The sequence below is a fragment of the Halichoerus grypus genome, chromosome 3 (genome assembly GCF_964656455.1).
Source record: "Halichoerus grypus chromosome 3, mHalGry1.hap1.1, whole genome shotgun sequence".
NCBI classification, from domain to species: Eukaryota; Metazoa; Chordata; class Mammalia; order Carnivora; family Phocidae; genus Halichoerus; species Halichoerus grypus.
This window is the reverse complement of record NC_135714.1, coordinates 130963848-131446549: the sequence shown is the minus strand read 5'-3', so window position 1 is coordinate 131446549 and position 482702 is coordinate 130963848. Positions and strand designations below refer to the sequence as shown.

At 41.4% G+C, this 482702-nt stretch overlaps 3 protein-coding genes and 1 non-coding gene across 13 annotated transcripts; 1 reads left to right on the top strand and 3 right to left on the bottom strand.

Annotated features, from left to right (window-relative positions):
* Positions 1 to 3221: 3221 nt before the first annotated feature.
* Positions 3222 to 163541, bottom strand: TMEM131L (transmembrane 131 like). 2 transcript variants are annotated; one of them, XM_078069327.1, is made up of 35 exons: positions 163373 to 163541; positions 162598 to 162668; positions 154194 to 154237; positions 83827 to 83895; positions 79216 to 79339; positions 78061 to 78177; positions 76782 to 76892; positions 55961 to 56038; positions 55612 to 55765; positions 54252 to 54310; positions 53827 to 53935; positions 52024 to 52117; positions 51370 to 51523; positions 50354 to 50524; positions 48959 to 49028; positions 47756 to 47873; positions 46525 to 46666; positions 44833 to 44942; positions 43544 to 43616; positions 40723 to 40850; positions 38485 to 38627; positions 36704 to 36890; positions 36312 to 36497; positions 35570 to 35719; positions 34583 to 35208; positions 28358 to 28506; positions 19268 to 19389; positions 16196 to 16362; positions 14052 to 14234; positions 11233 to 11311; positions 10052 to 10134; positions 9279 to 9399; positions 8169 to 8260; positions 5119 to 5258; positions 3222 to 4393 (listed from the first exon to the last, which is right to left on the bottom strand). In XM_078069327.1, the coding sequence occupies exons 1-35, from the start codon at positions 163494 to 163496 to the stop codon at positions 4118 to 4120; spliced, it is 4824 nt and encodes a 1607-aa protein (XP_077925453.1). In that variant the 5' UTR covers positions 163497 to 163541; the 3' UTR covers positions 3222 to 4117. The 2 variants fall into 2 exon arrangements, with proteins under 2 accessions (XP_077925453.1, XP_077925454.1); XM_078069328.1 differs by lacking the exons at positions 154194 to 154237; positions 162598 to 162668; positions 163373 to 163541 and adding an exon at positions 154114 to 154178.
* A 51632-nt stretch (positions 163542 to 215173) lies between these two features.
* On the bottom strand, positions 215174 to 281799 carry MND1 (meiotic nuclear divisions 1). Its single transcript, XM_078068215.1, has 8 exons — positions 281775 to 281799; positions 275331 to 275396; positions 271067 to 271124; positions 267750 to 267898; positions 233360 to 233434; positions 230613 to 230727; positions 220837 to 220881; positions 215174 to 215280 (listed from the first exon to the last, which is right to left on the bottom strand). Exons 1-8 carry the CDS (start codon positions 281775 to 281777, stop codon positions 215174 to 215176), a joined length of 618 nt encoding a protein of 205 aa, XP_077924341.1. The 5' UTR covers positions 281778 to 281799.
* A 3529-nt stretch (positions 281800 to 285328) lies between these two features.
* TRIM2 (tripartite motif containing 2) lies at positions 285329 to 458125 on the bottom strand. Of its 9 annotated transcripts, none has more exons than XM_036103600.2 (12): positions 457224 to 458125; positions 339798 to 339982; positions 336093 to 336330; positions 323888 to 324039; positions 322529 to 322709; positions 320731 to 321454; positions 306394 to 306497; positions 306014 to 306181; positions 300289 to 300469; positions 299146 to 299216; positions 294747 to 294887; positions 285329 to 289811 (listed from the first exon to the last, which is right to left on the bottom strand). In XM_036103600.2, the coding sequence occupies exons 2-12, from the start codon at positions 339929 to 339931 to the stop codon at positions 289659 to 289661; spliced, it is 2247 nt and encodes a 748-aa protein (XP_035959493.1). In that variant the 5' UTR covers positions 339932 to 339982; positions 457224 to 458125; the 3' UTR covers positions 285329 to 289658. The 9 variants fall into 9 exon arrangements, with proteins under 9 accessions (XP_035959493.1, XP_035959487.1, XP_035959490.1 ...); XM_036103594.2 differs by lacking the exon at positions 457224 to 458125 and adding an exon at positions 410613 to 410727; XM_036103597.2 differs by lacking the exon at positions 457224 to 458125 and adding an exon at positions 390636 to 390925.
* On the top strand, positions 342799 to 342897 carry LOC118542959 (U6 spliceosomal RNA). Its single transcript, XR_004920855.1, has one exon. It is a non-coding gene; the product is annotated as a U6 spliceosomal RNA (small nuclear RNA).
* Positions 458126 to 482702: the final 24577 nt, after the last annotated feature.

Sequence of the window (482702 nt, the reverse complement as noted above, 5' to 3'; positions counted from 1 at the left end):
TATCTTTTTATAGCACGATGTAACTTTTATTAGGACTTCAGTATTCGTTTTTAACATGCTTACTTTTCCCCACTGTTAAATAAAATATTTCCCTTCAGATTTAATTAAAATTTTGGGAGATAGAGTAATAAATAGTAATACATTCCTACAATAGACAGTACAAAAAAAAAGATACAGGGCGCCTGGGTGGCTCAGTTGGTTAAGCAACTGCCTTCGGCTCAGGTCATGATCCCGGGGTCCCTGGATCGAGTCCCGCATCGGGCTCCCTGCTCGGCGGGGAGTCTGCTTCTCCCTCTGACCCTCCCCCCTCTCATGCTCTCTGTCTCTCATTCTCTCTCTCACAAATAAATAAATAAAATCTTTAAAAAAAAAAAAAAACAAAAAAAAAGATACAAAAAAGAAAAACCACTTGCAACCCCACCCACCAGATGGTGCATCATTCCCTCCAACTCCATATTCTGCTATATAAACTATCATATTCTTACTGTATAAAACACCCATATTCATATGTAAAACAACTATCCATATTCATGCTGTATATAACTTTGTATCCTAATTCTTTCCCTGCCTATATTATTGTCTTACAGTTTTTAGAGGCTTCCTAGAATTCTAACATCCGTATGAACTATGATTTAAACATTCCTGTTGTAGAACATTTATTTCCAATTCACTGCTGTTCTAAACACTGTAATGAATATGCTCACACATCACTTGTGGTAGGCAGAAAAATGACCCCCACACCAAAGAAGTCCACATCCTAAACCCTGGAACCTGTAAAAACAGCCAGAAGGACTTTGAAGATGGGATAAATTCAGGACCTTGAGATGGGGAGATGATCTGGGTGGGCCCAGTCTAATCACATGGATTCTGAAAATAGGAGAATCTTTCCCAGTTGAGATCATATAAAAAGATGTGACAGTGGAAGGAAGCAGTTACCAGAGAGATGTTACATTACTGGCTTTGAAGATGGAGAAAGGGGGCCACGAGCAGAGGAACGTGGGTGGCCTGGAGAAGCTGGAGAGGTCAAGGAAGAAGGTCGATTCTCCTCTAGAGCCTCCACATGGGAATAAATATGGTGTTGCCAACATGATTTTAGTCCGGTGAGACTTGTGTTGGGTTTCTGACCGACTACTGTAAGATGATAAATTTGTGTTGTTTTAAGCGACTAAGTTTGTGGGAATTTTTAATGGCAGCAAGAGAAAACTAGTATCTGATTTTTGTGCACATCTTGTACTATTTTTTGTAGGAGTCAATTCCTAGAAGAGTCTTCAAGATCCCTGATATACATTGCCAATGAATTTATAATCACATCAGCAATGTAAAAAGTGCCTGCCTCACTTGCCCCCACCCACCCTGAAACTTCATTTCCTGTGTCCTGTTGTTTCATGCTTTCATTGAAATTGACGATAGTAATTATACAAAATACTAGTAGCAGCCAATCGAGGGTTTACTATTTAAACACTCATTTACTCCTCACAACTACTCTATGAGGTATGTTACCACTGTCATCCCCATTTTACAGAAGAGGAAACTGAGGCATGGAGAAACTAAGAAATGTGGTGAAGCTGGAGTTAGACCTCAGGAAGTCTGGCCCCAAAGGGCAGGCTCTTCGGTGAGTTCTCCATTCAAATTGAAACCCCTAGAAGGCAGGGTGATCTTCTCCTCTACCTCCTTGATTACTCAAGTGATTCTTGAGTTTTCCCCACTGTCACTAATCCAGGATGACAACAGTGGTCATGAAGAACTCTATGCATGGAGATTGACGTCTGGAAGTTCACTCATATGTGAAGAGCTGTGGTAACATTTTCTCCTACCTTGGCTGCTTTGCTGGTGGCCCTTGCTTGTCTCTCAACCACAGAAGAATTGGAGTATTCTCTATATAATTAAGACTCACTTCGACTGCCAGGTAATTGTAACCCTCCTTCCCCCCGATTCCTTTACACTCCCTGCTGAATACCAGACCCCACGCCAGGTGCGAGAGACAACGGGGAACCAGACAAGTGGGGAAGGCTGTGTTAGGTCTGATGCTGTAACACAGACCCTTAGCAGGGTCAGGAGTCCAGGCCACGAGGCCAGTGGGAAAACAGAGGAAGAGAAAGCCACGCCCCTTGCATCAGGGGCCCAACCCGGACTTGGCTTCTCCCGCTTACGCACATGTCACACAGCCATTGGCTTTAGTCTTAGGGCTAAAGACAGTCTTCCAGTCGAAGTGAAGATTTACTTTTTCTCGTAGAGAGTGGAGTAAACACTTACTTTGGTTTCTCACGTTTTCCTGATAGAGAATTGGGATCGATGAAAGTAGAAAAATAAAGTAGATCAACAATCACACTGAACAGAATGTACATCTAACGTCTCACCCTCTCTCTTCCCTGGGAGTTTTGAATTTGATTCTGAAAATGCTTTGGGGCTTTTTCATCAACCTATTTTTGTGTGTGGGAAAATATACTTAACACAAAACTTCCCATATTAATCATTTTGAAGTGTGCAGGTCAGTGGCACTAAGTACCCTTCACACTGTTGTGCAACCATCACCACCATCCATTTCAGAACGTTTTCATCTTCCCCAACGAAAACTGTACACATTAAACAACAACTCCCCACCCCGCTCCCCTCAGCCCCGGTGACCACTCTACTGTCTCTATGAATCTCACCACCCTACGTATCTCATACAAACAAGTAGAATCATACGGTAACTGTCCTGTGACCGGCTTAGTTCACTGAGCATCAAGTCTTCATGGTCCCTCCACGTTGTGGCATGGATCAGAATCATCTTCCTTTTTGAGGCTGAATATCCCATTCTATGTACATACCATGTTTTGATTATCCATTCATCTGTCAATGGACAATTAGGTTGTTCTCACCTTTTAGCTATTGTGAATGATGCTGCTACGAACATGGGTATGCAAACATTTAAGACCCTGCTTTCGATTCTTTTGGGTATATACCTAGAACCTAAATTACTGTAACATTATTCCACATTGGGGGTGGGAGGTCTGCTTTACCCAAATCAGGATTCTGACTTGGCCACCTGAGTAGTCTCTAGCCGCCGTGCATGCCTGGAGGCACCGCTTACAGAAGGGCAGCCCCAGGTTGGCAGCACGCCGCCCTCCTTGTCCCAGGCCCCCTGGCAGCCATGGCAAAGACAGGTCCAAAGCCAGCATACCCAGCGCTCCACTCGAAACTCCCTCCTACTGAATTTCCAATAAAGACAAGACAAAAGGTTAAAAAATAAGACATTTTTATTAAAAGTTAAAGGTTTTCAAAGTTTACACATGCACATAGATACTTCCACTATCTCATGGCTTTCTCAAGTCACTGACAAGCACATACAAACTGGTCTGGCAAACATGCTTTGGCTACCTAACTCCCCCGAGTTTTTGTATTTGGAGTAAGCCCGCTCACTCAGGGGGAAACCAAACACTTGCCAGAATGTCCCTGTTGCTGCTGTTGCCCCCACACAGGCAGGACAGAGGGCAGGGAACACTCTTGCGCTCCTGAACAGGCAGAGCCGAGCTAGGCTCTCGGCTTCGCAAAGCAGCCGCGACCGCCGGGACCGGAACGAGCCACCCTCCACCCTGAGCACCGTCTGTCCAGGCAAGGGAGCGGGCTGCTCAGCTGGGCCTCCCAACCCGCAGCTCTCAACACCGGCTGCGCCTTACAGGCCGTGGAGAACCTGGAGCAAAATCCCGACGGCCTGAGCCACGGGTCAGTCCAGTCAGAATCTCTGGGAATGTCACCAGATAAAGGTCAGTTTTGAAGTTCCCCGGGGGGGGCGGGGAGGATTCTGATGCCCAAGGAGGGGACAACCATAGCAGCCCCTCCTTTCTCAACTTTTAACCTTCTTAGAAGTCCCCCGTGTTCCAATTTAAAACATTTGGCATGTCTGACACACTTCTTCAATTATGAAGAAGTTATGACATATGGATGCTTAAGTTTCTACCAGTGATTTGTAATGGGTTAAAAAAAAATAGAGCACCCAGACTTCATTAAAAAAATTTATTTTCATATAAAAGTGCCAAAATATCCACCAATGTCATAATCTATCTCAACAACCAGTTTACGCTAGTAATCAAAACACAAGCCTCTTTATTCACATTGTTTAAAAATCAAATTCTTTTCACACATTCCCACAGTAGCTTGAGTCTCTAGACAGTGGGAAGCTTGCATTCCTATTTGCTGTGGTAGTCCATATGTCCAGGTTCATATAGGCACGAAACGGGTTAAACCCTGGGTAGTATTCCTTGCACATGACAGCCTGGTTTTCCATGTGAGTCGAATGTTCCGTGGTGGGATTGATGGGGCAGCAACTTTCGTATACATCACTTTGCGGGGCCCAGATGGAACCAAAAAGTCCAGACATTGGAGACAAGCTTCGGGTACTTGTGAGGTAGGGCTGAGGTGTACATGAGGAGGGGGAAAAAAAGAAATTTTTTAGAAAGGCAACATCAAGGTTGAATGCATACCAGTGGACACCACAGTGGTACCCATCCAAGTCACTGGGAAGTCACTAAACTATTCTCAACCCTCTGGGTTGCCTCAACGCCATTTTTCTCAAGCAGAGGGTTGTGAAATGCTCATCTCACTGGATGAACTTATTTTCAACCCAAGGAAGGACCCCTAGGTCAAATGCCCTCGATCCATAAAAAGTGTCTTGAGTGGATGTGAGAGGGAGGAGGCACGGGGCTTTCAGGCTCAGAAGGGTGCTGACAGGCAGGAAGCCCTCAGGACCCACTCACGGACCACTGACCAACCTTTTGGTCATTTGGATTCGCTCCTCTCTGAGCACAGATGAAAAGGTCAGCAGGACCGTGTTTATAAACACAGCTGTGTCACAGGGGGCTTCCTGGCCCAAACTCGATTTTATGGACACAGCATCGCTCCTCCGTGTCCTCTGGGACGCCTTTCTCATTCAGGGCGGCTAAACCGCCCGTGTCCGCAAGCCCCCACCTGTCTGACTATGCACTAGGCTCCTTCAGAGGGAGGCTAGCCTGGCTTCTGTGATCTTAAGGAAACAAGCCAGGCTTTGGCCAATCTGAACCTGACTCTGAAGTGAAGTGAGACCAGGATTAAAGAAGCACCAGAAAGAACTCGGAGCTGCCCTGGGGTCACGAAACTGACCGGAGAATTGAGAAGACCTGCATGTCCCCAGGCAGTCGGCATGTTGGGCGGGGGGCTCCAGGTAGATGGAGAGTTGTGATCCATAAAGTCTGTCTGAATTTCGGCAGGACAAGGGAAGCCATTGGGGTAATTCATGTTTTCTACAAAGAGTGGAAGACAACAACATAGGTAAACATTTTTACGGCGAGATCTGAATTCCCACTCTCAGGCCAAAAGCTTTCAAGGCCTTACCATACTGCCGAGGTAAAGACAGGTGTAGATACTCACCCCATGGGGACCAGGCGGGCCGTTACGCTGTCATTCTCAAGGTTAAACCTATCAGATATGCTACCTGGGAAGCCCTCAGGAAGCCCTCAGGAAGGTCTTCCTCTGGGCTTGATGTTCTGTATTTGACAATTTGATGGCAGGCTTTTTAATAAACACTCCTGCAGCCTGGAATCGTGTCGATTCTTACCAGTCCTTAACATTTGCTTTTATTACCTGTCGTGCCGACCTCAGCCTCCTGCACACACACCATGAAACCAGCACTTCTTAGCTAAGCAGGAAGGTACTGTTGTCCCTGCCTTATCCACGAGAGATATGTTCCAGGACCCCCAGTGGATGCCTGAAGCCACGGATACTCCCAAACCCTGTGTACGTTGTTTTCTTCCTATACATACATACCCGGGGTAAAGTGTAATTTATAAATCAGGCACAGCAAGAGATTAACTAATAAAATAGAAAAATTTTAACAACATACTGTGATAAAAGTTATGTGATTGGGCCCTCTTTTCTCTTTCCCTCTCAAAATACCTTGTTGTACCGCACTCACCCTTCTTGTGAGGCTGTGAGGTAATAGAGTGCCTACGTGAGGAGAGGAGGTGAGGTGAATGACAGACACTGTGACACAGCATTAGGCTACTATCGACCTTCTGACAACACGTCAGGAGGAGGCTCATCTGCTTCTGGAAGGCAGCTGACCGCGGGTAACTGAAACCACAGAAAGCACAACCCAGATAACGGGGTGCTGCGGTACCACACACAAGCCTCCCAAGCCCGGGAAGAAAGTCACCCCAGCACCCCCCTGTGGCTAGCATGGCGCAAGGCAGGTATCAAAATCCGGTGAAGTCCAGCTACTTACACGGCTTAGAGCTTCCCCGAAAAGGTAGCCCCACTATGAGAAATCGTGATCAGGCTGTGATGTATAATAGGGACATTTTGCAGCTTATCAGGGAAATCTCATAGCTCTTAGTGTTTATTATTACGGATGCTTGAGCCCAAGCATCTGCAACTTCCCACAGCTTCCCCTCCTGGCTCTCCGTCCGTTCCGTCCTTCTGCTCCACCACCCAGGGGAGGAAGAGTTAGGCCCTGCTGAGGGACAAGCCCGTACTTGTTTCCATTTCACTCGGGACTTGTCTGCCTAAAAAGTACAGCAAATACCTAAAGCCTCAGCCTCCCAATGGATAATCTACAATCTTAAGTCCACAGAAATCCACATGACCCAGGTCTACCAAATCTGAGGGACTAAATAGATCAGGGTTATTTGTAGAAGCCTCCAGACAGCCAGGTTGAGAGGGCTGTTTGAGACCATCTAAAATTATACATGGCAGGCCTCCACAACTGAACCCACATGAAGCCACTCGGCAGCTTCCTGTAAGGTCATTCTCAAAGGTTCTCACTGTTAAAGGTGCATTCTTTTTTTAAAAAAATTCAATTTAATTAACATATAGTGTATTATTAGTTTCAGGGATAGAATTTAGTGATTCACCAGTTGCATAGAACACCCAGTGTTCAACATATCACACGCTCTCCTTAATGCCCATCACCCAGTTACCCCAACCCCCTCCCCTCCAGCAACTCTCAGTTTGCTTCCTAGAGTTAAGAGTCTCTCATGGTTTGTCTCCCTCTCTGATTTCGTCTTATTTTTCCTTCCCTTCCCCTATGTTCATCTGTTTTGTTTATAAGGCACATTCCTAATAAACAGACAAATAACAACAAAAGTCCAAGCTCATGAATACACAGAACAGACTGGTGATTGTCAGAGGCGGGGGGTGGAGGGGGTGGAGGGGAGTGGGGTGTATGTAAAATGGATGAAGGTGCTCAAGCAGTACAAACCCCCCATGATAAGATGAATCCATCCTAGAGATACAGTGCACGGTGATGATGAGCAGAGTTAACAATATCCTATCGTGTATTTATAAGGTGCTAAGAGAGATCTTAGTTTTCCTCACAGGGGCACCTGGGTGGCTCAGTCGTTAAGCGTCTGCCTTCAGCTCAGGTCATGATCTCAGGGTCCTGGGATCGAGCCCCGCATTGGGCTTCCTGCTCTGCGGGAAGCCTGCTTCTCCCTCTGCCTCTGCCGCTCCCCCCTGCTTGTGCTCTCTCTCTCTCTCTCTCTGACAAATAAATAAATAAAATCTTTAAAAAAAAGTTTTCCTCACAGAGAGAACATTTGTAATCATGTACAGGGATGGGTGGTGACTAGACTTACTGTAGCCATCACTTCCCAGTACATACCAATAGCCAATCATTACGTCATACACCTGAAACTAATACAATGTTCTGGGTCAATTGTATCGAAGTTGCTTTTAAAAAGGTACATTCTGGAGGAGATTATGCTAAGTGAAATAAGTCAAGCAGAGAAAGTCAATTATATGGTTTCAATTATTTGTGGAACGTAAGGAATAGCATGGAGGACATTAGGAGAAGGAAGGGAAAAATGAAGGGGGGGAAACTGGAGGGAGAGATGAACCATGAGAGACTATGGACTCTGAGAAACAAACTGAGGGTTCTAGAGGGGAGGGGTGTGGGGGGATGGGGTAGCCTGGTGATGGGTATTAAGGAGGGTACATACTGCATGGAGCACTGGGTGTTATATGCCAACAATGAATCATGGAACACTACATCAAAAACTAATGATGTATTGTATGGTGACATAACATAATAAAATAAAAATTAAAAAAAAAAAAAGGTACATTCTTCTGCAGTTAGTGCCTCAGGTCCATCCACTTTCTGCTTCGATTTTTCTGAAAGTAAAAGAATGGCATCGGATTGTTTGAGCAGCTTTTACCTTCCGGAAAGGCATTATAATCGTTCAGTTCCAACGGACAGTACACGCTGGGGAACTGGCCTTCACAGGCTGCGCTCCAGTCAATGAAACTGCTACAAAACACAAGAGGTCTCATTTCAGAAGCAGGACGTCAAAAGACCGAGTGAAGAAAGAGGAGAACGATTTCATGGCCCAGCATCCTAGTCACTGCTCATCCCTCAGTTTTGGAAGAGAAAAGATGTACTTTCTCAAGTCCCGGGATCAAAGACTTCCTGACTGAACGCTCCCCGCCAATGACACGGCCTTGCAGGACGGATGGCTCCGGTGGGGAGCGCACTCGCCTGATCACCAGGTGGGCTAAGTCCAACCGGAGGCAGAATCCAAGGCCCTGGCTTCCGGAGCGCTCTGGGAGGGCGACTGCGCTACCCCGAGCCTCTCAGCCTCAGCAGGTGCGGCTCTAAAGCGTCCCCCTCACCCGGGGCAGGGTCGGCATTCGTCTCAGGGGAGCCAAAACCAGCACGACTGATTCGCGACAGATACTTATGATCACGATTACAAACTGGAGTCTCATGATAGAGAGAAGAAAGTCAATACCACTGTAATAAACTGAACCAAAAAAGAAAACCTCAAATAGATTCCGTGATTAAACATAGATGCCACCATTTTCTCACGTTCTCACCACTGAACGTCCTTGACATCCAATAGCAAATTAAAGAAACTGCTCCCGTGTAATGGTCTTTCAATACTCAAACTATCTGATCTTTCTTAACATTTTCAATGTGTTCATGATGAATGCCACGGAAAAATGGAAATCTCTACTCCGTCAGGGGGTAGGAGTTGTGAGTGATTGTTTTTCCAAACGGGCCTCTATTAACAGACCATCTTTTCAACTTAAGGAGGAAAGTAATGATGTGGTCAGCAGCTGTGTTGCTCTTATTTCATGTTTCTCTCACCCAGGCTTTGTTGTTTTCTAAGACATCACAACGCAACTTCAAGAGGCAGATGGAAACACCCAGCTAAGGTGCACGGGGGAAGGAAGCCTGGCCCCCAATTTTGCAAGGCCTGCCTAACAGACTGAACTCCAGTCCCCTTAGGCTAAGTGAGGCAACGACCAGAGAAGAGACTCCGTACCTATTATGCACGGGGGCTGGGCCCTGCACCACGCCAGGCATGCTGTTCTCCACAGCGCAGTTGAAGCTGCTTGTCACACACACGGGCTGTGTGGGCCACAGGTCTCCAGGTGGGTAAAGACCTAAGGAAGAGAACAAGTCCTCTCAGTCTACCCTCTTCCCTCCTCGGCCCTCATCCCACCCTTCCTGCATCTTCTCTTCTTTCCTTCTAGAAAACACTCCCCGCAAGTCACCCACACGTGCTGATCATCTCTGTCTTCCCTGACCCTTTTCGGGATCTACTTTCAGGATATAAAGCAGAAAGATGGGGTCTAAGGAGAACGCCACTGTTCCACTGACAATTCAACAATAGCAAGTCCAAAATGTATCCAAAGCACAGTGCAGAAGCCCATGCTTTCAAAGTCGGCTCCAAGGCATAGGGCAGTTTTCAAATCTAGCAGAACTGATATAAGCAAAAGCAAGTCCGTGTATCAGAGCTCCATGATGCCACGGGGAGTGGACACTGGGCTCATCCTGCCACAAGCCCCGACCCCGCCACGCGGGAAGCAGGCGCTGCAGGACAACGGGAGACACGAGCACCTCGGCTACAAGGCAGGGGCAGCCCGAGTCCGAGGCCCCTGATGACGCCGATCCAGAGAGCAGGGGCCTTCCAGAGTGCACGGAAGCGCGGTGACGTGGCTCGGACAAGAGGGCCCGCCCCCCCGCCACCTGCTCCCTGGCCTGCCATGTGGAGGGACCCCTGGCTGGTGCCGGTAGCAAGAGTCTGCGCCTCACCTTTATCTTCTTCAACACCTGCGGGCCCGGCAGGAAGGCTGGGACAGGGAGGTTCTGCGTATTGTGGGAGATTATTCATGTTTCTGTGGAGAAAGCGAGAAAATGAGGATCTACGGATTTCTTCTGTACAAGGACATACCAACTTTGTTCAACCAAGTCTGAGTTTTACAGGAATTCTTCCCCCAAGAAACAGAAATACTAGAGACACAAAGGTACACAGCCAGAAAAGGGTTAAGGGATATCCAATTTCCAAGACCCAGCAAAGCCTGTTTTTAATACACAACAAAATCAGTTTAACTGAGGCCAACTGCAGGCTCCCGTCTGCCCAGCACCAGCCGGCAGCAGGTATCGATCCCTAGTCACTGTACGCTCCCAAAACAGTCGACAGCTTGCCTCGTCCCCCCGCTGAACTTCCTTCTTCACAGGCGCATCCATCTAATGTTAACGAGAGCCTCCTGTCCTCTCACAACGCGACCAGCGCCTAAGGAAATGTGATCACGTTCTCACTCAAAAACCCTCTTGTCCCGCTCAACAAAAGCCACCTGTCTATTTTGTTCGATGGGGCAGCAATCATCACAGAGTGGAGTCATAACCATGGGAGGATCGGCTAGCTTCTTGCAAAACTCCCTACGTCATCAGTGCTCAGTTTTATTTCAAGTCCTAGCAAAGAGTAGATAACGCCCATCCCTACAATAACTGCAGTTTCTCTTTCTGCTTTCAGGAATGAGATGTGTTCTTTTTTTTTTTCCCCTTAAGATTTATTTATTTAAGAGCGAGAGAGCGCGTGCAAGCTGGGGGAGGGGCAGAGGGAGAGAGACAAGCAGACTCCCCACTGAGCCTGAGCCCCACCGGGGCTCGATCCCAGGACCCTGGGATCAAGACCTGAGCCAAAGGCAGACGCTTTACCAACTGAGCCACCCAGGCGCCCCAGAAATGGGATGTGTTCTAAAGTGGCTTTATCACTGGCAGCAACAGGGCTCCCAGAGACATGCCCACAGGAAACATGTTTACTCGGAAGGATCCTGCTTTCTGAATTATGAGCGAAATTGGATGTTTCTTTCATTCTTAAAAAGCTTTCCTATTTCCACCTGCAGAACCAAGTACAAAGCAGCAGGCAGCACAGTGACAGAAAAAGATAATACATAAAACACACTATAAAAGCTAGAAAGTTAAACACTTACGTGGGATTGCAGATGTTATGAGAAAGATTCAAGGAGATGGGAGTTTCTGAAGAAAAGTCATTTTGTGAAACATTGTCTCCTGCATAGAAGCAAAAAAATTATCACAAGCTTTTACAAATGTAATTTAACTGCACTATGTATTAAAGTGCAGACTCCTAATATCACTAACCCTGAATGAGCAATTCATTTCTCACTTTTAACTGATTTTCACATTAGTAATTTTATTTTTTAAAAATCTCTATTATATTTATCTTTTCATTGAAAACTTACTAACTTAAATTTATGGATTTTGGACTCACAGTGTTTTAATTATGGAAAAAAGCTGAAACTGTTAATATTACATAACTTTCTCATAAGGATTTTTCTGATAAAAGAAATCTTGCTGTATAAATAGACCCCTGCAGTTTATAAAAGTGCCACTGTAGGAAACCTCTGAAAACAAACGTAAGTTTAGAGAAGAAAAACAGAAGTCACCTGCGATGATGCGGCCGTTCAACATCAGGTGTACTTCCTTACCATCTCTTTTTATGTGCATGCATATGTATAAAATTGGGCTCACACTTCATATATACTTTGTCTTTATGGTCTTTTACACCATTAATTATACTGGGGACATTTTCCTGATAGTACATAACCCTCAAACAACCTATAAACTACATATTAAGTACGGCAACACCATCAATAATTTTTACCATCTTGCTCCTTGGCCTTCCCTAAGCAAAAGCTGCACTTCTATTCTTTGTTACGAAGGACTGATTTTTAAAAATCTTGAGCTGGCATCAGCAGGGAAACTTTGTCTTCAGTGGTGGATGGAGCTGTGCTTGGTGTACGCTGCAAAAGCCAAGTTTCCTCAGGCCAGACGCATCCCCGCTATCAAAGCACATGGACCTGCCTGCCTTCATCTGAGCCTGCGTGCGGCTCCACGTTGAGGGAAGACAGTGTCCCCCAGAGGGGGCAGGACTGCTATGTTTCTGAGAAGATCTTATCTCTTTATGCCTAAAGCACAGTACACAGTAATAAACAGTGCATATCAGTGATATTAAAATTTTATGGGGGGTCATTAAGAAAACAATGTCGCAAAGGCTCCTGGCGATGGGAGGTGGGGGAGCTGATAACGAAACACAGCCTGAAGATACACGTGGGTGCCCTGTGTAGGTTTTTATGGCTATCGTGCCCTGGTCTCTCAGATAAGACCTTCTTTTATAGGTCTCACCGCGGGGAGGAGACAGAGAAGAGAGACAGCCCAGAGGCTGCTGAAGGGAGCTGTCTGTGGCTTGAAGCAGCCTGTCTGGGGGAGGAGACAGGGTTCGAGCCCGAGCCCCTGGCGGTGAGCAAACTGGGCTGTGCAACAAGCCGCCAACCTCTCTGAGCCCGGGGCCTCACACCTCAGCCTGGCCCAGGGATGCTGGCCCTCCCTCTCAAGGCCATGTGGGAGCAGTGTGAGTGTGACTGGGGAACGAAGGCCTCACACGTGCGAGCTTCTCAATCTCACCACCGTTTCCTTACACAAAGACTAAATTTACTATGTTGAAAACAATAGTGGAAAGGAACGAACTCCATCTTTATATGGTCACAGAGCTTAAAAAAACACCAAGTGAAAGAAGCAAGATGCAGAATGATATACTAAAGTGCGATTTCCTTTACGTAAGTCACAAATATTCTATACTTTGTTGGTGGACATATGAAGGTAAAATAAAATATGGACTAGAAGAATACACACCAAGTTCACGACAGTGGACAGTGATGCTCTTGAGGAGGTAAAAGTGGAACAGACTATAAGGCATTATTAAAAAAAAAAACAAAAACGAGGGTAAATATAATAAAAGTAAGTTAATTCTTTGACCTTTCCCAAATCTCCAAATTTCTCAAAAATAAGAGCGGGCCGCAATGTCCACAGAAGCATTATTCACAAGAGCCAAAATGTGGAAACACCCCAAATGGCCATCAACAGATGAATGGATAATCAAAATGTGGTATGTACATGGAATGGAATATTATTCGGCCTTAAAAAGGAAGGATGGGGGGCGCCTGGGTGGCTCAGTCGTTAAGCGTCTGCCTTGGGCTCAGGTCATGATCCCAGGGTCCTGGGATCGAGCCCCGCATCGGGCTCCCTGCTCAGCGGGAAGCCTGCTCCTCCCTCTCCCACTCCCCCTGCTTGTGTTCCCTCTCTAGCTGTCTCTCTCTCTGTCAAATAAATAAAATCTTAAAAAAAAAAAAAAAAAAGGAAGGATGGAAGAACCTTGGAGAAATTACGCTAAGTGAAATAAGCCAGACACAAAAGGACAACCACTGTGTGATTCTACTTAGACACTAGAGTAGTCAAAGTGATCGAGACAGGAAGTAGCAGAGAGGCTTCCAGGGGCTGGGGGAGCGGGGACTGGGGAACGGAGAGCCGTTGTTTAAAGGTGCAGAGTCTGTTGGGGCTGATGAGAAGATTCGGGGAATGGATGGTTATGCAATAGGAGTGTTCTTAATGCCACTGAACGCTACACTTAAAAACTGTAAATTCTGTTACAAATATTTTACCATAATAAAAACGCGCAAGTAATAAAATGAACGTGGAAGTTCTTTGAACTGTTTCAAAGATACGCATTGAAATGATGATGATGATAACGATGATGATGATGAGGTGGGGAGGGGAGGGGAGGGGAAAAAAAGAAAGGAGGGAAAAACAAGAGAGTGAATGAAATCCAAAGCGAAGCCGGTACTCCAACCTGCGGCCCTGCGTGGGCTCCAGGCGCTGGAAGGCAGATCCTGGCCTGGTACCCGGCTCGCCGAGGGCGGTTGGCAGGCCGCCCCCCCCGCCCCCCCGGACTCACCGGCCGGCAGGAAGTGCTGAGGGCCCGCCGCAGGCTTCTTGTCCCCGTCGGAGCTACTACTGCTCCAGCTGCCCCAGCTGCCCCGGCTGGCCCGCACGCTGCCCGATGAGCTGCCGCAGTCCGAGCTGGAATCAGAGCAGGACTTCTCCACGCACTTCTTCCCGGGCTTCGGGTAGTAGCCCTCTGCAGGAAGGCAGAGAGACGTCGCGTTTCAGTTAAACAATTTTCAGCTGGATGCCACGTCCCATCAAAGGAGAGAGGTAAAATTAGGAAGGAGGCCACGTTCAGCTTCAGGGTCTGCTCTACCTCTGCTCATCCAGGGAGAAGAATGAAGTTACCTGACACCAATGATGGGACGTGGAGGAACCGTGGGGGATGAGCTCTGCCTATGGGATGGACGCTCACACGTGTCCGGGGCTCAGACCGTCCATACCAATGATAACTGTGATCTAACAATGGTTCTGGAAATAAACACTCCGGGAAAGAAAACAGCCTACTCAACCAGACTGGAAATTTATAGGTAATGTCCCACTCTCTTCTATTAAGATTTCCACTAAGAGCTTCAAATTATTATTTATGTGTGGGTGGAAAGAACCTCCAATAAGACCAAAAAGCAACGCATGTGTCAAGGGAATAAGTGAAAGGACGGAGAGAGAAACTCCCTAACTCTGTCAGCTGGCGTGTCTGCCAGCCTGCACGCACTGACTCGGACGTGTGTCTGGGGACACGGGTGCTGGCCGGGAGGATGACCACTCCCCCGCCCCCTCCCCCACGGCTACAGCCAGCTTCAGCGGCCCCTGAGCCTCCTGCTATGCTCTGCCCTACCCTGGACCTAGCTCTGGGTGCCCTCTACCTCCCACTCCCAGAGACTCTGCCCAGCAGTTCTCGGGTGGGCCAGCAGCCTGGTCTGCAGGAACCACCTGGCTCAGGTGTGTGAGAAGAACACGGTTCCCACCTGGCCTTCCCCCAGAGTAAGCAACCACTGTGTCTTCAGCACTCTGCATGGGGAGAGTGGAGAATGGCCAAGTTTTAGAGGAAGGGGGGGAACACCAGAGGCCTGCCCAGGTTCAAAAGAATCTCAGGTTTCCAGTCTCATCCTGATAGCTTTCCATTTGGGCTGCTGTAAGCTAAGCTGCCTATAAAGTGATAATCTCAAGACCCATTTATTATTATTATTGTTATTATTATTATTATGTTCAATTAGTCACCATACAATACATCATTAGTTTCTGATGTAGTGATCCATGATTCACTGTTTTCGTATAACACCCAGTGCTCCATGCAGTACGTGCCCTCCTTAATACCCATCACCGGGCTAACCAATCCCCCCTCCCCTCTCCCCTCTAAAGCCCTGTTTGTTCTGAGTCCATAGTCTCTCATGGTTCATCTCTCCCTCCAATTCCCCACCCCTCATTTTTCCCTTCCTTCTCCTAATGTCCTCCATGCTATTCCTTATGTTCCACAAATAAGTGAAACCATATGATAATTGACTTTCTCTGCTTGACTTATGTCACTTAGCATAATCTCCTCCAGTCCCATCCATGTTGATGTAAAAGTTGGGTATTCATCCTTTCTGATGGCTGAGTAATATTCCATTGTATATATGGACCACATCTTCTTTATCCATTCATCTGTTGAAGGGCATCTTGGCTCTTTCCACAGTTTGGCTATTGTGGACATTGCTGCTATGAACATTGGGGTGCATGTGGCCCTTCTTTTCACTACATCTGCGTCTTTGGGGTAAATACCCAGGAGTGCAATTGCTGGGTCATAGGGTAGCTCTATTTTTAATTTGTTGAGGCACCTCCACACTGTTTTCCAAAGTGGCTGTACCAACTTGCATTCCCATCAACAGCGTAAGAGGGTTCCCCTTTCTCCACAACCTCTCCAACATTTGTTGTTTCTTGCCTTGTCAATTTTTGCCATTCTAACTGGTGTAAGGTGGTATCTCAACGTGGTTTTGATTTGAATTTCCTGATGGCCAGTGATGTTGAACATTTTTTCATGTGTCTGCTGGCCACTTGTATGTCTTCTTTGGAGAAGTGTCTTTTCGTGTCAAGACCCATTTCTTTACACTAGATACTTCCTAGAGGAATCAAAACTTCCGACAGAAGCACCATTCACAGCTCAATATAGTTACATACCTGCCTCTCCCTGTGCAGCAGATAAGCTGCTTCCAATGCCAGCATCGGTCTTACAAATTTCCCCAGGATTTTCCTGTATACACCAGTTTCTGACATCGATGTCACTGCTCAGCTCAGACCTTTCAAATTCACTGCACACAAGTTTTAATTCACTCTGTTCAGAAGGCCTAGAAGAACCACAAAAAGATCACATTTGAATGTTATCATCCATCCATCCATCCTTGCTTTCCAGGAGACTTATCAGAGGTGAAAATATGAACCTGGGACAACTCAAGACCTCTGTTCTTAGGGTTTTGACTGAGTAAGAGGATATCAAAAAGACAAAGATTTTGCTGTTTTAGAACTACAATCAATTTGGAGCTCATTTAATCGACTTCCTAGTTCACAGTGAGAGGAATAAAACTCCACAAGGTTAAATGAGTCCTTCTATCATCTCATAAGTGGCAAGTCCATGACCAGAACCCAGGACTCTTGGCCCGTCTTCCTTGGCTTTAGCATAAAGTATGATTCTCAGTAGATGTACCTACTCCCTGGTGTCTGGGGGTTAACTTAAATCTTTTCTCATCCATTCATTTAGCAAACATTTGTTGAATGACTACCACGTGCCATGTATTGTTAGGAAAGGTATAGCATTTACAAAGCATAAAGTTCTTTCCCTAAGGAATTCATGGCCCAATAAAAACATCTCTCTACTAGACCGTGAACTCCTTGGGGGAAAGAACTGTAATGGTTTTGCAAATGGCTAAACATTTAGAAATGGTAGAGGATGCCATAGGAGTGTGCAGATGGCTACTCACAAGGTCCAATTTCAGTACCTCATGGCAGGTTTGTAGGATGGCAGTTATGAAGACAAAACATGTGAGCCATAGCACATGATTTCACCAGTTTCTGACCACTCAAGGTAAAGAGTATAATAGATACAAGCAAGAGCCAAGGAAACAATCTGACAACCACCTACTTCTTAAGCATCCTGTTCCCAGAACATTCTGATTAGCTACAAGATACTTAACAGTTCTATGTTAACAACTTGTTTCTTTAGCATGTCAGAAATCTGCTTATAGAAATATACCATGACACTTAATTGGTGAAATTCCACTTGATTTTTGTATTTTCCTGTATGTTCTTATCAGAAAAATATAATACTTTATTTTTTAAAAAGATTTTATCCATTTATTTGATGGAGGGAGAGAGAGAGCATACACACAAGCAGGGGGAGGGGCAGAGGGAGAGTAAGAAGCAGGCTCCCTGCTGAGCAGGGAATCCAACGTGGGACTCGATCCCAGGACTCCGGGATCATGACCTGAGCCAAAGGCAGACGCTTAACCAACTGAGCTACCCCGGCACCCCCAAAATGTAATATTTTACAGTGATCTAAATCAATCAATTTGTTTTATGAAAATACATGTAAAAAGAATATAAGGTGTAACTTTCTATAAGATACCACATTGCAGTTTTTAAATATTTTAGCCTAAATTAAAAGAATAATTACCAATCAACAGTTAGTATTTGGTATTAACAACAAACTAACGATGAGACTATTCTTTTTTCATCTTTGCATTTTGCTGTTGCCCAGTGTGAGCCAGGGACCTTGGAGCTGCCTGACCGTTCTCCAGCAGAGTACACAACACGACACCGCTGAATCACCCGCTCTGAGCTCCAGACCGCAGCCACCTCAGGGACCTAGGGACAGACGCCGTGAGCAGCACCAGATATGTCTCCCACCCCACGGTCCTCGCCTCCATGTGAGCTGTGCTGCCCGAGTCCCCTTCACACAACAAGCGCGACCGCAGCAAGGTGGGGCTTCTTCCACAGGAAGATTTGGAGCCACAAAAGAACAATTTGACAGAAACACATACAGATACCTAGCTGAGCCTACAAGAAAGAAATCCCCAGATGCCAGAACTCAAAAGAAGAAAAAGCCAGAGAGGTGAGGATGGAGGGATTACTCAGGAGGGGCTGGGTTTTAATTCCCTGCTCAAGGACAGTCACACACAGGAGTCAGGGACCTCGAACTGTTTCCTAAATAAAAGTAGGGTCCTTGAAGGAAGCACTGTCAGTGCAAGAGACACCTGAAAAGCTCCATCCATGGACTTAGGGAGGAAAAGGCAGGAGAAAGCATCTCTACTGGAGGCTCTCGACTTGGGCACATGTTGGGTGTTTAGAAGTCTAACCCAAGAAATCAAAATTCAGAGACTATACCACCAGATAGATTTGGAGTCAGAATGTATGCACTACAGGGGCCACTGGGTGGCTCAGTTGGTTAAGCATCTGCCTTCGGCTCAGGTCATGATTCCAGGGTCCTGGGATCAAGCCTGGCACAGGGCTCCCTGCTCAATGGGGAGTCTGCTTCTCCCTCTGCCAAACCCCCACCCCCATTCGTGCTCTCTCTCTCTCTCTTAAATAAATAAAATCTTAAAAAAAAAATGTACGTACTGACCTGCTGAAAAAAAAATATGGGATTCCCACATAAACACTATCCAGTGCCTTCATTTTACTAATAAGAAAATGAAAGCTTAGGGAGATTGAATGACCTCAGGAAGCAAGGTTTCCAAAGGAGAATACCAATTCTGGCTCTGCCCCTTACCAACTCTGGGGCTTTCAGCAAAACACATGCCTCGGCCCCTCACTTCCCAGAAACGTAAGAACCTAGTTTCTGGTGACTCTTCTCTTTCACTACGGGACCCCGTGGGCGAGGGTAACACTGGGGAGGGGAGGCCTGCCGGCACCCGTCTGTTTCCTCCGTCACCTGCCCCACAAACGCTCCTGCACTTCACAGGCAGAATGAAAGGCCTGGCACAGAGGAGACCTTATGCATTTTCTTTAAAACCTCCCATAGCTTTGAGCATTTTTTAAGGTAAAAACACGAAAAATCTATTCACTTTAAGGTATTTTAACAATATAAATGAAAACATAACAAGAATACATATTAATTTTAATAACGTACTTTTACGTCAATACTCTATTCTCAGTATCCGACATCGCAAAAATAAGACTAAACGATAACAGCTAAGTGTAAAATTACAGAGTAAAAAATAGATGAAAATTTTAAAAGGATTGTAAAAATTAACACACCTCAAGACCGGAGCAGCACCCCGTTTCTTTTTACGACACGCTCGACTTTTATTCCAACTTAAATTTTGTAAATTTCCTTCTTTTTTCTCCTGAAGCTTCTTCTTCCTATAAGGATCTTCTTGCTACAGAGAAAAAAGAAACCTTAAATGAAGGTTTAAACTGACTAAATATACATTTAAAACCTTTTTTTTTTTTTTTTTAACTTTTGAAGACCAACTCCATACAAATTCAGAATGTTCCAACACTGGTGAAAATGGAGACATACATTTCTCAATCTCCAGTTTGTTTTCATTCCCCTTCTTTCTCTACCTCCCTCAATCTCTGCAAAAAGAAGAAACATTGTTGCCTTCAGAATTCCAAAGGGGCTATAAAGGGAAAACATCTGTTGGCAATTTAGGGTCAGCTTGCTGTTAACTTCAGCAGCAATAAATTCTCCAGCGTTCACCTGTTAATTTGGTATGTGCAATTCACATGAATTACTACTGAAGAAAAATCATGTAAAAACTCAACGTAGGAATAATTTGTGTATTTGTTTTTATTTGTTTACAGAAAAACTTTAGGAGACAGCCAATCTCCACTCAGTGTGCCAAATAGTTTAAGCTTTTGTAAATAAGAATATGCTTGATGCTTTTTAAATGTGGTTTTGAAAAACTTAATTTAGCATGAAATACATATATATCTATAAATTATATATAGTATATGTGTGTATATATACATATACATAAGTGTGTATGTGTGTATATATATGTAATTGTTCTTTTAATTTGGGCCTTTTCCTTTTATGTTCGGCAGTCTGTTAACTGGCCCGAGGGCAGGAGGATCCCCTGCCCATTAGCATTCTGAAGTAGCTCCTGCCCGGAGTCCTCTTGCACTCTCTCCCTCTTTTCCTTCCACCACTCTGCCCCTTTTAAGCAGAGGCACCTTCAGCAGGTGGGAGGTGGTACAGAGCTCACAAATTGAGACCCCAGGGCTTGAAAAATGCATCCTTCAGGGACCTCCCAGAGGCAAATCCCCTAGCTCCCAGAGTCTTCTTCCTACTGACCCTTAGGATTCACATTTCATAAAGAATAAAGACTGGCTCATTTTACCTTCTTTTTCGAGAAGGTTGGTCCTGAAATCAGAGTAGGAATGCATGATGTTCTAACATACGCTTGCCTGACACACATGACTTGGAAGAAGAAAAAGAAAAGGTTCATTCAAATGCCTATATGTTACATATCTGGGGTACCGAAAGCCTCATGTATCTATTAAAGCAGTAGGCTTATTACAATAAATACTAGAAATAAAATGAAATTGTAACTGTACATGTGGTGGGAGAATGGGATTTTTGTTTTTTTCTTAATACTCCTTTAGTTTCTCCCCCAGTAAGTAGGTATTAACTTTTTTCTGATTCTGAAGGTATTTTAAAAACGTGACAAGTTAAACACACAAAGCCCTATCTTAGAGAATCTTAATGCTAACTGCTCAGGTTTGATGCTAAACACACATTAATAGCATATGATCAGACATTCTCCAAAGTTAAAGGTTAGCTATATACCATATTTATTCGTGTACTGGTCCCTGTATATTTCTAGCTTTGGGGGAGAAAGGGATTCCCCTTTCCTTGGGCCAAGAAAGGCTGTTCAACACAGCAAGTCCTTGAGCCTTTCTGTCCCTCCAGAGTCACATACAAAGAAAGCATCTGTCTCTAAGTGGGGTCAGAGAAAAAGTGAACTGGTCAGTAGTCACTCTGACACTTGGCTGCTTCTCTCCACTCAGTCTGGTGAGAGCTGTCATCCTGTGCAAACAAGAGGGACTACAGAGACGTGGGACCGGGCGGTCAGAGGCATGGCTACTGCCTCTGAATTAGCCAGAGTGATTACCAGAAGAGTGCTCGGCACGCTGGACTCGGGTGCATGGAATGACCGAGAAGCAGCGTCCATGAGCAAACAAAATGGGGGACAGAAAGAGGGTATGGACAAAAGAGGGAAGAGATAGAGGACATATGGAGTAGTGCAAAACTAATGAATGGCCTTTGTGTGTGTGTGCACGTGTGTGTGGCAGGGAGAGGGGGTTGGGAAGAACAGCACTGAGGAGGAAGGGCCCCAGTCTTGGGGAGAACAGGCCAGCCCTGGACGTAGCAGATGGTGGGGTGGAGGGAGGCAGGGTGAGGACACCAGAGACCCAAATCAACAGACCTGTCAAGAAATGAGAGGGAGAGGGGCGCCTGGGCGGCTCAGTCGTTAAGCGTCTGCCTTCGGCTCGGGTCATGATCCCAGGGTCCTGGGATCGAGCCCCGCTTTGGGCTCCCTGCTCGGCAGGAAGCCTGCTTCTCCCTCTCCCATTCCCCCTGCTTGTGTTCCCTCTCTCACTGTCTCTCTCTCTGTTAAAAAATAAATAAAAAATCTTTAAAAAAAAAAAAAAGAAAGAAAGAAGAGGGAGAATAAAGGGAGAAGTTGGCTCTTTCCTTTTTGGTGGGGAGGGTGTCACACAGAGAGGGAGGCGGGCCCAACCAGGAGAAGAGTCCAGGTAGAGGTGCAAGTAAGAACATAGCTCTGAGGCCAAACAGCCTGAACTGAAGCTCAGTCCAGGCTTTTTACTGGCTGTGCGATCTTGAGCAAGTTACTCAGCTTCTCTTTGCCTCAATCTCCTGCGTCTTCCAGCAGGCTGTTGTGAGGAGCAAATAACCTGACACATAGCAAGTACTTTACAGAAGACGTCTTATTCTCACAGGACTGACTTATTTGAACTAGTGAAGTTCACGGAAGTCCCTGATAGAAGGGACAATTTTGCTGATTACAGGGTGGGCAAATAAAAAGATTTCCTAAAACTTTAATAAAAGCAAACAAAGAAATCAAAGGAGAGAAATCAGACTGACTCCACAAACAATCTTTAAGCTGCTGTATAGAAGTAACAGCAAATAAAAAATAAGAGAGAAGGGCAGACTAAGAAAAAAAACCAGACGCACTGTTTGAAGGCAGACTCAATACCATGCCATATGTTCTGACGGAAAATAAGAAAAACACGGGCAATAGAAAAGTGGGCAAAGCACATGAAATGCAAATTCACAAAAGAAATACAAAAGGCTAAACCATGAAGACTATCCAAAATATTGAATAATAAAGTATGTTTCTAGGAAAGGGAAATTATAGACCAGCTTGTATCTCCTCTTTCCATGCTGGTTTTAAAAAACACGAGTGTGTTTATACTGCATGTTTGCGCCTGCAGACACGACGAGAGGGCTGGGGAGGGGGATGCCTGGGGAGGGGGAGGCCTGGGGAGGCAGTGCCCTTAACAGAGTCTGCCTCTGAGCAGTGCAAGCAGAACTGGGTGAGACATTCACTTCCAAATTTATAAAAAAAGAAAGAAAGAAAAGGAAGAAAGAAGGAAGAGAGGGAGGGAGGGATTTCAGGGGTAGGATTTCGGATGGATGATTTTTTACTTGTTTTTCAGAATTTTACAAAAAAGGAAATGAAGGAAAGTGCTCACTTCTCCCTGGTAAGAGATGCAAACTGAAAAGAAAACCAAAACACAGTCATTTCCCCATCACGCTGACCAAGACTTTGCAAGAAACACAGCACGGTGCTGGTGGGAGCAGAGGAAGTCAGTGTTGTCCCACAGCATCATCTCATCAGTGCGAATGAGAATCAGGACCACCTTTCCAGAAAGCAATCTGGGGCACACAGGAAGACACTCTTTAATTCTGCTTCTAGAAATCTCTAACAAGGATATATCAGGTATACAGGGAAGACTTAAGAACAATGTAGTTCATCATAGTGCTATTTACGAAAATAAAGCTGTAAATAACTTTAATGTCTGACTGCAAGCGAATGGTTTAGGATTAGGGCATAGTTAAATGATGGAATGTTATATAACCACTGGAAACAAAGTTCCCCTTGTTCTGAACATGAGAAAATGTAGAATTATAACATTATTAACAAAGCTACATATACATAATGATGGTCCTGAGTTTTTTTAAAAGTTGCGTAAAGAAACAGAATGCAGAAAAATGCACAAAGTGGTTCATTTTGTATAGACTTTTCTCCCCCCCTTCATGCTTTTATAATAATCATGAATTCCTTTCCTAAGGGAAAGAAAAATCTGCTTTAAAAAAATAAACAGCAGGGCTAGGGTTAAAATTTAGTTTGTAGCTCTCAAATCTGGGCTTCAACCTTCTCTGCCAATAAATCTAGAGGAATGTTCCCCATGTACTATAGACAGATTTATACAATTTTCTAAGCTGCAAAGTTAGGTCCTAAGAATGTACAAGAAAAACAAACATTGAGTACTGCCCTTGGGAATGTGTTTATTGAGAATGATTTCTCCAAACGAACAATGAAATGGAAAGCACACTCAGGGTTTTAAAGAAGAGCTTTTTGCAAAACGGGGAGTGAGTCACGGAGACAGCAAAAAAAAAAAAAAAAAAAAAAAGATGGGGACTCTGGTTCCCCAGATCCTCCGGCTCGCTGCAGCCTTCCTGCAGAGCTGGCAGCCATCTTTAGCTGCACAGGTCTCTCTTACATGGGCTCCCGGACCAGAAAAGAAAGGAGGGCCTTACGCGACCCCTGGGACTGTGCACAAGTCAAGTCTGTGTTCCCAGGATAGAGAGAGAAAAGACAAGGCCCGTGCCCCCAAAGGTGGAATGGTGGAGATATGCAGAGAAGAAAACAACAGGAAGAAATTAAGAAACCTGCCATAAGGAAGGGCACAGGGGTAGAGGGTTGAGTCTGGCATGGGGGCCTCGGATGGAGTCTGAAGCCCAGGAATGGTGCCCAGGAATGGCAGCACCACACAGCAGGGCTCCTGGGGCCACCTCCTCCTGATGGCCCTCAGATGGATGGACGGACTTGGCATGAGTTCCACCTGCTCTGCCCAGCACACAGGCTTTGCAGCCACTGAGTCATCACTTCTCACTGTTGGTTTGCATCTCATGGCAGGGCAACATCGAAGTCTCCAAAGCCCCTAGCAAGAGGGTGCTAAGTTCCAATTCTTAACTTCACCCATTCCCTCCTACCTCAAATTCAATGACTTCTTTCTGCTCCTGAAAGCACAGCCCATCGTAGTCTCATGGCCTCGCTTTCTGTACATCTGGTATACCTGCACCCTCGGGCCATCTGCAGATTCACCACCACCCGGGTTCACACTGGGGCCCCGCTCTTCTTCCTGTGCCCACACACCTCAGAGAACTCAGGGTCACCTTTCAGTTCTAACCTCCACAGGCACAGCTCCCAAATCTCAAGCTCCAGGCCCGAGTTTGCCATGTTAGCTCTGGTTCCGTATCTCCCACTGTCAGTCACGATCACACACAGTCATTCCCTTTGTACTGACCCCTTGTCAGCTCTTGGTACGTGAGCTACTCCAAGCACTTACCATGTTAACTCAGCCGCTCCTCACAACCCTAGGATGTAGGCACGCTCTCAGTACCCTCATTTGTCAGATAAGGAAACTGCGATGTTAAGTAACTCGCCCAATGTTATAGAGCAAATAAATGACGACCAGGATTCAAACCCAAGAGGTCTGGCTGCAAAGTCCATGCTCTTAATATGCAACACTGCTTTGAGAAACATAAAAATGAACTCATTGCATAAGTCAGAATTCCCCCATCTTCTCGTTAGCCAGAACTTAAAACTTAGGAGTTATTTTTGCAAATGGTTATATAAGAAAAGATAGTTCCTCTCCTTTATGCAATTAGGGAAGGGGAAATCCTGTTAGTTTTTCTTCTAAACTCTTACCTACTCCTCCTGTCCTTCCCCAAACACAGCCTTACGTCACACCTCCCAGTAGAGTAACAGCCTCCTTGTTAGAAGAGAGCTGGTGTCCTTTTCGGCCCGCTCCAACCCAGCCTCCAAATCACTCACACTGATCCTCCAAAAATGCATTATTCAAACATTCATTCAAGCATTTACTAAACGGCACTTTAGGATCTCTATAATAGGCATTCTGCCCATCTTTGTAAACCTGAATTGAAAAAGATTCAGTTATGACCTTCAAGAAAATCACAGCCTCCAGGCTGTTTTCCACTGGTTACCCACCACCCTCCCTCTATCCACCCCCCAGCCCAGAAACCTTCCCTAGCTCCCTATCCTTTGCATCAGGGTCTCCCCAGTTGGCCACCCTCAAGCTAAATCCTCCGAGAAGACATTCTGTTTGGACACACGTGCTTTTAGGAATCTGACTCTGAAGTTCCTTAGCGGGCAAGCGACCATGCTCTGCTTCTCTGCAAGCATCATCACTTCCAACTGCTGGGCTCACCTAGTTCACCATCTCTGCTTCCAGTTGAGATCGAGTGGAGAAGTACAAACTTGGAATTGGGTGAGCCAAGGCCTTCGCCATCTGGAACGACTCCCACTCTTGCTTCACATTCCTGACTGAGCCTCTTCCCAAAGAGGATTTCCTACTGCTCCCGATTATGCCGTGGGGTTCAGTGGGGCCGCTGCCCACCTTCCCTTCTCTGCCTGTCCGCGTTTCTATCTCCTCTAGGAGCTTTCCGTGCCCGCTGCAGGCTAAACTGACTTTCCACTCTCTGAAATCCCTTCCACTCTGTACGGATTGGGGCACTTGACTACTTGGACATAACGTGTCCTTCTTAAAAGCCTGCAAATTTCCAGTGGGGGATGTCTAGGATATATTTATTTTGCATCATTTTCATGTTATTTAAATGAAAAATTCTTGTTTGTTATAAAGTTTAAGCAAAAATGCAGAAATACGAAGAAGGAAAAAGATCACCCCAAATCCCACCACTCAGAATAACCACAGTCTGCCATCGATTATTTGGCAAATCTTGTTTTTACCAACTCTCTGTGAACTTACAGACACGTTAGGATGGCAAGACAGACAATGGGAATAATTTATAACACTGGGACAATGTATTATTTTTTTTAGTATATGTGCTGCTGAAGTGAACACGATGATGTATTATTTTTAAATAAAAATTTAAGGTTCGGTTTTATTTGAATTTAACATAAACTGAAGTAGAACCCGAGGAACTGCCAACTTTCAAGTAATTGTTTCTTCTCCACATGATACATTAGTTCCTTAAGGATCTCTCTAAAGTTAAGCAAAAGACCATGAAAGACATTTTCCTAAGTTTTCACCCTGTTAAATGATATGTTCAGTTTTACATAGTATTGACTCTCCACCAAGAAAAATAAAATTAAAACTCATTGTCACCTACCATTCAATACCACCTCCTGTTTTTGCAGCTTATGTTACTTTTTTGCTTTATTAAAGTTGTAATATATGCAATCTGTTCTGGAATTATAATTGCCAACTGTTTAGTCTTAGTTCTGGATATAAAATGGATAGAAATCTCAACAACAGACCATTAACACAGCTTCTTTATTTTTACTTCCGCCCTGGGTCTTTATTTTTACTTCTATCTTGGTTGGCTAAATTTCGTTAACTTCATTTTTTAAGAAAGACTCATGGTGAGTTCACTTGCGTTTAAGGATGCCTGCCTTGCTGCCTTTGTACTTGAGTGTCAATTTGTCTGGAATGTTCTTGCTCACATTTTTATTCTCTCAAAGATATGGCTCCACTGTTCCATGGCATTAGATGTTTCTACAAAGTCTGAGGCAACCCTGAGTTGGTGTTTTTCCATCTTCCTGCCTTTGCATCATTCTTTATGCATTAATATCAATAATTTAGCCAGGCTGCGCCTATGTCCATTATTACGTATCAATTTTTCCTGGTATACACAGTGTGCCCTTTCATCTATAAATTCAGTTCTTCCCTCGTGTCAGGAAAATATTCTTCTATTACATCTCTGAATACCTTTCAGATCCATTTGTTGGGCCATTTACTTAAACATTCATTATTCTTATGTTGGACTGCTTTGTCTTTCTTTGTCCCATATCTAAATGTTTCCAGCTCTTCAATTTTTCCCTCACACTCACCCTGATTATCTCAAAGCCTTTCTCAGGGTCAGCAATTCTATTTTTGGCAACTGTCTGTGAAATGTCATTTGGGTCTTCATTTATTTACTTAGCTATATAATATCTCTTTTAACCTCATCCTAGTATCTTAATTTGCCTTTTAAAAAAAACTCTTATTTTATTGAGTTCATTATCTATAGTGTGAAGTATTCTGAGTTTCCTTCCAGTCTCTGGATAGGTTTTCTTCTAGATTAGGATCTTTTTTTTTTTTTTTAATGTAATGTATTTTACTGGATAAAAAAAATTCAGTTGCGAAACACAATGTTGCTGTTATACATTCATTACATATTCAGTTGACAATACACAAATATATATATGTATGTGCCAAGTTGTGTGTTTCTTATACAGATGAACTCAGGTGTAGATGGCGAAACTTTGTTCTTGATTTGCTATGTACATGGGATAGGAAAAAACAGATTAGGATCTTTACCTGTCTTCTGTGTTCTACTCCTCTCATTCACTTTTACTCTGTGTGTGTGTGTGTGTGTGTAACAGATGGTATGTATCAGCATAGTTAGAATGCTGTTTTTTTCATACTGGGCTTATACTAATACACAAATACCTCTGTTCTGATGTAAAGTAGGTAAATTCTCCTGAATGCCTTTCCCACCTTTACGTTGGACCTGTCTGCTTTCACCTACGAGATACAGGGCTCAGTTCTGTTCTCCAGATGCTTTTCATTAGCCTACACTGGCAGGAAGGTGCAGGGCTTGCCAGGATGGTGTGCAACAGTGCTCTCTCTTCTGGGGTTCTGTTGTACTAGGGCCCCCTCACCTGAGCTAGACAGGCATCCCTCTCCTGTGGATTTTGGCTTAATGCTTCCAATGCAGCAAGAGCAGGCCCCAAAATGGGTGTTGGGTAACAACCAAAGAGAAGAGACAGGTGATCTGCTTCTACTCCATCATCTTTGCCAGGAGTTAACCCATTTGCTTAAGAACAGCTTCCCTTGAGAATAAAAGCTATCTCATGTTACTATAAATTATTTTAGTATCTCCTATATAATTAGAAGATAAAGAAAACTTTCCAAACACAATTTATAATGCAGATTCAAATGCATGATAACTGGCCCCCTTCAAAAGGTATGAAATATACATGTACAGTTACTAGACAGATAATTGCACTCTCAGCCCTAAATATGGGTTTTGTTCTAAAAGGCAAGAGAAAAAGGAATACAGACCTCGACTGAAGGTACATCCTGCTTCTCAAAACAAATGTCTTCTTTAGATGCTTTGTGAATCTTCTTTTCTGAGGAAGACTTTGTGTCAACCTTCTTCAAAGTTTCACAGTTGTCTACTTCATTCTTGACAGGCACTTGCTGGTTATTCCCTTGAATAAATAAAAATGATTGAATCTCTAGCTAATTATTTCCATTCATGTTCCCATAATTAAATCTCTTTCCTACACCAAGCCATCTAATTTAATGAGATTTAGACTTGAGGATTGTTCCTGACATTCATGATGCTCTAGGAGGAAGTGTTTTACCAGTAAAAATGCGCTTACATGAAGAGTTCTACAAACGGTATTTAAAAGAGGTCAAGGAAAAAAGGTGAGGGGGTACCCCGTTATTCATAGCAGCATCATTCATAACAGCCAAAAGGTAGAAACAACCCAAGTGTCCATGGACGAATGGACAGAAAAAACAAAACATGGTACATACACAATGGAATACCACTCCGCCTTAAAGAGGAACGAATCAGTGCACGATACCATGAATACACTTAACACTATTCAACGGGACACTCAAAAATGACATTATTAGTTCCATTCAGAAATTATATTTCTTATATTTCCTGGGACTTTATGGCATAATAAAGCATATTCAAAGTTTAAAAAAAAAAATGACTGAGACGGGAAACAAAGCAATGAGATTCTGAGACATGCCACAACATGGATGAACCCAGAAGACGTTATGCTAAGTGAAATAAGCCGGTCCCCAAAAGACAAACATCGAATGATTCTACTTATTTGAGGGAGCTAGAGTCATCTAATTCATAGAGATGAAGACAGAATGGTGGGGGGTCGGCTGGGGGGAGGGAACATAGATACTTACTGTTTAACGGCTACAGAATTTCTTTTTGGGATGGTGAAAAGGTTCTGCAAGCGGATGATGGTGACAGCTGTACCACAGTGTGAATGTACTTAATGCCACTGAGCTTTATGACTAAAATGGTAAATTTTAGGTTATGTCTATTTTACCACAGTTTTTTTAAAAGTTGGGGGAGGGAGGGAGGGGGGTTAAGGACTTGCCTTCTAGTCATGACTCAGCTATAAATTAGTTTTCAAAGTAAAATCTCAAGCTGCCTGAGCTTTTTTAGTTTTCTTATTTATAAAATGCAAATACCACCTTCTCTGCCTCCTCTGCCCGTTATAAAGATGAAACCAGAAGACATATACATGGAAAGGGTCACCACCAAAAACACATGACCTGTTTCGGGGCAGGTCCGCTTCCCACAGTCCGTGCCCACCTGCCCCCAGTGACCAGCGCCTACACGCTGACAATGAGCAGCAGGTGAATCATATGGCAAAAGTGGGTGCTGGAAGAAACTTCATCTGAAAACACGATTCTCCCACTTTTCTTTCAAGTGATTTCATTCATCAGTGTATTTCTTCTTCTATCCCTTACTTCAAAATAAAGTCAGATCAACTTCAACCCCACAATAACTGGCCTCAGTGTTCTAACAGGAAACAAAGTATTTCAACACCTTCTCCTCTTTACTTTAACGAGAATACCCTTACCACACCTTTGCAACCTGAGAAAGTTTAGATGACCACAGTGCAAAGATTTCACAGCAAAGCAGGCTGTAGGCTCTGGTGAGATGCACGTCTCACGGGACTTCAGCAGAGGCTCCAATCTGGCCCTGCTTGGGGACCTGGGGCAGGGAAGGTCTCTGCCCACAAAATGAAAGGAGCAGTCAAATCCCCTCTGATTCTGAAACTCTGAAGCTGACCTCACTCAAAGCAAGATACATACATTTTGCAAATAACACTGACAAGTAAGCATACTTTTATTTTGTTAATGGAAAATTGTGTAAGTATTACATAACTATAAAAACGCTGGGAAGCATTAATTCCTCTATGACACAAATTGGGTGTTAAGACACCGACAGAGGAAAATATCCACCATGATGAAGTGGTAAAAGAGCCAAAAGCCAAGGCGACAGGGTCCGAAACAGAAAAATAAATCATAACTAAGGACATCACTCTGGATTTTGGAAACCATACATGTGAAAAAGAACACATATATTCTCCTCAAAAATGTGCCACTAACTTTCCTAGAGTCTTAATTCATGAGAAAATGGATTTCCTTGAGTTTTTTTCAGGCCAAGAACAGCACTAAAAGTATTAGTCATCAAACGTTCTCAGGAAGAATCCAAACTTAATATCCAATACTGAACTACCCCAGAAAAGTGGTAAAGCACCGACTCTTAGTAACACCTTCCACGGGGCCGGGAATCAGGAGAGGTAGTAAAAGGAATTCTAATAACCAGTTCTTCATTAAGTCTTTGACAAATTCTAGCATGACAATATCCAAGAATTTAGAAATTTCGTGAGTACATTCTTCATTTAATAAATGGAGCCAATCCATGTCATCTTATTAAGCGTGATTACTTACGGTGTTACACAACTTTCTCACACCCATCTCACAGAGTCAGTGTTTGAGCCACGAAGATAAAAACATGAATAAAACAAGGAACAAGTGAACTCACCAGAATCCTGCTTAAGCTTTAATGGTATCAAATCCAACCATGTTCTATTTTGAGCCAACTGCTAATCTTCAAGTTATTAGTATCTATAAGTCAATGAGGCTATTTTTTTGAATTTCTCCAATACTGGGATTTCAGAAATTTGGAGTTATCTATCGAATTCAGTGAAATCTTTAATGTATTATTAATTCCAAGGCTTAGGGTATTATTAAATTTAAAAGTTTTTTTCCTTCACATTATTATAAGCAGAAAACAATAAAATAATCTGCTAACTTTTCCTCTTCTGTAGTGCTGAGGCCAGCTGTTTATCTTTAGCCTTAATTCCAGAGCTCATTACTCTTTAATTATGTGATCGAAATAATAAAGACCTAGAATTTTGATCGTACAATTAGAAAATAATAAATATTTGAAAAGAGACATATTTAAATGATCATTTACATGACAGATAAAGCTCTACTCTTGTCAGATGCTCAAGAGAGTCTGGAACACGTTTTAACAAATGTTTGAAGAACTGAGCTGTTGTTTGACAGGTGGATGCCAAAAAACAAGTGTGTGAAAATAGAGCTCTGAAGCATCTGTCAACAGACTTCATTTCTACGGGGAATTTTAATTTATGATTTACTACAGGCCTCTCAGAAAAAGGACGGAGAAAGAACAGGAAAGGGATGAGACACATTTCTGTTATTCAGAAAATATTCTGTGTTTCTTAACAACAAAAATGAGCATGTAGTGCCAGGGCCATTAATAAACACCTTGGAACGTTTTTTTCCTCACACAGTATGTTACCCTCAGGAGAAATAAAAAAAGCTTCAGAACAGGAGAAGGCACAATTCCTCAGGTGCCTCAAGGACATCTGTCAGGTTAATAAAATCACTTCAGGCACTCTTAGGAGACAGACCGCCTGTCCCCTTCCCCTTTTTCCAAAGGCAATCTTATCACTAGACTTGTTTCTATGGAACATTTGTGTCATTTAGGAGAAACAGCTAGGATGTGGTGTCCCCCTGAGCAAAGGGAAGAGTCCCCATTCTGGTGGGGGACACAGGAAACAAAGCGCAGGAACTTAGGATTCCCCGCCATCGGCTGGGTGAAGTTCAGCTACTAAGACTGAAGCTATTTTCTTCAGATTCTAGAATGATTTTAAGATGGAAACATGTTTTTCACAAAGTAAAACACTTTTCAAAATAAAAAAAGAACCAAAGCTCAAAGTTGGAAGCAAAAACTTGGAAAGTTCTCATGTATAAACGGTTTTCTCATCCTTGAGCATTCTTCACACATTATGGATTCCCTGATGATTATATATGCCTGTTCACCATCTGCCAGTTTATTACAATGCTTTCCTTTAAAATGTGAAAAAAGAACCCCAGACCCTTGATATTACTTAAAAAAAAAAAAACGAAACTCCACATCCTGCCTTCAAACTACAGTTCTCTTCCTCTAGATTACTCAGTCCTTTCTTATTTTTAACATTGCCAATTCTTTAAAATGTTCAAATTATAAAATGATGGCAGGCAATATGTTTAGTTTTTTAACCTCTTTGATATTTTCAGAATAGTGCTGTGAAGGAAACACAGAACAAAATACATGTCAATGAACGGCTTTCCCTGTGAGGACTCTCCTGCTGACATATTCATTCTGGAGAGAAATACAGCACTGTGTGAATTAGCACCTTTGAATGTGCTGGTCTGAACATGGTAGGAAGCCAAAGTTCTTTCATTGATTCTTATTTGATCTGATCAACAATCACTCTGATACCACCTAACATGCTACTGATCCCGCCAAAGAGCAGTTTTGAAAGACTTCTTATTGCAAGATGCGTGTTTCCCTTTAAAACACAAATAGGCTAGTAATCTGCACCGGAGGGGAAGATTCCAGGCAGAACCGCCATCTACGATGATATAAGCAAATCCTGTGTTTCTGGACTCCCATATTAAGTTTACTCACACTTGCAGAAGTTATTCCACGGTCATCTAGGCTCAACTATGGGCATTAAACATCAAGTGTTGGGCAGGAAGGTCTTGAAGCACAAATTCAAGCCCTCTGACCGACTGTGGCACCGCAATTCGGTCTGCGCCTCTACATTTCGACCACTTCAGTGTACTACGATGCAGCAGGAGGTCCTTCCCATCCACCTCTCCACAATGCCCCAGCCACTGCATTCGGAGCCATGTTTAGGCAGACAGCTGAGGGACGCAATGGACCACAGAAGCACTCCAAACAACTACGATTTTAAGTCTGTGTTGAGGCAGCCTCGGTCAAATACTGTGCTCGGGCCCAAATGACAGAAAACAAGGAAAAGCTCAGTAGGACTCACCCCTAATTTCACCCTTTCATGAAGGTTTTGTTGCCTGGGCCCTACAGAAATGGAACGAGAGGCACCCCGCCCGCTCCACCATGAAACAGGCTCCGACAACGTATGCTAGGATTTCATCTGAAGATCTGGTTGAACACATCACCCAGAGTGCGTCCTCACACGCCACGTGGAGAGAACACGGGGGACAGTGTTGACCTGCAGACAGGAGTCTGCCCCAAACACACGCGCTGAGGCTAGGGAAACGGTGCAACCTGGCTGGAACAAGATGCACCAGGAATACATGTGCAGCTGCCTAAACCACGTTCCACTCAGGGCACTCCAGCTTTCTTTTCGATGAGACAGGTCCTTTGATGCAACACTTAAAATTCAGTTTGGGTTTTTAACTAAATGCCTAAAGCTCATCAGAATTGGCCCATCCATAACACTTCTGTACTTTCTCTTCAATAACAGGGAGTATAAAATATGAAGTTATTTATACTTCGGTGTTTCAAATAAGATCAGAGGTAATGGACTTTTCCAGATTAAAAAGTGTCAAAAATCTGACTTTTTAAAAAACATTTATTTATCGGGGGGGGGGGGCAAAGGGACAGGGAGAGAGAGAATCCCAAGCAGACTCCCACTGAGAGCGGAGCCCAACATAGGGCTTGATCCCACAACCCTGAGATCATGACTTGAGCCGAAATCAAGAGTCGGACGCTTAAATGACTGAGCTACCCAGGTGCCCCCAAAATCTGACTTTTAACAGGTGCAGAAATGTGCATATTAAAATGCTCAGAATGGTCAAAAAAAAAATAAGCACTGTTTCTTATGCCAAAGGCCAAAGGGGTCAGTTACAGCTTAATGGCGATTTTACATGGAGGTGGTTTTCTGAGTCTCGTCCTGCTTATGCCTTCACTAACTGTATTTGTTGTGAGAGAACATCTGTCTTCTTTTAACCAAGGGACACAATTAGAGAAGCACCAGGGCCAGGGAACGTGAGATGGTAGCAGCTGTTAAATATAGAAAGCTGGTAAGTTTTGTTTGGTCAGAAATATTTTATGGGCTGATTAATTTTCACAAAGAGTGAAAATCCACGACAGAAAATAATTAAAAACGGTGTCCATATCCTCCCAACAGTAAAATAGGACATTCACATCCCTCTAAACATATGTACTAAAAAGTAAACTTCTTTACTCACGACATTCTAAAAACGTGGTTCCTCGTCCTACTAAACTTCTCATTTTACAAACCGTATTTCAACATTCATACATTGGCTAAACCTTTGTGCATGAACTAAAAATGCAGCATCCGTGATTAAAACTAAAGTCACAGGTGAGAACAAATTCTGTTAAAAACAGACCGAAGACAAACCAGAGAAAAGAATCATCCACGAGGATGAAAAGATTACCATTATTTTTCCTGGAAATCTCTGGCAAGTCTGACTGGTACTGAGGTGAATTTCTTGGCAAGTGATTTTCAGGTAGTTTCTTAGAGGTCTTCAGGGGACAGAGCTCTCGTTCCTTGAGCTCAGCTATGTTTTCTGAAATTTTAATGTCCGTTTCCTTAGGAAACATACATGTCTGTATTTCCTCCTTCATATGACATTCTGAAGAAGTATTATTGACAACAATTGTGTTTTTCAGTGTGTTTTCTTCTTTATTCAGTAAGTTTTTGGAAAGGGTTAAATTCTTTTGCAGGTCGACATTGATGCCGTTTGCGTATTTGAGGCCGATCCAGTTCTCGCCCATAACATCAGTGCACACGTCCTCTTTAGGAGCAGACAGGGAGCTGCCCAGGGCCGGAGTCTGTTTCTCCTCAGTAGTAGTGTTGGCACTGCTGGTGACAGACGGGCTGGTTTTGTGTTTGCTGTAATACACTGAGCACTTATGCTTCTTCTGAGAATGACCGTAGGTAGCTGGGCTCCTCTTTGGGGTGTTCTGTATCCTGCTCGGTGGAGTGTTTACTGGAAGGCAGCTTTTCCCTCTGCCTTTATCAGAGGGGCCATAGGTATCGAGGAAGTTCTTACAATTGCTTCTGAATTGAAGAAGAAAAACATTTAACAGAAAGCCAAATGGAATCAAACCCCACCCCTCTGTTTCTAAACCCATGAGAGAGAAGTAGCAATCTCGATACTGTGTGTATTAAGGAGTACTCTCTCTCTCTCCTTCTTCCAAAGGCCCGTGAGTTTAACAAAATAAGTCCTTATAGGAAGTCTATCTTATTGTAAAAACTGTTACAGCTGCCACACAATGACTTCATGAAAATTTTATGAAGACAAATCTGGAAGCAGAGTAATATTTATATTACCTTAAGATCAGAACTGAGTGATATCAAAGGTGAGAGCTCCTCCCCCCTCTCCAACACACATACACACACACTCTACAAGAATTCTTACTTGTGAGAATGGGAGCTAATTACATCCATCGGATTATTGTTTTGCTGTGAAGATGAGCTAGCATTTTGCCTCTGTCTTGTTTTCATGAATTCCATAAGAATGTACTGTGCTTGTTGGAAGGCTATTAAAATCACACCCAACAGGGACAAACTGAGGAAGAAAGCAACGAGGTTCATTACTGCATGGTTCTGACCGGCATTAAAAAGACCAGCTCTCTTACAGAAGAGCAGTGGTTGGTTGATGCAAAATGTCTAAAGATATAGCATTGAAATTCCATAAAATGTATCACATCATCATTTCTGATGTGACTTAAAGATTTAAAAAGCTCCAAGTTTCTAAAAATGTGCACATTTATACGTTTGACATTCCAATTCCATTTTTAAAGGCACTTTCATGACAAAATCACTCCAAAAGGGTCACTCTAGTCTTCCAATCTCAAACTGCCACTGCGCCGAGCCAAAAGGAGTAACATCCGTATTTTCCACTGTGACTGCCAATGGAAGTATAGGGAGCACAATGATCTCTTATATTTCTAGGTCCCATGAATCTCCTACAATAAGTTTACTATTATCGTAAAGTTTACCAGTTACTACTTTGTCTATTTCACCTATGTTGAGGTTCACAAAGCAATGTAAATTCCACTCAATTCATACACTTTGAATATGCTTTTTGACGATTCGTATGCTTTTTACACCCAGGCAAAATACATTTTCATGCAACTCTCCTGACGGTGGTAGCATACCTGACAAAGAAGACTGTAAGCCTCCAAAACGACTCCTCCCAGCTGGGTCCTGGAACCACGTCTGCACACAAAGGCAACAGGTGATGGGGGAGGGTCACATTGAGAGTGAAGCGAAACTCCAGGTCTGCTGCAGTTACAAGAGTCAGCTCTCGAATGACCCAGGAAGAGGTAAAGTCTGGAGTAAACCTGATAACAAAAGATTCGTCTTTATGAACTTGAATTGTTTTCATTTTAGGCACAAAACAAAATAATCATGATAGCAGCCATATTTCTTACTTACAATATATGTTTATATAAAAACAACTTAACATGTCTTACCAATGCAAAAAGGTTTTCTTCCCCACATTATTAAATGCACCACAAAACCTAAGGGAGTAAAACCCAATGCTTACACGATGCTGATATCCCGGGATGTGTTTGGGGCCAGGGAAAATTGATGACAATCTAGCACTTCGAATCCATAACCTTGGCAATTATACCCATTAATTTTCAAAGATGTCACAGTTATAGGAAGTGGTCCAATATTCTCAACTTTAAAGTTCTTTGTAATAGATAAAATTTGCTTGCTGTCTTTCAGTTCTGAGGATAAAAAGTGATATTTAGTATGTATGAACTGCAAAATTTATTCAGAGTCATTTATTGAATCAACATTTACTGAATCAATAAACCATGACCTATATTATTAAAATGTGAAAAAAAAATGCAGTATAAGCCCAAAGTACAACTTCTATCTAATTTCTAGAACAGTCATAGATTTTCTTATACTACCAGAATACAATAAAAACATTTAATTAGTCAAGATTTTTCTTAAGTTATATGACCTTCCTAGGTACCAAAAGTAATCAGAATCTCTTCTTTGTTCTTTTACTTATTAAAAGTTAAGGTTAGAAGTTTATTCTTCTCAGAAGCCAAGTACTTTGGGTACCCCTAGACACCATGCACACTTTGCTCCTGGGATCCTCACACTGAACAGGGACCAGTTAAAAGCAAGAGTCTGTGGTTCTAGAAACACAGTTTAAACACCCACTACATTCAGAGGAAGTAAGTCACTAAGTCTCTGCAAAAAAACGAGAGCACATTTTATATGGGGAGTTTAAAAAAGAATTACCACAATTTTAAATTATTCCTATAAATTTATAACCCACAATCTTTTCCATATAAAGACTAAAATTTTATGTAGTTCTGTAGTTTTTATAATTTTCCCTAATTTCATCTGTCAAGGTCAACTCTAAGTTACTGAATGAATGAATGAATGAATGGAAAAGTGAATACTCTGATGAATTTTGAACACAAATGGTCAGTAAATCTTTTCAAACTCAATGCTCAGCATAGTTTTCTTAAAAAAGAAATTCCAATCAGGCATTAGACAGTGCTACAAACTATCCAATACTTTCACCAACCAGCTTTCTCCATAGGAGCACAGTGTTACACTAAAATGCTTTCAGTGTATTCCAGAAATACAAAATATTAATAGGAAAACAAGGAATTTACCAAAAACATTTTACATCTACTGTTTGATTTTTGTTTTAGTTCCTGAGGAAGTTCTTGAAACTAATATAAATAATTTAGAAGCATTTGAGTTACATATATGCACAATTTGGAAATTTCTAATGCAACATTTAGGTAAGTTTCTAAAATCTGCAATGTCTAATACAGTAGCCACTAGACATACATGGCTAAAATTAAAATTAAGTAAATTTAAAAACTCACATCGGCTATATTTTTAAGTGCTCATTAACCACATGTGGTTAGTGTCTGCTTTCCTGGGTGACACAGATATAGAGCATTTCCATTACTGCATAAAGTTCTACCGGTTAGCAGACCTTTACTCTTCTCACCATTCATCATTTTGGTGTGATTTTTTTTATGAAGATGTAGCTGATAACCAAACTGACATCTTCATACTATTTATCTTAAATATCCATCACTATACTGATAATTTAGCAATTATACTTTTTAAATAGGTATCATTTAAGTTGGGTTAAATATCTAAGGCTATTTTTCTAAGCAGTACTAGCCTATCATATATGCTCAGATGTTCGCCTGATTTAATTATTTGCATCAATGCCATGAATTTACTGTCAATTTTAAAAAGAATCCTCTTATGGAATCCTTTTGCCCTTGGCTTTCGCACCAAGCCTTCGCTGTCCGAGGGCCAGGTATGTGAACTCACGTCGTCGGCAGTCCATCAGCGTGGACTCAGGCACCTTGAATCGGAGTGAACCTCCTGCGCCAGGAAGCCTTCCGCCCACTTTCAGTAACTCTCTGGCTCCAAACCCTTCCACGGCAATCATGTCAATGACTGTCAAGTTATTCCTAGTGGGGCAACCCATACAAACGCAAAGACATTACAACAGAGTCATGAGACACAGTGCACTTGGACTTAAACATTCCTAATTGGCAAGAACAGGGTAACGTTGTGAAAGAGAAAATCAATTTAAATAGCGTGGCACCTCCGGCCATCTCATGGAATTAGAGGGTGTCCACGGGCAACGGAAGCTGCCATGGGCTCAGAAGAGCCCAGGCAGGCTGAGGCTGACTACAGCAAGAACGAGGGAATGCTCCTCATCACTCTCCTGCCTTGGCCCGAGAATGCAAAGCCATGTTTTTCTAATAACCAGCCACCAGGGTGGTGATCAGACCTCCAAGAGGAAAAAAACAAACAAACAAACAAAAAAACAAACTGAAAAGATAAACTGGGGACCCAGAGAAATATTAACAAATTTAGGCTAAATGACAAAAATTGCTTACAGGGTGAATTAAGGAGTTTTCATAGTAATTGTGACTGTAGGAAATTCTGCCTTAGGGATAATTCCAGAAATAGAATCTTATTATCTCTATTGAACCAAAGATTTATAATGTCATCCCACAAATAACCTATATCTACTCAAGTTCTTAGTCATCAAACACAAATTCAGACTAGCTTTTGCCTTTTCAGTAACTGAAACCATGATTGCTAGGACATAAAAAGTTAAATGGACAGAAGTTTAAATGATGCAGACTAGAGTGAAAGCCAGTCCTCATTAATGCAAATACTGTAGAAGCGGAGAAGGAATTCATGCCTAATTATGCAAAATACACCAGTATCTTTATATCTTTATCTAAAGGATTAAGAATCTTTAACCGTTGGGCGCCTGGGTGGCTCAGTTGGTTAAGCGACTGCCCTCGGCTCAGGTCATGATCCTGGAGTCCCGGGATCGAGTCCCGCATCGGGCTCCCTGCTCAGCAGGGAGTCTGCTTCTCCCTCTCCCGCTCCCCCCTCTTGTGCTCTCTCTCTGTCAAATAAATAAATAAAATCTTTAAAAAAAAAAAAAAAGAACTTTATTAAAAAAAAAAAAAGAATCTTTAACCATTTAAAAACCTTTAAGTTATGTTATGTTATTGTCTACAGAAAAATACTATCAATACAGAAACATCAAAAATAAATTAAGTACTATAAATAATTTAGACTTTTCGAAGCCAGGAGAGTTTAACCTGGGATGAGGTAAAGTTCATCTCTGCACTTCCCAGGACTTTAGTTCTTCAATGAAGAATGGGTTTAACATGAAAGACATTGCAGGGCATGAGAAGTCTTAGTTAAAATGCTTAATAGAACACACTCTTAAAAACTTTAGTACATTTTCCTTTTTCAGGGCATTCACTTGTAGAAGAAAAAACTCATGTGATATATTAAAGGAAGTCCAGAATAAGAAAGTCTTTGCCAGCTGATCTGATATTAGAAAAGCTTTAAAAAGAAACTAAAATGTCATTTATTAAAAATTAGACTTCTCACCAATGCAGAGAGCTTCAACAAACACCTGTATTTACTGTAAATTTTTGAAAGAAGACTCTCAATAAGAGATTGAGATCTACCTAAAGATGAAAAAGATTTAATAATGAAAAACATTAGGTGTTTAAATTAAATTAGCAACCACTGTCATTTAAAAGAATGAAAAAGAAATTTTAAAAAGCCAATGGGCTCAATAATCCTTAGTCCATTGTCCTCTGGGGCTACAGAGAATTCCAGAAGCAAGGCAGCTATGAGAGTGGAGTAAATCCAAACACTGTGGAATGAAAACGTACACAGCAGTGTTTCAATTACTTCTCTAAGCTAAGGTCAGAGAAGTGTGTGTGTGTGTGTGTGTGTTCTGCCCTTGGAGACAGCAACAGATGGGATGCTGAGCAAAATACATTGTGGCTGTTGGAGAGAAGGACACACACACGGCCCCTACCTTACAAGGCCAGAGGCCCCAGGGGTGTAAGCAGGGAGCCTTTCCTCTGCCTGCCTTGCAACATGGCCTCATCCCTACCGGCCTGACTGAGAGATCAATGTCAGCTCTTGGCTAAAGAGAGTACGTATCCTTGAGAGAAAGAGACTTGGATGGATGAGTCAGAGGGAAAGAAACGGGCTCCGTGATGGGGACACACCTACCGGAGTAGTATGAGTGACGTAACCTTCCCGTAGTCAGCTGGCGTGAAAACCACACCGACCCTTTTCATCTCCAGAGGCTGCAAATGTAAGTGGAGGATGCCAAACCTGGACTCCTCAGAATGCATGCCCTGCAAATTTAATAAATGCAATTAAATGGAATCCTGTAAAGCAAGCTTCCGTCTTCATTACATGCATTTTAGAGTATAACCATGATTGCTCTTCTTTTAACATCCAGATGTGACTATCCTCATCGACCTGCTGAACCTGTTTACCCTGAGAGCTCACACCAACCAACAGCTCCCGACCCACAGCTGAGAAGTGTAGGCAGAGGCTGCAGAACAACCTGCCATGGAGGCTGGCAAGGGGATTTGCTTCCTGGCTCAAAGGGGAACTGCGGCCAGAAGCAGCCTTCTCTGCCAAGATGCTCTGACTAGAGAACATCACTCAGAAAACAGACCAAACATGGGGCGCCTGGGTGGCTCAGTCGTTAAGCGTCTGCCTTCAGCTCAGGTCATGATCCCAGGGTCCCAGGATGGAGCCCCGCATCGGGCTCCCTACTCCGCGGGAAGCCTGCTTCTCCCTCTCCCACTCCCCCTGCTTGTGTTCCCTCTCTCGCTGTGTCTCTCTCTGTCAAATAAATAAAATCTTTAAAAAAAAAAAAAAAAAGAAAACAGACCAAACAGCCTCTGCTTGAATGCTATGGGGAGCTGACCAAACACCCCTCCACTGCTGGACAACCCTAAATTTCTCTTTCATATTGAGCTTCGGTTTATACAGAAACCATCTTTATTACATTTAGTCTCTGCACTCACGAGAAAGAGCTCTATTCATGTCCTCCTTGACTTTCCCCAAGATTTCTAACTCTGACTAAATCTTGTGTTCTACATTTAGTATTCAAGATTGAGGTCTTCATCATTTTTCCTCTTTCCACTGCTTTTTTCAGATCCTTCTCACTAAAAACAATTTATTAATTTCTTAGCGCTATAATCATATAATTTGCATGGTAATAATTCTCTTTTCTGCATTCTTCATTTTTAAATTTGTTTTATTCTGCAACTGTTGCTGGCATGTCCCCATGCTATCTGAAAGAAGAAACAGGGATGGTACTTGTTTCATGTTCATTAGAATTATAAACTTCATGAGGGGAGTAACCCTGCTTTACATATATCTAATATAAATATTGAAGAAAAAGCTGCTGATTTTTAGTATTAAAACTCTAATAATAAAAACACCCTTTATTAAATAGTTCTTATATGCCAGGCACAGGAATATAGTAAGGTCTATAAGATGCTGAGCATTGCATAAACCTTACTGAATCTTCCAACATTACTGTAAGTGAGAGAGAGGAGGCTATAGAGAGGTTAAGGAATCTGCTCGGGGTCACGCAGCAAGCCCATGTTATGAGCCTGGGTTTGGAAACCTGACTGTCCAATTCCCCCTACTCTTCACTAGAGGAATTAAGTTTCTAAAAGCAAACCAACATCAAAAAAATGTGTGCTATCTTTACATGACAGAGTTCTAATAAGAATTTTGAGTTAAACTTTTAAGTGTCTCAAAGGCACTGATACCATTCTTGATGGCAAAAGGTGTACTCTCCTTGGGGGAAACCTTCGATCACAGATGAAAAACTTTTTCCAAGTGAGTTGCACCATTTGTTCAAATTTGAACAGAACATTTATATGTAAAAGGAATTTGGCATTATTTCTGGAATTCCAAATTATATACGGTTCAACCACGGGGGCAAAAGATCTCTTAGTATTTTGGACTAATTTACCTCCCAACAGCCCTGGGAGGCTGCTCGGTGGAAAGGAGAATGAGAGGGAATGAGTACAGCAGGCTCACTAACAAAAACAAGACCACGCAGCTGCCTAGACTGCTTACAAAGAGAAAGGAACACTTGCTGTAATGTGTTTCCTATTGTTAAGTCTCTGTTAAATCCACTTAAAAACTTGCTTTGATGAGTTTTAACTCTTAGTTGGAGGTTATCTGGTTTCCCTCTTTCTGCTATTCAAGTTCACCTAGAGCCAACAGCATATCTTCAGAGGGATAAGTGCCAAGAAAGAAGAAAATACCCAAGGCATTTAAATATGTGTGTATTAGAAATATAGTTGTGTGCCTATGTGTGCTTGCATGTGTGTTTGTACTCATTTAACAGATGCTCCGTGTCTGACTTGATCTCACACATAGGATACTTGTAAGGAAAACACTCGGCTCCGTACAAAGAACCACAGAACTACTGAGTGGAAACTAAGAAACAAGGCTGCCAAGTGCCCAGACAACATCCTCACCACATGACATGTTTATTCCTCCTCCCTAAGTATTTGTGCAAGACCTCATGAGTGCCCAGAGGCTTAAGAATTTCAGAGAAATCCTTTTTTACAGATGAGGTGAACATCACAGAAACTGGGTAACTTGCTCAAAACATGAAGCCAATTTGGTAGGAGAAGATTTTTTTTTTTTAAGTGTATTTTTTACCTTATGCAGCCCTAAAAAAAACTGGATGGGGAATCTAAAAGAGAATTGTAAATTCTGGGGTCTCAAGTTTTATGGTTTTCTACATAGCCCTGATTCAGTTGTTATTTCTTCACTCACATGAATCCAAACTATCAAATTAAAATGATTTACAGGCTAACATGAACCGTACAGCTCCTGCTGCATTCGTTAATTGGAAAAATCTGCTATGTGTGCTTAATGTCTAGAATATAAAAATAAGAAAGCCACATATATTATGAAAAGACGCTCGAAACATAAATCAGTAGAGCCCATATGCTATGTGTATAGTTTGTTAGCATTCTCTTTCTATTTCAAAAGGACATCCTACCCGGTAAGGGCAAGCTTGGGTGAGCTGGAATTCACCAGTTGTGAAATTAATCATCTGCATATCGGTGCCAAACCTATAAAGAGAAAAAATGTTTGAAATAACATTCAGATTGCCAATAAAGAGAGACTAATATGTGTGCACATATACCTATTACGTGAGTACATGTATTTGCATACACAATTCACCCCATCCTGTCACTACCGTGTCCCAGGCCCCTGCACTCTCCCTGGCATATTATAAGTGCTCAATAAATATTGTTGAATGAATGACTTTGGTAGCACAGAATGTAAAGAAGCATATGGTAACAAAAGTTCTAAATATGGGGGCGCCTGGGTGGCTCAGTCGTTAAGCGTCTGCCTTCGGCTCAGGTCATGATCCCAGGGTCCTGGGATCGAGCCCCGCATCGGGCTCCCTGCTCAGCGGGAAGCCTGCTTCTCCCTCTCTCACGCCCCCTGCTTGTGTTCCCTCTCTCACTGTGTCTCTCTTTGTCAAATAAATAAATAAAATCTTTAAAAAAAAAAGTTCTAAATATGAAGCATTTTTTTTCCTCCAAATGGTCCATATAGAACCTGACAGGAAGTGACTCTCAACCAAGGACAATTTTATCTCCCAGTGGACATCTGGCAATACCTGGAGACATTTTGGGGAAGATCCTACTGGTACCTCTTGAGTAGAAGCCTAGGATGCTGCTAAACATCCTCCAAAACGCAGAACAGCCCCTCCACCCCAAACATAAAATCATCTTGTCCAAAATATCAGTAGCACTGAAGCTGAGAAACCCTGGGATCAGAGTAGGTTCTACGAAGCCAAGGAAGGGAACGTTCTAAGTGAAACTGCGATTGCTTTGTAAAAATAAGATGTAACATGAACATCTAACATCTTTTAGACATGAACTAAAAGAATGATCATCTTTTCTAACACTCAGTTAAAACGTACTAAAACACTAAACTCACTTTCTTGTGTCGCCCAGAGATCATTGCGATTTAGATCCTAAATTTTAGAGTATATGCGGGAAAATCACAGTCCTAGAGATTCCCCGACCAAAGAAAACAATATTCTGCCGGGAAGTAGCCCTGACACGGTAACACTAAAGATGCCACACAGCAAAGGGAAGTGGCAATTTCCATCGAGGTATATGCCCCAGGGAGCTGGGTGTCCAGGTACCAGGGTTAATACCGTGTACACCCGCATACAGGTTCCGGGTGAAAAACGTGAAGGACTGAGAATAATTCTGAGTCGTAACAGTAGTTCCCAAACCCTGTCAGAAAATCCTCAGCCGGGCACTTTACCATTTATGCAGCAGGCGCACTGCAGCCTCAGGCTTGGGGTACAAGGAGAGAGGCAGCAGCTGCATGGAGACTGGCCAGGAGGAAGGGTTCTTCACCACAAAGTACTTCACCTAGATACAGGGAAAGGCAAATCAAAACCCGGAGAAGGACACGGCGTTGCCCCCTGAAATAATCCTGCAAAAAATTCATAACCTGAATCTAATCATGAGGAACCATCGTGCAAATCAAATCGAGGGACATTCTAGAAAATAAAGAGCCTGCCTTCTTCAACCATGTCTCTGCTAGGAAAGGCAAGGAAAGGCTCAGGTGACAAAAAAGATGCAATCATGCAATTCAAGATCCTGAACTGGATCCTGAACCAGGGGGGCGGCGGGGGGGGGGGGGGGGGAAGCCTACCATAAAGTATGTGAGTGGGGTAACTGGAAAAATCTGAATATAGACTGCATTATGCTGATTAATGTCACATTTTCCGATTGTGATAATTATACTGACATGTGGGAAGACGCTCCTGTCCTTAGGAAAATCATACTGAAGTAGAGACAAGAGGGGCATAGCGTCTGACACTCTCAAATGGCCCGTAAAAATGTGTGTGGTGTGTGCGTGTGTGCGCAGAGAAAGAGAGAGAAGCAATGATAAAGCAAATGTGGCAAACGTGGAAAACTGTGACTCTCTGTGAAGCGTGATTGGGAGTTCTTGGTACTATTCTTGAAACTTTTAAGTTGAAATCATTTCAAAATGAACATCTGTTGGAGAGTCTTCATATGCCACCCCTAAGAAACCCAGTGAGCGCCTCACGAAGGGTAAATTATCACCCAGACCACACGTGACGCAGGCAGCTCTTTGGCAGTCAGACTGGAGACACACATGGAAGCCTGCTGGGGTCCCTTCGCTGTCTGTGCCTTTCTCCGGGCCTCCCGAGCTCCTCAAGGGAAGCACACACAAGGGAGGAAGTGGGCACACTAAGGACAGAGAGTAGCAGGCAGACAGAGCCTGGGCTCCTGATGGCATCACACTGCTGCTACAACCACTTTGGACTTCTCCCCTTTGAGCTTCTCGCATGAAACAAGCTACCTCCTACGTAAGCCTGTGTCACTCAAGGTTTTCTCAGTGTAGAGCCTTGTGACTCTTGATCTCGGGGTTGTAAGTTCGAGCCCCATGTTGAGTATAGAAATTACTTTAAAAAAAAAAAAAAATAGGGACGCCTGGGTGGCTCAGTCATTAAGCGTCTGCCTTCGGCTCAGGTCATGATCCCCGGGTCCTGGGATCGAGTCCCGCATTGGGCTCCTTGCTCGGCGGGAAGTCTGCTTCTCCCCCTCCCTCCCTCTGCCTGCCACTCCCCCTACTTGTGCTCTCTCTCTCTGACAAATAAATAAAATCTTATGTAAAAATAAAAATAAAGTCTTAAAAAAAAAGATTTGCTCTGTTGTTCACAGCTGAACACTTTCCTGGCAGATAGATTTTGAAGCGAAAATAAGCTTCAGAAAATGTATTTGTTTCATGCATTTTGAGTTTTACTCATTGTGTTCTTCTGACACCTCCCTACTAAGTGCACTAAAGAGCTTATGTGTGTCCCTTAAAAATGAACTTAAATTATGTTTGGTTCTGAAACAGTATTCTCAAGGTGGAAAGACCCTGGTAACTCAAGAACCCGAGAGCTGGGGCGTCGCTGACAAGGAGACATGCGACCCTCACCACGCTGCTCCTCAGGGCGGTTGCGCTGAAGTTCAACACCAGGCTGGGCTCTGCAATCAAACGAGGCAGAAAGAAAACAAAGGATTCCGACTCCTTGGATTTCTTCAAGCGACCAAACCGCGTCATTCCTAAAACAGTCCTCCTGTGTAATTCATAAAGAAAAATTACTTTGAAAAATCATTTTGACATTTAAAAAAATGAAATCACTAAATATCAATCCCACTAAAAGGAACAAGGGGTCTTGGGGAAAAATATGGCTTATTCTGAGTCTGGGGAAGAGAAAGTACAAGATGATCCTGAAACATCCTGTCTTACTAGAAAGCAAGGAAGTGCTCAAGGAATGAATGGTAAGAACATTTGAGGCTACCAACAAGCTAGCCTGAAGGGGCTCTCATCAGTCAAATCTGGGACAATTTAGCATCAAAAATAATAATGGTGGTAAGTGGTGGTAATGAACAAAGAATCCACAGGGATGCTCAAAAAGAATGTAGAATAAACAAAATAATTATAAACATCACCATTTTTGCAGCCATCAATCTAACAACTAACCGATCCAGGCAAGAACTATCAATGGATGCTAAGATCATGGGGTGACATGCTCTTAGAGAACAGGAAATTTATATGATCTCAAATTATCATAGCACATATTATTTATTAATTACTTATTAAAGGAAAAATCCATCTATAACAGAGAGAGATCTGTCACACATACAATGGGGAGAGTCAAATGATTCAACTTAGCAACACCAACAATGGGACAAATTGACATATATGTCCCTTCCGAGGTGACGCAATGGTAAGGACATAATACCAACCAAGTAGTCAGCACTCTTCCCAAAAATGTTTAAAGCAAACGTAAACTTGAAACCCACAGCGCTGAAGGTTCTATAAGACAAACGGCTAAGACTCTCTAAAGTGTCAGCATTATGAAAGATGAAGAAAGGGGGAGCAGAGATACACATCTAAAGAAAATTAAGAAAACATGACAACCAAATGCAATGCATGATCCTTGAATGGATCCTGGATTTATGAGGAATATTTGAGTATTCACTGTACTATACTTTCAATGTTTCTGAGGTTGGAAATTTGTCAAAATAAAAGGCCCAAGAGAAATACTAATTCTTAAAAACTCAGTCGTGCAAATTCAATAAAGTACTACGTAGTAGTGTTCCCCCTCCCTGAGCCGGTGCTGAAGAAAAGAGACAAGCAAAGGTGAACACAGAAGACATACTTGCAGCCGTCACCAGTTTTAAATTTCTTCCATCTTTCATACAATTTATTGGCAAGTTCTGAATCCACGTCCCAGGTAGACCGATCCAGAGAAAGACTCCCTTCCCAATTAGGATTTTCTACAAGTTAGACCAGATGTAATATTTAGACGTACAGAAAATGCAATTCAGTTAGGAAAGAAAGCCACAGGCTGTCAAACTTCTCAAACTGAGAGGACTGCCAAGCGAATCAACATCCCCCCCCTTTCCTCTGACTGTACTTTACTAGGAGTCCCTCTAACCCAATGGCAAATGACATATCAAATAAAACAAACATGTATAAAACAAAACTAAACCGAATTATGTAAAGGTAGTAACATAAAAGACACATGGCTCATGAATACAGCCTGAAACAAGTTAAAATTATTCTTGGAACATTTTTAACAGCTTTCAAGCTAACAGGCTAAACTGCTTCCCTGTAAACAGAGCTCATCATCATCCAAGTCTTTCAGTGATTATGATCAGTGCTGATAGACAAACAGCAGTCCTCCTAAAGAAGGGCACAGACCAGGGGCTGGGCCTGGAGAAGGCGCATGTTTATATTTACAAACTGGCCTCCTGTTCACCTCGCCCTCTCTACTTATCCATTCTGTCTGATCTGTGCTGAAGAGCATACCAGGATGAGAAAGTGAGAACCTCCCCAAAGACATCTTGTACTGTACTGACAGTCTCCTCACATTAAATATTTTAATAAATCAGAAGGCAGGAGAAGGACTAGAAAGAGCTTCTATATCAACACCATGTATTTCAATCTCACACCACAACTAGCACCCCCTGTAAGATGTTTATGTTCCTGTAACTAAAGTCTTCAAATGCAATTCTAGGTTATTTTTACTAACTTGTAGTCAGCCCTTTTATAAAAGAACCAGAACCTTCCAATTTTTCCTGGACACAAGGCTGCTGTGACCATCAAATAATGTGTTTGGAAAAAAATCCCTTACAAAAAGTTCAAGGGGACATTATTAACACAAGTACCTTGGGTGTTTTTGGAGGATTCTTAACAATTTCAAGTCATTCTGTGAATGATCATGCTCTTTAAGAATAAAATATGACACAATTATGTTTACAGTATTAATTATTCCACCTACAAATGCTATTTTTCCTCACTACTTCCCACCCAACACCAAACTAGAGTTCTATAGAAAGCCTAAGGGCAAAATACTTACCTGTTTTTGATTTTCCCATGAAATAATGCATGCCACAATGTGCTATCACTTCAAAACCCAGACTCCCTTCCTAGATTGAAAAGTAACATATGAATAACTTAAAACACAACACTAAACATAAAAACCCTAATGCACTCAAACGCGAAGCAGACAATGGTCTCCGCCTCAGTGAATTTCTCTTTAACCAGAAGCCAAACAACGAGAAAGTGAATTCTTAGCTTTCCTTCTCCTTGAATGAGCGCTCTGAACTGTCTCACAGACAGGATCACGGCAGGGGATTTTGCACAATCTTCAATGCCCATAGGGACAATCCTTGGGCCCCAAGACACAAAGCTGCCTTCTGAATTAGAGGTTAATCTCAGGACACTCCTGATAGGCTTTTTGTTTTTTAAACTGTACTCTAATCTTCTGAAAAACAGTATACCAATCTATAGTAACTCCTAAGCCACTTGGGACATGTAAACTGATGTTCCACTTCCTACATGTTGGGAAAGCACAGACTTGCTACTTCCTACTTCCACATATATGTGAAACCTGCCTCCTCCCTCCCACAAGCAGCTCTTCTTAAAATGCAACTCTTGATCAGAAAAAGGAGATTTCTAAGAAATCTCCCCTGCTCAAAATACAGATGAATGGAATTAACCTTGCATCTTGTGTAGTTTAATTTTAGAGGTCCTACCTTTAAGCCTATAGCTAAGCATGAGGCATTTCTATCTATGAAACACCAACGCTAGTAAGTGAGAAAAATCATAAAGATGGTTGCATGAATGTCTCATAGTGAAAAATTAGAACCCAGCGTTATACAGAAGAGCTTGGATTAAAAAGAAGCAATAACAGTAACCAAATGAAAATAAATAAACATTAAGAAAAAAATGAGACATGTTTAAGATAAGATCTAAATTAAATACGGCTTACCCAGATTTTAGAAAGCATTCTAATTGATAACCCTTTCAGGTTTTAGATTTGGCCCACTAGAGAAATGCAAGGATTACAAGCAACTGAGAGTCACTTACCAGAGGCCTAACTAAAGCATTTGACCGTCTAGTTTACTTGAATTCATTGCTAGTATGCACCAAAAGCTCAACTGTGTTTTCTATAGCAAGCATATATTCCTTGCTCTTCAAATTTTGGAAACAAATGAAAATGAGATTAATCTATTTGTATTATTTTATTCAAGAACCTCAAATTACTTTATGAAAAATAGAAACTCTTTCCAAATAAAGAGTTCCATATCTAAACAACTGACCATGTAGGATCGGCCTGGTAATATCTTTCAAATTTCTTAGCTAGTCTTCAAGAACTCTAAGCTTAACTCTGCCAATAAAACCCAAGCACTGTAAGTTAACAAACAGTAATTATTATGAAAATTATAACACAGAGTGTTGTAAATAATACCTTGGTTGGGGCTGAGTAAATCTGTAGAGGTATTGCAAAAACGGCACCTATGTTTGTAGTCAAAAATACATTGGTGAATAGGTTTATGGCAATGTCTTTAACAGCAAGTTTCAAAGAAAATATATTCCAACAGCCTGGAGGTAGAAATAAAGGGCCAGTGAAATTCAGAATCTAAAAAGAAAAAAAGCAAGAGAAATTACTTTTCCTAACACTAATTAGGATTAAGACCATTATAAAGTTAATCACCATACATTACATCATTAGTTTTTGATGTAGTGTTCCATGTATGGTGATTCACATAACATAAAAAAAAACAAAAAAAAACCCCCGAGGGTTCTAGAGGGGAGGGGGGTGGGGGGGGATGGGTTAGCCTGGTGATGGGTATTAAAGAGGGCATGTACTGAATGGAGCACTGGGTGTTATATGCAAACAATGAATCATGGAACACTACATCAAAAACTAATGATGTAATGTATGGTGATTAACATAATAAAAAGAAAAAAGAAAAAAAAAGACCATTATAAAGTATGATACTAAAGGTCTTCTGTACTTTTAAAAATATAATTTTACTCACTTATTTCCAGGTCAAAGATCGAAATATTTTTATATAAATGACAGGTTTTAAATGTTGTGTATGCTACTGCTTTTAAATTTCACAAAAGTAATCTTGAAATTTTCATGGGGTAGTATTTTGAAAAAGTCTATTTTGTCATTAATTAGGCTTACTTTTAATAAATACAATCTTTTTAGTATAAATTATACACTGTAATCTTTTTGAACAATGGTAAGAGCAAATATCATTTAAGAATATATCTTGGTCCCTTTTAACTCCTTGAACAACAGTTAAAAAGAATAAATAAAGAGATCCCAGAAGTAACTCTGAAAACATTGAAAGAAAAATACTTGCTTTAAAAATCAGAAGTAAAAATGAAATTTTATAAATATTAATTTCATAGCATCTGACCTTAAATAAAGCTTAAAATAGGCTAAAACCTGGATAAAAATACCATACGTACCTTTAAAATGTGCTTGGTTTCCTTGGAAACAAACACATCCTTTAATACAACGCCACGGTTGAAATGGTTGAGGTACCACACTGACCAAACTCCTGACGTGTTCTCGTGAGTCTCTATGTGAAACTGGGCTGCAGAGGAGTCCATTCTAAAATACCTGTGAACACAGGACATGCACGCTGTCAGCCTGGAGCCTGAGACAACTGTCAGCACTCACCGTGCCTCTGAGCGCAAAAAGAAGAGCATCATAAAACGTCAAAGAATGAAGGTTAGTAGTGCTAGGAAACAAGCTTCGAGACTGCCTTCTTCAACCTTCATGCCCACAAGGGGAGCATCTGAAGGCCAGAGGGGAAGGGATCAGGCCAACTCACGGAGGCCGCCAGGGCAAAGCCAGGACCCAAAGGCACGTCCTCTTCCTTTTCCCACACCCAGCTTGGCTCCCTGGCCCAGGACCTGCGCCGCTAACTGAACCATCCCGTTTCCTCTCCCCTGGTCTGCAGTCAGTCCTCCCACTGCTTGTTAGCTGTGTTAATGTATGGAAGGCAAGTCCCGAGAGAGAAAATCATACACATCTTATCAGTAATATTTTTAAATCATTGCGAGATGAAAACAAACAAACGAACATACGATTAAGGGAAAGTGGAATCATTACCCTACCCTTGAACCACAGGAGAGGAGAGACATGCTTTTAGTGTTGAAGTGTTTTTTATTTTCTTCGTGTCTTCTTTAATCCCATTGTCACATGATGTAGCTGTTTTGAGACACAAAGAAATAAATGTGAACAAAAACAAGATCTGTTTTATTTATAACTTTCTAATTACTTTGCTTTTCAGCCTCCATTAAAACAGTGCATTGGGTATCAACGGTAAAATCCTTTCTCAAACACTCCTATCTTTCTCTCTGCTGGCTTGTTGCCAATCATCTAGAACACGCTGTCTGCCACCCACCCCCACATCCACCCCTTTTTTAAACCAACCTCTCACTTCTTCTTTTGGGGGAAAAAAGAGAGAGAGAGAGAGAGAGAGAGAGAGTGAATGCTTTGTGGCTTCTCTTTACAAAGATCTGCATTTACCATAAATAAAGTCTTTAGTTCTGCCAGGGATGACAAAAGTGAAAAATGATGCTCAGCTGGGTGGGGTGAAGCATGTGGAGACATGAGCAAGAAAGGAAGACAACCAAAATAGCAAGAAGGAGCTTCACAGTGAAAGTAGGAATGAAGTCCAAAACATTGTGAATTATCAAAACAACACTTCCAAGCTTTCCTTGAGCTAGGTTGTAATATTAAGACACTGGTATTGAATTCTTAACTCTGATACTAACACTCAAGTCTTTTTTGGGGGGGGGGATTTTATTTATTTACTTGAGAGAGAGAGAAAGAGGGAGAGCGCAGGCGGGCGCGTGCATGAACGAGGGAGGGGCAGAGGGAGAGGGGGAAGCAGACTCTGCGCTGAGCAGGGAGCCCGACTCAGGGCTTGACCTGAGCTGAAGGCAGATGCTTACCCAACTGAGCCACCCAGGCTCCCCTAGTCTTTTTTTTTTTTTCTTAAGCTACATATATGGCTCCAAAAAAATATTCAAACACTAACAAAAATGTGAAAATAAAGTCTACTGTTCACCCCTGAGTTCCCACTCATCTTAGAGGAAACAACTGTTAGCAGATTCTTATGCATCCATCCAGTGTTCTGTACATAGACAAGTACATAGACACCCCTTAAAAAACAGGACATGCACGACAATTCACCAGCCTCCTATCGATGGATGTTGACACTGCTTTGTTGTCACCAACAGTGCACATTTCTGTAGGTACAGTTGTGCATACATACATGAGTATATCTGCAGATGGTTCCTTGATGTAGAAGGATCAAAGAGCATCTATGTGCCTTTTAAATTTTCTTAGATTGTCAATTTCCCCTCCAAAGAAGCCTGCATTGGTTTATACTCTTGTCAAAAATATCTGTTTTTCCCCCTAATCATTACCAACACAGAATATTAACAATGTTTTTATTTTATTGATCTAAGTAATAAATTATATCTCACTTGCTGCTTTAATTAATATTTTTTGAAATATAAGTGAGGCAGGGCATGTTTTCATATGTTTAAGACCATCTGCGTTTCTTTACAGAACTCTACCATAAATAAATAAGAACCCACCCAAAGTGAGGACTGGGTTTATACTCACTAGATCTGCATCGCATTCTGCACCAAGAAACACAACTGGGGCAGTTAAGCTTTAAATGCAAACTCCTACACATGTGGCAGAATAAAAGTGACATCAACAATCTCATTCTTTCCATGATTCTCTCTCTTAGAACTATCAAGGCTGCAGTATTATAATCAAACTCATTTACTTCTGAAAACCTTACTTATTACTCTGTAGTTCTAAGTCATTTCATAGAAAGAATGATCATAACTAGATAATGAAAATAAAAAGACAATCTCCGATATTTTTAAAATCTATACCTTTGCAAGTGAAAGAGGCGATTTTTGTAAAGTTTGTCGTGGAAGTAGGTAGGAGGACTGGTTCAAACTGCAGGGACAGAGCATCTCTCTGTGAGAAATGATGTACGTCCTACAAAAAAAACTCCATATTACTATCCTCAGCTGGGTGAATGTTTATCCAATTTGAATCAACTCTGTTAAAAGAACTAAATGGCTCAGACTGGCATACAAGTAACTGCTCAGCATATGTGTCTATAACAATATGAAGGGGGTGCTGACAACCTTCATCCTAATATGGGTTCAAGCAAGGGAAAATGGGTATAAATTAAAGCAGAAGAGAATTGAGACAAGTGTTTCTGTATCTGTTCCTGAAAAATCCTCATGCTCTGCAATTAAACACACACTTGTCAGTTTAAAATTTACTTTATGTAAGCATTAACAATTACCTGTATCCAAATAAGGCTGTTTCCTGAATGTAATATATACATATTTACTGCCGAATCATCTGTCCAAAAAAATCAGAGCAATGAGATTAAAACAAAGAGCCATCTCATTCTCACACCTTAATATAGTAGTTAAAATACCATATTACACATTTCTATAGAAAATGTGACTCGTTTTTCAACACTACAATTGAAACAGGGAACTATTTTCTGTTGGGTATTCTTTTAAGTCACAAGAAAAAAGATCCAAACAAAAAGACTGACCTACCAATATAGGATCTCTAAATGATGATGAACTACCAGTGGAGAAATTCTGAGTTTAGGGCCATACTATAACTCCTCTGGATGAAACTAACCAATTGGACAGCTTTAAATAAATCTATGTCCTCCTGTTGATTAGACAGTCCCTCATTTCCTTATTTAGATGATCATATTTGAGGAAAAACAAAACCCTGGGATCTCAAAGCACAGCCTTCCTTTTAACCTTCACCAAAAGTGCTCCCCATGGGACAGGGGTCTTCTCTACATTGTTGTCTACCTGGCCATTCTGAGATGGAAAGTAAATGAGGCTTGACCAACAATTAAGACTCCCAAACAAAATTATGCTTTGCTAACAATTCTTTCTCTAGATACGTATATATGTGTTTGTATGTGTGTGTGTGTACATGTGTGTATGTGTATACATATACATAGAAGTACACACACACATATATATATACATATACATAATATACAAATATACCAGCACAGTCTTGCTAACCAATGGATAATAGCAAATGTCTACGTTATAAATGTCATGGACTATATAATATGTGTTGCCTACCAAAGTTCTTAGAAACTTAAACTGATGAACTAGGTAATTTCTGGTACACGGGACACACATTTTCAAAGACAAAATTCATAGAAATGAACACTAAAATTCACACTATCCTCACTTGCCAGGCATCCAGGAACAACCAGCACCCAATCAACTATTAAAAGTACAAATCAGCATGATTTAACTGAGCTTCTGCAAATCAGTAACATTGGAACAAGAAACAGAAGACTTAAAATACTCTGTGAATATTTATATTAGATTCTTGTGCCTGTTTAACTTGTTTACTATCTCCAGAATGCCAAGAAAAATTATTCCCAAGGTAACTCAGAATGGTTCGCAGTTGCCACTTAATTTACTCCAAAATAATACAGTCTTACTAGCAGTTGCAGATTGAGAACCAGTTACTGTTTCAATCTTTTAATAATGAAAGCAAAGGCTCTTTGTCTTGCATTGCATATATGATAGAATCTACAAGTAAATGCTGTAAGAATGATGATGCAGGTTAATCAAAATATATAATAAAAATTTTAAAAGATTCCACCTTACCTGAGGTCTCAGATTTATCTGTAGCTACATAAATAATAGAAAGATGATCTAACAAATCTTGTGTGTTTTCTTCAAATTCTTTTGAGGAGTTTTCCATGGTCACAATTATGCTCATTTGTAGCCGTAAAACATCATCAGATTCCATATAACAACTCTGAGATTGGAGGGATGGAAAAAAAGGAAAAACTCAAAAAAAAAAAAAAAATCATCCAAACTTGGTGATTTCAAATTTAGGAAAAGAAAAGCAAGGACATGTGTATTTCTGAAAGCAGAATATGTCATTTTATTTTTGATTTCCAAGCCAAGAGGCAGGAAAGGAAGGATAAAAACAGTGAATTTTTTAGTTTACCTTTAACTGCTGACACACTTTATTATGTAAACTGCATTCCAGTTGCACTTGCAAGAGGCTAGTATTAGTGGTTTCTTCCTAAAAGAAGAAAAAAGGGGGGGAAACACTTAAAAGAGGCAAAAAGTTCAATCTCATATTCGTAGTAAACTATCATTTATTCAGGACATTCATTCATTCATTCATTTAATAAATATTTGAGCATCTGCTAAATGATGGGTATTATTTTAGTAGCTGGAAATAAACATGAGTAAGACAGAAAACTGTCACTGAGCTTACATTCTAATGGAAATCATAAGCTCTCCCTTGGGCAACATGAAAATTCCTATTATGGCAGTAAGGAGATAAATATGTTCTAAATATACACAGGAACACTGTAGTTTGGCATTTCTTATACTTTTTGAACATTCTGTTTCAACATAGGAGTCTTTCATTTCAAAGTAGGTTCACCCAGTAATAACCAATTAATTGTTCTTATGTCTGCCTTCCATTAGTAGAATGACGTTAGAAGTGGTGACAAAACACTCAGAGGGGTCTAAAATTCCACTGGCCATCATGATCATTTTTGATATGTGAAAGAGCTATGGACGGAAGAGACCAAAGTAAATGAAAAGAACGCAGAATTTCGTCAAATTCAAAGATCTTAACAGCCATATGGGATGATAAGTGGCATATCTTTAAGAGGAGGAAATGCAAACCCCAACCCAGGAATAGAGCCGTGTGGGTGGGAGGGTGGGGGCTGCGTACAGTGAAGGCACAGAGCAGTCAGGTAGTGAGGCATGTAAATCCAAACAACCTAAGCTGTGACGGCTCCTTTTTTGTTCAGTCTGATGTGTCTGGCATAGTGATTATAAAATAAAAAAAGGCACTCGGCTTGGCAGCCACAGTCAGGACACCAGGAAATCTCAGTACAGTAAGGGGCGTTCCCCAAATCCTTGGCTGACTTAATTGTGGGTAAGCATTTATTCACTCCAGGAAGATTTAGTATTAAGTAGAACCACCACGATGGTGTTTAATTTGTTAGATTTATTAAGAATTACCTAAGTATATTATGTTAGAAAACCACATTTTTAACTACTGCAATTTTCATTCAGCAAATAAAGTACCAAAATTGGGGCACCTGGGTGGCTCCGTCAGTTAAGCGACTGCCTTCGGCTCAGGTCATGATCCTGGAGTCCCAGGATCGAGTCCCGCATTGGGCTCCCTACTCACTGGGGAGTCTGCTTCTCCCTCTGACCCTCCCCTGTCTCGTGCTCTCCCTCTATCTCTCTCTCTCAAATAAATAAATAAAATCTTAAAAAAAAAAAAAGAAATTATAAGAAAAATAAAAATAAAAAAATAAAGTACCAAAACTGGAATCAAATATAATGCATTTTAAAATGCAGTAAAGAGGGCGCCTGGGTGGCTCAGGTGGTTAAGCAACTGCCTTTGGCTCAGGTCATGATCCTGGAGTCCTGGGATCGAGTCCCGCATCGGGCTCCCTGCTCAGCGGGGAGTCTGCTTCTCCCTCTGACCCTCCCCCCTCTCATGCTTTATCTCATTCTCTCTCTCTCAAATAAATAAATAAAATCTTTAAAAAAAATAAAAATAAAAACAAAATGCAGTAGAGATAGTTAAGGAGTTTAGCCAAGCTTGTAAATGGGACCAAATATTAACCAAAAGCTCTTTTAAAAAGTAATTGCTAGTATCTGCTAGACTTAAACAGAACAATACCGTTTGTAAACTGAACCTAAAATCTTAAGGAAGAACTATATTTCTGAATTTGTCTTTTTGTAAATGAGTCCCACCATCAAAGACATAAAAAGAAAAAAGCCCACTATTCTCTGAAATTGCTTTACCCAAAGTTATAAATGACCGCCTCATATCCCAATCCAATAGACACTTTTCATTTTGCCCAAGTCTTCGGCCAGTTTAACCCCATTATCCACTTGTGCTTCTCTTGGTTCTTCTCCTTCCTCTTTGGCGCCTCCTTTGTGGCTCTTCCCCCTCCCCTCTCAAGATGTTAGAGTTACTCCGGATTCTGTCTTTTGCCCTCTTCAGTCTCTCTCTCCAGGCAAGCTCTGTGACACACTGAAGCTGCCTGCACTTCTCTCTCCAGCTCAGACTTCTCCACACACCTATGTCCAACCGATGGCCGGGCATCCTCCTGAATGCTCACACTCGCCAAGACAGCTACCCTTGCTGTGCGTGTCGTCGTGGCACCATTATTCATACAGTTATTTATGACAGAAACCTGCAAACCAACTTCACTCCACCTCCTCACTTACCCTTCTCACACAAACCCATAACCAAGTTATACTGACCCTACCTCCTCAGTACCCTTGAATCCATTCACTTCTCTTCATTCCCAATACCCTGGAGATCAGAGGTCAGCAGACTATGCCCATGGGCCAAATCCAGCCCACTGCCTGTGTTTGTAAATAAAGTTTTATTGGAACCCAGCTATGTTCATTCTTTTGTGTATTGTCTATGGCTGCTTTCATGCTACAGCTGCAGAGATGAGTACTTGCAACAGAGACAGCATGGCCTGCAAAGCCAAAATTTACTCTCTAGGCCTTTACAGAAGAAGTTTAGGGACACTTGTCCTCGTGGAAGGGAGGAGGAGAGGGAGGGAGGAGATAGGTAGGCTAGTCTCCCTGTGTCCACCTCTGCCCTCTCCATTCCGGTCTCCACAATGCATCAAAAGTGAGTTTACAAATGTGCAAATCAGGTGACACCATTATCTGCTCAAAACCCTTCAAAGACCAAATCCTTTACTGTAGCTTCAAAACTCAGGCACCTGCCCAGTCTCTACCTCCTTATTGACGCTCCAGCCTCACTGGTCTGCTTTCTGCTCTGTTTTGCCTTCAACCTCTGAATGTATTCTTCTGCTGTGAACTCACATCCCCATACCCAGCCTTCCTCTACCTAACTAAACCTTCATGTCCAGCTCAAACAACCCCTTCACCAAGGTTTTCCCTGACATCACAGCTGGCGTAACTGCCCATTACTTACACCCACCGCACCTTTTCCCTGACCTTCCTGAACACTCCTCATTATAATGTAACAACCTGCTCAAGGTCTGTCTTCCCCAGAAGATTGTAAGCACCTTGTTTGATGCTTTTACCACAATGTCTACCACTTAATTCAATATGCAGTTAGTGAATGAAGAGAAGTGGGCACACAGCCACAGATGCTTGCTTGAAAAAGGCAAGCTTGAAACGGGCAAGAAACTAAAAATAATAAACAATAGCTATAAAATAAAAGAATATACCAGAACCTGTCATTTGACATGTACTTCTGACCTAAAACTTCAAAAAAAAAAAAAAAGTTTAAAGAAAAACCCATATCAACACATTTTCAACATATGCATTTATAATAGTTATGTTTTTTGAAAATTTACAGTAATTTAATTATAGGCCTTAACCTCACACGGTAATTATCTTACCTAAAATATTTCTTCAAATGTTGAAATGTTATAAGTTCAAAATTATGATTTTTGGACACGATTAAACAATCCAATTTGCACAGTGATCTGATATAATATAAAGCCCAGTATTTGGTCATTCTTGATAAGTTTCCAGATGAATTTATAATTTACCATTTTAAGTAAGATTCCTCTCTTAGCTGGAAGCGTAACAAAAATAAACTACCAAATTCTCATTTGTTGTAGAACATTTCAGAGTCCCACAAGGGGGAGTCCCAGCACCTCCAAACTGTCCTTGAAGCAGGCCAATTTTTCTAGAAGAGCAATTTAAACGTCCATGTCTTTATCAAAAGAACAAAACTATTGTAATCTTAAGAAAGTAAACTATAACCAAACCATGAGCCACCTGGGGCAACCACACACACACACACACACACACACACATACACACGGATTAAATTCTCTCTGAAAGGGACCCAGCTGAACACATTTGTTATGACGGTGGGACATCCCCTTATCCAAGAGTGTGCCTGGGCAGATTATAAAAGGAAAACGGAAACGTACTTCTCTACTTTTCAAACCCCCCAAATCACTTTAACAAATTAGTTCATGAATTTTACAGCTAAAAAATAAAATAATTTCTTGGTAATTACCACGTAAAGTATATGGTATATGGTTCTTGTAGAAGCTGGGGGGAAATGTGGTTTGGTGGGGTTAAATGACTTATCAAAGGTCCTAAGGTTGGCTAGTGGAAACCAGAAAAAAAAAACTGCAGGTCTTTTAACACAGGTCAGTACTTTTTCTAAGTAAATCAGAACAGACCAAGTTTACTTCTCCTAAATTTAAAAGCTGGAAAGTTCTTCACCATGGAAACACGTATTAGAAAACCCTACCAGGAGATAATGCAGTAATAGTCCAGAAAATGGCAGTGTTAAAAACCCCCTTTTGTAACGGCTTATATTCTCATGGTTTTGTGTTATGACTCTAGTTAACTGGATCTAAGAGAGAAGAAATCACCTAGTTCTCTTCTTGCTAAGAAACTGGTGTTTGTGCAGCAGGCCCCGGGCAGAGTGTGATTTGGGGGGGGATCGTGTACAAGTAAAGAGGGAAGAAAATGATAGACTTCAAGTCCTGCCCTCTTAGAGGACTTCTACTAACAAGAATAAACCAACATCTTAACAAAAGTATATGAGAATCTATAATATAGTGACTATCAAAGGCCTTGAAATCATGGCGTTCATAGTAATGACCACACACAGAAACCTTGCATTTAAGGAATGGTTAAGGAACATATAAAAGAATTATAGATAAATTCCAATATTAGGTCTTACTTTTCTCCCCTTCCACAATTTTGAACGCTAAATGTTAAAGGTTCTCATCCAGGTCAGTGTCTGACACCAGCATGCGTGTCAGCAGGAACCCAGAGCCTGTAGAAGCCCCGTGACCGGTCCAGACGGTGGCCCACATACACAGTGCTCGGTATACGGTCTATAGAGCAAATGAGCTTGCATAAAACAGGCCCTCTCTTGGGTCCCTTCCCCACAGCGGCCGTGCTCTATAACCAAACTCCTAATTTAGTGTTTTCTGCACAAGAGATGGGCTCAGCGGAGTTATTAGTCAGCACCGTAGAGCTGCCTTCACCCTTCACCAGCAACAGGGCTTCAGCCCTCCCCACAACCACTGCCTTGCTAATCCTCAGATACTTAACCACTGGAACAAAGTTCACCTAACATTGCCCGACCCCTCGCTAAAATATCTGTAAAAACCGAGGAAATGGCTGGAATTCGTTTTTCTGTTTTAAGGGAAGAGGGGATTAAATGTACACGTCTTGCTTTTCCTCTTATCCGCCTCTATTTTAGAGAAGGCTTTGCCGTTAATTCAAGATGAAACTCCAGCCACAAAGCCTTAGGGACATCCCCTACCCTGCCTATGACTCAGTTTCCTCTTAGATAACACAGAGTTAGTGACTTCGCAGCTATGTTCTGAGCCCTAAATGAGATACACAGGACACAGCACAGGGCACAGAGCAGACCTTCCAAAGGGAGTGTTACTGTCCTTTCTTGTTCATTCACAGTTAATGCATTAAATGAGTAAAATTCTACAACAAATAACTTAAATGCTTCTGGGAAGCATTTTTCCCACATCAAAGTTGTAAGAGGGGAAACTCCTCTTCCACACTCCTTTGGTTTCTAAGAGAAGTGGGTGGTGGTTGTTGTTTTTTCCTAAACACTTCAAGTTCTTTTTGTCTTACTTCACATTTGGTTCAGAACCCAAAAAATAGAGAAGAGCTATTTGTTGCCCACCACCTTCCACCCTCCTGAAATGTGCCAGAGACCCTGAAAGACAGACAAAAAAAGCAATGTGGAGAACAAGTGAACACTTAGATCCTGAGACTTTTCATTGGACCAAGTGACAGTGGCCTGTATTGCACAACACTCTGGCTTTTGCACTTGGGGAGCTGGCTTTTAACTGTTCCGAGCTGGGCTGGCAGTCTCAGGACAGCCTTGTGGGATTTTCACCTTGGTAGGTCATACAGCATATGGTGGCTTGATCCAAAGGTAAGCAGCTATTTTTAGACAATTGGATGCTGCTGGGCCTTAAGCAAATGGCTAGTGGGTCCTGAAGGCCTGGCTCAGGACTTGACCCTGGGCCCAGGCTTGGCAAAAGTTTGGGCTTTGTGATGCAGGTGGTGGTAGCCTGACCTTGAGCAACGTGGGCATAGCTTTTACCTAAATAGGTGTAGCCATGGAGAAAATCAGCCATGGCTGTGGAGAAAAGGATGACGCAGTGGGAAGGAGTATGGTGGTTCCTCAAAAAAATCAAACATGGAATTCCTGAATGATCCGTAATTCCACTTCTAGGTATATACCCAAAAGTGATAGGAGGGATTTGAACAGATAAATTTGTACACCCAAATCCATAACAGCATTACATGCAGTAGTCAAAAGCAGAAACAACCCAAAATCCATCCATGGATGAATGAATAAACAAAACATGGTGTATCCATGCAATGGAATGTTATTTAGTCTTAAAAGAGAAGTTGTGACACATATACTAGAACATGGATGAACCCTGAAAACATTACAAGATAGTGAAATATGCCAGACACAAAAGGACAAATATTCTGTGATTCCACTTATATGAGGGGGCCTAGAATAGTCAAATTCATAGAGACAGAAGGCAGAATAATGGTCATGGGGGACTGAGAGGAGAGGTTAATGGGGCGTTGCTATGTAGTGGGTATAAGAGTTTCAGTTGGGGAAGATAAGAAAGTTCTAGAATGGATGGTCGTGATGACTGCACAACAGTGTGAATGTACTTCATGCCACTCAACTGCACACATAAAATGGTAGTTTATGGTGTATATACTTTACCACTAGAAAAGGAAAGGGAAGGGGAGAAGGAAAAAGGCAAAGGAAAAGATGTCCTAGTCAGGGCTCCCCTCACAACAGAGAGAGCTTCCAGAGCTGGACCATCTGCTTTCATAGCCAGATCTTGAAGAAACTGTTGGGTCCAATTCCATACACGCAGTACAGACAGGTTGCTCCGAAATCTGTACCTTTTTTACGCATTATCTTCATGGATAAGAGTTGGAACTATGAAAGAATCTAGTTTAAATTCATGTGGGCTGGTCCACAGACTCAAAAGTTCCTCCCCAACTCACTGGCTCTAGATTTCTTAATCATCTAAATGCTAACCACTGCTTTAGATGCTCAAGATCCCAAATGACAGATACACAGATGGCAGATTTTATAAATAAAGAAGCAATAAGTGTATAAGATAGAAGATATGCTCCCATCTTGAGTTGAGGCAGAGAAGCCATTTGCCAGAATTACTGCATGCACAAAGGCAGCCACTAAGGCCGAAACAATCCGGTTCACTCTGGACATCAAAGAGGTGCTAGAAGGTTAGGGAAACATGCTTTAGTTTTCCTATCAGAGCAAGATGAACAGAAAACAAAACAAAAAAGGCAGGTTGATGGAGCAGGAGGAAGAGAGGGCTCACCTTAAGAGAAAGACTAACCTCTTAGAGAGCAACTAGACAAAACTTGAATGAGAAAACGAGACCTCAGAGGTCCAGCTCGACAGACATACAGAGAGACAGAGATAGCCTGGTAGCTAACTGAAATGAGGGAGACAGATCTTTGTGCTTATTGGAGCTTTAAAATAATGGAATGAAAGAAGAAAAGCAAGACCTCAGCAGACAGGATTGTTCACCCCGAAAAAACCAGGCTTTTGTTAGAGGAGTTAGGGAGAAACACACTTCTAAAGCCAGGTGAGGAATCCACAGTAAGAGCAACTGAGGACTGAGACAGCTATCCCCAGGACTACTACGTAAGACCTGGGCAGGTTCAGGGGTACAGGGGACAGGAAGATCAGAGCAGAATGCTCAGAGCATATAAGGGAGAGACACAGTTACTGCCCGTGCCCTGGGGCAACATGTTTGAGAAGCTTACAGAAGTAGGACTCAGTCTAAGAGAAGGCACAGCAAGAAGAGGAAACCCATTCAAGGGAACCAGGCAAGACTATCGAGACAGACTGACCCCAGGCCTGATTTAGATGTTGGTGTGATAGAAGAGCATCTCCTGTGGAAGACTCTCCAACACAGGGAAGAGAAGATCTGTTTGAACAATAGATGCTTTCAGCAGACCCAGAACTTAATTGATTTTAATCTCTCTTCCTTTAGGACAACTCACAAGAAAATATCTAAAGGAACATCTAGAGGAAAAAAATACATATATATATAATCTAGACTAAAAAGAACAAGAAAAAGAAAAAAAAAAAAGGACTGAACCAATTCCAGAAAACAGTAGCAGCCTTACAGGTGTTAGAGAAAGAAAAAGACTAACAAAAAAGCTGGTTAAATGGCTAGAAACTCAACTGAGCCTTCCTGAGAGGAAGAGGGGCCAGGAGAAGCCAAGCACATCCTGGAAGGCATGGCCCACAACTGCAGAGAAAGAGGGGCACACTCACAACCTGGGGGAGGCAGTGAGTGGCTCACCGCCAACGTGCTATCCCCACCAGGCCCTCAGCTTCCCAAATGTCAGCAGCAGCTCCCCTCCAAGAATCTGCTGAGAACAACTCCATTGAAACAGGTAGGGCTAAACGGGAAAAGCCTTCTCTAAGTAGGTTCCAGAAGCCTAAGTGAATCTACCGTAAGAGGCCATGGAAACCAGTGTGTGCACAGATCCCAGTGCCCTTGCCCAGGCACTGAGGCTGCTCCATCCTCAACAGGGTGTCCACACCATTCAGCACAGGAGTGCCAGAAACAAGGGTTCCGTGCAAGGAAGGAGAACAAAGACACACCTGTGACCGGGCTGCCACCATTGCCAAGTGCTCACTCGGAGGGAAGTCCAGAGCACCTCAGGGGCTACCTCCCGAGAGAAGCTGGTCTGTACAAGTGGCGCTTCCCCAAGCCCCCGAGGTCCCAGGGCAGCCTCCTGACAGGCAATCTCTCCCCACTGAGTTTAAACGCAAAGGTCTTGGAATCAGAACAACTGGCATAAACTAAAGCCAAAGCCAAGGTGATGCTCTCCACCCTCCATCCCTCTTTTTGGCAAAAATGAAGTGCTGGGAATAATTCTGCTTAGAATTAGTCCCTTGAGGGCTGGGATGGAAGGCATGTTTTCCAAGTCCGGTGGTTGGAAGGTTGATAACTGATATTCTTGTGTGTCTTAAGATTCTAGACTCAAGAGAGGCTCAAGAGAGACTTGATACTTTTTTTTAAGATTATTTTTTTATTTTTAAGTAATCTCTATACCCAACATGGGCCTCGAACTCACAATCCCAAGATCAAGAGTTGCATGTTCTACCAACTGAGCCAGCCAGGCGCCTCAAGCGACTTAATATTAAGCAAGTGTAACTTGGGGAAGCCTCATGCACTCTACTGAGAGCGAGCCCTGGCCGTAGCTGCTGAAGGCTCCCCAGCTCACACAGGCATGGACAACCTCTCGGGCTAAGACCAAAAAAATAAGAAACTGGGGAGGGCTTCAAATTCTTTTAATGTTAACTCACAAGCCAAGATAATTTTTTTTTTAATTTTTTTATTGTTATGTTAATCCCCATACATTACATCATTAGTTTTAGATATAGTGTTCCATGATTCATTGTTTGTGCATAACACCCAGTACTCCATGCAGAACGTGCCCTCCTCAATACCCATCACCAGACTAAAGCCAAGATAATTTGATATGGGACTATAGCCTTGAACTTCCACATCTTGCCAGAGGACTGAATCTCTGAATTTAAAAATTGTCTAAGAGTTTCACAGTAGGAGAAGGTTTATATTCATAACTTTTTTTTTTTTTTAAAGATTTTATTTATTTATTTGAGAGAGAGAGAATGAGAGAGAGAGAAAGCACATGAGGGGGGGAGGGTCAGAGGGAGAAGCAGACTCCCTGACAAGCAGGGAGCCTGATGCGGGACTCGATCCAGGGACTCCAACATCATGACCTGAGCCGAAGGCAGTCGCCCAACCAACTGAGCCACCCAGGCGCCCCCATAACTTTTTTTTTTTAAGTGATGAATACATTTTAGTTAGGTGCCAGGTACTAGTTCTAAGCACTTTACAAGCATGAATTTAGTCAACAGCTACAGCAATCCTACAAAGTAGTGCTATTATTATTTATTTTATAGATAAATTGAGACACAAAGACATTAGGTAATTTGGCTAAGGTCACTCAGAGGTGATCAAGATTTTTACCCAGGTGGTCTGGTTTTAGAATTCACCTTCTTATTCACTACACTATATATCTCTATGATGGGGCATACTTATATGGCTGGTATTTTTTTATTGGAGTATCTTAACTCTGTTATTTGATCCCACTGCAAAAACTCTGATAAGCTGTATTGAATATCATACTTGAAAAGAATTTGGAATGGAAAACAGATGAGGACATGAACTTTCAACCTTGACTGCAGTGTGCCTTTGGAACAGATTATTAATGAATTATTCTAATCTATCTCAGAGCTTTCTAGGGGCAAACTCAACAATGCTCCCCAACAGTCTGTGGAGGATCAAAGAAATGGGGTTTGGTTCCAGTGGGAGGAGGAGCAGACTAAGGAAAGTGGGAGCACAGTTGTCAGGAGTCTACTGGTCTCCTTGCCAGAGGAAGGGGGAACCCAATCTTGATAATAGGCAAGCCCAATGGGTCACAGGTATAAAAACTGAGGAATGTTATAAGGAAAGAATTCTCTGTCCTTTTGCCCCAAGTCTTCCTCTCCCCTTGGAGGTAGAGGGGGTTGCCTGTCAGTGGGCAACAGAACGTGATGCTGTGCTGTAGACAGCGCGGAGAAGGGTAGGGGCTCACAGAGGAGCTGGTTTCTTTCCTCTCTACTCTCAAGAGGGGTGTCTGTCCTTCAGACTCAAACCCCCCTTCTGATGGGCCACTCCATGATCTACCCAAGGGAACAGGGAGTTAGGAACCGGCTCTATGACCTCAGCTGATACACAAGAATGTGGCTTATCAGCAATATGACAGTGGCATTTTGGTTCCCTTACTCCTCATTTTTTTTATTTTTAAAGTATTATCCACGCCCAGCACGGAACCCAATGCGGGGCTTGAACTCACAACCCTGAGATCAAGACCTGAGCTGAAATCAAAAGTTGGACATTTAACTGACTGAATCACCCAGGCACCACCCCAACTCCTGATTCTTATACGACCACTAGTTTAGAACCAGGAATACAAGCGTTATTTATTGGGCATCTTCAAATACCCCAACAAAAGTTTCTAGAATATTCTAACATAATGAATGTTTGAAAGAAGTCAAAAAAGATTCATGTCTCATTAGTTCAAAAATAGTTGAGATTATAGTTTCTTCCTTTGAAGATCATTTATTCAATTATCAAGCATTTATTTACTGCATCTTATATGGCCAGACTGTACTAGGTAATAAGAAAACAAATACTGGCTAAGACAGGATTCCCACTCTTGAGGAGTTTATAATCTTGGCAAAGGAAAATACACATTTAAAAACAAAAACTTTTGAATACTGTTATTTACTATGCTAGGGATCTCTTGGGGTTTTCTGTAAGGGGCTAGTCAATTCTCCTGGGAGGCAGAAAAGAAATAAGGTAAGCACTGAGTTAAAGAATGGACCAGGTAGCTGCTCTCTAAGAACACTGTTCTCTCCTGCCAAGAGAGCAGAGATTTTAGAGAAGCAACAGGGGGAAGACAGAGGGGAGGGGACTACGTGCTCTGTAGAACAGAAGGGAGACATCCACCCCCACACATCTAGGCATTTCTCTCTCCAGTCTTTCCCATGCTTCCTTCCTGTCTTTCTTCCACTCACCAGCCCCCTATTCTCCACTTCCCACGGTCCCATCCCCTTGAATCATCCTCATTGGAATGAGATGAAAAAGAGAAAAATGTATAAATTAAGCAATCTCCTTGCTTTTTTTTTTTTTTTTCGATTTCCTTGCTTTTAAAAGCCATATTCATTCATGCAAATGTTCCTCACTCTGCTTCCTATATGTACTATTTTCTATAGCACTGTATTCATTATTGATATACTAGTAGTCTTTGGTCCTTCTCTTAATGTCCAGTATTAATTTAAAAAATGCACACATCACTTATGAAGATTCTTTTTTCAAAAAATAAAAATTAAAAAATAAAAGCCATATTCAGAGGCAGGTATGGCGACAAAAATTAAGTAATGGCATATATTTACCTAACATATAGTAATACTTTTCCAGAGTCTGACACTCTATCATTTTTTACGTTAAAAAAAATCAAACAACTTTTACCATGCAAAGAAATGGTATTAAATACATTACTGATTACACATGGATTTGTAGGAATTCTCAACTATCACATTCAGAAAATCTGTTTCTTCCATTTAACTAATTACAGAAGCCCATCAAGAAAATAGGAGAGCTACAGAGGTTAAAGAATATTTCCCTGTTCTCTTCCATCTCCAATTCCTAGATCAGACTCTTGTAACTTATTTGTTAGTGAGAAATGTGCCGCTTTCTCTTCTGTCGAATTGTGATTGAAAAAACTTTCCTTGGTCCCCTCCCTATACTGATTTTACAGCTTCCCTTTCAGATTGCCACACTTAATTGACAAGGATCAGCACCTCAGGAGGCAAGAAGCAGGAAAGCACCCCGGGGCACCTTCCCCCAGCCTGGCAGGCACGAGGCTCCAGGCAGCCCTTGCCCAACACCTGTCCCTGACATCACCACTCCGAAAGCGAGGGCTGTGCCAATGTGAAAAGGTTAGGAACTAACTCCCGGCCTGAAATGCATTAGATATCACACAGCACATGAGAGAATCTCTCCTTCACACCCTCCAGCCACACTAGACCGTGGTGGCGAAGGGGAACCCTCATCATATGCATGCACACTCAGAAAATACACTGAGAGCAGATGACAAAATATTAGTCCTGGTCCTCGTTGCCAAGAGTGACTGTGGTCCTGGGGCTTATGTCTAATTTTTCACTCCTCTGGTTTCCCACGTTATCTAATGATTACATTGCAATTGTTTATAGCCACAATCTCACTTTTAGATAATTTGGTAATATGATACCACATTAGGACACACACACACCTTGGTGTGTCATGAGCTCTCTTCTCACTTCAAAACTTCTCTGGGTTTCCCACTTTGACTTATCATTTTATTTTTAACAATAAACATTATTTTACAATGCTTCTAACGGCAATAACTTAAGTTCCTGTGAATCTCTGAGACCAGCCTATGCGACAGTGAGACTCTATGCCAGACTGAAACAATGCCAGTGTCAGATACTGTTTGAATTATGCCCAAATAACCCACTGAGACACTCCGCAAATCTCAGTGGTTTAGAAATAAAACAGCACTGTAAAAAACATGAAAAAATAAAAACTTTCACTTTTAACAAGCCTAACACAACGATATTTGTGTATTCTATCCCACCATATATTTTACAGTTACAATCATCAAGTATAGTCTAGCTTATATTCTACTATTCACTTGTCAGATGAGGCACCATAATTACCACTTGGAAGAACTACTTAATAGTCTACCATACTGATATAATCAAATTCATCAAATCCTTTTTCTACTGTTGAGCCTTTAAGCTGTTTCTATTGTTTTATTGCCATTATAAAAATGCAGCAAAAAAACACATTTTATTTGCTATTTGTCTTTTGTGGACCATGAATTACTAAGTCAACAGATATGAGAGTCATCACGACACTTCCTATATATGGGGAAAATCCTACAGCAGACTGAGCTGCCCTACCGATCCCAGCTCTGCTCTCAGCCTCCACCAAGTAACGTAAACTCTGAGTCCCTTCTGCAATTTCTAAAATAAGAATATTACCACCTGCCCTGGTAGTAAATCTGGTGAAGGTCAACGTGGCTGATGTGGTGGAAAGGTGAAGTCATACAAATCTTACATGGAACAACAGGTAGATATGCTATTTGGGGATCACAGCTCAGATGTCCACTGACTCACCTATCTATTAAAAACTCTGGGGGCCCTCAGTGTACTAAACACTAAAGTGATGTTGAGATTATAAAAATGAAAAGGAAACAGGCCCTGTCCAAGACAGCCTCGTGAAAGAGCATGGGAGGGAGACAACACAGGACCCCAAATGTTCAAGCAGGGGCCTGAACCAAGTGCCACAGGGCCCAGAGCACGGACTCACCTGGAACCCTGGGGAGGCTTCAGAGGAGGTGATACCTGAACTGGATCTCAAAGGATGGAATGAGAAGGATCATGAGAGTCAGAGGGGGTTGAAAGCTTGTGAAGGTAAGGCAGTATGTAAGAAGGGATGGCATGTTCCGACAGTGAGCGGTTTGGGAGGCCAGAGTGGAGAAGAGAGTGGTGGGACATCTGAGGCTGTCGAGGAAGCTGGAGCAGGTGCTGAGGCCCTCCTATGCCAAGCTACGGGAGCCGGCTAGTACAGAGACCAGGGAAGCAGTGAGCGGCGTTGTTTTGGAGGATGTCAGAACAGCCATGTGACACATGGACTGGAGCGGAGAATGACCAGAATAAGCCAAGGGCCAAATAATGACAAGACTACAACAAAAGCAGAGGAACCTCAGACTCTCACTCGGACCCACTCTAACAGTGACTTCTCGCCTGCTAGGAACCCTTCCTTCTTTTGCCCTTCCAAAGGGCGAAACAAATGAAAAAGAAGGGCCAGATGAAAAGGTTTAAAAAGTAAAAAGCAATGTCAAGTCTGCATGTTCGCTACTTTCTTCCTAAGAGCAGACACACACATGCAGCACACAGACAGAAACCTATGCCCTCCTCCCCACTGAACTCAGCGGCCGCTACAACACACCGGGCCAGCAAGAATCTAGAGAGAAGATGAATCACACACACACACTTCTGTTTCCAGCAGAAGAGAGTGAGCCATTTCATCCGATTCAACTGAGCAGTGCAAAAGTCAGATACCAACAGGTAAAAGACACAAACAAAAAGGACCAAAATGAGCCCATACTGCCAAAAAAAAAAAAAATGAGATAACAATTGTTCACTGGCACCCTAGTTTATTCCATAAGATAGACACATTTTTTGTTACTACAAGAAACAAACTGGTATCTTAAACTTAGGATATTCATATTAGAAGGGCAGAAGCAGGGGTGCCCAGGTGGCGCAGTCGGTTAAGTGTCCGACTCTTGGTTTCAGCTCAGGTCATGATCTCAGGGTCGTGGGATCGAGCCCAGCACTGGGCTCCACGCTCAGAGTGGAGTCTGCTTGTGGATTCTCTCTCTCCCTCTGCCCCTCCCCACTGTACTGTCTCACTCTCTCTAAAATAAATAAATCTTAAAAAAAAAAAAAAGAGGGCAGAAGCAGTTATGATCTATATGACATTACACATATGAACACTGTTTTTCCCCTACTAGTAGAGAGAAGATCAAATAAAATGGACTTAATCTGTTTGACTACTTTTCCTAAATATATGCTCTTTTAGAAAAGGAGGCTAAAATACCAAATAATGCCCTTTTCAGAGTACTTTAATAAAGTTATAGTCTGGACGTTAAGTTCTGTATGTTTTACAGATGCTCATTTAATGCTTCCAACAAAAGACAGTGTGGCCCAGGCCTGGAAACACACAGACAGAGGTATAAAATTGGCTTTTTGATCTCATACAAGTAATTAATTTTTCCTCCAGCCTGTATCCTTAAAATAAATCCATAATTTTTGAGCATTATTTAAACTTGACTTTTGTCATAGCTGTCTGAATCTTATTTATTTATTAATAAATAAATAAATAAATGCTGGGCATGGAGCCTAATGTGGGGCTTGAACTCACAACCATAAGACCTGAGCTGAAACCAAGAGTTGGACACTTAACTGACTGAGCCATGCAGGTGCCCCAGCTACCTGAAATCTTTTAATAGTTTAGGGGAGAGTAACACCAACTACGGCCACAGTATATTCACATGAGGTAATCTGCAGTAAGTTGCAAGGATATGTGAGCTAAGGTGTTCTGATTCCATAGAATTTCTAGTTGCTACCTCAGGAAGCAATTTTAAGGAAGTGTGAGGAAAGAGCAGTGACAACCCCCTGTATCTGAAAAACTCAATACAGCTAGCTGATCCCCAGTGGAAAGAGCTCCCCGTCTTTCATCAACATTCACTTCTTCATATACATATAAAAAGTTTATAAGAATGTGGAGAAAAGGGAACCCTAGTGCACTGTTGGTGGGAATGTAAACTGGTGCGGCCACTATGGAAACAATACAACCGTTCCCCAAAATATTAAAAATAGAACTACCCTATGATCCAGCAATTCCACTTCTGGGTATTTATCCAAAGGAAATGAAAACACTAACTTGGAAAAATATCTGCACTTTCATGTTCACTGTAGCATTTTATTTTAAGTAGGCTCCATGCCCAGTGTGGAGCGCAACACAGGGCTTGAACTCATGACCTTGAGCTTAAGACCTGAGCTGAGATCAAGAGTTGGATGCTTAACCGAATGAGCCACCCAGGCGCCCCTAGCATTTTTTTTTTTTTTTTGTAATAGCCAAGACAGGGGAACAATCTAAGTGTCCATCAATGGATGAATGAATAAGAAAATGTGATATGTATATACAATGGAATATTATTCAGTCATAAAAAGGAAGGAAATCCTGCCATTTGCAACAACATGGATGGACCCTGAGAGCATTATACTAAGTGCAGTAAGACAGAGAAAAACAAATATAATATGATCTCATCACTTATATGTGGACTCTAGGGAAAAAATATACACACACATACACACACACAACTGAACTCAGAACAGATCCGTGATTGCCAGAGGTGAGAAATGTAGGGGGAGCAGAATGGGTGAAAGTGGTCAAAAGGTACAAACTCCCAATTATAAAAGAAATAAGTCCTGGAGTTGTAATGCACAGCATGGAGGGAAAAATAGTTTATACTCATGCAACTTAACCTAACTCCCAATTGTAAAAGAAATCAGTCCTGGAGTTGTAATGCACAGCATGGAGGGAAAAATAGTTTATACTCATGCAACTTAACCTAAAGGTTCCAGAATGCTCCCTAGGTAGCCCTAGCTCTCCCTTAATGACCTATTTATATACGTTTTTCTAGCAATCTCTCTAAAGCCTCCTTGAAACTATGTACATTTTTGTACTTTATAATCTTATTTGGTTAGAATTTTCCTGTTTATCCCTGGATGTACAAAATGTACAAAAATGACTTTCATGCAGTCATGCCAATGCCTACTAATTGAGCACCTACAATGTGTCAGTCAACAAAGATCTCTGCCCTGCGGAGCTGAGGTTCTAAATGAGGGACAGGCATAAACAGCTTTCATTATTCGTACTTAGCTCCCCAAGCTCTCCAGCCACCCTGGTACCTGACCAAAACCTAGTTCTGCTTCCTGACATCTGAGTTACAGTGGAGACAAGTGCATCAAGCGTTTCAGTCCATATACACGTCACAATGCTGCACAAAGGTACACATCTGTCTTCTGTTGTTTCCGACTTAATTTCTCATGATAGAATTGTGTTGGGATTGTAACAGCAAAATATCTGATGTCTTCCGTGATCCTCCTGACAACTCAGGATGTTGATAACTCAAATTTCTTTCATGTTTTGAAACAGTAGCTTATGGCCACATTAAAAATGCCATTTCAGGGGCGCCTGGGTGGCTCAGTCGTTAAGCGTCTGCCTTCGGCTCAGGTCATGATCCCAGGGTCCTGGGATCAAGCCCCGCATCGGGCTCCCTGCTCAGCGGGAAGCCTGCTTCTCCCTCTCCCACTCCCCCTGCTTGTGTTCCCTCTCTCGCTGTGTCTCTGTCTGTCAAGTACATAAATAAAAAAAAACTTAAAAAAAAAATGCCATTTCATTTATGTCTCCTCAAGGCAGCACCAGAAGCACATTTTCTGATCCACACTCCGAGCTTTACAAAATACTTCTGCTGTTTTTCCTCCTCTGATCAGCATTTCTATAGCTTGGAAGAATCAAGCAGCATCTGCACATTTTGGAGCCTTCACCTTTTAGACACTTTATATTCAGGAATCCTTGGGTGAATCCTTGGGGGCATGTCTTTGTCTCCTGTTAACTATGTTTGAGCCAGGTAATTTTTTTAATACTCAGTTAAACTGAAATCCAACTCTATTTAGGCCCAGATGCAACATAAACCTGAACGTATAAGCAGGCTGTACATTTTACTCACACAAAAAAAATCTAAAAATTATTTGGCCCTATTATTGTTTGAGTGAGAATTCTTTTAAATGGTTATTATCACCTTAGTCTCAGTTTTCTTACGATTCAATGGACTCACATAAAGCGATTGTGTTTCTCTCAACTTCAAATTATATTCCTAAACACAATAAAGTTATTTCTCTTCACGTGGAGCTAAGGAGGTAAGTGAAAGCAAAGTTGATGACATCCTAATTTCTGCCTAAACCTTCTGAATCTCCAGCATTCTAGCAGATCTACCTTCCAGCTCTAAACTGAACCAGAGGTGATTTTATGAGTACCTTCCAGACCCTTTATTCCCTTTTGAAGGAAGCTGAACTCAACCACTCACCGAAATGATGGGTTCTCAACCAAAAAACAGAAAGAAGAAAACTTAAGACAGATAGAACATCAAAATGAAGACATTTCTTTCTGAGGAAGGTTACCTGGCAATTTTATACCCACTTAAAACACCACACAAACACATATATGTATGCAGTTTCAGTGCAGAAATATTATAGTCAGAATTTTTTCTGAGGAATGCCATAATGATTTCTTTAGTCTAATGTTGCAGGGGTTTTTTGTTTTTAGATATAGTAAGCCTTGAAAAATACAGTTTCCTTTTTTTCTGAATCACAGTAAAAATGGAAGATTAAAATAGTTGCCTTTTAAGAGATATTTTTGATATTCAGATCTTCAAAATACTGGTTTCTAACAAAAGATCAGCCCCCAAATTTGAGTCTTATCTACAAACTCTGAAATGTAGCGCATATTATCACATCATAAGTGTGGTCCAATCTGCATTTGGGGGACAGAGACTTTTGAAAGGGCCAGAGTAGATACTGGCAGGTCTGTTATGGGGCCACCAGAGTGGCCTGGGAGAGAGATGATGACAGCCTGGATGCAGGAAAGGGCAGCGGGAGTCATGGCCAGCAGACAAGATCTGCCAGGTACAGCGTGTTAACGTGCAAGCTCTCTTCACATCAAGGTCTCCAGCAGACCTCAGAGAGGCCCGCATGGTCACTGCCTCTCTCCCTTAATGCCCCGTACCCTTCCTTCAATTAACCCCTGTTAACTAAGGTACCTGAACACCTGTCTCTGTTTCAATACTTTTATCACCACTAATATGGAATCTGGCATTCAAAGCTTCCAGTCTCAGTAACCAGAGAAACCTGGCCATTCTCAGCCACCCCCTTTGCTGAAGGACGGCCCTGAGATAAGGCTAAAAATGTTCAGCAGGAAAAACCTATGCTATCAGCAGATGCAAGTTACATTTACTCCAGCCCTTTCAGTCCCTTACAAAAACGCAAGTCAGATCATGCCATTCTTATGCTTAAACCCTTTAATACATCCCCACTGGTTTTAGGATTTAAACCAAATCCAAACTTGCAAACCGTAAAAAATCATCCTTAAAATCCTGGGAAGGGGGGTTATATAATTTTATAAAAATAAAAATAATACTAAAAATCCCCAAGAATTATCTAAAATGATGACAAGTCTCCCAGACATTACATTACAGGTAAATTAGTTTTGCTTGTCTTCCCACTGGTATGTAAGCTCCAGGAAGATGGAAATGCTAAACCAGTGCATGCCCATAGCAGAGGCTCAGTAAGACTATTCAATGAAGGAAAGCCCCAGGTACTACTGTGACCCACACAAAGTTCTAAGCAATGTTCTTTATTCACTAATCAGAAAGAAAAGGGTAGATAAGGTGGCAAAGTTCATCATACATTGGTTCAAGAGTTTTCTCAATTTCCAAAGTTATCCATAGTCGCCAGGAAATAAGTCAAAGGAGAAAAATGATCAAACCCTACATGCTATTAATGAAATGCATATTGAAAGAACATTAAGGTATCATTACACGTGACGCTTGAACAACACAGGTTGAACTTTATAGGTCCACTGTTACGCAAATTTTGTTTCGATTGAGTACAGTGCTATAAATGGATTTTCTGTTCCTTATGATTTTAATAACGTTTTCTCTAGCTTACTTTATTCTAAGAATACAGTATGTAATACCTACAACACAGAATACGTGTTAATCAGCTTTATGTTATCTGTAGGGCTTCTGGTCAACAGTAGGCTATTAGTAGTTAAGTTTCTAGGGAGTCAAAAGTTATACACAGATTTTAAACTGCGTAGGGGGTGGGCCCCCTTAGCCCCTGCACTGTTCCAGGGTCGACTGAATACACATTCTAAAACACCAAAAACGTTTCTTTCCACTAAGCCACACTCAGGAGAGACTGGAAGCAGGGAGAGGGGAAGATAGTAAGACATTCCTGAAAAAATATCATTACTGGTGACCATGGAGGTTCTGTCTTAAAGCAACCTGGAAAGATTTAACAAGCTCTACAAAATGGTTCATACTCTTTAACTACAGAATCTCTCTTTACAAAACATACCTCAAGGAAATAGGTAAGCCTAAAAGGAAATAAAGAAACTTATAAAACATGTACATGGCCTAATGGCAATAATAATGAAAAACTGGAAACATTTCAAATCATCAAAAACAAGATTAAGCCAACTATGAGAAAGCAACACCGTAGACCATACAGCCTTTCACAAGACGCACATGGATTCCACTGATCTTTCACATGTATGTATTATTTCTATACAGATCAGGATTTTTTTCAAAAAAGCAGAAAATAATAAAATCCCAATTCTGAAACCTGGTGAGTTTAACATCTCTAACAATCCTATATGAAAAGGGCTGCAAAAGATACATCAATTTAGAGGACTACAAAGTGTGGTGTTTACCAGAATTCAAAATAAATCTACTATTAAAATTACCTGTGTTTGTGAAAGTTGAATGCTCTGGACCTGTGGAAGCAGAAAGTAAGCATTTGGTAGCTGCTTTGCAGACCCTTCTGTAGAGATTCTTCGAGTGCCAATTCCAGATACCTTCAGGAAAAAAAAGAGTTAATTACTCCCCTATTTGTTTTGAAACATATTTGTCATAATGTTAAAATACCTTTCCAAAGGAAATCTGTATTCACTACCTTGGTCTTTAAGACCCTATTAATCCAATTATTACATATATATTTTTGTCTACAAAAGAAAGCAACAAAAGTTGTTATATTTAAGCTGAATGTTCCTCACTGTAGCAAATCTTTTCAGAAATAAACAATTTTTCTGATATGGGACCAAGTGTTTAATGGAAACCAGTAGGAAATAACCACAAAAATTATAGACCTTGGCTTGATGCCACATCCTATTAAAGATGTCACAGATACCACTTAAGATGTACCTCTGAAACAAATAATACATTATATGTTTAAAAAAAAAAAAAAAGGATAGTAAGAAGGGAAAAATGAAGGGGGGGAATAGGAGGGGGAGACGAACTGTGAGAGACTGTGGACTCTGAGGAACAAACTGAGGGTTCTAGAGGGGAGGGGTGTGGGAGGATGGGTTAGCCTGGTGATGGGTATTAAAGAGGGCACGTACTGAATGGAGCACTGCGTGTTATACGCAAACAATGAATCATGGAACACTACATCAAAAACTAATGATGTAATGTATGGTGACTAACATAACATAATAAAATAAAATTAAAAAAAAAAAGATTCCTAACTACTTTGTGAACAACAACAAAAAGATTCTTCACACTCCATCCCTGGTGCCTTGATATGAATAGCAAGCTCCCTGAGAACTGGCCATGTCCCCTGATCAGACATATTCCCGAGCCCAGGAGGGAAGGGGGCAGAAGCACTAGGGACTGCCTTTATAAGCTCCTCCCTCTGGACTGCTCATGAGATCAGGGCAGAGTTCTGAAAGCCCACTCTATTTTATAATAGAAATAGGATATGGTAGACTTCTTTGTTTTGTTCCAATGCCCTTCAAAGATCCATAGTGAGAGTTTCAGCTCTGTGCTCTGAGCCCGAGACAGCCAACTGTATATGGCATGGGAGGCAGAAGAAGGGGGAAAGCTAGTGAGTTTATATCACTAACAATCTTATATTCTAATGACATAAAGCAGGTGGCAACATTTCCAAAAGTCTTTTATAAAATATCCAAACCCCTCTGTTAAATCAACAACCAAATCAAGGGACTAGAGGGAAAAGTTACTTACATGATAAGGAAGGACTCCATACGAGGAGGTATTAATAAATAAAGAACTTTCAATGCTTCCTTCTTCAGTAGGTAAGAAAATAATTCTGAAGGATGTTTTCCCCATTGCTGGAATTACCTGAAAGGAAGGTACCAAATTAGCCATTTGGAATGGACCTCTGTAAAAAACTGTCTTTCAGAGACCTCCTTTTTGACAATTCCCACCAACAGATGTCTAAATATTCTGTGCCCTTGATTCAGAAGTATCATGAATCCCTGAGAATCACCAAATGGATCAAAATCCAACAACCGAAGATAATGTGTCAAAGGACACATCACAGACTCACAGCAAGGCCGCTGCCGAGTCCTTTCACTTCGGATTGGGAATCCTGCGCCCTCACATTCTTCCTCTTCCTTCCTCTTCTGCACCCATGTGTTCAACGGCCTTTATCAAACACAGTTCTAACTCTACTTAAGTAAAAGGAGCCACCGATGTACAAACCTGCCAATTCCTAATGAAAGTCAGGAGCTGCATTTATCTGGACATACTATCATAAACACAATACTGGGCTCCCTGTTGCACCATCTCCTTGGTCCCATATTTAAAAGGAAAACAGTGTATCAGGTAGACATAAGTAAGCTAAATAAACAAATAAAACCCATTAGTATTTGGGATCTTCCCTGAAGTTAAAGACCACTGAAATCTAAACTACCAGAAGACCGGGGTTTGGTAGTTCTCTGTTATGGTGCAAATTAGCTTTATAAGGGCCATTCACTACTTCCTATTCCTACATTTAGAAAGGAGTCCTATTCTAGTAGATTTGCCAGGCCAAGAGATCACGACTCTAAAACTTGTATTAATTACTAAATGGTTCAGCATTTGTAGTCATTTTAAGACACATAATACTGTTTCTTTAACCATGAAAAAGTCCTATTAGATATACAACATTATACCTTGTTTAGACTCTAAACTTTTTTTTTCCACGGAGATATCAAGAGCCACCAAAATTATGGACAACTGAAAAAAATAAATGCTAAAGCAAACATGCAGAAGGAAAGAGTGTGGGTAGCAGAAAAAGGGAGACAGGGAGCAGAAAGTAAAAACTTCAGGCCAAAGAAAGCAAGAAAACCTGGCTGCCTGCCATAGCATAGTTTCAAAGAGTACATCAACACTTACCCTGCAATGAACAGGAGGCACATGAAAATGTCTAGCAGCTGTAAACACTGAATTCACCACGACCTCACTATCCCTACTAGGGTTATAAGCATAGAGAATCTTTGCTGCAGGGTGACCCAGGAACCTAGGAGGGGAACAAGGAGAAAAAAACAATGGGTTGTGTGATCGTAAATATAGCCATCCATCCACCCATCCCTCCACCCACTCACACATGTATATACTTTAAACCCAAAAAGCTGTTGATGTTCATTAAAGCTAAAGGCAACAATGATTAAATCCTGCTATTAATAAAACATTTAATTCACAAGTCAAAAACTTTTAAAAGAATCCTTTCTTTTATGAGACACTTATGCCAACCAATGGTAACAGCTCATTGACTTTGGCATTAGAAGAACGCAACGCCATTAAAATGCTTGCAAATACAGAGTAGGAACTAGATTCTCGCCTAATGGGGCTCTAATTCAAATGAAAATAGGTTTAGATAAGAAACCGTACTCATAGAAAAACCCAGTTTGTTTTAGAGTTTCTTCTCTGAGTAATAAGTTTAAAGAGGCTTTGGCGGGGGCGGGGAATGGATTTCTACTCACAAAGAGACTTTATCAAGTCTCACGAAAGGAAAACGTAATTGTTGCTAAAGACCATTCTTCTGAGAAGAACGCAAACTCAGCAACACTTTCTATCGCTTGTTCTTATCCATTTAAATCATGAGTCTTTTAGAAAATTCTGAGGAAAGCTTTGGCTCCTCCCTCCACAAACAGACACACACAGAAGTTTTAGACATAATTTCGAAACATTCATGCCACTAAAGGTAAGAATATCTGCTTTCCAGCGAACACCCTCACTGATGAGGACACTCATGTTGAATTTTTCCTTCCTCCTCGTTTCCACCCACAAGGCTAGCAAAGGAATTGCAAAGGAGCGGAGCTATCTCAGGCCCACCTACCTGCCATGTTCCCTGGAATCATTTACCTCTGGTTCCTACCAGTTAAGTCACATTGTCATACACAGAGAGCCACAAGAATTTCACTGAAGCCATTTCTCCAGTTTTAATGCCCTCAGAGGCAGGGACCCAAGTATACAGCTCTCTTTAATATGGCCTAGAAATAAAACTACATTCTACATTAAAAACTCATCTACATTATACTCGTATTTCTCTGATACTAAGAATTGTGTGTTTTAGAGAAAATGAAGCATACGCTGTCTTATGTACAATGGGATTTCCAAACTACTGTATCCTGCCATCAAATCCCTCACATTCCTCTTCCAGCTTTTCCTCCGACTTTTTTTTTTTTTTCTAAGTAAACTCCAAGCCGAGCGCTGAGGCCAATGTGGGACTTGAACTCATGACTCTCAGATCAAGACCTGAGCTAATATCAAGAGTCAGATGCTTAACTGACTGAGCCACTCAGGTGCCCCACACCTCCTACTTTTAATCACAAGTCTTAACTGAAGATTTAATATAGCCAATGTGTATTTTAAAAAATAAGTCCTTTACATCCAAATATAAATAAAAGACACACTAATGTGATCAAAACCTTGATTTTTTAAAATTTTTATTATTATTTTAATGTTCTTACCTAATACAACTAAATTTTTTTTATACGACCATAAAGGGTCAACTCAGAGAGCCCTGCCTTGGGAGTGCTGGGCTCACATTTGCCTTTTCCCTCCATTAAGTTAAATAAACAAAGACTTCCATCGTTTTAGGTTTTAGGTAAATAATACGACTCAATTAGCAAAGTTCTTACTACTTATCCTCAAAGTTTTATATCCCATTCATATCACTGGAATACAAGATGTTTAGTTTAAAAAAAATACAGACGTTGCCCAAACAAAAACACATTAGAAATCAGAATCCAAACAGCGATTCTACAGAGCCCAGTGACCGCATCCACCAGAAACCTCACCAGACCTAACATAGACCTAGTTACCACTGTGCTATTTTTACTCTATTTTTTAATTCTATTTTTAAAACTGTTATGAGGATAAGAATTTCCTTCACTAGTGACAACTGGAAGATACTCTATTAATTTAATACTATAAAAGAATGATTAAAATCTCTTATGAATGATTAGCACTTTTAATCTCCGGACCAGCGGAATATTAACCCTTATAATCAACCCTAAGAAGTGGGCAGAAGGCAGGTGAATCTCACAATCCTGATTCTGTATCCCAGAGGGAAACCAAAGCTATGAAAAATGATGGGGTTGGGTTTGCCCAAGGTCAGCTTCGAAACAAACAATAGCAAAAGCTGAGCAAGGGCATTGAAGAAATCAGGAGAAGAACTCTCTGGCTGAAGTTCGAATCTAATGCCTATAAATTAGACCATTTGTTAAAAAGTAAGGAAAAACTTGACTAATTTTAGAAGTGTTCTGGGATGCCTGGGTGGCTCAGTCGGTTAAGTGTCTGCCTTCAGCCCAGATCATGATCCCGAGTTGCAGAATCAAGCCCCCACATCGGGCTCCCTGCTCAGCGGGGAGCCTGTTTCTCCCTCTGCCCCTTACCCCACTCATGTTCTCTCTCTCTCAAATAAATAAATAAAATCTTAAAAAAAAAAAAAAAGAAGTGTTCTAACTTAGATTACCGTTTGTTCTTATCGAAATTTTTAAAAAACTTAAGCAAAATTAATTTATTCCCATAATCATATCCTAGAGCTCACTTATAAAAAAAAAAATAGCATGGAATGTGCTGGATTAGAAATCAGAAGACTTGTTCTGTCACTTCTAGTGAAATGCCCTTGGGCAAAAAACATTACTGCTCAGCAACAAATTCATGAGCATCTGTAGTCCATGCTCAAGTATAGAGATATTTGAAAATGACACACAAGCAACTCTCTCTCTCTCTCTCAGATAATACCTGCCCCCACTACTCCACTATCCTTCTAGGATTGATAGAAGACTCAACTGACAAGAGACACAATTGTACTTTGAGAACTATAAAGTACTACATAAACAAAACTGAACCATCCAAAGGTGAGTGGAGGCTAAAGTGTAAATAACCTTTGCAAATAAAACATTGTAAACATTTGCTTTTCAACCTGCTTCAAGTCATCAGGACCAGAAACGGATGCATACAGCTAATTAACATTTGTAGCCAAGACATCCATCCCTCCATGTGCACTGATCACAGGACTTTTATCTTACTGAAGAGTAAATATATCATAGCCAGCATCCTATGAACTAGAGTTATTATCCTCATCTAACTGTACATACTACTATTCATTATATCTACCAATCTGTAATATATTTTTTCTTTTTTCTCTTCCATATTTTTAATTTAATTTTTGTTAGTTAACATACAGCACAATGTTGTATAATATATATTTTTAAAAGTAGGTCCTGCATTAAAGTTCCCTTTTACGATAAAGACTTTTCACCTAAGTAAAGCGATCTTTCAGAATCTCAAACCAGTGAGGTTTTATCATAAATTCAGCTTTGAACGTTTCTTTACCTAACAGTAAAAATATACAAATTCAAACACAAAAAAACAGACACCTAGAATCTGGTAAAGTCAGCAAGCGCCCTTCCCACTTTCCTCTCTCCTTCCTTTTACAGAATCTCCTTTAAAAGCTCAACAAGGTACTTTTACATTTAAAATTCCTTCTTTACTGCAGCTCTAATCTTTTGCTGATCAGAAGGAAAGGGAAAGAAGGCAATCCAGATGAGTCAAGGAGGGCACCCCAGGAGCCCACCACTAACTCCCCCCAGATGCTCTCCCAGCACCACGCCTATTTCATTCACCTAACTCATCCCGAAACTCAAAACAGCTCTTTGTGAAATTGATGTTCCAGGCTGCTTAAGTAAGCAGAGCTTTGACACCTGAAACACTTTCACTTCCATACTTGAAACTCTACGAACATGAAACCGTATCTTCTCAGTGCCAAGATATGCTGCACCCAGGGCGTTTAACACCTGAAGTTTCGAACTTCAACCACTTTAAAAGTGTTAATGCCAACAAGAGTCCTTAAGTTCTCCCTTCGGCCTAGCATCGCCCTTCTCCTAATTTCTCCAAGTTCCCAGATTAGTCCCTCAACCAACACTCAAGTCATGTTCCCTTCATCTTCCTGGTTCTGAATGTGATGCACTGTTAAGTAATTACAGTTTATATGCTGTCTTCCCCACTTGACTTATTTCCAAAGTCTTAATGGTAACAACTAACGTTTGCACAGAGCATAACAAAGTATAACGGGAAGTAAAAACAAGCAAATGAATCTAATGAAAAGAATTCAGAAACCATCAGTATTTAGTGTTTTTCACTATAAAATGACCTGATTTGTTATAGAAAAACAGGACTTAATATTGACTTCTTATTAAATTCCAATCACAATAAAACATTATAAGGAGTATTTATTAAAAACCGAAGAAATGGCTAAAACAATTTTACACTCTCCTTTTCACAAAAATATTCCTCTTAACAAGTCCCAAGGTCAATATCCCTTATATTACTAATATACTTAAAATGTACTTAACATTTTATATATAGATATATAAATGTTATATATAAATACATTTTAAATATATTAATATATTTTAAGCATATATATAAATGATATCCTGACAGCAAATAATGCAAATTAAACAAGTTATTAAAAATTATAAAGAAGATACTTACTGAATTCCAAAATCTAGAACTGACGGCTGAAAATGTAAGCCCTTTCCATTAAATAGTTTGTCTGAGAAGCTAAAAAAGAAAAGACAAGACAGATTAATTTTGTTGTAGTTTTGAAATTTGAATGCTGAGTTAAGAGTATATACTTAGGCCAATGGCTCTCACGAGATATAATTTTACTCCCTTATAGATAAGTCTAAATTGGTTTTAAATGTAAAAATTGAATTATCAGAAGTCTAATATAATTCTACAGCTGCAAAAATTTAAGATACTTTTAGATGATTAGATGATGGTTAATATAACTTCGTATCAAATGTACAGATTCTGTAAACATTCAACAAAAATGGGGAAGCATTTAAGTTTTAATAGGCTTCATTTCTGGATGCATTTGAATAACATGACTATTTTCATAAACTCCAAATCAAGAAAAGACATACATGTAAGGTGGGTGGAGGTGAGGGGCTGGAGAGGGAAAGAGATTTGGCCTCTAAATTAGTAGACTATCTGTAACAGGGAAAGGATGGGGAGTGTAGCCAGGGTTGCCCCTCAAGGCCAAAACCATCACCAAATCTGTATTTTTAAGAATAATCATTACATAAAACCTCACATGGCAGTCATATTTTTCTGCAGTTTTTAATCATTATGATGATTTTTCTTCAGAACCAAGACACAAATTAACATACCCAAAAACATATATAGAAAACAAAAGAAAAAACATATATTATATATAACATAATAACATAATGTACATGCACATATACATACATATACATAAATATACTTAAAGACCTAAAATGCAAAGCATGTGTATATATGTATGTGCGTGTGTATGTGTGATATATACACCAAGAAACTATCAGTGGTCATATGACATTTTATTTTTTAAAAAATATTTATTTATTTGAGAGAGAGCATGCACAAATGGTGGGGTGGGGGGAGACAGAGAGAGAAGCTCAAGCAGACTCCATGCTGAGCACAGAGTCCAACTCGGGGCTCAATCTCATGACCCGGAGATCATGACCTGAGCCAAAATCAAGAGTCAGACGCTTAACCAACTGAGCCACCCAGGCACCTGGGTCATATGACATTTTAAAAGCCATGTAATCCAAAAATATTTAACTGAAGAAGCCCTGAAATGGAACATGTGTAGCTATTTTCAAAGATTCCAGCAAACTTTCCAAAATACAGTGTTTCCCTCGTCTCCTCCCACCACCTAAGTGCTCCACCAAACATGGTCCCAAGACTGGTCCAGGAGTGGACATCTGAGTTTCAGAGCTGCTGGCCGATAGAAGCTTTGTGACCTTCAGCAAGCCCGTCTCCCATTTCCTTGAAGGTGCAAACAACACAGAGACCAAAGAACCCCTCCAAAATCCTCATCTGATAGGGAGAATCCTGGCTGCAATCTTTCCTTCCTCCCTTCACTTTACTGCCCCTATCTAAATCAAGGTGACAGCTCAGTCTCCATCTGCCCAACTTCTGCCGCTTCTCCACTGGTGTTGAACTTGAGCCGAGAAGAGGTATGCTGTTTACTGGTCTCCCTCCAACCCCAAAAGGCCAGGACCCACTCCATGACTTGTGTACCAAAAGGCCACTAACACACCTAGTTGCCTCCAGAAATGTTTTGGAGAACCCCAGGAGGTGAGAGATGTAAAGAAGTGCCAACATCAGATGGAGGTGGCCAGGGCTCAGCATTCTAGAAGAAAAAGAAAACAGGCAACTTCGCATGCCAAAAACTATCTTAGAAAAGTCAGGCCACTGTATAAGTAATAAGTAAAATAATTATAGTCTCTTCCTGTCTCGTGCACCGAAAGTGGATTTATCATCAGATTTCACACCCAACTTCTGAACGAAGACAAGGTTTTAGGGATTTAAGCAATTCACTCAAGATCCCACAGCTACTAAGAGAGCCAGAATGCCAATGCAGATCTGTCGAGATCAGTAACATGAAGCTAGTATGGAGTTCAGGCCTATCCAAGTTCACAGGACCTACCCAAGGAACCAAGGCAGTCTAGTGGCTGGGTGAGGGTTTGGGCTTCAGAGTGTAGACAAACTTAGATTCCAGGCCTAAGGTCACCACTCTCTAGTCCTGAGCAGGTCAATCACTTAACTTCTCAAAAGTTCCAGCCTTATTATTTTAAAATGAAGATGACAACAGTATCTACCATATAGTTATCCTGAGGTTAAAATCAGATAATAATGCCTTTGCTTCATGCCTGGCACACAGTTAAAAGTGCAATAAATATTAGATCATGTTACTAAGAGGAAGACTGTCACCTAACAAGAAAAGTAATGAGAACAGATGGAGAAGCCAATTGGGCTTGAGTCAGAGCTGACCTGGGGATTTAAAAGTCCCAAACGGGTAGCAGTAATTATCTCTGAATAGAACAAATGAAATATAAACCTGGGCCATCTCATATCACAACAGAGATTTTTAAATCCCACAATCAGGAAGTTTTACAAACCCAACAAAAATCAGATATGTAAGGTCCAACTTAAAGCAATAGACTAGACACAGCCAAAATTTCTCTAACTTCAGAGAAAACCCTATTTTAGTCTCATAATGGAGAAGTAAAATCATGTCAATATTTCTTCCTAAAAGTCATAGAACACATTCATTTTTCTCTTTGGTCAGTTTCAACTCACCTGACTACAATTTGGAAAGGAGATCAAGTTACAAGGAGATTTAACATCACTGCCTAAGTTAAAAAGTTAGTTTTCAAAGATAAAACCATTTTAGACGTAGGTACTGCCCTGGACAATACTCACACATGCGCACATGCCCTCAAGTATTTGTTAAAGACGGAAGGGGGAAAAACGCAGCAAACTGCCAAAATTTAGCCAACTGTGGACATCAACAACCATCCTCAAATATCAGTGGTAGCTAAGAAATTATACTGTGTTTAAAGATGCCAAAGTTTTCATTTCCAAATCGATGACATCAAAGTAACTTAAGCTTTACGAGCTACAGCAGTAAAAGACAAAATTCCCTCCCTTTTCTCCTTTACTCAAGTCAGCATTAACCTTTTCACATGTGTGCCCTTAGTCATGTGAATGCTTCTTTTATGTCACAGTTCACCTGGCCTCTTTCACTCTTAGGAGTCCCCTCATCCGGCGTAAAATAAACTCAGGCATCTTGTAAAAACAAATGATAAATTCGTGCCACGTATTTCTAATGTTCACCCCTCCCCCACCAGCAAGAGAATTCTAAGGAAAAGCCATTTATGAGAAGAGAAAAATAAAAGAGCCATTTTGCTTCTCTAACAGGAACACAGGGAGGGGAAATACAGGTGACAGTAATCTGAGGTGAGGGGGCTCTTGTTTATATGGACCCTGCCCCATACACTCTCTTAGCCCTTCTGAAGACACCTGCCTTCCGCAGAGCTGACTCTTCCCTCAGTGGCAGGACACGTGGAGGAGGAATTCTACACGTGCTGTCTGGAAAGAATATCATTGCCTAAGATTATCTGACTTTTCCTCTTTTATCTCCTCTTTTTTCAGAAACTTCAGCTAACTTTTTTTCTCTATATATAAAACAAAGAAACAGTTCAAAAAAGTGGGTAGACTAAGAGAAAAGAAATTTCTGTGGAAATGAGAAGACCTTGGTTCAGGTCCCAGCTCCGATATGAGTTTTCTCTTTGGCAAACTTAAGGAGCATGACTCTGACATCCTTAGAGGAGTGTTCAGATGCCCAGACTCTGTATTCCTAGGAAAATTAAATCTATCTGCTGATATAAGACATACCCATTAAAACATTTCAGTCCAGGGGCGCCTGGGTGGCTCAGTTGGTTAAGCGACTGCCTTCGGCTCAGGTCATGATCCTGGAGTCCCGGGATCGGGTCCCGCATCGGGCTCCCTGCTCAGCGGGGAGTCTGCTTCTCCCTCTGACCCTACCCCCTCTCATACTCTCTCTATCTCATTCTCTCTCTCAAATAAATAAATAAAATCTTTAAAAAAAAAATAAAAATAAAAATAAAAACATTTCAGTCCAGTGACTTCGATATGGAAATGAGTTAACTATAACCAACTGCTCAGGCCACTCAGAAATGTTATCGGACCAAACGAACACATCACTGCAAACGCAGTGCTCCACCCCTCTGGAATGAGCAACATGGCCCAGGAATTGCAGACCCAGCCTTGTGGCAAATACTCAGTAAGGACTGGCTGCCCCAGGGCAGGGGGCTAGCTCTAGAAAGATTCTCCCCTCAAGGTTAAGATCCAGGGAGCCAGACAAGGCTTGTAGGCCAACAAGCAAAACTCAAAGATCAAGAAGTTCAAAGAGAGGAACAGAACTCTCTGAAAAAGTCAGGAAAGGCTTGGGGTTGGGGGTGTGAGGAGGCAGGGGCCTCAAGGAACAGTGACCTTGAATGGAAACTGAAGGAAGGCCACTTGAACAAAACTAACAGCCGGAGGGAAGACACAAAGGCTAAGGAAAGCACAGGCCACATCTGGAGAACACCATCCGAGCAAGGAAAACACACTAGACAGTTGGCCTGGCGGCTCTGAGTGGTGGAGTACAGATCATGAACCGTGAGGGCAGGAGGGAGCAGACAGGGAGGGGGCCAACGATGAGGCCTTGCTGGACAACGAGAACACTGGGATGGGACACGAGCCCGACACACGCCACAACGTGCCCTGAAACAGGTCTCATGCACTGTGGGTCTGTGCTGGGCCTTTACTCCTAAAGGAACCTGAAGGTTTAACCAGTTTCTGGAGAAGACTGTAGTGTTTCAGAACACAGCCTTCAGAGGCTGTTGTTGTCCTTTCTGAACAGGTGAAAAATAACTTTACCCTCTGGCAGGGATTTGAGAAACAACAGTGACCACCTCCAGGGAGGATGGAACTGTCTGGTTTTTCATATTCCTAAATGGACTGGTTTCCATCGGCCTCTCAAAGCCCCAACATCTACAGCTCCCTGCCTTTCCATGCAAACTCTTTCAATCCCTCGAGAGAGGGCCATGACCAGGCTTTAGCCACTGGATGAGTACAAGGACAAGAGAACTGGCTTCACACATATTTTGCAAACCCTCTCTGCCTCAGAAAGGTAACAAAGGAGACCGTAGCAAAATAACACTATTGTCTAGACTCTGAAGCATTCAAGGAAAGACATGTTATGCTACTGAGCTACTTACTGGGCTGTTCTCCTTAGTCAGGAGAATGGGAGCGCCCATCAGAGCCCAGGGCTGCGAACGCTGGAGAAGACCTACAGATTCCACAAAGGTAGGGACTCATGCGCTGTTAATTCCCTTGGACCTTGAGCCAACAACAGGTATTCCCAGGACTCAGCCGCTAGTCCCAGGCGCCCAGGGGGATTTCAGTACTCTTCCGCTACACAGAACTGGGATGGATCCCTGCACAGATAGAAGCAGCTCCTGCCTAGGGCAGCCCTTACTGAAGCCTGCACACATGAGACCGGCCACTCTAGGGTGAGGCCTCCACAGGCTCCCACCGACCGTTAGCACAGACACCGCCCTCCCTAATCACTCCTATGATCCAAAGGTACCCAGCTTTAGGGACCTCGGCGAAAAGGCCCAAACTGTGTGATTTATGAAATAAGTTCTAGAACTACGTGAGTTATGAAATTCCACATTGTAATCTTAGTTCTACAAGTTGCTTTCAGTTCTTATTCTTAACTTAAAAAAAAATACTTCTCCCAGAAGTTTACGGAGGAAAAATATGATAGACACAAAGCACATCTACCACGGTTAGAATCGCCATTCTTCCTGGCAAAGTAACTACTGGCAAAGAACCACTGAACAATGAAGGCAGAAACCAGTGTTTTTCCCCACTGAATCCCCAAAGAGGGGGGGAAATCATTTGGTTGGACATGATTTTCCCAGCTTCTTCTATTACACGAAGCCTCAGGCTTCAAGGTCAAAGCAAAGAGGAAAAGGCCTGGAGCAATACCACCAGCAGGGGTCTGTCAGAGGTGCTCTCACTGATAATGGGATATCTGCCTGTTGATGGCCACGCCTTCCCAAGGCCAGAACAAAAGTCCCGCACTCCAATCTGTCCCTCAAGTTGTGAAGATGTTCTCCCAGTTCATACCACCCATGTTCCTTCTCTCAAAGACTAATGCCCCAAAGCCCCTTTCTGGGTGGAACCTGGGCTGATTCCAGGCCCTTACCCATCCTGCCCTCTCCAGGATTCTCTGCATCCCCTCCTGCTGTCTTTCTCCACTTAGGCACAGGAGAGACTCATGCTATTCTCACTTGAGAAGACCCTTTGACCTTCAACCCTTCAACTGTGGGCGAAAGTAACAGTGACAGCGAGAACACTTATTAAACACTTACAGTGGACCAGATGCTGCGCCCAGCACTATCCCATGTAATCCTAAGCACCCTCTGTGGACACCATTATTATCCCATCTCCATACCCAAAGAAACCCATGTTTTGAGGGTTTAAACAACCAGCCAAAGCCCACTCCGCTGCCCGGTGGCCGGCGGACCGGGAAGGAGCCCCTATGCTACACCGCCTCCCATCCATGTCTCTGGTGTCCTGCCCCCTCACTCTACCAAAAATGCTTTGCTGAGGTCATCAGTGAGGACACGCCGGGAAGGCAAGTGCTGAGGTTACTCGATCTGCCCACTGGCTCTTCTCCTGAAGTGCCCGTCCTTGGTTTCTAGGAAATCTTGCCCAGTCTCCCTCTTCCCTCTGTGCTGCTCCTTCTCAGCTCCCTGTCAAGCTCCTCTCCCCCACAGGACTGTCCCCTCAGCGCTCCCTAAAGTCTCACTCTGGCCAATCATACCTACCCCCTAGTTGCAGCTATCACCAACTGGGTGCATCTTCCGATATGGACAGCTGTCATTTCTTTGTCCAGCATCCAAGTTTCCTTACTTTCACCACACACTTCCCACTGTCACCCCTCCTGGATTCAGAAAGGGCCAGTTACTCATTTTTCTAGCCCCACGTGTAGTCAGGATGCTGGCATATGACCCAGACATGGCCAGATTCACCTGCCTGAAGCAGGGCATCGGGAGCTGGTGCCACGAGGAAGGCAAGAAAGCGGAGAATCGTTCTGGAGATGGGCACGGCAGCCAGCCAGCAGGGCAGGCGTCAAGGACCGCAGTGTCCTCAGCATCTGCTTCCACGGCACAATCCTGGCTGTGGTTCTATCTGCTAAGTCCCCTCTTCCTTGCTTTGTTTTCTGAGCCCGGTTCTTAAGTCTTCCTAGAGATTCTGAGAGCTGCCCAACATCTTTTCAATAAATTCCTTTTCTGCTTGAATCAGCCAGAGCTGGTTTCTGTGGTTTGACTGATTCATTTCCCAAGACTGTGTATCTGGGGACTCGACCCCTCTGCTGAGCTCCTGACTTGGGTTTCCAAATGCACCAGACGCCATCCCACAGCTGGCCTACGGGCACATCGAAATGGAATCCATGGCGGAGTTCAACACCTCGCTCAGACTCCCCTTCGGATCACAGCACGGCACACCAGTCCCCCCGCACCCCCAATCCACGGTTTTGCTTGCTGTGGTTTCAGTTACCTGCCATCAACCACAGTCCAGAAACAGACAATCCTTCTTCAGATATACAGCCAGAAGGTCAATACTAGCCTAATGCTAGGTCAAAAAGCCTACATCGTTCATCTCACTTCATCTCATTAGGTAGGCATTTTACATCTCACATCATCACAAGAAGGGTGAGGGCAGTACAATCAGGTATTTTGAAAGAGATCACATGCATATAACTTTTATGTATATTGTCATAATTGTTCTATTTTGTTATTGTTGTTGTTAATCTGCTACTGTGCCTAATTTATAAATTAAACTTTATCACAGGTATGTATGATTAGGAAGAAAAACAGTACAGCTGATCATTGAACAACACAGGTTTGAACTGCACAGGTCCAAATTTTTTTCCATAAATACAGTACTGTAAATGAATTTTTTCTTGCTTATGATTTTCTTAACATTTTTTTCCCTCTAGCTTACTTTATGTTAAGAATACAGTATATATGGGGGCACCTGGGTGGCTCAGTCGGTTAAGCGTCTGCCTTCGGCTCAGGTCATGATCCCGGGGTCCTGGGATTGAGACCCGCATCGGGCTCCCTGCTCAGCGGAGAGCCTGCTTCTCTCTTTCCCTCTGCCTGCCCCTCTGCCTGCCCCTCCCCCTACTCGTGCTCTCTGTCTCTCTGTCAAATAAATAAATAAAAAATATCTTAAAAAAAAAAAGAATACAGTATATATGGACTCTGAAAAACAAACTGAGGGTTCTAGGGGGGAGGGGGGTGGGAGGATGGGTTAGCCTGGTGATGGGTATTAAAGAGGGCATGTTCCACATGGAACACTGGGTGTTATATGCAAACAATGAATCATGGAACACTACATCAAAAACTAGTGATGTAATGTATGGTGATTAACATAACATAATAAAACAAGAACAACAACAAAAAGAATACAGTATATAATACACAGAACCTACAAAATGTGTCTGTTTACGTTATCTATAAGGCTTCTGGTCAACAGTAGGCTATTTGTAGTGAAGTTCTGGGGGAGTCAAAAGTTGTATGTGGATTTTCAACTGCGTCGGGAGTAAGTGCTCCCAGCCCATGTTGTTCAAGGGTCAACTGTATAGACGGCTCAGTACTATCTGCAGTTAGTTTCAGGCATCCACTGGGGCTCTTGGAATGTATCCTCAGAGGATACAGGACCACGGTATGCCCATATTGCCCAGGGAGACTTATTGAGATTCTGACTCCTGTACTCTTCTTAACTCCCCATGCAATGGATGCTGAAGGCCCTGCTGGGCCCTGACACATCACACCACTCAAGTCTGTCCCCTCCTTCTAGTGGCACTAACAGGACCTTATATTCAAAAGGCATTTGCAATATTGTGGTTTGTCAGTATTGATTTCTCATATATATTTTGTCTTTGTCCACAGTTCATGGCTCATAGCTCCCAAAACTCTTGGGATTTCCCAAGTGTTAAGGGTGATAAAGGAGTCTTCTGTTATGTTAATGAATGCTGGACCCCAACCAAGAATGGGGGGGCTGGTTGCCAGGGGAACCAACCTTGTGATTAGAGACTTGAAACTTTCAGTCACCGCCCCCAACCTCCTCTGGGAGGGGAGAAGGGTGGGGCTGGAGGTTGATTCAGCCAAAGACCAATGACTTAGTCTATCTTTATTTGTAAGAAAGCCTCCACAAATACTCAGAGACTGATTCCTAGGACTTCCAGGTTGGTGAACTGGTAGGGAGGCAGAAAGAATGGAGGGCCTGGAGAGAGCATGGAAGCTCAGCGCCCTTTCCCCCAGACCCCACCCTATGCATCTCTTCATTTGGCTGTTGATACCTATCCTTTAATAAACTGGCGAGCCTAAGTGTTTCCCTGATTTCTGACAGCGCTCTAGCAAATTAATTGAAGGTCATCGGAACCACCAATCTGTACCTGTCAGTCAGAAACACAGGTAACAACCTGGGGTTTGTGACCAGCATCTGAAGTGAGGGGCCAGTGGAGAGGGCTGTCTTGTAGGTCTGACCCCTTAACCTGTGAGATCTCTGAGTAGGTTGTGTCAGAATTGAGTTGAACTCCTGGACATCCTGCTGGTGTCCTAGAATTGCTCCGTGTTGCATGTGGGGGAACTCCCACACACATTGGAATTGGGTCCAGGAACCCTCAAAGAGCATTATGTTTTCATTTCAAAGAATTTTAAAATATATTATTACATTTACACCACAGTCCACATGCCATACAGAACTCCTTTAGCTAAGTGATTAGATTTGCAAAAACTTAAAAAAGAAAAGGCAAAAGAAATACATAAATAAATGAAAGAAAAGAAAAGACCAGTAATTAAGCCCATGTTTCCTAACTCCTGTTCCAACTTACGCCTTGGTGCAAAGTATGGCTTCTCATCTATGGTTTAAAGATGTCACATCTTTTCCTAGATTCTACTATATGTTAAAATAATTAAATGTGATTTTTAAATCTGCAAAATACAAAACGCATTTTGCATTACCTTTCAGCTCGAGGACAACAAGTTAGGATGAAAAAGTAATTCAGTCTCCAAGCAGCAACAGAGTTGCCCAGAGGCTACACATCAGAAGTGGAAGCCCAGCCAGAAATTCACAGGAACACTAAGGGAACGGGGAGACTCAGGATGAAGGACGTTCCTTCTCAATCACAGACAGACAATCCAAAGTTTCTGCAATACTGTGTCTATTTCCAGAAAACCAACTTTGAGCTCTCAAAGCCATCCATATAGCTTTAGATATTAGTTCTCTGAACATGAACCAGCTACTTTTTAAGCTTATCTATAACCCTTTCAGCAACTGGGTAGCTATACTTATTCACATTATAAAAGTAGCAATGCCATTAATTTCTTCTTTTTCCCTGAATTAAGATATTACAACAGCCAAAGCCTCCAGAGATGAATCAAAAGCTTACGGTCTTGCATATAATACAAGGTGGGGCACAGTCCATGAGAGGGAAAAAATGGTGCGGAGCAGGTTAGGAAAATTGTTCTGGAAGAGGCAGCATAGAGTAGGGCTTGGAAGCCCTGTATGTTCTGTCTTCAGGTGAAATGGAGGAGGAATTCCAGACAAGGGGAGAAACAGAAATGAAGGCACACAGACCAATGAAAGGCCAAGAAGGTAAAAACTGACACATACAAGGTAATTTCTTAGTTTCTTGGTAGGATGAAAGAATAATCCTATATCACTTCATATCCCAGAACAACACTTTAATTCAAACACAATGAATTGATTTTTTTTTTAATTTTTTAAGTTTTACTTATTTAAGTCATCTCTACACCCAACATGGGTCTTGAACTCACGACTCTGAGATCAAGAGTCAGATGCTCTACCAACTGAGCCAGCCAGGTGCCCCGATTTTTTTTTTAATCCCAATGTGAGCAATATATCAAAATCATCTTCAGGCAATTACAAAGACTATTAGCAATCCAGTTGGAAAACTCTAATGAGAAATGTCTACACTTTTTAACTGTTATTGGAGTGGCCAGCCTTGCAGCCTTCTGGGCCAGAGCAAGTGCGGGACTTGCAGTGTCAGCTTACTGGGAAGAGCACGGCCATTGTTAGTCTTGTACAATACTAACTTGTGTGTCCAGGCATTCCTGCTTCTCAGAATACCTGGACAACACGTCACTCTTCAACAAGGTCAAGTCTTCTTTAAAAACAAAAAACAAACCTACCCTCTGAATATTTTTTTAAAATGTAGAAGCAGCTCTTTTAACTGGCCTGTCAAGCTGTCCACTAAACACACTGGCATATACCACACACTTGCCCACAGAGCATCACTTACTACTGCCAAGCTCACTTCTTGTATGATAGAATCCCACTGTCAGAATGGCTTAAAAGCTGATTTTTTCTCATGTGAAACCCAAGTAATACTTACACGGGAGAAACGAGACTAGAATGTTCCCAGAAAGACAAGTATTCCTTAATACAAATCAGAAGGGTTGGGTTACTTTTTTCCCTAGGGGTTGCAGCGGGTGAGGGGGAAGGCTTAAAAATGTGTTATGTCAAAAACAGTCTTCCCTTGAGAAATAATGGTAAAGGTTTCATGGTTTCTTTCCCAGGGCTCGGTGTGACAGGAATTGTTCTTCAGCCGTTAATATTCCTTCTCTCCCTCTTTCATATAATTTTTTGGTGGGCACCTTTCCTGGGCTCCCTTGCAGCTGGGTATGGCTACGGGACCAAGTTCCAACAAATGGGAGGTAAGCTGGAGTATTATGCAGCAGCTTCCAGGAACCCTCTGGCCCTCTCCTTCATTCCTTCCTCCTCCCTGCATCCTGAGCACCAGGCCCAGTACCCTAGGGAAGGCAGTGTGGTGATCCGGAGGGAGCAGGGGGTGGGGGAGGGGGGTGGTCCCTGAAGACCTCCTGGAGCCAGAAGCTGGGAAGTCCAGACTCACACGGGAGAGAGAAAACTATGTTATTTATTTTTTTGCTTTATTTTTAAAAATTTATATAAAATCAATTAATATATTATGTATTATTAGTTTCAGAGGTAGAGTTTGTGATTCATCAGCTGCATACAACACCCAGTGTTCATTACATCAAGTGCCTTCCTTAATGCCCATTGCCCAGTTACCACATCCCAAACCCACCTCCCCTCCAGCAGCTCTGTTTATTTCCTGGAGTTAAGAGTTTCTATGGTTTGCCTCCCTCTCTGTTTTTATCTTATTTTATTTTTCCCTCCCTTCCCCTATGTTCATCTGTTTGGTTTCTTAAAATCCTACATATGAATGAAATCATATGGTATTTGTCTTTCTCTGACTTATTTCGCTCAGCATAATACACTCTAGTTCTATCCATGTCGTTGCAGATGGCAAGATTTCATTCTTTTTGATGGTTGAGTAATATTCCATTGTGTTTGTGTGTGTGTGTGTGTGTGTGTGTATCTCACATCTTTATCCATTCACCCCTGTCGATGAACATCTGGGCTCTTTCCATAGTTTGGCTATTGTGGACACTGCTGCTATGAACATTGGGGTGCAGGTGCCCCTTCACATCACTATTTTTGTATCCTTTGGATAAATACCGAGTAGTGCAATTGCTGGGTCATAGGGTAGCTCTATTTTCAACTTTTTGAGGAACCTCCATACTGTTTTCCAGAGTGGCTGTTCCAGCTTGCATTCCCACCAACAGCGTAGGAGGGTTCCCCTTTCTCCGCATCCTCGCCAACATCTCTTATTTCCTGAGTTGTTCATTTTAGCCATTTTGACTGGTGTGAGGTGGTATCTCACCGTGGTTTTGATTTGTATTTCCCTGATGCTGAGTGATGAGCATTTTTTTGTGTGCCTGTTGGCCATTTGTATGTGTTCTTTGGAGAAGTGTCTGTTTACGTCTTCTGCTGACATTTTCTGACTGGATTACTTGTTTTTTGGGTATTGAGTTTGATAAGTTCTTCATAGATTTTTGGATCTATCTTGTTTTAAACCACTGATATCTTGTAACTCTGTTACCTAAAAACTTAATTCTAACTGAAACAGCTTCTCACCCTTCTCTAACACCAGAAACTGCAGGGGCCACTGCTGAAGAAATAATGCTAAGTAACTTCCTCATCCTTCCAGCCTCTACTGGCCCTGGGGGGATGGGCTCCCAGTGCGTCCCCCTTTCATGTGGTCCAGAACCACAGCTTCCCAATAAATCAGAAAGCTACATGGTTAAGCAATAAAAGTAACCCAAACCTTATGGCAAAACAAAGACAATTCTAAGTAAAGAAAGGAGAGCTCCTGGCTGCCTTTCACTGGGAAAAGCCACTGACTGTGGTAGTAGCCTATGGTGGCTTTGTTCACAAGCTGGTAGAAACTGAGAAATGCTTGTCTGTGAGCTCCTTTTAGGACTGGGCACACAGAAACTACCTTCTAGTTTAGAACCTATCGTTCTGCTCCTAACTACACATGAAGGGACAATCCCATGCAAGGACCCCTATGAGACACTTCGGGGAACCCAGGCTAGGAGGGTATTCCATACTGATGTGACCACATCAGAAATATAAGCGGTGCCAGAAGGAACACACAGGTGATGTCCCCACCTGACCTGCTAGGAATAAGTCCTCAAAGGGGCCTTGCCAAAAAGAGCCCAACACCATTTACATTGTCGTGAAGGCAAGGAATAAAAATTATTCTACTTTTCAAAGACTGCTTGAAACACACTCAATTATTGATATGCACTGCCTCCTTCCCTGGGGATGGATGACAGGAACCCCAGGTCGGAAAGCAACTACCTTCCTGCTGCTCTCAAAGTCCTTCAACACTGTGGCAAACTGCAGAGCTCTTGCAAAACCAGAAGAGGAAGAACAGGGATGATGGTGTCCTGCTTCCTTCCTGGTCTTGGGAGGAAGGAATCCAAGGGACAAGGTTTTAGCAATGAAAGAAGTTTGCTACATTCCCAAGGCTTACAGGTGACTGGATCCCAATCAGAAACCAACCCACAGGAGCAGAATTAACTAGAAAGATGAGTATAAGAGACCATCTACTGTTCTTGGGACCAGAATGTCAGTGTCCACTATTATAAAATTAAGGTAAGTAGGTAGGTCCACTGTGAGGATTAAATGAAATTTATATGTAAAGAGCTTGCAAAGTACCCGGCAGAGTGTTTGCCCCCTGAGTACAGAAGTGTCAGTTCTAAGGTTGGCAGAAAAGCAAAATAGTAAAGATTGATATTCTGATTTCCATAGACTCCACAGAAACAAATCAGGACAAGGCGAAAGAGTGTTTTAGAATTTAATTTATTGGCGGCAGTGGGGGGGTGGTTGGGGGGAGGGTAGGTAGCTGGGGGAGGCAGGCTGGCAGAATGCCTCCAACTTAATTCAAGGGAGCTGACAGCTCCAGGCTGCACTCCACTGAACAGCCGCCAAAGTAGCTGGAGCCTCCCTTTCAATTCTGCGCAGGGAATTGAATTGTTCTTAATTATACAGGCGCCACTCATATGCAAATAGTGCATGAAGGGCTTTCCTTTTAAATTGTAATTCTTCTTTCAAACCCCTGAGGCACTGAAGTGTTATTGCCGAAGATGTCTCGGAAGAAAGAGTAGCCCCGTGGTCACTGAAGCCCAGGGGACAGGCCCCTCTTCACAGGCCCTCCCTCCCTTTGTCTGGCCCTGCAGGCTTGTTACTACCCACCCACTGGTCAGAACGGCCCCAGCCTTGCAGCCCGGCTCAGTCTCTACCATCTCCCCCAATGCTTCCAGCATTCTCCATCCCTAGACAAAGCCCAGGATGAATCCCGCACAGACTCCAGGGTCCGGCAGAGAAGGGAGGGGAAAGCACAGATCAGCTGGTGGCAACGCTGTCTGACCCACTCCATCCTGTTGTCAAGGCACGCCCATCCCCAAAGAAGTGGGGCTCCCTTAATAATAAAAACTGTGTTTCCAAGATAATAATAGCACCGTGAAAAAAAAAAATGCTGCCAACAAGTAAACAAAAAGAAACAAAACTGCCCGTGCACGAATACACAGAGGAACAGGAGAAGGCAATACTAAAATTAACGGGAACACCTCCCTCTCCCTTGATTCTCCAAAACCCTTAAGCAGCTCAGTGTCTCTGAGAATATTAAAATTTTTCAGTTACGTGCTTTTAGAAAACTCAAGAGCAACAGGAAGGCACATTCTTTTTAAACATCACTTGTAATCATTTCTTTTGATCAATTCAAAGCACGCATTTCCACATTTATCAGTTATTTAAAAGCTAACAGAAGTTTCAATTCCAGAACACTTGGTTGTTACTTTGCTTTACTTCCCTAAGTCACTGGTTATACTTTTCAGTGCCCCAGGGGCTCCTCTTCCTCCACCACTTCTTCAAGACAGAGACCCCCAGGCTGAAAGCCTTCTCTCTCCCTCCTACGCCCCTCACTGGCTGATCTGGTACAATCTCAGGCTCCAAACATCACCCCAAACTTACACCTCTGGCCCAGCCCTCTCCTGGGTCCCAGCCCCCGGGCTGCGCACCCCCAGGCCAACTGGATGTCTACAAGACATTAAAAAAAAAAAAAAGTCTAAAACAAAACTCCTTATCCCAACTCGCTCCATCGATAGCCACCTCAGCTCAGCTGTTCAAGCCAATAATCTTAGAATCATCCTGGACTGTTCTCTGCCTTTCACCCCACATCAGTCTGCTGGAAATCTGTGAGCTCTGCTTCCCAAGCATCTCCAGAACCTCACCACCTTCACCACCTCCCGGATGGTCCGAGGACCCTCATCTCCCTCATGTCTTGATTCCTGGCCGCATGGCCTCAACTGCTCTCTCTGCAGTTGAGGCTCGACACCAGCCTTCGTAAGTCTAACTCAGATCATGTCGCTGTGCTCTGCTCAGAACCCCCGCAAAGACTGCCCACTTCAAAGGTCTCCCGTGAACTCTGCCGTCTGCTCTGCGAGCACTCCAGGTGCAGTTCCCACCTTAAAGAGCCTCTGCACTGGTTCATCTGTCAGAACGTTCTTCTCTCACGAGGCCTCATGGCCAACCCTCTTACCTCCTCCAAATCTGTGTAAAATCTCTCCCTCTGAAAAGCCTCCACACCCTAATGACAGTCCCCACCCACAGTCCTCATCTTTTCCCTTGCCCTTGCCCCAACTTCCTCCACACCATGGACAGTCTTCAAGCATCCTTTAGTTTCAGCTGTTTATTGTCTTTAGGTTTGCTGCCTCATTCCCGTACCTGATTTGACAAGTTCCACCAGGACAGGGATTTTGGTCTGTCTTGTGTGCCAACGTGTCCCAAGTATTTAGAGAACAGTTGCTGAATAGGATTTGTTAAGTAAAAGAAAACCTTTTCGGCTGATGCCACAGATTTATAAAATTACAATTCAGGCCTCAGAATACCTTTTTAATTACCCAGTATAAAGTCAGCCTCACCATAACACAGCAAAACCACAGGATCATAAAAAAAAAAAGTTTTCCAAATTTCAATTTAAACCTTTACTAAATCTCACTTTAAGAGAAAGAAAGAAAGAAAGAAAGAAAGGAAGGAAGAAAGAAAGAAAGAAACTCTGTATAAAACAGTCTTAAAAACCAATGTCAGGTAAGTTATATTTTTTATTCATCTTAAAAAAAAAGTCAGGCCTAGTCATGTCAAGGGTATACAAATTAGAGTGACTTACTAAATGTCAAGACAACTAAGAAATTTAATGGGGGCCTGGGTGGCCCAGTCGGGTAAGCGTCTGCCTTCAGCTCAGGTCATGATCTCAGGGTCTTGGGATCAAGTCCCTCATCAGGCTCCCTGCTCAGCGGAGAGTCTGCTTCTCCCTCTCCCTCTGCCCCTCCCCCTGTTTGTGCTCCCTTTCTCTCTCTCTCTCTCTCTCAAATAAATAGATCATTAAAAAAAAAAAGAAGAAAGAAAGAAAACTAAGAAATTTTTAAAAAAAACAGAGAGAATATTGAACCTATCAAGGAAAATAAGGCATTGGATCCGGCACTGAACATCTTGGAAGGGTAAAGCTAGTACCATAAGAGACCCACTTTGTTAACCCTTGGCTGGAGAGAATCTTTCAGAAGGCAGCATCCAGGGCCTGGGCCTGGTTCAAACCTCGGATGAACCATCTGAATCAGCATCACTAATTACTGCAACAGGCCTGAGATGACTGTTTTGTCCCACTGCTTAAATGAGTAGATTTGTAATCCCAGAATGAAGAAATCAAAACCTACGGTATTTGTAAATACCAGCTACACAAAAACCAAGGCAAGCTGAGGTGAGCCCCATCACCAGACCCTCAGCTGCAGCCCTGGCTCAGCACAAGTGGGGAACCCATGTGTACCCCAGGCCCACACTAGTCCTCCAGCTACAACATGGGCAAATGTGGCCAACATGGAGGTAAAACATCTGAGAGGTGGAGGGAGGATCCCAAAATTCACTTACTCCTTGAAGCCAACAACCCTCCTTCTTCCAGGTTATAAGAGCTAACAAATTCCTTTTAATGCTTAACCAAATGATTGGAGTCTGTCACCTGAGGCTGAAAAGGTCCCGACTAGTAGTAGTTAGGTAAACTCAGTAACTAAAACATATTCATGAGGTTGTGTCCAAAAGTCAGAAAAGCAAGTAACCTTTGAAACATTAAAATATATTTTATGACTATATATAAAAACACATGCTTTCTGAGAAACAGGAGGATTCTGCAGAGGACCTAAGATCATCTGCATCCCTACTGAAAAAAAAAACAAAACAAAAACAGAAAAAAGTGTCTCTTAAAAAGTGCAAACTACATTTTCTTTATAAAAGAACCAATAGCTTCTTTTAAGAGGGACAGAAATGTTCTGAAATTAGATTGTGGTGATGGCTGCACAATCCCGCAGATAAACTAAAAAACAGTGAACTGTGTACTTTAAATGGGTGAATTGCGCGGTATATGAATTATGTCTCAATAAAGCTGGTTTTTTTTCCAGAACCTATAGCAACCACACAGTGCCAGCCTCCTAATTCAATCATTCTGTCAGGATTCAGTGTACAAGGGAGAGAGGAGGCCACTTCTGCAGATGCATCTCCTCAAACACACACCCATACAAGCCCTACTAGTTCATTTCCTTTCTTTGCACACGATGCCTCTTATACATAATGAAAATGCCATATGCAGATGCATTTGATTAGCGCCGTCCACATTTCCCATCATTATGCAGCACTTGGTGAGCTGCAGTTAATTCCTGCCTATTATCCAAGTGCAAAATCATTCTGCCTAATTTCAAGCAGCCTGGCAGCTGCAGAGGAAAAGCAGTCTTGCCCGTCAGTGGAGGCCCATTTGACATATAACCCCCGCTGCTATGAGGACTCCAATCATCTAGGGCTAATCAATTTCAATCAAGTAGGCACTATTAGACCACAGAATAATGGTGACTTCCTTCTTCATCTGTTAGCATGTACCTTCAAAAAGCCAGCATGAGAGGATGAACGAGAAGTACAGAAATCAGGACTGGTGTTTTTCTTTTCTTTTTTTGGGGGGGGGGGAAGGGTAGGATATGGGGGTGAAGAAATCAAATAAGAACAGAACAAATATTTACACCAAGACATGCCCTCTCCCCACTATCTCCATCCCCATATTAATCTACATGGACATGTGAGCCCTGATTCTTAAACCACCTGGCCTCCAGAGCTCAATGAACTCCCAAACTACTAAATTATTCCGAATTTGCCAGTTCTCCAAATGATCCCCTGACCTCTCTTCTGAGGAGGCATTTCCGTATTTTAAATAGCTTCCATTGTGATTTTCCTTTAACTATAAACAGAGATAAGAAAATATACTAACAGTATTTTATACAATGAAATGGAGGTATTATACTGTAAAATACCATATTTATATAATAAAATACTGTAAGTACGCAGTTACATTGTTAACTCTCATTCGAAACAACTCAATTTTTATCCTATATTCAGTAACACTTCAGAAATATATTTCTTTTCTCTAGTAATAACAAAAGAAGGAAATCCTGTACACTCCACTCTAGAAATACTACCACATTCTGGCAGCAATCACAGAATTAATCCCATTAAATTCAAGAAAAGGTTAATCCTCGGCAGTGGAATCTTTAAAAATGTATAACTCCTAAACATGTCCTCCTTTTCAAAAAGGATCATCATGGGGCACCTGGGTGGCTCAGTCGAATGAGCCTCTGACTCTTGGTTTCAGCTAAGGTCATGATCTCAGGGTGGTGAGATCAGCCCCGCCTCAAGTCTCTGAACTCAGCGGGGAGTCAGTCGGCTTGAAGATTCTCTCTCTCCCTGTGCTTTCCCCCACTAGTGCAGGGTGGGCACGCAAAAGCCTGCTCTCTCTCAAATAAATAAATCTTTAAAAAAAAAAAAAAAAGGATCATCATGAGCACAGCTCAGAGAGTCAAGAAATTAGTTCACTGGTACCCAATTTATCCATCCCTCAGAGATAACCGGGAACAGCTTTTTTAAAATATAGACTTCAGGACTCCATCACCTCTTCCTGAATCAGAATCTCTGGGGATAGAGCCTGGAAATCTGCATTGTAAGAACAGCTCCCTTAGGCAAGTCCACTCTCCTTGCACCCATTAGGAAAGCAGAAGTAGTATGTGCACTACAGAACCACAGATCCATTTATCCATCTCTCTGTTGCTCACTGTAGGATTCTTCCAGGGAAACTTCTGTTTCCAATGCAGCTCATTCATTCTCATCATAAACTTCTCCAGTCTCAGTGAGAATCAGGCTGCTGGAAACAAGCTACCTATTTTAAGCAGAGAGGGATTTTCATATAGGGAATTAGATGCTTATGAGCTCGTTGAAAGTTTCAAGCGAGCAGTTTCTCTGCTGGGCCTCCAGAAGGGACTCCCAGAACAAGAGGAAAGCGGCCCCAGTAAGAATACTGGTACCTCTGTCACACCAGGGAGGTGTACCACTTCAGGAAGCAGTCCTGGGACAACTGAGTCAGGAACGCCCCGTCAGCTGGGATCGCAGGACCTGAGAGCTGCCCCTGCCGCCACTGTTGGTCCTACGCCCATAGCCACTAAGTCAAAGCAAGGGAAGAATCATTCCCCTTTTGCTACCTTCCAGAGGCCAAATTTCCATGTGCTTCTGATGCTACTGCACTAAACAGTGATCACCAGAGCCAAGTCCAGTGTGCCAGGCTCACCCTGAGCAGAGGACCTCAACTCTGTGACAGACTGATGCAGCACTCCCCTACTCCACAGTCCTCAATGTTCTCAACGCTCCCTCGCCTACAAGACCTCCTCTGGCCTTTCTTCTCTCTGTTTCCCCTTCCTGTGGGGACGACGGCTCACTCAGATCCCAGGCCTGCACCTAGCATCCTTTGAATTTCTTCATCTTTGATTCCACTCATAATGCAGCCTCTCTAGATCTTTTATAGGATCCTGATTTTTATCATCCAACAAACTGGATCTTTGCCCCCAAATCCCGTCATTCACCAAATTGATGCCCACTTGGCACGAAACAGAGAGGATTAACAAAAAATATACTAACACCACCTTCACAAGAAAATGCTAATCACATTATCAAGATCTGCCCAAATTCAACCAGCCTTTTTTACACAGTATTTTCTAAACCATATGTCCAACACAGCATGAGTACTATGAATGGATAAAAGCCCCTGACCACGAGGAGCTGGTATCCTCAGGAGCAGCAAAGACCTAAGGAAAAAGAATAGTAGAGACAGCAAGAATTTTAGATGCTGCAACTAGTATATTTGACCCCAATATTAATTATAAACTCCTTGGATTTGAAAGAATAACGTTTGTTCTTTTCATAAAGCATACGTGAGGTCTCGTGACATGAACATATGGTAACATCTTGTGTAACAGCCTACAGTGTCCATTTTTGCAATCAGATCTTACTTAATTCAATACCACTGTGTGACTTCAAAACATGAGCACGTGTCGAGTAACAGAAAATCTCCCACAGTTACCTGGCCACAGTAAGGAGTGAAGGGAGATCTTTAAAGCAAACAAATCATTCTTAACACAAGGAGTCAGGCCAGAGAGGACACGACAGTAGAAGATGTACATGCACCCTTAATTTCTTAATTCATTTTCTCCTGTGAGTGAACTACTTGTACTCCTAGACTTAACTTGGTATCATATTTGTGCTTACATTAAGATTCCCCCCCATCCACCCCCACCGAGGGTTTCAGTTTTCTCTTCTCATTGGCTTTTCACATCTTTTGGCCTATTGTCTTCCAAGCAGCATCAGTTTCTAAATAAGGAGTACACATAAGTTTCTCACTGTACATATTCACTTTCAATAAGTGGAAACATATACATACAGTAAGTTTCTCTTCAAGTTATGCTGAAGGTGAAGAGGCACACCCACGAAAGCTTGTTGATTTGTTTTAAGTGGAAACATTACTTCCATTTCTTCTGTAAAAGGATTCCATCCCATCCTCCCCATTTTAGAAGCATGCTGTATGCAATTTCCTTAAACAAAAAATTCAGAGTAATCAATCGTTTCTTTTACTACTGCAAATACAATCAACTCTATTATGGAACAGAACATTTCCACCTTCTTTTTTTTTTTTATTATTATGTTCAGCTAGCCAACATATAGTACATTTCCACCTTCTACAGATGAAAGTCAAAGTTCACGGGCACTAGATTAAGTGTCATTTCTCATAAGCACCAAGATAAGATTAATTACAAACTATCCTGCAAATCACCAAAGAGGATGGAACAGATGACTGATGAATGTGTCTCTGAAGCCCTCTGGACAGTGGGGTAAAAGCAATGGAAGGCTTTTCCTCACCTTACAGAATCCTACTTCCAGAGGACATGATCCTCCCAGATCAGACTAAATGCAAAGCTGCCCTACAGAAAGGGAGCAAAAATCCAAAGCCTGGTGTGATCTATAACACATATCATCAGATAAGGAACTACGGCTGACATTTCTCTGGAGTTTCTACACTATCTCTAGGCCATACTCTTTGAGGGAGGGGCCAGCTCCCCCAACCCCAAACAAATTCCTCTTTCCCCTATGCTATTTCCCTTAGTCTTGGAAACTCTAAAACTGAAGCGTGTACTGTCAACTGCTTTGCTTGATACACAGCAACTTTAACACAAACATTTTATGAGACAGATCCAGGAGGGAACCTACAAGAGACAAGACCAGTATTTTAAAGAAAGTAAGAAGAACATAAGAGAAAACGGAAGTGACAGTTATTTCCTCCTTAAGTTCCAAAATAAGTCTTTTCCTCCTCTACCTGCTTTTAAGCTGACACTTGTTCTCACCTTGTTTTTAACTGTCTTGTTGTTTTTAAACCTAGAGGTTTCCCCCTAAATTTCCATAGGTGAATGGGTTTACCTGCATTACTGCAACCACACTGGACACTCCTATTTTAAAACTGGTCCTCTTTTTTTTTCAGTATTTTAAAACATGCCACATAGTTTTCTCCAGTCCCTGGAAAAGGATACACTAAATTTAAAACTTACGTTTTCAACCCACACAAATCTACCAATGCCAATTGCTAGGAGCTCAAATACAGCCTTACTCTCGGTTCTGTTTTCATATACTAGACCCTCCCTATCAATATATTTCCATTTTTACAACTAAACAATACAGTTTTCAAAGAGGCAACTGTAATCCATTTTGCATTATCTAATGCCAAATTCTGGAAGTAAGCTGAGGCTACAATATTTTACTCCCAGTTCTAGAACTCCCTCCATATCCACACTGCTCTCCATTTCACAGAGACATGATAAACTCCGTGAGTGAATGTATGCCACAAGCCTAGTACGCAACGTCTTTCAGCATGCCAAGGAAATTCAGAACAGACCGTAGGAACACAAACATTTTATGAGACAGATCCAGGAGGGAACCTACAAGAGACAAGACACCCACACTAATGGTGTGGCTAACACCCTATAACACACAAGGTCAAAAATCAAAGCCTCTCAGATTATCAAAATATGGTACCAAAAAGATGAAACTAGAGAGAAATAAATGTAAGGTGGTCCACGAAGGCAGGATAAACTAACACAATGGACAGTAAAAAGACACCTGTCAAATACTTGGACAGCGTGCTGTTTTAGAACACTTAGCATCATTAAGTGTGTGTCACTAACCAAATAGTGTCGTCTTCAAAAGAAGAGCCACCCAATGAAGTTTCTTACAACAGAGACCATCCCTGCTTTACTTTCACAGCACATTCCCTAGAAACCATAACATAGAACCAATCATATAGTCCCATGGGAAGTGCAGTAAAATCGAAGGGTCACATCCTGGCCAAAGACACCAAATAAATCACAGTAATGACAATGTTGCACAAAATCTAGCACACAACTCCAAACCCTCTAAATAATATAAAGTGATAAAATCAAGCCATAGCATTGGAATTTGGTGTTAAATCTCTCTAAATCTCTCCTTCTCCAGGCCAGTAAATGAAAACCCAAATGACCCCTTGCCCAAGGTCAGAAACGCAGTTAGAAGCCAACTGAGAAACAAACCCGGGCCTCCTACTAACCAATCCAGGCACTACCACACAGGCTCACTTTACAAAAGTCCCTTAAAACAGACAAAAAGCATATGCAGTTATTAAGCTATCTCTAAAGTAAGACAAAGATAAAGCAAATAAAAATGCAACTCCCATATAGCATATTTTACCTGCAAACAATGCCAGCCATTAAAGATTACATATCTGTGTGCTCCTTATTAACAACCTTTTTTTTTGGTCTTTTTAAAATTTACAAAGTATTGTGGGAGAATGCTTGGACTGCCTATCCAGAGGAGCCATGACTTCTGGCCATGCCCTCCTTCCGATTAGAGACCCAGCCTCCCCGACCACGGAGACTTGCATGTGACCCAACGCAGGTCAGCCAGAGCCTTTCCCCAGACCACGTGAACTGCAAGGAACTCCTTGGGGTGCAAAGCTTTGAGAAGGGCACCCCTGTGCTGCCAGTGGCCAAACTCCCCGTTAGACTTTCTGCAGGAGGGACAGAAAAAGTCAAACAGAAGTGACATCCGGGACAGACAGGAGGACAGCCCGGCATACCTGAAGTGAGAAGCACCGACAAGACAGTCTTCCTGAGCAGAGTGGGGTGATGATTTCTATCCTTCTTGTTCTCTTCTGAATTACCGAAGCTTGCTACCACAAACATGAATTTGGTAATGAGAAATATAATGGGAAAATTCTGTCATGAAGGAAGGGCAGGGTTGATATTCAGCCAGAAAGGATTCCCTTTACTGAATGTCAAAGACCTCTTCTGATTGGAACCTTGGGTACCACCCTGAGCATAGGGTAAAAAAACAAATAAAACGTTCCCTATAATCTATGAGGGTGACAGCTTCATTTCTGGGTGTGGTCCTGATCTGGAGGTAAGTTTTAATTTTCTTTTAACACTGGCTAACTACAGACATTTCCCACAATCTTATCAATAATGATATGTTAAGCAATGATCACCTGAGAACTCCACTACAAAACCTGCGGTGAGTCAGAAGCATACAGCCACCCTCCCTTTGACGGCTCTCCTCAGCACACCTTGCAAAACAGCCAACCAACTCTGCAAACGTCTGCCTCTGCATTTCTAAAGCCTTAACTCCTCTTCCTCAAACACTTCCCCTTCTCTTCACCCCACGTGTTACCTGCATACGTGCATCAGATTTGGTTTCCTCCTAAGCAAGGCAGTGCTGTTTTCCTTCGGATTGTTAATTTTTTCTTTACTGTGCTTCTCTCCGCTCTCCATTTCATGCCTGAGACAACTGTCCCCCCTTCCCTAACCTAAGGCAAACCTCCTAACCTCACATCTTACAGAAGGAATTCCATTCAACAGATAGCAATAGAGACATAGAAAATACGGGGGCGCCTGGGTGGCTCAGTCATTAAGCGTCTGCCTTCGGCTCAGGTCATGGTCCCAGGGTCCTGGGATCGAGCCCCGCATCGGGCTCCCTGCTCGGCGGGAAGCCTGCTTCTCCCTCTCCCACTCCCCCTGCTTGTGTTCCCTCTCTCGCTGTCTCTCTCTCTCTCTGCCAAATAAATAAATAAAAGCTTTAATAAAAAAAAAACAAACATAGAAAATACATAAGGTTCACAAATACTTCTACTTAAAAAGCAACATAATTCCGGTAGTTTTAAAATTAATAGGGTTTGCCAATGCCTGCCATAACATCTGGGAATTACATTCACAGGAAACTGTACTTCAGGTCTTATTTTGACATAAAATGCCGAAGGCACAACAAATGCAAAAGGCAAAAACACAGGTCATCCTACAGTCACATGGTCTTTAAGCACTTTTTCAGACCAAAGAAAACACAGTACCATGGAAATACTACACAATGGGTAAGTTAATTAGGTGACGCCACAAAGACCTACTCAATCCTTAAGTCCCGCACAGTCTAACCACCAAGTATCACAGTGGGCTAAGGGGAAACCCAGGAACTCTGCAGCCCTGAAGCAGAGGCACCGGGGATTTCCTCTGCCTTGTTTAAATCACCTAACTCACCAAAGGCAGGCTCCGAGCAGAGCTCGTGCTGAAGGGGGGCTGTGGGGAGATCAGGGGTCCTGGGGGACAGAAGAATTGTGGTGAGAATCAAGACAGTGCAGCCCCGCGTGTGACTCAGGAGCAGCTACCTTCAGGCTCTCCATTCATTTGAGGCAGCATTTGTGAAAGACCGTCTAGGGCTAGGGCACCCAGCTAAGCAGGCCAGGTACACAAAAATAGGAAAGTAACAGGACTGTGCTCTTAAAGAACTCCATCTCACCAGGTGGAGACAAACAGAAGATGAGAGAATTAGGCGGGCAGAGCACCAGACGTTCTGGCAGAAGGAGCAGGGTGCTGGGGCTTCCTGGAAGCGAACCGGGGACTGAGTCTCGGGGGACCCAGAGAGCACAGCCTCTCAACACCGCATTTATCTTTCCTTCAACCACGTCGGGTCTCTTCCCTCCCCTGGTGCTTATTAGCACAGAGCTCTTCTCCCAACCTGCCCACCTTGGAAGGAAAGAGACTGCTCTCCGAGGTTTCCTTAATATTTACACATAATGAAAGCCAGGACACCTATTTACTACAAACTTATGAACTTAGAAAGTCGAAATTAAAGGGCACAAACAGGAACTCAAAACCCACAAGCTGAAGCTTCAAAGCTGAGAATGTCCCATTTCATTAAAGGTGGTTGCCGGTTCCCACTTCGCTGCTCCACATTCTCCCCCCACTCTGTCACCACAGCTCGACAGACACTTAGGCTTGATTTCTCATTGTCTTCCAAACTTACATTCAACAGCTTCCCTCACATCCAAAGAGGCCAGAGGCCCCAGTATATGCGGGATTTTACTCTAGACCATTCTGCTTTAAGAGGCAGCCTTAGCAGATGCAGCACATACTGAAACACAGCAAGAAGAGTTATGTCGGGTAGGAGAATTACAGAATGTTTTTCTTCTTCCCTATACTGTTGAAAGACTGTAAAATAAACGTGAATTTCTTCTGGAATTAGAATAAGGAATAAAAGACAAAGAACAATCAAAACAACAAGGAACACATGCTACAGCATGGATGAACCCTGAGGTCATTAGGCTAAGTGAAGTAAGTCAGTCCCAAAAGGACAAATAACTCGGATTCCACTTACATGAGGGGACCAGAGTAGTATCTGTAATGACAGAAAGTGGTTGTCAGGCACTGGGGGAGGGGGAGTGATGAAGAGAGTCCTGTGGACGGATGGTGGTGACAGTAGCCCACTGATGTGGCCGGTTAATTGTGATTTTTATATTATATATATTTTATCACGATTAAATAATTTTTTTAATTTTAGTTTATTATGTTAATCACCATACATTACATCATTAGTTTTTGATATAGTGTTCCATGATTCACTGTTTGTGTATAACATCCAGTGCTCCATGCAGAACGTGCCCTCTTTAATACCCATCAACAGGCTAACCCATCCCCCCACCCCCCTCCCCTCTAGAACCCTCAGTTTGTCTTTCAGAGTTCATAGTCTCTCATGGTTTGTCTCCCCCTCCGATTCCCCCCCCTTCATTTTCCCCTCCTTACTATCTTCTTCTTTTTTTTTTTTTAAACATATAATATATTATTTGTTTCAGAGGTACAGGTCTGTGATTCATCAGTCTTACAAAATTCACAGAGCTCACCATAGCACATACCCTCCCCAATGTTTATCACCCAGCCACCCCATCCCTCCTAGAAATCCAAATCAAAACCTCAATGAGATACCACCTCACACCAGTCAGAATGGCTAAAATTAACCAGTCAGAAAACGAGATGTTGTCGAGGATGCAGAGAAAGGGGAACCCTTCTACACTGTTGGTGGGAATGCAAGCTGGTACAGCCACTCTGGAAAACAGTATGGAGGTTCCTCAAAAAGTTGAAAATAGAGCTACCGTACGACCCAGCATTTGCAACAATTAAATAATTTTTTAAAAAGAACAGTCTTCAGGGCACCTGGGTGGCTAGGTCCATTAAGCGTCTGCCTTCGGCTCAGGTCATGATCCCAGGGTCCTGGGATCGAGTCCTGCATTGGGCTCCCAGCTCAACAGGGGAGCCTGCTTCTCCCTCTCCCTCTGCCCCTCCCCGCTGCTCATGCGTGTGCTCGCTCACTCTCTCTCTAATAAATAAATAAAATATTAAAAAAAAAAGTCTTCAGAAATTTATTGTATCTAAACTAGGGTCCATCTGTATTTAACAACACACATACCTTTTTTTGAATGGTACACAATGGATCTAGCAATTATAATGGAGACTATCTAATTCCTAGATAGTCTAGAACATCAAGAGTGAACACGCATATTGAGAGAGTCCTGCCTAGAACACGAGGGCCCAGAATTTTCCCTGGAGAAAGAGCCACTCTGTACCCCCCAATGACATGAGCACTGTTATCCTCAACACAGACACCACCACCATTAGCTGAATCCCTAACACATACTTACTTGATAACAGGCTACCTGGCCTCCCAGCTACCCTAGAAAAGGAGGCGTCATCCTCTTTCTACACATGAGGGAAAAAGGCCCAAGATTACACAGTTCAAAGTGGCTAAAGTCTGTGCATCGCCAACCCGCAGGCAGTGCTGCTCCCCCCCCCCGCCGTGGACTCCCCATTACTGCCTTTCCCCCTAAAGTCATACACACAAAGCAGTGGCTTCCCAGGGTGGGTCGCAAATCACTCCGCCCACCCTGCCCCACCCCTCAGCACACACACACTGAACACCTGCTCTGTAACTGCAGGGCACGATTTCAAATGCTGGATCCAAACTCCTGGCCTGAAAAAGCAGAAGGTATATGGGCCGCTTTTAGGCAACAAGCTTGAGTAATAGAAAGCTGAGTAAGACAGGGGTGCCCACAGTGACCCACCAGGCTGAATGCAAGCAGGCCCATCAAGCGACCCACCTCAAAATAGCCATAGGCCCTAGCTGACCAATGGGCGTCTGACAATCAGGCACAGATCCCAAAAAAGGAAAATTCCATAGGTTCCCACAGCTCCTCACGTCCCCCTTTAACGACAGTTCCCCGACCCTACCACAGGGCCTCCTGGCAGACTGTCTCTCCTCCGCTGTCCTGCCCACTACTCCCTTGCAGTGTATTCAGTGAACTTCTATCTCCTTTGTCCTGTCTTGGGTGACTCCTTTCACGGCCAGTGCCCCTGGCCTCTACCTAATCAGGCTGCACAGCAGAAGGTTCCACAGTGTTTCCCACTAACTCATTCTAAAGACGAAATACTTCAAGTAGTGCTGAATTCTTTGCATTTATTTTTAAGATTTTATTTATTTATTTGACAGAGAGAGCACCAGCAGAGGGAGTGGGAGAGGGAGAAGCAGACTCCCCACTGAGCTGGGAGTCCAAGACGGCAGGGTGGATAGGGCCCTGGGATCATGACCCGAGCCCAAGGCAGACACTCAACTGACTGAGCCATCCAGGCTCCCCTGAATTCTTTGCATTTAATAATGAATCCATCTCACTCAAGAACCCTAGTACACCGAAGACCTCTATCACCCAACTGAAACCACTGCTCCCTAAACCCACTGAGTCACTGGGGAAAGGAGAGGAGGCTGTGGGAGCTGGCCCTTCCCAATCTCTCATCAGCGCTTCTCAAACTTTCCCCACTAACCGCCCCTGACAGAGGGGAATGAACTGTACCAGGGATCTAGGGCCTTCCCAGTTTCCCACCTCAAGTGTGACAAATATTTAAAGGCCAGTCGTCTATTTTTAATTTGGATGCAAACCGAGCATTCTATTCTTAACTGTTGGGTTTATTTTAATATAAAAATCTTCCTTCCAAGTCTTAAGTAAAACTGGCAACCAGGAAAGATGGACCGTGTATGTTCAAGGCCTCCAGAAACCCCAAAGCCCCAGAGTTAGCCCAGGTGAGGAAACGGGCCCTGGTTGTCCCCGCATATGAGTTCTCACTGCGGGCCCCCACGAAGCGAATGCCTGACAGGATCTCCCTGTGAGCAAATGACAGCTGTATCATTCGCTTGGCATTTACGGACTGGGCTTTACCCTGGTGGTTTTGTTTTCACATGCATAAATATGTAAACTCCCTATGATCGAGGAAGGCCAAACTTCCCTATTTGTCCACCACGTCGAATCCTGTTTCTGACACATCACAGACTGCAGGTTCTTCAGGGTCCTTGTGTAAAAAAGTATGTAAGGAGCCAACAGGCCGTCTTCCTCGAGACTCACAGTGAATTTGTCTGAAAGCCTGATAAGCCCCTTACTTCTGACAGGGAGATCAGCCATTTACCCTACTGTCTAATGGAGCCTTTTTTCCTTTGTCCCTGCCAAAGGGACCTGGCCAAATTACATGTGTACTAAATTCATGTATCGGCTTTAAAATTACATGTGCCTGTTGTTCCCCTCCTATGTAGAGCCAAGGATAAAAGTTTAAAATTACTCATTCTCCATAGTCTAAACGTGTTGGCTAATAGAGTTGGACAGGTACATACACTCAAACTCCTTCCGCTGTAATTTTAAAGTGTCTGCATACTCTTATCTCAGCTTTTCTCCTTCTGTGGCATTAATGTGACCTGAAGTTTGAGGAAAACTTTACAATCTCTGTGGCAAGAATAAAAAGTGAGAGATCGGGGTGCCTGGGTGGCTCAGTCAGTTAAGCGTCTTCCTTAGGCTCAGGTCATGATCTCCAGGTCCTGGGATCGAGCCCCACCTCGGGCTCCCTGCTCAGCAGGGAGTTGGCTTCTCTCTCTCCCTCTGCCTCTCCCCCTGCTTGTGCTCTCTCTCTCTCTCTCTCAAATGAATAAATGAAATCTTAAAAAAAAAAAAAAAGTGAGAGACCTATGTATGCAGATTCAAGTACAAAGTCTTCAACCTCAAAAATAAGTATGCAATGCTACTAAATAATTTTCTATCGCAGCCTCTATCACTTCAGTAACTTTCACTGAAAGCTTGGCCCCAAGCAAGCAACTCAAAAAGACAATATTTACACATGACATCAGAAAAACTGCTGTCGAAATCCCAGAGAACTTTCCCTACCAAAGCTCTCAACAAAGAACAAAAAGTATCCCACACAACTACCACACCTCTCTGGCTCACCAGCACATGTCTCGCATGCTCCTAAAGCTGTCTGACCACATCACCAATTTAACAAGTCCTTTACATATAGAGTTCTCCCCCCAGGAGGGCAGGGACAAGAGTACTACACATAGATACTAAAAACCAATCACAGGAAATGTAAGAAAGGTGTTCAAAAGTTTCAACTACAACAAGTAAACCACAGGTTAAAGTCTCTCGAGATCTGTAACGGCCTTAACAACCAGGATTTCCAGGTGCCTGCCCTGCAAGGGAGCAAACACGAGAGAGGAGGCCTGATCAGCCTGTAGCTAAGTAATGTCCCCTGGAGTCACAGCTTCCTTCTGAAAGCTAAAAACTGGCTCTGATACAGCTTAGGAATACTGAAAAGACAGTCTTGAGCACCAAGTGAGGCTACTGATTTTTATAGTAAACATATGCCAACATATACCAAAGCCTAGTACAATTTTTTGAAACTGTCACACACGACTTTAATCATTAGGAAATTTCTCAATAATTTACCCGAGTTTCCCTTTCCACACGTCGTGCTAGTGTCTCGCTCGTCTCTACCCTGACCCTGCAACGTCGCACTTGTTACGTACATTTTTCTCTCCAGAATGATCTGATGCTGAGACAAAAACTAATTTATTCATTACGTTTTCAAACTCCTCTATTCCATTAACAGTTTCTCAGCTAATTGTGTCTGCTATTTTCACAGACTTCGAGATGGGCTCAGCTTCTTCTGATTCAGTTTTCTCTTTGGATCAGCTCTTGGACATCCTGCCTCGCCCCTGGCTGCCATGGTTTTCTCTTATCCCCCAAATACTGTCTTTTGAAATACTCAGCAGGATCCACCAGAGCTCTCTCTCCAAAGGTGCTCAGAAAATTGAGAGGAAACATTCTAATGTTTATGTGTTCAATCCTCCAATCACAGGGTATACCGTGTTCTAGGGAACCTGTGAGAATTCAAACACCTGCTGACCGACCTCACTTCTAAACGTGAACCAGACTGGAGTCCAGTGAAAGCCCTGCGTGTTCAACCCCCAAGCTCCAGGTCTCAGGTCTCGCTGAAAGCAAGTCAGAAATTTTCTATTCAACTGTTTATTGAGTTTTTTCACCCCATTAGTCAATACGCACACATAGTTAGTTTAGGAAATGTGGAAAAACTAGTAAAGTTAATCACATTGAAGTCCCATCACTCAAGCTGGGCAAATTTTCAAGACCTAAAAAATAGGGTTCTAAAAGACTCCTCCTCTGTTTAAAGGCTTTAAAAGAGGTGAATCAGAGTGAGTTAAGTAAGAAAGAGGCTGTACGGACAATGAGTAATTTGACTGGGTTATCACAGGAAATCAGGAATGTACCAAAATAGATTTCTGACTTCTGGTTAACAGGTTTGGGAACACATGATTGCATAAACACACATACCGCCCACAAAATTAATCTTAACTGTTAAAAACCTTCAGAGAGTATTTCTCTCACTGCTACCATATTTTTCATGACCCTACTAGGAACCAAGCCTCTGATGAACAAAAGTTCCTTTGCAAATACTAAAAAAGCTAATGAGCACTAAACTTCATGTGTGCCATTCAACCTAACTTTGTACTGAACATGTAACATGTCCCAGGCAGGGAGATCCAGCTTTTATGGGGTTTTGAAAGTTACTGGAGGGGTTGCGGCAGGGGTTCAAAGAAGAAGAACTACACAATATATCTTACTTTTGAAAATTTAATAAATAAACCGTAACTATATGAACACCTTCCTCGGATCCCTCCCAGGGCCTTGGGGAGGACCTGTGCAAGTGAGAATAAGAGAGAGAGAAGGTGTTTGGGTCTGTGCAGGTGGGGGAAGGGGTAGGAAAAGCTTCCTAGATCAGGGGTGCTCAGGCAGAGAGCTCTCTGGAAGAGGCACAGAAGGAAATCTCCAGGCTCAGGGAACAATGATGGGAAACAAAGACTTCAACCAACTTCATTAATAAATGAATGCAAATTTAAAGAAGTATAGAATACCAGCTGGGGCCCTCAGATTCAAAATTAACAAAAATACTGATAGCGTTAGGAAGGCGGTAGGGAAACCTGGAGTCCTAAGCCACTGGCAAGAGGGTATTAACTGGAACCCAATGTTTCTGGAGGGCAATTAGGGAATATTTTTCAAAAAGGCTTTAAAACTTGCCCACCTTTTGACCCAGCAATTCCAGTTCTAGTAAGGAAGGTATCCTAAAGATATGAGTGCACAAGTGTTCAAAGGTGCAGATGCAGTGTCTTGGGTGTTTTTTTTTTTCCTTTCAAATACATCCCATATGTAAAGTATGAGACTTTAAGTTATAGAAAATTCGGGGCGCCTGGGTGGCTCAGTTGGTTGAGCGACTGCCTTCGGCTCAGGTCATGATCCTGGAGTCCCTGGATCGAGTCCCACATCGGGCTCCCTGCTCGGCAGGGGGTCTGCTTCTCCCTCTGACCCTCCCCCCTCTCATGCTCTCTCTCTCTCTCATTCTCTCTCTCTCAAATAAATAAATAAATCTTTAAAAAATAAATAAATAAATTATAGAACATTCATATAATGAACTACAACACAGTCATTACAAGTGATGTAAGTAGATACAGATATGAAAAGATGGTCACAATACATTAAAGTTAAAATCAATTTATACTAACTCAAAAAGAGATCTGCACCCCCAGGTTCATAATAGCACTACTTACAGTAGCCAAGACATGAAAACAACCTAAGTGCCCAGTGATGGATAAATAAAGAAATTGTGACACACATAACACACACAAAGGAACAGGATTCATCCTTAAAAAAACAAACAAAAACACCCAAAGAAATCCTGCCATTCGGGATAACAGAAGTGGACCTTGAGGGCATCATGCTGAAGTGAACGAAGTCAGAGAAAGACAAATACTGTATGATCTCACTTATATGTGGAATCTAAAACAAACAGAAAAACAAACCAAACTCATGGAAAAAAAGAGATCAGATGTGTGGTTACCAGAGGTGGGGGGTACTGAAGGAAGGTGTTTAAAAGATACAAACTTCCAGTTACAAAGATAAATAACTCTGAGGCATGTAACATACAGCGTGATGACCAGACTCAACACTGCTGTATAATAAGATATAGGAAAGCTGTTAAGCGTGTAAATCCTAAAAGTTATTCTCATCACAACGAAAAGAATTTTTTTCTTCTTTTTTTGCTTTTTCATCTATATGAAACGACGGACGCTAACGAGATGTACTGTGGTAATCACAACATACATAAGTCAAACCACCATGCTGTACACCTTAAACTTATATATACAGTGGTATATGTCAGTTACTTCTCATTAAAACTGGAAAAAGAAAAAATAAAATTACAAAATTGTACGTGTCAAATAATCCCATTGAAAAATATATAGGAGGGGCGCCTGGGTGGCTCAGTCGTTAAGTGTCTGCCTTTGGCTCAGGTCATGATCCCAGGGTCCTGGGATCGAGCCCCATGTCGGGTGGGCTCCCTGCTCGGCGGGAAGCCTGCTTCTCCCTCTCCCACTCCCCCTGCTTGTGTTCCCTCTCTCGCTGTGTCTCTCTCTGTCAAATAAAATCTTGAAAGAAAGGAAAAAGAAGAAAAAGAAAGAAGAAAGAAAGAAAGAAAGAAAGAAAGAAAGAAAGAAAGAAAGAAAAGAAAAGAAAAGAAAGAAAGAAAGGAAGAAAGGAAGGAAGGAAGGAAAGGGAAAAATATATAGGAAAAATAAGACACACTATTAATGCAAAAAAAGTGCTGGCAGGATACATTAAAACCTTACAGTATATGGCTGACTCCTGAACAATGTGGGGGTTGTTCCTATACAGCTGAAAATCCACATGTAATTTCTGACTACCCAAAAACTTAACTACTAATAGTCTACTGCTGACCTTACCCATAACATAAACAGTTGATTAGCACATATTTTCTATGTTGTATGTATTATACTATATTCTCACAAAAAAAGTAAGCTAGGGAAAAGAAAATGTTACTAAAAAATCATAAGGAAAATACATTTACAGTACTGTACTGGGTTTACTGAACAAACACCCATGTATCAGTGGGCCTGTGCATTTCTAACCCGTTAGTTATTCAAGGGTCAACTGTACAACCAAACAATAAAGATACAATTAATCCAATTAAAAATGGGTAAAGGGTTTGAATAGGTATTTCTCCGAAGAAAATAACACAAATGGCCCCTAAGCACATGAAAAGATGCTAAACATGACTTGTCATTAAAGAAATGCAAATCCAGAACACAATGACATTATCACTTCACATCACATCTAGCAGGGCTGGAATCAAAATGTCTGGTAATTAAGTGCTGGTGAGGATGTGGGGAGCCTGGAACCTCCCCCACCTTGCTGGTGGGGACGTACAGTGGTGCAGACACCACGGCAAACATTTAACAGTTCCTCAAAATGTTACACAGAGAGCAGCATAGGAGTCAGCAGAGCTACTCTTCACTATATACCCAACAGAACTGAAAACATACGTCCACACCAAACCTATACACACATCAGTGTTCATAGCAGCGTTATCCGTAACAGCTAAAACACTGGAAACATCCCAAATGCACAAAATCAGTACATCCGTACAATGACATATTAGTTTGTAATACAAAGGAACAAAGTACTGATATATGCCACAAAGTGGGTGAACGTCAAAAACATGATGCTAAATGAAACAGGCCCATCACAAAAGACTGCCTATTGTATGATCCCATTCATATGAAATATTCAGAATAAGCAAATCCAGAGAGACAGAAAATAGAGTAGTGCTTGCCAGGGACTAGAGTGGGGGTAATGGGAAGTGGCGGGAGGGGGGTGTGAGGTTTCTTTCTGGGGTGATGAAAATGATCTAAATTTAGATTATGGTGATGGTTGCACAACTGCCAATATACTAAAAACCACTGAACAGTACACTTTAACAGGTACATTTACATGGGACTGTGTGAACTGTGAATTATATCTAAATAAAGCTATTTTTAAAAACAGTTATCTCAGTACTCTATGGCGGCTTTAGTTTTCTTCTTTATATAGTATTTCCCGAGAAAATTTTTTTTAACAACAGTCATTATACTTGCCAGCTGGGCCTGAGTAAGTACTCCCTTTGATTTCCTACTCTAAAATGGGGATAGTGATGGGTACCCATTTTAACAGTATCTAGCTCCTAGTTGTATTCGAAGAGTTAAATGAGCTTCCATTTGTAGAGGGCTTTAAAGAGTATTCAGCACAAAGCAAGCACTCAAAAATTAGCTATTATGATTATAACCTTTAAAATAAAAAAACTCCTGTATTTCCATTTTGAAAACAGAAACGTGCCCTCCTACTTCCATCACTACGCATTCTTGATTTGTTTCACATTATTAAGAAGCCATCCTTGGGGTGCGTGGGTGGCTCAGTCGGTTAAGCGTCTGCCTTCAGCTCAGGTCATGATCCCAGGGTCCTGGGATCAAGCCCCGCATCGGGCTCCCTGCTCAGCGGGAAGCCTGCTTCTCCCTCTCCCTCTCCCACTGCTTGTGTTCCCTCTCTCGCTGTGTCTCTCTGTCAAATAAATACATAAAATCTTAAAAAAAAAAAAGCAGCAGCCATTCTCATGGCAGCTGAGACAAATGGCAAAGCCAATGAGAAGCCAGGGTTACATGGCCACTAAAGAAGGACAGCCTTTGGTCCTATCATGGAGCGCTGGCTATCCTGCAGGCCCCACACTAAGCGCTTTATGTGCCTACGGCCAGTAAACCCGCTCAACAACACTCTGAGAAAGGTACCATTAGTCTCGTTTTACAGAGGAGGAAATCAAAGCTTGCACACATTTATTTGGCCAAGGCTGCCCATGGCCAGGGGTTGAGCCAGGATTCAAACCCACGTTTATGCTGCCAAAGCCCATGTTGTGCAGTATTTGAGGGAAAATCAGTACCTGTGGGGGGGAAAAAAAAGCTACTCAAAGGAAGCCACTTAAAATCCACAACAGTGAGAGACAGATAGAGAGACAGAGAGAGAGAGAGAGAGAGAAGAGACTTATTTGGGGCTTGACATCTTAAAAAACAAAACTAAGTTATGAAAATAAGCACTTTATATTTAACAAATATTGTTATAATCCCAACCGTATACCCTAAGTAAGTCTCAACAGGAACAAAGAATGAGTCAAGAGTTGAGAATATTTAGCATAATTCTTGACAAAAACTGGTATGATAGGACATAGAAGGAGTCACACACAGGTAATTTTTGCTAAAATATTTAAGGGCCACAATAATTTTCACAAGGGTATCTCCTAAGGTTTTGATATTTAAACCGCTCTCTTTTGAAGCACCAAATAATCACTCTTTGTCAATTTTCTCGTCTTCAACTGCCAACACAAAGACACTAGCTACCGACCAGATGGGAAATGGGTGAACAGAAGCTAGCACTAAGCAGGAAGACATGTCTGAATGGAGACCAATTTTACAAGTGTTATATTATTCAATATTTTTATGTTATGACAGCTTCTGAAACATCAGTACAGGAATTCAGAATAAATGTAAGAAAACAAGAGTTTCTATACTGTTTCCCCAATACCCTAATCTGCCCACAAAATACAAAAGGCAAACCAAATGCCTTCCGCCTTATTTCAATCTTCAGTTTACTCATTTGATAAGTATTTTCCAGTTCTATCTTTTCAAAACTGTCAACCCAAAAATGATAAGAGTAGAGCTCCTCTTCTACCCAGTGTGGAGACCTAGAACCAACAGAAAGAAGCTTTTGTAGTTAAGTCTTGCAATTTTCTCTAAGAAGTACACAAATGTGCTCTGGCCAAAGCAACAAGAAAGGCAAACACCGATTTCCGCGCCCTTAGGCTAACGTGACAGTCTGCAAAGTAACTGCAAATTCAAGCAGCTTGCTAGCAAAAGGGCCAAAATGAGACCACAGTATATCCGGACTCTCTCTCCGGGGCTCCAACTACTTCCTTAGGCACTCCCAATCTCTCCAGGCTCTTTGATAACTAAAACCAGCAGATAAAAAATGAAAATTAGCAGAACATGAAGACGTATCTGCATGCGACAAACTGGTCAGTTAAAACCCCGTTAACTGATGGTAGCGACACTCAGGGTGAACACAGCATAGCGGATACACTTGTGGAATCACCATATTGTACACCTGAAACTCCTATAACATTGTGTGTCAATGTTACAACCTCAAAAAAAAAAAAAGTAAAAAAAATAGTTTTTGTTTAGAAAAACAAAACAAAACCCATTAACATCTCCTGATAACACAAATGGTCTGCTTATCTAAAAGAGATTCATCTTAAGCAGGAGGAAGGCAAAAGACATGGAGACGTCACAAATGCCATAAAGGCTCAGGGAAGAAGAAATTAAGTGATTTGAGAAAAGAGAGTGTATTTTTGGATGTCCTATTAGAGTTTGGCAACTATCTCCTTTTGTTAAATTATTGCTGAGAGGCTTAAAAACATGCAGTCATATCCTCTTTCCAGGTATTTCAACCAAGGGAAAAAAAGAAAATAACCCTGTCTTCTTCATCACCCCTGCCCCCATAGGCCTGGCCCAGGGTTCTTCACATTTTTGTTTGCATAATCCCAAAAAAGATTCAGAAAAACTATGTACTCTACACCATTTTAAAGTTAACATTCAAAATTTCACACTGTAACTTGAAATGGTTGCAAAGAATATAATTTCTGGCATATTGGCATATTGTAAATACTGAGTTTTAAATAAAACAATGCCATCACTTTTAAATGTATCTATTGTAGTCTAAATTCCATCAGCATTTTTCACATACCAACATCCATTTAAAAAAATAAATGAATAAACTCTTCAAAAGTTGGAAATTGTGCATCATATCCCTTTCTCCTCGATCTCATCTTTCCATTTTACTTTCCCTACAGTATTCTTACTATACTTTTATGCCTAAGTCTATCCTACCTCTCTATAACAAAAATCTGTAAACAAATTGAGATTTGGGTATTTAACCATAAAATTCAGTGTTAAAAGTTTCTTCTAAATTGAGTTCGATACAATAACTATTATAAGGACAAAAGTGACCAAAAAAATAATACAATTATTCAATATAAGTAAAATTTTATCGGAAATGTGTATCTTAATGACATGGATGGGACTTGTCCTTGCATTAGTTCATTCTTTGTAGATTATTAATTACTGGAATGAGACAAGATTCCACATGAAATCTATTATGTTTAGTTCTTACAGATGTAGGCATTGAGAAAATGGGTTCACATAAATAGGTAGATGGAAATGGAAGAAGATTTTTCTAGCAAAGTAATAATATGCATCCATGGGTGTGATATTTAATAATTTATCAGCTGACCACTCAATAAGTCTTCTCTCAATTTTATGGACAGTAGAGAATAGGAAACTTATTTGCAAAGGGACCATTCTCCTTTAGAGTCATTCCCTTTCTCAGCAGCCACACCAATATTTTCATCATCCCTCTGCTTGGCACCATGATGACTGGGGCAAGTGTGAGGTGTGCCTTTCCTTGAAAGACAGGTAATCCAGAAAGGGGAGGTATGAAAGGAGAACCAGCAGACCACCTGGGCCAAGAGCATTTTCTGAGGCAGGTCAATTTTAGGACTGATTACTTCCAAGGTCTAAGAATCTGAAATTGATTCTCTTTAAAGGTGCCTGCGTATCCCTTGAAAAGGCTTCCAAGTACCCCTAGCCGTGCATCCTCTTAGATCTGAAGGCCACTGCTCTAAGACTCCTACATGGACAGACCTCAAGATCAAAGGCAGATGGGAATGACAGGGAAGCACAGGATAAAGATTAAGAAAAAATTATGCAAAGTCTGATTCTAATTTGGGCTGTTTCATACACATATTTTTTGAAAAATGAGAGTTGGGTATCAAAATCTTAATATCGAGAGGTATTTTCATACCTTTTCACATCATCAGATGTGCTTTCATTTTAAAATGAAAATTTAGCCTTCTTCAAAATGCACATTGTCATCCCTTTCCTGACAGATCATATTCCAGTCAGCAAGATCAAAACAACGGCACCGTAAAAGCAGCTGTTGGTCTATTACAAAAGCAATCCGATGCAGCAGTTTCAAGACTGGCTGCCCATATTCTGATTCAATTACTTTAGGGTGGGGCCAGTAACATCAGTATTAAAACAAACAAACACAAAAAACAAAAAAACTCCCCAGGTGATTCTATAGTATGATGAGGGTTCTCAACCTAACCCTCAACTAATTCATATCTAAATACTAAAATTAGTTTTTAATTGTGGAGGAGTGATGTTTATTTCTAATCTGTAGATTAACCCAAGGTTAACCTATTTTAATTCTTAAGATACATTACTAATGGTTTAAAAAGCATAGGTGGTAGAGTTCTATGCAGATAAAAGGCACCATCTTTTTTGACTTATGAAAAGAGGCCTCTTCTACTCTTTTTTTTTTTTTTTTAGAATAGTTGACACACAATATTACATTAGTTTCAGGCATACAACTTAGTGATTTGACAAAGTTTATACATTACGCTATTTCATCACAAGTGTAGCCACCACCTATCCCATTACATCACTATTACAGTATCACCAACTCTATTCCTCAGGCTGTGCCCTTTTATTCCTGTGACTTATTCATTCCATAACTGGAAGCCTGTACCTGCCACTCCCCTTCAACCCATGCTCCTACTGGTTTGGCAACCATCAGTTTGTTCTCTGTATTTATAGGCCTGATTCTGCTAAAAGAGGCCATCTAAGCATTAAATAACATTCCTCAGTTCAAGGAAACCAATGAGATACATGATTAATCAATCTCCCCTGGGAATTTGTTTAGTGGATGATATTATCTACAATACAGATGTAGAAGAAAACATTTAAGGAACTTAGCGCATTGTGCTTTACAAGTTCTGAACTGAGGATTCAGAGGGAACATGTACCTAATTTTCTAACTTTACATTTCCAGTCTTCATAGCCTTCCTTCATTTGACTTATTGTGACTTCTCCGATTAGAAAAAAATAGGCTCAAACTCATGCACAATATACATACCAAAATCTGATATCTGAACACTACAATGTTTCTAATCTTCCTGGCTCAAAGCTTAGAGCTTTTTTTAAACCATAAAAATATTCTAAGCATATCATAAACACAACATACAGTAGGGTATAAATTGAAAAGTACGCCTGCCTACTACTCACATACACCCAACCATCCCTATGTCACACCCAAATCCATTCCCCAGAGGTAATGATGAATGAGATCTGATTTTCCCCACCATTTCCTTACTCTAACCATCCTAAATGTGATTCATTCCTTCTTTCATACTCTCCTTAAATCCATTCTTCTGTTCTACTAAGCCTCTTCTAGTTCAGGCCTTCACTAGTCCCCACCTGGACTATGCAGTGGTCTTTTAACTGCTCCCCCAGCCTCTAGGCTGTTTTCCCCACAATCCATCCTACTCATGTGTCAGGTTCTTAGTTGCCAATCACAGAATCCATTCTACATGTTTTTTTGTTTTTTTGTTTTTTTTTAAGATTTTACTTATTTATCTGAGAGGGAGAAAGAGAGAGAATACAAGCAGGGGGAGGGGCAGAGGCAGAGGAAGAAGCAGACTCCGCGCTTGAGCAGGGAGCCCAACACGGGGCTCGATCCCAGAACCCTAGGATCATGACCTGAGCTGAAGGCAGACACTTAAGTGACTGAGCCACCCAGATGCCCCCCAATTCTACATGTTTTAAGGGCATTTACTGCAGCAGAATACTAGGTTACAGCCAGTCCTAGGATCTAGGCCAAATCATGTTTAGAAGTGGTCTGCTAAGGGAGCAGCTACCATCACCAATGAGAAGAAATTCATCTTCTAAATGATCACTTTGACCCTTGTCTTCCTACTAAAGAAAAAACAAGCATGGCGGACATGGAGACGTGCTACCCACATGGCTGTGGGCCAGACGGCCTCTACCAGGCAGCTCCTTCAGGGTATGCCTCAGCCACAGAAAGCCACCCACCCAAAAACATGCCCTTCAAAGGGCAGTCCACATCAAATGACTGATGAAGACAAGGGTATAAAAGCCCAACCATTTGTGCCCAACACCGGACAGCCCTGATGGGCCATAAACTCTCCAAATCTCCCTGTGGTGCTGGCCTCAGTGTTGCAGACCTATACGGCAATTTGACCTCTCCTTCTGCCTGACCCTTCCTCTGCCCCCTCCCTTCCCCAGGTGTTAATCCTTCATAAATATCCTGTACACCAAACTCTGTCTCAGCAACCGCTTCTAAGGAACACACACTGCGGTGGAGAACAACCTTCAAGAGCTCCCAACTACAGTTACAGCGAAGGTTTTCATTCTCCCATCCCTGCCCCTTCCGAAGATTTTAATCTTAGATCTGCAAACAAAATATGAAATGCTCAGGCTCAGTCACCTTGCTCTAGTCATTCTTGCTTAAACGAAGTTGATCCTCTATAGATTCCTCAACAACAGCTCAAAGGTACATTATTCCCGAGGTGGTGTATGTGTAAAGCTGGTTTTCTAGCCTTGATACTCGAAGGACAGCCTGGCTGGATATAACTGCATGGTTATCAGTTTCCATAAGCTCTTCTGAAAATGTGTCTCCATGGTGACCTCGCTTTGGAAGTCATTTTGAGAAAGGTGATGATGGTCAAATTCATTTTGCTCTCATATACTATTTAATCTTTTTGCAAGCAATCCTTGGGAATGTTTCCTTTTCTCTGAAGTCCAATACTTTATCTAGACTGTATCTCCGAGTTGGTCATTTTGGGTTAATTTGCCTAGGTACTTGATGGGCTCTTCCAATTTATACATTCAGGTCTTCTTTTCTTTTCTGAAAGTTTTCTTGGATTTTAAATATTAGTACCACTGGGACGCCAGGTGGTGCAGTTGGTTAAAGCGCTGACTCTTGGTTTCGACTCAGGTCATGATCTCAGGGTCATGAGATCAAGCCCCATGTCGGGCATCGAGCTTAGGGCGAAGTCTGCTTAAGACTTTCTCTCCCTCGGGGCACCTGGGTGGCTCAGTCGTTAAGTGTCTGCCTTCGGCTCAGGTCATGATCCCAGAGTCCTGGGATCAAACCCTGCATCGGGCTCCCTGTTGGGCGGGAAGCCTGCTTCTCCCTCTCCCACTCCCCCTGCTTGTTCCCTCTCTCACTGTGTCTCTCTCTGTCAAATAAATAAATTAAAAAAAAAAAAAAATATATATATATATATATATATATAAAAAGACTTTCTCTCCCTCTCCCCTCCCCCATGTGTATGTTCTCTCTCTAAAAATGAATAAAATCTTGAATAAATAATAAATAAATAAATAGGAGTACCACTGCACGATTCTGTTTTTCTTATTCACAGCCCAATTATACCTAAGTTGTTGTTTCTTTGTTACCACCTTCTATTTCCAACACTTTCCCTCTGATCCTTTTTGCTTCATGGAATAGTTTAATTCCCCAGGTGAGAATTCAAGCTATAATTCAGGAGACTTATGTTTGACACCACAAAATGTGCCCCATGCTCTGGCCAGGCACCCCTCCCGACATCCTGAGCATGCCCTACTCACCATTCTCACCCCAGATTGGCTCCCTTTTAATGAATTCTTATAATTTTACCACCCAACTCCTTTTAGTGGTATAAGACATTTTAGCTCGGTGATAAAACTGCAGTACTATCCCACACCCATTAGCAGGTCATGAGCTCAAAACTTACTCTCCAAACAGAATACGAACTTGAATACAGAGAAACAGGACATTTGTCTTTTCCCCTTCAGTACATAATATGCTTTCAAATGTTAATTCAAATGATGCACAAACATGTATTTACTCACAACGTAGTTCAAGAATGAAGTTACAGTGTTGGAGTTCGTTGCAGACTAGCATAATTTATTTGCAAATATTTATAAGCACGAAATACACCTAAGTTGTCTTTATCCTCCTACCAGGGTCCCCTGACCCTCGCTCTACATCCTTCCAGCTTGCACCCAGCCAACCCCGTCCTCTCTTCCCACATGGCTCCCTGAACCCTCACCTCTCTTACTACTCAGCAAGGCTGGTCACTCTGGAAAAACAAGCTGAGCTTCAAGTGAATGCATCCATCATCCCTGACAACGACATGTTGCCAGTGGTAAATGTGGTGAAGAGGCAAAAAGTCAAGGATTCTACTTCTCATATATCCTAAATTTCATTCATTTGTTAAAAAAAAAAAAAGGCTTTTTTTAGAAACAAATCTTATAACCCAGTTAAAAGAATCACAACATTTTGCCAGTTCTAGGGGACAAAGGAAAAAAGTTATCATTTATAAGAAAATTTATATTACACTAGCCAAGCAACACAATAATTATCATCCTAATAAGCCAATTTTTCTCTTGGGTAGGATAAAACACAAATAATCAAAACAGTGAGCCTTCATTATACATTTAAAAGCAAAGGCTTCAATATGTGTATTAAAAACAATATATTTTGAAAAAAAAAAACAAAAACAATATATTTTGAAAAGCAGTGAGTTTTCTGTTTTCTTATTAAAGATTTGCTTCTAGTCTCAGGTATGACTCTTTCATAACATAACCTTACATTTCATGACCCTTAATCATTTTCAAAGCGCTTTACAACCAGTGTATTATTACATTCTTGCAATGAGGCTGGCAGGACAGACATTAGCCTTATTTCATTTCTTGTGGTGAAATACTCAGAAGTCAAATGACCTGCCCCAAACTACATCACTACCAGGTTTTCTGACTCCTGGTCCTGGCTCTGGCTACAAAACCAAATTAAGGCATTAATTTAGTATATACCCAAAGCTTTTTTCTATTAATATTTCAGTGTATCCAATAGGACATCCTAATAGGTTTTTCAAAGCTATCTCCTAGCAGTTGTATAATGTCTGAATTTGAAAAATGATAGTAACTCACAGAATTCTCATTTTGTTATATTTCAAATAGCTGCCCATTTGTGCCACTGAACCTTAATTCTTTCCTATTTAATATGGTTAATCCTGTCCTAATTTATGTTTAAAAGCTAGGTTATGTTCCAAGAGCAGGAAGGAATAATAACCAGATCCCTGAAATATGAAAATTCCCTTGCATTTTAAAAATGATTAAGGGAGGGGCGCCTGGGTGGCTCAGTCGTTAAGCTTCCGCCTTCGGCTCAGGTCATGATCCCAGGGTCCTGGGATCGAGCCCGTGTGGGCCTCCTTGCCCTGTGGGAAGCCTGCTTCTCCCTCTCCCACTCCCCCTGCTTGTGTTCCCTCTCTCCCTGTGTCTCTCTCTGTCAAATAAATAAATATTTTTTAAAAAAATTAAAAAAATAAAAATGATTAAGGGAAAAAGTGAATGAAACAAGAAAAGTTATAGCAGTGGAAAACATCACATGAACATTTGCTAAGTGTTAAGGCTCTTGAAAAGTTTCCTAAGTGAGAAAGCACTCTCCAAGTTAAATGTGAGAAACTGAAATTATGTCTTTGTTTTAATGCACAGTTTACAGAGTTTAAGATTAATCTTTAGGCATCTCTGAGTTGTTCCAACTAAAAATAAATCTCAAGTATTTGGGTCAATAGAAATAAACATGGTCAGAAAGACTAGGGAAAAAAAAAAATCATCCAGCAAGAGGAGACTTCGCAATAACCGGCTTTCTAGAAATTTCGTATCTAGGAATAAGGTCATGGACCCCAAAGCTATCCTCCAAACAGAAGGGAATAATGTGAAAAATCTAAAATGTAGACTTCCCAGGAGTGACAGCAGAGTTAGCACTCCCAGGGCAGAGAGATCAAGTAACAAGCCATGAACACCAAATGCTGCTAACAGTTAAAGCAATCTGCATGGATGGTCTCCATACCAGAGGGTAATGTCTGACTATTACCAGTGATTTAGTGATTTCCAATTTTTCCCTTATCTGCAGATCTTTTCAAAAGTAATGTTAAGCTGAGCATTTTCAGCAGGGCACATTTAAAAGCACATCGGCCATATTAAAAGCTTCTGTGGTTCAATGCCCAGTTTAACACGTAATAATTCACAGGTCAACCAAAGTATGTAAGTCTGTATGTTAATGGACCTTTGTGTTAAATCCCAATGAGTTAGAGCAAATCTTGTATTCCAGAAGTTGAGGACCGAACATACTGGTAAGTAAAGGCTTATTGTGACAAAGGCAATGCTCGCTGCCAACATCCATAGTTGTTTTCCCTTCCTCCTTAAAAGTCATTTTTTTTTTTTTAAGATTTTATTTATTTGACAGAGAGAGACACACAGCGAGAGAGGGAACACAAGCAGGGGGAGTGGGAGAGGGAGAAGCAGGCTTCCCGCTGAGCCGGGAGCCTGATGCGGGGCTCGATCCCAGGACCCTGGGATCATGACCTGAGCCGAAGGCAGACGCTTAACGACTGAGCCACCCAGGCGCCCCTTAAAAGTCATTCTTAAACCAGGCACATGGCTGCAGAGTAGACTCCTTTTCCCAGCCGACCCTGTAACAGAGAGGCAATCATGTTGACTAAGTCCTGGAAATGAAATGTATATTAGAATTTCGGGGCTACTTCCAGGAAGTGACCTTAAAGGGAAGTCGAAGGCCAAATGCCACTGCAGCTCCTTCCTCTTTCCTGGAAGTGATAGGAACAGGATCCTGCAGGTTGAGCAGTCATTTTGAAGTGGGAGACAGGAGCCAAACCTTGATAACCATGGAGCTATCTATCCCCTGAGTGCTGGCCTGCCCCCTGCTCTCTCAGATGAGCGGCCAAAAAGCAAACTCCTAATCCCATTCACTTCACTTCCAACTTGTTTAGGCCACAGGGTTTTCTGATCCTAATCCTAACTGGTACACTTCTTCACCATCGTAGTAGTAGCAGGGACGGTCAGGAGAGGAATAACACGTGCACACACATCCTGAGAGCTCCTACCATGTGCCAGAAAATACACTACGGACATTATTTACTTTAATATTTGCAACAACCTTGGGAGGTGCGGGTGCTAAGCCCCTATCCCCAGTCAAGCACCCAGTTCCCACTGTGGTGTCTTCACTAGTGACATGGTCCCTGCCAAACCCCGCCCACCCTCCCCTAAAACCTTTGAGAATCTTCTCTTTATCGTGTCATGCTGACATTTCACAATATGCTCTGTGGGCCCCCTAAACTTTCATTTTGTAGGCTTTTCTCTGGTTCCTCCGTCAGTTACCATCTTCACCCATTTTCAATCTTCCAGAATTTTTTTTGACATTTCTTAACAACTGATAGCTCCTCTCCCAAACATTTATTCATTATGGGCTTTTTCTACCTTTTAAATTCCTGTCATATCTAACGAGGTCTTGGGAGAGAGAGGAGACGAAGTCATGCAGTTACTCTGGAATCAATTTCACAATTAGGAATAAAAGAGCATGCATGTGTGTGTATGTTTTCTTTTGGTCTCAACAGGCTAAGGAGGTCTGAATCAACAAAATGGAACCTTAACAAGACCAAATGTAAATACCTGAAGGCTTTTTTTTTTTTAAAGGCAATTGACTACTTAAGTCTATGTTGAGAAAGAGAACCTAACAGTTCCTGGTAAAAAGAAGAGAAAATGAAAAGAGGAAAAGAAAGGCTTAAGGGGTTGTTTTGTTTTGTTTTCTGGTTTTGTTCTTGGTTTTGTCGGCCATAAAATCAACATGGTCCCTGTGGGAAGAGACCGATACAAGTACTAATGAAATCTTAGTCCTCATTAAAATAAGCAGAGTCCAGACCAAAAAAAAAAAAAAAAAAGAATTCATTGCATATGGCACCATTCCGATCTCAATCGAATCACTTTATCCAGTATTGGCCAAACTTACACTAAAAAAAAAGTTCAGATCAAATTAACATTAGAACTGAAAAAAAAGTGAGGAATAATTTAGCCTGAAGAAGTAACAAAATAATAATTAGGTATAATCAGCCCAAAATCAGATTTGATAATGGTCTCCAGATCTGTGCGGAACTGCCGTCTGTCTGATTGCAGACAGCAGACTTTTTCTGTGTTGCTGCAGAGGGCAGGCTGGAATCAACTGGTGGAAGGCCTACGACGGTAAACATGAAATCACAAACATCATCTTAATAATGAGAGAGGCTCAAAAACAGAAAGTCAGTTTCAGAGGTGGTGAACACCCCGTCACATGAAGTATTCAAGCTGAAGCTGAACCATCAATCAAGTGTGAAGGGCGTCATCAAAGGACTTATTTCTTCACTGGCAGAGCTAGATGATTCCTGTCCAGACTGATGCACCAGAGGAGGAAGGATGGACCACGGCCTTGCCTACCATGCTGCATGATGCTGCTGGTCAGTAGCCATGGGCAGAAGCGTGTTGGCCAACTTCCAAAGCTCCCAAGGACGTGCTGAGCTACAGCACCTGAGATGAGTCTCTGTGGGAAAGTGACTACCCGGGAGCAGTGCTCGTAAGATATAAGGTATAGTCTTGGTACCACGAAACAGTGAGTTTAGGTCTAACCCAACTCTCTAAACACTAAAAAAGGAGAAAAAAAAATGGGTTGTGGCTAGGATAAGCCAGATAAAGGTTTCAGAAAATGAGAGGAAGCACAAGTTCTCCACCTAAGACAGCATTCAAAGCAAAAAACAACCCAGTCCCAGCTTACACACTACATACATACTACAAATGCAGATCAGCTACGCTGTGCAGTATCGTGAGCTTTCACTTAATTCCAGGGGGCTTTATTCCATGAGAGGTTGGGAAAAGCTCAAAGTGGATATAACTGCAAAGTCTGGAACAGACTCTCTCTTGCATATGTTGTATAAACTTCTAAATGGCAACTTCTCAATTTCCAGCTTCTAACTAGTTTCCAAAGTGACTGAAACAGAAAAAGAAGAGGCCCAGCCTTGCCCAGAAGGGCCGAGTGAGAAGACCCTGGGGATCCAGAGGGTCACAGGATCTCAACTCTTCATTGTTTACCCTCTGCATAAATACTAAGGGAAAAAACATTTTGCATCTTGTGAAGAGAGTTTAAAAGAACTGTCTTCACCCTCTACCTCCCTACCCACTTCCAAAAATACAATCTACATGCACACCACTGTCTCTCTCTCATACACACACACACACACACACACACACACACTCACATAGTGCAATTATCCATCTATGGCATACTAAAGAATGTGCAGCCTCTATTCCAGAATCCTGCAGAAAACATTTTTATGAACCGATTCACTAAAACACATGTTCCAGGATTTCAAATTAAACAGCGAGCCGGAAATGAGCGGGAGAGCAGGGAAGGTTGGCCTCGGCCCTTCTTGGCTCTGCGGCTGCAATCTGTTTCTCTACCCAAAGTGGACTTTTAGGAAGAGTTCCCAGCAGGGGAGGGCCCCTCACAGTCTCTTCATCCTTGTGGGGAGCAGCGAAAAGCATATAAAGGGCTGAAGGGGAAGGGCCCCCATGCACAGGATACCTCAAAACTCCTGGCTCCATCCAGGACCCACTGAGCAATGTCTGTGAAGAAAGCAAGATGCTCATTTTCCATCCTCCTACATCTTCTCCCACCCGCCTCCTCAAACTTACAGAGACTCAGAGAGTGGCAGGCAGGCTGAAAGGGAGCTGTGCCTTAAATCTAACAAAATGAAAAGAGAAGACAACATAACCTTTTTCTTTATTTAGTCAAAAACTTCAAAATGCTCAAACATGGGCCCCTGCTATTGAAAGCTCTAAGGATGTCAGCAGAAGCTGAATCTAGGAGATGTGTATCTGGGTGTTCATTGCACAGTCCTTTCAAGTTCTCTTTATTTTTGACATGTTTCATACGAAAAAGGAAACAATTTTAAGTATTTCTGTATTTGTAAAAACAGAGAAGAGAGTAAAGAGTAGAAAGAATACAGGGGCGCCTGGGTGGCTCAGTCAGTTAAGCATCTGCCTTTGGCTCAGGTCATGATCTTGGGGTCCTGGGATCGAGGCCCGCGTCAGGCTCCCTGCTCAGCGAGGAGTCTGCTTCTCCCTCTCTCTCTGCTCCTCCCCTGTTCGTGTGTTCACGTTCTCTCTCTCTCTAATAAATAAATAAAATCTTAAAAAAAAAAAAAAAAAAAGACTAGCAAGAATACAGTCCATGACAAGAAGAGCCAGTTTATCTGGGGAGTACATTTACTGTCTACGCACGCTGTGTGTGTCTTCCATGTGATGTGTGTGTGTTGTGCGTAGTGTGAGTGTGGGCTGTGTGCACTGTGCTTGGTATGTCTATGTTGTGTGTGGGGTTTGTGTGGTTTGTTTGGTTGTTGTTATGTGTGTGGTATTCATGTCATCACGTTCTAATTTCAAATCTGTGTGTTCAGCACACAAATAACTTTCTTTTCCAGAATAGGACAAAGCAGCTCCAACAGACAGGCGATTCAACTGTAATGTGGAAAATGCTTTACCTGAGATGCAGACTTTAAAAACATGTCTCTGAAAATATGAATAACAAAATGGGAGACCTAACTTAGTGAAATTAACTCTCTAGGTAGATAATTCCATGGAGCAAAAAGCTTTAAACTGGGTTAGAGTCACAGGTTTCTCTCAAGGGCCAGATGGGGGTACCTAAAACATAGTACGTGTTAACAGGATGTTTTCAGCTTCAAGCAGCATGAACAGAACAAGGTAAATAACAGGATTTCTCTCACATGACTCCCATGATGTGAAGTCCTAGACAGTTGAGGGCAGGTGGGTCCAGCTGTGGGAACTTTCCCACCTTGCCATCCCCTCAGCATCACACCCTCACTGGTGTTGAGGTGAGGAAAACTTTCCCCAAAGTCTTCAAACAACATTGCCTTCAAAACCGTCATTCATAAACATCTAACCCTAAATTATGTGCTGGCAAAATGGAGGGAACAACCATGGCATTGTCATGGTCACACCAGGTACCCATCTATGCAAAGGGGGATGACTTAGACGGAAATATGTCTCTGGGGTTGGGGTTAGGGTTAGTCTTCCCTGGGGGCGCCTGGGTGGCTCAGATGGTTAGGGTTAGTCTTCCCTGCCCTGCATGGCCACCCCAGCTCAATAACAAGATGGGGGGGTGGGGTTCTTGGAAGGTACCCATCCCTTTGGCTCAGTGGGTCTCCCCAACCCCACTGTAATAGAGCAGCCTAAATAAAGTGTTCAGTGATTTAAAAATCTTGTGTTTCGTTTTTAGAAAGTGTAGTTTAGGGCAGTCTTCTGAAGTAATGCCTGGGCAAGTACTGTTGATCCTTTTTTAAGAACTTCTATCCATTAAATCTATAGCCTAATCTATTTTGATACCCTGACTCTGCATGGGATTCTCTTCAACCAACCACCTCTGCGATTCTCAGGGACACCCCCTGCAGTGAGGCTGGCTTGGCACTCTAGGAATTCATCTTCAGACTTCTCTTCCTGCTCAGGCTGACATCCACTCCCTAAGCGCCCGTCCAGGCACCCCGTTAACGTGCTGAGAGGCTGTCCTACGTGTTTGCTAGGGAGCTACTTCTCCTCTCCTAGGACCGCTTCACACCTCCCCAGAACTGAGCAACCAACGGGTAAATATCTGGCAGAGCACCGCCCCCCACGCTGAGCTCCCAGCACCCCCGTCTCAGAGCTGGGTCTACAACATGGCCCGAATCGGCCCACAGCTGTTTTTACAGCCGTCAGCTCTGTTACAGCTCCTCTGACAGCAACTCCTCAACCCTCCCAAACGCCTGCTAATGAAACAGCCCTTCCTATGGTTCCCTTTCCCAGCCCCTGCCCCACAATCACTCCTCAGGTTCCAGAAGACAACTTCCCACTCTTCAGGCGAGACTACCTGAAGCGAGGGCCTCACCTCCGCAGAAGGGGCTCCCCCTGGCTCCCGGCACTCGGAGCGTATCAAGGATTACAATTCGTTACTTCTTTATTGGTTTCCTCCCTTTACTGTGAATTTCCCTAATTCAAGATGTCTTATTTTCTAATGATGTACCTTATGGCATAATAAGCAAAAATAAAAATAACATTTCACTCCCAAATGAAAACCCTGGATACTGCCCAGGGCATTCTTGCAGACCGCATACAGGTGGTTCCATGTTTTGAACTGCATCCCTGGGAGCTGTTATAAGGACAAAACAAAGCAATATCTGGGGAACTCTATCAGAGAACCCCGCACACACTCGGTCAACATTAGTACCTCTAGTTACAAGGGGTTTTTTTTTGGTTTTTTTGTTTTTTTATTGAGGTAAAACTGACATATAACATTATATTAGTTTCAGGTGTACAACAGAATGATTCGATATTTGTACATACTGCAAAATGATCACCACAGTCAGTTTAGTTAACGTCTGACCATCACTTTTTTTTCCTGTCAAAAATTCAATATCATGAACAACTTTCTCAAATACTTTACTACAACGTTATCTACATGGATGTCCTCTTGGACATATAAGTTGTTTCTACTTCTTTCCCAATACAAATCAGGTTGATTACAATTTTTTTTCAATATAAATAGATGGACACTGTTTTAAGTACATCTTTGTAAAAGGCGAAAGATTTATACGATCTGAAGACAAACCAAAGTACGTCTTCGGGAACGTATCCTACTGTTTCCTCAAGAAACTCTTAAGAGTGTAGTATCTTTAAAGCACACACACTTTGAGAGGTGCTGCCAACTGCCCACGTAACCCCTTTAATGGATCCTCACAATCTTGAGGTGGGTGCTCACGTTGTCCCAATTTTACAGATAAGAGAAGAGAGGCTCACGATCACACTGCTGGTAAGCTACAGAGACAGGGTTCACACCCTGAGCCCAGGGCCTTCCCCACACTAGTTCCAGCTTCTCAAATGCCGCAAGTCCTAAAAAGAGCATCCTCCCCTGGAAGCCAGGGAAGGGTGTAGGCCAGAGCAGTGCACCGATGTTCCAGCGTTAGGTCACCGCTAACCTGGTGAGCGCCTTCTCAATCCCACGGCAGGCCATATGGGGGCAGCGACGGGCACGGCACTGTCCTGAACGCCTTACGGGTCTTCATTTAATTCTTACAACAAACTCCGCAGTAGGTACTATTAAGAATACCCCTACTTTAAAGAAGGGAACAGGCAAAGAGCATGTTGGCAGCTTGCCGAAAGTGGCCCGCTAAGAAGTAGGATGTCCGATTCAAACCAAGGTGGTCTGGCTCCAAGCACATCATTTAGCCACTAAGGGACTTCCTACCTTGAGGCTGGAAAAAACACCCGACCTCAGGTAAACATTACCATATCCGCCTGTGTCTCACCACCTTATTTCACAGCCCTGCCCACGTGAACCACCTCAGGTTCCTGACCTGGGCTCATTCCTTTCGCTTCCTGTCCCTACTTCTCCTGTCCAGCCGTCTCCTCCTCACCTCTACCTGCTGCTCTCCCTCCCATCCACTACCCTTCCACTCACCCATCCTTGTCCCACTTTCTCTTCTGGTCTTTTCCACGCTGCCCCCGGCCCTCACCCAACATTATAGGAAGCCAGAAAAGACGCAAGTAAAAAGAACTAAACTAAAAACTTGGCTCATAAACACACATTACTTCACATGTCGCCAAAGTCATGTGTTCTTTCTCTTAAAACTATACATTCCTTGAGACTAGAGCCTGAGTTTATAAGCTACTAGTTAACTAATATGCTTCGGGGGGCTTTCTAGTAACCATGCAATGCCAGTTTCCTATTACCAGCATATTGCCTTTTAATCAGTAATTACAGCAGAATATTCGTTTTCTCCAGGTCCAATTTGGCAAGCTTGAGGTATTTTATGTATAACCTTGGACTTAGACAGTGATTTAAGCAAAGTTTTGCGCATATGTATTATGTAACATAGATTCAAAATAGTCATTGAAGATCTCTCCAATTGAGGCATCATTAATTTGGGAAATGTAATGATTTGGACAAGGGTGAGTGAAAATTCAAATTTTCAACAAGCTCCCTCTATTTTTAATCCAGGGTGAACTCGAAAGAGAAATATTTTAGTACTAGGCATTTAACTATTAAGAATTATCTACCATCAGGGGCGCCTGGGTGGCTCAGTCGTTAAGCGTCTGCCTTCGGCTCAGATCATGATCCCAGGGTCCTGGGATCGAGCCCCGCATCCTGCTCGGTGGGAAGCCTGCTTCTCCCTCTCCCATTCCCCCTGCTTGTGTTCCCTTTCTTGCTGTGTCTCTCTCTGTCAAATAAATAAATAAAATCTTTAAAAAAAAAAAAAAGAATTATCTACAATCAAGCCAGCATGTTAATTATAAGTTACCATCATCATGGATGTTTTGATCAGCCCCCTTGAGCTAAATTATGTATTTTTTTTAAATGTTCTTTTTTTAGGGGCGCCTGGATGGCTCGGTAGGTTAAGTGTCCAACTCTTGATTTCGGCTCAGGTTGTGATCTCAGGGTTGTGGGATCCAGCCCCAAGTCTGCCTCCACACTCAGCTGGGAGTCAGCTTGAGGATTCTCTCTCTCTCTCTCTCCCCTCCCTCCCCCACCTCGCCTGGTGGGCATGCGCTCATGTAGGCACATGCGCGCTCTCTCTCACATAAAAAAATCTTTTTAAAAAAATGTTCTTTTTAATAATCTTTACGGCAAAGTTTTCATAACTCCATTCTGCCTCTCCCCCAGCTTATATGAACTAACTTTTCAATATATGTAACTACAAAATACTCTTCTATCTTGTTTTTCTTTCTACTCAGAATAGAGAGAAACTAAAGAAAGAAATGAGAGCAAGTGAGAATTTTCTAGTCATTTCAACTGACATCACATGGTGAATGTGAGAAAGTCAAAGTCTGGTGGCTTGATCCCTGGACTCTGGTCTCAGCCCCAACACCTCTCAGTTGTGGCAAGAACTGAAACCTTGAGAGGCATGGGTCTCAACAGTCACGGTAAAATTGAAATAAGGCTATGTTCTCTTGGGAGGTTCCTACGAATTAAATAAGGTAGTACTTATTAAAAAAAACCAAAAACGGAAATGTTAAATGTTAATAAATGTTTCTACACCCAGAATCTTGGTTTCATTATCCCCGTTTTCCAGATGAGATCTGTTCTACAAGCTTATTCAGAGCAAATGAGAACACAGAGCCATGTGCTTTAAAATAAAAAGTGTGGTATGTTAGTAACTGCATAGAAAACCCAGTATGTGAAAGCATACTTAGTTTTAATAATTAACATTTTAAGTTAATTTCTAAATGAATTGTTTAGGCTACAAAAGGAATATGTTTAGTATAATAAAACTGTAGCAAGCGGAGTGAAGTTCAGGACTTGCCCATATGATGCTTTTGTACAAATGTGAATAAGACGCACCCTCTGGGAGGATGTCCCTCCAAGGGCAGCAGGCCGGCCTTCCAACCCCCTGTGCTGTGGCATAAAGTAAAATGCTCAAGTCAGCCTGTCCCTCTTACCCCCCTCCCTGAGGCCAGAACAGACTTAACTTTTCAGGGCTTCAATTTCTATGAAAATTTTAGGGTTTTGATTTTCATAAAAATTAAAAGCTAAGTATTTAATTTATTTGCTCTTAATCAGGTTTCTATCTTATGGTAGAAATAACATGTACTGAGTGCTGCCAAATATATCCAAAACTAGCCATTACAAGAAAAATACTCCAAAAGTTATATCGGTATAGAAAATTAATATTGTAGTAGCTTAAATAACTTTTGGGTACTAAAAGTCTTTATTCAGAAAACCAAAAGAAACCTTAAAAAAAAATAGTACTAAACTGATCAGGTTAGGAAAAAAAAAAGTACGATTTTGGGGTGCCTGACTGGCCCAGTTGGTAGAGCACGTGACTCTTGATTCAGGGTTGTGAGTTTGAGCCCCACACTGAGTGTAGAGATCACTTAAATAAATAAACTTTAAAAAAAAGCATTATATTAAAAAAATAAATCTACAAACCATACACATTGAAATAAAATGACTAATGGGAAAAAATATTTAAAGTTGTCCCTAAACAGACTTAGAGGAGCAAAAGTGATTTTTACTAATCACCTGAATGATTACAGAGGGACAGAAAACTGACATGGACCACTGAGAAAATAATACAAAACACTGGTGACTTAATTTCATAGGATTAACACTGTAACACCATCTACCTGATCAAAATCCCTAACAAAGGGTATAAAAAAAAAAAAAAAAGCCCACAATCCAGAATCTCCCTTCTTTAACTAGTCTCCTGTTCCACTTACTTCCTACCTACTCCCCCTTCTCTTTTATTAGTCAATATTACACGTGCGCAGGTCTCCTGGAGAATCTCTCTGCAGGAATAAAAAGAAATTGTAAATAATGTGTGTTCAAGTGACAGACCTTGAACTCAGCAAGAAACCAGGTTACTTGGTATCTGTGTGTCCATAAGCCCTATTCCGTGTGCCACAGATACATTTCAGAACTCATGAGGACTATGCCCACGAAACATCTCTGAACTGGGGTTTGGTTTTGTGATCGTTGTTTTGTTTGGTTTTAGCCTCATTTTTTTTTTTTAGACTAGAATTTTGGTTTCCAACGAGGAGAAGCGTAACTTTAATGGACCCTTACTGTACCCACGATAACGTCAAGAAATTTAGGCAATTAAGGATAACCTTCCTCCCTTAATTATGGTCTAACTGTGGTGAATTAATGAAACCCCTTCCCAACTACCTAAGTATACTTTCAAATTAAAACGAAGCCCGAATTGACAACCCAGGTTAAATGGATTAAAAGATTAAGGCATGGGGAGCCCAGTGCTTTCTCCCTCTCTCCCATTTCAACCGCAAACCACCCCAGCCCTCTAATGACTGGAGGAGTCACTGTGAAGGTGCCCAATTACCCATGGATTACACCAACCGTAACCAATTTCAAGATCACAGATCAGACTTTCCCAAAACACAAATCTGCTAATTAAGTTACATGAAAGCCCAACTAACAGGCAATTTGGATGTGACATTCATCCACCTGAAAGTGGACTGAGAGGCGAAGTGTGAAAGTTCACAATAACAGAGCTACTCCTCATGGTTAGCACCGTGATACACCTGGCTGATCGCAGTTAAAATAAGTGGAAGCAGAAAGGGACTAATCTTGATGCGAGCATTTCCAGGAAATAGCAAGAGGATTCCCCCACCAAACCCATAAACGGCTCACGGGGATCTGCTTCGGCTTGCGAGGCAACCCACAGGCACTTGTCTGCGTTAAGTTGAAACCAGTAAGGAAACAAGTTGAAGGCACCTACACACACAGACCAACACAGCGCACACAGCCCGCCAGCAGTCTCAGTAACTGCATTTTTCTGGATTCTCATCAAAGGAGTGCGGCTTGATTTCAAGGCTTTGCCTGTGAAGCTTCAGTATATGCTGAAATGCTCGTCAATCTTCCCACTTATTTCCCACAAGAAAAAAAAAATCCAGAAGGGAAGCTACTTGTGTTCCCAACACTTGTGACTATGTGTAAATAGCATAAAGAATTCCCTTGGATAGGTTCTTGCAGATGTGCAAAAAAAATGATTCAGAAATAAAATCCATGGGACCAAAAGGCCAGGTTCAAAGTGTTGGGTCAGAAAATGCAAGAGGCTTGCAGCCGCCCCTGGAGCTCTGGCAATCCAAAGCTGCCCTGGGCCCAGAAGGGCAGCTCTAGGAAACCAAAAATCACCACCAGTCAATTAGAGCACAGTTATTTCCTAGGAACCCCAAACTTGGGGGAGAGCAGGAAAAGGAGATGGGGATACCCTTACGCGGGCCCACAAAGGAGTGAGTGTTACAGCTGGAAAACCCCCTGTACTTCAGAATGTGACCTTATTTGGAAATAGGGACTTGCAGACATAATTAGTTAAGATCAGGCCATCATGGAGTAGAGTGGACGTCTCCCATAAGACGACTGCTGTCCCTCTAAGAGGGCCACGAGAGGACATGGAGAAACACGGGGAGGACGCTGTGATGACAAAGGCAGAGACCAGAATGATGTAGGTAAGCTGCAAGCCAAGGAACACCAAAGGCTACCAGCAAACCAGCAGAAGCAGAGGCAAGGAAAATTCCCCTACGGGTTTCAGAGGGAATATGGCCCTGCTGACACCTTGCGTCCAGACTCCTGGCCTCCAGAGCTGGGAGAGAATAAATTTCTGTTGTTTTAAGCCACCCAGTTTGTGGTACTTTGTTATGGCAGCCCCGGGAAGAGGGAATACACTGCCCTTGAACCTGGGTTTCCTTCTCTTGCCTTCCTCCATCCCGCCCCCTCGGCTGGCAAATACTCCCACGGCACCATGAAAGAGCTGCAGGGAATCCCCAGTGTGTGGTTTGGTTGGGGAAACTCTCTTAAAGTGTCACACGACAGGCTACGCTCTCCTAGGCCCCGGTCTGGACTTCATTCCTTCCCTCCAGCTCCCACCCCGGCCCTGAGCACCACCCTGCTCCCGTGCAAGTGTCCCTGACCATGACCGAGGTGGGGGCGGGGGGCGTCGGGCAGGATGGGGAAGTTCCCTTCCCTGTGGGCGGTGCCTGTTCTGCTTCCGCCCACCCCAGTTTCTCACAGAATTTTTAGCACACTTCTTTCAGTTTTTACTTCAGTAATATCCTTCCTCATGCCCCCACATCCCCCGTACAGACTCACTCTACACTCTCACTCTCTCACACACAGCCACGTGCCCAGAGGGAGCGGGGCCAGGAGGCAGCGCTGAGTACACACACCGGCCTGTACTGGGAGTGGCCACGCCCATCCAATAACTGAGACTTTTTGTTACTGGGCCAAGGTTTTCTGCCAGACTCACTTCCCTTATAATGAATGAATTATCCCTGAGAAAGTTCCTCAGTTCTCTCCTGGAAGCTGACCTGCAACGGCCTAACCCACCTGTTTACCAGGCGTGCCAGTGCATGGCGGACCCCGATGGGTGGGCGCTAAAGCTCAACCTGGAACCCCACCTCCAAGCCCCATAACCATGACAGAGCTCTTTTAGAAAAATTGGATCAACTGGCTGAAACTTGATACCATCTGAAAAGAATATGCAAGTATTCTAGGTTTACTAAAATCCTGGGCCAGTGACAGTGAGCTGTGCTGAAAAAAAAAAGCAACCTCTGTCTCCCAACTTCCACCCCACTGTTTTACCAACAAGACCGTTTCTGCTGCTCATTATTTAATCTTCAACCAAGGTGACTTTTGAAATGTTCTTCCTCAGATGCCCTACCCTGGACCAATGATTCTCAAACTTGAGCATGCATCATAATCACCTGGAGGGCTTGTTAAAACAGATCACAGGCCCCTCCCCTGGAGCTTCTGATTCAGTAGGCCTGGGGTGGGCTCTGGGAACTGGTCTAACAGGTTCCCGGGCAGTGCTGATTCTGCTGCTCCCAGGACTCCTTTTTGAGAAACAACTGCCCTAGACCTGTCACTCCTCCCTGAGAACAAGCCCCAGGCTGGAGCCGGCAGGCAGCGCTGCAGGCCTTCCCACCGTCCATCCCCTTCTCCCACACAGGGACAGCCTCCGTGGGGTCAGTAAGCGCCACTCCCCGGCGACTATGTAAACCCTGCTGCCAAGGGTGGGTAGTTCAAGGCGTAGTTCAAGGTGAGCGTGGACCATTTTTGACCTGTGAGATGGAAGGGGAGGCCTGCTGAGGGGTGCTCCTGAGAAAGAGGCACAGGATGAAGGTTCTTTGAACCTGCCTTTGGTTGTTCCGGGGGAGGACATGAGGCTGTGAGGCCTCAGGCCTCCTGCAACCTTGAAGGGAGCTGGGCAGCAGTGAGCTAGCAGCAGGACACAGTTGGCAGAACCTAGCTGCCTGGTACTGATGCTCACCAGCTGAGTAAACCAGTCCAGAACCACCCAGCCTTGGGGCTTCTTGTTAGGTGACAAAATACATTCTTCATTGTTTGAGCTGGTTGAGTCAGGGTTTTCTGTTACTTGAAGCTGAAAATATCTAATCACAAAGCAAAGCAAACAGGGTAACACATCCATCTGAGGGCTAAAGACAACCTCTCAGCACACATTACAGTGGTATGTGTTGCACAGAGTAATCCTAAAATTCCATATTTATATTTTCCAATCATTTCAAAAGCCATGCAATTGAATGTCAGGGGATAAGCAGCGCTTAGAAAATGATGGGGCACCTAGATGGCTCAGTTGGTTAAGCCTCCAGCTCTTGATTTCTGCTGAGGTCATGATCTCAGGGTCATGGGATCGAGCCCAGCGTAGGGCTCCGAGCTCAGCAAGGAGTCTTCTTGAGATTCTCCCTCTCCCCCTCCCCCTGCTTCTGTGTGTGTGTGCATGTGTGCATGCACGTGCACTCTCTCTCTCTCTCTCAGATAAGTAATTCTTAAAAAAAAAAAAAAGAATAGAAAATGAAAGAAGCTCTCTAACACACAGTAAAGTGTTACTGTACTCAGTCCCAACTCTGGGTCTCTCTTACAAGAAGCATACTCATTTTTTTTTTCAGCGGTTTGCTAGGAACCATATAATATCAGGGCTTACTAAAGAATTCAGTTGCTTCCACCTATCAATCTTAGATTTGGTCTCCTTCTACAGAGAGCAGACTAATTGGGAAAATCATGTTCCAACCTGTATCACTTTATTTTATTTTTTTAAATATTTTATTTATTATTTATTTTAGAGAGCACACAAGGGGGGGCGGGCATGGGGGAGGGGCAGAGGGAGAGGGACAAGCAGGATCCCCACCCCCAAGTGGCGGGGAGAGGGAGCTGAAAGCAGACGCTTAACTGACTGAGCCACCCAGGCACCCCCCGTATCACTTTAGATGAAAGTAAACCAGTGTATCTAGAGAGAGGACACCTCAGATTATGTACCTGTTCTGCCACTTCATAGCTCTGTAATCTTAAACTGTTTTGCTTTTTTGAACCTGTTTCCTCGTCTATAAAATGGGAATTCCTAGTTAACTAAGGACAATGCATGTAAAAGTACTTTGTGAACTATAAAGTATAATACAAGGGCAATTACTTAAATCCAATTTTTAATGGATTAACTGAATTAGCAAAGCCTGCTTTTAAGAGCTATAGATCAATCATGATCCCAGAGGAATTACTTCACCAAAGCTTCATACTACATACAACTGCCGTAACTATTAATTGGGACAATGGATTGTTATTCAAACTAGACTTCACTTATTATCAATAATTTAGTGGCAGCTAAAGGAACCAACAGCCACAAGTACAACCTGAAAACTTAACGATGTACAAGGCATAACATCAACATGAATTATCTACTATGTACATCTGCACAAAGGTCAACATGAGAGGCCACACACAATGTCTGTGTTTCTACTGAAGCTGTTCTCTGGGAACTACCTTCAAATGCAGCAGTGGGTTTCTCTGGACATTTCACAGGTGGCAAATCATCTTTCCTACAGAAGAAGTTTAGGGTTTTTTGGGGTGGGGCGGTGAAGTTTTTCTGATGTTTAAAAAAATTACCGAAGTATAGTTGACATATGTTATATTAGTTTCAGGTGTACAACACAGTTGTACAATTCTCTATGTTACTCATTGTCCACCGAAATAAGTATAGTCCCCATCTGTCAACATATAATAGTATTACAATATTATTGACTATATTCCCTGTGCTATACTTTTCATCTCCATGACTTATTTTGTAACTGGAAGTTTGTACCTCTTAATCCCATTCACCTATTTTACCTATCCCCCATCCCACACCCCTCTGGCAACCACCAGTTTGTTCTCTGTAATTAAGAGTCTAGTTTTCTCATTATTCACTTTTGTGTTTTAGATTCCACATATAAGAGAGATCATAATGTATTCGTCTTTCTCTATCTCAATTATTTCACTTAGCATAATACCTTCTAGGTCCTTCCATGTTGTCACATATGGGAAGATTTCATTCTTATTTATGGCTGAAAAATATTCCATTTTATATATGTGTATATATATATATGACCTCTTTATTCATTCATCTATTAATGGAACACTTGGGTTACTTCCATATCCTGGCTATTGTAAATAACACTGCAACAAACATAGGGGTGGATATATCTTTTCAAATTAGTGTTTTCATTTTCTTGGGTAAAAATCCAGTACTGGAATTACTGAATCATACGGTATTTCTAATTTTAATTTTTTGAGGAACCTTCATATTCTTTTCCACAGTAACTGTACCAGTTTGCATTCCCATCAACAGTGCACGAGGGTTCCTTTTTCTCCACATCTTCACCAACACTTGTTGTTTCTTGTGTTTTTGATTTTAGCCATTCTGACAAGTGTGAGGTGGATCTTATTGTGGTTTTGATTTGCATTTTCCTGATAAGTGATGTAGAGCATCTTTCATGTACCTCTTGGCCATCTGTATGGAAAAATGTCTATTCATGTCTGCTGCCGATTTTTTGATTGGATTATTCATTTTGGGGGTACTGAGTTGTGTAAGTTCTTTATATATTTTGGATACTAACCCTTTATCAGATATGTCATTTGCAAATATCCCCTCCCATCCCATAGATTGCCTTTTTGTTTTGGTCATGGTTTCCTTTACTGTGCAGAAGCTTTTTAGTTTGGTGTAGTCCCAATAGTTTATTAATAGATAATGTTTAGTTTTAGCCCAAGAGCCACATGCCTTCCAGAGCCATGTCTTCTGACTGAAATATCTGAAAAACTGGGTAAACACAACAGGAATTGGCCATGAGGGAAAAAGCATGTATGGCACGAAAACCATGTTTCTCCAACTGGGATGTGTATGTGTGTAGAAGAGAAAATAATGCCATGAGGTAAAAAGACAATCTTCCCAAAACGTACGTTTTACTAAAAGATTTTTGGAGGAAAAAAAGGGAACAACCATGAGTAATTTTAAAGTGACTTAAAATTCTCAATAAATTAAAAATGTGGGTTTTTTTTAATTTCAAAGAATTTTCATGTTCATAGCAGACTTTTTAAAACTACATCCCCACTACTTGGGGAGGGGGGGACTGGGAAAGGGCCACAATAAACAAACAAGACTTTCCCTGTATCCTTCATAAATGAGTCTGCAAAGGCAATTCAAAAGCAATGGTTCCAAAACCATCTTTCACTACATCTGTGAACTACTGTCTAGACGACCCTAGTTAATTATTCGTGAAGTGGCACCATTCTTTTGTTACATTTCCTGGGGTGGGGGTGGGAGTCACTATTATTCTAGAGGCATGTTTCATATGTGGAAGACTGCAACAACAAAAGAATAATTTGATGACAATTCATTTAAAACTAGAGTAACAAGCTCCCGGGAGACCCTATTATTTTCATACTTATGTTCCTAGACAGAGAATACTGCCTTGGGAAATTATATTTCTCCTCTGAACCTTGAAATCCCAAGCTCTGTTGTCACCCTCTTAAACAATATGAAGTTTGGGGTCACAACACATCCAGAATGCCTCCACAGAATCGACTGATACTGCTGCCAATATATTGGGATCCATCTGAAAAGTACTTTTATTTCTCATCAGCCCACCATGACGAGTAAAGAGCAACCCAAAGCATAATTCTCCCTGCATAAAAGAAGCCCAAGACAACCACAATGTCAGCTCATCTCTAACCATATAGTGATAAGCTTTCTTGAAGATAGAAGTTAGGTTCCCAATGGCAAAACACCCAAGTCTCTCTCTTGCTCACAGTGTAACTTCACTCTGGTCTGAAATAAGCTCCTTACAAATCTTTTATATACTTTTTAATAACCACGTTGTCATTTCCATGGGCAAGTCTTCCTGGGCTGTTGAATCTGCCTAGCTCTTACTTCAGGATGCACACCTGACTGAAGACTCCAGATACCTGACTGTGAAATATTTGTGATGAGTAGCTCAGACACTTGTGAAGCCAGCTGAGAGTCAGACTTCAAGTGCTGAATTAAGACACTTCTCCTAAAGGCAACCCTAGTCTAAGGTAATGAACACCAAGTTTCTGGCACTGGATATGCCACGTTTAGGGACCATACCCAGGCTCTCCAGACTTCAATTCTACTTCTATTGTTACGGGACTATGAACATTAATGAAATGTTTTGCTTATTTTTAATCTAGATTAACCCTTCAAAATATACCTGGAATTATTAAAATTGGTTCAAATATCTTTTTCAATATAAAGATATAAATTAGCACAAGCCTAATCACTCCAAAGTCTAAAAAAAATAAACCTAGGGGAAGTAATAATTTCAACAAAAATCAGAATTAGGATACTGATCCTATTATACTATTTTTCTAATTAATTCCAATTGAGGGCTAAATAGTTATATAAATAAGTCTCAAAAGCTTTGCTAAAAATTTCACAATCTTAAAAAAAACAAAAAGGTCTTTGTGACTTGAAAACAATTTTAATATATACCAAGAACCCTGCTGAAAAGCTTGTATTCTAAGAATATCTAAATTAGCACATCTATTACAGTCAAAGAAAATTTACTTTAGACTGTTATGGCCATGAAGACCATGACTGAATGCATTCATTCTGCAACCCTCCCAGGGCCCACATGACTCTGTAGAAGGTACCACGGGGCACACACTGATAGAACTAATAACCCATTCTCTTTAAAAACACACCAACTGCAATGACCTAATTTAAAAACCACAACCTCTGATACCAATACCACTGCTTTGATTTCAATGGCAAATATGGTTTGTGGGCTTGGATATGAAGAACATGTGAAACATTACAAGTTATCAACTTAAAAGACTTAAATTTATATTGGGAGCTTGCATCCCTTCATTGAGCAGTTCTTCACCTAGGTGTTAGGTACTGGGTTGGGTGCTAAGGAACCAGTCGAATGAGACTCAGGACAATCCTGAGACAGGCGATTTTACACAGAGATATGCCCTGTATTAGAGGTGCCATGGTGCTCTACGGAGTTGGTCAGGTAAGGGGTTTAGCCAGAGAAGAGAAGAGAGAGAGTATGAGCCTAGGTGAAAGAGGGGAAGGGAGAAGCAGGGGCAGGAAGGCTGAAGAAGTGAGCAGGGCATAGATCACAAAAGGCCTTCTAGGCCATGCTCGGAGGTCTGCACTTCCTCACGAAGGCAAAGTTGTGTGTAGGAGGAATGACAGGAAAGGAGGTATTACTGAGATACATTACTCAGGGAGAAAGGTGGAGAACAGGCTCGGGTGGCTACAAAATGGAGGTGGCAGACCATCGGAAGAAGATCCAGCCACAGCTGGTCATCTGCTAGGGTGGGGAGTAGGAAGGAATCCAGGGGGGGCATCCTGGTTTCTGGCTTGTACAAATGAATGCATGGGGCAGCAGCTGGGGAGGGCTGAGAAGGAACTGAGCCCGAGAGCTCAGTAAGTTAGCAGCACCCGAAAGCTAAAAGGAGCTCTCTGTGGGCAACTGGACAGGTGAGACCCCTGGCTAGAAGGTACAATCTAAGTTCAAGTTCTTTCTATACAGATAAAGACCCAAGAGAACAGGTGAGATCACCTCGGGGAAATGGCAGATGGGAAGAGAACAATGTCCACAAGGGAACCCTGGGGAGGCACGCTCAGGTTAAAAAGCTAAGATCCTGTCAACAGGTGAGGAACTTGGGGGTTGTCCTGAAAAAAACAGCTTTCAACTTCTAAAGGAGAACAAAGAAAAGTGAAAAGCAGTTCCATTCCCTGTGCGGGCTCTGAAATCCCCTTCACTGCCAAAGGAAGTTTCCCCTAGCGATTAAGTCATTTTTGTCTGCAATTATCTCTTTCAGTATGTTGCTGAAAGGTTAACAAGACTTTCTTCATGTTCTGACTCTTAGGACTGGCCTTTAACTGATGTAAACGGATTCAGGAGAACACAGTTTGCTGCTGTTAACTGATCATATAAAAGCACATTAAAAAAAAAACACACAACACAATGACAACTCCCACCGACACTGTACCTGGCCAGTGGGTATTTACGACTTTTATATAACCATTTTTAAACGCTGATGTACTACACTGTTCACTTGGCCATTGCTCACACTTCTCCCATTCTAACAAATGTACGCCAGCAAGGCTTATGGGAGCAATGTACAGAGAGCCAGACGAGCTTCCCAGAGAGCATTCAATTCCAGCAAGAGCTGAAGTCCGCTCTCACTGGTTCTCATCGCTGAGTCCCAAATGCAATCTCTCACTCTCAGTGAAGGAACAGATTACTGCTGATATTTGAGAACCCCCGGGAGAAAAACGGGGACGCAGACGCAAGAGGGGAGAAAGTCTTTCAAATATTGCTTTCCTGGCTTTCAACCAAATACAATTACATAGCATTCATAGAAGATTAAGTCAAGTTAATACAAACAAAATCTTCAGCAAGGCCAATTTCCCTGAAAGCTTTCCCAAACTGTGTTTGAGATCATAGGCTGGCGACTCCAGAACCCTCCACCCCAGGATCAATGGTGGTCTGCTTCCGGGCCCCGCCCTGGGCAGTGTGCAGACTGAGACACAGAGCCCTCTTCAGGTCTAGATTCTCACCAGGGATAGATGTCAGTGCCACACACTCTTCCTGGGACATCCTGAAACTCTATTTTATGGTCATATCAATCTGGAGTCCCAAAGTGCTCCTCCAGATGGGTGCTCTCAGAGACGAGGCACTCGTGGTGTAGAATTCCTAAGCACTGGCTCTACTGACTTCAAGTCCTATTTTTCAAGGAAAGTTGGCATTGTGGGGTAGTAATTAAAATGAAAATCACAAAAATGTTTAAAAACGTGTAAAGAGGTAGTAATAACTTCACAGGTAAGATTTAGGGTAAAGGACATTAAACTAGCAGGGCAAATCTAATATCAGATTATAGTCCAAAGCATAAAATAAATATCTGTACGTCCAGACTGATATAAATAAATGACTGAATAAATAAATGAGGGAAAATAAACAAATCTCCCATACAGAAGAATTCCAAACAATCTGTGTAGGTGGAGCTTAGTTCCATTTAATGACTTGCCTCCAAAGAGTGTAGCACTGACAGAGGTGAAAAAGCCAGGTGATCAAGGTCAATATCAAAGTGATAAGCCATGTTGACAGCAGATATCCTTGATATGTGATGAGAATACCAATTTAGAGCTGTGGTCTTCCTCCCCAAGAACCCGTAACCCCAATCTGACCAGGAGGAAAAACATCAGGCAGCCCCAAAGGGACATTTTACAAAATACCTGAGCGTTACTCCTCCAAACAGTTAAGATTTCACAAACAACTCGACAAACTGTCACAACCAAATGGGTCCTAAGGAGACATGAGAACTAAAAGTAATGTGGTATCCTGGATGGGATCCTGGACAGAAAAATGACATCAGGGAAAAACAAGTGAAGTTCAGATAGTGTGGAGTTTAGTTCATGGTAACGAACCAATGTTGGTTTCTTAGTTGTAACAGATGTGCCAGCATAATGGAAGATGTTAACAGTTGGGGAAAGTGCGTGCGGGCTCTATGAGAACTCTCTGTACCATCTTTACAGCTTTTCTGTAAATCTAAACATATTCTGAAACAAAAGGTCTACTTTAACTGTAGCAAGACGTTATATGAGCTCTGGAGTTATTAAAATTTTCATTTAAAAAAATTCCCAACGGTGCAGTAAAGGTGAATGAATACTAAGTACTTAGGTGCTTCATTTACCTATCACAGGACATTACACTTACAGAGAGAATTCTTGGAAAGAGCTCCAGAACCTACATTTTCAGGAAATGGACACAAAGAAAATTCTCTAATAGCACCATCCAACCCGTGTCATGATCTAGTCTTTACACATAAGGAACAAATCCCAAGGGGGAAAAAAAAATGCCAGAAGAAACAAAGAGGAAGAGGCCTGGACACCAAGTTAAAAGGAAAACAACTAGGGATAATGTAACAGCAAAATACTGGAATATTTAATATTGAGAAGATTAAAATATATAAATCAGCGCTGATCAAAATGGGAATCATGATTAAGAAATTTAAGTATCAATCCAGTAGTGGCAAGCAGCATTTTTTTTTTTTAATAAAATAAGATGAACTAGGAAAGTTCTGTGGATGGATAGTAGGGACTGGCTGCACAGCAATGTGGATGTATTCAATGCCACAGAACTGTACGTTTAAAAATGGTTTAAATGACAAATGTTACGTATATTTTACAATAAAAAAATGAAATAGAAAAGAGTGTGTCACAGGTAGTACAGGTCAGCACCGTTTTATAAATAAATAAAGCATGCATACATATTCATACATCCACATATATGTCTATGGGCAGGTAGGCAAGCATGATATAAAATGTCTCCCTTACCATGAGTCACTGTTAAGAAGTTTGAAAGCCACTGTGCTAAATCACGGCTGCCATTCTGCCTCCCCACACACCTTCACTAACAATCTGACACTAGGTCAAAAGACCCATGGGGATAAAATCTACTAATACCTTTAAGTCTGACAGAAAACAGAGGAAAAGAAACTAGTTCTGACTGATGAGAAAGGAGAGAACGCAGCAATCTACAGAAGAGAACAAAGGCTAAGGTGAGCATCAAGGCTGTCGACAGGCTGGACACACCCAGCCCTGGAGGCCTCTTGGCGGGGCTCACAGCGCCATGGCCACAGGGACGAGTCATATCAAGTCTGACATTCCTATGAGACAACCAACCAGAGTTCCTGATTTCCCTCCCTTGCTTCCTTTCCCATCTCAGTTGTCATCCTTCAGATGCTCAAGCCAAATTTCTAGAAGCCCTCCATGACTGACTTCTCTTCCCCTGATTCAGCAACTAATGAATCTGCTCCACCCCCAAAATTCATCGCAGAACTTCCCATCCCCTGTCCCTTCATCCCCACTCCCACCAGCCTCGTCTGAACCACCACCAGCAATCCTCACCTCATCTTGCTCCCTCCCATACACTCCAACAGAGGACTGTGACAAACTCTGAACTCTGCCTCATATATTTATCCCACATTTAAAATTTTATACTATGAATTTAAATGGCTGCAAAGAATATAATTTCTGGCATATTATAAATGATGGCATTTTTAAATAAAACTCACAATCACTTTTTAAAATATATTCAATGGAATCTAAATACTACTGCAACGAAATCTGCCATCGTTCATTTTTTTAAGTAATCTCTACACCCAACATAGGGTTCCGACTCATGACCCCAAGCTCAAGAATCGCATGCTGTACCACCTGAGCCTGCCAGGTGCCTGATCGTCATCCGTTTTTTTAAACATACCAATAGGCGTTCTTGTATCGCTGGATATTCCCTCCAAGGATTTTAACCTAATACATACATCATTATGTTCAAAGCCTTTTGCAACAAAACTATGGGTTTCAACCGAAATGTTAGGCTTTTAAAAAAATTTCCTGTGACCACAGGGTTTAAGTGTTAAATATTTTTTTCTTCTGAATTGAGTTATCATTATAATTTTCATTAGTATACAACTGATCAACAAATTTCATAAATTTTGATAGGTGATTAAACTTAAGGAGACAAATTTACTGAAAATGCATTCTTTAACGAAATGGATGAAAGTGTCTTGCCCCACATCATTGATTCATGTAACTATTATTTTTCTTGTCCACTTTTTTTTTTAAATGTAAGCACTGAAAAAGCTTGTTCACAACAACGGATGTGAATGGAAGGAGCATTGTTACAGTACCGTCCCTATATTCTCTAAACTCCCTCACTGTTTATCCAAAAAGCATAGTGATCTATCACTGAAAATGACTTTTGATGATCTATCAACTGCCAATTTGATTGTGCCCTTCAATTTTGTGGAAAGATTTGAAAACCACCAGCGTTACAAAAGAATTTGTTAACCAATCAGAGTTAATCGCTTCTCCTGACCAATGCCAGTATTTCAAATCAAACCTCTGTTTGCCCAAGATGGAGCACATAGTAAGATGGGGGCAGGGTAAGAAGTATGCCTTTCTTCTATAAAGTGGAAAAGAGAGATTACAAAAGAAGAAGTGGAAAAGGATAACTTGCAACCTCAGACAGATCTGTTGCAGGAGACTATATGGACAGTGGGATCTAAAAGCTGATTCTCGGGACGCCTGGGTGGCTCAGTCGGTTAAGCGTCTGCCTTCGGCTCAGGTCATGATCCCAGGGTCCTGGGATCAAGCCCCGCATCGGGCTCCCTGCTCAGTGGGAAGCCTGCTTCTCCCTCTCCCTCGCCTGCCGCTCCCCCTGCTGTGCTCTCTTGCAAATAAATAAATAAAATCTTTAAAACAAACAAACAAATAAATAAAAGCTGATTCTCTGAAAGTTATCCCTGTGCCCAGGTACCACTTAGAGTCTCCGTGTACCTCCAAGGGACCAGACATCCCAGGTTGACGAGTGATGGAGACTGCCCCATGACCAAAGTATCCTTTTTTTTTTTTTTTTTAAGGATTTTATTTATCCATTTGAGAGAGAGAGAGAGAGACAGAGAGAGAGCACAAGCAGGGGGAGGGACAGAGGGAGAGGGAGAAGCAGGCTCCCTGCTAAGCAAGGAGCCCGATGTGGGACTCAATCTCAGGACCCTGGAAACATGACCCAAGCTGAAGGCAGACACTTAACCGACTGTGCCCCCCAGGCACCCCAAAAGTATTCTCTTAAAAATGTAGTTTACACCTTTCGATTTGTTAGCCCCTGCTTTAAATCCTGTAACAAATCATATCACCCTTAAAAAAATAAAACCCAACCTCCTTGCTGTGGTTTCTAAGGTCCTACCTTACCTCACGATCCCACAAACCACACTGGCCTTCTCCACGTTCCTGGGATGTTGCCAGTGCTTCCCGCCTCAGGGCCTTTGCACCAGCCACTCCCTCTGCCCAGAGCACTCTCCCTCTGTTTGCTGTGTGGCTATTCCTCCACATCCTCCAGACTCAAATGTCACTTGCTAAGAGGGGCCCTGCCTGACCACCCCATCTTCCTCACTATTCTATACCACAGCAATCTCATTGTTGATAGTTATAATCACAGCCATTTTGTTTTATTTACAGTAATGTCTGACTCCACCACTACATGCAACACAGGTTTGGTTCAATATTTTATGCCCAGCACCCAGCACTGTGCCTGATGCTCAACAGCTATTTGTGAACAAGAGGAACAGCATAAGTGTGCCGTGGAAAAGGCATAGTTGAGGATGGGGGAGGGGGAGATATTTCTAACAGCTTTCTGTACAACCTTATTTTAAAACAAAGACATTTTAATTATTAGAGAGTACAGATACCCCAACGCCAAAGAGCAAGGTATATCACTGATCTATTAAACACGTAAACATAAACGTACATATACCAAGACTTCAGATAGCATCCAAAGTGGGCAGCAATGTTCAGCATGCAGGTATTTGCTCCTGTTGTTTTTCTTACCTCTGTTCTTGAGAATGCTCCTCCATATTCTCTTCGGAATCACCCTATTGATAAAAAAAAAAACAAAAAACAAAAAACATGATTTAACAGTTATTTCAAAAGAACACAAAATCTACAAAAGAAATAGTTCTTAAATTTCACACGGATGATGAACTTGTAACGGATGTCTAAAATTAGTGCCTGCGAGCACCTGGGTGGCTCAGCCGGTCAAGCGTCCGGCTCTTGATTTCGGCTCAGGTAGTGATCTCAGGGTCGTGAGATCCAGTCCCACATCAGGCTCCCTGCTCAGCATGGAGTCTGCTTGAGATTTTCTCTCTCTTTCCCCCTCCGCTTCTCCCCCCTTTCACATTCTCTCTCAATAAATAAATAAAATCTTTAAAAAAATAAAAAATAAAAATAATAAAATAGTGCCTGATACACAGCAGGCATTCAGTGAATATTTATTGAAAGAATGACTCTCCTAAAAACCATAAATTGCCAAGTGATCCCTTAGATAGTGTAAGTCAAGATTCTCCCTGCTTGGGCGCCTGGGTGGCTCAGTCGTTAAGCGTCTGCCTTCAGCTCAGGTCATGATCCCAGGGTCCTGGGATCAAGTCCCACATCGGGCTCCCTGCTCCGCGGGAAGCCTGCTTCTCCCTCTCCCACGCCCCCCTGCTTGTGTTCCTGTTCTCGCTATGTCTTTCTCTGTCAAATAAATAAATAAAATCTTTAAAAAAAAAAAAAAAAAAGATTCTCCCTGCTTAAAGCCATGACCTAAACATAATCTCAAAACTAGTCTGACATCTCTTCTCTCCAAGTGCCTTTTTTTAACATTTAACTTTAATCACACAAAATAAAGTTTAATGATAATATAGAAAATGGATTGATTAGCTCAGAATCCCCTACATGGATACCTGATATACTGTGACATTAACATAAAAAGGCTGACCAATTTTATAAATGGCATAAACATCACACTCAAAAGCATTTCCAAAATCCTCTCCCAGACTTACCAGGCCAAAATCTGACCACGTGTCATGTACCAGGAGGGTAAAAAGAAAAGTCACTTGAAATAGAAACAAAAGGGCAGATCCGATTAAATACTACATGTATTTGCCTGACAGACACAATCTTGACCATTCTTTCCCGAAGCTCGCCACTGTTGGGTTCAGGAATACCGAGCCTCCCTGGTCCTCCGGCTTCTCTCTAACCCTTGCTCTCGGCACTTAACTGCCTCTCTGCACCCCGTCTTCCTCCTTGTCACTGCCAGTCCTCCTGGGCCCAGACTCCCTACACCAATTCCCTCAGAATGTTGACCCATGCTTATCACCGTGGGGCTCAAATCCCTACGGCCAGCCCCAACTCCTCACTCAATCACACGTGTAGATACTCAGGGAATGCCTACCTCTCCTGAGAGCAAGACTCCTGCAGCTTTGGTGAGTCCGGCGCCACGCCGTGGCCAGCACAGGGCAGGTACTCCACGATACCCGTAGGATGACTTCACTTACAGCTCCAGCCCTACCGGCAAATGCCTCCAGCACATATGCATTGTGTCTCCCCCAACGCTGACTTATCAACATCAGGGGCCCCTGCCAAGTGGTTTCTGTTCTAACCAGCCTCCCTCTGTCAAGGATACCATCACGCTCCTTGACCCATGGCCAAACCTTACGATCATTTTGTACTGCTCTCCTTCCTTCACCTCCAGCCATAATGACCCACTCACTCAACTGACCTATGGTACAGACCTGTGCTTTCTTTTCCATCCCTTCTGCCAGCAAAGCAGCCCATACCATCAGTACCCCAGGCCTCCATTACCGGCACAGAGAAGGCTTTTCGCTCTGTTTAAGACTGCTGCCTCCAATCCACCCCTTGTGTCTCTGCAAGACCAATTTTCTGCAACATCAGTCACGACTTACCACCCACTTGGTATGGACCCGGCATCCAATGTCCTATTAATCTCTGCTCAAGAGCCTACCACCATCCCTAACTGCTACTCAGATGTACTCTAAGCTCCTTAACCTGGAACTGGGCAACTGTCAAATGCCCTTGACATACCCATTCCAATCTCTACAGCCACACTTCATCAGGAGCTCTGGACCCCCATTTAAAACATCAGCTTAAAAACACTGTCACTCAAATAAGGATCTAGAGGAGGTCCCATTCACACCCTTGCTAATGCGGGTCTCTAAGCGGCCCTCCCAGTCCTAAGCCTTAACAGACTCTGCCAATACACAGTGTTCCTCCTCTCTCCTCTCAATTCCTACATTTCAGCACTTGAATGTTATCTCAGGGTATTACCAGCCTTATCTCCCCGACACCACCCGGCTCTCAAAGGGCGGGAGCCAAATCCTGTAATTTCCCTACCCCACCCCCTTGGCAGTGCCTCAGGGCCCTTGCACTAGCTATTCTAAATCTCCCATGGCTTTCGAGGGTTGGCTCAAATGTCAAATAGAGGCCTTCTCAAAGGGCCTTCAACTTGTTAACTTAAAACTCCAGCTTGTTAACTTCAACTTGTTAACTTAAAACTCCAGCTCCCACCACCTGAATCTTCCTCTGGTCTGCCACCATATAGCACCGATGCCTTTCTAACAGACTAAAGAACTTACAATGTGTTCTACTTCTTATTTACCATCTATATGCCTCCATTAGACTGCAAGCTCCATCAGGGCAGTGGTTTTGGCTTTTGTTGGACCTGACATCCACAGCACCTAGACCAGTGCTTGGCCCACAGTACACGCTCAATAAATGTCTGCAGAGCCAAGGACAGTCTAGCTGTTTCTCACACCTGTTAAAATGGCTAATATCAAAAAGAAAAGAAATAAAACAAGTGTTGGCGAGGATGTGGAGAAAAAGGAACCCTCGTCCACTGTTGGTGGGAATGCAAACTGGTGCGGCCACTCTGGAAAACAGTATGGAGGTTCCTCAAAAAGTTAAAAATTGATCTAACAATTCCACTTCTGGGTATTTATCTGAAGAAACCAAAAACACGAATTCAAAAAAATATCTGCACCCCCATAGCAGCATTATTTACAACAGCCAAGATATGTAAACAACCTAAGTGTCCATTGAAAGATGAATGGATAAGGACGTGGTTATGTATGTATGTGCATATATATGTGTGCGTATATATATATATATAATGAAATACTATTCAGCCATAAAAAAATGAAATCTCACTGTTTGCAACAACATGGATGAACCCTTAGGGCATTATGCTAAGTGAAATAAGTCAAACAGAGAAAGACAAATACCTATGGCCGCTCTCAAATACAGAATTTAAAAAACAAAAACAAAAGCAGGGGCGCCTGGGTGGCTCAATCAGTTGAGCTTCTGACTCTTGGTTTCAGCTCAGGTCATGATCCCAGGTCGTGGGATCGAGCCCTGGTGCTAGCATGGACTGCTTCAGATTCTCTCTCTCTCCCTCCGCCCCTCCCCCTGCTCGCGCTCTAAAATAAATAAATAAATAAAATACTTTAAAAACAAATACCAAGTTCAAAGATACAGAGAATAGACTGGTGACTACTGGGGAGCCAAGGGGGGTGGGGAGGCAAAATGGGTGAAGCTGATCAAAAGGTACGAACTTCCAGTTATAAAATAAGTACATAAGTCCTGGGGACATAATGTACAGCATGCGACCAGTGAGTAATACTGTACTGCAAATTTGAAAGTTGCTGAGAGTAAATCTTAAAAGTTCTTATCATAAGCCAAAAAAAATTTTTTGTAACTATGTATGATGATAGATGGAAACTAGACTTACTGTTAGGTTGTACACCTGAAAGTAATATAATGTTATACGTCAATTATGCCTCAATAAAAAAAAATTTAAGCAAAAATTTCAAAAATACTAGTGGATATGACCATTTTTAAAAACGTCATGAAGCAAATTTTTCTAACTCAAAACAGAACATGAAGGTATCTCCCTCAGACCCGGGAACTTTACCACCACAATACTTCCCTGGTGAGACTGCTAAAACACATACAGTGACGTAGTGGCCAAGAGCATGGGCTTTGAAGCTCAACGCCTCCTGGGTTCAAGTCATACCAGTGCCACATTCCTTCAGCCTTGGGCGGATTATTTAATGACTCTGTGCCTCAGTTTCCTCATCTGTAAAGTCAGGTCATAACACTTCACAGTTTGAAGTGTATTAACATGAGTAATAATAACTCATAAAGTGCTTAAACAATGCCAGTAATACTCAACTCATGTTAGGTATTATTTTTTATGTTGATAGTGGAAGTAGATTAAACCAAAAATAAATCTCTATGACAAAAAGATTTCCAAATACCAGTCAATGATTCACTGACAGGAGCAAGATGCTATTAAATAACACAGGAGCTGAGACAATAAAGAATTCAGATACTCAATGTACTATTTCCTGTTTCACTTTCTACCAGTTTCCGTTACCTATACCCTCAGACTTAAGGGGGTAAGACACGAGATTTTTAAAAGCAGAGACTTTCTTATTTATAATCACTGTATCCCAGGGGCCTAACTGGGTCAGGCCCATGCTAAGTGTCTGCTAGATGAACAAACATGGCCAGAAAAGCACTAAGCCTAGCACCTCAAACCAGACCAACATGATTCTCCATCAAGTAACAGCTGCTCCTACTCAGCACCAATGTCAGTGTCCCAAATCTAACCCGGGGTGTTAGGAGGGAGGCTTCTCATCTCAGCAAAGTCTGAATGGATTAGAAGAACAAATTCTAAATTGCCCTTCTTGCTGCTAGATCTCACACCAAAAAAAAAAACCCAAAACCCGAAAACAATAATAGGAAATCAACACTTTGGGCACTCTGCCAGCCATCTTTGAAACTAACCTCGTAAACAGGACAAGACACTGAGGGCTGCCTCTCCTCCCCCAGGAAGAACTGGTGGGCCAGCTACTCAAGGCCTCCTGTATGCAGAACGGTGTGGCCACAATGAGACCACCGAGCTTAGAAGTCCAAACTCTCTCACGGGGAACCCAGTTAGGGCAAGAAAGCACAGGCAAGGCAAAGAAAAAAGTCCAGACACTCAAGAAACTCAGAGAGAGAGAAATGACAACAGTGCCACTGCCGAGTTAGAGGTCTGGACGCACTGGGTCTCTGGGAACAGCAGGGCGATAGCATTTGTACTTCCATTCAGCAGATACATGTGCGGCCTGCTGGAGCGAGCATCCCAGAGCATCCCAGAGGACTGACTGGAGTGACACACGAGGTCAGGAAGGCCCCGAGAGCCAGAGCAGGTCAAGGGGATCACAGAAGGGTTTTCACCCTCAAGGCGAATTGAGAAGGTACACAGAGCAGTATCTTGCACACACTCCATCACTTCTTGATAATAAGCTAATGAAAACATTTGTTTGGTTCCCAACCATCACCACTTTGTACTGAAGGATGGGTGAAGTCAAGTCAGAAGAGAGGAAAAATTCTGTAAATCTAAGAATAAAATCACATGGTTTTTTTTCTTCCTTCTCATTATCATCATGGAAGAGTGTTTTCTGCTCCCACACCAAGTATCTTACCACGTAAAACAGCACATAACAAAAAAATGTAAGTAACAAAACATATCTATACAACTGTAGAGCATATAATAGTACTGAGTTCTCTGCACTGGTTCAACCCCTTCAAAGCAGGAAAGCTGTCCCATGCCCTCCAGTGACCAAATCTAGTAGTCAGCTGAGAAGTACACCAAAATAATAGGTAACATACATGAAGTGCTTACTAAGTTCAAGATACTTCAAGCACTGCTGATCTCAGAGGATTACCCCCATTTTGCGGATGAAGAAACTGAGAAAAGGGATGGAACCGGGAGTCAAATCCTGGAAGCCTATCCAGAGGGTCTGGAAGATTATAAAAATTCAATTATTGTATTTGGTTTTACTAATGATGCATTTTTCTAGTCCTTGATCACTTAAAGACCCATTAGAAAAAGAAAAAAAAAAGAAGACCCAATCACCAGAAAACATTTCCAAAATAAATAACTGTATAAATACTTCACGGTGACAAATGTTAATATTCGATTTTTTAATGCGACACCTTCTGGTGCTCCCAGTTCACCTATCACTGACAAATCTTAGCTTCTGCAGCTGCCTCAGAGTCTTCCTGAGTGAAAGGAATCCAACCTACAAATTAATTAAGCAGAAACCCTCAAATTTAAAAAACACCTATAAATACTCTCTTTTCAGCCGACTCCATGACACACAGGGGGAGCTTTTTGTGGAAAAAAAGTCAAAATACTTTGAAGAGAATTCTCTAAAAATAACTTTCTTCAGAACTCTCTGCAGTTTATACACATACATGTGCATGTGCATATACTCAGTTTAGATACGTATGCATATATACCCGCAGTTTACACAGATAGATATGGATAGATTCATATATATCCCCAGCCCCACCCAGGTCTTGCAGAGTAAAACAGTGTCTAAAAGATACACATATAGATAGAGACGAAGTATTTAGAAAATTATTTTGAATATCAGTTTCACTTTCATTATAGCTTTGATTAAAATAGCTTAGTTATAAATGCTTCTATAGTGAGTGTTCCAGAAAGACAGCTTCTAAATTGTGTGCATTTTTTTTACCAAAACAAACTGTATTCTACATATAAACAAAACCACAAATTAAGAATTTTATAAAGTAACTTTTAAGCCTATAAATAAAATCATTAATCATATCACAGGCCTTGACATTTCCATCTCTGAGCACAGTGACTAAATCTTCAGCTAATGCTGCAACAAATAAGAGTCTATAATTTCCTTTCCCTTCTGTCTGGGTTGGCTTCCAACACTAACCAGTAAGGAGTACAGGCCACAATTGAGTAAAAAATGCAAATACATATAGATATACACCAGTGCTTCTCAACCGGGGCAATTTTCCTCCCCAGGGACATCTGGCAATGTCTGGGGACATTTTTAGCTGTCACAACTGGGGGGAAGGGGAGGAGAAAGTGCCACTGGCATCTAGTGGGTAGAGACAGAGATGCTCTAACTGTTGGGCATCTCGTAGCCCTCAGGACACAGAAGTCCACGCAGGACAGCCTTCACAACCCAGAAGTCAGTCTCCAGCCCAGAATGTTATTAATGCTGCTTTTGAACAATTCTGACACACAAATATAACCATATTTTTAAAAAGTAAAAACGTCAAATTTTAAACGTGGATCTCTCAGTAGAGTCATGAACGATTTCTATGTGGTTCTTTTTATCTTTCTGTATTTTCCAAACCTTTCACAATACACATCTGTTATTTATAATCAGGAAAAAAAATCCATTTGGGGTACACTTTTAAGAGAAGGACAGACTATTTGCTCTCCATCCCGATGAGGCTTTTTCTCAAAGAACTGGTCTCATTCAGCATGCTGGCCTTCAGGGAAGGTCCAGGAAAACTTTCCTCTGAAAATCACCTCTCTGCCTTGAAGCCGTTATTCATTAGTCCTGGTTAAAGTGAGTATTCTGAATATCTCAAAACCAGCACTCTACTGCTTCACACAGGAGGGAGAAACTCAAATGTAAAACTGCACAGCCGGGAACTTATAGCTAGACATCCTGTTTTTCCAAAGAGCCACAAGAGACAACATAGAATTAAGTGCTGCCACCAATGTGGGAAGTAATGAACATCTTAAAAATTACCACACACAAGCTGAATATTCCCTTATAATTCAACTCTCCCCTCTCCAAAAAAAGTATTTGGGGGTCACTACTGCTGCTGCTGAAAAGCAGTCAACAATATTATATTTAAAAGTGCACATGTGCAGTCAAATGTTAAAAGTTAAACCTTAACACAACGCTTTGCAGCACCGTATCTACCGCAGCCCTAAGTAAACCCTGTATGATGCCACAGATTCTCAATGAAATGCTAGTAATTATTTTTCCACATGCAATCCTTGTATCAAATGGGGGGGGAGAACCCCCAAAACCTGAAATTCAAGTTGTTAAGAGGGTGCACCTAACACGAATTAAAGGCACTTGGAAAAAATCCAAGACTACAATCTTTTAAAGTCCCATCTTCACTGCAAAGCTGCTTAACGCTAACGGCAAGTGCCACTCACTAACACTTCTGAAATCAGTCCCCCTGTTGTCCTCGGGCACACGGCTCCAGCTCACTTAGGGAACAGGGCACACGTCCCTCGCGCACCCAGGACCACAGCCCTGCCGAGGGGCCCGCCCTTCCCCTGCACAAGGCTGCCGCTGGCCACGGCCCTGCTGAGGTGGCCTCGGCTCCCACCTCCTGAACTTGGGGCGGGCGTGACTCACGCCCTGTCACATGGCGCGGGAGGAGGCTGGGAAGGCCACCGTTGCCAGGTGTTCAGGCTCGGGCCGACCGTTTATTTGCCTTGCAAAGTGGCCCGAGCGCCGTGCCGCTGGCGGGGGGGGGGGGGGGGGGGCCGACGGCCTCCCGGCCGCTCCACCCTCGCACACCCACACCCGCCCTGTCACCTGGTCGTCCTCACCTGAGTGGGCAGCAGGAGTTCCCCTTCTTCTGCCTGCCACAGCTCCACCACGTTGGGCAAGGGCTCAATCGCTGCACGAACACCAAGAAATACACCGCGTTTTAATGCACGGAAAAGAAACGCTTCCTGTTTCCCTCCCGTGCCCCCATGCACCCGCCTCACCAAAACAAGTCACCCTTTCCTTCTTAAAGCGGCGGCCACCGGAGGAGCCGGCCGGGGACAAGAACACAATGGACGGGGTGCAAGTCGGCGGCCCCTCTGACAGAGAGCGGGGAGCGTGCAAGGTCCGGGGTTCCCGTGCTAGGGGGACGGAGACGGGGAAGCCACCCCGCCGGCCACTCGGCGCTCCTCATCCCGCAGCATCTGGGGCGGGCGTCTGCGGGATGGGTCCCGGGCGGCCAGGCTCGAGGAACAAAGCTGCAGGAAGCCGGGCCGCGGCGGGGCCCCAGCGCGCGCCACACAAAGCGGGGGCTGCGCCCGGGGCGCCCGGGGCCCGCGCACAAAGGCTCCGGGGCGCGTGCGGCTAGCGGTCCGCGCCGCTGTCCCCAAGCTCCGCGACTGCCCAGCTTTCTGTTTGTCTGGGGGCGGGGGGCGCTGGAGGGGACGCTGCGGTCAGAAAATGTTACCAGCCGAGAATTGCAACCGCTTTCCTTCCTCCTCCTGCCCCTTTCCCCTTCCTCCCCTCGCCCTCTTATAGATTTCAGCAGTTCCCTAAAAGAAAGAGAAGGGGGGGCGGGGTGGAGAGGGAGAGCGAGCACAGCGGCGCAAGGCTGACCTTGTCCCTGAGCCCCTCCCGGGCGACAGCAGGGCAGGAGGACCTGGAAGACGCCCAGCAGGAGGTTCACGGCCGCGGCGGTGCGGCAGTAGCAGCCTGGCTGCGGGCGTCGGAGCCCCGCCATGCTGGTGCTCACGCTCCTCTCGGGTGCTCGCCGCGCTCGCAGCTCGCTCGCTGGCGCCGGGGCTGCCTCGCCCCGGGCCCGCCCCCGCGCCGCCCCGCCCCGCCCCGCGCCGCCCCCGCCCCGCCCCTGCCGCCGCCACCGCAGCTGCTGCAGCTCGGGCCCCGGGCGCGCCGCTCGCTCTGCGCGCGTGTGCGCCACAGATAGGGAGGGACGGAACGCGGCGGGGCGCGGGGGAACGTGGACAATGCGACCGCGGCGGCCCAGGACGCCCCGCCCGGGCGCGGACCCCACGGCTGCGGGCCCGCCCCTCAGCGCCCCGCCGCGTCCTTCCCAAATCGGCCGTCCCCGGGCACTGTCTGCGGCAGTGACGGGGTCGCTGAAGAGCTGTCGGGAGGGACGCCCAGGCCACTGTCGCCAAGTGCGATCTGAGGAACTTTCGGATGGTTTCCTCTTTCTTTGGGCACGCGGGCACAGTCGGGTTGTTACCCACGAGCGAGAGGGGCGGCGCCGGAGGCGGGGGGGAGCGTGGAGTCGCCCGGCCAGAGGCCTCAGACAGGATATTAGTGGAAATAATGCAGTGGTTGTCAGGAAACGCTAGTGCAGCCACATGGCTACTGCCAGTTGTGCAGCGAGGATATCCGGTGGCTGCAAAGTCTGTAATTTAGAATAAAAAGAGCTCTCCCAAGCCCCGAGAGGCTGACCTCAGCGAGGCGTGGCGGTGGCGTGCCCGGCAGCTTCCGTGGAGACGGTCCAGGTTGTGACAGGTGGGGAAGCCTCTTCCTAGGGCATTTATAGCTTCAAAGACCCTGCAGATACTCCCCGGAGGATTCATATTGCAAAGTTCAGCCAGCCTCTTCTGAAACATGGTTGAGGTCGAGGACGTGGTCAGTTGCCTGTTTCTAACATTAAGTGGATAATATACATAATACTTGAGAATGGATTTTCTAGCCCCACTATTTGATGCCTATAACCAAAAAGTACGTCTAATGCCTGAGATCTCTTTTAAGTTTAAGATCATGCCTTTGCCAACGATATCACAAAGGGTTATTCAGGAATCGCTTTGCAAAGCCTGGAAGTATTGGCAGGCATAAGATTTTTTTAACTAGTTTGCTGCTTCCAGAGTAGTTTGTATGAAATTCAGAGAATATGGGCAGTGTAGAAGAAAGCCGGGAGGTGACTGGGGCACACCTGTCTGCTTACATTGATCCTCTTATTTGTTTCTGGTGCCTTACAGTCTAGACAATGGGAAAGCAGTGGTCAAATAGCAGGACAGATGCCAAAGAAGGACTAAATCAATCATGGATCCTCGCTCTCCCAAGGAAAAAGTCACTTTGCATTATCCAACTTCAACACCTCCAGTATTCACTCTGTTCCCTGCCTTTTCCCTGTGTTCCCTGCCGGCATCTTCCTTTCCATGGCAAGGATCTTCAGTCCCATTCTAATGTGTCCCTTTTTTTCTTCGTTTTACTTCTCTAGGTTTGTATTTGCCCCTTCAGCTCTGAAGGTTCTCCCACTGTGTTAAGGGATCCTCTTCTGACAAAAAAATATTTGCATAGCCCCAGTAGACAGTAACTGCACCTTCAAAGTTTGTTTTTAAATGAAAGTTCTCTCATTGGCCTATTTATTTACAATATGTATTTTTAAGTCCTCTTACGACTTAGAAAGGAAAACAAGCAAACTTTGATGACCTAACAGGTTTTATGAAACAGGCTTAATAAAAAGTCACGGTATGAAACTTTTTTACTAATTTTTTTTCTTATTTTTAAACTATTTTACTTTTTTTTTACTAAAAGTCTTGCCCACACTAGCTGGTATCACAGAATCCATGAAAGTGCCTTAAAAGATAGAGGAAAATTGCTGGGGACCATATGTAAAAAGAGCTCTATTTTGTTCTCCTCCTGAAATTTTTTAAGGGCCAGCTTGATTTTCAGGTCGTGGTCTTGTGGACTTTCCAAAGTGGGTAATGTTATTTGACTGTTGTTCAAAAAGCCAGCAGCATGTATCTGCAGTACCATGGGGTTGGAGAGGGATACGGGATTACACAGCTGTCTTCTTAGATAAATCTGACCTACTTAGCCTCCTCTGGAGGTAGTTTTCATGCTGACTCATGAACAACAGGAAAGTTATGGCCCATTAAGTAGCATCCATGTTTTGAAGTAAACTTGTTCTCCAAAGAAGACTCCTTTGTCATTTATTCCATTATTTGCCTGTAGGTAATAAATATGCAATTGTCACAGAATATTAGGGCTGGAAAAATTTTGGCTATTAAATAATAGCCCAACTGCCTAATTTTATAGAAGGAGAAACTGAAGCCCAGACAGGCTGAGAAATATCCAAGTTGTAGTGGCAAAGTTGTGGAGAAGTACGTAGAGATAATGTTAATTGAAAAAAAATTATTGTAAACATGAATTAACAATATGCAAATTATATACACAAAACTAAAGCATGGAAGAGGCCTTAAGGAGATACCTTACTAGAGTTAATCAATTTTAAATTAGATGCACATAAGTTAAATTTTTTAAAAAAACACACATCTAGGGGTGTCTGGCTGGTTCAGCTGGAAGAGCAGACGACTCTTGATCTTGGGGTTCTGAGTTGGAGCCCCACGCTGGGTGTAGAGATTACTATAAAATTAAATAAATAAACTTCTCTCTCTCCCAAAATAAATAAATAAAAATATTTTAAAAAAAGAAAAAAGGGACACCCGGGTGGCTCAGTTAAGCATCTGACTCTTGGTTTTGGCTCAGGTGGTGATCTCAGGGTCATGAGATCAAGCCCCACATTGGACTCAGCGCTCAGTGTAGAGTCTACTTGAAGATTCTCTCCCTCTGTTCCTCCTTCCGTGCATGCGCTCTCTCTCTCTCAAATAAAAATCTTTAAAAAAAAATAAACTTAAAACACATACACCTAAAATTGACTAAATCTACACTTATTTTAAAATATATAAGATGTTGACCATGCTTTTGACTTACTTCACCCTGGTTTTTATTCTTAATGAGTATAGATGAAAACCAAGCAAGTCTATAAATGTGAGTTACATCTCAACACATTCTACATAAAATGGACAGTGAAGTGTCAAGTCCATCTGTCTCTAGTCCAGAGAAGATTCAACACACCAGGTCACATGGTGGTTGTGAAGATTGAATGAGATACTATATAGTAAGCATCTAGTACAGGTGCTCAATAAATGCTAGTAATGATATTATAGTGTATTCACATTGTAGGGACATGCCAGACCTTTCCTTAATATGGTAAATTTGATACCGATATTCAATTATTTGAATTACCTGATCTGATCACTCAGACATGCTGGAAATGGGAATGCTTAATGAAAATGTGCATGTAACAGCTATTTGCTATCCATCCATTTTGGGCTTCACCCCAATCATGACAACAAAACCAAGTGTTTCATCAAACAACCACCACCATCCTTGCTGGGATCCTGGGATGAGGCTGGGATCCTAGCCTCATCTTCCCTAGAAGGAAATGCTCAGAAGGGATGGTTCTTGAGGAAGGCAGAAACCTAGTGGTTACGATCAGGTACTCTTAAGAGGCAAATTGTCCCCTTGACCTAAGGGGACCCATCGTTTGCTAACTTTATTCCATTCCATCTCATCTCAGGAAGCCTTGATTAGGTGCATTAATAAGGGTTCTTGCCTTTCTCAAATGACTCTGTTGTGTTAAGCAATGGTCCTTTTCCATTATGAAACATGAAGCATCAGTATTCACAGTTAAAAATAGTCATCTTTCAGGACGCCTGGGTGGCTCAGTCGTTAAGCGTCTGCCTTCGGCTCAGGTCATGATCCCAGGGTCCTGGGATGGAGCCCCGCATCAGGCTCCCTGCTCAGCGTGAAGCCTGCTTCTCCCTCTCCCGCTCCCCTTGCTTGTGTTCCCTCTCTCGCTGTGTCTCTCTCTGTCAGATAAATAAAATCTTCATAAAAAATAGTCATTTTTCTCACTGATTTGTTTTCCAAACTTGTAAGGCTGTACAATGAAAAATATAAATTTTGTGCATAAATTAAAGTTAAAAATATTAAAAGTTTTTAATTAAAAAATAAATTTTGGGGGCACCTGGGTGGCTCAATTGGTTAAGTGTCTGCCTTTGGCTCGGGTCATGATCCCGGGGTCCTGGGATCAAGCCCCACATCAGGTTCCCTGCTCAGTGGGGAGTCTGCTTGTTCCTCTGCCCCTCCCCCAGCTCATACTCTCTCTCCCCTCCCAAATGAATGAATGAATGAATAAATAAATAATACATTTTTAAGAAATTAAAGACAAAATAAAGATTTTATTTATTTGACAGAGAGAGACGCAGCGAGAGCAGGAACACAAGCAGGGGGAGTGAGAGAGGGAGAAGCAGGCTTCCCGTGGGGCAGGGAGCGCGATGTGGGACTCAATCCCAGGACCCTGGGATCATGACCTGAGCCGAAGGCAGACGCTTAATGACTGAGCCACCCAGGCGCCCTAAAGACAAAATTTTTAAAGGTAGGTTAGAATGTGATTTATACAGGATGCCTTGAATGTGGTCACACTAAAGGCTTAAATATGATTAAATGAATGATACATGAGTGAAAAACAAAAAAGTAAGCAAAACAAAACATAACAAAAAACAAAAAGTTGTCATCTTCCCCGTCTCCCTTGTAACTTGGCATGGCTGTTTGGCTTATTTCTGGTCAGTGAGTTATAAGCAGACCTCTACAGGCATGGCTTCAGAGAAAGCTCTTGTCTTCATGATGAAAAGGAATAAGCTCAGCTAGGACAGGTCTTTTACTCTGTGTCCTTCTTCCTGCTTGAATATAGATGTGTTGCCCAGAGGTTTGCCGCCACCAGGCAAGCCTGAGGAAGAAAGCTACACATTGAGGATAATGGATTGGAAAGGCAGAAGTCTGGAGCCTTGTTGCAATTACAGAATTGTTAGATCATCTGCTTTTAGATAACTTGTTTGGGTAAGCAGAAGTAACCCCTTCTCACTGTAGTCAAGTTTTCTGTTACTTATAGCTAAAAACAATCCCAAGTGAAAAAAAGGAAAAGTCAACCAAAACCAAAATGAAAGTAAGCCATCATCATTAACAATAACCAGTTGCAAAGATACTAACAGAATGCTCATATAACAAGGGAAAAATAGCAAAATAGCAGGTGGTTTATTTTACGTGCATTAAAATACGACGCATTATTTTATATCAGTTAAATCAGCAAAATAAATAAAAGCAACAAAAGTTAAAAAAAAAAAAGATTTGATGGCTCCAGAGAAATGATGCTTATCACTTAGCAGACTGGCTCGTTCTCCAAAGGACAGCGTCATCACCAGGTACGTCATGTTAGGTCATTGGGAATGGCCCTTGTGACTTGTGCGACATACAGCTCTGAGTGCCCATCTATCCCTCCTCAGGCGGCTTGGCAGCCCCTTCCTTCTATGCTCAACCTCTAAAAATAAGAGTACTCTACAGCTTGGTCCTGATGCTCTTTATACTTTCTCTTTCTGGATAAACTCATCCAGTCCCAAGTCTTTAAATCATATCTATCAGCTAATGAGTCCCAAGTTATAATTTTAGCCTTAACCCAAAGTCCACACTCATATTTCCAACTGCCTATTTCCATCTCCACCTGAAGGTCTAATAAGCATCTCAAACCTAACATGTCCCAAACTCTTGCTTCTACCTAACCAGACCTGCACATCCCCCGTCTTCCTAACTTCTAGTCCACTACAGTTACCACCTACCCAGTTGCTCAAGCCAAAAGCCAAGGGGTCATCTTTAATACTTCTTTCCTTTATACCCTTTTAATCTAACAACAAGTCCTGTGGGGTTCACCTCCAGAATATTCCCCATACTTAGCCTTTCTCAACCACCCCCCTGATGTAAGAGTGCCTCATCCTTCACATAGACTCCGACAGTTGCCTTCTACCGGTCTTTCTGCTTCTGCTCTTGCCCCTTACATCTGGTTGTACAACAGCCAAAATTATCTTTTTAAAGCAGAATTCATTGGGCAGCATTCCCTTTAGCAAATAGAGGAACGCTCTCTCTCTCTCTCTCTCTCACACACACACACACAAAAAAAAAACAGAATTCAGATTATGTACAAAACCCTCCAGTGGTTTCCTATAAAATTAGAATAAAATCCCAACTCCTATCCCTGTCCTGCAGGGAAGTGAGATCTGGCTCCTCCTCACCTTTCTGACCTCATCATCTACCAGTCTTCCCTTTGGTAACTGTCCTTCAGCCCAGGGACCTCTGTGTTCCCTAAGCCCCCCAGGCTTGAGCCCCTTCTCAGGGCCTTCACACTTGCTGTTTCCTCCACATGGGAAGCACTTTGTCTGACTGTCGCACACCTGGCTCCTTCTCATCATTTACACAGGGCTGCTGGGTACAGCTGTGTATGAAGAGCCTACGGAGTAGGGCCTGACCTCAGCTCTCTGATTCACCAAGCCGGGCTCTGGCTCCAAGATGCCTGGAGTAAGAAGAGCCACCCTCTGATGCCACAAAGGCACTGACCAATGGCCAAACCACATGCTTGTGCTGTGTCCTCCCGGAGGGGGGACCGTTTTCTAATCAAAATATTATTGCTTATGTCTAAGAAGAAGGGAGAACTAGCAATCAGCAGACCCCGATTTTACTCGCATGTCTTATGTGAAAACACAACAGGATTAATCTTGTCACCATTTTACATGTTAGACACTGAGATTGAGAAGAGTAAATTGTCAATCCAGACTTAAAATTGGACTCTAATTCCATTGTACCATTCTGTCTCTAAAGATGAAGAAGCAAGAACTCACTTGGAAACTTCCATTTTTTTTCATGTTTTAATTCTACTTCTTATTTTAGGATGCTTGTAGAAAGGTTAGAACAATCTACAAAGGCGCAACTATAGTCATTAAGAATAAATTACTATTGCTACATATAGCTACAAAACATACTCCACCTATACACCCTCCAGGTGATAAATTAAGATCAATATGAAATCCAGTAAAACCTGTCATTTTTCTTTTGAGTCTCCACACTTTTGGAGATACAGTTCTTATCCATCTGACTTTTATACATACTTGCTTCTACTCTATTTGGGAAAGTTATGTGTATAAACTTCTAAAATAACAGCTGCATTAACTTATTTGTTTATACTTACTAAGATCTACTTGGGAAGTTAAAATGCAGACCAATGAGTAGGATTTATTTTTCTCTTCTTTGCTGGCTTTTTTTCTTCCTTGTTTTAAAAAAGATGTAGAAGTAGATTTCAGAAGGTTGGCAGGAATCACAGTTCTGTAAATTGAGTCAATTTCTTGATGGATGATTTTGGAAAAATATTTTTTATGTTCCCACTTAAGCTATAAAACCAGGCATAGCCTTAGTCTGGGAAGCAGAAATAATAAGTACTTTCTCAGCTCCATTTCATGGTCCAAAGTGATTCCTTGTAACTCAACTTCCTTTTCTAGAAGTAATAGTAGATAGCCCTTATATAGTGCTTATGATGTGCCAAGCCCTATCCTAAGTGCTTTGCATATATTAAGTCATTTAACCCTTCCAACAACCCTAGGAGGCACAGATAGGTTAAGGTATAACGGCCCAAGGTCACAAACCAGTAAGGTGCAGAGCTAAAATTTAAGCCCAGGAAGTCTGTCTCTGGAATCCATGCTCTTGGCCCCCAGGGCAATACCACCTTTATACCTTCAAGTGACTGGAGGGGTAGTTATGATCCCTTTTGTACTATTGGTGATCATTAGAAATGTACGTAGAATACACTGAAATTGGAAACACTGAAAATAAAGGCCTTCATGGCACCAAAAATCTAATAAATTGTTAGGAGGATGTCAATGCTGAATAACCAATTTCTAGTCTTTGAATGTGTCATAGTTCCAGAAACAACAGCATTCCCAGTAGAGGAAATGGGTCTATCTAGGTGAGGTAACCTTGGTAGATGAATTCAGTTATATGAACCCATGTTGGCTATAGAAGCTCCCCAGACTAATCCCATCTACCAATTTCCATAACTAGATAGAACCTCAACAGTAGTATTTCAACAATACTTATCTGACTCACCCACCTAAACAATCTAACTGCAATTTTAGAAAATATGCTCCATGACCTTGAACAAAGCACTTCACCTCCCTGCACCTGTTTTCTTACCCATAAAATGAAGCCATAAAACAATATGATCTTTAAGGTCCTTTCCCTGTCTATCATTATATGATTTTCTGTCCAGACCTGATAGCTTGGAAGCAAGAAGCTGGAACTTTTTTTGTCATCATTTCTTACTACTTCAAAACCCATTCAGTAGTAAAGCAACTTCACAGCTTCCTGACCTTGCATGCTTTCAGATCGCAATCATGTTACGTTTGGCACTTACAGTTCAAATAAAAAGCTGCCAGGTCAGCAGCAGGGAGCCAGATGTTATGGAGAAGTAGTAAGGGGCGATCTACTCTTTCCTTAGGTGCACACCTGGATTGCCAGTCTAGGGCCACGTAGCAAAGCGTAGCGTTGGTAGAATCTAGTGTCCTATCTATGGGGTCTTGGGCAAGTTACTTAACCTCTCTGTGTCTTAGTTTCTCATTTGTAAACTGGAGATGATAATCATCTACCTCACAAGCTGTGGCAGAGAGATGAGTCTGTAGAAGAGTGCCTGGCACCCAGTAAATGCTACATAATGTTGTTTTGTTCCTGCTCCTATTTCCTGGATTAAGAGAACCAAAAGGAGAGCCCGAAGAAGGTAAAGCCCAAGAGTTGGTATGGCCACTCAAGAGATAAGCTCCCGTGATGGCCCCTAGAAGGCTTCTACCACGTTACCTTGAATGTCAGGCCGATGTGAAATTAAAGCCCTCATATTGTGAAAATGCCCCCATTTCAGTTCTTCCTTTTAACCATGTAGTTAAATTTCAGGCTCCCAAGCCAATATAGGGCTTCCTTACTTTCCCCCCAACTGCAGAGTAAAGCTGACCACCAATTGAAAAAGGAACATCTGGGGTAAGTTCTGATCTGTTTACTCTTGTATGATCTCCCTCCCTTTTCAAGAAACAATAATAATAGGTGCAAACACTGACCTAGGCAGAGATTAAGTAACTTCCCAAGGTCACAGAGCTAGGTGGTGGAGCCAGAATTCAAACCCAGGCTGTCTGGTTCCAGAGTGTGCACCTGTGGGCTAGTAACCATGGCGTTTTGCTGCATCACAGACTACATTCAGTGTGCATGCGTGTGTGTGTGTGTGTGTGTGTGTGTGTGTGTTTGAAGAAGAGAACAAAGTATACCCTAAAGGACTTGAGAGGAACGCCTGCAGGATCATTGAAAAATACACTCATACAGAGCACAAAACATGACATCTGACTGCATCGTGCCGAATGGAGGCCCCCTAAACACCTCCCTTGGGAAAGAAGCTGCAGGCCCCTGATCAGGGAGGGCCTCCACCAGCGGAGGGAGTCAGTTCCAAGCGACTCACAAGCCTCCCAGGACCCTGACCGGTCATGGCAGCCACACAGGGCAGCAGGTCCTATGGCTCGGGAAGGGGAACCAGGCGGGGGGCAAACAGAAGGCATGGAACACAACCTGAGGCAAGTCAGCCGCCAACAATAGCTTGGAGGTAACAGCAGGAACATCCCAAACTGAAGTGCAGCTAGCAAGCCCGAGCACTGGGGCCAGCAGGAGGCAAAGGGGCAGAATCACAAACAGCGGGTGTGTGAACCTCAAGCAGTGGCTGCACCACCACCGCCAGAAAGCTGTACAGAGAGCCTGCGACCTCAGCCAGCAGCGCTTGGAGATATCTGGAGTCCCAGAAAGGAGTGAGAGGTGCAAGATGTAGGAGAAAGGGCAGTGTCCGGGACTCGGGAGACGGAAGTTCCAGTCCCAGCTGGCTATGTGCCCTCGCCCCCCTCCCCTATGTCCTCTGTAAGCAGCACATTAAACTGGAAGTTGTGGGTAAATAACTTGGAGAGCTGGAGGTTACTAAATTGGTTAAGAGACTTTGGCAATCATCTGTGTGTGAGGAAAGAAGTATCTAGACTATAACTATTTGGCTAAATAGCAATCAAGAGTTTCGCCCCTGCCAACATGCAGGCAAATACCCAATAGATTTTTTTTTTTTAAGATTTTATTTATGTATTTGACAGAGAGAGACACAGTGAGAGAGGGAACATAAGCAGGGGGAGCGGGAGAGGGAGAAGCAGGCCTCCCGCCAAGCAGGGAGCCCGATGCAGGGCTAAATCCCAAGACCCTGGGACCATGACCTGAGCCGAAGGCAGACACTTAACGACTGAGCCACGCAGGCGCCCCTAGATTTTTTTTTAAGGATTTTATTATTTGAGTGAGAGAGAGAGAGGGAGCATGAGTGTGGGGAGAGGCAAAGGGAGAGGGAGAAGCAGACTCCCTGCTGAACAAGGAGCCCGACATGAGGTTCCATCCCAGGACCCCGGGATCATGACCTGAGCTGAAGGCAGATGCTTAACCAACTAAGCCACCCAAGCACCTCAAATGCCCAATAGATTTGAAGGACTGACCAATCCCACTCCCCTTGGAAATTGTTTTTGCTGTATATTAAAAGTTATCTCAGTCCTGAAATTTTATATTGATAGATCAGCCTCACTTAGAAGTGCAAATTAAGATAACTCTGCAGTATCATTTTATAATGATTAAATTAACAACAATAACAACAAAAAAAACCAAATCCTTATAAAACCCAGTTTGGGAAAGATTCAAAGGCCAACCATTACAGTGCCAGGGATAGGATGAGTTGGTACTTTTTCCTAAGGACAAGCTGAATACAGACTATGGCCATACAAATGACCATAATCTTTGACACACTAATGTTCTTGAAATTTATTTTGAGAAAATAATTTTAAATAAAAGATATTTTGTGAGATATTTACGGCAATGTTATTTAACAGCTCCAAACTGGATACAGTCCAAATCCACAAACATGGAAATGGCAAAGATAATAACTATGATAGTTATATCTATAGATAGGCTTTTTAAATACTGTAAAGAGAAAAAAGCACACAAACATAAGGTTGGAAAAGAAGGGATTTCTAGGCAATGAGATTGGGATGGGGTAGAGGATCGTGTTGCACTTGGGCAGAATGTGGGGCTCATGAAAGTGTCAGGTAGACCCAGCTCCACTTGGAAGGGATAGAAGTGCCAGGATCAAGGATGGGCTGTGTCAATTTAAACACAGACCAAGAGCCCATGGGAAGCCATGGTCATAAACAATTAGTTTATGCCTTTTTCTATTGAATGATTTTAAATTTTCAATTTTGAGTAGAAAACTTGTACATGGTTTAACAGGACACTTACTAGAAGAGCATAGCGCAGATCTTTGGGGCAGTTGGTGCTGGGGAAAGGGGAAGGGGAATCAGTGACTGGATTTTCCTCTGCTCTTTGAGTGAGCAGATAACTAAAGACATCCCTGAAGCAGGAAGCTGGTACACAGTCCAGTGGCTCAAAAGGAACAGGGTTCTGGGCAGGAAATGGCTAAGACAGTCTTTCAGGTTGTCAGAGGAAGTTGATGTAATGAAGACAAGACTCCAGGAAAATGTTGCTCAAGTATTAAGACCAAATACTTCAGATCACCTCTGAAGAAGCCCAGATGTTATCTTAGAACAAAAAGGTAACTGGTCGAGAGGATTCAATGAAATAATGTGTATAGAAGTGCTTTGCCTACTGAGAAATGCTTTATAAATACTATAAAGCCTTGGAGACCAGGGCTTCACTCTAAAAAACAAAACAAAGCAAAACAGAAAAACAAAAAGTATTGCAAAATGAGCCAATGTGTTCTTTAACTATAACTCTAAATCAATAGATGATTTTATAAATTCTTAGAGTTCTAATTTTGAAGAAGGGTTGGTAAAATCATAATCTTTTTTTCTATTTGAAGCTATGATTTTTACCTTGGGCATTTAACTATGTTGGCTTTTTTCAGATTTTTAGTAATGTATAAGCCAGCCCTAATTAAATGGATCCTGTTGTGAATTAGTGAAATAGTCTAAAAACACCAAATCGGCCATGACTGGCTCACAGATTTTTGTAGTCTTAATATTTTAAATCAAATGACCACTCATTCATTTATTCATTCATTCAGGATAATTGCAAGAGAAGCGATGTGCCTATGTAAGTAGGGTAGATGTAGTGGGGCAATAAAAAGGTACAGAACACTATAGACTTTAAGAAAACTATGAAAGTAGGGTTACATTACATAAATTGTTCTTTCTGCTGATCTCTATGAGCAAATTACCTACATCCTTTCAAAGAACACCATTTGATCTTTCTTGCCTAATCTTAGCATTTGGCTTCATGAAGCCTGCTGAATTCTGCTAGCTGAATGCTTGCACTTACACGCACTTACATGTCTCCATAATGTTTGGTTCACCCGGGCCAAGAGTCAGCTTCTACCTCAAGCCTCAGGGAGATCAGGTTTCAACTCCTGCCCGTTGAATACTGTATATCTCCCTTCATGCCTTATTAAAATGAACACTTTCCATTTGATTTTCTTCTTGTGACTACTGGGTCCAGGGTTGTTTTCTTTCTCCACTGTTGTTAAACATCTCCTGGATCATTAAGCCCAGATGTATAAAGGTATACACTTTATACACTTCTGGCTGAGAAAGGTAGTCATCTGGACTAGATACCAGTTTATCCGTGTGATGAAAGTACCGTTTCATTTTTGATGGCCTTAATTTAGCATTTATCCCTGGGGCTGGGTTTTGTGTTGCCTTTATAAACACACACATACACACACACACACGCACACAAAGAGCCTAATTCTTTTTAGGCATTTCTCCAGCTGTGAGTTTAGCAAGGCTTCCTGCTAATAGGGAGACAGAATTACAGCTCCAAACATTCCCCTGCCACTGATCCAGAACATGTGTTATCATCTCACACACTGTAAATTGATTCCAAATCCCTGCCAACAGGGCACAGTCTGCATTCCAAATATCTAAGCCCCTGGGACAGGGAATCGTGAAACAGGAATACGCCATGCTTTCTCCTTTAATTCGGTGTAAACAAAGTTTGCTAAACATTTTTGATTCTTAGAATATGTTTGGGTGTTTTTCTGAAAACGGAGAACAGCCTACAAAATCTCTGTACCTTAGTGACAACAGACTTTATCTTGAGGATCCCCAGTCTCCTCGATGTCACTTCTAATCTCTTGGTAAAGGTTGGTTAACGGGAAATAGGGCAAGATGGAGGGGAGCTCACATTTAAGATAATAAAGTGACCTCGTTCAACTGATGAGAGACATAAACAGTCTGACTATGATGGTCTCATGGGAGTAGAAGGCTAGGATTTCAAATGCTATATAAACAATTGCAAATCTCTGCAATTACTCCAGAAATGGGCTCCCAGTGCACGTGGCCATGTCAGGAATAAATATAGCTTCAGTTCTGTGCTATCCCGTATTGGCGACCTGAGTTCCTATTGATTTATTCCTTATTCGAAATAAGCGCAGAGAACAATTCACAGTAAGTGTCATGAACAAACATGGCTAAAACTTGTCTTTATTTTTGCGACTGTTGAGGACTGGAGAGTAGCAGCCGGGAGAAGAGAGAGTAAGTGTCACCAGCAACCTGGCTTTGGGAACATCTTGGGGAGAAGCAGGAAAGTTGGTTGATCTCCTCAGAAGTCCTCAGCCCCAAAGTGTCTGAAGAGCCCCAACTTGGTTACCATGGTGATAACTGCCATTCCAATAATTTCACCTGACTATTGTCTATTCACTCTTGAACATTAGCCCATCCCACTCTGCTTCGACCCAGCCCTTCCTCATTAGATCCTAAGAAATAACCACAGATGCACACGTAGGAACAGCCAATTAACACTTTGTGACAAGTGCGTTCATGCCAGAGGGTGAAATTGCCAGAGCAAGTACTCAAACTTTATAGAAGAGGATTCTGCCTATGTTCGAATCCGATCCCATCACGTACGGAAGGGTGCTGGCGTGATGGCGGCCTGGCCTGGTGTGCCCCACATGGATGAGCGAGTGCTAACAAACAAAAAAAAATCTGGCGGGCTGCATAATTAGTCCAAATCATTTTCGAGTTAGTATGGGATGATGAAGACTTAACTCCGCTAGGCTTCAAGAGGCCTGGCCTCCAGGATCGGTTTATGGTCAACCAGCCGAGTGAGCTCAGGCAAGCCCCTTCCCCTCCCCGGGTCTGTGGGTCTTCAACAACACAGTAGAGGCACTGGGCTGGTGGTACCAGCTGAAGGTCGCCCCTACGTCTCAAATCCAGAGAGTCATTTTCTTATTGGTCCTTCCTTCTCTGAGATAAAAGATTTTCCTGCACATTTCCAAGTTTATGTGTTCGATCTTGCTACTTTAAAACCTTGAGGGAATGAAAACAATAATGTTTGAAGTAGGAGTGTACATTATCAAAATAAAGGAAATTTAACCTTTTATACTTTTTAAAAGATGAAATTATGTCTCCTTGGGAGAGACAATGCGTAAGATTATAATAAGAAAGAATGATTCAAATCTATTTAAGTATAATAAGTGTTTTCATTTCCTGAAAAGCCAAACTATGAACAATGGGAATAAAACTAGATTTGAATTCTATAACAATAAAAGTGGATCCTTCTCAAAATATCAGGACGGAAGTCTACATATTAAAAGTCCCTCTTGAAAAATGTTCTCCTATGTTTATTTCTACTTATTCCAGTACAACAGATATCATGGTCAGCATTTTGCTGTAAAAGCCACTGACTATAAGCACTTGGATTCATTGACCCGAGTCCAAAGCCAGAATGTTGGAACTCTCTGGAAGGAAAGAGGTCTCCTCTAATTGGCTGTAAGATGAGAGTAGTTAAGAACCAGTGGTAGCAGGGCTCGGGAAATTTCTCCTGCTTAACTCGAGGAGGGGCTGGGATGGTGGGAATGCGAGACATGATTTTAAGTAGGGAGCTCAAGGTGGGCCTCATTAAAAAGACAACGATTTGAGCAGGAGTCAACCTTGCAGCCATCAAGGAGCACAACATTCCAGGCAGAGAACAGCCGAGACCCTGTGGCAGGAGTATGCGTGCAAGAGACCAGCGTGGCTGGAGAGGGAGAGTATGCAAGAGATCCGAGAGCGAAGAGCAGGGTGGGTGTGTCGGGCAGATTAGCCAGGGCCTCACAAGCCACCGTCAATGCTGCGAAGTATACTTGTCCTTCCAGAAAGACGGAGAGTCGTGAAGGGTTTTAAGCACACTGACCTGATCTGACATACATTTCGGGGGGATTCCTTTGTGGCTGTGTTGAGAATAGACTCTCTGAGGGTAAGGATGAAACAAACCACTTTGGAGGCTAATGTGGTAATCTGGTCTATAAATGATGGTAACTTGGACTGGGCATTGGCAAGTGTGGGCTGAGAAGTGGTCAGATTCCAGATAGGTTTTAAAAGTAGAGTTAATAAGATTTCCCAACAGAGATTGGATGTGGGATATAAAGAGGAAAAAAGGAGCCAAGAATGACTCCAAACTTTTTGGCCTGAGCAACCAGAAAAGTAGAGTTGTCATCAACCGAGATGGCAATAAAATGAAATAGCCAGCTTACCCACAAATCTGTATTTTTCCTTTTTAAAAAAAAAAATATTTACTGAGCTCTTATTATTTGCCAGGCACTGTGCTAAGCATTTGATTTTATTTAAACATAGCAATGGTGCTACAAGGTAAATACTACTAGTACTAGCTACCATTTGCAGATAGAGAAACTGAGATTTAGTTAATTAGAGAAACTGAGATTTAGTTAGTTAAATCAGACGGTTAGTGAGTGGAGGGCTGAAATTTGAACCCAGAAAGAGCCCCCACTCCTACCGGTATCCAATACCGCCGCTCTACCTAGTCAGGTAATAGTCTGTTTACCTTCCACTATTAACAGCATCCTCTTCTAAAGTGCAGGAATACACCACAGTTATCTGGGTATGACACTGGGCAAGATTTAGAACCTGTCCTCACTTTGTGAAAGATCAGACCCAGGACCTATTATCTCAGCTAGGAGCAAGAGTACTCACATCAGGGCAATGCAAATCAAAAACCACAATGAGATAACACCTCACACCTGTCAGCATGGCTATTATCAAAAAGACAAGAAATAAAACAAGTGTCGGCAAGAACACAGAGAGAAGGGAACCCTTGTGCACTGTTGGTGGGAATGCCAACTGGTGCAGCCACTATGGAAAACAGTATGGAGGTTCCTCAAAAAATTCAAAGTAGAATTACCAATTGATCCAGTAATTCCACTTCTGGGTATTTATCTCAAGAAAATGAAAACACTGGGGCGCCTGGGTGGCTCAGATGGTTGAGTGTCTGCCTTCGGCTCAGGTCATGATCCCAGGGCCCTGGGATCGAGTCCCACATCAGGCTCCCTGCTGGGTGGGGAGCCTGCTTCTCCCTCTGCCTGCCTCTCTCTCTCTCTCTCTCTCTCTGACTCTCATGAATAAATAAATAAAACATTAAAAAAAAGAGAAAATGAAAACACTAATTCAAAAAGATATCTGCACCCCCATGTTCATAGCAGCACTATTTACAATAGCCAAGATACAGAAACAACCTAAGTGTTCATTTTTTTAAAGAGATTTTATTTTATTTTTTTAAAGATTTTATTTACTTATTTTTGAGAGAGCAGGGGGGAGGGGCAGAGGGAGAGGGAGAAGCAGGCTTCCTGCTGAGCAGGGAGCCAGATGTGGGGCTGGATCCCAGGACCCTGAGATCATGACCCGAGCTGAAGGCAGACGCTTAACTGACGGAGCCACCCAGGTGCCCCCTAAGCGTTCACTGATGGATGAATGGATAAAGATGTGATATGCACACACACACACACACACACACACACACACACGAATTATATTCAGCCATAAAAAAGAATGAAATCTTGCCATTTGTGACAACATGGATGGACCTCAAGGGCATTATGCTAAGTGAAATAAGTCAGACAAGGAAAGATGTATGATCTCCCTTATACCTGGATTCTAAAAAACAAAACAAAACAAAACCCAGCTCATAGATTGAACAGACTATTGGTTGCCAGGGGCTGGGGGAGAGCACAAAATGGGTGAAGGGGGTCAAGAAATATAAACTTCTAGTTATAAAATTAGTAAGCCACGAGGATGTAGTATACAGCAAGAAGACTATGGTTAATAATACTGTATTGCATCTTTGAAAGTTGCTAAGAGAATAAATCTTAAAAATCTTCATCACAAGGAAAAAAAAAATTTGTAACTGTGTATGGTAATGGATGGTAATTAGGCTTACCATGGTGATCATTCCATAATGTATGCAAGTATTGAATCATTACGTTGTACACCTGAAAGTAAGATAATGTTAAATGTCAATTATACCTCAATTAAAAGAAAAGGAAGAGAGGCCATCAACAACACGTAAATATATTGGCACATTTGAGTCAGTCTCATCACCCCTCGACGTCAAGATAAGGTGGATATTGACCTTCAGGCCAGTATAAAGGAGATACATGGTGTGAAATCCTCATCTCCACAAGACTATGGTTTCCCATGAAAGTGAGATTGTTTGGGTAAAGGCAGTGTGTATTGCTGGATTACTGTCTGGAAAGGGTTTTCAGGACTCCCTTGGGGTAAGAAGACAGTAAGGAGGACAGAGCTCATCATATATCATGTGGTACATTTGTAGACACTCAGCAATTCCGAAATGAACTGAAAAATAGGTCATCCAATAGCTTTTTCCCAGAAATACCTCACTCCAAATAGGAAAAACTGAATAAACAAATACGCAAAGTAAACCAGTCATCAGGAAGGCTGCCTGGGACGTACGGGTGACAGATACGGGAAAAAAATGAACAACTCTAACACCACATGTAATGTGTGCCCCAAATGCAAGGTGGTGAGAAAGACACAAGGAGCAGAATTGCTTGGGATTCAAGGGAAAGCACTGGAGTTCTTAATGAATTCTGTAGATTCATATCTCCAGGCAGTAAAAACTATATTATCATAATGTTGAGAGGGGACAAGGGTAACGAAAAGAGGAGGGTCTTTTTCTCTCATTTATTTCCAATGGAGGAAATGTTAGTCCCACTCCCAGAGGTTACATTTCTCAGAAAACGCGGACCCAGAGAAGGGGACGGTGACGACAGGCATAGATGTCCTGCTGACCTTTTCACAGCTGCCATACCAGCTTCACACTAAGGGGATTTATTCAGAGTCTAAAGACATTATTGAACACCCCTCAGGTACTCTCAGAGGCAGTAGGACTCTGAAGTCTGGGTTTCATCCTGGTTCTTCCAGTCTGCATGACTTCGGGTAAGATTTTAACCTCTTTGTGCTTCAGCGTCTTCATCCATAAAACGGGGATAATAATAATGCTTATTATCATTGTATTGTAGGGAAGATTAAATGAGATAATTCATTTATTAGTTCCGAACGGTGACAGGCAAACAGAGGCACTGAAATACTAACAGATATTGTTAATATTATTGCTTAGTAGTAGAATACAATCATGGCAGTCAGTAAACCTTTTTAGGTAATTACTAGGAAACACCCGGAAGGCCCTTGCTAGGATAGTCTCCTGAAAACCTGCTATTTATCCCTCATAGAGAGGCAGACCACCCTGCTGTCTTTTCTTGCAGTACTTTCTACATATATCCCTTCTAGTTCACTTGAAATCACTGAAAATCTCCATCCTTTGGTCTTCTGGCTCCCTGTTCTTGCTGCTACTCCTTACTATATACTTAGCCAAAAAAATGAAAAAGAAAAAGTCAAAAGAGCCACCGTATCTCCCAATTACCATTCCAGTTTACACACAAGCTTGTTCTTTTGTGCTCCCACATTCTTCCTGCCTGTGATAACCCCCCCCCCCCCCCCCCGCTTCTGCCCATTTGAATCTTGCCTGTCACTAACGGGCCAGTTCCAGTTCCACATTCTCCAGAAAACCTAACCTGACCATATTCCCAGCCAAGTACTTCTGCTATATCATCTTTAATGTGCTATCTGTAATGACTTTATTTATTTATTTAGTTAGTTAGCTGAGAGAGAGAGCACAACCAGGGGGGACGGCAGGCAGAGTGGGAGGAAGAAGCAGGCTCCCCGCTGAGCGGGGAGCCCGATGCGGGGCTCGATCCCAGGACCCTGGGATGATGACCTGAGCCGAAGGCAGACGCTTAACCCACTGAGCCACCCAGGTGCCCCGTCATGACTTATTTTAATCAAATGATATTATTCACGGGATCACTGTTGAGTTTAATCCCCCAGTAACTATTTTTCCTTAAGTTCTTACATTCTTCAGCTTCTTTTTTTCCAGTTTTTAAAAAAATTTCCTTAAGTGATCACTACAGCCAACGTGGGGGTCGAACCCATGACCCTGAGATCAAGAGCCACATGCTCTACCCACTGAGCCAGCCAGGTGCCCCTTTACTTCCAGTTTTATTGAGATATCATCGACATATGACATTTTAGTTTCAGGTGGATGACATAATGACTTGGGTAGATATTGTGAAATGATCACCACAGTAAGTGTAGTTAATATCCATCATCACACTTAGTCATAGATTTTTTTTTCTCATGATGAGAACTCTTAAGATCTACTTTCTCAGCAACTTTCAAATATATAATGCAGCATGTTAACTATACTAACCACGCGGTACATTATATCTCCACGACTAAGTCCTCTTATAACTGCAAGTTTGTACCTTTCCAGCCCCTTCACCCATCTCACCCACTCCCCACCCCCTGCCTCTGGCACCCCCCATCTGTTCTCTATATAATCTCCAACTTCTAATTCTCTTACTCATCTCCTTCACCAAGAACTCGCGCAAAAATAGCTACGTGGCCTGAATTACCACAGATTTTATCACTGTCATGTTCCAGGCCTGTGTTGCCTGTGGTCGCCTCCTTTGGTCACTACCAGAAGTTGCTTAGATTGCCCACCATCACAGAACCTGCAGACATCTCAAGCCAGTTAACAATAAGAGGCATTTTGAAAGCTCCATTGTTCAGCCACTCTGACTCAAGCTTTCCCCTCCGTGCTGGGCTGGCTCCTACACCCGGCTTTCGTGTGCAGACATCTCAAGGGCTGTCGGTCAACTCCTGAATGAGCTGACTCCACGAAAGTGCTTCCATTACCTAAAACTACACAGCAGTCAACTCCCAGGGAAGTAGTCCTGCCTCTAAAAAGGTCAGCTCACCTCTTCCAGTGCCAGAAATTAGAGAGCTTCTAAAAAAAAAAAAAAAATCCAGTGTCATTTCCATTGACTTGGGCCTGTTGTTGGTTTTCAGATATGTTTATAACAGGGAGAAAGGCACTGAACTTTAAAAAGGGGGGAAGAATATCTCAATTCCCCCTGGGCTTCATTGTTTCTCTTCTCTCTCCGTGCATCGCTCTGGGTTTCTCATCCCATCAAATGGCTCCAATGACCACACCCCAAACTCCATCTCTGGCCCCCGCTTCTCTTCCAGGTTTCATATTACTGACTGCGTACACAGTGACTCTCCCTGGAAATGTGTTGGCTCCTTAGACTCCAAATATTCCAAGTGGAGTTAATAATCTCTCTTTCCTCCTACCTGCTTCTTGTCTGATATTACCTGTCTTGGTTTCTTGCACAATGCTCACACCAAACTAGAAGTTTGATGTTGGAATTCACCTCTTTCAACTCTCTCCACAGTTAACAGTGCTACTTGGAATGTTCTCTTCAGTGGCTGTCGCTACCCTCCCCACTGACAGGAGGGCTGATGGTTGCTACATCTAACCTCCCTTTCCACCAGTTCATCCTGATGTTGCTTGCCGGTGATTCCTCTAAAACAACAGATTTGATCTAATTATTTCCCTGCTGGAAAATGTTGAATGGGTTCCTATTGCCTACAGAATAAAGTCCAAATCCTACAAGGCCCTCCACACTCTGATTCTTGGCTGCACTTCTGGCATTCCTTCTTCAATTCCTCTCCCCAAATCACCCCAAGCTCCAGAAATGAATGGTTGGTGTTTCCTGAAAATCCCACTGAATTTCCCAATCCCACGTTTTTGCTCTGCTCTTCTCTCTCCACATGGAATACCCAACCCTTTTCTATCTTTTGCATTTCTCCATTTCTTCTACATTGATCAATTTATTCTTTCAAAAGTAATTATAGCAATGATCCTGCTATGCCAAGTAGTGCATGAAACTACCCTTATATTTGTAACAGGCCAGCCCTGCCCTCAAGGAGTAGCAGAGTGGTGAAGCCAGATGGATAAATGGTAGAATTTATAATCACACAGGATGATAAATGCTGTGAGGCCGTTTCTCTTCCTTGATGAAGCCTTCCTCCAGCTCCCTCAGGTAGAGTCACTGACCTTCTCATCTATATTCCCCCAGGTAGAGTTGGTCACCCCCTGGTCGATGTTTCCCTCAAGTAGACTTGAGCACCCTTTTCTCGATCTTACCGGTCTTTATGTCCCTAGTACCTGATGCATCTTATGTACTCGGTACATGTTTCCGAACCAGGTGGCACTCCTCAGGAGTACTGAGCTTAGAGTCTACCTTTGTTTCTCCACTTAACTCGGTGTAAATGGCTATGAGCACCAGGAACAGCCGCAGCAGAGATCACTTCCTGGAGCCCTCATACAAATCTACAATAAACATCACTTCTCTAGTCAACTTTCTAAACATGGTTTTATTATGACTTTTCCCCCTACAGAAGCTGCCTCGGCTTCCCGTGGCTGACAACAGGAACATAACTAGGAGACCAAGTTGCCAATTCCTCTATTGCCAGCCTGATGATGCGGAGAGAAGAAGGAGGTTGCCCAGAATTGGCACAGAAAGGTACGAAATCATTCCATCAGTTAGTTTCACTTAGTTAATGAGACCCTCTTTTGAAACGCAAATGTTGCCTTGGGGGAGGAAGCCTACCGGCCACTTGGACTTGGAGTACAGTATGTTAACCCAGTAATCTGAAGCATGTATTGCCTACTAAGTACTTGGTGACCATGGCTTCAATATGCATATGACAGGATAATCTGAAGGTTTGCCAACTCTGAGAAACTGGAAACTTTACATGAAGTGCATTTTAAAAAGGAGTAATTTTAGGACAAAGTGTACTTTTAAGGACACGGCCTTGTTCTGGGTATGGCTATACCCATGTATAGTGTATTAGGGAGACACTGAACAATTAGGATCGTGCCCCTGAGGGGTGACAAGCATGCAAAAATGCAGGTGAGAACAGGGAAAAGAGCTAGCTTGCTTGCTTTCTCTCACCTTCCTTTTAATTAATTAATTACTTCATTGATTTCTCTCTAGGATTATGATGACATACCTTCTCTCCAAGCCACTTGTAAAACACTTGGGGTTGTCACGGCCCGGATGACATGGTCAGATTCCAACTCACTCAGGCTTTCATTTTCTTCACTTGGCCCACATCCTCACCTTAGACCAAACGTTACTTTCCCTCTGACTTACCCTACCTGCCCCTGCTTCCACTTCTGGGTTACTTGGCTTACTAGGGGCTAGAATGTCACCTTCTCTCAAACCTACCTAGCCTTCATTCATTTATTCAGCCAACAACTCTCCCCTAAGGACCCACATTCATGGGACTATGCTGGGAAGGGGCATAAACACCGGTAAACACCAAGATGATCTTAACACCAACCTTGCTCTTGCTTGGGTGACTTTTCCTCCATTAAGATGTCATTCATAGTCTGGCCAATACTTTCGTGTTTTTTTTTTTTTTAATTTGAATTCAATTAATCAACATATAGTACATCATTAGTTTCAGATGCAGTGTTCAACAAGGCCAACATTTTCTGAACAAAAAAGCAAATCGATCACCTGACATGAGACGTGAAAACAGCTCAGGATAGTTTCAATCCTGTCACTCTGGAAAATGTAGTTTAACACTCCCATTTTTTGTACCCTACTGCCATACTCTTTCAACCATGAGGAATTAAGGAAAGAAGGGTTTTTTTCAGTCAGGATGGAGTTTTAAGGTAAGACTGGATCTGAGGTGGCAGAGGGACAGAGGGGCTGAGAATGAGCAATCACAGGAAGAGAAAGGGTGAAACTCAACAGCCGTTTTAGAACAGTAACTCCTTCTCGCACTAGTGACCCCAATCCAGAAACCTATTCTGGTAAACCCTCAGTGAGTTTTGTTTGGTTTTATTTTAAGTTGAGTTTATAGATATTACTTCTAGATTTCAAAACTTAAGTGATATAAATAACTTTGGATAGGGTTCAGAGAAGAAACACTATGAGAACCACCATGACTAAAGTGTGGGCAATGATACCTATTAATAGACAAATTGAAATTACTTAGCTTGAGGGAGAACAAGTTTAAGATCAACCCGAGTGCTATCTTTAGTTGGATAAAAGGTCAGAAGAGCAATAGACCAGTAAGAAAAAGACATACTCTTTGAGCCACTCCATTTTAGAATCTCTATTTTTAAAAGGCATGATAAACTACTCATAATTTTGTTAAAGTGAAGTTGAGAAATGAAGGGTTTCTAAGTACTATCCGTAAGATGCGGCTTATACAGAAAGTAGGAGCCTCTGCTTGGAGAGCAGTGGAAGACTTTTAAAATAACCATAAAGTGTCCTTAATGCCACCGAACTGTACATCTGAAAATGGTCAAAACCACCCACACAAAATCCGTGGAAGAAAGCTGGAGTTAACACATTTCCAATTGCTAAATAATAGCACTTTTAGGAAAATTCGAATGTCACAGCCCCCAAATATACTCACTTGCCTGCTTTTCTAAGACTCAGGTAATATCTTTAGTTTTCCTGCAAAAGCAAAGAATTCTTAAAAAGGAGAAACGGATGCTGTAAGAAGACAGACCTTGGACTTGAATCCAGATGCAGAGCCATAGGATGTAATGGATGGTCAGTGCCTTCTTGGTTGCTTCTATATGGAATTCCAGTTAAGGCTGGGGAGCAGCACATCAGTAAAGTTGGTTGGGTGGGACAATGTTTCTTTACATCAGGCAAAAATGTCCCAAAGAACAGAGTCCAGGAATAGGAATTCTTGGGGCTTCTTCATTCCCGTTTTTTCTCCTTCCAGGTCCTCTTTGCTCTACTCCCAAAGCGAGATCTTCCTTCCAGCTTTATTCATGGAAGCATCAGTGGACAACTAACTTGTGAAATGAAACTACAGGGAGCCATCCCGTTCCTTTCCTTGGCCATCCTGAAGAGGTAGAAGAAACACTGACTTGATTGTTCTGCCTGAAAATAGACGTCTTCACTAGTTTCAATCTTTTGGAAAATAAATTTAGATTAAAGCAACTCATAATGACTTCTAAGAAACATGAAAGGATTATCTTAAAAGAAAATATATCTAAAAATCTTTTTTTTTTTTTTTTGAGTAGGCTCCATGCCCAGCATGGAGCCCAGCATGGGGCTTGCACTCATGACCCTGAGATTAAGACCTGAGCTGAGATCAAGAGTCGGCTGCTTAACCTACTGAGCCACGCAGGCGTCCCTACATCTAAAAATCTTTAAAACTTTTTAAAGGCCTAAAAACTATAGCATCTAGCATTTCCTTCTGATAGTTCTCTTGCACTATTTTCATGGGAATCATATCTGTGCATTGGCTTTAATAAATGTTCATATTTTCTTAGGCTCCCACTCTGGGCATGGCTAGATGGGCCAATGAGTTGATCATTCCTGGTGCTGCCTAGGTACTGTGTTTAACAACAGAAATTTCAGAGCCTGAGCTGTTTTGGAGACCATTTTCAGGCCAGCTGGTCATTTCAAAATGCACGGTGAGACTGATCATGCCCTCCCATCAGCCATTATGCAGACACCCTGCAGTGAATTAAAGAACAAGATGTTTTGCTTTGGGGGAATAAGGTCAAAAGTCACCCCTATGGCAATTTTAGAGCTGAAAAGGAGAATCTTATTTCAGTAAAAGGCATAGACTTTTGAAATTAAGGTTAGAGCTGAAAGGAGAAAGTTATTAATTTCTTTAATCCATTTTATCTAAAGACCGGAACCCCGCTCAACACTTAGCATAAAAGTGTCCAAAATTTGGATCCAGGTATGGTATTCCTGTATAAGGAATTCTAATCAAAAGGGCAGAAGCATGCCTCTTCCTATTTTTACCCCCATATATTCTACCCAGAAAACCATTATGGGGATGGAAAGCCAAGGAGAGGTAGGCGGGAAGCAACACTCAGAGGGACTGAAGACTAGCTGAGTGCTCAGTTTCATCTACTAATGGGAAAAAAAAAGTCTGGATTTGGTCTCTTGTCTGTGAGATTAAAAAGAACCCATTCCAGAAACTAAGAGGAACTTAATCAATGCTACCTTGAAATCTAGCTCCAGTCTCCTTTTGCAAACCAATAAATACTTTTAAAAAATCAGGATGCCTGGGTGGCTCAGTTGGTTAAGCATCTGCCTTCGGCTCAGGTCATGGTCCCAGGGTCCTGGGATCGAGCCCCGCATCGGGCTCCTTGTTCAGCGGGGAGCCTGCTTCTCCCTCTGCCTCTCCCCCTGCTTGTGTCCTCTCTCCCTCCCTCTCTCTGATAAATAGATAAAATCTTTTAAAAAAAATACTAAAAAAAATCTTAGTCACAGCTGTGGCAGGTTTTGAAAAGTGATATGGATACGAACATTTTTTTTTTCTTTTAGGAAAAGGAGATCCTTTGTATCATGCCTCCCCCTTAAAAAGTGTAGGTCCATTCAGGTTTATAAAGGAAGGAAATTCTGACACATGCTACAACAAGAATGAATATTATACTATATTGAATACGCCAGTCACAAAAGGACACTGTATTGATTCTACTTTCATGTGGCACCTCGAATAGCTGATTCATGGACACAGCCAAAGGGTGTAGTTCCCACAGGCTACCGGAGAAGGCATGGGAGTTATTATTTAATACCTAATGTACGGGGTCTTGGTTTGGGAAGATGAAAAAAAAGTTCTGGAAATGGGTGGTGGTGAGGCTTGCATGACCATGCGAGTGTCCTCACTGCCACAGGCTGTGCCCTTCAAAATGGCTCAAATGATAAATGTGATGTTATGGATATTTCACCACGATTTTAAACATTAAATTGTTTTAATGACAGTTCTGTACGCTGGCTCTTTTCTAGATGTCTCAACATGGTGCAATCTACGTCTAGTTCCCAGAACATGGTGTGAGATTCATGAAGTTGGTTTAGCTCACGGTAAATATCTTTTGAATCACAACGGGGAACTTGACGGTGACATCCGGAAGCGCACCTGCAGTTTGCAAGCCGCCTGCCGCAGGTAGAGGTGCACGATTTATTTTTACAATTAGCCTGGAGCAAGCATTGAGTGAACACCTGATAAAATAACGTCTTGGAAGATATTGTTTTCCTCCTACTTTCCTACCCTTGTCCGTCCCTCATGAACACCACATAAAAAGTGACAGTTTGTAATCTCTTTTTCTTCTTTTTTAAGCGTTAGCATTAAAGTTGGATGGGAACTTCATTCTTCTTTGAATGCAAACAGGCCACATTCCACTCTGGGAACATCCCTCATTCCAGCCTAGGCAGTACCCTACTACTGAGCTGGTATTTGATCCAGCCACAGAAGCAGGGGCTAGGGGGCAAAGGGACATTTCCTGTCTACCTTTCCCCTAATATGGTTGCTTCTTTGCAGGGAGAGGAGTCAGGGAGCGCGCTGGGAAATAGAGCTCTCTGGTCCCCAAGTTCCTCTTTCTATTTCTATAGTTTTCACTTCCCGTCCCATCAGAAATCCCCAAGCAGTGGTGCTTTCTCCTCTCCCTCTCTCCCTTTCCTGTCATTTCCCTTTCATTTCTCCCCTGACAGCTCTTCTGGGCTTGTCCCTACCTCCCTGCTACTGTTACCCTCTCCGTCTTCACATCTTGAGTCCATTTCCCCCAAAGTACTGGCAGGCCATTCCTATACCACAAATGCGACACTCTGCTTTCAATAACACCGTTCATACTTGCAAGCCCGGCTGGCTCTTCCTGGTGCTTTTTCCAGCACAGACATTGGCTAAGGGAGTCAGGTCTACCTTCTGGGTGCTTCCATCTGCTAGCTCCCACCAGACATCTGGACTGGGAGGGAAGATAACCCCCCTGTGCTTGTGGAATTATCTGCTGCTCTCTGGCTAGTCAAAGAGAAATTTCATAGGGAAAGCTTTACCTCCCACTGTTTCTCAGAGCCACACATCCCATTTCACCTCAATGGTGTCTTCTGGAAAAATAGAAATGTCAGAGTTTTTAGTGGGTAAGCCACCTCTGAAACCTCAAGCGTCATCAGGCCCTTTGCTACCTGTCAGAAATTCTAAACCTATATAAATGTCTAAGTCCTGTGTCAGCTGACCCTGTTTAAATGACTCTGACTTGGCACTGAGAATCCTTTCCATATCGTTCCTTTTTAGACTGCTTCACTCATTCATGTCCCTACTATTCTGGAATCAATACAATTGCCTGGACATGCTAAACTGAAGTGCATTTCTGCACTTTATACAAAAAAGAAGTTGGCCCTCTGTAATGGTCCTAAATCTCAGTCCACGAACTCCTTCTTGTAAGAAATACAGCTCAATGTACTTTACTTTCTGTATCAATTTGTTTCCCATTTTAAGGCCCCATCCTGCCGGATGAGAGATTGAACCTCAGCCCCTTTTGAGGCTCTCTCCCTGTTTCCCAACATTATGCCACAGCCCTGGGGTCTTACATAGTATCAAGGGCTTGTGCCTCTGATCTTCTGTTCATAGATGTCACCTGCTGCAAAGAGGTCCACTCAGGTCCAAGGGCTCTTGGCAGCTTCAGGGCCATATTTGGGACGCGGGAATTCTTGCCCACCTACATACTTCAGGGCCATATCCCTCTGGAACTTGCCTTCTTCTTAGCGGTGCAGCTAAGAAGCAGTGCAAGGGTCCTTTGCATTCTTAGGACCCCCAACTTTCCCTCTCTTTCCTCTTCCACCCAGCCTGGAGGAATTTCTTTCTAATAGCAAGGAAATCTTCCCGTCATGTTTTTGGCCAAGACATTTTGACTCTGTCCACTCATCGCCGCTCCCCCTTGCCTTTAGACCAACAGTCTACCTACAAGCAGGAATCCACAACCCTCTCTGGGGCTCAGGCCTTTGAACAAAAGCCAGGATTTCTGCTTTCCAGGGCTGCCACTGAAATGGCGAGCACCAGTCACCAGTCTGCAAAGTTAAAGAAGACCCCAACTCTAACTTCAGGTCCCATTTTCAGCGGCAGTTTTGAACACGATTTGTGACAGTTACAAATGAGTTTTCGGCATCTGCACCTGTGGAGCATAAAGCTGCATGTCTCTAAAATTAGTTCAAGAGTTATGCAGATTCCCTCTTGTGCAGAAAATTAGTAAGACATTTCTAAGTTTACAGATAATATTTCCCCTTAGACTTTAGCATCACTAAGCAGGCTCAAATCTGTGTCTTGCTTACTAATTTTTCTAACTAAGAGAGTGAAGTAAAAGTAATTACAAGCATCTAACAGGGCATTAAAAAAAATATATATTTTTGCTCAGTATGCATCTAGGAGAAACATCCTGCTTCTCTCCTATGTTCCAAACTCCAAATCACTTAATTTCATTCCGAACTCAAAATCATTCAAGCAGACTTTTAATTATGGAACAGGACTGTGGGTCTGACAGCTTCTCACATTTCACTGAGTGACTGATTCAATTTCTATATAAGTTGCTACCCCAGGATCATTTAAAAATGATTTTGTCTTAAAGACAGTAACGTACATTCATATATGAACCTGGAGTTTATGTAACACTCTAAGTCCATTATCTTTCTGGATCCTCAGAATCGCTGTAAGTGGCTGTGCCATTGAAAGGAATTTTTTAACAGTAGCTGCAGCTGACATTTGCCTACAGAGAAGTACTGAGCCCAAGGGCTCTCTTAATGAGGGGATTCCCAGCCAGAGCTCCGGAGATGTGCAAAAGATGCCTGCCGCCTACGTGTGGAATAACCATAACTCTTTCAACTTTTTTATTTTTGTAGAAACCTGTGAATAGCATTACTTTCAGTGTACTGTATGCTGAGAAATAGACTCAAGTGGTTCAGAAAATGTACTAAGAAGAGGGTCATAAAATGGATCAGTGGGAAAAAGTTATAATTTATTTATTATGTATATGTATTTTAGGGGTGCCTGGGTGGCTCAGTCTGTTAAGTGTTTGCTGTCGGCTCAGGTAATGATCCTGGGGTCCTGGGATGGAGCCCTGAGTGGGGCTCCCTGCTCAGTGGGGAGTCTGCTTCTCCCTCTCCCTCTGCCACCCCCCCTCCATGCTCTCTCTCTCAAATAAATAAAATGTTTTTTAAAAATTTATATGTATTTTAGATATGATTTTAATATACATATCACAAACAAAATTGCAAGTAATAAAAGTATTCCTGTAACTTTTATAACCCAGAAGGTATTTAGTACCTGAGAGAGGAAGCAACAGAAAAGTTGGGTCTTAGAAGCCTTGGCTTTCTATGGGAATTTCCTACCCTTAGAGAAAGAGAAGACGAGAACAGAAAATGCGAGGGCTAGAGGTAATCCCTGTCACAAAAATAAACAACACACACACACACACACACACACACACACACACACACACACACACACAGAGCTAAAATGACCATAAGAGTTCTTCCTTTTTTTCCCTCCAAAACTTAAATGGCAGAGTTTTTCACTTGGCTACATTTAAAGGGCAAATTGACGCTCATTTAAGTGTCACTCAAACCAGAAACTGGGAGGCGCCTTTAACATTGTCTTCTTCCTCACCCCGACCCCCTCCTCCGTGCCATCCAACCAAACATCAAGTCTTCTCTATTCAACCTGTAAAATATGTTTAAAATCTGTCCACGTCTTGCCTTCCTTGCCCTCACCCAAGCTCCCACCCATTCTTACCTGGATTATCACAGTAAACATACCCGTGTCCCCTCTCCCAGTCTTGCTGTCCCTCCACACGCCACGCCAGATTCTCCCAAATGGGTCCTGCATCTACAGAGTGCACAGCACGGGCTGATGGGCTCTGGGAAGAAAATCTTAGAACTTCTATTTATCTCATCCTTTAAAATGACTGTCTTTCTGTATTTTGTAATACACATAGTATTATGTAATAATAAACATCACCTCACAGAATCTCTGGCCTTTCTTGTATTCATCTGCCCTGCTCCAGAATACCTTATCTTTAAGACTCGCCCCCGGTTAATCGTCTGTTTTTCTATGAGGACTTTCGAGATGTCCCCGGACACAGCAAAGAGTACATGAAAGTTGCTTCTGTACATATGCATGAAGATCCAAGAAAGTAGAAAAGGCAAGAAAAGACACACCTGATGTTCCTTGGGGTAATTAGACAAAATGGAAATGTAAGAGAGTTAGAAAAATGCTTTCTTGGGACTTAGGACAGGAGGAATTTAAAACAGGGCAGGAAATTGGGTTTTTGTTAGAATAGCAACCTCATATAGATCAGTTATATTCATGCCTCTTCTTCCCTGAACAACTTTATCCCAAAGTCAGTTTAGTTGCTCCATACAGTATCTACCAGGTTCTACACACAGGAGATTGTTAATCTTAGTCCCTGGGCTGTTTAACTTTTAAGCTTGGATCCTAATAAGGGTTCGACTTGCTCACTTGAGTCCCATGAACTGCTGTGGAACAGTTACCATACATGGGCAGAGAAGCCTCCCCGGAGGGAAAGGGGAGGGAGGCCTCGCTTCAGAACAGAGCTTATATAACCACAAGGGGAGCACTGCAAAAGGAAAGGCTCTCTCTGCCTTCCTTAAAAATATTAAATTCTAAGAATGTCTAAGAGATACCTAACAAGCACATTTGAGTTCCTGGAGTTAGTAACTTAAATATAATGAAGACCCAGAATATCAATTCAATCTGATGGGTTTATGTGGCTGCTATTTAAAATAATGTTAGATACTTGGTGTCCTCGAGAAACAGTCATAGAAACACATGTGCTGTGTGTTTCAGTAACAGCAGAATAAATGTCATTTCCTTTTTCATTGACAAGGAGTTATGAATGTTGACCTACAGACAGTCCCCAAACAAGTTGCATTCCAATAGCTCATTTCTAAGTCAGTTGTCAGGCACGTGGAACATAGTTTCCCATAGAAACAATTTTAGATGGGGTGGTTTAGATTTCCAGATATGGCCAAAGAAGCCCATTTGCCCATAAGTAATTTTACTAAAGACCCTAACCACCACGTGTAACAATGCTTTTTTATAAGAAAATGTTCCCTGTTTTCCTACTTGGGATTTCTCATAACTCACCTTCCCTTGTCCTGGAAGGAGTGGAGAATGCCCTGACTGTAGAGGCTGGTTGAGAGTTTGTGGTGGTGTGAAACGGGGGAGGGAAAACAGGCTTTACCAGCACCAACAGCAAGGACTCCAAGGAGAGAGTGAGGGCTGGTGGGGCCCAGGCACTGGAAGACAGCGTACCTGTGACAGTGACCTCTGTCATTATGTTTGCATTGAGGGGTGTTTTATCGTCTCTTAGCAAGAGCTTCCCACATACTCAGAATGACATAACTACCTTCTATTTAGCACAGTGTTAATTTCTGTGTCTACATTATTTCACATAATTCTCCAGACTCAACATCTGGGAGGCCAGTTGTTTTAACTGCATTTAAGAAAGAGGGCACGAAGGCTTAGGAACATTAAATAACTTCCTAAATTCATCCAGTTGAAGCCAGCACTTGAACCCAAGCTTGTCTAACTCCAAATCTACTATTCCATACTCCAAGGACTTAGGGAACACTTCCAACAGCTTATTGTTTAGTTTTCCATTTAACAGTTTAATTAAAGCAGTAACCGCCCACCCCCAAGGAATGGACTGAATTAATGGGTTCAAAAAATATGAAATGTTTTCTATGTGGATGATGTAAGGAGGTGTGTGCTGGAAACCTAGTGGATACAGCTAGACATCCAAACATGAACATTTAGTTAACTTCACAGAGCAATAGAAGACCAGTGCCCCAAGAATTGACATACCTTAACTCGTTACATGGAGCCTTATGAGAGGTGGCCGGGAGCTGGCAGTCTCAGAAGGCTCATGAAGGATGCTGGACTTGGGCTGGACCTTGGAGAAATGGGTTTAGATAGAGGTCATACCTGATGAGGGGCTCAGCTGAGCAAAGTTCGCATACTAATGATTGAGACAGAACTAGCTAGATTTGCTTCCTGTTACTAAGTGAAAAATAAGACTGGAAAAGTCGAGGCCAGACAGGGTGGAGACTTCTAGGATTTCTCTGTTATAATTTAACTTTTTGAACAAGTAATATATGGTTCAAATTTATAAAAAGGAACAGAGAAAAAATCTCTACCTCTCACAGAATTAACCACAAGTTTCCTGTGAATTCTTTCAGATATTTTTGTGCATATACAAGCAAATATATATATATATATATATATATATATATGACTATGTTAAAAGGTAGCATATGACCTGTAAATTTTGAGAAGCAATTACATGTATTTACATAAATATATTCTTATTATTTAAAATGATTATGTTTACTTATTAAAATATAATGCTATTTCCCGGTGTGTTTATCAAACAAATATCAATAATTGGGATCCAGAATAGGGACAGTGATATCTAGAGGTGGACTCAGAGTTAACTTTGTACCTATGGATCTAAATCCAGTAAGTGTGGGTTTAGGTTGGTGAGGTGGATGCTCCTTTTCAGTGTTACCTTAACACCATGTACGCTCCTCTCCTTGGCTTTCTTCATAGCTTTATAATTGCCTGTTTATGTGTTTACCTCACTCAATTAGAATTCTCTGAGGCGGGTGCCTGGGTGGCTCAGTTGGTTAAGCGACTGCCTTTGGCTCAGGTCACGATCCTGGAGTCCCTGGATTGAGTCCCGCATCAGGCTCCCTGCTTGGCGGGGAGTCTGCTTCTCCCTCTGACCCTCCCCCTCTCATGTGCATTCTCTCTCTCTCAAATAAAGAAATAAAATCTTTAAAAAAAAAAAAAGAATTCTCTGAGGCAAATAGACTATAGGACTCATTTATCTTTATACCATCATCTAATATAATGCCCGGCAAATAAGAGTTCTTAAAATAAATATTCAAATGATTTAATGGGTGGAGAAAAGGTATGTTGAACGAATGTGAATAATATGTTCAAGAAATGCCTTGAACAACTTAAGCTAAATCCTAGGGCATCAGAATATAAGGAGAAGGAATGGTATTTGATTCTCTCCAGTAATACAGTTTGATGAAACCCTGGAGATGAGTCCGGAAAGATCAGGCCATGGCGAAAAAGAGGGAAGAGATTCGGGGAGGAGGTGAAGAGAAAAATGAAGCAAGGTCTCTGAACCACCAGGAACAGGCTGGATCATGGACAACAGCAGAGAGGATGGTCTACACAGGAAGTTCGGGTGTGAAAATAACTGGACGTAAGATGGTCAGAGAGCTGAAAGTATGCCTGAAGGGCTCAAATTTAAAAGTTTTTTTTTTTTAAAGATTTTATTTATTTATTTGACAGAGAGAGACACAGCAAGAGAGGGAACACAAGCAGGGGGAGTGGGAGAGGGAGAAGGAGGCCTCCCGTGGAGCAGGGAGCCCGATGCAGGGCTCGATCCCAGGACCCCAGGACCATGACCTGAGCCAAAGGCAGATGCTTAATGACTGAGCCACCCAGGTGCCCTGGCTTTTGCTTTTTTTTTTAACAGAGAAAACGAAGGAAAGTGAGGTCGAGCGGAGAAGTTGGGGTGGCAAATGTCTGAAACAGTTGTAGGGGCTGAAAGGAAGAGCTGACTGAAAGTAAGAGCTACCTTCCGGAATAAAGGCCAATTATAACTTCAAGTCAAAGCATTGATAAGCAATGCTCAGCGTCTGTTTGGGGCAGGAGATGATGAAGTTGCAAGTCTTTTGTGTTGAATTCTGTGTGAGGTGCTCTGGGCCTATAGAAATGAAAAATCAACACGCTCTCCAGGAGCTTTTGTCTAGTACAGAGAGGGTCGTCCAACCCTTCCAAATATATTTGGTTCCAACTTTACTGCCTTCCTTTTAAAATGATCTTATTACAACACTGCAATATAACGTGGCTGTCACTGCTTCTATTCTGTTCATACGTGAGAAAAGTTAAGCAACCTCTTAGACACTTTCAGTTATGGTTATGCAAAATAATTTTGATATCCTGGTACTTTATTCCCTGAAGCTGTGCTATTGCCAAATGCTGACACTGTTCCAAAAAAGAAGTTATCTTTCTGGATCCACTAAGGGAATTGTTAGAAAGTACATTTTTATCTGTTAAACACAAACAAATAAGCAAACCAACAAACAGGCCACTTCAATCCCATAACAAACTGATTTTATTAGGGGACTTAAAGGCAAAATACTTGTTCCAGTTGACCTAAGAATCAAACCAAATCGGTTCGGATGGAAATTGCTAAGCAAGTTAAACTCAGTCAGGTGTGGCTCCCCAGAGCTCACATAACACAGGAAACCCATGTAAGCAAGAAGCACATTTACTTAAACATGGTAACAACCACAACTGGACAGAAAAAAATTACACATCTGTTCAACTTAAATGTGTAAAAAGTTCCCATAGTGACTTTTCAAAATGTTATGAGAAACACGATGCCTTCCAAGTTCAGGCTTGCAAAATAACTCACCCTTTCTGCAGCAAATCCAGTCTCCAAATTGGTAAGTTATATTTTAGAGATGTTGTTTAGAAAACATTTAGGCTTTACCTTCTGAAAGCCAATCTTTAACCTAAAGACATGTGAACAATAATTACAAATTTTCTTTTTAATAGGTTCCAGCTAAAAGGCGGTATTTTTTACAAATCTGTTTTTCATAATAGATTCCAGCTCATTTTATACAGATCCATTTAATAAAAAATTACGTAGAGTTCCTTTCTAAAAACCCATGGAAAAAGCAGTTTAAAAAGTCCTCAAAGCCATTACCCTTCCTCTTCTTTTCTATAAAATTCAGCTCTGTCTTATATTTTTCATTCTTTTTAGAGGATCAGTTCCTCATGAATAGGGACTTCTTTCTTTTTTAATTTTATCTGTTTATTTATTTATTTTTTGGTCAAGGAATTCATCCTCAAAATTCCCACAAATGTGCAAATAGATATTCTTGGAAATGTTTTTTGAAAATATTGTTGGAAATAGCATGAAAATGAAAACAGACCAAATGTCTGTCAATTTCAGTATATCTTAATAAATACTACACGGCAAGTAAAACAAACTTTTTGAAAACAAACTTCACAACATTTTAAATGAAAAACAAAATACTGCTGATCCCTATGTACAGAATGATCTAATTTTTGTTTTTGCTCGTTTAAAATTATAATTGACTAGGGGCACCTGGGTGGTTCAGTTGGTTGAGTGTCTGACTCTTGGTTTTGGCTCAGGTCATGATCTCATGGGTTGTGGGATGGAGCCCTGCGTCAAGCTCCACACTCATGGAGAATCTCCTTGAAAATCTCTCTCTGCCCCTCTCCCCACTCACGTGCACACTCTCTCTAAAATAAATAAATAAATCTTTTTAAAAAATTATAATTAACTATCTTTCAAGACCAGAGTCCCAATATTACAAACATAAATTGTTTCAGAGCAAACAGAATGAAAGAAAACATCCACATCTTTTTAAAGAAGCAAGTAAACATTGATATCCAGATCTGTAAAGATAGCACATAAAGAAAAAATTATAGATCAGTATCACATAAATACTAATACAAAAATTCTAAATAAAATGTTAGCAAATAGATTTTAACATCACATTAAGAAAATAATTCGGGGCGCCTGGGTGGCTTGGTCGTTAAGCGTCTGCCTTCGGCTCAGGTCATGATCCCAAGGTCCTGGGATCGAGCCCCGCATCGGGCTCCCTGTTCCGCAGGAAGCCTGCTTCTCCCTCTCCCACTCCCCCTGCTTGTGTTCCCTCTCTCACTGTGTCTTTCTCTGTCAAATAAATAAATAAAATCTTAAAAAAAAAAGAAAAGAAAAGAATTCACCATAACCAAGTAGGTTTTATGCCAGGATGGTTGAGCATTAAAAAATGTATTAATATCATTTGCCTTATCAATGATCTTAAAGAGAAACATCATATACTTATCTCCATAGATGGGGAAAAAGCCTTTGACAAATTCAACAACCTTTCCTTATACAAGTATTTGAGAAAATAGGACTAGACGAATACTTAACATTATAAATTATATACTATAAAAATTATAAAAAGCCAGCATTTTAATTAATGCAGAAATACAAATGGCATTCTTACTAAGGTCAGAAACAACAAAAAAAAGATGTCCTCTGTCTCCACCACAGTTTTATGAATGGTATTAGCCATTGCAATTAGATAAAAGAAGTAGAAGCATAAGAATTAGAAAAGAAGAATCAAAACTATGTCTATTTGAAGATGATAATGATAGGATACCTGGTAAACTTCAGAGAATTAATTATAAACAAATTCAAAAAAGAAGCAAGATAGCAGGATGTAAAATTACAGCTGACCCTTGACAACACAGGTTTGAACTGCTCAGGTCCCCTTATATGTGGATGTTTTTCAACAAATACAGTACAGTACTGTAAATGTGTTTTTACTTCTTTATGATATTCTTAGTGACATTTCCTTTTCTCCAGCTTACTTTATTGTAAGGATGCCATATATAATACGTATGGCATATAAAATGTGTTAATCAACTGTTGGTGTTATCGGTAAGTTTTCTAGGCAAGAGGAGGCTATTAGGAGTTAAGTTTTTGTGGAGTCCAAAGTTATATGTGGATTTTTGACGGTGTGGGGGTTGGCATCCCTAACTCCTGTGTTGTTTAAGGACCAACTGTGATATGCAAAACCAATAGCCTTTGGATACATAATAACCAGTTAGAACATAAGATGGAAGAGAAGACTCCATTTACAATGACAACAAAGAGGATAAAATACTTAAGAGCATACTTAAGAACTTCAACAAAGAGAAAGGAAATATTTTTAAAAACTACTAAGAGCTGAAGAATACAATAACTGAAATGAAAAATATACTAGAGGGAATCAACAACAGATTAGAGGATGCAGAATAGATCAGTGATCTGGAAGACAGGGTATTAGAAAGCAGTCAAGCTGAAGAGCAAAAAGAAATAAGAATAATAAAAAATGAGAATACGTTAAGGGAATTCTGCAACATGATCAAGCATAGTAACATTCGCATGATAGGGAGAAGGAGAAGAGAGAGAGGAGGGGGCAGAAAATGTAGTTGAAGAAATAATAGCTGAAAACTCCCCTAATCTGGGGAAGGCAACAGACATCTAGGTCTAGGAAGCACAGAGAGCACCTAACAAGTTGAATTCAAGGACACAAGACATGTAATAATTAAAATGGCAAAAAGTAATGATAAAGAGAGTATCCTAAAAGCAGCAAGAAAAAAGAAAACAGTTACATACAAAGGAAATCCCATAAGGCTATCAACTGATTTTTCAGCAAAAATTTCAGGCCAGAAGGGAGTGGCATGATATATTCAAACTGCCAAAAGGAAAAAAATCTACAACCAAGTATATTCTACCTAGCAAGGTTATCATACAGAATTGAAAGAGAGATAGTCTTACAGACAAACAAAAGTTAAAGGAGTTCATCGCCACTAAATGAGCCTTATAAGAAACTAAATTAAAGGGGGGACGCCCTGGTGGCTCAGTCAGTTAAGTGTCCAACTCTTGATTTAAGCTCAGGTCATGTGCTCAGGGTCATGGGATCAAGCTCCAAGCTGAGTTCAGTGCTCAATAGGGAGTCTGCTTGAGATCCTTTCCCTTTGCCCCTCACCCCTGCTTTCATGCGTGCTCTCTCTCAAAATAAATAAATAAATCTTTTAAAAAAATGTTAAAGGGAATTCTTTAAGTGAAAAGACCATAACTAGAAGAAAATTATGAAAAGAAAAAATTTTATAGTTAAAAGCAAACATATAGTAAAAGTATTAGATTAATTACTTCTAAAGCCAGTATGGAGGTTAAAATACAAAAGTAGAAAAATAAATTATATCTACAAAAATTAGTCAAGGGGTACACAAAATAAAAATATGTGAACTATGACATCATATACATAAAACACATAGGCAGGAGTAAAAATTTAGTGCTTTTAGAATGTATCTGAACTTAAGTGACCATCAACTTAATATAGACTACTATACATATAGGATGTTATCTATGAACCTAATGGTAATTACAAATCAAAAACCTGTAATACATACTCACAAAATAAAGAGAGAGGAAACTAAGCATTACACTGAAGAAAGCCATCACACCACAAGGGAAAGAGCAAGAGAAGAAAGGGCAGAGAAAAACTACAACAACCAGAAAACAATGAAGAAAATGGCAGAGTACACACCTATTATTTAAATATGAATGGACTAAATGTTCTAATCAAAAGACACAGGGTGACTAAATGGATAAAAAAACAAGACCCTCATATATGCTTCCTACAAGAGACTCATTTCAGATCTAAATATACATACAGACTGAAAGTGAAAGGATGGAAAAAGATATTCCCTGCAAAGGAAGGCAAAAACAAAACAAAACAAAACAAAAAACCCAAAAACAAAGAGCGAGGGTAGAAGTACTTTTATCAGACAAAATAGACTTTAAATATTAACAGACATAAAGGGAGAAATTGACAGTATTACAATAATAGTAGGTGTCTTTAACATCCAACTTACATCAATGGATAGATTATCAGACAGAAAATCAACAAGGAAACAATGGCTTTGAATGACAGGTAAGACCACATGAACCTAACAAATATATACAGAACATTCCACCCTAAAACAGCAGAAAACACATTTTTTTCCAAATGCACATGAAACATTCTCCAGGAGAGATCACATCTTAGGCCATAAAACAAGTCTCAATAAATTTAAGAAGACTGAAATTATATCAAGCATCTTTTCTGATCACAACTGTATGGAACTAAAAATCAATTACAAGAAAAAAACTAGAAAAAACCCACAAACACGTGCAGGCTAAACAACGCTACAGACAAGATAACCATTGGGTCAACAAAGAAATCAAAGAGACAAAAAATACATGGAGACGAATGCAAACAAAAACACAACAATACAAAATCTTTGAAACACAACTAAAGCAGCTCTAAAAGGGAAGTTGATAGTGCTACAGACCTACCTCAAGAAATAGGAAATATCTGGAGAAATCTAACCTTACACCTAAAGGAACTAGAAAAAGAACAAAGTCCAAAATTAGTAGAATAAAGGAAATAATAAAGATTGGAGCAGAAATACATGAAACTTAAAACTAAAAAAAAAGAAAAGAATCAATGAAACTAAGAGCTGGTTCTTTAAAAACATAAACAAAATGGATAAGCCTTTAGCCAGACTCATCAAGAAAAAAAGAGAGAGGACTCAAACATAACCAGAAATGAAGGAGGAGATATAACAACTGACACCAAGAATTATAAGAGAATATTATGAAAAATTATATGCCAATAAATTGGACAACCTAGAAGAAATGGATAAATTCCTAGAAACGTACAATCGTCCAGAAATGAATCAAGAAGAAATAGAAAATTTGAACAGACCAATTACTGGTAAAGAAAGTGAACCGGTAATCAAAAACTCCCAACAAACAAAAGTCCCGGACCAGATGGCTTCACGGGTGAGTTCTACCAAACATTTAAATAAGAGTTAATACCTACTCTTCTCAAACTATTCCAAAAAATAGAAGAGGAAGCAACCCTTCCAAATTCATTCTACAAGGCCAGAATTACCTTGATAGCAAAACCAAAGGCAATACAAAACCAAAACCAAACCAAACCAAACCAAACCAAAACTGCAGGACAATATTCCTGATGAACACATGCAAAAATCCTGAACAAAATATCAGCAATTAGCTAATTAGCAAACCAAATTAAAACTATCAGTCACCAAGGGGCGCCTGGGTGGCTCAGTTGGTTAAGCGACTGCCTTCGGCTCAGGTCATGATCCTGGAGTCCCGGGATCGAGTCCCGCATCGGGCTCCCTGCTCGGCAGGGAGTCTGCTTCTCCCTCTGACCCTCCTCCCTCTCATGCTCTCTGTCTCTCATTCTCTCTCTCAAATAAATAAAATAAAATCTTTAAAAAAAAAAAAAAAAAAAAAACTATCAGTCACCAAGATCAGGTGGAATTTACTCCTGGGATGCAAGGGTGGTTCAACATTCGCAAATCAATCAATGTGATACCTCACATTAACAAGAGAAAGGATAAAAACCATATGACCATCTCAACAGATGCAGAAAAAGCATCTGACAAAATAAAACATCCATTCATGATAAAAACTCTCAACAAAGTGGTTTTAGAAGGAACATATCTCGCTGGGCGCCTGGGTGGCTCAGTCCTTAAGCATCTGCCTTCAGCTCAGGTCATGATCCCAGGGTCCTGGGACCTTCCCACATCAGGCTCCCATGCTCAGCGGGAAGCCCGCTTCTCCCTCTCCCACTCCCCCTGCTTGTATTCCCTCTCTCGCTGTCTGTCATATAAATAAATAAAATCTTTAAAAAAAGGAACATATCTCAATAGAATAAAGGCCATGTAGGAAAAACCCACAGCTAACATCACACTCAATGGTGAAAAAAACAAAAGCTTTTCCTCTAAAATCAGGAATAAGACGAGGATGTCCACTGTCACCAATTTTATTCAACACAGTTCTAGAAGTCCTAGCTGCAAGAGAAATAAATAAAAGGCATCCAAAGATGAAGTACAACTGTCACTACTTGCAGATGACATGATACTACATATAGAAAACACCAAAAAACTTTTAGAATAAATGAATTCAGTAAAATTGCAAGATACAAAATACACAGAAATCTGTTGCATTTCTATGAACTAATAATGAAGTAGCAGAAAAAGAAATTAAGAAAACAATCCCATTTACAATTATACCAAAAAGAACAGAATATCTAGGAATAAATTTAACCAAGGAGGTGAAAGACCTATACTCTGAAAACTATAAAACACTGATGAAAGAAGTTGAAGGTGATACAAACAAATGGAAAAATATACCGTGCTCATAGATTGGGAGAACTAATATTGTTAAAATATCCATACTACCCAAAGCAATCTTCAGATGCAGTGCAATCCCTATCAAAATACCAACAGCATTTTTCACAGAACTAGAATAAATAATCCTAAAATCTGTATGGAACCACAAGAGACCGTAACTAGCCAAAGCAATCTTGAGAAAGAATAAAGCTGGAAGTATCGTAATCTCAGATTTCAAGATACACCACAAAGCTGTGGTAATCAAAATAGTAAGGTCCTGGCACAAAAATATAAACACATAGATAAATGGAACAAGACAGGAAAATCAGAAATAAACCCATGCTTGTTTAGTCCATCAATTTATGACAAAGGAGGCAAGACTAGACAACAGGGAAAAGATAGTCTCTTTAGTAAGTGGTATAGGGAAAAATGGACAGCTACCATCAAAGGAATGAAACTGAACCACTTTCTTATAGCATACACAAAAATAAACCAAAATGGATTAAAGGCCTAAATGTGAGACCTGAAACCATAAAACTCCTAAAAGAAAACATAGGCAGTAATCTCTTGAATATTAGCCTTAGCAACATATTTATGGATATGTATCCTCAAGCAGGAGAAATAAAAGCAAAAATTATTGGGAATACACCAAAACACAAAGCTGTAGCATAGAAAAGGAAACCATCATCAAAACAAAAAAGCAAGCTACTGAATGGGAGAAGATATTTGCAAATGATATATCTGATAAAGGGTCAATATCCAAATGTGTAAAGAACTTATATGACTCAACACCAAAAAAACCCAAATATTCCAATTAAATAATGGGCAGAGGACCTGAACATTTTTCTAAAAAGGGTACTGATGGCCAGCAGACACATGAAAAGATGCTCAGTATCACTAATCATCAGAGGAAATGCAAACCAAAACCACAATTAAATATCACCTCACACCAATCAAAAGGGCTAGTATCAAAAAGACAAGAAATAAAAAAATGTTGGCAAGGATGTGGAGAAGAGGGACCCCTTTGTGCACTGTTGATAGGAATGTAGATTGGTGCAGCCACTGTGGAAAACAGTATGGAGCTTCCTCAAAATTTAAAAATAAAAATATCAGGGGCACCTGGCTGGCTCAGTCAGAAGAGCATGAGGTTCTTTTTTTTTTTTTTTTTTTTTTTTTAAAGAACATGCAGGGCGCCTGGGTGGCTCAGTCGTTGGGCGTCTGCCTTCAGCTCAGGTCATGATCCCAGGGTCCTGGGATCGAGCCCCACGTCGGGCTCCCTGCTCCGCGGGAAGCCTGCTTCTCCCTCCCCCACTCCCCCTGCTTGTGTTCCCTCTCTCGCTGTGTCTCTCTCTGTCAAATAAATAAATTAAAAAATAAATAAATAAATAAAATCTATAAAGAACATGCAACTCTTGATCTCAGGGTTGTGAGTTCAAGCTCCATGTTGGGTATAGAGATTACTTAAATAAATAAAACTCTAAAAAAAAAATAGAAATATCATATGAGCCAGGAATTCCATTACTGGGTATTTACCCCCCAAAAATGAAACACTAATCTGAAAAGTTATACGCAGTCCTGTTTACTGCAGCATTATTTACAATAGCCAAAATATGGAAGCAACCCAAGTGTCCACTGATGGATGAATGCATAAAGATGTATATATACACCATGAAATATTACTCAACCATAAAAAAGAATGAAATCTTGCCATTTGCAATAACATGGATAGACCTAGAGGGTATTATTCTTTTTTTTGTTTTTGTTTTTAAAACACTGTAACTTATACAATCATTAAATGTAGCAGATTAGTATTTGCCACATGATTTTTTTTTTACATAACTGACCATCTTTGTTCCCTCCTCTGCATCCTATTTCTTCACCCCTTAAAAAAAAAGTTGACACTGGAATATCACTATCAAGACTGTGTTTAATCCCTCAATTGTGTTGGAGTAAAAAAATGGTTGAGAGCAGTGTACTGAAGATGCACATTTACTGACATGGAAAGATGTTCCAGATGTTCCTGATACACTATTCATGCAGGAAGCAAATTATGATTCGCTTTATAATTATCACTTAAATTAAATTATATATTTATAATTAATTTAATTATAGTTTAAATTATAATTTAAAATTATAAAATTGTTTTTGAGAAACACATTCACCAACAGTAAAAAGACATGAAAGATACTGCAATGATTATATCTGGGTATTAGAATTATGCCTTTAAATTTTCTTCTTTTTGATTATTGTTATGCTAATTTCAATATATTAATATATACTTACTTGCTTACCAAATTCAGTATATTTTTTAAGTTTGTTTTTTTTTTTAAAGATTTTATTTACTTATTTGACAGAGAGATACACAGTGAGAGAGGGAACACAAGCAGGAGGAGAGGGAGAGGGAGAAGCAGGCCTCCCACCGAGCAGGGAGCCCGATGTGGGGCTCAATCCCAGGACCCCGGGACCATGACCTGAGCCGAAGGCAGACGCTTAACCATCTGAGCCACCCAGGTGCCCAGTTTATTTGTTTTTTTAATTTAATTTTATTATGTTATGTTAATCACCATATACTACATCATTAGTTTTTGATGTAGTGTTCCATGATTCATTGTTTGCGTGTAACACCCAGTGCTCCATTCAATACGTGCCCTCTTTTATACCCATCACCAGGCTAACCCATCCCCCCACCCCCCTAGAGGGTATTATTCCTAGTGAAATAAGTTTGAAAAAAGGCAAAAACCATAGGATTTCACTTGTATGTGGAATTTCAAAAACAAAACAAATGGACAAACAAAAAATAGGCTCCTAAATACAGACAATAAACTGGTGGTTGCCAGAGTGGAGGTGGGTAGGGGGGATGGACAAAGTCAGTGAAAGGGGGTAAGAGGTACAAAATTCCAGTTATAAAATAAGTAAGTCATGGAGATGAAAAGTACAGCACGGGGAATATAGTCAATAATATTGTAATAATGTTGCATGGTGACAGATGATGACTATGCTTATCATAGTGAGCACTGAGTAATGTATAGAACTGTCAAATCACTATGTTGTACACCTGAAACTAATATAACATTGTATGTCAACTATATTCCAATTAAAAAAAAAACTAAAAAACTGAAACTGGGGGAAAAAAAATACACTTAAGAAATGTGAAAAATCTATGTGAAAAAAACTATGCAATCATTAGAAAAACACAAAGGTATGCTTGAGCAAGTGGAAAGATATCACTTGTTCTTGCTTCTTGAATAGGATGCTTCATCATTATGAAGATATCAAATCTCCCTATGTTAATTTATAAATTTAATACAAAAAAATTTTTTTAAATAGCACCAGGATTTTTTGTTCTGCAATTTGAAAAGTTGAAACTAAAGTTTGATCTCAGGTCAGCTTGTCAACCTGAAATAAAACTGTAACTTAAAGAAGAAAGCTGTGGGGCGCCTGAATGGCTCAGTCAATTAAGCATCTGACTCTTGATTTCAGCTCACTCAGGTCATGATCTCAGGGTCCTGGATCTAGCCCCGACTTGGGTTCCTCACTCAGTGGGGAGTCTGCTTAAGATTCTCTCCCTCGCCCTCTGCCCCCGCCCCCGTTCGTGTGTGCTTTCTCTAATAAATAAAAAAATCTTTAAAAAAAAAAAACAGAAGAAAGCTTGGCATTCCTCCAAGAAAAGAACTCATTACCATTGAGTCCTACTACCTCTAGTTGATTTGCTGCCATGTGGAATGAGGATTTAGGGTTACTAAATCATCCAGTTTCCAAAAGAAGCTGAAAAATCTCAATTTGCATGTGACATTTTCCATGTGAATATGTTGGCAAGTAATTTAAATTAAAAAATAAAATACAGTTTATGCAAAATAAAACATACTCTGCAGGTCATATGTAGCCCATAGGCTGCCAGTTTTCGATCTTTTGGATCAAATTTTTCTGTAAAGGGTCAGAGAGTAAATAATTTTAGGATTTGCAGGCCATAAACACCCTCTGTTGTATATTCCTGTCCATTTTTACATCATTAAAAAAATGTAAAAGGACATCCTTAGCTCAAGGGCTGTAAAAATCAGGTCTTGGATTTGGCTCTAGGGGTTGTACCTTGCCTACCTTGGTTAATAGAAATCATTAGTTTGAGATTCAACAAATACTTCTAAAGGCAGCCATGTTATCTGACTTCTCTCACAAATATGTATTTTTTAATTAAGCTGGGATAAGTATATTTAAACTCACTGCTGTGGGACATTTCATAATGTAGTACATATTTTTCTCCTGGTATATGGAAAATATTCAGAAAGCATATCCTGAAAAGAAGTTTATGCATGATTTTAAGATACATTCCTACCATCTGTCACATTTTAACTGCTCTTACAAATGATGCCATATTGGCTGAAAAATGTTTCCTATTTTATTCCAATCATGTTCTCAAAAAAACCCAGTTTTACCAGGTTTACAATTTAGACTTTGTGTTCAAGAATTATAGGGGTGGTTTCTTGTTTCTTGGCTGGCAGCTGTACTCATTTCCTTTTTTAATCCCTTGAAGAGAAGCATGTTTGATAAAGTTGGATAATAGCATCTATTTCTGAGACAGGCCAAGAACTTTATAATCCCATTAAACTAATGATGTGGCAAACATCAGAGGAAAAGTCATATCCAATTCATCCTTACAGATTGCATCGGTCCTGGACCATCCTCAGAAGGGACATCAGTGATACGATCTGGCCATGAACAACTGAAACTTATTAGGAGACTATAAAATCTCTTTCCTAGGATTCTTTAAAAATAGGATAGTGAGATTTAAAAAAATAACTACATGTGAAGAAGATTGATTAGATGGATATCAGCTCTCAAATACCTTTTAAACTTCACAATTCATTTGGAAAGATATTGGGAGTATCAATTATAGCATTATTTACCAAATCAAATTTGGTCATGGATCACTACTAATTTGACTCTAGTTCTACCCCAGTTGTACTCAGTCTTCACATCAATAACAAAACCAACCTGGGACTAAGGATTTCCTAGAGCTTGGCTGGACCAATGCCCCTATGCTTCTTTATCAATATTTCTAATTTCAGGGAAGAGCAAACTTAAAAGCAGCTCTTAAAGATTAAGAACAATGATGTGCTAGGGTAGGCAAGCCAAGTGTTAAGTAACAGTGAACCACCTGTTAAACACAGCCATCACTAAAGATTAAATTACATAAACTATGACGAACCATTATGTATTAAAAATGATATTGAAGTTAAAAACTCATCACTCCCTAATTATTTTACATACCCTTCTCTGTATTCTTGACACTATTTGCATCTATTATATCTGTATGGTAGAAATACTACAGAATGATGTGCTATTGAGCATATTTTCCTAACTCTGCAGTGTCATCACATTGGTAATCTGAAATTGACTATACTGGGAGTATTTACACCACACAAATAGGCAAATAATATAAATCAGGCCCCATCTCACCTCCCAGTCAGTTTAAACATTTAAAACCATATTACTCTATTAACATAACAATAAAAAATTTAAAAAAAAAACCATATTACTCTATGTCGGCTAACTGAACATACTACTACTAATAATGATAATAAATAATATTTATTTATATTTATATTATAATTTTTATTTATAAATAATAATAGTAATAAAATAAATAAATAACCCAGAAACAAAAAAAACCACATTACTGGGGGGTGCCTGGGTGGCACAATTGTTTAAACATCCAGAGTTTTGGCTCGGGTTGTGATCTCATGGTCGTGGGATCAAGACCTGAGTCTGGCTCTGCACTCAGCATGGTCTGCTTGAGACTCCCTCCCTCTACCCTGCGCCTTGCCCCCGCTTGTGCTCTCTCTTTCAAATAAATAAAATCTTAAAAAAAAAAAAAAAGCACATAACTGGCTTGGGAGGGTAGCACAACCTCTGGTTGGCTCATGTACAGACCCCATCTCAATCATTCTTATGTTAGCCCCATAAAATGGACTTAAAAAAAAGAAGTTGCCAAGCAGCAGAATACACATTTTTCTCAAATGCCATAGAGCATTCATCAGGATAGATCGTATGCTAGGCCACAAAACAAGTCTCAATAAGTTTAAAAAGACTGAAATCATTCAAGCATCTTTTCTGACCATAATGGTTTAAATCTAGAAATCAGTTACAAGAAGAAAACTGGAAAAATCACAAATATATGGAGATTAAACATGCTACTTAACAACCAATAGGACAACAAAGAAATAAAGAAGAAATAAAAAAATACATGGAGACAAATGAAAATGGAAATACAACATACTAAACTCTATGGGATGCAGCAAAAGCCACTCTAACAGGGAAGGTTATAGCCATACAGGCCTACCTCCAGAAACAAGAACATTCGCAAATAAGTATCTAACTTTACAACTAAAGGAACTAGAAAAAGAATAAAGCCCAAAGTTAGTAGAAGGAAATAATATAGATCAGAGCAAATATCAATGAAATAGAGACTAGAAAAGACAAGAGAAAAGATCAGTGAAACTAAGAGCTGGTTCTTTGAAAAGATAAAATTGATAAACCCTTAGCCAGACTCATCAAGAAATAAGAGAGGGCTGGGGCATCTGGCTGGCTCAGTCGATAGAGCATGTGACTCTTGATCTTGAAGTTGTAAGTTCGAGCCCCACACTGGGTGTAGAGATTACTTAAAAATAAAATCTTAAGAAAAAATAAGAGAGGGCTCAAAAAATCAGAAATGAAAGAGAACTTACTACCGATGCCACAGAAATACAAAAGATCATAAGAGACTGTTATGAATAATTATATACCAACAAACTGGACAACTTAGAAGACACAGATAAATTCCTAGAAATATACAATCTTCAAAGATGGAATCAGGAAGAAATAAAAAAGCTGAATAGACTGATTACTAGTAAGAACATAGAATCAGTAATAAAAAACTCCCAATGAACAAAAGCCTAGGACTAAGACATCTTCACCAGTGAATTCTACCAAAGGTTTGATACTTACCCTACCCTTCTCAACTCTTCCAAAAAACTGAAGAGAAGGGAATGCTCCTAAATTCATTTTATGAAACCAGCATTACCCTGAAAACAAAACCAGAGAAGGACATCACACACACACACACACACACACACACACACACACACACACACACACACACAGAAATTATGGGCCAATAGCCCTAATGAACCTAGATACAAAAATCCTCAACAAAATATTAGCAAACTGAATTCAACAACACATTAAAAATGTCATATACCATGATCAAGTGGGATTTATTCCAGGGATGGAAGGATGGTTCAACATTTGCAAATCAATCAGTGTGATACACCATTAACAAAATTAAGGATAAAAATCATACGATCATTTCGACAGATGTAAAAAAGGCATTTGACAAAATTCAACATCGATTTATGATACAAACTCTTGACAAAGTGGATATAAACGTATCATAATAAAGGCCATATGTGACAAGCCCATAGCTAACATCATACTCAACAGCAAAAAAGCTGAAAGCTTGGGGCGCCTGGGTGGCTCAGTCGTTAAGCGTCTGCCTTCGGCTCAGGTCATGATCCCAGGGTCCTGGGATCGAGCCCCGCATCGGGCTCCCTGCTCGGCGGGAGGCCTGCTTCTCCCTCTTCCACTCCCCCTGCTTGTATTCCCTCTCTCGCTGGGTCTCTCTCTGTCAAATAAATAAATAAAATCTTAAAAAAAAAAAAAAAAAAAAGCTGAAAGCTTTTCCCTTAAAATCAAGAGCAAGACAAGGATGCTCACTCTCACCACTTTTATTCAACACAGTATTGGAGTCCTAACCAGACCAATAAAGCAGGAAAAAGAAATAAAAGGCACCCGAATTTAAAAAGGAAGAAGTAAAACTATCACTATTTGTGGACATGATTTTATATATAGAAAGCCCTAAACACTCCACCAAAAAACTACTATAATAAATTCAGTAAAGCTAAAGGGTACAAAGTTAATATACAAAAATATTTTACATCTTTATAAATTAACAACAAACTAACAGAAAAATCCCAAATAGGCAAAGCAATCCTGAGAAAGAACAAAATTGAAGGTATCACATTTCCTAATTTCAAACCAAATTAATCAAAACAGTATGGTATTGGCATAAAAACAGACACATAGATCAATGGAATAGATAGAGAGCCCAGGAATAAACCTAAGTATATATGGTCAATCAGTTTATGACAAAGGAGGCAAGAATATACAATGGGGGTAAGGGCAGGCTCTTTAATAAATGGTGATGGGAAAACAGGATAGCCACATGCAAAGAATGAAACTGGATCACTATCTTACACCATACACACAAATTAACTCAAAATGGACTAAAGACTTGAATGTAAGACCAGAAACCATAAAACCCTACAAAAAAACATAGGCAGTGAGCTCCGTGACACTGCTCTTGGTGATATTTTGTTTGGATCAGACTCCAAAGGCAATGGCAACAAAACTAAAAATAAACAAATGGAACTACATCAAACTAAAAAGCTTCTATACAGGGAAAAAAAAAGTCAACAAAATTAAAAGGCAACCTAATGAATGGGAGAAGGTATTTGCAAATCACATATCCAATAGGGGTTAATATCCAAAATATAAAGAACTCATATAGCTCAGTAACAAATAAAAATAATCCAATTAGAAAATGGACAGAGGATCTGAATATACATTTTTCCAAAGAAGACATTCCGATGGCCAACAGACACATGAACAAATAGATACTCAACATCACTAACCACAATGAGATATCCCCTCACGCCTGTCAGATTGGCTATTATCAAAAGAACAAGAAATAACAAGTGTTGGTGAGAATGTGGAGAAAATGAATCCTCATGTACTGTTAGTAGAAATGTAAATTTCTACGGCCACTATGGAAAAGAGTATGGAGGTTCTCTAAAAAAGTTAAAAATAGAACTAAAATCCAAAATTCTACTTCTGGATAGTTATCCTAAGAAAATGAAAACACTAATTTGAAAAGATATATGCAGCCCTATGTTCAGTGCAGCATTATTTATAATAGTGAAGATATGGAAACAACCTAGGTGTCCATCAATGGATGAATGGATAAAGATGTGGTACAACAGAATACTACTCAGCCATAAAAAAGAATGAAATCTTGCCATTTGCAACAATATAGATGGACCTAGATGGTATTATGCTAAGTGAAATAAGTCAGACAGAAAGACAAATACATGGAATCTTATATGTGAAGTCTAAAAAAATAAGCAAACAGAACAAAACCAAACAAAACTCATAGATACAGAGAGTATGTTGGTGGTTGCCAGAGGGGAGGGTGTGGGGGTAGGTGAAATGTGAGATATGGATCAAGGGGTACAAAGTTATATAAATAAATAAGTCATGGAGATGTATGGAATGTACAGCTTGGTGACTATAGTCAATAATATTATATTGCAAATTTGAAAGTTGCTAAGAGTAAATCTTAAAAGTTTGGATCACAAGAAAAATTTTTTATAACTTTATATGGTAACAGATGGTAACTAGACTTACTATGATCATTTTGCAAAGTATACAAATGTCCCAATTGTTACACTGTACACCTGAAACTAATATAATATTGTATGTTAATTATACTTCAATTTTTATAAAGTTGCCCAAAATCTTTTAGGGATCATTAGAAATGGCTTCCTTTTGGAACATACATACTCTTTCTTTAAACAAAGAAGTACATTTCCTAATAAACAGCAAACTGAGAAATTTTGGAATTCCCACAATTGGTGTTTTTGGGAAAGGCTTATTATGACTGGTTATTTTTATTTTTTGCCCTCTGTCTCTTACATCAAATACTTTCTCCTGTGAAAAGAGCTGTTGCCCTAAGGCAACATAAAGTAGTCTTGAGAACAAAGAACAAAGATGGACCAATTTGCTCCCCCCAGCCTCCAGGAAGTAATTAAGAAGGCCCAGAGCAATTCCATGCAATACAAAGGCCAGATTCACTAACAAATGGTTTGGATGCTGTTTGGGTCTTTTCAGACATATGGAGTATCTCATTCAAGTTACTTAAAAGAACATCAAATTTAGTATGAGAAAAAATTAAGGCATGTGTGTAAAGGGCATTACACACATTAGTTTTGGTTTTTTTCTTTAAGCTTTTCTTGGAGTGCCTACAATACTCTAAATACCCAAGCTGAATTGGAAAAAAAGTCATATACACAAAACATAACTTATTTTTAATTTACTCTTTTTTAGGTAGTTGAAAAAAAAAATCCCTGAACTCTAGCTGGTGATATGTGCCATATTAATGCCACTATATCTTAAAAAGTACATAAATCAGGACAAAGGGCCACGTGCTTGTTTACAGTAAAAGGGCATCAAAAAGTCAAAAGAAAGTTTTCATGACTGAGAAATTACTACCTAACTCTAAACTTGAGTATTTTTTTCTATAGGAAATTCACAAATATGATGCAGTATACTGAGAATCAATCACATACATTTTCCACTAAATAATATAAAATAGTAGAGCAACTATTAAAGTTTTAAAGGTTAGTTCCAAGTGTTAATGTGTGGGTGTATGTCTGTAATAGAAACTTCAAAGGTACCCTTAGTTCTCAATATTTAATATTTGAGTGAAACTAAAAAATGTTATCATGTCATGATGTCTTTGATCTCTAAAAAATTATTTGTAAACCTAAGTGGATGATTTTATTTGCACTATCCTACTTTGATGACCACTTGGGAATATAGTCATAATCCTGCTTTTGATAGATCAAAAAAAGTGAAAACCATCTCCACTTTATACTTTATTTAAAATTAATAAAATGATAAACACAATTACAGGTAAATGGCAATTCAGTACATTTAGTTGGATAATAAATTGAAAAATTACATATTCACAAGTACACAGATCCTTTACCAACATTGAACAATTTTAGTCTATGTAGTCAAAGTCTTCTGGAATTCCAAAGTTTTTATCAATTTTATTTTCTTCGAACCCAAATTTTCTTTTGGCCCAAGATTTTATTGCAAATATATTATCTATAAAGAAAATTGAGAAATATTTTTAAGAATTGAAAATGTAATCAGAAAACATGTCAAATATAATTATATTCTTTTTTGTTACTTCTATTACTTTCAGAAGTATCAACATAAGAAGTGTGCTTTATTTTCAAAAGTAATGGCAATTCATTTCCGAAGAAAGAAAATACTTTAATTAGTATTTTGAGCAACCAGATCACATATTTAAAAATTCAGCAAATTAGTTGCCACTAAAAAATACCTGACTTAAGAATAATCCAAAAACAGGGAAAGGCTAACAATGGTGTTTCTTCCACATTTCCACAGCAGAGGCCAGGACTCTTACCTCAGGAATTACAATTGCTCCTGTTCCCAAAGGGTACACATTCTCTCCAGACCTTTTTCCTTTCCCCACAGATAATAATGGTTTCCAGATAATCAGGCCAGTGCGAGGGAGAAGGGAAGAGAATAGAAGGTAGTTCTCCTATCTTAACACTAAGATAGGAGTAGATGTATCCTTTGTGTCCTCTAGGGGGGTATTTAAAATGCATTTTGCCACTGAAGAAGTGTTATATCTACTTATAGGAATTCATCCCAAGGAAACAAAATAAATTGTGTACAAAGATTTACGGCTAAATCTTTATTCCAATGTAATAAAAGAAAAAAATAAAAGCAATCCAAGTATCTAATTTCATTTATTGTACTTCGCTTTATTGTACTTCAAAGATAGTACAGTTTTTACATATTGAAGGTCTGTGGCAACCATGTGTTGAGGAAGTCTATTGGCACCATTTTCTAATGGCATCTGCTCACTTCATATATTATGTCACACTTTGGCAATTTTCACATATTTGAAACTCTTTTGTTAATATTATTATATTTGTTCTGGTGATCTGTGAGCAGTGATCTTTGATATTATTATTGTCATTGTTTTGGGACACCACAAACTGCACCTATATAAGATAGCATACTTAATAATGTTTTGTGTGTCTGTCCTACCAACGGGCGGTTCCCCCGCCTCTGTACCTCTCCTCAGGCCTCCCTATTTCCTGAGACACAACATTAGTATTAGGCCAATGAACAAACCCTACAAACCAGCCACAACATTCCCTTAAGCCAAAGCCTAATGCAGTGCAAGGCCCTAAGTCTCCTCAGTACTGTGAAGGCTGAGCGGTGAGACTTGGAGAAGCTGCAGAAAAGAGTTGGAAGCCAGCAGAAGCCGGTTCATGAGGTTTAAGAAGCCATCTCCCTAACATCAAAGTGCAGGATGAAGCAGCAAGTGCTGATGGAGAAGCTGCAGCAAGTTCTCCTGAAGATCCAGCTAAGATCATTCATGAAGGTGGCTACATTGAACAACAGATTTTTAATGTAGATGAAACAGCTTTCTACTGGAAGATGATATCATCTAGGACTTTCATAGCCAGGGAGAAGTCAGTGCCTGGCTTCAAAGAACAGGCTGACTTTCTTGTTAGGGGCTAATGCCCCTGGTGACTTTCACTTGAAACCAATGCTCATTTACCATTCTGAAAATCCTAGAGCCCTTAAGGACTCTGTTAAATCTACTCTGCCTGTACTCTAACACAACATCCATTCTCTGGCCCATGGATCAAGGAGTACTTTTGACTTTCAAATCTTATTTAAGAAATACACTTCATAAAGCTATAGTTGCCATAGATAGTAAGTGATTCCTCTGATGAATGTGAGCAAAGTAAATTAAAAACTTTCTGGAAAGGATTCACCATTCTAGATGCTATTAGGAACATTCATGATTTATGGGAAGATGTCTGACTATCAACATTAACAAGTTTGGTAGAAGTTGGTTCTACCTCTCAAGGATGACTGTGAGGAGTTCAAGACTTCAGTGGAGCAAGTAACTGCAGATGTGGTGGGAATAGCGAGAGAACTACAATTCGAGGTGGAGTGAATGGGACTGAAATGCTACAATCTCATGGTAAAATTTGAAGGGATGAGGAGCTGCTTCTCATGGATGAGCAAGGAAAGTGATTTCTTGAGATGGAATCTACTTCTGGTGAAGATGCTGTGAATATAATTGAAATGACCAATAAAGAATTTACAATGTTAGATAAACTTAATTGATAAAGCAGGGGCAGGGTTTGAGAACAGACTCCCAATTTTGAAAGTTCTACTGTGGATAAAATGCTAACGAACAGCAACACACACTACAGAGAAATCATTCATGAATGGTGTAAGACAGGTATAAAGTGTATTACAGGTACTCTATTAGGTAGAGAGTCTAGGCCTTCAAGCTGACACAAGAGAGAGAAAAATCAACTTATTACTAAATAATTCCAAAGTGTTATTTATGTTAAAGAGAAAAGATCAAGTATTATGTGTACAGCTTCCAGAACAGGCTCCAAGAGCACAGAAAGCTTGCCGGGAAATGAGAGAACAGATGCAACGATGAAGGAAGCTTGAAGGAATGGACTTCAAACCTGGACCAGGAGAGAAAAAAAATCCCATACCCATGAGTAGTACTCCACATTCCCTTTTCCCCCAGCCCCTGGAGACCATTAATCTACTTTCCATCTCAATGAATTTCCCTATTCTGGACATTTCATATAAATGAATTGATACATTATGTGTCTAGCTTCTTTCACTTAGCATCATGTTTTCAAGGTTCATCCATGTTGTAGCAGGTATCAATACTTCATTCCTCTTTATGGTCAAATAATATTCCATTGTATGGATATACCACATTTTGCCTTCAAGACAATGTTACCTGAAATCTTGATAATTCATTCCCCGTCAAATAAAATGTTCCTATTATGTGAAAATTTTTATAAATGGATAAGAAATAGTGTTTGTTTGTTTTTTCCTTTAAAGAAACAGCCTTAAGACTAGCAGGATTTCTGTTCATTTCCATGGTGGCATCCTCAGGATATATGCAGAAATAGGATGGGCAATATCATAAACATGAGTCAGTGTTTAGGACCTCACAACATCTATCCCCCTCCTCACTCATTGAGATGCCTCTCACACAAAGTCATAAAAACTCCACTATCTTAACTATTAAGCAAGGTTTTATATAAGTTGTTAAATCACATCTAAGGTGTATTTAATGCCATACATAAATCATTTAGATGTGATATTTCTAGTTATATTTATACCCTAAGGTAATCTCTCATTTTATAAAACTGAAATACTGAATTACTGAACAGTAAGTATCTTCCATTCTACACACATTTTAAGGACCTTTTTAGGTAAAAGGAAAGCAAACCCTTAACTAATAAGTAGGTAACAATCTTTAGTTACAAATATTATGGATGTTTTCTTTTTGTTTTGAAGACAGGTTGGTTTTCTGAGGTGTAATTTGTTTTAACTCCGTGATTTTCATAACACTTTTATGTTGGAAGGAGCAAGTTGTAACTTCAAATGGAAATATGGTTGTTTTTTTTTTACTTTTTTTTATTACAAAGTATTATTATTTTTTATTAACATATAATGTATTATTTGTTTCAGGGGTACAGGTCTGTGATTCATCAGTCTTACACAATTCCTAACAGCTGTTTCTGCTGTGCTAAAAATATCTTCTTTCCTATATGATTTTAAAAGTTTCAGGTTCTTTCTCAACTAATAACATAAGGGGAAAAAGAAGTTCAAAATGTTCCTTTTTTCATCATAACTGGACGTTTATGATCAAGTGCAAAACATGAAAGGATTTTTTTAAGAGAAGAATGGGAAAGGGGAGTATTTGTTTATCTATGTATCTAACATTGTGTGAAAGGGCTTACAAATTGTTTTATTTAATTCTCCCAAAACGTAAGGTAGATATAATCTACACAGAGGAAGCAGGTTCAGAGAAGTTCAATAAGTGATACAGCAGCTAAAGAACACAATCCGGATTCCTTTCAAAGTCAACTTCTTCCCACCATATACACAGGCTGCTTGTTCCTACTGCTTGCTGAGCTGCTTTGCTGAGAACTATTGGGGGAAATCACTTTCTTATTTTTAACCTACGAGCCTACTTGTCTTTTTTGCTCATTCAAAATTTTGTATTTCTCAAATTTAAATTGGTATCACTGTATTTATTATTTATGTATACTTATTGGACACACATCTCATTCTTCTCTTTTCTTTAATGTTAGCTTGCTGTTTTTACCCTCTTCTGTTCTTATCATTAAAGCATTACATCATTTATGAAATGTATTACTTTGTAATAAACAAGATTGCAATTTTATAGGAACCAAAGGCCAATTACAATGATTTTATCAATCTACTTAATTCTAAAATAGACAAGGAAACATGATTCTTAAACGTTTTGTGACATACAGAAGCCTGGACACGGAGTCAGGAAACCTGGCTCAAACCTTTGTACATCCAATGACTAATCACCTTTGACTCAAGGCATCACTTTAAATTTTCTGCATCTCTGTGTCAATACAATCTTAACCATACTCTCCCAGAGAAACAGAATGATGATGAGTAGTACATGTGAAGGTATTATAGACTCTTACCAGGACGGTAAAAGTTCAGTTACCATTACTTTAGAATACTAGAAAAACATCAGTGTAATTTGTAGATAGGTTTTAACAATACTAATCATACCTGTATATAATTGACAACAATCCTTATTTTATTAACTTTCTTCTACACTTTAAGACACAGGGGAAAATGCCTTATTAATTCTCATTTCTTAGAACATCTCTGGTGTAGACCAGAGGGTGTATCCATTGGCAAATGGATTAATGAGGCATTTATATGAAAGCAGGTACATAGAGAAGACAATATCATGTAGTGGTAAGAGCTCGGACTCTGGGATCAGAAAAGCTGGGTTCTAAATCCTGTTCACTGCCTAGCCCCTGTGTCACCATGGGCTCCTGATGGCCTCAGTTCCATCTCTAAAATTAGGGATGATAATCCTATTTGCCTCACAAGATTGTTGTAGAGATAAAATGAGAATGCACCACAGATACTCTTTGCAATGCCTGGCTTATAGTCCAGCCCTCAACAAATGTTAGCTATTATTATTATGAGCAAGAAGACAAATCTTTAGGATTCCATTAAATTCTTAAAGTTTTATCTTGCACTAATATCATGAAGGTTAAGTGATTAGCCCAAGTGACTTACCTAGGAAAAATTACACAAAAATTAAACTGCAAGCAGTCATTGGTTTTATAAAAATATGTTGTATTTTACATACAAAATGACTCATAGTAAGATTTTTAAAAAAATAAACTTAAGTAACTGAAATGATTTAATGTAATGATTTAATAAAAACTTAATACAGGGATGCCTGAATGGCTCAGTCAGTTAAACATATTACTCAGTTTCGGCTAAGGTCATGATCCCAAGCGTCATGGGATTGAGCCCCGCGTCAGGCTCAGCGCTCAGTGCAGAGTCTGCTCGAGATTCTCTCTCTCTCCCTCTCCCTTTGCCCCTCCCCCTGCTCTCACGTGTGCGTGCTCTAAAAATAAACAAAACCTTAAAAAAAAAAACATACATTTCTGGAAAGGTCTTTTCTTGAACAATACCAGGCAAAATAGCTTCTGCATTTCATATCATAGTAAGTGTGGAAAAAGCTTAACTATAGCTTAGCAGTACCATTATAATACATACCAGTCCATCTGTTAGCAGCTTCTTTGGCTACTTTATTTGCTTGACCTGAAAAAAATATATATATAATCATATTCATCTATTTATAGACTCATTTTTTACATGAACAAAAAGTTATACAAATAGGAGTTTATGTAAAAAGCTCAAATAGTGACATATTGTATCCAACAATCCTGCTCAACTTCCCAAAGAAATTTTGGTTTCAATTATATTAGTCATGAATAGTCAATGTAAACAATTTCCCTTTCCTAAATGTCCATTATTACTGTACTTGTTCCTTTAAAGATAAGTGTGAGATGTGTTTCTCAAATAATTTACAACATCAAGAAGATACAATAATTTAAGTTTAATGATAAGAATTTTAAAGTATATAGATTATAGCAAACCTGACCTTAAAAAAATTTATATTATACATCTTGCTATTAAATGTATCTATGTCTTTCAAGTTAATCTACATAGCACATTAACAGTGCCATGATCAACTGAGCATAAATACTATTTATTATGATGGCATTTATTTATTGAAAGATAATTTATATACTACAGAATTCACCATATTAAAGTGTATAATTCAGTAGATTTTAGAACAGGGTTGTAAAACCATCACCACTACCTAATTCCAGAACATTCTCATCACCCAAAAGAAAATCCCATACCCATGAGTAGTACTCCACATTCCCTTTTCCCCCAGCCCCTGGAGACCATTAATCTACTTTCCATCTCAATGAATTTCCCTATTCTGGACATTTCATATAAATGAATTGATACAATACGTGTCTAGCTTCTTTCACTTAGCATCATGTTTTCAAGGTTCATCCATGTTGTAGCAGGTATCAATACTTCATTCCTTTTTATGGTCAAATAGTATTCCATCATATGGATATACCACATTTTGTTTAGTCATTCATCAGTTGATGGACATTTGGGTTGTTTATTGCTAATATGAATAATTTAATAATTTTTGTGTGAACATTTTTTTTTAATTCTCTTGGATATATACCTAGGAGTGGAATTGCTGGCTCATATTGTAACTCTATGCATAACATTTTGGGGAAGACATAAATTGTCTTCCAAAGGGGCTATATCATTTTAACAATACCACCAGCAAACTAAGAGTTCCAATTTTTCCACCTCCTCACCAACAATTATTTTCCATTCTTTTTATTATAGCATTGTGAAGTAGTATCTCATTTTGGTTTTGATTTGCATTTCCCTAATAACTAATGATGTTGAGCATCTTTTCCTATGCTTATTGACCATTTGCATATTTTCCTTGGAAAAACTAATACTTTGCCCATGTTTAAACTGGGTTTTCAAAAATTGTTCAGTTGTAATTTTTAAAAATATATACATTTTGGATATTGGACACTTGTCAGATACAGGATTTACAAATATTTTCTCCTATTCTGTGGGTTTTCTTTTCACTTTCTTGGTAAGGTACCTTGATACACAAAATTTGTTAATTTTAATGAAGTCAAATTGATCTGTTTTTTCTTTGTTTGTTTGAGCTTTGGTGTCCTATCCAAGAAACTGCTGCCTAATCCAAGGATACAGAGATATATACTTATATTTTCTTCTAAGAGTTTTATAGTTTCTTATATTTAGTTCTTTGATCTGAGTTAGTTTTTGTATATAGTCTGAGATGGGAGTCCAGTTGGATTCATTTGCATGTGATAACCAGTTATACCCAGCACCATTAGTTGAGAACACTATTTTCTCCTAATTAATTAGTCTTGGCACCATTGGTCTTAAAAATCAATTGGGTTTACTTCTGGACTTTCACTTCTATTTCTTTAACCTGCATGTCTATTCTTTTTTTTTTTTTTTTTAAGTAATCTCTATACCCAATGTGGGGCTTGAACTCACAACCCCAAGATCAAGAGTCATGTGCTCTTCTGACTGAGCTAGCCAGGTGCTCCTGCATGTCTATTCTTATACTAGCACCACACTGTCTTGATTATTGTAGCTTTGTAGGAAGTTTTGAAATTGGAAAATTTGAGTCTTCCAACTTTACTGTTCTCTTTCAAGATTTCTTTTTAAAGATTTATTTATATATTTGAGAGAGAAAGAGAGAGAGTGTGTGTGCACATGCACGCTGCGGGGGAGGGGTGCAGAAGGAGAGGGAGAGTGAAACTTAAGCAGACTTGGAGCTGAGCACAGAGCCCAACACAGGGATCAATCTCACAACCCTGAGATCACGACCTGAGCCAAAACCAAGAGTTGGTCGCTTAACTGACAGCACCACCCAGGCATCACTCTTTCAAGATTCTTTTGGCTATTCTGTGTCCTTTGCATTTTCATATGAATTTTAGGATCAACTTACCAATTCCTACCAAAAAGCAGTTAGAAGTTTGATAGGTTTTACATCGAATCTGTAGATCAATTTGAGGAGTATTTCCATCTTAACAATATTAAGTCTTTCTATAAATACAGAATGTCTGTTTATAGAGGTCTTTAGTTTCATTCAATGTTTTGTAGTTTTCAGTATAAGTTTTGCACTTCCTTGACTAATTTTATTCTTAAGTATTTCATTCATTTGTAAATACTTTTCTTAATCTCATTTTCAGATTGTTCACTGTTAACATATAAGATACATGTTATTTTTGTATATTGATTTTTGTATCCTACAACCTGCTGACCTCACTTAATACTTAATGTGGATGTCTTTTCTCTTTTTTGCCTAATTGCCCTGGCTTGAACTTCCAGTACAATGTTGAATAGAAGTGGTAAGGGAGGTCATCCTTGAGGAAAGCATATAGCCTTTTACCATTCAATATGATGTAAGCTGTAGATTTATTATAGATGCCCTTTTATAAATTGAGGAAGTTCACTTCTTTTCCTAGTTTGTTGAGTATTTGTATCATGAAAGGGTGTTGGATTTTGTCAAAATTTTTTCTTTGTCTAATGAGACAAACATGCTGTTACTGTCACAAATTACATTTTATATATTGTGTGCCCAACAAAATAGCTTATCATTATTGCTTTATGCAGCTGTATTTTAAATAAAATAGGAGAACCATAAGGAGATACAAACAAAAATACATATACACTGTCTTTTATATTTACCTATGAAGCAGCCTTCACCAGTGTGCTTTATTTTTTCATGTTACTGTCTAGTGTCCTTTCACTTCAATGAGAAAGACTCCCATATTTTTTTAGGGCAGGTCTGCTAGTGACAAACTCTCAGTTGTTTACCTGGGAATATCTTACTTTGTCCTTCATTTTTGAAGGAAAATATTTCTGGATACAGAATTCTTGGTGGACAGTTAGTTATTTTCCCCCCTTCACTTTGAATACATCATCCCAATGCCTTTGGCTTCTATGGCTTCTAATAAAAAACAAATTGTTAATCTGATTGAAAATTCCCTGTGTATGATGAGTCACCTCCTTCTTGTTGCTTTCTAGAGTCTCTGTTTATCTTTCGACAAGTTGATTATGATGAGTCTATATGTGGATCTTTTTGAGGTTGTCCTAAATTGGAGTTTGTTAAGCTTTTTCTATGTATAGATTGTTTTTCATCAAATGTGAAAAGGGTTCAGCTTTTTTCTTTTTTTAATATTCTTTTGGTCCCATTCTCTCCCCTCTCCTTCTGGGGACTTCCTTTATGTGTATGTTGGCACACTTGATGCTGTGCCACAGGTCTCTTGAGACTCTGTCGGTATTTCTTCATCCTTTTTTCTTTCTGTTCCTCAGATTGAATTATCTCTGTTGAACTATCTCCAAGTCACCAATTCTTTCTTCTGCCTGCTCAAATTGGCTGTTAATCTCGAGTGAAATTTTCATTTCAGTTATGGTTTTCAACTCCAGCATTTCATTTGGTTCCTTTTTAATAATTTCCGTATCTTTGCCAATACTTTCTACTTGCTGAGTTTTCATTCTCAGACTTTCCTTCAGTTCTTTAGACATGTTTTTCTTTAGCTCTTTTAACATATTTAAAATACCTGACTGAAATTCTGGGCCTAGCAAGTCCAACATCATGTGCATGAACCATACTTTCTTTGTATATCTTGCAATTTTTTTGTTGAAAGTTGGACATTTTAAGTAATATGATGTGGCGACTCTGGAAATCACATACTTCCCCCCCCCTTCCCAGGGTTGTTGTTTTTGGTACTTGTTGTTATTGTTTGTTTAGTGATTTCTCTGAACTAATTCTGTAAAGTCTGTATTCTTTGTTATGTGTGGCTACTAAAGTCTCTAGTTTGCTTACCAGGCATACTACAAGCCAGATCAAATAAGGACAATCCTTCCTATTCGTGGCTTTCAGAAAACCACCAAAGATGTCAAATAGTGACAATTTGGGGGAAACGAGGGTCTTAAAGAGCTCCAGCTCCATTTTACTCCCTCTGATACCAGGAACGCATGGCTGTTATTTTTCAAGATTACTGCTGAGCTAGAGAGTAGGGGATGAGAATAGGACAAGCTAAAACACCATAAAGCTTATTATTCTTGCTGAGATTCAGCCATTTTTTCTTGAATAGGTAAATCACTGGTTAGTTTCTAGAATTCTGGAAAAGTTGTGACAATTTTTGACAGCTTTCATGGAAGGATACATTTTCAAAGGTCTTACTCCATCATTTTCACTGTCATCCTAGCATTTCTAAGAAAATTTCTTAAGTACTTCTAAGATTTACTTTCAAGTATTTTTGTAGGAATTCAATTTTTACTACAACTTATTTTATCTGTTCTCAAGTAATGGTCAGAGTAGCTAAAATTAAATTTTATTTTTTATACATTATTGCTTTGACTTCTCATTTCTTAGATATCTGCAACCAATCTTGCTAAAACTTATTTGATGTAGATATCAATAAGTCATCTAGCATGATGAAATATAAATATTTCCTGCAAGAATTATTGAGAAATAAGTAAAAGATTATACATAGCTACGTCTATATGAATATAAAGGTTGCAGCTCTTATCAGAGGAACTGTTACAAAATAAACCATGACAGACTTAGAAATTAGTCTGATTGTTGTAACATGGGTGCTACAGCCACACTATTAAGAACCAAATCTTATTAAAATCAATTTGTGAAACTCATAATCCTTTAATCCAGTATAATCTGTTCTGCAATAACATGATAGCCAAAATCCTATGAAACCCCTCATTATCAAAAAGCATGTTTTAAAAACAACAATCTCTTTGGGAAAAGGAAATAATCTCATGTGGGGGAATAGAGGTTAAAATCTAAAAAAAATTCTCCAGTTTTAGTAATAAGGAGATCGCTGCCATTTACTACTTAAATGTTTAAATTGCTTGAATCTGTGGTTTATAATTTACATCAAATTTGAAAAAAAAAATAGCCTTCATTTCTTCTGACAGTTATTTCTTCAAACATTTTTCAGGCCTGGACACATGTACACACACACACACTCACACACACATACCCCACCCCAAGCATACACTCCTTTTGGGACTTTGATTACAAATATATTAGGTCATTTGAAGTTGTCCTACATGTCATGGATGCTATACTCATTTAAAAAATTTATTTTTCCTCTCCAGGTTCATTTTGGATAGTTTCTACTGCTATGTCTTCAAATACACTAATCCTTTTTCCTGCAGTTTAATCTGCTATTAATTCAGTCCAGTGTATTTTTCATTTCAGACACTGTAGTGTTCAACTCCAGAAGTTTAACATGAATCTTTTTTTTGTATCTTCCATGTTTCTACTTAACTTTTTGAACATACACTTTTTAAAAAAGACTTACTCATCTATTTTAGAGAGAGAATGCAAGCAGGGAGTGGGGGAAGGTCAGAGGGAGAGAATCCCCAAGCAGACTCCCCACTGAGCACAGAGCCCTGATGCAGGGCTCCATCTCACAACCCATGAGATCACAATCTGAGCCAAAACCAACAGTCAGATGCCCAACTGACTGAGCCACCTAGGTGCCCCTATATGATACATTTGTAATAGCTTTTAATGTTATTGTCTTCTAATTCTACTATCTGTGTCAGTTATGGGTCAGTTTTGACTGAAGGATTATTGTTTTCACTAAGGAACATCTTTTCCTACTTCTTTGCATGCCTGGTTATCGTTCATTATATGCTAGACATTATGAATTTTATTTTGTTGGGTGCTGAGTATGTTTGTATTTCTAGAAATATTCTTTAGCTTTGTTCTGAGATGCATTTAAGTTACTTTGCAATAGTTTGATGTTTTCAAGACTTGGCTGTTATGGTTTGTTAGATGGATGGAAAACAAAGCTCAGTCTAGGGCTAATTAGTGCTTGCCAAGTGAGGCAAGGTGTTCTTGAGCGGTCCACCTAATGCCTTGTGAATTATACATTCTTCCAATCGGCCTGGTGAGAACAGGCCTTATTCTTGGTCCTGTGTGAGTGCCGGGTACTTCTTCCCTCTAATTCTCTGAAATTGTTCTTTCCCCAGCTTTTGGTAGTTACTTCACCTGCATTCACCGAATACTTGAGGTGAACCCTCTGTAGATACCCAGGGATCTCTTTCTGTGTAACTTCTCCTCTCTAGTATGCTGTCCTGTGAACTCCAGCCACACTGGTCTCCCTGATTCTCAGTTCCATTTGCAGGGCTCTGCCTAGGTTCTCCTTCCTTGTGCCACAGCCTGGAAATGCAATAAAATAAGCCGACACAATTTTAAGACTTACTTTGTCTGTTTTCTTTCTCTAAGAATCATTGTCCTTTATTGTCTGATATCACGTAACTTAAAAACCTATTTCATATATTTTGTGTGTTGTTTTTCAGGTGGCAGAATAAATCCCGTCTGTTACTACTCTATCTTGCCTGGAAGTAGAACTGTCACATTTGAATAAAAGTTTGTTAGCTGTTTTGAATTTTAAAACAGAGGAATTGGACATTTCTCTATAAAAGTATGAACTGAAGTTAGTCTAAAATTCTTTTTACAGGTGTACACGCTTTAATAAGATTTTTTTTCTTCTGATTATAGTTTGGTAGCTTTCCACAGAAAAAAATATCTTACCTTCACATCTAAAATATATTTAGGGAGTAACGGAATTATCCTACATAACTGCTGTCCATTAAATAAGTTGTAATTCTCTATAATTAATGTATTTTATTAAAATAGATAATATTTTTAATGGAGTGAAATAAAAATAATACAAAGCCAGGAAGGAAGAACCCTTATTCTCTCATTCCCCTATAAAGATCAGAAATGCACAATGTAAAAATGTCAAAAATGAATACACATGTAATGAATTCATCATTATAAAATTTTACAGGATCCAAATACAGATCTTATGTGACTACATAATTAAATACAAAAAGATAACCTAGGTCTGATGTTGATAAAGAATGATAAAGTTTCTTAACTCACTGTTATCCAGAAAACATTTTCTTCTCATTGACTTAGACCTCATAGCCTGCATAATACTCATACACATTGACATGTTTTCCTTAGGTTGAAAAATAAATTACCAACCATAAAGGTTAAGATTGAGAACAGAGGTCAGGCAACCAGTATAAGTTACAGTTGGAACTTCCTCCTCAACTATGCTATGCTACTCTCCAGAGAATTCATCATCACTTATATACCCTGAAATTTCTTCCATCAAGTTTCATCACCTTTCTAAGAGGTGAGGAAATTGCCAAAATTGCTGCTTGATTCAGAGATACAAGAATGGCAACATCTGAAATTACATGCCTGAAATAAAAGTTTCCCCTCTTCATGAATCAGTCTGGCACAATTCTCTACCCTTGTGGATTTTCTGCACCTCAAGATGATCCATCGGCTTAGGATCACCATCAGTATAGGTCAGAGTGGTTTTGTAAGACTAAATAAGTTTTAGTGATTCCTGAGTGGACATAAGTAATCAAAATTATGAAAAGGATTGTAAAAATAGGAGGTCACAAGTAGAGGTGATCTCAGTCAGGGTCATGTCTCTAGGGAAAGAGCAATGGCAATATAATGGGGACAACAAAGTAGAAAAGGAGAAGCCTTGATTGGGTATGGCTATGAGTTGTAGGTCCTTGAAAGAAAAGAGAATGAAATTGGGTAAGCAAAGAATTGGTATCATCAAGGAAAAAGTCCCCTAACACACAAAACTGAAATCATGAAGGAAGGCAGAACCAAATAAGAGTAATATACGAAGGACCAGATTTGATAACTGCGAAAACAGAATTTTTATGATGAACAGCTAGAGGGCACAGCCACGCTGATCCTAAAACTAAATTACCTGAAGGCATTAAATCTGGGGAAGAAAACTGTTCTCAAAGTTTCTTTCATGACACATTTGATGTCTTCTTTAACAAGCAGCATGCATTTCCTTTTAAAGACGATTCATGAGCAGGCCTAGCCTTCTCATAGTAACCTCCTACCGTGTCTCTTGTTGCTTTGAGGTGCTTGTGTTCAAGGAGGGTCATTTGATATTAGTTAAAACTTCAAGACTGATTAAAGTGGTTCATTTTGTAGCAGATTCGGCTAGCACTTTATTCTGCAGGATGATGATACATGAATTAATCTGTGGGCAGCATGAAAGAGCGAACATGTCTCTCTAAGTACTTGATTTACAGAAAATGACTGGCTCAGGGGAAGAGAGGCTATTCTGCCCCCACCTCTTTTTGAAAATTGCCCTGGGTAATCGGCAGAACCAGGGCCAATAGACACCATCATCTAGACTGTGGACTACACGTACGTGATTAATGCCTCCTGCAGATGTGCAAAGCGGCGACCTATCTCCAAAATTAAGTTTAACTTTAGATTGCACCAACTGAACTGCTTAAATATTTTTTAATTGCAAAGACTACCATCAGGGACAATTTAATTGTAGTCAAATTATTCTCAAGCTAATTTTAAAGTACCAAATATTTTCGATTTCTCTCAAAGCCTTCAATCACATACTATCAGTTTTTTTTTTGTTTTTTTTTTTAGAAACGCTTCACTAGGTAAAGTTCCCTAAATGAAAAGACAGGCTAAGACAGAAAAATGGGATGAAAGTTATACATATTTTCCTAAGCAATTACATGCAGTGTCCTTATAATATACTCTTTCACTTCCTTAAATATTCAGATTTCTATCTACATAAATATATAAAAATTATTCAAAATAAAGCTTTGGAGATTAGTTTTAAAGTAGGAGAAAACATTACTGGTATACTCAAAAGGCAAGTCAATGCACAGACTGATTTTCTGTAACTTGAAAAATCATATTTTTGGTATTATCTTTCCTAGAAGATAATGGTGGGTTTCGTCCTCGAGTCAATGTACTTGGGGCAACTTAACTCCTCTGACTCCTCAGTTTCCGTAAACTTATATTTTTTGTCTTTATCCTTCTACCTTATCTACCTTCCTTCTTCTTAAAATGCTTATAATTTCAAAGTTATCACTATTCAATGCTTTAAGACTCTTTAAAGGAAATATTAATGTAATATTAATACTATTAATGGCTTGATTTTCTCATATACATGAAGAATGGTTCCCAGGTAACTAGAGGTATAAAGTCTCTTTCATTGACAAAGTTAAAAACTTTCAAGGTGTGAGTCTCCTTGAGATTCTCTCTCTTTGCTCCTCCCCTCACATGCATTCTCTCTCAAGAAAAAAAGGTTTTTTAAATTAAAAAAAAAAAGGTGGGGGGAGCACCTGGGTGGCTCAGTCAGTTTGGCATCTGACTCTTGGTTTTGACTCAGGTCATGATCTCAGAGTTGTGAGATTGAGCCCCGTGACTGGCTCCACACTGGACATGGAGCCTGCTTGAGATTCTCTCTCTCTGCTCCTCCCCTCACTCTCTCTCTCCCCCTCCCTCTAAAAATTAAAAAAAAAAATTAAAAAACCTTCCAAGTGTGATATGAACTTACGTATTTCCTCCACAACTTGTGGGTCACATTCTTTGTATTTTTCTATTTCTGCCTTTAGCTGTTCCCTTTGGTCTCGAAGTGAAGAAAGTTCTTTTGCTAGCATGGTTCGCTCTTCCTGCATTCAAAAGAGTTTTATGTACAATTAAGACAAGCAAAATACCACATGTTGTAAGGTTATACATTTTGTAAACGTTTTCATTTTATTTCTCATAACTAATGTGCACTAGGCTTTTGGACAGTATTATATATACACATACCTATATTCACAGTATAAGAACAAACTCAACTCTCATTTTGCTCTGAAATCTCAAGCATCTTTCATATATTTTGACTAGTTGAATGGGAATTAATATGTAGAATGGACTGCTCATAGATAGACGATTATCAAATCATCTATTAGATGATTATCAAATGTTAGGAAAAGATACTGCCTCTTAGGTAGTTTCATAAGATTGTGTCAATATATATAATATTTTATGGCAACATCATTATACAATTTTCCTTAAAAGTGTGATAGATAATTTTTCCACCTTTAAGGATGATTAGCCTTTAAAAATATTTAAAGATATCAGAAATAACAAATTATTGCTAGTGGCCTCCTATCACTTTCCTTTAAAGGTAAACCAGAATAAAGCTTTTAAAACAAAAGGATCCAACAAACACCATTTGAAATTTCTAGCCATAGTTCTAACAGGTAGAAGTCACAGTGCCATAGTTTTCAATTCGTATGTGTGAATGGTTATGGTACAGATTCATAGGATAAGCCTGAAGCAAAGCCAAGTAGAGTTTAAGTTGCCTTGATGGGACCTACTTAAGGTTCCTTGCTAGCTTATATTTTGGTGCTTGTATTTTTTGACTTTTGCCTTTAACTGTTCTCTTTTGTTCCAAAGTGAAGAAAGGCTCCTTTACTAGCATTTGTACAAGGGAATGCATATGCAGAGCAGCACAGTCTGAAGCAGCATAGTCCAACAGAACTCTACAATGATAGAAACATTCTAGATCTGTGTTCTCCAATGCAGGAAACATTAGCCACATGGACCTACTGAGTATATGATAAAAGGCTATTGTTACTGAAAAACCGAATTTAATTGCATTTACTTTAATTTAAATGTAAATAGCCACCACACATGATTACAGTGTATACTGTATTAGCACAACTCAGAAGAGATTTAAAAATAATGATAATATAAGATCGTTATTATTTGCCATCCACAGCCAAATTATACATGCTCCACAATGAAAAAAGAAAAGCAGCAAAATGGTGAAGAATCTGTGTGAAGGCAATGATAACTCTCCAGACACCCTGAACTGGGAGACATCTCAGACTGTTACTAGATCTTTGCCATGTTAATTTTTTGTGCCTTTAGTTACTCGAATTAAATATGGAGATAGTAATAGTGGCTACCTCCTTGCACTGTTGGCAGGATTCAATGAATATAAAATGCTCTGGGATAGTATTTGCCTGGCTCATAGAGAGCGGATTATGTACGTTAGCTATTTCTTCTTCTTCATCGTCGTCAGCAGCAACACCATCACCATGAATAATGCCAAGTAAATGGGGGCTAGGTGTTTCTGAAAAATCCTGATTTGTGTGCTTAGGATGAACACAAGAGTTCATCTTTCTCAGGAGCCTTTCTAAACTACTGTACTCCTCTGAGATCTGCAGCACCCACAAGGATTTTTCCCAGGTGCAATGGATCCAGGGGACTGGGTAACACTCAGCAGACTTTTGGGCATGAATATTAGTTGAAGGTGCACCTACAATTTATTGCCAACATTAAGGAAGAAAAAAAGGATCAAATAAAGAAATGGTAATTGCTACTGTCAATTAAAGAAATGTAACAGCTTCAGATTATGCCCAGATCTTACATTCCCTTAAATATTCTTCAAAAATTACCATTCTCCAATTCTTCTCTGTGACTGCTAAGTATTCACATAAAAGAAGGTATGTGAAATAATTCTGAAAAGCCACTGTAAGCCTGTGGTGTATTCTTTTCTACAATGTGACTATTTTTGAGTCTCTTTCACAATTAAGTGGTACAAATAGAGGCCTAGATGGAATGCTTGGTGGTGCATGTAGATATTTAATACTCTTTCAAGTCATAAATCCATACTTGAGATAATGATGAAACTAGAAAGTAAAGTGATTTTTAAAAACCCCTAACATAATACTTCATAATACTTTTTAAAATAAAATAAGTCAATATTCATTTAAATAATTTAGAAATATTACAAAGCCCCAAGGATAATATAGTGATAGTTTTCAATTTGTTCTGTGCCAAGACTTAAAAAACATGACTCTTAAAATTTTACATAAACATTTATAAAGGGCTTACCTTGTACCAGGTACTCTTCTGAGTGCTTTGCAAATATTAGCTAGTTTAATCCATACAATAACCTAATGAGGTAGATTTTATCCCCTATTTTTTTTTTTTTTCTCTTCTATTGTTTTTTTATCCCCTATTTTTACAACTGGGGTAACTGAGAACAGAGAATTTAGGAGAGTTTCAAACCCAGGCTGTCTGGCTGCAGGGTTTATGCTTCTATGCCATGCTGCCATATACAATATAATACAATAATAAAAAATAAACCTAGATTTACAATTAGTGAATCCTACCAGGTCCAATGTTCATGTCCTTTGCTGTACTCACCTCTCTTCTGGTAGGAATGGTACACTCCTCACAGGAAGCTCTAAGTTCTTACTCTTCTATTTACAATTGACATTATTAAAGAATCTACAAACTTACCGTTTCATGTCGGCCAATTTTAGCTTTCTCAATGCTTTTCTGTAGATTTGTGTGCTTTTGGTTTCCCTCAGATAACTAGAAAATTAAAACAAATAAAATGGCTTTCTAAGACAAACTTGCTTAACATGAAGTTTATGAGTCAAGAAGTCAAAATGAGATTTGTTTTTAGCCCCAGGTCAGTGTAACAAACAAGTCAAAGACTACAATGGGAACTAACTTCTCTAATTTGAAGAAAACCAAGTACCATGAATCATGAGGGCAGAATGAAAAAAAAAAAAAAGGTTCAAAAATATTTCCTCTTATCTAGTCAGAAAAGTGAATAATATGCTTTCAATCTTTTCTGCAATCTTTATTTATCAGGTCCCCCAATTCCATGCCAAGTAACTTGAGGTATATTATTTAGTTAGAAATTGAATTTGAAAATTCAAAAAAAATGTTTTACATAAATTCTTCCTTCAAATTTCATTTCACTTCTGCCTAAAGTCTTTTGAAAACACCCTGGACTGTTTCTTATAGACTTGTAGTATTATGGCCTGTTTCACTAACACAGAGTCAAAAATGAATGCATCACTTATTATTCTTAAATCAGGTACGTTATGAGGAATTACATACTTGATATACTAAATTCTTAAAGAAGAAAAAAGATCTATGAGCTGTTGCTGATTTTATGCATGTTTTACATACTTTAAAAGTGATCAGTTCAAGTATTATACTAAGCTTAGAAAGTAGTAAGTTGTATGTGGAAATGGATCAAATAATACCAGCATAAAGAGACCATAAATATAGAATATCCGTTAGCATGTAGCTGAGCCCACCCCAAAAAGGACTGGTTAATTTCAAAACATTGCTTCTCCGTCTTCTCATTTTTATTAATCGCACCTGGCCCATGACTAAATAAATAATCACAGGATATTCCCAATATTAAATTCTCTACCACATCTTTTGCTAGTTAGAAATTTCAGACTCATATGATTGGGTAAGAGCCTCCTTAAAATATATTTTACTCCTCCCTCACTCTTGAGTTACAAACATTTAGAAAATAATTAATAATTGGATGAATGATTTCTTTAAGCTGATTATAAGAAGCTGACCTTTTACAATATGACCTACTTATATGTAGAGGGTAAATAATGCTTATTATGTGTCATAGATTAAAAATCACAAAGAGTATCTTCAAAAACTTAGTAGCTTTACCCTGGCTTTAGGAAATCTTCCATTTCTCAATATGCATAAAGGAAACATTGTCAGCTTTCCTGTAATGGTTCATCTAGTCACTGATTCTAATCCATAGCATGAACAAGATCCATCTGTGATGCCAAGAAGACACCACCACCAAACCAGTTATACCTCTTATGAGAGTAATTATCTTCCTAAGTTAAAAAAAAAAAAAATCTGCTATACATTTAGGAGCCAAAATAAAGCTTTAAAGTCCTAAATTTAACAAGGAGATCTGGTTCTTTAAAACAAGGGTTTCCATTTATAAAATAACACCATGTTTAAAAAGTTAATATTCCACCCTGCAGGACTCACCTGAAATAATTAATAAATGCATGTGACATTTAAATTCAGGAATAGATAATCTTCCAGTGAAAAAATACATATACCTATTAGCATAACATATTGCCATTAAAAATGTTCTTAAAATAACCAGATAAGTAGATGTTATCCAAATAGTTAATAATTGTACAAAAATAAGCCAATAAATAACGGATATATATCTTAATTACATTAATGAAGTGTCTTCCAGGTACTGTATGTCTGTTTGTAGTTATTTATAACTTAAAAGCATTTGAAAGAGAGCTAATTCAGGAATTCCTTAACTTTGAAAATAATATCTGCTTTAAAAGTGATTTCATGATTTGTCATTTTAAGTATGTTGGTAATGGAGGAAGGCACAACTTAAATGATGTGATCAAATAAGAAGCTTCTGCTATCTATCCTAAGTACTGAAACAACTTGGTTCAGCTCCATGGTGAAGGATTCTTGGTACTCTGTTCTTAAAATCTCAACTACCGGAAACAATGAAACCAACTCTTGTAAGACAGCCCTTACTAACAGCTTTTCATCTACATATCTCTTAGAAGCAATATTGCTATAGTTCTTAACACATACCCTGGAATTAAACCAAACCCAGGCTTTCAAGTGATAAGAGCTGATATTTTTAGCCACCATATAGATATTACCTAAACCAGTCCTCAAACTTCAGCATATATGAGAATCACCTGAAGGGCTTATTAAGACACAGGTTGCTGGGTTACAACTTCCCAGTTTCTGAATAGGAGGTCTGAAGTAGAACCTAATAATCTGCATTTTAACATGCTCCCAGGTGATGGGTGATGCTGATGCTTCTGGTTTGGGGGCACCACATTTTTGAAAACGACTGATCTTAACAAAAACCTGTTTTGTTAAAATAACAACCCAACTACAATACACAAGATATTAATATATGGGAGAATATTATCTAGTTCATCAGCAAAAATGAATTACTGCTAAGTATTGTAGCCTGAACTAGAAAGAAAACAAAACAAAACAAAATCTTAATAATCCTGTCACTAAAAGAAATACAAAAGTCGGCATTTACAAAAATAGAAAAATGAGTGATACTCTATATTCCAGAAAGGTATTCATCATAAAATTCCTTTGAAGAACACTCTATATACATTTCCATAAGTAAGACAAGAGCCAACTATATACTATACCAAATCCATTTCCAACTTTCACTAAAAAAATTTTGTAAAACCCAGTGATTCAGAACAAACAATACCAACAACAAAAACGACTCATAATTAGTAAGAAGAGGATTTCATCTTTAGATTTGAGGATCTGACACAATGCCTCTCTTTAATGCATTCCAGACCACCTATACAGACACTCAGGGTTGAGAAACATAATGCCAATGTTTTCTAAAGAGCTAATTCACTGCCTGGAGGAACTGCCTATTCATAAGAAGAACAGAAAGACTGATTCAAGCTGGCTACATTGGAATTCTGATTTGCTCCTTTTAAGAAATAAAAAGATTTCAAAGCATTAGGGAAGGAATATAGAAGTTTTCATAAGTGGGAAAGAATGTCAGGCAACAGGGAATGCGGAAAAGAGGTAACAGCAAGAAAAACCAGATGAGTCTACTGCTTTATCAAAATTCAAATACAGTACGTTGGGGAAAAATAGGTTCTATGTCTCGTTGCTCCTTAAAAAAAAAAAAGGGAGCAGTATCATTTACTTTAATATTTTATATATTTAAAAAATCTTGTTAGGGTACCTACAACTTTAAAATTCACTTAAGGTGATATTTCATTTGGGCATCAGTAATAAAGGAAACTGAACAGTGTAAAGACATTTATATATAAAGATGGGAGCCATGTAATTGCCTTAACAATAGAGAAATGTTAAATCAGTATTTCATGGTATGAATGTGCCACAATTATGTAGCCAAAGGAAATGTTTTGGAAGAATTTTTAATGACACTATGAAATACAGAATAGAGTTTTTTAAAAGCTGGAAACAAAACTGTCAATACATTTGAGAGTCTATGACAGAAAAAAAAATGCAAGAAAATGCACAAAATCTTAAAAATGATTACCTCTGTATTGTGGAACATACTTTTAAACTTTCTATATAATAAGCATATGCCACTATTATTTAGAAAATTATTTTCCCATTATAAGCAATATTTGAATGTATTCTCAAGAAATGATTTTTATTTTAAAAGACTCAAACAATGCAGAAGCATTTAAACAAAGTGACTTTTTGCTCCCCACTTCTGCACCATCCCCAGAATCCCCTCTCCACAGGTGACCCCTGTAAAGTCTAGTGGGCATCCTTCTTGTCCCATTCCTTTGCTTTATTTTCAGATATAGGTCAATATAAAGAATATTTCAAACACATATAGGTTTATACTTTGTTATGTTCTGTAACTTGCTGTTTTTAGTGAAATTTCCATGTCAACATATATACATAGGTCTACTTAATTTTTTTTAAAGATTTTATTTATTCATTTGAGAAAAAGAGCACACACATGAGCGGGGAGGGACAGAGGAACAAGCAGAAACCCCACTGAGCGCAGAGCCCAAGGCGGGGCTCCATCCCAGGACCCCCCGAGATCATGACCTCTGCCAAAGTCAGATGCTTAGCCGAATGAGCCACCCAGGCATCCCTACTTCATTTTTTTTTTTTAATTTATTTTAGAGAGCGAGCATGTGCACACAAGCGGGGGGAGGGGCAGAGGGAGGGAGAGAGAGATTCTCAAGCAAACTTCTCACTGAGCACAGACCCCCACGCAGGGCTCAATCCCATGATCCTGAGATCATGACCTGAGCCAAAATCAAGAGTCAGATGCTTAACCAACTGAGCCACCCGGGTGCTCCTAATTTTTTTTAATAGATTTTTTCAGAGCACTTTTAGGTTCATAGCAAAATTGGATGGAAGGCACAGGGGGTTACTTGGAAACTGCCCCACAGACACAAGAACCAGTTTCATTTTCATTTTCAAATGAAACCCCCCATTTTTAACCCCCCCCAGAGTGGTCCATTGAACCTTCATTGACACATCATTATCACCCAAAGTCCATTGTGTACATTAAGACTCACTCTTTGTGTTGTACATTCTATGGTTGTGACAAATGCATAATGATATGTATTCATCGGTATGGTATCATACAGAGTATTTTCACTATCCTTCACATCTTCTGTGCTCTGCCTATTTATCCCTGCCTCCTGCCAACCTCTGGCAACCAGTGATCCTTTTAATGTCTATATAGTTTTGTCCTTCCAGAATGTCATGTAGTTGGATTCACGTATTATGTAATCTTTTTAGACAGGCTTCTTTCATTTAGTAATATGCATTTAGGCTCCTCCATGTCTTTTCATGGCTTGATACCTCATTTCTTTTAATCACTGAGTAATAGTCCATTGTCTGAATGTACCATAGCTTATTTATGCATTTACATACTGAATGACACCTTGGTCGCTTTCAAATTTAGGCAATTATGAATAAAGATACTATAAGCATTGACATGTACGTACGTTTTCCACTCATTTGGGTTAATCTCAAAGAGTGCAATTGCTGGATCATAAGAGTCTGATTAGTTTTATAAGAAGCTGCCAAACTCTCCTCCATAGTGGCTGTACCATTTTGCATTCCCAAGAGCAATGAATGAGAATTCCCATTGCCCCACATCCTCACCAGCATTTGGTGATGTGTTCATTCTTTTTCTACTGTCTACATACTATTAGTTTATTATTCTATTATCAATAGCTATTTTATGAATGTCCTATTTTTCATTACAGCAAGCCTCCAACACTCCCGTCATTTGACATAGATCTCCGTGCACGCATACAAGACTTTCTGTAATGTATAGTATAAGCAAAACTGCTGGCTCAAGACATAAACATACAACTTTTTTGGCACTTTTTATTGTGGAAAATACACATAAAATTTAAACATCTTTTTTTTTTTTTAAAGATTTTATTTATTTATTTGACAGAGAGAGACACAGCAAGAGAGGGAACACAAGCAGGGGGAGTGGGAGAGGGAGAAGCAGGCTTCCCGCAGAGCAGGGAGCCCGATGTGGGGCTTGATCCCAGGACCCTGGGATCATGACCTGAGCCGAAGGCAGATGCTTAACCACTGAGCCACCCAGGCGCCCCCAAATTTAAACATCTTAACCATTTTAAGTATATAATTCAGTGGTAGAAGTAAATTCACAATGTTGAGCAACCATCACCATTACCCATGTCCAGAATTTTTCATCACCCCAAACAGAAACTTTACACCCATTAAAGAATAACTCCCCGTTCTCCTCTCCATGCAGCCCCTTGTAACCTCTACTTTACCTTCTGTCTCTATGAATTTGCCCATTCTAAGTACCTCATTTAAGTGGAATCACACAGTATTTGTCCTTTTGTGTCTGTCTTATTTCACTTAGCAAAATGTATTCAAGGTTCATCCATGTTGTAGCATGTCAGAATTTCATTCCTTTTTAAGGCTGAATAACAAATATTTCATTCTATGTATATATTGCATTTTGTTTACCTATTCATCTGTTGATGGATCTTTGGGTTGTTTCCACATTTTAGCTATTGAGAATAATGCTGCTATGGACACTGGTGTACAAGTATCTGAGTCCCTTCCTTGCTTTCAATTCTTGGGCATATACTTCAAAGTGGTATTGCTGGATCATATGGTCACTCCATGTTTAACTTTTTGAGGAACTACTAGGCTGTTTTCCACAATAGCTTCACCATTTTACATTCCCACCAGCAATGCACAAGGTTTCAGTTTCTTCAACATTGGTTATCTATAGTTTTTTCTTTTATAACATGTGTGAAGTAAATGTTTAACTTTGACTTTAGTCTTTGACCTTCACTGATAGTATATAACAGGCTTACTCCCTGCAGGTTTCCCCATAGTGGTTACTGGTAGTTTAAAAGATTGATAATCTGATGGCTGAAAATGACATTCCATTACTGTTTTAATTTGCATGTCTTTGATTATCAAGATTTAGCATCTTTTCATCTATCTACTGATCATATGTATTTTTTCAATGACTTAATACCCTTTGACCATTATTTTATTGCATTGTTTACCCCTTTTTTTTTGAAAGATTTTATTTATTTATTTGACAGAGGGAGAGAGAGAGAGAGAACATAAGCAGGGGGAGGGTGGGCAGAGGAAGAGGCAGGCTCCCTACTGAGCAGGGAGCCCAATACGGGGCTCAATCCCAATCATGACCTGAGCCAAAGACAGACGCTTAACTGACTGAGCCACTCAGGCACCCCACTTTACCCTTTTCTTAAATATTTTTAGGAACTATGTGATAGATGGTAATCATTTGGTTATATATGTTTGACTTTTAATGTTGTCTTTCAATGTACAAGTTTTCATTTTTTTAGGCAAATCAGCTATCTTTTGGCTTCCAGATAGTGTGTCTTGCATAGAAAAGCCTCTCAAACTAATATTGTACAAATAATTTCCTTCTATTATTTGTAGAGTATTCTTTTGATCTTTCACTTTGTAAAAGGCCTCTGGTTTATTTTGGAAATGATGTGAGGTAGGGCTCTAAACTCAATTCATTTCAATGGATATCCAATTATCCCTATAACTCATTCAACAGTCTGTCCTTTCTCTACTGAACTGATAAAGATGTATAGAATCTTTGTCATAAAGTAAACAAGTATACATAAGCCTGTTTATGGCTTTTTATTGCTCTACTTATGTTTGTCTACCCTTACACAAGTAGCAAATTTCATTACTATAGCAATATATTTGTTTTGATATCTAAAAGGTAGAATCCCACCTCACTGTTCTTTAATACTTTCTTGATCCTTCTTACAATTTCTCTACCACATGAACTTGAGAATCATCCATAATAATCCAATGGGATTTTAGTTACCACATTAGCTATATAGACATAAATTGACATTTTTATAGTTTCCTCATTCGTGAATATATTGCTCCATTTTTTAAAGAGCTCTTTCATGTCCTTCAGTAGAGTTTTGTAGTCTTCTTCATGTATGTCTTGCCCATTTCTTGCTAGGGTTTAATATTATTTTGGGTGCTACTGAGGGACAGCCAATGACCCCTTGCCTAAGTCTATCACTGTATGGAATGTTCTTTGCCACAGTAGTTGATTTCAAGTGTTACTGAATCAGAATGAAGTCAGTCTTTTTTTTTTAATGGTTATGGGAAACAAGTCTCTCCTGCCCTCCGGATTCTAAACTCCAAGGCTACAAGGAAGCAAACAGCCCAAATCACTGCTGGCAGCCATCTCACAACAGTCTAGAAAGCCAACTTCAGGACATGGGTATCACACAAAAGTCAAAGCCAAGATAAATGCAGAGAAACAGAGTCACAATCTTGATTAAATGATGCTTGAAGTATGCTCTACTTTTGAAAAAATTTAATTTAAATGACTCATTAAGTCAATTCCACCCTTATCATTTATGCCAAATAAATATGGGTTTTCTGCCATTACCATGGTAAACATTTTAACTATTACAACAGGTAAAGCTTTAATAATAGTCTGTTTCATTTACTGCTGGCTAGCAATGAATGCTGTGAATTATTCTGGAAGATATCAGATTTAAAACATTCTTATTCCTCTATATTGGGTTATAGAACTAAGTCTCAAGGAACAAGAGTGGGCAGAATAAAGTAACATATGCCAGGAAGGTTCTTCATTCAATAAGCTTTTATGAAGTGCCCACTATATACACAGTTATAATAATATTGGCTTGAACCTTTTCACTAATTATAGTAACAAATAACTCAAGGCATGTAGTGAGCACTGACTGTTGAATATTTTTGAACTGTTTCTCCTTAAGCAATAAGATAGTGCTCATTAAAAAAATAACACTCTGTGAAGCTAGCAAATTAGTACTCCATTTAACAGGGAGATCACATTTCCAGCAACCCAACCTGTGCAGCACACTGAAGAACCTGGAAATGAGAAAAGTACACCAGAAATCTTAAATAATGGACACAGTAACTAACAGTGAGGATCGCATTAAGAAAGCAACACAAAGGGAAAGTGAAGCCACTCAGTAAGCGCATACTTGAGAACCCCAAAACTCAAACTCTCATACATAATATACCTGCTGAAGATGAGATCACAACAATCAAAATTACAATGTGAAGAAATGAACTATCAGAGTCAGAGCAGTACACAACAAACAGGAAATAAGCATTCTTTCAATTACAAATGTCAGGAGTATGTATGTTCAGTAAGATTAAGTAATAAAAGGAGAAATGGAAAACTAAAGAAATTATAAGAAGGAAAAAGCAAGACAATTTGGAAATGAACTATTTGAAATTGAACTATCTGAAAATGAACTATTTTTGATTTCTAGGAAGTGATAAAAAAATTAAAAAGTAGTTAAGAGACATGGAAGATAAAGAAAGTCCAACAGAAGCCTTATAGTGTAGTGAAAATACTTAGAAGTTGTGACTATAGTTAGAATCCAATTAAAAGTCACTCAGATATTTTGAAAGCCAAAGACATGCAAAATCCAACTGACGAAGTGAAGCAAGTCAGATACAAAGTTATGGAGGATTAGACTCTTCCGACATGAGAACTGGGTTCTAATATGACAAACTCAGAGATGAGGGCTATGCAGCAGAGGTTACTAACTGTCTACCAATATCCGCTCTTCCTTTTAAGAGGACCCCAGTGAATAGTGAAAATAAATGGGAATTACTACGTCTATCAGCACTGTGGGCAAGAATATCTCCTAGAAAACGACAGATGTTGGCGAGGATGCGGAGGAAGGAGAACCCGCCTACACTGTTGGTGGGAATGCAAGCTGGTGCAGCCACTTTGGAAAACAGTATGGATGTTCCTCAAAAAGCTGAAAATAGAGCTACCCTATGACCCAGCAATTGCACTACTGGATATTTACCCCAAAGATACAAATGTAGTGATCCGAAGGGGCACGTGCACCCCAGTGTTTATAGCAGCAATGTCCACAATAGCCATACTATGGAAAGAGCCTAGATGTCCATCAACAGATGAATGGATAAAGATGTGGTGTGTGTGTGTGTGTATACACACACATACATACATACAATGGAATATTATGCAGCCATCAAAAAACCCAAAATCTTGCCATTTGCAATGACATGGATAGAACTAGAAGGTGTTATGCTAAGCGAAATAAGTTAATCAGAGAAAGACAATTATCATATGATCTCACTGATATGAGGAATTTGAGAAACAAAACAGGATCATAGGGGAAGGGAGGGAAAAATGAAACAAGATTAAACCGGAGAGGGAGACAAACCATAAGAGACTCTTAATCTCAGGAAACAAACTGAGGGTTGTTGGAGTGGAAGGGGGTGGGAAGGATGGGGTGGCTGGGTGATGGACATTGGGGAGGGTATGTGCTCTGGTGAGCACTGTGAATTGTGTAAGACTGATGAATCACAGACCTGTACCCCTGAAATAAATAATATATGTTAATAAAAAAATTTAAAAAAAAAGAAAAGAAAAGAATATCTCCTAGATAGGGAATCTCTATTAAGAAACTCATCTACTTGAGAAGGAAACCCAAAATCCACTTGGAAGGGCAAGCCTAAAATTATCTGGAATGACATACTTGTTTCTTTAGTGGGTGAATTTTTTTTTTTTAATCAAGGGGAGACTTAGAATTAGGTATAAAGATGAGATTTGTATTATTAATATTTTTGTATTAAAAAATAACCTATACATATTTTGCACTGTACTCATGGGGTAAAATCACAAAAGCAACTTAATTCCTGCCCCCAACTGCCATTTTAAAAACAGCTCAATGAGGGAAGTACTTCTCTGCCACTGGATGAAGAGATGGGAGTCCATGACTTCCCTGATGACTCTTAATATCTACAATTATTTTAAGTTGTCAAGCAGAGCCTTGATTCAGAAATTACAATGTCTAATAAAATAATCAATACTTTCAATCTTGATTTAAAGGTAAGATTTCCCTTTTCAGCCACAGCTGGCTGCCAGTGGGTCTTTTGCTAGAAGAAGCACAATGTCCTCTTTTCTTTCCCAGACTAGAATTTCTGTTCTCTCTCCAGTCCACTGACTGCAGTTTCTGCAGTCCCCCACCCCTACCAAGGCCTGGAGAAGGGGAGAGAAAATAGGTAAAGGGGATAGAAAATAGCATAGACTAGGTACTGTTGCTAAGATGCCTCAGTGCTCTCTGGGCCTGACAGATGTTAAAGCCAAACCCTTGCATGGCTACACTCCTGGGTTCTTTGTAGGCTTCCCTGTCGCGTCCCCCTATCTATAATCCCCACGATGCAGAAGATATATTCTATTCCTCTGAGGGCTACACAACAGTCCACCACTCACCATCTCCCTTCTCCTGCTTGCCCCTCACTCCCTTCCAGTCTGCTTTTTCAGAGGTTCATTCCAGACTTTATGCTAGGTTCCAGTGCTCTCTGGGCAGAATTGAACATAGCTCCAGTGGCCTCTTGGTCTCTCACTTTTGACTTTGGCTCACATGTAGCCCATGGGCACACTCATACCCAACACACTCCAGGACTGCTGGCCAATTCCATACTTTTATATAATAATTGACAGAATCAACCAATAGATCTACATAGATGGTAAAATCAGCAAAATTATTTTTACATAAGGAATTGGTTATTTTCATACTGCTTTTCAAGAGCACTGGGAAATAATATGCCCACATTTTACTCTTACCATTTCTGAATACTTGTAAGAATTAAGATTTCCACTATTAAAACTGTTAATAAAAATGTTGCTGAAATGCTATTTAGAATGTTTTGATCCAATAACTTACTTAGTTTCTTTAAGTAATTTAATTTCATTAGAAGCCACCAATCTAAAATACAACAAATTACTTGCTAAGAAACATCAGTTCAAGAGTTTAAGCTCAAAGTTCTTTTTAATTTAAATAGACTTTAAAGCTTTAAATTTCTATTTAGGTCATGTTATAATAAACTCCACATTAAATTTACAAAGCCAAAGAACAAGTCATAAAGAGACAACAGTGTTGAGAAAGTCAATGATTAGAGGACCTGCTCATAAAGGTTTTTATCTTTTTAAGAAAATAAAGCCCATTCTTCTTTTTCTATTTCTGCCTCTTATAGTGGAAAGATTCACAAGAACTTGGATTTCAAAGGATTAAAAAGGCAACCTAAACCCTTCTCTTCCATAGCCAAATTAGCTTTAGCAGAGTAGAGAGAGCAACCCAACACATTCAGATGGTAAACTAACTCAAGAGTTGTGAATAGGCAACCAAACTAAGATTTGCAGCAAGTTTAAGTGTTAGAAATTATTGAAAGGTGAGATATGGCTTTTAAAAATATAATAATTAGGGGCGCCTGGGTGGCTCAGTCGGTTGAGTGTCCAATTCTTGGTTTCAGCTCAGATCATGATCTCAGGGCCCTTGGATCGAGCCCCATGTCAGATTCTGTGCTTGGTGTGGAGTCTGCTTGAGATTCTCTCCCACTGACCCCCCACCCCCTGCTTTTGCTCTCTCTCTCTCTCTCTCTCAAATAAATAAATAAATAAAATCTTTAAAAAAAATAAAAGGTAATAATTAACAAAATTTAAAATTGAGGTTGTTTTGCATCTAATCCAAACCTATTTTTCAAAGAGTTGCAGTGTAGGAAATTTACAGTTACAAATAAATATAAATACTAGGGAGCCTGAACAAAGCCCTGTGTTTGAATCTGTTGAAATACAGGCCTGGAAGTTTGAACCATACCCTTTGGTCAAGTAAGAACCATACTTTAAACAAACAAAAAACAGCCAACTAATAGGGCTATTTTTGTGAAACTTCTAAATACATAAAGCAGCCACAGACATTATAAATATTGAAACATTAAAATGTATAAAATACTGATGTTTTTTGAGGGTAAGACAGGCCAAACTAATTGAAATTAGGGCTATCCCAAGAAATTAATATATATATTCTTATATCTTGACACTGCCACCACCTGGTGGCATGACATCAAAATTGTAGGCTCAGTTTTTTTGTGGAGTAAATCTTTTCCAGGTTGGCTGATTTAGGGAGAAGATAGTTATGAGTGAACAATGGAGGTCACAAACCTGTAATTCACATGAAGCACAGAAGAGTACAGGGAATTCTATAGCTCTAGAGTCAGGCTTCTGGCCCCAATAGCAAAGGAAAATAATTCCTGAAGGAAAGTTTAAAAAGCCTAGTCTAAAGCTACCTACTACAAAAGAAAATATACGCAAACAAGTATAAAAGAGAAATCTGTGAAATTGTAAGTCCTATCAAAAATCTCTGAATTCTGAGCATAAAGTCACGCAAGTTTCACAGCTGTAATATTACCCATTGTAATTATTAGTTTAAATTCTTCACCAACAAAAATACTTAGTTTATATCCTCACACGCTCCCAATTTTTTAGTCACTCAATCTCATCAAACGTATATTTATTCTTGATTATCTGAGACAACAGGGAGAATAAGAACATTCAATGTAAAAGACATGAATTCTAAGTGCACATAGATATAATTTTGCAGGCTCTGTTAGTTGCCTCTCTACAGCCTTTCTTTGTACACAGAACTCCAGCTTTGTTCAGATTGGAGTAGTAGTGTGCTCAGAGAGAAGTGGGTCCTCTCCCAGTCGCAGAGGATGAATTATGATGCCTTACCTTTCCAGCGTGAGCATGTAACTCAAAGCTGGCCGATGAGACATAAAGAAAAGCCTAGCTGGGAAAGGGGGGCATTCTGGGATTTTCTTCCTGGAAAAAAAAGAAATGTACAAGAAGCAATTGTACAACAAAACAAATTGTACAACAAATTGTACAACAAAAATCTATGTCTTCCATGACATAGAAGCTGTAGTAGCTACCTGCGTCCAGAAAGGGAAAGCAAAAAAATGGCAGAGAAGCCAGTCATCAATCTGTGGTTAGATTAACCAATCCTGACAAAGCCCACCTCCAAACTTCTTATATGAGAACTCCTATTATTTAACCCAATTTGGATCTACTTTTTGGTTATTTGTGGCTGAAAATATCCTGATTCATGTTTATAAAAAAAATCACAATTTTGGGCAGCATTTCCCAAAGTGTGTTCCATGGAACATCAATCCCTCATGAAAATGGGTCAAGTAAGGGGCACCTGGGTGGCTCAGTCGGTTAAGCGTGACTTCGGCTCAGATCGTGATCTGAGGGTCCTAGAATTGAGCAGCTTGGCGGGGAGTCTGCTTGTCCCTCTCCCTCTGCCTCTCTCCCTGCTCGTGCTCTCTCTCTCTCAAATAATAATCTTAAAAAAAAAAAAAGAAAAAGAAAAAGAAAATGGGTCAAGTAAGATTCACAATGTATATACCAGCATATTATAGGATCTGAGAACTCAAACTAGTTTATCTTTATTAATCCAGGATCCCCCAATACTTTTGATTATAGAACTTTCCTTGTAACTAACACCTATTATATATCCATTCCACAGAATTACTTTGGGTAATGCTGAGCTAGTGTCCAGCAAACTATAATTCAGGTGAAGTGGTGGTAAAAAATGGAGTTTAAAATTCATGCTTAATCATTCATATATATGATATTTCCAAGGCTGAATTCCTCCCCCCACCCCCTGAGATTACTATAATCATGACTACTTAGTGGAAATCATCTTTACTGCTATATGTTGTAGACTGGAAGACCAAAACTACAGGCCAAGGAGGAAGGCTCCTAGACCAAGAACACAATAGTTGGGACTGAAACTAAACAGAGCTGTATTGATTTATGCTTTCACTCAACAACATTTATTATGTCTCTACATGTCTCAGTAATTGCATTCCAGGCTGGGGAAAAAACATGATTAAGATATCTCTGCCCTCAAAGAACGTCTGCTGTGGAAATAAGGCACATAAAGACTTCACTCTATAAAAGAAATATATATGAGATGGTCAAAGCACAAAGAAGTTCTAAACCGTTGAGGAGGAGGGGATAAAAACTCAGGAAAGATTCTTGAGGTGGGTCTTAATGGATATATGTCTCTGGCTAATGGGCAAGTTGGAGTTTGTTAGCTGCACTAGTAAAAAGAGCCAGCCAGGCACAGCATGTAAAAACACAAAGATATAACATGAGTAGCACTTAGGAAGCTGTACACAACTCAGTATAACTGGTCTGTAGGGCTAGCGAAGGGGTAACAGCAGGTTATTAGATTGGCCAGTGGCAGGAGCTAGATTAGAGAGAGCCTTAAAGCCAGGCTGAGGAATCTGGACTTTATTATTCAAGAGTGGGAAAACATCCAAAGGACATTAAAGATAACTACTATAACAGATAGGAGAAAGTGAAGACTGGAGACAGGGAGACTGGTGAAGACAATAATTCAAAATTCTGGGCCAGAGATAATGAGAACCTAAGCCAAAACAGTGGCAGTAGGGCTGGAGACAAAGGGGGACATTTGAGAGATATCAGTGTGTAGAATCAACTGAGGTTTAGCATGAGCTGGATGTGAAGGAAAGGAAGAAAAAAACCCCTAAGATAACTACTTGGTTTGGGTGACTAAGTGGCCCGTAGTTCCAGAGTCTAGAAGACCCAGAAGCAGGTTTGGGTAATGAACTGAGCTGTGAACATATGACTGTGATTTGCCTGTCAGCCATTCAAGGAGAGAGGTCTAGCTGGTAGCTGAATACACAAGTGTGGAGCTCAGTGCAGAGGTACAGGCAGGAGACAAAAACTGGGGAATCAAAGGTATGTGGGTGGCAATGGAAGTCACAGGAGTAGATGAGATTTCCCAAGAAGAATGCGCAGAGCAAGAAGGGAGAGGGACTGAGGAGAGTACGCCGGGGACCAGCCTAGGGAATCCCTAGTTTGTCAAGGTAGTTGCCTGAATTTGAGTTATTTTTCCCTATTTCAAAAAATTGCACAGAAAACATATATCTTAAGATAGAGACTACCTAGGCTAAAGTCCCATGAATGGAGTCTTAAATGATAGTTCTTCAAAAATGAGGCTTGGACACCGTGGAGAGCAAAACTGCTGACAAGGGGGGATTACTGTGGAATGGCCAGAATAATTTTAATTATCAGGAGTAAGGAGCTCTACAAGGCAGCCAACCTCGTCAGAAGTGGTAGAAGGAAGAGGTTATGAAGAGAGAGCAAGCCAGAAAGGCCATGAAAGCATTTATTGGCACCAGAAGCAGTGAAATCCAGGAGTAAAAACTGAGGCAGCAGGCATAATAAATTAAGAGTTTGCTCCCTGTCTGCCATTGTGGAAGAGTTCCTGCTCATTTATCTTTTGCTGAACATGTTAACATGCAATTTATTTATGGTCTAGTTTCTGAACTGAAATACGAATCCACAAGGACATGGTTAGCATGGTGTCACAGTAGAGAGTAAGAGCACCAAAACTTGCTGAAGGACTGAATGGCTCCCCATTTCACTTAGGGTAAAAGCTTTGCAACAGGGTGGATGGCCTTCCAAGGTCTGGCCATCGTCCCCCTTTAGCTCTCTGACCTAAGTTCCTACTAGTCCATTTCAGTCATTCTACTCTAGTCACAATGGCCTCTGTTTTGTAAATTTACTGTGTTCTTAAGGCCTTTGCCCTGGCTGTTTTCTCTGTCCAGATAGGTCTCTCTCTGTTCCTCCCCAAGATATTCACAAGTTAACTCCCTCTCCTTCCAATTTTGCTTTCTCAACAAGGTCTGACCACTGATTTTAAATCTGCCTCCTGCCCCCCAACTCTAGTACTACTTTTCATTTTTTCATATACCCACCACCTATTCATACAATACACAGTCTGCATCGTAATTATGTTTATTGTTTGATGTCTGTCTCCCTCTACTAGAAAGTGAGCTCCACAAAGGCAGGAATCTTTGTCTGTTTTGCTCACCGACACATGTCCCAAGCACCCAAAACAGTGCCTGGCCCAGAGTAGAAGCTCAATAAATACTCCTTGGATGAGTGAACAGATGAATCACAGTGACAGAGAGAAAGTGAGTCTGCTGGAAGGGGTGGTGAAGATTTTTCAGCACCGTATCTGAGGATATTTCATATCCAGATATTGGAAAACTCCAGCACAGGAAGAGAAAGCTGGAAAGGAGGAAGCCAATGGAGAACATACAGACTTGCTAGAGGTATGCTCGAGCACAGATGGCCTTGGTGAAGAAAGAAGGGATGTGAGACATGAACAATAAATGAACATCTCCATGTGTGAAAGTTGGGGAAGCTAAGACCTGATGCTCTCAATCTTCTCCATCAAGTAGAATGCAGTATCAAAACTCCTGAAAGACTGAATTTTATTTAAGAATTACAAATGTTAAGTAGCTTTGTAATTTAGCTTATTAAAGAGCAGAAATAAAAAGTTGCCAACTATTTACCTTGTTGACATAATGTGAGCTTAAAGAAACCGAATTCCACAAAAATCAAAGTCTCTTCTTACCTGGAAGAGATACTAAAAATGATAAATCAAGAATGGAATTATTAAAATTTCTCCAGCTGGACTTTATTCCTTATTGAACATCTTATGAAGAGAATATGATTAATACAATAAAGACAGAACTTCCACTGAGTAAAACCAGCTTGATTTTGATATATTACTTCTCAGGATTTTACTTCCTAAAAGAAGTCCATTTTGGAACATTATTGAAGTTTATAAGGTGATTATGCCATTAGGTGACGATCTTCTGGCTTACTACAGGAAAACAATGGAATTACTCTTCTTTCCTCATTAACAAAGAGGGAGGAGAAGGCTTTACAAGAGAGAGATAAATATAAATTTTACTGATAGAAAGTTGCACCGACTTCTACAAAACTAACACTTTAACAAACTGAACATAACTTGATAATATTAATGCAGCAAGTTAATATCACCCCAAAACAATTTTTATTACCTTCTTTTGTCATTTTTCTGCCTTCATGTGTTTAAAAACAATGACAAAAGCAACAAACTACAAATGCAATGAGCCAGTCTCCCTGTACTCTCTGCTGTCAAGAGTCACTTACCTGTTATGCTAGCTATCAATGAGGGCCTCTGGCAAGCCAGGCCCTGTAGGGGATATAGTACATACATGATCTCACTGGAGGTTTTACTAGTGCCATTTTATGGAATAAGAAATGGAAATCCAGAGGGGCGCCTGGGTGGCTCAGTTGGTTAAGCGACTGCCTTCGGCTCAGGTCATGATCCCGGAGTCCCTGGATCGAGTCCCGCATCGGGCTCCCTGCTCGGCAGGGAGTCTGCTTCGTCCTCTGACCCTATCCCCTCTCGTGTGTTCTCTCTCTCTCATTCTCTCTCTCTCAAATAAATAAATAAAATCTTTAAAAAAAAAAAAAAAAAAAAAAGAAATGGAAATCCAGAGAGAGTAGGTAATTTTGACTAGGTAGTAAATGGCAATATTGCTAGCTGAATCCAAGTCACCTGGACATCAAAATCGATGCTTTCCAAAGAGAATCCTGTCCCTTTGGGTATCATATGTTAAATCTGTCAACATTTTAAATACTAATAAAAAATATCCAGAACAATTTCAAATGAGGTATCCTCAAAAACAAACTATATTTTGAGCTATATAGCATACACTTAGCTAAGATTAATCTTTTGAAACAACATATTAAAATAAAATGGTATCTTTGGTCATGAACATTTCAATGCAGCAGAAACCAAAATTACTGAAATAAATAAGAACCTCTGGCATTTAAAAAAGTGGAAAAATGTCGGACACCTGGGTGGCTCAGTCGGTTAAGTGACTGCCTTCGGCTCAGGTCATGATCCCAGGGTCCTGGGATCGAGTCCCACACTGGGCTCCCTGCTCAGCGGGGAGCCTGCTTCTCCCTCTCCCTCTGCCTGCCACTCCCCCTGCTTGTGCTCTCGCTCTCTCTCTCTCTGACAAATAAATAAAATCTTAAAAAAAAAAAAAAATGGAAAAATCTCAAGCAGACAATATTTATAGAAGTGTAAACATACACCAGTGAAAATGTATTTGTAAGCAAAACTAGCAAAAAAAAGATTATACAACAAGAAAATGGTCAAGTATTTCCATATTTTAAGGAAAAATCAAAACATGAATATCATTTGTTGATTATAACACTATAGCCTAGCATCACTACTGCAACCGGGAGGGGGGGGGAATCAAAGGTAAAGCAGAGTGTTTTCGGTATAACTCAGGTATTCATAGAGAATGGACTACATTATCATTAAACACTACTACCTGATCAATTATGCTACAGTTATAGAACTTTATACTCCCATAGAATAATGTCCTATTTATATTACTATGCCTGCTGCCAACGCTTTCCTTGGCTTACTGACTCATCTAGTCCACCTCCAACCTCCTTCCTCCCTTACCCAGTTCCACTCCCAGTTTCCTCTAGAGCGAGAAGCAGCAGTGTGACACTACTTCAACCTATAAAAATTAAGTAAAAGTCTACAGGAGAGCTTCTGGGAAAGCTTTTGTTTTCCCGCTAAGAGAGACAGCCATTCCAGTAACTTCCCTTTCCCCTCTTCCATACCATTCGTCAGCTATGACAAAAGGAACTGGGGCAGTCATCTCCTGACCATGATGGAAAGGCCAAGAGGATCCCAACGATGCCGACTCTGATACCACCACATCACTGATGAAGATTAAGAGACACCCACCTCCGGACCGTATGTGAGAAAAATAAACTTCCATTTAAGCCACTTTTAGTCAGATATTCAATTACTTGCAGACAAAAGTAATCTTTATCAAACATCCTAGAAAACTTTAAAGCTAGTAAGAACATGGTTTAGAAGCTGATCAGTTGTATGATGTGTTCCTTCATTTGTTCAAATGGTTTAATGCCTACTTTCTATCAGGCTTCGTGTTAGGTTTGGAGGAGAGAAGTTGAAGATTTAAAAAAAAAAAGTCTCTTAGTTTGAGCCACATACTTAATATGAGAGAGATGTATAAAAATGACAAGTGTGATAAATGCTCTAATGGAGCATGAAAAAACTTCAATAATAGCAAAGGGGAACCATGAGATTTTTTTTGTTTCTTTTTGTATTTTCAGAATTCAAAGTCAAGGTGTAAGTCAGAAAACTCTAAGACCGGCCAGGACCAGTCCTGCTCTGTCCTCCCAAATGACCAACGAAAAGTAGGAGAGGAGGAAGAGAGTCTGGGAAGCAAGCAAAAGTTAGACGCTGGTGAGGATTTCTCATAACCCTGCCCTACCTACCGCTGTTGTCCACACCATCAGGGCACAGGAGGTGCGAAGAAGCACTCTTGCCTGTGTTATCTGGAGCACGGTGGGCCTGGAGCTGCTCCATCTCATTCTTACAGACCCAGAGTGGTCTGGGAGACCTTGCTGGGAGTGAGGGTGCCCATGTTCAAGAAAAAGCAAGGGTGTACTAACCCAAGTAAGAGATGCAGCTGCAAAGCAGAGACTAAGGAACACTGGTATTTCAGGTGATGCCAGCCTAGATAAATGCTAAGGACCAGATGCTTCTTCCCAAACCATTCCTATGTAAGCCAGAATACAGATGTTCACCCCAAAGAGAAAGTGGGCCACTGGGGAGGGAAGAATCCAAACTGGCTGAATTTATCTCAGTTCATTGAGTTTACTGAAAAATCCCTCAGGTGACTTCGTTTTTTACTACCAGGCGGACTAGGCTCAAATTTGAAATTAGGTTTAATTTTTGCCCATGTGAGTTTGTAACCTGAGCATTTATATTGGCTATGTAAGGATCTTGTATATGTTTTCACTCAAAAACATTATCACTGTCATCACTTATGCTACCTGAACCTGACTTTCAGAGAATATAGACAGACAGCATGCTTTCACCCACACACAAAGACAAGCAACAAAGGGGAAATCTATATTTAGATAAAAATTACTATTTTTAAAAAATCTGAACTTTATGGACTCAAAGTGTACACTGCTCATGACTACAGACTCCACTCTTAAACTTCGCCCCAGTCTGTCTATTTTCCTCAACCCTAGAGCCAGTGTCTTATTTCAGGACTTCATCATCTCTTAGCTGAACAGTTTTACAGTGGACATTCCTACTTATCCTCTGTACTGCCAACAGAACCATCTTTCTAAAATAAGGCTCTGAGGGGCGCCTGGATAGCTCAGCCGGTTAAGCGGCTGCCTTCGGCGCAGGTCATTTCAGGGTCCTGAGATCAAGCCCGGAGTCAGAGTCAAGGGCTCCCTGTTCAGCAGGGGGTCTGCTTGTCTCTCTCCCTCGGCCCCTCCCCCCAGCTCATGCTCTCTTTCTCTAATAAATAACTAAAATCTTTAAAATAAAATAAGGCTCTGATTATCTCATTTCCCTACTCAAAATCCTTCAAGTAAGAAAGAGTCCTTTATTATCAGCATCTGCCTACCAATCCAGCTATAGTTCATTCATCCCTTACTCAAAATGGAGCAGTACAGGACAAGAGTACAGAACAACACCTCATACGTGAGGTGCCTGACTGGCTCAGTCACTAGATCATGCGACTCTTAATCTCAGGGTTGTAAATTCGAGCACCACGTTGGGTGTAGAGATTACTTAAAAAAAAAAAAAAAAAAAAACAAATTTCAAAAAAAAAAAGATCCTATCACACATTAGATAGTTCTATACACACCTGGTCTTTGCATAAAATTACAAAAGCTAAAGCATTACTATATATTGGGGCACCTGGCTGGCTGAATCTGTAGAGCATTCGACTCTTGATCTCAGGTCATGAGTTCAAGCCCCATGCTGGGCGTAGAGTTTACATTAAAAAAAAAAAAAAGCACATTTCTATGTATTAGTCATTGTTGTAAGCAGTTATATATAACACAGTTGATTGTCACAACTACCCTGTGAAGTAGGAAACATTAGGAACATTTTGCATATGAGAAAAGAGAGGCAAAAGAGATTTCTAGTAAATGGAAGAAATTGGATTTGACTCTAAAGAATCTGTTTCTGGAGCCTCTTAAGCCACTGCCTTAACATCTCTGTTACCCACTATGCCCTTCACCCTCAAGACCCTTATGAGCTCCCATGATTCTTTTCAGAACCAACTTAAATGTCTCCTTCCTTAACTGCAAAGGCTATCCTCAGCAGAATTAACTTTCACCCCCTTTTGTACTACCATCTTCTTCAGTATAACACATATCACACCACCCTGCAATGATCTGTGGACGTGTGTGTCTCTTCACTAGACTGTGAGGTCCTGGGGACAGGAACTACCTAATTTATCATTATGTCCCTCTCATCAGGTCCAATGCTTGCCACAGCAAGCATTCACTAAACATTTACTGAACTGAGTGAGTTTCAATAGAAATAATGCTTATTTTTATTTAAAAACATTTCAAAGTTGTCCACTTGGCCCATTAGTGGACCTACTCTTTATTCACTTGGTTTTGGCAATAAATAATTCTATATACTCACTTCTAAAAACTAGTTTAAAAAAATAAATCTTTAAATCATAAGAGAATCTATTAGTGTCTCCCAAATCAATACACTGTGTCTGAAATCCAGCTTAGTGGGGATTTCAAAATGCAATGCTTAACACAAGCCTAGTCCTAGAAAATGTGTCCCCTAGACTACCTTCCACTAGTAATAAATGGGTTGCAAATCAGAACTTAGATAAAGAACTATGGAAGACCTTAGGAGAGCAAAATAATTTTTTTTAAAAAGGTGTGATTTCCATAATTCTGACCCCTTAATTAAATTTTAAAACATCAGTTAAAAACTGCTACATAGACTCGCTGCAGCACTAATGAAATTCTCTGAATCAGTGGATGGTTTCATTAGAACTAACTTCATACCCTTTGTTTCCTTTAATTCTCATTCACTTGTCAAATACCTGTCATTTGCCAAGAACTGTGCCCAGTCCTGAGGATACAGGCTGCCTACGTGATAGGGTTGAGTCACCTAACAGCTGCAGCACAGGGTGGTGGATTGGAGTTACACTCAGGGTGCTCTGGCAGGAAAGAAAAGAAATATCCAACTCAGAACAGGGAGTCCTGGAAGGATAGACAGGGATGTGAATACAAAAATAAAAGCATATTGGAAATGGTATTCCTAGGGCGCCTGGGTGGCTCAGTCGGTTAAGCACCTGCCTTCGGCTCAGGTCATGATCCCGGGGTCCTGGGATTGAGTCCAGCATCGGGCTCCCTGCTCAGTGGGGAGCCTGCTTCTCCCTCTACCTCTACTGCTCCCCCTGCTTGTGCTTTCTCTTTCTCTCTCCTGCTCTCTGTCAAATAAATAAATAAAATCTTAAAAAAAAAAAAAGGAAATGGTATTCCTTTTGGGAAAAGACTAAAAAATGTGCATTTCAAATCAGCAGTGGTCAGTTATTTCCAATACTGCCAGGTGACTCTGTATGACTAGCATGTCAAACACAGTAATTTTATTGCTCTTATCTAGTCACGTATACATTAGAGGACACCATCCTACACCCATCAATATAAGCTAAGGTAAAATGAAGGAAGTCATTCCCTTGAGGTTGAGATTGTTCCTTCATTTTTAAGGCCCAGCTATTTGAAACAAAGAAAAGGAGAATCAGAAGATGATGGAAAGAATAGCTTATCCTAATGCATTTTTGTCTTGCTTTTCTTCACAAAAAATAGTTAGACCACGGACACACACACACGGACATATACATATACACTTTCTCTCTCTCTCTCTTTCACTCTTTCACACATACACCCACACAGACACACTGACTAAAATCATTATCACAGTGGGAAAAATCAGCAAGTTTTAGCCAAAACTCCTGAAACAGTTATCAAGAAGAAAAAATCATCTCTTGACCTTTAAAAAGTTCTATACATTCTTCAGGATACAGAGAAGTGCCATTTCACTGGGGAGTTCCCACAATGGAATTAATTTTTAAGCTACACAAAAATTGACAACAAATTCACAACAAGACTTAGGAGAAAAAGATCTGGTTATTTCTACTTTCTGTGGAACCAAAAGGGCTGCTTCTACTACCATCCAAACAGCATAATATATTTGAATCTATTTCAGAAGCACTAGCAGACTTAAACATGCACCACCATTCTCAGCTCCACGTGAGCTTTTCTTGCCCAAGAAAGTTAGTAATTTATGTGAAAAGGCTCAGGAATGCATCTATGTCACAGCTATTTAGAGAGACTAGTTTAACAACTATTTCTTCTAACCCAATCCAAATATTTATTTCAATCATGCAGAAATAAATTACTACACATTACATTATTCTCAGCAACATTAATAATGTCTTACTCACCTATATGGGGGGAGTGGGGGGAGTTTTTTGCTTAATACCACGATGTAACAACATTATTTTCTAAGCTTATAATCTAATTTTTAAAAGCAATTAGATCAGCAAAATAAATAAAAATATTCTGGCAGGAAAATCTTCAACTTTCCCTGCTTGGTGTACATAATAAAATCCACCCAACCACTAAGATACCCTGTAATATGGGCCTCGATCCAATTTCCAACCTTATTTTCCCATTACTATAAAACAAAAACTTACATCTTCTTTCCAAACTGGTCACCAACTGTCCACTGAACATAATCTGCTTTAAAGTTTTGTTTACCTGTGGTTATGTGCAAGGAATGTGGGGTCAGAATGCCTGGATTCAAATCTTGCTTTACCATTTACTAGTACTATCACTGTGGGCAAGTTATTTACCCTCTTGGTGCCTCAGTCTTCTCACGTAGGTAGAGTTAATGCCTACCTCATGCAGTTGTAAGAGTCAAATGCTATGAAGCATGCAAAAGCTCTGCTATGGTATGAATGTTTTTGTTCCCCCCATAGTTCACATGTTGAAACCCTAACCCCCAAAGGTAATGTTGATAACCTTAGGTAGGTAAGGCTTTGGGAGGTATTGATGTCATGAAGGTGGAGCCCTCAAGAATGGGATTAGTGCCACATAAAGAGGCTCCAGAGAGATGCCTAAGCAATTAAACCAGGTGAGGATATAACAAGAAGCCTGTGACCCAGAAGAGTATCCTACCTAACCAGCTTTCAGAATGGTGAGAAACAAGTTTCTGTTGTTTATAAGCTACCCAGTCTGTGGTATTTTGTTATAGCAGCCTCAATGGATTAAGACAAACTCTTAAAACTCTACCTGGAGAAGTGCTCAGTGAATTTTGGCTGCCATTTCCAACATTAGCATCAGTGGCTCCCTTCTGTCCCCCCTTGAGAATCTCCTCCATCCATCTAAATCTACTCAACTTGTGGGGCACCTGGGTGGCTTGGTCAGTTAAGCGGCTGCCTTAGGCTTGGGTCATGATCCTAGGGTCCTGGGATCGAGCCCCGCGTCCAGCTCCCTGCTCAGCGGGGAGCCTGCTTCTCCCTCTCCCTCTGCCTGCCACTCTGCCTACTTGTGCTCTCTCTCTGTCAAATAAATAAAATAAAATAAAATAAATCTACTCAACTTGCAGCTCAAAATAATCATTTCTAAGAAGTCTCCCTGAAGTATGTGGATTTATAAAAATCTTCCCTCCTCTAAACTCATATAACAATTAGGACCCATAGAACAGATAGTATTTGGCACTAATCTTACATAAACTAAAAAGCTAATTAACTATGTCTTTTCATAAAAAGTTAACTATTTATGGTATTTATCGTGCCTTACCAAGTACAGTATGCTAGTATTTTTATATTGCCTAAAGAAGTTAGCACAGTGCATGCACAGAGCAGACATATAGTGATACCTGTCAAAGCAGTTAATGCGACCCACACATAGTTGATGGCTTATTTGCCATCTTAGAAAATGTTAAAGAGAAACATAAATTATAACCATGAGGCTTTTAGACTGTCTATAATGATGATCAATACCTACAACCTAAAGGCAAGGGAGGAAAACAAAATGTGTTTCTTGATTTAATTTTCAGATCTACTACAAGAATGTCCATTTTCAAGAGACGAATACATTCCTATATAGAATTGGAATCACTGGCAGAACCAAAGCAGAACAGAATGATGAAAAAGAAACAAACAAACAGACAAATGAAGGAAGGAAATTTAGAGTTCCTCCACTCTCTCTCTAATCTGGAAGTAATTAACAAGAAACTCAAAGGAAGCTAACCCTTCACTTTGGCAATATGCCAAATAATCCTTCAGTGCAACCCTGAATTTGGAATCTGATTCACTGCAACACTGAGTACTTTCTATATTTATATAAATCCCAACTTCTCTTGCAGCACTTTTAATCACCACTCTATTACATTTTTCTTATTTTCTCTCTTTTCACTCTTATTTTCACTCTTTCATGTGCATATATATTATCTTTAGCACAGATTAGATGTTCTTATAAAGCATGAATCTTGACTTCTACTTTTACAAATTACCTCCAGTATCTGGTAAAATGTTTTGCACGTAATAGACCCTCAAATATTTGTTCTGACTGAACAAATAAACTTACAGTGTACTCCTGAGTGCGTACTAATTTAGCTGAACTTTTGGCTACCATATACAGAGTACCTAGTACACCGGGCACTTTACACATATCACTTAATCTTTATCACAACCCTTTCAAGTATAATCTCTATTTTATGAACTGGGAAACTGAGGCTTTAAAGAGTTTAAGAAATATTTCAGAAGATCCTACAACTAGTAAGAAGTAAGGCTGTGATTTCAATCCATGTCTCACTTCGAACTACTTTTTCCATTAAGCCACATTGCTTCTTTAAAATAAGTGATCTTCAGAACCATGGGGGCACAGTCTGATACTGACATGCCATCTCAAATTTTAGTGAAAGACTAAAGCAGGTTTAGGTCAGTGAAAAGGCACTGAGTTTTGTTTTGTTTTAAACAACTATATATAGCAAATGTCAAGGGCTATCAACCTTCTACAAGTAACATATCAAAATCATGTTTTTCATTTACTTCTGGAGTGCTTAGAACAGAAGGCATAGGACTACTGCCTAGGTGTTCACCTCTGACTTGACCTGATTTCTGAGCAGGTGTGCGAGATTAATCTTTGGCCTACAGCTTGTAAATGGGGGAGTGGAGAGAGGGGTGTGTCACAAATACATTTGATGCCAGCTCTCAGACCTATAGGGAGAGGAGTATATTGACAGTAACTAATTAGAACATCCTATTCCTCAAACATTCAGAGCAAACAGTGATATTAAGTTCACTTTTTAAAAATAGATTCACTGTACTAGAGATTCTAATTAGATCTCTTCCTTACTTCTATTAAGATTTGCCAAGCTTCTCCACTTAAGTAGATATGCTAAATCCAGAGGCTAAGAAATAAAAAACGTACATTTGGCCTTTTTTTCCCTGAAGGGTAAAGAGTTTCTCTGGCTCAAGAAATGTTTAATCAGCCCCTGTTATGCCCAATTTCAGGCACAAATAATTACCTGGAAGAAGGTAAGATACGCCACCAAAAACACTAACCATGAAGAAACAAATTGATAAATTGGACTTCAACAAAATTAAAAACTTTTGCTCTTCAGAAGATAGTCAAGAAGATGAAAAGACAGCCAAAGACTGGTAGAAAAAAGTTCAGAGAACATTTATTTAATAAAGGATTTGCCTCTAGACTATATAAAGAATTGTCTAAACTCAATAATAAAAACAACCCAAGTTTAAAAAAAAAAAACAACAACAACAAAAAAAGGGGCACTTGGGTGGCTCAGTCGGTTAAGCATTTGACTCTTGATTTCAGCTCAGGTCATGATCTCAAGGTCGTAAGACTGAGCCCTGCATTGGGCTCCACGCTGAGAATGGAGCCTGCTTAAGATTCTCCCTCTCCAAGGGGAACCCTCCTACACTGTTGGTGGGAATGCAAGCTGGTGCAGCCACTCTGGAAAACAGTATGGAGGTTCCTCAAAAAGTTGAAAATAGAGCTACCATATGATCCAGCAATTGCACTACTGGGTATTTACCCCAAAGATACAAAAGTAGGGACCCGAAAGGCTACGTGCACCCCGATGTTTATAGCAGCAATGTCCACAGTGGCCAGACTGTGGAAGGAGCCAAGATGTCCATCAACAGATGAATGGATAAAGAAGATGTGGTATATATATACAGTGGAGTATTGTGCAGCCATCAAAGGGAATGGGATCTTGCCATTTGCAACAATGGAACTGGAGGGTATTATGCTGAGCGAAATAAGTCAAACAGAGAAAGACATGTATCATATGACCTCACTGATATGAGGAATTCTTAATCTCAGGAAACAAACTGAGGGTTGCTGGAGTGGGGGGTGGGGTGGGAGGGACGGGGTGACTGGGTGATGGACACTGGGGAGGGTATGTGTTCTGGTAAGCGCTGTGAATTGTGCAAGACTGTTGAATCTCAGATCTGTACCTCTGAAACAAATAATGCAATATATGTTAAGAAAGAAAAAAAGAAGAAGAAGAATGTAGCAGGAGGGGAAGAATGAAGGGGGGGAAATCGGAGGGGGAGAAGAACCATGAGAGACGATGGACTCTGAAAAACAAACTGAGGGTTCTAGAGGGGAGGGGGTTGGGAGGATGGGTTAGCCTGGTGATGGGTATTGAGGAGGGCACGTTCTGCATGGAGCACTGGGTGTTATGCACAAACAATGAATCATGGAACACTATATCTAAAACTAATGATGTAATGTATGGGGATTAACATAACAATAAAAAAATTAAAAAAAAAAAAAAGATTCTCCCTCTCCCTCAGCCCCTCCCCACCCCAGCTCACACGTGCGCTCTCTCTCTAAAAAAAAAAAAAAAAAAGACAAAAAAATTTTTTTAAAGGTAAGAGATCTGTACCGACACTTTATCAAAGAGGACATATGGATGACAAATAAACATGTGCAAATATGCTCAACATTATTAGTCATTGGGGAAATGGAGAAAAGCCACAATGAGATATCACTATATTCTTATCAGAATGGATATCATACCAGGTATTGACAAGGATGTGGAGCAACTGGGAGCTCTCATACATTACTGGTAGGAATGTAAAATGACAGAGCATTTCAGAAAACAGTTCAATATACACCTACCATATGATCCAGCCTTTTCACTCCTAGGTATTTACCCAACATAAATAAAAACATACATCCCTAAAAAGACTTGTACACAAATATTTATAGCAGCTTTATTTCTAATAACCCAAAATTAGAACAAAAAACCCAAACGTCTATCAACAGATAAACACTGTCGTATCTCCATACAATGGAATATCACTAAGCAATAAAAATGAATGAATAATACAGCAACATGGATACATCTTAAGATAATTACGCTGAGTAAAAAAAGCCAGGACGAAAGAGTACATACTGTATGATTCCATTTATTTAAAATTCTAGGAAATACAAACCAATGTATAGTGACAGAAAGCAAATCAGTGCTTGCCTGAGGATGGGGGCAGGGGAAACAGTGCAGGGAAAGGAAGGGCAGGAGAGAAAGACTAAAAAGGGGAATGAAGAAACTTTTAGGGATGAAGGATATGCTCATTATCTTGACTGTGGTGATGGTTTCATGGATACATACATATGCCAAAACTTATCAATTTTTAAACTTTAAAGGTGAGCAGTTTTTGTATGTCAATTATTCCTCAATAAAGCTATTAAAAACTAATCAAGAGGCTAAGACTTATACGTCTGAGAAGTTAAACAAAATTTAAAATCTGTGGCATGTGTTCTCTAAGATGGCCACAATGATCCCTGCCCCTTGGTATTTATGCACATTTGTAATCTCTGCTTATGTGTGGGCTGTGTTTAATGACTTGTTTCATTAAAACAGAATGTAGCAGATGTAAAGAGATGTCACTTCCAAGATTAAGTTGCCAACAAACCCAATAGCTTCTGTCTTGGACTTCTCTCATGTTTGCTGTGTGGGAAGGCAGCTGCCATACTGTGAGCCATCCTATGGAGAAGCCCTTGATAAAAGGAATGAGGGAGGCCTCTGTCTAAAAACTATCAAGGAGTCAAGGCCCTCAGTCCAACAGCCTTCAGGGGACTAAATCCAATAACCATATGATTGAGTTTGGAAGTAAGTCCTCTCCCAGATGAGCCTTCTGATGAGAATGCCACCCTGGCCGACTATTTGACTACAACCTTATGTGAGACTTTGAGCCAGAGGTACCTAACTAGCCATGCCTGGATCCACAGAAACTGTGAAATATCAATATTTGTTTCTTTAAGCCCCAAAGTTTTGGAGTAAACAGTTTGTTACAAAGAGATAGACTAATAAAAATCTAAGTTACATTTATGCAAAAGAAATCTTCAAAGCAATTGTATCCATTTAGAGTACCTGCAGCTAAAATAACAGAATTTTTGACTAAAACTGGATTAAACAGCCCAGAGGTTAGGCAGTCCAAGGCTAGCGCAGCGTCTCAAAATGCCACCAGAGATCCAAGCCCTTTTTATTCAGGCTCTGACATTCTTAAGGAACAGGTCTTCATCCTAATGCTTGTTATTGTAGGGTTACAATATAATCTCATGTCTACATCATGGAAAAGAAGGCAAAAGGGTTTTGCCTTTTTGAGGAAAGTAAACACTTTCCTACAAACCTCAAAGCTAGTCTTCCATTTACATCTCACTCATCAGAATTGTTTTCCATTGCCACTCTTAGTTGCAAAGGAGTGTGGGAAGATGAGCATTTTTTCTGTAAGACATACTGCTGCCTCAACAAAGTGTTTTGTTAGAAAAAAGAAAGGAGCAATGTTCATTACATAGCAAACCAGCAGTATGTGCCAAAGCAATACATTATATTATGGTAAAACCAAAAATATTATAGGTTTAGAGAAGGCCCAAAACACTGTAAGCTATGGGAGCTTGAGACGGTTCTGAGAAAAGAGATGTTTAGAATTTGGCTAGGTAGAAAAGAAGGGCAAGGGAATTCTTAGAGGATAAAAGAACAAAAACCATGAAGACAGAAAAATGCAATAAGGCTTAAAAGTAAATTACCCTGTATAAAGTTTCTAATTTCATGATTAACTTTTTTTTTTTTTTTTTAAAGATTTTATTTATTTGACAGAGATAGAGATAGCGAGAGCAGGAACACAAGCAGCGGGAGTGGGAGAGGGAGAGCAGGTTTCCCGCCGAGGAGGGAGCCCGATGTGGGACTCGACCCCAGGACCCTGGGATCATGACCTGAGCCGAAGGCAGACGCTTAACGACTGAGCCACCCAGGCGCCCTCATGATTAACTTTTTAAAAAAGTTGCTGAGTGATGAATATGCATGTTGTTTCCTAGGAGGGGAAAAAAAATGCAGCATCATGTTTAAAAGATAAAAAAAGGGGTAAAAGGATCTGAATAGACATTTCTCCAAGGAAGATCACAAATAGCCAGTAAACACATGAAAAGATGCGCAACATCATTAGTCATCAGGGAAATGGAAAGCAAAACCATAATGAGATGCCACTTCACAACCACTAGGATGGCTAGAGTCAAAAAAGTCAGGTAATGATAAGTTCAGTGAGGATGTGGTGAAATGGGAAGCTTCACGCACTGCTGGTAAGAATGTGAATGGTGCAGCCAAATTAGAAAGAAGTCCGGAAGTTCTTCAAACAATTAATCATGTTATCATATGACCCATCAATTCCCAAGAGAAATGAAAACATATGTCCACACAAAAACTCATACATGAAGTTTACAGCAACATTGCATATAATAGTCAAAAGGTGGAAACAACCCAAATGGCCATCAACTGATGAATGGATAAATAAAATGTGGTATATTCATACAATGGAATATTATTTGGCCATAAAAAGGAATGGCATACTGATACATACTACAACATAGACAAACCTTGAAAACATTACACTAAATGAAAGAAGCCAGTCATGAAAGATACACATTATGTGATTCCATTCATATAAAACGTCCAGAACAAGGAAATTCACAAGAAACAGAAAGTAGCTTACTGAGGGGCACCTGGGTGGCTCAGTCAGTTGAACGTCCGGCTCTTGATTTTGGCTCAGGTCGTGATCTCAGGGTCCTGAGATCAAGCCCCGAGTTGGGCTCCACTCGCAGTCTGCTTGAGAGTCTTTCTCTCCCTCTCCCTTTACCCCTCCCCCAGCTCACATGCACGTGCGCTCTCTCTCAAATAAATAAATAAAATCTTAGAAAGAAAGAAAAGAAGCTTACTGGTTGCCTATAGCTAAGGAGGGGTAGGTAGGCTGCTACCACTAGGTCCAAACCACCATTACCTCACAGCTGGATTATTCCAATAACTTAATCTACCTGTTTCCCTGCTTCCATTCTTTGTCCACTAATGGATTACAAGTGCCTAGAATAGTGTCTGGCATACAGAGGACAGTAGGTATTCAGTAATTTTGTTGTTGTTATTCTGACTCCAAGTCCTGTGCTCTTTTCCAGTTTTTTTCTCTCGATTTATTTTGTAAATATCTAACCTGGTAGGAGAGAGAGTGCTACTCACCATTCAAACCCCCTTCCTATTTCACGGAATTGCTGGTGCCAACAGGAGGGAGCTACCTCCCATCATAGAAACTAGAAACCCCAATTATTTATTTCCCCAGTTCCCCTGGCAACTAGAGTGTGGGCATGTAACCCAGGCTTGGCCAATCATATGTACTTCCCAAAACTGTGATTGGTAGCTAGGACAGAAGTTTTTCATTTTTTGAGGGTTTTTTGGGGGGAGGGAGGGGGGCAGCAACAACATCCGCTTCTTTAGCCAGGGTCAGGAGCACCAATGGAATCATCTTCCACTGGTCAGCAGCACTGTCAATAGAGCTAGGTGCAGAAGTCATGGCATGGCCCTGGGGCAGCAGAATCCTCACCACACAAGTTTCACGGCGTGACTTTGGCTGTGGTCTGGCTGTGCACCTTCCCTCAGTTCCTGCCTACTTTTCGAACTGGGTTTCTAGCCTTCCCAGTGATTCTATAAGTCCATCTTATATCTTCTAATAAATTCCTTTTCTGCTAAACTCAGCCAGAGTTAGTTTTTGTTGCTTATAATTAAAAACACAGACAGACTGAGGGCTGCCTACAAACTTTGACCTTCTTAAACCCAGGAGCGACATTTTAAAAAAGTGGTGTTTCAGAATATTCCTATGAAGAAATGTAATCTCATATTATCTCCAAACAGAAAAAAATTCATCTCCTTTACTATTCCTGATTAACGTTTCCTATTCCTGTTATCTTCTAGAGAATCAGGATTCTTCCTTGCCTCACCCCAAAACAAGTCCATAGCCCATTTCCCTAAAGTTCCACTTCTTGCCTACACTGTAAATTGCACATGATAATTCACCCCCTCAGTTGTATAAAAGAATAAAAAAATAAAATTAAAATGTAGTGGAATCTTGTAATACAGACTAAATACACGTTCTTGGAAGCAACCAAGATTTTCTTTAATAGCTGAATGAATAAACAAACTGCAGCACATCTATGCAATGGAATACTGTTCAGCAATAAAAAGAAATGAGCTACCAAGCCACCAAAAGACATGGAGGAAACCTAAATGTGTATTAGAGCCAATCTGAAAAGGCTACAGACTGCATGATTCCAACAATATGACATTCCAGAAAAGGCAAAACTATAGAATAGTAAAAAATACCAATGGTTGCTAGGGATTAAGGGAGAGGGAAGGATGGACGAATAACTGGAGCACAGGAGATTTTTAGGGCAGTGAAACTATTCTGTATGATCCTGTAATTGTGGATACATGACATTTATGCATTTGTCAAAATTCACATAACATACAAAATGTGAACCCTAATGTAAACTACGGACTCTATTTAATGACAAGGTATCAATATTGGCTCATCATTTGTAACAAATGTACCACACTAAACACAAAATGTAAGTCACTTTTCAAAAGTTCATGATATGCCATTTTACTTTTATGAAAGACCTATATTAGTACCTATTTTTGCTAACTAAAAGAAATCTGAAGAGTCTTTTTGCTTTTACAAAAAAAGATAAAAAGCAAAAATAGTGTTTCAGCGTTCATTTTGTAGCAAACCAGTATAGAGGTAAGCATGCACCAACATCAGTGAGAGCGGCACCACCAAGCTCCTTCCCTGGGAACTACACTCAGCATCTCAGCATCAAACTCCACACCTCGGAACTGTATCAATGAGCATCTGTGCTTTATCTTGATTTATTTTGTGCATCTGTTAGCAAGATGTGTCCTACAGGTATCAGAAAAGCCTAAGGGAGGCCACTTATGGGGTTCAGAAACACTCAATTTTTTCCATATAGATTAATGGTAATTGCTTTTTCATTCTATGCCATTTTAGCTTACAAAAGGTTTCACAGGGGGCGCCTGGGTGGCTCAGTCATTAAGCGTCTGCCTTCGGCTCAGGTCATGATCCCAGGGTCCTGGGATCGAGTCCCACATCAGGCTCCCTGCTCTGCGGGAAGCCTGCTTCTCCCTCTCCCACTCCCCCTGCTTGTGTTCCTGCTCTCGCTATGTCTCTCTCTGTCAAATAAATAAATAAAATCTTAAAAAAAAAAAAAAAAAAAAAAGGTTTCGCAGGAATGCTCCACTTTTGGATAGTGGAGAACTCTTCAGTTGACCATGGAAAAATGCAGAGGTTCGGGGTGACCCTCATGCAGTCAAAAATCCACATATAACTTTTGACTCCCCCTAAACTTAACTGCTAATAGCCCACTGTTGGCCAGAAGCCCTACCAATCACATAAACAGTTAACACATATTTTGTAGGCTATATGTATTATATACTGTATTCTTACAACAAAGCAAGCTAGGGAAAAGAAAATGTTAAGAGAACATAAGAGAAGATAAATTTACAGTATTATATGTATTGGAAAAAATCCATGTAGAAGTGGACTCATGCAGTTCAAACCCATGGTGTTAAAGAATCAACTGTATTTGGGAACTCTGTACCTTCCCAACCATTCTGTAACCCTAAAAGGAACTAAAATACTATAAAATAATATCATGGCATGTGGGAGGATGAAAGTTAGAACATTCTAAGCTCCTTGTATTGTTTAGGAGAAAGAGATCTTGATTATCCTTAGATCTTGAGTCAAATAATACATGTTAAAAATTTAATGGAAGCCATTAAATGAAAAGAAGATTAAGTAAAACAAATTTCTTTCTTACAAAGCACATCTGCAATTTTTAACTGTGTTGGCTTACCTGAGATTCCAGAACCTCCAACTTGCGTTTCCTCGCATGAAGAGCTTTACTTGGAAAAGCCCAGTAATAATTAGATGTTCCAATCCTCTCACAGTCAACCATACCATCATCAACTAAGCTTTGAAGGACTTCTTTCACTGACATAGCAGCTAAAAGAGATCATTTTTAAAGACTCTCTATTAAGACACATCATAAATACAATTAAAAGGCGAAAAACTGAAGATAACACTTGGAACAAATATTACAGATCAAGGGTTAATAAATTAACAAAGAGCTTTTAAAAATAACAACTACAAAAAAGACAAACACATCAACAGAAAAACAAAAGTACATCAATGGACAGCTACAAAATATACACAGTTAATAAACAAAAATGTTCAACCCCACTAATAATTAAAGAAATGCCAAATAAAGCAATGAGATATGATTTCTTGACTTCCAAACCAAAAATACCTAAAAAATATGTAAAATGTTCAGGGTAATGGGTTCTCTCAAGATGGGAAGAAAATCTGGCAATATATATCTATGCATGCCTTTTATGTAGAAATTCCATTGTTATAAATTCGGCCAAAGAAAATAATGATGGACATGCACAGGGATGCTTGTCAAAGCACTGTTTTCAACAGCAAAAAATCGGAAACCTGTCCAATAACTGGACTTTTAAAAGTACTTTATTGGGATGGGATATTATGTAATCATTAAACTTATGTTATAAAGTATTTAATGGCATGGATATACATGCATTCAAAATGTATTATGTAGAATTATAAAAAAAATAAAGTTAAAAGACAATAGGCACTAATTAGACAGTGGTTATTTTTGAGCTGTGGGTAAGAGGCAATTTTTATTTCCTTCTTTTTTGTTCATTTTTCTAAGTTTTTTCCAAAAATGAATGTGTATTGCCTTTTTCGCTAAGAAAACTAAAAAAGAAAAAAAAACTTGTGAACTGAATGTTATGGTTAGGAGTAAGACCACAAAAAATCAGAAAGAAGCTTTAAAAAATAGCATATAAAAATGTAAAGTCATATTTCATAAATGTTTAAAATTCATGAACAATTCTTAAGTAAAACTGTACTGAGAAATTATCCATATTTTAACGTCCACTTCAATTTTTCCTACAGCAGATCCCCAAATGTAACAAAATCTATTAGAAAACTAAAGATCTGGGGCGCCTGGGTGGCTCAGTCGTTAAGCATCTGCCTTCGGCTCAGGAAGTGGTCCCAGGGTCCTGGGATCGAGCCCCACATCGGGCTCCCTGCTCAGCGGGAAGCCTGCTTCTCCCTCTCCCACTCCCCCTGCTTGTGTTCCCTCTCTCGCTGTGTCTCTCTGTCAAATAAATAAATAAAAATCTTAAAAAAAAAACAAAAACTAAAGATTTAATAAATTAAAAAAAAATCAACACCAAAGGTGCAAACCATTCAACCTCACTTGTAAAGAAGTACAAAGTGAAATGAAACGTCAAGGATTCTAAAAATGAAAACACAGTTCTGAGAAATGAATGTGAATATAATTTGGTATAACCTTTCCTGAAGGCACTTTGAGAGTACATATTAAATGCCTAAAACTACAAAAGACCCTACTTTCTTTTCTTTTTATTTCAAGTGTGGGATTTGAACTCATGATCCTGAGATCAAGACCTGAGTGGAGATCAAGAGTCAGATGCTTAACCGACGGAGCTACCCAGGTGCCCCAAGTCTCTATTTTCTATTCTATTTCTAGGAACTTTTCCTAATGAAGTAGTAGGAGATGTGGAAAAAAAATTTATGGGTGAGGAGAGAAAGGGAAGAATAGATGGAGCACAGAGGGTTTTTAGGGCAGTAAAAATACTCTGCATGATACCATAATGATGGATCTGTGTCATTATACACTTATCCACACTCACAGAATGTATGACAGCAAGGGTGAATCCCAATGTAAACCACGGACTTTGGGTGATTACAATGTGTCAACTGTAACAAAGGTACCACTGGTGAGTGATGTTGACAACCAGAGAAGCTATGCATGTGGGGAGGAGCAGGAAGCATATGGGACATCTCTGTACCTTCCTCTCAGTTTTGCTGTGAACCTAAAACAGCTCTAAAAAATCAGTTTTTTTAGAAAAAAATTTGTAGATAGCATGTTACACATTGATTTCAGCAGCAAAATTTGGGTGAATCTGGATGTTCAATAATAGTAATAGGCTAAACAAATTATGGTATAGTAGGTGGTCAAGAATGAAACATTAGGAGATGCAGATGTTGTAAATCATTTTCTTAAAAAAACAAATGACATAGGGAGATGTAGATGATCTAATGTTATATGAAAAAATACACGAACACAAAACTGCACATGCAGCATGGTTCCCTCTGGAAAAAAAAAAAAAAAGATAGATATATGCATACACAGACAGATAGAACCTAAGAATAAGACATCAAAATATACCAAAATGTTAACAGAGGTGATCCCAGAAAAGAAGGCTCACGAACAAATTTTATTTTGATTATATACTTTATAATTTTCAAATCTGTTAAAATAAACATGTATAGCTTATACAAGGAAAATAAGGTTTAAAAAAATAAATATATCATATGTAGTGGTGACCCTTCAAAAGATTAACTCCCAAAACCTGTGAATGTGACCTTATTTGGAAAAAGGGTACAATTAAGGATGATAGAATGAAATCATCCTACATTTAGGGTGGGTCCCAAATCCAATGACATATGTCCTTATAAGAGACAGAATGGGAGAAAACAAAGGGGAAGTCTATGTGAAAACAGAGGCAGAGATTAGAATGATGTGTCTATTAAGCCATGCACTGCTAGCAGTCACCAGAAGCTAGGAGAGAAGCATCAAATAGATTCCCCTTCAGAATCTCCAGAAGGAACCAACTCTACCAACACCTTGATTTTAGACTTCTGGCCTCCAGAACTATGAGAGAATAAATTCTATTGTGTTAAGCCACCAAGTTGGGGTAATTTGTTAAACAGCCATAGAAAACTAATATACCATGTAAAAATACAAAGTCACATCTAACAAATATCAGAACATACATGAACAGTTTTTACTTCTTTTGAAGTAATTATACCTATAAATAAATGTGTATATTTGTGTATGGATGTGTGCGTGCTTGTGTGTGTAGGTTTAAGTATGCATGCATACTCCATTTTAAAGCAGATACTCCAGACATAAGAATCATGGTCATGGTCCAAAGACATCATGGAAGTACTCTTACAAACATTCTTCATCTCTAGAAATTTATGTTTTCATAAAGTGAAAGACTATTGCAGAAAAGATGACCAATATTTCCCAAAATATCTCAGCACATCTTTGATACTCACTAATGCCTTTCTCTTTGGGAGCAATCTTCTCCATGTCTTTTAGTTGGAACACATCTTTCTGTTTAAAAGAGTTTAAAAAGAGATGAAAAAATGTATTTATCTTCTACTATATATTTATATTTACCATAACTATATTAATAAAACATTGCACTATAAAAGCTGTGTCTGGTAATGAACAGTGCAACAGAATCAAGCATTTTAGAGTTAGAAGAAACTGCAATTATCTTGTTTGATACCTTCAACAGAATTTAAAAGGGACAGATTTTGCATAACATACAACTCTTTAAAGTAACTGGAGAGCAGAATGTAAAGAACATCTTTCCAGTGAAGTATAAAAATTACTTATGATGAATTCTTTAACATGAGATAATCATCTCCTCTGACACTTTAAGAAAACACAGTGATTTGCTTAGCATATATCATATGCCACGGATTTAGCAGTTCTAACTAAAAGCAAAACAGACAACTGTCAAGATTTGTTTCCATTTAAGGTTTCATGGAAGAGCTATACCTAAACAATAGGAAAATTATACAATTCATGGCTGCCTATCAATGATTCACCTATACAGTTGGCATGTCCACCACATGCAAAGCAAAACATGGGAAGAGGGGCGCCTGGGTGGCTCAGTCAGCTCAGGTCATGATCCCAGGGTCCTGGGATTGAGCCTGCATTGGGCTGCTTGCTTGGCAGGGACCCTGCGTGTGTGTGTGTGTCTCTCTCTCTCTCTCTGCCTGCCACTCCCCCTGCTTGTGTGCTCTGTCAAATAAGCAAAATCTTAAAAAAAAAAAAACAAACATTATGGGAAGATAAACATGTAGAATATTTAATCTTGCTTGTAGTTGGAAAAAAAAATCTATGTAGAACACTCCTTTATTTTTTTTTTTTAAAGATTTTTATTTATTTATTTGACAGAGAGAGACACAGCGAGAGAGGGAACACAAGCAGAGGGAGCGGCAGAGGGAGAAGCAGGCTCCCTGCTGAGCAGGGAGCCCAATGCAGGACTCGATCCCAGGACTCCAGGATCATGACCTGAGCCGAAGGCAGACGCTTAACCGACTGAGCCACCCAGGCATCCTGAACACTCCTTTATTCTTGTACTAAGCCTTGACTGAAGTGGTGAAAAGAGCTTAGATAACAAAAGTGAAATATTTGAAAAGACTCAAGTATTCAGTAATTATAACAGAATTATTGATTGTTTTAATGGAAATCTAGGATCTATTTCTTCTAAAATAAACTTGAAAAGGTAACTTCAATAGGATGGAAATTAGACTTCATAAAAATTTAAAACTTCTGCTCATACAAGGTCATTGTTAAGAAAATGAAGACAAATACTGACCAGAAGACAATATTCACGAAACATACCTGACAAAAGACTGGTACCCAGCATGTATAAAGAACTCCTCTAAAGTGAATTCCCTCCCCCCACAAAAATGAACATATAAATGAATAAAGGAGTAGAAAGATGAATATATATATGATAAAGTAAAATTTTTTTTGTTTTTATTTTAAGATTTTTTTTAAATTTATTTATTGAGAGAGATAATGATAGAGAGAGAGCATGAGACGGGGGAGAGTCAGAGGGAGAAGGAGACTCCCTGCTGAGCAGGGAGCCCGATGTGGGGCTTAATCCCAGGACTCTAGGATCACAACCTGAGCCGAAGGCAGTCGCTTAAACAACTGAGCCACCCAGGTGCCCAGTAGAGTAAAATGTTAATGGTAGAATCTAGGTGTTGGGCATATAGGTATTAACTGTAAAACTCTTTCATCTTTCATAATAAAATATTGGAAGAAGTAACTTCATCTCAATATGCTTAAGATTTAGTAAATTAAGGAAAATACTGTCATCAGTCTTAGAGTGTGAAATCAATTTTTGCACATCTGTAAATAAAGATAATACTTTAGGGTCTCAGAAAACATGCAATAAATTACTGCCTTCAGACCTCTAATGCATTTTTAAAAATCAGTTAATCAAATCTATTTGCAAACATTTTAGATGCCCTGAAAAAAGAATATGAACTCACTGAGACATCTGCCTATACGTGGTCATCAAGGAAGAGCTCCAGACATACTGGCTGCCCCAGTGGGGTTGCTGTGTAGATAAGTGGGCTTGCAAAGTACTAGCCTCAGAACTAAAATGTGGTCCAGAGAAAATGGTCTTAAGGAAATATTAGTTCTCCACAGTATTAAAGAGAGGTAATAAAGGAGAGAGAAACATAATGGGCTCTAGCTCTTTATATATATACATATATATACATATATATAAACATACATATTTTTATAATTTATAAAACTTATATATAAATAAATAAAACCATGTGTAAGATACCATGGAAGGCACATAGTTATAAAGCTAGACAACTTTTAATTAAGTACTTATGACCTGGACATTGTAATAATTTACATGGATTATCTCATTTAACCCGCATACCAACACTGTCAGCTGGGTACAAGTATTACCATCCTCTTTAATAGACAAGGAAACTGAGACATAGGTCAAGTACTTAAGGTCACAAAGCTATTCAGTAAAACAGATTTCAGGTGCAAGTGCTCTCTCATTTAGCTATATTGCTCCCATGCTATTAAGTTTTTCTATTACATTAGCAACTTCAAACACACACACACACACGAATGAATATATAGGAATATATGAACTGAAATCAATCAATATAATCAATTTTTAGCTTTATGCAAAAACTCAATGACTACTGAACTTCTGGAAGCTGCTAATAATACTCATCAGTATCATTAATTGATAGCAGGGTTGAAAAATTTTCAATCTGAAACAGCCAGTTTTGATACGTGAGAAAATTAACAATATCGTAAAGGACAAAATAATTTCCCCCATCACTCTCCCCAGCTTTCCACTGCCTAGTAAGAATTAAATCTATTTTTCTTGGTGAGACCATAGGAAAAATATTCAAACTCAGTAGAATAGTCATAATCTTCACGTGGAAACTTCATCAATTTATCTTTCTAATCATCATTCTTTTTTTAAAAGATTTTATTTGAGAGAGAGAGTGTGTGAGCAGGGGGAGGGGCAAAGGGAGAGAATATAAAGCAGACTCTGAGCTGAGTGCAGAGCCCAATGCTGGGCTCGATCTCACGACCCTGAGATGATGACCTGGGCCGAAATCAAGAGTCAGAGACATATAACTGACTGAGCTACCCAGGCGCCTCTTCCTAATCATCATTATTGATGTGATACTCTGTTCTGAATTGCCAATGACTTTTGGTAAGTCATTGCAGGCAGGTAACGTTAGTAAGATTACACTCAGAGGGCTGTTTTTAAAACAAAGGTCCCCAGAATGTTTTGCTGAAAATCTGCATTATCGAAATGAAAATGTCAAGTATTATTATTATCTTATTAATTTCATATTCCACTTTGCCATTTTCTCCCAACTTCTTCACACCTGTATATAATGAAAGTAGTCAGTAGGTTGGGGCCAGACTAGACTTTGAAGGTCCTATCAAGTATTAAGCTAAGACACAGGAAGTTGAAGTTAGTGTTTTTTGTAGGCCTAAGATTTAGACTTGAACCTGGAAGCAAAAAGAAAAAAAAAAAAAACGCTATGTATAGCAAAATAGTAAAGGAAACAGCCTCTAGAGCCAGGTGCCTGGGTTTGAATCCTGGCTCTGCCACTTAGGACCTGAAACTTCAAACATATTTCCTGTTAGTGGAAGGTACAAATATCTGGAACAAATTACAGTGGCCTATGTACCATGATGTATGTGTTACACTACAGACAGATTTATCAACGTAAAGAGGCAGCATTTAGCACTGCCTCTAAAATCAGATGGTCCTCCCGGGATTTGAATCCTAGTACTACCACTTTTATTTTTTGAGATCCAGGGTGGTATCTTAGGCTATGCCTCAGACGTCCTCATCTGTAGAATGAGGATCATAACAGTACTGATCTCAGAATTAAAAAGGATGGAATCAGATAACCTACACTAAGTGGTCAGAACAATGATTGGCACCTAGGAAGCAATCAGTAGATGTCAATATTATCATTTCCAGGCAGAAAGGGGACACAATCAAATATATGCTTCAGAAAGATCATTCTGGACAGAAGTGAACATTGGGGTAGGGTTCTTTCTTACTCCATAGCTTCACAGAAATAAAAAAATGCAGAATTTTATCCATTCTTCAGGTAATTGATCAGCATTGATATCTAATGAAAAAGGTACAATTAAACACTGAATGACATACACTTAAGGAGAAAATTACATAAAATACTAAAAATCTTATAGAAAACAACTCACCGTCTCAAAAAATATTTCCATCATGCGGGCTCTCTTCTCCTCTGCACTCAGTCCTTTTTTCTTTGACTAAAGCACAAAAGTAAAAAAGTAAACACTGCATTAAAAAAAAAAGACACTGCATTTTATTTATTTTTAAAGATTTTATTTATTAATTTATTTGACAGAGACATAGAGAGAGCACAGATAGGCAGAGCAGCAGGCAGAGGGAGAGGGAAAAGCAGGCTCCCCACTGAACAGAGAGCCTGATGCGGGGCTCGATCCCAGGACCCCGGGATCATAACCTGAGCCAAAGGCAGACGCTTCACCAACTGAGCCACCCGGGTGCCCCAAGACACTGTATTTTAAAACAACTTGGTCTGAAACATTATCTGAAATGTTATGGTCTTGTCTGCCAATGGGTTTGATAACTCTAAAGACTCAGTTTTAACTGCTACATGCCAAGTCTTGTGATTGGTGCTGCCGGTGTAGTAATAAGAACTGTGGTTGAGATAGAGCCTGGCAGTTTATAGAAATTCAGTATTTATCAAATGATCCAATGATAAGTCACTGTATTTATCTTCAAAAGACTTACAACCTCACAGAGAAAATAGACATAACTAATAAACGATGAAAAGGTCATTGCACAAATTGCTACCAAGGACAAAATGAATTCCACCCTGGGGAAGGCTGAGGGCTATGTAGGAAGGCTAGAGACAAAAAGGATTTTGTCAAGTTGAGAAATGGTGAGAAGGTGTCCCAGGCAGACCACACACAGGCACGATGTTACGGAAGTACATGGAATGCTCCAGAAAGACAAGCACTCAAGGGATGACTGCTGTGTGGTACATGGAGAGGGAATGGCAGGTAAAGTGAGAAAGGTTGTCTTGGGCCAGATCATGGGAGGCTGACTGTCCAGCCCAAGGGCATGTCCGTTATTCTAGACAAGGAGAAGCTACTGAGCAATGTGTAAAGCAGGAGAGTGACAAGATTAGAGTTATATTTTAGTAAGATGACATTTAGTAGCATTGTGGAGGGTAGGCTGGAGGATGGAAAAACCTATCCAAGTAGAAAGTGGAAGCCTACTGCAGGTTACCATTATTCTATAATTACAGTTCAGCCAATTTAAAATTAAGATAATTAACATGTAACTAAAATCTGTTGATAATGAATTTTACTATATATTGTATTTAGAATATATACATAAAGGTGAAATACAAAATTTTTTTTAAAAAAGCCAAATTCCCTCAAGTGAAGATTCACAGAAAAGAACAAAAGAGAGAACTATCATCTCTAATAGAGAATTCCACACTAATGTTTAAATGATCCGCATCTTTCTCAAAAATCACACCAGATTATGAGGCAACATAAACTGTTTAGCAAGAATTTGAAACACTTTACACCACCTAAAAAAGTAGACATAAAACACAAAGACTGAGCCTGTCTAACCAAATACTCCGTCAGAAAATGAAAAGTCTACAATAGATGGGGAAAAGGATTTGAAATTGCCATTCTGAATACAAAGCAGGGTACACGAGTCTTTATTCTACTTACACAGCCTACAAACCCACTAACTCATTTTCTCGGCAATAAAATTATTAGGTGTTCCTTGATGAGTTGTATGGGCAAAATAAGAAGGCATAAAGTGGGTATTTCTCTTTTTCGTCTGTCCGCTCTCAAACACTGCAGTTCCCCCAGGGTTCTCTATTGATCCCCTCATCTCCTCACACCTTTTCTGCGATCTCTTCTGCCTTTACCGTTTTAACTAACACTTATGCTGAAATCTTTACATCAGCCTCTGAAGTATGCTCCTGAGCTTCCATCTCAAGTATCTACCTGTCTGCTGGACAGACTTCAAACTCAGAGGGTTTAAACTGAACTCTTCTTCTCCCACATCTACTCCCCAAACCTGCTGTTCTAGATCTTGAGCTCAGTTAGATACCCTTGTTAGCCAAGCCAGAGGCCTGGCGGTCATCCCACGTTCCTTCACCCCTCTTACTCCACATCAGACCAATCACCAAGTTCTGCCAATTTTAGTGCTTAACTATTTCTCAAATCCACCCTGTCTGCTCCATCCCTACAACCCCGACCTCAGTTCAGGCCTTCATTACGTGTTGTCTCCTGCAACACACCGGTAGGCAAGCCCTCTGGCCATACTTTGTCTCACCCTCTAAGTTCACATTCCACCCTGCCCAGAAGCAAATCTAACCATGCTTCTCCCTTGCTTAAAAGCCTTCAGTGGCTCTGAACCATTCCAGAAGTATCCAATCACTCTACAGTGATATACAAGGCCCTTTATCACCTGACCCCAATCTACCTCTCACAGATACCACTCTCCACCTCAAATTTTACCGTAACAGGGAGAGTTAAGCAACTTGAGCTGTAATACAAAAACTAGACAGTCCCTGACTTGCCATCGTTTAACTTTTTCAACTTTATGATGGTGTGAAAGCAATACACATTCAGTAGAAACCATACTTCGAATTTTGAATTTGAATCTTTTCCCGGCTGGTGACAGGTGGTACAATACTCTCATGATGCTGAGCAGCCACGGGACCATGAGGTACACAACACTTACAACCATTCTGTACCCACACAACCATTCTGTTTTTCACCTTCAGTACAGTTTCAACAAGTTACATGAGACATTCAATACTTTATTATAAAATAGGCTTTCTCTCAAGATGCTTTGGCCCAGCCAGAAGCTGACGTCTAAGTGTTCTGAGCATGGTTAAAGTAAGCTATGATGTTCCATAAGTTAGGTGTATTAAATGCATTTTTGATTTAACTGATATTTTCAGCTTACAATGGGCTTATCACTGTGTAACTCCACTGTAAGTTGAGGTAGATCTGTACTTTTTTTTTTTTTGATAGATTTTATGTACTATTTGCTAGAGAGAGAGAGAGAGAGAGAGAGAGGGAGACAGCACAAGCAGGGGAAGCAGCAGGCAGAGGAAGAAGCAGGCTTCCCGCTGAGCAGGAAGCCCGATGCAGGACTCGTTACCAGGACCCCAGGATCATGACCTGAGCTGAAGTCAGACATTTAACCGACTGAGCCACACAGGTGTCCCAAAGAAGATCTGTACTTGTAATTCTCCGCTCCCCGCATGCTCTTTCCCATCTGTGTCTTTAAAAAACTGTTCCATCTAAAACACCTGCTCCTCTTGACTATTCAAAACTCCAAAAAGTCTCCCAAGACTTAGTTTAAGCATTCTGTAAAAGGGCTTCCATGAGCTCACAGACCAGTCTGAGTGTCATTCCATGTGTTCCCAGAACACACCTTAATCAAATCAATTGGTATACTTGTCTTTCTCAGCCGATTGAAAACTTCTTCAGAACGTGCACCGCCCTTGCCTTCCTAAAGCTTAGTACTAGATTAGAGCAGACACAAAGGCCAGCCCTTGACCTCAAGGCCATTTATCTAAAGCCCTAACCCTAAAATTTGAGACTGTTCAAGACTCCCAAATCCCACAACACCCACCGCACTACCATAAATACAACACAGGGTAAATTAATAATAAAGACTTCTGTGATAACCATTTACTGCCTTTCTTGGAGAGATAAATCACAGAAATCTCAGGCAGGCAAGCTCCAAGAAAACATACAGATCTATTTCCCCAAACCCAGAGTCCAGAGCCAGCATTCAATACTGCTTTAATTAGCCTCCTTTCGCACTGGCCTCAGCAGTGTCAGAATAAACCAAGCATGAAATTGACACCCAGTTAAGAAGGCTCTTTTGGCTCATTTCTCTAGTCCGGTGGGTTTCAAACTGCCATTAGAATCATCTCAAGAGCTTTTAAAAAATACTGATGCCAAGGCACATGCCATATGAATTGAATGAGAATCTCTGAGACCGGGCCTGGGCCTGGGCCTGGGCACGCATGTTTTTAAAAGCCTCTCCAGGTGCTTTAACTGGCCCCAGGATTGAGAACACTGCTCTTCACACCCCAGAATCTAGAGGTGGGTCAGGGGCACTGTGGGGTAGTGAGGATCCCTTTAGAACTTTAGTCTGTGGCTGCATCAGTGGAAAACAGATCCAAAGCTTTAGGAAAGGCTCCGAATGTTTTGGTATTATTAAAAAGCTCCCTGGAGAGACTCATGGGTCCCACAAGAATCTGCCACCCAGAAGCAAACAATGAGGAGAGTCTAGTGTCCAGGAGGCACACAGTTTTAGGAAAGCTCCTATCAGTTCAGTAGCTATGAAAGTCACTCAAGAAATATGGATGAGCTGTAATATCCATTTACTTTGTTTTCAGGTTAATTTATTCATTAGCCTCTTTTATGACTAGAAATAGTTTTTATAATTAACCACAGTAGGACAGTATCATGGCCAGAATTAAAATAACTAATGTAAAAGGATGCCATGCTAATTCATATTTAGAAATTTCTCCAAAAAAATCAACAAGGTCTCATTTAATACTTAACATTAAAGAAAATCTGCTGACAACGTAAGTTAAAGATGCATTCAAATTAGTAAGTAAGGGGACTCAAGACTTGACCTGAGAACAACAAAGCTTCCCGGCTATCCCCACTTTTCAGAAGACCTACATTAGTACCTGTTTTCACTACTCAAAAGAAATCTTAAGAGCATTTTCACTTGTATGAAAAAAGGCAAAAAGCGAAAAGAGTGTTCAGCATTTGTTTTAGGAATGGCTCCGCCACGCTCCTTCCCTGGGAACTACATTCGGCATCTCAAGCATAAGCCACCACGGCTTTGAACTGTGCAGTACCTCATTTTATTCTGTGCATCTGTTAGCAAGATGTGTCCTAAGGTATCATGAAAAGCCTGACAGGAAAAAAAAAAATTATTTTTTTTAAGCCTAAGAAGTTATTTTTTTGGGTCTAGGAATGCTCAAAATTTTTTTCCATATAAATTAATAATTGCTTCTTCACCTTATTGCCACCTCAGATTATGAAAGGCTTCATAGGAACACTACTTTCAAAGAGTGGGAGAAACCTGTATTTTAAACCACTTAATAAAACCATACATCTAAGGAACCTTCTCCAATTAGGAGTTACAGGATTCCTAAAATCAACCCTGTTTACCAATTACAATAAAACTTTGAAAAATTAAAAATAGATGATATCTGTTGCCCTCAAAAGTGGCAGAGTACACTGCATTCCTCCAATTCCAAAAATACGCCTGGATTTATAATAACTTTATTCACGAAGCCTAACCAAATCAAAACAAACAGCTACTAATTCATAATCAGGAAAGAGAACAAAGGTTTGTCTTTGGTCAACATAACACTAAACTTACTTCTTGAGCATACATTAAAAAAACTGGATGTATCTCAAAGTTTTATTCTAATTTATTTCATGTTTCTTCATTATCGGAGGTAAGCATCTGAAAATAGTTAACAGCATATTACCACTATTAGAAGGTGATTCACATGTAAAGAGAGATTAGGTAAAAGGATAAAGTTAATGCATTTGTGCTCATAGTTCTCAGTTGTACTAGGCCAGTAACTACGGGAAACACGCAATCACGCAGCACTGGTAACAGATTTAAGTGTGGTCCTGTTGCGTCTGAGACCATTTTATGCCCAGGTGGCTGCGTTGTTAGTTTAACCACAAAGAAGCCGTTATCAGTTGTAATTACATCTGGACAAGTATCTTCAAATAAATACCGTACAACCTAGATCCTTGCCCAGCAAAATAACGGCCACTTAACTAAATTAAGATATTAAAATCTTAGACCAATCTAATTAGACGTTGATTCTCTGCCAACAGCAGCAGAAAAAATGACATGAAACTGAAGGTTTATGAAAATGATTCGACGAGGTGGAAGACATTAAATTCACCAAGATAGAAAGGTCGATGTGGAATCTCACCAGGACTTAACCTATCGTGGCAAGCAAGGAAAGCTAACTCAGTGCTTCCCTAATAAAGGAACCAACTCCCTACCAACTAGCAGTCCGAAGCACAAAACGGCATCCATTCCTGCCCTTTCGTAAAAAAGCAACGGATTTTCAAGTTACTCGCTAGGTTACTTCTGAAATCGTGAGCCATTCAGAAACGTGCTCTACAAACTACAATACATGGCACCCCTCATTTGTCAAAAAACAAGAGCCATTAACATCCAAGGCGTCGGCCCGCCTCGCTCACACCCTTCCCGGTACTTCCTAAGGGGCTGCAGCTTTGGCGGCCGAATCCCGGGAGCCTGGGGCTCTGGTTCTGAGGCGACTCGTGCTCTGACTGGTCGCTGAGTTTGTGAGACACTCGGGTCACGTCCGCGAACGCTTCTCGGGTGTGCTCCGGGGACAGCGCGGGGAGGCCCAGAGGCGTAGGGGTCGCGGGCTCCGGGGCCGCGCGCGCCCCAGCCTCCGGGATCCGGCCGCGTCCACCTGGCGGCCCCTGCAGGGGAGCCAAGCCCCCGAAGCCCGTCGGGGCCCCACAGTGCCGAGGGGCCCTGTGGCCCAGAGACTGGGGAGGCGCGGGACCCGCGAGCGTGGCCTCAGCTCTTACCATGACGCTGGCGGCGGGTCTTCCGGCGGCCGGGCTTGCGCGCGAGGCGAGGGGCGGGGCGGGCCCAGGCGGGTTTGATTTTGGCGCCGACAGCGCCGCGGGGCGGAGCAGCGACGAGGACGAGGTGGGAGGGAGGCGGGGGGAGGGAGGCCGACCTCCGCCCCGACGGCGCGCGGCGACCCCTGGCGGCTGTGCCGAGCGGCCGGCCTGGGAGGGCCGGGGGCTGCCGGGGGAGCCGGGAGGGCTGGGGGTTCGGCGCGTCGGGTCTCTGCGTTGCACGCACCTCTTCTCCCTGGGGTAGAATGTGACTCCTTTTTTCTCTTTTTTTTTAGAAAGTCTTGAGCCCTCACTTTAGTGCGCGTTATCTCCGCGCTGCAGAAACCGGCCTAAGTTGGCCTTAGAAAATAGAGGCGGTTTGACCCTGGGGAAGGAAGCGCTACCGTCCATCCACCTGGATGCGCCCAGTCTGGGGCGGACTTCCTTCTCTCTCCTAATTTTACCCCTCTTCTCTGCAGCCTCTCTCCACTGCTTTCCCAGTTTTTGAAAATCCCTTTGTATGTTTGGTTTTCTCTTAGGCTTGTATATTTGTTTGTTGTTTTTTAAATAAACGAGAACGAATTTCAAATGAAATCTGTCGAAAACCTGCTACCTCAGGACCTGACAGTAGATGGGGATTCGGGTCTAAAGCTCGGGCCCCTTAGCCTAAAGGTGCTACAGAATTAACTCAGACTTGTCAATTATTTTGAAAATTATTGTACGTGATTTTGAACCAATTTAAAGTATACTAGTTTTACTGAAAGCATAAAGAGAGGCATCTAAAGTGGGAATTTGTATCTCCTATTGCTTCTTTAAGAAACGGAAGCGAAGAAGGGATATATTGATTGCGTAGAGTTCCATTAATTTAGTTTTCCCGAGAGTGCATTACAGTACGATATGATTGTACATCAGATGATTTTAAGATAGTAAATGGGTAGCCATTTAATACATGTTTTAATATGTACTAGAAAAAGCATAAGCAACACATTATACTCTAGATTTCTCATGCATTGCTCTAGATATGGATGAAATAGGCCTGTCAGAAAAAATGAAAGTGATATTTAAGAAAAATATTAAGTAATGGCCCTGGTGATATCTAGATTTGACAAAAATCATAAAGGTAACATTTGTGGGAAGGCTTGTCTTAGTCGGCTTTCAGACTGCCATACCTGTCCCTCCATGAGGAGCGGCCCTTCTTCACTTGGCTTACTCTTACCCCCCTTTAGACAGTTCAGATGTAGCCTTCAGGAATCTTTTTCTGTGTTTCCCCACTCCCACCGCAGAGCAGAGAGGGTCCCTTCTGTGGTATGCTATAGCACTCTGCAGGTTTATAGCACCCCACATTCATTTTAGAACTGTTTTCTTGGACAGCTTCCCTGTAATATCAGACTCCTTTCTGTGGCAGAGGTTAAGCCAACCATTTCCATATCACCAAGACCTAGCACAGTGCCCAACATATGGTAAACACTCAGTAAATGTGTATTAAATAAATATACCAGGTATTTAAGAACACTATCTCTTTGTTGACTTAGGGATAACTAGATATGGTTTTCAGATGAAAAATCAAAGGATATTTACTTTAGTAAAATCTTAATTGTACTGAGTAGTGCTTTCTCATTTATTTTTCTCACCAGTGGAATTTTGAAGTTATCTTATATACCATTCAGATGTGTTATTAAACAAGGAAGCCATTAGACTCTATTGTGTGGCCTAATGCTGCGGCAGCCTACACGGGCAAACCACAATCTAAGCCCATAAATACCTCAAGGTTAGGAAATCAAAATGCTAAAGACAACCAATGAGCAACAACAACAGCCGCCATCAAAGAATTTCTTTGGTTCTGTACTTTCTCTATGTAAGTCATTCCCCTGGCTCCTGTTGGCAGAGCACTCCTATCCACTTCTGATTTGGCACCTCCTGATTAGAACTGATTTTGCTCAAACTCTTAAAATTCTTAATATGCCTCAGTTTATCTCTTAACAGATATCTTGAGACACTCCAAGTTTTGCAATATTATGGGGCAGACAGATGTAGTATATGGGTTTTTAAGAATGGTAAATAAATATTTGCAGCATCTGAGAAGTACACATCCCTCCTTGTAGGCAAAGAATCTGCAGGGCCAATGACAACAGCAATGACAACAAAAGACAGTAGGGTTGGGTAGAGGATAGAATGTCATCTACCCTTCCTGCCTCTTTGCTTAGGCAAATAAAACGCAGCTTTAATTGAACTTGTCTGCTCTGGAAAGGGGTGCATCTGGCTTTATGTGAAAGGAGTCCTCAAAGGACAATTTGAGATATGCTTAAATGTGGGGCAACTGGCTTCTATCAGGAATGCCACACTCTCTGCTTCTGAAAACTTCCAAAGAGCCCAAGATGGCAATGGTGCCTGCTTGGTTAAAAGAAAAAATAAATGAAGAATAGAAGCAGGATTCAAGAATACTAATATTCACAGTTACTAGTTGGCAGCGTCCCGTTTGGCCTTGTTCTCATTTCTGTTACATCTCTCCTTCCAAGACTGACTTACTCACCTCTTCTAGACTTAGAATCTATTATAGATTTTTTTTAATCTTTGAAAAAACAAAATAAGAGATTTTTGTTGGATCCTCCATTGTTCACAAAGGATACTCAAAAGATAAATTTTAGTATTCATTCCATCACAGCAAAATATAAATCACAGACTTAATGAAAAATCAAAAAGCCTATAAATACATCAGGAAAAAAAAAGCTGTGTGCATATATGTGAGGCTATGATTTGTTTACAATCAATGAAGAAGGACAAGGGTCCTTTATAGAACAAAAGACCAAGTATCAAATCCACACACCACTCAAGATTGAGAGCTATATCTATCTTCAAGTCTCATAGGGAACATGCTGGCTTGTGTGTAAGTGGCATTAAGATGACAACTTTGACATTATGAATAGAGACCAATTTAAATTTTTTTCGACTTAAGAAAGATGGAAACTAACTTCTTTGAAAGGATAGGACGTAGTGACAGCCCATGGTTTGTGCATCCAGCATCAGGTTCCTTTGCAACAGAAGAACCTCCAGAGGACTGTCCGACATATTCTTTAGATGTTGTGAGTACTGCTTGAAATGCTTGGCCATCAGCTTGATGTAATATAAGAATGTTTCTTATAATTAATTTTAGTTAAATTGTGGACCCTATAGACAGTAGTTATGGTGCAGTCCCTTTCTAGTTCTTTACCCCCTTGAAATGTGACTGCCATGATTTCTAGAAGGTCCCCCTTGTGATTCTTGAAGCATAGTGATTTTGGTCTATTTGACCTTCTAAATATATGTGCTAGGCATACCTGTCATGGTTTTCCAAATTCCTATCTAAGATACGTCCTAAATGCTAACCAGATTATTGGTATCATAAATGACAAAAATTTTACTAATTTAACTAAACAGTTTGGTTGAGGTATTGATATCTGCCACATATTCTAGAAAATTTCTTCATTTCCCTTTACTAAAAAAGAAAACTATGTAAAATAAATAAACATTCACCCTGGAAATGGAGAAAACAAGCTTTATTATAATGATCTGATATTTTGTGCATGGTGAAGATATACACATGAATCTTGTTTCTCCTATGTTTCAAGACAGAATTAATTTAAAGTTTTATTGTAGACTAAAGCATCCAAAATACTGTGGTACATATGTAGCTACGAACATACAAACACTTTGATGCACAGCGTTCATTCTTTTCTTTAAATAGGCAGTCAGCATTTCGATTCATAAAAGAACAAATGAGAATATATCAGTATCAACGTCAGAGAGCGCAAGACTTAGTGTTCTATACACACAACGTATGAAACAGACCTAGAGAGATGGAATGTACAAACTTTAAAAAGAAAAAAAAGGAAGCAAAAACCCTTAATACTCATACATAGGATCGAAAGGCAATAGAATTGAGAATGATATAAAGAATTCTATTACAAGAATACACTCTGTTGATGACAGAACATTCCCATGTCATAAAGCAAAAGCATTGAGTTTAAGGCTGTGTTGCTTTCGAAAGTTAATGGACGTGCTGTACATTCATTGGGACAACATAGCCGATTTATTAATCTATTTTAGAATATGAATAGCTTTCATACATTCTCCACAAACAGACCACACAATCACTGCCACACAGTTCATCTTCAGAAAGTTTTAAGATTAACATCATGATTTGTAGCTTACTGTCATTTAAAACAAAACAAAAAAATCATTTATTTATACCAAACAAATCTTTAATGGGCACTTAGTTTCCTTTATGGCAATACTAGATTCCTAGTTATCAAAAATATTAAAATAATTGTAAAGTTTAAAACCCTGCAACATTGACAGAATGCAACAGTATCACGACTTTCGACTTTAAGCAAAATTAGATGAAGTTTGCAGCAAATAGCTTCAATTTTTTCCTACCTGGAAAGGTCTTTTTTTTAAATTATTAAACTAAAAATACTCCTCCCTCTTCAGAAGCTGATGAACAGGGAGGATACTATAGAGTCCAAATGTACAAAAAGGTTTTTCCCATTTGAAGTAATCCGCACAGTACCTAACGTTCATTTGCTATTTCCTCTAATTCACTCAGAAGGTATTACCAAAGCATTTATGTGAATCCTCCAGTGGGAAGGCTCCGGAGACACTTGCTACCGTGCTGCTATTCCAGTTAACTCCAAGTGAGGACATACCCTGTATATTTAGTAGTGGAAGCAAGTGCCTTCTAGTTGCATGACCTGTAGTATTTCTTTGTCTCAAATCTAGTCAAAGTGTAAATGAAAATAAGGAAACTTGGGGACTTGTTTAGTTACTGGAGACTAAAGTTTGATCGAGATACTAAGTACCTTTAAAACAATGGTGAACAGTCATAACGGCTTTTTATTCATGTGTTTCTGGACGGTCAAGTGACTACGTCCCCCAGAGTCCGGCAGCGGAGGTCTGTATCGGGCAGGAATGCATTGTCACTGACCTTTACATTCGAACTGGCAATCTGTTGCCATTAAGTGCCCAGGGGACATTTGAATGGGTAATTTTTCAGTGCTACTTATCATGAATGTATGACAGGTTCTGTACACTTGACAAAGAAAAATCAAACAATAATGATAGCTCCGGGAAAAAAAGTCACTTATTTTAATATCCTTCTCAGTTTACCAGGAACCATTTCCCATAGAATGTTGCCAAAATTTCATTAAAATCTTGTCTACTCGTATCTTATCAGCAGCACTTTCCCCCCGCTCAAATACACTTCCTAAGAAATACAGTAAATGCTCCTAAGTATCCAAATGTGAAATGTTATCTATGCTTTAACATACATGATTACATATTTTTGGGGAAAAATACAGTGTTTCTTGGAGTGCCCATAGCATGTGTTTTAGTAACAGATAGTGGAACAGGTCTGAATCAAAGTATCTATTCTTCCATTCCAGTTTGTGCCAATATTGACAGATAAAAAAAAAAATTAGCCTTGTATGCAACCTATTATTGAGCTATCCAGCCTGTTATGGTATGATGGCTGGTTAACTTCTAAATTCACAAATACAATTTCAATGTTGTGCAAAAAAACTCTCTTAAGTAAACTAGTCTTAAGACCAACAGCCTGTGAACAGAATCTAAATAGGAAGCCATTTTTACTTGTGAAAATAAACTAAAATTAATTTAACCAATTTAAAAAGTTTTCTTCTAAATAGTCTAGGAGCTATCAAGAGTCTAGCTTATCTTGAATGCAAAATGTTATTAAATGGCAAAATGAAATTCCTCCCTCGAGTGTAAGCTCCAAGCAGGCAGGGATTTCTGTCTGTTTGATCCATCGCTGTTTCCCCAGTCCCGGGAATAGTGCCTGGCACCTAGGAAGCGCTCATTAAATACAAATGTTTACATTCAAAGACTCGGTTTGCTGATGTTAGGAAACAGTATCTTAGTTTAACATTCTAAAAAATGTCATTGAATTTTATAACTCTGTCATAGTCTCAAATATTTTGAAAGCTCTACCTAACTAAAAAAAAAAGAAGAAGAAGAAAGGTAAACTTAAATGTAAATCTTCCTGAAAAATTTTCTTTCAGAGGTTGATTTGGGCATAATAAATTTGACAGACAACTGGAAATAGCTAGATTTTCCTTCTCAATTTAAAAAAGTCCTATATAAGAGAACGACTAAATTATAAATTAATAAGCAATAAACATCACATATCATTAGACGTACGGGAAATGTTTTCTTATAGTACAGTTCTAAGGTGCTTTCAGTGAAAAAGATCCCAAAGTCATTATCAAAAATGCCAAACATGACATCCTATTTGGTAGAACTGAGTAGAAAATTAAACAGTGGAAACAGACCACATCTTATTTTACAGTATCAATGACAGATTAACAACTGACTAAATTATTCTTCACATTTCTCCAAACGCATGTATACTTAAATTAAATGTAACTCAAGTTCAACGTTTCTTTTTCTTTCGACCTGTTTTTGTTTTGTTGTTTTTGAAAGCACAGAAGGCCATTTTCTGACTATGAAAGTCAGCCGATATCATCATTACTGGAAAATGGTGAAAATTAAACCTGTTTTAGGGCTTACTCTACGAGGACGGCTTTAAACTGCGCAGTAAAGGAATGTGCTGGACAATGCTTCTGTCTTTCAGAGTGCTGCCTATTTCAATACACCAAAGATTCAGCTATATATATATATATATATGTGATACATTCTACCTTACCCTAATCATGTATACATAGTCCTTTAATGCCTCTACTATTCATTAGACAATGATAAATAACCATAACATGCCCTTACCTGTAATGCTCTCGAGATAACACGACTTTGGTAACACTTGCTTTCTAAGGGGAAACCATTAATCAATCACATGCCTTTGGTTGACACCATCAGTCCTCCAAAGGGCAACTTATGGCTCTCTGTCCTAGGATACTGGTGTCCTACTACATGTGCTGACATTTTGCAGGAGGTAAAGCTTTCGCTTTCAGGAAGTGGAAGAGGAGAGACACGTGAGAACATTGGCACATAAAACGTGGCTAACTTTTTCTTGATTACATTCTAGTGCATTAGTCTGGAGTTGAGGGGGCTGTTTGTTTACCAAAAGGTAGCATTTGCTATTGTAATATGCTTTTCAAAGTATTGGGAATTTCAGGTTTCCCTGAAAATGGACTTTGTTTTTTGATACAAGGTGAGCAGGAGAGAAAAGGTGAAAAGAACACACAAAAAGGATCTTGGATCTAACCCAGAAAGGATGGGAAATTTTCAGTGGTTTTTAAGTGCTAAACTCAAGAGGCCTGCCTAATCATAGCTGGGAGGGTTTTGCAAGACAGTCTTATTTTTTCCTAATGTGTATGTAGTTATCAATAACCAAAAAATGTCACATGAGTAATACCTACTGTAAAAGTGAGGTTAGAAGATCCCCCGGGTCTTGTAACCGAAGTTAAATAAAGTATACAACTACAACAGATTTTGTTTTTGTTTTGTTTTTGGAAGCTCTGCACAAAAGCTACCATTCACAGGATTAACGAATACCTTTAAATATTCTAGTTTGTTGTGTTTTTTTAGTGTTTGTTTGATTTGCAAAATCAGTTCAACTACATAAACCCCTGTCCGATAAGCCATAGTTCACAGGTGTAAAACTTTGCAGTTTCCATAGATTCAGTAGAAGGGATTTCTTTTCTTTAAACCCTAAAAGGTGAATTACAGAAATCAGATATGCAGGTTTTAAGGAAATAGTTACATTCAGAAATAACCTTGGAAAGTTCACCAATGATTCCTTCTAGCATGAAAAGTCTAGTGTAATCTGGTCCCGCGTCGAGAAATCCATTCCAGTTTATAGTGCAAGACCTTTGTAAGGGGCTGTCCAGCTGCCTGCCATTACTGTAAGTACCGGTAGACCTTGAAACAGTGGTTTCCAGAGTCTGCAACCACAACATGGCCATCTGAAGTTAGGGCCAGGCCTTGGGGGCCGTAGAGTGGGTCAGCAGATGTGTTAATGTAGGACAAAAATGACCCACTTCCGTCAAAAACCTGTAAAAAATATAAAGTCAGAGTGTTATAGGAAAACTTACAGTAATAGGATGAAATAGGAGTTAGAAAACCCTTGATGCTAATATTTTCAATATAAAAGCATGTGTGCAAGGAGCACCCAGTGTGGGGGGGGCAGTCGGCTAGGCATCCAACTGTTGGTTTCGGCTCAGGTGGTGATCTCAAGGTCGTGAGATCAAGCCCCGCGTGGGGCTCCGCGCACAGCACAGGGTCTGCTTAAGACTCTCTCTCCCTCTGCCCCTCCCTCACTCTCTAAAATAAATAAATCTTTAGAAAAAGCATGCATGTAAGCCCACAAGTTTGTTTAGGTCTATCACATATCCAGGCCTTCCCTCTACTTAACCTTGCTTTTTCTCCTCTCATTCTCTATTCCCCAGAGTCACTGACAAGGAGCATGACATTGGCCAACAGATCTCACTTACATTCTTACAGTGGTCAGTTTGAGGGGAATAGCCCTCGATGGTGCCTGAAAATGAATGACCCTTGTTTCTTAGTCTCAGCCTTCACTTCCCCCCCTTCCAGCCTCACATCCTTCTTTTATTCCCAATCATAATGGAAAAATCAGCAACTAGGCCACAGAGGTATGGTTGCCAGTCATAGTATACAATGAGAAGATAAAGACCTTCTTTTTTTTTTTTTTCAGAAAAGAAGGAATTATAAGAAGTCAGTGGTTTACTATGTACATTTGTGGGGTTTGTTTTTGTTTTATTTATTTATTTTTTCCTTTTTTTAAATTAACATATAATGTATTATTTGTTTCAGGGGTACAGGTCTGTGATTCATCAGTCTTACACAATTCACAGCGCTCACCATAGCACATACCCTCCCCAATGTCCATCACCCAGCCACCCCATCCCTCCCACCCCCCACCACTCCAGCAACCCTCAGTTTGTTTCCTGAGATTAAGAGTCTCTGATGGTTTGTCTCCCCCTCCGGTTTTGTCTTGTTTCATTTTTCCCTCCCTTCCCCTATGATCCTCTGTCTTGTTTCTCAAATTCCTCATATCAGTGAGATCATATGATAATTGTCTTTCTCTGATTGACTTTTTTCACTCAGCATAATACCCTCTAGTTCCATCCACGTCATTGCAAATGGCAAGATTTCATTTTTTGATGGCTGCATAATATTGCATTATATATATGTATACCACATCTTCTTTATCCATTCATCTGTTGATGGACATCTAGGCTCTTTCCATAGTTTGGCTATTGTGGACATTGCTGCTATAAACATCGGGGTGCACATGCCCCTTCGGATCCCTACATTTGTATCTTTGGGGTAAATACCCAGTAGTGCAATTGCTGGGTCATAGGGTAGCTCTATTTTCAACTTTTTGAAGAACCTCCATACTCTTTTCCAGAGTGGCTGCACTAGCTTGCATTCCCACCAACAGTGTAGGAGGGTTCCCCTTTCTCCTCATCCTCGCCAACATCTGTCGTTTCCTGGCTTGTTAATTTTAGCCATTCTGATTGGTGTGAGGTGGTATCTCATTGTGGTTTTGATTTGGATTTCCCTGATGCTGAGCGATGTTGAGCACTTTTTCATGTGTCTGTTGGCCATTTGGATGTCTTCTTTGCAAAAATGTCTGTTCATGTTTTCTGCCCATTTCTTGATTGGATCATTTGTTCTTTGGGTGTTGAGTTTCTTAAGTTCTTTATAGACTTTGGATACTAGCCCTTTATCTGGTATGTCATTTGCAAATATCTCCTCCCATTCTGTCGGTTGTCTTTTGGTTTTGTTGACTGTTTCCTTTGCTGTGCAAAAGCTTTTTATCTTGATGAAGCTGTGGGGTTTTTTTTAAAGATTTTATTTTTAAGTAATCTCTACACCCAACATGGAGCTTGAACTCACAACCCCAAGATCAAGAGTTACATGCTCTAACAACGGAGCCAGCAGGACATCCCACATGCACATTTGTTTTGTTTTGTTTTGTTTTGGGGGGGAAAGGGAGAGACAGAATCTTAAGCAGGCTCCATGCCCAGAGCAGAGCTCCATGGGGGGCTCGATCTCACAACCCTGAGATCATGACTTGAGCCAAAATCAAGAGTCAGAGGCTTAACTGACTGAGTCACCCAGGTGCCCCATGTACATTTGGATATGAAGTAGTCTTTTGGTCTGTAAGCTTCTGCTGTGATGAAATCAAAGGAACACTTCTTCGTAAGGCCCAGGCTGGTTTCTTTTGACCACTCTGTTAGGCCCACACGTGTTTTAAAAGGCAGTTGTGATGAGGCAGGTGCTTATGAGGGCCACAATCCAAACAGCTTAGCATCTGTGGTCTTATACAGACTGCTTTGTGAACTTAGCTCCCTGTCTGGCTTCTGGCTTTCCATCACACAGAGAATGCCTCTTTCAAATGTAGATGTCTGCTGGCATAATTAAGCAAGATAAATATAATAGAGAAATAAAAGCATTTAGAGTTATATTTATAGCCTCAATCTTTCTTCTTCTTCTTCTTTTTTTTAAGTAATCTCTACACCTAATGTGGGGCTCGAACTCACAACCCTGAGATCAAGAGTCGCATGCTCTAGTGACAGAGCCAGCCAGATGCCCCTCAATCCTTTTTCTGGGAGGTAAATACCTATATCAGATTCAAACTGTTGACTACTGCTATCTTCACAAAGACATCTGGATGCTGCTAGATTTAACCAGTGCATTCTGAGGTCCTAGGAGCTCTGCACAAGGCCACATCAGCAAGGATAAATAGCCCTGTCTGCAGATGTATGTTTAGATTCATGCAGGTGTTTACACAGAGAAATGGGAGAAAAGAATAGTTTTACTTTAGCCTGAGGATTCAAAATCTTTGTTCTTAATTTAGAAAAAAAAATCATACTTTTTTATGTCTGGCAAAGACTACAAACCCCTTCTCAAAATAGTGTTTTAATATTTCTTTTCTAGAAGGTAACCACTTTTATTATTTTTTATACCCAACTAAAATGCCAAATGCCATTCATGATACCATTATTCCTAAACCACGAAAACATATTTAAATTCATTATTATTTAATTTGTTTTTAACTTCTATTTTTTATTTATTTATTTTTTTAAAAAGATTTTATTTATTTATTTGAGAGAGAGGGAGGAGAGAACGAGAGGGGGTAGGGTCAGAGGGAGAAGCAGACTCCCCACTGAGCAGGGAACCTGATGAAGGGCTCGATCCCGGGACTCCAGGATCATGACCTGAGCCAAAGGCAGATGCTCAACTGACTGAGCCACCCAGGCGCCCCATTTTTGTTAACTTTTAATTTTGAAATAATTATAGATTCACAGGACATAGGAAGTTGCAAAGATAGTATAGAGAAATCCTATATACCTTTCACCTGGTTTAGTAGAATACACCAGTGAAACCACCTGAGTCTGGGGAGTTTTGAAATTATGAACTAAATTTCCTTAATAGTTTTTGGGGTATTCAAATTACTTATTTTATATGGGTGAGTTGTGGAATTTCTACTTTTCAAGGAATTGGTCCATTTCATCTAAATTGTCAAATTTATGCATGTAGAATTGTTCACCGAATTTCCATATGCCTGCAGAGTCTGTAATGATATTGGTGTTCTGTGTCCTTTCCTTTATCAATCTTGCTAGAGGTTTGTCAATTTTATTGATCTTTTCAATGAACTGACTTTCTGTTTCATTGATTTTCTCTATTGTTTGCCTTGCATTTCATTGATTTCTGATCCTATCTTCACTATTTCCTTCCCTCTGCTTGCTTTCAATTTGTTTTGCTCCTCTCTTTCCAGCTTCTTGATGAAGGAGCTCAGAATATTGATTTTTGACTTTCTAATGTAAGCATTTAGTGCTATTAATTTCCCTCTCATGTAGAATGGTGATTACTAGGGCTGAGGAGTGGGGGAAATGGGGAGAAGTTGATCAAAGGGTATAGACTTCCAGTTAGAAATTGATTAAGTTCTGGGGAGCTGATGCATAGTGTGGTGATTATAGTTAATAAAACTGTCTTAGGTACTTGAAAGTTGCTAAGGGGTAGATCTATATGTTGTCACACAAAAAAGAAATGCTAACAATGTGATGGTGATGGAGGTGTTAGCTAAAGCTATGGTGGTAATCATTTTGCAACATATAATTGTATCAAATCATGTTGTATATCTTAAACTTACATAATATTGTATGTCAATTATATCTCAGTAAAGCTGGGGAAAAAAATCTCCCTCTCAGGATTATCTTAGCTGCACTCCACAAACTTTGATATGCTGTATTTGCATTTTCATTCAGTCCAATATATTTTTAAATTTTTTTTTGAGACTTCCCCTTTGATTCAGGTTATTCAGCAGAATAATGTTTTTAAATGCATAAAACAAAATACATGGGGTTATAAAGGTAAAAATTATATTAAAATATAGTTATCAAAATTTAAAAAATTGCAACATAGTAATATGTGTACTTTTTTAACCAAAACATTAAAGTAACAAGAAATAGTGATGGGTCTAATATTGACTATTTTTGAAGAGTGATGAGCATAAATGATAATTCAAGACCTCTGCAACTATAATATAGAAATTTCTGTGATTCCTCTTGGTGACAAAGTTACAGGCATTACTAAAAGTACTGTGATGTTGCCTATATTCATCACTTAAAAAAATGATAGTTTTCAGTTAGAAGCTAGTAGAAATAATAATATAGTATTTTGTTCAATGGACCTCTTGAATTCTATCCACACACACTTTGCGGGGTCCATGGGATTCATGTTAAAAATTCCCAGTTTCAGAGGGTTTCACTCTGGTAACCTGCTGATGTTTTTTCTAACTCCACCTTTCTTAGTTCAGCACTTCTGGTGAGATTACCTGTGGTCTATGAAGAACCTAACCAATGAAGAATGGAAAACATTCCAGTTGGGAGACAGCCAATTCTTCAGTTTCAACAAATAACGATCACTCTAAACAAACACATTAGCATTTTCAGTTACCTGGATCCTGCTGTTTCCCCAGTCTGCTACAATGATGTTTCCATTTGAATCCACTGCTACACCTGTTGGAGCGTTAAACTGCCCATTTCCTTCTCCATTTGAGCCAAACTTCAACATGAATTCTCCCTCCTGATTAAACACCTGTATGAGATATTTTTAAATGGTTTTATTTTAAATTGAAAACAATTGAGCCAACATTATGAGTTTTAAAAAATATGTATTGGAGCAGGATTTTATAACAACAAGACCTATGATTTAAGACATTCTAAAAAAAAAAAAAAAAAAAAAAAAAAAAAAAAAATCTACAAAGTAGACCCCCATATCACTTATGGTTCCCCAATCTGCTTATATAAATTTGATTTATTGTGTTAAATCACTTCTTATTTCTAGCTTATATCTGGTTATTGAATACTTATATGAAAAATACTTTCGTTATAAATTATAAAATATATACAAATATAGGGTAGGATGAGAAAGTGGAGCTGTAATTTTCAACAATATTATTCCTCCTGCCTTTAGATAAATAGCTAAATCTCAAGGACAGGCATCGTATTTCTAACAGGATGGATGATCAAAGTTGGATCAGGACCTAGGAGCTTTTTGTTACGCCACATGCTCAGAATTTATTACCATTTTGCAAAGTCAACATGGGAAAAAGCAGGCTAGACTTCACACTTACATCAGGGGAAAGTGTGCATGTGCACGTGCGTGCACGCGTGTGTGTGTGTGTAATGGCACAGGTGAGGAATAAGAGAAGGGCTTTTATATATTTTTTTCAAAATATATATTTAGTTAAAGTAGAGAGTTTATATGACCATAAGGCTTTGGTGGATGGCGCATACTGAGGGGAGGGGGGCTGACAGATGTGGTAAGCTAAACAGAACTCTTCAGTAAATTCTCTAATATCTGATACGGAAAAACAATGGGTTGTTGTGGTTAATTATTCTTATTAAGGGAGTGTTACTCTATATGTATCAAATACAGATTATTGATTTGGAGAGAATTAAATTTTTAATATGGGTTTAAATATAAGACTATAGTAAGCATGATTTTATCTTGACTCAGACAATACTTAATGGTTGTGAAATATCTCCAGGATATTATTTTAAGTTTCCATTATCATCTAGCCTACATGTGTAAAAATACTCATTAACAAATCAAAAAGTATTACACGCAAAGCACCATGAGAATAAGGGTTCCTACAATGCGGAACTGAGGGAGAGTTCACTCTACCCGAGTGCAGATCTAATTGGAAAATGATCTCAGGACCTTTTACAGATTCTCCTATTGCCAAGTCTGTGATCATGAAAGATGAAAATGACTCTTTCTTTTAGTTACGTACATTGGGGAAGCGAAGCGAGACACTTCCATCTCTAAAGGCTAAACTTCCTTTAAGATGAAGAAAAAGAATCATGATTGCTTCTTGAATTAATTACGTAACTTGCGAAGTAAGCAAGCAACCTCTTTGGTTCTTTGGAAAGGATGAGACAAGAACCAGCTTTGCTAAGATGTTATGGTTTAAAAATCTTTCCTGACTCCTTTTATCTCCTTTCACACAAAACATCCTTGTTTTAAAGACCAATGAGCGTGTGTGCTTGCTGGTGAAGACACAATCTATTATTCTCTGGTCTTTCCCTTATTAAGTCTGACCAATAATCTTTTTGTTTGTTTGCACTGATCTCTCTCAGTAAGTATGTTTTCCTTGGCATGATCCAAATGGCTCAAATGCTTCTGCTCTATTTTAGAATGACTGATAATGCCAAATTTAGTCTTACTTGTTTTGCAATGAAAAGAGAATGCATGCTGAAGGTAGCTAAGGAACTAGACCATTTGTTAGCCCTGACCTATAGGCACATTGACCAAAAGAGAAGCGACTGGAATCCAGAACCACTGCTAACTGCCAAGTGTTACATGGGAAACAAAAGCCCAACTATTCCATCAAAGCTATATGGCAACAGCTATCAAAGAGAAAAAACAAAATAGACTTGTTTTCTTATGTAAGAGGAAAACTGAATTTAGATTGCTAAAATAATCTACCTCTACTGTACTGAAATTTTTTGGAAGAGTTTTCAGAATCTTAGTAATTATAAATTTCCTCATAGTTTCTATTTTTCCCACCTAAAACATCATTTAATGGCTTATAAATTATTCAGATGAAAACATTTTAAGAGGCAGATACATGAGCCAAAATCGTTTTTACAGCTTTGATTTTTATAACAAGTTTTCACAGCAAGTTTTTTGTAACTTTGATAATCCTTTCCTGATTTCAAAATTCCTCTCACCTCAAATACCACCTCCACTTGGAAGTTTTCCCTAATAGTCACAGAAATCTGCTCTTTGTTTTCTTCTGGATACTTATAGAACTTTATATGTACCTATTTTAAAAAAATAGTTTATTGCTATCTGCCTTGCATTTTGATTACTTACATAGGTTTTATTTCCTTCTACATTGTCAGCCAGGGCTGGTAAATAGGAGTCCTCCCACATACCAATGCCAGTTGATTCATAGAGGTTGCCTGGAGCACTGGGACGGGAAGGCTCTGAGGCCACAGTTGGGCTTAGTAGAAAAGAGCAACTTGATTAATAGGACTGTCTCCCGGTGGGGGTGGGCTGCCATCTATGCCAGGGGTTTGCCGGCCTTTGCTGATCTACCCGGGTTATCTTCTGGTTAAATATCCTCGAATTAAATGATTCCTCTATAAAGGGAGTGAAGGCTAGAAGTGTGATAACAGCCTGTTATTCCTCTCTAGTTACTCTCCTCACACAAGACTGTTACAACCCCCAGGGAGGACAGTCTAGAACCCAGTCCCTCCTGCCTCATTGATGTTTCCCTCCTCCCCGCCACTACTCTCCCCACAGTCCTCTTCCTTTTACCAGGACAGGTCCTGTGGAGGGAGAGACACTGAGGGTGGTGGGGGGAGTGGGGACAGAGCTCTATCACTATGGCAGCAACTCGGGAAGCAGCCTGAGAAGTAAGCAATGGTGGGCGTCCTTCTCCTCCTCCTGCCCCATCACCACAGCCCACACCGCTCTAGTCTTTGCACAGGGACTAGGTACCCATGGAAAAAAGCTCAAAATCTTTCCAGTTACCCAGATTAAAGATGCCTTCGGGGGGCAAACTGGGGAAATGAAGCAGTGAAGGACTCTACAGAGAGAGTACCTTTAGTTGTTGAAATCCTATCCCTACGGAGCTATTCCAGTTATCAACCAGAACAAACTATTTTTCACTTTGGTTGCCCAGTGGTTGTCTCTAAGTGCAAACTTCAGTCACTGGTGTATACCACCTATGCTGTTTCCTTCTTATCCTTCCTTTAAAAATGCCTCACTTTAGGGGCGCCTGGGTGGCTCAGTCGTTAAGCATCTGCCTTCAGCTCACGTCATGATCCCAGAGTCCTGGGATCAAGTCCCGCATTGGACTCCCTGCTCAGTGGGAAGCCTGCTTTTCCCTCTGCTCCTCCCCCCTGCTTGTGCTCTCTCTCGTTCTCCCTGACAAATAAAAGCAATAAATAAAATCTAAAAAAAAAAAAAAAAAGTCTCACTTTAAAAAATTTAATTTACTTACAAGGAAAACTTTGTATCACTTCTCTAAGTACAAACCAGTACCACTTGATGTAAACAGAAGGTAACCCTAAAAATAAACATATAACTCCCAAAACAAAAATGTCTGCCAGTGCAGGGCCCATGGCCACCTGGCATGCACCACACCTTGAGAATCGTGGTCTAGAATGTTACAAAACATTTCCTCATTTCAGTAAAATGAGAAATTTGTTTTGATTCATTTTTATATATCCTGGTTGGCTCACAATAAAAGTCAAATCTTTCTCCCCCCCCCCCCCACCCACAACTAGTAAGAAAGATGTACCGCACTGTTCCGGGGAGGGGAATAGGCATTGTATTCCAGGGAACACACAGTGTGTGAGGACATTCTAAGAAGTATGAAACAGCTGTAGGAATGTATACTAGGGCTATCCCCCCCACAAAATCTGTGGTTGTAGCAGAGTTCTAATATCTAATTTTGTTTGAAATTTTGTTTGATGATGCAGATAATTGAAAAAGTGATCTTGTTTTAATTTATTGAATAGCCACAATTATGAAGCTTCAGAAAGTTCTGCCTAAGTTCAAGCGACTGCTTTTTCAAATTTCATTTTTAAGTCATCTCCATTTACGCCCGTTTCAAATTAAGAAACTCATCAACCATCCTATTCTGTTCAATTTTCTGACTCTTCAAAGTCTGTGTGTCCAAATTCAAACCTGCATCTCAGGGGGCAGCAAAGTCTACTCTTTGAGGTTAATTCCTTTAGTTCCTGTGCATATATGTCAGTATTATATTATTTTCTCTCAGACTGATTTCCCAATAAAAGCAGTTAAAAGATAACAATAATTGATGTGTTGATAGTACCTTGACAGAATGATTATGGAAATCCGTAACAATAATCTCATTATTGCTATTTACAGCTGCAAAATGGGGACCTGCAATAAAGGTGAAAAAAACATGTGACGACTGGTCCAATAAAAATGATTACAGCAACACGGCAGTGACAAAATTTGACCTATTTGATATTTAAGAAAGAACAAAGAATGACAGGCTCTGTTCTTGAAAGATCATTCAGCCAGAACTCTGGCTCGAGATCACCTGGGTGCTCTATCCTTCTACTCTTGGGACTGTCTATCTGGCTTCCTTTAGAGCAAGCTGAGAGGGCCAGCAGCCCTGATGAAGTGGAACGAGCCGTAAGCATCCGAATTCATTCTCCACGCCACCGTCTGAAAGTCACACCTGCCAGCTGCCCTGAGGACACCTTAATCCTTTCAGGACCCTCACGTCCCCCTGAGGAAAGATGTGGTGATTCTCAGTCCTAGGAAAAAGACTCCAATATGTAATATTTTTTAAAAAGTAGAGCAGAAACCCATCCTCGGTAATTTGGGGTGACGTTCAGAAGCTGACAGCACCACAGACAAGGCACAAAAGAAGACGATGCAAATTGTTGGCAAATGCCAGGAGCATCCTTTCAAAAAGAAAATGTAATAAACGGCTTTCAGCCTCTTCTTGCAGATGTGAAAAACTAAGAAGCTTGTGCTTGCAAAGGGCGTACACCAAAAAGAGAGGTAACAGAACTGCCCTTCCTGAATATTCTAAAGTCCTGCTCTCTTATCATCACCTAGGAAGGTGAAAGAAAATTCCCATTCAGAAGCTCTTTAGACAAAGCTACAGCTAGGGAGAACTAGGAGGTACGCCACTGTTCCTCAACCATTTTTAATTTTAAAAATATTTTATCTTAAAATTTATGTTTTACTTAACATTAATATTCAAAGATTAGACTTCTGAGTTGTACACTGCTGTCGACGAAAACCACGCATGGATTGCAGTTCGACTTACTGCGGGTGGAGTCACTGAGAAGCATCCCACCATGCTTTCGCTTAGATTTCATCCCCAGTATCTTTCCCAAAGCCAGCAAACACACTGGGGATTGAGGCATCTTCCACATGCTCCAACATCATGCAAACGTGAGCAGAAGAAGCATAAAAAAGGGGGTTTACATATTACCATCAAGTGTACCTGCAAACTGCCTGTCCCCATTTCCTCGGCTACCAAACCTGGTGACTATCTTCCCGTTTGGCTGGAAGATAAACACGCAGCACGCTTTGTTGTCCACCACAATGATGTGCCCGTTGCGGTCCACCGAGACTCCTTTGGGCCCCATCAACTTTCCTGATCCAATTTTTGTCTGTTAGAAACAAGTACAGAGAATGAGGCTTAAAACACTACAGAACATGAAGACAAGACACTTGTTTTGGTACACATGTACCTGAATGTTCAAATAGGGGTGCACAACTACTCACAGGTCACCACAATCTTTGGTTTTTGTCACATCCGTTAACTGCTACTAAGAGTTATGTGAAATCCTTACTTTTATTTAAGAGGATCACCACCAAAAATGTCCTTGAATCCCCTTAAGTGAGGTCACAGTTCCCTTGTAAAGATGCAATGTGATCTAGCAAAAGATCACAGGATCAGGAGGAGGGAGAGTTCTACACCTGTCGCTTGCTTTAGACACACCTAGAATAGCACAAATGCATTTGATTTCCTCAAGCTTCGGATTCCTTGTATATTACAAAATGTAAAAAAGAGAAAAGACGTCAGTAACTTCCAATGGCATTTTTGGAAATACATACTAAGTAAAACAATGTCAATAAAGTGTTTAGTGTAGAATATAGCCCATATTAAGCAGTCGTTAAAGGGAAGCGATCATTGTCATTATTGTGGATCATAATTAATAGCAAAATCGCCAAGCATCTGCCATTGGACTTCACCAGTGTTAAGTTCCATGAAGGCAGGAATCATGTCTGTTTTATCCACTATTGTGTACTCAGAGCCTAGCGTACTTCTTGGTGCCCAACAGGTACTCAACAAATATTTGCTGAATATACTGATTTGAAAAGTCTAGCATTATTTAGGGTAATCATGATGATTGAATAGTTCCAGGTTTCAGTATTTTAAGATGGGAGAAAAGCATTCGATTTCTATCAAATGCATACCATATCTTATTCATTTTTCTGAGTGGACTATATAAATGCCTGCTTGCTAGGAGATGCATGTCATGTATCTTTACTTTTATAGCTCCATTATAAAGAAGTACTTTACTCATTCACCCATTTATTTACTAATGCTACAAACACTAGTGGAGCACCAAATCTGTGGCTGATGATTCTAGGCACTGAGTAGACAAAGACAAGTAAGACCAGCTCCTACCCTGGAGGATGTCTCGGTCACATTACAGAGACAAATACAGTCCCTGGGTCCTTTTTAAAGTGCCTGGTACTGAGTGTTTGATTTGGTAGATTTGGGAGAATTCAAATAGGCGATGTCAGGAGCCAAAGAGAACAAAAACTTAATGCGACGGGTCACTATAGACAAGGAAGGAGAAGGAGCCCCCAGGGTGAGGGAGCTGCCAGGCAGAGTGCCTGGTTAAGTGAGGGAGGAGGCAAGAGCCCCCGCTCTCCCAGGCACCGAGGCCTAGAGGGTGGAGTAGCTCTCTATGTGTTTTTATAAATGCCTTCTCAAATCTATTATTAAACAAAGCAAGGTACTGAACAGTGGGTATAGTCTGAGCCCACCTGAATTAAATGTGTTTATATCTGTATACATATCCCTGGAAGAGAAAGTAAGAAGCCAGTGATATTACTGGTGGCAGGAAAAACTCTTTTCATTTTATGCTCATCTGTGGAGTTATTTAAAAAACCTGTTTGGATGTATTACTTTTTAAATTAAAAATTTTAATCCCCCAAAATTTACGTTTCCATAGGTTCTGTTTTAGTCCTCTTATTTTCTCTCTATATTAGCGCTGCCTGATAGAAATATAACATGAGCCATGTATGTAATTAAGATTTTTCTAGTAACCAACATCGAAAAAACAAAGAAAAAAAAGGAAAATTATGTTAATCATATATTGTATTTGACCTAACATATCTAAAAGTTATCATTTCAGCATGTAATTAATATTAAAATTATTGATGAAATATTTTACATTTTTTACTAAGTCTTTAAAATCCAGTGTGTATTTCACATGCATAGCACATCTCAATTCAGACCAGTCCCATTTCAAGAACTCAGTATCCACTGTGACTAGTGGCTACCAAATTGGACAGTGCAATTCTCTACACTTCTTCTAAGATCTCATCTATGCAATAACATCAACTTTCACCTCTGTGTGTAAGAGTCTCAAATCTATATCTTTAGTCCTGGCCAATTTTGTAAGTTATTACCTTAAACTCAACCAGTGTTAAACCAAATTCATCTCTTCATTTCCACCATTTAAAAAAGAAAAAGAAAAAGAAAACCCAAAATAGCACCTCCCAATTTCCTAGTTCCTTTTATGATACTACAATTCATTCAAACCCAGGATCAAAATTTCAGAGCAAAATTGACTCTTTTGCCAGTTGGAACCTCAGTTTTCTCATCTGTAAAATGGCAGCTATTGTATTTACCTCCCGGGTCATGCAGATTCTGAAGGATAGCATACCAAGCACTGCAAATGGCCACAATCTCCTTCTCTCCATCCATTCAGTTGCTGTCATACCTGCCCCTCAGGAGTATCTTTCCTAACAGAGACATGCAGGTGTGTGCAGAAAGAGTTTGGAGAGAGGGATAGGGACTTTTTCATAGTGGGGGTTCAGACCCTGTGTGATCTTTTATCCTGGTAATTTTATAGATGATATTCAGATTTGATGTCTTTAGTACAAAGAGACACATTTACTTAGGAAGGAAACAAGGGGATTCTTGCAAGGGAATCTGTTGTATAAATTTGATTCTGACTTTGTAATCTAGCCCAGAGGTCAAAGAGGCTATAGCGTAATGGCTTATAAAGAAACTGTATACTTTCTTTCATGTTATAATGGAAGATATGTCAGTAGAGATCAAAAAGAAGAGAGGACACTCTGATTATTACAGCAAAAATACTACTACTACCTAACATTATGAACACTAGTTGTACTGTAGAATGACTCAGCCATATAATATAAAGCAGATGATAATTATGTAGAACAAGAACAGAAAATAAAAGATTGTTGCCATTCCATCTTGTAGTAAGAGCTAGAGCAGGTCTTAAAAAAAAAAAACCAAAACAGAAAACCTTAAATGTTGAGCACAAACCTCTTTTCCTTCCACTTCCCTTCATCACTCCCAGTGTAGCTGCACTAGATTTTACCACGTGAAATCAAGAGTTACTGCATTTGGCCTGACAATGTGTCCCTCGTCTTAAACAGAATAGTGAGCAGAGATATTTTAGACCCTGGCTTTGGGACACTTAAATAAAAGTATTTAACTCAACAAGTAGATCCTTAAATTGAAGAAGGAAGGGATGAGATATTTTAGAATATGGTGGCCTGGGGCCTCTGTACCTGTTCTGGGGTCACAAAAGGTTCCTAGATAGGCTGGAAGATATAAGTCAACAGAAAAGATGTCAAGGAAAAAATCAGAAGCAGAGAGGAATGAAAATAAGGGCTAAGAATTTGGTGAGTAAAAGAAAGAAAAGGGAATAAGCTGTTATATCTCTAGAATTAACTAGGAACAAATACAAAGAATCCACCTTTGTGTTAAAGGTTTGTCTTTCTGAGCACATGTTTAATTTTACTGAATCCCACTGAAAAGAAAATAAGTATCTCTCAGTAAATGGTCATGCATATGGTCAGTTGGATGAGCTCCCATTACAATATTAAAACATTTTTACTTGCTATCCTTTTACCTCCTACTCAATGCCTATTGAGAACAAAAGGGTATGCTGAAACTATACCATATCCATCACCCCAGTCCTCTAGAGGGCACGAGTGTCCTTGTTTATTCCAATTATTACCAATAGTATTCCAACCATGAGGATCTGCATCTTCCAGGAAGAGCGTCTATTACATACAGAATATTGAACCACTGAATGAAAAATGCATAATTCAGGAAGCCCTTCTCTCCTAGATATAAAACTCCAGTTTCAAAATGTTTTAATACATTAGACATAAAATATTTCAGTATATTAGATATAAAAAAGAACTCCTGCTTTTATACTTATTTTAGCATTCGTTTATAAAGTTAGAGACAGGTCATGTTTTAGCTAGAGTATGTAACAAGAGGAAATGGGTTATCTCCAAATTAGATGGATATTTTCAAGAGGTCACTGAAAAGTTTTCCTTCTGTTCATGTTAAAGTTGTATTTGGGTATGTCTTACTACAAATACAATTACGAAAACACAAAAGAAGGGGAGGAAGCTAGAAATCTAGAAAGGCAAGAGACCTTTCTGTGTACATGGCCATCATATGGAGTCATCAAATTTCTAGTGGAACAAAAAAACTCAAGGGCAACTGAAGAGTTGTGTGTAATATGGTAGAATTTAAAACAGCTTTTTATTCTCCTAGATTGAAAAGATGCTGCCCCACACAAAACAGAGGCTCTCATCTGAGGGTTAATAATTATGGAAGTAACTTGTTTTAATAAAAATGAGGGAGCGACTATAGTGATCCAAATACTTTAAAAAGTAAAATATAAATTCCTCCAATAAGAGACTACTGAGTGAACTTTGTGTAATCTTCCAAAAAAATTATGAAGAGCCTCATCTCTGAACATTTGGAAAAGGAAGTTCAGACCGGGTGCTGGCGTGTTATGAAGTCCAAATCACAGGTGATCAAACAGACTTCATTTTTTGGACAGGGTTACTGGAAGCAGTGGAAAAGAACATTTCTGAGATGCCTATTTCATACAAGGCACATATAAAATCCAGAAATAAATCTTCTGTAATCCTTACCCAAATCCTATAAAATAGATTTTTTTAAATCCAAATTTGACAGAGGAGACTACCGAGGCTCAAGGAACTTATAACAGTAGTTAGTAAGTTGCGGACTTGGGATTCCCAAGGATTGATCTGTCTGAGTAGAGGTTCATGTTGTCACCTGAAAGAGAAGCCTCGAGCAGGCTGGACAGAAGGCACAGTGCTTACGGCCTTCAAAAACACCTTTGACAAAGTGTCTCATAATCTTCTTGTGAACAAATGCAGAAAACGGGCTGCACGATAATATTCTTTGATGACACCTTAGAAGAGAGATTTCTGGTAACACCAGAGGGCTCTCTACTCTTCAGCAACTTGCTGAAGAAACAGAGGATGCTGGGGACAACAGCAAATATGTCAAATGATGGGATCCCCCAAAGGGCAACTCAACTCACCTTTTCTCTGTGCTGCCAGTGCCATTTTCTTGTCCTCCCAATTCCTATTTACACATTTTAACACGAGGTTTTTAGATTGCACGGAACAATGTATGACTGATTCGAGGCTGACACAAACTGTTTTGTGTCATTCTGGTGTCATTTTTCCTCAAGGGGCTTGTGTGTTTTTCAAAGATAGAAACCATGTCTTACAATTCTGTTTCTCCCATATCATCATCTATCACAGGGCCTGAGAAAGTAGAAGGCACTTCGTGCATGACAATCGTAGGTTAATTTGGGAGGTATCAGTTGCCTCTTCAATACCCTTTTCTAACGGTTGTTCTTCATTGAATTTAGATAAATCTGATAATATGTAAAAAGAAAGCGATGGAGCAACCTAATTGCTTTATAAAATGAAGCCGTTATTTCCTATATATAAGACCTATGACAATATCACTGTTCCTCTCCAAAAAAGTTAGATGTAACAATGTCAACATGTCTTTGTATATGAAAACTTGTCGAAGTTCATCTTATATTTCCTATTTCTTCTCTCTACTGTTTAGCAGCCAATTGGTAGCTTAATCTTACCTTAAATTTGCCATCAGAAGAGAAAATGCTAACCCATTTATTATCATAGTCTGCAATGATTATGTCCCCACTGGGATGCACAGCTACTCCGGTGGGCCGCTGCAGCTGCCCGGGAGAGCGCCCTCGTATGCCAAACCGACTTTTGAACTGGCCATCATTGGAAAATATCTGCAAAACAAATGACATTCCTTGGAATGTGAACCAGCACAGAAATTAGGAAGAAACAGTCAAGAACATGTGTCATATGTACTACAGGTCAGAACATGCAAACCCCATTTGAAGAAAAGCCTATACACATTGTAAGCTTCCCTTTCTGTCCTTGTACCGTGGATCTTAAGTAGGAAAATATGCATAGAAAGGTATATAATTAGGGGCCATACCTGTACACATTGGTTGTTGCTATCTGCAATTAGTATCTTTCCACTTGTAGACGCAGCGACCCCTTGAAGATTTGTAAATTCTCCTTTATTTCTTCCTTTGGTACCTGGAAACAAATTATAAAACCACAGAAATTAAGCAATAGAGAATTAGATCTCTCAGTTTCTTCAAGAGAATGTCAGGCTTCCACAGGTAACCTGAGAATGTTTTTTTAAATTATACTTAAAAAAACAGAACATTTCCCACCATGACCTAATCCATAGGCTCCTAAACTTCTCTTCCAGACCAATGAAGTTTTTGTAAAAATCACTTTTTTTGGCAAATGCAATCTTGTCTTAAGCTGAACTGCATATTATTTTAATATTATGTTAATAATCATATTAAAATATATTTAGATTTCACAAAGAAACAATAAAAACCCTAATACTACACTCGAGGATATACAACCGGAGAGGGCCTTATTTTAGTTTTGCTGAAATCCCACCCTCTCCCTCAGCAGCTCTTAGAAGAAACCTGACTTGAAGAAGCTTCTAAGAAGAAGCTTTCAGTACATTTAACAAACCACAGGGCCTCAGATGTTATAAAGCTAGCAGGCTGATTTTCATGTACTGATTTACTCATGCATTATTTTCAAAGACTCACTATCTCATACATGGTATATTCTTCTTGAAAACATAGAAGATATCCTGACAGAGCACCTTCTGGATTAGATAAATACAAAAGGCAAACGAAAATTAATTAATCCAATAATATCCTCATCCATACTAGGCTTTTTAATGAGAGATGAGGCAGGAGGAAAAAAAAAAAGCCAAGGTGTCTACGGGTTCGCAGAGGTCTCCTTTGTTTCAGAACAAGTGTTTGTAACTTATTTCAATAGGACCATGTAAATATTAAGGGATGGAAACAGACTGAACTTTGCTCAGAAATGACCAGGAAGGAGGTTTAAATTTTCACAATTAGAGAGAGAAAGCTATGTCTCAGTTTTTTGGGCACTTTTATCATTTCATTTCATCCTCTCCTTTCATTTTTTTATCCTTACTCCAAAGGGCAAGCTGATCTTTTGGTTTTAGACGTGAATGCGGTGCTGTAGGCGCCCCAGACGATGGCACACTGATGGTGGCCGCTGTCAGACACGGGCTTACGCACTGCTCACAAAAGGGCAGACTCTGGGCGCCTGGGTGGCTCAGTTGGTTAAGCGACTGCCTTCGGCTCAGGTCATGATCCCGGAGTCCCGGGATCGAGTCCCACATCGGGCTCCCTACTCAGTGGGGAGTCTGCTTCTCCCTCTGACCCTCTCTCCTCTCATGCTCTCTCTCACTCTCTCTCACTCTCTCTCAAATAAAAAAAAAAAAAGGTCAGACCCTTCTGAAACTGATTTGTGGGTTTAGGAAGTGAAACTGGCAATGGAGTTTAACTTGGAATAAACTTGACAGCAGAACTACTGGGCAGAAACATCTTACTTGGATCACCTGGTTCTCACCATGCAGCCGAACCCAAGTTCATCTGCCTAATGCAGAGCTAAGACAGTCACTTCGAGACATGGAGTATGCTGCAAGGAAAGGGCTTATTCTAGAGGCAGCCCCAGGAGGGGACAGGGAGGACAGGCGTCAAATCTGCCTCCCTGAAGGAGGAGAGGCAAGGAAATTTAAAGGCAAACAAACAAGGTCTGGGTAAAAAGTTGCAGCTTTGCAAGTCTGCAGCTTGGATTAGTCCCGTTAACCCTTTGGTTACTGGCTTCAACCCAACCCACACGGCAGTTAGTTGTTTTACCGACATCCTGGACTCCATCAAGTTTACTCACCACCTCTATATCTCATCTACTCTTACTAACACAAAAGAAAAATTTGAGATCCAGATTCTCAAAAGAACATCTTCCACCTTGTGGAAGAAAGGGTTCTATTTTATTTCAAATATATCAGAAGAGATGATCTTTTTATACTTGATCTGCATAGAATCCCTATAGTAAGCATGTTTATATCAGCTAATGCTCTCTTAAAATGACGTGTTGTATCTGTTGGTGGCAGGGGGAAGGGGTGTTTAACTCTTGAGGGAGGTATGTGCCAACATGGTACTAGCTTTGGGGCATTCCCGCTGATGTCTGAATAGCGGCTGGTTAACAGGTACAGCAAAAACTGAAGGACCAGGAAAAGAAACTATTCTTCTAAAATGCTCAGTTTAGGGGCGCCTGGGTGGCTCGGTTGGTTAAGCGTCTGCCTTCGGCTCAGGTCATGGTCCCAGGGTCCTGGGATCGAGCCCTGAGTCGGGCTCCCTGCTCAGCGGGGAGTCCGCTTCTCCCTCTCCCTCTCTTCCCTGTTTGTGCTCTCTCTCTCAAATAAATAAATAAAATCTTTTAAAAAAATAAAATAAAATGCTCAGTTTATACATAATTTTAAAAAGATTTTATTTATTTATTTGTCTGAGAGAAAGAGAGAGAGCGCATGCACAAGCAGGGTGAGTGGCAGGCAGAGGGAGAAGCAGGCTTCCTGCTAAGCAGGGAGCCTGATGCGGGACTCATCCCAGGACCCTGAGATCATGACCTGAGCCGAAGGCAGATGCTTAACCAACTGAGCCACCCAGATGTCCCGTATACCTACTTTTTAAAAGGTAGTGGGGGCAAGGCCTGCAGTTTCAAGGATCAAGAATCTTAAGAGTAAAACTTTATTTTTCAGGAACATTTGATAAAAACATGGAAGTTATGAGCCAGAGGAGGAAGTAAGACCAAGTAAAGAAACATAATAACAAAGCAAGGTCCTACAACTGAGATTGGAACATAAACAAAAGAAGTGGCTCTATAAAGAAACCCCAGGCTGTTCTAGGTCCTTCTTTATATAAAATTGGAAGCACACCCCTGGCTTGGAGGACACACAGGGAGGGGGAAGAAATACTGAAAACGGGGAGCGGAGTAAGAAAGACCTGAACAGGGTAGATGGACCCTGGTGCTGTCCTGCTGGTCCAGGCAGGGCCGGAAACCAGCCTGCTGCCCTCTTTTATCTAACCGTTTGTCTAGCCTGCTCAAGACAAAGCCTGTTCTACTCAGGGAAGGCTCTGCAGGCAGCAGGTTGATGTTTGAAAGGAAAGGAAAAATTACGGGGAGAATAGAGCTTTAGTAGAAGCTAAGGGGTGCCTTAGTCAAAAAGATTTAATTTTCCTTCTGAAAATGTTGAAGGAGAGAACGTACATGAACAAAAAATACTAACACTTTTTTCTTTGCAGAAATGAACACACATTTCCGAGTGTAGGTGAAACTTGGGAAGACATTTCTTTGGGCTCCGTGTCAACACCATTTGGAACAAGGAGAAGGAAGACTCTATGCCCAGTGTGAAATGAATGGAGATGCTCATTGCCTACCAATACTGGGTCACGAGAGCAATGGAACCTTGTTGCCAAAGACCACACTGTTGGAGAGAGATCATACAGCCTCTGCTAAGCTCCAGAGCCATGTGTTGGCCCAGCTCTTACTCTCAGTCTCAAGTTAACTAGAGCTTGAGTCTGTTGCCCCACATATAAATAAAATCACAGGGCTGGAAGAACATCTATTAGTCCAGTTTGTGTGCATGTATGCATATATATATGTGTACATATAAAGATTTTATTTAATTATTTGAGAGAGAGAGAGAAAGCCCAAGCAGAGACAAGGGGCAGAGGGAGAGGGAGAAGCAGGGAGCCCAACTTGGGGCTCCATCCCAGGACCCTGAGATCATGACCTGAGCCAAAGGCAGATACTTAACCAACTAAGCCACCCAGACACCCCTTGACTATATCTTTTTGAAAGAGCCAGATGGAGCAGGCACTGCTGTTTTTTAATTTTATATTTGTTTTTAAAAATCTTTTTCTTTAAGCCACATGGCTTAGTATTCAAATAGCTGGGTTGGCATGACAGATAATACCTTCTGATTCTTTTTTTTTTTTTTTTTAAAGATTTTATTTATTTATTTGAGAGAGTGAGAGTGAGAGAGAGAGCCCAAGAGGGGGTAGGGTCAGAGGGAGAAGCAGACTCCCTGCTGAGCAGGGAGCCCGACGTGGGACTCGATCCCAGGACTCCGGGATCATGACCTGAGCCGAAGGCAGTCGCTTAACCAACTGAGCCACCCAGGCACCCATACCTTCTGATTCTTAAGAGTATCTTTCAACTTGTCAGAAATTATTGGTCATCATTTTTTTTTTAATCTATTTCAGTTTTTAAGCATAGCAGGATCACAGTGTTATTTCTGAAGATCAAACGAAACTACCAGTATATTCCTGAGAGATAGCTAATGCTATCTTCACTAGCAGTTAAACTACAAAAATCTTGATGGTGAGGAATAACACGGATCTATAGCCTATTATCATTATGCTGAAATGCCCACAATCCAGGTGTTTATAAAGTATCTTGGGACCAAAATAAAATAAATTCCAGAAGTTAGAAATAATTTGGGATCATGCTTTACTCTTCAAGATTTGTAGTATATTCTATTTAGACTACAGAAAAGTCTCCCCTCCAAAGTATTCTACTATATAATGAAAACTAGTTCTTTCGTAATGAATATAAATGTAACACAAAGATACATAGTACTTATAAAATCTTTTCCTGACTACTTTGATGTACAAGATTTCATTTGGTGGTTATGTTTTGGATAGTAAAATGAGTAACACCAGTCTTAAAAGTAATTATAAACAATTTGGCAACAATTCCAGAAGATAATTAAACTGGTTTTTCCCAGATGTTAAACTAGCCAATGAAGCATAAAATGAATATTTAAGCCAACAGCTTCTCATCCATGCTCCTCCTGGAGGTAGCCATGCCCCCAGGAAGATCACAGAAGGTAAGCCCCTGGGCTGAAATAGGGGATCAAGAACTGCACATTCCCCCCCCACAACTTAATAGGAGAATTAATGCTAAACAAATCTAGATACTTTGAATGGGATAATGCAAGAGGATGAAATCAAGCAAAAAATTGGGTCTAACAAAGGATCTTCAAACAAGTAGGTGCTTAACAAATGTTTGTCGAATGAGTGAGCGCCTGGATGAATTATTAATGACTGAGCAAATTACACCCCACATTACATCATGGAAAAATGAAATGTTCAGTAATATTTACAGCATTTTCATAATATATTCTCTCATGCCCTCCCTGTAACAACCCCATGAGTTAGCAGGATAAATATTACTGTTCCATTTCATAGATGAGAAAATGAAGCTAGACACATCACAAAAGTAGTAGAGACAGAGAAAAGAATAAAACCCAATTCTCCTGCTCATTTACATAGTATTTTTTCTAACACACACATTCCTTCTTTTTTTAATTTTAAAGAATCTCTACACCCAACATGGGGCTCGAACTCATGACCCCAAGATCAAGACTTATATGCTTGGGTGCCTGGGTGGCTCAGTCGTTAAGCGTCTGCCTTCGGCTCGGGTCATGATCCCAGGGTCCTGGGATTGAGCCCCGCATCGGGCTCCCTGCTCGGCGGGGAGCCTGCTTCTCCTTCTCCCTCTGTCTACCACTCTGCCTACTTGTGCTCTCTCTGTCAAATAAATAAATAAAATCTTTAAAAAAAAAAAAAAAAGACATATGCTTTACTGAGCCAGTCAGGCGTCTCCCCTGCTTGCTTTCTTTTTTTTCAAGATTTATTTTAGAGAGAGAGTGACAGAGAGACGGAGAGAGCAAGTGGGGTGGGGAGGGTCAGAGGGAAAGGGAGAATCTTAAGCAGACTCCCTGCTGAGCACAGAATCCTACGCAGGGCTTGATCTCAGGACCCTGAGATCATAACCTGAGCCGAAGCCAAGAGTCAGTCGCTTAACCAACTGAGCCCCCCAGGCGCCCAGCTTCTTTCTAATTAGACTTTAAAATACCAGGTTTCTGAGGTGAAGATAATTACCTTTGGGCTCATATGGCTCCCACTTGCTCTCTAAAACCCTTAGGAACTCCATCCCTTAGCACATGGCATTTTAACTGTTTACCTCTCACTAAACGGTGAGTTCTCCAAGGGCAGAAGCAACATCTGTCCTGCTTGCTGTTGCACCCCATAACCCCGCACGGTGCCTAGCACTCAGGAAATATTAGTGACATCTTTCCCCACTGAAGTGCACGAAGAGTTCCTGAGGATGAGACTCTCAAAGGGGTGTGCCAGGGTTCCTCTAAGAACCTGGGAACCACGTTAGCATGATCTCTCTCCTCAGAGATTTTAGGGTGGGAAGGTGGTGGTTTGCAGAGGTGAGGCAGGAGAGAAGAAGCATAAAACATCCTATCTTCCTATAAAGCCTCTGAACTTCTGCTAAGTGATTTTATACATCCCTTTTACATTATAAGAAAGCACACTGCTCTCGAGTACAAAGGAGTGTTTCATTCAGTTCTTGTCACCGACACATTAAGGTATGGTGTATGAATTATATAATTTGAAACAATTCAACTGTGATTCTTTCACTCCCTCCCACATCTTCTGGCTTCCCCTTTGTTTAAGGACTTTCTTTAGTAGCTGACAAAACCAGCTCATGGCTTCTAGTCAGCAAACTCTAACAGTGCAGGGAAAAATAATCCCCGTGTTTCATCAACAGATGCTCTAAGCTACCTCCCTAAACTCATTCAGGATGGTTTTCCAGCACAGCATCAGAGTTATCACAATAACTCATTCACAGTGGGCGTATAATTAAGTTTTCAGGTGTGGGAGGTAGCAAATATCTCAACTTTGGGAAACCACAGTAGTTAAAAGACATTTAAGATGAAGAGGAATCATTGTGCAACTAGAAAGGCAGGGCCATCAGAGCACAGAGGGCTCGGGTCCTGCCCTAGCTCTCGGAGCCCCCATTCCTTCGGGGGTAGGGATAATTATATGCCCTGGTAATTTGGCTCTTGAGGGGCGGGAGCTGTGGGAGGAGCTTGAGGTGAAGATAATTACTACTGATTTGTAGCCCTCGCCCGCTTCTGTAGTGTAAATGCTCCCCTCATGGCTGATTTCCAGCTTACTAACGTGAAGTCACGGAGCACAGTCAGGAGGTGGTGTGCACGCCGGCATGTGCCACGTATTATGTTGTGGTAGGTATACTGCGCTGTGGGGGCATTAGGAACTGGAAGTGTGTTATCCCTACCAAGGATTTTAAGTCAGATGCCATATAGAAATGGACTGCACAAAGCCTGGCTCAGAGAATGCTTAGTCCTTCCTTCTGCTTCTGTTCCCCATCCTTTCCTACCTGAACCACACTGAAGCTCATGATTTAAAGTAACTTTTCTACACTTGTCACTCCCAAATGGATCTCTAGCCCTGACTTCTTTGCTGAGCTCCAAACCTACACTCTAAACTGCCTATGGTCCACCTCAGCCTGGTTGATCAAAACTGAAATATACCCCCCTTCCCCTGACTGTCCTTACCTGGGTTGATAAGGATAGTAACAACAGCCAACATTTACTGAGTCCTTACTATGTGCCTGTACCCTTTGAATACATCTTACATATATTATTTTAAGCCCCACCAGATCAAGTACACGTTAATACCATCCCCATTTTACAGATAAAGGAACTGAGGCACAGAAAGTTAAATAATTCCCCCCTAAATCATATAGCTAATAAACAGTGGGCTGGGATTTAAATGAGGCAGTCAGCCTTTTCAGTTCTCCACTACTTAGGTTAACTCTTACTTCTATAGCACCACTGTGAATAAAATGCAAATTAGTATTACCTCCTTTGCCTCTCTAAAGTGGACTGCGCATCATTCAGTACCAGGCATTATTCTAAGCTCTTTAGGATATTAATTCACTTAATCATCACAACCTCCTAGGAGGCAGGTTCTTCTCCTGCCCATTTTATGGAGGAAACTGAGGCATGGAGAGAAGAAACTTAGCCAGGACCGCACAGATGAGAAAGTAGCAGTGCTGGGGCCAGGACCCAGGGTGGTCCAGCTTCAGAGTGCACAGTCCTAACCACTCACACCACTCGCTCTACCGGCTCACGTCCCTACAGCACGGGAGTCAAACAGCGAGAATTCAGTTTGGTCACGAAGCCCTGCCCTCTCCTTCCTGAGCATTTATAAATCTGCCATTTCCTCTCCACTGCATTGCAACACTCTGAATCCTGGCCCTTGTATTAGCTCATGCGGACTACTGCTTCCTGGGAGAGACTTCAGAGTAGATGCCCTAGAATGCCTCCAGGCTCTCTAGAAATAAACAGCTTACTTAGTAAGCCACCACACTACATCACACGGTTCAGGGCCTCCCCACCACCCCCATCACCCACACACCTATGGGTCTCAAACTTCAGTGAGCATAAGCATGGCTGAGGCTTACAGAATGCAGATCCCTGGCCCTCCCCAGAGACTGGGAAACACAGAGAACAAAGTCCAAGCTTCTTATCAAGGAAACATAACCTTTCCTCGCTTCTATTTCATTTGCCGCTCCAAGATGATGGCATCATTTACGGTTCCTTGAACCACTCAGTTTCTCACCTTCATGCCTTTGTACCTGCTCTCCCTTCATCTAAAACACCCTTTCTTCCCTTCCATCCGACACTCTCTTTCAAAGCCAGCTTAGGTTTAGAGGCTATCTCTGGGAACCTTCCATGACTCCCCACCACCCCAACTTCTGTGTCTTGATTCAAACTGAAGGTACATTTGGTACACGTCTGTCTCCTTTGGATGGTCACCTCCTTTAAGTCAGAGTCAGAATCTCATCCTTCTTTATACTACGACCTAGCCAAGTATCTGGCACATAGTAAGGGCTCAACAGCAGAGTTCCATCTAACTTGGGGGCTGGATAACTGGTAGGAAGGTGAAAATGGGAGTCAAATTTAGTCCTGAAAATCCCTTATGTCACCCAGAAAGTGAGGATTCACTTTCATGAATACACAGAATCAACACGTTATTTATGGTTGTTGAATGAACCCTCGTACATGTATTACGAAAACTACGTATCTTTAAGCACAAATTCAGTGCCTTGAGACGCTCAGTATGTATGAGACCAGTTGAGGAACAGCAGAACCATGGTTACCCTGCCAGGTGTGTAGCTGAATTTCACTGAATTTTGGATTACATGCGGCAGGCTTCAACACATGCACAAAGGGACTGCTCAAATTGTGCATTTTTTTTTAAAGATTTTATTTATTTATTTGACAGAGAGAGAGAGCGCACAAGTAGGCAGAGAGGCAGGCAGAGGGAGAGGGAGAAGCAGGCTCTCCACTGAGCAGGGAGCCCGATGCGGGGCTCGATCCTAGGACTCTGGGATCATGACCTGAGCCGAAGGCAGCTGCTTAACCAACTGAGCCACCCAGGCGCCCCTGTGCATGTTTTTTTTAAATAACATTTTAAAGATGTACTTTATCTTATATTTTAAAGATTTATTTGAGAAAGAGAGAGAGAAAAAGAGAGAGAGCATGAGTGGAGGGAAGGGCAGAGGGAGAGGGAGAGAGGCAGACTCCCAGCTGAGTGTGGAGCCCAAAGCAGGGCTCCATCCCTTGACCCTGAGATCTTGACCTGAGCCAAAGTCAAGAGTGATACGCTCTATGCTTAACCGACTGAGCCACCCAGGTGCCGCAAACTGTGCATGTTCTATTATTATGCACCTAAAAGCCGAATTGTACAGAGAAACTTAAGGTTCTAAAACAAAGGTATAGGGACGCCTGGGTGGCTCAGTCGGTCAAGCATCTGCCTTCAGTTGAGGTCACGATCCCGGGGCCCTGGGATCGAGTCCTGCATTGGGCTCCTTGCTCAGCAGGGAGTCTGTTTCCTCTGTCTGCCTGCCACTCCCTCTGCTTGTGCGCTCTCTCTCTCTCTCTGACAAATAAATGAATAAAATCTTAAAAAGTAAAAAATAAAAAATAAAGTTGTAACTGTAAAATAAAAGTTGAACTCTTCTAATTATTAATATAAACTCTACCTGCTGTAGCCTACAGTACAGACCTCGAGAAGACACGTTCTTAGAAGGCCAGCACTGCTTGCCTGACATTGCCCTAGCACAGTTCCAGGCACGGGGATACCTGTGACTCACTGGCCTTGAGCTTAGTTCCTGTTGTCTGGTCTCTGTGTCCTTGGACCTCAACACTGGGGCCTGACAGTGGTGAGAGGGAAGTTAAATCATGCACTAGGTCACAACTGGATCCTACTCAAATGAACAAAGTACTTATGCAAAGTATTCTTTGGGGTACTGTTGGGGACTATAAATGATTAAGGACATCATCTTTGACCTCAAGCAATTTGTAATCTTATTGGGAAATAAGGCCCATGCATAAATAGTAATAATCACAGTGGACTCCAAAGGAGAAGGTGGAACTTGGGGGAAAGATAAAACTGGGGAAAGAATCCAGAGATCAGGTGCCTGGTGTGGAAGCCCAGAGGGCGTTCAGGGAGCAGTGGGCTCTGACACTGATTTGTCCAGGCTCATCTCCAGCCAGAGCCTTCCCCACCCTCCATTCATCTGACCTTCTCTCCCTGCATCTTCTCATAGGATGTGTTGCTTGCAAACCTCACTCATGTTCACTCCTCCTCACCTGGCCTTTCTGCCTTGCATCGGTCCTTCAACCTGGAATGCTGCTTGCACCTGTCAACCCGGATAAGTCCTCCTCGTTGTTCATGTCCTGCTTTAAATTCTTTCTCATTTCTACAGCTTCCCATCCCCTAACCCATGGTATTAAACATAGAGGCCGCTTTGAGGCAAGCAGATTTGAGCGATGGAAGGCAGAAAGGGCCACGGCGAGCACCTGGCTGACTACAGACAGGCCCCTCAGACGCCCCACCTCAAAATAGCCATAGGCCCTAACTGACCAATGGGCGACTTACAGCTCGGCACTGTTCCCTAAATGGGAAGAGTTCCTACGTCCCTATACCTCCTCAGCTTTCCTCTTTAAAAACAACCCCCCACCCACTGCCTCAGTCTCTCCTCCGCTGTCCCGCCCACCACTCCCTTGTGATGTATTCGATAAACTTTGATCACCTTGGTTCTGCCCCAGGTGAATTCTTTCACCGCCTGCGCATCTGATGGAGAGACACCCCATTTAGGCAGCCCATTAGAGTCAGGCGGTCATCGATCTGTCACCCAAACTGTAACCTCCTTGAGGGAGGATACCTCATTTCTTTCATCTCTACATTCCCATCTCAGGTACTAGGTGCTCCAGAAATGCTTTCTGAGCCAAATTATTGCATAGCGAGTGGTGTCTTTTGGCTAGCTCTGGGTTAAAACATAAAGTTAACGAGAAATAGGCCTGAACGACCTGCCTTCCTTTCTGCCCCTACGTATCTGAGGTGCTTAGCTTCTGTTATGGGCTGAACCCCCAAAATTCATATGTTGAAGTCCCAACCTCCAGCACCTCATAATGTACCTAACTGCATTTGGAGAGAAGGTCTTAAAAGAAGTGATTAAGCTAAAATACGGCCATTAGGGTGAGGCCCTAATCTCTTCTTACAAGAAGAGAAAAAAACACCAGGGGTTATGCACGCACAGAGGGACAACCATATAAGGACAAAGCAGCAAGAAGACCACCATCTAGAAGACCAGGAGAGAGGCCTCATAGGAAACCAAATCTGGCACCACCTTGATCTTGGACTTTCAGCCTCCAGAACTGTGAGAAAATAAATGTCCTTTGTTTAAGCCACCGAGTCTATGGTATTTTGTTACAGCAGCCCTAGCAGATTAAGACAGCATCTTTACTTCATGAATAAACTCAGACACAGTGTCATATGCCAGGCACTCTTCTAAGCTCTTTATAGATGTTTAAACATTTAAACACCTTTCCACCAGTGCCAGCAAATCACCAGTGAATTCTCAATGGGTAGGAGGGAAGAAGAGTACACCCCCTTCTCTGGTGGGAGCTGGGGATTCAAAATCGCTACTGGGGGCAGAAAACACCCTAAGAGGTATGTCAGGTGAGAATCACAGGTGGTGATGATGGAGATTAAAATCAATAACAAGGGGCACCTGGGTGGCTCAGTCGTTAAGCGTCTGCCTTCCGCTCAGGTCATGATCCCAGGGTCCTGGGATCGAGCCCCGCATCGGGCTCCCTGCTCCGCGGGAAGCCTGCTTCTCCCTCTCCCACTCCCCCTGCTTGTGTTCCCTCTCTTGCTGTGTCTTTCTCTGTCAAATAAATAAATAAAATCTTTAAAAATAATAATAATAATAAAATAAAATCAATAACAATAGGAAAATAACAGCTACCAGTAATTGAGCACTGCGTTCAGAAAAGGTAAGCTAGTTGCCCAGCTGTTAAGGAGAATCAGAATTCAGACCCAGATCTTTGCCTTTCTCCACTTGGCACACTGCCTAGAAGCAGACTGGGATTACCTGGCTGGGGCAGGAGGTGGGGGGAGCAGGTGGAGGGAAAGGGTTGAGCAGGAGACCCACTGAGCTTGTTCTCAATGCAGGAGGAGATCAGTGGGGAGCAGGAAGGTAAAAAATTTTTAGAAGAAAAGGTAGTAGGGAAAATCTAAGGACCTTCATTGCATGTGCAAAACCAATAGTTCTCCTTTATTTAGCTCCTCCAACACACCAGCCGTTAAGCTTGAGACTCACAACAGCTCTGAGAGGCAGATATTTTTGTATTCTCATTTTATAGGCATGGAAACTGGAGCTCAGAGAAGCTGAGAGACCTGCCTGAAGTTCAAGTTAAGTGGCAGAACCGGAGCGGCAGACCTGGGAGGCTGCCACTCCTGCCCCCGCCCAGCTCCTCCATTCTGCTTCGGCAGGCGCATCTACAGCTTCTGCACAACCCGGCACATTTGGCCAGTGAACGCAGGAGGGCCTCCGGGCTGTGAACGCACAAGGTACACATCCTATCATGGCCTCTACAAGATGCAGCCTGAAGTAGTAACACAGTGCAGCTGCTGCCCAAGAGGGTTCCAAGGAGCCTCAGTCTCCCAAGATGTGCCACGGAAAAAGTTCTCGGCTCAGGAAAGCTTTGTGGAAGTGCTGCCTGTTATCCCTCTCCTGCCTTGGAGACTTACAGTGCACACTGGCAGATTCTAAAGGTTCTGGGGTTAAAAAAAAAACAAAAGTCGGGGCGCCTGGGTGGCTCAGTCGTTAGGCGTCTGCCTTCGGCTCAGGTCATGATCCCAGGGTCCTGGGATCGAGCCCCGCATCGGGCTCCCTGCTCCACGGGAAGCCTGCTTCTCCCTCTCCCACTCCCCCCTGCCTGTGCTCTCTGTCTCGCTGTGTCTCTCTCTGTCAGATAAATAAATAAAAAATCTTAAAAAAGAAAAAAGTCCGTTTCTTTCACTGAGGCTAAGGTCTCCCCAATCTATTTGAAACCCAGACTCCGTGCAGGGCCCTTTCAGAGACGCTGCAACACAGGACGTAAGAGGCAGAAAGATAAGCAGGCTAAAGCTACTTCGGGAAACATTAACTAAAATGCAGGCTTTTTTCTTAAGAATGACAAAGTCCTTTGATATTTACATTTAGTTTGCTTTCGACTGAGAGAATAAACAGTTAAAAAAAAAATCGAGGTAATAAAGCAGACAAGGGAATTTGAGACTTGCATTCTCCAATCTATTGGCTCCGCGTCTTGTTTCCGCCCCAACCCCATTCCATTCTCCGGATTTCCACCCACCCTCCCCTCTTTGGGGCTGCTCTCCAGCTACACACACCTGGAAGTGACCACGACTTGCACTGCTCGGTGTCCCCCAGCCCCAGCCCTCACAGTGCAGAAGCAATGACAGGGAGGCATCAGCCCCTCCGCCCACAGTGCAAGCTGGAGCTGACAGATTTCAGAGAAACAATGGAGTGATCTGATACAGCGATCGCTCTGCCTTGAGTTACGCTTAAAGACATTCCCGTGGCGGGAGGTGGGGCGGTGGGGGGCGGTGAGATGGCCAACATGTCCTTTAAAATTTCCGGATTGTGAGTGCTGTGATTTTTTCTATTTCTCTTTTTGCTTATTTTCGGTTTCTAATTTTCTACAATGACTATGCAGCACTTGCGTTACAAAGGAGGAGGGGGAGAGGAGGAGAGAGCAGAGCAGGAGGAGAATGGGAGGAGAAAGAAGGGGAAGGAGGGGGAGGGCTGGGGGCGAGGGAGAGGAGGACAGAGAGGGGGAAATTGGAGAACTGGGGAGGGGAAGGGGACGCGGGTGGGGAGGACTTGGGGGGGAAGGAGGAGGACAGAGGGAGAAAGGCTAACGCGAGAAGGGGAAAGGGAGGGAGTGGAAGCGGGAAGAAGAGGAAGAAGGATGAGGAGAGAGGGAGAAGGAGGGCGGAAAAGGGGGAAATAAATCCTAAAATCTCCGGAGGAGACTGCATAAACTCACCTAATTAAACACACCAGTGTCTCCCAACACCTTCAGGGTACAAGTCCCGACCCGCGAGGTTCCCATTTGCAACAACCCTTTCCCCGTTGCCCCTTAACCAAAGCAAGGCTCAGACAATCCGGCGCGGCGGCGCTTTCTCCTTACCCACTCGAAAGATCAAATCGTCTTCGATGGGATTCTCTTTTCGTTTCCCAGTGCTGTACATGCTGGCGGGTCTCTTCACCGCTTTCTGCTTTACATGGCCGCTTCCCGGGGATTTCACGCGCCTCTTCACGCCCTCGGTGGTGGGAGACACGTCGGCCGACCGGATCACTTTCAGCTTGAACGGGCTGCCTCGGATGTGCTGGTCATAGAGTCGCAGAGAGAGGGTAAAGTCCCCTTCCTTCTGGACAGTGTACAAAAACTCATAGGTGCCGTTTTTGTTGTCGAGGATTTCTCCGTCCGCCACGCTGCCGTCGGGCGTGCTCAGCTCGGCGGTGATGTAGGCGTTGCCCGTCTTGCACAGCTCGCCGTCTTTGTCCTTGGTCGTTATGGTAACGGACATGGGCTGCCCGATGATGGTCTGCCGCAGCCCCTCGCCCGTGGCCACCGTCTCGGAGGCGACGGCGTTGGTGGTTAAAATCGTCCCGAGGTTGTGGATGGACTTCTTGAGCCCTTCGGTCTCCACGATAAAATCCAGCTGATCGTTTTCACGCGGGTGCAGCGGGAAATCCTGGTCGGCCAGTTCGTTCAGCTTCTCGCTCATCTGCTTCTTCACCAGCAGCACCTCCGTCTCCGTGCCATGGTTAAGGGCCTGCGCCGTGAAGTTGCTGCAGCTCTTTATACTCTCCTGCCCCTCGAGCAGAGTATCCAGCTGCGACTGAAGGACCTGCGGGGGAGGGGGGGAGGTCGGGTGAGCACTTGCTGCGGCGCACGAGCTCAGCCCATTGGACGTTGCGCGGCGGCGCGCGGGGGCACTGCCCTCCGCGGGCCACAACCGGGTCCTGCACCTGCCCACGCCGGTGGCTCTCCGCAGGTGGTATTTAATTTGGCCCAGCGAACCCGCTTCTAAGGCATGCTTCTGAATTGCACTCCCGGTACCTCCTCCTTCCCTTCCGCCTCTCCCACACTCTCCCACACGCATATTTCTTGGGTCAGGTGTTTTTGATGGGGCGAGCAGAAACGTCACCACCAACAGCCTGGAAAACAAATTGCTATGCCCGGCATCTGAAATACTCATTATTCAGTATTCTCTCCATAACGTCCCAAATTCACCTGTTGCCAACTAAAGGAACAGAAACCAGACAAATGAAAACTCTCCACACCCAAATAGCAGAAGCTTTTGATCCCTGGTTTTGTGATTGGACATGTTAAAGGCTGCCGTCAGGGTTCTCTTTGAAGTTGACTAACAGGTTGGTGTGGATGAGAGAGCAATTAAGAGACTATTAGACATTATAATTAAGGAAGGAAAATAATCCAGTTTAACCCTAAGTCCTGAAAACATTACTTTATATTCAGTTTTGTCTTATGTCAAATTATTAATTGGTCCTTATGGTTACAGAATCATAGAACTTCGCTGAAAAGAGGAAGGAAAAAAAATAGCTGGATGGGCCATTAAATGAAAACTACTCTTGGAGCGCCTGGGTAGCTCAGTCGGTTAAGAGTCGGCCTTCAGCTCAGGTCATGATCTTGGGGTCCTGGGATCGAGTCCTGCATTGGGCTCCCTGCTGAACACAGAGCCTGCTTCTCTCTCTCCCTCTGCCCCTCCCCACCCTGTTCTGCTTGTTCTCTCTCTCTCTCTCAAATAAAGTGTTAGAAAACTACTGCTTACTATGCAACAGTGACACTTAAGGACCCATCTGAGTCCCCTTTGTGGGTATTAGAACACAGTAAGCTAGTGCAGTGAAGTGCCCAGGATACCATGTCTCTTACAGGGTATTTATGAGAATGGCTGGAATCTTACTTTATGTTTGAGGCCATAATTGACTTCCAGTTCCATAAGCAGCACGCTTTTGCGCACGTTTAGAGTCTTCTGGAGTTCATCAAAGGTAGAATGGATGTCATCCACAATACTGGCCTTTTGGTTGGTTAACTGATGAATGATTTCTGAGATGAACTGAAGGGCAGAATCTATTTCTGGGAGCCTGCAGGACAGTCATTAAAGATCATTATTTAACATCAACCCAGAAATAGTGAAACATCTGTCTAAACACTATGTTTTGTCAAAAAAACATTTTCTTTGCCTTTCATCATCTTCAAAAAAGTAATAACCAAAGAACAGAATGAATAAGACATGACATAATTACTGCCTTTGAGAGAAGAGATTTTGAGGGTCCACGTCTACTTCATCTAAGCAATCATCTAATTTTAATAATTGATGGTACAAAGCCTTGAGGCTCTCTGAACACCATGGCTTCTCCTCACTCTGAAGCAAGCCTTCTCGAACTTGACACTATAATATTGTAGGCCACATGCTGCTTTGTTGCAGGGGACTATCCTGTGTGTTGTAGGATGTTTAACAGCATCCTGTCTTCTGCCAGATGCCAACAGCACCCCCCCACACAATCATGACACCAAACTCTCTCCAGGCAATGCCAAATGTCTCCCGGGGGTATTATTGCCCACAACTGAGAACCACTGTTCTAAATATATAGCTGTATCTTTTCGCCTAATCATATGAAAAACTTATCCAGACTCTGAGTTTCCTGGGAACGTTTTGCAAGCTTCCAAGTTCCTTTAATTATTATAGCATAACCACACTTTTCTCACTACAACTATTGGTGACGATTTATTTTCAGCTGGTTATTTATTTCCTCTCTTTGGTCTTTCTCATGTATTACACAGCTCCTCTGTCCCCTCATTTCCATGCCAAAGAGAAAGGCTGGAAGCAGGGAGACATAAGGAAAATTGAGCAATCACTGGTGGGCACCACTTTGCTGGGCTCAAACAGAGACGAGCCAGTGATGGTGAACACAATGGTCCTGTATGTGTCAGGAAGAGCAGCTAAGAATAGCTCCTCAGAGAGCCTGGTTTCAGGCACGAATTTCAGAGATCTCCCAAGAGCATTTTCCTCAAATGTATTTTATTCATTTAATCATTCAAAGGTACTAAAACAAAAATGCCATCACTCATAACATAAGGCGGTTGGAATTTTACCAAGGGGCAAGGGATGACCCTCATCACTCACTAGTTTATGACTACAGAAACACCATCAAAGGAGAATTTATTTAGGTAGCGTGAACCTATTATCCCACTGAGGCAAGAAATCCGGAGGCCAAGCCTCACGCACAGCCAGTTGGGAGTCTGGGGGAGGCGTGTGCACCTTTTGTTGACGGCGTCCAGCTGGACTTGGAGCGAGGCCTTGTGTTGCTCCACCACATCCTTGAGGGGGACTGTGGGGTGTTCCGCATGCTCCCCCTCAGTGCACTCCCGACACATGGCGGTCTCGCAAGACTGGCAGTAAAAGTCCATCACCTGCGGGTAACACAAAACAATGCCAGGTTCAGTGCCACTAATCGAGTGCTTTTATGCACTAGGCCTTTAGTAGGCATTCTCTCATGGAATGCTCATGGCTTTCCCAGGATGTAGGCAATATGTCCAGTGTCACAGAAGAAAAGGAAGGGATAAACTGTTCTGTGCCAGGTCTCAAACAGAGGTGGGTCAGACTCCAAAGCTGCTGCTGTCGTCACAAAACCAGCTTTTCTGTGGCTACTGCCCTAGAGCAGAAGAGTGTGGGGCTGTGGTGCTCAAACTTTTTGGTCTTAGGACACTTTCCACCCTTTATAAATTCCTGAGGATTCCAAAGTGCTTTTATGTATGTGAATTGTATCTATAGATACTTATATGAAAAATTGAAACAAAAATTTTAAATATTAATTTATTAAAAGCAAGAATAAGCCCATTAAATGTTAACATGAATAATACAATTCATGAAAGATAACTATTTTGCAAAACAAAAAAATGCTGTGAGAAGAATGGCATTATTTTCCATTTCTAAAATTTTCTTCAGTGTCTGGCTTACTAGAAGGCAGCTGGATTCTCATATCTGCTTCTGCCTTCAATCTGTTGTGATAGCACAGATCATATTGTCTCTGGAAAATTGCACTGTACACTCTTGAGAGAATGAGAGTGAAAAAGGCATAAAATGTCTTAGTATTATTACAAATATAGTTTTGATCTATGGACTGCCCTCCCCACAAAGGGTCTTGGGACCCATGAGGGTTCCTGGACCACACTTTGAGAACTGATACTCTCTCTATAAGAGATAAGCTGTACTGAGCAATTTGTATTCTGGCGCTACCACTTAGGTAACCTCACTGTGTCTCAAGTTTTCCTCTGTCAAAAAAAGACGATAATAGTAACCTACTTCATAGGGCTGCTTTGAGAATGCAGTAGGTTAATATGCACGAAGAAACAGATGGTGCTTGGTACTGGCATGATGAAGCAGCAGCAATGATGATATGATGATGATGATGAAGATGATGATATCATCTGCTTACATGAAAATAAAGCCACCTTATCCTGATTATGATGAACTCTCAGTAACAATATAACATAAAGGCTGAAAGTCAGTTTCCCGGTGACGGCATTCCCCTATTCTCTCAGCTGAAAATAACTTCTTCCAATTTTGAATTCCCAAAGTACTTCCTGGAGGGAACTTTTTCTTGAAGTACAACACACATACAGAAAAAGGCATAAGTCTTACTAAAGATTGGTGGATTTTCACAAAGTGAATGCTCCCACCAAAGTACTTTTATTTATACCCCATTTTATGAAATATTTATAAGATTTTAAGTTCCTGAGACAGGAACTCTCTTACCCAGAGCCTAAGTAATTACTTGCACAAAGTAAGTATTCAAAAACTGTTCTTTGAATGAACTGTATGCTGTCTATAAGAGTCTCATTTTAGAGTTGAAGACACAAATAGATTGAAATTAAAAGGGTGAAAAAAGATATTCCATGCAAATAGTAATCAAAGGAGAACGGGAATGGGGTGCCTGGGTGACTTGGTCAGTTAAGCATCGGACTCTTGATCTCAGCTCAGGTCATGATCTCAGGGCTATGAGATGGAGTCCCAGGTCAGTGGGTTCTGCGCTAGGTGTGGAGCTGGCTTAGGATTCTCTCTCTCTCCCTCTCCTTCTGCCCCTCCCTGCCCCCCTAAAAACAAAACAAAACAAAACAAAAAAACAGAAAGAGAAAGAACTGGAGTGGGTATTCTAATATCAGACAAAATAGACTTTAAGACAAAAGTTGTTACAATAGATGAAGAAGGACATTATATAGTGAGTAGATGATAAATTCATCAAGAAGATATAACAATTACAAGCAAATATGTACCCAACATCAGAGCCCCAAAATATATGAAGCAAAAACTGACAGAACTGAAGGGAGAAATGAACAGTTCAACAATAGCTGGAGATTTCAATACCACACTTTCATTAATGATAGAACACTTAGATGGAAGATCAATAAAGAAATACAGAATTTGAACACTATAAACCAACTAGGCCTAACAGACAGATATGGAACACTCTATTCAATAACAGAATACACATTTTCGTCAAGTACACTTGGAAAGTTCTCCAGAATAGACCATATATTGGGTCACAAAAGTCTTGATAAATTTAAAAAGATTAAAGTCATACAAGTATCTTCTCTGGCCACAAGGGAATTAAATTAGAAATCTGTAACAGAAGGAAATCTGGAAAATTAAATAACTTACTCTTGAACAATGAGTCAAAGAAGAAATCACAAGGGAAATTAGAATATACTTTGAGATGAGTAAAAATGAAAACCCAATATACCAAAACTTATCAGAGATAGCAGTCAGAGCAGAATTTTAGCTATAAATGCCTACTTTAAAAAGAAGAAAGATCTCAAATCAATAGTCTAAGTTTCAACCTTAAAGAACTAGAAAAAGAAGAACAAATTAAAACCAAAGCAAGAAGAAAAAAGAAAATAATAAAGATGAAAGTGGAGATAAATAAAATAGAAAATAGAAACACAGTAGAGAGAATCAATGAAACCAAAAGTTGGTTCTTTGTAAAGATCAACAACATTGACAAACAGGATACTAGGGACAGTTGTATGCCAATGAATTGAATAACATAGATAAATTGGACAAATTCTTAGAAACACACAAACTACCAAAACTGACCCAAAGAAGAAATAGAAAATCTGAATAGACAGTGTTCAAAAAACTTCCAACAAAGAAAAGTTCAGGACCAGATGGCTTCACTGATGAATTCTACCAAACATTTTTTTTTTAAGATTTTATTTATGTATTTGACAGAGAGAGACACAGCGAGAGAGGGAACACAAGCAGGGGGAGTAGGAGAGGGAGAAGCAGGCTTCCCGCTGAGCAGGGAGCCCGATGCGGGGCTCGATCCCAGGACCCTGGGATCATGACCTGAGCCGAAGGCAGACACTTAATGACTGAGCCACCCAGGCGCCCCTCCAACCAAACATTTAAAGAAGAATTAACACCAATCCTTCCAAACTCTTCAAAAAATAGAAGATGAGGGAACATATCCTAACTTATTCTATTAGGCCAGCAACCCCCAACACCAAAGCCAAAGCCATCAAAAGAAAAGAAAAGTTCATATCCCTTATGAATATAGAGGCAAAAATCCTTAATAAAATACTAGTAAACTGAATCAAGCTGCATTTTAAAAGGATTATACAGTACGGACAAGTGGAGTTTATCCCAGGACTGCAAAGGTGGTTCACATACAAAAATCAGTATATGTAATATATCACACTAATAGAATAAAGTGTGTGTGGGGGGGATCCCACATGGTCATCTCAATTGATGCAGAAAAAAACATTTGACAATACCCAATACCATCTCACGATAAAAACACTTATCAAACTAGAAATAGAAGAATACTTCCTCAACTTGATAAGAGGTTTCTACAAAATCCTACAACTAACATCATACCTTATGGTGGCCCCTAAGATAAGGAACAAGACAAAGATGTCCACCCTTGCCATTTCTATTCAGAAATGTACTAAAAGTTCTAGCCAGGGCATTTAGGCAAGAAAAAAGCAATAAAATGCATACACTTTGGAAAGAAAGAAGTAAGAATTTCTCTATTCAGAGATGATACGATCTTATATATAGAAAGCCCTAAAGAATACACCCCCCCACACACACACACACAACTATTAGGACTAACACGCGAATTCAGCAAAGCTGTAGGATACAAGATCAACAAACAAAAATGAGTTGTATTTCTATACCCTTTGCAATGAACAATCCAAAAATGAAATCAGGAAAATAATTCCATTTATACTAGCATCAAAAAGAGTAGAAAATACTTAAGAATAAATTTAACCAAGAAGGTGTAAGACTTGTACACTGAAAACTACAAAACATTGTTGAAAGAAATTAAAGAATACCTAAATAATGGAAATTAATGGAAAGACAGTCCCTGCTCATAAATTGGAAGACTTAATATTGTTAAGAGGACAACATTCCTAAAATTGATCTATTGATTTAGTGAAATATCTATCAAAATTCAAGCATCCTCTTTCACAGACGTGAACAAGCTGTTCCTAAAATTCAGATGGAATTACATGGGACCCTGAACAGACAAAACAATCTTGGGGGAAAAGAAATTGGAAGATTCAGACTTCCCAGTTTCAAAATTTAGTACCAAGCTAGAGTAATCAAAATACGATTTTACTGACATAAGGATAGACATATAAAACAATGGAATAGAATTGTGAGTCCAGAAATAAAACCGTATGTCTATGGTCAACTAGATTCTTGACAAGGGTGCCAAGACCACATAATGGAGAAAAAAAATGGTCTTCTCAACAAATGATGCCAAGACAACTGGATATCCTCACGCAAAAGAATGAAGTGGAACCCTTACTTTGCTCTATATACAAAAATTATCTCAAAATAGATTAATGGCCTAAATATATAAGCTAAAACTATAAAACTCCTAGAAAAAAAATAGGAGTAAATCTTTACGACTTTTGATTTGGCAGTGGTTTCCTAGATATGACACCAACAGCACAAGTAACAACAAAAAATTGAAAAATTGTACTTCGTCAAAATAAAAGCTTGTGCATCAAGGTCACTATCACTTCACCATCAAGAAAGTGAAAAGAGGAACACCTGGCTGGCTCAGTCAGTACAGCATGTGACTCTCCATCTCGGACTTGTGAGTTTGAGCCCCACGTTGGGTTAGAGATTGCTTAAAAATAAAGGCTTTAAAAAAAGAGAGAGAGAGAGAGTGAAAAGAATAGGAAAAAATATTTGCTTGCTATATATCTGATAAGGATGAAGTATCCAGAACATATAAAGAATCCCTACAACTCAAGAACCCAATTCAAAAATTGGCAAAGGATTTGGATAGACATTTCTCCAAAGAAACTATACAAATGGCCAATTTGCACAAAAAAATATGCTCAACATTATTAGTCACTAAGGAAATCCAAATCAAAACCACAAGGAGATACTCCACACCGAATGGGGATGGCTAGACTCAAAAAGTCAGATAATAACAAGTGTTGGTGAAAATGTGGAAAAATCAGAACTCTCATACTTTGCTGGTGGGAATGTAAAATGGTGACGTCACTGTGAAAACAATTTAGTGGCTCCTCAAAAGTTAAGTACAGAATTATCATGGGACCCAGGAATTCCACACCTAGGTATATACCCAAGAGAACTGAAAACATACATTCACACAAAAACTTGTACATGAATGTTCATAACATTATTCATAATAGCCCCAAAGTGGAAACAACCCAAATATCCAACAACTGGTGAATGGACAAACAAATTGTGGTATATCCAGATGATGAAATATTATTTATCCATAAAAAAGGCATGAAGTTCTATATGCTACAATATAGATGAACTTTGAAACATTGTGCTAAGTGAAAGAAGCCAGATTCAAAGGGCACATAATTTATGATTGATTTATATCAAATGTCTATAATGGACAAATCTATAGAGACGGAATGCAGACTGGTGGTTGCCAGGGGTTAGGGGTAAAGAGAGAATGGGGAGTGGCATGATGAAAAAGTTCTGGAATTAGTGGTGATATTTGCACAACCTCTTGAATATACTAAAAACCACTGAATTATATACTTTTACTTTTTTTTTAATTATTATTTTTTTAGCGAGGGAGAGAAAGCATGAGCAGGAGGTGGGGAAGAGGCAGAGGGAGAGAGAGAACTTAAGCAGGCTCCATGCCCAGATGGACCTGGGGCTCCATCTCAGGACCCTGAGATCATGACCTGAGCCAAAATCAAGAGTTGGCCTGAATTGTATACTTTTAAATGGTTAAAATGTTTAATTTTATGTTATATGAATTTTCCCTTAATTTAAAAAAATGCATCTTTGAAGAGATGACAGCATACCTGGGTAATTGTCCCTGGTTTGGTCTCCTAAGTGTTTCTTGGAAAGAAAGGCCCTAAAATCATTCTGAAATGTGAACAACCAGTCATTCTCAAATGGTTGTGCTCAGGTTCTGGCAGCTTTGACTCAAGCTGAGAGTTAATTGTGTGAAGTGTGAGACTCAGCTGAGCTCATCCATCTTGAGTGAGATGATGTTGGTTCTCCCAGGGACGGATGGGCCAGAGGCCAGGACTAGCTTATTTTTGTTGGCAGGTAGTCACCATTTGTGAAGATGACAAGGCAAGAAGTATGCATTACCAATGTACTAGAAAGGGTGGTCAGGACCTTGTAGCTGAGGCTTGTGGAAGTGGGGACTTGTTAGTGGTAGGGCATTCTTAATGAGGCTCTCTCCTTTGCACCTCTTAACATCCTCATTAGTAAGGTACCTAAGCAAGCCATAACAGGGTTTAATGATCATTTGTGTTCCTGGGACTGCGAGCATGAGCTCAAATGTCTGCTTTACGTGCAAAGAACCTCCTAAATCACTGACCATTATTCCCATTTTTCTTTGTATTTGGACAATGCAGCCATGGCAGTTTAATTAGAAGACAGAGTGTCATGGCACTTAAATGACAGGCTTTCATCCACATGTGCTAATCAGCACCAGGCAGTGTATGAGGACAACATCCTGCTTTATTGTTAATTACCTGATTTTATTAACCTTCCGACGCTTGAATTGTTTTTAAAGATTTACCCGTGGCAATTAACTGCAGCAATTTATCTGCAATATTGCATGTATTTGACTTGAATATGCAATGAGGACCCCTGTTTCAAAGCAGCAGCAGTGAACTACAATCTACGATGAAACAATAGAATGATTCAAGACACACGCTGTTAATTTCCAAGGCCTCTTGCTGGTTTATAAATTTTATGATTCCAAAGAATCATAATGACCCAGCATAGAGAAAGCACTCAAAATATGCTTTAAATAGCCTCATCTACCTCAAGGAGGTTCAAACTCCAGATAGATTTCATTTTTAGTGGATTTGATGTGATGCGTTTGGGAAAGAGACAAGGCAAAGTTTTAACCTAAAGGATTCTTTAACTTTACTGGAATCAGCATCTCTAAGAGAGATTCTGCTTAGCAGCTTGTTGCATCCAACGTTCTCTATTGCTGAGGTCTCTACTGCTCAGGAAATACATCTTTAGGAATTCTGTTTGTCCCCCAGGTGGCACAGAATATCCTTCTTTCTATACTGCATACACAGGGTGGTCTTACTAATTAAAAACAAAAGTCTATATAAACACACAAGCATACTCACATATTGGCATAAATGTCACTTGTTACCAAAACATCAGTTTCAATGGCTACCCAATAATCAGTTATATGTACTTAACCATAATTTAACCATTTCCCTAATACTGCACATTCAAATTATTTCCAATTTTACTATCACGTAAAATTTTCAATTAACATGCTTCTATCTTCATTCTCTTCTCCAGCTATTTCCTTAGAAATATTTCTATTAGTGGAATTACTGAATTAAAGGATAGGAAGTTGTGTAAAACATTCATTACAGTTTGACAAATAGACATAAACTTTCTGCAGAGCAATTTACGCTCCCGCCCACAGCATACAAAAATATCTCCCCATATTCTCATCAGCACTACCTATTATCTTTAAAAACCTGTAGCTAATTTGGAAAGATGTGATTATTTGTGAAGTTTGACATTTTTTCTCATACTATAATTAGCCATTTTATATCCTCTGTGACTTTTCTGAGCTTTTCGCCCATTTTCTTTTGTGATGTTCATAATTTTCTTTAATTCTTAACTCTTACATAGTAAGAATTTGCTGGGGCATTTTAATTAAGAATTTTACAGTTACTTTTGGGGCACCTGGGTGGCTCAGGTCATGATCTCAGGGTCATGGGGTCAAGCCCAAGGTCGGGCTCCCCACTCAGCAGGGACTCTGCTTGTCCCTCTCCCCCTCATCCTGTTCATGTTCTCTCTCTCTCTCAAATAAATAAATAAAATCTTTTTTTTTTAAAGAATTTTACAGTTACTTTCATAAACTGATGAATAGTTTTTTTTTGTCTTCACTAGATTTTGGTATTAGGGATATGAGTATATCTTGAGTGAATTGGGGAGCTTTCTATCTTTTCTTATGATGCAGAATATACATCCTACAGATCATATTTGTTTTACACAGGTTTGAAGGAATTCAGTTTCAAATTAAGTTTTACCAGTTTCCTTCAAAATTATCAGTCTACTCAGGTTTTCTTGATCATTTTCAGTTTCCTAGATATTCATCCATTTCATTCAGACTTTCAGTATATTAGCCTTTAGCACATAGTATTGACTTACTCATTTAAAAATATTCCTTTTAGGTGTGCCTGGATGGCTCAGTTGTTTAAGCGCTGACTATTGGTTTCCATTCAGGTCATGATCTCAGGGTCCTGAGACTGAGTCCCGAATCAGGGTCCATGCTCAGCGGGGAGTCTGCTTGAGGATTCTCTCCCTTTCCCTTTGCCCCTCCCCCTGCTCACGTACTATCTCTCTCTCTCAAATAAATAAATAAATCTTTAAAAAAATTCCTTTTACCTGTATTGATCTCTTTATTAGTCCTAATTTGATATATTTACATTTCCCTTTTGTTGTTTTATCAGATGTCAGATTATTTCATTAATTTAAAAAAATCAGCTCTTAGATTTATTAACTCAATTGTTTTACTATTTTCGAACTAAGTTTATTATTTTCTTGCTCTTGGGTTCCATATATTTACTTTGTTTTCCCTAACTTTTTGAATTGAACTCTTTTTAAATAAAGGAAAATAAACCTATAAAATTTCCTGAGTACAGATTTGACTTTCCTCTATACATTTAATAGATAAGGTTTTCACTTTCAGTATGTTGTAAATAGTCTACTTTGTAAATTTTTTGATCAAATAATTATGAGCTTTTAATAAAGATCTGGGGTTTTTCTATAATGTATGTTATTAATGCAACTTTAGTGCATTGTGGTATAGGAACTTGGTCTACACAAAGGGAAAAAATAATGATGGCTTTTTGTGACCTAGTGTATGACCAATTTTAATGGCTCAAATTCTCACAATCTTAATAGCTTAGTTAAACAGATTTTAGCATATGCCTTTTTATTTGTGGGAGGCACATTCTCAAGTGAAAGAGTACTCTCTTCTCTGAAATTCATCCTCTCTTCTTCAGGTCGATTGATGCCATTCTCCCACCCCTTAGCATCTCTTATTTAGACAACTCAATAAACTCAAATTTGATGTTGCAGCCTTCCATCTCTGCTACTCAATAAGGCCGGGAAAATACCCATCTCCTACTTAAAAGTTTTCATGTTTCCCTATTGCATATGAAATTTAGGTCAAACATTTTCTCCATGATATTCATAGCTTTCACATTCTCTCCCCAATTATCTTTCCAGGCTCCTCCCAGTATCCTTCAGCTCACCTATGCTCCCACCCCCAGTGCCCATCTCCGTGCCCTCACTGCACTGAGCTACAAGCTGTTTCCTGAATTCATGACACTCTTACCTTTACTTATTGATGTTATCTTTACAGTTGTCAATATTTCTCATTCTACGCCATTGCTCTCTGCATCCCAAATTTAGACCAGTGTCTACAGTGGATCTCCTAATGTTCCTAAACCTTTACTCCTCTATCAGATCAGATTTCCAGAGAGCTCCATGCCTGGACTAGCTTCAGGACAACTCTTGTACCTGGTAGAAATGCCCTCACAAACTAGTATTTAGAATGTGAGCTCTAGGAGGAGACAGCCTCAGCAAGAGCCGGTGTGAGAGATGGTCATAAGAAGAATACTCAAACTAATTGAAGGCACCCTTTAAAGTTCCTTTTACAAAACTTACATGCTAATTCTCCCTTGGAGAACAGTACATAGAAAACCATGGTTATTGACAGCCTGGTGTGCTATCAATTAAATAACGAAAGATATGTAATCCACAATGTCTCTCTTATTTTGGCTACCCAAAAGCTCAGGATTTTATTGCTTCCTGGTCTAGGTTTTATGATGTGTCAATCAGCTTTGGGACTTAAACTGCTCAAACTTCAGTTTCTTCGTCTATAAAATGAAGGTAACTAAAAATAAATAAATAAATAGACAAACAAATAAATAAATAAAATGAAGGTAACTAATACCTACTTTGCAGAGTGGTGTGTACAAAGTCAAGCATGGTGTCTGGCACACTCATTCAACAAATATCTACTGACTGACTTGTAAAGACTGAATTCACAAATGGACAAAGGCCAGATCATATATAAAAAATAGAACTCTGACCCATGACCTGTCCAGGAAAACAACTCCTTTATCTACAATAAACTAGCCAGGAAGCCAGCCCACTACCTCCTACTTGTAGGAAGTCTGACTACTATCTCTCCTAATAATCCAAAAAGCTAAACAATAACATCTATGACAATTGGCCCCAAATGGCTAGGACTTGATTACTGATAGCTTCTCTAATTTTTGTCCCCATTTCCACTTAATATCAACCAGAGAAAGCCATATATGTACTCCTAACCAGTCACATAGGATGCCCCACTTCTAGTTAGCCTCCTGTTTCCCCATGCCAACAGCATCCAATCAGAGCATCCCTAAAGCCTTCTCTTTTGTCTACTGTAGAGCTTTCCCATTCCTCTGCCTGCCTTTGAGTCTCTGCCAAAACATAAGTGATGGTGGCTGACTCTTTGTTATAGCAAGCTCAGAATAAATAGCCTCTGTTTATTTCTACATTTCCATGTATAAGATACTGTGCTTAGTGCTAGGAATATAATGGTGAACATGGTCCCTGCCCTTCTGGAGTTCACTTTCTAAAAGTAAAGCCAGAAGATCACTTGGCTGACAAATACACAGATGAAGGCAAGCAGAGCCCAGTGAATGGCATGAAGGAAATCAAGAAAGGGATGTAATGGCCAGCAACTGGGTGTCAGATGTGGTCTGCCTCAGATACCGCTCTGTGTAGAAGAAATCTGAGCTGAAACATGAAGGATGAGAGTGAGCCAGCAACATAGAGAGGGAACATGGAGGATTCGAGGCAGAAGGCTTAGAGAACAGTCAAGCTCCAAGGTGGGAAACCACTTGGCCAGCTCTAGGCCAGTGAGGCTGCAGTGTAGTGGGCAGAAAGAGTGGTATGAAATGAGGTAAAAAAGTAATAGTTATGGCAAATAATTATTGTTCTGCTCTAACAATAATAATTGATAGCTTGCTTGATAGTGGTTTTATTATACCTGGGCCTTATATTATAAGCAGTTTCTAATACCTTTGAAGTGGCCATTATAAAGAAAAGAATGAATAAAGTCATTGATAAGAAATAATTTTAGTAGCTAACATTTATCAAGAGCTTACTATAATGCTTTATATGACTTAAACACTTAATTCTCCAAGTAATCCCATGTAGTAAATACTATTATTCCTTGTTTTTTGCAGATGAGGAAGTGAGACACAGAGAGTTGAATAAACCTGGCAGAGCTGACACAGGGAAGAAGTTGAAGAGCAGGATTTGAATCAGGCACTCTGAATCCAAAGCCAGACCTCTTAGGCAATGCTATCTCTTCAGAGCTATTGTAAATCAGTTATTTGATGGTACGTACACACAGGTCCTCCTAGGTTTCTAATAGTTATTATGCTTGCTAGTAGCAGGAAAATTTTGAAATTCATCATCTATAACCTATTATCAAGGATTCACACATCTTTAAATTCTATTTATTATGAAGGATTAGGGCCTAATGGAGCATACGAAAAATTGCCCTCAGAAGAAAAACAAAGAACTCTAATTAATTAACATTTTAATCATCATTCTCAATTTGCAGAATTTATCTATTATTGAATCTTTATCCGTAATTTACTCTACAGATGTTTATGTGGGTCAAAGAATACCCACTTTGCAAATAGTTATGGGTTTGCTCTCCTGGGGAAACTAATAATAGGTGCTATTAGACCCAATGAAGATTGATTTCCTTATTTACATGAATTTGATTGGAGCAAGTAAGCAGGCAAAATAGTCTTGAGCGCTGCTAAAAATATCTTTTAATTGCTCATTTTCCAGGTGGAGTTCTGTGTTAGTGCATAACCTCTTGACTGCCCGAAGCCCACCCAGATCAAAGCCAGGCCCTGTCTGCGATCCGCTCACTTACATTCCCATCGTGGTTTGGGCAAGAGAGAGGCTTTCCGGCAGCCACAGCGGTGACCGTCTCCAGGATGGAGGACTCCTCAACGTTGCTGCCCGGCGTTCGCTGCAGCACGTCCATCAGGTTCGTGATGAAGAAGTTGTTCTGGAGCGCGGCCACCCCCTTCTCGGGCAGAATGGAGGTCTGGCGGCACACGGGGCAGGAGAGGGTGAGACTGTGGGCGGGAATGTAGTTCTGCAGACACCTGTCGCGGAGGCAGAAGCAGGGGGACTGTCAGCACAGGGGGCTCACGAGCGAGAGCAGGACCACCTCCTTCCGCAGGTAGCACACATGTTCTCTGCACCTGTCTGGGCTCCTTTGCAGAAACTCCCTCTGGAGTCTCCTCTCCTAGGAAAATAAGATTTCTGAAACCAAGAGGTAAGGTGTACTCACAACTGATTAGGTGCTGTCAACTGATTAGGCAAGTGATTATGCTCAAGGAAAAGAATAACGTCATTGACTCTGGTGGCGTTCCATGGAGACTTGCCACGCTTGAGCAGCATCGGCCTCTCCAGGGAGCTTGGAAGAAGTGCAGAATCCTAGGTCCCTACTCCGGGCCTGCTTGAATCAGGCCCCCGGGAGTTTATATGCACATTAAAGGTTTCGAAGCATTGGTCTAGAATATCCAGTGTCGTGTTCACAGATTTGCGGACCTTTACAATGGGGAGAAATGGGTCAAAGTTTTCTGTTGGTGTTGAAATGTTCTTTACATGCAAAAGCATAAGCAGATCTCAGATGTTAAAAACATATCCCGGTGAAAATATTGTGTTTGAAGCAGGGACAGGACACCCAGAGTCACATCAACATGATCTCTTCTTGCCTCTCCTCAACCGGCAATTAATTAAATTAATTAATTAATTAGCAAAATGCATTGCTAATCATGACTTATGCATATGCTGCTTGCTAGATTCAAAGTACTTGCAATAACCGCGGGAAGTAGGTATTTTAGACACATGAAGGAACACAGGCAGAGGGAAGCGAAGTCGCTTGTTTTCAGAACTTGAGTGGACAAGGGCAGAGCAGGAATTCAAACCCAGGCAACTGGGCACCAGAACCTTGGCTCTACATAACTACTCTGCGTAATGTTCCCCTGTTGCTCACCAAGCGGAATTCGAGAACCTCTGATCCAGCCTCATTCCCCCTATTATGTGCAGAAGGAAACTGACATCAAGGAGGTTAATTGACCTTCCTATGTCACAGAAGTAGCTAGCGCTGAGTCAATACCAGAAATGAAACAGCTTTTGCTAAGGTCACGGAGGGCATCTACATCCAGACAACAGACATTTTTCACTCCTATCCTTCTCAGCAGCACTCATCAAACTTGACCACTGCCTCCCAGCCGTCCTCTTTTGAAACTTTATCTTCCCTTGTTTGTGACTGCACACTCACTTGGTTCTCCTGTCTGCTCTACCTTTTCTACTGAGCCATACAGGCTCGGTTGTTGGCACCCTTCTCTCCCAGGGAAATCTTATCCACGTGCATGGCCATAAGCACAACACTCCCACACTTCTATTTCTTCCACAGATGTCTCCTCTGAGCCCCTGATCTCTACACCAACAGCTTTCTTGGCATCTCCTCTTAGATGTCTCATGGGTCCTAAAACTCACCATGTCCAAACCCAAAGCTATGTTCTTCCCCCAAACTGGGTCCTCTTCCCCTCTCAACGAGCAGCACCTCCATCCATTCATCTAGGCAAAGCAGGTACTGGGAGCCATGCTGGAAACAGTAATTTCCTTACAGTCCTTCGTTCTCCACATCCAACCCCTCACCCAAGGCTGGAAATGCCTAAGTACCTTCCAACGTTTCCAGCTCTTGTCATCTGATTTACACCATCCTTTTCTGGGTTTCTGGAGTAGCTCTATACACTGTCACCCACCCTCAAATCCTCTAACCTTTCTCCATATTGTAGCCAGAGTGACCTTCTCAAAACTCCTTCCATGCATTCCATAGGGACTTGCTGTGATAGGAGCTCGAAAATCTCCACCACCGGCCATTAGATGGAGGAACAGAAGTGGATGGGGCTAGACCCAACCGAGAGGGCTGGAGGCAGACCCAGGACAGCCCAGAAGTGTTGCTTCTTATCTGTCAGAGCGAGTAAATGGGAACCAAACAAGTGCCTGGCTGGGCACTGAGCACAGGGGGATGGGCAGCTCCGCCCCCTCCAACCGAGTGCCTCTCAGTGCTGTATAGAAAGAGGCCGACTGCTGTCCATCAAATAATGATCTCACCATGTGCGCCCAGGGACAGAGGGACACTTAACTGGTGTGCATGTTGTGGCTACACCCATTAAGTGGGGAGGAAAAAAAATCACTCTCCATTTAGTCATTTTGGAATATGAATTACACAGTACTCACATCAAAGTATAAAATGAATAAAGCAGAAAGTGCTAGTGCCCTATATACCACCACTAAAACAAACAAAACTCTACACACACACCCCCCAAAATAACCCCCTAAAGAGCAAACAGACAAAAAACCCACAACGACCAGTAACAAATCCACCTTCTCCCTCTATCCATCACCACCATGTAGTTATTCTGTTCCAACTGAGATCTTCCAAAGCAAATCAATTTTAACAAATGTCTATGAAATTGATGGCAAATGTAATTAGCATTGATTTGAAGCCATTGGAAATACCAATGTCCTATTCTATAACAAGAATTAAAGCGTTTTAATTATGTCTATTTAATAATAATAGACCATGTATTCAACAAGATGCTATAAAACATAATTATCATATTTATTTTTAAGAAAAAAAATACAGCCTTACTAGGGAAATATTTAAATTAGACCGCAGATAAACAAATTACTAACAAACTTTATATGCTTAATTGTTTATGTGCTAAGTTAAATAAGAAGGTAAAGATGTATTTTGATAACTGATTAACTCAATGGAAAAAAACTATCCAAGAAGGATAAAGAAATGTGTTTTCATACATAGCGAATTGCATATTCAGGTAACTTATAATTATTTCATACACACAGGTTTTTCTTCATCTGAAACATCCTATGTTCGTTAGTATGTGTCTTCTGAAGTATCTTTCAGAGGAAGCTCTCCCTTTTAACTAACTCCTCAATACACAGGTATTTTACTGATGTGTTCTTTGGGAGGAAATAATAGATTTTTAATTGGCCCTCACCAAAGATCCTCTATGAGGGAACTGTGGTCGGCAAAAATTGTTTGACGAAGAACAAAGGGAAAATTTTAAATGTTTAAATCTTTTTTTTTTAAAGATTTTATTTATTTATTTGACAGAGAGAGAGCACAAGCAAGGAGAGCGGCAGGCAGAGGGAGAGGGAGAAGCAGACTCCCTGCTGAGCAGGGAGCCCGATGCGGGGCTCGATCCCAGGACCGTGGGATCATGACCTGAGCCGAAGGCAGTCGCTTAACCAACTGAGCCACCCAGGCGCCCTAAAAATTTTAATCTTAAAATATTTAGTGCTCCATGTCCCATGGAAATGAATCAATAGCTACTGGATTGCTTTCTCTCACTTATAATTATTTAAAATAGAGTAAATTATTGGTAACTCATGATTATGTTTCTCGATGTCTATCATAAGCACAAAAGATTCATTGTCTCCCTTAGGTAAAGGAGAATTCTGGAAAGAACCCTTTGGTAGGTTGTAAGAGATCACTGTGAACCTCTCTTCTCTGGGCACAAAGGAGGCTTACCTCTCGCAGAAAGTGTGCAGACAGGGGAGAACCTTGGGATTCTTGTACCGTTCCAGGCATATACTGCAGATCAGAAACTGCTTGTCAATCTGGCGAACCACAGGACTTGGGATGTTGGTGGCTTCACTGGCCATCCTAGACCACTGACATGGGAGGCCGGCTGTGTTTGACCCTGCACGCGGCTGCTGTCAGACAGGAAAGACACATAATAACTGGTAAGTGCAAATCAATCACTGGTTCATTCACTATAGGCGTGGTGCTGTGAATACAGGTAGAAGTCCATGCCGATGACCTCGAAATGACCATAACCAACCCTCAATGCTGGCAAGGGAATGCAGTGAGATGCCTGTTGATTTTGTAAATCAATATAACGGTCACATGTTCACCATGCAAACAAAACAAATTAGAAGAAGTGTGTTGTCTAAAGAGGCACGTTTGCCAGGTTTCAAAGCAGTGGCAGCTGAGGGGATAAATACTTATACAGCTCTGCCTGTTCATTCCTTCATTCATGACTATATTTGACTATATGCCTACAGTCTTATTAAAATATTGTCTATATTAGGGGTGCCTGGGTGGCTCAGTCAGTTAAGCGTCTGCCTTCCGCTCAGGTCATGATCCCAGGGTCCTGGGATTGAGCCCCGCATCAGGCTCCCTGCTCAGCGGGAAGCCTGCTTCTCCCTCTCCCACTCCCCCTGCTTGTGTTCCCTCTCTCACTGTGTCTCTCTCTGTCAAATAAATAAATAAAATCTTAAAAAATATATATGGTCTATATTAAATAGAATAGTGTCATTAAGATAAAATATGTTTTCCCAACTATTGTACTTGAAGGGGATCAAAATTTCACTCCAAAATATGCCATCTTGACATAAGGATTATATTGAGCTGAAGGCAATTGAGAATCAGCAGACATGGTGCGGACATGATGGGGGGTGGCGGGAGGGGTTGGCAGGCGGGGAAGAGGGGTGTGGGCACTCTGCCTCTCCCATCTGCCTAAAAGCAGAGCATAGACTTCCCATATGTAAAGGAAATTTTCATTTATAAAGGTGCCTCGTTCTCCCATACCAAAGAGAAGAGAATCTTAATCATCACCAGAGATAGCATGGGAGAGGAGTCTGCACAACACACCTTACTAAGCAGCCCTTATGTACCATACATTTCCTGGTCACTTTCCCACAATTTACTGCTCCTAAACCTCCTTTTCCTTTGTCTAGCCACTTCTCCACAATTTGTCATCCTTTTTTAAAATAGAATGTAAGCTCCCAGGTCGAACTGCCTCTTTGGGTTTTCACTTCTTTTCTGTGAAACCCCCAGGCATGTAAAATTAAAAATATTAAATTAATAAACATCAATAGAATACAGTATATATACTATTTTGGAGAAATAAACTACCAATTAAATGTGTACACCCTTTTCTCCTGATAATCTGTCTTTTGTCAGTTTAATTAACGGGCTTCAGTGCTAGAATTTAAGTGTGTAGAGGAAAAGTTTTCCCACCCCTACATACAATTAACATGCCAGGATGGAATAATTAGAATTTTCTATTAAAATCTTTGCATGTGGCTCAAGTGTTTTCTTTAGAATTAAAGGTGTATAGATTCCTGGCTAAGATGTATTTGCTGTGGAGCAGGGACAAATGGCAGATGATTCCTATTATTTTAAGAAATGTCTGTTGGTATTCATGTGTGGGCATCTGAGGGACCTGGTGAAATTAATTCAGAGAAGGTTTCAATATGTGAAGGATCATGCCAGGAAAAGAGAATTAGAAGAGGGCAACAGAGAAAAAAGTGGAGGGCCTCTAAGGGAGGGAAAAGTTACAACATAAAACACAGCTTCATTTACCACCTTGGAACGTCTGGCTTCTATCCCAAAGAAGTAAACCAAGGTTAAGGTAAAGCTAAAGTTCACTTCCTAATTTTCTAAATACTTTATAAGGTGTCTATGGCCTCCTCAATTCCCAACAGAAACACTCTTTTGCAAAAAACAAAACTAAACAAAACAACCAAAAACCACAAAAAACAAACAAACAGAAAAACCCAGCAGTTAATTTTCAATATGACCCTAGGCAGGAAGTAATATTATTCTCATTCCACAGATTTTTGAAAACCGAGGCTCAGTTAAGAAGTTTGCGAGAACGCAAACCCATAGCCTGTTCACTCCTTAAACCACCACACCTCCCTTAAAACACACCTTAACTCCCTTAAAAAACACTCCCTTAAAACACACCTTGTGTTTTAAGAAGGCTGTATGTATGTACGACGCAAGCTTGGTTTATATATAACATTTTAACTTGGTCTGGGACTTGTGTTTAAAGCTGGGAAATACATATTTACAGAATCAACAATTCTACACTTTTTAATGGAAACTCTTTTCAAACATGAATGATAGTTGTTCTTTCTCCCCACCAAATCACCAAATATTTTTAAAAGCATGTCAACTTTTATTAAGAAAATTCTACTATTTATATGTATTTGAGTATAGTTACATATATGACACACCCATTTTCCAACTCTATGTTTCTAGATAAGATCATTAAAGAGCATGATGAATAAACAGAACCTTGTGAAAGCACCTGTTACACAAAAGTGTCACATTCAAATAGAACTCTCTGCATTAGTTAAAACACTGTGTGACATATCTAATTAGCCTGCATTATCTGCTAACTCTTTCATAGAATGTCTCCCTAAAGAACTAGCATAAAGAATGATATTCATTGATTGGATTAAATGTGGCTCATCTCTCAGGAACTCAGAATGTTGGCACATCATCTGCTTTTCTTTAACCACGTCCCTATGACATCAGAATAGGGAAGGAATGGATTTGTCTCTCTTTAAGATAAGGAAACCAAAGCAGAGGGTTTAAATGACTTGCCCAAGGTCATCGGGTAAAATCAATGAATCAGAAAGCTCAGATTTCAAGTCTTCTGCCTTATCTGATACCTAACCTTAAACAAGTTTAACACTTTCCAGTATGGTGTGTGTGTGTGTGTGATAAAAATTATGGGGTGCTCACTTTGGTAGCACTAAAATTGGAATGATACAGAAGATTGGCTTGGCCCCTGAACAGGGATGATGCACAAATTCAGGAAGTGTTCCATATTAAAAACAAAAACAAAAACATATTGAACTTTTCGGTTAAAACCAGTTAAAAATAATTTTAATTTGAATAGCTTTTGAAAAGTTTCATATTGCTATCAAACTAAAATTGATTTTAGTCTTTTTTTAATCTTAGAATTTTAGGGTTTGGGCAAGGAAAAAAAAAACATTTGTTTTAATCAAATGATATACATTGGCTAAATGAAATTTCCTGAGGTGACATTTTTATTCTCAACAGTGAAATAAAAACATTTCATTCTAATTTTCATCCTAATTTTATGATAATTATCATAGTGAGTGAGAGTAAGTCTTCATTAGTATTGTTAATTTATATGGTAAATTAAGTTTACTCATGAACACTGATTTAAAATCATGACAATGATCTGTCACAAGTGACTTGTTGAAGACATCTGGATTTGCAGGACTCTCAGAATCAACACAAAAGGTTTCCAACCCCCAAAGATCCCCAAACTGAGACTTTGCCAGGGTAATGATCATTCCCTGAATATAACTGGATACCCACAATAGAAAGACAATTTGACTACTCCTAAAGGGATAATGTGCTGAGGAAAATGGAGGCACAGAATGTGCTAATAAGCACCGTGGGAAACTTTCCATCAGTCTGAATATGCCGAAAGGAATACACATAAAATGTATGACAACCTTTCATCAAAGTGTTTGGACACTACCAGTTTCTGGGCGTTTTGATGAGAAAAGCAATAAATACTTATCTAGATTCTTGGCTGTCCTCCTTTCCCCATCTTGGTTTCGGAAGTGTCAGAGATCCTTCTTACTCACCAGGCCAGCAGAAATAAGCACGTGATAATAAGAGAGATCAGAATACAGAACTACTCTTCTCCTGGAGGTCCACAAAATCAATTTCTAGAGAGGAGCACCCGCAAACATGCCAGGGGTGGACTTCATCTCTGAAGGAAACTGAATCCTTTTGGATGTAGGAACTAGCACGGCGCGTATTGACAAAAGGCCAATAGAAAGGAAATGACGGGGAAGGGCAGGCAAGCAGAACCATTTTTAAACTACAGAAATAGCCCACATTAGTGTGCTATTGATATTAACCAGCTCTGAGAGCTCTCACTATGTGGGGAGACTGGCAGAGTTTCCTTGTCAGGGGAAAACCAACAGCAATACTGCTTACAGAGGGGTTCAGGCCTCCTCTCAATGGCAACTTCTCAACTGGACCATTCTGTTCAAAACTGACACTTGCCCCCTCACCCCCTGCCATCCCCTAGCACTTGCCATCTCCCGTCCTTGCTCCATGCCTCTCTAGAGCGCCGGTCACTTTGCGATACAGTACGTAATGCGTTTCTCTGGCACGTTGTCTCCTCCCCACCTCTCCAGGATGTTAAGATTCACGAAGGCAGGGATTTTTGTCTGACTGCTCACTGCAGGAGTCCCAGCACCTAGAACTGCGCCTGGTACATGATAGACACTCATTCTTTCTTTGAAGGAACTGAACAAGTATCACATGGGAATGGACTCAGTCCCGGTAGCAGAAAAGAGTGGCATGGGTTGACTTACACAATAAAGAGCATGGTCGTCACCAGTCATGTGAATGTTTTCATTTGACATCAGACATTACCTGCCTTCCCGCATGATGGTCTAATCTCTAGCAAGATAAGCTATCAGCCAGAGGGTAAATATTCAGGGATATACTTTAACACACTCAAAAGTGCAGAAAAGGAATTGAGAACCACTGAGGACACATCTTGCAGAAATACAAAGTCTAAGAAGGTTGACACACAAATTCCTCATTAGTGGGGGTATGCCAACTCAACAGCTTTTGAGGGTAACAACAATGCAATGAGCATGGAACAGAATCCTGGGGCATAGAAAAACCCCATCCCAGCATTTCTTGCCTCGCGTCATCACTGGTATTTTTCCTGGCTCACATCCTCAAATCTCCTAGAACTTGGTGAAAACTACAACCAACTGGAAAAGCAAAACTTGAGAGGAGGAGAGGAAACAAAAGGAAAATGCCTGTGTCCAAAATTCTAGGGTTGAGACCACAATTCCCACCCAGATTATACCATTTAGATCAGAAAATGATCCCAACGTTTTATTGCTGACACCAGAGTGAGGAAGAGCAGGAATGGAGGGTGGAAGACCAATGACAAACTGAAAGCCCTCTTCTTGAGAAGGGGAGAGAGTTGCTGACAACTTGTTGGCTGGGCTAGGAAACACAGTTGGGAAACAGGTCAAGATTCCTTTAGAAAATAAAATTTTAACATGTGATATGTGGGTAGGAGGCAGCATATTGATTATATACCATCATAAAGGCATTAGATTCCATTTCTATTTAGTTTTATGGCATTCTTGGGTTACTGCTTCTCTTCATTGCCACTCAGCTGGCTTTATTTATTAGCAATGTTGCATTTTTGCTGTTCTTGGACCAATGACAGTGGTGCAGGCATGCTAAAATCAGCTTCCCAAGAAGTTAAAAATCTTCTGGTAGATTTATAGAAAGAAAATCTCAAACCATTAGGATTGTCTGTAACACAATGTACTATCTTTTACCCGCCAGGACAGGTGGTACCTAGAGCTCAAGGCACAGGTGAAAACATGATTAAAGACACAAGGTTTTTTTAGTTTTGAAAATTTATGAGCATATTATTATTCACCTGCAACTGAATTTGCATTGTTACAGAGGACTTGACTAGAAGAAAGAAAAGAGGACAATCTTCAGTGAAATTAAAACAGGGTGACCTATTTCTAGTTAAATCAAGCCTCTATCCCAAATGGGCCATTTTGTAAATTAGAAGGCCAGATGCAATATCTTTTCTGACAGTATGGGCATGAACGCGTGTGTTTGGGGGTGAGTGGGTGTATATTCAGGAGGCCATCCACTTTAATTTCTGTCTTCAGGCAAGGATGTGCCCAAGCTTTCCAAGGGTTCCTCTTATTTCCAGGGTCGGATGTATGACAGCTTCCCTAGGTTGCTGGGTTTTACCATATGGAGGCTGATTTATGCCAAGCCCTCAACTTGTCTTTAGGAGATTTATACCTATTTCCTCTACCTCTTAGTATAGATAACTGTTTGCCACTGCCTTCTTCATAGAAGTCCTCACCTTTTACAACAGAATTAAGTCAGTTCTTAAGATCGGCTTTGGGTTTTCTAAGTTGCAGAAGGCTGGGTCTGTGTGATGGAGTGTTAAGTGGTCAGGCTAATTGACTTTCATCTTACAGTGCCCTGGGACAAGTCAACATGGTGGGGTCTCCTCTCCCCCACATCCATCATCTTGCCAAGTCTCCTCCCTTGCTCTCCTTTGGGACTACAAGGAGGCTACATATTCTGGGACCACAGAAGAGGCAGAGGACAGCCAAAGCCCTAAGCTCTGGGAGTTGGGTGAGGTTAGCAAGAAGGGGGAAGAGAAATTTATTCTACTTCAGAACCTCACAAGGCATATGCCCACACAACAGCAAACCCCTTTTTGCCCCCGGTGGATAGGAAGTGCATTATTTAATTCTGTTGTTGATTAGAATAAATGTTTACCTTAATATGTTTTCAAGAAGAATAAAAAGCACTTAATGGAGGAATGGAGGTGATTGAGAACATCAAGGCAGATGAGGGTAAAGTAAAAGAGGGTAGAAAAAATAGCATGCAGATAGCAGTAATGAAGTTTCCTTCCACGGTGCAGTTTGAATAATTACACTGGGCTCGTTTTTTCCTCAGTATCTGGTTTCATCTAAACCTCCAAATTCGAGGAGGAAACCTGATCTGTTAATTTCAGATAACCTGAGCAATAATAATATCCAGAGAACTCTACTAGCCAACCCCATTTTAGAACAAATTCTATTCTGACACTAAAACCCTTACATAAGTGATAAAGGGCACAGATGGCATCAGACGTTTAAAAAAAAAAGTAATCACAGGTGTGTGCAAATTATAATTATGCCACAATTAGAAGTAATTCAGTCACATTTTTTAAAGAAAAAAGCTATGAGGGTAAATAATTTGGCAGCAAATTTTTTAAAGTTTGAAAGTATTTCTCTTCAATAATACATACAAATGTTTCATTAAAGTCTTAGTTTTAATCGAGAGATAAGGAAAAGAAGCACAAGGGAGTCTTAAAAATTAAACCTAGGTCAAAATTTTTTAAATTGCTACATATTTATAATTTCTTCGACTTAAAGATAGATAAGAGAAAGTCGTAAGTTTGGAGAAATTAATGCCTCCAGATATCCAAATGAAGGACATTTTCAATTCTTAGTAAGACAAAGAATGAATATTTTTACTTATTTCACAAGCAACAAAATCCACTAAGCTTTTATCATATAAGTAAAAAAAAAAAAAAAGTCATCTCAGGATTATAATATTAAGTATGGTGAAAAATACGTATAGATTTTATCCTCCATTTTTAAAATCTATGGAACATATATCATGCGTCCGTACTTCTTGAGACAGGCACATTCTATCAGAGAACGTTTGTACATTCAGTCCTATTGTAACCTTTCCAATGCAAATCACTTGGGTCTTTCTAGGAGAAAACTGGAAAGAAATACTTAGAGGTTTAGGAAAGGCCACTACTCAGGTCTCTGTAACAAAAAGCTGCTTTCTCATACCACAGCACGCATGAAACTTCTCGTTGTGTGCTTGCTCGGGAGGGGCGTGCATTATTTAACATTACAGCGGGGTAGGAACGCTGCTGCCGAAGCATCTGCCCGAAAATACTGAAAGGCACCAGAAAATAGGTTCACACTAAGCAGAACTGAATCCTAATACTTAAGAAATCATTTTAAGAATCTGGACAAACAATGCCTCTCCTTACATATTCTAATCTAAAAAAATAAATAAATAAACAAAACCTCTAACAATTTATTCACCAGGAATAAAACGGCAGTAATTCGATCTAAGCCAAAGAAACAAACTAATAATTTTTAAAATGCTTCATTCTGAATCTAGGTCTGCTCCTTAAAGCAATGACATTGAATCTATCTTAAGACAGAAATATCATTTTACCTTTTGGTTCAGAAATCCACTTATTAACATTCAGTATTTAGCTTAAAATAAATAGCCTTTCTACTTGCTTTCCTAGCCTCCCAAAATAAGGAATAATGACAGGGTGGGGCACACTAGTAGAGAAAGCTGTCAGAAAAATCGTATCCACTGTTTCAGGAAGCAAACCTAAGGTCCAACCCAAGGATTTTTTTTTCTTCTGTGTAAAGCTACCATTGAACTCCACCCAGATTTGAGTCTACTTCAGAAGCAAGGGAAAATGTCAAAAAACAAAAACAAAAACAAATCATCTGCATATTTGCTGATCATCAATGGCATTCAGAATTCAGAGGGTCGAGTCATGCATTATGAATGAATGGGTTTCCAATGGTAACTGGGAACCGTGGTGCTCAACCCCAGGGTTCTCTGACGGAGGACCGGGTGGGGGAAGGGTCGAATTGCACATTCTCCTCCACCCTGGGGTATGGAGGAAGGAATCCTGCAACTTAAATATTTCATCCCCATCTTCCCACCCAACGAAGAAATGCTGGGGGTGGGGGTGGGGATCTTCTATTTAAAATAAACCGAATACACATTAAAATGGAAGACAAGTAAAAACAAAAATCTAGTCAGATCACATTAGGAACTTGAGAAGAAAATCTTGCATGACTTTCTCCCTATTCTTAATTTGGTGCCTTTGTTTAAGCAAAGAGTGGGTCTCCCTCTATCTGATAGTTACAGAGCATGCAGCATCACCGAGAGAGAGGGGCGGAAAAAAAGAAAAAGAAAAGAAGAAGAAGAAGAAGAAAACCCACCAGAATAGAGAGAGCAGGAGAAATCAGTTATCCACCTGGCATAATATTCAGCAATCGGAACATTTAGGACCTACCCATTTCTGCAGACAGACTAATCAACGAGGCAAAGAATTAAATCCTCCCAAGCCTGTCGCTGCAGCTCCGCGGCAATCCAAAAGAACAATGCACATTCTGCTAACCTCCCAAGTTTGGAAGCACCATGCAAAGAGACTGGTTAAAATTCCCTACCATGCAGTGCAGCCATCATCAGAAGCCCAGCATATCTTCTGCTCTATGTAGTGATGTGCCAGTTCATGCACAGAACAGAGGAGAAGAAAAATGGAGGAAAAGAGAGAAGGCTCAGGAAAGTCGGCAGGAATGTTTCTGGGTCATTAACAAGTGGGAGACCCCTTTCGGTATCCAAACCAATCAATCTTTATCTTACAGGACATCTTTTTCTCACTCAGCGTCTGTTGAAAAGACTGCAGCAAACCAAGCAAGGGATTGTGGGATAGGGATGCAGCAGCGAGCTGCAATGAGATTCGCGGGTGGCTTGCTTTCCGCTCTGAGTCAGCAGTCAGCTGTTTCCACGCTCTCCTGCTGGGCCGCCGAGGTCCATCACCGAGAATGTGGCTGCACGATTAACCCCGGGAGAGGCACCGGCGCACGTCTGCCGGCGCCACGCAGCAAGGCCAGGCGCCGAGCTACAAATCAAAGAGGCTGTGCTGATAAGCAAAAGGGGCATGCGGCGAGAAGGGCTTCTAGAAGGAAAACGAAGTATATGATACCTCAGTTCAAATTCAGAGGTGTGATCTGGGTGAGTGTGTGCGAACACACGCTTACTTCCCTAAGTTAGGAAAAAGATACCTGTTTCCTTTAGGCTTTAAGTGGCTTGAAACACAAATGTAAATTTATAGAAATGCCCAACAGCCCAGCTAAGCATCTACTATCTTTCCCCCTCTTGGTATATACCCAGAAATGGGTCTATAAAATAGAGTTCCTCAAAGTCGAATAATGCAAATGACATTCCTCTGCTTTTTGTGGTTCTAATCATTTGACAAAAATCATGCAGTACTTTCATTTACTTCAGGGGGTGAACAGAACCCGTTGTTTTTCTGATGATGGGAAAGTTTTTCAGTTAAGGGTTGAGAAACTTGACAAACCTTGCATACATACATAACTTGATTTCCTAGCAGGTGACTGAACTTATTTTTAAAAGGTTTTAATAACATAAAAATGATAAAGCAGCCATATAAAAACAATTAGATCCTCATATTACAAATAATACTTTAGAATTTACAAAGCTTACATATCAGAATGGAACTTAACAATCGTTCCCCTTTCTACAGCAACGGAGGCAGGGAACCATATGTATTCTATACGTTGGTTAGTTACTAGTTTAAAAGTGGACACTAAACATTTTATTTAATAATAAAATTGTTGGGGCACCTGGGTGGCTCAGTCGGTTAAGCATCTGGTTGGGCTCAGGTCATGATCCCAGGGTCCCGGATAGAGCCTTGTGTAGGGCTCCCTGCTCAGCAGGGAGTCTGCTTCTCCCTCTCCCTCTGCCCCTCCCCCTGTTTGTGCTGTCTCAAATAAATAAAATCTTTAAAAAATAATAATAATAAAATTGTTAATTCTCATATTTGATTACATTAATATTCATCACATTCTTTCCATGCAGTCAGGCATTGCATTGAGCCCTATGATGGGGCACTCAGCTCTGCAGAGTAGTTATGATTACCTTTGGGGGAGTGGGTCATAAAGAATCCAGTGAAATCAACAGACCCAGGACACGCCAATTTTGCTATTTCAGGTGGTACCCAGTTCTCAAAAGCCCAGGTTAACATCCTGTTTTAGAAGTTTTGTTTTGTGGGGCACCTGGGTGGCTCAGTCAGTTAAGAGTCTGACTCTTGATTTTGGTTCAGGTCATGATCTCAGAGTGTGGGTTGGAGCCCGATATCGGGCTCCCCGCTCAGTGGGGAGTCTGCTTGAGATTCTTTCCCTCTGCCCCTCCCCCCACTCGTGTGTGTGCGCACACGCATTCTCTCTTTCTCTCAAATAAATAAATCTTAAAAAAAAGTTTTGTTTTTTTTAACAATTTCACTGAGATGTAATTCACATGCCATACAATTCACCCATTTAAGCTGTACAAATCAATGGCTTTTAGTATATTCACAGATGCAGGCAACCATCACCACAGCCAGTTTTAGAACATTTTCAACATCTCAAAAAGGAACTCTGTGCCCTTTAGCTATCACCCCTACCTTCCCACCCCCACAGTCTTAAGCAACCACTAATCAACTCTGTCTCTGTAGTCCCCTCTATAGATTCTGGACATGAATGGAATCATATAATATGTGGTCTTAGGTGTCTGGCCTTTTTCACTTAGCATAATGTTTTCAATGTTCATCCATATTGTAGCATGTATCAGTATTTCGTTCCTTTTTATGGTTGAAAAATATTCCATTGTATGGATATAGCATGTTTTGTTTATCCATCTATCAGCTTATGGTCACTTGGGTTGTTTCCACTTCTTGGCTATTATGAATAATGCTGCTATAAACATTCCCATACAGGTGTTGGGTGGACATATGTACTGTTGTAAAAGTTTACAGTTCAATTAGCACTGACTCCTCAAACTACAAGCAGGCTACCCCCACTCCATTTTACCATGTCCTCTTCCTAAGACAGTCCATCACAAAGTAGCCTGACCTGTATGATGGGGGTCCCTCTTCATCCCACTTGTGCTGTTGCTGGTCCTTTCTGAAGCCAAATTCACTGAATGCTGACCTCTCCCCCCAGAACATCCTCCTGGCCTCTCTCCTTCTCTTCCTCCACTTACCCCACACTCTGGGGCACACAACTGGAGCGAATCTCTGTTCTCAGAAGATGGTGGGAAAGTGGGAGAAATCCTTGGTCTTGTTGCTGGGCTTGTATTCACAGAAGGTTCACGTACTCCTTCGATCATTCATTCCAATGAATACTTGTTGAATGTCCAGTGAGTGCCAGGCACTGAGCAGGCATTGAGGATCTCAGCCCTCAGGAAGGTTGAAATCTGGTGAGGAAGACTGGTTAGTAAGTAGGCAATTGCTACATGGAGTGGTAAGTGCTTTGACGGGAAGAAGTGGAGGTTCTGGGAGCCCAGAGCAGGGACACGCTCAGCAGGGAGGTGTGGGGCACATTTCAGGCATAGAGCACAGGACCGGCAAATGCTTGGAGGCAAGAGATGGCTCACAGGAATTGAGAGCAGTAGCTCAGTGTGGCTAGAGCCTTCGGTGAAGGTAGAATAAATGCGGGTCATATGTGTTTCTGATCTTTCACCTGGAATTGGGAATATCTTTTGCTTGGAAAAAGCATTATATAGGACAGTGGGTTCCAAATATCTTCATCACTATGGCTTCACTGCTGTATGGGTAAATGGGTTTGGAGGGCTCAGTCTGCAACCTAACAAACATAACATTGTTTATTATAGGAAAACGCAGCCTGGGGCGCCTGGGTGGCTCAGTCGTTAAGCGTCTGCCTTCGGCTCAGGTCATGATCCCAGGGTCCTGGGATCGAGTCCCACATCGGGCTCCCTGCTCGGCGGGGAGTCTGCTTCTCCCTCTCCCACTCCCCCTGCTTGTGTTCTGCTCTAGCTATCTCTCTCTCTGTCAAATAAATAAATAAAATCTTTAAAAAAAAAAAAAAGGAAAACGCAGCCTCGTTTTTGGTGCCCGTCTTGGCAGAGGAATACAACTATTTATAACCTGGGCCTTGGGTTACCACGGGATGTGCTAGCAGGCCACAGCGTTTTCTCCTTGGCACGCCCTGGCAAAGGTGGATGCTGGTGGTAGTGGCTGTTGGGATCCCACGGCTCAGGTTCTTTCTGAGTTGGAGCTTGCTTAATTGAGGCCTCACACAGCTAGACTGTAAGGCTGCGAGAGCAGAGAAGTGCCCCAGATCCTTGGGATGGAGGCTGCCGCACACTTCACTGACTTCTTGGAGCTGTCTTGCCCCTCCCCACTGTTTCCCTCCAGTTGAACAGACATTAGCGAGTTAACTGTCATCAGTCACCTTGACTGTGATGTACACTCAGGAAGTATACAGAGAGTGAATATGGAAAAAACAGAACATGTGTTAACTAAATTGGGATTGACAAGATCCTGGGAGACAGAGATCCAAAATGTACTGACCATGTCTTATGGGCCAGGCTCAACCCAAAGCCCTTTATATACAGGCTATCCACCCCTGATCAAGGGAATTTTTTCTAGAAAGTAAACTCCTTAGGATGGCATACAAGGTAATTTATGATCTGGCCTCTGCCTTCTTCATTTTTCTCCACCTCTGTCCTCCCCAGTCATACTCCAGTTCCAAGACATGCCACCATGCATTTTTTAGCAGTGGCTCTCAACCAGGAAATGATACGTCCCCTGTCCCCTCCATGAAGTGGTGGGGTATGCATTTGGAAATGTGAAGGGGCATTTTTGGCTGTCATATTGATTGTGTGCTTGAGGAGTGGGCCGGTACTCCCAACATTTAGTAACTGGGGGGCAGGGATGCCAAACATCTTCCAGTACATGGGAGAGTCTCATACAAGTACATTTGCGTCCTCAAATTACCAACAGCTATCCCTTTAAGAAACACTAAACTCTAGGCTCACACTCCATTTGTTCTGCTGGGAATGTTCTTATCCTTTCCTGACTCCTTCCCCTGTTTAACGCCATTGAATTCTTCAGAACTCAGCAAGGACACCGTTCACTTCAAGAAAAATTCCCTGACTCCTTCTCCAATTCCAAACACTCCTGCCTCCAGTCTAGATTGGGTGTCAGTCCTATGTGCTCCATAGCATTCTTTGCTGAAAATTATTGATGGCTTCATATTTTACCTCTAACTCCCCAGCCCCCAGTGCAGTGCACATCACATAGTAGGTGCCCAATAAGTAGATATAGAATGACAAAAGTCCTTCTAGAAACAAATGAGTAACATAATATAATATAAAGGTAAATGTTCATCTCAGAATTGGAAAATAGTTGGAGCATTAGTGAGAGGCAATTCTTCATATTTGATTGGTGGTTTATAATTTATTTTTATTTTTTTAAAAGATTTATTTATTTTAGAGAGAGACAGAGAGTGTGAGCAGGGGACGGGGCAGAGGGAGAGGAAGAGGAAGAGGGAATCCACAAGCAGACTCCCTGCTAGGCACGGAGCCTGACGCGGGGCCTGATCCCAGGACCCCGAGATCATGATCTGAGCTGAAATTAAGAGTTGGGTGCTCAACTGACTGAGCCACCCAGGCATCCCTGATTGGTGGTTTATAATTTAGAAAGCACCTTCATAATACATTTTCTCTTTGATCTGCTATTCTAGAAACAGAGGAGGCATTATTATTATTATAGTGGAAACTGAGATTCAGAAAGGTTACATGGGGCACCTGGTTGGCTCCATCGGTTAAGCAACCTACTCTCAATTTTGGCTCAGGTCATGATCTCAGGGTTGTGAGATGGGGCTCCATGGTGGGTGTGGAGCCTGCTTAAGATTCTCTCTCTCCCAGGGCACCTGGGTGGCTCAGTCGGTTAAGCGTCTGCCTTCGGCTCAGGTCATGATCCTGGGGTCCTGGGATCGAGCCCCACATCAGGCTCCCTGCTCGGCCGAGAGCCTGCTTCTCCCTCTCCCTTTGCCCTTCCCCCTGCTTGTGATCTCTCTCTCTCTCTGTGTCAAATAAATAAATAAAATCTTTAAAAAAAAAAAAATTCTCTCTCTCTCTACCCCTTCCACACCACACACAGCACCCCCCCCACTCAAAAAAAAAGAAAGAAAAAATAAATGAAAAGAAAGAAAGGTTACATGACCAGGCCAAGGTGGAGTAGCAGTTGTGTAGTAAATGTGAACTGGAGTTTGGCAGGGTCAAGCTCCCTCCAAAGACTCTAGGGGAAGATCCTTCCTTGTCTCTTCCAGCTTCTGGTAGTCCCAGGCATTCCTTGGCTTGTAGGGGCACCACTCCAGTCTCTACCGCCATTGTTACATGTCTGCCTTCTCCCTGTGTGTCTCTGTGTCTTCGCATGGTGCTTCCCTCCCAGTGTCTCTCTTTTTTCTTCTTAAAGGACCATGTCTTATTGGATTAGGACCCACTCACATGAAGTACGACTTCATTGTAACTTGATTGCCTCTGCAAAGACCCTATTTCCCAGTAAGGTCACATTCACAGGTCCAGTGTTTGGGACTTCAGCCTATCTTTCTGAGGGACATAATTCAACCCACAATACCTACCATGGGTGAAAGGTTAACGTGAGGCCTGGGCTGATGCGGCCTGCCTGAGAATAACCTGGTTTTCCCACAGCAGTGTTCCCTTGAGAAGAGTAAAGATAAATGGGGAATGTTATGTGTGCTTCATTTGTGGGGTGCACCAGTAGGACTGTGAGGTGGCTACATAACTCGGATGACATAAAAGATTGGTGGGGGAAAGGGAGTATGACCCCCACATACCTTGGCTCTCATCCCTGGTACATACCCTAAGTGGATAAGGGGGCAAAGAATGCTGCTGGGTCTCCAATAGGATAAAGGTGCCGTATCTCCTGGTCTGTATTTTATGCCAAGGTTTCCTAACCATAAAATTAGATTAAAACTGTGCCTTGTGAGTCTGATTCACAGCTGGATGCCACAACCACAGCCGTGCTGCTGGTCTACCCAGTCTGAGTTCCTTCCCATTGATCTTCCCAAGCCCCTTCTCAGCCTGAAGATGTCCTTTACAGAGGAGCCTGAAGCAAAACACAAGGCTCTGCCGTCCATCGATATATCAAACTTCCCAGCGCCACCCTCCGCCTTGTTCTTTGTCTTGCTCTGACAAAGCAAAAATAAAAAGCAAAAGCAAGCAAACAAAACACTCTTGTTCTGCCATTGTCTGGCCTGTGTAATTCAAAGTTGACTCCATCTGTCCTGAGTTTGCCTGGAAGATAACCTCCTAGTCTTCACTGGACTCCTAATTACATTAATGTCCACACTGATGAGCACATCAGTATTAAGTGGTGTTTTTCCCTTCAGCGGAGTTTCATGATCACGCTTTTCATTCTGACAATTAAATTCAAGGCGGTGCCAAGTTCCTGCGTGCTTGGGTGGTTTACCATGTTTAATTAATCAGTGTAGGGGCTCGGACTAGCAGGTTGGGATTGAGCTAGAGTCGGGGACTCTAGACCGCAGATGTCCCCCGCTGGCTGAGCCGGGCGGACCGAACCCTGAGGACCCGGCGGGGGAGCCCGCCGGTGGCCGACGTGGGCGCGCCGCTACTCATGCCTTGCTAGGTACTGCTTCCCCTGTCCCCACATTGCTTCCTCTCTGCCCCCATAAAATGGATTATTTGCAAACCAGCAGACAGTGCAGAGAAATGTTCACATCTTTCGACCAGTTAATGTCACGGCCAGGACTCTAGTCTAAGGTAATAGCCACAGGCAAGGGCCAATCTCAGCCGGCCCGGGCTTCCCAGGCCCCGCGGGGCCGCGAGAGCATTCACCGCCGGGCTAGGCGCCGCCGGCGGTGGTTTCCACGGCAACAGGCTCCTCCCCCAGGGCGCCGAGCCCCGCCCCCGCCGAAGAACAGCAGGCGGCCTTCCCCCCCCAGGTGTCCGCAGCTCTGCTTGCATTATGAAGCTCTCTTTTTTCCCTTCTCGGTAGGTTTCCTTTTCTAACCTTATTTCTCACCGGGGAACAGGGCCATTCTGTAAAGTAACTGATTCAAGTGCTGGCGATGGGAAAGCCGGGGGGAGAGAAGGGAGTCAAGCCTGCGGGGACAGCAGTAAAAGCTGTGAGCTGTGGGGACCGCCCCTTGCAGCGTGGGTGCCCCAACGGTGGCCCTTTCCCATTTCCTGGGACTGCGGCTCTCCTGCCTTCCCGCCCTACTGCGCTAACGTGACCTTGGTGCTACGGAGTTCAGGTGGGACTTTCTCCCCTCAACGTGCCCGCATTTACAACGAGTTCTAGAGCTCAGTGCTTTAACCGGGATACTAAAGTAGGAGTCTGGGCACCTTGGGGGACAAAGGTAATATGAGGATAGAGGAACTTGACATCGCAGGCCGAAGGCTGCCTCCCCCATACATGGAATCAGGGAGAGTATTTTCCTAAGCAGCGTATGTGGCTCCATGCCACGCTGGTCACATACCCCAACATTAGAATCAAACCACCATGTTACCGTAATTGAGGCACAGACTCTGGAGACACATCTGTACTTGCTCTATCTGCAGGTTGCTCCTTGCCTCTGTAAGCTCATTTGTGAAGTATTATCTCATGAGGCTGTCCTGATGGTTAAACGGTATAGTATCCAAGGGTCTTTGCACTGTGCTCAACACACAGCAGTCTCAAGTGCTATAATCCGAAGCTGTGTGGTGCAGTGTAGACGATGGGCCCTAGTGACAGGGTGGGTTTGAATCCTGGCTCTGCCACTTATGACTCTGAGTAAGTAAATTAACCTCACTGGGCCTCAACTTCCTCATCCATGTAATGGGAACAATAACCCACTTCACAGTGTAATTGTGATAATTAAATGGTTTAGTCTATGGAGAGAACCTACCATAGTGCCTGGTATATAGTAACAGTCAATACATGCATTACTATAGGAGCAGCACTGGTAGTATTGCCACTACGAGATTTCTGAATTCTTTTAGAAATGCCTAATGATTTACTTTTGTATTCCTAGAACCTGGCTCATGTAGGGGTTCAATAAGCATTTATTTTTTGGGGATGAATGAATGGACTAGTTAATGCACTACTCCCCATTACTTCTTTTCTTCTGCCAAATAAAATCAATCAATCAATGAGAGTGGGCAGAGTCATGTAAAATCAGAAAAGATACATCTAAACTTGGTTATCACCCCCAGCTGGACATAGCCTCCCTTGGCCTTCTCACCCACTTAGTGCTGGCTTGACACAGTTGAGTAAGAGGCTGGAGCGCTACTTTGTTGCTCTTGGTGAGTCCTCACCCTAACTCTGAATCCCAGGCCAGCTCCAAGACCTGCCCCCTGTTCTTATGAGATACAAGGTCTGCTACTTTGTGCTGTTCATCTGCCAGTGGAAGTGAGTCCTCCCTCACTGGCCAGCTTCTTGCCTTTAGAGTCGGCAGCCTCCTTGGAAAGATAAGACAAGAAATGATTCCTTATGGTACCTTTCCAGAGTCAAAGCTTTCCCCTCTGATGACAGTCATCATCTCTGGACATGAGAATGGGAGGCCTTGCTTTCACGCCCTCCACTGATGGACATGTTCTAATGCAAATACTGACTTGCCTAGCTCTCTACCCCGTGGCTTGGCAATGTGTCTGCGCTAGATGCCGGAAAGCTACAGTACCACCAGAGGCGAGGGGAGCAGGAGCAGGTAGGCCGTGGCAGAGGGGGCACGCACAGGGGTCAAGTTGGGCCTACCAGGCCCACGGTGTCCTACTGACACCTTGAGTCCTGGTATGTGGTGAGCCACCTTCGTGCCAAATGTAGCCATCCATGGCCAGGGGGGCCAATGATGGGGGCACCCCGACTCTTCCTTAATAATGTTTTTCCCCTTCCTGTCTCTCTTCTCCATTTCTCCTGCCCTCGCTCTACTCCCTGCCCACTTAGTCTGTTCAGCGAACTTTTAATTTAGCTTCCACTATGAGGTGGGCACTGCAATGGCATTAGGTCACTATCTTCAAGGAACTTATGCACACTCATGAGAGAGACATAAACATAAATCTCAAATAATAAATTAACAAAAAAAAATTTGATCTCAAATAAACAATTTTTATCTGTGGCCTCCACCTCAAACCTGCCAAGGATGCTCATGGGTGTTGCTCCCAACCGGTATGGTGTTCTGTGGTGGGTGATATTTGGACTCTGAAATCAGACAAATGTGGGTAAAAAAAATCCCAGCTCTGACACTGACCAGCAGTGTGATTTGGGGAAAATTACACAACCTCTTGACTCTCCTTTTCCTCATCTGTAAAATGGCAGTAAGAGGGTCATTATGAGGATTAAATAAGACAATGCCTGGAAGCTGCTTAGCACAGTGCCTAGCTCGAAAGGGTCAACTATTTTTGTTCTAATTACTCAAGCCCAGTGGTCAGCAAACTTTCTCTGTAAATGGCCCAATTTCCATTTTAGATTTTGTGGGCCAAACAGCATCCGTGACCACTCAACAATATTGTTGTGTGAAGGCAGCCACAGACAATGTATAAAGGAATGTAGCTGTGTTCCAATAAAACTGCATTTATAAAAACATATAAATTTTATATAAATTTCACGTCATAGAATATTATTTCCCTTTTAATTTCCCCCCCCAAGCATTTAAAAATGTAGAAATTGGGGCGCCTAGGTGGCTCAGTCGGTTCAGCATCTGACTCCTGATCTCAGCTCAGGTCTTGATCTCAGGGTCATGTGCTCTAGCCCCGCACGGGGTCCATGCTGGGCCTGGAACCTACTTAAAAATAAATAAATAGGGGCGCCTGGGTGGCTCAGTCGTTAAGCGTCTGCCTTCCGCTCAGGTCATGACCCCGGGGTCCTGGGATCGAGCCCCACATCGGGCTCCCTGCTCTGCGAGAAGCCTGCTTCTCCCTTTCCCACTCCCTCTGCTTGTGTTCCCTCTCTCACTGTGTCTCTCTCTGTCAAATAAATAAATAAAATCTTAAAAAAAAAAACAACAACAGTCAGTGGGGCAGATTTGAGACGCAGGCCAGTTTGTCCACCCTGATCAAACCTAATGAAGTGGCTGGCACTGCCTTTTATGGATTTTGCTTCAAAGGGAATGGGTCCATAATACCCTAATTCAGAGTTTGAATATTAAGACACAGCCCAACGAACTTTAACAAGTTCGTTATCTCATAAAAGAAATCTCATAAAAGAAAAATAATAACTATAATTTATTTGTGCATAAACAAAGACAATTAAGTAACCAATACCTATAATATCTATGATTTATTTGTGCACAAGAAATGGAAAAGACAATCATTTCCTTTGATGCACGATCCCCCTATGTTCTGTGGATGGAGGTGAGCTGTTCCCCACAGGTGTTAAGAACCGTGTACCTCACTTCTCAGTGCTGTGCCCCGAGAAATCCAGGTGTAAGAAACATCACGGAAGGTCACAACAACCCTAAGTTTTACACACGGAGTAGGAGAGAAGACACAAGGTATAGTAAGCAAAGGCTGGGGAAATTTTAGGAGGGCAGGAAGAAACTGCCAGAAAAGAGGCCAAGTCCCACCGCTGTGGAAATCAGATTGCAAGTGACTGAGTTGCAAGACAGTCAACTCCATGGCAAATAATACCAATACCATGTAATTCCTAATTCCTTCTTTCCTTGTCTCTTCTCCTACCTTCTAACTATCCTTGAATGGAAATAGGACATTTTGCTTTACTTCCCACGGCAAGTCAGGAAGATTTTTACTCTCTAGTTCATATCAAATTCTTCACGGGCCAGAAAGCCTTTCTCTAATGCTATAAAAAGGCCGTATTCCAGACACATTGCAATTAATACTTAAACTTATTTCCCTTGACTCAAGGGAAATGCAAAGGCTGTCTTATAAAGCTATTCCAAGAATCAAATCTACTCTTGTATATCTTTAAAAAAACTATGTGTTATCCATGTCTTGCTATCATTACCAGATAACGAATCTGCTAATCCAACCTGATTGAAGTGTTGAGCAGGCCACAAGGTCAGGTGTCCTAATAATGCCCTCTAACTCGGTGGGGATTCTCCTCTGGAAAGAACATAGCCCAAGCACAGATGTATATATAGCTTGAGTCAGAGATCATCGGCTGGCTCCCTACAGAACTGCCTCTTTGCTTTAACTGCTATCTGATGTAGAAAGAAAGCAGGACTTTTGGAGAAAGGAAAAAGTGAGTAGCTGGGATCTGGCAAGGGACCTTGGCCAGGATATACCCAATGGCACCCAATGTTCCTTCCCTACCCATCAAGAAGCACAAGCCTAAGTTCAAAGAACCTGGTACTGTCTTTCATCTTGACCCAAGCACGTGGTGTAGGCGTACTCTCCAGAGGGATATGAGCCACCTTGCTGTCACATGGATCTTCAGTCTCAGACCAACAACTGGAATCAAGAGCACAAACTCCATCACTTTCTAATCCCATGGGATACTCAGTTCACTACCCCAGCCCCTTTGACGGGCTCCAAATCCACTTCCCTTCTTGCTCAGGCAGAGCCTCTCCAGCAGTGACTGGAAGCAGGAAGCCACAAGACTCTCATCCTTTCCTACAATCTGAGGTATTTAAAGTTGCAAAGAACCATAGAGATGATACAGTCTCATGGTTTTAAAGCCACAAAATACTTTCTCCAAAGAATCAGGCCTGGTCCTAGGGGCCCTGCCAACATGCTCACCTCTCACTTAGCTGTCTTCCCCATCTCCAACCCCCAGCATGTATCTCTCCAGAACACCTGGACCTCTGTGGCCATATCCTGTCTATGAGTGCGTGCCTCTCCTCACAGGCGGGCCTGGGGAGCTGGCGGTCTTTGCAGGCTGTGTGGGGTTCGTTATGACTACATTAGTTCTGGAGGACGGTTCAGCAGAAACAACTGGAAATACAAGCACAGGTCTTGCTAGATGAAAACAGAAAACTACATTGAGGAATAACAAAGAACCCTCACAGCACAGCTGGTCTGTTTAAAGAGTTAATGGTTTCGAGTGTATAAATACGTAAGCACCAGTCAAATGGCAGGAGTTCCCAAGATAGCAGAGAAACAGGAACCCACCACAAAGCCTGAGAGGCCTAAAAGGTTAAGACTCTGGCGCTCCACATGGCAAAGGGCAGGGAAAAAATAAACCACGACATCCTGTTAGAGGGGGATTCACAGAGAAGGCAGACTCCAGGGAATAGAAAGAAAGAAAAAAAGAAAAAAAAAAAAGATACAAGACATAATAGACCAAGACTATTTAGCAACTTTGCCTAGTTGAGAAGCTGCAGATCTTCAGAATGACCTTGACAATAAAAATCTGACCCCAAAATAAACACAGAAGACTGGAAGTCAGTGAGCAGTTGTACGGACTGCGTGTGAAGCCCTTCAGTCTAATCAAATTTGAGAGTAGGGTGAAGTGATAAAAGCACAAGGAGTTACTCAAAAGACCCGCCTTGTTGGCATCAGATGGCCAGCACCTTCGGGCCCTTCTCTTTCCTGTTGCCTGATGGGACTCGGTAGAATTTCCATTCTATTTTTAAAAAGCTATTAACACATGTTTGTTTGTCCCCAGAAATGGAAATGGTAGAACCCAGCCTTAATTTAGACCTGCCCATAAAGCTTATTCATTATAAAACCAGGTTTTATTTCTGGTTTTCTATTTGTTCTAATAGGGCTTTCCTAGCAGCATTCTGGGACCTTTATCCAGACTTCCTGTGGCCTCTGGATCCTGCTTTTCCCCCCTGTCATTCTCCCTCCACTGTTTCTGGCTTTTTAAGAATCAGTCGACCTGTTACCTTAAGGCAAATTCTGAGATCTTACACCCAAAAAGAGAGGCTGCCTCTTGTTGGTAAATGGCAAAATCACTGAGTCTTCATGAGAAAGGCACCTGCTTTCAGGGTACTTTGGCCCCTCACTCCACCCCAGCCTGGAGGTCCTGCTGCAAGCCTGCCCCTGTGCCCTTAGCTCTCTGCCCAAATGCTGCCTCCTCTCTGAGGCCTTCCCTGTCCCTCCTATCCTAAGTGCCCCCCTTCGTTACTTAGATCTCCACCATATTTGGATCCTTCCCGACAATTGTCACAATTTGTAATGACGTATCAATTTGCTTGCTTGGTTAGAGCTGCTTCCCCACCAACCTATAAACTCCACAGGGACAGGGTCACAGCCCAGTGATGACGCAGCTCCACGCAGTCTTGGCACATGGTTTCCGAGGGTGTGTGCTGAAGAATGACTGAGTGTCAAGCCTGCCCGGACATGAGCCCGGGCTGTGCGACCCACACTCCTCTGGAGAACACAGTCTCGCTGGCCAGGTCCTCATGAGACACACCTTCCACACTACTTGTTACGACTGAACCTCAGCGAAAGGTACCTGTGAGCTATATGTGTAGAGGGACTCCGTTAGGAAAATGGTGTGTGAGAGGATTTCAATCTAAAATGGAACCGGAGGATATGAGATGGAGAATCTCACACATGCGCCCTCAGAAGAGCAGAACTTAAGAACCGAGCAACTGAGTTTTGGTTAACGCCTACCTTACAGAAGACCAAGTCCTATCTCCTGACCAATGCACATCTGCCAAGAGTCTCTCCCCATCCTCAAGCCAATGAACTTACTGCTTGGACTCTGGCTGGACTTCCCCCCCTTTGCACTCCTTGCCCAGAAATACAGCCCACCCCAAACCCTCAACAGACTGGCCTGGAGCTTGCTACACCCTGTGTTTCCCAAACTGCAATTCCTCTGCTGTTCCCAAATTAACTCAATTTCTGGTCATTTGAGCTTGCCTTGGTTTACCTCTTTAGGTTGCCAGGTAAGCAAGATTATCAGGACAGCATAACCTGCCTAAGTGTTAGATGGACTCTACAGGAAAAGATTTTCAACACTACTTACTGAAAATGTTTTTATCCAGTCACTAAGATATGCTTCATAACACATTCACATGGTTACTGGGTTAGCGTAAACACTGGGAGTAAGAAAAATAAAGAGCTGTTTAGATATTCTGTAATTCACTTTTACTTTTTCATGATTTCTGAATCAGTGAGCTCTTAACAATATGTAGAGTCCTAGCAGCCTGGGTGGGAGCCTCCCACGGATGATAGAAGCCACACAAGATAGGACACTATTTCTAGACTAAGTCCTTACACGGTGGGTAAAGGTAATCTAATTATTAAAAGTTACTTGATATTCTTTTTTTTTTAAGTAAGAGAAACATACTTACTGCTTATACAAGTATGTAGTTTTGAAGGAGTAGTTCAAATTACAATGTAAAACCTCTTCCTTCAAATGGGGAGTCTAAAAACATACTGGAAAGAAAACACTATCAAATAAGATGTGGGATCTCATTTTTATTGCTTGGCCTGAAGTATTTGCAGTAGTATTAAAGGCAAACATTTTCCAAAATAGTCTAGCGATCCTAATGTATAGTTTGGCAGTAATAATCTTTTGCACATAAGCCAAATAAGGAATTAGGGGCATGATACTCGGCTTTTAATGATTCTACCTACCACTGTGGAAAGTTCAGATGCTATCGTGCATAGACATTTTATGCTGCTCTAAAATTTTGCTTCTAATTAAGCCCAAGATGTACAAGGGAGATATTCCCTGATAAAAAGTCATGTTTTTTGAAAAGAGGAAGGTGAAGAGAAAAGAGGCAGGTAAAGAGAAAAGAAGAGAAAAGATGAGGTGCAGCCTACTTCTTTATGACATTCCTTCCTTCCACTTTCATGCAATAATAATGTGAATGCTCACTTGGCCCAAAGTGGTTTTGCACTCAAGGGAATTCAAAGCAGTTTTATGGCGATTGCATTCTTTGATAATCACAAATAAGGAGATAACTTTTTTCCCCTTCATCAGAAAGGAACAGAAAGAGAATAACAGAAAAGCAAAAGAAAAAGAGAGCTATCTTTATGATAAAATCACCAACACAATTCTATCAAAGCCAGTTATTTTCTAACTAGAGACTGAGCACTAATCCTATCATGAGGGCCCCACCCTTTATGGCTTCATCAAACCCTACTTATCTCCCCAAAACCTCATCTCTGAATATCATCACATTGGGCTTAGGGTTTCAACATATGAATTCGGGAGCGGGATCAAACATTCGGTCCATTACAAGGAGCCTTTAGGGTTTTGTACAAGAGGCCCTCTTCTGCCTCTGTGAGCCCATCTTCTGGGCCTCCATGCCATGACTAGAGCATACAAACCCCTTTTGATCCCCGGATACACTGAGACTCCATCACCAACCGTGGGATACTTAAGCCCAGCAGCTCCAACACACAGAGCTGGAGCTGGGATTGCTAACACTTGTTGGCTCCAGGTTTGTCCTTAAACAAGTCTTCCTTAAAGAATTTAAAATGCACTCATTCTAGGCCTCCAGAGAGTCCTGAGTCACTCTCCTTCCTCTGTTTTTTAAACCTTTGTGCCTTTATACATGTTTTCCCTCTGCCTGGAATCCAAACCTTTCTACTTTTGCTAGAGATTCAATTGATGCATCACTTCTATTTTTAAAACTCTCCTGATAGTCCTTTTACTCAGGCAAGGTATTCATCCCTCCTTTGAGTTATCATCAATGCTTATATATGCTTCTATTGTTGAACTTGTCACTCTCTGCAGTAATTACTGGTTTAAATGTCTGCCTCTCATACGAGAGAATGAGCTCTTGGCCTACACCTTACCTGACTTTTTATCTCTGGATATAGCAGGGTCTACATATAAGTAAGTGCTCCATAAATATTAGCCATTTATTCTATGAATATTACTTTTTCCCTTTACACAGTTTGGTTCAAGGTATATGAAGAGGAAGGGAACTCACATTTATTTAGTATGTACTATATACCAGATTCTGTGTTAAATACCCCATTTTGTTCTCAAGACAATTTTGCAAGATAGGAGTTATTGCTTTGAATAAAACAGAGATTGAAGAACAACCTTATTAGAAACAAGAGAGGAGTATTTATCCAAAATCTGTTTTGGGTTAATAGGTTTCTGGAGCTTAGTTGTCTTAACTCTAAAACAGCGCAGTGGGGACACCTGGGTGGCTCAGTCAGTTAAGCATCTGCCTTCAGCTCAGGTCATGATCTCAGGGTCCTGGGATTGAGCCCTGCATCGGGCTCCCTGCTCTGCAGGAAGCCTGCTTCTCCCTGCTTATGTTCTCTCTCACTATCTCTGTCTCTCTCTCTCTCTCTCAAATAAATAATTAAATCTTTAAAAAAATAGAACAGTACAGTGACTGAAAATGGTGCTTTAGCAAGTAACATGTTCTATGTGTAATTGAAACTCAATGTCTTAGCATAGCTTATACCTACCAAAATGTGTAAATGACCAAGAACGAGCCAACTTGGCATTAATAGTAAGCCTGCCATGATGTTGGCGGAGTGGTCCGCTGAGATCTAGTTTACCCTGTATTCAGTGGATCGTGCAGTTGCAACCAGTCATTTGCAGCTGTGACCACAGCATTACCACTCATACTGTTCCTTAGAGTAAATGTTCTACAATTATTACACTGGCATGATTTTTAAAAATGGGGTGAAAAGTCCTTTAAAAATAATTACACTGGATGCTTCTGGTGTTTATTTTTTTTTAAAGATTTATTTATTTATTTGAGAGAGAGAGAGTAGGGGGAAGGGCAGAGAGAAAGGGAGACAAAGAGACTCCCTGCTGAGTGGGGGGCCCAACGTGGGGTTCGATCCCATGACCTGAGCCAAAACCGAGTTGGATGCTTAACTGACTGAGCCACCCAGGCACCCCTGGATGCTTCTGGCGTTTAGATGCCCAAATAAATGATCTTTTATTATTCTGATTTTGTGGTCTCTCAGGATCAAGAGCCAAAAGACATAGAAATTACTTTTTGGTTATCACCAATATATTCCACATATCGTTCCTGCCTCCAGTAAGGGCAGATGTGATATTTCACAACGGCCAATTCATTACCTTTATCTCCATGAAATCTGCTTGGGTACAAATTGTGAAATGTGTTATGCCACGCCTCATGCCTTATTAATTTTGAAAGTTAGTCCCCATCAAAGCTTGTAAACAACTGGAAATTGGCACACTTTCCTTAAAAAGTATGTGTTAATTTGGTTTGTTGATTTGTTTCCAAGAGTTGCTTGGAGAGTGGACTCAGATGCAGGAAAGCTATGACTGCCACCACCCAAAGGCTCACCTTTACTCAGGGTTACATGGGGAGAGGAGTGAAAGGACAAAGACATGAGAAGGACCCTGCCTGGGTCCTTTTGCTTGCAGGAAGGAGGATCAATTTCATGTGGACAAAAGAAACTGAGCTTTGGTCCACCTGGACACAGGACCAGCTCTCGAGGTCATTCCCACTGCCACTTGCCAGCGTGGCACATCAGCTGCCACACACCACGAGCTTTACATAGCTGGGGAAGTTGTAGGTCACAAGGGGACAGAGTTGGAGAGCAGATTATCAATGGACCTTCTATTCTTTGAAGAAGAGATAAAATTAGGCTTTAATATTTGTGAGACCATACATAGACTGTCCCCATCCTCCAGGTTTTTTGCTTGATAATGTAGGAAATATATATATATAATATATATATATATATATTATATATATACACACCCCCTCCACCCAGTGATGTGTTTGTGTATTTACATCTCCACACTTCATATACTTTGACTCTTAACTATTTTGTTTTAGTAGTATGCACACTAAGTAAGAACCATAAACACCAAACTTGAAGGTATATTAGTTCTAAAAGAAAACAAACTCTACTGGGGCGCCTGGTTGGCTCAGTTGGTTAAGCATCTACCTTTGGCTCAGGTCATGATCGCAGCGTCCTGGGATTGAGCCCTCAGCAGGAAGTCTGCTTCTTCCTCTCCCTCTGCCACTGCACCCCCACCCCCATGCTCTCTCTTGTGCTCTCTCTCAAATAAATGAATAAAATCTTAAAAAAAAAGAAAACAAACTACTAATTAATCTTCAATCTGTTAAACATGCCTATTGAATAACTACTACAATGCAGTTATAACATAATGTCAATGTATAGTTAAGAAATATATTTAAGAGTCAAAAAGCAAGAGTTAAACCTTAATTTCTCCTACCTTAGCCCCTAAAAGTTAAATCAGCAAGCAGAAAGGAGAACCAGATTTAACTGATTTTCCATTCTGCTCATTTCCTCAAACACTTATGAGAAGCAATAAGTAACATAATATTCTAGATGCTGTTAGGTTTACAAAGACATTTAAGACACAATCCTCAGAGTCAAAGAATTTGCCATCAAAAACAAGTATGTAATCAGTATGTAAATAAGTTGGTAGATGAAGGGCCATCTTTAGGAGGGAATTCCATGGCAGGCTGTATAGGGTGCAAAGGATTGAGGAAACCTACTTTTTTTTATTTAGAAAATGGATCAAGGGCCGTCTGGCTCAGTTGGTAGAGCACGTGACTCTTGATCTCAGGGTTGTAAGTTTGAGCCCCATGTTGGGTGTAGAGATTACTTAAAAATAAAATCTTTTAAAAAGAGAGAAAATGGATCAGCAAAGGTTCTGGAATTGTTGTGTGGCAGCATTTGAGAGGGTTTCCAAGGTCGTGGGACTGTGACAGGTGAAGATGAGCGGGTGAACAGTAGGCAGTTAGATGTTAGGTGTTTTGGGGCACCTGGGTGGCTCAGTCATTAAGCGTCTGCCTTCGGCTCAGGTCATGATCCCAGGGTCCTGGGATCAAGTCCCACATCGGGCTCCTTGCTCAGCAGGAAGCCTGCTTCTCCATCTCCCACTCCCCTTGCTTGTGTTCCCCCTCTCACTGTCTCACTCTGTCAAATAAGTAAATAAAATCTTAAAAAAAAAAAAAGATGTTAGGTGTTTCCACGCATTAAGAGCCAGCGTGGGTAGGCGCAAAGGGAGTGGAAACAGCCTAGTTTTGCGTAAGATACAAGATACGGGGGAAATAGAAGAAGAGGCCAGAACACTAAATAGAAGCCACCTTGTAGGTGGCCCTAACTGCCAATGTTAGTAGAGTGCACTGACAGAGCAAAATTTGAGAAGCACAGGTGAGCGACAGAACTCTACTTTCAGAGAACGAACTTGGTCGCAATGAACAAGATGAGTTTCTTGAAAGAGAGAAAGCAGGGGCACCAGGCAGGAAGCAATTACAAGAGTTTGCTCATTCATTCATCAATAAAACATTTATTCACAGGTACTATATGCCAGGCCCCTGCATGCACTGAGGGAGCTTGGTATGCGGCAATGAACGAGGCGTGGGGCCCTCAGGAGACTTGGAATCCAGGAGGAAAGGGTGTATCACTGCTCAGGCAGCCAAGAGCTGTGGTGGGGGTAAGACAACCCTGGGAGCCCCAGGGGTTACGAAGAGTCCCCAAGGAGGTGAGCCTTGGGTTGAATCTTGAGGGACAGGTAGGTGTTGGTCAAGGGAAGAAGAGTGGGAAGGAGAGTCAGTCAGGAGAACCAATTCAGCTCTTGAGCAGCCTGACACATTCAGGTCTGCCAGAAGCTCTGGCCCAGGAGAAAGTGAGCTGAGCCTTTTTTTAAAAAATGAAAAATAATTATTATAAAGAAAATAACAGTCAACCATTTATTTATTAAGTACTTATGAAGTATGTGCCAGACACTGTTCTTTACACATGATCGTTCATTTAAGTCTCACAGCTCTATGAGCTAGGCACTGTGATTCCCACTTCACAGACCCACACACTGACTTCAACTGCTTCAGAAATTCACTTCTCAGAATCACATGGCTATTAACTATTGATTAGGGGATTCAAACCTAAGTCTCTCTGACTTGAACATCAGTCTTGAGCTGCAAAGGCCAAGTTAAGAGTTAGCCATACAAGGAAAGGCGGAACAAGCATTCTAGGCAGAGGAAGCCTGATGGTGTGTGTGTCGGCAGGGGGGAGACCAACCACAGGCTGTTTGGGATCACAAGAGTGTGCAGTACAAGGCTGGGGGCAAGAGATGAGGGTGGAGAGGTGGGCAGAGGCCAGGCCACGATGGGCCTTGCTTTGTAGGCTGAAGGTATGAACTTTGACCTGAAAGCTATGAGAGCCCCTGAAAACTTAGAGACATGACAGATTAGAAGGGACAGACACACTCCAGCTGAGGTGTGATGAACAGGAAGACTGGGGGCAGAATTTCATTAATCTAGTGTGTGATGATCGTGACCCAGGCTTAGAATTCTCTTTCTAGAAGCATTAGTAAGATGATGCTCAGGCAGCCTAGGTGGGGGGTGAATGGCGACACCACTCCCCCACACACAGAAAAGTGAATTCAGGAGAAGTAGCAGAGGGGTCTGCATGCTTGGAGGCAGGACAGAGAAGGGGGGTGGTGAGGATTGGAGAGAGAAGGTGGGGATGAGTTGTGTTCAAGTTTGGATATGTTGAGTTGGAAATGACCATGGGACCATCATGTGGAGACGTCAAACGGGCTGCTAGGTTCACAATTCTAGGCTCAGAAGAAAGGTCTAGGTAGGAAACAAAGATTTGAGCTGGAAATTTGGGCAGGAAAAGAGATCGTAATAATAAGCATCGACCACTAACCAGGCGCAGTCCATAATGCTTTTCATGCATTTTCTCTTTAATCCTTTCAACAACTATATGAGATAGATACTGTTATTATCCCCATTTTACAGACTATGGATCTAACTAAGCCACAAGGACGTTCAGTAACCTGCCTAGGGCCACACTATTGGTAGAGGATCCACACACTTCTACACCTTAACTTGCCAAATGTTTGTGCCTGTGATCCACAGTAGATCCACAACATATTTTATGTTGCCGTTCGGTACAGATATACATACTTCCCTGAAACATAAGTTGCATGAGATCCCACTGAGCCCTCTGCTGTTTCTTGTTCTATTTCACTTTTGAAGTAAGCTGGTTACAACCCACAATATGATTCCCAACGCACTCTTGAAACCCACAGTTGGAGACTCCCACCCCTGACTCGGGTGATGGCAGTGGGACAGCTGAGATGAGGCAATGTACGTGACATCACAGATGTTAGAAGGGAAATTCACTGCAGGGTGATTTTTAAGTTAAAGGCAGAACAAGATGAGAAGTGAATCTCTTCCAACAAATCATGCCCGGAGGACACGTCTGTGGAGGCTAGCTCTTCAGCAGTGAGTCATTTACGGCTGTCACACGCATTTATGGGGATTGAAGCCATTTTGGCTGCCAGGGTTTTCCAGTGAATGGAACAGGAAAAGCTGCAGATGCCCTTAACTTTGGAGAATTTTGAAGGGTTGGTCCTACAATTGCTACAGTATTACACGGCAGCAGGATTTGGGCACACAGCCCAAAGAAAAGCAGCCATGGGCCTGCCCTCCATTTTGATTAATTCCTGCGGACAGTCACTGCAATAGGAAATAATACCGCCAAGGCAGAAGTGATGGAATATGACATTTAACATCTTGCTCAGTGGGAAACGGTTTTGTTGGCAGGACTCAAGGAATTCACCCCCCAAATGTATCATAGACCCTGAATGTACACATTCGTCCTTCCTGCCACTTTGCGGGAAGAGGGGAAATGTTCCTTTTCGCTAGAATTAACGCCTTCTGAGCGGCCCATCTGGCTCCTGGCCACCTCCGGGGCCTCACTCCCCCAGTTAACCCTTCCTTCCCTCTTTAGCACCATCGCTTTCTCCTTTAGCAGGGCTCCCCTCCCCTCTGGCTTCAAACGCACATGAGTACCCTCCAGAAAAGCCCCTCAGCCTAAAGGAATGATGGGGGTGACGTAACTGTTCTCTGTCCTTAGAGTGGTGCTGGCTCCCCAGCAGTGAGCATTGTCAAAGCTCCCAGAATTGAACACTAGGAGGGGTGGTGCTACTCTACATAAACTGCATCTCAGAAACACGGCTGCAAAATAAAAGCCGCCTGACCCTTTCCTTGATCCTGCCACCCTGGGAAGGCCGGCCTCTGCCTCCCTTCCTCTCCCTGACACTTTCTCCTTCCGCTGCCCATAGTAGATAAACCCAAAGTCTTCCCCACAGTTGGTCCCCAGCCAGGTCTCTTCCTGTTCTCCTCCCACCTTCCTGTGGCTCCCAGCACTGAAACTTCCCCATGAAATGGTCTTTCCTTTCAGCTTTGGAGGTAGAGACCTTGGCAGTTTCTCCTCTGCCTCTTTAAATGCGGCTTTGGCTCACTAGTAATCCGCTAACTCTGGGAATGTGCCCCAATACCAAGCCTACTGCTTTCTCTTTCTCTAAATTCTCTCCCTCAGAGATCTCCCCACTCCCAAGGCCCAAAGGACCGCTGGAACGTGTTCGACTCCCCAGATCTACGACTCGGAGAGAGGACCCATGGTTCAGATCACCAGTGACGCCCGTGGACATCTGCACTCAGCTCTGTCCCCACTCACCTCCTCCCTTTGCCATCTACCCTTAACGGCGCCGATGACCTCCCTACCGGCCCTTCTCCCAGACCAGAAACCCCAGAGACACCACTCAGCCTTCTGTGTCATCAAGACCAAAGGAGGTAGAGTGCTCTGGAAACTGTCGCGTTCTTGACTTATAATGTATTAGCATTGCAACTCTTCCTTTAAAATGTCTGCAGATTTTACCTACTTTCTCTCCATCCTCCACTCCCAGCCCATGGCTCCCTTCCTTCCCCGCAGCGTGTTCTGCATTCTGTTGATAGTGCATCTTTACTGAAACAATCTTTCTCCCCCTTACTCTGCAGCTCAATACTCTTTAAAGGCTCCTGTTATGGGCTGAATTTGTCCCCCTGAAAAATTTATGTTGAAGCCCCCCATATCTGAGAATGTGATCTTATTTGGAAATAGGTCTCCCCAAAGGTAATCAAGTTAAAATGAGGTCACTAGGGTGGGTCCTAATGCAGTATGACTGGTGTCCTTGTAAAAGGGGGGCACTGGACACAGAGACATACATACAAGGAAGACAATGTGAAGACACAAGCAGAATACCCCCTCCAAGCCAGGGAATGATGAGACCACCAGAAGTCAGGAGAGAGGCACAACAGATTCTCCCTCACAGCCCTCAGAAAGAACCAACCCCGCCCACACACTACGGCACCCAAGTATCAGTTCACATTTCACTGTCTGGCACTACAGATCCTCTTTGGTGTGGCCCCATCCTCCCTATTCAACCTTAATTCCCAAGACTTCCCTACCTAGACTTACTGGTCAGTCCCTCCTCCAATCAAAGGTGTCTCCCTGCTAATCTCCACCTGGACTATGGCTCTCTACCCTTGCTTGGGATGTTCCCAGCCTAGCATGCCCTACCTGCTTCTCTCTTCCATCTCAATCTTGACATTCTTTAAGCTCTTTCATCCCTCTTCCTCAATTATACTGTCCCTGCTTTCTCGGCCTATGTTTTTCTCTCTCTTCTCTGAATCATCATTGTGCTTCTCATCTATATCATATAAGTTGACACTTGATTATGTCTTGTTTACATAGCTCCCTAATGGTTTCTTGTGTATTCTCAGGTTTAGAGTTAAATTTTAAGTGGCTATTCTCTACTGAAAACCATTTTTCCAGACACCATCCTAGATTTGCTTCCTTGATAAAACATCCTTTCATCTAGAGCTTTTTGTGTTATTTTATCATGTCATCCAATCAAGTTTTACTGCACATTTTGGTTCAGTGAGACGGACATCGTAGGTGTGAGTCCTAACTCCTCCTTTACTGGAAAAGTCACTGGACTTCTTAGAGTCTTGGTTTCCTCATCTCTAAAATGTTATCTCTCAGAGTCGTTGTAAAGGTAAGATGGAATAATTTATGTGAAAGTGATTGTTAAAAGGTAAAGATGTGAAAGATGGCGGAGGAGTAGGAGACCTGGATTTCATCTGGTCCCAGGAATTCAGCTGGATAGGGATCAAACCATTCTGAACACCTACAAACTCAACAGGAGATCGAAGAAAAGAATAGCAACAACTCTCTGAACAGAAAAGCGACCACTTTCTGGAAGGTAGGAGGTGCGGAGAAGTGAATCCAAGGCGATATTCGGGAGGATAGACGGCGGGGGATGGGCCTCCGACGGCCACTTCTGGCAAGTGATAGAGCCGTGGAGCACAAAATTGGAACTTTTAGAAGTCGGCTCCGCTGAGGAACATCGCTCCAGTGGCTAAGCGGGGGGTGGAACCCTCGTGGGACAGTGTGGTCTCAGGACCCTCGGGGTCACAGAAAGACCGGGGGTGCCTGAGTGCGGCAGAGCTCCCAGGTATCGGAGCAGGGAAGCCGGCTGCAGAGACGGAGCCGGGGCGCGGGCTCTCAGCTTGGGGTTGCCCTAAACCGTGATCCCCGGGACAGTCGGGCCACTGCTCCTCCAGCAGGGACCCAACAAGCGGCAGATCCGGGGAGACTCCCCTTCCTCCCCCAGGAGGAGCAGCGCGGGAGCGCACCGCAGGGATCTGCTGGGTTTGGAGACTCCACACGGGGTCGGGTGCCAGAGATAGAAACGCTCGGTCACAGGCCGGGTGAGCACGGAGTGCAGCCGGAGACCAGGGAGATGGGAGTGACTGACTGCTTTTCTCTGGGGGCGCACTAAGGAGCGGGGCCCCGAGTTCTCGGCTCCTCCGAGGCGGAGATTGGGAGGCTGCCATTTTCATTCTCCGCCTCCAAAGCCATAGGGAAAGCTTGCAGGGAACAAAAGCTCCCGAGAGCAAACCCGAGCACATTACTTAGCCCTGAGCAGGCAAGGGCGGGGCAATTCCAACTCCCGCAAAGACATTTGGGAACCATGGCAACAGGCCCCTCCCCCAGAAGGTCAGCAAGAACAACCAGCCAAGACCAAGTTTACTGATCAATGAGAACGGCAGAACTCCAGCGCTAGGGGAATACTGCACATAGAATTCATGGCTTTTTTTCCATGATTCTTTAGTCTTTCAAAGTTAATTTTTTTTTAACTCTCTTTTTTTTTTTTGAATTTTTCTTTTTCCCTTTTTCTTTTTTTTTTTAATTTTATTATGTTATGTTAGTCACCATACAATACATCATTAGTTTTTGATGTAGTGATCCATGATCCATTGTTTTCGTATAACACCCAGTGCTCCATGCAGTACGTGCCCTCCTTAATACCCATCACCGGGCTAACCAATCCCCCCTCCCCCCTCCCCTCTAAAACCCTGTTTATTTCTCAGGTCCATAGTCTCTCATGGTTCATCTCTCCCTCCAATTCCCCCCGCCCATTTTTCCCTTCCTTCTCCTAATGTCCTCCATGTTATTCCTTATGTTCCACAAATAAGTGAAACCATATAATTGACTTTCTCTGCTTGACTTATTTCACTTAGCATAATCTCCTCCAGTCCCATCCATGTTGATGTAAAAGTTGGGTATTCAGCTTTTCTGATGGCTGAGTAGTATTCCATTGTATATATGGACCACATCTTCTTTATCCATTCATCTGTTGAAGGGCATCTCGGCTCTTTCCACAGTTGGGCTATTGCGGACATTGCTGCTATGAACATTGGGGTGCATATGGCCCTTCTTTTCACTACATCTGTGTCTTTGGGGTAAATACCCAGGAGTGCAATTGCTGGGTCATAGGGTAGCTCTATTTTTAAATTTTTGAGGAACCTCCACACTGTTTTGCAAAGTGGCTGTACCAACTTGCATTCCCACCAACAGTGTAAGAGGGTTCCCCTTTCTCCACAACCTCTCCAACATTTGTTGTTTCTTTCCCTGTCCATTTTTGCTATTCTAACTGGTGTAAGGTGGTATCTCAGTGTTGTTTTGATTTGGATTTCCCTGATGGCTAATGATGATGAACATTTTTTCATGTGTCTGTTAGCCATTTGTATGTCTTCTTCAGAGAAGTGTCTGTTCATCTCTTCTGCCCACTTTTTGACTTGATTATTTGTTTTTTGGGTGGTGAGTTTGAGAAGTTCTTTATAGATTTTGGATACCAGCCCTTTATCTGTAGTGTCATTTGCAAATATCTTCTCCCATTCTGTGGGTTGCCTCTTTGTTTTGTTGACTGTTTCCTTTGCTGTGCAGAAGCTTTTTATCTTGATGAAGTCCCAAAAGTTCATTTTTGCTTTTGTTTCACTAGCTTTTGGAGATGTATCTTGGAAGAAGTTGCTGTGGTCGATGTCAAAGAGGTTACTGCCTATGTTCTCCTCTAGGATTTTGATGGATTCCTGTCTCACATTGAGGTCTTTCATCCACTTTGAGTTTATCTTTGTGAATGGTGTTAGAGAATGGTCGAGTTTCATTCTTCTGCATGTGGCTGTCCAATTTTCCCAGCACCATTTATTGAAGAGACTGTCTTTTTTCCATTGCAGGTTTTTTCCTGCTTTGTCAAAGATTATTTGACCATAGAGTTGAGGGTCCATATCTGGGTTCTCTATTCTGTTCCATTGGTCTGTATGTCTGTTTTTGTGCCAGTACCATGCTGTCTTGGTGATCACTGCTTTGTAATATAGCTTGAAATCGGGCCACGTGATGCCCACTTTTTCCCTTTCAACCAACATCTTATCAATCTTATCAATCCCGTTTTTAAAAAACATTTTTATTTTTCATTTTTAGAGTCATATTCTATCCCTTCATAGTAGTTACCCTTATTTTTGGCATATATACATAAGTTGCTCTCTCTTTAAAATTTTGAGATAGTTTCTTCTAACAGATCAAAATATACCCTAAATCTCTAGTGTATGGTTTTGTTCTACTCTCCTGCCTGATCACATTCTCTCCCTTTTTTTTCTTTTTTCTTTTAAATCCTCTTCTTTCTTTTTTCAAACAACTTCTTATCAATTCCTTTTATAAAATTTTTTATAATTTTCATCTTTACAGTCATATTCCATCCCTTCATCATATCAACCCTTATTTTTGTACGTATATAAGTTTTTCTTTCTTTACAATTTTGGGAGGCACTTTCTTCTCACAGACCAAAATACACCCAAAATCTAGTGTGTGGCACTGATCTATGCACCAGCCTGATCATATTTGATCATATTCTGTTTTTTTTTGGTTTTGTTCTGTTTTTGTTTGTTTTTATCTTTTTCATTTTCTTTTTTCTTTCTTTCCCTTTCTTTTCCCCCAGCTTCAGGTCTTTTCTGATTTGTTTAGAGTATATTTTCTAGGGACGTTGTTACCCTGTTAGCATTTTGTTCTCTTATTAATCTATTCTCCTCTGGACAAAATGACAAGATGGAAAAAATCACCTCAACAAAAAGAACAAGAGGTAGTACTGACTGCCAGGGACCTACTCAATATGGACATTAGTATGATGTCGAATCTAGAGTTCAGAATCATCACTTTAAAGATACTAGCTGGGCTTGAAAAAAGCATGGAAGTTATTAGAGAAACCCTTTCTGGAGAAATAAAAGAACTAAAATCTAACCAAGTCGAAATCAAAAAGGCTATTAATGAGGGGCAATCAAAAATGGGGGCGCTAACTGCTAGGATAAATGAGGCAGAAGAGAGAATCAGTGATATAGAAGACCAAATGATGGAGAATAAAGAAGCTGAGAAAAAGAGAGATAAACAACTACTGGATCACGAGGGCAGAATTCGAGAGATTAGCGATACCATAAGACGAAACAACATTAGAATAAGTGGGATTCCAGAAGAAGAAGAAAGAGAGAGAGGGGCAGAAGGTATATTGGAGCAAATTATAGTAGAGAACTTCCCTAATTTGGGGAAGGAAACAGGCATCAAAATCCAGGAAGCACAGAGAACCCCTCTCAAAATCAATAAAAATAGGTCAACACCCCGACATCTAATCGTAAAACTTACGAGTCTCAGAGACAAAGAGAAAATCCTGAAAGCAGCTCAGGACAAGAGATCTGTAACCTACAATGGTAGAAACATTAGATTGGCAACAGACCTATCCACAGAGACCTGGCAGGCCAGAAAGGACTGGCATGATATATTCAGAGCACTAAATGAGAAAAATATGCAGCCAAGAATACTATATCCAGCTAGGCTGTCATTGAAAGTAGAAGGAGAGATAAAAAGCTTCCAGGACAAACAAAAACTAAAGGAATTGGCAAACATGAAACCAGCCCTACAAGAAATATTGAAAGGGGTCCTCTAAGCAAAGAGAGAGCCTAAAAGTAACATAGGCCAGAAAGGAACACAGACAATATACAGTAACAGTCACCTTACAGGCAATACAATGGCACTAAATTCATATCTTTCAATAGTTACCCTGAATGTAAATGGGCTAAATGCCCCAATCAAAAGACACAGGCTATCAGATTGGACTAAAAAACAAGACCCATCCATATGCTGTCTGCAAGAGACTCATTTTAGACCCAAAGACACCCCCAGATTGAAAGTGAGGGAGCGGAAAACCATTTACCATGTTAATGGACACCAAAAGAAAGCTGGGGTGGCAATCCTTATATCAGACAAATTAGATTTTAAACGAAAGACTGTAATAAGAGATGAGGAAGGACACTATATCCTACTTAAAGGGTCTATCCAACAAGAAGATCTAACAATTGTAAATATCTATGCCCCTAACATGGGAGCAGCCAATTATATAAGCCAATTAATAACAAAAGCAAAGAAACACATTGACAACAATACAATAATAGTGGGGGACTTTAACACCCCCCTCACTGAAATGGACAGATCATCTAAGCAAAAGATCAACAAGGAAATAAAGACTTTAAATGACACACTGGACCAAATGGACTTCACAGACATATTCAGAACATTCCATCCCAAAGCAACAGAATACACAGTCTTCTCTAGTGCCCATGGAACATTCTCCAGAATCTATCACATCTTAGGTCATAAATCAGGTCTCAACCGGTACCAAAAGATTGGGATCATTCCCTGCCTATTTTCAGATCACAATGCTTTGAAACTAGAACTCAATCACAAGAGGAAAGTTGGGAAAAACTCAAATACATGGAGGCTAAAGAGCATCCTACTAAAGAGTGAATGGGCCAACCAGGAAATTAAAGAAGAATTAAAAAAATTCACGGAAACCAATGAAAATGAAAACACAACTGTTCAAAATCTTTGGGATGCAGCAAAGGCAGTCCTAAGAGGAAAGTATATAGCAATACAAGCCTTTCTCAAGAAACAAGAAAGGTCTCAAGCACACAACCTAACCCTACACCTAAAGGAGCTGGAGGAAGAACAGCAAATAAAGCCTAAACCCAGCAGGAGAAGAGAAATAATAAAGATCAGAGCAGAAATCAATGAAATAGAAACCAGAAGAACAGTAGAACAGATCAACGAAACTAGGAGCTGGTTCTTTGAAAGAATTAAGATTGATAAACCCCTGGCCAGACTTATCAAAAAGAAAAGAGAAATGACCCAAATCAACAAAATCATGAATGAAAGAGGAGAGATCACAACCAACACCAACGAAATACAAACAATTATAAAAACATATTATGAGCAACTCTATGCCAGCAAATTAGATAACCTGGAAGAAATGGATGCATTCCTAAAGATGTATCAACTACCAAAACTGAACCAGGAAGAAATAGAAAACCTGAATAGACCTATAACCACTAAGGAAATTGAAGCAGTCATCAAAAATCTCCCAAAAAACAAAAGCCCAGGGCCAGATGGCTTCCCAGGGGAATTCTACCAAACATTTAAAGAAGAATTAATACCTATTCTTCTGAAACTGTTCCAAAAAATAGAAATGGAAGGAAAACTTCCAAACTCATTTTATGAGGCCACCATTACCTTGATCCCAAAACCAGACAAAGACCCCATCAAAAAGGAGAATTACAGACCAATATCCCTGATGAACATGGATGCAAAAATTCTCACCAAAATACTAGCCAATAGGATCCAACAGTACATTAAAAGGATTATTCACCACGACCAAGTGGGATTTATCCCTGGGCTGCAAGGTTGGTTCAACATCCGCAAATCAATCAACGTGATACAATACATTAACAAAAGAAAGAACAAGAATCATATGATCCTCTCAATAGATGCAGAAAAAGCATTTGACAAAGTACAGCATCCTTTCTTGATCAAAACTCTTCAGAGTATAGGGATAGAGGGTACATACCTCAATATCATAAAAGCCATCTATGAAAAACCTATAGCGAATATCATTCTCAATGCGGAAAAACTGAGAGCTTCCTCCCTAAGGTCAGGAACATGGCAGGGATGTCCACTATCACCACTGCTATTCAACATAGTATTAGAAGTCCTAGCCACAGCAATCAGACAACAAAAAGAAAAAGAAGGCATCCAAATTGGCAAAGAAGAAGTCAAACTCTCACACTTGGCAGATGATATGATACTTTATGTGGAAAACCCAAAAGACTCCACCCCAAAACTGCTAGAACTCATACAGGAATTCAGTAAAGTGGCAGGATATAAAATCAATGCACAGAAATCAGTGGCATTCCTATACACCAACAACAAGACAGAAGAAAGAGAAATTAAGGAGTCGATCCCATTTACAATTGCACCCAAAACCATAAGATACCTAGGAATAAATCTAACCAAAGAGGCAAAGGATCTGTACTCAGAAAACTATAAAGTACTCATGAAAGAAATTGAAGAAGACACAAAGAAATGAAAAACGTTCCATGCTCATGGATTGGAAGAACAAATATTGTGAAGATGTCAATGCTACCTAGAGCAATCTGCACATTCAATGCAACCCCCATCAAAATACCATGCACTTTTTTCAAAGAAATGGAACAAATAATCCTAAAATTTGTATGGAACCAGAAAAGACCCCAAATAGCCAGAGGAATGTTGAAAAAGAAAAGCAAAGCTGGCGGCATCACAATTCCGGACTTCAAGCTCAATTACAAAGCTGTCATCATCAAGACAGTATGGTACTGGCACAAAAACAGACACATAGATCAATGGAACAGAACAGAGAGCCCAGAAATGGGCCCTCAACTCTATGGTCAACTCATCTTTGACAAAGCAGGAAAGAATGTCCAATGGAAAAAAGACAGTCTCTTCAACAAATGGTGGTGGGAAAATTGGACAGCCACATGCAGAAGAATGAAACTGGACCATTTCCTTACACCACGCACAAAAATAGACTCAAAATGGATGAAAGACCTCAATGTGAGACAGGAGTCCATCAAAATCCTAGAGGAGAACACAGGCAGCAACCTCTTCGACCTCAGCCGCAGCAACTTCTTCCTAGAAACATCGCCAAAGGCAAGGGAAGCAAGGGCAAAAATAAACTATTAGGACTTCATCAAGATAAAAAGCTTTTGCACAGCAAAGGAAACAGTCAACAAAACCAAAAGACAACCGACAGAATGGGAGAAGAGATTTGCAAATAACATATCAGATAAAGGGCTAGTATCCAAAATCTATAAAGAACTTATCAAACTCAACACCCAAAGAACAAAGAATCCAATCAAGAAATGGGCAGAAGACATGGGCAGAAGACATGAACAGACATTTTTCCAAAGAAGACATCCAAATGGCCAACAGACACATGAAAAAGTGCTCAACATCACTCAGCATCAGGGAAATCCAAATCAAAACCTCAATGAGGTACCACCTCGCACCAGTCAGAATAGCTAAAATTAACAAGTCAGGAAACGACAGATGTTGGGGGGGATGCGGAGAAAGGGGAACCCTCCTACACTGTTGGTGGGAATGCAAGCTGGTGCAACCACTCTGGAAAACAGTATGGAGGTTCCTCAAAAAGTTGAAAATAGAGCTACCATACGATCCAGCCATTGCACTACTGGGTATTTACCCCAAAGATACAAATGTAGGGATCCGAAGGGGTACGTGCACCCCGATGTTTATAGCAGCAATGTCCACAATAGCCAAACTGTGGAAAGAGCCAAGGTGTCCATCAACAGATGAATGGATAAAGAAGATGTGGTATATATATATATATATATATATATATATATATATATATATATACAATGGAATATTATGCAGCCATCAAAAGGAATGAAATCTTGCCATTTGCAACGACATGGTTGGAACTGGAGGGTATTATGGTGAGCGAAATAAGTCAATCAGAGAAAGACATTTATCATATGACCTCACTGATATGAGGAATTCTTAATCTCAGGAAACAAACTGAGGGTTGCTGGAGTGGGGGGTGGGGTGGGAGGGATGGGGTGGCTGGGTGATAGACATTGGGGAGGGTATGTGCTATGGTGAGCGCTGTGAATTGTGCAAGACTGTTGAATCACAGATCTGTACCTCTGAAACAAATAATGCAATATATGTTAAGAAAAACAAAAAGAAGAAGAAGATAGCAGGAGGGGAAGAATGAAGGGGGGGGAAATCAGAGGGGGAGATGAACCATGAGAGACGATGGACTCTGAAAAACAAACTGAGGGTTCTAGAGGGGAGGGGGTTGGGAGGATGGGTTAGCCTGGTGATGGGTATTAAAGAGGGCACGTTCTGCATGGAGCAGTGGGTGTTATGCACAAACAATGAATCACGGAACACTACATCAAAAACTAATGATGTAATGTATGGTGATTAACATAACAATAAAAAATTTTTTAAAAAGGTAAAAATGTGGTCAAATATGAGATTAAATCATTATTATCATCTCAGTGCCAACTTAGCTCAGCTAGTTAGCTGCTGTGCTGATGAAATCATGCACGTGAGCCAAGCGAGCTGGTTCTTCTTCTAGATTCATGCTACAGGGACCAATAATTTTCCTGACTAATACAGAGTGAGCAGAAGGATGGAGAAAGCTGCAAAGCACATCCTGGTGGGTCAGCGGGGTTATCTTCATAAATAAAAGATAGATAGCATACAGTCACCTCAGTTTACCTAAGGCATGCAGGATCCCAGACTTTTGGAAGAAATAAAAGACAGGCTCTGTCATAATCAGCTCTGGTGCAATAAATCCACAAGATAATACATTATGCCTAATTCAAGAGTTTAATGTTTTGTTTTGCTTTTGCAATTGTATTCTACCGGTTTTAAGACTGAAAGTTAACCAAGAATTGCTACATCTGCCTGCAATACAAAAAGCAAGTCAATCTCTGTCAATTTAGAATTCCAATATGGTTCATTCCATGAGCATATTGAAACAGGGAGGAGCCAAACCGTTACTCCAATTTCCAATGAGGATGAGATTTAGTAGTATACAGACTCCAAGTATTTGGTTAGTATTCACATCCTAAAACCCCCAAACCTACATATATACGATGGAATATTATTCAGCCATCAGAAACGATGAATACCCACCATTTGCATTGGCATGGATGGAACTGGAGGGGATTATGCTAAGTGAAGTAAGTCAAACTGAGAAAGACAATTATCATATGGTTTCACTCATATGTGGAACATAAGCAATAGCATGGAGGACCATAGGGAAGGGAGGGAAATCCAAAGGGGGAGAAATCAGAGAGGGAGATGAACCATGAGAGACTATGGACCCCGAGAAACAATCTGGGGTTTCAGAGGGAAGGGGGGTAAGGGGAGGGGTAATAGGGTGATAGGTATTGAGGAGGGCACGTGCTGTGATTAGCACTGGGTGTATACATAACTAATGAATGGTTGAACACTGCATCAAGGACTAATTATGTACTATACAGTGGCTAACTGAACATAATAAACAAACAAACAACAAACAGAGAGGGAGGCACACCATAAGAGACTATAGAGAACAAACTGAGGGTTGCTGGAGAGGAGGTGGGTGGAGGGTGGGCTAAGTGAGTGATGTACATTAAGGAGGGCACTTGTGATGAGTACTGGGTGTGATATGAAGTGATGAATCACTGAATTCTACTCCTGAAACGAATACTGCACTATATGTTAACTATCTTGAATTTAAATAAAATCTTGTCAGAAGAATAAAGATAAAAATAAAACCCCCAAACCTTCCCTACAAAACCAGCCATATGAATTTAGACTTCTTGTTGTTGTTGTTGTTTTTAAATTTAAATGTTTCGGGGTGCCTGGGTGGCTCAGTCGTTAAGCATCTGCCTTCGGCTCAGGTCATGATCCCAGGATCCTGGGATCGAGCCCCGCATCGGGCTCCCTGTTCCCGCGGGAAGCCTGCTTCTCCCTCTCCCACTCCCCCTGCTTGTGTTCCCTCTCTCACTGTGTCTCTCTCTGTCAAATAAATAAATAAATAATCTTAAAAAAAAAATTTAAATGTTTCTACTTTAAAGGGGTTCCAGCAACTTCTTCTTTTACTTCACCTTCGGTATTTGTCCTACGAACTTTATACACAGGTCAATGATTTCAAGTGAATCAAGTGATCATTCTTAGGTTGCAGACACCAAATACAGCATGCATAGTAAAAACGTAAGTATTATAGCAGGGATTATGTGTAAAATCCAGAAAGCTGAGCCCTGGATCTCTAGGAACTGGAAAATAGGCGGGGGTGGGGGGGGCGGGTAAGGGGGGGGCGCGCGCCTGGGTGGCTCAGTCAGTTGGGCATCTGCCCTCGGCTCAGGTCATGATCTCAGGATCCCGACATTGGGCTCCTTGCTCAGCGGGGAGTCTGCTTCTCCCTCTGCCCCTCCCCCCCCACCCCCCCTCATGTGCTCTCTCTCTCTCTCTCTCACTCTTTCAAATAAATAAATAAAATATTAAAAAAAGAAAAGAAAATAGATCTAGGACACAAGCTGGAGGTCTGAGTGTCTCCACCTGGAACGACTCCCACCCTCTGGTCTGCTGGTGAACTCCTGTGCCCCCCTGACCACCCATCAACAGATACTGGCGGAATGGCTGAATAATGAAGATTGAAGACCATCCTAGTCATAGACAGATCTGGCAGCACTTTGGTAAGTGCATTTATCCAAGGGACTTGGTGAAGAGAAAATGGCTTAGAAAAAAAAAAAAGCTAGGAAAAGAAATGTAGTTCTATCTAGATTTAGTTCTAGTATGGAGCATCCTGTGTGAAATAAGCCCCAAACATGCCAAGAATATTTTGTACTGCATTACAAATGAAAACCAGCTCCCATGCAGATGGAATTAAGAATTTCGTAACCCAATAAATCTGCCTTCCTCCTAGGACAGAAACTGCTTTAACTATTCAAAGCAAATTCTTAAACATTTCCCGCTCCTGATATGTAAAGACTTTTTAGAAAGTAGGATGAATTTGGTCTGTGATAGATGCTTATTAAAAATTCAGATCTTTGTTGAAGCAAAACAATGTATGTGGAGCACAAGTAAAATCCTTGTCGAGGAAATCCCTGAGAAACCTGTTTTTTTTTTTCTCTCAATGAAATTGTGTTAAAAATGAATAAAACATACATTCTTCTGTGGGATCTGTAGCTGAAGTGAAGATATTGGAGTAAATGTCACAAGGAAAAGGGGCACTTTGCATAGGGCCCCCACACCCTTCACTCCCACCTCTTCCCTTTCCAGGCTTCTAAATTTTTTCATGTTGTTTTGGTGGGTGGTTTGGCAGCTTTGTATGGGTTTTAGCCTTCAGGCATCAATCTCTTTGTACTTTAGGTTTCTGGATTGAGAGGTTTGAGGAGGAAAGGGATGAAGGACACTCCAAGGGTAATTGCTACTTAATAGCCAAAAATAGGGAAAAATAGCTACAGGAGTGCAATTAGCCTCTGCTCATCCTTCCTCTAAGCAAATGGCACCTGTCACATCACCCCATCATGCAACATGACTGTGTGGCTTCCGTGTGACCTGGGTGGGGCAAAAGAGAGGATTTCCTATTTAAGGCTCATTTGTTGTAGAGTGTGTGGCCCATCAGACTGATGAAGCATTCATTGTTTCTCTAAAATGGAAAGAGCTTTGTAAAGAATTCTTTTTAAAGGTACCAGGAATCTGGAGACCACATACTACTAAATTTGGTTTTGATCAGCGGCTTCATTATTGGCTGAGATTTAGAAACAAAAGGCCCCTATTTTGATTGCTGCAGAAAACAGCATTTGTTTTCTGCAGCAATCAAGACACAAACATCCAGCCCATTTGAATACCTTTTTATCCACTTTCCTTGGGGTGACCTCTGATTGGCCACGCTAAATAAGGGGGTAGCCAAGAAAAGCTAACATTTCATAAGAACTTCACTTTTCTAATCTCCTCCTTTGACTAAAATGGCCATTATTTTGCCTTTCCTAACAGAATCCAATGCACGGAGTAAGTGCAGTGAACATAGGCTGAACGATCAAGGGGAGCCGGCTGGTCCAATGCTGCACGGAGGCCATTCACTTGCCAACACTGCGGAGATTACTATGCACCGAGGTCGTCTGTGCTGTGGCTTAGGCCAACTGTACCACTGATTTTGAATTACAAAAAGACTTCCAGTTGTAAAATAATTAAGTTATGGAGATGAAAAGCACAGCAAAAAAGTGGGGGGGGGGGCGGTATCAGACTGACCCCAAGCGCCTCTTCTTTTGAGTATCCTCAAGTTCCTACCTCTTTTCTCCCCCTCCTCCCCACTCCTCATGCTTCTAGTTCACTATTTTAATTCCCAGCAGAATCATCTGCTGTACGACAGACTGCCCGGCTACAAAGATAGACGTGCACACCCCCATTGTGTCCGGTAGTCAAGGACGAACAGGCAAGCTAACAAGATGCAAATCCCATTCAATGTGGCTAATGCCTTGTTCTATCCCTATGCAAAGGCCCAGAAAACTCATTCTTTTTTTTTTTTTTTAAAGATTTTTATTTATTTATTTAACAGAGATATAGAGAGAGCATAAGTAGGCAGAGAGGCAGAAAGAGGGAGAGGGAGAAGCAGGCTCTCCGCCGAGCAGGGCGCCCGATGCGGGGCTCGATCCCAGGACCCTGGGATCATGACCTGAGCTGAAGGCAGACGCTTAACCAACTGAGCCACCCAGGAGCCCCGAAAACTCATTCTTTTAGGCAGTTTTATAATCTAGCTCTGACACCATTACTGAATGTGTAACACTAATTTAAATAAATCACATGTGGTTAGCAAAAGAGACAGTTCTGTCTTTGTTTAGTCTGAGAGGTTATTTTCATGATTAAAGGGACCTGATCTCATGTTCTTAGGCGAGGTTCAAGGATATCTATCATTTACCCTCCAGGAATGCCCCCATCGTGGGTCATTTGGGTGCTAGCCTGGTCCCTGCTGAACTGCTTGGTGGCGAGGGAAGAAACATTCTGGGAACAGAGGCATGCATCGAATAGGGCTCTTGGGATTATGTAGCAAGTGTCACTTCACATAGGTTGTGTTGAAAGAGGCAAGAACACAACTTTCTCTGCCAACGGAAGCAAATCTCGCGTCAAACGGCTGTGATGATTCCGTCAGGAAGTGGTTGTAGCTGAACTATAGAAGAGGGTCCTCCCACAGCCTTGGACCTGCTTTCCCAGGGGAGGAACTCGTGCACAAGTGGGAGGAGGATGCACATTAATGTCTGAAGTTACCACCGAGGCTTGAAATTGCTTCCAAGGCAGATGTTCGCCTTTTACTCGGTTGTACCTTTCAGATCATAAAGCAGGGGGCTTGAAACATAGTATGCGTCCAATAATCCTGTTAGCTGACAGACTGGGCTTGAAAACATCTTTCCTTACTTCTACCTGATTGGACAGAATAATCTGAAAAAAAATGGGTCTAGTCCTTCACATTTTTGGTCTCATGTCAGATCTCTCTTTTCAGGAGTCTTAATCGAAAAGATTTTCCAGTTGGTTTACTTCCTGGTCTTCAAAATCATGCCTGAGGGTCTGTAATGAGAGGCCTAAAGTGCTAGTCCTTTCCCTAACAGGAGATAAGCCAGTCAGCAAGACTTTGTGCCTCTCTTGATATTTTGGTTTAAATCAGTGACTATATTTAAACTAAAGAAGACATCCCTCAAACAGCAGCCATTCTGAAACTTGGAAATCATTAACAATAAGGAGACAGTGATTTAAAAGGCTAATCACCTTTCAGAATTCCAACTGCCTCCAGCATATTTCTACAAACTGCTCTGGTTCCAGAAGTCTGCACTTCTTAGGTTCCTTCGTTTTCCTGCAGTTAAGGCAGAAGCAAACCTGTATCCACAGCTTCTATTTGAGCACTTCTAAACTGTCCTAAGTTAATAAAGATGCTGACAGACACAGTGTTTTTGTTTGCCTCAAGGACGCATCCTAATCTTCCTGGCCAGCCCTTCTGCCTACATAAATTGCATCCAGACATCCAATATGTTCAGAAAAAAAAGGATGTAGTGAAAATTCTAGGGAGGGGATATTTCTGTTCAAGGATTAAGATGAGATTCACAGGCAGGATATGCAAAAATGATAGTTTTACACAGGAAAGAACCAGCATTCGTATGACAAAATATTTGCCTACGAAAGCTCAGTTTCTGAGGTTCAATTTCCACTAAATTCTCCAAAAACACATAAAAGTGAGTGGCTGTCACACAGTGGTTCGTGCTGTTTTGGTGGGTGGTTTGGCAGCTTTGTGTGGGTTTTAGCCTTCAGGCATCAATCTCTTTGTACTTTAGGTTTCTGGATTGAGAGGTTTGAGGGGGGAGGAAATCTAGGGGAGATTTCCTCCCCTTCCTTTCCCCTCTACTTGCTTATCTCAGAGGTTGCACTTGTCAGTTCTTCTAACGCTAAGACCAAATTATATCCATATCAAAGACCTACTATTCTCTTCCAGGGAAAATAATGAACTAAACTCACAGACTTGCAGGAGCTTATTTAGACTTTCCAACTAGCAGGTCAGTCTCAAGTTCTAATATATAAGGGCACAAAAAATAATGTTGATAACAGAGTATGACAGTACCTCAGCCTTGACTCAAGGCTTTTTTCTTTTTTTTTTTTTTAAGATTTTATTTATTTATTTTGAGAGAGCATGAGTGAAGGCAGAGGGAGAGAGAATCTCAAGCAGAATCCATGCTGAGAGTGGAGCTCGATCTTAGCTGAGATCATGGCCTGACCTGAAACTAAGAGTCCGACACTTCAGCAACTGAGCCACCCCGGCGCCCCTTGACTCAAGGCCTTTAAGATAACAGTCTCAGGGAGGCTTCTCAAACAGACATCCAGGAGTATAACCTCACGAAACCCAAAAGAAAGCAGTCATTGTTCCTACCCGCCTCATTAGCTGCAGCATCAAAAGCGTCTTCCCAGTACCTGCCGGCATAAACTTTTAGGGACTGAACAAATTAAGCTAAAAATTGTCTTTAGGGAATTTATAACCCAAAATAGATTTGGGGTGAAGCGAGCAGTATCATTTTTAGTGGAGTGGCGAGAGGAGAAAATTCTGATAATGTTATCACCCCAGGATTTCAGGATAGCATTTTCAAAGATTCCTTGGGCATTACTGTATTACCCGATTGGTTTATTTCCCCTGAACAGGCAAATTCTCACCAAGCAGCACTTGGAGAGTAGTGAATTACAGCTGCTCTGAAAAGGCCAAATAAACAGATCACTCCTGAGCCCCGAGGTAAATATCCAGCTCTTTCTAGTGTAGTCGGTGGACAGAAATTCAAAGGACAGAATTCAACCCAAGGGCAGACCAAAGAAAAGGTCAGAGTCTATGCTGTTAATCCTCAGGAAGACTCCCTACCCCATTCATATTCCGTGTCTTATGAGAAGTTCCTTCCACTTGTGTTCCAATATGAAGCAGAAATAACAAGCTGACCAGGCAATGAGGAAACCATGGAAGACAGCATTAAAATGATAATGCAAGAAAAACAATTCAAGATGTAGATGCCATGTTTACTTCTGAACAATACGGTGGAACTTCCAATGGAGGATTTAATAGACATAGAATTTTCCAGGAAAATAAAGGCAGGATTTGGGGAAATCTGAGAATACGGATAAGGAACACTGTCATCTAAACAAACCTTGACACTAAAAGGTAATGATATCCTAGATTCCATGATCCAAAATAGAGTCATGTATGTACCTAAGAGGGATAGTGTAGAAAAGGGTAGAAAGACAAGCGAGAGCACAGGGAAGAGTGTGCACATACGAGGGTGAGTGAGGAGGTGTGGCGTTAACCCTCTACCTAGTCCAGAATATGACTGAATTATCTCACCGTGAAGACATTTCATTAATGTATGTAGCCTTGCCCAACTCAGCCAAATCCCTATCTACCTTAAGGGAGGAGGAAGGCAGAGAGTTTTTTGTTGTTTTAAATTGATCCTTGATGGGCGCCTGGGTGGCTCAGTTGGTTAAGCGACTGCCTTCGGCTCAGGTCATGATCCCGGAGTCCTGGGATCGAGTCCCGCATCGGGCTCCCTGCTCGGTGGGGAGCCTGCTTCTCCCTCTGACCCTATCCCCTCTCATGCTGTTTCTCTCTCTCTGTCAAATAAATAAATAAATAAAATCTTAAAAAAAAATAAAAAAATAAAAAAAAATAAATTGATCCTTGATTGCTAAATGTACCTGAATTTGCAGAGGAAGGAAATCTAATGTGCGTCATAAAGAATTCAAATTCTTTGCCTCATTGGTGGAGGTTGTGATAGTCAAAGTGTTCTGAATCTTTCCTGCTCTTTTGTCTCTTTCAGCTGAAGGGCAGGTACTACATCTGCCAAGGATGAAATCAAGTGGAAATCTGCAACTAGAGGTCAAGTAGGTCCAGGAGGTAGTGACCCAGGCACAGTCCTTCCTCCCCTCCCTGGTAAAGGAACCGGGAAATACAAGTTATCGTGGGTCAATCCCATAACCACATTCTAAAAATATTGATGAAAAAATTAATCTCCATTTTGATAGGTCAAAAATTGTTTAGTGAAAAAAGCATTGCATAGGCCACAAGAACAACAACGCCTCTTTCCCTAAGGGCTAACTTAATCTTTGGATGTCTGGAACTCTAAGGACTTTAGGCTATGTAAAAAGCATTTGAATCTAAAGCTGTCTCTGTTTCATAATTTAAGGCTGGTGATTTCCTGGGGGAGTGGAGGGGTAAAAATGCTACCAGTTGCTCTATGGGGTTGGATTACAGGTGGGAACAAATTTGGGGTTCCTAGAATGCTTTGGATCTGACAGGCGTTTCATGCGACAAACCTTTCTCCCCACCCCAATTTGTCAGCAACATGGGGTTTTCAACACGGGGCATGCATTTTCAAAATAAATCATATCCATCAAAAAGAGCTCTGCAAACCCTCAAAAATCCACATCTCCCTCCTCTAATAAACTAGAACTGTAGCATGAACTTGAGCTGCGTGGAAGCTAATAGGAAGGAAATCTATTTGAGTAGTTCGTTTTGCAAAACGACCGAAATTTAAGAGAGAGAGGGAGAGGAAACCCATCTTTTTAAAAAATCATTAAAGCAACTGCTTTTAAGATCGCAGAATATCCATTCTCCCCGCCCTCGGTGCAAAATGACGTTAACCGTTTTACTTCCGAAGCTGTGCACATATACTGCAGGCAGGGCAGAGGGGCCCGGTCCCCCGCGGAAGGAGGGGGTTGGGGGGACCTCGGCCAGCCCGGGCCTGAGTGCGACGCCGCGAGAAGCCTTAGCACTTCCGCAGCCCGGGCTGACAGCGTCCCCACCGGCGCGGGCTCCAGCCTGGCATCGCAGCACCGCTGGCAGGATCCGGAAGCGGATTCGCGGCAGGCTGCCCACACCGCAGTCCGCCCGGACCTGGTCCGGAGCGGAAGGCTCCAGATGGACCGGGCCGCGCCGCCCCAGCCCCGGCGCTGACTTACTGCCCGCGGGCGACTCGCTCGGCGGAGAACTGGCGCGCTGGCGGGAGGCGGCGGGCGGCGGCTCCGCCTCCGGTCGGGTGGCGGCCCCCCCCACCCAGGGCCGGGGTTGGCTCGCGCGCGGCCCTGGCGGCGGCAGGCGACCTCGGCAGGCGCGCCCGTCCGCGCCCCCTCCTCCCGGAGCCGTGTCTGGAGCTGGAGCGGCTTCACCGCCTGCTGTGGTCCGAGAGCTGGGCTGAAGTGGCAGAAACGGACGAGGGGGCGGAAAGCTGCCTCCCCGCTGGATTCTGGAGGCCCTTAGCTCGGTGTCCCCGGTTCCAAAAGGCTCTCTGGTTGGTCATTTCCATCCCGTGCCGAGGCGCAGAGCGGAGAGACATCTGTTTTCCATAAGCCGCGAGGCAGAGGCAAATCCTGGATTACGTGTTGCCCGGCCCTCGCAGCATTCCCAAAGCCCGCACGGCCGCTAATCCCCGCACAAAGAGCCGGAAAACAACACGCAAGTTGGTGCCCAGTTCCAGAAAGATTTCCCAGTGCGATGACTAAAGGCTCTTGCGCCCAGCCTCCGGGGAAGGGCCAATCGCAGCCCAGGGGGGCCGAGAAGGGGGGTTGGCTCGGTTTGTAGGTCTAGTCCGGCAAGCGCGTCCTCCCTGCCGGTCCTGTAAACACAAATGCAAACTCTGTCCCTGCGGGGGAAATGACTTTAGTTTGATGAGGCTGAGAGAACTGAAAAGGGCCAGCGTCCATTACAGGACAGTTTATGCTACTGAAAGCAATCATGATTCCTGAATGGGAGACAGGAAAAAATCTCGGTGTTTACTTCAGTCAGTTCTGACAATGAGTCAACTACGACACAATCAGCCCTGAAAATGAGAAATTACTGCCTCTTGGGGACTTATTGTTTATTCTGTAAAATAGGTTGGGGTAGGAAGTCTCCCCCCACTCCTCACCCCTGACTTCCTTGCTTCCTTCTAGAAACAGTTATGAGTGCCTCCCATGTGCCAGGCACTAGGCTGAGAATAGAAAATTGGAAAAAGCCTGCAGTCTCTACTCCAAAGCGCCTTATATGGGGGAGGAGGGGGTGAGAGGAGGAGACCAACAATTTCCGCGCCTGGAGAAATTGCTATGATAGAGTGTATGCCCAGAGGGTTAAGGGAACATAGAAGCAGGTTTTCAATCATGCTGGAAATCAAGGAAGGCTTCCCACAGGAGGCTGCATTTGAGTTTTGAAGACTGAGCAGGCATCAGGCAGAATGGAGAGAGAGAGGCAGGGGGAATATCTGAACTTCTGTACGGCTGCAGAAGACAGGTGAGAGGAACAGAGGTGAGAGATGTGGTTATGGAGTCAGACCACGAAGGTCTCATCTGCTAAGTTCTGGGATTGGGCTTTTGGAAGCTGTGGGAACCCTTGTGTTTCAGACAGATTACTGAAGAAGGCATATGGAAGGAAGACAGCCTAGGAAGGGGGTGGAGGTGAGTGGGGATGGATGGGAAAGACTCCAAAGATGTGAGAGAGGCGAAACCTGTAGGATGTCGTGCCTGGGAACAAGGAGGGGAGTGGAGCTGGAAGCTTTCACCCAGGTTCTGACACGCATGTGCACTGGGGTGGATGGAGAGTACTATCTGCCAAGACAGAGAAATGAAGAGAGCAAGTGGGACTGGAGAAAGGATGAGTTGCGTTTAGACAAGTTGAGTGTATGGCTTTTGTAAGATATCCAAATGCAAATATCCCAGCAGGCAGGACAGCCCCATGGATCTGTAAGGCAGTTTGGGTGTTATGGGCTAGCAATGCAAATTAGAGAGTTGCCCACCTTTACATACATGGTAAATACAGGAGCAGAAAATAATTCACTTCGTTTGCTAGGCTGCCATAACAGAGTGCCACAAACTGAGTGGCTTCAAGAACGGAAATGTACTCCCTCAGGGCACCTGGGTGGCTCAGTCAGTTGGATGTCTGCCTTCGGCTCAGGTCGTGATCCCCGGGGTCCTGGGATCGAGCCCTGCATCAGGCTTCCTGCTCAGCGGGGAGCCTGCTTCTCCCTCTCCCTCTGCCTGCCGCTCTGCCAACTTGTGCTCACTCTCTCTGTGTCAAATAAATAAATAAAATCTTTTTTAAAAAAAAGAAAGAAATATATTCCCTCACGCTTCTGGAGGCCAGATATCCAAGACCAGGGTGTCAGCAGGACCATGCTCCCTCCGACAGTGCCAGGCAAGGATCTGTTCCAGGACTCTTTCCTCACTTCTGGTAGTTTCTTGGCTTGTGGCATCCTAACTGCAATCTTCACATGGTACTCTCCCTGAGTGAGGGTGTCCACATTTCCCCTTTCTGTCAGGACACCAGTCATACTGGATTAGGGGCCCACCCTACTCCAGTGTGATCTCATTTTAACTAATTACATCTGTCCTTATTTTTATTTCCTATCTGGAAATTACCTTGTTTCCATATAAGGTAACATTCTGAGGTAGTGATGGTTAGGACTTCAACCTACGAATTTCAGGGGAACACAATTTAACCCACGACATTCACACAATTTGGACTGAGTTATTCGGAGCAGGATTGAACATGTCGATGAGGAGAAACATCAGCTTTAAGTGGGCAAAGAGAGCAGCTCTGGATGGAAACTGAAAGAAAACCGATTAGAAAGGTACATAAGGGGTGACCCCCACACAGGGAAGACACATGTTTTTAAAAAGAGTGATTAACACTGCCAAACACTTAAAAAGCCAGGAAAGATAAAGCTAGAATTTGCCCATTGTCTTTGGATAGTTGCAGTCATTGGACCAAATAGGCAGACTAGTAGATGAACTTCAAAGGGCCCACTTAATTCCAACATTTTATGACTTTAAAACCATTGTCCAGGCAAACCCATTGAGAGAAGTGTGGGGTAGCGGACATTTGTTTGAGTCTCGCCTCCCACACCACAACCTGCTTTCTCATCCTCCCTTGGAGGTAGGGCTTGAAACTGTGATGTGGACTCTGGCAGTCGGATGGATAGACATTAGACTTCCGTTGGGATGAAGGCAATAGGAGAAGACAGACCCCAGAGAAGCCATCTTCTGTCTGATGGTAGAACCTGGCAGAGAGATATGGACCCTAAGGGCACAACAGGGTGAAGATCCAACAGAGGGTCTGTGGTGGCCATGTTCAGAGGAGCAGAACTAGGGCTCATTCTGGAACCATCTGGTATATAATTTAGGCATTACTCTCAGCTGAGTAGCCTCCGAGCTTGATTCTCTAGATTTCTTGGAGATTCTCTGAGCCACTTAATATTCTTCTTTTTCATTTATTTTTTTTAAAGTTTTTATTTATTTATTTGAGAGAGAGAGATAGCAGGAGACAGCATGAGCAGAGGAAGAGAAGCAGGCTTCCCACTGAGTAGGGAACCGACGTGGGGCTCAATCCCAGGACTCTGGGATCATGACCTGAGCCAAAGGCAGACCCTTAACCGACTGAGCCACCCAGGCGCCCCAATATACTTCTTTTTGAATAGAATAGTTTTATTTAGATAAAATTCACATACTATAAAATTGATCTATTTAAGAGTACAATTCAGTGGTTTTTAGTATATTCACAAAGCTGTGCAACCATCACCACTATCTAATTCCAGAACATTATCATCATCCCAGAAAGAAATCTCATACACAATAGTGGTCACTCCCCATTCCCCCGTCCTCTCAGCCCCTGGTGACCACTAATCCACTTTCTATCTCTAAGGATTTGCTTATTCTGGATATTTTATATACATGGAATCTTATAATTTGTGGCCTTTTGTGTTTTGCTTCTTTCACTTAGCAAATATTCTCCAAGGATTATCCATACTGCAACACGTTCCAGTACTTCATTCCTTTTTATTGGCAAATAATATTCCATTGTATGAGTAGATCACATTTTGTTTACCCATTCATCAGTTGATGGACATGTGGATTGTTTCCACTCTTTAGCTAGTGTGAATAAGGCTGCTATGAACATATGAGTACAATTTTTTGTTCGCACATGTATTTTCATTTCTCTTGGTATACCTAAGAGTAGAGTTGCTGGGTCATAGGATAATTCTGTGCTTAAAATTTTGAGGAACTGCCAGACTATTTTCCAAATCAGTTACATCATTTCACATTACCGCTAGCAATGTATGAGGGTTCCGATTTCCTAGTGGGTGTGAAGTGGTATTGATTGTGGTTTAGATTGGCATTTCCCCAATGACTAATAATGTTGAGTATCTTTTCATGTGCTTATCGGCCATTTGCATATCTTCTTTGAAGAAATGTCCATTGAAATCTTTTGCACATTCTATTTTATTTTAAAGATTTATTTAAGGGTGCCAGGGTGTCTCAGATGGTTAAGCGATAAGACCTTTGGGTCAGGTCATGATCTCCAGGTCCTGGGATCAAGCCCTATGTAGGGTTCTTGGCTCAGCTGGGAGTCTGCTTCTCCCTCTCCCTCTCCCCCTGCGCATGCTCTCTCTCAGTATCTGTGTCTCAAATGAATAAAATCTTAAAAAAAAAAAAAGATTTATTTATTTTAGAGAGAGAGAGAGCGCATGTGCGTGTGCATGAGTGGGGAGGAGCAGAAAGGGAGGGAGGGAGAGAGAGAGAAGCAGACTCCCCTTTGAGCAGGGAGCCCGACACCGGAGATCGATCCCAGGACCCTGAGATCATGACCTGAGTTGAAATCAGGAGTCGGATCCTCAACTGACTGAGTCTCCCAGGTGCCCCAGAAATCTTTTGCACATTTAAAAAAAATAATTTTTAAAATTGTAGTTAAATATACATAACCCAGAATTTACCATTTTAACCATTTTTATGTGTGCAGTTCAGTGACATGAAGTACATTCACAATGTTGTGCAACCATCATTCTTTCCCCATTTTTTAAAAAAATATTTTATTTATTTATTTGACAGAGAGAGCACAAGTAGGCAGAGCGGCAGGCAGAGGGAGAGAGAGAAGCATACTTCCCTGCTGAGCAGGGAGCCCGATGCGGGACTCGATCCCAGGACCCTGGGATCATGACCTGAACTGAAGGCAGACGCTTAACCAACTGAGCCACCCAGGCACCTCTCTTTCCCCATTTTTAATTGTCTTTTAAAATTTACCTTTTATTATTGAACTTTTATATTCTGGATACAAATCCCTTTTCAGATATATGATTTGAAAATATTTTCTCTTATTCTGTAGGTTGTCCTTTCACTTTCTTGGTAGTGTCCTTATGTTTTTTAATAAATTCATTTTATGGTCAAACTAACTAGAGTAGTTCCTGTTGTCAGTAGCTAAGAACACTGGCAGATGCACTGAGTTGTATTAAATACAATCCTTTACTATTTTATTTTCTATAACAATGTCTCATTTCACATTTTCTATCCAATATTGCCTTAGAATTTTGGGGTTTTTTTTCCTAGAGCTTTTCTTATTCTTTTTTTTTTTTTTTAAAGATGTAGTTATTTATGGAGGGGGCAGAGGGTCAGAGGGAGAGGGAGAGAGAATATCAAACAGACTCCACACTGAGAGCTGAGCACGATGCGGGGCTCCATCTCATGACTCTAAGATCACGACCTGAGCTGAAACCAAGAGTCAGATACTCAACCAACTGTGCCATCCAGGAGCCCCAGAGCTTTTCTTATTCTATCTGAATCCCACCCATCCACATCTTACATTTCCGGGGCACAGACCCAAAGTATCAATGGCCACCACCAACATAATTATAGCTACCAGCAGGCCTCCCAACTATTCCCACCTCTATCCAGTGCTGACCCAGAACCTTGGAAATCATGTGCAATGTTCTCCTTCTCTCCAGACCTCTCCCACTCCACCCCTCCCTTCCCTCTGTTACACCACCATCACCATGTGGGGTCTTATGAATGAGATCAATGTCCTATTTAATCTTTACACCATCCACAGTGCCCAGGACAAGGCTTTGCAAAAACTTGGAGCCCAACGTGTCAAATTGAACCAAATCTTGTGACTTACTTCCTTATTTTTGTATTCTAAAACGTTTATAAAATCTGATTTTAAACTCTTCTCTTAATGGCACGTTTGGAGGATTAGGGCCTAAATTTGGGTGTAGGACAAATCTACGGTGTTCAATTTATGACTGGAAGAATGGAATTCTTTTGGGAATTAATCTCTAGGAGTTTGTGAAATGGTGAAAAAAGGTAAAGCTTCCCAGAGAAAGTTCTCAGGACCCAGAGAGGAGCAAAGACTATTATTTGGGGCATCATGAGTCAAGGTGGACCCATTTCCTGGCAGATTTTTCTGGTGGATGAGGCTTCATGACTGGCACTGCTCAGTGCTTTGAGTCTGCTTAGTTTTTGTAGGCTCTCTTATCCCGCCCGCACCCCCGACCCCTTGTCCCTGGACCTGTACAGCAACCTTAAACTCTTCAGACTCGAGGCTAACTGAAAGGCACCTGTTTGAAATAGCTGGAAAGGGCCTGGGTTCATTCAGTCATAAATCCAACCGATGTTTACTGAGCACACACTTTAATGCAAGGCCCCTCTCTGGGCATAAAAAGGAACAGGTTCATTTCCTGTAATAAGGAGTTGGATGATGAGTAGAGGGGGCAAAACAAATATAATTAACTATAACCTAAAGTACAATTAAAGAGGCATAAAAAACTGTTTTGAGGATTCACGGGAAGAACTCATGCACTTTTTCAAATAGCAGGAGAGCCTTTATGGAAAAGGTGGGGAGGGAGAGCTAGGCTTTGCTTACAAACTTGGGACCTCTAAGCCTGATCCCTGTTTCCCAGGAGCTCCCACACTAGTTGCAAAGAAAGTCACATGTACATATGGCTCTAATTCAAGACCATATGTGATAAAAGGGATTTGAAAGTCACAGAAAAGTGAGGGATCACTTTTCTACTACAGTAACCAGAACTTTATGGAAGGGTGGGCTTGGGCCCTAAGAGATGAAATGGATTTATTAAAATGCATATTTCACATAAAAAGCAATTAGATGCTCTAGAAATTTTGGAAAACCCAGAAAAGTATAGAGAATAAAACAGGGGTGCCTGGAGGGCTCCCAATCAGTTAAGCATCTGCCTTCGGCTCAGGTCATGATCTCAGGGTCCTGGGATCGAGTCCCCTGACAGGCTCCCTGCTCAGCGGGGAGTCTGCTTCTCCCTCTCCTTCTACCCCTCCCCCCTACTCGTGCTCTCTCTCAAATAAATAAATAAAATCTTAAAAAAAAGAATAAAACAAAAATCTATCTATAGATCTATTACCTACAGATAAATAAATTGCAAGACATACAGTATGCTTAGTACATATTTGAATATGTATATGAATATGAATAGAATTAGTAAATGACATTACCATCTATTGTCTTTTTTTTCCTGTGCATATTTTTATTATATATATAATTTGAAACCTTTTTTTTTTTTTAAGATTTTATGTATTTATTTGACAGCGAGAGAGAAAGCACAAACAGGGGGAGTGGCAGGCAGAGGAAGAAGGAGAAGCAGGCTCCCCGCTGAGCAAGGAGCCCCATGCAGGGCTCAATCCCAGACCCCAAGGATCACGACCTGAGCTAAAGGCAGATGCCCAAACAACTGAGCCACCCACATGCCCCTGGAACCTGTTTTTAAAAAACATACCCTGCAAGGGTGCCTGGCTGGTTCAGTCAGTAGAGCATGTGACCCTTGATTTTGAGATTGTAGTTTTGAGCCCCAACATTGGGTGTGGTGATTACTTAAAAATAAAATCTTTTAAAAAAAATTAAAAAATAAGATAAAAAATATGCTATGATATTCATTTTATATCAGTAAAATTATTAGAAAACACGTTTTTAAACAACTAAGAATATGCCATTAACTTATATATCATTTATACAACCAGTTTCCAGAGTGTTCACATTTAGATTATTTCTAAACTTCCAATTATTATAAATAAAACTTCAATGAAACTGCTAAACAGAAATCTTTGTCCACATCTCTATATTTTCAAGATAGACTCCTGTAAGTGGAATTATCAAGTCAAGGTGTATTAACATTTCTAGGGCTCTCAAGAGAGTAAGACATTGCACAATTACTTTCTTGAAAGGTTATACAGATTTACATTCCCATTAGCAATGTATGGAAATTGAGATATGCACCTTCACCAACAGTGTTACTTTAAAATATTTGCTAATCTGATAAGGAGAAAATGGTAAATCATTGTTTTTTAATTTTGTATTTATTCGTTAATATAATATTAGATGTCACCTATACTTCAATTAAAAATAAAACTGTGAAAATTTGTATTTATTTGATCACTAGTGATGTGGAACATTTTAAATATGATCATTTCCATTAATATTTCCTTTAAGTTTCCAGTTCATGTTCTTTGTCCATTTTGGGTGGGGGAGTTGGAGAGAATCTGTAGTTCTCTTAGTCAACCTTGGCTCTCCCATGGTTATCGTTCTGTGAGCATCTGCCATGTTAAGTGTGATCTCATTCATTCATCTTCTTCTGTCTCCCTCCCTCTCCCCCAACTCTCCTTCCTCCCCACGCACCCCCAAGACAGCCCCTAAACATAGCCAACTACTTCATCCAGTGCTCAAAGAAACCGTGCTCTCTTGCAACAGTGAAGGAGAAACTGGTGCTATTGGGACAATAGGTCCAGATTGTCAAGGGCCATTTAGTCACTAAGCCTCTCTTTTTAAGCACTGATTTTAGAACCTAAGCTCCCCCTATGACATAAGATTAAACTCCACAGTGTTCCTCTCTTGATTTCCCAAGTTTCAAATGAACTATACCTTCCTGCCTTCATGGCGTCTGTTCCTGCTGAGCCTGGTGTGGCCTTTCCTACATGTTCCCTAGACCGAATGCTGCCTGTCGCTGATTCTGAAGCTCAAAGAGTGGCCCTTGGGTGAGGGCAATCTCTTCCTCTGAATCCCGTAGCACACTGTAGTCCATTGAGAGTATTTCCAACATCCCAAATGTTCTGGTTATTTGTGCATGCCATTCATCTACTTCATTACTTTATAAACTCCTTGAAGAGTCTACTTGAGTAGGGTCTATGTCTTCTTTATGTCTGGATTCTCAGAATACAGTTAGCAGAAATCAAAAAATATTTTACAAACTAAAAAATTAAATGTCATTTAACAGAAACACTAGGGGAAAGAGAGCCACTTTGAAAGGGAAAACAAACTTTAATTTTAATTGTATTGGCTGTGGTAATATTACAGACCGAATTGTGTCCTCCTACACCGCCCCCCAGGGGCGTTGGCCAAACTCATACATTGAATCCCTAACTCCCACGTCAGGATATTTGGAGATAGGGTCCTTGGGGAAATAATCAAGGTTAAATGAAGTCATAAGGATGGGATCCTGATCCAATAGGATTAGTATCTTTAAAGAAGAGGAAGGGACACAGAGCTCTCTCTCTCTCCACTTCTGAGCACAGTAAAAGGCCATGTGAGGACACAACCACTATCTTCGAACCCGGACTGAATTCCTCACCAGAACCTGATCATGCAGGTAGCTAGATCTTAGACTTCCAGCCTTCAGAACTCTAAGAAAATAAGTTTCTGTCGTTTAAACCACCCGGGCTGTTATGTTGTTATGGCAGCCTGAGCTGACTAATACAGAGGTAATGGTAAGATGTTAGGTAGAAATGGAAGAAAGTCAGTCTAAACAAAGGGATATTAGTAACCGAAGCAAAGAACTCACAGAATCTCATGGTGAGACCATTTGGGGGGTGTAAATAAGGGAAGAATTGGGAAACATGTCTCCTTTTGTCTTGTCATAAAAGGCACAAGATACTCTCTTATTCTGCATCTTTTTAAATCCCCTGTGGCAAAGGAATAAAAACTGATAAAAATTAAAACTGGAGTCCAGGGACTGAGAAACTGAATGGGGCTAAACAATTAATTTTAGATCAAATATAAAAACAGCAAAGGGAAATAAGCACTAAAATAATATTTCAAAAGGAATCTGACAAGGAAATTGCCACTGGCTTCCATGAGAGTAAGAGCATACTCTCTTATAATGTTTTCTTGATGATATATTGATCTTCTTGAGCTGATGCATTAGCCATGGAAAGATGTTCCTGAGTCTCCAGGGACATTACTCAATCGGGGCATCGGGCCAGATCACAGAACCACACATGACTTCAAATCCAAGTATTAAGGAAGAACACGTTAGAAAGCCAAGACAGAAACAGAACAATTCTCTCTGGGGTCTTAATATTTGTTCTCAGGTCCTTGCCAAAAACTCACTCATCATAAACTCTGCATATGTTAAATACATGTCATACTTTTGAAGTTTCAAACAAAAAAATCTTACTTGGACAAAACAAAAACCATAAAAACAGGCAAAGGGCTTTTTGAGAACCCTACTTTTCAGAACTGTTGTAATTCAATGTCTTTTCAATTCTTGCATTAGAGATTAAAAAAAAGAAACCATGAAAATGTTTCTTTCAAAATTTCCTTTTATCCAACGTGAGGAGAAAATATGGTGACAATTGAGTCATTTTCTTATTCTTTAAGATAAATTTCAATGTATTGTGCCTAATACCCAACATATGTATATCTGATACACAGATTTCTTTTTTAAAATAAACTTTTAGGGGCGCCTGGGTGGCTCAGTCAGTTAAGCGTCTGCCTTCGGCTCGCTCAGGTCATGATCACAGAGTTCCTGGATTGAGCCCCGCATTGGGCTCCCTGCTCAGCGGGGAGTCTGCTTCTGCCTCTGCCCCTGGCTCATGCTCTCTCCCTCTCTCTCTCTGTCAAATAAATAAGTAAAATCTTAAAATAAAATAAACTTTTAATAAGTATAAATTACGAACAGGAAAGTGCACAAGTCCTAAAGCAACAGCTCAATGAATTATCACAAAGGAACCACAACAGGTAAACACCAGCCAGATCAAGAAATAGAACATTACCAGCACCACAGATGCCCGTTTCCAAGTGTAGTTTTGAGCTAGATATATTTTTTCTAACTATTATTAATGATAGTAAGTGCCTAGATCAGTCCACAAAAGCTAAAAAGTTTTATGAATACATTGCCCAGGGGCTAGAGGGACATCTCCATTTACCAGGGCCTTATCTAACTTAGATTCCTTAATCAATTGCAGGGTGCTCATGGGAACACAAATTAGCATAACCATCCAGTGTTATTGGAAAGTAGTTTAAGGATATGTATCCAGATCCTTAAAAATGTTTGTATGTTAAGCTCTAGTAATTCCAGCTTAAAATTTTTTCTCAAGGCAATATCAGAGGTGTGATCATGGATATTTGTCCAGACAGCATCATTAGGGCAGTAGCTCTGGGATGCTCTGTGACTCCTAACTGTGCGATCTGGGACAAAATATTTCACCAACTGCTCTGTGCCTCGGTTTCCTCATCTGTTAAATGTAATAATAGTAGGTTGTTACAAAGAGTTGCATAAAGAACTTGAAACAGTGCCTGTCACATAGTGGTTTAACATTTGTTAAGAACTTAGTTATTATTACAAAACCATTCATCGCAACATTATTTATAACAGAAAGAATTTTGGAAAGACGTTAAATGACCAGAAATAGGGGAATGAATGCATACCCTCTTGTGCATCCATACAAAAGAATATGAAGCACCCCTCAGGGGATGGCATAGGGATTAAGAAGCCCGAATGCCAACCTGTCCCTGACCAGCTGTATGACCTTGACAACTTTCTTAACTCTCTGAGCGTCAGTTTCATCATTTGAGAAAAGAGACTAAAAGGGCACCTGGGTGGCTCAGTTGGTCATGCATCTAACTCTTGGTTTTGGCTCAGGTCATGATCTTAGGGTCGTGAGGTCAAGCTCCACGTCTGGCTCTGCGCTCAGCTCAGAGTCTGCTTGAGTTTCTCTCTCCCTCTGCCCCTCCCCCTGCTTGCTCTCTCTCTCTCAAGTAAATAAATAAATCTTTAAAAAAAGGAAAATAGGGGTGGCTGAGTGGCTCAATCGGTTAGGCATCTGCCTTGGGCTTGGGTCATGATCCCAGGGTCCTCGGATCGAGCCCCACATCAGGCTCATTGCTCAGCAGGGGGTCTGCTTCTCCCTCTCCCTCTGCCTGCCACTCCCCCCTGCTTGTGCGCTCTCTGTCTCTCAATCTCTGTCAAATAAATAAATAAAATCTTTAAAAGAAAGAAAGAAAGAAAGAAAGAAAGAAAGAAAGAAAGAAAGAAAGAAAGAGAAAATAGAAGAGTACCTATCTTGGAGTGTTCACTAGCTCGTAAACATAAAGCACTTAGAATAGTCCCTGATATCCAGTTAGTGCTTAAGCAGTGTTAGTCCTCTCCATCATAAGTTGGAGAGTTGTAGCCTGATGGCCCAGCTATATATCACACGCACAAAGCTTTCCAGTCAGTGGCTGAGAAAGTACAGGCTCTGTGAGGAGAAGGTGAACGGAACAAAACCTAAATCCCTTTCAGAATTAATAGAGGGAATTACAGATACAAGCCTAGGCCTGGATGCTACGTGCACAATTTCCCTGTGAAGAACTGGACAAAGAGTTGTTTCTCTGGAAGAACCAGAACGCGCTGCTTCGACTAAAAGGAAAAAAAAAAAAGGTCCCCCAAACAAAAACCCCCGCCACAACAACAAACAAGTCTTGGGGAGAGAAAAAAGCTGGGCTGGTTTCCCTAATCTCCGGCACCCCCCCACCACCTCTTTTCTTCTCCCTGCCCCCTGCGCCCCCTCCCCTTGTCACCTTGGGCTTCCCAGGGACCGTAGGACAGGGAATGGAGATTTCCAGCCACTTGGGGGAGGAGGCATGCACATCGCAGCTCCCACAGAAACAACTGGGGGGGGGGCTGCGCTGAGGTGACCCCCTGCCCCACTTTTAAAGCTCTCGGTGTGAGTGTGGACACAAGCCAGACGTGCTTTCGTTCTAAAGGAGCAGGTTTACAGCCAGCCTTGGAAATGGCATGGTATGGCGACATTGCTCTGACCCAGTAGCCTCAATTTCTGGATAGGACAAAGGCCAGCAGTCCCCAAGCCCTGTTCCCTTCGCTACCAGCAGCTCCCATCCGCCAAGACCCGTGCTCCCCAAAGGCACCCCAGAAGCCGTGACACCACCAGCTCTGTGTGCAGAGGGGAGCCGGGGAGCCGTGGGCGGCGCAGGCCGTGAGAAAAAGGAAGCTTCACACCGGAGGCCCATATTCCCTGAATACCCCTGGACGGCAATGGGGAAGGCGGGGCGGCTGCCAGGGCCCCCTCCCGGCCCTCCAGTGACAGCTCAGACAATGGCGCCCCTTGGTTCACTGCAGGCGCTGAGCGTGGGAAGAGAGCTGCTTTGTTCAGGCCTTGTCACTGTCTTTCCTCGCCACAGTTCTGGGGCGTGTAGGGTCACTGCTACCTTAGAGGGTCTTTCCATTCTCTTTTTGTAATGGGCCAGCGTTAATTCCTATTTATGCTGTGCCCCCAGTGTGCCCAGACCACAGATAGTATCCAGAAGACACGATAGTTATCCTCGAGGAGGAGATAAAGGGGCCATGTTTCTAAGAAATCACTGATCACTGCTATGTTGTTGTTGTTAAAAATGCTCTTAAGGAGGGGCGCCTGGGTGGAACAGTCCGCCGAGCAACCAACTCTTGGTTTCAGCTCAGGTCCTGATGTCAGGGTTGTGAGATTGAGCCCTGTGTCAGGCTCCGGGCTCAGTGCAGAGTCGGCTTCAGATTCTCTCTCTCTCTGCCCCTCCCTCTCATGCTCTCTCTCTCTTTCAAATAAATAAAATAAATCTTTTAAAAAACTGCTCTTGGGGCACCTGGGTGGCTCAGTCGTTAAGCGTCTGTCTTTGGCTCAGGTCATGATCCCAGGGTTCTGGGATCAAGCCCTGCATTGGGCTCCCTGCTCGGCAGGAAGCCTGCTTCTCCGTCTCCCACTCCCCCTGCTTGTGTTCCCTCTCTCGATGTGTCTCTCTCTGTCAAATAAATAAAATCTTTAAAAAAAAAATGCTCTTAAGGAAATAGAATCATCCAGTGAGGAGTGCAGATTGAGAATCATATCCTGAGAGCTCTAGTTCTTGTTGCTTGGGTCCCAGTGGAAGAACCTGTATGTCAGTGACATATTAAAGAGAGTTGGCTCTTCTGGGCGTTCCTAGAAATACAATTATTGCCAGTTGCTGGTGAGGCACTTGAGGGCCCCAGAAGGAGCCAGGCTTGCAGATTTCACAGGACTTGTGCAACAGACAGAGGCTCCTCAGCAACATTGGCTTAAAGCTCTTGTATTTAAAGTTAAGTCATCCAGGGGCACTTGGCTGGCTCAGTCAGTAGAGCATGCGACTCTTGATTTCAGGGTTGTAAGTTCAAGCTCCATGTTGGGTGTAGAGATTACTTAAAAATAAAACCTTTAAAAAAATATAAAAAGTAAAAAAATAAAATTAAGGGGCGCCTGGGTGGCTCAGTCAGTTAAGCGTCTGCCTTCAGCTCAGGTCATGATCCCAGGGTCCTGCTCAGCGGGGAGCCTGCTTCTCCCTATCTCCTCACCCCGCTCGTGCTCTCTCACCTCACTCACTCTCTCTCTCTCAAATAAATAAATAAAATCTTAAAAAAATAAAATCAAGTCTTCCAATGTTGCAACTGGGTATACATTGGGAAACTACGTGATTTGAAGCTATCTTAGAAAACACACGGTGCTCTTTATGGTATATAGTTCTGAAGTCAGGTTACAGCTTCAAAGTTCAGTTTAAACTCTGTGTTTTACCCCTCTGGGAAGAGCAGAAAGGTTTGGGGAAGGAAAGTTCCCATGCAGTAAGAACTCCATCCTTGGAGGGTCATTGGTCTGATCTCAAGATATATGTATTTAGCTCTTTAACACTTCAAAGAACACATGGAAACTGCCAGCCCTGAGTTTATTTACACTGAGGCTACAGATTTAAATGTTTTCCTCCTACACAGCCCTTTAGAGATACATAGCATTTTCCGAGTGAGTTCCAGAGATTGGTGTCCAGGAGCATAGCTGTTGTTTGTAAAGTCAGAGGTCGGCCCTTTGGCTCCTTGTGGTTTCTAGAGTCAACTGTTTGAGTAATTTCACTCAAGTTCTATTTGCAGTTCTCAGCTGTAAAATGTGAAGTGTGTCTTTCCTTTAGTGTCAGCTTGTCAGGTACGGTACTAGAAAGTGCAGGCTGAGAGTGGGCAAACACACCTGGTAGTTAAGGACCTACCAGGAACCATTCTCCTTGAAAAGCTGATCAGGACTGCAGGTGTGATAAGGGTGTGTGATAGGGGTTCCAGCAGGTGCAATTTGAGGTGTGTCTCAATGACTCCCAGGGGTTCCCCAGAGCATGCAATCCCAGATTCGCCTTCCATCTTTTTTTGATGGGTCCCTTTAACATCCTGGATAACAAAATAGCATACCTATTAAGTATGTGTGATGGTGTCCATGTGCCTCGTTTGAAAATTTAGGTAGACAGAAAATATGTGGAATACAAAGGATTATGAATGAAATCAGTGTTCCATTGCTCCACTTAGGGAGGTCATCTGGCTCTCTGTTCCTTAGCTATCATCTGCAGGGGCTAAACCCTCTAAACTTACACACAAGAGTCTGTGGTGTGGATATGTTCTTTACTCCCTGCCACTGCCCCAGGTCTGCTCCCAGCTCCAGACCTTGCCTTGCAGGTTCATACTTCTGTAACTTATCGAACATTTAAATGTTCTCTGCTTGGCACCCTGTAGAACATCATCTAGAAACCTCAATCAGAATGAATGAGATGATCCATCTGTGATGGAAAAGGGATGACTCCATGCCAAATACTATGGAGGGCCTTCTCCATGTTCTATCCTTTCAATTCTCATAAAAGCCGAAGAAGGTAGACATGATTATTATTCCCATGTTCGCGTGAGGAAAATGAGAACTGGAGAGGTTAGGTAACTTCCTAGAGTCCTCAGTAGTCACTATAAACCAGCAGACCTGTGATTCAAGTTCAGCTCTGTTTGAGCTATGTTCTGGTCTTGGTACATCAATGGGATATTCTACTTTTCCATAAAACTTACTATGAACATTTGTAATAAACACAGAAACCTAAATATTCAGCACCCAGATTAAACAACTGTCAAGACCTTGCCACATTTGCCTTATCCTTGTAAGACAATTTTCTTTGGCTCCGTTTCCTGTCAGTTCCATCTCATCCAGGATTACTCATTCACTCACACGCTGGGTTTCAACCAAACCAAACAACTGGTTGTTCCCTGAATATTGTCTCCTGCCCCTGGAACTTTGCACCCTGGGCTGATCCCCTTGTCTCAACGGGCTTCCACCCCTGGTACACTGATGTCCACAAGACCCACCACTGACCAACCAAATCAGAAACTGCGACCACCAGTCACCCTTCCTTCCATCTCCATTTGACCCACTCCTCCTCAATCTTCCATACTCCCTCACTTCTAGTGTCATCCGTTCCTCCACAAAGCCTTCACTGACGTCCCAAGTCTAGCTAAGGGTGCTCCCTCCCACAGCACCTTGTATATACGTCTGTCATAACACTGCCCCATGGAATTCTTCAACGGAATGTGACTTCCTCTAGGGCCAACACCACGGTTTTGAGCTCTATATCCCCAGAGACTAGCACATAGTGCCTAATGATCAGTAAACATTTGAGTGAGGAAGGGAGGAAGAGGAAGAGAGCAACAGGAGAGAAAGGAATGAACATGACACCATCTGAGTTTCTAACCCTGCAGGTCTCTGGATGTGAGGAGCCCCTCACACCTCTTCTGTGAGCATTTGGCCTAACAAGACCTATCACCATTGCACAGATGCAGCGTGGGTCTTACACCAGCCAGGAGGTGGGCAGAGAGAAGAAGCAAGAAAACATGAGACTAGCACCTGTGACCACACATAGAGCAGTGGATGCCCCGCTACTCAGAGCTGCTATTATTCTAGCTGCCCCCAATTTTTGCCTCCAGAAAACCGTGTCTGTTTAACTCATTTTCCAATTATCTTCAAACATCCAAAGGATCATCTAAGAAATGGGTGCCTTCTTATTATATAAAGTAACGGACTTGAATGTGTTACCTCTTGAGAAAATAAGAAGCATATTTTTCAAAGGACACTCTCAAACTAGCAGATTCCAGGAGAGTATTTCAGGCCCGCCTGTTAATTCTCAGATGATCCTTCTGTATGGATAAGCATGATCAACGGTGAGCTCCGGGGTGATTTCAGACCATGGATAAGTGATGCTTACAGGTCCCTGTGAGGGAGGTTTCTGTCAGAGCTAGAGTCATAGATGGGAAGCTAGAATGGGCCTTGATGATGTCACCTCATGGACAGATCAGGAAGCCGTGGTGCAGAGCAGGTGTGATTATCCGGAGCCCCCGACGCGGGGTGGAGGAGCGGAGACCAGACAGCCAGCTGGTCGACCTGTCTGCCATGCTGCGCCCTCCCACCATTCCCGTCTCTAGATACCACGGGCAAACCAGGCAGGCATTCCACAAACTCAGTCCCCATTTGGGACTGCCTTTGAGTGCTGGGAGCAGTCATAACTAAAGAATTAATATTGACTGAGTATTTGCTGTGCACCGAGCACCGTGAGAACTTGTACCCATTACATTTCGTCCTTACCGTGGTCCAGGGACACGGACATTGCTGTCCCCGCCACCTCGCTGGGGCAGCTGAGTCTAAGGGTGAAGAGACACCTTACCCAATATTATACGAGTACACGGGCAAAGGTGAGGCTCGAACCAGGGTTTGTCCGAACCAAAGGTTTTCCTTTCAACCCCTGGGTTCTTGAGTGGCTGCTTCTGTGTGTCGTCCCTCTTGGGGCACCACATCATGCAGTGTGGGCCGGGCTGGGACCCAAACGCCTCCCCGAAGCTAGCCCTTCCTGGCCGTTAGATCAGTGGGGCAAGACTGTTAGGCTTCGGCACTCTCACCCATTTAAAGGAGTGGCTTTCCTTCCCGATTGCCAATTAGCTTCCGCAGGAGACCACATTTTGGTAGCAGTGACTAGATGAATTCTTGAAATGCCAGCTATATTCTCCAGGAAACCCTCAGTTCATAACACAAGGCTATGTACTGGATACCTTCCTGGTGACTCGCATTTCAGGTGGCTTACTGGCTGTGTGACTTCGTGCAAGTTACTTAACCTCTCTGCCCCAGGTACCTTCTCTGTAAAACCAGGACAATAACTGTCCTTATGTTGAGGAGTTGGTGAGGACCGAGTGAGAGAAAGCCTGGCACATAGTAAGTGCTCAGTAAATGGTCGTTGTTATTACCATCGATATGCGCCATTGTCACAGCATTGCGTCCACACAGGCTTGCTTGTTTGATTTCGTGGGCCCATGAGGACAGTCCTCGGTATTTAAAAGCTCTAGAATATTGTTATTGTAAATCTCTTAGGTGGGCATTAGCTTATGTAAATTCTGCCTCTGAAATTCCAGGAACCTGGCATGCCCACCATTCTGATAAAAGATCCTGGATAAGAGCTGTCTTTGTGCCTTGTGGGGTCTCCTGGAATTCACCCCATCTTCTCTCTCACCGGCCCTCCTCATTCTGGCTGTCTTGCCATCTGGGGTGGAATGGAGAATGCACAGATCTGAAGGAGGCCAGCGTGTGTGAGGCCCGAGGCCGGAGGGGCAGGATGAGGCCGCCCTGTCCTTTTCCTGCTGAGCCTGCGCCCCACCTGCCTGTCCCTTTCCAAGACCACCCATGGGGCAACTCATCGCCCTCTCCTGGGCTCTCAGGCCACTGCAGGAGACCACGGCTTCACTCAGAGACCTCCTGGTGTTTTCATACACTGAGGTGAAACATTCAGATTGCTTTGGGTCAAATTCATTTAAAAACAAGCTCTGCATCTGACTTAATTCCTCCAGGAGCCCCCAGACATGTTGGCTTTAAAGATGGTCTATCCAGATAACAAATACAAACGCTGGGGCTTAGGAGAAGTGGGAAGGTTTATAAAGTGCCAGATGTGTTCAAGTCCCATGAGTCACCTTTAGTTTCTCTAAAAGTTAAACTCCACCTTTTCAGCTTTTCAGGCTCATGTCCGTATCAAACACTGACTGTGAGTTCACTCACTTCACACCGTGAGGCTCTTCAGAAAGGACAGAACAAAATTCTCTGATCAAAGCTGCCATAGGTGATTTTCGGTTTAGCAGGAGGCAGTTACTTCCAACACAATTCCCAGAGCTCTCGCCGTGCCATCCCCTCCCCCTTGTGGTCCCAGACACAGCACACCCCCCTCCCTTGCCTCTCGAGCCTCTCTGTGCCATGAAGGGCGTCTTAGCACCAAACGGAGCAGCCGGGACGATGACATCAGGCACCAAAGACAGGAGCCCGAGCAGTTTTCCACCCTCACTCATTTATTTACAAGCGCGAAACCAGAAAGAACCCCCAGGTGGGCTGGCTAAGCCCGTTTCAAGTTTCACTCCCTCTCCCATGGTGTCCTCTGGCCCCACCGACTTCTCTCTTGGGTAGTCAAGGGCAAATGCTCTAATCGCCTGGGGCTCTTCCTTCATTCCTGAGCCCCACTGCAGACGGCCATCGTACCCTTTGAGCACTTTTATGGGCAGTAAAACTTGACGGCCTGCAGCTCCAAACCGTTCCCACATCTCTGAATAGAACTATTTATGACATACAAGACTACTATGGTTTGCCCTTTGAAAATACCAGCAGATATTAGACCCCTTCAAACAGGGTCGGCTGAGTTCCATCGGCTAACAGCTGGCTTGCAGAAACCCCACCGTGGCAGAGCCCATCTCCTGACTGTGAACACTTACGTTAGGAAACAGAACAGCCTCTGAGCCTCACAGCATCACTGAGGTAACCCTGTGCTTTGCCTCTCCCATGTTGCTTTGGTGTCAAACCCACTTGCGTCTCTCCCCTCGTTTTTTTTTTTGCTTCCCTGCGCGTTTCTTGCCTGGGTTGACCAGGATCATTATGAGCTTTGTCAGCAAATCCCAGAGAAATGATCTTCTCCCTCCGTGGTTAGCAGGCAACAAATGAAAACCAAGAAAAAGCTAGCAATTCAATCGCAACTTACTTCTCTTAAACAGTGCCCAGGAGTAACCGACTAGCCCGTAAAAAGCGTCATCACACACTCAGAATCGTCCTTACCCGTGTTCCATAACGGCCACTCTCGTGCATCAGAGACTGGCCCCAGCCTCCTCGGATGTGGGGACTCAGCTCTCTGCAGCCCACAGACAATTGGGCCCATTATAGTCATCAGGCTGCTGAGTTAAAGGGTGGCCCTTACAAAAATATAAACAGCTTGTCAGCACAAGCCAAAGGGGCGGGGCTGCAGTATCAGGGGACAATGGGAGCCAATGATCAGCCTCTTTGGGCTCTGTTAGCTTAAGATATTATGTTTCGTTCTGAAGTCAGGGAGACCGGAGAGCTGGAGAGAGAGCCGAAGAGGAAGGGCCAAGTCCTCATCTTTATAGCCCAGCAGCATGAAAGGAGTCCAAGCTGAAAAGTTTAATCACTGCCTGCAGACCAATTTCAAGGAAAAGTTCGTATGCTTCCCACATAATAATATATATTTTCAAAGCCACAAACATTGGCATTGCATTAGCCATCTTCATTCTTCTGGGGTCAATAAATAGACTATTTATTGAGGTGGATAAGAGTTTTTCAATCAAAGAACAAAATCCAAGGAAGATGCCTTTACGACATGCTTATTTTGTCATATAAAGTGTCTGATGGGGTGCCTGGGTGGCTCAGTTAGTTAAGCGACTGCCTTCGGCTCAGGTCATGATCCTGGAGTCCCAGGATCGAGTCCCACATCGGGCTCCCTGTTCAGCGGGGAGTCTGCTTCTCCCTCTGACCCTCCTCCCCTCGTGCTCTCTCTCTCATTCTCTCTCTCTCTCTCAAATAAATAAATAAAATCTTTAAAAAAAAAAGTGTCTGATGAGAGGCACTCACTACCTCCACAGAGAAAAGGTTTGATTTGATTGGTATGTCTTCAGAACCCAGAGAAATAGGCTTATTTTTGTCCCCAAATATAAATGGTTCACATTCGTTTTTTATTTTATTTTATTTTTTTAAAGATTATTTATTTATTTGACAGAGAGAGACACAGCAAGAGAGGGAACACAAGCAGGGGGAGTGGGAGAGGGAGAAGCAGGCTTCCCGCGGAGCAGGGAGCCCCATGCAGGGCTCGATCCCAGGACCCTGGGACCATGACCCAAGCCGAAGGCAGATGCCTAACGACTGAGCCACCCAGGCGCCCCTCATTTTTAAATACTCACTTTATCCAATCATACATGTGCAAACAAAGCAGAAGTTAGTTCAGTATGTTTGGAAGAAGAAGACAGAATAGCCACGGCTTTCTTTTTTTCTCTTTTGATCTTAACTAAATTCTGCTTTTGAAGCAACTATGCCAGTGGAACCTTTCGATACCCTACGATAATGACCGAGAACAAGAAAATAAACTGTGGCTTTTTTCTGTATATGATTTCTAAGGAATACACTGAGGTAAAAATAAAGTTAAGAGCTCTTTGGTTGATTTGTGGTATTGCATAAATTACAGCCATGCAAACTTTCAGAAAAGGACAGTCATTACGATTTGGAACAGTCTCATTATTTACATAGGGAAGCATAGCAACTATCAAAATTAACTAGCAAAGAAACTGAAAAATGCTGAAATATACTCATTTTCCACAAATTCTGTATGAAGCCCTTTTATGAGCCCTTGGATCATAAAAATAATAAAGGCACTGTCCTTTCTAATCTCTGTCAGTTTAAAAATATTTATGATTCTGCCACTGATACTTAATTCATATTAAAGTAAATTCCTCTGGTGGCCCTTCCAAATAGGGTATGAAGCTGCCTCTGATTCTTCTCTTCTCCTAATGATTCCAAAGGAGCTGTTGTATCTGGACTCTCATAGCTCTTGACGTTAAAGAACTGGTTACCTTCTGGAAAAGGTCTAGTTTTCCTCTAAAACATTATGATCTTGTCATTAAAAAAAAAAAAAAAGAGCTACAGGACATCAAAGGCATGAACAACAAAAGGAAAACTAGATAAATTGGGCTTCATCAAAATTAAGACCTTTTGTGCATCAAAGGAAATTATCAAGAAAGTGAAAAGGTAACCTACAGAGTAGGAGTAAATATTTGCAAATCATATATTTGATAGGGGTCTAATATCCAGAATATATAAAGAACTCTTATGATTCCACAACAAAAAGAGAAACAACCCAGTTTAAATACGGACAGAAGTCTTGAATAGACATTTCTCTAAAAATGATATACAAAAGGCCAATAGCCCATGAAAAGATAGATACTCAGTATCATTAGTCATTAGGGTAATGCAGATCAAAACACAATAAGGTACCACTTTACAACCACTAGGATAGCTATTAAAAAAAATAGTGTTAAAAAGGATGAGGCAAAACTGCAACTCTCATACATTGCTAGTGTGGATGTGAAATGATGCAGCTGGTGTGGAAAACACCACAATTCTTCAAAAGGTCAAGCAGAGAATTACCATATGACCCAGCAAGTCCACTCCTCTGCATATACCAAAAAGATTGAAAACAGGATTGGAAAAAGGACTGCACAGGATTGAAAATACTCAAACCATTACCTGTAGACTCACGTTTATAGCAGCACTATTCATGATAAAAAAAGGTGGAAACAACCTAAATGTTCATCCACAGATTAATGGATAAACCAATTGTGGTACATATGTGCAGTGGAATAGTACTCAGCCATAGAAAGGAACACACTGATTCATACTACAACGTAGATGAACCTCAAGAACTTGGTGCTAAGTGAAAAAAGCCAGACATAAAAGGTCACATAATATAGGATTCCATTTGTATGAAACATCCAGAATAGATAATCCATAGGGACAAAATACAGATTGGTGATTGCCAGGGACTGAGAGAGGGGGGAATAGGGAGAAACTGCTTAGTGGGTGCAGGCTTTATTTTGGAACTCAATAGAGGTAGTGTTTGTAGAACATTGTGAATATACTATATATGGCTGAATTGTTCACTTTAAAATGGTTAATTTTATGGGGTTTTTTTAAGCCTCAGTATCGTCTGGGTTCAACAGGCTCCTTGTTTGTAAGGGCATCCCACAAGTTTACTGAAGGTATTTTTTTAAAAGATTTATTCAATCCATTCATTCATTCATTTAATATTTATGCATTGTTCAGCATCTATTAAGCACCAGATACTGTGGGGCAGCTGGGTGCCAGGAGACCCCCTTGCACCCTCTCTACCAAAGCTGAGAAAGAGCAGGACCATCTGATGGGGAAGGAAGGTGGCAAGCAGGGTGAGCAAATTCATGTTTGGTAAACGGCTGCTGTATGCGGGCTCGTCTCATGCTTGATTCCATTGACTGGTCAAAACCACTTGGAGGAGTGGTGGTAGGAATTATTATTCCCATTTTATTGTTACAGAAACTGAGAATCAGCAAGTTTAATTAACTTCCCAAAGGCACCCAGCCTGTAGGCAATGAAGCCAAGTCCTTTCTCTTCCACCATGCTGCTCCCTGATCAGAGGTATGTGAGGAACTGAATCTGTGGGGAAAAAAGATGTTTCCCAATGTGAATGAATGAATGCATGAATGAATGAATAAAACTTACTAAGAAGCATTTTAGATGTCAAAAAGAGCAGTGCGACTCTCTTTCTAGTGGGATAAAGACACAAACAACCAGGGGAAAAAAACCAAAACTAATTGTCAAAATTTTACTCAGAAAGTTTCATTTTCAGAAAACAACCATGGAACTTTAGGGATTTTCTAAGTAATCTGACCGGACGCCCTCATTTTTCAGATGGAAATCTGATGCCCTGCACAATTAAATGACATGCCCAGAGTTACATGGCAAGATAGTTGCAGAACCAGGGCCAGGATTCAGGTGTCTTAGCTCCTGGTCCAGGGTTCTTTCTACTATGCCATACACAAAAATTTAGAAACTGATCCCAGATTAATCTTCTACTGAGTAGATCTCAATTCTCTACCTCTCCATAGGATGAGTAGACAAAATTCCTATTCTCTATAAACTCTGAGTGTAATGACCTACAGAATATGTTTGACATTCTCAGTGAGTTTACAATTTCTTTCATCATATCTTTTGTTAAAAACCAATAAGGAAGAGAGAGATTCACAAGTTGTAACCTGGGCAGGACTATATTTATCAGTTCATTTAAACAGAGGTAAACCTTTTGGAAAGTTGGAATAGGAAATGAACTGAGAATAAGGAGGACAAGGAGGACTTGAAAACATAAAAGACTTGGCCAGGAATTTCATCAAGAAAATGCAACTACATAGGACTGAAACTCCGGCAAAGCTGTTCCACACATCCCTGACCATCATCTATCCCTTGGCATTGGTCTACTGCTGTTATTTAAAATAATAAACAAAATAATTACAGAGGGAGATGCATGTCCTCTTAAAAGTTGGGGAGATGACATCACTACTTTCTAAATTTCAAACTATAAGATTATGCAATTCAGAAAATTGCTATATGCCCTTTGAGAATGCCCATCATCCAATTAAAATGTTGCCCTTGATCTGCAACAGTCACCTCTTGGTCACCCACCTCTTGGCAACTTGAAGCTTCAATTACCCATAAGCAGATTTTTTTTTTTAAAGATTTTTTTATTTATTTGACAGAGAGAGAGAGAGAGGTAACACAAGCAGGGGGAGTGGGAGAGGGAGAAGCGGGCTCCCCGCTGAGCAAGGAGCCTGATGCAGGGCTCGATCCCAGAACCCCGGGACCATGACCCAAGCCGAAGGCAGACGCTTAACGACTGAGCCACCCAGGCGCCCCCATAAGCAGATCTTCACCCAACCCTTTGAAAGAGCTGAAGCCCCAATGAACTGACTTAATTCAACATCCCACAGTGCACTCATCAAGCCCCTGATTTGCCAACATACAAAACACCGTACTGAAGGGAAAATATCTAATTGTCTGCTGATATTTTTTAAGAAGTGATACACACATAATACTAGATTCTCATCTTAAGAGATCATGTAATAATACGGTTTAAGAAACTGGGTGAAATCGCAACAGGAGCTGTTTGGATAATATATGGATAAATGGTCAGACCCCTTGAGGCTTCTCAGATGATTCTAGAAATTACTAACTTCAAGACCTAAATTATGTATTTTTTAAATCCTTTACTTTCTTTTTTAAGGAAATGAAAGGGATGCCTAGCAACATGGCTTAATAAAGAGGATAAACTTAAGATTTAACCATCAATGACATTGAAGGACTTTGTAGGTAGAAGGAATGAAAGCTACAATCTTTCTTGACTTCGACAAGGTTTTTGATTTTGTTCTGCTTAGCTGTTCCTCAATGCATTGTAAATTATGGATAAAAATCACTTACTCTTAGGTCAGCCCACAACCTGAAATGAAATGGAAAGTTCTAAACACATTCCATTAAACTTTCATTATCTTCAAATGCATTTATTCTTTGTAGATGAGGAAATTCATAACTAATTATGTGGATGTTCCATGTTTTTTATTCTATATGATTTCTTTGTACCTCTATGAGAAAGGTAAGGCTTAAAGTCAGATGTCATATGAATTTTAGCCATGAAGTGGACTCTGCTAACCACACACCAACGTAAACATACTTTTATTTTTCTGACCATGCCGATGAATTTTTACAAGCCTCTTATAGCCTTTCGCTCTGTCCCTATATGACCAATGGCCCACGTTTGCAAAATGATGCCTCAAGTCAGGCTGTAGCCATGGAAAAGAGCAATGAACTTACTTATATGGTGGACCAAGCAATGGCCTTGGGCTCATTTGCTCATCACCCAGCCCATTAAGCTAAACCATGACAGGCTCCAACACCACAAAAGTTTTCAATTAGTTGGTGAAGACCATGAAGGGATTTGCTGAAAACCTGGTTCAGAATTGATCCCAGGAACCCATAAAAGGGTCCTTCTAGATCCAAGAGTAATACAATAATTTCAATAACCTAAATGATAGAAGAAAATGTACTATTAATTTTGAAGAAGCTACAAGCTGAGTCACCCCGTCAGAACTGGGGGTAATAATATATATACATATAATAATAATATATATAATATATTATGGTAATAATATAATGGTAATAATATATATACAGCATCTACTATATGCCAGGCACTGCTCTAAGAGTGTGTACACATATTAGCCCATTCAATCCTCCCAACCAGCCCTAGGTGTTAGTAGGCATATCCACCTTACAAATGACGAAAGTGAAGTTTAGAGCAGTTAGTGAACATCCATCGAGGCAGAAATGGCCAAATACCAAAAGGGGAAAATTCTAACAGGATTAGTTTGGAGAAGGAAGAACAAACAGCAAAAATAAGATATGGGGGTAGAATTAATTAAGGATAGTAAGGAGTAAAAATACCTAGGGCTGCTGCATTCGTTTGCTAGGGCTACCATAACATATTACTACAAGCAGAAAACAGAAATTTTTCTCACAGTTCTGGAGGCCAGAAGTCCAAAGTCAAGGTGTTGGTAGGGATGGTCCCTTCTGGAGGTTTTGTGAGAGAATCTGTTCCATGCCCCTCCTACCTTCTGGTGGCTGCTAATAATTTTTGGCATTCGTTGGCCTACAGCATCATCCCATTCTCTGTCTTTGTCTTCACGTGGTGTTCCTATGTCTCTGTGTTTTCTCCTTTTATGTGTCTTATAAGGACACTCATCATTGGATTTAGGGTGGATCCTAATCTAGGATGATCTCATTTTAAGATTCTTACCTCAACTACATCTACAAAGACCCTTATTCCAAATAAGGTCATATTTTGAGGTTCTAGGTGGTCATATCTTTTGGGGGCTGCAATTCAATCTACTGTAAGCCCCAAGAAACCTCTGGGGCCAGGGAAGTTTCCTCATGCAGGAAAGGGAGACAGGAGCAAGTGTAGCCAACCCTGTACAGGGAAGATATGTTGAGTAAAGAAAGGTGTTTTTAACTACTACTCTTCATCCCCAACTTACAAAAAAAAAAAAAAAAGAAATTATTTATCAATCTTAGGAAAAGATGAGAGTTCTCAACTTAAAAGCCTTGGGAGAACCTCTCCAAAGATTTATAGATTTATAGATTTAATCACTCATGTTTTTTTGTGTACATTTTGATGAGTTTTGACATAAGTATACTCCTATGAAACCATTACCACAATCAAGACAGGAATATACCCATCACCTCCAAAAGCTTCCTTGCATCCCTTAAGAATCCCTCTCTCCTGCCCCTTCCCGCATCCATAGCCCTAGCCCCAAGCAACCATGGATCTGCTTTCTGTTATATGGATTAATTTGCTTGTCTAGAATTTTATGTAAGTGGAATCATTCAGAATATATTTTTTGTTTGGCTTCTGTCTTAGTCAGTTCATGATGTTATAATAAAATACTAATAGACTGAGTAGCTTATAAACAACAGAAATTTATTTCCTACAATTCTGAGGCTGGAAGTCCAAGATCAATGCACCAGCATGGGTGAGGGCCCTCTTCCAGGTTGTAGACTTCTCCCTGCGTCCTCACATGGAAGGCGCAAGGGAGCTCTCTTGGGCCTCTTTTATAAAGGCATTAATCTCATTCATGAGGGTGCCACCCTCATAACCTAATCTCCTCCCAAAGGCCCCACCTCCTAATACCATCACTTTGGGCATCAGGATTTGCACATATGTATTTGGGGGGTTGGTACACAAACATTCAGGCCACTGCAGTTTCTTTCATTCCACATTTTTTTGACATTCATCCAATGTTTGGGGGTATATCACTACTTCATTCTTTTTTATTGCTGAGCAGTGTTCCATTACAGGAACATACCACAATTTGTTCATCTACTAACTTTTTAAAAAAAGATTTATTTATTCATTCTAGAGAGAAGTTGTATGCAAGCAAGCAGAGGGAGGGGCAGAGGGAGAGCGAGGATCTGAAGCAGAACCCTGCACAGTGCGAGGAGCCCGATGTAGGGCTCGATCCCAGGACCCCAAGATCATGACCAGAGCAGAAAGCAAGAGTCGGACATTCAACCGACTGCGCCACCCAGATGCCCCTATCCACTCATTTCTTAAAGGAGTTTCAATCAATAAATTGATTTGATATTCCAAGATGAGGGGAGAGAGCATGAATGATAATTTCTCAGAATTGAGGTTTTCTTCTTTTTCTTTTCCTTTATGGTTTCCCCACCTCACCTCCGAAGCCCTCTCATATGCTTAGCCCCATACCCATACTTCTTTTTTTTTTTTTTTTTAAAGATCTTATTTATTTATTTGACAGAGAGAGAGAGAGAGAGAGAGAGAGACAGAGCACAAGCAGAGGGAGTGGCGGGCAGAAGGAGAGGGAGAAGCAGGCTCCCCGCCGAGCAGGGAGCCCGATGTGGGGCTCGATCCCAGGACCCTGGGGTCATGATCTGAGTCAAAGGCAGATGTTTAACCGACTGAGCCACCCAGGCACCCCCATACCCATACTTCTTTCCCCAGCCCTCAGTTGCTGAAACCGAAGAATCCCTGTAGGACACCAGTTGAAGTCTCAGTTAGCTCCTTCAGGCATCTTGTCAGCCTCTCCCAGTGCCTGCCCTTCTCTCCTGGGATACCGCCCCCCCCATCTCTGATCTCCCTCTTATTCTTTTGCCTCCATCCTGGGTCTACCTTCTATTCTCCCACTGCCTGTGCTCTATTCACCTTGTCCAGAAAGAACTATAGGTTGGCCCCAGCCCAAATCTGTTCAATTCCTGGGTTTCTGCCAAATACATTCCAGTTATTTAATTCAGGGAGGCAGCAGGGTAGAGTCTGAGAGCACAGACTCTGGATCAGGCTGCCACACACCAGATGTGACTTGGCCCCCTGCCTCTGTTTCCTCATCCACCATTGAGGACAATAGTCCTCCCTCCTACGACTGTCATGAGGATTAAATGAGATATAGTAAGCATTATATACGCACTCCAAAAAATAGATACAAATCTACGTTCAAGAACTCTTCCTAGCCACAAAAAAATTCTACCTGCATTCATAGATTTATTTAGTCATAGATGATTTGTCAAGGAACTCTCTGTGCCAGGAACTCTTCTCAAAATGGAGGAATAAAGCAGTGAACATAGCATACACAAACTACATTCTCCCAGGGCAGACAGACAGTACAGAAACTGGCAACTACAACTATAAACCATGTCCGTTAAGTGCCATGGGGACATACAAAGTAGCCTAAAAGCAGGATTGGGAATTTCCAGGAGGGGGTCCGAGTGGGCTGAGCCGAGTTAGAGAGTTGCGGTCAGGGTGATCAGGAAAACTCTCGCCGACAAGGCACCCTCTGAGAGCAGACCTGAATGGTCTCAGGAAATGTGCCATAGGCCCATCTGGGGAAAGAACATCCTTGGTGGTAGAAACAAGTTCAAAGGCCCAGGGGTCCTTGTTGCCTGGCTGTCCAGCAGCTGTTGTAGATTGGCTGACTGTAGATGCACATACCGTGTTGAATTTTCATTAATTTCACTCATTCTACTGTCAGAATCTCTCGACCTCGATGTGTGTTTTGTTTTCCCCCAATGTTCAGAGATGGATACTTTGGCTGTGAATTTAGAGCCTCAAAGCTTTTTAGCATACAGATACAATGCTGGTTAGGGTGGAATCCAAAGGAAATGGGTTGCCCTCATCATGCTGTGTTTGGACAGTCACTATGATGCTGGGATGCTTGGGGAGGAGTGGGCACTAGGGATCACTCTCGATGCCCTCAGGACTTCGCTAGGAGACTGGCCACTTAGATCTGGGCTTAGCATCTGAAAGGGGATTGGGAGAATGCTGAGAGGCTTTGCAGAGAGCAACCAAGATAATAAAAGAATCGGAAAATAAATCCAGAAGAGACATTTTAGGAACTGAGCATGCAATTATTTAGTTTGAAGAAGAGATGCTTATATGTTCCTTTCCTAAGCCTATTTCCTGTAATATAACAGGCTCAACTTGCAGCATGATGATTTTACAGATGTTTGTGAAAAACAAACCAAAAACAAAACCCAGAGCTTCCTTATAGGAAGGCTTGTTAAACAGTGCAGATTGTTTGAATCCCACACTCTGAAATTATTGAAAGGAAGAGGAATATGAAAGAAAAATCCCTCACCTGTAATTTTTAACCTTGTTGTGTTTGACTTGTTCCTAAAACTGTATCAGTTGTTAAAAAAAAAAAAAAAACTACAAAAAATAAGAAGCTGAGCTAACATCTTCCTAGAATTTCTGCCTAACGGCTGTCCAATCCTTTCCTGAAATGGCCCCCAGGGTGGGGGGGGGGGCTGGTCCTTCTCTGACTTTGGATGGAATCTCAGGCAGGTCCCCAGGAACTTTTCCAGTTACTCTTAGGTAATCAAAAGTCTTCTGAGCACTTTCAATTGCAGAAAAAATCTCGTTTCAGTAATTTGAATGTCTCATAAAAAAAGCATAAACAATAAAAGGGAAAAATTGATAGAGCTTTCTCAAATTTGAAAAATCTGTCTTCAAAAGGCTACACTAAGAACATGAAAGAGCAAATCACAGACTGGAAGAAGATATTAGCAATATGTACCTGACAAAGAACTTGTGTCTAGACTATAGGAAGACTCTAATTACTGAGCTACAGCTCAGTAGAAAATAGAAAACTAGTAAATCAATTTTTAAAAATGGGATAAAATATTGAAGAGACATCGACAAAAGAAAATATACAAATGACCAATAAGCACCTAATAAGATGCTCAACATCATTAGTCATCTGGAAAATGAAAATTAAAACTGCAATGAGATACCACCACACAACCACTAAAATAGCTAAAATTTAAAAGTCTGACATGACCAAAAGTTGTGAAAGGTGTGGAGCAACTGGGATTCCCATACATTGTTTCTGGCAGTCCTATAAAATGGAAGAACCTTTAAGGATGAACACTGGGCAATGTGTTATAAAAGTAAACACCCATGTACCATACAGCCCCACAATTTCCACTCGTAGGTAATTACCCAGAAGAAATGAAACCATGTCTGTGTGGAGACTTGTAAAAGAATATTCATAGGTTATTAATAATAGCTCAAATCCAGGAAAAAAAAAAACAAATGTCCATCAATAGGTGAATGAAAAGTAAACTATAATATACCCATTCAATAGAGCACTATTCAGGAATAAAAAGGAACACAGTGCTGATACACACAACATGGATAGATCTCAGAAATTTTATACTGAGTGAAAGAAGCCAGATACCAGAGTGCATACCGTATGATTCCATTCATATGAAATTCTGTAATTTTCATTTTTCTATAAAATTAAAATTAATCTACAGAGGCAGAGGGTACATCAGTGGTCACCTGGGCTGGAGGAGGATGAAGAATGGATAGTAAGAGGCACAGGGACTTTTGAAGATGATGGAAATATTGTATGGTAGTTATGCACGTATACACATGTGTCCAAACTCATTGAACTGTCCACAGAATGGGTGGTCTATTGTATGTAAGTTAGACCTCTTAATAAAGGTAGTTTTAAAAATACCCCTTCTGGTATAATAACAACTCCAACCTCTTATTTTATTTAGAGCTTCTCCTTCTGCAAGTTCGTCTATGCTTTCACCCTGGAAACCTGAAGTGGAGCTGTGAAGGAAGGTCGGATTTTATTCTTTCTTCCAGACTCTACTTCTTCCTCCCATAGCTTCTGTTTCTGACCTTCCAGATTTGGGCTAAGGAGGGAGAATTTTAGGGAAAGATGGCCACAGTCTTTGAATACAGACATAATAGGACATTTGTACACTTGGAACTTGGCAGATGTCTGAGGCTGGCACTTAGTCTCCTGGAAAGCTTTTATGGTCTGGGAGATTGCTCTGTTGTGCACCCCTGCTGAAATTCCCAAGACATGGCTGACATTTCTCCACTGACATTGAGCCTCAGTGCCTTATCATCAGGCATGTACCTCACACAGACTCTCCCTTTGTCGAGGCCCACTCACTCCTCCGCACAGCCCTCCTGAGCAAGGCTCTCTTGAAACGACTCCTCAGTGGACCCTTGGAGAGGTGTGCTTGGGGCACTGGAAAACTCTGCATTCTTGCCCCCGCCACTAGGGGGAGCAATGATGGCAATGTGACCTTACTCTGTTCTCATACTAGGCCTCATGCTCTCACAAACTTGGGGAGAGTGTCAAGCCCCCTGGTTTTCTTGAATTCCCCTTTGTCACTTGGTTTCAGGTGGGGAGGAAGCACCCCCCACTCCTCCATGGGGTGGGGTGGAACAGGAAGCTCACACAATGACAACCTCTCCGAAGATCCAGAGAAAGCCTCGTCACAAAACAGTTACTGGCTGCCCCCTTAGTAAGTCCTTCACAGTGGACTTACCTTGCGTTGGCTCCTGAGTGTAGACAGCATCTACTCACTTCTTCTTGACCTTTGGGGCCTCTGTTTACATTGGTACAGAAAGCATTCTGTTTTAGAATTCTAATTACATATAGATGACTTGTGATGGTAAATACCTACGAATAAATTCTGATACTTTCATGAAAATGCTGCTCAAACATTCTGAAATTCAAATTTATCATATTATGACATGGTAATAGATCCTTTTTTAAATTTAAATTCAACTTAGTTAACATATAGTATATTATTAGTTTCAGGGTAGAGTTTAGTGATTCATCAGTTGCATATAACATCCAGGGCTCATTACATCACGCGCCCTCCTTAATGTCTATCACCCAGTTACTCTATCCCCCCACCCTCCCCTCCAGCAACCCTCAGTCTGTTTTCTAGAGCTAAGAGTCTTCTGGTTTGCCTCCCTCTCTGTTTTTGTCTTATTTTCTTTTTCCATCCCTACCCCTATGGTACTCTGTTTTGAGTGAAATCATATGATATTTGTCTTTCTCTGACTGAATTATATCACTTAGGATAATACCACATCATTGCAAATGGCAAGATTTCATTTTTTTTTTTTTTTTGATAGCTAAGCAATATTCCATTGTATCTATGTACCACATCTTCTTTTTCCATTCATCCATTGATGGACATCTGGGCTCTTTTCATAGTTTGGCTAATGTGGATATTGCTGCTATAAACATTGGGGTGCATGTGCCCCTTCGAGTCACTATTTTTGTGTCCTTTGGATAAATACCTAGTAGTGCAATTGCTGGATCATAGGGTAGTTCTACTTTTAACTTTCTGAGGAACCTCCATACTGTTTTCCAGAGTAGCTGCCCCAGTTTGTACTCCCACCAACAGTGTAAGAGGTTTCCCCTTTCTCCACATCCTCTCCAACATCTGTTGTTTCCTGAGTTGTTAATTTTAGCCATTCTGACTGGTGTGAGGTGGTATCTCCTTGTGGTTTTGATTTGTATTTCTGGTAATAGATCCTTAATTAGAGTTATCTTCATATAGAATTTTTTCTTTATAAATAGAATGTTTTACAAGCATGATTTGAATTTTTAATATTGGGAAAAAGTTTTAACAATACCAAAAAAAAGCCTTTACTATTTTGTGGCAAGGGGATTTTAGTAGAATCTACTGCTTTTTCTGGAAAGTACTGATAAATGTAATATGACCAATCTATGGGCAACTCTAACAATTTGTGCTGTCTTTAGGCCAGCTTCCCTGAGTAGGCAAAGGTTGTTTTCTCAGTCTTTCTATTCTGATTAATTCTTAAGGTCTAGAAGAACAGGCGTCTTTTGATATGAAGAAGATCTGTGGCAGACAGGGTGTGGCTCTAATTCAGTCGGAGGACATGAAGAATGGCCCAGGCTAGGGAAAGCTGTGCTTCCCCTTTCAGGAACTTGGCAGCTGAGACAATACTTGAAAAGCGGCCCTCAGGTGTGGCTGGCTGGCATCTTAGTGTCTGTGTAATTCTAGAAGATTCTGCTCTGGGCAGTCCCTTGAGCCCCAGCAAGAATTCCTTCCATAGTGACAAAGCATGAGAACAAGGCTCTTGCAATTTCTTTTACAAGTTTTAGGAGGATAAAATGGTTCTAATTTTTAACGATTCATCTGAGGTTTAAGCACTATTTCCTAGAAAGTCTCTTAAAACTCCCCATATTTCTTCTGCTTTTTAAAAAAGCACAAAATTCTGAAGATATTCACATCTCATCTTTAATCTCCAGCTTGTTAGCTTCACTGAATCACAGAATTGTTAGAGCCACATGTAACCTAAGAGCTTGTTACGTCATAGATAAGTAAACGCTGACCCAAGGAAGTGAAGTGACCCAGTTCCCACCACTCAGACCAGACTCCAGACTCTCCCTCAGGCTCTCACTGGGTTTCTCAAGCTCAGTACCATTAACATTTTGGGCTGGATAATTCTTTGTTGTGAGGGGTCATCCTATACAGTGTGGGATGTTTATCAGCACCCCTGGCCTCTACCCACTGGATGCCAGAAGGACCTTTTTGCCCTCCTTCATTGTGACAGCCAAAAATGTCTCCAGACATTGCCCAAGTGTCCCATGGGGACAAAGTCTCCTGCTTGAGAACCACTTGTCTACCAATTTCCTCAGCCCCCTACCATAGTGAGCTAGGGGATGGTCAATGTTAATAACAACAGCTCTGTAGAGGTGCACCTTGCTTGCTTCGCTTCTCCCACTCAGCTGCTAACTGAATCCAAGCTTTCCTATCAAACGCCTCCTCAATGAGAGATAAGCCCTGCTCATGGTTAACAGGCCCACAGGAATCATGAAATCCTTTTCTGCTTCTACAGTTCCCCTTAGGTAATTTCCTGTGTCTGTGTCCCGTCTCCTAACCCCTTTCTGAGCTCCCTGACAGTGGAGGCGTGTCCTCCCTGATTGGCATAATTCATTATTGGCATAATTCATCCCAGATCCACCTACTACCTAGGGTGCCGGGGACAAAGCAGAAGCACAGTAAGTGCGATTGGCTAAACAACTCTTCAGTGAGGCTGGATCTTGGCAAACACAAAGACACAGCTGCTCCAATGTTTCCATGTGTAAACAGAGTGAACGTGAAGGGAACATACCCCGGAAAATGACTGAGCGGCAGTCCCCTCCATGGCTCAAGATCTACATATGGAGTCACCTTGAGAAGGCCGAGTACTATGGAGCCGGGAAGGTTAAATCCTCTAGGATTGATGTTCTTTTTTGCTTTATGTAAAGCGAGGTTGGACCTGAGTAAACTTGGAGTAAAAAGGCCAACGCAGTGAAGACAAAAATATTCCTGAGATTGCCACATTTATGTCCTAAGTGACTAGCTGTGTTGATGACGAGCCTGTCATGTCGGGTGCTCTTTTGGCCAGAACGTTTCTGTGGAAAGAAAGAATAAACTCTGCTCTCAGGTAACTACAGTCAAAATGAAAGAGACTCAGATCGTACGTCGACTTACTGTGGTGACCATTTCACAATGGATACCATTATTAAATCATTATATTGTACACCTGGAAACAATATGATGTTATATGCCAATTACACTTCAGTAAAAAAGACCCACTCATTCACTCATTCTCTCATTTGTTTTGTAATTCATTTGATAAATACATAGGAAAATGTATGTATCAAAAATGGGCACAAAGGCAAATCACCATGGAACAACACCACCGAGAGAACATCAAGAATGCCTGGCAAATAAATAAATAAATAAATAATGCCTGGCGAGGGTACAGCCACTGTGGAAAATAGTATGAAGGATCCTCAAAAACAGAACTGCCATACGATCCAGCAATTCTACTTCTGGGAATAAATCCAAAGAGAAGGAAACCATGAATTCAAAAAGATACCTGCACCTCCATGTTCACAGCAGCAGTATTTACAACAGCCAAGACATGGAAACAACTTAAGTGTGTATCCGTGGATGGATGGCTAAAGAAGTTGTGATACAGAGATACAACAGGATACCAGTCAGCCATAAAGAACGAGGAAATCCTGGCATTTGTGACAACATGGGTGGCACTTGAGGACATTATGCTAAGTGAAGTAAGCCAAAAAGAGAAAGACAAATACTGTACGTATGATCTCACCTACCTATGGAATCTAAAAAACAAGCAACCAAATTCATAGAAAAAGGAATTGTATTTGTGGTTCCCAGAGGTGGGGGTAGGTGTGGGTGGTAGGGGGAGGAAACATTAGAGGAGACTGGTCAAAAGGTACAAACTTCCAGTTATAAGGTACGTAAGTACTAGGGATGTCATGTACAACACGACGACTACAGCTAACACTGTTGCGAGCGAGATACATGGGGAAATGAAGAGAGTAGATCCTAAGAGTTCTCATCACAAGGAGAAACCATTTTTTCCCTTTATCCTTTCTTTTCATTGTATCTATATGAGAAGGTAGATATTAGCTGAACTTCTTGTGGTATCATTCCACAATGTATGTAAACCAAACCATCATGTTGTATAACTTCAACTTATACAGTGATATATGTCAATTATTCTCAAGAAAACTGGGGAGAAAAATAATTAATTAAAAAATTAAAAATAAAAAGAATGCCTGGTGAGGGAATTTGTCCTAGAAATGGTATTTGGGTGGCATAGGACACTACTGCACTCCACAAAGAAGGAATGGCCTTCCCCACCACCAGGGGCCAATGGAAGCTCTGGATGGAAATGTGTCTGATGATGAGGTTTCCCCTCTCTGAGAGCCCCCACTGCACTTCCTGAGGACAGGGGAAAAGCAGCATACAGATGGTAATGTCCTGATTCCAAAGGGCCGATCTTGGCTGTGCACGTAATGGGATGTCACCGCAAGGCCAGTCAGAGGTGAGCAAGGCCGAACTCATCCATCCTCATCCTGCACTCAAAAGCCCACCCTGGCCACAGCTTGGGGGAACTGGTCCTCTCCTCGAAGTGCCCAGAGGACTTCTTGTCACTCAAGTGATCCCTCATCCTCCCATTATAGACTGAATATTTGTGCCTCCCCCTTGCTCATATGTTGAAACCCTAACCCCAGTGTGACTCTATTTGGAGCTGGGGCCTCTAAGGAAGTAATTGAGGCTAAATGAGGTCATAAAGATGGGGCCCCGACCCAACAGGACCATGCTGGCACCTTGATCTCAGACTTCCAGCCTCTAGAGCTGTGAGAAAACACATTTCTGTGGTTTAAACCACCCAAGCTATGGTATTTTGTTATGGCGGCTCGAGCAGGCTAAATTACACTCTCTCTCCCCCGTAAGCTGGAATCCCTGGCCAAGTTAAAAGGCCCTTGGTTCACCCATTCTGTTCAGGAAGTTTATCACCATTCAACTCGGCTTTCCCAGTCTAATGACATTACATTACATTACATTACATTGCATTACATTACATTACATTACATTACATTATTGGGTAGTACTCCATGCTCTACCCTGGCTCTGCCATTTAATCTTTACAAGGTTGGCGACTGTTATCCCCACTTTGCACACAAGGAAGGTGAAGCTCAGAACAGTTAAAAAACTTGCCCAAGATAAGACTAATCTAAGTGGTGGAGATGAAACTAGAACACAGATCTGAAAGTTCCTTATGATCATCTGATATGCACCTGCAAGGGATCCTAATCTTTGCTTGGCCTGTTTTTGCTATCACCAATCTCTCACCTTCTTTTATTTCTTTATTGGGTTGCCCTTAGCTCTTTCTCATCCAGGGCCTCTCTCTTGAGTGAGTTTGCTAACACTGTCATACACTCAGATCTGGCCCTGACCAGCAGCCCCCTTCTCCATTCCTCTGTAGCCTTCTGGACCATCCTGTCCCACCTCTTGGATGTAGCTCAGGTTCCCAGAACCTCTGTGCAGAGCTGGGGCCTCAGACATTGCTCCCATCTTTGCTACAGCCCTCTGCCACCCCTCATACACACCCTCAGCAGATGTCTCTTTTTTCTACTTTACCCAACACACTCCCTCCAGGAACATTTATCACCCGGCTGGGGCCATGGGGCCTTGTCACAGGAATGTGAAATGATGCAATCGTTAAACCATAAAGGCAAGTGTGAGGGGTGAGACGCAGCCTATGCAACATCACCCAGTGATGGTACAGACCACAAAGGCTGTGTGTGTGTGTTCAGGGGAGAGCAAGGTGGCTTTGCACCAGCCAGGGCAGGGAAGGTTCTGGAGCAAGTATCATCTGGGACAGCAGCAGGTGGTGAGGCATGGGCTTGGGGGCCAGACATCAAGAGCCAACCTTGTCATTCATTCATTCATTCATTCATTCATCAGATCTTTTATTATGTTCAGGCTGCTATGCGGAGTGTTGGAGAGAGAGCAGTGAACAAGCTCCCTGGGGAAGTCAGATGATAAATAAGATCATGGGCGGGGACAACAACTCTGAAGGAATAAGCAGGGTGATGCGATGGAAGGTACCAGGGGAACAGGAAAGGCATCTTGAGGAGGTGGGGCGGGGGGCACGCTCTGCAGAGGGAAGGAACAGCCCTGAGGTAGGGAAGCACTTTCTGAGAATGAGGAACAAAAAGAGGCCAATGGGGCTGGAGGACAGTGGCAATTTTTATAATTTAACTCCAGAATTAAGTTATTCTGAAAGACCTAATGGATTTAGGGAAAATCCACAAAATGATAAAATGAGCCATTCCAGAGTCCCAAAAACGAACCCTGGTTCCCTAACACTAACCCGAGTGGGCGCCTCCTGCAGGGCAGGCACTGTGTGTGCTGGTTTTATTTCTGTGCTTCAGCTCTCTTGGTCCTGATAACAGTCCTCCGGGGTATACACTGCCCAAGGTCGCACAGCTGACGAGGGCCACACTGGGGCCTGAACCCGTGCACTCAGGCTCCAGGCCTTTGCTCAGCCGCGACATCACACCTCCTCTCCTGTCTTTTCTCCAAGGCCCAGTCCGGGTGCAGTTACGTCAAGAAGCCTGTCTGGGACTCCCATCTCTTCACTTGCTCCTTCCCCATTTTATGATCTCAAAACGCACCTAGTGTCTGCAGATCCAAGGGCATCTGGCTGCGGCCTCAGGAGGCACACCTCAGCACTCCACCCCTTCTGGCTTCACTTCCGATTCTGAACCAAAGGACAGCTTCCTCTCCTTCTGCAACTTATTTTCTCTCTAAGGGCCTCAGTTTTCCCACCTGTAAAATGGGCTGCTGTGAGCCTTCAATGGACCGAGGTGGATAAGAGAGCCTCACTCAGCCCTGTCCTTGCTTTCCCTTCAAGGAGGCAGAAAATGTCAGAGGTGAGGATGAAGCAAAGCTGTTGATTAGGATTCAGTCTGCTAATCAGGATTCAGTCACACCATTTTCCAGAGTACACCCATTTCTAAAAGCAAAGTTCTCCACTGCCAGGACCTCAAGGTAGGAAGTGGATGCCAGACAACTTTCTAGAGAGTGGAAATCCACGTCTTCTGACTTCTGTGCAGCACCCTCCCTGGCACAGGGGGCCCAGTGTCATCTGGGGAGAGGAAGAGAGACATGAGCTGGGCTAAGAAAGGGGCAGGGAGCCAACGGGCATCCGACAGCCTCAAGAAAGTAAGACATGCTGTGTCTGCCACCTCCAGCCCTGGTATAGGGGGATGCTGGGATTGAGTCCAAACGAGGGTAAGTGTGCCAGGGACTCATCACTGCCACTCCCCACTTCTGCATCCTGGCCCTAACTCCACACATCTTATCCTTGGCAGATGAGGGGAGGTTGAAAGCCACAGCCGTCTTTGGAATGGGAGGTGGCCGGATGTGGGGCCATGAGCCCCTTACAGTCTGGAAGGTCTTTGCTTGGGATAAGTCTGCCTAATGTGTCCACTGGAGGCAAAGGGCTCAGTGAGCCCCTCGTTCTGTTCAAATGGCTGTCCCAGCCTGACTCAGAATCTGGCCATCACACAGTTGGTACCTTGTGCACTAGAGCCACTCCCCTAGCCTGACACTGTGACCACAGCCCAAAGGGCCCCCAGAACCATTGCTTTTCCGTCCCCTGACTTTGAGAGGTTTTCTAGAGAGGTATTATGACTAATGGTTAGTACTAACTGCCTGGCTGGGATCCCACCTACTCCGTGTGAACTGGGCAACGGAACCGCCATGGGCCTCAATTTCCTCATCTGTAATATAGATTAACAATGGTAGCCACCTCAAAGGGTTGTTATGAGAATACATAAGTCGGTACTTTTTTAAAGCTTATTTATTGTTTTAGTAATCCCTACCCAACATGGGGCTTGAACTCAAGACCCCGAGATCAAGCATCGCTCTCTGACTGAGCCAGCCAGGCGCACCATAAGTTGGTACTTAGAACAGTGCAAGGCTCATTATGTAAGAGTTAGCTCTTATTATCATTATTATTACAATTACACCTGCTCATCCTCCTGAGCTCCTTCCTTAGCCCTTACTAGAGGGCTCTATGTGACACTTGAGACAAGTATATAGGCATATCTCCGTGAGGGCAAGGGCATCTCCTATACTCAGGACAATGCCTCATGCAAGTGGACACTTGGTATATATTTGTAGAGTGAATGAATGATTGAATGCATGCGTGAATGCCTAAAGGAGCAAGCCGGAATGGTTAGTATTTTTCCCAAGGGATGATTTTTTTTTTCCCTAGGCAAGATTACAGCACTGAAAACTTGCCTTTCAAAGGCCATGTGCTAGACAGCTAACCCTTGGGACCAGGGACCTCTTGCCTCTGCTTCTGGCCATCTTCCAACTAGCTGCACAACCCGAGGCTGTCTAGAGCCTCCATTTTCCTGGTAAGAATAATAATACCCACCTCCTAGGGGTATGGTAAAAATTAACGAGATGGCATGTGAAATGCACCATGAACTTCACAAAAGAAAACCTTATGTTACAGTATAGCAAAATTACTTAAAATGTACCAAAAATGCACTGAGTTAATGGGGCTCTTAATTTATTGAGGGCAAAGTATTCCTCTTGTTTAGTTAGCTTCACAGAGGCAAAATTATGTTTATCAGTTAGCCCTCTGAAGACAAAGCAAGTTCATTTTATTCACTGCAGGTTTCAAATGGCAAGGGAAAGTATCTGTCCTCATCTCACCAGCTTAAATAAAACTCAATTTAGTATTCTGAGAATTTGGCATGGTTTGGAAGAGAATTCCAGGGCTGTAATGCTTGTCCAGTTAACCATAGAGATCTGGCAACAAAAGTCTATTATAGTTAAAGGTTGTCCTCCTCCTAACTAGCATCCTAAACACAGAGCAGTTGCCTGTCAGCACTCAAGTCCCTGCTGGGGGTGCGGGGGAGTGCAGGGGCGCTGGGGGCAGGGGCTGCTGATGCACTGAGGCTCACGTGCACAGTGACTCCATCCAGTCTTGCTGTGATACTGCACAAATAAGGTGTTGACTTTCTAAAGATCCCTTAAAAAACTCTTAGGTGTCAGGCCACCGATCCCCACAAGACTATGGCTTCCATTTGCTTCTAAATTCAGCCCTCTGAAAAAACATTGTCATTATGCTTAAATGGTGATTGAAGTCCCCTTTTCTGTCAAATACGAATGAGCAGAGTCCAGAATGAGTGTTTCAGAATGAAGCGAAAGGCAGATCAGTATGAGCTTCGTGACTCAAAAGATGCCTTGACAGAGCATTTCCCAAGGTAGTCTTCCCAGGAGAGAAGTTAAATAAATGACAGCAGGAAGAAAGACAAAGTTGTAATTAAGACTGGATGACTCTGGGGGCACCTGGGTGGTTCAGTCGGTTAAACGTCTGCCTTCGGCTCAGGTCATGATCCCGGAGTCCTCGGATCTAGCTCCGCATCAGGCTCCTTGCTCAGCAGGGAGCCTGCTTCTCCCTCTCCCATCCCCTGCTCATGCTCTCTCTCTCTCTCTCTTTCAAATAAATAAATAAAATCTTAAAAAAAAAAAAAAAAGACTGAACAACTCTGAATGAAACAGACTTCCTTACTGCAGAAACTCTCAGAGCCCTTAATGTATTAATATGCACTGTGAATATCTAAGAGATTATAGTATCCACGATTCTCAGGTTTGTTTGCCCAGGAATCATTTCCCATTACCACTTGCCTCAAAGTCAACATCTCAAGGACCTAGAAAAACTGCTTGTTAGCATAGCAAACTCTCCCACAAAATAGGCCTCTTCACCCTCTATCAACTGCAAAATAAATATTACTCCTATTTCCCTGTAAGCATGGGAAGCAGCCAAAAGGCACTACAGCCTTTATTCTGACTCACAATATCATCTTCGGCTTTTTTTTTTTTTTTTAAGTTTGTTCTCTTAGACCAAAGCCATTTGAAGTATTAATCTTCAGCAAGTCCAGTAGTTGGTCATTAGCAAGTGGGTCTCTGACAAGTCCACAGAGTTTGGCTATTTGAAATGGTGGCAGACTACACAAACTACAGCCTACAAACATCGTCTGCTGCATTAACTGATTGTGTTCATGTGGTAGGGCCAGCCCAACGTCCAGCAGGCTCGGGGGTCACAAGTTTATGGACGCTGCCTGGGCAGAAGCTGTCTTCTTTAAGATGACTTCATTTGATAGAGACTGTGAATTGTTGGTCCACCATCGTGCTCCCTTTCTTCCACACGCTGGAACCCCTGATTTGTATGTGGGCCAGGAACACTAGAATAAAGGTTTCATTTCTTAGTTCTCTTGCAGCTAACTGCAGCCACATCACAGCTGACATGGCCCTTTGGGGTCCCCCTCACCCTTTTCTTCAAACCTTTCTCCTTCCTGCTGGCTAGAATGTGGGCAATGGTTGGTACTTAAGCAGCCCTCTTAGACCATTAGGTGGAAGCCAGTTACTAGGGTACACAAATAACAAAAGCAACGGAGCCCTAGACCCTGACAACTTTGTGACCTGGACTGTTCACCTCTGGATTCCTTCTGCCTGAGAGAGAAATACATTTCCCTCTTGATCAAGCTATTGTGAGTCTTCTGTCACAGCTGAATTAAGTCTTAACCAATACAACTGAAAGCACACAAAAATTTTCTCATTGGGAAATAATTTTAAACTTACAGAAAAGTTGCATGAATAGTACAGAGAAGTCTATCCCCTTTATCTAGGTTTAGCAATTACTAGTATTTTGCCCCATTTGCTTTATCATTCTTAATTTTATCACACGATTTTTAACCATGTTAGAGGGAACTGTATATATCATGCCCCTTTACTCTTAAACACTTGAAAATGAACAAGGACAAGGACAAAAGCTCCCATATGATAGTCACCAAATTCAGGAATTTTATCATTGATACAATACTACCACTTCATTTATAGGTCATATTCTAATTTTACCAATTGCCACAATAATGTCTTTTCCAGCCCAGGATCTAATCAGAATCACACATTTATTTGTCATAACTCAGATATCAAATTTTAAGGGAGTAGTTCTTTTTAAAAAAAAAAAAAAAGGAAACATCCAAATTAAAAAGAAATCATATTGTTTGCATTTCTAGCTTATTGCCACTTCTACCTCTTTTCTCTTTAAAACTCATGAATCTGCCGGGATGCCTGGGTGGCTCAGTCAGTTAAGCGTCTGCCTTTGGTTCAGGTCATGATCCCAGCGTCCCGGGATCGAGTCCCGCATCAGGCTCCCTGCTCCGCGGGGACCCTGCTTCTCCCTCTGCCTCTGCCTCTCTCTCTCTCTCTGTCTCTCATGAATAAATAAATAAAATCTTTAAAAAAATAAATAAATAAAACTCATGAATCTGCCATTCTGCTATCAAGCTCAATTCTAGGCCCCTGAATGCAGTAGCTTCCCCCAGTGTGTTTTCCTAGATCTACCACACAAGATTCTTCTTTCATTATTCCCCAATCCTGCTTCCATGACTGCCGCCCATTCCAGTCACAGTGAGGTCATCGTTACTGCCGTGTTAGAAATCCTTACCTATGCAGCAGTTAAGAGTGGAGAATAGCCCACTGTGCACATCATTCCCAATAACTGCCTGATAGAATCAACACACTAGAAAAAATTGCTCAGGCCCTTGACAAAGAGGTGGGAACATGGATCATTTAGGCCCCCTGAATGTAACAAGCCATTAAGCAGTTGAGTTTTGTTTGGATAAGGTAGCAATCAATATCTTGCAATGCATTTGATAAAGGTAACTTAGAAGATACAATTTATTTGTCCTTGAGAGTTTATTTGCATCTTATCTGTCTTTATGGCAAGAACCAGGTGTGCTGATAGCCTATTTATTGAAGTACAGCAGAGCTCTCTACAAGTTCATTGAGCTTATTCATTAGGCACTAGTCAATTACCTGTATTTTATAATGAAAAGAAACTATTTTATTAATGAAATTAAGATGAGTAGGTGACTATATTACTAAAATAATCACCCTGTTCTCAGGAAATAGTTACTAAGGAATCACAGTGTTGGGGGGCTGGCCATCAGTCTGCTGTTGGGGTGGGGATTCTGCCTGATACATGAGCTAGCAAGAACCAGCTCCTTCAGACACCCTTGGTGGGCCTGATGAGGAGCTAGGGAAGCCCCACACCTAAGGATAACCCCATCTGTCCTGGCAGATACTTATATCCCTCCACTCTCCATGCAACTAGGGTCCCACAGCCAACTGAGAATGAATAAGGGACAGGGTGGGAAGGTGAAGTTTTTCTGTCAAATTAAATGCATTGATTGCACTTTCAGGGAAGGTCACGGTCTTCTGTAATTGCTGCCACATCTTCAAACTACAGTCCTGTTGACTTAGAATCATCAGAAGTGCAAATAGGAAGAGAAAGAAAACCACAGGTGGTACAAGCATTTCCATGGAGAACAGAGCCGCCCTAACCACAAAATCCTTGAAAGTCCCACACTCTGCAGCCCAGCACCTTAGGCACCCTTGTGCTGCAATTATTAGTGGCAGACTGATTCCAAGTGGGAAGAGATTTCCAGACAAGACTCTGCAGACCAGAAAGTAGAGAGAAGAGGTGTGGGACAGTGCAAGGAGGAAGTGGGAGCGCCAGCCCGAGCAGGATCAGCAGCTGGTGGGACTCCTGCTTGCGTCCCTCCTCTGGTTCTGCCCAACATGAGAATGTGTCCCCTGTATTTCTTTTCTTAGGGCTTTGAACCTGCACATGGAGACATCAGCACTCTGTCTTCCATGACCTTCCAGCTCTCCCTCCTCAACCCCTAAATCCTGCTGCTGTGAGGGAACATGTCCACCTGAGGGAGATTACAGACCCTGGACCCAGACCTGAAGACTGTCCCTCCACTCCAGCCACATCCCCATGCCTTCACCTAGTCAGGGAATTTTTAAAACGTGTTTTAATCCGGGCTCATGACATGTCAAGAGTCATTTGTGCTCAGGTTAAAAACCATTCTCCTCCCAAGCCCCTGGGAAGAAGCCCCAAGGAGCCCTCCGCCCTCCCCGCACTTGCTCACTGTGCCTGTTTCCCGAGCTCTAACCCGCCAAGCTCCTTCCATCCGCCTTCCCGCTTTCCGAGGTCCTGTCTTCCTGGAACACTCTACTCCAGAACTTTGCTCCTGAGCCCTTGAAATGTCACCTCTGCTTTGCTTCTCAAACTATCCCAACTCAAGGGCACGGTCTCCCTCTTCTTTTTTTTTTTTTTTTAAGATTTTATTTATTTATTTGAGAGAGAGAGATAGAGAGAGCAGGAACACAAGCAGGGGGAGTGGGAGAGGGAGAAGCAGGCTTCCCGCAGAGCAGGGAGCCTGATGTGGGACTCGATCCCAGGACCCTGGGATCATGACCTGAGCCGAAGGCAGACACTTAACGACTGAGCCACCCAGGCGCCCCGGTCTCCCTCTTCTGAGCCTGGTGGTTCTCTGTGCTCTCAACCTGTTTATCCACAACTCATCACTGCAGTAGAACGGGCACTGGGATGCGCCACATCTCCACGTGGACACAGCACAGGCACACCGCGGGCTTTCAACACACATTTGTACGCTGAAGGAATGGGTAAGATGGAATCCAGAATCTCATCAGCACAGACACTGTTCCAGAGGCTAGCAGGAATGAAAATCAGTATCATCAACCTCCTCCTGGAAGTGTTCCCAGACGCAGTTAAAAATCACTGTAATGGAAAAATGCCCTGGTTGAAAGAAAGAAAGAACGAAAGAGAAGAAAGAAAGAGACAGAGAGAGAAAGAGAGAGAGAGGAAGGAAGGAGAGAAAGAGAGAGAGAGAGAGAGAGAAAGAAAGAAAGAAAGAGAGAGAGAAAGAAAGAGAAAAAGAGAGAGAAAGAAAGAGAGAGAGAAAGAAGGAAGGAAGGAAAAGAGAGAGAGAGGGAGGGAGGGAGGAAGAAAGGAAAAAAGAAAGAAACAAAGGAAGAGAAAGAAAGAAGATAGAGAAAGAAAGAAAGAGAAAGAGGAAGGAAAGAGAAAGAGAAAGGGGGGAGGGAGGGAAAAAGAAAAGAAAGAAAAAAAAGAAAAAGTCACTATGAAAACAGGGGCGAGTGGGACTATAGAGAAAAAAATACAAGAGACATAAAAACCAAATGCAAAGTGCACATAATTTCCATTCTGATTCCACATACCATCAAAAGATGGCTTTGAGACAATCAATTTGATTATGGATGAGATATTAGATGATATTTAAAAATTACTATTAATATTGTTAGGTATGATAGTTGTATGGTGGTTATGCTTTTGATTTTTATTAAAAGTCCTTGTCTGTTAGTTATCCATACCAAAGTATTTATAGGTGAAATGGCATATCTGGGATTCACTTTAAAATATATCAGCATATTCCTGGGCTGCAAGGTTGATTCAACATCCGCAAATCAATCAATGTGATACAATACATTAATAAAAGAAAGAACAAGAACCATATGATCCTCTCAATAGATGCAGAAAAAGCATTTGACAAAGTACAGCATCCTTTCTTGATTAAAACGCTTCAGAGTGTAGGGATAGAGGGTACATACCTCAATATTATAAAAGCCATCTATGGAAAACCCACAGTGAATATCATTCTCAACGGGGAAAAACTGAGAGCTTCCGCCTAAAGTAAGGAACACCGCAGGGATGTCCACCATCACCACTGCTATTCAACATAGTACTAGAAGTCCTAGCCACAGCAATCAGACAACAAAAAGAAATAAAAGGTATCCAAATCGGCAAAGAAGTCAAACTCTCACTCTTTGCAGATGATATGGTAGTTTATGTGGAAAACCCAAAAGACTCCACCCCAAAACTGCTAGAACTCATACAGGAATTCAGTAAAGTGGCAAGATATAAAATCAATGCACAGAAATCAGTTGCATTTCTATACACCAACAACAAGACTGAAGAAAGAGAAATTAAGGAGTCAATCCCATTTACAATTGCACCCAAAACCATAAGATACCTAGGAATAAATCTAACCAAAGAGACAAGAATCTATACTCAGAAAACTATAGAATACTCATGAAAGAAATTGAGGAAGGCACAAAGAAATGGAAAAATGTTCCATGCTCATGGATTGGAAGAACAAATATTGTGAAAATGTCAATGCTACCTAGAGCAATCTACACATTTAATGCAATCCCTATCAAAATATCATCAACTTTTTTCAAAGAAATGGAACAAATAATCCTAAAATTTGTATGGAACCAGAAAAGACCCCGAATAGCCAGAGGAATGTTGAAAAAGAAAAGCAAAGCTGGCGGCATCACAATTCCGGACTTCAAGCTCTATTACAAAGCTGTCATCATCAAGACAGTATGGTACTGGCACAAAAACAGACACATAGATCAATGGAACAGAATAGAGAGCCCAGAAATGGACCCTCAACTCATCTTTGACAAAGCAGGAAAGAATGTCCAATGGAAAAAAGACAGTCTCTTCAACAAATGGTGGTGGGAAAACTGGACAGCCACATGCAGAAGAATGAAACTGGACCATTTCCTTACACCACGCACAAAAATAGACTCAAAATGGATGAAAGACCTCAATGTGAGACAGGAATCCATCAAAATCCTAGAGGAGAACACAGGCAGCAACCTCTTCGACCTCAGCCGCAGCAACTTCGTCCTAGAAACATCGCCAAAGGCAAGGGAAGCAAGGGCAAAAATGAACTATTAGGACTTCATCAAGATAAAAAGCTTTTGCACAGCAAAGGAAACAGTCAACAAAACCAAAAGACAACCGACAGAATGGGAGAAGAGATTTGCAAATGACATATCAGATAAAGGGCTAGCATCCAAAATCTATAAAGAACTTATCAAATTCAACACCCAAAGAACAAATAATCCAATCAAGAAATGGGCAGAAGACAGGAACAGACATTTTTGCAAAGAAGACATCCAAATGGCCAACAGACACATGAAAAAGTGCTCAACATCACTCAGCATCGGGAAAATCCAAATCAAAACCTCAATGAGATACCACCTCACACCAGTCAGAATGGCTAAAATTAGCAAGTCAGGAAACGACAGGTGTTGGCGAGGATGCGGAGAAAGGGGAACCCTCCTACACTGTTGATGGGAATGCAAGCTGGTGCAGCCACTCTGGAAAACAGTATGGAGGTTCCTCAAAAAGTTGAAAATAGAATTTCCCTAATACCCAGCAATTGCACTACTGGGTATTTACCCCTAAGATACAAATGTAGTGATCCGAAGGAGTATGTGCACCCCAATTTTATAGCAGCAATGTCCACAATAGCCAAGCTATGGAAAGAGCCAAGATGTCCATCAACAGATGAATGGATAAAGAAGATATGGTATATATATACAATGGAATATTATGCAGCCATCAAAAAATGAAATCTTGCCATTTGCAATGATCTGGATGGAACTAGAGCGTATTATGTTAAGCGAAATAAGTCAATCAGAGAAAGACAAGTATCATATGATCTCACTGATATGAGGAATTCTTAATCTCAGGAAACAAACTGAGGTTTGCTGGAGTGGTGGGGGGTGGGAGAGATGGGGTGGCTGGGTGATAGACATTGGGGAGGGTATGTGCTATGGTGAGTGCTAATGAAAGGGGGGAAATCGGGGGGAAGACAAACCATGAGAGACTATGGACTCTGAGAAACAAACAGGGTTCGGGGGGGGGATGGTTAGCCCAGTGATGGGTATTAAGGAGGGCACGTATTGCATAGAGCACTGGGTGTTATATGCAAATAATGAATCATGGAACACTACATAAAAATTAATTAATTAATTTTTAATTTAATTTAATAAATAAAATAAATCAGCAAAAAATAAAACAGCAAAAAGTTGTGGGGAGGAGGGACAAGGTTGGCAAAAGGTTGATAATTGTTGACACTGGGTTTGGATTCATGGAGGCTTATTATACTCTTCTTTCTACTTTTGGGTAATTTTGAAATCTTCCAAAAGAAAAAATATTTTAAAAGTCACTGAATTCACAATCTCTAAACCTTGAACTAGGAATTACCAACTTTTTTCTATTAGTTAATTAAATGCATATTTATTGAAACTCTGCTATGTGGGGCACCTGGGCGGCTCAGACGGTTAAGCGTCTACCTTCCGCTCAGGTCATGATCCCGGGGCCCTGGGATCAAGCCACGCATCGGGCTCCCCCTTCAGTGGGGAGTCTGTTCCTCCCTCTGCCCCTCTCCCCTCTTGTGCTCTCTCTCTCTCTCTCTTTTAAATAAATAAATAAAATCTAAAAAAAAAAAAAAAAGAAATCCTGCTATGTTAAAAGCATTGCGGCAGGAACTGTGAGAGGTACAGAATACATAAGACACAATCAAATATCAAATATGTACAGGGTAAATATCTATAATGGCTTATATTTGGCCACTTGAACATGGGGAAAAAACCTTGTCCCTTCTCAGATAGTGGATATGCCGATCTGTAACTGACAGCTTCTGTTCTAAAGCTGGCTACACCCCATGCTAACCAGGAGATTGTGGGCATTCCACCTCTTCTAAACCTCCCTTGCCTTATTTATTATATCCCTCCTCCTCCCCTCCTCCTCTTCTGCCCTTTTCTCCTCCCTCTTCTCCTTTAATTGAAAGTCTAACGCTGTTAACTCCAACAATTGGGCCATTCACTTCAGCATGTACTTTGCCAGGCAGTGGATTGAAACGAACCATCCACACATCCCAGCTGCAGGTGCCATTAATGCTTCCATGGGCAGGGACACAAGCACACATCTGTTTTGTAGATGCAGATGAAGCCAGAATATGCCTGCCTCTGTGGATGCCATTATCGAGTGACACAGCCCTCACTCATGCTAAGTACTGTGCTGCAGAGGGAAATGTACATGTTTTCCCTGTACCATATTTAGGCATGGATAGATGCCAGGCATAGACATTGAGAAGGCAAAAATTCAAATACATTCCAATTACAGACTGTCTGGAAAGTTGGAGAAACATTTCACCAAGTTGGCACTTCTGACAATGTTATGGTGAAGAATGACGGAGAACCTTCATCAATATAAAAATCTTTATAAATGCTGTGGTTTGGGGATATCTTTTTGGGTAAAACATCCTATAAATACATCTACACTCATATATACACTATACAGAGACATATATATACGTATACATTTATAAAACTTGAATCACACCAGAGAAATGACAGGTAAAAAAGATACTACCTCAAACGGTCAAGTAAAATTAAATCAAAATTCATACATCAAGGTAGAGTACAAAAAGCAGGGCATACTACAGTTTTTCTTTGTATAATCCGATAACTTAGACTGTTGCCTCCTATACAACAAGTGTAAGTATAATTAAGTAAAGCAAACAAGATATGTTCAATCTGTACATTAAAGCGTGGTGTGTGGGTCTGCATTTTCTGAAGCATGCCAGTCTGCCTGAAAATTTGGTCTCAACTACGTCATGAATAGCAACTTCTCTGCTCTTCAGTATAGATTGATTTCTTGAAGAGAACAAGTCACCTCCACTACTACAGAATTTATATCAAATGAAAATCTTTTAAAGAATTTTAAGTAAGTGCTAGATTATAGGGGGAAAAAATCAACACTTTGAGAATGTATTTTAAAGACCTTTTAACAGTGTAATTAAATCAACCACTGTATACCTACCACTACGCTTTCTAGTTTAAGACATTATTTTATATCTTTAAGCCTATTAAACTGGTTTCATTTGAGAAAGTAAAAAATTAACATTTTGAGTTATTTCAAGGAAAGTCTATAGTTTTAACGTCAGTCAATCACTCATGATTATCCAACATGTGTGTATTAAGGTCATTTTCTTCTAACTTTGCGCATCCTGCTGCCTGCCTTTGGTCACTTTTATAGCTGTATACACTTTTTTCTAGTTTCAAAAACAATAAATGTTCTCTGCAAAAATTCAATTATATCTCTTTTCCTACCACATAGAAATGATTCCTTAACAGTTTAGCATCATGCCAGGTGATTTTCTAAACAAACATATAAAAACAGTGCTTATTAAAGGGTGCTTAGGTGGCTCAGCCAGTTGAATGTCTGACTCTTGATTTTGGCTCAGGTCATGATCTTGGGGTGGTGAGATTGAGTCCCACATATGACTCCGCGCTCCGTGGGGAGCCTGCTTGAGATGCTCTCTCTCCCTCTGCCCCTTCCCCCACTCTTGCTCTCTCTAAAATAAATAAATCTTTTTTTTTAAAGTGCTTACTAAAACAAAATAATTCACAGTAATTTATAATTTCCTTAGCTTACTACCAATAACATATCATGTATAACTCCCCTTGTGGAAATGTTTAGCTCTATAAGCCCATTTCTTGGTGTGTATTTGCATAGCATGTTATTTTATGAATGTAGCACAATTTATTTAACCAGTCCCCTGCTGTGGGCAAATTAATATTACAAATGCAAAAAAAAAAATCCTTGTACATACACCTGTGCACATTTTTCCTATTTAAAATGTTTTCTTTACATGTAAGTAGCTGGCTATATTTTCCCTGTTTTTTTTTTAATCACCACAGATAAATCAAGAATTAAGTAAATGACAAGGAAATTGGCAAATGAGCCTTGGAAAGTACATATCTTTTTATTTCATATTATTCAAACACATATTTTGTCATTTTCTATGCTTCTGAGACAGAAAATCTGCAGAAGAGAAATTCTGGGTGGAGGGACTTAGGACCACTTCCAACAACCCCAGCAAGCCTAGGCTCACTGGGGGACAGAACCCTTGGCTTATCTCCTCCCTAAATTGTGTCATTTATGGGGCGCCTGGGTGGCTCAGTTGGTTAGGCGACTGCCTTCGGCTCAGGTCATGATCCTGGAGTCCCGGGATCGAGTCCTGCATCGGGCTCCCTGCTCAGCAGGGAGTCTGCTTCTCCCTCTGACCCTCCCCCGTCTCATGCTCTCTCTCTCTATCTCATTCTCTCTCTCAAATAAATTAATAAAATAAATAAATAAATTGTGTCATTTATGAAGGTTTGACTGAAGTCTGTTTACATCTCTTCTCTCCTGCACTTTTCTCTCAGCAGCTGCTTCCCTTCTTCCACTCTTACTATAAGAGGTGGAGGGTTCTCTGCACTCCATTGTCTTATACTTATCGCAGAAGCAAAGAGAATTCAGGAGCTGAGAAATCCACCATGTTGATTCTAAGTATGGCGGTGAAGGAAAAACAAATAACTCGTTAAAAACTCCAAGGGTAAAGTCAAACATGAAATCTGAATAAGGGTTCAAAACAAACATTGTTTCTTTGTCATTTTTTTGGACAGCTTTTGATCCTTTTGTAACACAAAATTTTCATTGAGGATTTCTTTCCATGTTGCCATTTGTCATTGCATCATCCTCATGTCATGGTATGGTTTTCAATGGGCTATTTGTTTAGAGACTTTTTCCTTTCCTTATTGCCAAATTCTGTGAACAATGAATTACTTCAGTGGAAAACTCCATGCCATCTTTGCAGAAAGATCATGTGTGCAATTTTATTTCTTTGTGCTTTCATTGGTTTGTGTGTTATAAAAGAAAGCATTTTTAAAATACAAAATAGCCCAGGGACTCCTGACTGACTCCGTCAGTGGAGCATGCAACTCTTGATCTTGGGGTTGTAAGTTCAAGCCCCATGTTGGTTATAAAGAATACTTAAAAATAAAATCTTAAAAAAAAAAAAAAAAGATAAAATAGTCCAGACTAAAGAGAAATGAAATCCAAATTATGGGCTCTTTTCCTCCATGGGCATTGTACCATTCACCTTTAGCATGAAGTCACCAACTACCGGGCTTAGGGAACTTGAGAGAGGTCAGACAGCTGGTAATTAGTGGAGCCAAGATTTGAACCCAAACACTCTAGCTGCAGAGTCCAAATTCTTGATATTACTATATGACTGATTCCACAACACACATAGAGCTCTGTGGTTAGGTAAGAAAGATTTAAAAATTAACAGCCTCTACTCAAGAGCAGAATTTTAATGTAAGATAGACTCCTGGGAGGTTGAAGCACACCAAACTGAAAGCTGAAGAATAAAGTGAGTCTGTATATTAAATATTAGGCATTCCAGACTCTCTTTCCTTTCATGCTTACAGAATGGTGGCGATCAGTTTTATCTATCCAAAGCAGAAGTATTCTTAGGAGACTTCTTAGTCTTAAAAAAAACTAAATGTTCCCATGAAAGAGAAATTCACCCAACACTACCTTTTGGGTCTCCCAAAGAAAACCTGGCTTACTGCCAGATCATTCTTCAAAGAAGGTCCACCAATTGCCGTACCCACCAATCACACAAAGACTGCAATCCAACATTTTAGAGCCTCACTCAAGTATGTGGGCAAAGATTATCAGACATTCGAGAGAGGAGAAAGTCTGAAACAAACAAGCAGAAAAAAGAAACTCAGAGGCCACAGAAACAATACAAGGACTAGAAGAAATGTTTTTATTTTATTTATTTATTTTTTTAAAGATTTTATTTATTTATTTGACAGAGAGAGAGACAGCGAGAGAGGGAACACAAGCAGGGGGAGTGGGAGAGGGAGAAGCAGGTTTCCCGCTGAGCAGGGAGCCCGATGTGGGGCTCGATCCCAGGACCCCGGGACCATGGCCTGAGCCGAAGGCAGACGCTTAACGACTGAGCCACCCAGGTGCCCCTAGAAGAAATGTTTTTAAAAATCTACTGTACTTAATATCTTCAGAGCACCCCGCCCCAAAATAACATCCATGAAACTACAGGATATTTAAGAAAAATAAAAGAACAGAAATGACACCTTAGAAATTACAAATTTGAAAACAGAAGAAGATCTCAATAGCATAAAAGATAAGAAAATTAGAAGATCAATTCAAGTGGTATAATGTTTAGCTAACTAGAGTTCCAGAAAAGAGAAAGAAATAAACGGGAAGAAATTAGCAAAGTGAAAAGAGTGCATTTTCCCAGAAAGAAAAGCATGAGTTTCCATATTAAGAAGGGCTAAGTGATATGATTTCATTCGTATGTGGAATTTAAGAAACAAAACAGATGAACACAGGGGAAGGGAAGGAAAAATAAAATAAGACGAAATCAGAGAGGGAGACAAACCATAAGAGACTCTTAACTCTAGGAAACTACCTGAGGGTTGCTGGAGGGGAGGTGGGTGGGGGGATGGGGTAACTGGGTGATGGGCATTAAGGAAGGCACTGGATGTAGTGAGCACTGGGTGTTACATGCAACTGATGAATCACTAAATTCTACCCCTGAAACTAATAATACATTATATGTTAACTAAATTGAATTTAAATAAAAAATTTTTAAGAAGAAGGGCTAAGTTACCAAAATGATTAATGAAAAAACAATTCATGGCAAATCACTATGAGATATCAGAATACATTGGTATAAAAAATATTGAAGGAAACAGAAAGGGAATGGCAAAGGACTTCTCAGCAGCAATAATAGGGACTAGAAGGCCTTGGAGGAGCCTTCAGAATTCTGAGGAAAAATGATTTTCATCTGGGCATTCTACACCTAGCCAAACTATGAAGTGTGTGCTAGAATAAAGACATTTTCAGATATCCAAGGACTCAAAAATTACCTTGCATGTGCCCTTTTTTTAAAAAAAAACTACTAGAGGATGTATTTTAGAAAAAACAGAATTAACAAGAAATAAAAAGAATTTGGGGTCCAAGAAAAAAGAATCCAGGGGCGCCTGGGTGGCTCAGCCGTTAAGCATCTGCCTTCGGCTCAGGTCGTGATCTCAGGGTCCTGGGATCGAGCCCCACATCGGGCTCCCTGCTTGGTGGGAAGCCTGCTTCTCCCTCTCCCACTCCCCCTGCTTGTGTTCCCTCTCTCGCTGTCAAATAAATAAATAAATAAATCTTTAAAAAAAAAAGAAAAGAAAAAAGAATCCAACACAGAAGAATGACAAAAATGAGTCCCAAAACAATAGCATACTGGAAGCAGAAATAAACCATCCAAATTGAAATAGAACAGAAGCATAAGACAGGAAAATCTCAGAGGGGATGAAAGTAGAACCAATAAAATGTTTGGAATTTTTTTAATGAAAGAAATGACTAATAACCATGTGACCTATCTCCTGGAGCATTTGAAAAAATCTTGACAATAGGTCCATAGAAAAGCTAACGAAAAAATGAAGTGATTATTAGCTCTGGGTAAAACAAAATGCAGTATATTAAAGGAAACATAATTATAGTAAACCACTTGGCTCCGCAGTGACAATATTTATATAGTCATAATAATGTAGGTAGTGATTTAATCAAGACTTGTACTATAAGTTTTGGGGAAGGAAAGAGAAAATAGAGTGTTAGGAGAGAAAGAGAAATTTTGATCTGCTGTGATTGAGAGTCAATAGCTAATACTTGAAATTGATCAGTAAGTAGTAGTGTATGTATATGCAAGGAAATCTCAGGAAGGATAAATGACAGTGGGAGGATGTCCCACCCTACAGATTGGACTTAGTCGCCTCCAGAGATGGAAGGAGGGAGGCTGGGGACCAGGGTGAGAAGGAGACTTTTCACTGTTTTTATCCTTTTTTTCTTTTAAATTTTGATCTACGTAAATATATTACCATTTTGAATAAAAAATAATTAAAAATAAATAGCAGAAAGAGGATAACTTTTAGAAACATGAAATAGCAAATAGAAGAAGGGCTAAGAATGTTGAAAGGGGTCGTCCTCGGGGAGGAGGAGAAGAGGATGGGGGAGTAGAGAAGTAAGAGCTGTATTTAGGTGTAAACTTTTAAAATTTCTATTTTACTTTAAAAATTAAGTCCATGTATTTATTTATATAAACAAAAGTTTAAAGCAACATCAGAATATGAGATCACTTTTCGGGAAGAAGCTAGTTTAATTGGAGAGGTAAATTAAGTTAGGTGAAAGAGGTAGCAACCCTTTTCCCCCCACTTTTTGTCTAAAAATGTACAGTATTAAGTACATAATAACAAGAAATACAACTTAAATCACAAAGCAGGGGCATGTTTCCTAGCCTTCTTTATTTTGTACCACATGTTCTAAAGTGTCAGTCTAGAAAACTGATCTCAGATTATGTAACATGAGTTATAATTTTAGAGAATCAATGTCTACAAGTTTCAGAAATTTACCAGAACCACCTAATTGCATGAAATCAATGAAACAAATTAGTCTTAAATATGGCTACATACACTTGGGTAGCATAAAGTTTATTTTTACTCTAAGTTCTTAGAAAAACTAGATAATTGCATGTGTTTAGGATTCCACCACCAAAAACATCTTACCTCTTATAGAGATACCCTGTCATCCCTCGATTCTGGAGATCATGGTACATGTCTTAACCCCTTTCTTTAATTCATTTGATCACTTGCGCACAAGTGACCAAAGGAAGATCCACCTGGAACATCATCATGGTTTCAATCTTTATAGTCTATTGGGGCCGCCTCGATAGGAACGAAGATGTCTTCTTATTAGCAAGACATCATTTTAACTGAAGCCTACAATGATAAAGACCAATGCCTGCCATACCACTTGCTCTGCCACAGTTCAGACATTGCTGTTTCTCATTTACTCACCCACTTATTGTGATGGTTAATTTTATTTATTTATTTATTTATTTATTTATTTATTTATTTATTTAAAAGATTTTATTCATCTATTTGAGAGAGAGAGTGAGAGACAGAGAGATCATGAGCAGGGAGGAGGGGTAGATGGAGAAGTAGGCTCCCCGCTAAGCAAGGAGCCGGATGCGGGACTCGATCCCGGGACCCTGGGATCATGACCCGAGCCGAAGGCAGATGCCTAACTGACTGAGCCACCCAGGCGCCTGATGGTTAATTTTATACGTCAACTTGACAGAGCCACAGCGTGCCCAGATATCCAGTCAAACATTATTCTGGGTGTTTCTGCAGAGTTATTTTTGGATGAGATTAATGATTTAATTGATAGAATAAAGCAGATTGCCTTCCATAATGTGAGTGGACTTCATCCAACCAGTTGGAGGACTGAATAGAATGAAAAGATGGCCCCTCTCACGAATAAGAGAGAATTCACCAGCAGATTGCTTTTGGACTTCATCTACAACATTGGCTCTTCCTGCCTAATGGCTTTTGAACTGGAAAATGGGCTCTCCCTTGGTCTCTAGCCTGATGTCCCACCCTACAGATTGGACTTGTCAACCTCCACAATCATGTGAGCCAAATCCTAATAATAATAATAATACAGGGGTGCCTGGATGGCTCAGTCTGTTAACCTCTACCTTTGGCTCAGATCATGATCTTGGGGTCTTGGGATCGAGGCCCGTGTCAGGCTCCCTGCTCGGCGGAGAACCTGCTTCTCCCTCCCCCTCCCCCTGCTTGTTCTCTCTTGCTCTCTCTGTCAAATAAATAAATAAAATCTTTTTAAAAAAAAAAACAATAATAATACATACCCAATAGGTTCTGGTTCTCTGAAGAAACTTGACCAACACATTCATTCAAACAAATATTTACTTAATATGTACTACATGCCGGGCAGTAAACTAAGTGCCAGGATAGAAAGTTAAAACTATAGTCCTTACCCTTGAAGATTTAGGAATTTGACAATAATGTAAACAACAAATAGTTTCTCCTAAGAGTAAGTTGGCAAAGTTGGCCCCATACAGACACAATGTGCACCCGGATTTCATTTAGGAGCTTTAGGCTTCTTTGGGCTTATTCATGATTCGAGTCTGACCAAGTTTGCTTAAGCACTTGGGTTTTTCCAGTCTTGCATTATCCGTTTTTTTTTTCTCTAGAGGATGAAAGTTTCCAGTGAAATACCATAAATTTCCACCCCCTAAGAAGGGGGTCAGTGCATTTATTTGCTAGTGGTCCATGGAGTAACCCTTACTTGTGCTTTTCTGTGGGTCTTAGACATAGTATACACCTTGGAACACTGCCCAATATTCAGTCATCTGGGAAATTTGTCCGACCTCCCTTATAAGTGGTTGGTTTGTGAGAGCTAGACAATACCAAGAGAACTAGTAAGTGTACTTGTCTTGTCTGTGAGAGTTCTTTGAGCATGAACCATTCACTAGGTAGGGAGCTCAAATAAAACCCAAAATGGGCAACAGAATATTCCAAGGGATTCTGCTGTGCATCATATGATATGTAGAGTATACTGGAAAGAGCAATGGCTTTAAAGTCAGACAGGTCTGAGTCAAACTCCTGCACATGCTTCTTAGTAGCCAGTGACCTTGGAGAATTTATCCAACCTGTCAGCTTCGGTTTTCTTACCTCTAAAATGAGGACAATATAACCTTGTTGCAGGATTCCTGTTAAGACTGAATGGGATGGTGCATACACGATGACAAGGATGGTGCCTGCCATATGGTACACATGTTCAATCAGCAGAGGTTACTTTTTAAAAATTTTTTTAAAGATTTTATTCATTTATTTGAGAGAATTAGAGCTCAGAGAGAACACCAGTGGGGGAGGGGCAGAGGGAGGGGAAGAAGGAGACGCCCCGCTGAGCAGGGAGCCTGAGGATGTAAGGCTCCATCCCAGGAACCTGGGATCTTGACCTGAGCCAAAGGTGGACGCTTAACCAGCTGAGCTACCCAGGTGCCCCAGCAGCAGAGGTGACTTTTTAACACAGACCATTGGTGGATCTTTGATTCGCCTCCGTGCTTATAAGAGCAGTAGGGGTTGGTTATAAACATTTGCTTACAAAGTGTTTTTTTTTAATAAAAGAAGGATTACAGTCCCCGTTTCAAAAATTTGTATTGCACTTTTAGAACAAAGGACCTATTTTAGTTCAAAGTACAACAAAATCTTTGTTACTCAGAATACTAGAGAATGGTTGGTAAATGGAAGTCCAAAAAGTGCGGCCAATGAAGAGTTAATTCACATTGGCAAGATGATCATACCTAGCCCCCCTCTCCTTCCTGGGGAAACATCAATCTAACTGAAAGAACAGAAAATTGAAATTGTTATTGTTTGTAAGGCAGAGAGCTAGTCCTCAACCCCTGCAAACCCTTTTATGAGATGAAGCCAGAAAAACAATCATCTTCTAAAAATCTTAATACTAACTCACAAGACTACTTTGTGTTCCTCTGGGGAAACTGAGATCAGTGATTTTTGCTGGACTATCTCAGAAATGCTTATTCCTAGAACCTCGATGAGGCGGTGAGTGTCAGATAACGCAGCTTATTCTGCTCAATGATTATGCTTAACAAAGACAAAGGAAGTAAGGAAAGGAGGGAGGGGAAGAGTGGAGAGAATAACTTCAGAGAAATATTTCAGTCAGCAGGGTCATAAAAAGATGTTTCAAAACCACAGTGTGAAGGTTGCAACTGACTCATATTCTAAAAATTGCCCCCAACAGTTCTGGAAAGTTGTAAAATAGAGATACAACGTGGAAACATATTACTCATTATCAAACCAAAGGCGCAGTAAAGTTGTAACTTTTCCTTAAAATAGCTCAAAATAATGAGTTGTGAAAGACATGTCTGAGAAGAATAATATACTAGTGGAAATTAGGTAATCTTATACAATAAAAATTTTGAGTATTGAAGTTCCACAAAGTTCATCTGCAATGGTAGTAACTGGCTGTCACAACTTACTACATTATTATACTCAGAGCTACTCATAGTTCCCCAGAAAGGCTGGAAGTCAATGTGATGCTGACCAGGGATGACAGGGTTTCCCGGCAAACCATCTTGGGAGATCATCTTCTTACAGATTTAAGGGAATATACTTAAATCCTGATTAATTTGAAATTATAGTATTAAAGTTTGAATTATGGACGCAAGAGAGAAGACAAAATCCAAGCAGAGATTCAAATGGTCATGCAGGAATTTGTAAATACGCAATGAGTTTTTGTATAAGTGGTACAAGAAAGCTTTCACTTCCTAAAGATTCTATGGTGGCTCCATATTGTTGTGGGAGCAAGTTTAAAGTCTTTATTCTGATATTGAAGTCACGTAAAGTCCCATCTTATGTCACTGTCTGGATAACAACACTCATCACAGGTTAATCACCTGTGTGCCACGAGCCACGCTGGACCCTTGACATCCATTCTTTTTTTTTTTAAATAATGCAATGGTTGTCCCCACTTACAGATGAGGAAACGGAGACTCTGCATGTTACAGCAAATTGCTCAAGGTAACACACCTTTGGATACAAATCCCAATCATCTGACTCCAGAAAGAAGGCCTCTCTTCTTTCTCCCCATTAACTATCCAAAGTGAGAGCCAAATCCTGCTCATTCGGCCTTTCAAGCCACTGCATAAATTGTTTGCCTTTAGGTGACAAATGCCTCCACCTCTGCTTCCCTTTCTAGTTCTAGACCCTCTTTCAAAGCTCAGGAGCCACCCGAGAGTCCCCTAACTATACCTGCAAACATCAGTGTCCCCCTTTGTGGCCTTGGTAGAGAACAGAGTACCTGTGTGGCTTGGTCCATCATCTGATGATTTAGGCTACCCCTTTAGCTAATGCTTTGTTACATTCTTTATCTGTTTTTTGTGTGTGTGTGTAATCTTTTCTCCTAAACATGCTGGCAAGAGCTAATTGCAGAAATTGTCATACTCTTCCTCATTTTTATACTCAGTGGGAAAAACAGTAATTATTTAGTAGATTTAATTTAAAAATTTCATTGCAATTTTTGAGCACTTTGTGGCCCACTGTATATAACTACACATTAAAGGATAATTTACTTCTTAGCTTGCTACTATATGATGATAATAATCTACTTTAAAATAAAAAATAAAACTTTGAATGGAATTACTTTTTATAACCAATTACAGTTCATAGTATTACATAACTGAGCTTTACTAATATTCTTACTCATCTCTGTAGAAGTGCTAACAACACTGACTCCGTCTTTGGCCCTCCATTCTGTTCATGCCCACACCAAGACCTCCCTTGAGACTACACGTTCCAGACCCTTTGGAGGTTAATGTATGACCTGACTGGAATGTGGGAAAGCTTGTTTTGATCATCCCTAAAGTGGTGCACACAAGGCATCACTTTAGGTAACTAGCAGAGATGACTGTCGCACAGAAGGCCCCACTTCAGGTACCTAGTAGAGATCCTCTGGGGCCAGATGGCATCACTACCCTGTGGCCTCACCACCATGTCCCTTGCTCTATCAAAGCTGGGGACTTGGTGGAGACTAGAGGCAGAGGATGGTTGCTTACTGCCTGGATCATCTACGACCTGCCCAATCCTCCTGTCAGTAAGTTACCCTGAATAAAATTGTGTGTAAATTCTATGGAGTGGCTTCCTTCGTTTTTTGGTCTTAAAGTGCCTTCTCAGCCTGGAGGATACTTTACTGACACTGCTCTACCTTTTAACAGTCTCCTCTAAGAAGAGTCTTTAATCACGCAGGACAGAGATGAATAGTCATGAGTATACTGTTGCATTTTAGCCAACAGTATCAAAGTTTCCCTTCACCAATTTTTCTACAACCAACACGAAGTTCAAAAACTCGGATTGGTGTGTTTTACCTTTTTTCTTTGTTCCTGGACACACTTAAGTGGATCTTCCGTTAAGAGCGAACTTGCCAAAAAGGAGGAGCCAACAGGTACGTTCTAGAATGGAGAGGCAACCAGAGGAACTACCTCAAGGAAAAAGACCAGCTGCTTGTGTGAGGCCTGGTGGACAAGTCCATTGGCCAGGACTTGCCATCGGCAACCTATCATGATCAAGCCAGAAATGGGCAAAACTAGTTCCAGGTTCTGGGGCAAGGCAATTGATGTATTTAACAAGCAGCCTGGGCCACAGGAGGAAGACAGACACATCAAGTCAGGCTGATCCCAAAGTACACTCCACAGGTTGGCCCCTTGACTAAAAGGAGTATGGAGTAGGAGGGATCTTACGTACAGCCCTTTCTTGAGCCATAGTCCTGAGGCTGCACTGTCAGATCCTCAAACGGGCCTCATGGCACCCCATCATACATCCTGGTCCTTGGAAGCTGGTTCCCAGCTGGAGGCAAGGGCCGATGAAGTGAAATGCGTTCATCTAGGAATCCAGGACAAGAATCAACCCCCTTTTTCCTGCACTCCCTGGGAGAGAGGGAGATTATGCCAGAGGAGAGCACCTTGGTCCCCCTGTAGCCTGGGCAGCTCAATGTCAGGGTTGATGTGGCTTCTGCTCCTCCAAGAAACACATTTCTGGGTTTGGCAACCAGAAGCCAAGGAAACACCTATTTCCTTTCCTTTTCTCTGGGAAACAGGCAGGTGCTAAAGAATGCTGATTTCATTTAGATGCAGGAAGGCAGGACAACTGTGTCTCTCTGGCTCTTCCCTCTCTGTAGGGCTAAGACCAGGGTGGTACCTCCCTCTCTTCCCAATGGTGAGGCACTGAGAGCCTTCCAAACCTACCAGAGACCCATGCGCGCAAGGCGGCAGGGTCTCAGCGCAGAGGAGATGAGCATTTACCCCAGCACGGATGAGCAGAAGCCAGCTTTGTTCAAAACAGCTTTGTCAAGCCAGGCGGCACTGCATCTACTTCACCCCCTGCCTCCAACATCCAAACAAAAACAGTAGCCCTAACCCAGTGGGAAGAGGCAGGGAGAATCCAGTGGAATCACATGTTTAGGTCTGAATTTCTTCTACCTCTGGGAAGTGGTGCTGAATGTCTCCTCTTTGCTCATGGGGACATACTCTTTTCCATTGTTTGTGTAGCTCAGGGAAAAGTAGAGGAAAATTTAAGAGATGTGTGAACTGGGAACTTTTGAAGTCCCATTTATATGGCTCATGCTTCAACGGTGGTGCTGCTTATATGCATGTTTGTTTTTCCCAAACCAAAGAGACACCAGGAGGCAGCTTCCAGGCAGTTCCCAGCTCCCAGAGAATGCATCAAGCCTCCCAATCTTCACTCACCCCATCTCCATGACCAGCAGAAGGAGGCAGAGAGCTCTGAGTGGTAAATGTCAGGGAGCAGTAAGAGTGGTTATCTCCTAACCTTAGGGCCCACAGTCACTACCGCAGTCTCTAGGGGCCAGCCTCTTAAGTTGAAGTCAGGGGAGGCTTGGGAACTAGAAACTTTTCTTCATTCAAATAATCCAAAGAGATCTATTTAGGAGTAGACACTTAGCCAGGAAGACATATGCCTTCAGAGAGAATGAGGCCAAGAAATATTTAAGTTAAAAAGAAAGCATAAACAGGGGCATCTGGGTGGCTCAGTCAGTTAAGCATCCGACTTTTGATTTTGGCTCAGGTCCTGATCTCAGGGTCATGAGATTGATTGAGCCCCAAGTCAGGCTCCCAGCTCAGCAGGGAGTCTGCTTGAGATTCTCTCCCTCTGTCCCTACTCTGGCTCATGCACTCTCTCTCTAAAACAAATAAGTAAATCTTAACAAAAAAAAAAGGAATAAACAAAACCAGAACTGAAGCTAGAAGGGCATCTGGGTGGCTCAGTCAGCTAAGCATCTGCCTTCGGCTCAGGTCATGATCCCGGGGTCCTGGGATGGAGTCCCGCATCCAGCTCCCTGCTCAGAGGGGAGCCTGCTTCTCCTTCTCCCTCTGCCACTCCCCCTGCTTGTGCTCTCTTGCTCTCTCTGTCAAGTAAATAAATAAAATCTTAAAACAAACAAAAAACAACCCTGAAGCTAGAAGAGGTCCTGGGAGTGCAGTTAGTCAGCCCCTGCTCTTCCTTCAGAACGAAGAAGTCTGTGGCTAGGGTTGCCTAATGGGGCCTGTGGGCCAGCTTCAGCAGGTGTATTTTGTTTGGCAAGCACAATGCACTTTTAAATGCTCTGCTCTTAATTAGTTACTAACCTTTAAAGATCTGGAGAGTTCATATTCATAAATTTGAAAACCAGATTTCCAGATTCCCTTGCTAAAGCAGAAGATCTAGCAAAGCTGGCTGACATCCATCCGCGGATCACACCTGCCCTCCCTAGTTAACCCCACCAAGCCCCTGGCGGGGCCTCAGGTATTTATGCTCCCTGCTGGCCCCTGCAGCGGTGGACTTTGCCATCCTAGGCACGACCAGTGTTTCATTCTCTAGTGTCTCACCTAGGGAGCTCTGACAAAATATCCACACTTGGACTCAGATGACTTAAGTCAGAATCTGGGCCTGGAGAGGGACCCAAGCCACAGAAGAGTTTTTAAAGTCCCCAGGGGATCTTTACATGCAGCCAGGTTTAAGAATGGCTAAGGCTAGGGGGCGCCTGGGTGGCTCAGTCATTGGGCGTCTGCCTTCAGCTCAGGTCATGATCTCAGGGTCCTGGGATCGAGCCCCACATCGGGCTCCCTGCTCCGCGGGAGGCCTGCTTCTCCCTCTCCCACTCCCCCTGCTTGTGTTCCCTCTCTCGCTGTGTCTCTCTCTGTCAAATAAATAAATAAAATCTTTAAAAAAAAAAAAAAAAAAGAATGGCTAAGGCTAGACCATGAAGGGCAGATGATAAATTATTCTTGAAGCTCCTCAGTGGCTTCTTTCACTGTTTTACCATTTTTGAGTTTTTCATTATAACCTACCAAAATCTGGTTTTCTCTTATTCTATTTTCCTAGCAGCTGACACAGTCCTAGGTTTTTGTTTGTTTTTTTTTTAGTTTCTCTTCTTTTTCCTTCATTAAGTTATTTTGGTGGTTCCATTCTCAACCCCTCCTCCAGTTTCTCTGCATTTTTAAATAGATTTTATTTTTAAGTAACCTCTATACCCAGTGTGGGGCTAGAACTCAAGACCCCAAGATCAAGAGTTGCATGCTCCTCCAACAGGGAGCTAGCCAGGTGCCCCTCTCCACATTCTTTTTAAAGTACAATGGACAAAATTAGAAACCCTGACCATTATTTTACTAGAGTAGAATTCAGCAGTGGTATTTATTTCTGGTTGAATGTCATACTTAAAATCTCAGAATCCCATTAATTTCCTTTCACAACACTTTTTTTGTTTTACTTAATCATCACCTGGTTTTTGTTAACAAGGAACTCAATTGCAAAAACCTGAGAAATCACACTCCATGATGGAAAGAAAACCAAGATTTGGGGTAAATTAAAGCACCAAATATCAAATCTCATTTTCAGGTGAGAGAGACATCAACCTTTCCCCAGGGCCATAACCTGATATGTAAAGTTAAAGGGGACATAAGCATGTCCATAATAGTTTTAGTTCTTTATTCTTTGCCTGTAAACTCATTTACAATCATTTGGTTGGTCTGTTTTTAGGCAAATTCTAAGCTAATTTTTTTAAGTAGGCTGCACATCCAGGATGGGGCTTGAACTCACGACCCCCGAAATCAAGACCTGAGCTGAGATCAAGAGTCCCACGTTTAACCAACTGAGCCACATAGGCACACGCCCCCTCCTTTTTTTAAGATTTTATTTTTTAAGTAATCTCTGTATCCAACATGGGGCTTGAACTCACAACCTTGAGATCAAGAGTCACATCCTTTACCGCCTCAGCCAGCCAGGCGCCCCTCTAAGCTAATTTCTAAGCTAATCCTCAACTGTCAAGTTATAACGGAAATGCTGCTTAGTGTACCATGGAATTGGAAGACTAGCACAAATGGCAGCCTATCTCAATGAGATAGTATTTTGCTGTACCTGTTTACAGATTAAGAAACTGAGGTCTGGAAAGCTTAAGCAGCTTGCCCACAGTTGACTGCCCACACACCCAACATCTGATGGGTTCTGGCTCTGGCTGGCCCTATGGAGAAGGTAAACCATTCCATGGCCATCAGCCCCTGATACTGGGTATCAGACACCACCTCAAGAAACTGAGCCTTGGAGACAGCAGCAGTTAGCTTTAGATCCAGCAAGAGCAGAGACTGCGTCTCAGTATCACACATTCGGGCCTGAACCAGATCATCATCAAAATGCACACGAAACATTGAACGTGACATTCTGGAGCCAACGGACTCTGGTAAAAATGCTCCCTGGAACCCCTAGGGAAAAGCCGACGTTCTCTAAGAAATATATAAACCACGGAGCGATCCTTGCGTAATGCCAACTCTGTAAAGTTGGAAATCTTATCCAGAGAAGAAATATAAAAACAAGTTGAACAACAAGATTCCCTCTAGCAGTGGAGGGTAAGAAAAAACAAACAACAGCAAAAACCAAAAAAAACACCACACCTCTTCACACTCACAGTTTGAGGAGAGAAGAGGGAATTAATGTTTTATATCTGTTCTCCGTAAAATGTCTGCCCTGTTAGAGCCCAATATGTGAGGCGGGGAAGGGAAGAGTTGAGTTTGGGGTTCGGCGAGAGCCAGAGGCCCACGAGGCTCGGAAATCCCAAAGGCGCTGAGATCCCAAAGGAACCCGGACGCCCCGCCGTCCCGGCGCCGCCCCCACGCCCGGGGCCTCTGCAAGGACGCACCGCGACGGTCACTGCGCTGCGCACAAAGGTCTCCCCTGGCGGGAAAACACTGGCCTTATCTCATTGTACCGACCCAAACCTAAAATGCATCTTCTTTTCTTTCTCAAAAAAAAAAAACCACCCCGAGATAACACGGCTACGCGGGCTGCCTAGGCCCGAGGGTCTCTTCTTTATGCCCAAAGCACGGGACCCGTTCCCAAGCCCCGCGCGAGAAACTGGGCGCCCAAGCGCCCTCCTACAGGCGCCCGAGCTGTCGCCTCCTCGCCGCGCCAGCGCGCACCACCTCCGGACGAGGCGTGGCGACGACGTGCGTGGCGAGGCCCCCGCGGCAGCCCGATCCCCGGCGCGCCCGCCTCTCCTTTCGCTGCCCGTGCGTGCCCGCCACCCGGCTGGAAGCCTGCCCTCGGAGCCCAGCCGCCTGCGAGCCGCGCGGAGCCACGGATACTCACGTTTCCAGTTGTTTTCGGCGAGTGCGCGCACAACCCCCGCCACTGCTAAGAAGACAAAGCGCGGAGAGCCGCCTCTCAGGCAGCCAGAAGTGACTAGCGGGCGGCCGGCTGAAAGCCCCTCATGTTCGGCAAGCTCACTCAAAACGCTCCTTGGTGCCGCCAACGCAGCTGCCAGGTCTAATAACTATGTCAGGCAGCCCCTCCCCCCATAAAGAGACACACAGATGACAGGCTGGGGACTGAGGTCCGCATGTTCCACCGCAGTCACCCTGCCTCAGCCCCAGCGATGCCGCAGCTCGGACGACTGTGCAGGGACCGACCAGGAGAAAGGTTCGAGCGCCAGCCTTGACCTGGGAATTCTCCAGAAACCTCAGTTCTTTCCTATTCGCTCTGAGCATAAATCTGAGACTCTTCCCAGCAGCATTTGTGAAACAAAACGAGAGGCGGGCGCCCTTCTAGTTAACCTAACTTGCGTCTCAAATGTCAAGGGGACTTACGTAAAGGAACGCAGCAAACCTCAACTTTATTTATACTAGATTTCTGGGCATTGATAGGATATCCTGGCACCATGCAAAGTGCACGCAGGAAGCTCATCGAACTGTTTCCCTCACGTTTTAGTGGCTCACACTAACGTTCCCGCCTCTCCAGAGAATTCTGGCCAACAGAACCCTACAGTCTGGGGGAGCTCCTTTGCAGATCCTCCCTGACCTGGACCATCTCCAACGCGCTGACAGCTCCTCCAGAGCGACTGGATTTTATCAAGCTGGAAGGAATTAGTGGTTCTGTTTTGCAAGTGAAATACCTCTCGGAAAGTAGTGCTTTTTAAATATATGTATGTATAGGGGCGCCTGGGTGGCTCAGTCGTTAAGCGTCTGCCTTCAGCTCAGGTCATGATCCCAGCGTCCTGGGATCGAGCCCCCGCATCGGGCTCCCTGCTCCGCGGGAAGCCTGCTTCTCCCTCTCCCACTCCCCCTGCTTGTGTTCCCTCTCTCGCTGTGTCTCTCTGTCAAATAAATAAATAAAATCTTTAAATAAATAAATAAATATATGTATGTATAACCGATATAGGGCGCACTGCGGCCTGCCAGCCACGCCCCGCGGCTTCCCGGGGGCCCCGCCCGCCCGAGGGCTCTACCCGACGCCACACGGCCCGCCGCACCTGCCTCAGTGGGGAGCGGTTTCCGTGGAAACTCCGAGAGCCGGTTCTCCCTTCAGACTCGCTGTTGCCCTGACAACAGCGACCTAGCATTAGGCGGTCCAGGAAGGATGTCAGTGATGCCTGTTTTAAATCACAGATTCAGATTCACGAGGGCAGTAGGGCAGAAATAGGAGGGCAGTGGTATTTGGGACTGGAGACCGAGCCGCGCGAGCCTGAACGTAGATGGGGTTAATGGGACAAGGCAGACCCGGCGGCACAGCATCTCTCACCCCTCCCACCCCCCAGCAAACAAATTTATACTTGGATTTAGAATGAATTCCATCATACCCTTCAGCATATTTTCTTTTCTCTATTCTGCTTAAGATACTATGTAAAAGGGTTTTTTTTTTTTTTTTTTTTTTTTTTTGCACGGGCTGAGTACTAGCTAGCTCCTGGTAGAAGTGAGGAGAGGCACATAAAGATGTGTGGAGCAGAGGGGAGACCTCGTGGGAATAATGTTTGATTGAGGATGATCTCATGCACAGAAGCTCACAAATAGTCCTGAATACAATCTTACCCTATCAGGCTATGATGAACACATGGTTACAAAATTCAGCTCTATTTCAAGTGAAGTTTTAGGTGGGTAAAATGGGAAGGGTAGATGAGACTATCCATATCCATATTTGGTAAAAATTTAAATGTTCATATGCCATCTTGTTACTTCTGGATATGGATATTTTATACTCATCAAACTGCAAACAGGTACTAAAAAAAATAAAATGGAACAAGTTAATGTTTTGTGCAAAGCGTAACAGGATTGAATACATACACATACCCCGTACTGGTTTCTCCTTACTATAAACTGTATATTTTGTATCTGAGTAATTAAAAGCTTAAAATTCATAGCATATTTGAATTAATGAGATTTTACTATCCACATTATAATAATACTATGATAATTAACCTCTGGCTTCAGACTGAAATATATATCTGCATATATGTATACATGTATACATATATACAAATGTATATCTTTTAAAGTCACAAATGCATTTATGTGAAGTTCCATATGCATCTAATTTTCATAAAGGAAGTGACATTTCCATATTTTAAGGACACAGCTTATGTAAAAGAATACATACAGGAAAATTTTGTCATAAAGCAAAGACTTTTGTCAAGAAGAACTATCTAATTCGTATGTTTTGAAAATCCACATTTTGTATCCTAAATCTGCTTTGAAGCACATAATTTTGTAATCATACGACACAGATGTTTATTTGCAAATGAAGATCTCTAAAACAAAAATGTGTATTATCCTCACTTCTAACAAAAATTAAGAGTGAACATCATAGAAGACAGAAAAATAAGGGTAAAGAGGTTAAAAAATACTAAGCAATGCAATCATTTAAAAATATCTTTCCAAAAAATAATTAAAAGCAAGATGATTACCTTTAGAATATTATATTAACTGGTAATATGAAATGAGGGTCAAAACAGTAAATAGGTATGATCCCAATCTTTTTCAAAATTATGTGCTGGGTGTACTGATACATATGGACAATCATGAGTCAGTGGAATTCTTGGCTTTATGCTTGCCTGTATCACTTGTCTATATTTCTTTATACTTGTCTGTATTTTCCACAACAGCTATTGCCAGTGAGAGCAGAGTGGTTGAGTGCTCGAGAGAGTAGGCTCAGCATCTGATAGACCTGGCATAAGTCCCTGGTGATACTTCAAGGCTATGTGTGTCTTTTCATTTGAAAAATGGGCTAATAATAACACCTTCCTCATAAGGTGGTTGGGAGGATTAAGTGCTGTAAGGCTTGAAGAACAGAAGAATGTGTTCATTATATCAAAAACATTCATTCCAATTTGAGGGCTATTTTTTCCAGGTTTTTAATTCTCCTTCGGGTATTTTTTTTAAGATTTATTTATTTATTTGAGAGAGAGTGTGTGTGCGTGAGTGGGGGGAGGGGCAGAGGGAGAGAAACTTCAGACTCCCTGCTGAAAGCTTGATCTCAAGACTCATGACCTCAGCCAAGAGTCCATGGCCCAACTGACTGAACCACCCAGGCGCCCTCCCTTGGATATTTTTGACCCTTCAATTAGACATGATCATGTCCTATATGCAGTATTATTTACATCTGTTCACAGTTTTTACCGATATTCCTCATCATTCCTTTTTGCATCTCAGAAACTTCTTCTGAGATCATTCTCTTGTTCCTTAAAGTACATCCTTAAGAAGATTCATAGTGATGGTTTTTGTCACTCAGATCTGCTAATTTGGGTTTGATAATATCTTTATTTTGATTTTGTTATTAAAATATAGTGTCATGACATATAATTTTAGGTTCATGGTTATTTTCAATTGGCACTTTGAAGATATCATTCATCTGTCTTCTGGCTGTGTTGTTGCTGTTGAGTACTCAGCCGTCATGTAATTTTTACTTTTGTTCTAGGTAATCTGTCAGTCTTGGATGTTTCTCTCCTTGTTATGCTTTTATTCTATTATCTTATCTTTTTAAAAATATTAAACACACTTATTTCATATTCTGTATCCAATCATTCCAATATTAGTAGTCTTTGCAGTCCAGTATTATTGTTTCAGATGACATCATTCATGATGTCACTTCCTTGTTTATTCAGTGATTTTTATTTATTGTGAATTCATGTACCTTGGCACTTTATCTACGGACCTCTTGGAGTCCTGCATTACAGTGCAATGAGCAGGTAGATGAACTGGGGAGGTGGGGGCACTTCTAACATGGAGCCGCTTTAAAATAAAGTTTCAGTTTAAAGGTTTCAGGTCCATTTACATTACATACTCTAGAAGGCATAAATTTCAGGCTCAGACACTTGGGAGTGGAAGCCTGAAGGTGGGACTACTTGAGGGAGATTTTTTTTTTTTAAGATTTTATTTATTTATTTATTTGACAGAGAGAGACACAGCGAGAGAGGGAACACAAGCAGGGGGAGCGGGAGAGGGAGAAGCAGGCTTCCCGCTGAGCAGGGAGCTCAATGCGGGGCTCCATCCCAGGACCTTGGGATCATGACCTGAGCCAGGACCCTGGGATCATGACCTGAGCCGAAGGCAGACTCTTAACAACTGAGCCACCCAGGCGCCCCGAGGGAGATTTTTCAGTACTTCACCCCTGCATGGCTGAGATCGGCAACATCTTACGCAGGCAAGTCATTTTCTTGTATGGCCATTGTTTTGGTCTTTCAAGGGTTCTGGGCTCCCACCCTGCTCAAGCCACATGCTTTTTATCTCCTGACCCCTGCATGTGACTCATTTAAACTCAGACTGTGGGGCTGGCAGAAACCTTTCCTCCAGCCCTCACAGCAAAGGCCTGCTCCACCTTTGCTTCCCCTTGTGCAATCAAGCTTTCTCATACTTTTGCCTTCTGTTCCCTTTACTTTGCCGCCAGCCCAGCAGTGCTTTGAAAGTACAAGACAAACAATACCATCTAAAAAATGGGTAAAAGGTTTGGACAGACATTTCACTAAAGATATATGGATAGCAAACAAAAAACATGAAAAGATGCTTAAGACTGTTCGTTGTTAGGGAAATGCACATTAAAACCACAATGAGATATCATTCACAAGAGTGGCTAAGACATGGAAAAGACAAACAATCTCAAGTATTGTCAATAATATGGAAGAACAGGAATTCTCATACATCATAGGTGGGTGGATAACAATGGTATAGCCACTTTGGGAAACAATTTAGCAGTTTATAATGAAGGTAAACGTATATGCCTTATATATTAGTTTTCTACTGCTGTAACAAATTACCACAAATTTAGTGGCTTAAAACTACATTCTTTTATATTAGCTCATAGTTCTGAAGGTCAGAAATCTGAAACAATGTGACTGGGCTGTCTGATCATAGTATCACAAGACTGCAAGACTGCAATCGAGGTGTTAGTTGGGCTGAGGCCTCTTCTGGAGGCTCTGGGATGAAATCTGCTTCCAAGCTCATTCAGGTTGTTGGCAGAATTCAGTTCCTTCTGGTTGCGGTGCTGAGGTCTCCATTTCTTTGCTGGCTGTCAGCTGGAGACTCCTCTCAGCTCCTCAAGGGTGTCTACATTCCTTCTTTGGGGCCCCCACCATATTCAAGCCAGTAAGGACTCACTGAATCACTCTGCACTTCACATCTTTCTGACTTCCCTTTTTGTCTGCCACATTTAAAGGGTGCGTGTGATTAGATTAGGCCCACCCAGATAATCTCCCTTTGCCATGTAAGGTAACATAATCATGAAAGTGGTATCTTCTTATATTCACCTGTTCCACTCACAGTCAAAGGGGAGAGGGTTATACAAGGGTGAGCGTCCTTGGGGGTCATTCCTAGAATTCTGCTTACCATAAGATACAGCCATTTCATTCCTAGGTATTTACCCAAAAGAAATAAAAATGTACTTCTGCCCAAAGACATATAGGTGAATATTTATATCCACATTATTCATAATAACTCAAAACCAGAAATAACTCAAATGTCCATCAGCTGGTGAATTAATAAAACAAACTGTGGTGTATCCATCCAGTGGAATACCACTCATCAATAGAAAGGGACAGACTCCTGACATGCACAGCAACATGAAGACATCTCAAGAGCGTGATGCTAAGTGAAAGAATTCAAACACAAAAAACCCACATAATGTATAATTTCATTTACATGAAATTTTAGAAAAGACAAAACTATAGTAACAAGAAGTGAATCAATGGTGCCAGGGATTGGGGGGGGGGGGTTCTCTGTAGTCTTGCCATAAGCATCTTTGCTGCAAGCATTTTTGCCATAAACATTTTCATTGCATAACTGACTGTAAGGCAATTTTGCCATAAAAGATAAAAAAAAAAAAAATAACAGTTGGGTTTCATTTCTCCACTGATTGCAGTACTCCCATTTTTATATGACGTAAATCTTAGCCTTCATAATGGTCTATACGGTGGTGCAAAGTCTCAAACCCACCTTTCCTATAGGACTTTGGAACATCTATCGATGGACATGTGACAATGCGCCAAGAACAAACAACATCAGAAGGCTTTCACAATGAATGCAATACAAAACTCATTTGCAAATATGCATCCTACTATTTGGAAACTGATTCCTCTTTTAATGAAGGAAGAAATTTTAATGAAAACATAAAAAGTGTGGTGCTGGGGCACCTGGCTGTCTCGGTCGGTTAAGTGCCCAACTCCTGATTTCAGCTAAGGTCATGATCTCAGGGTTGTGGGATTGAGCCCCAGGTTGGACTCCCCGCTCAGTGGGGAGTCCACTTGTCCCTCTCCCTCTGCTCCTCACTGCCCCCCCCATGCACAGTCTCTCCCTCTCTCTAAAATAAATAAATAAATAAAATCTTTTTTTTTTAAAGTGTGGTGCTGAACAAGGGGAGGAATCAACAAGCCAAAAAAAAAAAAAAAAAAAAGGGATAATACTATGAACAAAAGATTTTGAAGTGCTTAAGTACAATCCACAAAATGAAATCAGTTATTTGCATAGTTTTGCCATGAATCTCTGCACGTTTTTCATATATTCAAATATTTTGTATTTTGCAACAAAGCCTATAATTTTGCTATTAATTTTCATGTTTCATTATGTCCTTTTTAATGAATGTCTCCCTTTAATTTTTTGTGATCTTATCTTTTATGGCAGAATTGCTTTTGTGCCAAGTAGTTATGCAGTGAAAATGCTTGTGGTGAGGGTGCTTTATGGTGGGAACGCTGAGAATCCGGATATGGAGCGAGCATGGGGGGAAGGCACTGACTGCACAGGGCACTTGGTGGGGTGATGGAAATGTGCTGCATGCACCATGATCTTGCTGGCGGTTATGTGACTGTATACATTCATCGTTATTCATTGACTTGTACAATTAACATCAGTGAACTTCATTATATGCAAATTATACCTTAACTGACAAAAAAGAAGATTGTGGTTTTTATATTTTATCCAGCATCTTAAGGTGTTTTATATTGGAAGTTTCTCTATACATTTAATCCACAAAATTTATCTAAGACTTTCTTAACAGTGTCTAAATATGCCTGTATTTTTTTTTTAATTTAAAGATTTTTATTTATTTATTTGAGAGAGAGAGCGTGCAGGGGGAGGGGCAGAGGGCCAGGGACAAACAGACTCCCCACTGAGCAGGAAGCCCAGGACCCTGGGATCATGACCTGAGCTGAAGTCAGATGCTTAACCAACTGAGCCACCCAGGCACCCTACCTGCATTTTTTAATTCATTGCCCTTACACAGTGGAATTGCATAGTCATTTGGTTATTGTCTTCCTCCTCTGTGCTTGACTATAAACCCCATGTAGACAGTCATGTCTGCGTTCACCACTGTACCCCAGTACCTGGGGCCATAGTGAGTCTTGGACAAATATTTGCTGAATAAATGAATGGTGCCTCCCCCAGAGCAATTTCAGACACGAAAAATCTGATTATACATCTTTCCTCTAGCTGATCTCTGCTTCAATTCTGTTACTCAAACCTTTTCTAAACTATAATTGAAAGTTGGAGTTAGAGACCTTTCATTTAGCCCCATTATGTTATAGAAACCATGCATCCTGATTGCTGTTCTCTGTCCTGGAAGCCCAGGGTACCCTCAGTGTCACCACATGGGCTGAGAGAGGAGCGTTTTCCTTTTAAGGCATACTTGATTCACCTAGACATTAAAAATGTATATTAGTATTAGTCAGAGAGCAATGTCCTTTGGGATTAAGGGAGACATTAACAGAAGCTGAAGACTGCAGAGCCCTTTGGGCTGGAGCCAGCAGCACCCTCAGAAGGCAGCGGGGCCAGGAAGGAACCAGACCTTTCTCTATTGAGGAAACTAACTAGGTCCTCCATTCATTTGACCTTGGCCTTCAGTTACTTATCTGTAAATGCCACACCCTCCGCGCTTCCAGGTCAGTACTAAGGTGCAAAACTGTCAAGTGCTAAAATCCTTCCTGATTATTGTAACCTAGCAACAGGAAAAAATCATGTGAGAAATAGGCATTTCTTTTGCCTTTGGTCTTAGTATACAAATCTGTAAGCACAAACTGTGTGAATTTGATGGTCCCTCTTAAAAATACGATATAGCACACTTTGACTACTTGCTACCGAGCATCTATTCCCTCTCTTGGCAATAGGACCTCAAATTTCCAGAGGAAATTTGGCTTGGTTGGGATCAAACGCCCCACAAGTTCCAGGAGAGGGCCCTAGTGGGCTTAAACCAACTGGCACACCCACCTGTGTCCCCAAGTCATCTGGATTGGCTTGGACATTAGCACTAACACAACCATAGCCAACAAGCCAGGAGAAGATACTTGCTATGGCTCTTGGGAATGATAAAACTTCTTTCTCTTATAGTAGTTCTGGGAAAAGAGACCAATCCTTTTACTCTGGATGGTGTGGTATGAAGATATGAATTTTGGACATGCCAAAGGGATAAGGGAGACCACAGAGCTGCCTTTAGGGCCGCCTTGTGAAGCCTGAAAATAAAGCCAACACTATATAAGACACTGTGGGGGAGGAGAGAGCCCTGGCCTAGGTGGCATCTTTTGAGCGGCTGGATCCAGCCTCACCTGAAATCAGTGCTCTAGATTTTCAGTTACCAATGAATCAATAAAATCCCTTTATCTATAAGGCAGCCTTGTTTCAGCCATCTGTCATTTGCAATAAAAAATAAAAGTGATGTTTAGTTTTAAGACTTTCAGATTAAAACTAGAATGCCATTTAGACATCTCCTAAAAGTTCCATTTTGCCTACTTTTTTGTACATCTTTCACGTAAGTTTCATGACCGCTTTTCAAGCTTTTAGACTTCTAATATCCAGACACCAAGTTGCCTGCTGCCCAATGTCCTGACACTCAGTAATTCCCACTGACCTGCTCTTCATAAGGCTTTTCTCCTGCTATTCAACATAGGATATGTGTGCAAATTCTTGAAGCAAAAGCCCTAGAAAAGGCCAAGGGGGAAAAAAAAACTGGAGAAACAAAGGAAAAGAAGTAATTGTTCCTGCTTAATCTGACCCACTTGAGAAGACTGAATCCTCAAAATGGATAGAGCGATTCTGGAGAACATCAGTAGCTTACAAAATATATCATACTTGTTAACCAGAGACGGATCCCCAGAGTCTGATTTGCCACCGTTACCTTAAAATTTCCATTAGCGATTAGAATGTAAAGAAACTTAAGATCATTTGTTGAGCAAAAGCAAGTTTATTTTTTCCATTGCTGCTTCTCCAATGATAATAGTAGGCATTTGTTGAGTGCTTACTCTATGTCAGGCACTGTGATAGACATTACCTCATTTACTCCTCAAAGAAACCTCCTGAAGTTGCAATCCCATTTTATATATGAGGAGACTGAGGTTCAGAGAGGTTAAATAAGAGATCGCACAGCCTGTGTGAGGCAGAGGCGGAACCCACATCTGGGTCTGAAGCCAAAGTCTGTGTTCTTAACCAGTTCTCCATATTCTCAAGTCAAGCCTGTCCCCCCTGTTGATATCCTATCAGTTTTTCCTCTAAACCACGGCCATTCATGACTACCTTTCCCTCATATAACCTGCAGTCACAAAACTCTTTCTCGTCTGTAAGTGAACCACGCTCCACCTGGTCTGAAATTCTCCCACCAGTTGTCTCTTAGAGTGGGACACAAAGGAAGGGAGGAGGAACCTTGCCCAGGGGGGAAAGTTGTCAGTGTGGGAGATTCTTGCTTGGCATTCGTGCCCCATCAGTCAAAATCCTATGCCCCCCTGCCTGAAACCTCCCATCTCCAACCAAAGCGAAGAGCTCCTTCTGGAGAAGCTCAGAGCCCTGTTGCCTCTTCTTGGTCTGCGGTCTCTGACAACCGTGACTGAGCACCTACTGTGTGCCCAGCCCTCCACTGCCTCTCTTTGTGTTCTTGTTGCATTCTTTCCATTAAAGTGTAGTTAGTAACTGTAACAAGTTTTCTCCTTGTTACAGCCCCAAAAGTGCATAACATGGACCCGACGTATTGAGTAGTAATACTTTTTTGAAATAGAAAGGAAAAGAAAAGAAAAAAAAAAATAGAACCGCAACGTGCTCCGCAGCTGGCTGATGGTGCAGCGAGGGAAACCGGCATGTTTTGAGCACCTACTCCAGGACTCTATGCAAGACTTTGATTTTAGCCGTCCCACGCTGTGGGACGTAGAGAGCTAATTCCCATTTTATAGATGAGGAAATAGATGGGACTTGGCTAGGGGCACACAGCAGTGATGGGGCAAGGCTCTGAACTGGCCCGTCTGGCTCCACTGCTCAGGATCTTACACTGTGCCATCTTGGAAGAGTGAGGACCATGGGCTGGAGGAGGCTGGGAGTGTGATCTGAGAATGAGAAGGACTACAAGTACCAAGGGCTCCTGGGTTGCGAAGTGAAGCAAGAATTAAGGCCCCTGCATGACAGTTAATAAAAGGCTAAGGGAAACATGTTCTTTGAGTCAGGAACACGAGGGAAGGAAGTAGGGGACAAGGGGTTTGGCAAAGGGCCAGAAGCAAAACCTAACTAATTTTTCTTCCATTCTGCCCAAAGTGACCACGGCCCTCACCAGGAATTAAGTCAGCACGAACCTGCTGAGGGCTGCATGATCCAGAGGCCTGAAATCCCAGTTTCGCTGCTTCTCCCAACTCTGCTGGGCAGCCTGCTTCCCACTACGGTGTCCCTTCCTCTGAATTCCTGTTAGATCTCAGTTTCTCTTGATTGTGGACACACATTACATGGGTTTATGACATTTTGTCTAAAGATTTATTTATGTATTTTGAGAGAGAGAGAGAGAGAACAGGGAGAGGGACAGAGGAAGAGAATCTCAAACATACTCCCCGCTGAGAGCAGACCACCCCACCCCCGCGACTTGGGGTTCAATCTCATGACCCCGAGATCATGACCTGATCTGAAATCAGAAGTCAGACACATAACTGACTGAGCCACCCAGGCGCCCCAGGTTTCTGACATTTTGTTGAACAAAATTTCATCCTTAATCTCCAGTCTCCAACAACCACAATAAAAATGTGCCTTTCTGGAGATGGATGGTGGTGATGGCGGCACTGCAGTGTGATGTACTTAGTGCCATAAGACTGCACACTGAAAAATGGTTAAAATGACAAATTGTAGGTTATGTATATTTTTTAAACATGATTTAAAATGTGCTTACCAAAATTCTTCACTGTCTTGGGGCACCTGGCTGGCTCAGGTGACTCTTGATCTCGGAGTCATGAGTTTGAGCCCCATGTGGGGTGTAGAGATTACTTAAATAAATAAAACTTAAAAAAAAAAACACCCAACTCTTCACTGACTTATATTTAGGCCCTGTGACTTTATGGCCACACCCAAACATTGAGAGCCTAGGCTTTTAACTGTGCACTACCCCAAATGTTTCCTGCCCACCCCTCCCCTGCTTAAGCCCCATTCATACTCTTTGTACTCCTACAAGCTGGGGCCACTGCTCTCTGTGTGCTTGGGGAAGCCTGTTGCCCATGTCTGCAATTGTAGACACAACATAAATCACGGCTTAGCATTCATTGGCCTGCAAATGCATGGTGCATATGCTGAGCTGCTGGTGGCGTGGGCATTTCTAGGGCAGATACTGGATGTAAAATCACTTCCCCTACAGATGCTTTTGAAAGCCATGAGTTTTCTGCATTCTCTTGGCACCTGGTAAGAGACAACCCTGGGAGTAGAGACAGAGGCCCCCTTTCAGATTATGTGTTTTATGGCATCTAATTTCCTTTTTTTTAATTCATTGGGTGTAAGAATGATCCCTCCCTGCTTATGGTGCCTATATTTGCATTTACTGGTTTGTAAAATTCAGAAATTGACTCGAAAGAAGCAGAGGACTAAAGTGCTACAGATATTATTCTGTGTAATAGATATATTCCCAAAGGGTGGGGAGAGAAACAATTGTGAAACTTGATAATAAGAGCTAACATTTACTCTTTGTGTTTCTCTGTACCAGGCACTGGGCTAATTTTTTGTTGTTTTTTTTTTTCCAGGCTTTATCTCAGACTCATCAGGGCAGCTCAATGCAGCAGGCTCATGGCACAAATGAGGAAGTGTGGCACAAAGTGATTATTTAGCTCACCCCAGATCCCAGTGGATACAAATGGCAAAGCCAGACTTGAGCTCAGGTGGCCCAATATCTGAGCTTCTATGAGCTCTTTCTTATCATAAAAGAACAATGGACCCTGCTCTGTAAAAGTTTTTTGATAAATCCTTTCCAGGAGAAGAGAAAGATTCAGTACTGAAGATAATTGTACCATTCTCTGTGTTCAGATAGTTATTTACCAAATTTTAAGTATAACACACTTTCATCTTGTCCAACCAAGACATTTTCTGGTACATTACACATTTCATTGTCACAGCAAATGATCATGATAGGGTAATCCTTAGAATTTGGAAGAGGTGCGTCTATTTCATGCTGTGGTAGAAAACAAAGAGTGAAATGAGCATTTCTGAGACCAAAGGCTTTTGTTTAAAAGAAGAAAAGAGGCACTTAGCTCTCTGAGTCATAGAAGCTTCTGTCATTTCAGATAAGCCACCAGCCACCAACCAGATCCTACAGACCAGGGGAGGGTTTCCTTGTTCAGATAAGGGCTGCACATGACCGTAGCAGGAAATCAAATAAAACCCAAAAAGGAGTTCAGAGGGTGATGATAGGAGTGCTGATGCTATTAGATGGTTTGGCGCTTTCTCCCTTTCAACCAACACTGCTCTTTGTTGTTTCCCGGGAACGCTTGATCCCATGTTTGCGGTCAGTGATTCTTGGCTAGAACTGGATCGTTAAGTGGTTCCAGGGCAGATGCTGCAGGTCCCCGTGGAATCTGGGTCCGGACCCCTGGAACCTGGGGAGCTGTGTCCGCCCTCGGGAGCCTCTCGGCTGCTCTGGCTGGAGAAACAGCTGCTAATGCTGTCCGCTCGGGACTCACCCTCCCCCTTTCCCTCCCACACCCCTACTCACTCCTGCAATGCTCATACCCAATAAATCAGATGGAAGTAGGGATGCCTGGGTGGCTCAGTCCGTTGAGCGTCTGCCTTCGGCTCAGGTCATGATCCCAGGGTCCTGGGATCGAGCCCTGCATGGGGATCCCTGCTCAGCGGGGAGCCTGCTTCTCCCTCTCCCTCTGCCTGCCCCTCCCCCTGCTTGGCTCGCCCTGCTTGTGCATGCACTCTCTCTCTCTCTCTCTGACAAATAAATAAAATCTTTTAAAAAAAAAACAAACCAGATGGAAGTAGCCTTGATGTCAAACACCTGCCATGTATCTGTCTACATTCTGCCACTGAAACCATGAAAAAAACAAAAAACAAAAAAACCCCACCAACCTCTTACAAAGTTCAACAATGGGAGGAAACCACCAGCTTGAAATCTTCCCTTCCTTCTTTCTCCTACTGAAATAGTTTTTAAAATAATATAGAGCTCCCCTGAGACATATCCAATAGGATTTGATTTAGAAAAATTCCGTTTTTCAGACACACAGCAATTCTTTATCGGGAATTTGGTAAGTTTGATGCCAAGTGGACACCATGCTCTGTCTAGCAGGCGCCCGAAAATCCTGTCAGCCACGGGCTATTGCACGGCCCCAGCGCTCAGGGAGGGGTGGGGGGGACGTGGGCCAGGGGAAACCATGTTTAGAGAGCGTCAGCCTCCGGAGGCGGCCAGGCTTTCGTTCATGGTTCGGAGATACAGTCCAGCTGGGTAGGGAAGGGAGGAGGTACCCGCTTCCTTACTTTGCAGTTCCCAACACTGCTCAGATGGCAGGTTGTATGTCCTGACAGAGCTGGAAATGCAAGCAGATGTTGGAAGGGGGGAGCCAGGCTCGAGGCAGCTTCGTCTGGTGGTGCTACGATGACCAGAACGTAGCTTCTAGTGCCCTGACTGACAAGCTTCCTGGATTAAGTCCAAGATTAACTGAATGTCTCTCCCTTTCTAACATAGCTCAGACTCTCTCATTCAGTCTGCTTGAAGAGTGCAAGGGAGTCATTTCCTCTAAAACCCGTGTTAAAATCCCACCCCACCCCCCGCCCGCTCTCCCCAACCTGGTGCAGCCAGGGGGCGTTGGTGGACTTCTGGGGTAGTTCCATCTGCCATCCTCTGTCCCTCTGTCCCTCTGCTATGAAGAGCCTGTGAATTCCCTGCAGCTACTGCTCTACACGTGACCATCCCTGGGTGTCTCTTGAGTCTCTCAGTCACAAAGATGCTGCCTGGCAGGCTTGCTCAAAGTCTCATTATGACTCTGAAAACATCTGCTTGGCATTTCCCTTCTTTAGTGTCTGCTTCAAAACTATCTTGTCTGGGATTTACGCCACAGTTATTTTTCTCCACAGCTTTTTCTACTTCTTTCCTCTTTTGAAAACCACAGTGATGGTGACACATTTAAAATCCCACGGTATTTTCCAGCTATTATATAGGAGGAGGGAAAGGGGATGAAAACCCACCTAAGTGTCTACCATCAGGGCCAAAAGGTTTACTTATCAATACGTGAAAGTGCATCAAGAAAATAGCTAGGTCACATTCGAGCATGTGTGTGAATGTGTGTGTACGTATATAAAACAATATCATTATTGAAAAGTAATAACAATAAAAAATGTAAAGACATAAAACACCCATTATTCTGCTCACGCAAAAACTATTTTCATAATTGTGTATTCCCTTCCCACCTTCACCAAATACATACACCTTTATGTTAAGACTATAGAACATAGGCAGTTTTTTTTGCCATAGGAATTCCTATTAATAGTTCCTCCTTTCTTTGTACCTTCCCCATAGCATATCCTATGACCTGCATTTCTGTTCTAACAATTATTTCCCTGCATCACAGTTAATATTGGTGTATCACTCTCCTCTATCCCTGGAAGGGCAAGAGCACATCATATTTATCTTTATGTTCTTAGCACCCAGCACTGTGTGTCTGGTATACAGCTGGCACTTGATAAATGCCTATTGAGCTAGTGATTACAAGCACAATGCAACTGGAGCAGATTAGTCTAGACTGAGGTTATCTCTGTTCTGGACGCTGTGAGTTTGTATAGAGTCTAGAGTCCATTGGATCCCAGACATTTAGCACATGGGATGAGAGGGGAATTCCTGAAATTTTCAAAAAGCATGCCCCTAGTAAGTTCTCAGCAAGAGGTAATCTACCAGCAAGATGCATAGTAGACATGCAAAAGGGCCAGAAAAAATGAGTTAAGCCTGATCTAGTGTGGCTCCGCTCTTGGTCAGAGACCCTAAGTGGACCTGCTGAATCACTGGCCTTGAGAATTGCTGACTGCTGTGTGGGATTTGAAAGAACCCAGAATGCCAATAGCATGTAGCTCTAGTGATGAAGAACATATGCTATTTGAAGGAACACTTGATCCTGGATATGATTATCAACCGCAGCCTGAGTTTGCACTATACAGATGAATTAAGTTTAAGGAAATAGCAAAAATGAAAGGCAAATTAAATTTCATTGTCAGTGAAATGGTCCAAGAGGGATTCTGGAAAGCAGAAGTGGTGACGGCATAGTGTTTGCTTGTTTATTTTTATTTAAGTGAGCTCTCCACCCAAGGTGGGGCTTGAACTCACCACCCTAAGATCAAGAGTCGCATGCTCTGCCAACTGAGCCAGCCAGGTACCCTGACAGCATAGTTTTTAAATCACACCAAATTCCCTCATAGAGACAGACTGAGCAACTAAGTATCGAAACCAAAAATCCATGAACAACTTTTACCATGAGACTGGAATTTAAGCCAGCCCCACAAACCCCAAACTGCAAGTAAATAGCCACAAGGCCTGCATGGCCTCTGTGCAAAAGAAAGCAGAGGGAGGCAATGAGGCATCTGACAGAGCTTTGAACTGGAGAACCCCAAAGTAGCTGTTAGGTGTTCTCTTAGAATGGTTTGAGAGGGGGCGCCTGGGTGGCTCAGTCGGTTAAGCGTCTGCCTTCAGCTCAGGTCATGATCCCAGAGTTCTGGGATTCAGCCCCCGCATCAGGCTCCCTGCTCCTCGGGGAGCCTGCTTCTCCCTCTCCCTCTGCCTACCACTCCCCCTGCTTGTGCTCTGTCTCTCTCTCTGACAAATAAATAAATAAGATCTTTAAAAAAAAAAAAAAAAAAAAAGATCAGTTTGAGAGGAGCTGCTGAGACTTGGAAGGGGCTTGTGGAAGGAGCTTGTCCAGTCCAATGGTAGCTGAATGCAAGAGGTCCATAGTGAGCTCTGTCTAACCCCCATGAACCGCCCAGAGTCCAGCCAGAGCCCCCTTCAGTCAAAGAGCGCCACACAGAGGAGAAACTGTGCAATCACACAGAGCAAGACGTGGACAACATGGAGAAGGAAGGAAGGTCTAGATAAAAGGGCTGGAGGGGAACAGAGCCAGATAATCTCAGAAAGCAAATTACACACACACGTACAATCAAAAAACAAGAGGGAGCTCTATGAAGAGAGAAAAGCTACCCTGCTTCCTTCTAAAAGTTAAGGAAAACTAATTTTGCTTAAGAATGAGCAGAAAGAGTCTAATTCCCTATAAAGTCCTTAAGGAAAAAGAGGGGAATAAATACACAACAGCTATACTATAGACATTGTGAGCATACCAGAAAAAAAAATCCACCAAAAAAAAGATGATAGCTATAACTTTCTCTTTAAGCCTGAGTGGCTCAGTCGGTTAAGCGTCTGATTCTCAGTTGCTTGGCTCAGGTCATGATCTCAGGTTTGTGAGAACGAGTCCCACATTGGGCTCTGCGCTCAGCGGGGTGTCTGCTTCTCTCCCTCTCCCTGTGCCCCTCCCCACCGCGTTCACATGCTCTTTCTCTAAAATAAGTAAATCTTAAAAAAAAAATTAAGAAAATGATACAACTAGGGGCGCCTGGGTGGCTCAGTTGGTTAAGCAGCTGCCTTCGGCTCAGGTCATGATCTCAGGGTCCTGGCCTGCTTCTCTCTCTCCCTCTGCTCCTCCCCACCCCCGCTCCTGCTCTCTCTCACTCACTTTCTCTCTCTCTCAAATAAATAAATACAAAATCTTAAAAAAGAAAAGAAAATGATACAACTGAATAGCTATTCCTTCAAGGAAGACATAGAGATGGACAGTAAGAACAAGAAAAGATGCTCAACATCATTAGCCATTGAGGAAACGCAAATCAAAACCACATCCCCTGCCTGGGAGGGCTATGATCACAAAGACAAATAATAACAAGGGTTGGCAAGGATGTGGAGAAATTGGAAACATCATACACAGCTGGTGGGATTGTAAAATGATGCAGCCACTTTGTAAAACAGCTTGGTAGTTCCTCAAAAAGTAAAACATACAGTTACAATATGACTCAGCATTTCTACTTCTAGATATTTACTCAAGAAAACTGAAAACATAGGTCCACACAAGAACTTGCACATGAATAACCATAACGGCATTATTGGTAAGAGCCAAAAAGTAGAAACAATGTCAATGTCCATCAGCTGCTGAAAGGACAAATAAATTACGGTATATCCATACAATAGGCTATTTTGGGGTCATAAGAAGGAATGATGTGTTGATACCTGCTACAACATGGATGAATCTTGACACCACTGTGCTAAGTGAAAAAGCCATACACAAAAGACAGTATATTGTATCGTTTCATTTATATGAAATGTCCAGAATAGGGAAACCTATGAAGATGGAAATTATTCCGTGCTTGCCTTAGGAATTGAGGGGAAATGAAAAGTAACTGCTAGTGGGCATAGAGTTTCTTTTTGGGGTGGCAAAATGTTCTAAGACTGTGATGATGGTTGTACATCTCCATGAATATACTAAAAAGCACTGAACTGTACAATAAATGAATTGTATGATATGAGAATTTTATCTCAAAAAGCTCTTGTTGAAGAGAAGAAAATTATAAAAGACAAAAGAACAATGTAAACCAGAATCAAACAAACTCAGAAATGAGGTGATAGAATTCAGAATTAGAAATTTAAAAAAAATCATTTCAGAAATGAGGACTAAACTAGAAGACTGAAGAACAGACTGAACAAAAGCAATAGAAAATGCTTTAGAAAGAGAAGGTGAAAAGGAAGATATTTTTTAAAATCATAAAGAGATGAAAGAGATCTTAAAAATTCAGGGGAAAGTGACAAGTACTAGAAACAAAGAAGATCCAACATATGGAGAGTAGGAGTTTCTAAAGAAAAAAATTCCAAGTGAGAGAAAGGAGCAAATACAGAAAACTATAATCTGGAAAGACTTCCCTGCAGTAAAAAAGATTAAGACTACATAATGAAAGAGCATAACACATATCTGGAATATGGACTCCAAACAACCAACACCAAGATCTATTCTAGTAAAAATAGTGGACTTAAAAAAAAATCCTTTGCTGTCTATGCTTTCTTAGAAAACCAGATTTTCATCACAAGAAATTGGAATAAAATAATATATTTAAGACACTTGAGGAAGGAAAATGTGAGCAATGATTCTATAGCTAGCAAAACTGACTATTAGGTAAAAGGTACAAACTGTTATCAACATGCTGGGATTCAAGGAATAATGCTTCCATGAGCCTTTCCTGAGGAATCGACTACAGAATGAGTCTCAGAAAACCAAAATGGGGGCACCTGGGTGGCTCAGTTAGTTAAGCGTCTGCCTTCGGCTCAGGTCATGATCCCAGGGTCCTGGAATCGAGCCCCGCATCGCTCCCTGCTCCGCGGGAAGCCTGCTTCTCCCTCTCCCACTCCCCCTGCTTGTGTTCCTGCTCTTGCTGTGTCTCTCTCTGTCAAATAAATAAATAAATAAAATCTTTAAAAAAAAAGAAAACCAAAATGATTACAGATGCATTGATATATGGACTGTTGGGGCACCTTAGACATATATAGATTACTTGTAGAACTAAAAGCAGGTTAAAAGGAGAGGATATCGTATGTTAAGGCTGTATGTGCAGACTGTAGATGTAGGGAAAGTATAAAAAGTAAATGAAGGAGAAGGGAAAGAGAAAACATTTTCAGGTTATTCTCAATAATCTTATTGGTGATAGTAGTAATGTTATCCTGAGACTGTTATATATGTAATATGGGCTAAAGTGAATGACTAATTACAGGCTCTACTAATTCTGTCATCCCTTCAGAACCAGGATTGTCCAGGTGCAAGGAGATGCAGCTATAACAGATAAGAAGTTAAATAAAAAACTCGAAGGGCACAGCCTGGGTGGCTCAATTGGTTAAGTGTCTGCCTTCGGCTCAGGTCATGATCTCAGGGTCCTGGGATGGAGCCCCTGTTCAGCAGGGAGTCTGCTTTTCCCTCTGCCCCTCCCCCTGCTTGTGTGCTCTGCCCCCCCATGCTCTCTCTCAAATAAATAAAATCTTTAAAAAAAAAAAAAAAAAAAAAACCCTTGAAGTCCTGAATTGAATTGGAAATCTCAGAATGAATTCATGAGGTATTCTTTTTTTGTATCTATTTATATATCTATCTATCTACCTATCTATCAAAAGAGGCCTGGGAAACAATTACCCAATCCAGTTGTGATGAACATTTCTTAGATTGTGGCTTGAAATGCCATTTCCCACTAAAATAAACCAAGGCTTCTTGGAGGAATGATGGAATCCTGGTATAGTTTGAGCCGGGATCATCTTATCGTACCAAATAAGAGTAAACAGTCAAAGACTAAAGGACTCAGAAACCAACCCTGAAGAGGCACCTTTGACCAAATAAGGGAAAATTTGAGTATCAAAAAGCATAATAATTGCCACTGATTAAAATCAGAACTTTTTTTTTTAAGATTTTGTTTATTTATTTGCCAGAGAGAGAGAGAGCACAAGCAGGGGGGAGTGGCAGAGGGAGAGGGAGAAGAAGGCTCCCTGCTGAGCAGGGAGCCCAATGCAGGACTTGATCCCAGGACCCAGGGATCATGACCTGAGCTGAAGGCAGACGCTTAACCAACTGAGCCACCCAGGTGTCCCAAATGAGAACATATTTTTAAATCCATGAGTTCATAATGATATTTTAAAATCTCATTGGTCACCTTCAGAGGGTGGTAAGGAACTATTCTGATTAGCTACCGTGTATACCAAACTCCCCCCAAGACTAAGTAGTGTAAAACAACAATTTTATTATGTTAGTGGATTCTATATTTCAGGACTTCAACAGGACATAGTTTGAATGGCTCCATGATATCTGAGACCTCATCTGGGAGGACCAAAGGCTGGGGGCTGGAATTATCTGGAGGCTACTTCACTTGTGTATCTGGGTCTGGGTGGTTGAAATGACTCCAAGCCTGTGCTCAGCTGGGGTGGTCAACCAGAGTCACAGATATGTGACCTTTCCGCTCTTTCTGACATGGTGGTATCAGGGTAGTAGGATTTCTCATTGGGCAGCTCAGAGCTCCAAGAGCATGTATTCCAGGAAACCTTTTATGACATGGGCATGGAAGTCACAAATTGTCATTTTTATGCACTGTGTTGTTTGAAGTGGTCATATGCCCTCCCAGATTCAACAGGAGGAAACATAAATCCCACCTCTTAAATGCAGAAGTGCCAAAGAATTTGGAGCCTTGTTTTAAAACCACCACAGGGGGGCGCCTGGGTGGCTCAGTCAGTTAAACGTCTGCCTTCAGCTCAGGTCCTGATCTTAGGATCTGGGATCAAGCCCCACATCCTGCTCCCTGCTCAGCCTGGAGTCTGCTTCTCCCTCTCCCTCTGTGATCTCTCTCACTCTCACTCTCTCTCAAATAAATAAATAAAAATCTTAAAAAATAATAAAAATAAAACCACCACCAGGAACTAATTCATTTTCTTGAAAACTGGTAATTAAAGCAAAGAAAAGTAAGGTTTTTCCAAATGAATCATGCCACTGAGAAATCAAATACAATATGAAGGGATGCAGCCCTTTATAAAAGTATTCCAAATAATAAATGAAAAAATAAATGGTGAAATTAGAATATCAGCATTTTGCAGACCCCAGTGAATTAATGGATCTTGACGTTGAGCACTAGCAGCTCATATTATCACAAGTCAAGCAGTTAATGAAAGAATACACTGCCACCTTGAGTCCTGCTGAAGGGATGGATCTAACGTGAGTCTAATCCAGCCTCTAGCTCAGCTCCCCATTTGCAGGACATGCAGACAGGGAAACATTGGATTGCACCATGGATATGTAGTCAGCAAACTACAGATTCTGAGGTGCTCTACAGATCAAGGACCCCCAGATTCTTCAACAGATAAATTGAAAAGGAAAGGAATGGAGGGGAGCCTATAAATTAAAATAAACTTAAAAGATATAAAATCTAAAAATAAGAGGAAGGGGGATGCTCAGACTAAACTATAGTGTGAGGTATGCACATTTAGGTGATAAGACCATGAAGAAACAAGGAAGTTACTATGATAAAAGTCAGCATAGGGGTTACTTCCTGCAGAAGGGAGAAAGTTGAGGTTGGAACAGGGGAACAGGGGGCTTTTGGGGTGGCACTTTTGGTTATGTGGGTAGTCACCTTATAATGACTCATGAAGCTCTACATTTGTTTTGGGGGTTTTCTATACGTTTTATTTTATAATATAAGGGTAAAAAAGAAAAGAGCAGAGAAAGAGAGTGATTTTGATGGTGGTGGTAATGGTAGCTAATACTTATTGAACGCTTACTCAATGCAAGGCATGGTGCTCAGCACCTAGCATGGATTATCTCATTTAATTCCCACCATTATCACCACTAGGATCCCTGAGTCTCATACGGGGAAACTGAGGTTTGCAAAAGCTAAATAACCTATCCAAGGTCTTCAGTTAGTAAATGGTAAACCTGAAATTTGCTGATGATCCACAAACTGATATTCCCACAAGAAAGGTTAAGGGGATAGCAAGGCCATGAGGATTTTATTCTCCCCTCCTCTGCTGAATGAAAAAAAGCAAATAACGGAGTATTCACTCTTCAACGTTTATTATGGAGAGATTCATCTTTGGTAAATAACAGTTCAGGGGAGTGGAGGATATTGTCCTAAGTACTTTATGATAAACTACTGACAGGCAAGAAAATAATTTGATTTGGGATTTGCAAAAAAATAATTTATCTTATTACAGTGATTTTAAAGATTCAGCTATCTTTACTGAAAAAAAAAAAAAGTCCTACATGCCCTTGCTATTCATCTTGTTTCTGATCTTTAAAAAGGAAGGAGTTTTAAATCATACATTTAAAAATAATTTAGATCGAGCAAAAAATAAATCACTAGGTTTTAAAAATGAAGTTTTGGCTATCAAGTGAGGTCATACCTTTGTAAGAAAATTATTCAAATAATTGATCTTCTTGTCTCTCCAAATCACTTTGAAAATTCCAAAGCAAGCTGTTATACCTATGAGGATAAATGTAGGCCCTTTAATGCATGGAACATATTATAATTTCTTTTCTGTTCTCTACCAAGGAAATTGAAATACAGGTCCTGTTTGGTAACCAGACCAGTGCTTCCTGAATTTGTAATTAGTGAATTTTCCAGAAGAGGGCACTCATTCCCCAGGCTACTCAAAGGATCTCCTCGCAGAAGCTCAGTAGCAAAGAACAAAAGAGAGGCACATTCCACCCAGAGGACTAAGAACAAAAGGGTAAATTTTTAAAAAGCAAGAGAAACTCAGCATCTATTGTTGTCTCCCATAATCTCCACAAACAACCTATAACTCGACCACAACTTGTCACAGACAGGCCAACTATTGCATTAAAAATAAGCTGGAAAGCACCTGTTTTTTTTGTTTGTTTTTTAAAGACATTGTTAGTTTGGTGTAATAATAGCCTAGTAATGCCTATTTATTCAACAGTCAATTTTGCCTGACTTGTGTTTTCCCAGAATGAAACGCAGGCAGGCATTGCTGAATCCAAAACCGATGTATTTTAACATGAATTATGTTTGGTGGGACTAAAGTCTACGTGCTGTTTTGTAAGACAGGGGTCGCTCAGCACTCGCCCAAATCATGCCCCATGTCCTTATCCCTGGCTTTATTTGTTCTAGTGTGTTCTTGAAAACACATCTCATCCACACGAATAGCTTTACTCAAATCATTATGCTTTTAAAACTCAGAGCCACTTCCACGGTCTGTTTTTGAGAAAACAGTAAATATTCCTCAGCAAACACAAAGATAGAAATATCTCAGAGCAAGCACTCAAAGCAAACACACCAAAGGGACCCAACCCCCCTTGTTTACTTACAGGTCTTTAAGCTCCTAATATTGACATGAGTTTCTTAGGTCTCCTGTGCATTTTCTTTCCTATAGCAAACAACAGTACTTTCATCTATAAAGAGGCAGGCTTTACTGCTCCAGAAAGATGGGTTAATTGTCCCCTCAAGGACAAAAGAGTGAACAGTGCTGAAGAGTTGTGTTATTGGGAGGCAAGAAGGCTTGGTTAGCAAAATAAGCTCTGCTGCATAAGCTATGGCCATGCATTTCAGAATCCAGGATAAAGAACCGGAACGAGAGACAAACAATCGGATGATTACAGATTACAGCGTTTGAGAAGGCTTGGTCTGCAGCTTTCTCTTAGGGTCTATTTGAAAGTATTACATTGAACTTCAGCATGCCTTTCCAAAACGTATTTTTAGAAGCAATTAGGTTAAAAGCTTTGAGCTCCTTGGGGTTTTATCTATACGGATATCTCCTGGCCTAAGGGACCTTAAGGTATTGAATTAAGTGAGGCTCCTCTTAAAAAGCAGGAGCTCCCATATATGGAGAAAGCAGCCAAACGTGCAGGGCGCCAGCTGCAACGCATTTGGAAAAGGCCAGGTGTGTCAGGTCCGAACAGTACGGAGGCCGTGAGAGCTGTTTGTTTTCACAGTCAATTTCCCTGCTGGGGCAGACTGGTCAGGAAGGGCCTATGAGGTCTTGATGAAGGGCTCAGGTGTTCCTGACACCCCCCTCCCCATCCCAGGAGGGGCTGCAGGAGACGAGCTGGGGGGGGGGGGGCATTCCTCCCCAGTGCCGCTTGGCTTCCTATCTGGAAGGACCAGGAAACCAGGATGAGGCCGGGCGCCCCTGCTACCACCCCCCACCCCAGACCCAGCGCGCACTGGGCCAGAGCTCCCCCTTCCCCCATCACATCCGATGTCTGGGCTGTTGTCAACTTTGGCTGCTTCCTGCTCCGTGGCCTGGGGCAGGAGATTTTATCCTGGGGCCTTAAGGATAGACAGCTTCAAGGTCTGCCGCCTCCTGAAGTCATGTGTGAGGTGTGTGGTTTATAAAAACGTAAATTTTGGGGGGGGGGGCGCCTGGGTGGCGCAGTGGGTTAAGCCTCCAACTCTCAGTTTCAGCTCAGGTCATGATCTCAGGGTGGTGAGATCAAGTCCCGCCTCAGGCTCCGTGCTCAGCACAGAGTCTGCTTGAGATTCTCTCTCTCCCTCTGCCCCTCTCCCCGCACACTCTCTTTCTCTCTCTAAAAGTAAATAAATCTTTTTTTTAATGTGCTTTTTTTTTTCCTGAGAGAATGAGCCTTCCATTTCCTTGGACTCTCAGAGGGATTTACAGCTCCCAAAGGGCCATGCAAACCACCCCAAAGGGATTGTGAATGAACTAAAGTCAGAGAAACAAACACGGACTGAGCGATAAGCAAGGCTAGCAAGACCCGGTAGACAGAAGGCCAGAAAGAGCTGACAGAGCCTCCCACAGTGTGTAGATGACAAAGGGGCCTAGAGGGCAACTAGTCTAAGTCCTTTATTTTATAAATGAGGAAGCTGAGTTCGAAGTCACAGGTCAGCAGGTGTCAGGCCCGCACCTGGGTCTCCTCAGTCTCAGTCAGAGCTCTTTCCATAATACCGTTCTTGCCGTTCTCATCCTGGAAATTGTGGGAAGATGTGGCAGGAGAAAGATGATCTCGAATAGCCTTGAAGTTGTTCTAGACTTTATAGGGTTTATATAAGCAGCGTATTGTTAGGAGTGTGGCCTCTGGAGTGTGAGTTTGAATCTTGATTCTGCCTCTTCTGCCTTTAGTAAAATTATCTCACTCTATGTGTCTGAGCTTCCTTATCTGTAAAGTGGGAATAATAGTGGCACATACCATTTCAGATTTTGCTATGAGGATTAAATGGGCAAATATATGTATTATATATATTAAATATTATATATAATACGTAGGCTCTGACACATATTAAGCACTCATCCTCACCTATGGTTGACAGTTTAATAAGCATTTATTGAGCACCTATGATATTCAAAGCATTGTGCCAGACACCAAAGATTCAAAGACGAAAGACCCAATTTATTCCCTCCAGACAGGAGTGGGATGTGGGGAATCACAGTTAATTAAAATATTTTGTGACAAGACCCTCCCTAGTGGTTGGCCCAATGCCCTTGGTAACTGGGACGGGCACTCGCTAATGCCTGGTGTCTTAAATTTTCCCCAAGACGCAAAATGCAAACTTACACAGGTGAAACAACAGTGTGCTCTCT

Coding starts and splice junctions, on each gene's coding strand:
- TMEM131L (XM_078069327.1), bottom strand. CDS start 163,496: ATGGCGGGGCTCCGACGCCCGCAGCCAGGCTGCTACTGCCGCACCGCC. Junction 38,628..40,722: donor ACGTCACTCATACTACTCCG/GTAGGTGTGTCC, acceptor TTGCCCCACTAG/GAATAACTTGACAGTCATTG. Junction 9,400..10,051: donor AGGTGTTGAAGAAGATAAAG/GTGAGGCGCAGA, acceptor TCTCTTCCTTAG/GTCTTTACCCACCTGGAGAC.
- MND1 (XM_078068215.1), bottom strand. Junction 220,882..230,612: donor ACAAGTTGTGGAGGAAATAC/GTAAGTTCATAT, acceptor TATTTTTTTCAG/GTCAAGCAAATAAAGTAGCC. Junction 215,281..220,836: donor AGCTGCTAACAGATGGACTG/GTATGTATTATA, acceptor TTTTCTTTATAG/ATAATATATTTGCAATAAAA.
- TRIM2 (XM_036103592.2), bottom strand. CDS start 351,608: ATGATCGAAGGAGTACGTGAACCTTCTGTGAATACAAGCCCAGCAACA. Junction 306,182..306,393: donor GCAACAACCAATGTGTACAG/GTATGGCCCCTA, acceptor TTTGTTTTGCAG/ATATTTTCCAATGATGGCCA. Junction 299,217..300,288: donor GTTTGCAGGTACACTTGATG/GTAATATGTAAA, acceptor CCTTTATTGCAG/GTCCCCATTTTGCAGCTGTA.